Below are 559,697 nucleotides of genomic sequence, written 5' to 3' on the forward strand. Positions count from 1 at the left end.
TAAGGTACGCATTAGCCTTTCGGCCTCTCCATTGGCACGGGGCCACAGCGGTGATACCTTGCGGTGATGTATCCCCCTTTCCCGGAGATATTGGGCAAACAGGCTGCCGGTAAATGGCGGTCCATTGTCAGAGCAAAGTATCACCGGAAAGCCATGTGTGGCGAACATCTTGTCCAGGGCTCTCGTGGTGAACTCAGTCGCCGTCGACTCCACCACATCTACCTCCGGGTACCTAGACCATTGGTCCACGGCCACCAGGAAATACATGCCACGACCCGTCGAGTCGAAGTCCACATGGACAGTTCCCCACGGCTTCTCACTTCGCTCCATCGAGCTTATCGGCAGAGCTTTGTCTCCTGGGGTCGCCGCCTGACATGCCAGGCACCTTCTCACGAAACTCTCGACCCTCCCCTCCAAATCCGGAAACCACACCTTAGGTCGTAGTCTCGCTTTGGTCTTGACGACCCCTTGATGCCCAATGTGTGCTAGCTCCAACACTTGCATCCTTAAGGCCTGTGGGATCACGATTTGCCGCCCTCTGAGGATCAATCCATCGTCCGAAATAGAGAGCTCATGCCTGACCCTCCAGAGTGCCTACAGATCCCTTTGGGCTTCCGTCTGACGTCGGGAGTTGTTGCGCAGCACTTCTCTCGTCAACGCCACTGGGAGCGCCCCATCTATCACATAACAGAGCAGCCCTTAGCAGTCCGACACACCGCCGTCCTTGTCGATGTTCTCCGAATTGGGGTGATGTGAGAGATAGTCCGCCGGGTTGTTGGTGCCTGGTCTATATATCAGTCGAACCCCATACTCCATCAGGGCCAGCATCCACCTCTCGATCCTGGGTGGTGGCTTCTAAGACACACCCGCTAGGATGGGTAGCAGCGGCTTGTGGTCTGTCACCACTACCACGGGCTTGCCCAGGATGTAGAGGCGAAAATGGTGACAGCCCCACAGGATGGCCAGTGCCTCCCTCTCAATTTGCGAATATCGCCTCTCGGTGTTGGAGAGAGCCTTGCTCGCATACGCGATGGGCCGCATGTCCCCTCTTTCATCCGGCTGCAATAGTACTGCCCCAACACCTACGGGACTGGCATCGACCACAATCTCCGATTCCGCGGCAGGGTTAAAGTACGCCATCGTGTCCCCATCCAACAGGGCGTTCTTGAGGGCCTGGAACGCCTCCTGTTCACTGCTTTCCCACTTCCACACGGCATCATTCCTGGTCAATGCTCTTAGGGGCTCAGATAGGGAAGCCAAACCCTTGATGAAGCGCCCACAGTAATTCACCATCCCCAGGAAGCTCCTTACCTCCGTGGGGGACGATGGTGCCGCTGCTTCATGAATGTCTCTGATCTTGGCCGGGTCAGGTGACACACCCGCTGCGTGACAAATGAATCCGAAAAACCCAATCCGGTCTTTAAAGAATTCACACTTCTGACGGTGCAGGGTAAGACCCAGTTCATTCAGCCTTTTCAGCGTGTTCTCGAGCCTCCTCATGTGCTCTGCTTCCGAGTCGGCAAATACCAAAATTTCATCACTCATGTTCAAAACACCTTTTAACCCTGCAAGCGCCCCTCTTATGGTGTTCTGGAATACTTCAGCAGCTGATGAAATGCCGAAACTCAGGCGCTTAAATTGGTAAAGACCTTCGTGTGTCGTGAAAGTCGTGATGAATCTAGAGTCAGGGTGGAGCTCCAGCTGGTGATAATCCGCTCTTAGATCCAATTTTGAGAAGACTTTCGCCCCCTGCAACTCCCCTATGATATCATCAAGGGTCGGTGTCAGGTGTCTCTCCCTCTTAATTGCGGCCTTTGGGAGGCGCATATCTACACAAATTCTCACCGCCCCCGGCTGTTTTGGCTTGGGTGCTACCACTATGGGTGAAACCCAAGGCGTCGGCCCTTCCACCCTCTCGATAATAACCATGCTGTCAAGCGAGCGAAGCTCCTCCTCCACCTTTTCACGAAGATGGAATGGGATCCGCCTATGCTTGAGGGCTGTTGGCCTGATCGTGTCGTCAATGTGTAGACGCACCGGGGGTGCCTTCAACTTCCCGACCCCTTCAAAAATACCTGCAAACCTGTCCAGCAGCGTTTCGATGTCCACTTGTTAGACCTCCATTGCAAAGTGAACCAGGCTCAGGGCTTCGGATGCCGCACAGCTGAGCAGAGAATGGGGACTCACATCTGTGACAAAGAATCGGGCCTTTATGGTTTTCCCACCCTTGGACACAGGCGCTACGAACACGCCCCTGATAGGAAGCGGAGTGTCCCCGCCAAACGTAAAGATCTTTGCAGTTGAAACGTCTAGCGCCGGAGGCCCCGGGATCCGCTGGTAATGATCCGAGGCAAGCACACAGACTGAGGCCCCTGTGTCGATGAGTACTTGAGTCGGCACTCCCTGAATGTCCACAACACATTTGGGCTGCCTCTTACTTCTTGTCCCTGACGCGATGCTCGAGATGAAGAAGACTTCCTCTTCCTCCTCTTCCTCTTCAGCTAACTGTAGTCTTTGCATTTCCTGCTCCAAGGCTGCGATGCTCCTCTGTCTCCTGGAGCCACCACCCTGTGCCCTGGCCGGGCTCCTCTGCACCGACACCAGAGCGGGGGCGCGACACATCCGGGCGTAGTGTCCGGGTCCATTGCATCGGCCACATGATCTGGACTTGGCCGGACACTCCTCGGAGTGGGGCAAGTCATTTCCGCAGTATTGGCAGATAGAGTCAGACCCCGTTGGAGGGCGAGTTTCTTGCTTTCTCTGCCCCCACTTGTCTTTCGACATGAACCTTTTTCCGACAGCAAATGCATCCTCAGATGTCCCCGGACGCACTGCTGCATCCATTTTAGCACCTCTCGACTCCGCCAGTTTGTACATTCTGCCACTGTTCAGGATTTGCTGCAGGTTCCAGCCCGGTTCCCTTAGCACTTGCCTCCGTAACTTGCCCGATGTACATCCTTGGAGAACCTGATTCCTCATCATGGATTCATCATGGTCCCATCGACAAGTGGTGGCCATCACTCGCAGTCGAGCACAAAACTGATCAAGTGACTCCTCTTCCCGCTGTTCCTCCCCGCAGAAGTGGAATCTCTCGTAATCCACATTGGAGAGCGGTATAAAGTAGTTTTCCAAAGAAGTCTTGACTGCCGCATAGGTGACTACCTGCAGGTTAAGGGATTCATATATGCGTATGACCTCCAAACCCGCCGAATACAACGGGGTGGCCCTCTTCGCATCATCATCAGTTATCCCGGACGCTGTAAAGTACATATCAAGTTTTTTTATCCATAGCAACCATCTTGGGCCCAATTTCGAAGGGGGACCTGACACATCAAACTCTTGCATCGGCATTAACGACCCCTGTTGTGTTTTCACCACCACTGCCGCAGCTTCCGCCTCTCCGTCGCTTCCTGCCATGTTTACAGGTCGCACAGGCACCTCCTTGTGGTTTAGAGGCCGCAAAACTGACTCGGGTGGGCAGTGCACGTACCTCCAATTCCTGTCAGGTGGCAGACAACGTGTCCTTGTTCTCTTTCTGGCACTTAGTGTCTGTCAGAAGTGGGCCGTCCTCTGGGTGTCGAAGATGGTCAAAAAGTTTCCAAAAATTGTTTTATGGGGTGGTAGAAGCAGCGCACGAGCACCTTTTCAGGCCGCTACTGCTGTATACCAGCTGCTAGAACATTAGCGAAATGCTCCCGCCGGGTCCGTGACTCACCACGTCATAACGTCGCTGATGGTCAATATGCCGTCTGCATCAAGCGAACACTCGGTAGCGTCCCGCCTCCTCGCCAGTTGTTATATGGCCACCCGTGCCTCGGGCGGCACACACGCATGCATGCACACACGCACTCATACAGAGAGGCACGGGACGCGATGTTGCTTGTTATGCGTCCCGGCGGCAACTGCCGGCACGGGCGCCGTTTATTCAACTGCGCATGCGTGGGCCCAACCGTGGCTCGCGCATGCGCAATGCTACACTGGGACACCACACCCACCATCCACTGCGAGTCACTAAGGGCTCTCCATCAACAGTTTTAAATGTCTGGTACCCACTCCCGCCGTTCAACGCCTTACTCCAACACCCTCATGATTACACAGTGCCACCCTCCAGCAACTTAAGTCTCCTGCATTCTCCAACACCATCAACCTCAAGCAAACTAGCAACTCAAGTCTCCAGCAAACCAACAGTGTGAGTCTCAATTACCCTCCTCAAACATCTTATAGCTGCATTTCAACTCTCTTACAACACATTACGCCTCAAGCACTCTCTCCCAACATCTGTAAGTCACTAGTACGACATCTTAAGTTTCCAGTACCAGCATCCAGAACATTGATCCTCAAGCACATACCTCAAACCCAGCTCTGTGCCAGTGCTTATGAATTATTTGAGATCTTCCACCCATCACCTTTCTGTTTTGCTTATTTGGTAAGTAACCCAGCGTTTTATTTTTATTAGATGGGAGATAAAGGGGAAGGATGTGTTGCAGGTCACAGTAATTGCAGGGATTTTTTAATTTTTTCACGTAAAGAGCAGCAGCAGCTCCATGACATCACCCCTAGAAAAAGCCAATTTTATTATTTTCTTTGGTTGCGTAATGCCAGCCTCTAAACACCGGAACAGGAACTGAACCCATGTTGCACTGCATCTTCTTGTTGCCAAAGCAAGTGTGTTGCCCCTGATCTGTCCTTCCAACTATATATTTGTTTTGCTTGTGGAAGCAACAGATGGTTTACTTCAAAGGCAGAGGGCTACTTCATGTAAATTAATTATCTCACCTTGCGTCTATCTACATTGTGCTTATGGTGAAGGTCTGGCAGATCTGGGTCAGGTCACACAGTGCCCAGGCAGGATTGGTGGCAGAAGCCACTGGGGCACACCCCTCTCATTCTAGGCCCAGTGGCTCTCTTGATGTGCAAAGCAGACGAGAAACACTGATGAGATTTGCGTTCATGCTGTGCTGTCACTGAGTACTACAGGCTGCTCTTACCCATTCCCAGCTAGCTAGACCGAGCCCCATATGCTTCCTGTTGCTACAGTACTTGGTGTGAGGTGCACAGACAGCCCCGCCTCTGAACCCAACCATTCAGGCATTCTTCACTAATGGACTGCCAACCTGTTAGTGATGGTGGCTTCATGGTTTTTCCTGCATCTCTGTTATTTCTCCAGCTAACGAGATCGAGATTCCAGGTAAAAAAAAGCGGTCGCACATTTAGCTGCATTTACACCCCCCTTTTTCAGATGCAACACAGATATCTGCTCTTGGCACTGCCTCTTTGTCCAGTGGCCAAGGGTTGCAAGTACAGGTCTAGGGGTAGAAGAGGGGGAGCCAGGGATAGCAGCTGCTGCCTCTGGCAACCCCCAAACAATGTCCTTGGGGGCCACCACCAAAATGTATAATAGCAGTGCCCCGCCTCACCTTTTTCTTCTTAATCAGAGTCACCAAGTCTGCAGACAGCCCTTTAACCACAAAGCTATGTTGAGGGCTGCCTGAGGGGATGGGCCACTCTCACAGCACACTGCTATTATGCCTTTAGGTATGCCAGCCTCTCCTTTATATTTTATAAGCACAGGATCCGAGTCCTGCCAGCACGTTGCCAGGCAGGGCTCAAAGCCTGTGATCAAGAAATTAAATTGAGAGCCAGGTGTACCAAAAGGAATGCTATCAGTGCACCCCTGTACTCAGGTCGCCCCAGCCTAAATAGAACCCCAAATTCTTGCTCCTACTTAAAGCGCTGCCATTTGCTAAAAGATGGCATGCACATAACTTGACAGAACACAACAGTGCACTTCTCCCAGTGCACAGTAGAGGGCTCTGCAAAATTGTGGATAGCAATGCATTTACAATACATACACAGAAAACAAATGTATTGGCTTTGTCAATTCTTCTTCATAGCTACAAGTGATTTTATCCTTGCGTTTCTTGGATACATATCTTGCCCTTCAGCTTAGTGGAGTATCTCTTACCAATATTTATTTTAATTTTATTTTTGCATTTATAATGCGCACAAACAGCCCGGCGGCATTGTGGTGATGTTACTTGGAGAGCGGCTTAGTTACAGAGGTAATGCATTTTGTTTTACATAGTGTGTTACATGGAAGACGATTTGGTTACAGGGAGCTTACATAGTGTGATTGCGTCATGAGTCATTACAGCGTTACATAGAACTAGCACATTATGATTGTGTATGGGCCTAGCATGGTAGCGGTGCAAAACGGTGCATGCTTTTCATGATATGATTAGTTATTTATAACGCGCTTAATACCCAGAGGTTTCTAAGCGCGAACCGGGGATCAAACCTGTGTTGCTCCGTGTCATTTTTTTTTGCCTCCAAGGCGAGCACGTTGCTGCTGAGCTATCCTCCCGAGACAAAGACAGGTTTACTTAAATAGCCTGCCTTGATGGCCTTAGGAAAAGCGAGGTGCAAGGGTTCTGTAGTGTCTTATGGATTCAATGTATATGTTTGGAAGCGGTATAGGTATTTTGGCAACCCTACTATTTAAATCAGCTTCACCTTGCCCAGGAAAACAAAGGGCAGTTGATTAAATGTGCACAGTTTCTCACAATCCACTGTGTGCTGGCCACTGCAGGCCAAGCCTCGTGGCACGCGTCTCCCGGGTGAATCCCTGTTGCTCCTGTCTGCACCCTGTGCCCTGGAAACATTGCTGGTGTCCATGCAAAGGTCTGTGGCCTGCTGGGCATTGCTCTGAGATGCACCATAACTGTCAGAAAACTATCATCCGTGTATAATATTATGAGATGAACCTCAACACATTCACTGATTCCAGGCCGAAAGGCCCTTGAGTTACTGTGAATGTGTATGTATGTTTGGTTGCTGATATATAGTGCTTATCATTTGAGTCTGCTTTCAAAGCACTGTAGGAAACGAGGGGTGTTGCAGAAAGTGAAGGAAGTCGGAGAGAAGGGGATGTAGCACCAAGCTGTAGGATGGGGATTGCAGGGATTGGAGTGGGAGAGCGGGGAGAAAGGAAATGGAGAGAATCAGGTTGCAGGGAAAGTCGAGAAGAAATTAGGCCAATCCCTAAACCTTGACATGAGCAGAGAAGGCCCAGTAACACTGAGCCTTTGTGTTGCATGCCATGTAAAACATGTGATGTACTGGGTGAGAGGAGCCCTGTGCTCGAGAAAGGTCTGAGGGGTGTACCTAAAAAGGCACGAGAAACAGGGCACAAACATTTAAAGCAGCCCAGCCATGCAACTCCCTGCCGTCCCTACTCACACCACCTGCCGTCCCTGCTCACACCACCTGCCATCCCTGCTCACACCACCTATCATGCTTACTCACACTACCTATCATCCCTGCTCACACCACCTGCCGTCCCTGCTAACATCACCTGCTATCCCTGCTCACACCAATGTGCCTCGTCCTTTAAGAACGGCTTGCCTGCTTCCTCAAGGGGAGACTGTGCCCACTGTTCAATGACTGGATCTCTATTCTGAGTGTCCACAGAGTAATTTAACACTGGCAGTCCTGCATCAACTATGTGTTGAGGGTTTTGTTGGCTCTATCGATGGCTAATTTACCACTACTATGTCTCGATCAGTTGTTCCTGTAACTTTGAAATGTTAAACACTGAGTTTGGTGTTTGTCTTATTTTCTATTCTAAACCGAATGGGAACCTGATTTACTAATGGAATAGTTGTAGCAGGCGTATCATACCACACACCTTGTAGGGAGGCAGGTGTAGGCAGGCACATAATATACTTACTATATACCTTCGCTGAATACTTGACCTGCCTCGTTCCTGTCTCCAACACCGCTTACCTGTGTCCAAGATCATCCTGGTGAGCCCCGCTGTGACATAGGCAAGGGAGGAAAAGTCAAAGATTAGGGCAGGATTTCCCCAAATACCCCTACAGAAAGAAGACACTGGGCCTCATTACGAGTTTGGCGGTAGCCGTGCCTGTAAAACAGGTAAGTCTACTCCCAAACTCGCTACCGGCACCGCCACCCACGATTGGGCAATAACCGGCCCATTACGAGTTGAATGGGCCGGTAATTGCCCATTCGCGGGTGGTGGTATTGCAGGGCCCCCGCGCCCCTTTCTGCCCCATAGGGCAGAATGGGGGTGGGGAGCATGGTTGCACCAGCGGGCTGTTTGGCACCCGCCAGCAGAACTCCTAATTCGGCGGCACTGTATGAACAGTGCCGGTACCTTACCGGCACCGTTCATACCGTGGCCGCCAACTTTATAATTAGGCCCACCAGGCTAAAGTAGCTGGAAAACAAAAGAAAAGTTCATACAAAGGATTGCTGGTGTATGGTCTTTTAGTTGCTATAAGCTCATATACACTCTTCTCTTCTGGTTCACCAGCAGGGTTTTTTTGAAAGTTTTGTAATAAGAAGGGGAAACTCACGAGACACCAAATACAAATAACTTAACCTAAGCAGCTGTGTATATAAACCTTTAAAACAAAAATACAAAGAGACTTTTTAAATAATAAAAATCTAAAAAATATTTTAAAAATGGATACTAATTCCATACAGTGCACAGTACAAAAAACTATACATAAAACGGTTTATAGTCATAATATCGAAAAAATAATGTCGAATTACAAAAATGTCGAAAAAAAAATGTCGAATTCAAAAATGTCGAAAACACATACATATAATAGAAAAAGTCATTAATTCGAAAATAAAATGTCGAAAAAAAATCGAAAAACCCATGTTAAAATAACTATGTAAAATGTCACACATACTAACGTTTTTTATTGGGGGGGTCCCCCCCCAAACCCCCCATCCCAAACCCCTACCCCAACCCTCCACTCCTCCCCATCCCCCCCAACACCCCCCATGGATATACCTTTAATTTTTTTAAAAAAGTATTTAATAAAACATTAATTAAATAATTAATTATTAAAAAAAACCATCCCAAACCCCTACCCCAACCCCCCCCCCTCCTCCCCATCCCCCCCACTCACCATGGATATACCTTTAACCATTTAAAAAAATTATGTTTTATAAAATATAATTAATTAATTATTTATTTAAACATTAATTCGAAAAAAAATCGAAAAAAATTCGACATTTTTGTAATTCGACATTTTTATTTTCGACTAAATATTTTCGACATTTTGACTTTCGACATTATTGTATTCGACATTATGACTGGACACCACATAAAACACCTAATTTCTGAGACAGCCTGGCCAGCACTGTCCTAAAATTCCTGTTGCTGCTCTTTCTTGCGGTTCTTCTGTCTTTAGCAATCTTATGATGGTTCTCTTGCTGCGCAGGCAGGCAGCAGCAGTAGCAATGTGTGGGGGCCCCAAAGTGTTTACTTGGGCTGGGCTGCGTTTGCAAGGTGCAGCCCAGCAATCAGATGTAGTGTGCGGAGCCCCACACAACTCTCCTCCACCTGGGCCATGTCTGCCAGGTGTGGCCTAGGGAGTCCTGATGGGCCACCTCTCGAGGGCGGCCCCTTTAATGTATGAAGCCCAGGAAGGCTGAAACATTGAGTGCTTCCCTGAGGCGGAGAGTGCTGGTGATTAAATGTGCCAGGGACCCAGCACTGATAGGATGCCACCTGAGGGAGGTGGCAGTGATATTTTCAGGCACTCCCCTGCTTGCTAGGGGAGCACTAACCTGAAGGGCCGGTCAGTGGTGGTGAACGGGCACAGTGTGGAGCACCTGCCAACACTCTAAAAGGAGTGTTGAAAACCGTTAATTCCCCGGCGCTCCGCTCGAGTCTCAATGTTTTTGGTCTCTTTTTTTAGAGTAAAGGACCCGTTGCGTGATAACGCATGAATGTTCTTTACTCCAATTTTTGTCCTTTCATTTTGGATCCCCGACGCGGCTTCATGAGCTGGGATTCTTCTCTTTTTTTAAAAATCCACTGCAGGGGGTTACATGTTCATTTCAGAAAATATTGTTTAACTTATGTTTTTAAGGGATGGTAACAGTCATGTTGTGGCCTAAATAGATGACAGGACGCTGTAGGGTTTCTAACAGTCTTTATTGACTGACAAAAGGGAGAAAGGCTCTAACGTGGCCTGGTGGCGCTGGGCGCTTACTTACAGTTCATTGCGATCAAGTCCTGTGCTTTCCCAGTTGATTCACTGTGGAAAGGTTGTGCTCACCGGTGGCACGCTGTAAACTTCTAGGGCCCCCATGTAGCCTCCTGTGGCTGTGGTGTTACGCCCTAGAAGCTGTGGTGTGAGTCCTGTGGCTCACTGCTTCTTCTCCCGTAATCAGGAGCAGCGCTCCTCTGTGACCGCTTCAGCTGGCCGAGCGCCAACTCTGAAGCAGGAACGTTTTCCTGCGGAGCGTGGGCTCGCGAGATCCCGTCTCGCGAGATCTCGCGAGAACACGCTCCCGCGATCATGTGATGTCCCCACACACCTCCTTTGCTGGGAAAAAGGATGGGTGGTCACTCCATGATGAAGTCCGCATATTTCCTGGGTTTCCTTCTCTCTCTCTGGGCACTGCCAGGATCGGGGTATGGAGCGGGATCGATGAAGTGTCTTTGGGAAGGTGCTGGTGATTCAGGTTCTCTTTGTCCAGCCCTTTGCTGTGATTCCCTGGGTGTTGTCGGGGGGATGGGGCTTGCAAAGTCGTTGTGATGGTGCGGCTCTATGGTATCTCTACTTGGGAGGTGATGGTTCTCGTATGACTCTTGGCAGACTTGATCTTCTCCAGTGTCTCCTGGTGAGTGTACAGTGTCTTCTTTCCTGCGGTACATGGCTACCCTTTCTAGATTCCATCTCCTGCCATCGCTGGTGCAGATGTGGTTTGTCCCTCTCTCCATGACTTCTATGGGACTGCTGTATCTGGAACCAGTGGAGGTGTCCTTGTGGGGGAGTCGTATCTTCACCAGATCCCCTTTGTTGACTTGTGTGTGTCGAACGGCTAGGCGCAAATCCCCCTGTGCTTTCATTGCTTCTTTGTTGCGCTGCATGCGGCACGTTATGTCATCCATGTCAACGTCTTCATTGGCCCTCACTTGCTGGAGCCATGGTGGTACCAGTGAGGATGCTGCCCTTCTCCCCCTCAGCAGATGGAAAGGTGAAACACCTGTGACGGCGTTGGGGGTGAGACGGTGGGCCGCTACGGCTTCTTTGACTGTCTTGTATGGGTCTAGGCCCGAGGCGTGAGCCAGTTGTAGCGCCCCCTTGATGAAGCGGTTTGCCCGCTCGACTAGGCCATTTGCCTGTGGGTGGTATAGACTTGCTTTCCGCTGTTGGATGTTGTTGAGCTTGAGAAATGTTTCCATTTCTCTGGAGACTAGCTGGACTCCGTTGTCCGTGACGAGTTCTTCGGGCAGGCCCTCCCGCTGGAATATGGCGGTGAGTGTTTCAATGACTGTTCCTGTGGTGATGTCTGAGGTGAAGTCAGCTTCCACCCATTTGGAAAAATAGTCGACCATGACTATCCCGTACCTGTGCTCTGGGGGCATGTTGTCCAGCGGCCCTATGAAATCCAGACCCAGTTTTCGCCACACCCCTTTGGGGACTTCGGTGGGCAGCATGGGGGCTTGCCTCACGGCTAGGCGCTTGTCGCTGTTTGAGCATTCATGGCACCTATCGACCATCTGCCGTACGTCCTGGTCCATGCCTGGCCACCAGTATGCGTCGCGTATCCTTCGTCTGGTCATGTTGCACCCTAGACGGCCCGAGTGTGCTCTGCACAGTATGACTTTGCGGATTCCGCTGGGTGGGATGATTTGATCACCTCTGAGAATGAGACCGTTCATGGCGGTGATTTCCTCGTTCACCTTCCAGTAGGGACGAAGGCCTTCGGGGATCGCTCTCTCGTTGGGCCATCCATTTCGAACCCAGGTGCTTACGTGCCTTAGGGCGTAGTCCTGCTCGAACTCTTCCTGCCAGTGGCGCTCGCTCATTTCCATGTACTCGACGTTCCTCAAGTCGCCGATGGAAGCAACAACACATTCGTCTTCCAGGAATGTGGTGCCGGGGGCGCTTTGGTTCAGGAGCCTGGACATGCAGTCCGCTTGTGCGTTTTTCCAGCCCGCAATGTGTAGTATCTCATAGGTATACTCTTGGAGCTTTGCGGCGATCCTGGCCAGTCTAGGGGTGGCCGTCTTGGTGCCGCCCGGGCTCAACATGTGAATTAGGGGTTTGTGATCGGTGATCAACTTGAATCTTGTCCCCCATACGTATGATCTGAAATAGTCGACGGCCCAGGCGCATGCCAACATCTCTTTCTCTACCGTAGAGTAATTCTTCTCGGATGAGGATAATGCCTTGGATGCAAACGCCACAATGTTCTCAGTGTCGCCCTTCTTCTGGGTCAAGGTGGCCCCAGGCCGTATGCGCTGGCATCAGTGGTGATGCAGGTGTCCCATTCAGGGTTGTATGGTTTAAGACACGGCACGTGTAGAATACTTTTCTTGATTTCGCCGAAAGCCTCATCCTGTTCTGGGCCCCAAGAGTAAGCAGCCCCCTTCTTCAGGAGCTCCCTCATGGGAGACGTGGTCTCGGAGAACCTGGGGACGAATTTGGCATAGTACTCGGCTAGGCCCAAGAATGAGCATAGTTCCTCTTTGGACATCGGCGCCGGTGCTTCTGTAATGGCCTCCATGAGGTTCTTCTTGGGACTTACCCCATCACTCGAGATGCAGTACCCAAGATATTGTACCTTGTTCACCCCAAAGACACACTTTTCATGGCGTAGGTGAATGCCTTCCTCCTGAAGTCTGCTCAGGACTGACTTGAGTGCCTTGTCATGGGTCTAGTTGTCTTTGGCGTACACCAGGATGTAATCTTGGAAGAATGAGACATTGGTGAGTCCTTTAAGCAGGGAGTTCATCATCCTCTGGAATGCAGATGCTGCGGACGATAACCCGAAAGGCATGCGGGTGTATTGGAAGGTGCCAAAAGGAGTGATGAACGCTGTCAGGGGGCGGGAGGACTTGTGTAGAGGAATCTGGTGATAGGCATCACGCATGTCCAGCTTCGAGAAAATGGCCGCCTCCTTCATCATGAGGACAATCTCATTGAGGCTGGGGAGTGGGAAGCTATCCGTGATCACCTCTAAGTTCAGGCTTCTCAGGTCGATGCAGATCCTGAGGTCGTTGCTGGACTTTTTCTTTACTAATACTACCGGACTCAGCCACTCTGAGGATTCCACGGTTTCAATGGTTCCTTCTTCGACCATCTTCCGCAGGTGGGCGTCCAAAGCTGGTCTTGCGGTGGCAGGTACTGCCCTTACTTTGTGCTTGACCGGGGTGGCGTTGGGATTCAGCCGAATGTTGTGGACAAAGTTTTTCACTTTTCCCGGTTTCTCGGAAAACAGGTTTGGAAAGATCTCCTTGTAGTTTTGCGCTGCTCCTGATGAGATCATGAGCACCTGTTCCGGAGTGCTGGGATCTAGTTTCATGCTGAGTTTGTGTTGGTCATCCCACCCCAGCACGGCTGGACCTTTGGGTGAAAAATACACTTTGGTGGTGGTAGACCTCCCTTTAAAATCGATCCGGGCTTTGATGTAGCCCAAAAGGTCGACCGTTGCCCCTCCAAACATGGTCGGTTTTTGCCTGGTTGATCTAATCTCCACTTTTTCTTGTCCCATCATCTCCTTGTACGTGTTGATGGGCAGAATGGTGAGGTCGGATCCCGAATCAGCCATGACGCGCGTTTTCATTCCGTCCACTTTAATGGTGCAGTGGGACTTTTCTCTTCTGGCATGGGGGGCATTGACCATGACAACCATGGGTCTGTCCTGTAGTTCATCATCATCAGTTGAGGTGCAGTCACCGTCAACACGGGAAACAGTTTTCTCCCGCCACATGCATGCCGGAGCCACGTGGCCAATGCGTCCGCACTTGGAGCACTCCTTATTTCTGGCGGGGCGGTCGCGGTCGTTCGCCATGTGCTTGGAGCTGGCGCATCTGTAACATTTCGGTGCCTCCTTTTTCCTGGGACTTTTGTCTTTGGGGCCATCACGGGAATGCTTGTCCCTGCGACCTCTCCATTGTAGCGCCGCCATTTCGGGCACAGGCAGGTGACTTCCCGCCTCCTTGCGTCTGCTGTAGGTTTCTTCCTCCGCCCTGGCAATCTGGATGGCTTTATCGAGGGTGACCTCCTTTTCTTGGATGAGTTTGTCCTGTACTTTCCTAGAGTTGGTGTGGACAACGAGCATGTAGCAGATAACCTGTTCTGCATTTTCTCCAAAGGCGCAAAGAGAAGCGAGTTCCCTCATCCTGGTGATGTAGTCATCCACGGGTTCGCTCCCTTCCTGTTTGCGAGTGTAGAATCTCAGCCTGTGCAGTACAATGTTCTCCTTATTGGTGAATCTCTTCATGATGCGACGAGTCGCTTCTTTGTAAACATCGTCGTCTTCGACGTCATTGTCGGCCGCAGGTATTTCTTTAAGGCCGGCAAAGATGCGCTGACCTTCAACCCCTAACGCATTTAACAGCATCACCCTCTTCCTGATGGGGGCATATCGCGTGCCGCCCACTGCTTCCAAGTAGGTGTAGAAAAGGGGTTCCCATTGCATCCAAGGAATTGCCGGTGTCCCTGGCAAGGGGAGAAACGCAGGGGGTGGTGTGGCGCCTTGCATGGTGGGTCCGTGGGACTTCTGGTATCCTCGTCGCCAGTTATGTTGTGGCCTAAATAGGTGACAGGACGCTGTAGGGTTTCTAACAGTCTTTATTGACTGACAAAAGGGAGAAAGGCTCTAACGTGGCCTGGTGGCGCTGGGCGCTTACTTACAGTTCATTGCGATCAAGTCCTGTGCTTTCCCAGTTGATTCACTGTGGAAAGGTTGTGCTCACCGGTGGCACGCTGTAAACTTCTAGGGCCCCCATGTAGCCTCCTGTGGCTGTGGTGTTACGCCCTAGAAGCTGTGGTGTGAGTCCTGTGGCTCACTGCTTCTTCTCCCGTAATCAGGAGCAGCGCTCCTCTGTGACCGCTTCAGCTGGCCGAGCGCCAACTCTGAAGCAGGAACGTTTTCCCGCGGAGCGTCGGCTCGCGAGATCCCGTCTTGCGAGATCTCACGAGAACACGCTCCCGCGATCATGTGATGTCCCCACAGTCATCCGAATTTGATAAGGAGGTTATCGCACTTTAGTTATAGTAACCTTAGAAACAAGGAACTCCCTTTGAAGCTACATACTTGCATGTTTCCATTTTTATCAATCCCAGGAAAACCTGTAGTTTTGAAACTTGTGTGAGTGTATGCAGTTGAAGTTTCCTAATACTGGTCAAGTGACAAGACAGATCACTGTGGGTCAGTACTGAACGCTGATCTGAACTGCTGTAAATAACATTTTATGCCCCATCAGATCCCTGTAAAGTCTCCTCAGTTGAAGCAAATAGACACTGGTAGAAAGAGTTTAGTAACTGCTGTAAAACACCCCATGTTGCAGCGACAAGTATGAATGATGTAAAATGAATTTCCCCTGGGCAAACTCAGGGCAAACTCCGAAATGTAAGTGTTATTTCAGAATTTTCTGAGACGGCATTAATGAAGATGACATCATAATTGTAAAAGGACTTTAACCCCTTTCAAATTAATTTGTGTAATTAAAAATGTACTTTCTAGCAGAGTGTAAGATTAGCTGCTTCCCTTGAGATGCTTTCTCTTACCACTAAAAAGTGTGCATTCTTGAACTATGAATGTGTTAAATCTCAAGTGCTTTTGTAAACAAGGGTCGTTGGGGAACAATTTGCCCAAGAGTTGGAACACCAGGATTGCTAAAGTGGGGACATCGCACTACTCCTTGAGAAAGCCATGATGCAACAAGTGCATGCTCGCTAAGAATCCTGCCCCAGTCCATGTTACTGATGCACTATTGACTATAAGAGTGCTGGTGATCCTGAGACCTTCTGTACTTACTCTCGGTGTGGAGTGTTCTTTTCTACCCAACCTTCTTATTTGCCATCTATTCGGAGCCCCCTCAAAATTGGTGAAGCTGCAAAGTCTCCTCTTTTGAAAGGCTTACCTTGAGGAGCACCGCACATGCGAGATGCGGTGCAGAATATGAATATCACCTAGAAACAGAACCTGTGAATCACAGCCCCCCCCCTGAATGAAGAGCTGCAGGTCACGTTATTTGGGCTGAGAACTACTTGTGTCGTGGGGAGACCCCACGAGTCTTGTGTCCAGACCATGCTCTGTCCTTATTTTTGTGAGCACTGCTTCAAACGATTAGCTGAGATGTTGCTGTATCACCACAACGTATCTTAAAGGCCTTGAGAAAGTGTATGTGAAGGTTGGGTTTCCCATTGAATGTTGCTGTAATGCCCTTAAACTATGAACTGCGAGCACTCCGCCTTGGTAGGAGACCAAACCAAGTCACTACGGAACCATCCACAACTGGACTACCTTAAAGATCCTTATTCACCAACTTTACAAGAAACCTGGTAGAGATTTATAATTGGTTAGATTGATCAGGAGAGGCTTTCAACAACCCCTATTGCTGGCGTGGATCGCAGGAGCAAGAAACTCCTGTATTTGAAATCTAAACCTCTTTTGCTATTGTCTTAATACCAGTTACAAATGTGATATTTTTAGGTTCTTTGATTATCTGTAGGTTGCTCAATTATATTTTGTGATATTTGTCTATGAATACATGAATATATATATTTGTAATGAGCTACAAAGTTCATACCTATTTATGGAGATTGGGTTTATGTGCTGGGCTGTAATTTGAGCCAGCCCACCTACCTTCGACTTGTTTTCCATTAGATCAGGTGCTATGTATGCTGGGGATTTAAGGAGCATACACAGAACCACTTTCTGATCTTCCTGGGGCTCACGGACCAACTCCCATGACACATGCCTGCAGGCAGAACTCTCATAAAAAAAACATCTAATACGCATATCAATCTCTTTCCAAATACCATTCTTCTTGTGGCACCATATGCGATCAGGTGACAAGAGTGTGTCATCATTTCTGGTTTTTAAGGATTCATTTTCTGTCTGTAAATTCACTTCCGGTGTCCATCTTGCATCGGGGACACCACTTCCGGTGACCATCCTGGATTGGTGACATCACTTCCTGCAGCCATCTTGAGTCAGCACACTCTCCAACTGAAGGCCACAAGAGACTCCTCTCGGAACACCAATCAGGAAGTAATCGACTCATCCCATCAACACCAGGGACAAAATCAGGGAAACTGACTGATAGACTATGCGATCAGGTGACAAGAGCGTGTGACATCACTTCTGAACTCACTAGGGGAGTGCAGCCAGGGGCGTCCCAGTGAAGGGTGAAGACCAGCCTCTTTGCCTAGGAGCCTTTGTTGTGTCTTCCTATCTACAGCATCTGTGAGTCCCTGTAGCTTGCTAATTACTGTGCTGTCTCTCCACACTGCAGTACTTCCCTATTTTGCTTTCACTTCTGCTGCTCCTTCTACTTGTGGAATTGGATAAAATGAGGAGCCTGGATTGTTATCATTAGAAGAATCATAAGACCCAATGATAGAGAATCATAAGACCCATTGTTAGAGAATCATTGGAATCACCATTACCCAATCATTACTCTTTGCTATGGAATCATTCCATTATTGCATTCTGTTTAGTTCTGATTAGTACATTGCAGAAGTAGACACTATCCACATTATTAGACTGCCACTTTTGCTATTTGCAATAGAATGACACTTGCACATATTTTGAAGTGCCATGATTGTGCTTTAGAGACACGGTATATTTGCAGCATGACAGATAATGATTTGCTATGCATTTATGTTTTCATTAGAAATAGCGCTTAGGCTGAGAGAAATGTATTGTTTGAATGACACACACAGGCATATTTGAAATGCACGTAGAGCCATTTAGAATGACACACATGTATGCTTTGTAGAGACACATTTAGAGATATGTTTGGTATGTATGTATGTATGTTGAGTCACTTAGAATGAGTTTGCATTATAGTGCTTGGATTTGCGTAAACGCTAGGAAGCATTTAGCACGAGGCCTGAGCCATTTGCTGATGGAAAGACAGAAGTTGGTTTTGCACTGGGCTCAGCGCGAAAATGTTATGGTTAACACAGTGTACCAGGAATTTGTAAACAACTCGGTAGATAAGAAGTCACCCTTGTCCACGTAGAGATAGCCTAGGCTAATCAGCTTGAGCTCTGTGCTTCGCAGAGACAACACGAGGGTGGGGGCTGCGCCAGGGCGCAACATGGACACATGGAGGGAGTGCTTTTGCATGAGACAGACGGGGCCTAAGAGAGCATTTTGTAATACAGAGAGAGCCTACAGTGGAGTGAATGCAGAAATAGGGAATAGATGGTGTTTTTCACCGCTCACAGAATGGCCATGAAAGAAGATACCAGTCCAAATGTCACGCTGACAGCAGACGAAGTGACAGGACATGCCGTGCAAGGAACACGCAAACACAGACTGGCCGGCATTTTGCTATATGCTGACACAGAAGGAGACATTCTTAGCTTAGGGAATGTATGTAACCATGGAGAGATATGTGAGTCATTGGAGACTATAACCAGAAGGGCTGGAGAGAAAGGAGTGAGCTGTCATGATGCATACCCCCGGGCATCCAGACCACATCCATCAGCCCCGGGAGCAGGCATCATGTCGCCTTGAGAAAACCCAGCAACCCCTGCTAGGGGCTGTCTGGGTTCAGTCCTGGAGCCTATGGCACCAGGCTCATATGGGACATCAGTCCTGGCGCCATAGGCGCCAGGCTCATAGGTGCACATTTACCTGATGCAGACCATGCTGCAAGAAGATCCAAGCCCATGTGAGGCCTGGAAGGGACTACTTTACCTTAGGGACTATTTTGTTACTCGGTGTGGTCGGGGAGGAATACCTACCTGGGACTACTTTGGGGGCTATTTAAACCACTTCCGAAGAGCAGCACACACTTAGCGTTATTCTGCATCCAGCAGCGTAACGTAACGTTCACCGTGCCAGCAGCAGCATCCAGCCTTCTGCCACGCTCGTCTCGAACCTGGAGCACCCAGAAAGAAGGAAAGAAGCAAAGGTTAGAACAAGAGTATTACCTGATTTCTTACCTGATTCCGGATTCATCGCATCTTCAAACCAGAGAAAATACTTTGTTTTAAACGCGTCGCATCGCCAGCAGCCGCGCCGCGCCATACTCACCGTTCCACACAGCATCTCTTCGATCTGGCGCTGTCTCCACCTAAGGGGGACAAGAAACAACAAGGTGAGCAGAGAGAACAGACAGAGACAATCTCTTTAGCCGCCATATGCTTACCTGATTTACCGCCGGTGGTATAATTCATCAGCACGCCACATCTTCTTATGCCGCACCTGTAAGATAAGGAGAAAGCAGCAAGTTTAACCCTTGGCATTATTTACCGACAGTGTTGGGTAACACAGACTTTTACCAGGGTGCTTTCAGCTGCCAATCTTCTTATTGGGTCAAAGCTGCAAGATAAAAGAGGAATTGGACAGGAGTGAATTCCAGACATTTTGAACTCTTACGAACTATATACTTATGGCTCTTCGCCAGGACCTTTTGGAGTCAGGATTTGTCTACAACTCTTCCGATATCCTCAGGCCAGTGAAGTAACTGGTCATCAATGCGCCTCTGCGTGCTTCGCAGGATGGAGGGCTCATCCTTCAAGAATATAAGGTGAGATTGCTGACAGGGCACTTGAGAGGTGATTAGTGGGGAGGACAGTGGGGGTGCTATCACTTGAATCCACAAGTGGCTAAATCCATCTCTCCACTTGTAGGAGAATATTTCTAGGGGTCAAGCAGACGAGATTAGGAGGGGGGATCCAGTCAGTCGTCGCTGCACTACGCATCAAGTGGGTGGAGGCAGCAGCAATCCAGGTCCGACCGACGCCCCTGTGGGAGCTAGGTGAGCGTAACAGAACGCGAAGCTTATCTACAAATCCCCACCCGGGCGTTATGGAAACCTCAGAAACCGACCAACTGGCCCAACTATTGGGGGAACTTAGGGCGGAAGTGCACTCCGCTCGCCAAGAGACTAATGCCCTCAGAAGAGAACTAATTGTATCGAAGGAGCGCACAGATTATCTCGCTAGACAACTGCTGCAAAATCAAGCTGGACGAGCACCCTTACCTGGTTCCGGGGGAAACCCAGCTCCTGTGTTATCGAGTAACCCTGTGCAAATAATCCTACCAGGAAATATTCCATTAGCTCCACCCGAACGCTTTGCCGGAGATCCCAAAAGGTTCGCTGTGTTTATGAACCAATGCCGCTTGCACTTTTTATGCAGACCAGGAGCCTTCCCAAATGATCAAGCCAAGGTAGCCTTTGTATTATCATATCTCAGCAGCAGTGCAGCTGATGGGTCAGTTCCACTAGTTACTCAGGATGACCCAATTCTTCGGGATTTTCAGGGCTTTCAAACGAGCATGGAAAGACTATTTGCCCGGCACTCCCAAGGACAGGCCCTGGATAACGAACTTATGTCCCTACGACAGGGTAACCAGGATATGCTAACCTATATCGCAACCTTCAATAGAGTGATACTGGAAACTGGATGGCCTGAGGAAAAATGAATTACATTGTTTCATTGTGGACTTCGGGGAGAACTTAAAGATGTCTTGGCTCAAGTTGTGAACCCACCTCAGGATTGCGTAGAGTTTATAGACTTAGTGGTCCAGCTGGATCATCGACTCCAGAATAGAAAGGCTGATCGAGCTAAGTTCGAATATCGGGTATTGGTTAAATCCAACGTTGCCACCAAAGGAACAGATGCATCAGAACCTATGCAAATCGGGGGGGGGGGGGTCAAAGGACCCTTAACTCAAAAGGAAAGGGAAAGAAGAAGACAGATGCAATTGTGTCTGTACTGTGGAACCTCAGGACATTTTCTACGGGATTGCCCTATAAAACCACCCAAGAAGGTTGTAGGAGTTGCTGATAGAAGCCCAAAAGAGCCTGATTCGGAAAACGACCATGCCCGACAAGCGTAGAGGTCCGCTTGCAAAGCTTAAATAAGGACACTCAGACCTCGCATCTGATCATACCAATGGTCCTAATTGATCCTAGACAACCCTCATGTATGCACGCAGTAAGGGCATACATTGATAGCGGGGCCATAGGGAACCATATGGACCACGAATTGGCTTCAAGGATGAATCTACCTCTTTGCAAAAAGACCACTTCGGATGTCATCACCACAGTCGATGGAACTGAAATTGCCTCTGGGCCTGTAACTCATTCCACTACACAGATGACACTGTTGGGTCAAGATGGGCATCGAGAGACTATTGTGTTTGATTTAATCAAAGCCCCGCAGTTTCAAATAATACTGGGGATGCCGTGGTTGGAAACACATAATCCTTGTATTGAATGGCGAGAGAAGAGAATAACCTCCCCGGATTGTGCACACACCTGTTACCCGGAGAAAACCCCGAACAAAGACCTGGCCAAAGTCATCAACCCAATCGTGCAGTTACCTCAGGAGTATCAAGAATTTCAGGATGTTTTTCAAAAAGAACAGGCCAATACATTACCACCTCACAGATCGTACGATTGTCAAATTGACCTTCTACCCGGTGCACAACCCCCATGCAGTAGAATCTACGCCCTCACGGAAACTGAAAATCTTCACCTACGGCAATACTTGGACCAATACCTGGCTAATGGCTTTATTCGCCCTTCCAAGTCTCCTGTATCCTCAGCTTTGTTCTTCGTGCCAAAAAAGGAAGGTGACCTTAGAACGTGCATAGACTACCGCGCACTAAATCAGATTACGGTGAAAAAAACGATACCCATTGCCTCTGATCCCCGAATTACTAGACCAAGTAAAGGATGCTTGTATCTACACTAAGTTAGATCTCCGAGGGTCATATCATCTGGTACGTGTAAAGAAAGGCGACGAATGGAAGACGGCCTTTCGCACCAAATACGGATTATTCGAGTATCAGGTGATGCCCTTCGGGTTGTGCAATGCACCAGCAGCCTTACAGTATTTTATGAACAATGTCTTTCGTGAACTCATTGACGTCTGTGTTGTCGTATACATAGACGATATCCTTGTGTACTCCTCCTCAGAATCAGACCATGTTAAGCATGTACGTGCAGTCCTTGAGAAACTACGCCAGCATAAGTTATATGCAAAATTGGAAAAATGTGTTTTTCATGTTACGAAAGTTGAATTCCTTGGATTTATCTTGACTCCAAAAGGAGTCCGAATGGACTCTTGAAAGGTGCACGCAATTCTCAAGTGGCCATCACCTAGTTCAGTTAAAGGGGTACAAAGCATGCTCGGATTTGCCAATTTCTACCGCAGATTCATTCCGGATTTCTCACATGTTGTACATCCCATCACAGCACTTTTGCGAAAGAACAAACATTTCTTGTGGACTGAAGAGGCTGAAAAGGCCTTCCAAGAGCTGAAAGCGAAATTCACGTCTGCGCCTGTCTTAAAGCATCCACGCTCAGAACTTCCATACATAGTGGAAACTGATGCATCCAGTTTAGCCATGGGAGCTGTCCTGTCCCAGAAGGATCCTGAAACTGGTCAACTTCACCCAGTGGCATTTTGGTCCAGAAAGCTAAACTATGCGGTTACCGAGAAAGAGATATTAGCCATCAAATCCGCCTTTAAGGCTTGGCGACACTATCTTCTCGGTGCCAGGCATACCATTACTGTAATCACTGATCACCGGAACTTGCAGTATCTAAAAACAGCCAAAGCCCAATCATCGCGCCAACTTCGATGGGCATTGTTCTTTGCCGAATTCGATTTTGTGATCACTTATCGACCAGGCTGTAAAAATGGCAAGGTAGATGCCTTATCCCGAATAGTAATGGAAGAAGCATATGCGAACCCGGAGCCGGTGCCTATAATTTTTGAACAAAGAATTCTTGGCATAACTACTTTACAGACACTAGAAGAAATTCATTTAAAAATTCAACAACTCTTTAATCCAGCAGCCCTGCAGAACTGGTCAAAGAAAGGCCCGGATTACTCAGTCATCAATGACCTACCCTACTATCAAGGATGACTATTTCTACCACACAAGGAATTACAGGAACTTGTCATCTCCAATTATCATGATACCCTAATGGAAGGTCACCCAGGTATCGCAAAAACCAGAGCTAAAATGAAGAGACAATTCTGGTGGCCCACCTGGCGAAAATATATAAAGTCATTTGTGATGTCTTTCGGCATTTGTGCCCAAAACAAGAGTCAGAAGAAGAAACCAGCTGGCCTTTTACAACCTTTGGAAATTCCACCTACACCATGGCACACCTTATCTTTAGACTTTATTACTGATCTACCTCCATGTAATGGATTTAACACCATTCTAGTTATCGTGGATCTTTTTTCCAAGATGGCCCACTTGATTCCTTTGAAGGGATTACCTTCTGCTTCAGTTCTGGCCAAGGAGTTCCTCGAAAACATCGTTCGAATACACAGGTTTCCTTCTGTATTGGTATCTGACCGAGGTAGTCAATTCATTTCACATTTTTGGAAGAAATGTTGCCAAATGGCGCAAATCGACATAAGGTTATCAACCAGTCACCATCCCCAGACCGATGGTCAGACAGAGAGGACCAACCAGACCCTTGAACAGTACCTTTGTTGCATGCTTCACTAGACCGAAAGTAATTGGAAAGATATTTTATGGATTTCCGAATATGCATACAATAACTCTGTACATTCAGGAACCGGACAAAGCCCCTTTTATACCATATATGGACACCACCCTCAAACCTCTGAACTCGATTTGCCTCAGCACTTAGAAATGCCTGCAGTTAGTCATTTACATTCTACCATTACACAAGCCTTCAAGGAAGCGACAGAACATTTGAAGCAAGCAAAAGAGAAATACAAGAAAAATGCTGATCTACATAGAAGTGAAACTCCAAAGTACCAAATTGGAGATCAGGTTTGGCTAGCTACACAACACATACCTCTGAAAGGAACTCAGACTTTTAATCCTAGATATTTGGGACCTTACACCATTAAGGCCATTATCAACCCGGTGCCTGTTAAACTGGAATTACCCTCCAATATGCGAATTCATCCTGTCTTTCATGTTTCACTTTTAAAACCAGTTAAACCAGGAACAAGATTAACCAAACCACCAGATCCTATCTTAATAGATGGAGAACCTGAATTCGAGGTGAAAAACACCCTGGACTCCAAGGTGGTTAAATCAAAACTTTTTTACTTAATCGATTGTAAAGGTTACGGGCCACAGGAAAGGTCATGGGAGCCTAGTGACCACGTTCATGCACCACGATTAGTGAAGAGATTCCATCGGGACTTCCCAGACAAACCAGGAGTAAGGGGAGGAACGACTTTAGGAGGGGCCTTGAGGAGGAGTGCTGTCATGATGCATACCCCCGGGCACCCAGACCACATCCATCAGCCCCGGGAGCAGGCATCATGTCGCCTTGAGAAAACCCAGCAACCCCTGCTAGGGGCTGTCTGGGTTCAGTCCTGGCGCCTATGGCGCCAGGCTCATATGGGACATCAGTCCTGACGCCACAGCCGCCAGGCTCATAGGTGCACACTTACCTGATGCAGACCATGCTGCAAGAAGATCCAAACCCATGTGAGGCCTGGAATGGACTACTTTACCTTAGGGACTATTTTGTTACTCGGGTGTGGACGGGGCGGAATACCTACTGGGACTACTTTGGAGGCTATTTAAACCACACCCGAAGAGCAGCATACGCTTCGCGTTATTCTGCATCCAGCAGCGTAACGTTCACTGTGCCAGCAGCAGCATCCAGCCTTCTGCCACGCCCGCCTCGAACTTGGAGAACCTAGAAAGAAGGAAAGAAGCAAAGGTTAGAACAAGAGTATTACCTGATTTCTTCCCTGATTCCGGATTCATCGCATCTTCAAACCAGAGAAAAGACTTTGTTTTAAACGCGTCCACACAGCATCTCTCCGATCCGGCGCTGTCTCCACCTTTACATCGCCGAATCCCGGCACCTAAGGGGGACAAGAAACAACAAGGTGAGCAGAGAGAACAGACAGAGACAATCTCTTTAACCGCCATATGCTTACTTGATTTACCGCCGGTGGTATAATTCATCAGCACGCAACATCTTCTTATGCCGCACCTGTAACATAAGGAGAAAGCAGCAAGTTTAACCCTTGGCATTATTTACCGGACAGTGTTGGGTAACACAGACTTTTACCAGAGCGCTTTCAGCTGCCAATCTTCTTATTGGGTCAAAACTGCAAGATAAAAGAGGAATTGGACAGGAGTGAATTCCAGACATTTTGAACTCTTACGAACTATATACTTACGGCTCTTCACCAGGACCTTTTGGAGTCAGGATTCGTCTACAACTCTTCCAATATCCTCAGGCCAGTGAAGTTTCTGGTCATCAACGCGCCCCTGCATGCTTCGCAGGATGGAGGGCTCATCCTTCAAGAATATAAGGTGAGATTGCTGAGAAGGTGGTTCAGAGGTGATTAGTGGGGAGGACAGTATGTGTGCTATCACTTGAATCCACAAGTGGCTAAATCCATCTCTCCACTTGTAGGAGAATATTTCTACGGGTCAAGCAGACGAGATTAGGAGGGGGGATCCAGTCAGTCATCGCTGCACTACGCATCACGTCTGTGGAGGCCGCAGCAGTCCAGGTCCGACCGGCGCCCCTGTGGGAGCCAGGTGAGCGTAACATGAGCTAGTTCGAGGGAGTTCGGGAGAGTTGCAGAGAGTTGGCTCGAGATGGTGCAAGACGAGATCAGAGAGAGAGAGAGAGGTTTCTTGGTGCAGAAGAACCTGATGAGGCTCTGATGAGATCGAGAGCTTGGGAGTTCGAGTGACCAGATCTTGAGAGGCAGACACTGACTGACCTGGCAAAGACAGAGCTGGAAACACATGCAGAATGGGAAGTTTGGTTTTGGCCTAGGCTGACTGATTGATAAGAACAGACACACACACACTGCAAAGAGCTTTGGGTGAAGGGGAAACCAGACAGGAATTGGTTAGAGTGAGAGTGTGAAGATGGTGTGGATTGGGGTGGATTTGCCCAAGGAGGAGATGGGTGCTGACACTTGCATTTAGACTGCATTAGGCAGCACAGGCTTGCATTTGAAAACCACCTGAAAGGCGTATAGTCATTACATGGTAGCTTTGCACCAGAAGTATAAAAAGGTGCAAATTAGACATAGCATTAGAACTGCCTGAATTTTTATGCATTATGCTTAGCTGTGTGATCATAAATAAATGTATCCCATTGTTATAAATTGAATCGATTCTTTGTGTTTTCTTTGTGTTGTGTCTTATGTTATTTGTTATTCTGTTACCAGTAGTAATCTAGGAGTAACACAGTGCACATAGGGCCTGAGATACGAATGCAGCATGGGGGGTTATAATGATCCATAACCCCCTAGGAGGTTGTCAAAGATTGTCTGAGACCGGAGCGAGCTTGCCCAGTGGGCAGGGGGGCAAGACGACGGTTCAGACTGACATACTCACTCCTACCTATGCTTTCTCCATTAATACTACAGCTTCTTCATTTCCTTTACCCATCATAAAACTCACATAAATCACCTATGCACGTCACCTCTCTTCTTCTGAGACTCAACTTCTCTACTCTTCCTTACTGCATCAATTGAGCATTGCACTCTGGTATGCTCACTCTGTAGGAAACAAAACTCCTTTTATCACAAACTACTTGGACACCAGCTCTCCTCCCCTAGACCAGGAGGATGCTATCATTGAAACCTGGATTTCTCCATCTGACACAGACACTCTGATGGCCCAAAACACTCCAAACTATTCTTCAATCACTCTCCTCATCTGACTGGCCTTAATGGCGGTGTTGGACATAAACTTTCTTCCCCCTTTCCATGCACTTTTCCCCTTTTCTCTTTTCCATGCACTTGCACATTCTCAATGTCACTGGGCCTAGTAAGATTGTTGTTTTTGTTCTCCCCTGTTCCCCTACCTTGCCTTGTCACACTCTGAAACACTTGTGCATGAGTGTGATATAAATAAAACATCAATTCAATTCTATTCCCATCTCAATGCCTCACACATCTCCAATGCCACATGCTCTCCTACCTCTTCTGAATTCACCATAACTACTATTGCTCCACAGTTCTCCATCTATCGCCCTCCTGGTCCCAGTGGAATATTATTTGATGAATTTGGGCAACTCCTTGATTCTCTTTCCACTAAACATAGACTCATTGACTTTAACCTTCCCTCTCCAACCACTTTGTAGAGGAGAAGCCAAGTGCCTCTACCGGAAGTCCCATCCCCCATCCCTACTGTATGTTGGAAGCCGGAAATTGCTACATGCATAATGCCAATAATGATACCTGTCCCATGAAGAATCCTTGAGACAAGGTATCCATTGAGAAAGCCCTATATGATGTATCTGCAGAGAATTGACAGTCTCTTAAAGGAGGCTCCTGAAGAAGTGTGAAATGGTGAAGGCAAGAGACTGGTGACGTCACATAAAGCAGGGACGACGCACCAAGAAGAGATACCAGGGAAGAGAGTATGTAAACCTTATAGAATCTGATGACGAAGTAAAGAGTTGAGTAACATTTCATGTGCGGGATTGAAGATTGCACATGCAAAGAGCACTGAAGAAAAATGCAAATCGCTTTATAACTGTAGACTAAGTAACCATGAAGGATGTCTATATGTAGTGAATAGACTGCAGGCAGTGCCAACATTATATATATGTATATCGAATCTGGATGTTCCAAGTCGTATTTTAGCAAACAAGGACCCTGTGAGCAGAAAGGGCTAAAAGTGTGGCACAGTAGAGAAAGACGGCTGACAATGAAGGAAGATTCGAGAAGGCTTGTCTGGCCCAGTGTCAAGGTTTGGGGCAGCCAAGAAACTGGTTATATATTGGAAAAGATGTTATGAATGTGAGAAGCAAGGCAAGCTCTTGTTGAGGTGCAATGCAAAAACACTATGAGTGCCAAATTGTATTAATTTAATTGTAGTAAAGGCAAAGAAGAGGCTAAAACACTGCCTCCTATCACATGGTGTAAATGAAAATAGACTTTGGGCATGCTATTTCAAGACTGAAGATAGGGCTGTGTTTTTTTCAGCATACCCAGATATTGACAAGAACAATGGGAATGGAGTAACCCTTTCACACCATAAAGTTATTGAAAGCTGCCTATTGTGTAGCCAGTAGCGTAGTACTGGCAGAAGAGCAGGATGCATGGACACGATTGGAGCAGTTATCAAAACGGTGGTTACTTTTTCAAGTGACGTCGACAATACGGTTATGTGCCCCATGAATAGAGGCATCAGACTGGGTTTGGACATTGTCGTCATGGGTCAACAAAGACTGCTGGCTTGCAAATGAAAAAATCCAGAGGTACACTTCACATACAATAATCAGCACTTAGAAGATTCTTTGTACGGTTCAGTTGTGTGGTCCTGTGACTGGAGAAGTGAAAATGCAGAGAAAGCACTCCCCTTTATTCTCAGGCGCAGTGATACTTTTCAAGGCCGAGTTCAAAGACAATTCTAACGGCAGACAGCAGGAGTGATAATGGATAATGGGCTAATTGGATGGGAAGGTATGGTCAAGTCCACCCACAAGCACCTAGGGTACCAACTTGCATGCTGCTAGCAAGTGGAATATTCCAGAAGGGTACAAGCGTGCCATCCAATTATAGAGGGCCACATAGCAAATAGCCCTATAGATTGAAAGCCAGTGAAGCATAGTGTATTTTATGACACTGAGGGTGACTTGCACTAGTGGTGAGCATGAGTTGTCCACCTGACTGTAAAGACCCAATCACAGTCCTATTCCCCATAGAAAGTATACCTAGATGTTCCCCGTAGACCAACACAATCCATTTTAGGTTTTCTTATTTTGCATTTGTATGCTATCACTGATGATGAGTTTTTACTATATAACTGTGTTTTTTCATGTAACACATTGAGAAAAATACATTGATATCCGTTGTACTCCCTGTTTGAATAAAACAGCTAACTTCCTGAGTCAGTTTTATTATTGGCATAAGAGTAAATTCTGCATCCCCATCCATCTGATAAATCGTTACCTCACTTAAAGGGCGTGCGAGTTCAACTTTTCCAGAAATCTGAACTTCTGTCTTTTCTTATTGACCATACCCTCCACTCTATCCATAACCTACCTACCCACAACAGGGGTAACTCTTTGGATCTTTTATTCATCTTCACCTCTCTCTCAGCCACTAATACTACTGTCACACCATCCATATCTGATCACTCAATTGTTTCCACCACAATCTCCTTTCCATTCTCTGACCTCTCCTCACCACTTACTGCACTTATTACTAAAAGGAAATTTAAACCTTTTCCCATTACGCCCTTTCTCTCTGACCTACAGTTCTCACTCTCCTCCTTCACACCTGATGCTTCTTGCGCTAACACTGCTTTCTCCAACTTCCAATCCCTACTGCATCACTCATTCCCCTCTCACTTCCCACTGCTAACTTTCACCCCTAATTCTCAGAATTCTCACCCATGGGTCACCCCATTCATTTGATCTCTCCGCACATACATGTGTCGGCTGCTGCGCAAATAGGGATTTACCCACTCGTATGAGGACCTGCAACTCTATCTCTCTGCCCTGTACTCTCTCAAGACCTCTCTTGATAGATCGAAAAGGAAATTCCATCTCATTTCCTCTCACTCCAACCATCCTCATGAGCTACAGGGCACCCAAAATGTTTTGCTTCTTTCCCTCTATTGTCAAAATGGCCACAATCATAACACTCCTAAAAATGTAAGGGCTGACCGGAGCCCACCGGCTAACTTTCACCCTGTGTTTTTCCTTCCACACTACTCTAAAGGGTTTGAAAGGTTTGTGTTTAACCGTCTCACCAATTTCTAACATATCCACAACATTCGGGACCTCCTACAAGCAGGCATCCACTCCTGTCACTCCACGGAAATTGCTCTCATGAATGTCTCCAACTTCATCTCCTATACTAAGCACTCCAACCTATCCTGTATCCTAATTATCCTGGACCTGTCCACTACCTTTGACACTGTCGATCACTCTGATCTCTTTAATACTCTCTTTCTTCTTGGGAATCTCAATCAATCCCTTTCCTGGATTTAATCCTACCTGGCACCTCTCCAATTCTCAGTTTCCTGGAGCAACAATGCCTCTTAACTCACTTCTCTAGCCATTAGTGTTCCAGAAGGCTATGGCTAGGGTCCTCTCCTCTTCACACTCTACACTCCTGCTCTTTGGGAACTAATCTCCTCCTTTGGGTTCTCGTACCAGCTCTTGACGGACGAAACCAAATTCTCTCTTTTCCTGAACTCTCTATCAACATTTTTGACTCTCTTTCTGCCATTAAATATTGGATGGTTTTGCACTCTCAGATGTTAACCTCTACCAAAACAGGTCATCTTCTTCCCTACCAAGTACTCTCTCATCTCTTCCCCTGCCTATGCATTTCCCACCTGACACTCTCCCCTACTCTTGTTGGGGAAGAAACCTCAGCATCATCTGCGACCCTTCTCACGCCTTCTCTACTTTCGGCTCAAAAACTGCAGCTCACCTCAATCTCCTAAATATTAGGAAAATCAGGCACCTCCTACCTTTCAACATCACCAAGCATCTTCAAACCACTCTTGTCTTCTCTAAACTGGACTACTGTGCCAGCATCCTCTTTGGCATCCCCAACAATGCTTTCTGTCCTCTCGACAAGATCATTAACATTGCTACCAGGACTCAGGATTTAAAAATGTCTAATGTGGGTTGTCCTTAATCTATGTATGTCCACCCATGTATTGTCCCCAGTGACTGTTCCATTTACTCCCCTGTACAACCTGGTCAGAATTTCATTAGAACTCACCCCATTACAAGAAGCTCACTTCTTCTGATCAAATCTGATTTCTTATCTATTCTATGTTCTTTTGTGATCCAAGGAGTAGTGTTCCTCCCTGTTTATAAATAAATAATTAAATCGAACCATTTTCATCTTAGAAAGTCAAATGTTTTTACAGCTCCAAATGTGGCCATGGCTGCTGGGAAGTTGTTTGCTTTATGCAGTCCATTACAAAATGCAGTCTGCGCAGACTGAACCCAGTGTTGCATTTAATAATTAATCAGATTAATACTGGTGTGTTTGCAGATTCAGTTTGTCCAGTCTCTTAGATAGCACCTTCAAAAAGTTCACAAACACTAAAGGAAGAGTATGGAGAGGGGCAACCATTTATTTGATGGACACCAGAACGCTCTCTGTAAGGTAAGATGCTCTGTAACTTAACTGCATATTGAATCTAAGGACAGTGTACCCTTAAGAAGCAACTCACAAGTATCCAGTGGGTTCCTCCAACAATGGTTCCCTCCACCTCACTTTTGGTGGTCATGAAGTACCTCCTGAAGAAAACCTTTTACTCCAGGACCGAAACATGTTGGGTCACCTCTGATGAAGAAGTCCAGTACAAATGGACTAGTGTTTATAGGTACCTTACAAGTCATGAAGATTTTCTGCAAATGTTTTAATGTCCATGGTGTGTATACAATACTGTAATATTCATTGTATATAACAATGAGGGTGAGAAGTTGTAGTTCTCTTAGATAAATAGATACTCCAGGATGAAATTAACCAATACATTTGAAAAACAAAATGTACAACCTTTTATATTTTATGTTATTTAGGAAACACTAAGACATAGCGGGCCTAAGACATTGGAGTTCATTCCGAGTTTGGCAGAGTGGTAAAAGGGTGGTGGTAAAAAGGTGGTGGTAAATCCATAACTACCACTTTTTTTTAATTTAATGGAATTACCACCGTTGTTACTGCTTCGCCAAATCCCGAGTTTGTCTTTAAAGTCAAGGATTTACCTCCAGCATCAGACTGGAGGTAAATCCTCCACTTTAATGTCACAAATCGGTGGGATTACTGCAACAGAACTGCAGCTCGTCGTAATTCTGCCAAAATCCCCATGGCATCCTATGGATTCTGTGGAGTGCATTTGCAGGCCCTAAACAGAAACCCCTGTCACCTGAAAAGCTACTTAAACATTACACCAAAAACGGCTCTGTGTTTGCTTTTATCCATCTGAATGACAAAAGTAAAACATTCCACCAAAAACGGCCCTGCATTGCTCTGATTTTATCTAAATGAAAAGAAGTATGCACTACATCCAAAAATGGCCTTGTTTGACTTTTAATTCACATGAGGAGCAAGAAATCCAACACTCCAACTAGAAACAGCTTTGTTTTCCCTTTCATGTGAAACGCAGCACTTTACACACGCCAAAAGAAAAATTACTTTCAAAAGCCACAGGGAAAAGACAGCAATGCTACAGGGAAATCTGGTGTGGGGGAGAAGTTGACTAAAGTAAGGTACATTATGTTTTTCCCCACAAGACTTCAATCACCTTTGAAGTGGCCCACAACACCGGACAAACCCGTATGGCCTAAAGCAGAGAAACTAACATTGAAACATTACACAGTAACATGTGATGTGATTAAGGGCAACATAATTCCCTGCTCTGCCAGACTTTAAGACAGGGGCTCAGGGAGGACAAAGAATGCGAAGTGCGGATTAGCATGACTAGGCGGGGTGAGCCCTTCCTGCATCACCTACTAAAGATGAACTGACAAACTTCAAAAAAGGTTGTAAAAATCTCTGGTTGCAAGCCGACCCAGGAAGACTGTGGGCTGTGGGGGCTGATGCGCCCCTCCCACAGAGAAGGACAGATCCTTTCAATTGACATGTTAAAGATTTATTTCAATTTAGGCATTTTTCGCAGCACTCAGAATAAAAAATCATTTCATTTTATGCTATTTCTCCATGCAATTTCCAGGCAGGTTTTTAGAGACTAAGTGCATGTTCCTAGGACTTTGTGGACTGAAATGGCCAGTAAAGACTAATTTCTGGCTGATTTAAAAATGGGACAAATATGACTGGAAAGATGGAGATAGACATTATGAATATGCCTGATCATTTGCAGAGTTATAACTGTTATACATTGTGTGAAAAGGACACAAATGCGCCAAATGGCAATGCTACATCGTACAGATTTGGCAATCGATTTATCTAACTCCCCATGGCCAGCCACAACTGCATATCTGGTTCACATGGCCGGTGCGAGTATAAGACTGAAGTTATGAGGCATAACTCAGTTTTGCTAAAAAGTTGACCTGAGAACAAAGACCTGTAATAAATGCCAAACAGCCAGATGGTGCTCTCTCCCCTCGAACCAATAATGCCAGGGGGCGGAGAGAGGAATGGAAAGCTGTACCATCCGGGGGCAGGAGTAGAGGAGGAGTATAGAGTTCTACACCTAGATTGTAAAGTTGAGTGTTGTTATTTGGGCTATATAAGGGGGGATTGTACTAGGACAGGGAGACACCAAAATCCAAGGAGAAGGAGAACGGAAAGGAGGCAGCTGAATCATACCAAGGAGAGTGTTGTGAGCAGACCCCCTTGCCTAGCAGTCCAGAGTATCCTAAGATCCAGCTAGTTGTCCAGAATCCCATCCAAGAGGGTGCAGTGACCCGATCCATTGTGCTAGCTGTCCAGAGTGTCCTGAGATCCAGCTGGCTTTCCAAAATCCCAAACTAAGGCTTACTTTGTAAGTAGCAAATAACCCCAGTCCTAAATTGCATAAACCTTTCCTTTTTTGTAACATTGCATCCAATATTTCTCCCATTGAAACCCCATAGAAAATCCCATTGAAACCCCATTGAAAATCCTATTGAAAGTTCCAAATTGCCAGTATAATTCATTCAACTTCCCATAGAAGAATCTGTAGTAGCCTGTGTATGTTAGCATATTCCTTTGATACATCTCTCAGTTGTCTGTATAAATCCTAATTTTGAAGTAAATCATGCCTTATTTTGAAGTAAATCATTAAACTATTTCCTCCAAAGAATTAGTCTCCGGGTAACTGAAAAACGAAGTTGCCTGTGTATTGTGTGCATTACCCCACAAACTCCTAATTTGCATCTGTCCTATTAAAAGGAAAAACGTAGTCCCATTGAGAGCAATCCCTTTTACCTAGAATCCTATCTGTTTTGTGCAGAGGTGTTGCTAAGGGATGGGGGGGGAGCGGTGAGTGGGGGTATAGTCTCAGGTCTTCTGGTTATAGCCCCAGTTAGCTCATGTGATAAAACCAAAATTCTAGCTAGCCCTGAGTCCCTCCAGTCCCGACATTAGCTTAGCCCCTGATCTTTTCCAGATCTAGCAACACCTTTAGTTTTGTGCCTCTTTCCTGGTCCTTGAAACCCGATTTCTGATTTTGACAGCTAAGCTCTTTCCCTAGCTGCCTGTCATTGTGAATCCCGTGAAAAACTAATTTCCATTCGCCGTTTGTATGTTTCCTTTTGCATTTGTTTTCTCCCAAAACCAATTTTCCCTTTTCTTTCCTCGTTGCACTGGTGCGCTGATTAGTATCCTATAAGCTTCCCTAGCTCCCCAAGTGTAGCAACACAAATTTCCTTTTTGCCTGTCCCACAGCAGTTGTGAGTAGCCGTCTGAGTAATAATCAAAATCCAATTCTGCCGTTTTGCTCCAAAAACGGGTTTTCACTTTCTTTTCTTGTTTCCCATCTTGGGTTGGTGGGCTTTATTCCAAATGCGATTTTCTCTCTCTATCCTTACTCCTTGCCACTGCCTTCCATTCAAAGGATTTCAGTTAGCTGATGTTTGGGGGTGAGTGTTGCAGGGGGGAGTGCTAAACCTTGGTGCTATCATTTGATTAAAATTTTGTATTTTTCCTGTGTTCCCATTAAAGATCCGTGTAAACTGTGATAGGATATCTGAACCAATTGTTCTGTAGGAATCATTGCTTCTGTGTTGCCACATATTGATGGCTGCTGTATTTTGAGCATTTTTCCTTTTGCATTAAATAATAAATTAATAAATATCTTATTGTTACCCACCAGCGTGGTTCCTAGTCCATTTTTACAGGGGGCAATTGTGAAGGTTGGGTGGGAGATGAGTTGGAGGCCTACTCAGAAAGAATCCAAAACGTGTTTTTATTGTGCGCCACATTCATTGCCAGGGAAGGAGTCCCTGGTTGGAGTGTGCCGTGTAATAAACCTGTGACAATTCCAAAAATGGGGACTGACACCACCCTACCACCACTTATAATCATGTGGTAACCCCACGGACCAAGTGGTGGTAACAGTAACCCATTTTGATGGTAGTTTGTGGGATTTACCACCGAATTCCCACAAAACTCTGAATTTGGCCTGTTGTTTTTTAGCTTCATGCAACACAGTAATCTTGGACAGAAGTGCCAGAATAAACAACACAGCCAAATAGCTTTGCACAAGAAAGAAAGAGCAGGCAATTTATTAGATATTTGATTATACAAAACATTTGTTTACAACTGGATGCTATTAATTTTGGAGACAGGTACTTGCCAATACATTATAAAACATGAACTTGACATTAAGAAGAGAACACATCATCAATTGTCCCATTTATTGATAAAGTCTCCTTTCTTCACATCCAAAAGAACACATTCTAGAATTGGAATTTCCTTTGTGATGTCCTGGATTTGTGTTTTTCTTTATTGGCAGTATTTGTCTATTCTTTGTTTGGTATGACCTTCTGTGCATGCTTCTTCTGTTGTAGGGGTTGGTGGCAACACAAAACCCACTCAAACTGGTCAGTGTAAATTGAACCACATCCAGCATTGACACTTAAGAGCACATGGCCTGTGCACACAATAAATGCCAGTACAGTCACTGTAGCTCTGATATATTTGATGATGTGCCCACAATGCATGCCAGCACTGCCACTGTTTATGATCCGTGTGCCCGCAATATATACCAGAATTGGCACTTTTGAAGTAAACTTCAAAAATCATGTGTCTACAATGTAGCACTGCCACTATAAAACACAGTTAAAGGCATGGTCTAGCAAAATTTTTATTGTCCCTACGGGTCGGCCATGTTTTTTTAAGCCTAAGTGGCTCGATTTTAGAAAACTTTCCCATGGACCTTACCCGAGTTTTCGTCCATTGAACGCACGCGAAAACAAGCACCAGGGAGCCGCCATTTTCTGATAATCCTATCTTTTCCCTGATCGCCCTGGCTGACCTGCTTTTGCAGCACTAAATCAATTCCCCCGCCCCTGAGCCTGTCATCAGCAGACTCGTACCGCCCATTTCCCAACGCCAAAGCACGTCTCGTGTCAACATTCGCTGCGCTTCAGCTAATGACGTGTCGCCATGGAAATGGCAGGACGCCTCTCTCCTCAATAAGTATAAACAGACCGTTTCACAACACACAGCAGCCGATTTTCGATTCCATTCCTCTCTCTGTGTTACTTTGAGTATTCTGTAACTCGTTTCAGTGCTCTGGTCAGCTACCTTCGTCGCTTGTAGCCCGTGCGAACAGATACCAGTACCACCGCTATAAATTATTTTAGTTTGTTTAGCACACAATGGCTACAATAATGCCCTACATGTACGAGCCCGAGTATACCGAGGAGGAACTACTGGAAAGGGAAGCACGCGAAAACGATGGGGATTCGGACGGCAGTTGGCAGGACGAATCAACAGATGAAGAGCCTGGGCCTAGTGGAATGGACGCCGTCTCCACCTGGTGCACATGCAATCGGTGCGAGCTAATGCCAACTGAGGACGAGAACTGCTGCTGCCGAGAAAACCCGGGATGCCTGGCCTACATTTCGGAAGGCGAGCCACGACCGCAATGCATCACCGAGGTGCCACACTTCAGGGCAGCCTGCCTCACATGGGCCGTGTTGAGAATAATGATGGTGCTTATGCACGAACTTCGAGCAACTGTTCGTCCTCGTAATCCGAGTAACGAGTAAGTATACTCTGCTTGTCATGCCACTCCTATTTCATGGTCTTCTACTATATCCAAAATTACATCTACATATCATTGTAACGCATGTAAGTCGTTGAATAGTGTGCATTGTCTAGACAGCATTTGTCCGTGTAAAATGCCATTAGTTACAAGAATTGTCATTGACAACAAACGTTTATTAAACTTATCTTGGTAATTTAAAAACAGTTTGTTTCATTCCTTTTCACAGGTGGTACAGGCTGGTGGCCTATCGTTCCTTTACATGGTGGCTTCACGGGAGGCTTGGACACAGCGTTCGAAGAGTGATACCCGCCTGTGCCGTTCGTGCCATTAGAGAAACGCTCCCGAGTGACAGCGGTCAGTACAGGGGATTTTCTCTCGCTGTGCTGCAACCTGACCTGTATAATTTTTAAAGTCTTGTATTTTTGTGTCATGAAAATAAGATACAAAATAAAACACCACATATATTTTAACAACGGTTGTCTCGATTTTTTAAATGAATCAAGTGTGTCTCCATTCAAGGGTGGACGTCAGACATCTGTGCTCCGAATGGGTGAAGGTCTGGTTGCTGTGAAGCAGGGTGGTCACTATCTATCTAAGCTAACATAACATATTCTCAATAATGCATGCACTAAAACACACTTGTTCAAAGTCTTTCAGTAGGTTATGTCTCTATAAAAGTCACACATATATCTATACTAACATTTACCATTGGATTATACAGTCTTGACCATTATTATACACCGGTTGAAGTGTGGGTCTGTGATCACAAGAATCTCCGGTATGTGACATTTGTTATTGATAAGCAACGATATACTATCATTGATATAAAGGCGATATACTGTATATTGATATAAAGGCGGTTCGCGCCGGTGGATGCGCGCTGGCATGGGGGGCTGTGACGGGCGCAAACGGCCAAGGTGCCAAACTACATGTACACTTCAAAAGGTGTCCCACGCCAAGGGGCCATTGTTCACATGGTCTCCTCAGACCCCGTGTCTCCAGGCAGGCCTCCCCTGAGGCAGGCCGCCCCCCTGCAATCCACATAAGTGTGTCTCCATTCAGCAGTCTTCCTGTGCCTTATCTGCACGCCCCAGGGCCATCCATCCCACCCCCCTGTATCAAAGGCGGTTCACGCCGGTGGATGCGCGCTGGCATGGGGGGTTGTGACGGGCGCAAACGGCCAAGGTGCCAAACTACATGTACACTTCAAAAGGAGTCCCACGCCAAGGGGCCATTGTTCACATGGTCTCCTTAGACCCTGTGTCTCCAGGCAGGCCTCCCCTGAGGCAGGCCGCCCCCCTGCCGTCCACATAAGTGTGTCTCCATTCAGCAGTCTTCCTGTGCCTTATCTGCACGCCCCAGGGCCATCCATCCCACCCCCCTGTATCAAAGGCAGTTCGCGCCGGTGGATGCGCGCTGGCATGGGGGCTGTGACGGGCGCAAACGGCCAAGGTGCCAAACTACATGTACACTTCAAAAGGTGTCCCACGCCAAGGGGCCATTGTTCATATGGTCTCCTCAGACCCCGTGTCTCCAGGCAGGCCTCCGCTGAGGCAGGCTGCCCCCTCTGCAATACACATAAGTGTGTCTCCATTCAGCAGTCTTCCTGTGCCTTATCTGTACGCCCCAAGCCCATCTATCCTACCCCCCTCTATCAAAGGCAGTTCACACCCGGGGATGAGCGCTAGCATTGGGGGCCTGTCAGGGGCGCGAAAGGCCAAGGTGCCAAACTGCATGTACACTTCAAAAGGTGTCCCACGCCAAGGGGCCATCCGTCACATGGCCTCCTCAGACCCCGTGTCTCCAGGCAGGCCTCCCCTTCAAGCAGGCCGCCCCCCTAATACCACGACATACATACGTCATTCATTCACAAACACACCCCAGTTTCTAATACTTTAAAAACCACTCGATATGTCTCATGAGAACATGTTTGTGCTTTGCAAGTGAACTCCTGAACGTGCTACCTGGGAACCACTGAGATCTATGCTAATCTGCTCGTCGTCGTGCTATCCGTGAACTTCTGTGACCGCTTGGAGCATACCCATCAGTGCGCTACCTGTGGCCATCCACCTATTCTCCCGCAACATACTGCTCTGCTTGCTGAATCCAACTGTTTGTTGGTCAAGGTAAGGCCATGTATCCTGGTCATATTTCGCAGATTTTTTAATTTCTATCTATTTTCGAGTAGAGTACACAATAGTGCTATGTTCATTGGTCTCATTGCTATTGACTTGAGTTTCCATTGCTATGCTATCAATAGATCTATTTATTTTCATCTGTGTCTATTGTCATTGAATTGCATCCTTCGGGGGTCCAGTCTATAATGTAAGCATGTTTCCTTCTCGTGCAAGACAGAACATCCAAGGGACGAGTCACATGTTCAGATTTCAGTCACATCAATTATACATTTCTGCAACTTATGCAAATACTAAGCAGCACATAATGAACTGGGATAGTTCCTGCGACCAGAACAAACCTTGCATTGATCATTGTATGATTCATTTACTTTTGTATCAAATCTTTACTCTTGAAGATTGTATAATAATGTCGATATTTACTTTTCAGATTTATCAACAATGCCTGCCTGTTCGATTAGCGGTTGCCCTTCGAAGACCCATGCGAAATCTGAAGGAACTACAATGCATATATTCCCGAAAACTGTTGATCGAATAAGAGAATGGGTCAGACATTGCGGATATCCACTGGATGAGCTGGAAAGTAGAGTCCAACAAGTCTTAGAGGACAAGAGGGGTGATCGCTACCGCATCTGCAGCCAGCACTTTTCCTTGGACATGTACACAACTTCTTGGGTAACAAAGAAGAATAAACGGCGAACGACACGGAAATTGTGCAAAAACGCTATTCCCACTCTATTCGTCCACATTCCGCCACCGGTGAGTCAATTGTGCGGATTTAGCTTTCCGCCTTGCGGTAGTGTGTAGCCGAATGGATTAATTGATATTGTAGGTGTTCTATCCCTTGTAATAATTTCGATATTGATATGAGTGTATAGTTTTTTGAATAATGACATTTATCAATATATTCTTTTTCGATTTCATAACCCACAAACGCAATGTATATATATATGGGGACAGGGAGCTGTGCTGTATTGAGCATTTTTCAAGTATTATGTCGGCTTACATGGCTATTTTTAATATTGGCATTTCATTATCAATCATTAATTGACCTTTACAACTTCTTGACTATCCCTTGAATCTGAAGCAAGAACATTCTACATCCTTGACGTGGTCGCAGTTATCAACCACTTCTAGCGCGTATCAGGTAATCTTACTAGGCTAATCCGCTACATACTTGTTTTATGCATGTCAAGTAATAGTTTTATTCTATCGTGTAATTATTTTACCGAATGTTTGGTTACTGCTTTCCAATTAATATACACCTTAGTTATCGTCCACTGGTGTTTGTTTTCAGTTATAATTAGTGTTATCCATACTAATGCAAGTACTGTCTTTCAGGGAGATGCTGAAGCGTCCGCCACATCTACAACATTTCTAGATGTTTTTCAACATGAGGAGGTATGGATACTGACAGCTACATCGAGCATCATCATCAGAGCTGGAATTCTTGTCGTTTGATTGTTCTACACAATGTTTCATTGGTGGTTAGCCGATGATATGTACCTGTGCTGTCGACCCCAGGTGTGTGTTATGTTTTCACAATTGTAATCCTCACTAATGCAAGTACTATGTTTCAGGCAGTTGATGGAGCGTCAACCCCTGCACTTGATGCAGAGCCTGACATTCAAGTATACGAATCGGCGCAACAGCTTTCGGAAGTGCGCACTACATTTGCAACATCCATAGATATTCTTCAGCAGCACGAGGTATGGATAATGACAGCTCCATCATGCGTGATCATATAAGGTGATTCCATTTGCTATACTTTCTTCCCTATTAACGCAAGTGCTGTGTTTCAGGGAGACGACAGAGCTTCCACCACAATCACAACATCTCATTTAGATGATGCAGATGTAAAGGAATCGTTGAAATAAGTCGATGAAATGTGATCATATTTGGATTTTCCTTGATTCTTTTGGACAATGCATCATTTGCGGTTATCTCTTTATATGTACCTGTGCCGTCGACCCCAAGTGTGTGTTGTGTTTCCAATATTGAAAAGCATACTAATGCAAGTACTGTGTTTCAGGGAGATGCGGATGCCTCCTCTCCAACACAACCATTCATGGCAGTCCATGCAGAGCCAGAGGTATGGATACTGACAGTTCCATCGAAATAGATCATCACTGGTCGAATACTTGTTGTTTGATTGTTGCACACAATGTTTAAATCGTATTTGGCTATTGAGATGTACCTGTGTGTTCGTCCTCACGTGTGTTTTATGCTAACAATATTTTGATACATAGTAATGAAAGTACTATGTTTCAGGGAGACGATGGAGCCTCATTCCGTGCTATCTATGCGGATACAGAAAATATAGTCGTTGCAGCGCAAGAGAAAGGGAGGACATGCGGAAAGGAATCGGAGCTACAGCATGCAGATGTTGAAGGTCGAGTCAAAAAAGTTGCAAAGAAAAAAAAACAAAAAAAGGTTAGTTACAAACAGTTCATAACTTTAAAAAAATGTTTGTGCTGGGGACTATTTTATGTTTTTTTCCAGTCAATTCTACTACACTCCATCTTGTGTTTAAACTGAACATCCCTTTTCCAATCTCTCCTCCAGTTACCCGTGGGTGTCAGAACTATACACACACAGACAGTGAAGCGAATGAGAGATGTGGCTTGCCAGACTGTGTACACTATGGAGGAACTATTAATTGAGGCGAGGCGTGTTCAGGCTCGAGATGCTCATGTCCAATGGCCAGAACATGAATTAATTGTGTTTGGAGACTACAGCAAAGTTGCATTGGACCATAGCTACAGTGCGACCGCACCACCACAAGAAGATGTTATTGAATGTATTGAAGATAGCTCTGAAGTAGTTGCAGATCAATTTACACAATCTACACACGCAAAAAAATTGCCACCAAAAAACCTGTCGACATTGTTGTGTTCTCCCATCAATGTTGAAGCAATAGATGTTGAAATGACAGAGAATGAACCAGCCGCAGCATCCATAGACGCATCAGAACTTGATATCAGCGATATTACTTTCCAATGTGTTGAAATCTCCACAACGTCAAAGGCCGAAACAACGTTGACGCAGGATGACAGTCTAATGAAAGAGAGCAAATACACTGTATTCGGGAAGCCATTGATTAATGTGACTCGTCAAATAAAAGGCAGTAACGTCAAAATAAATGCCGCCTGTAGATTAAATCATAGGTTCTCATGGTCTGCACAACCGATGCTGGGGAAACTGCCAGCAGGCAATCTACTGTGTGCAGCTGCATCACTTTTTAGTGGCTCCAGTTTTAGAAAGTTAGAGGCTTTCTTTCAGTTTGTGGGACTCCATTTCATTTCTAAAGCGCTGTACTACACATACCAACGTGATTATCTGTTTCCGGCCATTAGTGATGCTTGGAAAATTGAACAATTGTCTCTAGCAAGTACATTCGAAGGCAAACGATTCAGGCTAGCCGGCGATGGACAGTGCGACAGCCCTGGATTTTCTGCCAAGTACTGCACCTACCACTTTCAGGACATGGATAGTAAGAAAATTGTGAGTTTGGTGGTCGTGCAGGTAACACAATGTACATCCTCAGTGGCCATGGAGAAACTAGGTTTTATAAAATCAGTGGAATATCTACAATCGAGGGGAGTGCACATCGACCTCATAGCCACGGATAGACACGTTTCAATTGCCAAGACAATGAGAGAGCAGTTCCCACATATTAAACATCAATTTGACGTATGGCATCTTGCTAAATCAATCAATAAGAAAATCTCGGCTGCAGGGAAAAAAAAAGGTTTTGAAAGTATTTTGCAGTGGTCAAATTCTATCACCAACCATCTTTGGTGGAGCTCAAAAACTTGTGAGGGGTCAGTGGAAATACTACTTGAAAATGGCGGTCACTGATGCACCACTGTACCAACGTTCACCGCTGGACAGCAAATGAACATTTCCACCAATGTGAACATGGCCCTTTGTCCCCAGAGGAGGCACAGAAGAAGAAGTGGTTGATTCCATCTTCACCGACACACAAAGCCATTGAGAAGATTGTTTTCGACAAAACTCTATCAAGAGATTTGAGAGGACTGACAGAATTCTGTCACACAGGAGATTTGGAGGTGTTCCACAGTATGTGCCTAAAGTACAGGCCAAAGCGCTTGCATTTTAGCTTTCGGGGCATGAAACATCGCATTCTACTAGCGGTCTTGGCCCATAACAGCAATGTCGGACGTGAACAATCTAGGACTAGGGGTAAAGTAAGGATGCCTCGCTACACTAAGGTGTTTCCAAACGAAGTAAGCAATGGGTGATCAAACCAGTCTATGATGAAATGCAGTTCGACTTTGTGAAAGGCCTTATTGTTGCTGTGTTAGAGAAGCACAGATATGGAATTTTGGACGTTTCTGTGCAGAGCAGTGATCCATTGCCACCGAACATTGCGACTGTGCCATGCCCATCCGAAGCACAGCTGATTGTGAAGTACAAATCCTGGTTTAAATAATTGCAATACGATTGTCTTTTTGTAAATAAATGTTATTGTACAGTGTACCTGTAAACCTAACCCCTACCTTCACCATCATGGGTGGCGAACAAGCTGTGTGTCATCTTTGAATTCTCTCTATTCACCTCACATATGTGTATGTATATATTTTTCTCATGTCTCATCTCATGTAAATGTAAATGCTGCGCACTGTTAACGGAGGGGAGGCTTGCGTATTGCAAATAATAAAACAAACAAACAAACAATAAATCTCACTTTTAACTCAACTCCTGTGGTACTTTATACTTTCCCTGACCTTCCGCCAAAAATGAAATGTCTCAATTTGGGCTGCAAAGCTCGCAGACAACGGGGACAAAATTGGGGCACTTAGAACGCGCCAGCCAAGCGGGCCATGGCATTTGGGAGAGAAGCCAGTTCGCATTTGCACATTGAGGCGCACTACATAGACGGATTCTAAACTTCAAGTTCTCACAGATGCCTATACTACGTGATGTTGCAAATAAAGAATGCGAAGGACAGCACCCAGATGAGGCCCACAAGTCGCACTGGAAGTATAAGGGTCTATTGTTTTTTGACCTTGAGACAGGGACCATGCTGAAAGAACTACATTTGAAGGGAGAGCGCAATAAAGTAAGAGACGATAAGGCAGAAAATTCAGAAACTAGACCGAGTTTCAGTTTTAGGTCAGTATACGAAAAATCATTGTCAATAGCACGGTCCGTTTTACAGACTGCATTACGAAGAGACACAATGGAAATTTCAAATATAATGTAAGTAAATCTTTACACGCTTTTATACCGGAATGAAGATTTAATGAATGGATGCATGAATAAATGAATGAATGAAGAGCTAGGAAAAGCAAGTAAAACTGTTCGTAGCGGGCACATGGGCATGCAGGTCCACTGGTCTCACCGATCTCGGTCCTTGGCCCAGCCACTTTTCCCTGCACTACGGGACTGTCTCTGTATCCTTCAGCCCCTTCTCCCGGCATTTACCTTGCACTTGCCACCAGCTGGCCCTATTATTTAATTTGTATTCAACTAACCATGTACAGCCCTTCCCCATGCGCGATCAGAAAGACACCTGGCCTAGTAGGATCGTTGTCTGTCTGCCCTTGTTCCCCACCTGCCTCGTCACGCCTAGAAACACTTGAGTATAGGCGCGTTACAAATGCCATATCATATATCATATCATTCCTCACGCATGTAGACTGTCGTTTATCATTGTGTGTTGGCCTCGATTTATCTCGTTACTTTTCGCATTGATTTTAGAGACGAACATACTCCATTGAACTATCCTTGCAAGCAAATAGTTTCTGATCGGCCGTAATAAATAAAATGAGTAATATTAATGAAGTTCGGCTAGCAAGACTAATTATCATTTTTTTGTTTTCATAACAGGTATTTGATCCCTTTCTGCCACTGCCATCTGTTTGAGACACCGGCAGATGGATTCTTCAGCAGACACCTGCAGCTTTGTGTCACTGGAGCACGATCACCATATTATGGGACGATCGCCAAGGGCCCACATGCCCTTACTTTGTACTAGTGGCTAGAAGCAACATATCAACCTTTAGGCTGGACTAGTGCCTAGTTGATGGAACAGCCTTGCGGTTCACCGTGCTTCCAAAGTGATTCTTTTTACGAAAATGAACACCCTGTGTACCATAAAGGAACAGCGCGTGACTCAAGATGAAACGGAACAGTTATTGCGGATACAGATAAAAGAAAATAAATGGCTTCCGGAGTTCATATGTCAATTGCTGAATATTCTCTAAACATTTAATGTCAAATAAATGTACTTTACCAAATGTACCGTGTTGCGGTTTCATTTTAAAGTACAGTTTCATATTCCGAATTGTGGCGCGCTGTGTTGTGAGTTGCTCTGTGTTGGTGTCCGTGTTCTGTGTGGAGTCGCGCAGAAGACAACTGGGCGCGTTTGCCTACGCAGCACAGTAACGTCACGGGGAGAGGCGGGGAATATGAATGTTTTGATAATGTCAGGCTCAGGGGCGGGGGAATTGATTTAGTGCCGCAAAAGCAGGTCAGCCAGGGCGATCGGGGAAAATATAGGATTATCAGAAAATGACGGCTCCCTGGTGCTTGTTTTCGCGTGCGTTCAATGGACGAAAACTCGGGTAAGGTCCATAGGAAAGTTTTCTAAAATCGAGCCACTTAGGCTTAAAAAACATGGCCGACCCGTAGGGACAATAAACATTTTTACTAGACCATGCCTTTAACGATGCCTGTGTCCACAATATATTCCAGCATCACAAAGCACAGGTTCATGATGCATGTGGCCACAATATATGCTGGGACTGTCAGTGTAACGCATGTGGTGATGTTGGCTGTGGACATATATATGTCCACGTTGACACAGTTAAACATGTTCATGTTGTCTGTGGCCACAATAAATAAGAGCATTGCCTTGTAAAAGGTGTTGTCTGCTTGCTGAATGCTCCCCTGGGCAAAGGCTCCCCCTCCAAGCCCTCTCTCCTCCCTCTCACACACTCACCCACTCACACAAACATACAATCCAACCTACACTTGCTCTCACACATGCACATACACTCACACACATGCATGTCCTAAGAATGTGCACCCACAGAGACACTTACACTCTGTGCACTGGCAGCAATCTCCTCCTCATCACAAAAACAATAGAAAGAGACACCAGGGTAAAATGCAAGTGGGTACCCCTGGTGTAAATATCACTTTTAACACACAACCCACATGCATATAGAGCACTACAAAGTGTTCCAATCTTTTAATTACTAGTCAAAAAATACAATGAAGTGTCAAAAATACATTTCATTCAATAATCATATATAGTAAAACACAGTTTCTTCAACCTTGTCTACACAATATAAAAGACAGTATCTGTAAACAACAGTAAAAATACACTATTGCAACAATCCAACAACTCACTCAATTGTGCTACTACACATTCACACTCATTCATTCGCCTCTAAAGTGTCTTGTACAACCTAACATCTAGACAAGGTATGTCTAATCCATTTGACAGCTGCAAGAACACCACCTTGTTGGCACAATTTACTCAGTATATTCTTTAGTCGCCACAAGGGATCTACACACTACCATACCCATTTCAAGAACCAGAAAGTGATGTACAATATCATATAAGCCTGCCCAACATGTTTCGTTCCAGTCTGGCTACGTGAAGAATCACAGGAACTTCTTCAGGGGGTTGCATATGTTAATATTCTATAACAGGGTTTGACTACTAGTAAACTTTTCTTAATTCACGTGCAATATCATTTGTGTTTGATATAAACAACTGGTTCCAAGGCTAACATTGCCTTCTGGAGCATACAGCAAATCTACCTTTGCTGAATTCTTTGAAGGTAGTCAATCGTCCATATAACATTCTGTGAACACACCCAAATATCCCATTGTATCTTAGAGCTTCTGAGTAACTCCAAACATATTTAATTTTTCATGTCATGCAATGCACCTATTAAATTTAGCAAGCACAACATCACTATGGGCACACTCTTATGATTAGGGTGTTCCCAAATTCTCTCTCCATCACCAAACATGTCACCAAACAGGTGCTCTAGCATGCACTAGCTGGAAACTCCTTTCTACCTCACGTGCATTTCCCACTATAGTGTATCATGATGCACCTCAACCTTTTAGACTCACAAAACATCTTTCGTATGCACCTTCACTTAATGGGTGTTGCTTTCTCTTTACTCTCTAACTCCCGACAACATATTCTGCTGTAACGTTTAAAAAAAAAGTTTTGGCGATTTAATTTCACATTCATGGTAGTCAAGAAATTGTATACTCCAGTTCTATCTAGGCATGGGCTTTGCCCAACACTTACCATTACCTCCACGTCCACTCTTCCTCGTCCCAGTACTTACCTCATGAGGCCCCTGCCTCCGACACAGGACATTCTTTTATTTCTTTGAATCCCTATAACTCCTCCCCCCATATCCACGTCACCCAGTTTAATGTTTCCCGCCTGCGGCAGTTGGACTTTTTTCCTGGCACGGGGCACCGGGAAACGATGATTGCTGGCCCCCTCGTGGGGCTGTGTGGCACGGCCTTCGTCTCCTACAGGTGCGCCAGTGCTCCTGGGCTCCCTGAGGGGATCGGGGCCCGGTTGAGCAGGATTGCCTTGCCTGGTTTTCTGTGGAGCTGTAGGCCAGCAGGGGGCATCATGGCCCGTGTCCAGCAGGCCCGTGGTGAGGTATGGATTTGGGGGCATGGTAAATGCATCTGTCCTGATTCTCCTGCCAGTGGGGCCGAGCCCACATGGCTTGCCACCTTCTTTGATAATTTTCTCCCGACGTTGCTCCGTAGGCGGGTGAGCTCTGCCTCTGGTGGTAAGGAGCAGCATTACCAAGGGGATTGATTGTTTGGGTTTCCCTATTGGTTGAAGCTTTCTGGCATATTTTTAAAAGTAGGGGCAGCAAGTTAGCATTCTGTTTGTTGTCTTTGAAGCCTGGGTTTGCTCAGTTGGCAGAACAGAGGACTGCAGTGGTGTAACAGGCAATCTTGGGTCATTGTTTTCAGAAGACTCGCCATAGATAAACATTCTGCAAAATGCAGGCATCTTGTCCTGTCCTCTTCTTCATCTTCCTCTTCACCTGAGTTGTACAGTAGAAGAAAGAAGAAGGCAAAAGGATTTCCCTGACCAGAAAGGAGTTGAAGAAGCTGCTTAAGCATCATGGTGGGAGGCACGGCCATGCGCATGGACACAAGCACCAGCGTCTGTCTTCCTCTTCACCCTATTCTTCTGGCACTGAGTCCTCGGCCTCTTCCTGTTCCTCATCAGCTGATGCAGAAGGGAAATATCTAGACAGGGAAGTTTGGGACTGCATGGGGTTTTCAGAGCCCCCGGTACTAGTGGAGGGGGCTGACCCTTCTATTCGCCAGTATAGGCATACCCCTAGGATGGGGTTACCATTGGTATCTGATATCCGGGATAAAATCCTTTGGGAATGGCGTGACCCAGAGAAGAATGCAATGCCCTGCTTTATGACCAAACTTTACCCATAAAAGGGGGTGAAACTTTGCTATCAGATCCAGTTGAGGTTGACGATATCCTCGCCAGCCTGGTGGGTCGCTCCTCTATGCTGGCCGAGGGGGTGGCTGTCCGGGACCCAGTGGACCGCAGGGTTGATTCTAGCCTTAAGAAGGTTCATGCGGGGACATATCTGCCCCTTAGGATGAATATCTATGGTTCCTACACGGCTGAAACCGTGCTAAGTGGTTTCAGAAAATTGGAAAAGTCTGTCGTTGGGAGTTCTGATTGTGCTCCTTTGCTGTCAGAAATACAGAGACAGGTTGAACTTTTCTTCCAACTTTTGATGGGGTGTGGCGCTCGGCCATGGCCATGGAGGCTGGTGTGTCTGCCCGGAGGCATGTGCACCTGCAGGATTGGAAAACAGAAGGTTCTCAGAAAGCGGATGTCCTGAAACTTCCTTTTGATGGATCCAAACATTTTGGGGATTCACTTGAGGATAAAGTGCATATTAAAATGTTTAGGGCTGACAAACATATTGACAAATTGCGATGCAAGCCTGCCTCAATGGCCAAGAAGTATTCCTCTGGTACGGTGACTGGCAGGTCTTTCGCTGGCTTCTCATCTCATTCTTTTCGGAGAGCAAGGAGGGGGGTCTGGGTCCTCCACTCCCCTCACGTCCTGGGCTGGTACAGAAGACCTGGCGGTTTGGACATGCCGGTAGGTGGGTGGCTCTGGCAGTTTTTTCCAGTATGGGACGGGTGGTGCTCGAACTCCTGGGTTCTGGACACAGTTCAAAGGGGTTATCATGTATTTTTCCTGTCTCCACCTGTCCAGGTTTGCATGGTTTGGACTGTGCTTCCCAATTCATGGACCAAGAGGTTGTCATGGAATCCGCTCTCACCGAATTGTTGTTGAAGGCGGCCATCATGCCCGTTCCTCTCACTGTTCGGGGTCAGGGTTTTTACTCATGGGTGTTTCTGGTCCCCAAACCTTCAGGGAAGTATCGCCTAATTCTGGACCTTAAGACCCTGAACTGTTTCGTCCAGAAGGAACGCTTCAAATGGAGACTTTGCAGAACATTCTCCCAATGATATACAGGGGGGATTCGATGGCATCTCTGGATCTCGAGGATGCATATTACCACGTGGCTCTGCACCCCTGTCACATGAGGTTCCTCAGTTTTGCAGTAGGATCCTGACATTTTCAGTTCAGAGTGCTCCTGTTCGGGTTGCAGTCAGCCCCAACAGTGTTCACCAAGCTGTTGGCTCCCCTGGTGGGGAATTTAAACCTGAAGGGCATTAAGATTTTTACCTACCTTGACGATTGGTTGATCAAGGTGTCCTGCCGGCAGACAGTCATGACTCATCTCCAATAGGTCTGCCAGGCATTGCAGGACTGGGGATTCCTGGTGCACTGGCAGAAGTCTCAGCTGGAGCCTTCTCAGGATTTAGTTTTCATCGGGGCACAGATTCGCACCAGGATGGGGAGGGTATTCTTGTCCCAGGAGAGGATCCATCACTTGCTGACTGTTCTGGGCAGGGTTCTCAGGAGGCAGTATGTTTTGGCTTGCCTATTGCTCTAGTGGCAAGGGCACATGGCATCTTGCGCGTTTCTGGTTCCTTGGGCCAGTCTTCATTTACATCCTCTGTTGTCTTATCTTCTCTCCCACTAGCTCCCGACATCTCAAGCTTATGAGGCTTTTATTCCGGTGTCCCCAGCGCTGAGAGGCTCCCTGCTGTGGTGGTTGGAGGTTACGAATCTCGGGGCAGGGGCGTCCCTGGTCCGTCCTCCTGTGACCACTCTTACTACCGATGCCAGTGTAAGAGCTTGGGGGGCAATGTTGGGGGTTCTCTCAGTTCAAGAGTTTCGTGATCCGTAGGAGAGCCATCTATCATCCAATTGGAGAGAGTTGTGTGCCATTCTCCGGGCTCTGGTGTACTTCAAGGTGTTTCTGGAAGGCCGGCGGTTTTGGTCCGGACGAACCAAACGACGGCCTTGGCATATGTCAACCACCAAGAATGCTCTGGCTGCTCAGATAGGTTATTGGGGGTAATTGCATCTGGTGTCACTGGTGGCCGCACATGTCAGGGGGTGGACAATGTTTCAGTGGATCTTCTCAGCTGCCGTTTCCCTCCTCTGCAGAACTGGTTCTATTGAACCAGGTCTTTGTGGAGATCTGTGTCAGATTCGGCACCCCTGTTCTAGATCTATTTGCGTCTCCAGCCTTAGCAAATGTTCCCCTCTTCTAATCTCGGTTTCAGGCCGAGGGGGCCTCAGGGGTATACACCCTCTCTGTGCAGTGGCCTCGGCTCACCTTTATGCTTTTCCACCTTTTTCCCTTCTGCCCTGGGTGTTTCAGCGCATCAGTGTCCAGGGTGACTGTGTTGTTGGTAGCTCTGTTCTGGCCCCGCCGGAGATGGTTCCCCTCGCTGTTGGAGCTTCAGTCCTGTGAACCTTGGCTGGTTCTGAAGTGGCTGTGTCCCCTTCAGGGCGGTCTGAGGATCGGAGTCTGACTGATTCAATAGGCAGTTTGTCTATTGCACAGTCTAGGTTGATGTCTCAGGGGTTTTTAGGTCCTGTGGTCGAGTCTATTATGAATGCTCGTAGACCCTTTACTCTGAAGGCGTATGGCAGGCATTGGGGCCATTTCCGGGACTGGTGTGGGCAATCTGGTATCCCTCCCCTGCGTTCTGGTCTCCCCGCTATCCTCCAATTCCTCCAGGAGGATTTTGTCAAAGGCCTGGGGGTCTCCACGCTTCGTTTTCAATGGGATTCCATTAAATTCCTCTTGGGGGACTCTCATGGCCACCTGGATGGGGAGGTGTTAGTGGGGAGGTTTTTCCAGGGTTTTTCTTCTTCCCGTCCCTGTGCTTATAAAGGGCTTCCCCCTTGGCACCTCCCTCTTGTCTTACGATTCCTTCAGGGGCCTCTTTTTGAGCCCATTTCTGAGATTGACATCAAACAACTTAGGCTGAAGACTGCTTTTCTTATTGTTATCTCTTCTGCCCGTAGGCTAGGGGACATTGAGGCTCTATTGTGTCACCCCCTTTCCTGAGGGTGCTACCAGACTCGGTGGTGTTGAGGTGTGATCCAAAGTTCGTTCCTGAAGTAGTGTCTCGGTTTCACACCTCTCAGGATTTGGTTCTCCTGCCTTTTTTCAGGATCCGCAAATGCCAGAGGAGGTGGCTTTGGCATGCCATTGAGGTGCGTTGGGCAGTGTTGGGAGTATTCGGCCAGGACTGCCCTCTTCTGCAAATCTGATAGTCTACTGGTTACTTTTGGCTCTGCTGGTGCAGGTCGCAGGGTCTCGGTGTTCTCCATTAGCCGATGGATCAGGGTTGTTGTCTCCATTGCCTATGGGGCAGCTGGGCTGGGCTGGGCTACCTGTGCACTTTCAGGGGCGGTCCACCAGGGGTTTGGCAGCTTCCTGGGCTGATGCAAGGGGGGTTTCTCTACAGGTGATTTGTAGGGCTGCCACATGGGCTGATCAAAGCGCTTTAATCAACCACTATAGGTTGAATGTCTCCCACTCGGGGGATGGTTCCTTTGGGGTCAGGGTTGTGTCAGTGAGGATGTGAATTTGGAGTTATTAAGTGTGTGTGTTTTCTGCACTGTTTTTGGTTCTGTGTCTCATTGGGACTTGTTTCCCCATTGCTGCTATTGTATGCCACATGAAGTAAGTACTGGCACGAGGAAGAGTGGACGTGGAAGTAATGCTCAGATTGCTTACTGTAATCTTCATTACTCATAGTCCTACTCTTCCTCCTCACAGTACTGACGACCCTCCCCTCCCTCCCAGCGGGGAAGGTCCCATGCTTAGGCTTGGTAATATGAAACTGGGTGACATGGATATGGGGGAGGAGTTATAGGGATTCAAAGAAATAACAGAAGGTCCTGTTTCGAAGGCAGGGGAATCATGAGGTTCTGTGACAAGGAAGAATAGGACTAGGAGCAATGAAGATGACAGTTAAGTAATCAGGGCATTGTCAAGTTTGTTTGCTGTGAAAATCACTTGTACTCACTATAGAACCAATTGTATGTCCTTCATTACCGCAATACATTTTTTCGGGACTGCTACATCCGCTGTGGAGTTAAACACAACTTATGTCCTCACTGCAGTCTCGTGCGGAATCTACTTATTTCTCTGACATACGGACTCCTTATGGCTATTGCCATAGTTCTTACATGGCTTTCTCTGCAGCTCTTGCAAAAGTACTTCTCCTTGGACGTATGGGCTCGTCCTCAGTTTCCCTTCTGTTTTTAATTAAAATGAAGAGTCTTAATTTATGACTCGGCGTCTTGTGATGACGCCGGAGGATTCACTGGTGCCACAAAGTTTCACTCTGCATTCTGGTCAATGTAGTTGTAATGCAGCTGCAAATCATTTCGCACGACTAATGTGCAAGTCCCAATCTTTGCTCGTAAACCTTGTATAATATTACAGTGCTTCTCTTTGCATTCTACAGAACCCTTTAGCATTCCTGATCGAACCAGATTAATCAGGCAGACTGCAGCCTAGAAGCTGCTGTGGGGAGCAGGCAATAGTTCATAATGAATGTGCATTCTTTGCGTCTCGCTTTCTTTCACTGGTGCCATGAAATTTTGCAAGGCATTATGGTCAATGTAGTTATAATACAGCTGCAGATCGTTTCATGCAGCTGCCAAGTCTGCATGTCCCAGTGTGGTCAATGGTTGCAGACTATGTGCAATGTTAAAGTGCTTTTCATTACACGATGCAGATCCATATTTCATATATGAACCCGCTCAACTGGCAGGCAAACTATAGTAGTAGAGCCCCTATGGGGAGCAAACCATAGTTCACACTCCATTGGGCATTCTTTACTCCTCTCTTTCTATCTCTTACTACTGAGTCTTTTCATGCTCAGTATGTTGGCTCACCCAATTGAATAGTACATCCACTTAAGCTGTCTCTTACGCCTGCTTAGTGTATATATGTTGACTCCAACGGCAAAAGGCCACTTCAGACTATTTTGACCATGCTCAAGTATGTTGTACTCTCGGATTCCAACCCACATTCTCTCTTTTTCCCATCTTCATGTTGCCCCTGAACAAATCGTATAGGGCTCGCTACTGTCTTACTTGTACAGTTTCCTTCAATTTCCAATTTCAGATAGACTGTATTGAGTCCAACAAAACCGTTGTCTAGAATATAATTAGCTATTTAGAACAAACATATTGCTGAAGGTGCATCTCATGCATGAAAGTCTTTTACAAATTCGTTCACCCTTCGTCTCTTGTATACTTTTCATCTTCATCGGAACAGAGACCTTTGAGCACACAGAATATACACCTAAGGGTTATAATATACCAGTTAGGAATGGAGTTAAATCCTAACTCGTAACCATTCTACATTCTCATTTAACCCCTGTGTATTGCTTTTTGTGAGGAAAATGAGTTCTTGTTCTTTTCAAAATAATGTTTCTTTATCTTTGTGTTCCTCGCTTCCTGGTTTCAGTTCGTAACGGACTGTCTAGGAAATCTCTTCGGGTTTGTGATTCTGTTCTATGAAATGCTTTACTAATGGTGCATATTCCACTCTGTTGCAGATGCAACTTTTGTGTTTGGTGATTCTAATCTGTATTTTTCTTTCAATTCTTGCTGATATATAACAGTTTGCATGGGCACCAAATAGAGTAAATTACCTTCATGCTATTGAAGTATGTGAGTGCATGTTGTTGCCATAAAGTTCTAAGTCCCAAATCACACTCACTTGGTACTTCTTTTAGTTGAAATGCAACATCTGGAATTCCCATACGGTGTGTGACCTTTTGCTTTATCTATTCCCCATAGTTCTGGGAGACTTTTCTTTCTTGGTGGGATCAACCGTATATCATTTGTAGTTAGTCTTTCTTTAAGGTTTTTACTTCTTTTGAATGCAAAGATTGATGGCCTCAGGCTAGTCTCTTCTTTCCCAAACACTCTCCAATGTTTCAACATTGTTTTTTTGATTCTGTCTGACAAGTTGGTTAATGTACTGACAAATAGCAAATTGTCTGAATTTTTAGATTTAGGCCTATATTTTTTAACAACACCTCATGGTTGTTATTTGTGGCTCTTTGATAGGCATGTCTTACCAATATTTTCGGACGACCATGAAGCATCAATTTTTCTGTTTAATTTGGTGGATTCTTGATCAAACAAATTGGCACTTGAGCTATTCCTTCATAATCTAAGAAATTGGCCAAATGGTCAATTAGTTTGCGTGTGCTTGGGATGAAAGCTGTTGTATCTCAATAAGGCATTCTTATCTGTAGGTTTCTGAAACGGTGTGACCCAGAGTTTGTGAGTGGTCTCATCATAAAAAAATTGTAGCATCTAGAAAGTTCACCTCAGTGTTCCTAAATGTTGAAGTGAATTTCAAATATGTGTCCTGTGCTTTGAGCCAGGTAACAAATGCTTCTGCCTTATTCTTCTCCCCTCTCCAAATTAGTAAAACATTGTCTATATATCTTTTCTATATTCATATGTTCTGTTATATGGATTGGAATCAATATATGGTTTGTTTTTCTCCAGCATTTCCATGTACAGATTCGCTACATTTGGTGCAACAGTGGCACCCATTGCTGTACCATGTATTTGTTTAAAATAATTCTCTTACAAGGCCATCGATACGCACCACATGATAAAGGGATTTGGAGCTTGTCTTTCTTGACATTTAGATATCAATAATTCTTCTATCATTTCCAAACTCCCTTCCTGTGGAATCATGGTATATGGTGAGGTGACACCTAGACCCATCAGTATTTCACTTTATGGGTCAAAAGGAATATCTTCTACCAATTTGATAACCGTTGCTGTATCCTGAAATATGATTTCATCTCTTTTACATACAGTCTTAAATATGTATCCCAAACTGTGATAGTGGTTCCAGTATTGAATCAACTCCTGACACGATAGACCTGCCAGGAGGATTAAGTAGTGTCTTATGTACTTTTGTCAGGATATAAAATTGAGGAATTCTGGGACTCTTTTTTTATTAGAAACTCTGATTCTTGTATGCTTATCCAGCCTCTATCTCTAGCTTTTTCCACTTTGTCCTTGATGATCGATTGTAAATGTTTAGTCGGGTCTTCTTCCAACCTTTGATAACACATTGCATCTTGTGGTTGTCTCTGGCACTCTGTTACATAGTCTGTCCTATTGATTAGGATGATGGCCCGTCTTTATCAGCTCTACACATAAGGATGGCTGTATTGTTCTTCAGGCTATTGATTGCTTCAGTTTCATTTTTTGACAAATTCATGAATTTGTCAACCATGTGTCGTAAATCTCACCCCATCTCACCTGGGATCGCTTCTTGCTCTGTTCCGCTGGAGGATTCCTCTTGTGGACGGAACGGGTCTTGTATAGGCTCGCTCGAGTCTCATCCGGCTACAGAGCGCGTTCAGAGTTCCGGGAAGGCCGCTGTTCCAGGATGTCCAGGGAAATGGGTAGCGGTCGCTAAGAATGGGGATTCCAGGAGCAGATTAGAGGAAAGGGGTGAAGGAAGGAAGAAGGAACCAGGATCTGGGAATAGTGGATTCGCCGAACAGCACACACACGTCAAGTCACTACCTAATGATAGCGTTGAGAGGCGCGGGGCCGCGGGGGCGTGGCCAATTTATAGAACGTGCCGTGTGCGACGTGGAAGCTGGTGCGAGGCAAGTCGCTTGTTGCGGCCATGTTGGGAGTAACAAAGAATACAAGCCCCGGCGCGATAAGGACCAGGAGTTCCAGAAGGGGCAAGTCCTACGGGTCATGACACCATGGCTTATTCCTCTAGTTTTGTCACTTCAGCTGGTACCGTCTTCTCAAAAACCTTGGCTTCTGCTGATTGTGCACTAGTGGGTGGCGTAAAGGTGGACTTGTTTCTTAACCCAGATTCAATATCTTCCCTTGTGAAATTGTTTTCTTTAAAAAATTGCCTCAGGTGGATCTTCCTCTATCCTGAAACTAAATGTATCATGCAGGTTGGTAGTGACGTAGCCTACGCCTTTCTCTAATACTGATGTTTCAAAAGGATTTGGCTCATAGATGGAGAGATGAATTATAATACTCCCCTGCTCCTGGTTATTCGTGGTTCCAAGTCCTATTCTCCTTGTTCCTGGGCTTGTCCTAAAAATTGTCTTTTCTTGTTTGGTCTCTGACCTATTCCTCTATTTCTACTTCCCCCTGTACATCTGCTTCTTAAATTATTCATTTGATGTCCACCTCTCATATGTGGCTCAAATTCTCTAGTTCTTGTTCCTTCACATGAGGTATCTTCACCTGAACTAAGCTACGTATTTCCAAATCTGACTCGTTTGCCTCCTCCCCCTCTGGTCTGATCTTTGTTACCTCTAAATTCAAACCCATCTTTTGTGTATGGGAAGGCTTTTCATGGCTAAAATTCGCCAGATCCTTTTAATTTGTCGGATTCTCTCTCTGACCGTATACTCTTTAAATGCATTAATTTCTTTCAAAATATCTTCTAACTTTTTTGTGACATTTTCTGGTGGGACTAGTTGTTTAATTTCTTCTTCTAGCTTAGTAAGCTCTATAATTACTTTTTCTGACATCCCATTCATAGTGCCAATAATCAAAATTGTCCAGTAACTGCCGCATTTATTTGAGATGTACATCCATTGCAAATTGAATTTCTTATTATCTAAGAACAGTCTGGGTTCATTATTTACCACTGATCCTTGTGGCAAGGTTCCATTTCTAAGGTATTCCAATAAGACTGTACCATGTAACCCTGTTCTAATGAGTCTCTTTTTCAATTGTGTTAATTCATCCCAATTGCTTAGATTAGTGGTCAAGGTGTGCACTATCCCTTCTCAGAACAGTGAAGTTTGAGCTAATAATTCAGCTATGTACCTGTCGTCATGGCTAAGACATTTATCTGGTGCCATATTATTATGTAGGGTCCTTAGGCATTGCAGCTAGCGCAGCCTGTGGTAATGGCAAGAGAGTATTCTGCTTTATATTGGTCTCACAACCAATGGCCGTACTAAAAATCACATACAAAATAGAAAGAGACCGCAGGGTTCAATGCAAGTGGGTACCCTTGGTGTAAATATCACTTTTAACGTACCACCCACATGCATATAGACCACCTCAGAGTTGGTGTTCCAATCTTTTAATTACTAGTCATGTTCCATGGTGGCCATGGGAAGCTGGAAGGAAGGTGCAGCTGCGGCAGCAAGTCCCGCCACAGCCGAAATTAGGTAAGTGGGGGGAGGGTGTTAATAAAGAAGAAAAAAACAGGGACAGGGTGGGGGGAAGATGGCGGCAGGGGGAGCCAGCCGTCAGGTGGCTTGGAACATGGGATTACGCCAGCGGTTCAAGCCCAAGTTCCTAGCCACCTGATTGTCTGGGTCCCCCACCCAGGATGCTAATCGTCTATAGTAAAACACAGTTTCTTCAACCCTGTCTACACAATGTAAAACACAGCATTTGTCAACAACAGTCAAAATGCGCTATTGCAACAACCCAATAATTCACTCGATTGTGCTACCACACATTCAGACTCATTCATTCGTCTCTAAAGTGCCTTGTGCAACCTAACATCTATACAAGGTATGTCTCATCCATTTGACATCTACAACAACACCACCATGTTGCCACAATTTACTCAAATAATTCTTTTGTCGCCACAAGGGATCTACACACCACTTCAACAACTCGAAAGTGATGTACAATATCATATAATCCAATGAGCAGGCAATCTCCTCCTGGCTGCAGCTTTCCTCCCTCATGCCTCAAATGGCACTAGTACAGAAATATAAACATTCTTTCTAGACCTAGTTGCCTTTGCGTCAAAAGCACTGTCTACTTCAGAGAAAAACGACTCCATGGTCGAGAAGGAGATGCTGGCGTTCACCTGGTCCGTGGAGTACTTCAGGTCATGCATTTGGGGAACCAAGTTCCACCTGGTCACCGACTACAAACCCTTTGTGCACATGTTGAGCCCCAGGGGCAAAAAGACAGCAACGTCACACCTAGCAAGAATTGCCGCCATACTTCAGGAGTACACATACGAGATCACCCATATTGCTGGATGGAAGAACGCCCAAGCGGACTGCATGTCCTGGTTACTGGATCAAAGTACCCCGGGCACCACATTCCTGGAAGACGAATGCGTTGCAGCATCCATAGGAGACCTAAGAAACAAGGACTTTATGGAAATGAGCGAGTCTCATTGGCATGAGGCAATGAGACTCGATGATGGCCTGGGTCGAGTAGCAGAATGGGCCCGCAAAGGTTGGCTAAATGAGGGAGCAATCCCAGAAGGTCTGTGACCATATAGGAAGGTCAATGATGAGATCGCAAAAATGGATGGCCTAGCAATGAAAGGTGGCCAAGTAATTCCCCCAAGAGGAATCCGCAAAGTGATACTATACAGACCTCATGCAGGTCATCTGGGCAGCAATATGACACGACATAGAGTGTGCAACACATACTGGCGGCCCGGAATGGATCAAGAAGTGAGAGTAATGATCGAGAGATGCCATGAATGCTCAAAGAGCGACAAATGGCTAAAGGTGAGACAAGCACCCATGATACCCACAGAAATTCCAGCCAGCGTGTGGCATAGAATAGGGTGGACTTCATTGGCCCATTGGACGGTGTGTCGAGCAACAGCAAGTAGGGGGTAGTCATGGTGAACTATCTTTGCAAGTGGATGGAAGTTGAATTTGTGCCGGACATCACCACGGGCATAGTCGTTGAAGTACTCAGTTCCGTCTTCCAAAGAGAAGGACTCCCCAAAGAGATTGTGACGGACAATGGAGTTCAGTTAGTTTCCAGGGACATGAAAAGCTTTCTCATGAAGCACAATATCCAGCAATTGAGAGGATGCCTGTATCACCCACAAGCCAACGGGCTAGTAGAAAGGGTGAGCTGATTCGTTAAAGGAGCCTTACAACTGGCATGTGCATCAGGCATGAATCCATGAAAGACCGTCAAAGAGGCCCTGGTGGCTCATCGCTTGACACCAAATGCCATTACAGGTGTATCTCCATTTCAAAATGTTAGGAGGGAGAAGGGCCGCATCCACACCGGTCCCACCGTGGCTACACAAGGTCAGACAGGAGGACGACATCGACATGAGCGAGATCGTGTTCAGATTACAGAAGAGCAAAGAGATGATGAAATCTCAGAGCGACAAACGCAGAGCACCATATCGCATGGAGGTCAACGAAGGGGACTTGGTGAAGATATGCCTGCCCCACAAAGACACCTTGACGGGCTCCAAATACAGCCAAGCCATAGAAGTCACATGGAAAAGCACCAACCATGTCTATACCAGTGACAGGAAAAGGTGTATCCTTGAAAGGGTGGCAATATACAAGAAGAAAATGGCATTGACAGCCTGCCCCTCCATGGGAATAGGAGATGGCAATGACCCATGGGAATTAGCCAACAGCACTTAAATGCAGGAGACGGAGGTCAGAAAAGAAGAAAACCAAAGTGAGGGTGTCCCCATGGACCCCACAGCCCGTGCTAGAGAACCAACCTCAGCAAACCAAATCCCAAGCAATACATCCTGCATAACCACCCATTCCCCCAAGGCAGCCATTGACCAGAACCGACCCCAACGTGAACAAAGGAAACCAACCAGATTCACAGACTTCATCATGGACTAGGACCAAGCTTTTCTGACAAAAGGAGGTGTGTGAGGACATATCATGCGAGTTCTCGGCTGAGAGAGATCTTGCGAGACTACATGCATGAAGAGCGCAACGGTCCGTAAACCCGTCAGAGCGAGGCACCAATAGGACAGTCGGACCTCGGCGCTCCTCCTTGATAAAGGAATCCACCCTTGAAATTAAGTCTGTTCCACAGGCAGATCCCTCCAACTGCAGAGGATAACTCCATGGCTGAAGACAAGCCTTGTGGGTGCTCTAGCAGGCAGGGGATGTAAATGCCATCCACTGTACATCCAGTGCAGTAAGCCAACTGCACTGTTCTATCAGGACTGAACTGAGTATTACTATCTGTTCTGGACAAACCCCACTCCACCCTGTTTATGTAAGGTGTCAGAATGAACAAGTGTCCTGTATTCATTGCGGCCACCACATTCAGCTTTCGACCCAGAGGCAGGCTACATATCCTGCTCCCCCATGACAAACTGTGGGGGGTGTTATATTATGACTCTCTGGCTTAACTTGCCGAAGGTATGTTGTTACAAAGACGCAGAAGACCCGGTTGATTAGCCAACGTCTTCTTATTCAATAATCCACTCTCAAATGACTTGACCCTCTCTGGCAGGGTCCTGGAAATGGAAACCTACATATAGCCCAACTGGGCCCAGAAAACAAGCCCAAATATAGCCCAATTGCGTGCGCCTCTAATTGGATTCAATATTGTAGTGTGTCAGACAATGAAGTTATCACACAGTACCTATTGTTTTGTATGAAAAGTACATTTGCAAAACAAAAAAAGGGATTTCTTTTATGCTCACATGACAGTGTGGTATTTGTTTTCCATTCAAGATGGGCAAAATAAAGCAACAAGCACATTTCTTGTAATTAGCACATTTCTTTTTTGGGATTTTTGTCGTTACTTTATCATGATATGTGTACTTTTAACAGCTCTATTTCCCCCACTCGGAATGAAAATATACGAGCAACGAAAAGCAAAAGTTATGCAAGCCTTAGACTTACAGCCTGCAGCTTTCATTGGAACAGATATCCCGGGAATAAATACGACAATTTAAAAAGAGCGCAATGGGCCATTCTGTCCCTCCAGTGAAGAAGATTTCAGTAGTCAACTGGTGGTGCTCTAAGGGCCAGCTCCTATCACCCAAACAAAGAACTGCTCTTTCTAATGCACAGAGGCGTCACTGCATTTGCATGGACTCAACGCTAGACGAGGGAGAGGGGTGTTTGTGACACAGTGCCCTCCTAATGGTGGTCATAGAGGTGAATGGGGGCTGAAACGCCCACAGAAGAGCAAAGCCCTGGGCAGCCATGAAGGTGGCCATGCCTCCTGCGGCCCGTACATAGTTCTTCAGATGAATCAGTCTGCTGTCGAAAGTAGCCCAAAAGTAACCGGCACACCCTTGTTTTTTCCCACACAACAGGATTTTGTGTAGTGCAATAGCCAAATTTGGTAACGCTTCACCCCAGCTCATCCCTTCCCTTTCCTGTTCTCTAACCTTATGAGGATGACCAAACAAGTCACTCCTATAACAAACGATGCGGCTTGGTAACACAAATAAAAACACGGACATTACAGCGGGCTCAAGAGATTGGATCTCTCCTCAGTGCATCAGGGGATCACACATTTTTTGTTGTGCATCCACACGTGCGGCTCTGCTGCAGAGCACCTATGTCACCATGACAAAGTGGCGGCAGTGAGTTGTTATATGGATGATATATAATGGTTGTGTTGAGCTATCCCTTGATAGTGCGCCGAAAAATAATGGAATGGCAAGTAGTGATGATTAATCAATTCCTGTTTATTTTTGTGATGTTAGAGCCTTTGTGGATGACACGTGTTTCGGCAGAGCTGCCTTTATCGAATCCAGGCTATATAGATAGCTCATAAGTCACTGCATAATGCATAAAGGTGCTGAAGTTCACAGGGATGAATCCCACCTGATACAAAGAAGTCCTCCGTATGTACGAGTGTCATACGGAGGACTTCTTTGTATCAGGTGGGATTCAACCAAAAGACCACAAAGGCTCTAACATCACAAAAATAAACAGGAATTGATTAATCATCACTACTTGCCATTCCATTATTTTTCGGCGCACTATCAAGGGATAGCTCAACACAACCATTATATATTGTCACAAACGGAGTGGAGGGACTCTAAGTCTCCGTAGTAGCTAAACCTGGTGCGACGCAAGATCTTTAACATCACCTCAACTCTCATGGACAAACCCTTTTAATTTAACGGGGCGCGTAGGTACTGCAGCAGGTGTCATCACAAACAGTCCCTCACCAAGAATGCAATACTTGTTATATGGATGGTTAGGGGTGGGGATCAGAGGTCAAGTTACTCCCCATGTCTCTCCTCAAAGTAGGGGAGCATCTTGAATGTTCACAACCCCACAGGCGAGATCAGGGACGGCCTTAGGCCTGGGCCACCTGGGCAGTTGCCCGGAGCGCCAATTAGTATAAGGGTTGTGCAGGGCCCCAGCGCTGTGGGTGTAGAGTCATGGGGGAACACAGCTACTAAAGAAACGATCATCAAGGTAAACAACTATGAGGCGCCATGTCACTGGGCGGGCCTAGTTGCACCTGAAGTAGAGTGGGGGCGGGGGGATGCATGGGGCGCCACATCATGGGTGGTGCTCCTCCACAATAGTGTTTGGGTGTTTACTGGGTTGAACCCCTCTTTTCTGGCCAGCCTGCTCTCATTTGGTCTGCTCTCCCCCACACCGCCTACAGCAAACCTACAAGTGGTTGAGGCAGAGCAGAGTGGTCTTAAAGCCAAGGCTGGGCTACAGAAAACTTTCCATTGCTTTGTGGGCTGGACTAATCCTGTGACGCGCCGTACATGGGAAGAGGGAGGAGGTGCAATTAACGAGCACCAGAGAGGCGCAGAGGAGGGCCATTGCAGTGGGGGGTGCCAGCCCAGCAGTTACTTTAGAGTCATGGAGCAGGGGACTGAGAAGGCGTGGGCCAAAGAGGATGGGAGCAGACACCAAAACATATTTCTTAAAAATTCAGTACCATTTAAAGCGCATTGTTTATACAGGGGCTTTCTGTAATCCCTCGGCATCCACTGTCCCTCTGTGTTGTGGGCTGGCACCCAGAATACACTTACAGATGCCTTGATCACACAGTCTTAGAGAGTTGCTGGGGGCACCCAGAATTGCGAGTGGAGCTGTGAGCACGTGGCCGGACAGTGGCCTGGGGGCGCCCAGGTTACACATACTGATCTGGGGGCACCGAGATCAGTGGGGGTTGCAGTACCAGGATCACACGGCGTCAGCCTGCAGGCCCAATAAATGTGATACGAGACAGAAGTGCCGTTAGTGGAGTCTGCCGCCGTTCTGATGCACGTGCCCGCTGAGGCTCCTTTTATTGGGAGCCAAGTCATGACGCAGTCATGAAACATATCCATACAGGGGACACCACCACACTCGGCATTCACGGTCTGTGTTGTGATGTCTACTCCATTAGTTATGTAGGCTCGTCATGAATCCATTATGTATATGTTCTGTAACCTTGACAGTGTGTTCGTGTATGGTTCCAGAATGTTGATGGAACCATACACGAAGATGCTCTGAGAGATGAAGGTTGGCCTCCACGGGGGCTCCTCCCAATAAACCTATAAACTACTTAAATCAAACCTGTAGCATGATTTAAGTTCATTTACACTTCATAACAATTGGCGACGAGGAGTCCGCAGGGAGGGAGCCCCCGGATGCAGTGTGAAGCGAGTTGCTGTTTCGGCCAACGGCATTGGGAGAGTCGTAAGGCGGCAGAACCCACGATAGAAGCTACCACTAAGGCAAGTGGGCATAGCAAGTGAGCATTTGTTGTTCCGTGAATCGCACGCTTTGGGAACAAAAGTATGACTGGATGAAAGTGCTTACGTTGGATTGGCATCTTGGCATCATTTGAATGCTGCGCGAGGCCGACTGCTGTTAGATGCTAGAGGAAAGCACCTATGTACGTGATGTGCGTACCGCCATTTTGAAGAATACGTCATTGTCGTTACACTGGCAAACGCTACACGAAAGGTCATGTAATACACGTACCATTGCGAGACTGTAGGAGGGTATGCGTACGTTGGCCTGCGTGCGTTTATGTTTTTGAGCCCAGCTGATCAGGCGAAATGAATGTAACCTGCTGAGGATTGCTATTGATTTGTGAAGTGACGCCGAACGCCCCAAGTGGACTCAGCAGAGCGTTGCACTTTAGCTAGTGGGACAAAGTGGAAGTACAGTCAAATCATAACACGCACTGATCAAATAGTGCAGCGCAGTAATAGCCGATGATACACATAGAATGAACTTGAGAGCCTTTGATACTTAAGGGAAGAAGACAAATGGCACGAGTTTCCATGTGCTAGGGTATGAATACAGCTGTAGGCATTCAGCAGGGACAATAAAATAACAATATACAAATAATACATTGCAACTAAAAGACTTTTTGACGACCGCATAAACACAGAGAAGGTGTTATCAATAGGCAGAGATGCAGAACATAGCGGCTCCAATAACATTTTTGGCGCTACCAGGGGATCCAGTGTGTCCATGGGAACAGTGGCAGGACAATTTTCAAGTGTATTTGAGAGCGATAGGGGGATCCAAGTTTAATGATGATTTAAAGGAAGCCACGCTGCTCAACAGCATAGGTGCTGAGGCACTCAGGATTTTCAGGAACTTGCCAGAATTAGACCACACGGATGTAGTTCTGGGCAGTGAGTCATCAAGTGGAGCCAGAAAGTATGATGTGGCTATTACCAAGTTGAACAAACATTTTGGAAATAAAACCAACATTGTGTTGGAACGTTATAGATTCTTCACAAGAAAACAAAATAAAGGTGAAAGCATTGATGCCTATATAGCCGCTTTAAGAGGTCTCTTAGCTACATGCATTTTTACAGGAGTGTCAGAGGAATACTTGAGAGATCTACTGGTTTTGCATGTGGCAGATCCACGCATTCAGCAACGCTTATGGCAGGCAAAGAACCCTACGTTAGACCAGGCGATTGAAATAGCTAGGTCCATCGAACTTGGTGAAAAATGCATGAAGGAAGTGCAAAACAAGTTGGAGATTGCTGAAATAAAGTCAGTCAGAGAAACGATGGATGGTCAGTATGGCAGTGAAGAGGATTTGATTGCCATTGTCAAAAGAATAGTTAAGTCTGACGTTGATGTTGGACATAGACAAGAAAGAGATGGTTCATACAAAGCGACCAACAAGTGTTTCAAATGTGGTCGATTCAGACATGTCAATGGAGAGAAGGACTGTCCTGCTGTATCAGCTGGGTGCTATAAGTGTGGACTAGTAGGCCATTTTGGGAAAATGTGTCGAAACAGCAGAGGTAGAGGCAGATTCAATACCTGATATACAAGAAATAATGGTCGATATGGTAGAGGAAGAGGTGGTGCCATGACAAGCATAAAGGCTTTGGAAAAAATTGGTGGTCCAAGTAGTTTATTGGCAATCACAAACAGATTTGAAGAAGAAGTACAAATACTTGCTTTCACTCCAAACGAGAGTGGTGTGGGCACGGCCGTGGGTACCAATGGAAATAAATGGAATAACGTTGCAGGTCATGGTGGACACAGGTTCACCATATACCATGGTGGATGTAGACACGAATGTGAACAGTCTAAAAAAAAAATGGATGATTTGCAATTGACAAAGATTAAAGCAACTGGGTATGGGAAGACTCCCATCAATATAGTCGGATATGTGTCGTTAAGACTATCATATATACAATTGTGTGTTTTTTTTGTTAGGAAAAATGTCAAAAAGTGTAAACTGTTAAAACTCTTTTTGTTCAATTTAATATAGAAGGGAAGATGTTGTGATGTCTACTCCATTAGTTATGTAGGCTCAGTCATGAATCCATTATGTATATGTTCTGTAACCTTGACAGTGTGTTCGTATATGGTTCCAGAATGTTGATGGAACCACACACGAAGATGCTCTGAGAGATGAAGGTTGGCCTCCACGGGGCTCCTCCCAATAAACGTATAAACTACTTAAATCAAAACTGTAGCAGGATTTAAGTTCATTCACACTTCATAACAGTCTGCTCTCATGTCTGCTGCAGAATCCTGCCGTAGACCATTACTGTCTTTGCTGAGTGCCACGAGGAAGGCGCTTGCTCTTCAAGTCTTGTAAAACGTGCACAGGCGCTGTGCACCGGGGAAAATGCTCTCGTGCTATGGTTTAAACAGCCATCCACCCGAAGAGACAGTTAGTGACAAGGAGTAAAATAACAAATGACTTCATTTTTCAATTTTAAAATGTGAATGCTTGGAAATGATCACTTTGTCTGAGGCTTTGTCTCACTTTTACAATTGGTCGCACATGTCATTACATTGAGTGCTTTGAAACTCTTTGCAGTGTATAGGCGCTATATAAATAAACAATACAATATCTGAGCAGCGCTACAAGTAGGTCACGCTGTACAGCGATGGTAGGCCGTATGCGTGTTGTAAACCAAATCTAGTTATTGGGCAAATGCTACATACTTTTGCTTTACATATGCCCATTTAGTAATGATATATCGTTTTTCCATGTACATTCCTTGCAGCACGCTTAATACCCAGAGGTTTCTAAGTGCTGACCCGGGGATCAAACCTGTGCTGCTCCATGTTGTCTTGCTTCCAAGGCGAGCACGTTGCCCCTGAGCTATCCTCCCAAGACGCATGGTAGAAAATGACAGGGGTTTATGTTGCCAATGTATGTGTCGCCATTTTTATTAATTGTGGAAGGCTATAGTCTTCAAAATGGTGACGTGGGCTTTTCACACATTTCTGCAACAAATGATTTTCCCCATCAAGCTATACTACCAGAATCCTATTTTATTGTTTCAATCAAATACCGATTTCCATTCTGAGCTGAAAGGGTATAGTCACTCTGAGTCTCCAGGAACAGGCAGGCAAAGCACCGTGGGCGCAGCTGTAACCCATGGAATTCTCTCTGCATTCCAAGCATGCCTTTCTTTCTTTTCTGATTTGAAGGCATGTACCCATTCCTTTTGGACATGAAATGCACAGAGATCCCCACTTAACATTTACCTGCATTTGTTTGAACCGTACTTTCTTTTTTCCTGCTAAACTCCTGGACCGCACAGCATTAAAACAGCTATGTCTTTGTCACAGAATCCAGCAACCTCTGGACCAGAAGGATTTACAGCGCTCATCCTTCTCGACCTATCGGCTGCCTCTGCAACCTTAGCACCGTTGTTCAATTCTGGGCAGCATTTTGCACTTCCGGTTGTGAGCAACACTTGACGATCAGACACAATGGTGATGGGCTTGCAATTCACTCGGAGTGCCATTCACACAGATGCAAATAGCAGAATACAGAAAAAGGTCCACTGCTTCAAGATGGGCGTGGCTAATAGAGGGAGCAACAGCAGGGGGACATGACTGAAGGAAGGACCTACCCTGAGGAAGCAGCAATAGAGAAGTGATGGCCTCCATTAACGAACATGAGGAACTCCTGGGAATGGGAGCGGGGCTGCAGAGGTTACTGCACAGGCAGCTAATAGGCCTGAGGCAAATTCATGATATGATGTTTTTCCCAACATGGGGCGCAATGGTGGAGAGGCTCGCTTGCCTCGGCCAATGTCAGAACTTCCGGATGCAGAATGGCTGAAGGTGGAGGTTGGTTTCTTTCAACCACTTGGGTCTTGCTTACTGCTACTGATGGACAGATCTTCAAGGTTTGCCTTACCAATCAGAAAACAGAAACCCTTGAGACGGCCAATGTCTGTTCTTCAGTGGTTGTGACATCATGCAGTTTACCAGCTACATTTTATTATTATCATTATTATGATATTTATTGAGCACACACCTAGCTTCGAGAAGCAACGTAGCACTTTACAGAGCTATACAACAATACAGATACATAACAGAGCGCTTTACAGAGGTAACAACAGAACAGATATACAGCGGGGGTAGGATACAGAGGCGCACAGAGCTACACGGGGTGGTTCTCAGGAGGATAACGCCTTGATACCCCCGATGTAAAGGTTCATGGGCACCATGGTGAAGATGGTCTGGAGGAGGGAGGCGAGTCGCTGATGCGTGAGCCAAGTGCAGTACGACAGAAACTCGCCTCAGAGCTTGACTGGAAGATGCCCCTCCAAAATACTGGCGGGCAGAAGTCCACGAATGAGGCTGCCACAAAAAGCCACAAAGCTGCCACAAAGTCATCAAATGACTCAACTAAAGGATGAAGAGGTCACTAGAAAGATTGTGCAGATCTATCGATGGAGCTAAGGAGCACCTGCCACGCAAAAGAAAACTAGTGCCGGTGAAGAAACAGATGCGACAATCGAATGCCAGGCTTGGCATCCCCTGCCCATCCTCACGCCATCCTGATGGCTCAAGGAAAAGGAAACATGGCCACATGAGAGCCAGTGTATCACACCATAATGTTAGCTCAAGGAAAAGGAAACATGGTCACATGAGACCAGTGTATCACACCATCATGTTAGCTCAAGGAAAAGGAAACATGGTCACATGAGACCAGTGTATCACACCATCATGTTAGCTCAAGGAAAAGGAAACATGGTCACATGAGACCAGTGTATCACACAATCATGTTAGCTCAAAGAAAAAGGAAACATGGTCACATGAGAGCCAGTGTATCACACCATCATGTTAGCTCAAAGAAAAAGGAAACATGGTCACATGAGAGCCAGTGTATCACACCATCATGTTAGCTCAAGGAAAAGGAAACATGGTCACATGAGACCAGTGTATCACACCATCATGTTAGCTCAAGGAAAAGGAAACATGGCCACATGAGAGCCAGTGTATCACACCATCATGTTAGCTCAAGGAAAAGGAAACATGGTCACATGAGAGCCAGTGTATCACACCATCATGTTAGCTCAAGGAAAAGGAAACATGGTCACATGAGAGCCAGTGTATCACACCATCATGTATGCTCAAGGAAAAGGAAACAAGGTCACATGAGAGCCAGTGTATCACACCATCATGTTAGCTCAAGGAAAAGGAAACAAGGCCACATGAGAGCCAGTGTATCACACCATCATGTTAGCTCAAGGAAAAGGAAACATGGCCACACGAGAGCCAGTGTATCACACCATCATGTTATACTTTAGTGTTTCTTGGCTAATTTGTCTTGTTTGCCTCGTGTTTTCTTGATGTTAAATGTTATGCGCCCTGATGACCTCTAGTGTTTTGGTGCTTTATAAATACATAAATAAACTAAATAAAATCACCCATAATACATCACACTTTAAGAAGCACGAAATACTGGAGAATAGCATGAAAGAAGATCAAGTGCCATGTGAGGAAGCTTCACATAAGAACAGCGGTACAACTAATGCACTCTGCCAATTCCAGGCACAAAGATATTGGCAGATTCCAGGCACTAAACTATTCACAGATTCCAGGCACTAAACTATTCACAGATTCCAGGCACTAAACTATTCACAGATTCCAGGCACTAAACTATTCACAGATTCCGGGCTCTAGGTTATTGGCAGATTCCAGACTCTAAACTATTGGCAGATTCCCGAAACTAAGCTATTCACAGATTCCAGGCACTAAACTATTCACAAATTCCAGGCTCTAAACTATTCACAGATTCCATGCATTAAGATATTGGCAGATTCCAAATACTAAAATATTGACAGATTACAGCGTCTAAAATAATGACATATTCCAGGTTCTAAGGTATTATCAAATTACAGGTTCTAAGATATTGACAGATTACAGGTTATAAACTAATGGCAGATTCCAGGTTCGAAACTATTGGCAGATTCCATGTTCTAAACTATTGACAGATTCCAGGCACTAAGCTATTGATAGATTCCATGTTCTAGTGTATTGGCAGAGTCCAGGTTCTAAGATATTGACAGATTGCAGGGTCTAGGGTATTAGCAGATTCCAGGTTTTAAGGTATTGGAAGAGTCCAGGTACTAAGCTATTGACAGATTCCAGGTTATAAACTATTGACAGATTACAGGTTTTTAGCTATTGAGAGATTACAGGCACTACGATATTGACAGATTCAAGGTACTAAGAGATTGATAGATGGCAGGTACTAAGAGACTGACAAATTACAGGTTCTAAAATATTGACAGATTCCAGATCCTAAGCTATTGTACAAGCACTCGTCCTCTTATACCTTGACGAGGTTAATAGCGTGGTGGCTGGCTAACTGCACACCTCCCTCACCCCTTTAAAACTGTTCTCCATGCAACAGCGCACTGTAGTATCTGCAAGTCCAGGGTATCCAATGATGACAGGAGGCCAGTTGATTTCAGAATGTTCTTTATTGGGAGGACCAATAGGACACAGCTAAGGAACCACAGGTAGGCATCAATAGGACAGAGATACCGGTCATCCACACCCTAGGGAAAGACAGCAGACTCGGACTAACTGACATACGTGGTGCATTCAGGAAAGAACACAGAGGAAACATTCCAAGAGACCATGCAGCAACCAGGCACCCAAGCTTCCATCCATCCATCCAAACACGCAGACAGGGAAGGCCGGAGGTAACACTTACCTTGAAATTGGTGCCACTCCGAGTACACATTATATTCCGATCTGTTTGTATCAAGGCACTCAGAGAATTTCACGTAGTAAATCCCTAACTTTGGAGGTAGCCTCACACCCCTCAGCCAATATTCCACCCAACTGGACATGAGAAGCAAGGAAAGAAGCAGGGAAAGAAGTGCTCTCGGCATTCATAATGGGGCTAGCCCTGGTTCTCCTTGCCTTCAGGTAAGAATATAAAAATGCTTCTCCGCTGTCAACGCTTCACCCTCAATACCTCCATTGCTAAGTCACCTGACTCGGACTGTCTTTGATGTGCTTTTCTCTCACACTTGAATCACAATCCCCTTTCAACGTACTGTCCTAAATTAGGCATTCCCCCCCGGCATTGTCTTGGAAAGTCAGACGGAAGGGGGTGAGCAGACCTTTCCCAACCCACATGGGGGCAGTTTCATTACGTTTTGTAACTCCCTACCACTAAGTCTTACAATTAACGCCCACCTCGGTGGGCAGTAAGTCCACCATGTTAGGGAACACTGTGTCTTATGCTTGGGCACGGCTGACATCCATTTACGTTGATCTTGTTCAATGGTCACAGTAGGTAGGTCTGTAGGCCGTTTTCTGACTTCACGGTTTACTCTATGTGAAATAAGAAAAAAGTAAATATTTTAGAGAGTGAAGAAGAAATAATGAACACATGTATTCTTGAAACACTGGCATGAAACAGAGAACTTTTGATGCTCCAGCCATAGTTTCACAACTCAATTTTGAGCGATAGACGTAGGATTGATGCTTGGAGCGCTCGGTTGGTAAGTGATCAGGTGACATCGAAGGGCTGCGTTAGTCAATTCTGCCAGGACTTGAAAACCTGCTATTTCTCCAGCACAGTCCACAGCATTGTCACCTTCTCCTCTGCTGAGAGGAGCAGGAGCAGATAGGAAACAGTGTAGGCGTGTGTTCCGATCTTCGGGGCTACAGAGCGTATAGCTCCCGATGTACAGAAGAAGGTCTGGCTATTGATCTCCATGGGCAGCCTGCCACTATATGAAGTGCCTGAGCAGAGAAAGCCTTGCAGCCCAGGCAGCTAAAAGCCTTTTAGTCGATGGGAAACACTAATGGATCCAGTCCTCAATATAGACGATGCCTCCAGAGAGACGGCCCGTCCTCCACTTTCATATTCCGAGCCAAAGACTAATTCCCGTTCAGAGATCAACCTGTCCGTGTTGAGACTTCACTGAATGCAATTTCCTTAGACTCTGTGGACCCCCAAGAAAAACAATCTAACAAAGACCAGGCCGCGGCCATAGATGCATGACGAAAATTTGGCATAGATTCAATTTCCTGATAAAGAATGGAAAAAATGTAGATATGTGTCGAGATCCGCTGTGCTTTGTCAGTTGTACACAATGGGCCTCATTGCGATTATCGCAATATTTTCACAAAAAGACACGCTGATACACTCATAGCACATCCACTTATGTAACATACACTAATCCTCTTTACACCATACTCCCTACAAACCAAAACACTGACATTACATATCAAAAATCCCATTTCAATGGAATTTAAGGTTAATAGTGTGGGAATAACAATGTTAAGGTACAAACACTCGCTGTACACCTTCAACCATGGAACTCAAAGTATAAACACTCACTCCATACTATGCAAGCCCTACCTTAACACTCACTTCAAGTATTAGGCAGGTTACAGCAATACCATCTTATTATGATTCAAACACCAGGTACCCAGAGATGGACTAAAGCAGGGTCCCATTGGCAGACCTTCTTTTTCCAGGAAAGATCAGTACACGACTTGTTGTTGCACTCCAAGCAAGCCCCCACCTCTGGGCAGCGGCCTTCCCCTGACCCTCAACTATTCACCCTGGTGGGCTATGTAGGCACAGTCATGGGGAACCAAATGGGTTCTGCTGGAAGAGAAGGGGCAGAGTGGGTCTACCAACAGCCCTCAGGTGGTGGGTGGAGTGGGGACCCCAGATACTGCCAACTGTCTGCTCACTCTGGCCATCGGTAAATTGAGTGTGGCATTTCATTGTCTGGATGAGAGGCGACACATATAACGGAAAGCGGAAGAGATTCCTTCCCGATTTAGCGGCGTGAGCTTTACCCCCTCCCCACCTCACAAATCCCAAGTCGGGTGGCAGAGAAGCAGCTTGGCCAGGGACAACTGCCCCCTGCTACCAAGCTTAAATTAGTTGCCACTGTTGACCACTTCTGCAAGATAACTAGCCCTCTAAAGCCTACCAGTTGGAAAGGCCCTAATGCACGGAGACATTGCATTACACAGATAAGCAAACCATTGCATAATACAGGCACTTATAATAGCAGAAGAAACTATATGGATTCAATGTTAGTATTAGGAATACTGTATTATCTGCCTGGTTGTGATGGGATGCGTACACCTGTGTTCAGATTATGCTGTTTGGGTACACGAACAGTCCCCTACGAGCATTTACAGTCAATGTCGTGACATAGGAATGATGCGTACATGGTCCCTTGCTATCGGCTCTAACTATCACAGTTACTGCTGACTGCAGTTGTGGGCTCTGCAAAAGAGAGAAATGTAATCCTGAGCTTCCAAAAGATTTCCCAATACTTGATTTTCTTTTACAGCGTTTTGAGGAGAGCGAGACATCCCAAACGTGGCATTCCCCTCCCCCAGGGAGCAAATGCTAAGTACACTTCCATGTCTAGGGAGGTGAATTTAGACGCCCAGGGGGAGGATGCCTATTGCCTACCTGTCAATTTGCCACGAGGAGTGCCGGTGAAACATGCAGAAAGAAAGGGCAGGCAGAGGGGGGAAGGGGTGTCCAGGGGGAGGAGCTAGAAAAACACCCAGAAAATGGGGGGGGGGGCGAATGAATGTACTGTTATGTTGGTTACTTACTTAACGCCTTCATAAATCTGAGGTTGAGGGAAAGATTGAGGCGCGGAATTAGGGGCACGGAATATTGGCAATGTCCCAGGTGTTTTATGTCACCCTCAGGTGTCATTGTTGTGACTTTACAGCTTTGTCTCCTTTATAAAATGTACAGTCACTGCTCACACCAGAGTTCATGGGGCTGTGTGTTTTACTTGATTGTGGCGATATAACAGTTTGCTATGTTGATATTGATATTGATATTTTATTTATATCGCGCTCGTACACAGGTGTTTCAGAGCGCGACGAGGCAAGGGAGGGTAACAAGGGAGAACAGAAAACAATGATCTTACTAGGCCCAGTGACATTGAGAACGCGCATGTGCATGGGAGAGGGAGAAAGGGAAAGTGCAGAGCAAAGGAATACAGATAAATAAATAAATAAATAAATGTTGGCTGCTTGTGTAGCGCTTTGCCCTACCGTGGGGCCATTTCCCAGCACTGTCGGTGAAGAATGGAAAACGAGTAGTTGAGGGCACAGTGCACCAAAAGCTCTGCACTGGGCTTGCAGAAACAGAGTAGATATCAGTGGGACTCTTAGGACACCCTCGTGTAGGGGCAGTCTCCAGTAGGCAGGTTCCCTGCTGGGAATAAAGCCTGAGTACTGTCCTCCAAGCAGTCGTTGGGCTCTACCAGCAACCTAGGGGGTTCCTGGGACATTGTGGCGCCAGGGCGCCTTTTAAGTGGCTGCTTGGCTCCTCTGGGGATGGTCTATATACATGTCAACCCTTCCAACCACTTCCCTGTGCTGCAGTTGCCTAGTTGGGTTAACCGATGGCAAGGGGGTGAACTGACGGAACACTGGTAAAATAGGTCCGTTTACTGAACTGCTTGCCTTTTGTACAGCACTGGTCTAATCTAGGCCAAGAAACCACGCACTGCTGGGGGTAGCAAATGGAGATGTACCAATGATAAGTCATTAGGTTTCTACTGGCTGTCAGAACTGTTCAGTGCATGGCTTGTTGCTGAAACTTGTCCGCATTTTTTCAGCAGCCCTTGGATAGCTTGTGTTTCCTGCTTCTGGGTTCATTTTTTACTTAAACTGTGGAATGCTGCTCCTGATCGAACAACCGCATGTAAAATGTCCTCTTCATTCACCAGGCTGCGTTCCAAGTGTTTTAAAAAAAAAAGCAATGCAGTCCAAGGTGGGGGATGCACGAGGAATGCAGAGACGACTCCCTTGTGATGCAGCAACGGTGCCTGCCTGTGGGCGTTTCGGTTTCCACGTCAGCAGCAGCAGGGGGAGCGCCAGGCAACGCCCTGCACTCGAGATCAAAACAGGCCTGTTGCAGCCATGGCAGCGCCGTGCTCCCTGCAGACGGCAGAGGGCCATAATGAGAATAGTGCCTGGAAGGAGGCAACGCGTGACGCAGGTGGTGGTGTAAAGCCACAACGAGCAATGGTTGCCCTTTTGCCAATATCGTGTCCTACTAGCACTGGAGGAACATTGCCCTGGTGCATAAAAAGACTGAAAGAATTCAGTTTTTTCCATTGGTCCAGGTTTTGCTCTGGTGCTAATACCATGAAAAATTGCACTTGCAGTGACGCAACATCATTGACAAAGGCCCTGCAATGACTAATCTAAAGCATTTCACCGTTGGCACCTGCATTTATAGGCTAACATTTTTAGGCAATTGAAATTGTGATGTGGGGTTAGTACTTGCATGCCAGGGGGAGTGATTGGAAGATTAAAGAGTAGACAGGAGGCTGCTGATTCTCACAGCAGTCTTTAAGCGGATGCTTTCAGACTTAGAGGAGAGAGTTAACTGCTTCTAACATTAAATCTGCACTAGAATAGTCTCCTTAGAATGTGTAAAGAAGTTAGATGCCCCCACACAAAATAAGTGTGCCTGTCCCCCACTGTCTCTGAAGTCAGCGCCTCTCCCAACATTTGAAGGTTTAGGCCCCCACACCCCTGAAATGTAGGTTTTGTTGTGACCCTGAGTCCCAGTGCACTAATCAAAATGCTGCCAAGACCTGACCAATAGAGTAAGGCTGCTTCAATGTGACTTTAAGATAGCACACAAACCGGAAACAGCCCTAGTCTTTCTCTGGTTCTCATTTTCATACTTTTGTGGCTGGCTCTGTTTGCGTTCAACCGACTGCAAACATTGTCATAAAAAATATAGTGGTGCACTACAGCTACGGTTATAAAAGTTGACCTGGCTTTCACACTGGTGCAAGAGGACTGGAGTTACGTCACAGCCATGCACTTGCTTCCAGATCATAGCTATATGGCAGTGATTGCCGTAATGCCAACACTGTGCAAAGTTACTGCACTGCAGCCCCACGTGCCTGGGCACAAAGGCCATGCAAAGATGACCACACAGCCACAAAGGAGCGCATGTACAACACAATTAGGCACTGGTGCGCTAATCATTCTTTTGCACGTAGTCACACTAAGAACACATTTCCATAATGCAGCCCTTGTTTGTTTGGAAAATATAGGGGTACAGTTGAAACCAGAAAGCCCAAATCGCCCAGAATTGGGGGAATCTCCATGACTGGCCATGCCTTTCTTTGTTTCTTTTTGAACAGTTATTGTTCATTTCCTCTTCCTTCCTCTTGGATGCTCCAACTTTGGCTCGGGTTTCCCATTCAAAAATGCCTCATAAGATCCTTATAAGTAGCTCAGAATAACCTTTGAGAAACTAGTGGGATTTTGGGAATAATAATACGAACTTTGAAAGTTTGAAAGTAGGATTTATGCATGCTTGTATAAGATTCCAATAAGATCCTTGTAAGAAAATGAATAACAAATGTGTGTATGGTTAAACCTCTTATTTCTTTCCACAATGTTTTATGCATTATTCTTCTATCACTGTATTCCTGCTACTCACTGTTATTTTCTTCTGAATTGTGCTACATTGTGATCAGGGCCAGCTGAAGGTTTGTCAGGGGCCATAGGGGCCCATTTCAATATGATGTTTGGGGGACCCCCTTGCAAAACGGCCTAAGGTACCCGGGAGGTGCTTAAATAATAATAATAGATACAAGGGAATGAAGTGGGCATGTTAATCATGTGGGGTGTAAAGGCCTCAAACCAACAGAACTGAAGCGCCCACTGGGGAAATGACCTGCCAGCATTCAGAAAACTGCACGCTGAAAGGGGGCCTATTTAGGCAGACTATGTGGGTGTCTTTCTGCAGTTGAAATCAAGAGAAAGCTAAAACAAAAATGTAATCCAAGTGCAGATTGGAAAAACACATCACGTTACTGGTTGAGAAATAAATGCAGCATTTTCACTGAAACTGTCATCCATCAAACGGTGGTGCCCTGTGACAATTCAGATCCACTTTTCAGCAGAAAAAACGAACAGCAGATAATTAAAAGTATATTTTATTAAAGACTGAAAGAAACAGCCATGTGCTTTCAGCGCAAAAGCAAACTGAACCTTGATCAGTAAAACACACTGTATGTCAAAGAATCAAGGCTTATGTTAGAAAATGCAATATGCGAGTTCCTTTCAGCCAAGGACAAATGGTTGGTTTCTGGGCAGAATTCACAAAGAACTTACTTCCCCACTGAAAGCCTGGCTTGCATCCCCACTATTTACAACTGCAATAGACTGTCTATCTCTGAAGCCAGTTCTGTGCAGGCCAAATGTTTTAGCCAGTGCATGACTGGAATGTGGAGAGGGGGGGATCTCTGTGGGGCTGATGCATCCCAGGTATTTACGATCTGCAGACTACACTTCAAACAACAAAGAGATTAATTAAAAAAAAAACTCTGGTCACAAGCTGGCCCAGAGTGGCAAATGGCCTGGAACCCAGAGAGCTACAATTTTCAGAACATAAAGATTTGCTATTAATTTAAAATAACTATTATCATTCAGGCATTTTTCTCAGCAACTATAAGTCGTACTACCTTCATTTTTGTGTCATTTTTGTAGATAAATTCCAGGTGATTTTGTTGGAATTCATCCAACTGCGATTTAGGGAATTGTAATGAAGGTGTTCCTGGCTGCTCTAAATATGTTCTGAAATTTGAGAGTTGGCGAACTGGTGGAGGGTAAAATTATGAATGTGGGGATTAAATTACATGTTCCTAATGATTATGCTTTTTGTGAAAACGGCAGAAAATTGCCAAACGACTGTGCAGTTGTTTTATTAAATTCCCCATGATTAGCTGAAGCAGAATATATATATATATATATATATATATATATATATATATATATATATATATATATATATATATTATGGCATTTACTATTACATTCTGAGGTTTTTGACACATAACTAGATTGTTGCCAAAAGTTGACATGGCAGAAAAAGGATTTCAAATGCCATATGTCTGCTCCATACTCCTAAACCAATCCTTAGAGAAAGGCTTGACTTGGGGGTAGAGAGAAGGGTAACTGTCCAATCCTGGCTGCTGGAATGTACCATCTGTCAGCCACATGGAAACACCAAAAGGAGATTTTGCTGAAATTGCATCTGGGTGGAGTGGTCTATTGCTAGGAAGACCTAAACGCTTACCGGGTCCTATGGCGAAGAGCTGGAGCTATCCTTGAGAGTGGAGGTACCAGACTCCTGTCCTCCCAGATGACCCCGAAATGCAGCTGGCTTTCCTGAACTTTAAACAGAGGTTTTAAATGTAAGTACGATTGCACCATTTGAAACCAACAGGTGGGGGAGTCTGCGTGCCTTAAATCATTTCCCTTCATAGTAGGTGGGGGGGGGGCACGACTGTGTAGATCCTCAGCCCATTTAACTAAAAATATTAATTTAATTAATTCCCCTTGGCAGAACACCACAGGGTGAATTTGTTTTAAATTCGAAATTAACATAGCTCATTCCCAGTGTGCACTGAAAACTATAGACTGTAATTGAATTGGGTAATCCTATTGGCCAGCTTCCCCAACACAGGCCTTTAAGTGGAGGGGGGTCTGAAATCTAACATTTTCAAATCATCCCAACTTCCCCAACACAGATGTTTGAGTGAGGGGGCTCTGAAAAAAAACTGGTAAATCACCCTGTGTTTATTTTAAACCCAAAGTGTGGGTAAAATCATAATTGCCATATACATTTTTACCAGTCTATAAACCAAACTGCTAGCCTTTTAAGTGTGCCAGAATTTTGAAAATAGTACAGCACTATAGATGTAAATTACTTGTGTTCATTGACCAGTTTAATTATTTCTTGAAGTGAAATCTGTTTAAAGTATTGTGATTTGTGTTTTTCCCAACCAACTAGCGTGATTTATTCGTGTAACAAGAAGTTTAATTGTGAGCCACAAAGAAGGTGGTTTGTGCCGTGTTAGTTTGATCTCTATTACCTGCCTTCCAAATAAATACAAATATATTTCCTATACCCCGGCCTGGTTCTTGGCTCACTGTGGGCACAGGAGGATGCAGGGGGGAGGGGCAGATTTGTGTGACTCTGTATGAGTCTTCAGTCAGGCCAGCGCAAAATAACTTAAGTGAGTATTGCAGCTCTAATTGATTGGAGGTGGGAAGGAACTCCCCAGTTTAAGGGGGGTATCAATATAATGCAACAAATTGGGGGCTTGTGCAGCAGGATCTGGTCTAACATTGTTGACTCATGACAAGTGCATTGGTGACAGGATATTAATTTTGGTGTAACTGCATTGAGGTAGATATAAGATCACTGTGCATTGTTAAAAGTCCACTGTAACGCTTGACCCCTGAGTTCCAAGGAGGTGTATAGGTGTAGACAAAAATAAGACTATGTAGAGTGATAAGGCAAAAAAGGGATTGAGTAAGAATTGATCTTTGATTTGGCATTGTGTGTAGAAATCAAGCAGGAACAGTGTGATTTTTGCCCCTGTGCAGAGAACGTTTTACAAAAGTTGCAAAAAGCCATTTTAAAATGACTAGCATAGAAGTGTGTGATGCCAGGAAGCACCTCCTGGCTAAGCTAGTGATTCGAGGAGAATGGGGTGAGAGCGAAGCCGGGAGCTGGAAAACTAGAATGGTGCAACAGGTCTTCTCAGTAAGCACTGACATTTGATGTGAAGGTGTGATTTGCACAACGCATTAGAGGAATTGTATATGACCCAAAATGCTCATGAAGATCTGAGTGAAATGGCTGAGCTCACTGCTTATTTATACTTCCACTTGCAGTTAGTGGAAGAGCGATTGCAAAAGAGTGAGACTGATGTGATGAAGCAGACTGAGGCCTGGATACAGGCTCAGAAAGAACTCACACAGCTTGGAGATAAAGTGCAGCAGAGCAAAGGTTTTGAGTTACAACAAGAAAGGCTCATTGAGAAACTACGGGATGAGCTTAAAACACAACAGCAAGCCAGTGCAGAGAGAGAGATAGAGTTTCGTTTCCTGCACTGCATAATGTATGCACTGAGGGTGCAGACACTGTAAATCGCCTGCATTCCCAATTGAATGACCACACTGGTCATTACAGAGGGTGGTTAGATGACGTTATGGCCCTAAAACAACAAATTAGGGAATTGGAAAGGGAAATAGTCAGTCCATCATTAAAGAGATGGACTCACTAAAGGAGTTTGATGAAATGCAGCAGAATGTAAAAATGCAGAGACAATTGAATTTACAACTGGTGAAAGACCAAGATGCATTCAGGCTGAAAGTGGATGCAGAGGAGGAACAGTCAGGCCCTCAGGAACTGAAGAGAATTAGAGAAGAAAGGAATGAACTAGTAGAGTGTGTGAGACAAAGAGAAGCCAAACTATTAGAGGCAGTGAATTGCAGGGATGAGTAAGAGAAATATTATTCTCCTGAAGGAAAAGCGCCTTGAATGTGCACACAGCATACAAGGCTCACAGAAGAAGAATGTATCACTTCAGCATGATGTGCAGCAAACAAAAGATCTGGTGGTAGCCCATAGCAGGGTGCTTGACTCCAATCAGGCCTAAGTGACAGAATTCAAAAGACAGCTCTCTGGCTACCAACAGGAAATAAGGAAAGAGAGACATAGGTGTGAGAGTCTCACCAAGGAAATTGAAAATTATAAACAGGCCCTGAGGCACCCTGACCAATCAGGATATGGGATAAGGCCCACTGATAGAGGTGAGGAGCCCTTCCCAACAGGGGCCTCATGCGAGTCATTTACAACCTTTCATGTACAAATTGGAACCAACCTCATGAAGGCCACCTATCAAGAATAGGGTTACATGAGGCAGTTAGACTTACCCAGGCCTAGCCCAACTGATCCAGAAAGCCAGTCCCTGTCTGGTATTGATGAGTATTTTCTTTTTAATTAGTTTATTTCCAATGTTAAATGTTAAAGGTATTTGTACCGCACTCCATCACCAACGGCGTTGGTCCCCAGGCGCTCTGGCGGATCTGCAAACGAGAAGGCAGGGTGTGTTAGTAGGATGAAGAGGAAGTAGGATAGTGAGAGGAGTGATGTTCTGTTGGCAGCTTCATCTCGGTATACACTGTGCGCTGAGCTTTGGTGCGATTATCGTAGCGATGTCAGACCTCGTGTGCTGTTGGTATTGTTTATGTGTTGTTGTGGTGTGGTGAAGATCATGCAGCTTGCAATGCGAGAGGTGGTTGTGTGAGTTTTTTGAGTGATTTAAGTAAGCAGAAAGTTTGAGCTTTTTGTTAGTGGGTTATATGTTTTACAGCTAATCTTCACAGTATGGCTAAATGCCTGGATTTCGGGAATCCTGCATTGTGTGACAACAGCTAGATTTGAGAGTCCTGCATAGTGGAGCGGGAGGCCCACGCATAACAGAACCGTTGAGTATAGTACTACACGCAGCTGGATTTGGGAAACAATAGAATAATTCAGTAAAATCCTAGAACACAGCTAGATTTGAGAGTGCTGCCTAGTGGGAGAGAGGCCTACGCCTAACGGAACAATTGAGGTTTTTTGCGTGGCGCACTCCCTGTTGTATTTTAATGAACTCTGTATAGTGATGTCTTCTAATGAACTGTGTGTAGTGAGGATGGGGTGTCTATTCTCCTCCTTGGGAGTCGGAGCAGAGTTGTGGTGTCTTCAATCCATGCTATCTATGTGTATTTGTCTGCTGGAACTTCGAGTGTGCTACATGCTTAGAAGCTATGGGTGAGTCATCTAGGTGTTTCCGTCTTGGTCTGTCTATGTGTTCGGTCTTAAGTGTCCTCCTCTTGTGGCTATCTCTCATTATGTCTTTTTATATTATGTGGATTCTGTTCATGTTCTGTTGTTTGGTGGGAACCAAGATCGGTATCTTTATTCCTTGTTGTTTTAGTGGTGTGGGCGTTCTTGTGGGTGGTCTTCTAGTTATGCAGTGACGAGCCAGGATTTGAGCAGTTTTATGAATACTAGGTGGCTTCTTGTGTTCCGTATATTCTTTGGTAGGTCATTCCAAGTTTTCGGTGTCTGGTGAGAGAAAGAGGATCCCCTGAGTTTTCTTCTGTTGTAGGGTTTCGGTTCCAGGTGGATGTAATTGCTTGATCTGAGCGTTCTTGTCAGCTGGTGTAGGCGTAGTTTATCTCTGAGGAATTGTGGCCTTGGTTATGTATTGCTCTGTGCGTGATGCACATTGATTTGAATTTTATTCAGTGATTTATTGGTAGCCAATGTAGTATTTTCAGCGCGGATGTGATGTGTTCTCTTCGGGGTAGTTTGAGAAGGAGTCTGGCTGCTGCATTTTGTATGCATTGTAGTTTTTTTAGAAGTCATTCAGGCATACCCAGGTATAGGCTGTTGGCATAATCTATTCTGGACATGACCAGAGCGATGATGATAAGTGTTTTGTTGGCGAATTACAGGAACGGTAGGACTCTTTTTGCCGCTCGCAGGAGAAAGAAGCATTTCTTGAGTAGAGCATTTACTTGTGGCTCTAGAGTGAGATTATTGTCCATCAGGACCCTCAGGTTTTATGCAATCGACGATGGAGCTGGGTTCACCAAGTTCTCTTGGCCAATGGATGTAGTCTATGTCTCCTCCGTTTTTTGTGACAATCATTATCTCTGTTTTGCCTGGGTTAATTTTGAGGTGGTTCAAATTCATCCAGTTGAATACATCACAAAGGCTGTTCTCTAGTGTTGTGTTTTCCTCTCGGGTGTCTTGTATTTTGAAGATTATTTGTGTCTCGTCGGCGTAGTTGTACCAGGTGAGGCCGTGTCTTTTGATGATTTTGATTAATAGATATAGGTAGGTATTGAATAAAAGTGGGGAGAAAGATGATCCTTATGGTACTCTGCATGTGGAGTCTCTTGGGTTGGACTTGAAAGGGTTCATCCACACGGTTTCCAGTCTGTCTGTTAGGAAGGATTTGATCCATAGTAGGGTGGTGTCTGTTATTCCCAGTCCTTCTAATCTCTTTATGAGGATGTCGTGGTTGACTGTGTCGAAAGCTGCAAATAGGTCTAAAAGTATCAAAGCAGTACTGTTGTCCGAGTCTGCATTTGCTTTTAGGTCCTCCCATATTGAAAGGAGAGCTGATTCCGTTCCTCTCATAGGTCTGAAGCCAACTTGTGCCTGGTCCAGTAGGTAGTGCTCTTCTATGAATTATTGGGTAGTTTTGTAAACGTACGTTTCTAGCAGTTTGGCTATGTACGGGATATTGGAGATGGATCTGTAGTTGGATAAGTCCTCTACGTTTCCTGCTGTGTCTTTGAGTAGTGGCATGATGTACGCTGATTTGAAGGCCTGTGGTACTTCACCCGTTGAGATCGAAAGGTTGAGGACATTCCCATGGTATTCTATTGGAGTTCTTTGTTTGAGAATAGATTTGTATATGTCAGGGGGGCAGGGGCCTTCGGGAGAGCCTGATTTGTTGCTTTGATTTACCAGTTTGACGAAAATCTCCACTGATATTTCGGGAAAGCCTCGTAGTTTGTTTGGATGTTCATTGTGAGGAGGGGTGGGGTCTGTAGTGTGATCGCGTGGTCTGCTTTGTGTGGTTTGTTGGATGGTAATGATTTTATTTTTGAAGTCGTCTCCTAGGTAATTGCATAGTTTCATGGATGGAATTGGCGTGTTGTTGCATCCCTGTGGGTTTTTTATTTCATTTATGATTTTGAAGAGTTCTTTTTGGGTGTTTGGTGCTCTGAAGATTCTGTTATCGTAGTGTTTCCTCTTCGCTTTTTGTATTTCCTTTTTTTATGAGCGGATCTGTTGCAGAAATTTCAGTTTGTTTGCCGCGTTGTTGTTGGTCCTCCATTTTGATTCTAGTTTTCAGTTTTTTCTTTTCATCACGCTGAGTAGTGGGCTGCACCATTTTGCCATTGTTTTTTTTTTTTGATGGGGTGAAAGGTTTTTCGTTGGCAATGTTGTCTAGGGTTGTCACGATCCAGGTGTGGAGTAGAGCAACTTTTTTGTCCAGGTCAGCTTCTTCTATAATTGTTGCTTGTGGTTTGCTGAGTTCTAGGAGTTCAGTTAGGTTGGAGTTTTTGATGGTTCTCTAGTTTCTTTTCTTGGTAATCGGTAGTTTGTCTTGTTGTTTGTTTATTGGAACAGGCAGTGTGATTATGAATGGAATGATGAGGTCATTGCTCCAGAGTATTTGGATTGGGGGTGCCGTGGTAATGAGTTCTTTATTTGCGAAGATTGCATCAAGTGTATGCCCTGCCGAGTGTGTTGCTCCTTTGACTAGTTGTTGTAGATTCATTGCTGCTAGTTGGGCGGTTAAAGATTTTAGTGTGGTTGTGGATTCTTCATTGAACCAGATGTTGAAATCTCTGGGGATGATCAGATGATTGTGCTTGATGGCTAGGTTGGTGATTGCTTCCGTGAAAGCGTCTACGAAGGTTGCATCATAGGTTGGTGGTCTGTATATCATAATGAATTTCAGGTTTGTTTTTGGATTTACTGATAGACGTAGTATTAAGGATTCACATTTATTGGTGTTTAATGGATCTTCCAATTTGATAGCCAGGTGTTCCTTGTGGATGATTGCCAGTCCCCCCTTTAGTTTTCTTGTTTGCTTGGATGCATTTGAAGTTTTCAGGCAGGCAGTTGTTGCGGGTGATCTTGTAGCTGTCATCTAGCCATGTTTCAGTTACAAATAGGATGCTGATACTTCCATCAGACAGGAGGTCGTATATTTCGGCTGAATGTTTGGACATTGACCTTGCGTTTATTAAATTACAGTGGATTTTCTTGGTGTGGTTTTGTTTATTGGTTGTTTCTTGTTCTGGTTTGTAGTTGTTCTGTCGTGGTGTTTCTGTATTGCTGTTGAATGGATGAAGAACAGCGACGGCTGCTTCTTCATTGAAGCGGTCCACTCGGTTGATAGCATGGCTGTTCAATTGTGATGCTTCTCCAGTGATGACGATTGGTTGAAGATCAGCGATGGATTCTTCTTCATTGAATCGGTCTGTTAGGTTAATGGTAGGGTTGTTGGTTACCAGGGCTTTGTCGTCTTGTCTGGTATGTTCTGGGTCTTGATGGCGCCCCTCTTTCTGTCAATGGGTTGGGTGTGTTTCCTATGGGTGCACTGTCAAGGGTTTGTGGAGGTGGGCGTTCGGCTGTCGGGTGGTTTAGGACTCAGTTATGGTGAGTAGTGATAGATCTCAGGGTATTGGCAGGAAGTAGGTACTTGTTTTCACTGGTGTGGATGGTCACTAATGGCAGCCACTGCTTGATGCTTCAAATAGGGCCTGGATGGGCGGGGTGGCCCTGTTTCAACAGGTCTAGTCAGTCAATTGAGTATCAACTGGTCAATTGAGTACAGTCCTAAACACAGCTAGATCTGAGAGTCCTGTATAGTGGGAGAGAGGCCTCCGCCTAACAGAACAATTGAGTACAGTCCTATACACAGCTAGATCTGAGAGTTAATTGAACAATTGAGTACAGTCCTAAACACAGCTGGATCTGAGAGACCTGTATAGTGGGAGAGAGGCCTACGCCTAACAGGACAATTGAGTACAGTCCTAAACACAGCTGGATCTGAGATTCCTGTATAGTGGGAGAGAGGCCTACGTCTAACAGAACAATTGTTAGAGCAGCATCTCCTTCTGTGTTTTGTACTGCTCTACACCCTCGTCTCTGCAGCTGTCCTGAAATGACAGAAATACTGGAAGTCATACAGTTCAAATAATCACGCAATTCCAATCCTAATAGTTCTGCAGTTGGATGAGCATCACTTCTAACTCTGGATGAAGGCATTAGAGGTATCCTCATTCGTCTCCCTGTCACTATTTCGTGGGGCGGGAGATGGTGGTCAGAACCCGGTTGGTTCCTTAAAGCATATGATGCCAGTGGTAGGCAATGCAACCTCCCTTTCTTCAAGGTAAGCTTCAACTTGGCTATTCTTTCTTTTAGCAGGCTGTTGAGCCTCTCACTGATCCCATTTCCTTGCGGACGATAAGCCGAAGAAAACTTGTGCTTTATACTATGTCTCTGGAGGATAGCTGAGGGGCAACGTGCTTGCTTTGGAAGCAAGATGACACAGAGCAACGCAGGTTCGATCCCCGGGATGGCGCTTAGAAACCTCTGGGTATTAAGCACGCTATAAATAACCTATCATATCATACCAAGCAACAAGCTCATCTGTTCAAATACCATCTAGGAAATACTTCCCGTACTAAGAATTTTGCTGCACCTGTAGAGTCTGGGTGTGTAAATGGACCTGCCCTATCCATCGCGAGAAAGGACACACCACTACAATCAGGTATCTATATCCATTACATACTTGTATCATGTCGACATAGTCGATATGCAAGTGCTGAAAAGGGCCATTAGGTTTCCGAATGACTCCCCTAACTGTGCGCAGTGTATGCCCAGTCGTGAATTGTTGACACACAATAGAGTTCACCATAAAAAATGTAACAGGCTCCATTAAATTTGGCACAAACCATTCCTCAGCAATAGTTGCAGCGAGATTCTCCCTAGTTGTATGCGCGGGGTAGTGTAGCTGTTCCAGTGCCACCCTTAATAAGGATATAGGCATCACCGGTTTACCAGTGCTGTTCTGTCACCACAATGCTTCAGAGGGGTTTAAAGAACACCCTCTTTGCGTCCACACATTATTTTCCTCTTGAGGTGCTATGCTCTGGAACTGTATTAACTGCGTTTTTGACAAGTGGGTGTACCCTTAAGATACAGTCATCATAATAATCATTTTTTCATTCACATCAAGAGTCTCAACATTCATCATCTCTTTATCTGTAATCACTACGCGCTTGGCCTCAGCATCTGCTGCTTGATTTCCACGTGAGATAAAATCTGCCTCTTTGGTATGGGCTGCACATTTAACAACTGCAATGCCTACTGGGAGTTGTAGTGCCTTAATGAGCCTATCCAATAAGGCGGTCTGCTGCACTGGCGCGCCGTCCACTCAGAGGTAGCCCCTCCATTTCCAACATGCTAGCCCTGTGTGACATAGGCAGAGTCACTGTACACTGTTACTTCCTGGTCTGCGTGATTCTTGATCGCAAGTATCAAGGCCAATAATTCTGCAGCCGGTGCTGAATAATAAGAGGGCAATCGAGTACTAATAAGCACCCGAAATTCCTCATTAGCTGTGTGGTTTAACCACAGCGGCACCTGTATATCTCTGTCCGTCACTTTGATCGATCCTTGAAGAATTGTCATAAAAACAATCTCTCCTCCTGCTAATGCATTCTCCTTTATTCTGGGGAGCTCATCACAGAACTCTTCATAGTTCACACAATCGTGCACTGGTTCTCCCTCTGTTAACGGCTCTGCTATAAACATGGCAGGCTTCACTATTTTACATCGAAGTATTTTGATCGCTAGATTTGATATGACTACATCATAGGCAGAAGCCCTTTGAGAAGTCAACGTGCCTTTTGGTTTTTCTAAAATGGCAAATAGTGCGTGCTCAACAAATAATATCATGGAACATACCATTACTATGCTTTCATCCTTCTCTATGGCGAACGCGGCGGCTGCTAAACTTTGTTCGCACTGAAAATGACCTCTCATAACTGGGTCTAAGATTCCACTGTAATATGCAAGGGTCTTGTACCCCAACGTGGTTCTTTAAGGACTGTTACTTCCTGGTCTGCGTGATTCTCGATCGCAAATATCAAAGCCAATAATTCAGCAGCCTGTGCTGAATAATGAGACGTCAATCGAGTACTAATAAGCATCCAAAATTCCCCATTAGCTGCATGCTTTAACTACAGCGGCACCTGTATATCTCTGTCCATCACTTTGATCGATCCTTGAAGAACCATCAATAAAAACAATCTCTCAAGATGTGTGAAATTCTAGGGGTAAAAAGAAACTCCACATTGCCTACTGCCTGGCCTCAAGCCGAGGGGTTGGGGGTAAAGAGATACAACAAGACAATTGTGAGTATCTTAAAGAAGTTTGTGGCAGACTCTGGACTCAGTTGGGACATCCAATTACTGCGTGTCCTGATGTCTATTGGGTCTACTGGTGAACAAGCGGTGGCTGGCCTTCCCATACAAATTTTAATGTACACTTGTGGTTTCAGTGTGGATATTTTTTTAAACAAGGGAGGGAGGAGGCATTAGTCAAATTAGCCTCAGAAAGAACAGCGGGGAACCCTGTTACGGCCCTGGGAGTTCAAAATCAATTGACAAAGGCATGCCATATTAAATAAAAGCCACCGAATGGAGGCCCATGTAAGGACAGAGAAAAAGGTTGACTTAGTAGCCATTATTTATTGTTTATGGTTGTGAGACATTTCTAAGCAAACATAATTAATTCAGTTGTGAATAAAGCAGATTAGCAGAGAGCGTGCATAAATCACAATATAAATTGCACTTTCGAACAACAATTAACACAGGAATGCATATATATCTAATACAGAAATGCATATATATCTAATACAAAACAACAACTGTGTTGTAAAGACATGATCTTCACAAACAAATTCTTCGAAACCAGCATCATGCAGAAATCATAATGAAATCAAATCAACAACCCACAAAAGATGGAGCCTAATGTAGTCAAATGAGGAGAACATGCATTCCTGACATCTGTGCGTTACTTTCTAGGCTCCGAACCAGTTCAAAAGGAATTATGTTCTGGCTGTGCAGGTGAGCAGTATATGGTCGTAGTGGGTGTGTAGAGATCAATCCAAGGCTATTGGGTCTACACCATCCTCTGCAACAAAGGTATCTCCATTTGAGCTCATTACCGGACAAAAAATTGTATTACCTCAGCATCTGCTCTACAGAACTCAGGAGCAGACACTGATAAATGCGTCCACTACTCATGAGTACATTGAACATTTAAGGGAGCATCTCCAGCACGCTTTTGCTTATGCTCAGCACAATTTAGAAAAGTGGGCTGAAGGAATGAAGACCTATTATGATCTAAAGACCACCAAGAAAGAGTATGAAGTAGGGGACAATATTTACCTGTACAATTTTCAAAGGAATCAGTCGAAGGAGCAGAGGTTTCTCCCATCTCACAAAACTTTACAAAAAAAGTATATTGCCCCAACAGATTGATTCTGCAATGTTTGGTGAGGTTTCATGCAGGGGGCAAAGTTATAGGGGGGTCCCAAAATGCATGTTTTTTCCCAAAAACACAATGGAAAAGAAATTTGCTCACGCCTACAGCCCAAACCCCTGGACGGATTTGTGGCAGGAGCGGCAGCTTTATTCTGAAAGCGTGCTTTTGTAAATTTGGTGTAAATCCGTCCAGTAGTTTTTTTAAAAATGGCTAAAAAGTAGGTAAAAAAACATTTGTGATATCTGGGTTCGGTCCATGGACTCAATTCCCTGTATGGTCCGTGGACGGGCCTCCGATTGGTCCAGCGGGCAACGTGATGTCTGCGGACATTGGGCACACCCGCTTTTTGGGTGGTGTAAAGCGTGATGTGCGTCAGATTTTTGGAAACACCCACCATGTTGGATTCGCGGACAGCGTCCGTTGCCCGCAAACACTGCGGTGAAAACACATTACACTTGTCAAACTAATGAAACAATCTCTGGAGAGGTGAGGGGCGATGAGGATGGGATGAGATATGGTCTTAAAAAGCCCCCAAAAGGGGTGTTTTTTTTAACTCCGACGTCTGCGAACAGTCCAGATGTCCGGGGCAGACCTCTGATTTCACGAACATCAGAGATGTTCAGGACATCTATGCTTATCTTTGCATTACAGGGTTGGTGAAAATCAGTTTTTGGATGGCTTATAAGTTTGGCGCCACTCAATGAAACTGCATGAAATTTTGGAATTTCATTCCAGACCGGACTCTGAATGGTTCTGCAAAGTGTGGTGCTGCTTCACTTTGGCCGATAAATTGGGCTGCAGGGGCGTTGTCCCAGATTGCAGCGCCTGGAAGGGGGAATGAACACTACATTATTCCCATTAGCATGACACAAAATGCTAATGGAAAAAGTTGGAGAATCATATTGAGTCTATCGACTTTATTGAGAAATGTAAAGTAGATTGAGTCTATAAGATTATTTTTTTTAGTTCTATTTTTGAACTGTGAAAGGTGGTGTTTTATATGTAGGAGTGGTCAGAATGTAAAGTGGGAAGGGAAATGAGGGAAGAGCCACCAACTACTAATATGAAGGGGCAGGTAGACAGGTGAAGATGTTGCGCATGTCTTACATCTAAGGTAAGGGGCAGTGTTTCTCATGGTGCTTGATTACAGCTTCAAAAGCACTTCGAAATTGCTCCCCCCTGCAGAGTGGTGTGTTGCAGTATATACAGACGATTGTTGTGTTCAACAGATATGGATCAACAGACCATTTTATCATTTGCAAGGTAGCTGGTGGGATTTTGTGTCACACAGAAGTAGGCTGTGTGGTTACAGCATTGGTTGAGGGCGATGAGGTGGAGGAAGACAGCCTACTACTTGCTAAGAAAGGAATAACCTTTCTGAGAGCTTTGCAGTGGTTGGATTTAGTTTGGCGGCACATGGAGGTGGTCCTATAGCAGTACTGTCCAGGTAGTCTGCGACTGAGCACTCAGTGCATTTCACTTTGTTTTTTTCAGCCTTTGGTACATTCCCAACAGTGGTAACGAACTGTCACACCCATGATTCTCTCTGGGTGCAAGAGGTAGGCACTTCCTCTACCTCATCTTTTTGATCCTCTTCATTGTCTTTGGAAGTACTGCGCTTTGTTTGTTGTGTAGGCAAAGGCTGATGCCATTTTTAAGATAAATAGCAGTTTTGCTAATATTCTTCCAAGTATCTGCTCTGTACTAGATTAATGGATAATGAGTAAGAATAGGTGTAGGAACTGTGTAAAGGTAAATCTTGAGCTTGAAAGTTCCTAGATCAGCAGATAATGCAGTTCCAAAATGTCCGTGAAGCATGTACCTGTTCATGAAGTGCAGATGCGTTCGCGGACACGTCATCATGCTGGACGTGCGCGTGGTCACCTGACACCATCCATAAAGTCTGCAATGATGTCAGACGTTCGTGGACGTCCATGAATGCAAAAACAGTGAGAAAAGTTGCAAAAAGTGTATAGAAGTGTTAGTAATTATGCTAGAAGGTGTGAAATGGCATAGTTTTAAGGTGAAACTTTGTAAATTGGACAAAAATGTTGCTACATTGGGGTAGGTATGATATTAGTAAGTTGTAGGAAATTAGCATGCACTGGTAAAAACCCATGACATTCAGGACGTTATGGTTAAGTTGCACTAATAAAAGCCTATCAAATTCACAGAAAAAACATTGTTAAAAGGGCGTTATGGTTCAGTTGCTCTAATAAATACCTATGAAATTCAATCAAAACACTTTGTTAAAAGGACATTATGGTTACAGGTAAAACCATAAAACCTCAGAAATTCACCAGTAGGTTATGGGTTGTTCATAAAGATAGGGTTTACCAGCATTAATACGGAGGTCGATGAACTACTAAATACCTATAAACATAGCAGTCATGGATCCGGAAGCACTCCGTTCTGGCCTCACTCTTGGAGCTTAATAAAAGTGAGATTGCGCACCGGTCGGCTCTCTTATGTAGTTCCAGTATGGCGAACTGGGTCGGGAAAGGGTCGAGGAAAGAAGGGTGTTTGTGTAAACCTGAACGTGGTTGTAGGGTCCAAGGAATAAGAAAGACAGGGGTCTTTAGGAGCACAGCAGGCCGTGCTGTACTCAGAATCTGTCACTGCATCAAAGGGGTTGAAAGACGCATGCGCGATGACGCGCACTGTTAAGAATTTCAATCAGGCAATACACCCTGGTCTCAGCATAGTATGCAGTGCGCAAATGAAATACTTATTTTATTGTGTCTATAGGTTCAATATTCTGAGTGATATACCACTCATATCACACCCCTTCTCAAAATACCCCCAGGTCACAATGGACCAGGAATCAGGCTGGTTGGTAAAGGTAATATTTATTCATTTATTTTAAATTCAAATCAAACATATGTTTTAATATATGGGTCAGCAATCACCAATGTGGTGACAATACAAATAAGAAAGTAGGTAAGGCAGTTGAATTCACTTATAGCAACACAAAATATAAAACACAGAGAAAAGAACAGTTTTGGCTTGTTTGAAAGATAGCGCTTAAGTTAAGATTTCCCCCTGCAAATTTCTCAACTCACAAATAAGCAATTCTACACAGATGTAACGGAGCAGCAGGTATTCAGGAATAAAGAACAGTGTACAGGTTCTGAATACAACCTTCCTCCCCAAACAAGAGAGAAAAACGGTTTGGAAATCTTACACTTTTAAAATGACCTTCGAAAATGGCTGAGAAAAACAATGAAAAGTTTGCAAAAGTCGTTAAATCAATATAAATCTCTATGGGAGCAACATGGGAAGGATGCCAACAATCATAAGCTTTAGTATGAGCAACAGTACACACTTTGAATCATAATGGAAGTTTGGAAATAATCGAAATTGAAAATCGCACGTGTAAACTTTTGCAGAAATGCGAATTCCCGCCTAAAATCCACTAAATGGTTTTTAAGAAAAACGGGTGAAATGCATTGTTTCCGGATGCAGGTATCGTGTTGGAATGTAGCTACAGGTCTTATGTTTCAGTCAGAGTTGAAATGAAGTCTCTAGCTATTAAATTGAGGAAGTTATGCAAGGTTGAATGAGAGGTGTTTTTAGAAAAATAGAGCAGAGAAAAACAGGAAATCGGTTTTAAAATGACATGTTCATTTTACCTAAACTAGATTTAATGGCTAAGAAAAAGAGAATGCCACCCGTGATTCTCCAGTTATACGGCCGCTTGTAACCCTTCACGTGGTGGGTACTCCGTTCTCTTTATGGGAATTACTTTATTTAATCAAAATCACTAATGGCTTATGGTCTAGTAAAACAAAAATGAGGAGAACATCGGCACTAACACTAGGAATTACAGACATGGTTGCAAGAATGGTTCTGACAGTATTATAGGTTCTTAAGGTAAAGATAGGATGGTTGAGAGATTAGGATAGGACAAGGCAAGGCGAAATATGCTATGGTTTACTATGATTCCTATTAATACTTACAGTCCACTTTAATTTAAGATTTTGGACCGTCAGGGACTCTGGCCATCACACGGATCAGGTCTAAAGGACAGCAGGGCACATCTGGCGGAATTGGGTCAGCGGGGCGGTTCTGGTCACCTGGACTGGCACCTCGGACTGGACTGCACTGGACTGCAATAGTTACTGGAGACTGGAGATCAGTGGGATGGCGAGTTTGATGGCGAGTTTTGAAGTAGGCAAGCATTTAGTGGTAGCAAGCCAAACTGGATCAAATTGCTTCCCTTAGGTTTTGGGATGGTTTCAGAATTTGGGCCTAGCTGAAAAGGAGTTCAGCAATGCAGAGGCCTTGGCTTTGCAAAGAAATCTGGAATCAGGAACAAAGATGGGGAATTCAGGAACAGGGTGCCACGCAGAAATCAGGATGAAGTCAGGAATCAGTGTGTCTCTGTGTGTTGTGAGGTTCCCTTATTTATCATGCCAATGACATCACCAAAGTTTATGGTAGGGGCAGACTTACTACCCACACCCACAAGGCTATGATTGGGCAAGAGCACAGTTCCCGCCTTGCTCTTTGCTGGTTGGATGACAGAAAGGGATGTCATGTTTTATGAGATGACCTGGAAACCTCCCATAGTTATTGGGACCAAAATCTAACTTTCCCACACATACATATTTATGTAGTTATGCCCTCTAAGAAAATTGGACACATAGATTACATATTTTGTGGGTCACATTCCAATCCAACTCCCAAGTTGGTGGGATCCGGTTTAGTCTTTCTGTTGACTTTTGGCAATTTTAACCATAAAAAGTTTGGCCTAACATTTCCCAATTCTGTACATATATGCACAATTACCCCTAGAATATGGGTACACAATATTATATTTGCAACATTAATAGTTTCTGCGCAATTGGTCATTCTTTATAACTTATGTTCCTTACGCAGTAAGAAATTCTACCAAGTTTTCAAATGGATAGCATAAATTCAGATTTAGATGTATGTACTCTTCACTTTTTATTATTCTTGCTGCCAAGTTAAATGTCTTGAAGTTCGGTGGCACATGTCAGTTTTTTTTCTTTCTTCCCAAGTGTGAGCAAATGGCACATCCTTTGAAGTTGAATGAGGGGCCTCTCCCTGGAGAGCGGAGCTTCCTGCCCCTCCCCTGGAAGGATGAGTGTCCAAGCCTGCTATTGTCTTCGCCTGAGGCATGTCGAGACATTCGCCTGAGGCATGACGAATGTCTAATGAAGTCCCCTTGTCATGAGTAATTAAGGCCTCCCATCAGCAATTAGCCTTTCCTGCCAGCAGTGGAGGTGTCAACCTTTCTCAGGCTAAGAACTGTCAGAGCAGGGGTTTTTTTATATAGTTGATTAACTCAGACTGGGTTTTGCTCTAAGTTTCATCTTTTAAATCTTTCACTTAAACATATAAAATGAAAACAGTTTATAGGTGGATTTTTAACATTAGCAATCCTCTGACATTCTTAAAGAATTAAGCCTTTACACAAGAATATACTTTACAACAGGCGATTTTGCTCTTCATTCCTAAAAATTGAATTAAATCCGATTTACATCTGCAGCAAATACACATTTTAGTCAGCACTAGTTCTTCCCTTGAGTGCTGGGATTGTTTGCAATCTGGATACATGTATCTTGCCTTTGTTTAGAGTCTCTCTCTGCACAGCTGATTCTGATACTTGTTGCAAGGTTTTAGCCGTGTTTCCCATGGAAAAATGAAAACACAGTCCTTGGTTTGCTTTTACAAAGATACTGTTGCCAGGAGCTGTCATTCAATGAGGCCCGGTTCCTCTGAGCCACACTGGATGATCGTGAGCATTGCAGGGCCCTTTTAATCTCAATGATAGAAATGAATGGATTTATGGTTGAAAAGCTGACATTGTAAAGAGGCATTTTGGGTTTACAGCAAAGTACTGCTGCTTCTTTCCTTTGCTCCATGTTGAATGTTGCCGAGCACACTGGCACATTCCTGCAGTGATTACTCTTATTTTACCCCACCTGAAATGAGGTTGGCAGGGCGGTGCAGCAATTTTTTGGTTATTACAAAACGCAGTTTCAAGATTTTGGCACGCACAGGAGTCAGCGCGGTCATTTTGGGCTGTTTCACCATTGCAGTAAAGTGATGTAGTGAGGCACATTGGAATGGATCAAAATATCCCACAGCACGTCTTTTATACTTTCCTTTGAGTTACTTCCTTAAAGTAGTGTTCATAGAAAGAGGACATGATTCTGGGTGGCCATTTGTAAGAGGCTATTTACTAAGATGGACCATATCTTCTGGTCCATGTCGGTTGCCACAGTCTACCCAGCAACAGTCTTGATTTAAGCCATTTAGGCCTGATGGCAGGAGTGATATTCCTGGCATAAATGCAGCATTTTCACTGAAACTGCCAACCATCAAAAGGTGGTGCACTGTGTCAATTCAGACCCACTTTTCAGCAGAAGAATGAGCATCAGATAAATAAAAGTGTTTTGTATTCTTTTTTTTTATTTATTTTATTGTGTTTCAGTTCAAAGAACTTTTCACAAATATACCAAATAGAAACAGACGCCAACAAAATGAAATTCCAAAAAGGAAAGGAGAAAATTACAATTTCACATTTAGCATTTTGGTAAAAAAGGAAATATATATATATATTTTTTTTATGGTTTTATTACAAACCTTTAAAAAGAGAAATATTAACATACAATCCAAATTAATGAAAGCTCAGAAATCATCTGCTACTACCCCGGACTTTTACTGTTAACAGCAGCCTCCAATACAGACCTCAGGATGTCCCAGCGGGTTGCTCCACCGGGACGGCGTATAAGCGGTCTTTTACGACTCGAAGAAAAGAAACTAATGCGTACAACACCACTCTGTTTGACCCTTCAAACAGGGCTCTCCACCAGTCGTCTCGATTTAGGAATTGAAAGTTCGTTGTTATTGGGCTAAAGATGTTATTTCTTTCCCTCTCCAACTCGGGACATACTAAAATGAAATGTTTAAGTGTTTCCTTGTTGGTGGAGCAGAACCGACACGTGAGGTCCAGGTCCGTAGATTGGGACCAGTAGCAAAGGCGTTCCTTGGTTGGCATGGCATTCAGCCTAAACTGCAAATAGGAGGCACGAGACCACTAGTCCGGGAAGCATGACAGATAGGGCGGGACCCAGCCATAGGCTCTTGCCTCGGCCGGCGCTTCAAGCATAGATTTAGAAGCAGCTCTTTGGGTACAGGTGTAAATCCAATCATTTCTCCAAAGCTTTAGTTTTGCAGCATCAGGATTCTCGAGCAACAATTGCATCGTGATGTCATAGGAGATGAGCACGTCATGACATAACTTATTCCATTGGAATAAGATTGAGGGGGCTTTGGCGAGTTCTAGACTGTGAAGGATCTCCATCTGGGGGGTTGGATTGCTTGAATTTAGTTTCCTAAAGACACTTAACAAATTCCAAGCAACTCTCGCTTGAATTGAGATGTACCCAAGCTCATATCTGGCACAAACAGTAGAGGTGCCTTTAGGCAAATGGAGAACCCTGGACCAAAAAATGCTTTCCAAAGAGCTCCACACTTCGGACCCACAACCAAAAGGGTTTTCACCGGCGTAAATCAATGAGGGTACCACCTTCTGCTGGAAAAAGGTTATCGTTGGTCTTAGAGAGAATTTCCCAAATCTTTTATTAATCAAGACTGCTTGGCATGCCAATTGTCGGCATTTTTTCTTGGCTGCGTCCACCCAGGGTGCGTCATTTCTACTCGCACTTAGTTGCATTCCCAAATATCTGGTGTTAAGTACGTGCCCAATGGGTTCTTTATTCACATACCATTTAAATTTCTGCCCATTAGGTTTGAAACCTTGCAGTCTTTCAAAAACGATGACTTCACATTTCCCTCTATTAATAACCAGCCCGTTGTCGGTTAGGTATTTTTCCACGGCAGCGAGTTTCCGCTGTAAACCTATGGGAGTTGAGTCCATCAGAATGATGTCATCTGCGTAGACTAGGTAGTCTACATGTGAGCCGTGAAGTTTAGGTGGGAAAGTGCGTAGACCATTGAAAACATCTTTGATATCAGATATAAACAGGTTAAATATAATTGCCGCAAGAGGGCAGCCTTGCTTGACACCTCGAAAGGTGTTAATGGGTGAAGATAGGTTACCTTTTTGGTCCAAGCGAACTCTAACGGTCGTATTCGTGTGGAGTTCGTGGATAGCGGACAGTAGACTTTCAGGACAGTTCCATTTGGTCAGTTTAGACCATAGCAAATCTCTATTTATACTGTTGAACGCCTGGGACAAGTCAACCAGTGCGAGATAGATTTTAGAATTTGATCGCAGTGCTTCCATTTTCAGTAAATTCAGTATTAGAAGGTTAACACCGCAGCCCAACCCTTTAATGAAACCAGTTTGTCTGGGGTTCACCTGGTTGCAATGTGTGGACCAATCCGTCAATTTTTGTTGTAAAAGAGTGGCGTAGACCTTACCCAGCACATCAAGAAGTGCAATTGGTCTATAGTTCTTTGGCTTGCGACGGTCGCCTTTTTTGAAGATGGGTATGATCACTGCAGATTTCCACGATGAAGGAGTCTCGCAGCATTTGACAATCCTGTTGAACAGCAGCTCACAGAAGATGGTCCATACTTCTGGCTGAAGTTTAAGCGTATAATTAGTTAAGCCATCTGGACCAGGGGCTCTTGAGTTATTCAAATTCTTGATGACTCTAAGAATGTCCTCGTGCTCGAATAATAGGTCCCAATGTGGCAGGACACGAGGGGTCCAAGTGTTTTGTATTCATGACTGAAAGAAACAGTCTTGTACTTTCAGCGCAAAAGGCAAAGTGAACCCTGATCACTAAAACACACTATACGTTGAAGAATCAAGGCTGATGTCAGAAAATACAATATGTGAGTTTGTTTCAGCCAAGGACAAATGGTGGGTTCCTGGGCAAAATTCATAAAGGACTCCCCCACTGAAAGCCTGGCTTGCATCCCCACTATTTACAACTACAATAAAATGTGGCCTGCCCGAAGAGTGTCAAAAACCAAGTTTCCCTGGACCTGCTGTCTCTGAGAGCAGTTCTGTGCACTCCAAATGTTTTATCCACTGAATGATTGGAATGTGGGGAGGGGGATCTCTATGTGGCCAATGCATCCCAGATATTTACGATCTGAAACCTACACTTCAAACAACAAAGACAGTAATAAAAGAAAAGACTCTGGTCACAGGCTTGCCCAGAGTGGTAAATGGCCTGGAGACCAGAGAGCTACAATTTTCATGACAATAAGATTTGCTATTAATGTAAAAAGGCTATTATCATTTAGGCATTTTTCTCATCAACTATAAATCGTCTTGCCTTCATTTTTGTGTCATTTTTTAGATAATTTCCAGGCAATTTTGCTGAAATAAAATTCATCCACCTGCACCTTAGGGAATTGTAATGACCAGCTAAATGGTGTTCCTCGCTTCTCTGAACATGTTCCGAATTTGAGAGTTGGAAAACTGATGGAGTGTAACATTAGGAACGTGGTGAGTAAATTGCATGTTCCTAATGATTAAATGGTGGAAAATGGCCAAACGGCCGTGCAACATGGTCCGGACCCGACTGTTATTTTATTAAATTCCCCATGATTAGCTAAAGTGGAAAATATATATATTTTATGGCAGTTAGTGGTAAATTCTGGAGTTTTTAACACATAACTAGATTTTTGCCAAAAGTTGACATGGAAACATAAGGGGATTAAAATGGAAGTTGCCTTTTGTCTGCTCCAGACTCCTAAACCAATCCTTAGAGAAAGGATTGACTTGGGGTTAGAGAGAAGGGTAACCGTCCAATACTGGTTGCGTGACTTCTTGACGGGTATCACCCAGTATGGAAATCTCGATGGGGTCATCACTGGTATATAAAGTGGATGCACTACGAGGACAGGACAGCGCTGCTGAAATTTGCCATCTGTCAGCTGCAAGGAAACACCAAAAGGAGATTTTGCTGAAATTACATCTGTCTGGAGTGGTCTACTACTGGGAAGGCCTACAAGCTGGCTGGGTCCTATGATGAAGAGCTGGGGTCATACTTGAGAGTGGAGTGACCAGACCCATTCCCTGTCCTCCCAGAGGGTCCTGAAATGCAGCTGGCTTTCCTGAACTTTAAGCAGAGGTTTTAAATGTAAGTTGTATTGTGCCATTTGAAACCAAAAGGTGGGGGAGTCTGCATGCCTTAAATCCTTTTCCTTTATAGTGGGTGGAACTATGTAGATCCTTAGCTTATTTAACTAAAAATATTAATTTAATGAATTCCCCTTGGCAGAACACCATGGATACATTTAGGTAAAATTACAAATGAACAAAGCTCATTACCAGTGTGCGCTGAAAACTGTAGACTGTAATTTAATTGGGTAATCCTATTGGTTCAGCTTTCCCAACACAGGCCTTTAAGTGGGGGGGGGGGTCTGAAATCTAAAATTCTCAAATTAGCCCAATGTTTCTGTCCAGCTTTCCCAACAAAGGCCTTTAAGTGGAGAGGCATCTAGAATCCAAAATTCTCAAATCATCCCATTTTTTCAGTCCAACTCCCAAAACACAGACCTTTCAGCGAGGGGGGTCTGAAAACAAACCGCTAAATCACCCTGTGTTTATTTTAAACCCAATGTGTGGGTGAAATCATAATTAATATACGCATTTGTACCAATCTATAAACCGAAATACAAGCCTGTTAAGTGCACAGGAAAATCGAAATTGCACAGCACTCTTGATGAAAATTGCTTGTGTTCATTGACCAGTTTGATTATTTCTTGAAGTGAAATCTGTATAAAGTATTGTGATTTGTGTTTTTCCCAACCAACTTGCGTGATTTATTTGTGTAACAAGATGTTTAATTATGAGCCACAAAGAAGGTGGTGTGTGTCGTTTTAGTGTGATTTCTATTACCTATCTTCTAAATAAATACAAATATATTTCCTATACCCCGGGCCTGGTTCTTGGCTCACTGTGGGCACAGGGAGGGGGGAGATTTGTGTGACTCTTTATGAGTTTTCAGTAAGGCCAGTGCTAAAAAACGTAAGCAAGTATTGCAGAGATCCTTGATTGGGGGTGGGAAGGAACTCCCCAGGTTAAGGGTTGTCTCAATATAACACGACAAATACTGGAGATTATCCCCACAAATACTGGAGATTATCGTGGGGCAGGCAGCCAGCAGGGAGCTGAAACATTGAATGTCCACGCAAGAGCTAGGAATTGCCCTTTCTGAGCAAGGTGTTAATTTGGACGTGTTAATTTGGACGAAACTGAACGAGAAGATACAAACGTTGCTGGATGCCGGGTGCCAGCTGTCAGCAAAGTCAGCTGCTACCATGCGCATACAAAATGCGTGCATTTAATGAATTAAAACAATTACCATGTTTTGTATTTTGTATTTGTTTATTATTTGTATTGCGCACCAGACCCAGGGGTATCAGGGCGCAGAGCATAAGATCATTCAAAGCTTAGTTACACAGAAAGATTCACGGAATAACCAATTAAGCACACAAAGGAATAAGGTAAAAAGTGAGAACAACAACGGGAGGTACAATATACAGAAGCAAGAGTGTAAAACATGGTAACATAAGTAGCATACGTGACATGCGGAGAAAAGCTATACCGTTTGAAGGTGAGTATTTACAGTCATTATTTACAGTCATGTTGCAGTCCAGTGTCAAGTACCAGCTATGGTTCTGATTCTTTAAGCCATATGATGGTGCTCTTGCGGGAAGTTGTGGAAGGACTGAGCAACTCTTAGTGTAGGTGGTAATGAGTTCCATAATTTAGCTGCCTTAACTGGGAAGCTACAACCCCCAATTCATGAAAGCTTGAATCTAGGGACTGCAAGGTGATTGGTGTTAGTCTAGTGATCCTAGTTGAAGACATCTTGTTGAATCTTTCTGACAGGTAGCTGCATGCAGCATTGTTCAAACATTTATAGGTCACGGTCGCAACCTTCAACTTAATTTTGTCGAGTGTAGAAAGCCAGTTATTAGCTCTTCGAGTCGCGGAAATGTGTTCTCGTTTAGCAATTCCTAGTGCGGCTCTAAGAGCATTATTTTGCAAGGTCTGGATCTTTTTGATAATTTGTTTATTAGCACCTATGAGTAAAGCATTGCAATAGTCCAATTTTGATAAAATAAGAGCTTAAGAGCTTGGGCTACGGTGATGCAACTGCTATTTGATAGAAAAGGTTTGCTGGCCCTAATCAATTTGCACGTATAGGCTGTGGAAGAGGCCATCGTATTCACTTGATTGTTGAGAGATAGGGTTGAATCTAGGTAAAATCCTAACGTCTTCACCTCTTTGGCCACAGGGATAGTGTTGTTATCAATATTGAAGGTGGATTAATTAGAATGTAATTTATTAAGGGATGCAGTGGTGCCTAGGATGATGATCTCAGTCTAGTCGTCATTCAGGCATAGACCGTGGGTAGCCATCCATGCCTGGATGACGAGGTAAATCCTGTTCACGAAGGCCAAATCCTTGTCGTAATCACCAGAAAGAGGTAAGAGGATCTGGATGTCATCTGCATAGTTAGTGTAGGTGACACCCAGATGATCCAGATCATCGAAAAGAGGCTTAGTGAAAATATTATAGAGGGTAGGCGAGACACAAGACCCCTGAGGCACTCCACAGGTGATGGGGATGGGGTCAGCAGCTGCAGTCGGGGAGAAAACTCTCATAGTCCGGTTGCTGATAAAGGATTTTATCCAAACTATAGCTTCCGCTGAGAAGTGGACAGCTGCATCAAGGTGACTACATAGGACTCCATGGTCAACTAAGTCAAATGCCGCGGAGAGATCCAATAAGAGAAGGAGGACAGGAGTCCCCTATGTCTCTGAGTTTGTCAATATGTGCCTTTAAGTCTAATAAGGCTGTTTCGGTTCCATGCTGTGGCCGGAAGCCAGACTGGCGTGAGCCCAGTAAGGAGTTGGATTCCAAGTGTTTTTGAATTTGTGAGTAAGCCATTTTATCTAGTATTTTCAACAGGAATGGCACAATGGTGATAGGTCGGTAGTTGGTAGAGATGGTTGGGTCCAATGTCTGTTTTTTTAAGAGTGCGAGCACCCACGATTCCTTTAGGTTAGCTGGGATTTTGCCAGATGAGAAAGAAGCGTTGATCAGTTTAGTGATGAACGGGGCCAAGTCTCTAGCGGCATCCTTTATGAGTTGCGCCGGGCAATGATCTCCCTTGCAGTTGGATGGTTTAAGTGAAAGGATAGTTTTTTCCGTCTCAAGTATAGTAACCTTAGTGAACTTAAAGCGTGGGGGGGTAGTCAAGGCTGTTAGGTGTAGTATCAGCCATGAGGGGAGGAGATGGGGGTGATGTTTTGATTAGTGACTTTTTTTTTAAAGCAATTTTCATTTGTAAGGTCCTGACTTTATTAACTAGAGTGTGCTGAATGTCCAAACACCAAAGCTTGTCTTTTGTGCAGTTATCCATGGTGGGGATTGGGTTTTTCAGCTCTTTAAGTATAGTAAAGAGTTCCTTCGTGCTTGACTTAGCCTGGGCTATTCTAGTATTGTAAGTTTCATGTTTTTCTTGGAGTATTTCCTTTTTGCAGAGAGCCAATATGGTATGGAGGTTAGTTTTATTTTCCTCAGATGGCAGTAGTCTCCAGGATACCTCACATTGCCTTTTATTTTTCTGTAAAGTCTTCAAGTGTGGGGTGTACCAGGAATTAAGGTGTGCCTTAGGTTTACTTTCTTTAGTTTTTAATGGTGCTATTGAGTCTAAGGAGGTGGACATAATTTAATTGAATTCTTTAACTAAGTCATCTGGGTGGTCTGGAAGAGCATTAAGAGTAGGGAGAATCAGAGGTAGTAGATTGTCAACTGTAATGTTCTTTTTGCTTCTCGTTAGGATGGAGGGAGCAAGAGCCGGCGTAGGAATGGGTCTTTAAGTACCTAGGGAGAAGGAGATCAAGTAGTGATCCGTCCAGATCTGGGGAGATATGGAGGCTATTCTAGTATTGCAATTATGGTCAGCCACCCAGTCTAACATTCAGCCTTTGATATGGGTAGAGTCAAGCACTCTTTGGCTAAATCCTTGTTCGGTTAGGGTATTTGTCACGCTAGCTGCCTGTAAGTCTTTTGGGTCATTAAGTCCCAAATTCATATCTCCTAGTATTAGTACCTGAGAGGTATTTTTAAGGTTATTGGATACAAGGTTAGAGATGTCATCCTCAAAAGGTACCAATAGGGCCTGGAGGGTGGTACACTAGATGAATCGTGAGAGTTTGAGTTTTGTTAATGGTGAGTTTGGCAGCAAGGAGTTCACATGATTTAATGTCAGTCAGAGTTGTTAATCTGATAGGTAGATTTATTTATTTTAATTCTTGATAACGCGCCAAATCGCCCAAAGGCCTCACGGCGCACACAAAACAAAAAAGACAGTACTAAACAGACAGTTGAAAAGCGGACATCTCAGGAGGAACTATGAAATTAAGATTTAAGGAGCATTGAAGAGATGGGACTTGAGATTTTTCTTCAACTGAGTCAGTGAGGAGGAGCTCTTAAGATGGAGAGGAAGAGTGTTCCAGAGAGTAGGGGCTGAGAAACTGAAGATAGTTTTGCCTAACTTGGCAGTTCGAAAACGGGGCTGAGTGAGCATGGCTTGCTCAGTGGACCTAAGTGAACGGCTGGGGACGTAGCAATGAATACACTGGGTCAGGTATATGGGTGCAGAACCAATCAGACATTTGAAGGTAAGAGTGAGTATCTTAAAGGATACTCTATGCTTGATGGGCAGCCAGTGCAATTTCTTCCTGGCATCAGTAATAGAAGAGTGCCTGGCCAGACCTAGCACGGCTCGGACTGCGCCGTTTTGGGTTGTCTGGAGAGCAGTGATATTAGCAGCAGAAGTATTTACTAGGAGACTGTTACAATAGTCTAACCTAGAATTAACAAGGGCCATTGCTAGAAGAGACATATTGTTGACAAAGAGAAACGACCGCAACGCAAAGAGTTGCTTGTTAATCCAGCAACAGGATGCCCTGGTTTTAGCAACATGTTGGCACATTGAGAGCTCGGCATCAATAGTGACGCCCAGAGTCTTAACGCTGCGTGCCACTGGAATGGATACATTGGTAATGGCAAATGTGTCGTATTCCTTAGAAAGGTTTTTTAACATGTGGCTTGAACCTGCTATGAAAAGCTCAGTTTTATCGGCATTGAGGGCCATAAAATTCGTACTCATCCATGAATGGATGACAGAGTAGATAGCTGAGATGGCCTTGGAATCTGTAGGGTAGGAACCAGACAACTCAAGGACGACCTGGGTGTCGTCCGCGTAGTTGGTATAAAGGACACCCAGATTGTCGAGCATGCGAAGCAGGGGGAGAATATAGATGTTGAACAAGGTCGGGGATCGGGATGAACCCTGGGGGACATCACGTGTGAGCAAAGAGGGTAAAGAGGAGGCATTTTCAATGACGACCCGAGCATTTTGAGGTCCAAGAAAATAGACTAGCCATTGTGTGGAGAGATTAGAGCAGCCCACAAGGGATTGTAGCCTAGATGCCAAGAGTGAGTGGTCGACTAAGTCGAATGCCGCGGAGAGATCCAACAACATCAGGAGTGCAGGATAACCCGATCGATGATGGAAGCAAGATTTGATTTTAAATCCAACATAGCCATTTCAGTGCCGTGAAAGGCACGATAACCTGACTGACGAGGCCCCAGAATGGTATTATCATCAATACATTTCTGTAACTGAAGATAGGCGACTCGGTCCATGACCTTCAGAAAGAAGGGTACGTTAGTGATAGGACGATAATGTTTAGCCAGGAGGGGATCAAGATTAGCTTTCTTGAGCAGGGGCGTGATCCAGGCCTCCTTGAGATTGGTTGGACTAATGGTGTCGAGGCATTGTACCAGCAACCTGGAAGGACAGGCATCACCTTTACAGGAGGTGGGTTTCATTTTAAGGATGATGGCAGTTACTTCGGATACCGTACAAGGGGTGAAAGAGAAAGAAGGTATAGTGGTATTGGAAGTGGGATGTGTCTCAGGGGAGGAGTGAAGGAGAGAGTCACTAGGTAAACTACTGGGTAAGTAGTCATGGGTGGTTTGAACATTGAGAGACTGTTCGGATCAGAAAGTGGGTGTAGGATCAGAAAGCGGAGAAGAAGCCCTCAAAGAAGCATTAAGTGAAGTAGAGGTACTAGCTTCAAGATGTGAGGAAATTTTGGCATTAAAGGCGTCATGGATAGTTTGACACCAGGCATCATCCTGTGGAGCCTGCCCTGCCCTGTGAGTGTTCGCATTAAATTCTTGAAGGATGGAAAAAAGTTCCTTGGATCTCGATTTGGCTTGTTGTATGCGATTGTTATAATAGGTGGCAATTGCCTTAATAACAGCAGATTTGAATGTTTTAACAGCGCTTTTATAAAAGGCAAGTGACTCCGGAGAAGGAAGTTTTCTCCATGCCCGTTCAGCAGAGCGTCGTAGATGTCTGAGTGAGAGGATTTCATTACTAAACCAGTGTTTATTAAGGGTTTGTGTTTATTAAGATTAGCTTTGGTAATAAGGGCAATGCCTCCTCCTTGTGATTAATTTCTGTCCGATCTAAGGATAGTGTAACCATTAGGTATAGCTAGGGAGAGAGTAGGGCCTGCCGCCGCATGAAGCCAAGATTCCGTGATAGCCAGAATGTCAAGGTTTTCCGATTGGATGATGTCCCCTATCTCAGAAGCATGGGCTACCAGAGACCTGGCATTTAATACAGCGCCTTTAAGGCAGTGGTTTGTAGGTATTGGATCTAATAGAGTTTTGGACTTTTGGGTCTTCAGTGAAGTACGGTTAAGGAAGTCATATGCAGAGCATGTCTTCCTGTGAACTGTTTTTGTGCAGTTAGAGGCATCTGGGTATGGGTTCCACCTTTTGTTAGGGCAGATAAGGGTTCTGGTTAAAGGTTCAAATATTTTTGCAAGCCTCGAGCAGAGTCTGTTATTTCTGTCATGCATGCCGCATGGGTAGGAGTTTAGCGTAAATGGTGAAGGAGGCTCCATATTCAGTTTGGCTGATTGTCTAGTATACTGTGGATTTTTTACGTGGGTAGTATATTGGGTAATACTACCATCAGGGGTGGTATAGGCGTGGAACATTATCGGAGTAGTAGATATATTAGATAGACTTGTTAGTAGATTGAACAGGGCAATAGATTCATTAATATGGACATTTTAGGAATAGGAGGAGCACTAAGTGAGGACGGCTAAGTCTGAAAATCGGGGAGTATTAGTCTAGGCTGAGTCAAAAGAGGGACTAGCCTTGTCCTTATGTAATGGTCTAGGTTGGTCTAGGCAGGTAATTTGGGAGCCTGGCTGGACATGTTTACAGAGGTATGCATGCTTTTTAAGCTACAGAGTGTAGGTCTCTCTCAGAGGTCTGTAGGATAGGCAGTTCAGGTGAAAGGGTATCTCCAGATAGGTAACTGTGGGCGGCTTGAATATATACTAATTAGGTGAGCACTGAGTTAAGATGTATACCAGCTAATTCAATTATTGCCTACGGTGAGCTACAACAGCAAGGGATACGCGAGGGCTAGACTTGGAATGTTGCAGTGTAGGAATACACAGAGGCTCCCTGAGGTTCAGGGCCCATTTTACCTGAAGTTGTTGAAAGGCCCTCGCGCAGCCCCCGTTTGTGATTTTGATACGATAATTGTTCCTTACAGGGACTGCTTCTCACCCTTGTGGCTTTGTCCCTGTTGTAAACTCCCTTGATGAAGGAAATTGCTCTCCTGAATCTTGCCTGCAGGGTTTGTGTGCTCTCCCTGTTGTGATAGAGGTTTTGGATGCAGGCTGGACTCGGGTATAAAAGGGCTTGGAATGGGAACGATGTGGGTGGGGAGCCTTGTTGAGGGAGGTTGTCGCACACAGGTGTGCCATGCTTGCAACACCTTCTGGAATGCGTCAACAGATCCATAGCAGCCCTTCCTTCCCGTTTGTTCTCCAACTACATTCACCTTTCATACAGAGTCTATTGTTGAACGGTTCACTTATGGGCGCCAGACTTGGTGGCCCCTGAATTACTATTCTGGAGTTTGCCCCGTGGGAAAATCTAAAAGTAGCAGGCCAAACAGCCAACAGCATTTAACAGGGTGGCTGGACCACACCTCGAGCCCAGGATGTAGAAAAACACTATGTTTTAATTAACTAGCCTTCGCTTTTCAAAACCGCCTCGCAAATGCCCCATTTTATTCCAAAAATGTTGGAATACACCTTCCTTTCTGCCAGTGGTGGACTGGGAACCAAAAGAGGCCCTGGAAATAATATTCAAAGCAGCCTCAAACTACACATTTTCCGAAAAGCCCAACCCTTTTCCTGTGAGAACATTTGGAAATACCACACAAAAGAGGCCCAGGGTGCAGAGGCCTACCGGGAAGTCTCCAGAGTTCCCTATAGGACAGTCCATCCCTGCTTTCTGAAGTTAGATCTCTGGTCCATTTGCCACATGCATCCAAGCTATCACAACACATTATCTTTCCCCTTCTACATCACCCCTCACAGCATCTGCAGCATTTGCGCCACTCTTATCTCCCCCCCACTCACTCCTTTTCCTCTGCACGCTAACATCTGGATAACCTGCGTTTTCATAATATGGCAACCTCCTAACAAGCCAGGCGCTCTGGGACCACTACAATGGTGACCTGGTGCAGTATTAAAGCCTTGTAACACAACTTAACATTTAACATTTGCTAATATAATTCAACACAGTGTCGGGAGGATAGCTCATGGGCAATGTGCTCGCCTTGGAAGCAAGACGACAATTACAAGTATGCAATATCTGGTTACTCACATTTGCTGTCTTTGGCAGATGCTGGTTGTGGCTGACCTGTAGAAAGAAGACAAATTGGAATACGTCCCCCAAAACATCCAGAGGCCACTAAATGGGCTCTGTGCACCTCTGGGGCAACACCCTTGGGAAACCCTCTTGGGGAGAAAACCCAATGTTCTTGAATCAGGGAAGGCTCCAGGTTCAGGTGGAAAGAGGTTGGTTACTGTTGTAGACTGTAGTGGAATGGAAAGGGAGCAATCCAAATGGAAAGGGCATCAGCTAGTTGTACCAAGTTGTACCAAGTTGACCAGAAGTCAACCGTTGTGATCTGAGAGCGGCTTGTAGTCGAATTCCAGAAAGGAAGTGCCGCCTAGTGATTGTCACTAGGAGAAAGTGGCGAAACGAGACAAGCAGAGACAGGGTAAGAGAAGGCAGAGAAAATGGGGAGGAACCGCACGGTAAAGAGAGAGAGAGGAGGAAAACAGAGGAAGAGAAAAGGGAGGTGGGAAGAACGGAACCGCGAGGAGGCGCAGTGATGAAAGGTAAGCCGGAAAGTAGTCTAAGAGTAGAAGCAGCGAATAAATAGGTCACAAAGAAGTAGAAATGAGGAACAGTGCTGAGGCAAAAAGCTTAGGCACACGGAGCGAAACAGAAGGAACGCACCTACCCGTTCGTAGTGGTGAAAGATATAGAACGGGGAAGGTGCAGGTCACCATTTTGAAAAACACTAGACAGCTCATTAGGAATCACTGAGATGGAACCGAGGAGGCGCCATCTTGCCTTCCATTGTCCATAACGTAGATGGTGCTTCCTCCATCTTCTCCACAGCAATCCTGAAGGAACCCTAGCAACGACACAGAGCAACACAGGTTCAATCCCCGGTTCCGCGCTTAGAAACCTCTGGGTATTAAGCACGTTATCATTAACCAATCATATCAAGAATATTTTATGGAGGTAAAAAGGCAAGTGGCATCAAACAGAGTAGCATTTTTCTCTACGGTTTTACATCAATAACAGTAAACAGTTGGTTTTACAATAGGATTCTTGCATAATAGGATTCTTGCATATAATCCTAGCAAACTTGGGGGGACATCCACTTCACGATGACGCGGTTGCCATCCTACTGTTGCAAACTGTCTACAGTTTGCCAAATATTTCCCGGGATTGGTTCCAGAAGGAGTTGGAGGTCTTCTCAGGATTTTGAATTGTACAGGGAGGCCTTCAAGGGAAGCCCAGTTGGACTTTTCTGTGAGCCATGTGTCCATCTGAAAGTTGCACTGCGTGCAGTGTATTAGCGTGTGGGTTAGATTAGCTCCTGATTGGCTAGATTTACAGCAATAGTTGTCGGAGCTCAGGTTAAGCGAGTGCATCTTTTGTGGTGACCAGTATGTTCACAGCAGCATTGTCTGTTGGCTGTAGACCTCTTGCATATTTGGGCTATTCCTATAGGTGTCCATTTTGGCCCGAGAGAGCCAGGTTCAGTTCATTCACCCAGTCTCTTTCGGGCCAGTGTTGTGGACCAGTGCGTAGCCGTTCTATATGATATGATAGGTTATCCCGTGTTTCTCCGTGTCATCTTGCTTCCAGGGCGAGCAGGTTGCCGCTGAGCTATCCCTCTGTGCTAATGATGTGTTGACCCGAGGTTCATCACGTGTGTTAAGAAGGTGCTTTAGATTTACCCCACAGTTTGGTTCTCCCTTACTGCGCCCAGTATTGGTCTATAATTCGGTTGAGTGTAAGGAATTTCCGCAGTTCGGTTTGAGATAAACCAATCAATTACAGAAAGGGGAAAGACACCTCTCTGATGATGCCTGAAGAGGCCGAAACATGTCTGGGGAAACTTGTGGTCTTGTGCAGAAGGGATGTGACGAAGCATTTCGAGCTGGAGTGCCCCTTTTGAGGTGGAAGCAAGCCTGATTTGCAAATGGTGTTTCTGCTTTCTGCAATGGCTTGGCAGGCCGAAGAACGATGGTCTAGAGGGTTGCCCAGAGCAATGGCAGTGGTTAAGATGAATTCTAAACCTTCCAGCCATCAACTCATTTGTTTAGCTATAACCATAGCCCTAAATCACATGCACAGTGTATAACCGTACAGCATACATGATGCCAATATGTAAAACCTAATTTATGCTGTTACTTGCAGAAATCTATCTAATGATTGATTCCCCAAATGGCACTCATGACTGGGAGTGGCGAGGGGTAGCAATCGCTACCATGTTGATCGCTACCCCTGTAGGCAGGGTCGTACAGGGCCATAAAAGAAAAACAAAATCGGGCACCAATGAAAAGGTGGCCCATAGCAAATGGCTATTCATTCCTTTTGTGACACTGTTTCTATAGATTCCAAGGAGGAGTTTTTTGATTAATTGTGATACAAATTGTGCAAATTAAAGAATGTATTTACTATCTATTTATTTATAATTTTTATAAAGTGCTACTGGCCCATAGGCCTCAAAGCGCACGAAAAAACAAAACATATAGAACAAATTATCGAAAACGGGGTACAGAGGAACCTAACCTGAACTGATACAATTAATAGTCCTGTGGCCATGTGGAATATTTATTCTGCAGCACTAGTCAAAACTACTAGCCGCATAGTGAAGTAACTCATCAAATTGGCCCACATTGGCCAAAAAGGTGCCCACTTTGACCAACAAAAATGGGCCCACACCGGCATTTGCGTTTTTGGTTTGCTCATGGGCCTATTGCCCTATAGGCCAGTCCGAGGCTGCCTGTAGGCTACTTTCAACCCCCCTCTGGTTTCATCATACAATCTACGAAAGTAAGCGTGCTTTCACTTCCTACTACTTGCAGTAAAGTGATGTGTGCCTGTCAACAGACTCTATTGATATGCTTTTATATAAATATAATTGGATACAAAAATCACGTGGTGCCACTTCCTGCGGTGGCGTAGGAGTCAAAGAGTGTGCACTGTCCCTTCCACTGTCCCTTTGATTTTAGTTAAACGATGTCCCGGTGTGCAGTCAATTCTGCCGAACCCAAGTCACTTGACTGACATTATTCTATTTTCAAAAAGACTTGAGTTTTATTTTATTGCATAGTTGAGCTCAAAACCATGCACTATTAAATTAAAGAGTGGCAAATACAACCACAACAAACCCTCACTTAGAATACTTAACCCTGAAAAGGGTGTACACAAATCTTCATCAAGTTTAGTGTGACCTCTACGTTTTTAGAACCGTGTTCTGAAACTGCCCCAAGGCGTTGCTAGGGCGGGGGGGGTGGGGCGGAGGTTTCGGGCTGTAGCCCCAGGTCTTTTGGTTGTAGCCCTGGATAGAAGCTAAGGGACTCCCGTTCCCTGCATAGGCTAAACGCCAAGAAGCTAAATGTAGTGCACTATTGTTTTTCTGATATTAACAAATATATGTTAATATTAAGTGAGAGACTGTAATGTCCAGTCTCGAATGTCTTCATCTTATTCTTCAAAAACAGTATGATCCAGCTTAACGCGTTGCGGGACTGAACCGTACCTTCTTCAGGAGCAAAATACAAATTCCATCTGCAAGTCAACAAAAGAGATGGAAAACCATCAGTAATCATTTCTCAACAATATTTCTCAAAAATATTAAGGAGTAGGTGAAGGTCATTTACCTTAGAGTTCCTATGGAAGGCTGTCATGCATTCCATCCCTCTGTCTACGGCTGTCCCTATTGCACCCACACCTACCTCCACCTCCGGTCCACATTCAGGGCGGCAGCAGTTGGGTGTCCGTTGGCCTCGTTCATGGACTGGTGTCAACCACAATTTGGGGAAGTCATTTTTGCATCATATGGGACGTTTACGTCCATTTCTTTACTGGCAACTTCCCTGGTGCATTGGTACAGACAGTGTCAGGCGTCCTGTTGCCAAGCAGCCACGTTCATTTCCGGATCACTTGATATGAAAAACCCACTCACGTGACATGTCTACAGATCATGTGACACGGAAGCTCCGCATAGCAACAGGTTAAAAGCCATGATTCCGCGCTCTACGGTGCTTCACAGCTGTTCCTGTTAGCACTGTTTGGCGTACTTCACGAACTTCGATTACTGGCTTCTTTTGATCACGGACTACGAATTACGGATTTCCTTTGTCTCGCCCTTTTGTATTGATGCCTCTTGGACTGATCTTCTGTTACCTCGACCTACAGACTGCTTATTTGGATTCCTTCAGCTCATGCCCTCGGATTTGTTGTTGTCCTCTGCCTTTCCCGGATTTACCGGATTTATCGGATCAGTTGCACGGACTTCTTCTGGCCCTCCCTTGTTTTTTGCAGCAACACTTCAAGTACCTTCTTCCACCCATTCCCGAGTGCCACATTAAAGCATCTACAAGTACTTCCAGTGTGTGGTACATACAAATCCGAAGTGGTGACCCATCTTCTACATCCTACTGCTGTCGCCCTTACCATACACTGAGGGCTCCTAGTAACGCCCACCACATTCCTTGCCCCTGAGGACCTAGTTTAGTGAAGCAGCAATCCTTCCACAACTGGGTAAGCTATTTATATCAGATTCTAATCAGCTGTCCCTAGTTGGTATTTTCTATATTGGTGTCTGTATTAACTACTTGTTTGCCTTACAGCGGCCTGGGTTGTCCGACGTTCCGTGGTTCCGGCGTTCCAGTACCTACCACATGTGGCCTCAAAGATTGCACAGGGAGTCATTTTGATATCTCCCTGTGTGGTACTTGGGGACGTAGGCCTTTATAATCTACACAACTATCAAGTCTTGACAAAGGCCCACAGTATTTACAATAAAGATGTTGGAAAACTGAGAGAAATGTTCCCTCAGTAGTCCTCTAAATTTGGATCTGAAAATGGCAAAGGAAACTAATGTAAAAAACTCAACTGTTAGGTTCAAAATCACCAGGCAATAGAAAGGATTTCAGAGAGTTCCTACTTTCCAGATAAGACAAAACAGTGCAATCAAGGAAGGCCAGTTAACAGTAAGATAATGATAATCTCCTCCTCTTGTGGCCATTACTGTGGCTTCCCTTATAGAGATTTTTTGCTATGCATGTTGTAAATCCCAGTCCCTTTGTTGGTCACATCTTTTTCAGGTCCAGTCATATGCTCATTGGAAAATGCTTGACAATCTTTTTCACTATCATTAAGTTTCTATTTGAAAATTCACATCATTGCGGGGAATCGTGGCCTGAATACATGTCACGTTTGCAGTTCACCAATACTTTTTCAATTCTAATGGCTGGCAGTTTGTCATATTTGTAGTTGGCTAATGCTAAAATAGAAGTCCTTTGCATTGGCTGTTTTTGTTTTCTATGTATGTTCCATGCTGCACCTATATAGTATAGTTAAACCATACCATACATGGTATGTTATGTGGCTAGACTGGCCTATATTGTGCAACCAATCTGGATATATGTTCTTACTGTGGCATAGTATTTTGTACTAGACATTAAGGGAAAAGCAAGTACAATGAGTTTTATTACATTGCTAGACTGGCCTACATTGGCACAGCCAGTTTGGATAGATGTTCTTACTGTGGCATGGTATTTCTTAATGGGCATTAAGGGTAATCCAACATGATTAGTGTTATTATGTGCCTACCGGACTACATTGGTGCACCTAGTCTGGATATAGTTTCTAACCGTGGCATGACATTTTTACTGGCAAAGCCAACAACAGTATGTTCTTATATAGTAATACTGGCTCATATTTCTGCAACCTGCCTGGACATGTATGGGCACAGCCACGATCAAACGGTTTTTATACTGCATATATTGGGTGCATAAGTATCATGAAAATGAGTTGGAAAATTCCTGGTGGACTGTTGGTGACTTGCATCTATTTGATTGTTTCATGTTACCCTACAAAATCAAATGCAAACTGTGGCTATTGACTCAGTTTTCAGTTAAATTATGCTGTAATGTGCACCATTTTAACCCATTATTTAAATACATTTTGGGAAAGAACCCCCCAAACTCTGCTTGGTTCGGGCATCCTCGCTAACCTCTGGAATTCCTGTATTTTCGTGGGAAACAGTTACGCTCTTCCAATTAAAAAACTCACCAGCAGTTACTGCCATATTGTTCAGCAGCTTTCTGGGTAATAATGCTATTAGCACCCGGCAACAAGGCTGGTGCTCCTGCTAGGGAAGTGTGTGCTGGGATAATGAAATAAAACTAATGAGAAAGCCATTGAGAGATGGCCACTGAACAACGGACACTCGGTGGCCTGATACGGGAGTCCCATGTCAGTGTTAGTGCTTCAGGAGAGGTAGCGCAAAGAGGACCAGTTCAGGGAGGAAGGCATAGTGAGCCAGGCGGCGAGCAGCGGAAATACACAGCACACCAGATAAAAAGGCAGGTGGGGAGCAGCGGGGAGAGTGGGGTGTGGCTGTGGAGACATCGGAAACATCTCAGAATTCCACTTTTCCACCTGGGGTGCTAAATATGTTACTTATAGTTTGGCTGCACCATACTGGCAAATTGTGCTTATTTCTGTTTTTGGAATCCGAAATATAAAAACTATAATTCTGTAAAAGGTTAACACGTCACTTCCATAGGAATGCCCCGGGGGTCCTTATAAGTAATGCCTGACTGATCCCATTGGTTGAGGCATGTCATTCATAAGGTGTAGCTAGGGGAGAAAGTCACACAAGAAGGGCTCATGACAAGGGACCACGCGGGTGGACAGCGTTCGTACACTATTGTTCAGAGGGAGGACTCTATCCCCCCGTGTTTTTATAGAATTTTAAAAGTACACATTTTCAACACGCAGTGTGAAGTGTGAAGCTCCACGGCCGGGACTTGAACCCGAAAGGCGACACGCTTAGAAGACCAGATGAGGTCTGTAGCAAAACATCATTAAATGTCTCCTATGTTCACTTCTTGGGATGTCACTTCCCAGTGCGTGTATCACCGCCCCCCCACTGTTTTATTTAGGTCTCGAGCCCTGCAGGGCTTGAGACAGGTGCCTTCCAGATTTTGTATTTGAGGAAGGAGTACGGGAGGTATATGATGGAGCCAATGGCAGGGATTATGGAAGTCCTATCCTTGTAGATACTGCAGACTCAGACAATCTGAGCAGTCTTCCACATGTCTAAGAATCCAGTTTACCTACAGTTTACAATGTCTTATCACATAAGGAAGTACATATGATTATTAATTAAGCAATAAGCCCCGAGCGGGGGGGGGGGCATTACCGCTTCAGGTAATGCCCTGCGGCCTGCACTCAGGCACTGGCTTCGCTCGGCCTTCGAGCCCTAATATGAATAACAATAAGTCCCTTATAGGAGCTTATTGCTATTAGTACCCCGGCCTGTAAGACTGGGGTACTAAAAGCATTTTTGTTTAGCTCTGACGTTTCACAACTGGAAAAAAAAGAAAGAAAAAACAATGGCCACCAAGTAAGGGGAAACGAAGTCCGTTCTACCTTTCCATGGCAGCCATTGTAAATAGTGGAAAAAAGTAAATAAACAAAATGGCTGCCATGGAAAAGAGAGAAGGGACTACATTTTAGTCTCTTCTCCCTTTCCATGGTGGCCATTAAAAAATATGGATGAAATGTACACAAAAAAAATGGCCGCCATGGAAAGGAAGAAGGGACTACAAGTAGTCCCTTCCTTTCCATTGCAGCGTATTGCTGATGGGGAGCAGACGCGCTGGGGACAGAAGAATTTCCCAGCACATCCGCTACCGAAAAGGAAACAAAAAAAAGGTAAGTGGGGCGGGGTGAAATCTGTAGATGGAGTTGGAGGGATGGGGGAAACACCTCGTTTCCAGGCAGGGCAATATGGTGGCCTCCAGACTCGAGGTGGCTCAGGGCGGCGGGATTACCATCTGCTCTATGAGGGGGTTCTATGTCAGATTATGCCACAAATATATGTGAGAGGAGAACCCCCATAGCCCGCCATAACCCCACTACATTATTAATTCACCTAAACCCACACCCACATATATTTGTGGCAAAATTCGGTAAAATAAATTCGATGAAAACAGCTGTGGCAAAACTTCCCCATGTGAGGCAATAGCTAAAAACAGAAAAAGAGGCAATGGCCAGCACTCTGCGGCCCAATGAACGAATGTGACAAGCCAAAAGAGGGAGAACGGGAAGCAAATTATCAGACGAATGTAACTCAATTTGCGGCAGAGAAATCAGGCAGTACAGGGTTTGCGGCTGTGAGCACTGATTGAGTCCGAGATCCGTGCATGAGCAGTGAGCAAGAAATGGTAACCAGTGAATGGGATAGGGAAGCAGTACATTAAGAATGGCTGATGACGGTCAGGAGGAGAGCCAAGCCAGAGAGTACAGAAGGCTGAGCAGTGAATGACGCAGTGAATGAGAGAACATGGAGTGAATGAGGCGGTAAGCAGAGTGAGTAAAGCAGCAAGCAGTAAACGTGAAGGCGAGCAACGAAATAGTAAGGGACATTGGCTGGGTGACTGGTGACGGCAGCGACTGGAGATGGAACTCACATTTGTAAACAACAAAAGGTTTCTTTCTATGCTGACTATGTTGAAACAAAGAAAATATTGTCACTATCCATAAGGCATTATCGGTGGCTTTGTCAATGCTACACTATAGTCTAGTAAACTATTGAATCCCTTCTAGGAACTCCCATTTTTGTCAAATAAGGCATGGTGAAATTAAATGATGTGTCCAGGGTCAGACATGTTGGCTAAGGGGCAGAGCTGGGATTTGAGCCCAGTCTGCAATACAGGCACTGGAACAAATGTCTTCCCAGCTCTAGTTAGAAAAATAATATTTTGTTTGAGAGTGATGCCTTGGAAAGTGTACGTCTCACGTTATTAAACAAATCAGACAATGTATATACATCGTTATCTTAACATGTTGGGTAAACGTAGTACGGTTTCTATCAGTATTTTCTCCATCCTGGATGGAAGCCTAAAATTACTAGCATGCAAAGGTATGTGGGCCTAAAAAATGTCCTCTGGGTTTTACAGCTTTACCTTCAAAACGTAGACACAGAGCGAAAGAAAATGAATGATAAAGTCACCTGTTTGCAGCTATGGCTTCTCACAGCATGTAGTTGTTATGCACCCCAATCCTTTCTAATCCCCCAAAATACCTCTTAGGTGACATACCATAGACAAAAGTCAATCCCAATTCTCCACTCACTCCTGCTCTTTCTGTGGCCATTAACCACTCCGCTTTTTTAAAAAATTGCATCGCTGATAACAGATTAGTATACAAAAACACTAACCAAATCACGAAGAATCAGGCCCTAACCATGAAGGAGAAAATATTTGCAGCGCCTGTCCACCCTGTTACTTACTGTTTGCAGAGGGTGTCCAGCAAGGGCCATCTTACATTGGGAGAAATCCTCAGGCTGAAACCTTAAGAAAAGACAAGGGAGCACATCTTGGAACGGGATACTTTTAGACCTTACCTAAAGCTCCACTGAAACCTCGATCACCAGTACTTTTTCGCGGGAGAAAGACTCCCAAGACCCACAGGTGTGACACACAGAACCCACTCACAACCCCTAGCGCCCCAGGGGAAAGGCTAAGCACAACACAGAACAGTGCCATACTTTCACTGTAAACTGTAGTACGAAAGCGTCCCTCCTATTTTATGAGGCACAGTAAGCATGCTTAGTTCTTTTGTCACAACATCATATATCATCCCAGTCTATCACCCAGCCGCCAGCATGGGACTCCATCACCGCACATATTGACTATTGCGGTAGAGCTGAGAGGGAGAGTTGACATAGAGGATGACTGGTGGTGTTAATCTGGAAGGAACTGGGTGTAATCAAGATGATGTAGGTGATCCAGAGCTGAGAGGGAGACTTGGCAGAGAGGATGACTGGTTGCGTTCAGGTGGAAGGAACTGGGAGAGGTCAAGATAATGCATGTGATCTAGAGCTGAGAGGGAGACTTGGCAGAGAGGATGACTAATGGCGTTAATCTGGAAGGAACTGGAGAGGACAAGATGATATAGGTGATCCAGAGCTGAGAGGGAGACTTGACAGAGAGGATGACTGGTGGTGTTAATCTGGAAGGAACTGGGAGTAATCAAGATGATGTAGGTGATCCAGAGCTGAGAGGGAGACTTGGCAGAGAGGATGACTGATGGCGTTAAGGTGGAAGGAAGAGGCAGAGGTCACGATGATATAGGTGATCCAGAGCTGAGAGGGAGACTTGACAGAGAGGATGACCGGTGGCGTTAAGGTGGAAGGAACTGGGAGAGATCAAGATAATGCATGTGATCTAGAGATGAGAGGGAGACTTGACAGAGAGGATGACCGGTGGCGTTAAGGTGGAAGGAAGAGGCAGAGGTCAAGATGATATAGGTGATCCAGAGCTGAGAGGGAGACTTGGCAGAAAGGATGACTGGTGGCGTTAAGGTGGAAGGAAGAGGCAGAGGTCAAGATGATATAGGTGATCCAGAGCTGAGAGGGAGACTTGACAGAGAGGATGACCGGTGGCGTTAAGGTGGAAGGAACTGGGAGAGATCAAGACGATGTAGGCGATCCAGAGCTGAGCGGGAGACTTGACAAAGAGGATGAGTGGTGGCGTTAAGGTGGAAGGAAGAGGCAGAGGTCAAGATGATATAGGTGATCCAGAGCTGAGAGGGAGACTTGACAGAGATGATGACTGGTGGTGTTAATCTGGAAGGAACTGGGAGTAATCAAGATGATTTAGGTGATCCAGAGCTGAGAGGGAGATTTGGCAGAGAGGATGACTGATGGCGTTAAGATGGAAGGAACAGGCAGAGGTCAAGATGATATAGGTGATCCAGAGCTGAGAGGGAGACTTGACAGAGAGGATGACTGATGGCGTTAATGTGGAAGGAACTGGGAGAAGTCAAGATAATGCATGTGATCCAGAGCTGAGAGGGAGACTTGACAGAGAGGATGACTGATGGTGTTAAGGTGGAAGGAAGAGGCAGAGGTCAAGGTGATATAGGTGATTCAGAGCTGAGAGGGAGACTTGACAGAGAGGATGACCGGTGGCGTTAAGGTGGAAGGAACTGGGAGAGATCAAGACGATGTAGGCGATACAGAGCTGAGCGGGAGACATGACAAAGAGGATGACTGGTGGCGTTAAGGTGGAAGGAAGAGGCAGAGGTCAAGATGATATAGGTGATCCAGAGCTGAGAGGGAGACTTGACAAAGAGGATGACTGGTGGCGTTAAGGTAGAAGGAACTGGGAGAGGTCAAGATAATGCATGTGATCTAGAGATGAGAGGGAGACTTGACAGAGAGGATGACCGGTGGCGTTAAGGTGGAAGGAAGAGGCAGAGGTCAAGATGATATAGGTGATCCAGAGCTGAGAGGGAGACTTGGCAGAAAGGATGACTGGTGGCATTAAGGTGGAAGGAAGAGGCAGAGGTCAAGATGATATAGGTGATCCAGAGCTGAGAGGGAGACTTGACAGAGAGGATGACCGGTGGCGTTAAGGTGGAAGGAACTGGGAGAGATCAAGACGATGTAGGCGATCCAGAGCTGAGCGGGAGACTTGACAAAGAGGATGACTGGTGGCGTTAAGGTGGAAGGAAGAGGCAGAGGTCAAGATGATATAGGTGATCCAGAGCTGAGAGGGAGACTTGACAGAGAGGATGACCGGTGGCGTTAAGGTGGAAGGAACTGGGAGAGATCAAGACGATGTAGGCGATCCAGAGCTGAGCGGGAGACTTGACAAAGAGGATGACTGGTGGCGTTAAGGTGGAAGGAAGAGGCAGAGGTCAAGATGATATAGGTGATCCAGAGCTGAGAGGGAGACTTGACAGAGATGATGACTGGTGGTGTTAATCTGGAAGGAACTGGGAGTAATCAAGATGATTTAGGTGATCCAGAGCTGAGAGGGAGATTTGGCAGAGAGGATGACTGATGGCGTTAAGATGGAAGGAACAGGCAGAGGTCAAGATGATATAGGTGATCCAGAGCTGAGAGGGAGACTTGACAGAGAGGATGACTGATGGCGTTAATGTGGAAGGAACTGGGAGAAGTCAAGATAATGCATGTGATCCAGAGCTGAGAGGGAGACTTGACAGAGAGGATGACTGATGGTGTTAAGGTGGAAGGAAGAGGCAGAGGTCAAGGTGATATAGGTGATTCAGAGCTGAGAGGGAGACTTGACAGAGAGGATGACCGGTGGCGTTAAGGTGGAAGGAACTGGGAGAGATCAAGACGATGTAGGCGATACAGAGCTGAGCGGGAGACATGACAAAGAGGATGACTGGTGGCGTTAAGGTGGAAGGAAGAGGCAGAGGTCAAGATGATATAGGTGATCCAGAGCTGAGAGGGAGACTTGACAAAGAGGATGACTGGTGGCGTTAAGGTAGAAGGAACTGGGAGAGGTCAAGATAATGCATGTGATCTAGAGATGAGAGGGAGACTTGACAGAGAGGATGACCGGTGGCGTTAAGGTGGAAGGAAGAGGCAGAGGTCAAGATGATATAGGTGATCCAGAGCTGAGAGGGAGACTTGGCAGAAAGGATGACTGGTGGCATTAAGGTGGAAGGAAGAGGCAGAGGTCAAGATGATATAGGTGATCCAGAGCTGAGAGGGAGACTTGACAGAGAGGATGACCGGTGGCGTTAAGGTGGAAGGAACTGGGAGAGATCAAGACGATGTAGGCGATCCAGAGCTGAGCGGGAGACTTGACAAAGAGGATGACTGGTGGCGTTAAGGTGGAAGGAAGAGGCAGAGGTCAAGATGATATAGGTGATCCAGAGCTGAGAGGGAGACTTTACAAAGAGGATGACTGGTGGCGTTAAGGTAGAAGGAACTGGGAGAAGTCAAGATAATGCATGTGATCCAGAGCTGAGAGGGAGACTTGACAGAGAGGATGACTGGTTGCGTTCAGGTGGAAGGAACTGGGAGAGGTCAAGATAATGCATGTGATCTAGAGATGAGAGGGAGACTTGACAGAGAGGATGACTGGTGGCGTTAAGGTGGAAGGAACTGGGAGAGATCAAGACGATGTAGGCGATCCAGAGCTGAGCGGGAGACTTGACAAAGAGGATGACTGGTGGCGTTAAGGTGGAAGGAAGAGGCAGAGGTCAAGATGATATAGGTGATCCAGAGCTGAGAGGGAGACTTGACAAAGAGGATGACTGGTGGCTTTAAGGTAGAAGGAACTGGGAGAGGTCAAGTTAATGCATGTGATCTAGAGATGAGAGGGAGACTTGACAGAGAGGATGACCGGTGGCGTTAAGGTGGAAGGAACTGGGAGAGATCAAGACGATGTAGGCGATCCAGAGCTGAGCGGGAGACTTGACAAAGAGGATGACTGGTGGCGTTAAGGTGGAAGGAAGAGGCAGAGGTCAAGATGATATAGGTGATCCAGAGCTGAGAGGGAGACTTGACAAAGAGGATGACTGGTGGCGTTAAGGTAGAAGGAACTGGGAGAGGTCAAGATAATGCATGTGATCCAGAGCTGAGAGGGAGACTTGACAGAGAGGATGACTGGTGGCGTTAAGATGGAAGGAAGAGGCAGAGGTCAAGATGATATAGGTGATCCAGAGCTGAGAGGGAGACTTGACAGAGAGGATGACTGATGGCGTTAAGATGGAAGGAACAGGCAGAGGTCAAGATGATATAGGTGATCCAGAGCTGAGAGGGAGACTTGACAGAGAGGATGACTGATGGCGTTAATGTGGAAGGAACTGGGAGAAGTCAAAATAATGCATGTGATCCAGAGCTGAGAGGGAGACTTGACAGAGAGGATGACTTGTGGCGTTAATGTGGAAGGAACTGGGAGAAGTCAAGAAAATGCATGTGATCCAGAGCTGAGAGGGAGACTTGACAGAGAGAATGACTGGTGGCGTTAAAGGTGGAAGGAACTGGGAGAGTCAAGACGATGTAGGCGATCCAGAGCTGAGCGGGAGACTTGACAAAGAGGATGACTGGTGGCGTTAAGGTGGAAGGAAGAGGCAGAGGTCAAGATGATATAGGTGATCCAGAGCTGAGAGGGAGCCTTGACAAAGAGGATGACTGGTGGCTTTAAGGTAGAAGGAACTGGGAGAGGTCAAGATAATGCATGTGATCTAGAGATGAGAGGGAGACTTGACAGAGAGGATGACCGGTGGCGTTAAGGTGGAAGGAACTGGGAGAGATCAAGACGATGTAGGCGATCCAGAGCTGAGCGGGAGACTTGACAAAGAGGATGACTGGTGGCGTTAAGGTGGAAGGAAGAGGCAGAGGTCAAGATGATATAGGTGATCCAGAGCTGAGAGGGAGACTTGACAAAGAGGATGACTGGTGGCGTTAGGGTAGAAGGAACTGGGAGAGGTCAAGATAATGCATGTGATCCAGAGCTGAGAGGGAGACTTGACAGAGAGGATGACTGGTGGCGTTAAGATGAAAGGAAGAGGCAGAGGTCAAGATGATATAGGTGATCCAGAGCTGAGAGGGAGACTTGACAGAGAGGATGACTGATGGCGTTAAGATGGAAGGAACAGGCAGAGGTCAAGATGATATAGGTGATCCAGAGCTGAGAGGGAGACTTGACAGAGAGGATGACTGATGGCGTTAATGTGGAAGGAACTGGGAGAAGTCAAGATAATGCATGTGATCCAGAGCTGAGAGGGAGACTTGACAGAGAGGATGCCTTGTGGCGTTAATGTGGAAGGAACTGGGAGAAGTCAAGAAAATGCATGTGATCCAGAGCTGAGAGGGAGACTTGACAGAGAGGATGACTGGTGGTGTTAAGATGGAAGGAACAGGCAGAGGTCAAGATGATATAGGTGATCCAGAGCTGAGAGGGAGACTTGACAGAGAGGATGACTGGTGGCGTTAAGATGGAAGGAACAGGCAGAGGTCAAGATGATATAGGTGATCCAGAGCTGAGAGGGAGACTTGACAGAGAGGATGACTGGTGGCGTTAAGATGGAAGGAACAGGCAGAGGTCAAGATGATATGGGTGATCCAGAGCTGAGAGGGAGACTTGACAGAGTGGATGACTGATGGCGTTAATGTGGAAGGAACTGGGAGAAGTCAAGATAATGCATGTGATCCAGAGCTGAGAGGGAGACTTGACAGAGAGGATGACTGGTGGCGTTAAGATGGAAGGAACAGGCAGAGGTCAAGATGATATAGGTGATACAGAGCTGAGAGGGAGACTTGACAGAGAGGATGACTGATGGCGTAAATCTGGAAGGAACTGGAGAGGACAAGATGATGTAGGTGATCCAGCTGGACTGCCAGTGCCCCATAGAGATTTTTTTTGACTGGGCACATTTAATATACCCCTGTTGAAGGCGGTGGTCTCTCGTTCTCGAGTGCCCAAGCCTATGTCTGGTCTGAGTGTTGTAAAAATGCAGACAAAATGTATCAGAATTTGCTGGCAGTCCTTTGTACAGCCATCATCTAAATAGAAGGCTGGCAGCAGTGTGGTAAAGAAAGGCAGCAGCGCTGCCCTGCGGGTACCCTGTCCTCCACTGGCTTAACTATCAATTCTTGACCTAAGTGGATGCTGCTCTCCACTCAAACCTGCTAAAAGAGAGGGGTGTTCCTGTGTTCCTTGGCCAAAGAGCTTGGCCAAAAAAGCTCACCCCAACAGCATTGACATTGGTTTGGGCGAGTATAGTACATAGAATGTAATTCTTTTGGAATGCTGTGCTGAACAAGCCAATTCGAAAAATGACAATTATTCTACCTGAGAGTGAAAATGTATATATGGCTGTCTGGGAATACTAGCAGAAGCCAAAGTCCTCTGATATCCCCCAGTGACCTGGATGCCTTTATTGTGCAAATTGAGTGCTTATCTAGCCCTCTATATAGGGGAAGAGGAGCTGGCTATGAGGCAAGCACGGGCAGGTGAATCCTTACACATGATGGCTCTCTCGCCTGGTTGCATGTCCGATGATCGGTGTTTTTTTTATCAGAAAATGCTAATCAAATTATTTTGCGTGAATCGTTTGTTTATAGAAAGCTGGTGAAAGCACCAAAACATCCTACTGCCCCTACACAGCCCACCCTACCCCCACCTATATTGCCTAAACCTAACATACCATCTACAATTTTTGTTGAAATGCGAGCAGAACTTTTCGAGAAAAATTATTCTATCAAAAAACAAATACGATAAATAGAGCTACTTCCCCCCCCCATTGTCAGGATATTCAGGCTCTGATTCACATCTTCACTCACCCACCACAGGAGGGATGGCCATGGTACTGGCACGTGATTACACACCAGGATAGGCAGGATGTTCACAGGAAATGCTCTGCAGAAGGGGGCCGAGTCCCAACGGCATTAGAAAATCCTCATCTCTTTGCAAGTCTGGCAAATCTGAAATTCCCTGGCAGAGAAGCAGCGCTACAAGAAAACAGAGGAGCACCTCCATTCCAACACACAGGCCTTTTATTTACTAATAGGTACTGGGGAAGAGTGGGAGGGTGTCTTTAGCAAATCTCCCTAACGAGACACCATGCTTGAGACCCCGACATGAAGAATGCCCCTTATCCACTAGTTCACATGGTTTATCGGGAAACGGAAAATCTATTGGTGTCTGTGAGTAAGGGAGACACGTTCCCAGACACTTTCACTCTCAAGGTAACCCTTCCAATGAGTCAAACACTACAAACCACCACTGCAAATTGGAACATCACAAACTTCAATACTGCGATGAATCTGTGGATGTCGTCCCTTCTCCCCATAACGGGAGGGCTCTTCCGTGGGGCCTGGGTGGTGCATCCACAATACAATAGTCCCCCTGGGGGTGGAACACAAGGGGAGGATCACATGGGGAAGGTGGCCCCTTATGGGATTGTGGACGATCATACCCAGAGAACGCAACATTCCTCTGTGCTTCCACCCTTCCCCCTTCTTGCGATAGGGCCAATATGTGCTATTGGCAAGTGAGCCAATCTAATATACTTGACCAGAGTAAAATCTCAGAGATTACCACGTATACTGCACATGACTCTATTTGGAGTACTGAGAAGAAGAAGATGACCAGGAGTCCAAGGATCGCTCGGTAGAAGCAGAGTGAAAGCTCTAGCTTATCACATCATGGGATTGGCCCAAAGCAATTCCATTATCCAGCACAGGAGTTTAAATGGAGCTCAGTTGAGACAGAGGAAGAGAGCTGTTCTCCAAGGATGAAGTCATGAACTGGTCGAGCAGACAAGAGCCAACAGAGGGGAAGCCATGAGCGGAGTGGGAGAACCCAAATGTTGTCCAGGAAGGAAGGACTGCTTAGGCTGCTGCTGAGTAAAAGCTCTGGGCAGCCCAGGCACCAGCAAGTGAGAGGACACTTTGCCGTGGAGAAGCAGACATCTGCGGAGACGCTGCATACTGCGCCGGAGCCCCGAACAAGAGCGATGCCTCGAGAGCCGTAGCAGCTTCTAAGGAAACACTGATATCTGCGAGGAAGAAGCAAACAGGTACGTGGGTTACCCGAGAGGTGCTGGAGGTCCGGGGAAGATAGGGGGTGAAAGCGGAAACTGGAATAAGAGGGTCTGGTTCCCAGGGAATTTAGTGCAAGTCTGGGACCTGCACCCAAAGAGAGACAGTCCATGAGAGGGCAAGCGCTTGGCAGGAGAGTAAACCAAACCATTGTTTAACATTGCGAGTCTGGGACCCGCACCCAAATGAGAAGTTCTTGAAAGGATAATTGATTGCCCGGAGAGTACACCAAGCAGTTCTTAATATTGTGAGTCGGGGACTCGCACCTTAAGAGACAGTCCATGAGAGGACAAAGGTTTGGCAGGAGACTGAACCACACCGTTTTGAGTACTGCAAGTCGGAGACCCGCACACAAAGTGAGAGAAGAGTAATTAGTGAAAAGCAGTCCATCGCTTAGTAGAAGGAGAGTGCCAAGTTGATGGGATAAAATAGTAGAATTATAAGAAGCATATTCTTGTGAACTACCTATTGCCATTTACTTAATAAAATACAGGTCTGAGAAGCCCAGAAGGAAAGAAAGTGTTATAAGAAGGACTCTAGGGGAAAGGATTATGACCCTAACCTCGGAGCGCTGTATTTGTGAACATAAATATTTTTACCAGTTTTGACTACCCGAGAGACTGGGAACTTTTCTGTTGGTTGGATCTGCAAAGAGCACTTTACTTTGGGAAGAGATCATCCCTGCAGACTTGGTTTAAGCTATTAGTATGAGGGACAGAGGAAGGCTTTTTGAGGCACGACAGTGACAGACTTTATAGTTTTTGACATTCTGACAATTTCCTTAGGCTTCTTTGAGGTAGGGTAACCCCTCCTAGTTTTGGGAATAGAGAGCCATTTTCCCAACCCCTTCTTGAATAATAAGAATGCTTCACACACAATCATATTATACTTCTGTATCAGTGTATTGTTCCATGTCATGTTATTATTATTGTTAAGTGTAATAAAATAAAATATGTATCAAAAGAGGTGAACAAAAATATTGTAATTTATTTAATCAGTGATGTCATATATGATATAATTATTGATTTCATCAGTGATGTCATGTACGATGTCATTAGAGACACCTTCAGTGATGTCATGATTGTTGTAATTAGTGACATCACCAGTGATGTCATCATTGTGGTCATAAGCTGTGCAAAAAGGGAGAATGGTTACAGTGGACTTGCTTTAAATGTGAGTGTTGAATTTCGGGGGATTTGTTGTGTTAAATCTGATCACCTTAACTCTCTCTTAACTAGTGTTTCACTGAATTTCAAGGGTTTTGTTATACTACAGTTTCTTTGGGTCCCACTAGCCATGGCCTACGGCCCCTTTGCTATTGCCCAAGTGTCAGGTCCCCAACATAAATTAACACTAACACTCCTATGCCCATAACTATTACAGATGCACCACTGGAAAATGATACCTCTATATTTATTCAGTGAAAAACCTTGGTTAAGAGAGAGTTAAGGTGATCAGATTTAAAGCAACAAAACCCCTGAAATTCAGCACTCATGTTTGAAGCAAGTCCACCTTAACTATGCGCCTCCATGCCGTGCTTACAGCCTTGGCCACTGTACATGTAGCACCAATACGTTTCTTTGGGGCCAACTAGCCACGGCCATCAGCCGTGGCCACTGTGCATGTTCCACCAATAGGTTTCTTGGGACCCACTCGCCATGGCCTTTGGCTATGGCGACTGTACATGCTGCACCACTAGGCTTCTTTCTGGCACCCTAGCCGTGGCCTTTGGCCGTGGTCACTGTACATGTCGAATGCATTTCTTTGGGGCCAGCTAGCCATGGCCTTTGGCGTGGCCACTGTACATATTGCAGCAATAGGTTTCTTTGGGACCCCCTAGCCATGGCCTTTGGCCATGACCAATGGTATAGGCCGACATGTGGCACCAATAGGTTTCTTTGGGGCTCACTAGCCATGGCCTTCGGCCATGGCCACTGTACCCGTTTCATCAATAGGTTTCTTTGGGGCCCACTAGCCATGGGCTTTGTCCATGGCCAGTGGCAAAAGGAAAAAAGGAAAAAATGTATATATAATGGGCACAACTCAGAATCATTATCTGGCTTAAACTTATCAGGTTGCGCAGGGGGGGTCAAAACACTTGGTACTCGGTATCAGAAAAATATCTAACAAATGTTGCCTTGGAAACAACTTCCAAGTTAGCCACCCCCGCCCCCACACAACGTTTTCAACGTATGAACCAACGACTACTAATTATTTTGGGACGATTTTTGTAAATAGAGTTAAAATATAAATCAAAGAAAAACTCTGCAACCCACAATATACGATCAAAAAAACTTTAAATACTTCAAACAGAAAATGTTTTTCTTCAATTTGAAATCTAGAGATATTCTATCTCAACACATTTCAGATCATTGTGATCCTTCTTCAGGAGTTCTAAATCCTTATATGACAGGTAGTAGGGTGTTCAGTCCTGAACTAATTAGCTATCTTCAGTCATAATTAGTAATAAATTCCTGTAGAAAAGATTTTAAAAAGTGTCTGAGTTTATGTTCAAACTAAAATCTATTTTGTTGCTTACTCCCCTCATTGCTTTTTCCTTCTCTAACCCTCTCCTATTACCTCTTATCACTCTTTGGTTTGTGTGATGCATTTTCTTTTCCGAGCACGTCTTGCGTTTTCACAGCTAGAATCTTGCGAGATTCCCCTGGTATTCCCTTTATAAGCCAAAAATGTTCTAACTGTAACTGGATTCCCAGACCATCTCAAACTCCCAACGTCACATGGTTGTCGTCTTTCCCCCTCCCCACTGTGAAGGGTCAGTAATGAGAGGCAGACAACTGCTTGTAGATTTCTCAAAATATTCCATTTTATTAAAGAAATTATATAAAGATAACACCTTGCTTGCCCTACTCTACAGAGGAATTCCCTACCTAGTCTAAAGGCTAAGGAAACATTCTCTAGCATGGGAATGCCCTTCTCCTGTCCTGGGTAAGATCCCTTTCCCAAGATTCAAAGTCAACTCCAAATGTTCATCAAAACAAAAGAAAGGATTTCAACCAACTCTTAAAAATTCAAAGTCAAAACAAAGATCCATTGGTACAATTCTTTGCTCCTGGATGAAAAGATCCCATTCCAATTTCCAGAAAAGAAATAGCATCAATGGTAATCCTGGCTATGATAGAAAATTGTCTCTTCTTCAATATAAATGACCACAATTCAAAAGACAGTGTAATATTCACAAACATTAATAATACACAGTTTTTTAAGTCTTCTTCAGTTACAACTCTACAATTGGTATATTTGTCAGGATGCTTTCTCTGGGCTGCTGCTTCTCTTATCAACAACCACACTTCTACTGTCGGTACTATGAGAACAGTCACCTCTGTCCCACAAAACTGGTTCAAAGCACTTCAATGTGACATCTGCTGACAACTTAATATACCACCACAGTTCAAGTACTACTACCACTGCTCAGTACTGTTCAATCATTAGGTAGATTTCAACTAGTTACTTCAACCTCTTCAGATAGGCAAGGCACTGTTCCTTTTAATTACTTTTTTAAAAGGGGCAGCCTCGTTTCCTCTGCTGTCTATCTTACTACCACAAGAACAACCTGCTTCTGCCCATAAGACTCTCTCCTTTCGAGCTTCTGCAGTCTTTAGCACCACAGGTTGTAATTTACTCCAGAATATTCTTCACAAGCATTTGTTTCCCCTTCCCCAGCTTTACTCCAACCTTTCTGCCAGTTATAGGCCCAATTAATTACCCAAAAGCTTATGTGCCTCTCTCTCAGCTTCAGGTAACAATGGTATACTTGTTTCTCAGGCCACTTGAATGTTAACAACTTCGCGGGTCAGTGGTATGGCTCTTTGACTCTTGGCAAGACTGGTTTCACAATAAGAAGGGTTTGCCTCTTGGCTTGAGTAATGTGTGTTCCTCTCTTCAATAGTTTAGTCTATTTACTTCTTTTAAATAGAAAGAATGTCACTTCTGAATATAGTATAGGATTCAGTCTTTCAAGTGAAAACACATTTAGGCACACGCAACCTCTCTTGCAAGTAGATACATAATTTTAAAGTCTAAATTGTCTTCCTGTGTAACTGTAAAAGATGTGAATCTAACTTCCTTTGGGATTTACAATTAGGCACATGTGACCTCCTTTTGATGTAGTTTTCACGCTTTGTGTTTTGTAACTCGTATATAGAAATGTTCGGTAAATGACTTTCAAGCACTTAACTTCTCACGCAAGTACTGATCTTCAACGTTATATGCAAGTGCTGGAATTCCATTGTTAATATGACTTCAGATGAAATGAACAGCTTTTACTCACATGAAACAATACGCAAGTTACTTAGGAGCTGGCTACAGTTATCAGCAAGGCTCGCGCAGTGTATTTGAACGCTGTGCTTCAGGAACATTGGCTTTGCGGGTTGTACTGCTTTCCTGACTTCCTTTACCTCTTCTACTGCACCTGGCTCTCTTGGGACCCACACACTTCTCCAGCACGGGTGTCTCTCATCTCAGCCACACAATATGGGATTTACTTTTTTCCCCCGAAACCCTCGGCTTGCCTTCTTTTTCTGGCCACATGAGGAGGGTCCCAGACCAGGTTTCTGGGGAGATCATCTCTGATTCTTCACACAACCTCTAGCCTAATGCGATTGCATCCTTCTCCTCCTGCAAATAGCTTTTGACCACTTTTCTTTTTCGGATTCCCCACGTATTATCACAGGCATTGCTTGCATTGAGAAAAAACAAAATGGCAGTTTTTCATTTCTGAAAAGCCTCTCTGCTCCATACCACCATAGGATATATATAAATGTTTTGGGGAGCAGGGGGCATACCCTTCTCCCTTGAATATTTTAAAAACCGCTAGACGGTTTTACCACCAAACCAGTCTAGGAAATTAAGTCAACGCTTCCTACCCAAGTGGCTTCTCATTTGGTCATAATCCATCTAGCGTTTTTGCACCACAGCTTCCTTTCACCTTTCCATTCATATTCCCACAGCGAAAATGTCCAGTTTTTGCTCACGCGCCCAGCCCAAACCGCTAGACAGATTTGCACCAAATAAGAAACAAGTCGCGCTCGAAGGAAATCCTTTCTTATTTTGGCACAAATCTGTCCAGTGTTTTGTTTATTATTAGGTGCAGAGCGGGTTGCCCCGTAGCCAAAAGATTAGTTACATCCCCCATGATGAATTGCTGCTGCTAAGTGTGGGGTGAAATAGCCCCGAACCCCATAACTAAAGGCGAGAGTCAGTATGAGGGCACCCCACAATGAAAGGCCCACTGTGAGTCCACATGGAAATAAGGCCTGCAATGCCAACACGAAAAGTAGCGAATTTAGGTATCCAAGCCTGGAGATGCCTGAAAATGTTCCTTGCCACACATGAGGGAAAGACCTCAGGAAACTTTTGCAAAAGGTCTGGAAAAGCTGAGACCATATTGGCTGAAACTGCAGCATCCAGCGTGCAAATAGAAATTACCAGATTGTGTGCAAGCTTACACAGCAAAATGGATATTTCACTTTGACCGAAATCATTGCTTTCATAATCCGTGTTCCGTCCCTTTGTATTAAAGACATGCTCTTCAAAATGTGTAACAGGCGATAAACATCCCGCCCACTGAGCACCAGATTTTTCATGAATATAGTTGGGGAGTAAATCAGGAAAAACCGTGAAGCTGCCATTGAATAACCTACAAACCTCTAGGCAGGATCATTTGATTCACAAAAACCATAGGGTCTGAAAATGCTGCCATATGTGGCATTACATCATGAGAAGGAGCAGTTTTCATAATGTGAGATTTCCCTGTGCAAAATCCAGATACACCCCCACTTGTCCCAGTCATATGATGGACGAGGTATCCTTCCCTGGCTTCTCAGATCAGTCCCCCATTCTCTGGACCCATCGGCCAGCTAATGGGAGGGGACCCTTGACCACTGCCCTATAAATTCTGAGAGAAAGATGACTTATCAGTGATATCATTTGGCTTATAAATAGGTCACTCTGCCTTAAATGAAGGACACTCCCTAAAAATCATGAGCTGTGCAGCTGCCAAAATTCTGAACCATCTTTGCAGAATTGGGCCTAATCTCGAATTAAAAGTCATAAACTGGAGTAGGACCTTTTTGGAGGACAGAGAGAAGCCTTGACTGCCCCCTTGATGGCCTCTGCAGTGAAGCCCTGACGCCCCTTGAAGTCCATCAAGCCCTTTTCTTGTAAGTATAGACCTCCCCAGCAATGGATTCAATAATACATATATATTTCAGCATTGTCATAGAGATAACCCCCTGGGTAAACCCCCTATCTTCTTTGTTTGTGTAATTCAGTCATTTTTCCCATTGAAAAATATTTCATTTGTGTATTCTAGCAGTTGTTCCCATTGAAAATCCTTTGTTTCAACGTGCAATTAGGTCATTTCCCATTGAAAGAGCCTTCCGTCATTTGAGTAAATCCCTAGTATATTTTGTTAAGTAAATCAATTAATTTGCACATTATTTCACAGGACTGAGAAAGTTAGCATTTGAAACTAACCCTCTCTCTTCCCTATGTCTTGTGAGTCATTATAAGTATGAATTGCTCCCCCCAAGAAGTGATGTCATTCAAATCTGAAAAACCAATTCTTCCATGTGTTAAATTATGTGTTTTAAAAACAAATTCCCATTTGCATCTGTCATATTAAACCCAAACCGTTGTTCCCATTGTGAGGAATCCCTTTGCTCAAAGCCTACCTGTTAGTTGCCCATGTCATTTTCACTGAAGACCGTGGTTCCTATGTGCCTTCCTCATTGTTCAAAGCATGCCTGTCATTTTCAGCCCCAGCAAAATTAGTGTGATTTACATTTTCATTTTCCTGAAAAATTTCACTTAACCTTTGAAAAATCGTTTTTCCAAGAGTATTCCCATTCCCCTATCATATTCTGAGTGCGGATTTTGAATTGCATTTCCTTCGTTTTTCATTGCTTACAGCTGCCTGTCATTCCCAGCCCCAGTAACAACTACTGTGACTTCCATTTTCATTTTTCTAAAAATGTCACTTAACCTGTTTTCACTTAACCTGTTTAAACTCGTTTTTCCTAGTTTATATCTCTTCCCCTACTGTACCCTGATCACAGATTTTGAATTGAATTCCCTTTAATAGTCAGTGTTTTTTTGTCACCAGCTCTTTACAGAGATATTGGACGACTGGATGTAGTCACATATTTCTGATGGGCAAAGAAATTGAGAATGAGAATATGAAGTGGATCAATTAGCTGGAGGTAAGCACGGGACGATATAATGCGTTCTGTGGCTACTATACAAACTACAGCTGGTATTGAACACATGAATCCACAACTACAGAAGTTGTTTTGTATTTCAGATTAGCAAGAATGTGAGAAGTGGACGCCTATCAAATAAGCTTCAGCAACATTCAGGGTTGCAAGTGTTCCTTAAGAGTTACCACAGGCACACTGTTCAGGTATATTATATATATCTATATATATATTACACGGCCCACGGTAGCGGCCGTGTAGTTATGGCTAAGTTGCTAAACCAATAGGAAGACCACTTTTTGGGTGGCTTATAACTTTGCTCCCCATGGACGAATTTGGATAAAACTTTGCCAAAAAAGTATATGGGGGCCGCTGACTTTTTCCCGAAAGTTTGGTGAGGTTTTGTGGAGGGGGGGGCAAAGTTAATCTGCGGCGGCAGCGGGGGCTTGGTTCAGAAAGCAGGCTTTTGTGTGTGGAAATCCGACCAGTACTTTTGATGCAAAGAACTGAAATGTACTTTAAAAAAATGAGAGATATCTGGCTGCACTCCGCGAACCCATTTCCCTGTTCGCTCCGCGGACAAAAGTCTCATTGGCTTGCTGTACACTGTGATGTCAGTGAACATTGGAAGGCTGGTGGTTGGCTGGAGGGAAGCGTGCTGTGCGTCAACATTTTTGGGAAACGCCACCATGGTGTATTGGAGGACAGTGCGACGGTGGAATGGCCTGGAAAACATACTTTACGCCATGTGGTGGTGGGAAGAAGGGATGGAAGGGGTGGGGGAGTAACAAGTGGTTCATCTGATATACCTCATTAGGTGAAAGAAGACTGTGGTGTGCCTGCAGTATCCATGTGTATTGCGCCAATTCGCGGGTACGTCCACAGGCAACTACCTTGTGTGGTGAATGCAGGCAGCCTGCGTTACGGCAGGATAGCTAGTACAGCGACCTCTTTCCGTGGTGACTGATGGCAGATTAATGGCAGAGGGGGAGTGCATTGCACATGACATGAACATTTTAACATACAGTGTACTATGGTGTGTTGCATGTGGTGAGGCCGTAGCCCCTTCGATGCACGAGTGGAGGCCTTGCACTGACAACTATGTGCCCTGGTTGCACAGTAGGTTTCACATTGTTTCCTTGTGTGTGTGATTTGTCAACATTGCATACACTGTTGGTTCCATGGGTGTGGGATTGTTAGCACATCCTACAGTGTGTAGTCCATGGCTGGGCCTGGTGGAGTGAACAGTCCTGCAGTGTGTCCACTTGGTGCAGTGTTGAAGTACTGTGTGCATAGAAGTGGATAGTGTTGAACTGCATATTTCATCGGATTGGGTACTATCCATTGCGCAGAGTGCTGATTACTGTACTGCAGCATGAAGTATTGGTTTTGTGCACTTAATAGAGTGCTGGGAGCACAGCCACTGTTGTGAAGATTTTGTGGTTGGGTTGGCAGTAATACAATGCTATGTGAATAGAAGTGAGAAGGATGTCGGACACTGTGGTATGTTTGTGGATTCTGCTAACTGTTACATGTGTCTATGCATTGCTGTATTGTGCTGCGGGGGTTGGGTAGAAGTGTCGCTGCTTATGTTACGTTTGTGGATTGTGGTACCTGGCCACATGTTCGCCTACATGGCTCTATTATGTTGTGCTGGGAGTGTGCAAGGCCTACACTCTTGGGTGCATGGCCAAAGGCTGTAGACCGTGGGCCATGCACCCAAGAGCCTAAGCCTTGACGATAGCCACCACAACATAATGTAGCCATGCAGGTTTAACTCTGGATCCCTCCGATGGTGGTGACCTTTAAATAATTGTTGTGGAGGGCATTTTAGACATGGTAGAACACCCGAAGTGAGGTGATATGCGTACATTACCATATGGTGTAGGTCATTGCATGTGTTGCACGTTAGGCAGACACATGTGAGCATTTGCGTTTGCTATGGTTTGCCCCATATAAGACCCTTGCTGTAGGAAGTGCTTTAAGATATTGCGCTATGAAAGGAAGTCCGCAGCATCACACATATAAAATATGGACAATGTACACAGCCACCCACATACCGTTCACCACACCCAACGCAACGTCATGCAGCCATGCATGCAAACATGTGGCCTGGGTGAAAGTTGGCAGATGGAGAGTGCATTGCACATGACATGAGCATTTAAACATAGGGTGTACTACAGTGTGTTGTGTGTGGTGAGGCCCTAGTGTCTTGGATACATGGCTGTAGCCCTTGCACTGACAACTATGTGACCTTCTTGCAAGTAGGTTTGACATTGTTGCGTTCACTGTGTGGTTTGTGAGCATTGCATACATTGTTGGTTCCATGGGTGTGGTGATCGTTAGCACATCCTACAGTTTTTAGTCCATGGCTGGAGCTTATGGCGTGAACACTCCTGCAGTGTGTCCACTGAGTGCTGTGTTGAAATACTGTGTGTAGAGAAGTGGATAGGGTTGAACTGGATATTTGATGTGTTTGGGTAGTGTGCATTATGTAGATTACTGACTACTGTACTACACTTTGAAGTATTGGTTCTTTGCACTTACTGGAAAGCTGGGAGGAAAATAAATATTTCTACCTCTACTTAGTGGTGATGGGTGCCGCAGTTAGGCAGAGTTTGTATGCAGTACCCTTTGGGACCACTACACACAACTAGGACTACAGGTGTAAGCAAACCAACCTTTGGTATAAGTCTGTACTAGACAGTTTTGGTAGCGGAGCTGAGCAGCCAGGCTTATCTCAAGAGGGGAATGTGAGCAGTAATGTTGTTACGCAGAGGTCTACAATCACAAGTGTTCAAGTAAACTCTTACACTCAAGGATTTTTTGATAAATCATTATTAATTTATTTATCTGTCAGTTATAAAACATTCATAAGAAGGAGGCAATATAATCACACACCAATATACTTCAATACTATTTCAAAATACTTTTCAAGAGGAGTAAAAGGCCAAGATTATTAGAACATGAAAGGTTACAATTATTCTCAGACAGTGCAAATACTTTGAGTTCACCAGAAGAGTCAATTCAATTCAATAGGCTAGGCCAAAGTCAATGGGCTAAAGTCATGGATAGGATAAAGCGGTTCTGGTAAGTAAATGGTAAAGTCTCTGCACAAGTTCTTGGAAGTAGTTTGTAAAAAGAAGAATCATATGTTGGGTCACAAGCTGATTAGGCCTGCGAGTTGCAAAAGTTTCAAGCACTTTCACTGCGAGAGGCAAGTACTCTCAGTCTTATTTCACAGTACCTTACAATGATGAAAAAGATGCAGCTGATGACTTCTGTTCCTGGCAGTTCCTGCAGATCTCGCTGTTCCTGTGCCTCAGTCATGGGGACAAGAGGGAGGACATCAGAGGACTCCTGCACTGCACTTGGACTGGTCACAAAGCTGGCACTTGACAAACTTCAATTCCGGTGGCTGTAAGTAACGCATACAAACTGGTGTCCCTCTCCCTGGTTATACGGTTTTCTGCAGCACTCTGAGGAAGATGCAAACAGCTCTGAGATAGATACCCAGGTGGCTTACTGTTGAGTTGATTGGTCCCACCAACTCAAAGGGAGAAGTCGTCCTTGCAGGGCTTCTCTGTCGAGGTGAACTTGGCGATTCGGACATGCAGCAGAGCTTCACCGGGCAAACCAACAGTCTAGGAGTTGCAACAGCCGTCCTCTTCAAGCTCATCTTCTGTTCTTTCGTTCCACTGGTCAACTCTGCCTTCCAAGCCAAGAGACTCACCCTTTATTCAGTTCTCTTCCATTCATTCCAGCGTAGCTGTCACTGTAACGCTCACCTGGTATCCACGGCGACGTCACTCAGCCTGTTCGGACCTCTTACGACCTCAAACCCTTCCCTGGAGGCTATTCGACTGGAGACTGGGCCTGAAACACAGGATTGGTAGAGTTTAACTCCCTATTGTCTCTGTGTGCTTGAACCTCTTCTTCCCCGGGGTCCAACCCTTCTCTTGATCCACAGCTCACCTAGTTTTCTTGGATAGTGTGCTCTCCGTCCTGCTTTCAGCAGAGGGGCGCGTTGTTTGATGCAGACTCGTTGCTGCCTAGTTACTTCACTGGCAAGAGTCTGACAGGTAAGTATAATGAGTCTTTTGAACAGTTCTCTAACTTTGTTCCTTTCCTTCCTTAGATGATGGCCGGCGTCCGGGGATGGCGGCATGCTGCTGAGATGAGTAGCGCTGAAGGTGAGTGAGAGCGCGATGCGGGATGCACCCCTTTCGTATTTGTATTGAACTGAGTTATTTTTCTGTGTCTTTTAGGTGCTGCGACGTTTTCAGCGTGGATGCCGGTTATGAAGAACAAATGCGGTGAGTAAGTGCGGTATGCGGCGCCTCTAGATGTTTCCACGCTAACCTGGAGTGTCTTTTCCCTCTTGCAGATGGATGAGAAGTTCCGGAGACAGAGTTCCCCCAGAGCGGCTGGGATTCAGGTAAGCGTTTGAAGCTCGAACAATATTTAAAAATAAGCGAAGATTTGCAGAATGCTTACTAATGCCTTTTTTCTGTTCTTTTCCCTTTTCCTTAAGAAGCAGGGTGCCGGGATGGGAATGACACCGCCGAAGATGCCAGCAGAACAGAAAGAGCGATGAATGATGGGCAGAAGCACTGCAAGGTAAGGCTGTTCCTAACAGTGTTCTTGTTCTTGCAGGAGCTGAGCGCAGAAGAAAGATGCAGGCCTACTGGAGACCGATCCAAACATGGTGAGTGTCATGCTGCAGGTGCATGAAATGCAAAGCATGTTTCTCAGCCTGGGCATGGCTTAAATAGTCTCTGGGTATCCCAGGTTTCTCTGGGCTGAACCACACCCAAAAGACTAGACTGCACATGCAGTTCTGGGAACCGAAATATGTGGGGGCATCCATCTTGTCCCCATCAATGCACTACAAGTCCAATCCCCAATGTTATCCTATGGGAGTGGGTGAGTCTGGTGCCAAAAGCGCCAACTCTGACTCCAAGTGGGTCTTTGGAGGCATGGAGAGGCCCTTGAGGGCCATGTAGGCGATCGTGGCCTCGCTCCAGCCTGACATCTTGGAGGGCTCTTGACATGAGGGGCATGAATCATAACAGTCACTCACCCAACAGGGTGGCTGTCCTTGCTGGACAATCAGCCGGACAATCACCACAAAGTGCATTTGGGTCTTCTAAGAGACTAAGCACAGGGAGTTTCGGGCACCTCCCTCACTTCCTGCCCACCCCAGACACTTGGGCGCCAGAGGCGGTCTTCACTCCTGAAGCCCGCCAAAGGCGAATGAACAAAGAGACCAATCTTGATTTGGCACGCAGAGCAAAACTCTAGAAGGTCTTTTCTACAAAGAAATGGCGAAAAAAGAACACCGGGACCTGTTTTTGCAGAGGGGCTCAGACGCCATCTTGAAAAACATGGTTCCCATGATTAAACGCTACCGGTGCTCGCGGTCGGGAAAAATCATGGTAGTTTGTTGTAAAACCCCTTACACCAGCCATTCTGAGACGAAAGGGTAGCATTTGACTACTACATGAGTATCTAGACAAAGGGGATGCTAAGTAACCCCTCCAGCACTCTATTGTAAGATAGGGTGTGCTGGGTCTAGGAATTTAAAAGACTAGTAAAGTCAATTTCAATTTACTTCCTCTGGGAAACAGTAGTTTATCCCAGAGAACGCATTTAAACTTGGGAAAGCCTGAAAAGGTTTCCCTGTGCCACTGCACTGAGGGTGCTGGGTGACACAAATGAAAAGATGATGCCTACGGAGTTGGTTAGACTCCATAACCAAAAGAAACACAAGAGTAAAACACTTTTCAAAACACATGAGAGAGTGGGGAAAAGGGTCACACTCTCTCCCTCTCCAGGTAAAAAATGAAGTCCTCAACATCCAGAAAAGTTGCTGGGGGTCTCTAAGGTGATGGGAATTAGCACATTTATGAGAATTCTCCCTAACAGCCGCTCTGGGTGAATCTGGAGCCTGAAAGCGTAGATCGTTTTGGAGAACTTTTAACCGGAGGTGTTTTCAAATCCCACAAGACGTGTACTCTGAGTGTGTGACGGTACATATGGAGTGCTGTACAGAAATTATAGTGTTTGATGCAGAGGTCTTGGATGTGATTGATGCATGCCTGTGTGACTATTTCATAGTACATAATGAGGGAGTGCTGCAAAAACAAGGGTGGAAAAGGAAGAAGGACGGTCCCTGCTTTGCTGGGGTGCGGCCCTAGCTGTAGCTGGGAAGGCGCATGTGCCACATTCTGCCCTTCTCAGCATTGTGGGCATTGAAATGGAACTGTGGCGATTATCCAATCCGGTGTCGAGGGTGCGCTTCACAGGAAGGGATGGTACTATTTTTTCCCAATACTCTGTCTAGTGAGGTTGGCAGGGATGGAAAAACGCAGAGTGCTGATCGTGGGTGATACCTTTGTACAAGATCTGCACAGGTTTGCCGTGCAAAGAGGCACTGCTATTAATTTTGAGTTGGAAGGAGTGGAGGCTTTCTAGGGCACTCTCTTTGAGCGCAGTTTCGGTGGTATGGTTGACCTTTGCAGATGTGTGGCCTCTGCCAGTACTATTGATGTTGTCGTGGTGCATTATGGAGGTCAACATTTGGGGTACATGTTGTGTGGACGTTTGCTCTGTTACCTAAAGAAGTTGATGAAAGCAGTGATGCAGATTTTTCCCACTGCCAAGGTGGATTTCTCAAGCTTACCACCAAGAGGAGCATGGGACCATGCCAGTGTAGTTTGTCCCCAGCCAGAGGTTGGAAGGTGTCTTATAAACAGAAGCATGTGTCACTTTATGTGCACTGCTTGGATGTTCTCCACCGACTATGACATCATTAATTAGCAAATTTGCACTGGTTCCATGCAAATGGCATTTATTTGACCGCCATTGGCAATGCTGTGTTGCTTTACACTGTGCAAGAAGCATTGAAGAGAATCCTGTAAAAATGTAAGAACGAAAAGAAAACAGAAACTGAGATAAAGAGCAAAAACAAACAAGGTTCTGTGCAAGCATGTAAAAAAAGAAAATGTTTAATTTCTTTTTTAAAAAAAAGGCTCTTTTCAGAGCCACCACTACAGACGAAATCCCCTAACCTAGTTGAAATGTATTCCCCCACTCCTAGTGATGTGGATGAATCTGGATGCAGAAATCTTGGATAGTTTTACTGAACTTTGTACTGGAGGTGCTTTCGATTCACACAACACTTGCAGTCTGATTGTGTAACGGTACATTTGAAGTGTTGTAAAGAACGGACAGTGTTAGATGCTGATGTCTTGGATGTGATTGGTGGATGCGTGTGTGACTATTTAACAGTACCCAATGAGGTAGTGCTGGACAAAAATAGTGGAAAGGGAAGAAGGACTGCTCCTGCTTTACTGGGGCGTGGCCCTCGCCGTACAGGGGAAGCACACATGCCACATTCTGTGCATCTCACCATGCTGGCCAATGGAAATGGGACTGTGGGGATTATCCAATCAGGTACTGAGGGTGTGGTTCACAGGAAGGGGCGATAATACTGTTTTTCATTACTCTTCGTAGTGAGGCGGGCTGACATGGAGAAACGCATTGTCTCGATTTTGGCTGATGCCTTTGTGATAGATCTGCACAAGTATGCCCAGGAAACTCACTTTGATGGCGATTTCGGTATGGAAGGAGTGGACACATTGTGGTGCGCTGTCCATGTCCGCAGTTTTCAGCGCTATCCTTGCACTTTGCTGAGAAGTAGCCATTTTCACTACTGTTCATGTTCTCGTCATGCTTTATGGTGGCATGCATTTGGGTTACATGCTTGCTCACGTTTGTTCCATCAACTGAATGGGTTGATGAATGCAGTGAAGAGGCTTTTTCCCACTGCCCAAGTGGTTTCCTCAGCCATACCACCATGAAGAGTATGGGACTATCCTAATGTATGTTGTTCCCAGCCAGAGGCTGGAAGGGGTCTCATTAACAGAAGCAAGTGCGATTTTTTTGTCCACTCGTCAGATGTTCGTCTGAAATGCTGAGTTTTTCCATGCAAATGGCATTTCTTTGTCCAGCATTGGTGATGCTCTTTTGTTTGCCCATCTACAGGAGGCATTGAAAAGTTTACTGTATGAATGTGAGGAGGAGAAGAAAACAGAAAACCCTATAGAAAATGAAAATAAAGGTGTTTCTCTAGAAGCATCTTAAAAGAATAAGGCTCTTTTCAATCCGATACCCTGGTTGCAATTTATTCCCCCACGCTCGCACACAGCACAAAAGCCACATCCGGGGCTTTTGAGGATGGTGGGCATGGAAATGGGACTGTGGAGGCTAAGGGATTGAGCAATAACATTTCTGGGTGTGGTGTCTACACAGGGGAATGTTGTACAGAACTGATAGTGTTACATGGAGAGCTCTTTAATGTGATTGGTGGAAGTGTGTGTGACTATTTACCAGTACCCAATGAGTGGGTGCTGGAAAGAAGATAGTGGAAAGGGAAGAAGGACTGTTCCTGCTTTACTGGGGTGCGGCCCTGGCGGTACTTGGGAAAGCACACGTGCCACATACTACCGTTTTCACCATGCTGCCCATGGGAATGGGACAGTGGGGAATATCGGTACTGAGGGTGTGGTTCACAGGAAGGGGCGTTAATAGTTTTCTCCATTACTGTACATTGTGATCCGGGCTGACATGGTTGCCATTACTTGCAAAAGGTAATGTAGCATGGCAGAAATTGTTCCAAAATCAATTACAGCTCAAAGCTATGTGGGCCGCTACTCTGTTCTGAAAAGTTACAAACAGAATGCGGAGCAGTTCTGGGGTGTGACCTTTTGTAGGGCTGCTGCAGAGACCTTGCAACCGGCAAAGAGGCCTACATTGTTGAAAAGATGCGGACATGCGGTTCGTACTGGTGTGGTACAGATGCCTCCATTGTGATTGCGGATAGGCCGGGCAGGTGCGGTGTCCGTAGGCTACCTCGCTTTTGCTTAAGTGTGGTCATTCCCACCGGTACTGTGCGCTGCTGAGTCATAACAGGATTTTAAAAACAAAGGAAAAGCCCCATATACACTCAGGAACAATTTACATATCAACCTTCATTTCCACACATTCATAGATACCATTAAGAAAAAGAAAGGGTAGCAAAGTGGATCAATATTGAGGGGAATCAGGGATTTGTACAAGTTGGTCGTGAGGGGAGGAAGGGATTGAGGTATCATCTAACGTCTTTGATCCCACAGATTTTGAGGGCATGACGGGCTAAGAAATGGGGAAGGGGTACACATGCAGGTCGGGCAGTGGTATTTTATTTTGTCCATAATATGTCCTTGTATGTAATATTTTAAGACGGCAAAATTGTTCACCAATTCTTCCATTTTGGATTCCAGGCTGTCCAGTTTGCTATTTACAGAGTTTCTTTCCTTTCCTGTGTCCGTATGTTGTTGTGGAAGGGGTGCCGCTTGTGCTACATTGCTTCCCTTTCCAATATGTTCTCTTAAAGAAAAGAAAATCTGTTACGTGTGCATGAAGCAATAGATATTACATATTTCACATTTCAGACTGCGGTACTTACCAATGGAGTTACTATCGTAAGTGATTTTGTCATGAGGGAAATTCTTTTCCAGCCACTCTAAGGTGCTTGCCATTGCTGCGTACAAAATGAAATGTATGCTTGTCTACCATTGTATGCTGCACTACCTGTGCAATTATCAGACAAACTTTAGTGTGCTTACTACATTGTAGTGACATTCTCTCCTTAGTACTTCCCAGTCCTTAATGTGGCCATTCGTTCTTTGTTCCTATGTAAAGCAGCAGTGTGGCAAGATTGTTGAAGGCAGACATCACTTCTCTTATTGGTACATTACATTATGGTGCACTCCCGATGCCTTTATTCTGTTTCGTTCATAAGATCACAGTTTCCAGGCCTACTCTGTTTTCCCTTGCAATTCACGTACATGGTGGGGTTTGTGTATGTTCCTTGTGTTTGCTGAATGGTACCACTATGTACAAGAACCTGTGCCTTTCTAAGCAGGTTGGATGTCACCTTTCATGTAATGGGTGTTAGTCTTAGCAGTGCACTGTGGTGGCATGAGTTATGGTTGCTTAGCTTACCATAACTTGCGAATTTCTGGGGTTTTTCGGTTTTACGTGTAACCATAATATGGATAGGTTGGTATTATTTATCTATACAGGACTGACTCACACAGTTTCACTGTTGAGTTGGACAGTTGCTGCTGTACACGGCAGCCGGGAGGAAATTCTCTCACGGACTTCGGGATAATCACGAAGGCTCATGACATTGGGTTAATGAAGACGGGGGTTCCAAGCACGGAAGAATAATCCATACTGTGCACACCTCTACCTGCACTGCAGAAGTCTTCCGTTAAGGTACACTTATTGAACCCTTGCCTTCCAGTGACCCACAGTTGTGGGCATGAAAATGTCAAGCGTATTAATGTGATGCGGTGTACACTGACAAATCTGTCCCTGTCTGGCTCACTCAATAAGTGTGTACAACAAGGTGTTAGAAGATTAGTTCTCCATTCTGAACATCTGTTTCTCTGTCCTGACAAAGGCCTTGCTACTATATAAGAAGACCACTGCATGGAAGTGGACTATCTTACTGTATAGGCCGAAATGCAGTGCGTCGACAATATCCCAGCTTTTCCATGTTTTCTATCTAGATCCCCAAGGAAGGTGGCGATCAATAAGCAACTCCCAGATACGGTGCAGAGTCTCTCAAGGAAAAGAAGGACGACCAACCATATTAAATACATTGGTGGAGCATTATATCCACATTTACCAACTGTGGGGGTATTCAACTTCAAGTATGAGTAGAGGTTTTTCCTTCAAACACCACTGTAAGACACCGCTCTGATATAGGAAGCTCAAACATTCGAATAGAACTTCCGTACAAATCAGGTTTAAGAACATTGACACTCTATGGTTGAATATGTTTTTTCCAAATATGAACTAACCCTGTATGAATGAATTTGTTCTTGAGTTGTGTACGTCGATTTGTGTTGAAATGTAAAGAACATGATGATTTTTTGATTAAAATGTGTTTAAATTACTTGGTTTACTGGAGTGAAATAGAGTTATTTACTCCAATAGCATAATGTGGAGTTTTGACTACTAAAAAGTCTTAGTAAAACAGGAGCAGGAGGTAGTTGGTGGTTCATGTGTTTGTTCTAAATATGTACCACTTATACCACCTTCCCCTCGTATCACAAAATGAATAGGTACGACATACTGTTTACATAGGTTGGTATTACTACAGAGTAACTGCAATGTCCCTTTAAAAAATGTTTTGCCTGGAATTTGATAGGTTTTCCTTAGGGCAACTGAACCAAAATGTCCCTTAAACAATGTTTTTTCACTGAATTTGATAGGTCTTTAGTAGCGCAAATTAACCATGTCCCTTTAACAATGTTTTTTCACTGATTACTATATATATATATATATATATATATATATTATATATCGAATTTCCTTGGGGAAGGGGATATGCAGGGTTGAATAAGAAACCTAGTAGTCCTTTTTCTAATGTGTGTCTTTATTTGTTTAGGGTACATCGGGAAGACCCAGGTTGTAGTTGCTTGGAATACATTGCCTAATTGTCTATTAATACATGACACACCTATAGAAAACGTAAAACCCCTGATGAATGTCTGGCAGAGTAAAGCCCACTCAGGACAGAAATGTATATAGTAAGGCAGAGATAAGAGAGTTGGAAAAAATCAATCAGTGGAGCTACGCTATGTGTCCAGGATTTAAAACATTGTATAAAATCAATATCCTGGTTGATGTGTGATGTGTCGGTTGTATGATTAGATCTCCATAAAATGCATTGAGCATCCTTGGTTTGATTGAATACATAATGATGTTTTAAGAGTATTGATTATGTGTTATAAATTATGTACTAAAATTGAGAATTAAACATTGTTATAATCCAATTTGGATATAGGTTTACATGTATTTCAAAGACCCTACCCAGGTCCCTTCCTAAGTACCAAAGTAACTGACACAATTATTGGAGCCTTCCTTTTCTGTAGCAATATTGTGTACCCCACAGGGTAGGAAGGCTAGTTGTCCCCAGTTGCGGGATTGGCTGTTTGAGAATAATGTATAGTTCATGGTTACAAACACTTTAATGTTAGGGTGAGTATTTTGTACCCTGATGCGAGCACCAAGCCATGCATCTGTTATGAATTTAGAGATTCACACATACAATCCTTTTATCACAGACTTGTTTATCCAATATAGAGATATCTGATCACTGTTATAGTTCTGAAATGCTCTATGATTTAAAGCAAAGCATACAGGAATACTCACTGGTGTCATTTGTCCCTATTCCCACTCTCTGAGAGGTATTTTGAAAGCGTACAATCAGAGTGTACCAGACTGTCAATCTTGGAATTTTGACCTTCTATCAGAAAATAATTAATATGGTTAGTAGCATTGCCCCTTGCGAAACACAAGTGAGGTGGTACGAACAGAACACCTGCAACACAGGGCCAGTGGTCAGTGGGCCGTCAGACTCCAGTGGGCTGGCCACAGTACAGTTTGAAACTGCATTCAGGCAAGGCCTTCCCTAAGAGTAGGCAACAGAAAAACCATTTACTTGGGCAGCAACAGCTGTGCTTTTACATTAGAATTCTTCTGTAAAGTACTTGAATTACAATGTAATGAAACCAGCTTCATTTATATAGCAATTATGTATTCATATCGAGGAGGGGTTTTGTCGCACGACACAGGTGTAGTTTGGTAGTGACTTGTGCCATTGTTCCTGGGAAGGGGCGCATTCTGATGTTTCATCCCTGGCACCTAGTTGGCTAGACACTGCCCTGCTCCTAGTTCCCCCTTTTACCAACCCCATTACTTAAGGAGACACCAACGAGAGGCAGGAGAGCTGGCTGACAAGTTTCCCAAAAGAGAGAAGCGACAGATGCAAACTGGAACCAGGAAGATGGACAGTGTGAGGTGGCGGCTGCTGCACCCAGGGGAGGGTTTGATAAGGTGTGTGTACGCGGGCGGGCGGGCACGGCAGCCTGCTAGCGTGCTTCTCGGCAGGGAGGAGTGCCCGGCTGTTAAGGTGGGCAGGGTTGGGGCGGAGGATGGACTCCGGCTGCTCAGCTGGGCTGCGCCTTTAAGCCGGAGCCACACCCGCCAGGATTGATGCTGGCTGCGAATCCGCCAGCCCTGCTCACACTGTCCTCCCTCACATACTCTAGGCAGCGGTACCCCTGCCCTCCCATCCCTCTGCCAGCTGGAGCTCCCGTCCCGTGTCCCACCCCCCCCCCCCCCCCCGGAGCCTGACAGCCCTTCTCTACCCCCCTGAGCTGAGCGAGGAGTTACCTCAGAGACTTCACTATGACAGGGGTGGCGGCAGCCCTGGCTAAACAGCGGGCCCTGGCCAGCGGCTTGGGAACCAACGAGCAGGCGCTAAAGTACCGAGGACAGGATTTCGAGGCGCTGCGCAGCGAATGCCTGGAGTCCGGGAAGCTGTTTACCGACATCTGTTTCCCGGCCATCGCCTCCTCGCTGGGCTTCAATGAGCTGGGGCCCGGTTCCTCCAAGGTGCAGGGCGTGCAGTGGAAGCGGCCAACGGTAAGAAAGCCTGCGGGGTACCGGGGTTAACACGCAGATACACTGCAGGCACAGAAACGGGGGCGGGGGGGGGGGCACGCGGTTCCTCGCGTGACCTGCATTCGGCCAAAAGTTCTGGTGGGTGTGAGTGAGTAATGATGGGTGTTTGGGATAACTGGGGGTGTAGAGGAGTGGGAGTGTCCGTTTGGGAACCCTAGTGATGGGGAGCGTGCTGCAATGAGTCACGGGGCTAGTGTGGAAAAGTGGGCGCTCGAGTGAAGAGGGGCGTGTAGATATGAGGCGATGTGTGAGGGAGTGGCAGTTGTGTGGAATTTTGAATATAACGTGGGTGTCTGTCCAGCAGCTTGTGGGGGCGGAGTGATGAGGAGTGGAAAGAAGTTAGTGACTATGATGGGGTGGGGGGGCGCGCGGGAGAAGTTGAGTGTTGCGGGATTATGTAGACGGGAGGGGCTCCGTTGCGGACGTGTGCGCTATGAAAAGTGGGGTACCTAATTTGGCGTGTGGCGAAGGAGTGTGAGCGGGTTCGAGGGACCTTATTGAACACCGGATGACCCTCCTCTATGTTGCATTACTGCGAAGCGCTAATCCGCCTCGTAGCGCTCAGCGTCTGGAAGAGAATCGCGGCCCTTAACTCGATTTCCGCTAGACTGCAGCGTGGGCATCCCGTGGCGGTCCTGTCACACTAAACGCGCACCCCTAGTCTGGGCAGAACAAGGAGCTGCCCATCTCTGCTGAAACCACGTGGTTTGGTTGGCGGTGCTGAGTGAAAGTGTGTGTCTGTCCGCAGCAGGCCTGGGACGTACTATATGGCACTAGCCGAGTGCGCCCCCCCCTTCCTCCCACCATATATAGTGTATGCCTGCAGTGCATTAGCAGCAACGCAGAATCTGCAGGGAGGCGCAGGCTAATGGTTGCCTCACTCACGACGCTCAATATTTAATGTTGAAAGTGGGGACCAGTAAACTGTCGTGAACAAAGCTTGGCACAGCGTGCTTATTGACGCAACCAGTTCAGCTGTATGATGGCCGAGTGCTGCCCCGCGTGGCGTGTGCCCCACTGCTTACCAGGAGCGGGCTGGGAACCAAAAGAGGCCCTGGAAATGGTTTTCAAAGTGGCCCCATGTTATACACTTTCAGCCAGCCCAACCCCTTTCCCAGAAGCAAATATAGAAATAACAAATCAAAAGGAGGGGGGGGGGGTCTGGGAGTCTCTCTACCAGCATGAACACAGCCCATTGACCTGTTCTTGGGTGGATGACCCCTGGGAGAGTCTCAACCAAGTCTTTAGCTCACTGTCCCTTTCACAGAGGAGAAATATCCCCGCAGATCAGTCTTTGTCCTGCCCAGGGGCAGTCCAGCACCAAAATGTTTGGCAATTCTCCTCTGTACAAGAGTACCACAGCAACCCCATACACGTGTTTCGCCTATTCGGGCCTCATCAGTGAGGTGGAGCTGTGCCTCTATGAGCACAGTGACCAGGGAGTCCACGTCTGGATTCCCCTGGTAACTTAGGGTGAGACCCAAAGTTACTTAATATGCAAATCAAAGGGGGGTCTGGGAGTCTCTCTACCAACACGAACACAGCCCATTGACCTGTGATGGAAATAACATAGCTAACCATACATAAAAAAAGGCCCATGATGCAGAGGTTCATCGGGAAATATCCAGAGTTCACTGTAGGCCCGTCCACTGCTGCTGCTTACCGCGTTCCATGCCCAGTACTGTATGCCAGCCCGGGATGCTCTAGTTCTGAAGCTGTAACCTCCATTGTTCCAGGCCGGCATAGGCAATGGCCGGGACCATGGGAGTAAGGCTCAAGCCTGGAAACAACAAAAAAACTGGGGGGAACTCTGAACGTCACCGGAAGTGAAATATGCCATCGCGTTTCCCAACAGAAGAAAGTGAAAATGGCAAACACACATTGGCCAAGAGAACAGATGTTCCTGTAACGCTGCTGGCGAAGTATAAAAATTGTGCACCTTTGTGTACCTCTGACGTGTGCCCTGCACGGAAGCCATAGTCCAACATCTGGAGAGCCACAGGTTGCAGACCCCAGCCATAGGTGCTCCTGTGTGACCCTTGAAGCACAAGCGGGTGGTGCGTGGGCAGGGTAGCACTAGGATCAACATGAGTTCTCCCAGCAAAAACTCAATGGCCCAGATTCAAGAAGCACAGTTTGTATCTTTTCAAGACCACTTGTTTGAGAAGTACCCGGGTACATTTTTTGGAGACACGTGTCTAGGAAACTGTCTTTTGGAGAACACAGGGCGGGTCTAGTTATTTAAAACTACACCCAGTAAAGTGAGGTCCATTGGTCTCGTAGAACAACCGTCTGTAGATGTTGGCCTTGCCGGCGTGACTTTGTAAACAGAGGGTGGCAGGGGCTGTTGGTGGGACAGAGGGAGCGGCAGAAGCCGGTGGTGTTGATGAGTGCATGTCGGAGTGGCGTGGTGGTAGGAATCCTCACAGTTCAGAGGGAAGATAAAGGACCCAGAGATGGAGAATCCGTAAGGGTGGCCTGTGGGCTCCGAAGGTTCTATCTCAAGTGGATCACATTGACAGTGAAATGTTGTCCACGCTAACCTAGATAAGTTTGTATGGCAACAGTTGGCTTGGGGAGTAAGAAGTAGCTCTTGTGGGCTATACCTGCAGGAGCTAAATAGCTCACATCCATTTCAAACGGATCTATGTGATTATGGCAAAATAAATGGCGCAGACGAAAAGGTTTGTTTTATTTATTGTTTTGCACATTTTACCACCATTATATGCAGGGGGACACCTCCCCCCACAGGTCCCCCAATACTCCCCTGACATTATTTATCACCCCCACCGACCCCCCCCACATATAATTGCGTTGAAATGCGCAGTAACATTTCGGCATTTCCGTCTGCGGTATTTCCAGCTGCGCACTAATTGGGTGATACTGGTTCAAACCATGATGTGGATTGCACTCGGGAATACAGACCCGATTCAGGTACCTGGCCAAATCTGGTCCTTGCAGCTCTTACCCTTCCGAGGCTGCCAGAGGACTTGAACCATATATGGCAACCACCGTGTGCCATTCACTCAGAGGGAATAAAGTTTAATGGTGGGACTTGGTACTGGGTTTAAACGTCGGGTGCTCTCGGGAACCATTCCATGGGATGCAAGAGGCTGAGCCCCAGCAGTCCCAAATGGATAGGCGTCTGCCATCAATCAATCTCCCTCAACTGTGCAAGGTTACCCTCACATGAAACCGTGTGTCTTGGGGCACCCTAACCCTGAGGGAAAGCAAAATGATGCGATCCTCTCATGAGGGTTACAGGTCATGGGTTTCAACCTCATACTTTTTTTAAATTTTATTTATTTTTCATAAATTGCTTATCTCCTTTGCTTCTATTTTTTTCTGCGAGTCCTCATCAGGGTGCACTGGAAACCAAAAGAGGCCCTAGAAATAATTTTCAAACTGGCCCCAAATTACACATTTTCACCCAGCCCAACCATTTTCCTATGAGAACATTTGGAAATATAATGGGTTACTACACAAAAGGGGCCCAGGGTGCAGAGGCCTACCAGGAAATCTCGAAAGTGTTCCCTGTAGGCCAGTCCACCCCTGCTCCTCATGTGTGCTGATGCACAGGAATGTGCTTCCACTGTGATGCACTTATCTTCAATCGCTCTCCTAGAACCCGCGCTCAAGCACTGTCGCGCTCATGCTCAGTACATGCATCGTCCACAGGCCGAAAGTCAGCTACTGTGTGTAGGTGATCACACTGCACATGCAGAGGGCAACCCAGCAGGAGGAGTTTACATCAGGGGCAGAGGCTGTCCGCTTAATCTTCTGTGGAGGGGTCTCCTGTCCTTCAGAGTATTCCAGAAGAGTCCGCCAGAGTGTGACATACATCTCCAGTGACTAATGAGGGGCACTTATGATGTGCTTTAGAGCATTTATTCTGATATGGGGTCGAGTGTTTTGTTCCGATATGGAGACTTTTATTCTGTGGTTAATGGGGTGGGAGTTGTGTCCTAGGCTATAATGGGCAGTCGTGTCCTGCTTCATACAGGGCAATTCTGACTCTGGTAGAACACTATGTATGACCTGTGAGACTATGTAAAACCTGTTACATGAGTGGCAGTCATTTGTTTGTTGTTTGGTTTGCTTTTGCTGTCTGGCTATTAATTTAATAGAATTGTGTCTCCAACTAGATGTATTCGGTGACATTTTAGTCCAATATATAATACAGCCATGGGTGACGCTTTCCCACACAGCGGTGCCAGAAATTGGCTCCTATTTTCTGTATAAATGCATGGTCTCTTGCATTAGATCGACCAATTACAGCCTGCTGCCAGGGCCTAAGTATATGCGCAATAAAATATTTGCAGGGGAAATTTTTAGTGCAATGCTGAACAAAGGGACTGATAAGTAACCTCTGTGCTTCTGTCGCTGGCTCTGAAATGGTCAGACATTGGCGATTTGAAACACAATTTACTAAAAAGAATTGGGGGTCTTAAACATCGAAATGGCAAGTGACGTCGCCTAAAGTCAACCTATCACAAAGTGAACGATCCAATGTTCTTTCAGTTCCACGGAAGAACACGGGGCAAATGGGACATTGGTCGTAGCTCGCCTGAGCTCCTGTGGCACACCGGTTCCTCACCTCCGTATTGGTCCATTTCAGTTTTTGCTTTCTTAATGGTTAAAACAAAGACCAGCCTGATGAGGACTATTGTATTAAGATCGATTTGAGTTTCTGGTCAGATGCTGCGCTGCTATTTGCTCTGGAGGCTGGCATCGGTACTGTAGGTGGGCAGGATGTCTCCACTGTATGGCCATGTGAAATGAGTCAGCAGTCTCTACGGGAGGATAGCTCAGGGGCAATACGCTCGCCTTGGAATCAAGACTACGCAGAGCAACACAGGTTTGATCCCAGGGTCCGCGCTTAGAAACTTCCTGGGTATTAAGCGTGTTATAATTACCCAATTACAATTACTTTATGGCTAAGCGAGAAGGCCTGGGGTCAGCACAGCGATATCTACCGCACTACTTGCTCTGTTGATGGTTGTCTGCTCTGTATATCAAGGCGAGTTGGGAGCAGGGGGTATGCAATTAGGGTCTAAGTTTAGCTGGGGAGTATGAGGCAAATTGGCAAGGTGACTTGACAGCCAGCTGTTTTGTGGACTTGGTGAGGTGGGACAGGTGCCTTTACTACACCGCTGGGCGAGTTGCATTCTGCGAGTTGTTCTGTAGGACTAAATCAGTTCTGGTAGTGGATCTGTCCTGTATAGTTAAATAAATGTGGGTGTGTTCGCTACATCCCGATTTAAAGGGCCAATGCCTGTCCACCATGTACAGGGGAGAGGAATGGCAGGATGGGCCGACCTGATTGTTGGGTGATGAGGGTTTACTTTTTTCGTGTATGGCTGGATGCGATGTGTACACTTTTCTTTCTGTCTTGCACACGTCGGTAGCACTTGAACGATACATCCGGTGCAATGTAGATGCGGGCGTTGTCCATGTGTCATGCGTGCAGCAGCAAAGTCAAGGAGTGTGCTCTTAACGTAGACTAAAAATGGATCAACACTTTAAAAACCGAGACTAGTGTATACGGTTTGTGTATTGACTGCAAAAATTCTTGTACTAAAATCTGTTTGTTTTGTATAGCAGTGATTTATTGATGTTGGGTAGGAGTTGCTTAACTGTGGAGTGTAGTTTGGGAGTGGCATGCATGCCGAACAGGTGGGGCGCATTCTAGTGTTTCGCCCTGGGCTCTAAATGGACTAAAAACTGTCCTGGGCAGAGGGTGATTCATAGCAGCAGAGCCTGAACTGCAGCGGCCACCAAAGCTGAGATGGGGGTGGGGGGGGGGGGTGGAATACGCTATGCTGGGAGGTCAACCCGCCCCTGGCACATTCTCTGCACCGGTGGCTGTGCACGTCCCCTATGAATGGGACTTGGGGGCGTGCTTGTGCACCCTTTCCGTGGCAGCATCCAGATATCTGAGGGAAGGCTGACGGAGGCGGTTGGTGGCATGCGCGTGTATGCGTGCTCCCTCTGGTGCGGCTTGTCGGCCTGCAGGCTGCTGGCGTGTAGTGTCCTGGTGGCATGTAGCGACCTGGGCTCCCCGTCTAGTGGGGCTGAGTATTCACTGTGCTTCTGTGCATTGGTGATGTCCTGGCGGATTGCCTCGCTGAGCATTTTCCACTCTTCTTCGGGCTGTCCGGGTGCGGCGGCTTTACCTGCATGCCGGTTTTGGATTACTGTGGCTTGCTCCCTGCCGGCGCTTCTTGAGTCCGCGCACTGGCATACATATAGCTCAGCGTACTTGGCGTTGCCTTCCCTGTGCTGTTACTCCTTGGGTGAGTTTGGGGAGATTTCCATTACGCCAGGAAGTATATCTCATTGGGTTGGCGGGCTGCTTATGTTGTTATAATCCAGCAAGTCTGAATTTGTCTATATCCAGAGCTAAAGTTAGTATAACTTGGAAAGCCCTCCCCCCCACCAGTATCCAAATGTATGGACCTTTCGCCTAATATGTCCATTATAAGAGTTGATAGTAGTACAGTGTGTGTAAAGCCTCTTCACCTTCAATTTCTGTAGGACTCTCCCGCTCAAGAATAACCGTTTAGCAGAAGTTATGGCATTGAGTGCACAAAGGAAGCAAAGATTCCAGGCTTTGAGCCCATGCTGATCTGCAGATGTGGATGGCATTAGCTGTTTGCAGGTCCCCTTATCTGGCACTGGAAAATCCTCTATTGAGGGGACTACTGATATGGAACGGAGGGTGGGTTTCCCCATGAAGGACACTATTGAAGGCTGTGTTCAAGGGTCTGATATCATTAGGCCATCTCTGACGTCTACTGATGAACAGTCTAGTAACGCCTCTATATTAGGAAATCCGATTGGGGAATCTCCTGTGAAAGCCTCTCCTGAATTGTCAGAGGGAAGAGATGAACATTCCGGACAGTTTGACCCGAGCAGTCCGACAGAATGGCTGCCAATTGGGGACAGGCTAACTGGAGAGCTTAATGTATGTAAACATTGTAGAGACTTCTGCTACTGGATAGATGTGATGGATAAGCTGGCAGTGCAATTCCAGCCAGTGAAAGTGGACAAATCTTGCCAACGGGATCAGACTATAGATAAGAAAGACCAGATATCGCAAACTGTTATTGGCTCCTTGGAGAAAAATCAAGCTTCAGCGGATGGAAGAGTATAAATACAATGGATTTCTCCTGTCAGACAAATGTAGAGTGGGAGGATATTAAACAACCATGGGTAAAGAAAACGTGTGAAACAGTGGAAATTACTAGATAATCCGCAGGTTCCGGTTTCTGATATGCCTCTCCCTGATGGAAAGCAAGTGCAGCCCCCTTTTTTAATGTTGCAGAACGAAAGAGAGGTTGCCTAAACCCCTTCAACACCAACCGTACATAATACTACTAACTCAAAATACTGTCTCCCTAGAAATCTGCTCATTGGTAAAAACCTTTATGCCTCCTGAAGAGGACCGTTATGGACTACAAAATGGTATCATCACTAATGTGGAGCCTTCTGTGGGCCTTTAACCTAGGGATGACTTGAGGAACAAAGTACTGGCATGGCTGTGGCAAAGGACTGGGCCAGGTGTCGTAAGAATGTCAGATCTCAAAATGATCCAAAGGTTTAAGATTGACCAGTGGTCTGCCCAGAATGGCAGGGACTGTATTTTGGTGGGTTATGGTACATGTAACCTGCCATCCTTCCTGTCCATATGTTATGATCTGATGTGAAACAGCATTTATAACGCGCCTATACACAAATGACCTGGCGAGTTTCATCGGACTGGAAGCTAATTGCTGACTTTTCTGCCTATGTTAATTAGTTTAAGTTGCTTGTTCGGGGGGGGGGGGGGCTGGCCTACAGGGAACTCTGGAGATTTCCCTGTAGACCTCTACACCCTGGTCTTCTTTTGCATGGAAACCGATTTTATTTCCACATTTTCTCACAGGAAATAGGTTGGGCTTGCTAAAAATGTGTATTATGGAGCCACTTGGAAAATTATTTCCAGTGCACCCCTGTGCTTGTCTGATCTGTTTATGTGCTATGTTGGGTTTTTTGTTGGCGGCCTTTGTTTCTTGTTATGCCTCTGGGTCAATTGGAGCACTATATATATTAATAAATATCAGTGTACCTTGTTCCCCCCCCCCCCCCAGCCGGATTTCCTGTCCCTGTGGCTCCCCAAAAAAAAAATAGTTTTGGTCCATCTGATTCTGAAACCTGCCAGTTGACAGCGCAGTTTGTGAAGCCTATCCTCAAACCAAACGCACTTTTTTCCAATTTAGACTTTTATTAAGCCTAAATACTGCACCAATACAATTAATTTGCCACGCATTTCAGACTAGCTAACCCATTCTAGTCTAATCTATCACTACAATGGACTGCCTGCGTTACTGTTCACTCTCGCTATGTTTGTTTACTTTTTGCCACTTAACTACCAAACCCCCAAAAGTTTACAAAATGTTAACCTCTTCACTGCCAGCCTTTCTTTTCCAGTAAATTCTTGTAGCAGGTTAGTGCGGAGATGGGGCTGGAACAAAATGTCTTCCTGGATTGCCGTTCCATGGCGACCAAACCCATGCCTGCCTGAAGACCAGCCAGTGGCCTTGCTACAGTGGGAGCTGGTGTGGGATTGGTTACCTCCAGAGTGGTGGATCCTGAGCTAAACCCGAAGTAAAAAGGCATTAACGGGTACCCCATAAATAGTAGTTCGCATTTCGCCTCCCCACCCCACACCCCGCCACACTGGCACCCACCAACGCACGCCTGTACCACTGAGGCTGACCAGGGTTCCACATTGAGGCCCCATTGTGCATGCCAGGTGTGGGCCCCTTTACCAACACCACCCCATGCCCCCCCCACCCCCCAATCCAGTGGACATTGGGAGCGTTGCTATGTTTCAAAATTAAAAAACAGTTCAATCATATCAGGCAAAGGTATACTGTAGCTGGGTGCGGGGGTGGGAGGAGTTGCTTTTCCATGGCCCCACAGTGACCTGTCTTCCCCCCGTTTGCTCTGGCATCTGGTGTAGAGTCCAGCAGGTGCCCGCTCATATCTTCCAGAGATTGGTATTGCCCGAGTCATTAGCACTGTGATAGCTAGGCACCTTTGCACTCAACAGCAAAACTTCCGCACCACCCCAAGTGGCATAGCTGGCTTTTTAACTTTATGCACCTCTGGTTCAAAATATAATGTTGTATATTCCAGCAATCTGGTGGCAGTTTACACAAACCAAATACATGCAATATTTGTTTTTGACATGGTAGCTACTGATATTACACAATTATACAGCTACACACATTTGGTGTGATTTTTGCTTGCTTGGGGAACCAGAACTTATTCATGTCCAGGCCTGGTGTGTAAGATGTCTTGGTTGGCTGTACAAACAACCATGTGGGTTGCACCCAGGAAGCCTCCCATTCCTCCTAAGAAAGATTCACATCCTCCAGGGAAAAGGAACCTTGCCTGGGGATTTGGCTGGGATCTGATAATTCAAAGTTAGAATGGCCACCTCTCACCCAGGTGCCGATCGCTGGAGTGATTGTTGATGTAGGCAGACAGAGCAAATGTGTGGATTTAGAGTAGCCCAGGCGAGTGCTTCAGTCCACAGAGGGGCCACACTGTGTTGGATTTTGCTAGGGCACCCAAACACCCTGTCCCTTGCTCCAATTCCTGCAGACAGAAGCTCTCTGCATGTCACCAGAAGGCAAAGGACATTTGTAACACCAGCCTGGATTGGAACCTTAACAGGCTGTCTTTGAACTAGCCTAGTATGGCATTTCGCGAATATATTGGGGGAGGTGGGGAACCCTCCCCTTCGTTGATTTGTGCACAATGCTTGAAGTAAGCTTCACTGCAACCTGATTGGGAGTACAGTCTATGCTAAAGTCCTCTGCCAGAGAGGCGAAGACCAGGGGTGCCAAGGAAGAGGGAAGCTCTACTTCCTAAACATCCCAAGAGCCTATTAGGGATGACCAGCTTGATGGACAAGGCCTATTTCAACTGAGACACTGGCACACAGTAACTTCTCACCGGAGGTGACAGAACTCTGCATGTGATCTCCAGATACCTTCCTTGTTGGAAAGGGCAAAAGAATGGACTTGCCTTGCCCTGTGACCCTGTACTGGGTATTTCAGTGATTGCAAATCAAATAAAGCAGCCAAAGCCTGCCACTGACTTGAGATGCTTTCTGAGCCAGCTCTACTCATGTTGAATCGCTACAGGACCTGTGATGCTACCTTTGGCACTCCAACATAGTTTGATCTGTGTGTCTGCATTTTGATTCGTTGTAACGCCCAACACGGCCTTGACCCACGACTCCATGGAAGCAATCAGCTCGTCACGTCCAACAGCAGCATCGTGTTAACCCGCTGAAACCCTAGACTCCTTTCTCAATGCAGACCTTTCTCGACCTGTTGGCAGCCATGGACTCAACCTGTCTTGAACTCTGACACGATCCACTAGGACCCCATCTCAAAATTGTCTTGAAGTCGACTCTCCATTGGCACGACACGACTCGACACCAGCTTGACTGCAGAGAAGCCTAACTAGATGCTCTTGAGCACTGAAAGCTCCAAATTAAATGAATATGAAGAGGCCCTGCCCCCCTGATCTGCCTTAAAGGACAGTAGTAACTTCTAAGTCCCATTCTCACCTTTTTGAAAGACCTACCCAATAACATTGACATTCTGCTGCAGACATCTTTGCTTGGGCACCACCGTCTACCAACCCATAGCACCCCTTTAAAGTTTTTTTTCTCTTACTGAGGCAGTCAGTAGTGTTTTTATAAGTAATATGCAATTTTGTAATTTAATTAAAGATCCTATTTTTATAGAACCAAGGTCGCACACAAAACTATTGTTCTTTGTATTACTTCTGTGCCAGCCCATGGCCCCACCCAGCATCCGGCCACAAAGGGTCCGCACAGTGCGCCGCCACTGCCAGCTAATCCTTTGTAATAGGCAGACATGGTCTGTGCACACTAACTGATGAGCATGCATTCAGGGTGCTACGCTGACCTAGCCAAGAGATCTGCCTTTTGTCCTTTGTGAGTGCGTATGTGTGATGCGTAATCTAGCTTCTTTGTAGTCTCCGCAGACAGAGGAGGGATTTCCCAGCCCATTCCCTTTTATCTCTCCCTCTCTTCATACCGGTGGAAAGTGAGGGAAGAGAGGAGCACTTTGTCAGTAAGGATATGATCCATTAATGGGACAGTGCTAGCACTTCTCAGCAGGCCTTCATACTTTGAATGCAAGCTACTCAGCAGAGTTGCACTGCTTTTAATTTGCCTGCTTCTCGCTGGCTGCTGAGGACTGGCGGACCGAGTGCTACTATGGCACAACTTCAAAAGAAAAGTGCGCCAGGTGTGTGCCCACTGTAAGGAACTCATGGTGGCAACAGTAAAGACAGACAGAACTGATCACAGTTCAAGGGTGTTTATTGAACTTTATAATGGGTGAGATAAACTCCTAATTTCAACCTAAATCTAAGATGGGTGCAAGCTACGACCATCAAATAATAATAAGGCTGTCCTATTGGTGTCTTGTCAAATAAAAAGGTCCTATACTAAAGAAAAACGATCCTTACTAATAAATTACAAGAGTTTGGGATAATGCTCACCAGAAAAGAAGCATTGACAATATGATATGACTGGGTCTCCCTTCCCCACATTTGAAGCAGGGGACAAGGAATGGCTCTCAAGCACAGCACAGCACACTCCTGAGCCTTGACAGCACGAGGTTCACAGTTGAGTTCAACGATATCAAAATCCCTTCAGAGGCTAAGTCTCTTTCTTGCAAAAGTCTCTTGCCTTAGAAGGTTTGCCGAATCAAAGTAACAAACAAACAAAAGTTCTCTCTGTGAGCTTGCACCTTCGGCGATAGCTCTTTCGCCCCTAGGATCTCCCTCTGCCGGACGGGCCTCCCTCCACGGGGTTCACTACAGCCTCTTGTATATCGCTCGTAATCTTTAGTATCTCTAATGTCCAACAAGCAACAAAGAGAACAAGCCTCTACCGGGTTCACTCGCGTTGACGCACTGTTCTCGGGTGTATTCTTCACTTCTTGTCGCAAAACGCCAAACAAATACGTTCTTTGGGTGACTGTTCTTGGCCCCTGGCATCTCCCTCTGCTGGGCTCGGATCCTTCTTGCAACTTGGGGGAGAGGGGGCCCTCTGTCAGGTTCATTACGGCCTTTCTTCAACACAGTTCATGTATTCCTAACACTGTTCATGTATTGCTCAGTTTCATCAGAAAGCTGGTTTTCCTTCTCCTAGCTCTCTTTCGACATCCCTCTGTCGGGTTCACATTTGCCAATTATCACCGTTCACAATCGTAATTAAAAGCTGGGGTTCCCTTCCCCTAGCTTTCTTCTGCTCACAGGTCAAAGACTTTCGATTGTACAAAGGTTTTAACATGACCTTTGTAGGACCACTCTGATGCCTCACGTACCCTTTCCTAGGGCCTTCTGCTTCTTGTAGTATCAAAAACGGGTCTTGGTCAGAGCCTTTCGAATGAGCACCCATGTGACGCCAGACCCCTCTGCACCTGGACCTCAACTGGGCTTTCTGTTAAAGTTCAAACACACAAACACACGCACACACAAGTTCTTCTTCTGGTAAATTCCTTGCCTTCACAAATGTTGCTTCTTGTAACCTTAGGATCAACACAGTTTGGTTTTCTATCAGTTTCCTCAGACTCTCCGGTTGGGCTGAACCCCATTGGCTTCTTTGTTCTCTGGAGTCAAGGATAGTACCATAGTAGCCAGCTTGCTTCTCCACCTGTGTGGGGATTGTCCTGGGTGCACGGCATAGGAGCTGTTCCTTGCCTGGGGGCATTGTACATGGGTGCTTGGCATATGAGCCGTGCCTTGCATGTGGGGATTGTACGGATATGGGCTGGTTACTCTGTGGTCCAGTGTGTTTGAAATGGCCTCTAGACCAGTGACCTCATTTCACCAAAATGCCAGGGGTAGCAGATGTGACATCACATGACCCTTGGCCTCGAATGACATCACGGGCAGTGATGTCATTTGACCCTACCGTGATATCATGGGAAGTGATGGCACACGACCTTCAGATGCATCTAAAACTCGTGTTTCCAGGCACTCTCATTTCAGTCAGATATCAGAACCGAGGCACAGATGGCGGCGTGATTTTGTCCACAATCGCATGTTTGAGGAATGCCATTTTCCAGATTAGACGTGGGGCCTATATTTAAAAGTTGCATAATGCAGTACTTGTAACAGGGTAATAGCAAAAAAAAAGGAGGTGATGGCTGGAGGGTTTGGAATGAATCTTAACCTCTGGCATTGCTCGAGGCAACTCTCCAGACAATCGTTCTTCGCCTGCCAAGCCATTACAAAAGGGGAAAGACCATATGCAAATCAGGCTTGGCCCCACCTCGAAAGGGGTAGTCCAGCCCGAACTGCTAAGTCACATACCTTCTGCACGAGACCAGAAGCATCCCCAAACATGTTTCGGCTTTGTTGGGCGTCATCAGTGAGGAGTAGCTTGGGTCTGTAGGCCCGCAGGCACGGGACCCAAGCTACTCCTCACTGATGAGCCCCAGCAAGGGTGAAACATGTTTGGGGATGCTTGTAGTCTCGTGCAGAAGGGATGTGGCCCAGCAGTTCGGGCTGGACTGCCCCTTTTGGGCTGGAGCCAGGCCTGATTTGCATATAGTCTTTCCCTCCCCTTCTGCAATGGCTTGGCAGGCGAAGAACAGTGGTCTGGAGGGTTGCCCAAAGCAATGCCAGTGGTTAAGATTCATTCTAAACCTTCCAGCCATCACCTTTGTTTTTGCTTGTAACGGGGTAACCAAAATCTCTAATGTGGACTACAGCTAGTGTCTGAAACATCTATAGATCAATGGACCCAGAAGTACTCGTTATCTGTGGCATTGATGTGTTAAACAAGCCAAAAAAGCACTGACATGCACTGACTGTTTACTCAAGAGCAAAATGCTGCATGATCAAGGAAGGCCTGAAGATTAAATCATTACCAAGATTTAGTATCAACAAATTTTCCTGGTTATAAATGTATCCCCAATCTCCATCGCTCCTTTCCTGGGCAAATTCCTGGAAAAGCTGGCCATCTCCCAGCTTAATATTCACACCAAATTGGTTGGTTGTCTTCATGACCATCAGTCTGGCTTCAGAGCTGCCAGAAGCACAGAAACTGCTCTCCTGAACATCCGTGAAGACATGCTCTCCAACCTTGACTTCAATACCCCGTGTCCTCCTCTTATTTGATCTCTCTTCTGCCTTTGACATGGTCAACCATGCTCAGTGCTTTAAGTGGGGTAAGAAATTGAGGGGGGGGGGGCCTCGTTTGGGGCGTGGCTTCCATTGTGGGTGTGGCCTAAAACATGCACAAATCATTGTAAGGTGGGCAAACAAATATATAAATGTATGTGAGCATTTATATATTTGTATGCGTACTACTATGGTTTGTGTACCTTTCAAGCCTTATAAACATAACAATGTTACGTATTTCTATGTTTGTAAAAAGGTGGCTTGAAAAGTGCACAAACCATAGTAATTTACGCAAACTTATGTGCTTACCTTACTATGGTTTGTGCACTTTTCAAGCCACCTTTTATAAGCATAGAGATTTATAACATATTTCTATGTTTATAAAAGACCGCTTGAAACGTGTACAATTCAAGGCATCTTTTATAAAGCGTTGAGGACGGACAAAACCCGAGGTGGCTTTGTCCATCGACAAAGCTTTATAAAAGATGCCTTGAATTGTACACGTTTCAAGCGGTCTTTTATAAACATAGAAATATTTCTACGTTTATAAAAGATGGCTTGAAACGTACACAATTCAAGGCATCTTTTATAAAGCTTTGCCGATGGAGAAAGGCGCCTCGGGCTCTGTGATCTCTGCTCTGAGCAGAGATCACAGAGCCCGAGGCGTCTTTCACCCTCGTCTTTCACCCTCTGCAAACCCGCGGGCTCCGTGATCTAATCTACATATTAGATCATGGAGCCCTCAGGTTCGCTGAGGGTCAGTGACCTGGCGAGGGCAAACAAAGGAACTGTAACTTCCCTGATGACCCCTCAGATGAGGGGTCATCAGGGAAGTTACAGTGACTGACAGAAGTGCCAGCCAGCCTCAGCAACGCTGTGCCTGGCTGGCACTTCTGTCAGCTCGCCTGGAATTAAACTGGCGGGCGCATCTCCCGTCGCGGCTGCGGACGTGGCGGGATAATGCATCCCGCCAATGTTGTGTGGGATGGGAGGCCCCGGCTCAGTCCCACTTTTTGGAGACTGCCGGGGCCCGGCCCCGGCAGGCCCCGGCCCACTTTAAGCACTGACCATGCTATCCTGCTCAACCGTCTCTGTGATAACCTGTGTTTAACCGATCAGGCCCTGGCTTGGCTGACCTCTTTCCTCTCCGATCGACCCTCCCAGGTCCAACTTAAGTCCTTCCTCTCCTCTATCTATACTTGTGGCGTTCCCCAAGGGTCTAACCTCTCTCCCTAGCTGTTCAACCAATATCTGGCATTTCTTGCCCACCGCATTGCCGCTCTCTGCCCCAACTTTCAGTGCTATGCGGATGACACTCAGCTAATTTTCAGGCTCCCTTCTGCCACCTCTTCTCCTTTTCTCATCTCTGACTGACTGCCCGCTATCCAGGAGTGGTGTGCCGCCAATGATCTCTGCCTTAATGCCAGTAAGGCTTAGATTCTCCTCATCGGCACACCTGCTCCCTCCTTTCCTGTCGCTCTCTGGCCGGCCTCTCTTGGCCCTCTTCCTGCTCCTACCTGTGAGGCTAAAAACCTTGGTGTCCTCTTCGTCTCCACACTCTCCTTCTCTCCTCACATCTAGTTGCACTACCAACTGCACCTCCTCGGAGGTATTCTTATTTTCCTCTCCTTCCTCCAGAAGCTAATTGTCTGTAGAGCACTGGTTCTCTCTAGGCTAGACTACTGCAACAGCCTCTTTCGGAATCTGCCTGCTTCTACTCTCTGCCCTCTGCAACTCGATCCAGAACAGAACTGAGACTTGTCCTTGGCCTCAAGTCCAGGGATCGTATCTCTCCAGGACTGAAGTCTTTGCAGGTTACCAGACATTTGGTCGAAAAAAAATGGTTGACAGGACATTTGGTCGAAACCATTTGGTTTTTTTTTTTTGGGGGGTCCCCCCCAACCCCCTTTTTTTTTTTCTCTAAAAAAAACCCTTTTTTTCCTAAACTAAAACCTAAAATATATATATATATATTAAAAAAAAATTCGACCAAATGTCTTTTGACGAAATGTCCGGACACCGTCTTTGCACTGGCTGCCAGTGGCTGCAAGGATTAAGTTCAAAACCCTCTGCATTGTCCACAAGACCTTTTGGGCCCTGGGGCCTTAATACCTCCAACTCTCTCTTCCTAAATATCTTCCTTCTCGAGCTCTTCGCTCATCCACCTCCAACTCCCTCAGGGTCAGTCGCTTGGTGGTAGATCTTTCTTCGGCTCGGGTCTCCCTCTGGAACAGCCTCCCTGAAACTTAAGGAGAACCATCTCCGGTTCTGGAAGCACATCAAGACCTTCCTCTGCTGCTGCTTTCTCTCCTCCTCTCCCCTGCTGAACTCCTGACTGAAACTGCACTGGTGACCTGGCTACCCTCTGATCTTGGGTCCAGGTCCCCTCCCCCACCAGCTGCACACCTGCACTGCTTACCGGGCAACCCCCGCACTTAGGGGCTGATTCTGTATCCCTACAGTCCCCACCACCTCTTGACACTTGATGTCTGCACTTAACCCTGCACTTGCCACTAGCTGCTTGTACTTTTACATACTGTTTTTATATATTCTATTGTTTACTGTTGATCCTATATTTGCATTGCACTGCCCCTACCCGTACTTTCCCTTCCCCCCCCCCCACTCCCCTGCACTTGCGCGATCTCACTATCACCTGGCCTAGTAAAATCGTTGTCTGTCTGTCTTCCCTCTGTTCCCCACTCCCTTGCCTCGTCGCGCTTTGAAACACTTGTGTATAGGTGCGTTATAATAAATGCCATATCATATCTATGCGTCAGCTACCACTATGATAGAAGAAACCTATTGTGAGGGTGTAAACTGAGGCCATCTGTCTGAGTGCATTTATCTTTGTTATGTGACAAGCAACCACATGTTGTCCCCCAAAACCCAGAGATGAACCTAACACCTTAATGTCCTAGGCTTTGATACATGACTGTGATCTTTTTTTAATGGAGAGAGGTGTTAGGAGGGGGGCGGGGGCGCTGCACTTCGCTCAAGATTGGGGCTCAATGAACCTATGATTTTCAGAGCCCTATGTGCAAAGTGCGTTATTTAATGAGCCCCCCCCCCCAGACCTGCCTGTGAATGAAGCTTCCACAAAGCCCTTTCCAAGAAGGAGTTTGAGTGGGGAGGGGTGGGTCACTCCATGGCTCGCTCACTTCTGAGACTGTCTAGTGCTTATTTTCTTAGTGTTGCACCAGAGAGAGGTTCTGGTCGAATTTGCGGTCCCTCTCAACCTTTCACATCACACTTCAATGTACTCAAGGTGAGCAGAGCCCAATCAGTGGCATAGCACAACATTTGGGGGCCCGCCTCCCAAGCTCCTTAACAAAGCACAGGGCACGCCACACCCCAGGCCGGCCCGGATCACCACGTGTGTGTGCAATGTCCATGATGATTATGCTGCTGCAGGGGCATGCATTGCTCCAAGTGAAAGAAGAAAATGTTTTTTAATCAAAGCTTAAATGTTTCACCTGGCGTAGAAAGAAGGATGTGGTGCCTGGTCTCCAAATATACCAGCCACCAGTGGTGGGTGGTGAGTTGTTTTATTGGAGGGTGTAAATATTCTCCACAAGCATGCGATTGCTACCGAGCATAGCGAGGTTGGCCGAACTAATGACAATGGGTTTGGGGTGACTGGGGGATTCTTCCCCCTCCCGTGAGAAATTGTTTTTAATAATGGGTTAAAATGGTGTATTACACAGCACACTTTCTGTGAACATTTGGGTAAAAGGTCAGATGGTTTTTGTAGGGTGCCGGGTAACTCATGAAGAAAAATACAATAGATGCAAGTCACCAAAAGTGCACAAGCACATTTCCTAATGAATTGTCATTCCAGTCCATTCAATATATGCCAGTATAAGAAAACATTTCCATGATGGCTCCTCCAACATATGTTAGTATTCCCATAGAAGAACATACTCATGTTTGCTTTGACATGTTTTTTTATAGTATCATTAATGGCACTAGGCACAAAGCTCGCTGTGCCAATATATGCCGGCATGCTCCTTTTTTTGATTTTGCCTTTAATGGTGACATAGGACATGTTTTCTTATTGTGACTAACTGGTTGTAGTGTAAGCCAGTTTAGCCCCATAAGAATACTTATCAGCCTTGCTTCATCATAGATGCCCAGTTAATTAAAAGTCATGCTACAGTAAGAAATATCCAGGACGGTACACCAACACGTCAGTCTAGCAGCGAGGTAATACTACTTATGCTTGCTTTAGCAAAGATGCAGAGTAACAAATGTCATGCCACAGTAAGCAATGGCTAGGATGGCTGTACCAAAATGCCAGTCTAGCCAGGTAATGACACACATGAACATGGCTTTGCCCGAAAATACCAGTAAAACATGCAAAGTCTATAAAGGATGTGTGAAAAATGCTCTAGTGACCCCCCCCCCCAGTCTCACAGGGCCTTACACACACATGCATCCCCTTTGACCCACCCATACATCTCCTCTCACATGTATTCAAACTGCATTCACCACACATGCATGCACCCACCCAGAACATTAACACACAATCCCATCCATCCACCCACCATCACTCGCCATATACCTTCTCTTGCATTCACACACTGGCACCTACCCACCCAGAACATTGACACACACACACACACACACCCCCCCCACACACACACACTTCACTCGCCCATAAACCTCTCACTTGCACTGCATTCTCCACACAGGAATGCACTCACAAACACTTATCACATTCATACTCATTCACCCACCACTCACTGACCCATAGCACATACATACATCTGACACGCACTTCACACTTGCAAAATACACGGCGCCAAGATGCTTCTGCGAGCGTGCTCACTACAAAAACAATTATAACATAACATGACCATTTTTTTAAAAAAAGAAATCTGTATTACCTGTTTTTCCAGCTCTGTCACTTCATGCCAGCCTCAGCACCTCTGTGCTGGTCACAAACCGGAACCAGGAAGCTGGTAGAGCTTCCTGGTTCCTGTATATGAGCCACAAGGAAGTTGGAGAAGGGGTTGGAGCTGAATGTGGCATGTGACACGTGACATGTGCCACATGTCATGGTCCGCTCCAACCCTACTGAGAGCTTCCTTCTTGCGCTGCAAGTCCGGGCCCAGCCTTCACCCTGATGGGTCAGGACTGGGCTGCCACCTTCCCCCGACCTGGTGTGGCAGGGACCCCTACTCCTCAGGAGCTGCGGAGGACCTAGTTACTCCAGTGCCCAAAAGAGTTTTCTCATTTTTTTTTAATTTATTTATTTTTATACATGGGTAACAAGGGAGACCACAGGGGTCACGGCTGCAACCCCTGGCGACCCCCAAATGTTATCCCTGCTCTAGATGCTTTGCAGTGAAACTGGACATTCCTCGTGAAAATCTACACCACACCCTCTCACCTTGTGCTAATAATGCTGCACAAAGCAGGTTAATATTTTGCAGTGCATAGATCAATGGTTGTTGGGTGCAAATGAGTGCTAGGAAGACATTATATAGAGCTGTACATAGAACACATTAATATACATTTGTCATCCCAACCAAAGTTGATTCTATTTTATTGACCTCGGAAAGATGAAAGGCTGAGTTGGCTTTGCTGGAATTTGAACCTGCGATCTGATAATCGCACCTAGATCGCAGTAGCAAGCGCTGAACCTGCTAAGCTATCTTGCCAGCTATAAAGTTGGCAGCTATAAAGTTGGCTATGCAACACATTATATAGCTCTGGCTATACTCTTATTCGCGCTGTAACGTTCTTTAAAAAGCATTGACAATGTTAAGGTCTATGAGCACAACTACTACTATTGACCCTTTATCGTATTGTTGTTTACAAACGGCCACCTTACACTGTTATGAAATTCTACATCCAAAACATTAGCCATATCCATAGCCAAGATTTTTGCTGTCTACCAAAGAAGAAACCCAGTGGCTTTGTCACTCGATGGGTATTGACGCAATGATCTCACGCCGCAACACACAACCAGTGTTAAAAAGGTGCACGGATCCCAGGGAGTTTTGCACTGATGCTGGAAACTTTTTGCACCAAACGACTAGTGCAAAAAGTACAGTTTTACTCGCTGACCAGTGCAAAGATGGCACTTTGCGCTACTTGGTCTGCACAAGTTGGTTCTAAATTTTCCGGTAATTGTGGAGAATGTGGTGGTGCTACAGCAAATATGGTGCAAAATTGCACTGCTTGCCATGTTTTTCTCTCAAGTGCAGCCCCGTTTCTTGGCCAGGGCGGAGCGGTTGACGGCACAGGGCGCAGAGCTAAATGGCTCAAGAGGTGGGCGCAGTAAGGAGCCCACCCAGAAAGCTGACTCTGATCTTGCCGGATAAAAGAATAAACAGCCTGCTGTGCGGGTGGGTGCTCCCGAGATGTCCAGCTGGCCGCTCTCTGCCGACTTGTGGATGACTGCAATGCGTTTGGAATATGCAAACAAAGGAATGCATGTTCTGAACAAAGCATGTGAGATGCTCGTGAGTCGCACAGCCTCTGCCCTCATTCTTTGTGCTGACAGCCTTTCAAGTGGGGAAATGTACAAGTGATGGCTCACTTAACAAGCCATTGTTTTTACACAGTATGTGCTTCACATGTCAGTGTTAAGAACTGAACATGGGCATTTTTATTCACCCGGCCAGCACAAGCATCAGTGAGCTGAGCTGAGCTGAGCAAATCTATGCTTTCCTCAGAGTTCTAAACTATTTTCTTTATTTTCATGGCTCTTTATTAGACACACAAACTTTTTATTTTTTTTAATATTGCTTTTTAGTTATATATGGTGCATGCCTGTAAAGGTTAACTGTAATTTTCATTCTTTGGTAATCTAGTTTCTGCTTTGGGACATGGACTAAATGCATCCGCTCAGCATCAAAGGCCTTTTAATTTTCTAAACAAGATAACCACTGCCTAGCGCGCACACCAGATGGCACCTCCATGTGACTTTGCACCTTGATTAGGAAAGCGGAGTTCATTGTGTGTCACCATGCAGACAGTAAGTAGTCCATGGCAAATCAATGCAGCGATGTGTGCATCGATGATTTGTGCGCTGCACAAGTCACCACCCTGTTGGTTAATGGTGTCTATTTGCTGCTCCTGCCGTGTCCAATGTCCATACAATACCACACTGGAATGTTTTGTGAATGTGGCTCTGACGAGCATGTCGTACTGTGCCCACACTAAAACGCATAAGGCAATCAAAGAAGTTGCCTCAAAATGTATTTCCACTAAGCCAAACGCCCTTTCTACACTGCGACGCCATGATTTTCACTCGCTGCAGGCCAGCACTAATAAGAGATGCTAATGCCTGCTCTCTTAGATAAAGGAGGTAGTGGCTGAGGAACTGTGGACCCTTTACCATGCATTAGAAGTTGTTTTGTTTAAAATGCTTTATCAGCTTATTACCGGTAAGGCTAAAGATTGTAAGAGTACAAGACTTCATATGTAGCCTTTCTGTGCATTGTTTATTGGGTCTCTCTTCTATGGTATCCAGTCCGGTTTATAGATATGTTTCTGTATTGGGGGCTGGGCACGTGCAGACTGAGACCCAGCCCTCCCTTATCTAAAATTCTTCAGAAACCAGAAGCAACAGAGCCCTTGTTCCTCATTTGAGTGGCCGATGTTGCAGCCATTTTATACTCTAATCCAAAAGCTTAAGCTATCCAAATGAGTATGTATGGTTTATGCTTACAAACATTTTAATGTTAGGGTGAGTGTTGTGAGCACCAAGCCATGCATCTGTTATGAATTTAGAGATTCAAACATATAATCCTTTTGATCAGACTTGTTACTCCAATATAGAGATCTCTGTTATAGTCCTGAAATGCTTTGTGATTTAATGCAAAGCATACGGGAACCCTCACTGGTACTATTTGTCCCCTTTCCCACTCTCGTAGAGGTTTTTTAAAAGAGTACAATAAGAGTGTACCACACTGTCCATCTTGGAATGATAACCCTCCATCAGGAGAAAATTCATATGGTTAGTCTAGTATTGCCCCTTGCGAAATACAAGTGAGGTGTTACGAACAGAACACCTGCAACACAGTGCCAGTGGGCCTTCAGACACCAGTAGGCTGGTCACACTGCAGTGTGCCAGTACGGACAGTTTGAAAGTGCATTCGGGCAAGGCCTTCCCTAAGAGCGGGTGACAGAAAAACCATTTACTTGGGCAACAACAGCTGTTTTCACATTAGAATTTTAGCCAAGTTACACATTCCACAACGCCACCTAGTAGCCATTGCAGGTGAAGGGTTCTTTTTTTTAAATGTTATTTTCAAACCCTTTTTTAAAACCCTTTTAATCCCACCATAACTTGCTTGATATATTAGGCAACTTTGTACAGCATATTATGTTTATCTCTGTGGCGCCACGTAGAGGTATGCCTATCACCACAGTCCATTCATTCTTCCCCCACTAACTCAAAATCACAAGTGCAGAGAAAAGCATGGGAAATCTTACCACCTTTCATAGAGGACCAGAGAAAAGTGAAGCAAAGAGTGTCTGGTGTTTGATTTAAATGGGCCCGTGGGGTGGGTGCAGAGGAGTACGTGGAGTGGGGGGAGATGCTGGGGGCAGGGAAAGAATTCAAGTCATTTGAAAGGGTGTTTGGTGCGCCTCGTACCGTTTTTAAGCACTAACTTGGCTGTGTAGACTGTGGCTACGAAAGTTTGTTCGATTTGCCATAACAGATACTTTTATATGCCATTCGCTATAATGTCACTACTGTGGGATGGTGTCATAGATTAGGGACCATGTGCCATGAGCTTTTTCAGTTTGGTGAGCAAGGGAAAGGGCAATGCAAAGAGAGACTGCATAATGCACAGTGCGCTGGACCCAGAAATGTGGTTGTGGGTGTCCTTCAGTAGGACAACACCCAGCGCGGTGTAAAGAGTTCAGCCCTGCTTCTCCCCAATGTCCATGCAGAGGGAAGTGCTGGAGAGCTGAAGATGGACCAGGTTTAGATCAGCAACACAGACCTGACAGGGGACTCTTTGCAACCTTGTTGAATCGGGCAAGGCAGGTGTTTTTTTTCCACTAATCTTGAGTGAGGTTCTAGAATTGTTTGTGTTTTTTTTGTTTGTTTTTAGGTTTTGGCTGCACTCAATGAAATCTATTGGTGCGGCATCGGTGCCTCAGTGATGCCATTATTCCCTCCTTTTTTATGTTTCTTGCATTATCATTTGCTGACAGGTGAACATTCTCTGTGTGCCTCAGTTGCAGTCGGTTGTCTCTGCCGTCAATTGAATGGAAAGACTCCCTGATGTGCGAGGCTTGACGGAGCAGTGTTGCTTTTGCTTTTTAAAAAATTGTTTTAAAAATGTGTTCCTGTTTAGTGATCAGTGCTTTGATTGTGTATCACTTGTAAAGGTGTGAAATGAATTGCGGTCCTTTGAAAACATGGCATAGAGGCATGCCAGTCTGCACTTCACATGCGACCGCTAAAAACGTTCTTGCTTTGTCAATGCGTGTTTCACAATCCTTAAGTTTACCTGAACCTTGCCCCCTCTGCTACTTTGTGCTTCCCTTTTATCAGAAGGCATGCAGCCCCTGGGCAGCGTGAGGCTGCTTCCCGCCCAAAGGGCGACAGTACATAAAAGACACTTGGTGGCAGCGCTGGCAATTGGGCCGGCTCTCGCTGGGTCCGAGATCCGGCACCAGATGTGCAGCCGGATCGCGGGATCTGGCCAGAGTCAGCACTGAGGGAAAAATAAAATGGAGCGCCCGCAAGCAACTAACTTACTCTGGTGACCCGTGCAAGGGGTCACCAAAGGAAGTTGGTCCTCAGCCACGACCCGGTTTATTTATGCAATGTTTGTCGGATACATGTACCCAGATTATTTATTTATGCAAACAAACATTGCCTAAATAAACAGGTATCCGACAAACGTTGAATGAATAAATAAATACCCCTATTAACATTGAAACTATCACATACAATGCAGCCACCCAACTGCTTTCAGAGGGCAGCTGCAGGAGCTGTGCAGGGTGTGGTTCAAGTAAAAGAAAACATTGCTTATGGCGAACAGAAATCACCCTGTTTGAATAGTCCCCAAGGAGGAGTTTTTTTCATAAAATGGGATGCAAATTGTGCATTTTAAAGAATATTTGCTCAGCAACACTGGTCAAAACTATTATCCACACAGTGAGGTAACTCCTCAGTAGTGCCATGGAAGTGGTTCAAAGTGGAATTGATGTATAGTCTGGAAAAGAAGCGGCAAGAAAGAAATAGCGCCGTTTTAAACTATTTTTTGGACATTTCCTTTGATCGGAGGTCAACTACCAGCTATGCCCCCTCCCCCCCAACCCCTAATCCTCCGGCGCCGCCACCCCAAACTCCGCTCGGCCCTTGTGGGATCCCCCACCAATTTTTTTTCTTCCATTTCCACCACTGCTCAGTGCGGAAAGGTGATCTTGCTGTGCTCGATTTCATTTCTGTTTTTACCCACGTGCACGAGGGAACAGTGTGTGTTGGTTGATTGCGTCGGGTAGCGTTTGGTTTGCGCGTCCTCCACCTACACTACAGTAATGTGGAACCGTGGTGCTCTCCCAGACTCTTCCCTGCCTGTTCTTAAATATTGCTCGCTTTGGTTCTGCAGCAGCCGCCACCCTGTCTATCCATGGCTTCTGCTAATGGAAAGGACGCTTTGTCCCTTGCTGAATCGGCCGCTTCTCTGGGGCTCCCTGGTAACGCCCGCATCCCCTGGAGCGCCTTCACAAGTCTTCGTGGGATAGTGACACACGAGACGCCTCTCGGGGCGGGGTTCCTTTTGTATTTAAGGGCTCAGCGCCTGGACCGGTTTGGCGAGGCCAGCTGTAAGGAATACCTGCTACTTTGGCATCTGCCCATCCCCACACACCTGGAACCGGACGCCTCCTCTGACACTAGACACCTTCCCTGAAATGCGACGGCCTCGCATCTGCGCCCGGCGCAGGCTTCCAAGGTGGCGCCCGTGGCTGTGAACCCAGAGCTTGGCGCACCGAGCCGAGGCCCCACCATGTTTTCGAGGCCTAGCGGACGCGGAAGTAATAGTCCTGCAGAGCAACCTGTTCATGTTAAAGTGGAGTAAAGAAATTGAGCAGGAGGGGCCCTCGTTTGGGTGCGTGGCTTGCATGCTGGGTGTGGCCTGAAGTACACAAATATATACATGTATGTAAGCGTTTATATATTTGTATGCGTACCTTACTATGATTTGTGTACTCTGCAAGACCTTTTTTTTTTATACATTTGTAACATATTTTTATGTTTATAAAAGATGGCTTGAAAAGTACACAAACCATAGTAAGGTACGCACATAAATATATAAATGCAAGCATTTATATATTTGCGTGCTTTACTATGGTTTGCGTACTTTACTATGGTTTGTGTACTCCAAGATGGCTTGAAAAGTACACAAACCATAGTAAGTACGCACACATCTATAGCATTTATATGTGTGCATACCTTTCTATGGTGTACTTTTCAAGCCTTCTTTTTTAAACATAGAAATATATAACCTATTTCCATGTTTATAAAAGATGGCTTGAAAAGTACACAATTCACTCCATATTTTATAAAGCTTTGACGACTGACAAAGCCTGAGGCGTCTTTGTCCGTCGGGAAAGCTTTATAAAAGGTGGCTTGAGTTGTGAACGTTTCAGGCCATCTTTTATAAACCTCGAAATATGTCACGCAGTCCCCCAGGTTCGCCGAGGGCTGAAGACGCCTCAGTGACCTGGGGATGGTGGGGAAACAAAAGCACAGTAACTTCCTCTGGTGATGCCTCATGCGAGGGGTCACCAGAGGAAGTTACAGTGACTGATAGAAGTGCCAGCCAGCCACATCGTCGCTCTGTGGCTGGCTGGTACTTCTGTCAGCTTGCCTGACTTTAATGGCGGGCGCATCTCCTGTCGCGGCTGCGGCCATGGCAGGATATTGTGTCCTGCCATGGTGTGATGGGTCTGGGGGCCCTGGCAGGGCCCCAGCTTAGCCCCACATTTTGGAGACTGTCGGGGCCTGGCCCCGGCCCCGCCCCTGCCCACTTAAAGCGCTGAATCAAACTCTTTGGAGCTTGGACCACACGTGAATTGGTATAGCCTCCTAGGCGGGGAGTTTATGCAGTCTCAAAGTTCCTTTTTCGTGGGCCCTCCTTTATGATATAAATCATTTATAAAGAACCTGTACACAAGTGTTTCTAGGTGCTTTGAAGTAGGACGTGAATGGGGTAAACCCCCCCCCCCCATTCCCTCCCACCTGAGTCACCTTATGCCTCGCTTATACATATCATAATTCAGACCAGTACGGTAGTGTATGGATTATAAAGGGGCTGCAGGTTTAATTCAACAAGGTATCCTAAAGCGATTCAAGCCCCTCATGGTGGTGCCGTTACTCAACTCCATGAAATTCTGACGTATAGGCATAAGTTACGCTTGACTATTTGTGTTCTTGCTGAGAGTTCATCAAAGGAGTAGCTTAGTCAAGACAGGAGCAAGGCAGACTGCAAGTGTAACCCAACCGTGCAAAGACTGGCATTCCCTCCATCTCAATAGGAGCTTACCAGGGTTGCTGTTCACCGTCTCATGATTTATTTTGCACGCTAAACCTCTGACAGAGAGATTCCAAGTCGGGAAACCTGTCCTGTATATTAGGCTTCCATAATAGCGTCAATATGACGCAGTTTCTTCTTCCCCTTGTCTTGATCCATAAGGTTATACGTATCCTATCAATCCCAGCTTTCACAGTTGTGTGTATCTTCTGTGAGAAGTTCTCTCTTAAATGGGACTAAGACCACCACAATGATTTACAAACTTGTTTATCTGCAATTCTCATTTCAGTAATAGTTAAACATTGATGTGTGTGCATTTGGCAGCCTGTCTGTGCAACAGGCGTTATGAATGGTCCCAAACCGGGGACAACTTGGGACCAAAGGTACACAGTGATCTTTCCCTTCTTCCCAAACTATGGTCTGGAAAGACCTGGCGGCCTCTCTTAGGAGAAGCCTAGAAGCTCTGAGGCTACTACGCAAGCTTAATAACACCACACAGGACAGAGGGACCGAGGACACGATGCGATTCCCTAGTCACTGACCTCTGAAAACCACGGTGGCCGAAGGAATCAAAGCAACCGACGAGAGGTGCTTTACCAATATTTCTCATCACTGTGAGGAAGTGACAGCGAAGGCACCAGATGTGACGCAACACAAAACCAGTGGCGGTCGGTGAGTTTTTTTAATTGGGGAGGGGGGGTGAGGAGTGGGGGTGTAAATATTTCCCACAAATACACCAGAGCAAGAGAACATAGTGAGGAACTATGACCGACCAAGCAGGGTTCGGGGGAGGGAGTACTCCCAGAGACTTTTATTATTTTAACAATGGGTTAAAATGGTGCATTTTACAGCACACATTAAGAGAAAAATTGGGTAAAAAGCCAGACTGTTTGCAATTGGTTTTGTAGGGTAACTCGTGAAAAGATTGACTCTGTGAAAATCCTCAATGGTGCACAGGAGAACTTCCCAATACATTTTCATGATGCCTTTGCCCAAAAAATATGCCAGAATAAAAAGATGTTCATGCTGATACACTGCCATGATGGTTCTAACAATATATACAAGTAGTCCTCCGTAAGAACATGCTTGTCTTTGCTTTGCTCATAATGCCAGCTATGATAATGCAAGAAAACTTGTTCCTGCTGGTCCTGCCAATATGATAGATTCACCATGTAAGAACATGTTCCAGTTAGCTTTGCCATTAAAAATGTCATGCCACAATATGAAAACATGTCCAAACTGGCTGCACCAAAATGCCAGTCTAGCCACACAACACATCCGGCTTTATCAATCGGAGATGCACAGTAAAAGAATGCCATGTCACAGTAATAATTAAACTGGCTGTTAAAAAATGCCAGTCTACCCGCATAATAACACATCATGCTTGCTTTATCTTAGATGCCCAGTAAAAAATGCCATGCCAAAGAAATAGCTAGTCTAGCCACGTAATAACACATCATTGAAACAGTAGATGTCTCTGCACGGTTTCTTTTATTGCTTATAGCACAAACCTTGTGAGCAGCGGATCACTTTACAGCGGGCGGGTGCCAGAATTGGGGTTGGTATTTTACACAGTAGCGCAGTACTTTTGGTGGAGGGAGGGATTTTTATTCATCTGGCAGGCATTGTTTGAAAGGGCCATATTTTTAGAGTTTTGCAGAAGTGGAGGATGGTGAGGACATTTTGAGCCTTTACTGGATTAACCCCTAGATGGTCAGGACTGGCAGGAGAAGGACAGCTTCTGAGACTTCTCTTTACGGGACAGTTTAGGATCAAATCTTTTGATAGTTTTGCTAGGTGAGGTGCAAGAGCGTCCATAGGGGTGGCATTTAGCCACCAAGTATGTTGGTGTTCCGTTCGAGGCTGCAGCCTTGTTTAAAATGTATGTTCTGCGCTCGGTACAAATAACTCTTGTGTGTTCTAAAGCGTGACCTCTATACAGTTGTTTCTCAGAACACCTGGTGAGTTTATTAAAGTCTCAATGGACTGTTCTTTATATTGCAACTGTTTAGGGCAGAATCATGTTCAGTATCCTGGAGATACTCCACGCAAAGATGCAGAAAACGGTGCAGGAAGGCTTTTTCCACTGTGCTCCTGTAGAAGCTTAGACTGACCTATAGGGCAATTCTAGTGTGGGCCAGTTTGAGTTATTGCACTAGTTTTAGCCAATGCTACTAGACAAATACGCCTTCAAATGCGTTCTCTGCATCATATTTTACCAAAAACTCCCCCTTGAGTAGTACTCTAACCACGTTCATGAAAAATAATGAACTCCATTTGTGTTTGAGGGCCCCTTTTTTGAAATTTTCATTGGTACCCGGGAAACTGTTACATCCCAATCCAACCTTGCTCCTGTAATCTGGAACACTTTTTTTCAACCTCACATCTTCCCAATGTTATTTAGCTTTCAGAAAAAAAAAGTTCAAGACTTTATCGTAATCGAACATTTAAAAAATGTGAACTGTTATCTGATCATTGCATTCTGTGATGAATAATGAAATGGATCGTGCTGTCGATACTATATATATATTGGAAGAATCCGGTGGATATGCTGTGCATTAATATTAGTAATTGTACTATAATATTCTACATCCTGCCAGTGCTTCCTGTCAAGGATGTACGGGATTATTTCGAATACGAACATTTTCCAAGACACAAAATGTCGAATTCTGAATCTTCGGGCCTAGTGGGACCAAGGAAGAGCCAGAAGATTTCGATGTACTGTTGGAAGCTTGAGTTCGGTTAGCACCGTTCGCTGAGCGTGGGTGCAGTTTGCGGATCGGTAGACTCCCATGTGCTGTTGTGTGAGACTGTGGTATGTTTTGTTGTTGCAGTGATGAAGTAATTCTAAGCCAGCCGTTGCGCAAAACGTAGAGTAAGTCTTTACAGAGCCGATAAAAGCAATATTGCCAATGTCCAAGGTATTCCAGTAAACCTACAAATCTCGGATCGTTGGGACAAACGAGTAACGCCAGAATATGGACAGTGTGCATTCATCAGGACCCTGCAAGAGAGATCTAAGACGCTGACGTCTTTAACTATGCACAAACTCGTGGTTATGGCTAAATTCTTCCGCACTCAACCTGGCAATTGGCAAAGCCAGGCACCTGAACGTGGTGATAAAGCAAAAACACTTTTCAGTGGGCAACCAAATTGTCAACCCCCCCACCCCCCTATGATCGCCTTAAACGCCCAAGTGGTGGCAAGTTCACAAGGCACAATCTCTTAAAATATTCTCCACTTTAATGAATTGTGAGGAATTTATGAAGTGCTGAGAAACCTGGCAGAATAAACTGCATCTGTGTACAAATGAAAACACTTCATCTCCAGAGTAAGTTCACCAGCAAAGCTTTAACCTTTACCCTGTCACAAGAATGTTTTGAGGGATGATCACAACTAGGTTACATCTGTCCTGTTGCGAAGATGCCAAGGGAGGGTATTGCTCAGTCTAGGACCATAGACAGAGAACCGCCCATCTCCCCTGGAGGAACAATGAGAGGGCGGTACCACCACCAGCAGCAACCGCTTATCTGATGACCAAAGAGGTCCACTTGGAAGGTACCAAATCAATGTGTAGCACTTTAACAGCGCTACAATGAGCGGGCCACAGGTGATGCAGAGAAGCCTTGTAACAGTGCTACAATAAGCGGGCTACAGGTGATGCAGAGAAGCCTTGTAACAGTGCTACACTGAGCGGGCTACAGGTGATGCAGAGGAGCCTTGTAACAGTGCTACAATGAGCGGACTGCAGGTGGTGCAGAGTAGCCTTGTAACAGTGCTACAATGAGCGGACTACAGGTGGTGCAGAGGAGCCTTGCAGATGCTGGAGGGAACGCCTCCTTTGTGGAGGAGCACCAGAGGCCTCAACTTGGCAGGTGGATGGTCTGTCACAGGGAAGAGCCACAATACAAAATGGAGGCCAATTCATGCTCCGTGCTGTCCGTAGAAAAAACGTTTTGAAAATACTCTTGGCTTCCCTTCTTAAACTGTTGTTGTTCGTGTTGTTACCAAATTTGAATTTTGAATAGGTGGAAATGTTGACCATGGGCGCCGAGTTCAGGGGCAAAGTGGGCAACAGCCCCCTCTGCTAGTAGACGTTTCTTTTTTTTTGGGACCCTTTTTAAAAAAATCAATGTTTAAATCTTCCCTTCCTTTTCCTTTTTTGTTTGGTGAATGTACCGCTCTCCATATGCACTTAATCTGGGATGCCTCACGGAAACAGGTGTGCATAGCTAAATAGAATATGGACCCTTAGGATTTCTGAGTGTGAAACAAACGCTAGTTTCGATTGGCACAATTTCTCCACATCATACCCTCCGACTCTAAATCAATAAAAGTCTGAGACTCCCCTTGCTAGTCCTGCAGGTAACTACTAGCTACCCATATCGAGCTGGCAAGTGCACGGGTGCTTTGAAGATGACAAGATGCGTATGCTTTTCAAGTATAAAGCATTATACTTCCTCAACCCATGTGTTCCCCCCCCCCCCCTTCCCATCCATCCCACTACTAGCCCGTACCAGTAAATGCTGCAGCGCCAAACATGTGACATGGAACAGCAGCAGTGTTATAGGCTAGTGGTCGGCCGATCTATCACTGGGCCGATCTAGCACTGGGTCGGGCCACTGCCTGCCGGCATAAGTGAGCCAAGATTCTCCGAGCCCTGGCACTTTTTAAAGAATTAAACGCTGACTAAGAACTCTGTAAAAACAGGTTCCCTTTACCGGCGCTGGGCCTCTTCCGACTACTAGTGCCGCTCCTGCCTGCCCGTGTGCACCAACCAGGGTGTGTCTTAGACTCACTGAGTCTGCACTTGGGCTCTGTCTGCCACACACAGACCCTCAAGTTAAAAACAACCTGAAATGCTAGTTGGCAGGAGGGCGTAGCCACAAGGGCGCGGTGGAGACAGATTTTGATTTGAAAGAGGAACCAAAGAATGCTAAAGAGGCACAGCTCGCCAAGGCCTCTGCCTTGCTGCTGCTGTCGACAGCTGGCCTGCTCAGCAAGTGCCAGGGCTGAAAAAGAGTGCCGGTGTTTAGCCCCAGTAAACACCGGCACAAATTAAGCACTGGGGGTGTCTTTCAATACTAAGGAAAGCTAGACTGGAAAGTCTATCTTCACACGTTGTATCATGTTTGATCTGCTCCAGCCTAATTCTTCAGCAGCGCTACTTACAGTCAAAGTTGGGAAGCATCTGTACAAAACAGTCAGGTCATCATTCGCCATTAGCAATGTCGGCACATCGTTTAAGGTTAACTGCTGCGTGTCGTCACAAGAAATGGCCCCGTAGAATGCTCGCCCCCTGTGTGAGGCGCAGATACCGCTCCTTCATGAAATGTAGCAAACTCTTTAAATGCTTCTAAATTCTGTACCCCCAGTGTTTAGGATCCAGTGCTAAGAATGAATGCAAAGTGTTTCTGAAATTGTGGAACCACACTCTCCTCTGAGTAACGGCATCAACACGAAAATGGATTTCTACTTTTAAGTAACTGCTTCCACTTTCTGCAGGTTTCTTTGCCTGCTTGATTGTGAAAGATTTTCTTAACACATTCTCAACAAAAATAGAGAGGGTAGACGTCCCACACACCACCTCAATGCAACCTGTCCCTATCAATGTGTTCTGCTCTAAGTAGAATGTGGATAGACAGCTTTCATTAGTATTCGTGGGATGGCTGTTCGCAGACATGGTCCCAGCGCGACCCAGTTAGACCTCATGGATGACGGCCAACAAGGTATGCACGTCTGTGGTCGTGTGTGCATATGACCGACTGGTTCAGGCTTGACTGTCCCTATCTTTATTGGGGTGGGAGCGAGGCTGATTTGCATATGGTCTTCTTCTGCAAGGGTATGATGGGAGGACAAAACTATGGGTCTGGACGGATGCCCAGAGCAATGCCAGAAGGTATGATTACTTCAAAACCTTCCGGCCATTCACCTTCAGTACTGTAGCATGAGTAGCAGTCCTTCACATGCACACAGCACACCGTTCCCCACTCGTCAGGAGTGACTGATCCTATGGCTCATCAGTGGCTGGTGGTGAGTGCACATTGTATATACGTGGAGCGACACCATGAAATCATGCGGGGGTCCGAGCAAATGTTCGGTGGCATGATGGAGGCATCCCTCAGTGAGCACTGTACCTACCCCTGGGAATGAGCCCCTGGCGCGTGCGTGTCTGCAAATCTCACCGTTGTACCCCAATTAGGTATTCTCCCTGTTTTTTTTAATTTTATTTCGGGGGATCAATTCTCAAATGGGAGATTTCAACCCCCACATATAATGCAAACTGTCCATTGCGAAGTCCGATTATGCTTCAATGTCTTCTTGGTGTGCCCTCTTTAGACATTCTAAGTCCCAAACCTACAGCGTTGGTGCCACACAGGAATCTGTGTATGGCTTGCATCGGTCTGGATGGCCTTGAGCCCGGGGAGGCAAAAGTAGCTTGGCTTTGCTGTTGGTGTCAACCTGCATGGGCTGCAAACAGGATCTAAATGGATAAGCGCAATTGTGCTCCCTGTTAAACTATATATGGGCAGAATTTTTTTTTTTTGCTGGTAAATCCTATGCTGCATAATGCCAACTGAGCCACTTCAGGTCCTTTAAATGTTTGCAAGAAAAATAAGGCACAGTGTGGTCAAATGATTTGCCCAGGATCACACAATTTGGTCAATTAGCAAAGCGCTGATTTTCAGCCCCATTTGTTGTCTGTGTTCATCAGGCCTAGCTTGCCAAGTACACCAATCATGTGATGTCAGAAAGCATTCAGACCCAGATTGTTGCTTCGATGGGTGGGGCTCCTATTTCTACTTTACATCAGCATGAAAGATTTGATCGGCGCAGCCCCCAAGCGCCCAGGGTCGGCTGTCCAGGAATCAGACTAACTCCCTCCACACATGGTGCCCTACAAGAAACCAGTGGTGTCGCCAGGAATCAAATTTAGGAGGGGCACAGAGGGGGGGGGCACCTTAAAAAGTAGGGGGGGGCCACAGACAAAAGGGGGGGGCATACGAAAGGTAATGTGTGACCTCACACGCACTCCTGCAGAGAGGCTTTTGTGCACACCACCTACCAACACCCCACTGAATTCCCCCCTCCCATCAGAAGGCTACATTCTGGTAGGAGGGACAGCACGTTTTGGAGATCGCTGTGGAGAAGCCGGGCAGGAACACCTGAGAAGTGACTCGTGGTCATGTTCATACCGATGCCAGAATGCATACCAAGGCCTCGATATGCAGACCTTTGCCTCAGTGAATGTCACAAATGACACCACGAACAGAGAACACGGTCACTGCTCACCTTAGATAGGGGGGCGGGAGCATAGGATATCAGAAGGGGGGGGCGGGGGCACGAGATGAGATGAATACAAATCAAGAAATTCAAAAGTAGGTTTCTGTAAACTCTTCAGGGAATGGGCCAAGTTTACAAGTGGCTAGCACGGTCTAAGCAAGCGGCGCATTAGACACTCGTTTCCTCAGCGCCCAGCCCAGCCTCGCCGATTTTGGACCGTTGTGTTCATAACGTCACAATGGTGACGCACAAGGCCTTCAGTAACCACAGAGTGCCGCACACCTACGCCAGACTCCCATTGCATTGATTAACTGGCAGGCTATTCTGATCCTTTCTCACCAGGGGAAACCTTCAATGTACCCTCCTGTGTACTTTGCACCCTAAGCAAGATTCTTGTTGGATAGACTTTAATTAAATGGACCCTCATTAGTTGCCTATCTTCGAGCGGAATACCCACCTGAGTTCAAACTGCTGCTACGTTTTTGTAAATGATGAGTACTCGTTGCGCTTTAAGTGGACCGGTGCTAGCTGGGCCAGAGCCCAGGCAGTCTCTAAAAACTGCCTGTCCGCTGTGGTGCTGTCGGGGCTCGCTCAGTACCCCACGAGCAAGCACCTGGCACCAAAGGGCATTTACGGGTAACTCGCAGCACCCGTGCAGATGCTGTCAAAGCACGGACGGCGAAGCATGTTCATGTTAAAGCAGGACGGCCAGCACGCGACTCCCAATGGCTGAATCTGTCCAATGTGTATACAGAACTCATCGTTCGCACTCATTTTGCTGGTAGGGTGTTATTCTAAATGAAATAAGCCGGAAGGCTAGTCTGCATTATTTGCAGTCTTGTATCACTGTCCTATATAAACATTTGTGTTCATTCTTATGCTCCCAAAATGCTCTTTGATTTTATGTAAAGCAGCAAGTAGCTTACATTGATGCTTTCTCATGGGTGGTCTCCTTAAGGACAGCTGAAGGTGCATGGGGGCTCCAGGCAGCTTTGTGGTGCATAGATTATAATGGAGATGCTTCCTAATGCAAACTCAACGGATGATCTCTTTGGGTTGATCGGCGAGGAAACGTACCGTGGGCCCCACCTTGAACTTCATTACTCCCCCAGCAAACTCCCTGCCCTACGCCAAAGATCTAAAAGTTGGGTGATGCCCGCCAGTGACCGCACCTTCTTAAAGGTCTCTCTCTGGCCAGCCAAAGCCTATTCAAAGTGACACATCATCACTTTGAGAAGACTGGTGCCTCCCTAGGGCACCTTCATACTGTGATAAACTGCTAGGTGACACAGTGGAGCCAGAGGGTAAATGGCTACAGATTATCGCTGGACAGGCCGACCGCAGGGGAGCTGAACCCTATATGAGCACGTGGGAAGTCCCCCAGGTCCAGTGTTCTAAATGGCTTTTATTTACAGAATGAAGCGGATCTACTCACTGAATTGCTTTATATGCCCAGTCAGGAAGGCATCTTATTTACAGACACCCATTTATTTGGAACCTGAACCAGAGGGAGTTGTTTGTTTACAGTGTGTAGAAAAGAACCTCAGAGACCAGGCTGACCCAAAATACAGATTTGCAGGGCCTCACGATGTATTGTTTGGGGCAGGCAGCCCTTGCAGAAGCCAACTGCTTCACCTTTAGGCCCCGCCCAGCACAATTTGAACACAACCCTTTCCAGAGCCCCCCCCCTCTATTTCTTATACCGCTGAATGCCCAGAGTACTGCTGTAGGTCCTGTGGTGAGGACAGGCGCCAATGCAGTAAATGCAGGGGAGCCTCACACATCGCAACATATCTCGTCGCACAACTTTCCACTGTTAATTCATCCAACATAGTTTCTCAACGTAGCAGGGTGTTTCATCAACCTCTCTTGGGATATCTGGAGGCTGGCCTCTGTTCAGCTGTCATAGTCCCACCCCCCCGACCCCTTCACCCTGTGGATCTGCTTTGGTTCCGGAGGCCCCTTAAGGTTCTGTTGTGTGGTCCTCTTCTAGTAGGAACTCCTCATATTCCAGGTCTCCTGGCTTGGTCCTGACCTGTCCTCCTTCAGTGGTCCGTTCGCCCGACTGCCATGCTCTTCTAAACCAGCTACAGTTTCTTGTGACACTGGCACCTGCGGATTCTGGCATGATCCTTGAGCCTTTTTCATCGGGCACTGCCCATGGCGTAGTCTTGAATGGGAGGGCAGCTTGTGCATAGGATGTCTTGAGCGGAGAGGAACTCCACCGGCATTCTTGTCGTCCCCGGTGGGCGCTCTCCTTTTTGTTGCTGTCGACTTGTCTCTGGCGTGATTCCACTGGGTCAACTTCAGCTCTCTATCGCGACTTGTGTTCCCGAAATGGTTAACCTAACTTTAGTGTTCCCCAGTGCTTTGGCTGGTGCCAAACCCATTGTTGTGTGAGGTCTACTCCGATAAGCCATCAAGAATGTGGCTTTGGAGAGGTCCCGATCTCTTGCACCTTTTTTCACACAGGGGTGTTGCTAGGTTTGTAAAGGATCCAGGGCTACGCTAATGTCGGGACTGGATCCAGGGCTACGCTAATGTCGGGACTGTCGGGACTCTGGGCCAGCTAGCCTTTTGGTTGTAGCCCCTGAGCTTCTATCCGGGGCTACAACAAAAAGACCCCGGGCTATAGCCCCCTCAGCACCACTGTGGGATGTTTTTATCCACGCATCCAAGCCCTACCTCAAAACTGTGCAGTACTGACATGGAAAACATCATGATGGCCAGAGCTTCCCAGAAAATGCACAGGGAAATGCATGAAGAATAGGCTGCCACTCATTTTTGCCGATGTTATGGGCACAGAAGGACACTGCCTAAAACCACCATTGGACTACCCACACAGTAGTCTGAAACCATTGGGAATGGCAATACTGATTGCCAAAAGCAAACCCATAACTGTTGGGAATTCATTTTCTTAAATCCCAAAAAGGGGTGCAGTACCAGTACTCACCACTATCAAAAAGCCGGCGTTTTAAAACACCAGATTTTACTTTTTTGTGTAAAACTGAATAAATGAACCCAAGGCAAGCCAAAGAAAGACTTACTGAGAGGTGGATACAATATAAAGTTATTTCTGAAGTGACTTGAAGGTTTATAACAAGACTGGCTGAGCTGTGGATTTCAGCAGTTTAAGTAAATTTGGACTGAAAGACACTAAAAATCTAAATGTTTAAAAGAAATGAGTGACCTACTTTTGAGTGTCACATAGGTTGCAATTGTTTAAATGTCATAGTTTTAAACTTAGAATCAGCATTCTAGCTGCATATGTAAAAATGTTGAGTTTTATTTGAATGCAGAAACTGGGGAACAGAAATGACATGTAGCTAAAAACTGGCTTAAAGAGATTCCAATTTTGCCTGGCAACTACCCCCCCATCAGGAGTGAAACTTGAGTCACAGCTGTGTTCCCAGGCCTATCTGCCTTTTGCTGGCCACACTAAGGATATGCCATCTCTCTGATAATTGAATTAAGGGGAGCCCCCACAGAATACTGGAGCTCTGAACAATGCAACCCCCTTCACCCAGGCAGATGGTTTATTGCAGATGTTGTAAAACAGCTTCCTCCTGGAAGGACAGGGGAGGGGCACTGCCTGTGAGAGCAAGCTGGCTTGGCAGAACTGGAAAAACCAGAAATTCAACCTTGTGCTGGGGGGAAACCACACCCCTTTGGGGCCAGAACCTAACTCTAAAAAGATGGATCATTCATAGAGCGGACTTGTGAAAATTATTTAAATGATACCATAATTCTTGTGATTTTTCTGCCCACATTTTAAGACGTGTTAGGACCCGGTGGTATGTTCAGGGGGGTTTTAGCGGAAAAGAGGATATTACTCAAAATGTGTGCATGTGAAAAATCTGACACTTCCATCAACTAATGTCCATACTCCTTGCGCACATGTGTGTAAATTTGGGTTAATGTCCGATATTGCAAAATCAGTTAAAAAATATGTGCCATTTCTGAATGCAAGCCCCCAGGAAGAGCAGAGTTTGAACAGGGGATACCTCCTGTGATATGTGAGGGGTGCATGTAATTTTAAAACAATATGTACCTCTGCAAATATGTATTTGGTTCAAATCTAGATTTGTGTGCAAGTTGACAGAAGGAGTGGACTTTCTGCAGGCTGTAAAATGACATCACTCTGACACAACTTAGCTCCCCCAATCAGGGGAGAAATGAAAGCTTGGCCAATGACAAGTGGAGAGGGGTAGAGTCTAGTGATGCTGCACACACACCCATTTTCAAAACACATAAAAGCAGACAGACAGGACAGATGGGGACCTTCAAATCCATTTGCAGCTGGAAGCTATGCCGGGAAAATCCATACTTTACCTCCCTCAACCTTCAGAGAGCAGACATAGAGACTTAAAATCTATCAAATTTCCAGAACTAGAGAGAGAGCAGACCCAGACCAGACCGCTGTTAGCAGAACCAGAGAGAGCTGACCCAGATCACTGTGAAGTGCAGAGACCAGAGTCCAGTCTAAAACCTGACCAGATCCGTGGCGAGGCCCATTTAATTCAAGGATATAGTGTGAGTACCTAGCAAAACTGTGCAGAACCAATCTTCTAGTTAAAATAATATAATTCAATCCTATTTTAATCTAAGTAGAACTGTCTCCTAACTGTCACCTGTCATTTGTAAAGCTGTCACCTGTCATTTTCTAGTTGCAAACTGTCACTTGTCTTTTTGAACTTTAAAATTTCAAATCTGAAAAACGATCTTTATTTAATCGCTCATATCTCCGTGACCGTTTGTGCTAGAGACTTGCAGTAACTTTCCTCAGAAAGCTTAGAGTCGTGGCTTTCGTACGAACCTAGAACCGCATTCCTACCCCCGATACTTTTGCCGCAATCGCGGAAAACGCACTCGCGAATTTACCGCGATTTGCAAATTTCTCAACGTGTGAAAACAGCAGTTTTCTTGCTTTCAGTTGCTAAAAATTCGTTTGCCTCTTAAGAACCATCCTAGATCCTTGCTAAAGTGAGCTTGGACTAATATTAACTTGATACCACTCACCCTGAACCTCTAGAGGGAATTAAAAGCATTTTAGCATATTTTTCACTTCATTGCCAGCACATATAAAAGCATTTTGGGCCTGTGTTTCAAACTTTGTAGGCTAAGCTTGCTGGGGTGAACTGAATTACAGTTGATTGCATTTCTGAGAACTGTGTGCTTTCCTTCCATTTCCTTGCATTGCATAAAGGGGGGAGGGGATTGCCAGAGAAAAGTGATTACATTGTTTTGTTGAAAGCATATTGAGTATTTTCTGTACTGCATTTTCATTCCACCTTGCATCCATTTGAAACCATAAAGTATTGTTGCTATCTTATCCATCCTATAACCACTCATCATTGATTATAAAGAAGTGTGCTAGTGCCAGACTATCCATTATTGATTACTGATCAGATTCAGTGTGATATCCAATTATTAATTATAAAGCGTGATATATATCTATTGTTTAAATTCTCAAATAAACCTTTTAACTTGCAAAACAGAACTACTTCTTGGCTCAGTGGGGTCAGGGTTATTCAAAGAGAGGGGTGTTGTATAAGGGTAGTCATCCAGAACGCATGAACTGGACATAAAGATATATCAATAAGGGTTTCCATTCAGTATCCCAGACTAGGCATTGACTTAGCGGTAGTGTTGAATTGAATCCTCTTACACCACCCTAGCAACGCCTCTGCTTTTCAGAATGTCTTGTTTAGTGTTGGCATGAAACTTTGAATGTACATGTTGGCGTGGGGCTAGCAGGGAGTTATTGTCTTGTCGGTTTCAGGAAGTCACCAAACGCCTTGCAAGGGTGACCTGTTGGCTAACATCACCCACTGAGGAATGCTGTGGGTTGCAAAGAGGTCTTGCAGAGCTGGTATGCCCACCTCTGCAGCTGTGGAAGGTACGACCGTCACCTCCGGTACCTTCAAGGACATTGTAAGGAAGGCATGGTATCAACAGTAAGACGCACAAGTGACCTCAGTTCAAGGGTGTTCATTGAACTTCAAAAAGGGTTTGAAAAACGCCCATCTAATCCTAAATCTAAAGATGGGAGTAAGCTACGACCATCAAATAATAACGCAGTCCTCGTGGTGTCTTGTCAAAATAAAAGGGACTATATTAATAAACCTATCGCCAGTCCTTGCCTCTGAATACAAATAGTGTGGGAAACCATGTTACGAAAAAGAAGTGTTCACAAAATGACATGTCGGGATGTTCAGGCTGTTGGCCTCACATCCCTGTGTTTTCAGCACGGGGGAAGGTGGCACACTCGCGCTTAGCACACACTTTGGCATCTCCAGCACGAGGATGCAGCTCAGAATGGCATCTCCAGCACGAGGATGCAGCTCAGAACAAACACCAGGGCCTTCTGCGACAGTCTTTCCCCTTGAAAGTCTCATCCGTAGAATGCCATGGAGTGCAAAATAATATTTTAAGTTTGCTTCGCTTCCAGGTTTACACAATTGAAATGGAATAGCCTTCCCCCAACCTTCTTACTTCCAGATTCACTTTGTTTTACTGTGAGAGACTTTTGAAACTGTATGGCTTTGCTTTAATCTCATACATGACCACTCCAACACTGCTGCATTCTGGTACTTGTATTTCCTAAGATAAATTCCTTTTACTTTACATTCAGTTCTGTTTCAAACCAGTGTTCTTGGGGATTCTATTCACTTTTCCTCTACTTAGTGATTTCCCTGTTTTGGGTTTTAGTTTTGTTTGCTTTTCAGTGTTCACATCACTTCCCTTTACATCAGGGACTAGGCTTTCATTTTACAGAGACTTCCGATATCGTGTTCACTCACACAGGGTCACTCTGTTACTTTGACTCTTCTCTTTCAGGTATCACTTTCTCAGGTGACTCACGGTTCTCCTCGTATCCCCCCACTTCATTTACAAAGTAAATGAAGTGGGGGGGATATGTCCCAGAATGCACTTCATCAACTTTCACCTTCCTTCTGGGGTTCAGGCCACTTGCCCGCTTTCCTTGGTGCCTTCCCTCACACGCTCCGCTTCCCACCTGCTCGCCCCGAGTGTCTCTCACTCTTTTGATCAGACTCACCGGGCAGCGTTGAAAGGTCAGCAGCTCCATCCTTTGGTGTGGGGATGAGATGAGGGTCTCGCCACCTGCCCCTCTACATCCTTTTGGTCGGCACTGGCCCCAATGGAACAAGCAATTGTCCGGACCGCAAAAGCAAGGCCCTGGCTGCCTGAATCCACACGTAGGAGGCACGGTTCCTGTGACACGCTGCAGCCCTTCCTTCACACCGGGCCAGCGTCGCCACACACTGTCCTCCTCTGGATTTAACTTCCAGCCTCTTGGTTTCTCAGCTCCAGACAATCTTCCCAGCTTGCTTTTGGTGTTTGGGATTTGAAGAGGGATCCTCTGCCGGTCTCAGCCTTGCAACCTCCCCCTTGCTCTCCCAGCTGCATCTTACCTTTCTTCCCCAGGAGCTAACCCTTTATACACCTGTGTGATGTTACTGGGTAGCAGGTGTGTGATTAGGGTTGGGTCTGCCTGACCTTGCCCGACTTCATTAAGGGGACACCCTGCTGTCAGAGTGTTTTAGTCTGTCTTCTATGTCTTAGTGGGTTTTTCACTGGTAATCCTCACCCCTCCAGGCTGCCTCATCTCAGTATTATGCAAAAGTGGAGGGGCAGATGTTGTGTGTTGGAAAATACCCCAAAAAGACAGAGGGGTTGTATGGATAATGGGTGAGAGGCGAATACTGTCTCGCCTTGGGCATCCCTACCTGGGTGATCCTCCCACACTGAGCCACCCTCAGGGTCTGGATCTGAAGGTGATCGCCAGGGCTTGGCCACCCGAATAGAAGATTCTCAGGGTCCAAATAGGAAATAAACCCTAGGTTTCTCACACTACCACAGAGTTTTAAGTTTAGTACTGTGCCAAAATCTATGCCAAGTGCCTCCCATGGGCTTGTGCTCCACTGCAGAGATTCGATGGGCGGAAGACGGTTCTATGTGATTTCTTCAATCTTTTGTAATCCAAGTAGACATCATTGAAGTTTTTTATTTTTATTTTTTATTTTTTTTGGCCCGGCACCATGTGCAGCTTGCGAGGAAGAAATCAACCATGAGGTAAGTGAACCAGAACTTTTTCCTCAGCGATTCATTTTTTAATGCCCCTTGGTGCCCTGAGTGAGCAAATTCAAAATTGGACTACTTGTGTTATGAGATTGTGGGTATTACCAGCTGCAAATTGTGTAGCCTTATGCTAGAAGGCCTTGGGGAAACACTTGGGCCATGGCTGTTCGGTGGCAGTGCTCCCCTAGGAAATGTCTGCTTTCCTGTTTTTGGAGTTGCACTAGAACACCTTAATGGAGGGCTATAGACCGGGTAATGACCTATAGAGGCAGGATGGAGAGATGTTTGTGTTAATGGCTGTGCTTGTTACCATGCATGCATCTTCTTCTTCTCAGTTGTCTGTGGCTATGCCGGCATCTGGATGCTTTGATAAGTAATCTGCCGAGTTGTCGTCACCAGCTCCTTGTCTTGTGACCTCATAGTCTTGGAGCTGGTGCTACCATCTCTCCAGTCGAATGGGGGGGGCGGGGGGTGCCTGTACTGAACTGTGCATGATAGTTGGGAGCGGCTCATGATCTGTAATTACCATGATCGGGTGTCCGAAAATGTATAGGTGGAAGTGGCGACAGCCACACAGTACCGCCAGTGCTTTCTGGTTTATTTGAGAAAACTATGCTATATTGGTAGAGGGGCCTTGAATGGGTAAGCCACTGGCTACCTTGCTCCCTCCTAGTTGATTTGGAGGACTGCGCCTAGACCTACTTGTCTGGTGCCCACGACAATCTCTGATTGCCTCTTTGGGTTGAAAAATGCCATTGTCTTGCCCGCTAGGAGGGCATTTCTTTTGTACTGTCAAATGAGGCTTACTCTGTGGGTACCCATGTGCACTCCTTTAATCATGATGGCCTGCAGCGGCTCCATCAGTGTTGCCGAGTTTCGAATGAAGAGGCCAGAATAATTGACCATGCCGAGGAAGCTGTGCACCTCGGCCGGTGCATTTTAGTTCGAAATCTTCCACTTTTCTAGAGTTGACCGATATCACTTGAACCTGAAAAACAAATCCGAAGAATTCGACCCTTTCCTGCATGAATTTGTATTTTATTTAATTTTGCGTTCGTCCATGTTATTTGAGCTGCTGGAAAACGTGCAATGGTCTCATCAGGTCTTCTATTTCTGATGTGGAGTATACAAGTATATATCTGACGTTTATGACCCCGGCAACTGCAAGTTCTGCCAGCACAACCTGGAAGGTGTATTGGGACATCTCTGCGGCTGAGACCCGAAAGCTTGGCCTCTTGTACAGAAAGAGGCCTAAATATGAGGAGAATGTGGTTATCTGCCTTAATTCTTCATGAAGAGGAACCTGATGGTTTTACTGCTTTGAAGTCAATGGTGGAACATGCATTAGAATCCTCCAGGTCTGCAGGGATGTCATCTAGCCTAATTGTGTGGTGCCTCTCACGCCTGATGGCTCTGTTGGGGAGCACTCCCCTTCTTAAATAAGTCTGACTCCCCTAGTTTCTTTGTTTCCATGTCCACTTTCTGTCTCCTGTGGAACGGTAGTCTGCAGTGGCACAGGGCGACATGCTGGACAGTGAAGTCTATATGCAAATTAGCTTCTTACCCTTGCAGCCACCGAGTTCCTTCGAGCAGGCCTTTGTCAGTGTGAAGTACTTCCTCCATGTGCTCTTTTGATACGCACTTAGAGCAAAGTGTATCAAACCCATCTCTTCTGCAGTGTCACAATTTATGAGCGGTTCCTTGGCTTCTGGTGTGACTGATACTGGAAATGCATTGGAGGGACAGGGCATCCATGTCCATGTCCTTGTCCTGTACTCCCTTATGTGTGTTCTATGTTGTTTCTGCACAGGAGTCCAGTTGGGACCCCTGGCAGTGCAGCTCTTCCTCTTTTCGGTTGTGGTGAACAGAGTCCCTTGGGATACCCTTATGGCATCCATGGGTGGGGGTACAGCCCTGTACCCATGGTGTGTTTTTCGGCTCCTGTGTGTTTCCCAGAGAGCAGGGTATGGGCTGGTGGAAGCTCCATGCTAAATGTGACCGGAGCTCTGAGTATCCTCTTTTGTGATACCCAGGCCCTGCCATAGGTATCGGTCGATTCCTAATAGAAGGCAAAATGGCCCCTGGGGCCTCTTTGTTTCTATTGCCTGTTACCTTGTTTTCCCAGTCCTGGGAAGCCCTGACTCTGTCCCTTCCCCTGACTGGCTGTTGAGTGGAGGAACCATATATGGTATTGTGGGGAAGTCCAGGCCAGAATGACTGGAGCCTTCCCAGTGACTATGTTGTGGGTACACCCTTGGGGTGGGGCCTGGGTAAATGGGAGTGTGTGACCAATGCATTCTATATTGGTGTCTGGTTTCTATGCGTGTGACACAATGAATGAGCCAACCCTGGCTGGATCTGACATGAATGCAGTGTGGTGTGCTGAAAGGCTAGGTGCTTCACCCAATCTACATTCCTTGTTCTGGGTGGAAGTGAATGGCCTGAACGCCTGTGAACCTGATTGGCTGGCAGCCTGCATGAATACCCTTCTGCGTGATTGGCTGACTGAGCCTGCCTAGCCAGAGTGAATGAGGGACATATGTGTATATCTGGGGACCTCTCACTTATTTGTTTAGAAGCTGAAGTTGAAACTTGAAGCTCATCCTTGAAGCCCAGCTGGAAGAAGAATGGCTGCTGCATTTCCTTCGACGAAATCTAAAAGCTGTCGATTCTGTCGAGGAGTGATCCGAGAGAGGACCTGGCTAGGAGACCTCTCCCCGAGCTACGAGGGACCATCGTGTGAAACCTGCTACTCTTCATCGAGGAACCCTGGAAGCCAGTCCCGAAAGGCTGCCGGCGGGAGAACGTACTGTAATGTGTGTGTGAAAAGAAGCCCAGAAACATGGCGTTGGTGCGCTGCCATATTCCCATGTACACAATGAAAGTTTATGCTCTTCTGAATTTAATTAGCGGATCTAAGTTCTGCCACAGTTGCAGTGTTTATATTTGGAAGCTCAGATTGAGACTATAGAGGATAGTTGGTGCATTGTGTGTCCAAGGACGCACCAATAAGGGACTTGAAGTTATACAGGTGCAGTGATAAGGGGTGCTGGGAATGAGCGTGCAAGAGACGAGCTGGGTTTTTCCAATATTAACTGGATTTTTCCACTCTATACCCTTGGCTCCCTTACCATCGCCGTTGACCGCTTTGTCCCACTGGAGAATGTCGAGGTCATCGGCTACTGAGGAAAGTCTGCCGGTGGGTTTCACGTCACCCAAAGCCAACAAAGACGGGGTGAAGATCCGAAGTCCAGGCCATGGTCTAGTCCCGATCGCCAACGCTATCCCGAGGTATGTGTTGTGGCTGCAGCACCGACAAGGCAGAGGACTGCTGAAGCATCGCCCGAAGCCCGCTGCTGGGCCTACATCCATCACCATTGCGGCACTGAACACTTAGCATTGTAGACCGCATGCCTTATATTCCCAGGACTTCCTCGAACGCTCGTCGAGGAGCACCGTGAAGATCGGAATGGCTGTCTTGACACCGGTGTTCCACATTTCTTCGAGGAATCTCAACACCCTGTGGCTTCTGCTTTAAAGGGAGTCCACCCTTGAGGGATCCGCCAACGAAGCTTCGAAGAAACTCTTGTGTCTCAGGTACATTGGGGTAGTTTAACTTTTTGACCAGGCAACAAGACTGATTTAAACCTGTATGAACTGGTCTTGTTAATACATTTATTATAGGTTGCACAGGTGAGGGGATCCTCATTCAGAATTGTCTGGGTAGCTGGAGAAAGCATTCTGCCATTGTTTAATCTAACTTGCCTTCCTTCCTATGATCTATGCTGTTACACATTGCTGCAGGATTTGTATGCCATTATAACTGTCACCAGTTGATGCATTCTAAAGGAATCTAAAGCTAAGTGTGATACCACATAGACATTGTATATATTTGCCATATTAGTATTACCAGAGTACAAAGCGTATATATATATGAACCTTATTTTTATAAACAACTGTTGGCACATAACATAGTGCGTGGACATTCCTTTGTGGTGGCTTGGGGACTACACTGTACCTAAGAATCAGCCTGCATCACCTCCTGAGAGGTTAAGCCTTGGTTGCTCGTCCATTCTACCATGTAGAGAATCTTGGCTGGGGTGCTCTGTGCCTTTGCTATGCCATATAGAGGGCAGACGTACAGATACCCCCCCCCCCCTTCAGTCTTTACAGTGACATAGAAGATAGCCTGCATCAACAGCTCTGCATGTGTCGCACATGTATGGTAAGCGTCGTCCAGCAGTAGTGGCAAAGTGCCCTTGTAGGTAAAAATATGGATTGTTAGCAATGCCCGTCATGGCGGTGGGTTAAGAAGCCTGGACAGGATCTAGTGCTTTACGTTCCCTGCGCCCCTGTGACTGAGCATCAGCACTTGTTCAGACAGCATGGTTACTAAGCAGAGGGGCTGGCGGCACTTTCATGCCTTCCCATGGGAGATTGTGGTGATGAAGAAAACATCCTCTGTCTTCCTCTGCATCTAACCGCTTGGTCCCCTTTAGCGACTATTGCTTCTTGTGCCATTCTTGGTTTACTAGGCGATACCTTGCTGGCTAGGTTCTGAGTTGGCAACAGTGCCTTGCATGTCTTGGCAAAGTGGTTGCGTTTGTGGCATGTTCCACAGGTTTGACCTGCTGCTGGGCATCTTAGAGTGTGGGGTAACGACCAGCCCCAAGAGTCGCATCTTATCTTTGCTGCTGTTGCTGGTTTTGGTGCTGGAGGTCTAGAACATCCTCCAGCTCTTCCCTCCCAGTCGTGCTACCGGGTGAGCCAGTATTGCATGTGCATCACCCACTTGCATAGCCTTGATTGCTTCCTCCATGTGAGATGCATGTGTTGTGGCCATCTTATGAGAATGGCACACTTCCAGGACTGTTGCAGTCAGATGTCTGTCTCTTGCACAATTTTGGATGATCCGGGGATGGATCTCGTCTTCATTATCCATCAATGCACATGACATGTCTAGTTGCCTCAAACTGGTGTGAACGCAGCAAGTCATTCAGATGGGCTCTGACTGGGTTCTATGAGGCTGAACTGTTCATAGTCCTTGTTCACTAGACTGGTAAAGTAGGCACTGAGGGCAACCTTGGCTCTGAGGTGGTTTACTTGCTGGCAGGGTTTTAAAGATTGTATGCACTTTATTTTCTGCATAAAATAAAAGGCTTGCTCTCTGGGCAGCATTGTCAGTTTCTCTGGAGGGGTGAAACACATTTCTAGCTGCTCAACTCATCCATTCCTTCTGGAACCCAGTGTTGCAGGGGCTCCAGAAATGTTAAACGTGGGAACTGGATTGCCATGAAACACTGGATGTGGTCTGCTGTCTACCATGGGTGGCGCCTTTGCCCTTGGTATGGCTTCCCTGCACGTGGGGGAAATGGCTGTGGATCAGGGCCTGCCACCCTGCACTGCAATCTCCTAAAGATGGGAGAGCAGACCCTGAATGGAACCAAATCTGTCCTGGAGTCCCTTTGAGTGGGCCTCGCAGCAGCCAGAGGACCAGGACCGCTGAAGCTTCCTTTTCTGCTGCACTGAACCGGTTGCTCTGTGTTCACAGCACCTTGAATGAGAGGGAAGATGGCAGCGCTGGCCTTTGCGCCCCTGCACCAAGCCAAACGATTGCCTGCACTTCAAACCAGCTCAACGCTGCACTGTGTTCTACCTGAGCCCATTGCCTTCTTGGCCCAAAATCACCTGCTTGGCGCCAGGACCCGACCCAAACCGATGGGTGTCACATGCTGACTTAAGGGGTTACAGCCATGACTCGACCGGCCTAGCCTTTGAAAGGCAACCTCACCGACCTGCACATCGACGCCCTCGGGATCACCACTTGCACTCTCTCGTGCCAACACAAACCGTTGCAGCGTTGCACATCAATCCCCCCCAGGAGCTAAAAGCTGACTCGCCTGGTCCAACTGCAAAGATATCCTGGGACTGCCCCGACCTACATCGCTGCGAGCCCTCCTTCGACCGCACAGAGTAACTGTATTCACCCCCTACTCTACGCCCACTTGCTGCTGGTGCCCCACGATCCACCGTGCCCAAACGGAGTTTGATCCGCTCGCATCAATGTTGGATACCGGGTTCGACATTGTCAACCCACCCAAGAACTGAAACCAGGTACTGTTGACCACAAATTGCCCCCTCAGTACACTGGGGACCCTAGAAACTGGCTAGATCACCTCAGCACCTTCCTTCATCCAAAACATATCCTTTTGTGGTTGCTACTTGCCCATCACCCCTGTACCCATGCTCAGAGGGCTACTTTCTGCAGTCTGTTGCTTCCTCTTTGTCTTTCACAGGGGTGGGGGTTTGCACAGAGTTGCTATTTCGTTCTATTGCAGATGGTGTGTTTAATTAACGTATATATATTTTTTTTATAGCACTTTGATTGGGAATTTCCTTTATTTTGGACTGTATTATTTGGGTCACTACTGGATAACATTCACACCTGTCTTCAGAGCATAGCCTTCCCTGCATCAACATTGCCACAAGAGGCAGTATCTCTTGTTTTACCTTTATGATTGCGTTGGGCTTTGGCTGGTAGAAGTGTGAGGGCTAAGTGGGCCATTTTACCCCTACTCCTCCTTGGACTCCTGAGGAGCAGCATCCGATTAGTCACAGAAGGGGCGCGGATGTCTTTATTGAAGCCATGTGACCATCCCCAGTGAGGCGGAGTATTCCGCAGCACAACAAGCGCTGGTTTTATCAGTATGGTACTGCTATTGGCATTCACCAAATCCATAAATATCCCATCCATTGACTTCTTCTGCAAAACTAAATGGCGCTGGAAATATCTGCAGATTGTGGCAAAGCAAATCTGAGCGCTGCATGGACTGGGAGAAGCTGCAAGCTCTTCTGGAAATCCTACCTTTACAAGCACACAGCCTCCTCCGCCACAGCAGAATACCCCCTAAAGGAGGACATCAAGAGCTCTCACTTCGGGGAGTGTTTTCCTGTGGCTGCGGGGGCTATGCTGAAGTCTGCAGGTAGGCCTGCCCTTGATCTCCCACTTCAGGGAGTCCCCTGCTGCGGCTGAGGGGGCTATGCTGAAGTCTGCAGGCCGGCCGGCCTGCCCTTGATCTCCCACTTCATGGAGTGTCCACAGCTATGCTGAAGTCTGCACGCAGGCCTGCCCTTGCCAGAAATGTTGTCCGGCCTAGTATGATAGTTGCTTGTTTTGTTCCTCCCCTCCCTTTCTACACCCCTCTGCCCAGTGCTTAAAGTGGGCCGGGGCCTGCCGGGGCCGGGCCCCGGCAGTCTCCAAAAGTGGGCCTGGCGGGGGCCCCGTCCAACCGCAACATTGGCGGAATGCATTATCGCGTCGCGGCCGCAGCCGCGACGGGAGATGTGCCTGCCATGAAGTCAGGCGAGCCGACAGAAGTGGCAGCCAGCCACAGCAATGCTGTGACTGGCTGCCACTTCTGTCAGTCATAGTAACTGCCTTTGGTGACCCCTCGCGCGAGAGGTCACCAGAGGCAGTTACTTTACTGTCCCTTTGTTTCCCCAGGTCGCCGAGGCGTCTTTAACCCTCGGTGAACCTGGGGATTCCTCGACATTTATAAAAGATGGCTTTGAAAGTACACATTTCAAGCCATCTTTTATAAAGCTTTGTCGACGGACAATTTTGTCCGTAGTCAAAGCTTTATAAAAGATGGTTTGAATTGTGTACTTTCAAAGCCATCTTTTATAAACCTGAAATCTTTAAAAAAAAAGATGGCCTGAAAACTAGGCAAACCGTAGGGTATGCACACAAATATATTTTAATGTTATATATTTGTGTGCGTACCTTACTATGGTTTGTGTACTTTGCAAGCCGTCTTTTATAAACGTAGAAATATGTTAAATATCTCTGTTTAGAAAAGATGGCTTGCATAGTACACAAACCATAGTAAGGTACGCACACAAATATATAACATTTATATATATTTGTGTGTATACCCTACGGTTTGCGTACTTTTTAGGCCACGCCCCTCCCACAAGCCACACCCCCAAATGAGGGCCTCCCTCGATTTCTTACCCCACTTAAAGCCCTGCCTCTGCCTCACCTTTTTGTTTTCTCTGGCTCTACCAGAAATGTCGTCAGGCCTAGTAGGGTAGTCGCCTGTCTGTTTCCATTTCCTTCCCACTCTCCCTCTCCCTTCCTTATCTATGTTTTAGCTCTTGCACTATCTGAAATGTCGTCGGGCCGAGGACGATAGTTAATTTCGCATCCTTACTGTTCATGGCCTGTAAGAATGTCATTGTATTTTCCCGTGTTCCCTCCCTTGCCTTAAAGTGCTTTGAAACACATTGTGTATAGGCGCTATATAAATAAACTATCATATCCTATCCTGCTGAAGTCGGCACTCCGGCCTGCCTTCACATCCACTGCTAAGTTTGTAATCTTGATGCCAGCATGCCCTATGTCAATGGGGAGAGGGCTCATGCACTCCTGATTGGTTTTAATTTGCATTGTGGTATTGCTAGTGTTGCTTTTCTCTTTGTGAATCTAAGCAAAGTCTCGGATGTCAATAAAAAAACCAGAAGCCGATGAGCATCTCACAAATGGGTTATGTTCGTATGTATGGATACACCAAACCTGCCCCCTGCCACTCGGGGAAATGTTTGTCCTCGCCTTTTTCTGTTTCTTTGCACTCTGGGATATGTAGTTTTCCCTTTTTAAATCCTGAATGCAAAAATCAATGGACTGGACAGGCATATACCTCGTAGCTGGAATGTGCCATGTTGGCATTTATGCATAAATGCCAGCATACATTCTATGCAGGTGCTCAATGAAACGGTCTGCTTCTCGTAAATTGGAGCGATATTACAATGACTCTATATACTTTAGTTGGAGGGCAGTCCTAGCCATGCTGATCTGTTGCTTCTATTGCAGGACCTGTGCTCGGACCCCTTGTTTATCAGCGGAGGAGCAACTCGTACCGATATCTGCCAAGGAGCGCTGGGTAAGTGACCTGGAGAAGGGTGCCAGGCCTTGAAGAAGGGCGCTAGCTTTAAAATGACACTAGTTCATGCATTGGCTTGCAGTACTCTTCCCTTTGTCCTGATGAAGGCCCTGCGTCAAATGGCCCGAGACAGAGTTGTTCCCTGTATCTACAGAATGGGTCGAAACAGTGTGTCGACAGTCTTTGATGTTGGATTTTAGCAACATGTAGCAGACTGGGGTGGTACATAGTTCGTTGTATGTAGCAGTTCGGGACGAGATTGAAAACATTGTATAACAGTTAGAATATGTACTTTCATGGTTTTCCAATCTGTCTCACTGTAGCCCGTGCCGTTGTCAAGTTATGGGCTATTTTGGATTTATTTTAATGTTTATATATATATATGTATATTGAATGGGGGAATAAGTGGTTGTTTCTGCCTGCATGGAATGGGGGTTCTATAAAATATGGATGAAGGACCTTTTTACGTTCTCGCATGCAAATGAGATCTTTTCCTGAAAATTTGATTATTTTTGAGAATATATTTTCTTATTTATGGACAGTGAACAATAATGACCATTCTTCATATTTAAATTTTGGTGATGGGTTTTACTGCCTCTAATTTCTAGATCTGTGTATTTGGTGAACCAATTATTTGTTTCTAACACATGTGCAAAGAGACAACTTTCAGATTTTATCACCTCCAAAACCTTTTTCTTTGCCTCCACTTTTTCTCCTCCTCTCCTCATGCGTGTTACCGAAACTGTACCGGCTACCTGGACACCCTCTGATCCCGAACCTAGGTCCCTCTCCCGCCAATATCACACACTTGCACTGCCCTCCTGGGAACCCCTGCACTTGGGGATGGTTTCTGTATCCCTTCAGTCCCCCCCCAGCCCTTGACACCTGATGTCTGCACTTACCCATGCACTTGCCACATGTTGGCAAGTGCATGGGTAATTGGGTTATGGTGCATGGGTTATTTATCTATTCCCATGTACGGCACTGTCCCTGTCCCTTTCCCACGCACTTGCGCGATCTGAATGACACCTGGCCTAGTAGGATCGTTGTCTGTCCTCCCTTTGTTCCCCTCCCTTGCCTCGTCGCGCCTTGAAACACTTGTGTATAGGCGCGTTATAAATGCCATATCATATATCATTTCTATGTCTGCATAGAGCACACTCTTGTCCTTCAAATATGCCGCCCTGCCTCCTGCCCTTCGAGGTGTGACCATTTCAGGGCTTGTACATTTGCTTCTCTTATAAATCTAGAATTAAAAGCCCCACAAAGGATGGTAGACAAGGGGCACGTGTGATCATGCTATTTGGTAGATTTGGGGCTCAGGTCTGGGGGGGGACCAGTCAGTCGTCATCTGTCTTCCATTGCAGTGGTGTGTGTGGCGATGCAATGGTTCCGGCACAAGCACTTTGCTAATTAAATGGCTGACGGACAAGTGCACTCCCACACTGCTTGTTTGTATAATGCTTTACACCACAGTCTGGACAGTTCTAAGCATGGGGCGGAGGGGCAAAGGAGACCAATTGATGAAGAATGGTGGAAGCATGAGTAGGAGAGAAGGGGAAGATGCTTTTTTTGTTGGTTGCTTGTTATGTCACTTTGCTCCGCTGTCGGGTCATCTTGAAATGCTGAGGGTGTGGGAGTTTTCCTAAAGCCCACTTGAGGTAAGGCTCTATACAACTATCCCTTGATACACCGGTCCCCCACTCTTAGTATACATCTGCAATACCCAAAGGATCTGGTAGAATGGCGGAGCAGCCAGGCTTATTATAAGAGGAGGCTGTGAGCTGTAGGTAAATAAAAGGAACCCAGTCAATACAATAGTCCAAAGAAACTCTTACACAGTAAATGTTGTATTAAAAATATACATTTAATCTTATTTATACAAGGAAGATATATAAATAACCAACACACATAGGAATTAATAGCATTACTTCTTAGAGGTGATTGGTTCAATAGTAGCGACTCGCGGTTGCATTTGTTAGAATGACAGTTCTACCGTATTATCGTTACTACCACGCACTCGCATTGATTAACAACATATACTGTAATTGTATTCATTTAGTAAAACCACATCAAATAAAATCTGTAGGAAGGAAAATAGTTGGTTATACACACTTTAACAAATCTTTGTTGTAGTGACACTCAAGTTGGTAACCATGTCTGTGACACCCACTCAAACACTTGTATGTGGCCTCTGGTCCCCTTAATTATTTAATGCTGTTTCTACCAGGTTTTTCACGTTTCTTTCATGCAGCTCTTGGTGATCCCCCTCCCCTCCCTTTCCTTTCACTATTTCTCCAACTAGTGTTGCTGATAATCTAGTCCGGGCTCCCAGTTGTGCCTGCTTTATGCTTTCTGTTGATAAACAGAGAAGGCCAGCCCAAAAGGAAAGGCTCTTCTCTTCTTGGTTTTTCTGTTACCAATCAAAACATTTCTGCAGGGTGAGGGTAGCCAAGTCCTGATAGATCAACAAACTTTCAATAATGTTCTTTTATTGATTGCCATTGTTCTTGATGATCTGTTCCTTGAGGGTGTCGGAGTGGTATTTCACTATTATGCCTTCTCTCCATTTCTTCTCTGTGGGCCCACTCTATGAACTCTTAAGATAATTCTCTCCTCCTTCACCTTGAGATCCATATGCATCAAGGGCATTTTCATCTATTCTTCCAGATCTGAACCTTCAGCTCCTTCTGCTATACCTCTCATGCCTACGTTTTCCCTTCTTGGTCTGTTTTCAAGCTCCTCCAGCCTATCCAAAATCCACTCCATTGTCGCATGGCTTTCTTTTCAGCTTTTGTCTGCGCTGATCATTCGATCGTGAATAGGCTTTTAATTCTCATTGACTCTGCGCCCAGTTTCCCGCATCTAATGCCTTATTTCTGCAATGCGTCTGCAATGTTGATTCATGCCTTATTTCTGCAATGCTGATTCATGCCTTGTTTCTGCAATGCTGATTCATGCCTTATTTCTGCAATGCTGGTTCATGCCTAGTTTCTGCAATGCTGATTTGTGTAGTATTAACTGCCATCTGAACCTTTTCAGTGATTTTGTTGCCAGGATTTTCTTTAAGGGCAGTTCAACACGAGAGGAGGTCCTCTTTCGCGAGCGGAGCCAAATTCCCTGACTGATCTACATTTGTATGAGCTACCTGTGCCATTATGTTGGGCTGGTTACGTCCTGTTGGGTTGTCCATTGAGGGCTCATTCGGTTATGCTGGGCAGGCCAAACTCGGCTTGTAATAATTTCAGGGGTTTTTCTCATCTATTTAACTGCTATTGATAAGAATGAGTGCCCCTCCGCCCCCACGTACCAGCCAAAAAATCCCCTTGTGGAGTAACATGGGGGAGGGCAACGCCTTTGTCGGGTCCTGGCTGTTCCGTGGCAGCACTAGCACTTCTCCAGTCCCAGTGATGTTCGTCTTGGACCCAAACGCTCGTCCAAGCCGGTCCGCTGCCTCCTGTTGCCAGTGCCCACCCCCTAGTGCTGGACCATCCTTACTTTTCTTCTGGGCTAAATCCGCTTGCTACCCCTTGCACCAGGGTGGCCTGGCACTGGACTTGCCATCCACAGCCACCAATTGGCACTGTTCTAACCAGTGTCCCATACGGGTGCTGAAAGTTTGTGCCTAGACATGCAAGATGGCGGCACTGCGCCTTTGCCCATTTTCTGTCCATTTTTCACTGCAGCGTCAATCCCGACAAAGCCCCTGGGGTCTTCCATCTTTTTTTTATTTTCTTCTTCTTTTTTTTCCCCTTCGGTTATTGCTTACAAGCTGCGCCACTCTGATCTATCTAAGTTATGCCACCATCTTATGCGGTGCTGTCCCTCCACCCCCACCTCCAAATAGCATGCTTTTAATAGCTTGAGTCTTCGTCTGAAACTTGAGGGATTCAAAGGGGTACAAATGTCAGCTGGATTTCATGGTGCCCAGCCAAAGGAATGCAATAGGACCAATAACCGGCATGAACAGTAGATGCCAGGCCGATCAGGACCGCTGGTATTGCTCGAATTGGAATACACTCAAGAGATGACGGCACCAGCGGAACACCGAGGTAGAAGGCACGGCGATCCATAAAGCTGTCTGCCCTGCCCAGCAGTCTCCCTGTCATTGCATCATTTGTGAGATGTCTAATCACCCCTGTAAACAATAAATAATGTGGTTATGTATAGAGCACATCATGCCTGATTCTTCCAACTCCTAAGCTCTGTAATAATTGGCACAACAGTTAGTGTAAACTGTTCTCCGCAGCCCAGAAGCATCTGGCGCCACTTCCTTCGCATTATCACCCCTCCCACTGGAGAGCTGGATCAGAATCTAGCAACATTTTCTGCTAAAATCATCAAATTCATAATGTTCCGGTGAGTGCTAAGCCTAGTCCCGCTTTTACCATACCACTGTATGATGCTACAGGCTTGCGGCTCGTGAGTGGTAGTGGCTCATTAAACTGGCGTGCCTAGCGGCAGGGTTGTGCTGGAATTTTTTTATGGGTTTCTTGGCAACGAAATTAAGTGTGCAGGTTTTTTAAATTTTTTTTATTACGTTTTCTTTTAAAATCCCCGGTTTTGGGCAAAGGCAGGGTGACCATTGACAGAATCTCGGGTGTGAATGTATAAATCGTCACTTGGCCCTGATTTAACAATGTGCTATTCTAAACCAAATAAATAATATTACAGTTTGGCAATTTTCACAAGCCCTCCAGTGCTGGGCTCGAACCCCCAACATTTGAATTGACAGTCTCATGCATTAACTGATTGTGCCACAAACTGCTTGGTAAAGGGTTTTGGAGCAAGGCCTGAATTAATGGTTTCTTTTGTTTTCAACAAGCTTAGTCATAAACAAATCCGCAGTTTATATCCATGGGAGTGACCTGGACCTCCCCTCCGACTGGCCAACCATTTTCATATTACTGAAGCTTAGTCCTGGTAGCCAGGTGTCAAATTTGAAGTCCTACTTTTATGTCGTTGGCCTGTCCCGGTTTATTTGTTTTAATGTGGTTTCCATACCAGTGCATCATGTTTACCCTCCGCTTCCATGTCTCGTCTCATTTCACATCCTGGTCACTGCCTTGAAAGAGTGCTGGGGTGAGGCGATGGTTCTAGCTGCTCCTTGAACTTTAGCTTTTCCTTAGTCTGCCCTCTGTTTCAATGCTGTTCCAGGACCTGCTGATCCTAATGGCATCCGGATCTGCTGCTCTATGCTGAATCCTGCATAGATCGGGTCTCCTAACTTCTGCTTCTTGCCTCTTCTGCTCCACTCTACTTTCTGCTCACTTCCCTCCACTCCATTGGTTTGATGCTTTGAGTATTATTGCTACAAGTCTTGAAGTGTTACGATGAGTACTCTCACTGGTGCCCCAGACCACTGCAAAGATTTGGAATGCATTTGACATGTTTGCTTGGGTTCTGCCATAGACTGACACTTGTATCTACTTTCACAAGTGAGGCGATGTAACTTTAAGGGGATTCCTTTTCTCTACAAAACCCTGAGGAAGGACAAAAGCCAGGTAACCAGTAAGCCATCAAGCAATTGACAGCCTCCTACTTGTCTCAATCCAGAAAGACGTCCCTTTTCACATTTCAACCAATTGCAGTGCAGTTAAATCTGTTGAAATCACCAAATCTGTCATGGTCCGATTACTGCTTGGGCCTTATAACCCTGTGCAGAACCCATTTCTCCCATAAAGCCCTTGGTACTGAAATCCATCTCCTTTTGAGAGAAGTCTCCTCAAACCACTCTTCGGGCCTGGGTTGGACTTCTCTTACTCATCCAATGTTTGCCGTAACAATACCTTGCCTCCCCTTGTGAAAGTCGTTTGAGCGATATATCAAGGCTGCATTGACTTCGGCCATCTCCGGAACCCTTTCTAGTCCAGTTATGAGCCCTTGTGTATGTGGCGGCTATACTTTATAGCATCCTCCAACTCTGTAGCAGCATCCCTGTTGGTGCTACTGGTCCGCTCTGTGGCCTTGATATGATATGGCATTTATAACCGCCTATACACCAGTGTTTCAAGGCGTGACGAGGCAAGGGAGGGGGAACAATGGGAAGACGGACAGCGATCTTACTAGGCCAGGTATCATTCAGATCGTGCAAGTGCAGGGGAAGGGGGGGGAAAGTGCGGTGGGAGGGGTACAGTGCAGTACATGGGATGAAATAGAATAATAAGAGCAATACGTAAAAGTGCGGCCAGCTGGTGGCAAGTGCAAGGGTAAGTGCAGACATCAAGTGTCAAGCGCTGGAAGGGGGCTGTAGGAATACAGAAAACGGTCACCAATTGTGGGGGTTGCCAGGGAGGCATTGCAGGTGTGCAACTGGTGGGGAAGGGGACCTGGGCCCGAGATCAGAGGGTGGCCAGGTAACCAGTGCAGTTTCATTTTTCAGCCAGGAGTTCAGCAGGGGAGAGGAGGGGAGAAAGCAGAAGGAAGAGGACGGTTTTGAGGTGCTTCCGGAACCGGAGATGATGGTTCTCAAGTTTCAGGGAGGCTGTTCCAGAGGGAGTTCCCAGCCGAAAGAGGGATCTACCACCAACTTGTTGCTTGGAGAAGCGGCTTACCCTGAGGGAGTTGTGAGGCGGATGAGCAAAGAGCTCAAGAAGGAAGATATTTAGGAAGAGAGAGTTGAAGGTATTGAGGCCCCAGGCCCCAGAAGGCCTTGTGGACAATGCTGAAGTTTTTGAACTTGATCCTCAGGGAGCCATTACAAAGATTTCAGTCCAGGAGAGATACGATCCCTGGGCTTGAGGCCAAGGACAAGCCTCGCAATCCTGTTTTGGATGAGTTGCAGAGGGCGGAGAGCAGAGGCAGGCAGATTTAGAAAGAGGCTGTTGCAGTTGTCCAGCCTAGAGAAAACCAGCGCTCTGGAGATGGTGAGCTTCTGGGGGATGGAGAGGAAAGGAATAATACCTCTGAGGAGGTGCAGCTGGTAGTGTGACTTCTTAGAGATGTGAGAGGGAGTGTGGAGTCAAAGATGACCCCGAGGTTATTGCCCTCGCAGGTGGGAGCAGGAAGAGGGCCAAGAGAGGCCGGCCAGAGTGACGGGAAAGGAGGAGCAGATGTGCCGATGAGGAGAATCTCTGTCTTACTGGCAGTGTTACTGGCAATAATTTAGACCTGAATCTACTGATATATGGGCTATCGGAGGTGGTCAGTGGAGGATCCAAAAAGCCTCCACCATGGATTTCCCAGATCTATCACCCTTGTTTTACGTGCGCCCTATGTTGGACCAGGAGGGGACTCTTAATCTGGTTTGTATGTATCTGAACTGTGTTTAAGTGGGTTCTTCCAATAAGTGAGTACCAGGACAGTCCGGAGTAAGGTAAGTGCCTTGATTCCAGTATACAGGAATGTGTAGAATAACACAGATCATCTCTGGACATCCAGCCAGCTCCTTTCCAATTGTTAATAGTGAAAAACCAAGCACTAGGAACCCTTAACATTCCACTGATGCAATACATTCTATAGTTGTACTATACATTCTGACCAGCAGAATCACACATCTGGCTTGTTTGTATCATTACCTGCAGGACGAGGATCTGGTAAGGCCGTTTTTGCCGAAGTGCAGCTCCACCTCGTTCCAGCCAAACTCCTCCCCTGTTTGGAAGACTAGATGTGGGCGGGACAAAGACTAGGGTGTTAAATGTTCAGATGAGCGGTAGCGTCAATGTTGCTTGTTAACCAACACGGTTCGCCTCTCCCATTTCCGTTTTATTCAATTCCAAGTACTTTATAGACTTCATGGCACGCCTTGCTAAATACCGTAACGACGACGCCATTGAATGTCCAAAATGTTGCTCTCCTGCTCTGGAGAGGTCTTCATTTTGATGCATTCTGGAGCCTGGTAGCTTGCCCTCTGTTTGAAATTAGATGTCCGTTGTCCTTGCCTTGTTGACTCCTGCAAAATACCTGCTTGGTGGTATCGTCCAAGTTTCTTTTAGCACTAGGGTGGCCAACTCTTTGATAGTCTTTCGCGGGACACTTGCCCACAAGGTGGTGATGACGTCACGTCATTCACTTTTGGCCCGCCCCTTTTTTAATGTAAATTTGTTTAATGGCTCTTAATTCCTGGCTTAATCGAAATGCAAATGGTTTGTCCTTGGGCCGTGATGGTCACGTTTTTTAACTGCAAAAATGACCATCACGACCCCAGGAACAAAGCATTAGCATTTCAATTAAGCCTGGTGTCAGAGAGTTACAGCTCGACCTGCAGGCTCAAAAGGAGCCAGGGCTGCAGAGCCGCCCGGAGAAAGAAAGCAGCAGGCGGTGCTGTACTGTGTAAATGGCCACTTCAGTTTGCTGAGTGGCTGTGCTGGAGGCAGGTTGTCCCGATGAAAGTCCCGCACAGCCACTTTGCAAATGGCGGGACGGAGTCCCTAATTGCGGGACAATCCTGCCAAATTCGGGACAGTTGGCCACCCTATTTAGCACTAGTGTCTTTAATTTAGCCTGATTAATTGCTCAACACTGCATACGCAAACGATGGAAAGCCAAGATGGCGCCCTCACTCGTTCAATGGCGGCACGAGGGAACGTTAGTTTCTGTGGTGTCCATAAAGCAACGTTCCAAGCTTGTATGGGCGGGGTTCCGCCATTTGCGTCAAAAGCGTAGTGAGGATTTATGATTTATGACGGTGTAGGGCTGCGATTAGGAACGTGCCACCATCTTCCTACCTTTCTCAATGACTGTTTTATACGACGTTAATAGTGTTTCATCCAAATTATTAATTCTTATTCACTATTCATTTCACCTGGGAATAGTATTATGATGGTACGCTTTTAGCCTAAAACGCCATGCAATGGGTTTGTATCGTTTTTACACAGCAGGATCTCCAGTACTACTTTTGGTCGTTTCGCGTCTGCTTGGAGTAACCATGGGTGTGAGGTGCTACAAAGTTCCCTGCTCTCATCTACCTGTTAAACTTTTTATATCTGCCCTATCTCTCGTTTGATCTCGTCTTTCGGCATAGCTCAGGTTGTCTGTAACCTGGCTTAGGGTGTGACTGTGGTCTGTTTTGTTTGCCTGATGTGGTTTCACCCCACTTGTATATGATTTTTTGTGCATCGGTTTGGAGTACTTTATGATGTTGACAGAGATGAGTAATCTGACTGGCTGGGATAAGATATGTTGACTCTTGACATATTGGTGCCAAATTGATTTTCGAGTGGTTTACGCTATGGCTGAATGAGCAGGAAGCAGTGCCTGTTTAATTAGTGCATGTGTTTGACTTACTAAAGTTCAGATTGAAGAATAAAGCATGGTAGGGCAGATTTGGTACAACATCCGGTTTCTCCAAAACTAAGAGCTATGTTTATGGTGGAAGAAATGTTTGGCAACCGGCGTCTGTGTGTTTTCACAATGTGTGTCATGTTCAGGCTAACGCAGAAAATCTGGACACAATCCATGGATGGCCCCATTCCGCCAGCAACCACCTGTAGTAACCCGGCCTCATAGTCCGGTGTGGTGTTGCCAGACTTTGTGCTGCTGTGGATGAGAATGTCCGATGGGAGTCGGGGATGTGATTGTTCCCTCTTCTGCACTAGCAGACTGAGGCTAGTGAATGGTGTGAGGTTAGGCCATTGCAATCAAATTCTTGCCACACTTTGTAAGTTTTGAGCACGTGAACGAACCTCTCCCATATTGTCCAAGATGCTATTTTTTTTAGTTCTAGCTACTATGTGGTGCTTAAGCACCACCTAAATAATGAAACTATTGGATTGGAGTACAGCTAGGCAGGAGAATGTGGTCTGAGGAAGGACACCCAGCTTGTGGGTGTTTGGTTATTTACCCACTCATTAACTGCCAATGGTTATTATAAAACCTATGGCCATTCCCACCCAAAACACACCCTCCTGGGATCTCTTTGAGCTAGCTCTAACGAGCAGTAACATTAACCTTTGGACTGGAGCTCAAGTTTGGTGGCAAGTCTGTCAATTTACTACCCAACTCCTTTACAGTTTCTGCCACTTGGATGGCATTCCTACAGAATTGACTGGTGGAATGTTGGTGTTAATCCTAATTTTTGGAATCCAGAGGACTCCATAGGGAAGTTTCCAGAATTCACGAGCGTTCATTGCGCGATGATAATTCAAATGATTTGCCGCAGGAAGACTGACACTTGCCTCTGTTTTTTACTGCTGGTATAATCCCCCACCTTACCATTGAAACTCTGGAGTACAGGGATGTGGTAAGGCGGCGGTAGCAGAACCACCGAACTTTAGAACCTTTTTTTGTTAACTGCCATACTTGAAATGAGGCCCTTTTGTGCGCTATAAGGCATGCTAGTGTTATTTCTAAGCAAGCTTCTGAAATGTAATGGCTTAATTGCAGCTGCAAATGTGTAACTATGTCTTCAGCCACTTGATGTTTAAGCAGTGTGTGTGTCCCTTTGCATGTGCAGCTTGTAGTATAGTCTTCTTTCAAACGAGCATTGGCAAAACCAACAGTTTTGGCTTGTGTATATGTATTAGACATTTGCCAGGCACTGCTACCATGTGCTGAGGTACTCGCACCATGTTCCAGGTATGGTCAGCGTATTGGCCCGGTATTACAATGATGGTTGTACCTGGCAAATCTATGCAATGCCTACACACAATCCAAACCTGTTGGCTTTAATAATGCTAGTTAACAGTGAGGACAAGGTGCAGAAATCGAACCATGATGGAAACTGAGACTAAAGCGCGTTAGAAAAGCCACTCATTAACAATTAAAGGAATTGTGCGCTCAGTAATATTATTGGCTAAAACGATGGGCAATCGTTTAAAACATATTTTGAATGAAAGCTCCTAAGTAAACACTTTGAGCAAACGAGGCTCAAAGCGTTTACATGGGAGCATCCATTTTGTCATTTCAGGCAGCCTCCTCAGCTCTGCCCTGGCGGCACTAAACAAGCAGCAAAAGCCCCCTACTGGGAGCTTTTGCTTACTGCAGCCAGAGCAGAGCTGAGGAGACCCAAAGTGAAAGCCGCTGCAGGCAGAAACACTGCGGCATGGAAACACAACCGGGTTGTGTTTCTGCCTGCCTTGGCTTTCACTTTGAGTCTCCCGGGCTCCCAGCCAATAATATTTCTGAGCGCACTATTCCTTTAAGAGAAGCAGGAGAGAAAAGTAAAACAAAAAAGAAAAGCTTCTCCTTGTAGTGCAGCAAAGAAAATAAATTAATTATTTAAAAAAAACATTTGTAGGAAGTGTAAAGGTTTGCTTGCCCGACAGTTGGAATCTTGGCTCCGGAGTTAAATCCAAGGCTACATCAATAGCTCACAGGTCTCTAGCTCCTCTGGGTGGGGAGGGGCACCACTCGAGCCAAAACACAGGATTAGGACTGCTTGTTGGCTGGGGATTCCATGGACACACAGATGCCTGCTAGTGAACTCGCAGTCCAGTCAGGAGCGTGAGAAGGGATGAGGTCCCTTGTCAAGGATCCGTGACTGCGCAGACACGATTGCTGCAGCAGCACCCCTAAAATCTCCCAATAGAAGGGGGCTCTGTGGTCCTGGGGAGCTGAGCAAAGACTAACCTGGGGAGAGCAACCATTGGGTGGTGCACAGTCCTCCGTGCTGTAAGTGGGATTCAGAATTGAGGGCAGGCTCTGGAAAGGGTACGTGGCCAATGTGCGCTGCCCATGGCCTAAAGGAGGGGCAGGTGAATTAGCCCAAGGTCACCTACCTCAAACAACCAATACATCACGCAAGCATGTACTTGGGCCACCCAGGTAGTCTTGCTGCATCTAGTCTGCAGACTGTAAAAACAAATCCCTCTTGTTCAGTTTCCAAACTGCTGACAGTAAATACTTAAGCATCCGTCCCAAGTGCTTTAACAGGTGTTAATGGTCCATGGCCTGAATTAAAGGCCCGAGTGAAGCAAGGGCATTTAACGAGGGGCCGGCGATTAATACCCGTTCCAGACCTTGGAATGGGTGCTGAACGCTATTGGCACGCTTCCCATGGGCTGGGATGGAGCCAACTGGCAAGTATATTCTTTACGTGAATGGGTCACCTTGCGGCATCCTGTACACAGAAGGAAAATACTATACAAACATGGCCGCCATGGAATAGGAAGGCGTGACTCTGTACGGAGCCCCTGTTCCATTTCCATGGTGGCCAAACGGAGCAGGGACAGAAGCGGCAGGAGCTGCGGCGGCGGCACCGCCGCAGCAATAGGGTAAGTGGGGAGTGGGGAAAAATGGTTGGGTCGGTGGAAGGAAGATGGCGGGTGGGGCAACCGGTCATCAGGCGGCTTGGAACACCGTCTTAGATTAGCAGTTTCAGCCTGTGTTTTGTGCCTCCCGATTAGCTGGCTCCCCTGCCAAGGGTGCCATTTACCTTTCTGGCTTGCGATGTAGCAATTCCATCAGCTAGAAAATCGGTCATTTATTTACAAAATGAAGTGGGTGTCCAATGTGCTTATTAGCTCGTATGTGCTCATTTTGGTTTTTAGCCCCCTGCTGTCGGCCTGCCCTGTGATAACCGGTTGCTATCCCTGTATGGAGGGGCAAATAGTCCTTTGTTTGCGGAAACTGGCACCTATGTAAACTCCGTGTTACTTTAAATATGCTGTCGCTGGCCAAAGACAGACCTCCAGGTGATCAGTTATCTCCAACATTTTCAACCTGCCCCAAAACCAACTGGTGGAGGAAGTCAAATAGCACCAATGTGAACTACTTGCTGCTTTGCATAAAATGAAAGCGAATTTTGGGGACATACATTTGTATATATGACCTATCTGTGACGGGGGTTAAGGCTCGTAGCCCTTCTGAGCAAATAATGCAAGCTAGCCGTTCTGCTTTTTCATTTGACACACTACCAGTAAAGTGATGATAAATTAAGAAAAAGCATATACACGTGGAGAGAGTTATCCCCTGGGAGCTAAGGGCTGACTGTCCTAATGGATCAGGCAAACTGTTTCCTGCACACTCTGGCTAAAAGTGTGACCGTGATGCTCTTGTGGGACAGAGGGTGCCTTGCAGCACCCTGGCTCAAGAGCAATTTTTGGACACTACACTAAGGAACTATCCCCGCTTCCGCCCAGCTAGACCACGCCCACTTAAAGCCCTGACAGGCATTCTTCCGTTGGCACAGCATCTATGGATGAAGAGTCCAACTGGTGTCAAGTGTAAGTCCACTTGTGTGCATGCAGGTGTAGAGCTCTACGTCACTACTTTCAGGCAGATCGGCTCTTGAGCCTGTCTTTCTCAGGCTGCTGTCCCTCCAGTGCAGCAACATGCCGTGATTGCCTACAGGTGTGCTGCAGTCACTGGGACTATTTATATGTGCACTTCCTAAACGAGTGACTGGCCGAGGCCAGAAAGAGGAAGGCCGCTAGTGCGTGGAAACTCTTTATCACGGGAAACGTCATGCTCCCTCCACAAGTTGCGGCTAAGGATCGGTCCGCAGTGAATGCCGAGGGCCTATTGCGCGTGCTTGCAAGTGGGAGGCGGGGGATTGAGCGCCATGCAAGCCAACGATGAAAGGGGTAGGACAAGTGAGCGGGAGGGAGGCCAGCAGAGGGCCGATGATGGGGATGGGGATGGGAGCTGACGAGAACCGATTCAGATGAGTTACAGGGCGCACGGAATAAACCAATGTTTAATGATTCGGGCCCAGGATTGAACCTAGAAAATATCCCATTGGCAAATGGCGAGAAAAGCGGTGTAAAGCCAGTTTTTTTTTTTATTTGCAAATCCTGTCAAGAGAGGACGTCCTAAAGTTCCGTGCTTTAAAATGACACTTTTGGGGAAGCTGCTCGGATTGTTGTTCACACAATTGGCTTCCATTGCACTTAAACTAGAAGACCAAGGTTGGCTCGGCTGCCAGGTGGATCCATCCCACCAGAGGCGTTGCTGGGGGGGTTTTAGGGGGCTATAACCCCCGGTCTTTCGGTTGTAGCCCCAGATGGAATCTAAGGGGCTATCACCAGAACGCTAGCTGGCCCCGAGTCCCAACAGTCGCGATATTAGCGTAGCCCCGGATCTTTTCCAGACCTAGCAACACCCCTGCCTCCATCCCAATGTGGAGACTGGGTCAAGCAGCCCAAAGAGTTCATGGAGAAGCAATGTCGTCACATACTTTAAGAAAGCTTCTCAGCTGTGTATCTGGAAATGTAACTGTACATACTACGGAGGGCGGCCTTCCTGGATGTGACATGATCTGCCAAAAAGGGCTGGGCTGAAGCTTTGGCTCTCGGCCCAAGTGCTAAACGTGAAGCTTGTTGGAGAAGAAATACAGAGACATTTCAGCAATTGGAGGAAGGAAGCGACAACAAAAAAAGGCCTCTTATGGGGCAGAGGGTGCCGTTTTTACGGAGGTTGTAGAGGAGAGTGGGGCGAGCTGATGTCAATGGTGTTTTGTGACCTATTTAAGAGGAAAGTTTGACATCTGCAGCGGAGGAGGGAGTCATTAAAGATGGAGGCTTGAGTTTGCCATCAACTTGCAATATCGGTAAACACTAAATCTCGAAGATGGTGTGAAACTGAAGTGATCGGGTCAGGAACAGTCCTGGCGAGCAGGGAAGAGCGCATCCTTTGGGTGCAGTATCTGTGCTGCAGTGTGGGTCACATCTGGCTGCTGGCCATCGTAGGCATTCTGGGGCACCATGTTACGCGCAGAGAAAGCACATTCTGTGACTGTTCTGCATTGCAAGGTTAGTGCGTGTGAAAGGAAAAGGGCTGCTTCTACCATCCGTCAGTACTAGGCAGTCACCCAGAGCACCGCCAGAACGGTGCCACCAGGATGTGCAATGCTAGCCCTTGACAGCAGTTCTGGCCCCTCTGACAAGGTACGGGCCCCAAAGTGGCTCTTCACCTGAGGTGGCAGAAATCCTTGCCCTGGTCCTAGATGGGGAAATAATCTAGTCACAGACACTCTGCATTGGCTGACAGTGACCCTCTCCGCTCAAGGTATCATTTATTTATTGTTACTTTGTATAGTGCCAATTGCAAAACAAGGATACTTCGTGGTGCCCCAAGAAGGGGAGGAATATGAGATGAGGAAAGGGAGACATTGAAAACTGAGGTGCATGCCTCACCCTTTTGGCTAATGAACTCTGCCCCTTTTACATGCCTGCTGACTTCAAAGGGACTCCAGTGGAGAGAACTCTGGTGTCAGAGGGCAGTTGTGTCAGTGCTTCCTTTGAATCATCAGTTCCCAGGAGGTTTCCTGGGGAGTGTTCCTGTGCTCTGGGAGGAAGGTGTTGCCCTCCCTCCAGAATAATTGGAGGCAGCTTCCCAGCCATGTTTCCACGTGGCTGGAGTGAAGACTGTCAGGCCATACACTAATACACCTCAGGCTGGTCATAGATGGGCCTGTCTAACAGAGCTGACACTAGTGTGATACCAAATTGCTGTTGCTGAATAATGGTGTACTACCCCAACTAAACATGGCTTCTATTTAAAGTTTTGGGTGCCACCAGACTGGCCAAGGCTTACAATTATTAAATGTAAAAACAGAGCAGTGGTCTGCAACCTTTCTTTCTCATGATATTGAACTCCCATAAGCCATTGCCAAAATAGTCCATAGCAAGTGATCATGGGAATTGCAGTCCAGAACAACTGGATACCTGTAGGTTACAGTCCCGTTGGGGTAGAGTAATGGCAGAATGCTCTGCTCCTATAGGCCTCTGTTTCCCATGCTGTTAATGTGAATTTCCTGTCAAACCTACGACTCGGCCTGCAATCAATTAGCAGTGCCAAATCAGTAAGGACTGCACTCCATACCTCTATCGTATTTATATTGTAAAAAGAATAAGATCTATAACATAGCCTAACCTGCCCTTGTTGCTCACGGTCCGACAACAGGTAAAATTCTACAAAAGAGCAACAAACATCTACGTGAGCCTTTGACAAACCTAAAATGGCCTGCAGCTGGAAGACCATATGGGTGTAAAAGATGGTTGACTGTGTTGTAGTGGTCATGCCTATCAAGAACAAGACAGCAGAAGGTGCCTTATTGATGACTGCCAGTATGGAGATCGCTTCAGAGGTGAAGGACGGGGTCTAAATCTTAAGTAAGGTCAATTGGCTGTGTGCCAAGATATCTGGGCTGGTGGTACATAGGCGGTGCACTCGTGTATGACCGTGGCTTCATGCACACTCGTACAACAACTAGATGGACCTCTTTCTGGAGGTGAACTAGCCACATTGTATTGCAATAAATGCTATGCCCAATAATCCAGCATGATTGCAGGAGAGTTAACTTGACTATATCGCTGGAGAACTTGGCCAGGTCACTGGAAGCTCCCTCCCACCCAGCAGTAGCCTGCCGTCCTACCAACCGTCTGAGTCAATCCATGGTCCGCGGGGGCAGTCTCAGAACTCCACCCATGATCCTCTTTCGTACTCGATGGACAACCTGAACTGCGGCGTACTTGACATCCAAGGACCCCCTCACCCACTGCCTGAGTAGAAAAGTGTAGTAAAAATCATATCCAGTTTGTGGTCATCAAATCTCCAGATGTAATTGTGAAGGTCCCCGTCAACAGTGCCAACCAAGTCGAAAATGCAACTATTAGCTCCGAAAATTCACACAAAAGAAGAACAGATACACCACTAATGTATGATCCAGGTCTAAAATAGCCCACCACCACACAACCAGAAAAACATGGGATTGGGTGGAAGGGTGGGCGATCAGGGAAAAAGCTGTAAAGGCGCCCTGGAGCCCCATCTTAAATTTTGGGCACTGGTGGTTACTCATGTTGGGCCTTGGCAGAGCCAACAGTGCTGTAAGTGGTATAAGAAATTGAGGGGGGCTCTAATGTGTCGTGATGCAATATTTGGGTGCAGGCCTTAAGGTCTTGCATAGCCTCCAATCCCAACTAGGTAATGAAGCTTTAAAAGAGGAGTGCCTGTGTAATTAAAGGAGTGACCGAACAGAGCCAATCGAGTTTACATATGTGCAACGAAAGGGCAGACAGTCTGGTTTAAAAGGTGTATTTAAATATGGTTAATGTGTATACATTTTGACCCCAAAAAAATATTAAAATATGAAAAGGAACATCAAATCAAAAGGGGTCAGCACACCATGCAATCCTACAGTTCTTCATAAAGAAATCCATTATTCGTGCATACCAGTTAAAAGCATTCTAATGATGCTTTAATGCATTCTAATGATGCTTTAATGCAATGTGCTGCAAAAATCAAACCATGCATTCTTATAATTTCCCTTTCCTGTTTGAAAAGTACCTAATTTATGATATGATAGGTTATTTATATCGCACTTAATACCCAGAGGTTTCTAAGCACGGACCCGGGGATCGAACCTGTGGTGTTCCGTGTCATCTCGATTCCAAGGCGAGCACGTTGCCCCTGAGCTATCCTCCTGAGACATTTAACATTTCTTTAACTGATGTGATTCTAAACCTTACTGACGGTGACATCTACTGGGCAAGAGCCTATTGCCACTCATATTTTTAAGACATTTGGTGAGGGAGGTCAGTTCGGAGAGCCCTGACAGTATTTGGAGATCCTGGCTCACTTTAGAGCCACCATTTTGGTCGGGGAGGAGGGAGCTCTGAAGAGTCAAGGCGGCAAAGCATTAAGTCCATTGGTAGCTCCGTCCGGGTGGAACCGCTAAACATCATATATTGAACGTACATGGCATCCGCGCACCGTGCCCCTTCCTCTGGGGAAATCTCAGCTGTGCTCCTGACTCTACAACAGGTGCAGGATTTGAATGAAAGCTTCTATTACCTAACAGCAGAAACATATTGTTTGAGGGGGGGCGCCACCTGTTACTATCGATTGAGGTACATCACGCGAGGTGGGCGGGGCAAGCCTGGTTACCTTACAGGTTCTCGCAGCGGAATGGCAGCACTAAATGCACTTCAAACACAGCTGCCTTCTATTTAAGAGTAAAAAGCACAAAGCATGTCTAAACTCGCCAGACATCGCATTTTTCCCATAGCCTTTGTACAACTTTCCGGTTGTCTGTTACCTCAGGCCTGTGCACCCTCGCCCCTCCCCACAGCCTCACCCGAGCATGATGTTTTCCTTGAACTTCCCGATTGGGGACCCCAGATTTTTCATTTACCGCCCCTGCCCTGACAAATGGTGGCAGAGGCCCTGCTCTCCCCGGGGGTGCTGACTTTTGGTTTTCCTGGGAGGGTCTGGCGGCAGCATGCACAAACCCCACCCGTTCTAAGAATAGGGACTTTCATGAAAATAGCGTTTCCCGAGGGGTGCCCGGGCGCCGGAGCACCCGCGTACTCGGCACCCCTGGTGCTCCCAGCACGTTTATGTGAACCCTGTCTTCGGCATATCCTTCACATGGCATGCTTAGTAACCTCTGCTTGAGCCCACTTGCCCCCTGTTTTAACTGCGCCGATGGACAGCTCAGGCCGTGCTTCACCATCTCCGCTGCCCCCCTCCATGGCTTCTCGTGGGTTTTTCATGCCTGTTCTGCTAAAACTGTGCCCTAAAGAATGCTTTGTGTGTCGTGTGCACCGACTACAGACCAGTGGTCTAAGTGTACAAAAGAAGTAGTGGAACTTTGTTCCCTACTAGCCTGCCCACAACCACCCCTCACCTATCCCCCCCAACCCGCCCCCCCCAACACATGCACCTGATGTTTAAGGGAACGGTACTGAAAGTGCAAGATTCAACTGCTTCCTAGGCTTTTATTTTAAAACGAAACCATTCCAGAACGGGTTGTTTTTAAAATAAACGTATTGGAACAATAAAACGTAATAAAAAGCAGAGGAGCACCGCTTCCAACTGTCACGCCCACTTCAACCAGCTGCTACAGTCACATCTAAATTCGTAATCTGTACTAGTGTGTTTAACTCGGAGTCCAATAGTTTGTTTGGAGGTTGCAAAAATCAGTACCAAGGTTCTTTGATCCCATTTCTCTTTACAACCATTTGATGTTGTGAAGTGGGAGTTGAGGGCTATAAAAGCATTTCTATCGTTAGCAACCGGGTCGAGGGTGCTGGCCAATCAGGAAGCTTGGAATGCAGTGTGTATTCTCTGATCTAAGCCTGCGTTCCGAATGCGCCGCGGTTATTCGCCCCTCGTCCATTGCCTCTGTTTCTCATGTCCCACCGCCCTATTGCATTCCGCAGCCACGAGCAAACGTGGCTGCTGAGGGTGTCCCACCGCCCTATTGCATTGCGCAGCCACGAGCAAACGTGGCTGCTGAGGGTGTCCCACCGCCCTATTGCATTCCGCAGCCACGAGCAAACGTGGCTGCTGAGGGTGTCCCACCGCCCTATTGCATTCCGCAGCCACGAGCAAACGTGGGTGCTGAAGGGAAAGTAAAATTTTGAAAAACAAACATACCTTTCTTCAGTCATGGCGGGATTGGATTGCTTTTGGATTTTTAGTGGATTGTTTGGGGATTGGATTGCTTGGATTGTTGTGGGATTACATTCCACTGAGGATTGCTAATTAACATATTTCAGGGTGCATGAAGCCAAAAGGCATCCAAAAGCAATCCACTGAGTACAATGAGAGTTTGTGGAGTTAAAGAGGATTTAAAGAGGATTTAAATGTTTGGGAAAATCCAGTAGCAATCCACTTTCAATCCAGATTTTTTCGGTAGGGTAGCTCAGGTGCAACACGCTCGCCTTGGAAGCAAGACGGCACAGAGCAACACAGGTTCGATCCCCGGCTCCATGCTTAGAAACCTCTGGGTATTAAGCGCGTGATAAATAACTAATTACAATTAAAGTCCACCTGAATGAAGTCTGCATCAGGGGTCCATCTTCCATTGCCATTTGTAATCAATGGAGAAGGACTCCCGTATACAACAGTGTCTCGGGACTGAATAAAGATGCGTTTTTCTAATGGTGATATGACTCTCTGCATTGGACTGTTCTGTCGGCCATCGCCTGCGGTCATATCGCCTCTTTAATTGATTTAGGAGTGTACGTGACACTGTCCCAGTGAGTGATGGTTGGAACCTGTTGCTTTGACACCAGATTGCACCCACTGCTCCCTTGCAACCTTGATACCACATTTAGGTTAATTGCTGTGGAGAGGGGTGCATAGCCTGCTACTGTCACTGGGCCTATTCAATAGGTGGCGCTTATTAATGAACAAGTAGTCAACAATGAAGTGGAAGTTGTTAGTTATGGAGTAAAATCAATACACCTGGGTTTCCCCTGTGCCACCTTTTGTGATGCATCTTGTTCACAAAGCCCTTCTTGTGATTTATTTAGGATCTAGCGGGCAGTCATGTCTTGCCTATTATTTTGTGAAAGGGAGATCATTTTGCACCAAAAACATGGTAGATTTCAGTGTTTGGAATAAGTTTCCCGATGCTTTTATCCAGAACCTTGGACTGATGTACATTGGAGCATAGATTGTAATATTGCTGAAACTGTATTGCAACCAAATAGATTTTTTTTTTGTTTTTTTTGCCTAACGCAAAGGGCTTTTCGGCTAGGTCTCTCAAACCATCACAACTCCAACATATTGTGTTCAGTGAGACAAGCAGTGCTTTTATCGCAAACACTAAAGGCATTGGAACATTATATTTGGATATCCAGAGGAATACAAAAGAATAAGTCGCAACCTCACAAGCTACTGTGTTCTGTTAAGGTAGAGCGGCCATCTTCTTCTTTTTAATAATAATAATAATGAACACTACTCGTTTCTACTATGCCCTTTTCATCCATCCCCTGTGATGTTCCGCAGGGAAGTGGGGGGAAGAGGGGGATGCTTGCGAACTCCGCTTTAGTCATTTTCCCAGACACCCCAATATGGTTTAGCAGTGGAGGTTTATTTGAGATTAATGAATTTTGGTATTTTTTTCGATAATAAGGGAGGTGGCATTTTCTGTGCAAAAGCACAGGGCTGTTTTCATCTACTGTATACAAGTCAGTGGTAAATTCTCCACGCTTTTTAGTCTTGAGATTTTGCAGAAAATGTTTACAAAATCTACAAAAGATTTTTTTTTTTATCCACTCCTGCATCCGTTTTCAAATGTGCAAAGACCAAGCCATGTTTCTCTAGGTAGCGGTGGTCTTCTGCCAATCATAGGTTTCTGTCGGAAGGCTGTTGGAGAGAGGTGTGTGTGAGGAATTTTACAATCTGCATGGTGGGTGTGCAAACACCTGGGCTTCTTTGAAATGTTATATGAAATTGAATGATGGTAGATCAACCTCTGGAAAACGTGTGGGGCTAATCTGCACACATTTTCCTATGCTCACCGCACGACATAAACATACCTGTACTCTGGGTGGACAAAGACTACAGGTACAGTCCTTCCTGTCCTATTTAGTTGGGATCTGACAGGTGTAGTACAAAATGCATCTCAGAAGGGGGAGGACCAAAACCTTCCTCCTGCCATAGCCGGCCTAATTAACTATCAAAATCTCCATGGATCTTCCCTGTCTGTTTGTTTACCCTCTGAAAATGGTGGCAGCAATTAACATACCAAAAGAGTATGCTTCAAACAGCCCCACTTGGGGCCTGGCTGCAGAGGCTAAAGAAAAGGAGACAGAAACCCCAACACCCCTTGGATATCCACGGTGTGAACCTGAAACCAGCTCCCGCCTCTCAGTATCATGGGTAGTGACCTGTCATGTCTGGGTAGCAGTTTACAGTAGTCATCCCCTCAGGGCGACCCCATTCAGAAGGTACGAGCATGTGGTTTGGTGGTGACCGTAAGTCTGGTCTTGCCGCAGCTGCTCCTTTAATCCGGAACCACAGGGAGCACAATTAACCAGAGAGATACTTTGATCCGCAACAGACAGGAAGACGGGTGAGACTTAGTATTACATGTTTTCACCCCTTTAACTTTTCTGTTGCAAATCACTCTGGTTATGACCTCATGCATACAGCAGATTGTTGTTGCGGACCCAGGATTGGTTCATTAAGGTAGGCTTAGCCTACACCAATTCACTCTGTTCCATTTGGCTTTAAAAGAGGGTCATGCCCCTCTTTTGGGCAGATCTGAAGACTTTGCAAGGAGTAACAAGAGGAACTAATTTGGACCCTGGCTGTCGGTACAGTCTGCCCTAGAGCTTCCGCCAGTGAAGGAAGTCCAGGATTTCCAAAGAGGGAAGCAAGATCCCTCCCCTAAATATCTCCTAGGGAACAGAGGGAGATACTGAATCCAGAGGACTCCCCAACAGCTCCAGTACCCAGCCAGCACAACACAGCGTGCCCTGCTAGGCTCTGCAGCAAGCTTCTTAGGTGGGAAGGGCCAGAGATTCTCTTGTTGCCTGCAACACTCTGCTCAGCTTTGGGCCTTCCACCTTAAAGGACGACCTGAGCCTAGTGAAGAAGCTAGGAGCAGTGCATCGACGAACATCTACCAGCATCCGCCTTAAAGGACGTTTTTGAGCCAGCCGAGCCCCTCGAGCTGCAACCGACTTCACCGCTGACTGTTGTCACACTGCAGTCTCTAACGTCGTTCAAGATGGCTCGAACAGTGCTTTAGACCCGCCAACCAGCTCTGAGACAATGATTCCTGACCCTGAACTGCCGTGTAGGCCAGCCTGCAGCCGTCTGGCCAGCCTCGCTCACCAAACTGCCTGATACCCTCAGCTGTCTCCCGTCTTGAATTCTGTTGCAGAAGCTGGAAAGCGCCCTGAAAGGGACTGTACACTGTCGAGCACCGTACCTTACAAGCACAAGGTACGTTGTGGTTCTGTCCCCCTGGTTCTTCTCCAAAGGCCCCTAGTGACCTTTTATGACCCATTGCTCACTTTGTGTTGAAACCAAGTATTCTTGAATTATTGCGGTTAATTACTTTACCAAATACCCTCCTGTCAGTATCCAGAGTGCATCCCTTTTCCTTCTTGAACTGTCTGTCCTCTGTATTCCTTTACAGGATGGGTTGTAATTTGTAGTGTGCTAGAAGTATCTGTTGTGTTGTAAAGTAGATATTTTTATACAACCTTGACTGGACAGTTACTTTTATCATTGGGTAATAATTGTATTTTCGCTGTGTTGCAACTAACCAATGATCCACGAACTTGCAGTGATAAGCCTACCATTCTGTCCGCCTCATTACCAACATTGGACAAGGAGGTTTATAATTTGCTTGTGATTCCAATCTGTTCGGATTTCTTCTGATGTACTAGAGGTGTGGGGCTGATTGTTTAGAAACAGATATTAATCCCTGGATACTGATGTCCCGTAAATGGATTAATCGCATCTCCCCTTGCATGGCCGTTAACCATCGAAGAGGCCGGTGGTCTATCTGGATCGTAAAGTGTGACCCAAAGATGTAGGGTTTCAGCTTCTTTACGGCCCACATGACCGCGTAAGCCTCTTTTTCAATGACAGCCCAGTTCATTTCCCTTTTTGTCAATCACCCGCTTGTGAAGGCGACGGGTTGCTCTACCCCTTGAGATTTCAGCTGTACTAACACTGCTCCAATCCCAAAATCACAGGATAATGTACTCCTGACCATAGTCTGGCACTTTCAGAACTGGGGTCCTGCCCAATCTATCCTTTAAATCCTGAAAAGAGGTTTGACAGGCAGGGGTCCACGTTACTTTCTTCGGCATCTTCTTGGAAGTTACATCATTCAGGGGCATGGCAATGGTCCCATATGCCTTGATGAATGGCCGGTAGTACCCGCTGAGCTCACCTGCCCGAGGAATGGGGTGAGCATCTGTTTTCATGACAGAATTGAGCCCCCTGTAGTCCACACAAAAGCGAACTTCAGTCTTCACACCACTGGTCTTTATAGGGACCAGTGCCACTGTGCTAGCCCAGGGGCTGTGGAATGGCTCTATCACTCCGAGGGGCAGCATCTTTGAAACGTTCTCCTTGATGGTGTCCCTGACCTTACTAGACATCCAGTGAACCTGCTTTTTACCATCTTACTGCGTCCAGTGTCCACATGATGGGTGCACCAATCTGTGTGACCTCGAGTCAGAAAACGGACCGGAAAACTGTCCCAGTAAACGGCGACATCTGTCAGTTGCTGTTCTGACAGGTCTGTTGCAAGGTTGACACCTTCAACTGATCCATCTGTGGCTTCAGTGTGCAGGATGTCTGGGAGGGAATTAGTCTCCTCGGTCAGTTAATAATGCCCCTGACCCAAGTCACCTTCTGGTTGTGCCAGTGCTTTATCAGCTCCTGACTGGCCTTTAGGTTTCTCATTGACTGTGCCATGCACTTTGGCATTCTAGACCGAAGGCCAAGTACATTGTCCCCCACATCTTGCGTAGGGGATGAAGGGATGCCCTCCCATCCCTCATTCGCTAGACTGAGCGGACCTCATACAGGGTGTCCAAACAGAAGCTCAAAGGGGCGAAACCCTACTCCGTTCTGTGGCACCTCCCAGTAGGCGAACCGAAGGCATGGCAGAATATCACATTTTCTCCTCTGGTGCTTTTCCAAGCCACCTATCATGCCTTTCAGGGTCTTGTTGAACCGCTCAACCAGCCCACTTGTTTGTGGATGGAATGATGTAGAGAACCGGTGGGTGACTCCACTCTTCCCACGTAGCCTTCTTGTATGATAATATGAAGTTTGACCCCCTGTCAGAAACGACTTCTTTGTCGAATCTAACACAGGAGAATATCCCAATCGGAGCGTTAGCAACCACAGGGGCTTTGATGCTCCTTGGAGGGACTGCCTCGGGGTACCTTGTGGCTTTGTCTACCACCACCAAGATGTATCTGTTCCCTGAGCTGGTTTGAGGAGCCAGAGGACCCACAATGCCCATGCCTATTCTCTCGAAAGTCTGCCCAACCAGGGGTAGTGGAAAAGCAACTTTAATTGCCAATCTTCTGGTGCCCTTGAGTCTTTTGGCTCACTGTACAGGAGCCTATCCTCCCAGTACACTTTGAACAGTCCAGGGGCCTCGCCCTTGGCCTGCTCCTCTGCTTGCTTCTGCACACCCACCAGAGTGGAACACTCTTTCCTGGCTGTAAGGTAGTCAGTCTTATCTGGGCCTCCAGCTGATGCAAACTCATCCAGCTTGGGCAGGCCCTTCAGATCTACGCCCACCTGGTTCTCCACCTCAGGTTCCTGTGCTGCGCCAGGCCACTCTAAAGTCAGAGACCCCTGCTACCAAAGTAGGGTCCTCAGTGGCTACTGGTCCCTATCCTGCAGGAGTAGTTGACTCAGCAGTCTGTGGAACTGGACTAGGGACTTCTGGCCATGCTGGTCCTTCCAACAAGCACTCTGGAAGCACTCCAGGCCCTAAAGGCTCTGATAGTGTTCAATCTGGCTATCTCTTTGGCCCTTGATCGGGTAGCTATTGTGACTATCTGGGATCAGGAAGATCATTACCCAACAGACCTGGGACAGGGATGGAATCTTTCACTGTGCTGGGTCGTTTCACCTTGCCAGCTGAACTCTTATCGCCAAGGGGCACTTACTGTAAGAGGATTCAATTCAGCACTACAGCTAAGTTAACGCCTAGTCTAGAATACTGAATGAAAACCCTTATTGATATATCTTTATGTCCAGTTCATGCGTTCTGGATGACTACCCCTATATAACACCCCTCTCTTGGAATCCCCCTGACCCCACTGAGCCAAGAAGTAGTTCTGTTTTGCAAGTTTAAAAGGTTTATTTGATAATTTAAAATATATATATATCACACTTTATAATAAATTAATAATTGAATAGCACACTTAATCTGATATGATAAAGATCAACAACGGAGAATCTGGCACTAGCACACTTCTTATAATCACTAATGAGTTGACATGAAATGGATAAGGTAGCACACTGGTAAATAGGAACAAAAGTATAATGTGGTAGAGGATGCTTTATGTAAGCTCAGGTGGATGCAATATTCAATGAATGCAGTACAGAAAATACTCAATATGATTTCAACCAAACAATGTAATCACTTTTCTCTGGCAATCCCCTCCCCCCCTTGATGCAAGGCAAGGAAATGGAAGGAAAACACACAGTTCTCAGAAATGCAATCAATGTAAATCAGTTCACCCCAGCAAGCTTACACTACAGAAAACAGATAGGAGTTTTGAAAACACAGGCAAAATGCTTTGATATGTGCTAGCAATGGATGAGAAATATGCTGGAAATGCTTTTAATTCCCTTTTCAGAGGTTCAGGGTGAGTGGTATCTAGTTAATATTAGTCCAGGCTCACACTAGCAATGATGCAGGGATAGTTAGCAGGTTAAACGAATTTCTGGTAAATGGAAGGCAAGCAGCAGCAGTTTTTACATGTGAAGAAATGTGCAAATCGCGGTAAAGTTCGCGGATGCGTGTTCCGCGATTGCGGTAGAACTATAAGGGGTAGGAATGCGGTTCTAGGTTCGTAGGAAAGCCACGATTCTAACCTTTCAGATGAAAGTTATTGCAAGTCTCTAGCACAAACGGTTGCGGAGATATGAGCGATTTTGTGAAGGTCGTTTTTCAGATTTGAAATTTTAAAGTTCAAAAAGACAAGTGCAGCTTGCAGCTAAAATGACAGGTGACAGCTTTACAAATGACAGGTGACAGTTAGGAGACAGTTCTACTTAGATTAAAATAGGATTGAATTATATTATTTTAACTAAGAGATTGGTTCTGCACAGTTTTCTAGGTACTCACACTATATTCTTGAGTGAAATGGGCCTCATCACGGATCTGGTCAGGGTTTTAGACTCGCCTCTGGTCTCTGCACTTCACAGTGATCTGGGTCAGCTCTCTCTGGTTCTGCTAACAGGTCAGCTCTACTCTGCTTCTGGTCTGGCCTGATGGATTTGAAGTCTCTATGTTGCTCTCTGAAGGTTGATGGAGGTAAGTATGGATTTTCCCGGCAGAGCTTCCAGCTGCAAATGGATTTGAAAGTCCCTATCTGTCCTGTCTGTCTGCTTTTATGTGTTTAGAATGTGGGTGTGTTCTAGCATCACTGACCCTACCTCTCTCTCAGCTTCTAATTGGTCATACTTCCATTTCTCATTTGATTGGGGAATGAACTGTGAGTCAGAGTGATGTCATTTTATGGCTTGCAGATAGGACACTCCTCTGTCAGATTGCACATATTCTATATTTGATAACAAAAGACATATTTCACAGTTACACAGTTGCTTGAAATTACATATACATGGTGTGGCTGAATTTAGCCATGTCTCTGTCCAAATCTGTTGTTTCTAAGAGCTTGCATTCAGAAATGGCACATAATTGACTTTTTAACTGATTTTTCACTTTCTGACATTGACCCAACTTTACATACATGTGTGCAGGGAGTATGGACATTAACTGATGAAGTTTCAGATTTTTAACATGCATACATTTAGAGTAATATCCACTTTTCCGCTAAAACCCCCCTGAACATACCACCGGTTCTAAAAACCTCTTAAACTGTGGGCAGAAAAATCACAAGAATTATGGTATCATTTATAAAATTTTCACATGTCCGCTCTATGAATGATCCATCTTTTTAAAGTTATGTTCTGGCTCCAAAGGGGTGTGGTTTCCTCTCAGCACAAGGTAGAAATACTGGTTTATCCAGTTCTGCCAAGCCAGCTTGCTCTCACAGGCAGTGCCCCTCCCCTTTCCTCAGGTGGAAGCCACTTTTTACGACCATTTACGACTCCTGCCAATAAAACCTTTGCCTGAGCCAGGACAGGGCTTTGTTCACTTTCCTGCAGAGCACAGGTAATTCAATTATCAGATAGATGGCATATCCTTAGTGTGGCCAGCAAAAAGGCAGATGGCCTGGGAACACAGCTGTGACTCAAGTTTCACTCCTGATGGGGGTAGTTGCCAGGCAAATTGGAATCTCTTTAAGCTGTCATTTCTGTTCCCCAGTTTCTGCATTCAAATAAAACTAAACATTTTCACATATGCAGCTAGAAGGCTGATTCTAAGTTTAAAACTATGACATTTAAACTGTTACAAAGGCATGTGACACCAAACATAGGTCACTCATTTAATCTAAACAATTTCGATTTTAGTGTCTTTAAATCCAGTGCAACTTAAACTGCTGCAATCCACAGCTCAGCCAGTCTTGTTATAACCTTCAAGTCACTTCAGAATATCACTTTACATTGTATCCACCTCTCAGTAAGTCTTTCTTTGGCCTGCTTTGGGTTCATTCAGTTTTACACAAAAAAGTAAAATCTGGTGTGGTTTTAAAACGCCGGCTTTTGGATAGTGGTGAGTACTGGTACTGCACCCCTTTTTGGGATTTAAGAAAATGAATTCCCAACAGTTATGGGTTTGCTTTTGGCAATCAGCACTGCCATTCCCAATGGTTTCAGACTACTGTGTGGGTAGTCCAATGGTGGTTTTAGGCAGTGTCCTTCTGTGCCCATAACATCGGCAAAAATGAGTGGCAGCCTATTCTTCATGCATTTCCCTGTGCATTTTCTGGGAAGCTCTGGCCATCATGAGGTTTTCCATGTCAGTACTGCACAGTTTTGAGGTAGGGCTCGGATGCATGGGTAAATACATCCCACAAGCCCCCCTCTTGCGATGGCCATTCTATTTCACGAATGGGACTCGCAAGACCTGGGATGTTTCCTCATCTTCTTCCAATAGATGGCACAGTTCAGCATCTTTTCCTCCATCCGGTACTGATCGATCGGTTCTCCTCGCCGGTCCTGATGGGAATATTGGGCGGTCCACTGGGCCCATTGGATCTTCGTTCCCGGTCTCCGGATCATCCTCCTTGGCCAGTCTCAAGGTCTTCTTTCTCCTAGGACGACAAAGGAAGAGCGGCAATACCTACTCATAGACTTTTTCCACCACTGTTGAGATAGTGGGGCAGCATATGCATTTCATCATAACAAAACATTACATTCTTATTTTGAAGAAAAAAAAAACAATATAACTAAGAGACAGTTTCATGCAAATCACAATATTTTAGAGACTAGATGTGGTATGTTTTATGGTTGGAACTGAATTAGTCTGAGACAGTACCCGCTAGGATTCCAGAGGATTCCTCCAGTTGTTGCAGAGTGTGCCTGGGATGGCAACATTTCAACTGGTTTATGTGGACCCACTTGTCTTCCCCCGCTGCCAAAGGACCTTTGGGGATGTGGATTTTGTAGGCCACAGGGGAGATTTTGTCTATGATCTCGAATGGTCCCTTCCATGTAGGCAAAAATTTGCGCTGCTTGGCCTGGTTCCTTTGGAAGTTGTATAGATAGACCCGGTCCCCCACCTGATATTCCTTCCTGGAAGTTTTCAGGTCATAGTGGGTCTTCATGCTATCAGCTGATCTTTCTAGATTCCGCTGAGCATAAGCAAAAGCATGTTGGAGGTGTTTCCTTAAATTCTCCACATACTCATGAGTAGTGGAGGCATTTATCAGTGTCTGCTCTTGGGTCCTGTAGAGCAAATGCTGAGGAAGCACCATCTTGCGTCCAGTCATCAACTCAAATGGTGACATTTTGGTTGCAGATGAAGGGGTAGATCTGATGGCCATTAGGACCAGAGGTAATCGGATATCCCAACTTGGCCCAGAATCTGCCACAAACTTCTTTAACATGCTCACAATGGTTCGGTTATATCTCTCTACTGCCCCAGAAGAAGCTGGCCGGTAAGCAATGTGTAGCTTTCTCTTGACCCCCAGTATCTCCCACATCTTTGTCATTACTTCACTGGTGAAGTGGCTACCTCTGTCTGACTCAATCCTTTGAGGTAGACCAAAACGGGAAAAGATGTGGTTAATCATCAAGGCAGCTGCAGTTTCTGCCTTGCAATTTGGGGCTGGGAGACATTCCACCCACTTGGTAAACAAGCATGTGACGGTCAACATGTACTTATTCCCCCTAGCCGAGCGAATCACGGGGCCTACAAAGTCGATTTGTAAATCTGACCATGGCAGTGTCATTCCCCTCTTTTGTAAAGGCGCCCGGTGTGTGAGGGATGTCGGCTGAAATTGTGCACACACCAGACAACCCTTCAAATATTGGTTGAGGTCCTGGCCCATGTGTGGCCAGTATGCAACCTCTCTTAAGATTTCCAATGTTGTGTGAAACCCCCTGTGACCGGCAGTGGCCGCATCATGGGCGTGACTTAACATCAGGCTTCGGAATGAGGTAGGAACCACCCACTGATCGTGGCCAGCTTTGGATTTCCTTACCAACAAACCGTCTTGGATCCGGAACATTTTTGGACATTTCATCAACACTCTTAGGTCCTCTTTCCCAATGTAATCGGTATCCGTCAGGGGAAAGTTCTCAGGGTCCTCAAGGTGCTGGTAAAATTTACCAATAATTGGATCCCCCTTCTGAGCAGTAATCAAATCAGCATCAGGGGTCTCCTTACTCCATTGTGCAATTGAAAGGTCGTTGTGAGCATTTGTCTGGGACCTAGTGATGGCAGTGACCTGGATTTCCCCCAACAGGGACTCAATCTCAATTAGATCCCCTTGGATGGCCCCGGTTTTGGCCAGCTGATCAGCTAAGTCATTTCCAGTTTTGTCTGGTCCCTCTACTTTGGAATGACCCTTGATCTTTTTCCAATAGATGGTCATCCCATTCGATGTGACCAGATCATCAATGTTTTGGATCAACTTCCCATGTTTCAAGGGTTTGTTGTTAGCACATAACATGCCTCTGGTTTTCCAATTAACCAGGTGCTCCACGAACCCGTTCCGTACATAATCCGAATCTGTGATTATGACCAGTTTGTGGAGTTGATGCTGGACAGCAGTGAGGATGGCATGATGCACAGCCATCAATTCTGCCACCTGACTACTTCGGGGACCGATTTTGTATCCAGCGAAGGGTTCTGGGGACTCATTCACCCATGCATTCCCTACGCCGGCCACTAGTTCTTTCTCCCCGTCGTTGTCAACATGGTAAGAGCATCCATCCACATACACAGTGGGCATTCCCTCACACTTGTCTTCTTCAAAGACTTTGTGGGGGGAATTAAGGTATGCCTCCATGTTGTCCTTTATTTTTAGACTTTCGTCCTCGAGACAGTTTTCTCTGGCACAATCATGCAAGTCAGCCAGACCTTGCGCGAGGGGACTCTTCTTGTTTTGGCCATATCTGACCTCCACAGGAAAGCCTTGCATTGACAGAATCCAGGAAGTAATTCGGGAATTACTCACATTTCCGGCCCAGATTCTGTCACTTTGGAGATATTGCAGAGGCTGGTGTGGAGTCTCCACTATCATGTGTTCCCCCTGGATAAACGGGCGGTAATTCTTCAATGCCCACACCGTTGCCAGGAGTGCCTTCTCACAATCGTTGAATTTCTCCTCCACAGAGGATAAAGTTTTGCTCGCATAGGAGATTACTTTATTGACCTGGTCATGCTTTTGGTATAATACTGCCGTCAAGCACGTATTAGAGAACCCCGTCTCCAGGAAGAACTCCTTGTTTCTGACAGGGTAAGCTAGGCAAGGCGCTTGTGAGAGGCTTCTCTTGAGTTGTTTTACTGCCTCGGCTTGTTCTGGACCCCATTCCCACTTGACCCCCCCCCTTCAGGAGATGAATCAGGGGTTTGGTGATCTCTGCGTAGCCCTCAATGAACTTCCTGCTGTAATTAGTCAGTCCAAGGAGGCTCCTTAGTTCTCGCAGAGTTGTGGGGTCTTTCAGTTTCTGAAGTGCTTCCACTTTCTTTTCCTGGGGACAGAGACCCTGAGGAGTAATCTCATGCCCCAAGAAATTAACACGGGTTTTACACCACTGAGCTTTCTGAAAGGAAAGTTTTGCTCCGGCGGCCCTCAACTGTGTCAGAACATAACGGATCTCCGCTATGTGTTCCTCAACAGTTGAGCTTTTGATGAGAACATCATCTACATAAACCAGGTTACCCCTTGCACCCAAGTCGGGCATGGCCTTGTGTAGAAAAATGTTGAATTCATTGCCGGAGTTGAGGTATCCGAAGGGAGTCCGGGTCCATGTGTACTGCTGGCCCCCAAAGGTAAAAGCCAGCTTGTATTGGTCCTCCCTACTGACAGGCACGGTCCAGTATCCATTGGTCAGGTCTATTGCAGTGAATACCTGTGACCCCTGAATCTGGGCCAGACCTTGGTCAATGTAGGGCAGAGGCCATCGGGAAGTATGGACCCGTTTGTTGAGCTCCCTGAGGTCAGCGCAGAGTCTCCACTGGCCGTTTGGCTTCAATATTCCCAGCACTGGATTATTGAAGGTGCTGTGGACTGGACGGATTATTCCCCGGGACTCAAGGTTCTTAATTATTTCAGTAAGGGACTCCATTGATGCGAGAGGCAAGCGATATTGCTTCACAAACACAGGAGTCATGCCAGGGTCCGTGGGGATTGTTGTTGTGTGAATGTCAGTGCGACCACAGTCATAGGAGTCTACCGCAAAGAGATCTTGGAAATCCAAGAAAACTTGTTTCAACTTTTGCTTTTGTTCCAGAGTCACACAGGCATCAGCTAGGTTGACTCTCTCTTCCACCATCTGCCTGAAGCCTGGAAAGACTTCTGGTTTGGCTATTTCAGCGGCCTCCTCCAGCCGGGTGGAGAAGTCCCTGGTCAGAGTGCTGATTTGGACTGGAGGCTTCAGGTGGGAAAGGCAGCCCTCATGGACGTGGAAAATCACCTCATCCCTCCTGAAGTCACAAGTCACATCTTCCTTACCATAGGGGCAGGAAGTGTACACCAGGAAGTTCCCCCCCATGCCGGGTAAAGATCCTGTCTGGTGTTGTATTGTCATCACTGTCACTGTCAAAACAGTCCTTGGGGATTGGTCCTAACAGTTCATTTACTAAGTCGATGGAAAAATGTCGGTCATCAACCGCCATTCCAATAATGGTGCCTGCGGCTAGAGTAATACTCTTTAAGTCGCTGTTATCCACCTCTATTGGAATGGTGTTATGTTCTATGTTGACTAATGGTGTTGGGTTTACCCCCAACCCTTGCGGTTGGAGAGAAGCATTTAGATGGATGTAAGCATCAGGGTTTTTCAACTCTTGTCCCCTTTTAACTTTCACTTCCAGGGAGAATTGTCGGGTCCTTTCTGGGATGGTGACTTCCTCTTTAACCTGAATTTCAACTGCATAAGGTAGTAATTGAGCTGACCTAAATGCTTTTTCTGGATCATCAAAGCCCATGGGATTATCCGCTAATCGGGACCAAGCTTTGAAGTTTATTAGGTCCAAACTAATGGCAAAGCGATTGAGAATGTCACTGCCTAAGTAAAAGGCGGCAGGGACGTCTCGCACGACCCAACAATTGTGGACTATGCTCTTGTTGCCAATGGAGATTTTGAGCATACACCTGCTTGGCAGGAGATGTTTGGAATTAGGTGCTTCCAGGTCCATTTCCCATTTGTCTATCAGTTTGAAGGTGGGAATGGCTGGATCTTTTGGGAGTTGGCGAAACATGGCTTCGCTGATGAAGCTCCTACCGTTGTTCACACACGCTCGAGCGAGAACAGAGTCCTTCCCATCATTTAACTGAACAGGGATGAACAACTGCTCTCCAATTTGCTGAATATCAGCCAGGCTCTGAGCTGATTTCACATCTTTCTGGACTATAGGAGTGGGAGTTTCAGATTGTGGATTGGTATAGAATTTCAGAGTGTTTCCTTCCAGCGTGGAATACCACCTTAAACTGGAAGGAAGGTTGATTTTCAGAAATAGAGAGGACCCCCCATCACTAGTCTGTTGTCCTACTGCTATTACTGTCACGTCTGGAATCTGGTTGTTCTGGAAGTGAAATTCTACTTGGTCAGATTTTTGTTCAACCATGTGGCAGGTGCCGTTTAAACTAACATGGTTGACACTCTGTTTTAATTTTATCGGTCGGCTAGTCTGGGTCCAGAGGACCTTGTTTACGCAATCTATTAGGGGTGACAACCTTCTCAGGAGGTCATTCCCTAGTAAACAAGGGGTGCCCTCTGGGGTCACAACTATGACCGGGTGTTTCAACTTATGTCGCCCAATTTTAATGTCCAAATCTGCCGTCCCCTCGACGGGAATTTCCTTCCCGTCAAAGTTCTGTAGTTGTCCAGGAAGAGAGGTGAGAGGAATTTGGTAATTCTCTCCCCTTCTGCATTCAGTTCGTCAAAGGCCCTTCTGGACAGAAGGGTAGCTTGAGATCCCGTGTCCACCAGTGCCGAGATTGTACCCTGCCCCTGTACTTGTACCGGGGCATAATATCTTCCCTCCTTCTCCTCAAGGGGGCACAGATAATGCACATTTTTGGACAACTGGTGGGCTAACTTTCTGGTTTTGGACATCGATAGCGAAGAGATTTGGGCAGAATTCTGTGGAGAGTCTTGGGAATCTGAAAGAAAAAGTTGGCAACTGGAGATCAGAGCCATTGTGGGTTCCCCTGGTTCCGGTTCTGGGCTGCCCCCCCCTTTTTGGAGGCAGTCCCCAGGATGGGTTTGAACCAGGGGATTTTCTTGCTGTTGGTTCTGGGATGAGATGGTGGGCGGCGGTAGCTCAGTCTCCACATCTCCCCAGTCTGGATTTGCATCCCTAGGGACCCATTTTTCTTTGGGGGGAGTTCCCCCCTCTCTGAAGGAGAAGATCCTTTTCCCAGGATCCTCTGAGGATCCCTCTCCCTCAAATTGGAAGATCTGTACCTCCTCCTCAAACTGAGTCTGTTTGGGTCTTTTGTTTCTCCTACCCCCCCTCTGCTCCTTAGGGGGCCGACTTTCAAGGGCAGGAGATTTTGTTTCCGGTTCCTGGGTTTCCAGGGGCTGTTTACAAGTGAGGAAGGAAGCTTCCTCCAAGGCTTTACACCCCCCTTCCCTTTGTGCCTCCTCCCTGGGAACCGGTGTGTTATCGGGGTGCTGCCCCCGTCATTGTTCTGGAGCACCAGGTCCAGAGTTGGGTACGTTCTGCGCCGGCATGCCGATCTGAGGGTTCTGCTGAGCCCTCAGTATGTGACCCATATCCCGCGCCATGTTTTGAACCTGGCGCTCTAACCGGGAAACCCGCTCAGGCTGATACGGGGCCCTGTTTTCTCCCCTGGGCTGATCCCGGGAAGGGTAGCTGTCCCTCCTCTGGTAGTACCCCTGGTTGGGAAGATTTGGGTACCCCTCCACCCTTGGCCTCCCCTCTCCCGGATTCAGTGGTCTGGGCTCAGGGAATTGGGGAAAGAAGGATGGATGATTTTGGGGTTGGAAGTCGGGTGGATATCTGGGGAAAAAGTTCTGCCCAGGGTTTGGTAAATTTCTGCCCTCCTGTGGGAAGTTTGGAGGGAAGTTCCCTGGGTTAGGTGCTTGGCTGGATCCCCCCCCTTGGGCTGGAGGAGTCCACACATAACCCAGGATGGGTCGATTTCCCTTGTAACGGGGACTTACATAATCAGGAGAGCGAGGGACCCCATTTGTGGGGCTGCCTCCTTGGCTCCCTGTCTGTGACTGGCCCGAAGACCTTCTGGGCCTAGCATTATTAGGTGCAGGTAGGTTTTTAGGCCCCCCCATCTCCAAATCCAAAACGGGGGTGACCCTTACCTCTGCCACCTTGGCAGCAGCAGGGGTGCTGTTGGCTTTGGGGTTTTTCTGGGCATTACTTTTGCTATCTACCGGTTTCTGCACCTCATAGATCCGGGTAGCCTGTTCAATGACCCAGTCTAAAGATCTTTTCTCGTGAAAATCCCTCACGAGCTGGGTCATGATATATTTGGGCAAGGCATGGAAAAACGTATTAATAAATTCCCTGCTATCCGTGCGCACCCTTCTTGTGGTCTGTGCAAAAGCACGTTTTAACTCCTGCACAAATTCTTGTGGGGCCTGATCCTCCCCACATTGCAAATTGTAGGCTGCCTTGCGAGCCTCTTGAGGATTTCTGTGAACAGAAAAATGTTTCAAGATGGCCGCCTTATAGGTGGACCATCTTAAATGATTTTGGTCCTCCAGCCCCGCAAAGAAACTGGAGTATTCCGGGGAGAAGGTCCACTTTACATATTGAATACAGCTTTGGCTGTCCTTCAAATGGAAAGTCTCCATCATTTGTTCAAACAACTCTAAGTGCTCCCAAACAGAATACTTAGCGTTCTTATGGTAAGGCGTGATGACGCTCCTGATCGCCTTAATCTGCTTTAAGGGGTCCTTAAGCAAGGCCCTTTTTGCCTTATTGGCCTTTCTGGTTCGGGTAACCCTTGTCCATTCATCCTCGGACTCAGAGGCACTGCTCCCAGAGGTTCCCGTCTGTTCTTCCAGGTTTTCCCGGATTCTGCGAGCCTGGGAATGGCTGGCAGAATGTGGGGACCTGGTCTCCTGTGTCCTGCGCAGTTCAGAGGAGTCTTCAGATTCCTCCTTGCTGCCAGGATTTGATGGGTACCCCCTCCACTGACCTAACTGGGCAGAGGTTTTCAGGATGCCCTTAATGGGCCTACTCTCCTGGGGTTCCCCATCGAACTGTACTGTACTTGGGTGCCCATACCCGGATGCCCACCCCTCCATTCCTGAGTGGTACTGGCCTATGAGCCCCATACTCTTAGCTGGATAGTAATCTGCCATCCCTGCAGCCCTGTGCTCATGTGCGCCAGGGGACATGGGGGTGGCAGAGTCCAGGGACTGAGAGGTATGAGGGCCTCTGGTACTAGGGCTCCTGAGGTTATGCTCCGGAGTTTCCCTTTCCCAGCGAACCTCATCTCTATCCGCCCCTGCTCCCTGTTGCAATGCAAGAGCCTGCATTTGTGCTTTCAGTTCCTCTGTTAAGGCCTTACTCGACTCTATCAGTCTCTCCTGCATCGCTACCTGTTGTTGGAGCCTATCATTGTGTTGGCAGAGAGCCTCATTCTCTCTCTGTGCTTCCTGATTGGTCCTGGAGTACTGGGCCAGTCTTTGCTGCAGGAGGGTTACCTCCTGGGCAATGTCCCTATTGGCCTGCTCCTTTCTTGCCAAAGCCTCTTCCACCCTCCTGGTGTGCTCTAACAAGTTCTGGTTTTCTTTTTGGAGGTCACCCAGCCCCTGGAGGGACAGGTGATTTTCTTCCATTTTCCTTTTTAAATGGCAGACTTCCTGGCCTATGGCGTCTCTTTCCTGACTAAGAGCCTGCATTTGTGCCGCCAGGTCGTCCCTCTGCCTTTGGAAGGCACCAGCATTCTGGCGCTCCTGATCAAACTCTGCCTGGGTATCCAGGTCTTTCAGAATTAGTTTGTTGCTCTCTGCCTTCACTCTATCTAGGTGGCCTTGCAGGGTGACTACCTGCTCAGCACATACCCTGTTGAAGTCCAGTTGTTGCTCCAGCTTTTTCTGGTTTTGCAGTAGGGAGTCCAAACCTTCTTGGTATTCCTTCTGCAAGGCCAGAAATCTGGTATCCTGTTCTACCTTTTCCTGTTGCAGCACATCCATATCCTTCTTTATTTTAATGATGTGCTGCCTACTATCATCTTCTGACTCCTGGTTCCTCTGCAGCCTCTGCTCAGAAGAGTCCAGATCAGATTGGGCCTTCTGTAATGCCATCTGTTGCCTATTTGCCAGATTTTGGCTTTCAGCACATCTATCCTGCATGTCTCCCATATATAGGTACAGGTATGCTGCTATCCTGGCAATCTTATTGTGTTCCTCTTTGGCTTTAGGAGCCATATATAGTTCACTCAGGGCCACATGTAAGGGACCCTGATCTCTATATATATCTGACCCTGTTTCAGTGACCTGTTGTGTGATGGCCTGCAACCACACATCCTGGCCCTGTTCGGTCCATTCACCTCTCACAAATAGCTTATGCAAGAGGTGCTCTCTGGCTATTTTCATGTCTACTAAGGTCGTCATTCTAGAGATTGGTCTCTGTCCTGACTTACAGAAGTTTGTATTTTATTTTTGCAGAACAGAACTTTTCTTGGAGTGTCCCTTTTGAGGAATGCTTCACAGCGTAATGCAGCGTGGTGATCCGACCGGATGTATGTATCCCGTCAGTTAGCACACTGTATTAAGCTGCACAAGTGGTATTCTAACCCAAACGTCCGGCTCGAGCCCCCAATTTGTAAGAGGATTCAATTCAGCACTACAGCTAAGTTAACGCCTAGTCTAGAATACTGAATGAAAACCCTTATTGATATATCTTTATGTCCAGTTCATGCGTTCTGGATGACTACCCCTATATAACACCCCTCTCTTGGAATCCCCCTGACCCCACTGAGCCAAGAAGTAGTTCTGTTTTGCAAGTTTAAAAGGTTTATTTGATAATTTAAAATATATATATATCACACTTTATAATAAATTAATAATTGAATAGCACACTTAATCTGATATGATAAAGATCAACAACGGAGAATCTGGCACTAGCACACTTCTTATAATCACTAATGAGTTGACATGAAATGGATAAGGTAGCACACTGGTAAATAGGAACAAAAGTATAATGTGGTAGAGGATGCTTTATGTAAGCTCAGGTGGATGCAATATTCAATGAATGCAGTACAGAAAATACTCAATATGATTTCAACCAAACAATGTAATCACTTTTCTCTGGCAATCCCCTCCCCCCCTTGATGCAAGGCAAGGAAATGGAAGGAAAACACACAGTTCTCAGAAATGCAATCAATGTAAATCAGTTCACCCCAGCAAGCTTACACTACAGAAAACAGATAGGAGTTTTGAAAACACAGGCAAAATGCTTTGATATGTGCTAGCAATGGATGAGAAATATGCTGGAAATGCTTTTAATTCCCTTTCAGAGGTTCAGGGTGAGTGGTATCTAGTTAATATTAGTCCAGGCTCACACTAGCAATGATGCAGGGATAGTTAGCAGGTTAAACGAATTTCTGGCAAATGGAAGGCAAGCAGCAGCAGTTTTTACATGTGAAGAAATGTGCAAATCGCGGTAAAGTTCGCGGATGCGTGTTCCGCGATTGCGGTAGAACTATAAGGGGTAGGAATGCGGTTCTAGGTTCGTAGGAAAGTCACGATTCTAACCTTTCAGATGAAAGTTATTGCAAGTCTCTAGCACAAACGGTTGCGGAGATATGAGCGATTTTGTGAAGGTCGTTTTTCAGATTTGAAATTTTAAAGTTCAAAAAGACAAGTGCAGCTTGCAGCTAAAATGACAGGTGACAGCTTTACAAATGACAGGTGACAGTTAGGAGACAGTTCTACTTAGATTAAAATAGGATTGAATTATATTATTTTAACTAAGAGATTGGTTCTGCACAGTTTTCTAGGTACTCACACTATATTCTTGAGTGAAATGGGCCTCATCACGGATCTGGTCAGGGTTTTAGACTCGCCTCTGGTCTCTGCACTTCACAGTGATCTGGGTCAGCTCTCTCTGGTTCTGCTAACAGGTCAGCTCTACTCTGCTTCTGGTCTGGCCTGATGGATTTGAAGTCTCTATGTTGCTCTCTGAAGGTTGATGGAGGTAAGTATGGATTTTCCCGGCAGAGCTTCCAGCTGCAAATGGATTTGAAAGTCCCTATCTGTCCTGTCTGTCTGCTTTTATGTGTTTAGAATGTGGGTGTGTTCTAGCATCACTGACCCTACCTCTCTCTCAGCTTCTAATTGGTCAAACTTCCATTTCTCATTTGATTGGGGAATGAACTGTGAGTCAGAGTGATGTCATTTTATGGCTTGCAGATAGGACACTCCTCTGTCAGATTGCACATATTCTATATTTGATAACAAAAGACATATTTCACAGTTACACAGTTGCTTGAAATTACATATACATGGTGTGGCTGAATTTAGCCATGTCTCTGTCCAAATCTGTTGTTTCTAAGAGCTTGCATTCAGAAATGGCACATAATTGACTTTTTAACTGATTTTTCACTTTCTGACATTGACCCAACTTTACATACATGTGTGCAGGGAGTATGGACATTAACTGATGAAGTTTCAGATTTTTAACATGCATACATTTAGAGTAATATCCACTTTTCCGCTAAAACCCCCCTGAACATACCACCGGTTCTAAAAACCTCTTAAACTGTGGGCAGAAAAATCACAAGAATTATGGTATCATTTATAAAATTTTCACATGTCCGCTCTATGAATGATCCATCTTTTTAAAGTTATGTTCTGGCTCCAAAGGGGTGTGGTTTCCTCTCAGCACAAGGTAGAAATACTGGTTTATCCAGTTCTGCCAAGCCAGCTTGCTCTCACAGGCAGTGCCCCTCCCCTTTCCTCAGGAGGAAGCCACTTTTTACGACCATTTACGACTCCTGCCAATAAAACCTTTGCCTGAGCCAGGACAGGGCTTTGTTCACTTTCCTGCAGAGCACAGGTAATTCAATTATCAGATAGATGGCATATCCTTAGTGTGGCCAGCAAAAAGGCAGATGGCCTGGGAACACAGCTGTGACTCAAGTTTCACTCCTGATGGGGGTAGTTGCCAGGCAAATTGGAATCTCTTTAAGCTGTCATTTCTGTTCCCCAGTTTTTGCATTCAAATAAAACTAAACATTTTCACATATGCAGCTAGAAGGCTGATTCTAAGTTTAAAACTATGACATTTAAACAGTTACAAAGGCATGTGACACCAAACATAGGTCACTCATTTAATCTAAACAATTTCGATTTTAGTGTCTTTAAATCCAGTGCAACTTAAACTGCTGCAATCCACAGCTCAGCCAGTCTTGTTATAACCTTCAAGTCACTTCAGAATATCACTTTACATTGTATCCACCTCTCAGTAAGTCTTTCTTTGGCCTGCTTTGGGTTCATTCAGTTTTACACAAAAAAGTAAAATCTGGTGTGGTTTTAAAACGCCGGCTTTTGGATAGTGGTGAGTACTGGTACTGCACCCCTTTTTGGGATTTAAGAAAATGAATTCCCAACAGTTATGGGTTTGCTTTTTTGGCAATCAGCACTGCCATTCCCAATGGTTTCAGACTACTGTGTGGGTAGTCCAATGGTGGTTTTAGGCAGTGTCCTTCTGTGCCCATAACATCGGCAAAAATGAGTGGCAGCCTATTCTTCATGCATTTCCCTGTGCATTTTCTGGGAAGCTCTGGCCATCATGAGGTTTTCCATGTCAGTACTGCACAGTTTTGAGGTAGGGCTCGGATGCATGGGTAAATACATCCCACATTACTCTTTCTGTCAAACCCACTGCCGCTACAATCGGGCCCATCAATATATTGACCTGGCTGTGCCGGGTGATGGCGTTGACGCTAGCTACTGTGTTTCTGACTGCAGGAGATTTGTGCCCATTGATATACACATGTTCTAAATAGATATGAGTATTATTGGGAACTTGGATCTCTTCTGGAAACCTGGTACCAATCCCACTCGGTGTAACCATTCCACGTTTGGCCACTCCTTGGCCTAGTCGGAGGTCCTCCTCTTGGAGGCCCACACTAATGATGGCCTATTCAATGAGTCCAACATTCACTTGGGTAAGCCCTTGAAAGCAGGATCCCCATTTCTTAGAGAACGTAGGTATCCCAGTGTCAGGGGTGCCTGCGCTGTTCTTTTCAGTGTACACAGCTGAAAAAATTGTTTTGCGATTTCCCTTCTTTCTTTTGGGGACCTGACTTTGAAGAGGAGTGGGTTGGACCTTTTGTCCTTCCCATCCTTGTCTACTTTTTTGTCTGAAGATTTCTCTTTTGGGTTGGGTATGCTCGCCTGAGCCATTCTGGACTCGAGTACTCACAAACCTGTCAGCAGCCTTTGCAAACTCCCTAGGGTCTGTGATGGTCTTATCCACAAGATGCTGGTGTAGGTCAACCTCACAATTCTTCAATACATGCTCACACGCAATCAAATTGTACATCCCTTTAAATGTGTCTACTTTGTTACCAGCCACCCACCCTCTCAGATATTTCAACAACCAGTGTGTGAACGCTTCAAATGTCTGTCCACTTTTTTTCTGTGTACTCTGAAGCTTTTGAGATACTTTTCTTGGGTTTTACAGAACTTCCTGAGGAGGGCCACCTTCATGCTCTCTCAAACGAGAATGAAGAATTGCATCAGTCCCTGGTGTCGGTAAGCAGCTCCTCAGGGCTGCACTCCAAAGTACCTCGTCCACCTCCTGTAGCTGAAAAGCCAGGTCGAGTGACTCAACCCAATCAAAAATATCTTCCCCACTCCGTAAACCTGAAATAATACTTTGGGGATGTGCCACCGGGGCTTATCCCGGGCACTCTGGTTTGAGCCACTACTGCTGCTTTTGCTAGAGGGGGGATCTCTTGCCCTCCTTCTCGTCAAGTGCCAACTGGCACAGCTCTATTGTGACCCTGTCCCTTTCTATGGTGACGATTTGCTGCTGTTTCTGTTCTTCTAGTGTTGGTCTCCTCCCCTCAAGCAGGAGCTTTCTAGCCGCTACCTTGTTAACATCCTGAACAATTACTGGCCCACTTAGAGACTGTGCTGAGGCATGGGACCTGCGGGATGCCGCACTAGCCCCATGCTTGCCCCCCCCAGCGGGATCGTTGTCAAACACTGCTCATGCTGTCTTCCTCGTCATCTTCCACTTCCCCTCTGGAAGTTCTTTTCTGTTCGGGTACATGTGGCCTAGACCATCCCCTGTGGTCTTCTCCACAATTGCCCAGGCTTCTACCCAAGTTTGAAGGCTGGTCAGCAGCTCAGGTTTATTAACCTTTTTACTTTGGGGAAGTCCCCTCTTTTGACATAGGATGCGCAATACATCCTTGGTAATGCCTTTTACAGTCTGTCAAGATCTGTGATTATTACAAATACCTAGCAGTGTCTAAACGTTGGCTGCAACAGTATTTTTTTATCGTTGGGCAACTAAGCTGTGCACAAGGCTCAAACTAGATCCAACTGCTTGCCACCAATGTGACTAATCAACTTCCGAGGCACCAGTGGTCCAGGGATGAATTTCTGTTCCTAAACCATCAATCAGCCGCACACCTCTAGCACGCCAGAAGGGATTGGAAAAGATTGGAAACACAAGCAAATTATAAACCTCCTTGTCCAATTTTGCTAACATGGACAGAACGGTAGGCTTACCTCTGCAAGGTCGTGCATCGTTGGTTAGTTGCAACACAGCAACATACAATTATTATCCAATGATAAAAGGAACTGTCCAGTCAAGGTTGTAATAAAAAAATATCTACTTTATTATCACAACAGACAGTTCTAGCACACTACAAGATGCAACCCACCCTGTAAAGGAATGCAGAGGACAGACCGTTCAAGAAGGAAAAGAGATGCACTCTGGATACTGACAAGAGGGTAGTTGGTAAAGTAATTAATCAAACTAGTTCAAGGATACTTGGTTTCAACACCAAACAGAGCAATGGGTTGTAAAATGTCACTAGTGGCCTTCGGAGAAGGGCCAGGGAGACAGAAACACAATGTACAATGTGCTTGTAGAGGTTCTTGGTGCTCGACAGTGGAGTCGGTTTCAGGGCGCTTTGGAGCTTTTGCGAGGAGACACCTCAGGGTATCAGGCGACAAGCAGTTCGGCAAGTGAGGCAGGACAGATGGCTGATCTATACGGCAGCTTGCGGTCTGAAATCTTTGTCTCAATGCTGGTTGGCGGGTCTGAAACACTGGTTGAGGTGTTGAAGTTAGTGACTGCATCGGGACAACAGTCAGCAGTGCAATCGGTTGCAGCTCAAGGGGCTCGACTGGCTCAAAAATGTCCTTTTAAGGCAGACACTAGTAGATGCACTCCTCCTAGCTTTTTCGCTGGACTTGTGTCGTCCTTTAAGGCAGATGGCCCAAAGCGGAGTAGTGCTGCAGGCAACTGCCTTGTCATTTGCTTGGTTGAGACTCTCTGGCACTTCTCACATAGGAAGCTTGCTGCAGAGCCTAGCAGGGCACTCTGTGCGCTTGCTGGTTACCGATTCTGGAGCTACTGGAGGGGCCTCTGGATTCAGTATCTCCCTCTGTTCCCTGGGAGATGTTTAGGGGAGGGATCTTTCTTCCCTCTTTGGAAATCCTGGCCTTCCCTTACTGGTGGAAGCTGTAAGGCAGACTGAACCTTCAGCCAGGGTCCAAATGAGTTCTTCTTGTTACTCCTTGCAAAGTCTTCAAATTATCTGCCCAAGAGAGTGACTCGACCCGCTTTTAAAGCCAAATGGGCCAGAGTGATTGGTGTAGGCTAAGCCTACCTTAATGAACCAATCCTGGGTCCCTACCAACAATCTTCTCTATGCATAAGGTCATAACCATAGTGCTTTGCAACAGAAAAGGTAAAAGGGGTGAAAACATGTAATACGAAGTCCCACCCATCTTTCTGTCTGTTGTAGATCAAAGGGGCTCTCTAGTTAATTGAGCTCATTATTCATGATTAAAGTGCAGATCTCCCTTGAAACTGTGGCGAGACCAGTCTTCGGGTCTCCGCCAAACCCCATAATCATACCTTCTGAATGGGGTCCCCTTGCGGGGAGGACTACTGTGAACAGCTGTCCCGGTCATGGCAGGCCGCCCTTGATAATGAGAGGCGGAAGCTGGCCTCAGGGTGATGGTGCATATCAAAGGAGTGTTGGGGCTTCCTGTTTGTGGGCCGGTTTGAAGTATAATCTATTAGTATGATAATTATGTTAATTGCTGCCATCATCTGCAGAGTGTAAACAGACAGGGCAGATCCATGGCGCCTTTGATAGTTTAATTAGGCTGGCCATGGCAGAAGGAAGGTTTTGGTCTCTTCCCCCCCACCCTCCTCCTGAGATGCATCGTGTACTCAACCTGTCAGATCCCAACTAAATATGCCGGGGAGGACTGCGACTGTAGACTGTCTCTACCCAGAGTACATGGGTCTATGGTTATGTCGGGGGTGAGCATCAGAAAATGTATTCAGATTATCGCGACACAGTTTCCAGAGGTTGATCTACCATCATTCAATTTTACATAAAAAATATTAATAGCCCAGCTGAGCGCACACACACCGTGCGGATGGATAAATTCTTCAGAGTATGTTTAATTTGCTTTTCTAGTTTTAGTCATTTGGAACCGAAATGACTTATGAGATGGTCCATAACGGAGAGCAGAGGCATGTGAATGGTAAGAGCATTGTTGTACTGAATGACACATACCAGCTGGTGAAGATGTAAGAAAAGGAACATAAACCGGGGTCGAGGACGGGAGGACATTGCAGCATTTTTCCTATCCTGTCCACCATATAGTCTGCTTTTAGTAGTTCAATAATATATCGCTCTTTCAGCACAAAAGCCGTTCTACCCTTTTAAGAGGTGCCTGTAACTTGGATTTAAGGCCCAAACTTTGAAGTCTATGTAGGTCAAGGTGGGTATCCATAATGTAGGCCCAAAATCACCCAGCTTCAGATAAGCCTTTTGTGGATGGTTTAAGGAATGGGAATCGGGAAGCCACTGTGCTTTGAACCTCACTTAAAGCTGGGGAACCTGCGCAGTGCAAGAATAACCCGCATCAGACAGTGTGTTGCGTGCATTTCTGCCCGAATCCCTCCACTTCATACAACTCCCTTTTCGTCCTCTGCCTTCCACTTGTTTTCAGACTCTAAACCCCCCCCAAAGCAGGTGGATTCCACAGGCTCCCTTACCTAAATATCAACTTCCATGGTTTGCTTTCCACCGTTTTCAAATGGGAGTGTAACGACCTCCGCTTCTTTTTTGCATGGAATTTTACAAGGTCCTCTGCCAGCAACTGTAACTGAAGCGCTGGGTTCACAGTGTATTGCAGAATCCATTCTGAGTAGTCCTCGAGTTTGGTGACTTCTTGAAGACCCTCGTAGATTCTGGGACTGGCCTGTTGAAATGGAAAAAGCAAGCATTTTAGCCTGTACGAATTGCTGTGTAACGAGGCAAAGATGCTACATGGGTGCTAATGGCGATATGCCCTTCGGGAACGGCATTGCCATCCTCGTTAAGGGACCCTTGCCACACTCAGTCCCTTAACTTGGGCAGCAGGCCGTTACCTACAAGGTTGGCCCACCACCTCAGGGCATATCGCCTCAATATGACTATTTAAAGTTTGTAAGCTTTAAATGGGCATTTGGTGTATATGAAACCTTTTCAAATATACAACAAAAGTTCATAGAAACCACTAAAATGATCTGCGATTACGTCCCCTGTCCAATATCTGGCTTTTTTTCTGGTTTTTGGCTATTGGATGACAAAAGCTCCACCTACAAGCCTAAGCTATTGCATCGAGTACAGATGGGACTGAAATGGGATCTTGGAAGGGGCACGCAGCTTATGGGAGGTGTTTCATTATGTACCCACCCATTGAATGCTTGTGGCCATGATGGGCCATTTCCACCCAGTACTTGCCCCTCCTTGCCCAAAACTCGCCCTCCTTCGATCTCTTTGTGCTAGCTCTACCATGCCGTAGCCTCAAACTGTGTGCTATATAGGCCCTGCCAGTGTTATTTCTAAGCAGTCTTCTGAGAGTTAATGGTTTCAGTAAGCCTCCCTGACTCATAGTTTTACACATAGAGACAGAAATCTGATTTTTTTTACTTTCCATATCTATTGAAAATGTGGTGGGTCGGGAGTTGACGCAAAAATGCACGTATCTTGGTTCAGTCTTTAATTGGTTAATCCTGCACTGCAGGGCAACGGGTGCACAAACGAAAACAGAAAAAATAATTTCCTTTTTCAAGTTGTTTAAATAGCTGTAGAGAGGCAGGCTGTGAATTGTTGTGCAAGAAACCAGCTCGATAAAATTCCCATTACAGGAATCCAAGAGCTAATGTCATTTTTAAATGTGGAAAAATAATAGCATCAACGTATTTTGTTTTTTACATATAAAACAAATTCTGATAAACACAGATAAAATGACCAAAATGTGTCTGGCTTAATACGGATGAAAATAGTGTTAAACATAAATAAATAATGACCCTTATTTATAATCTGTGTCGCCTTGTTTCTATTACTTGTACTGTTAAAAACCCAGCCTTAGCAAAGGTAACCGTTTGGGCTCATTTAAGCAGCACCCACAATCCTCTGCGTGACCCGGTGATGGCCACAGCGCATGAGCGGGCTCGTATTCTATGAAGCCACACTGAGTAGAAGCTTGGTTTCGAGTGCATACATAGAACCTCCCCGGAATTCTGTGGGTGTACGAGCTCTCTAGTTATTTTCATGGAAGATTATGGTTGGAAAATTACCTTTTGTGGGCTATGACTAACCCTTCCTTCCATCTCCAACCAAACCAGAGGTGACTCACTTAAAGCAACACATTGTCTATGCGGCGCTGGCTTCATTATATTGAACACACGAAATGCATTGCGGTCCGAGGTCGGACTGGGGCATACATTTGTCTCGGGCACCAACGAAAAAAAGGCCCACGCTAGAAATGTGTGTTTTGGTTCGGGCATTGCCCGATAGGCCAGTCCTAGACTGTGAGGGCCCAACATTGCTGTGCTCTTGTCCTGCTCTGTCCGTAAGAACGCAGCACTGGGTTGGGCTGGCTGCTTTTTCTCTTTCTTGGAGCCCGCCCATAAACCGCGTCAGTGAGGAACGAGGACACCGTGACCCTCGCCCACTGAGCTACCGGGGCAGTGGAGAACAGGAAGGCCTCCCCTACTGAGCTACCTGGACAGTGGGGAACAAACACTGTGGCCATCGCCCACTGAGCTACCAATGCAGTGATTAATGGGGACATCGTGCCCCTCGCCCACTGAGCTACCAATGCAGTAGAGAATGGGGGCAGAGACCCTCGCCCACTGAGCTACCAGTGCAGTAGAGAATGGGGGCAAAGAGACCCTCGCCCACTGTGCTACCAATGCAGTAGAGCATGGGGACACAGTGACACTCTCCCACTGAGCTACCAGGGCAGTGGGGAACGAGGACACGGTGACCCTCGCCCACTGAGCTACCAGGGCAGTGGGGAACGGGGACACGGTGACCCTCGCCCACTGAGCTACCAGGGCAGTGGCGAACAGGAACACCACGCCCCTCACCCACTGAGCTACCAGGGCAGTGGCAAACAGGAACACTGTCAGATGCAAGTTGCCCACGTCATGTAGACGATGAGTTCTTCCTCCTGATGGAACCCTCTGGCTCCAGGAATAGACAGCCAGAGCGATCAATCAGAGGAAAGAAAGGATGCCAGATGAGACCCAGACGACCCAGATGAAGACACGTGCTGCAGGAGTTATCGGTGAATCCAGTGTGGTACGAGTGGCCGAGGACAGGCGTTGGATCTGTAAGTGAGGGGTTAACACAACACAGAATGTATAACCAAACGCCCTTCTGACCAGAGCCGAACACAACAGATTAAGAATGCAATATGTGTTTGTCAAATTCCAATAACAACCCCCTTCCATTGCGAGACTATGGCTTACCGTGTTTTTGTCCTGATCAACGCCGGGGAGAGTCAGGTGGAAAAAGGCAGGGAAGCAAATCCAAATCCGAAATCCACAATCCAGAATCCAAGAAAAGCCCAACCACCTATCCCACCGGCACGAGGATGCCTAATACACACTTGGCAGTTTTGAGTTAGTGTACGTAGCAAGAAAATCAAATCCAAGTTTGAACAATCCAAAGAGTTCGAAAAGTTCCAAAGTTCAACGATCCCAAAAGTTACCCAGACGCAATCCAGGTGAGTGAGGATCCAGAAGACAAACGAAGAGCAACCAAAACAAATGGGCGAAGGCAAAGAGGTCCGTGAGCAGTCCGAGGTCGAAGCACGATACAGGCAGCATACAAGAACAAAGCAGTCCAGAATGAAAGCCAGGTAACGGTCCGGGTCGAGGAAACGAGGCAATCAGGAACACAGGAGGGAATGGGGGGTGGAAGGGTACTGCAACCGGGTTTCAAGGGAACAGGAAACAAAGCACAAGTTACGAAGCGCCACCAATTCTCAATCAGAAGCACCGATACGAAGTGAAGGCGGTACCTAAAAAGGAAGGGTCACATGAGTGTTCCGCAGATTCCGGCATCGGCCGTAGGAAACGCTAAGAGGATGCCAGCGTTGCCATGCCAACTTCCAGGCACCTGGTTGCAGCGTCCTTAAAGGGCTATGCAGCCGTTTCTTAGCACTGCTTGCACGCCTGTACATGACAAACACTGTGCCCCTTGCCCACTGACCTATCTGGGCAATTCAGAACAGGAACACTGTGCCCCATGCCCACTGAGATACCAATTCAGTGGAGAGTGGGACAGTGACCCTCGCCCACTGAGCTCTCGGATTCGTTTGTGTGCACTAGTGTCCCAGCAGTCTCGCAATGCCAACAGTTTGGGGGTTTGTGTAGGCATAGGAAAGGAATTTTCCAGGTGCTGTGATAATGGTATTAACTGGCTATCGATGGTGGTAGCTGCAAAATGGTGTGGGTAATTAGGCATAGAATAGCAGTGGCTGTAAATGCTTAATACTTGCACACAAGCCAAAACTGTTGCCTTTGCCATTGCATGTTTTTAACAGGACTTCAGTGAAGGACACACAATGCTTATAAATAGAGTGGCTGAAGGCAGGCTTGGTCAAGACATTTTAATTACACGAGTCGCACGTTTACAGCTCCAATTAAGTCATTAACTCTCAAACTACTTTAAATTAACACTGGCAGGCACTTGAGCACAAGGTTTGATGGCAAGGCTTGTAAAGTTGGCTCAAAGAGATACCAGGAGGATGTGTTTTGTGTCGTAGGGATTAGCATGGCCATGGGCAGTCAATGAATGGGTTACTAACCAAACCTAAAGGCTTGTCCCTCTCCTTAAGCCATTAACTCCTAGCTGTACTCTAATGCAATAGGTTCGAGTTATGAGTGGAGCTTTAGCTCCAACTAAACATTGACATATTCCGTTCAAGATTGCATTTGTGACGCGGGGGGGATGTAGATTGGATTGGTCCACAGGACCAGAGTCTAGAAGGTGGATTTGGCACTGATTGTCTTGGAGTCAAAAGTAGCTTCAGGTAGTACTACTAGTCTGTGCTAAGCAAACCAGGCACGTCAAAGCTACAACCAGGAACCAAGGGGCTTGCAACTCCTGGGTCACTTCTATCTCTGTACGATGAAAGAAGGGGAATATTAACCACTGAGATGCCATTAGTACAAACAGTGCTGTGCTGATAGAGAAGAAAGGCAGTGCTGGATGGCACAGATATGCCATCAGTACAAACAGTGCTGTGCTGATGGAGAAGAAAGACGGTGCTGGATGACTGCATTTCATCAGGGCTGGAGACGCCTCAAGCCTGTGTGTGGGTAGAGGGGCGGAAATGCCATTTTAGGTAGAGGCTCGTGATTGAGGCCACTAGTGAAAGCCCAATGCCCCTCGAGTGTTCGCATTGTCCAGCACCAAGTGTGCCTTTGCTTAAGAATTGATAGGTTGGCCTCCGTTTGTACTCTCTGGCCTTGGGAACCCCTCCAATTTACATTTTCTGGCTCTGCTGCCAACTGACCTGAGAGAAATGAAGGAACAAAAGAGCGCCATCTGGGCGTGCGTCGATGTAATTTGCTTTGGGAGTCAAACGGGGTTCCTTCTTGAGGCGCTGTGACTACAGACCCAGGAAAGCCATAAAACCTGTATGGGAACCTTATCGGGAACTGTGTCCTGCAGGTTACACCTCAATCTCTGCTGTAGGCGCATTAACGCAATGGGCATCATTATCGGGTGTTAAACCTGTGACTTGCAAGTAACAATTACTGGTCTTCCTCTGCGGGCATGAGCTAAATAATAACGTGTTTTCTTTGGGTAGCACTTAGCAAAGGCATTGGTGGGAACAGCTGAAGGTGTGAAACACTGTGAAGTGCTTGTAGAGGTTCAGTGAATACTGATGGACCTTGATGTAGTTGGTGCATAATGCTGGCCCCTTTCTTGTACTGGGCAAGCAGACCTTCTCCCATTGAATCCTAGCTACATATCGGCTCCCTCTCCTGAAAACCTTTAGGTAGGGCAAGGGCATGCCCTGCGTTGCACTGCACAATTTGTAAAGTTGTCCAAACTCATGTTGAGTTAGCCTAGCACTTCTAAAGGGGAATCCCCACAATGTATGTATACTCTGTAGTCTAACTGTGCAGAGCAATAATTACCGCTGCATTGCCCCTGCTACCCCCGGATGTGTCTGCCATGTACAGCACTCTGTTGCTAAGCAGCCACGTTGGCACTGACCAAGTTCCAAACCTACATTGATACACGTGGGAAGGGGGGAGAATAATTTCATATTGGAAGCTACTTGCCAGGCCTAAAACCCCACTTGCCCCCTCCATTTCTGCACATACACACAGCACACCATGTTTTACTCGCCTAGTGCCAATCGCTAGCATCTGGCTAGTGCACATTTTAAGACCTGAAGAGGGTATGTATGCAAATTAAAGCAGTGACAACAAAAGTGATGGGTGGAAGGTTTTGAATGAATCTGTACCACTGGCATTGCTCTGGGCAACCTTCCACACCACCGTTTTTTAGCCCGTCTGCGCCATTGCAAAAGGGGTCCAGGCATATGCAAATCAGTCAGGTACTGCCACCAATGGTAGCAGCCCTGCCCGAACTGCTATTAAAGCAGCATCGGCCGAATGGCTTGAGGGCAAGGGCACATAATTGCAAAACCTGGCATGAGTAAATCGGTGGGCATATAATTGCAAAACCTGGCATATGAGTAAATCGGTGGGCATATAATTGCAAAACCTGGCATATGAGTAGATGGGTATTTTATGCCACTATCTGGAACAGAGCATGATTACGTAGATATATGATGGCAATAGATGTATTAATGGCGTGAGTACCTGGGCATAGACTGGCAAAGAGTGGCTTTGCTTGTCATATGTTGCACCTACACCGTCGGGCAAAATTCGAAATGTCTAGCAAACTGTTTACTGACGTCTGATGACAAAAGCTGTTAATTTGTGCATGTGGCAAGGGTGTGCGTAATTTGGAATATGATGGTTATATCATTGGTGTGACTATGTGAGCATGTCCTGGCAAACCTGGTAAATTATGGCAACCTGGTTATGCAATCGCAACCCATTGTAGGGGTTCCTGGGCAAGTGATGTACATTGTAACAGAGACCTTTTCACTATGCGCAAAGCAAAACACGCTTGGCGTTGTTCCTGGGCACATACACATTTCACAGTAAATGACACACGCGGGAAATTGTGTCCAAACACTAACGACTTCAAACCAGGACAGTTAACCCCCTATGCGCGGAAGCTCCTCCACTTTAATCTGCTGTAACCCATTACCCTCGTATTTTCCAGTGCCCCTTGCCTGAAGCCTATATAGTAACATGTTTACTACTTTCACAAACCATTGTGTTCCCTTCTGGCTCCCACATAGGGCGGCGAGAGGACTCCATGTCACCAGGGTGTTCAGTCCACAAATCCCTGTAGTGTTTTCTGGTTTCAGTTCGATTAACAGACTTCAGATTTTTTAAACTAATATATATATATTTTAATTTTGTTTATTTGTTTTGCAAGTGTTGTCCCGATGACCAGATCCACTCTTCTGATCACCCTAAAATCGCAAACTCCATCTCCAACTAGCCTGCTCGCCTGCTACAAGACCACGCATTCGTGCAAGTTATTTATTTCCTCTAATTTCACGTTCCTCTTTGGCCAGTTCCTTCCATCGTCAACCCCTGTCCTCTAACCCCATTGTCCTACATCCAGCCTCTATGGGCTAAACTGCACAAAAACACAAAGAATCGCCATAAGTGGAAAGGGTTGCTTAAATGTGACGGGTCACAGTTTACAAGCATTGCTACTTCGCTCCTCAGCCTTAAAGACTAACCAAACCATTAATACATCCAGGTAAACGCTTCCTCCCCTCCCAATTCTCTTCCTTCAAATGTTAATTTCCACTTCAACTCCCCAACATCTTTCCCAACTTTACCTATATCCTCTCCCAGAGCCAACGCCCATCCTTCTACCCTACCTCTTCCCCGTTCTTGTAAACCGGGCTGGTCTACCTGTCCAAACAGCACTAACCACCCTCTATACCGCGATAAAAAACCTTCGGCTTCAACCAGCATCATTTAAACAACCGTGTCCCTGGCACCCACAACAACCCTCCACAGAGGTGTTTTCTGCCCCCCACCCTCCTTTGATTGTGAAGCAACCCCCACAGGGACGTCATTTCACCAAAATGCCAGGGGTAGCGGAAGTGACATCACACAAACCTTGACCTCTGATGATATCACAGGAATTGATGTCAATAGCACCCCGGCGTGATATCATGGGAAGCGATGGAACACAGTTTCACCCCTTGACAAAACAGGAAGTGGCATCACATGCCACTATTCCTAAGTACACTATGAAAAATATGGTTACGATATCACTATAATGTATCTATATCTTATAAATATCACTATAACTATAAGATTAGTGTGTATAAACCCATATTACCAAATTACCATGAATGCAAGCAGGCGTCCATGGCCAAATGATAATGATGTGTTATTATATAGCACTTACGCTTAAGTGCTTTATATAGAAAAAATATACATCCAATATTACCCAACCTTCGTTGGTAGCAATTTATTGACCTCAGAAGGATGAAAGGCTGAGTTGGTGTTTAAGAACAGACTAACCCCCCCTGAGGTGTGCCTGAAATAAACCTTTAATGAGTCTAGCAATTATTGTCTAGAATTCCAGAAAGACACATTATTTGGTATTCCTACTCTTTCTTATTTAGGGTCATTGCTGAAAGTATTAGACTTGTGGAACCCCTGTTCTTTTTTTATTTTTTAAGGGGCCTGAACAAGAAAGACAGCCACTCCAGAAGCAAAGAGCCACATGGCGCTGGCCACAACCCAGGAGCTTGCATTACCAAAAAAAAGACAAAAAGAATTTAGGGGTAGCAAGTGTGACCTCAGGGGTCGCATTGCGACCCCTAAATGACGTCCCTGGATCCCCATCCTCGTTTGATAGTGAGGTGCCCCCGACTTTCCTGAAAGCAAAATTCTGTGTACCATATAACCGTAATTCCCCGAATCAATCTCCACCCCTTAGTTACTGCCCCGGCCTTGGCCCTACCGCCACCCCTCCTTTCAGCACCCCTGCTCTTCCCTTTTACCCTGTTTCCAATCTGCCTTTTTCATACATTTTGCACTATTAACACCACCCAGCCACTACTAATCCCTTCTGCCAAACTACCACCTGTGGACCGCTCACCATGTTGTACGTTCACTTCGTCCAATAAACTTTGAATTGTGAGCGAAGCTAACCTGCTTTGTTATCCAATGAACTTTCCTCATTCGAGGCTCGTAACAGAAGCGGGTATGACTACTGCTTCTGATGTAAACTTTAAATGAAAAACTATCCGTTTGTTATCGCCCCACAGCCAACGCCTGAAAAAAGGCCCTACCACCCTTCCAAGCTCTTCCTTTAAAAGGCACTCCAAGCTATTGACGTTATTGGCCATTTTAAATCTGTGGAACCATTTCCACTGTACCAAACTTACTTCCGATTTGTAGCAGATTGCAAACATTTAATGTGCAGAAATGCTTAACAGCCTTCAATATTTCATGGAGGTCTTATACAAATAAAAATAAATAAGTGCTCTGTGCTGGGGCGTTTCTAGGGGGGGGGGCTAAGGGGGCTATAGCCCCTGATCTTTTGGTTGTAGCCCCGGATAGAATCTCAGGAGCTACAGCCAAAAGACTAGCTAGCTCCCAATCCCAACAATTCGACACCAGCGTAGCCCTCTGTGTGCGGAGTAGCCTAGTTTTAACATATGCCTAGATGCCCATGGGCTTTGTGCACTACCCTAAATTAAAAAAATAAACAAATAAGTCATAAAGTGTCTAATGATGCTGATGTTCTACCAGATCTACCGCCTAACGCCCCCTGCGCTCGTGTGCCACCTACTGTTTGGAATGCATGAAGGTATGCGCTGTGATGACCACATTTGAGAAAGAAAACACTATGGCCTATAATTCTGTTGCAATCTTAGCTGGACATCCCCAGATCCTATATCCATATCGGACATCCCCAAATCCTATATCCATATCGCGCTCTGAAACACTTGTGTATGAGCGCGATACAAACAAAATATATCATATCATAGTTGAATAAGAAACCACAAGCAAATGTAAATCTCATTTAAAATGTCCTTTCTTACCCTTCTCTCCCCCCACCCCCATTGACTCTTAACCTTTCTCACGGGAAGGGCTTACCCTCATGCAATTGAAGACCAAACCGCCCTGTTCACGGGGGTGTATAGTGTATCCCTGCACATATCTATACCGATAATTGTATTTGATATATCCCTAACAGGGGGCTGCCTGACTTCCTTTTAAAAACTCTGCCCCCTTACCTTACAACCAAAGGTGGGGGGTGAAAAGGCACACATGGGCCCACCTCCTACCGGTCAGAACTGGCACCACACCAAGAGCCGCCCTACAGCCCCCGCCATCTCGTCCTCAACGTGCCGCTCCCCTGCCCGGGAACTCCAGCCCCACCCAAAGCTAAATACTTAGCAGACGACTGAGCAAAGCTCCCTACCGGAGCCAGCCCACCTTATCCCTTACTCCCAGGAATCTCCTCAAAGGCGGCCGAGTGAAACTCCCTGCTGATTTCCCATCCCATTTTTCTTCCCGCCCTGTAGAACTCTGCCACCAACACTCCTCCGCTCTCCTGAGACATGGCGGGACCACTCTGTGTGCCCCCTCCGTCGACACCAGGGCACCACAGCAGTGGGGCCGGTGAAGGTGCAGGCAACACTTTCGGCTCTGAGTGTTCCCAAAGCTTCACCGCCCTCTTAAAATAGCCTGAGGGGTGCTCTGCCCCAGTGAGCGGCTCGCTGGCTGCTATGCAGTGGCCAAACTCCCCCAAGTGTGCTGCTGCCCCTTTAAGGGCATGTGACGGAGTAATGTTGCACTCTGCGCGCGCGCCATATAAATAAAGTGGGTGTTCCCGGCCGCCGCAGAGCGACCGTGTTAAACACTTTTTACGTCGTGTGAGGTGAGGAGCTGGTGGAGGCCTACTATCTTTGTCTGATCCCCAGGGCCCACCCTGCTCAATTGTTTTGAGCCACTGGAGTGGCAAGGAAGTCCCTCTTTTTGCAATTACTACCTGATCAGAACATTGTTGCACTGGGGTGTCCTGGGTGCATGCTTGGTGCCCTATTCTTTACACGATTTGGATATTTCCAAGAGGTGGCTGGGGGGGCATTTTGGGCTGTTTGCATGGTGGTGGAGTCATCAGAAGATTCAAGGAGCAGTGCTTGACCAACATCGTCCCACTCATCCTCGGAGTGCATGTCAGTGAGTTGTGGCCCCATTTGGTTTGTGTGGGGTGCCTGTGTGCTCACTGCCATGCAGGACAGCGACGAGGGTGTGGGAGCACCTCCTGTTCCCCAAGCACCACTCGTGATAAGACAGCAAGGGGAACTCGCGCCAATGCCTGAATTTGACATCTTGGGTGCTTCGTCCAGTTTGGGGCCGAGATGGTAGATGTGGATCGACAGGCTGGACATGTGCTTCAGAGCCACGGGTGAAACCGATGACCGCAAGGTGGCAACACTTTTGTATTCCGCAGGGCCTGCAGTCCATGAGGTAATTCAGTCCCTGCAGCCTGCCAATGCCACCTAATGAGGCAGCTAAGACCGCACTAAGGGAGTACTTCATGCCACTTGCGAATGCTGACTATGAATGTTTCGTGATGTGCTCTGCCTGCCAGAAGGATGACTAATCATTGGACAACTTTTACGGCAAGTTGCGCCCAATGTCTCTGCCATGTGCGTGGGACAATACAGACACGATGATCCGCAACCGGTTGATTGAAGGGTGCTCGTCTGGCAAGCTGCGCAGACAGGTGCTGCATGAACCAGCTATCACGCTGCCTTGTATCTTGGCACTTGGGCGGTGCCAAGAGGTGTCCGAGGTGAGAACATCCCTGGAAAGACAGGAGTTGTGCGCAGTAGGCCGTGGCCAAGGGGGCAGAGGCGTGAGATGACCAGGTGGCAACCAACATGATCGCAGTACAAGAGTGATGGACTCCTGCATGAGTGTGGGTATGATCTCCCTCTGCTGAATGCCCAGCACAAGGGAAATCATGTGGCCGGTGCGAGGCGTCAGATCACTATGGCCGGATGTGCAGTGCTCCAGTGCCAGTGGTAGTCCCAAGGGGACCAGTTAGAGCAGGTTTTTCAGACAACCGTGCCTGCCTAAGGTCGATCAAGGGGATGAGGGTGCCCCTCAGGATGACGATGATGAGCAGGAGGAGAATGTCTTCTTCATTTCGAGTGTTGGTGCTCTGCGGCTCAAGAACAGAAGACAGCTAGGGTGTCTAGTATGGTTGAAAGAGTCCACTGTCCCAGTGCTGGTCCACACGGGCATCTGTTAATGTCATGGCGTGGGGACACTATATTGCCATGAAACATCCACCAAAGCTACAGACACCTAAAGCACATATCTTTACATTTGGAGGTGAACAACCTATCCTGCTGGACGAAGCGTTTCTGGCCAACGTAGGACACGGATGGTCGTCCATCACGGGCCGCTTTTATTTGCATTTTTATGTTTATAAAATGCACAAGAGGCACTGGGCATTGTGAGCTTTGCCTAATCCGTCTATGTGGAGGATGTGCAGGAGTCCCTAGCAAAGTACAGTCGGCTGTTTGAGGGCATCTGCCGCATGGCATTGATTCCATCCTACCAATCACCTTGAAGCATGGCTGGGTTCCGTTCCATCTGCGGTATTTGGTTGATAAAGAACTTGCCAGCTTAATAGAGATGGATATCATTGAAAAGGTGGAGGGCCCGACACCCTGGGTTTCTCCTATCGTCATTGCCAGGAAACCCAAGTAGCCAGACTCTGTGTGCAGATGCGTGGACATGTGGCTACCAAACAAAGCCATCAAAAGGGAGCGCCATATTGCCCCACCATAGACTATATCATCGCTGAGCTGAGCTAAACTGGACTTTAGGGCCTTATACCATCTGGTGGTGCTGCACCCTGAGTTGTGGTATATAATGACATTTACCACTCACTGCGGCCTCTACCGCTACAAGTGCCTGAGCTTTGGGGTGTCGTCTTCGGCTGAGGTTTTCCATAACATTATCTGCAGTGCTTTTGCAGACTTGGAGGAAGTGTTAAACATAAGGGATGACATCTTGGTGTTTGTGCGGTCTGAGTTGGAGCACCTGGGCAGGCTGGCTAGGACACTCGAGCGACTGCAATCCCTGGGGCTGACACTGCACAGGGACAAATGTAAATTCCTAAGGACTAAGATTGAGTTCTTTGGCTTTGTGTTCAAGGAAGGTGTGGCACCGGGTCTTCAGAAAGTAAAGGATATTGTGGAGGCACAACCCCCTGAGAACGTGTCGGATGTCTGGAGCTTTTTAGGAATGATCACATATTGTGGCCAGTTCATCAAGAACCTCGCACCCCAGACTCCAAAAAAATGTTGCCTGGCAGTGGGGGGCCCCTGGAGCTAGCCGCTTTTGAAGACGTCAAGGGGGCTTTGACAGCAGAGGACACCATGGCCTTCTTTGATCCGTCACTTCAATCGGAAATCGTGGGTGATGCAGGACCGATGCAGGACCGTATGGCCTGGGTGCAGTGCTCACGCAGACTGAAACTCGGAGGTCCCGCCAGTCATTTATGCCATCAAGGCATTGTCCAAGACCGAGAAAAGGTACTCTCAAATCGAGAGGGAGGCCCTGGCGGTCCTTTGGGGATGTTGTCACTTCTGTCTTTATGTCCTGGGAAGACAGGTGACGGTGGTCATGGATCACTAGCCCCTGCTGCCCATACTGGCTGGGTCGTCCTCTAAGCTGCCGGCCAGAATTGAGAGATGGATGCTGGCCCTGCTGGAGTATGGTGTATCTCTGGTATATTGGTGGGGCAACAACAATGCGACTGATTATCGGTCCAGACACCCGCAAGCGTAGACGGAGGGGCTGAAGAACATCAGTGCAGAGGATGCCGATGAGCATGTCAGGCTGGTGGTGGCAACTCCTAACTCGGTGCCTGTCTATGAGCTCGAACAGGTGGCAGCGGAGGACAAGCGTTTTATCATCTTGAAGGTGGCTCTCCAACAGGGCTCCTGGAAGTCTGTAGTGGAGACATTGGCTCTGAGGACCCAAGAAGCGAAGTCGGCACTTGACCAGTTATGGAGGGTTAAGGATGAGCTGGCGTTCTCCAAGTCAGGGCAGTTGCACAGAAATGATCGAATTGTGATCCTGCAGGTCAAGGTCCCGCAGGTAATTGAATTGGTGCACCAAGGGCATCAAAGTACTGCCAAGACCAAGGCCTGCCTGCAACATAAGGTGTGGTTTCCAGACATGGAAAGGCGGGTTGAGGGGTTTGTGGGGGGGGGGGGAGAGTATATGTATGTGTATGTATATGTAAAATCTCTCTATCCATCCAGTGGTCATCAGTGACAAGCGGGTGGAAAGGGAGGGGAGAATCGGGACTGAGCATGAAAATATCCGACGAGGACTGCTCCCCCAGCATTTCGTCCCCAGTGATGACTAGTAAAGAATCGACATCCTCAAGGAATGTTGTCTTCACATATGAGCCTGGTCCGTTGGACGTGGTGGCGATGCATGGTTCCACTGTAACCGCATCGGATGGGACTGCCTGTGTCACCTGCAATGCCAGTTTCTTCAAGAAACTTGGAGAAGCCAGGTCGGAGGTGTTGCAGAGAAGGGACATGAATGATGTACTGGACAAGGCCGGTGGCCTGGCCCATCTGGCAGGCTCCCCGACTCGGGGGAGCTTAGGTGAGGAGGGCCCGATGCGGGCAGGTGGTACCCCCAGAGGTTTGGGAGGGAGAAGTCTGCCCGCCTGAGTGACTATGTTCTGGACCCCTGAACTGGTGGGACCAGCCCGTGGACTGGAAGTGACTCATGGCACAGGGATGGTTGTGATTAAAGGGGTCTATTTCTTTGTATGCAGGGTGTTTGTATATCTTGTGTGCAGTTAACCTCTTTTATTTGTTTGTTATGAAAAAGGACGAGTGTGGTGCTGCCCCTTTAAGGGCACATGCACGCGGCATAGTGACGTTGCACTCGACTGCGTGCCGTATAACTAAAGTGGGTATTCCCGGCCACCTCAGAGTGTGTGTGACCTTTGTGAGCGGGCGGGGGCTCATGGAAACTCCGGAGGCAACCAGAGAACCATCACACCAGGGGGCAATGCGTATCGCGTGCCCCACAGGGCCACCTTTTTAAGTCACTAACCACTATAGGCAAAACATTTAGTTTCATGTCTCCCCCACCTCTGTCTGCCACCCCTCTCCTCCCTCAACCTAACTGCTATCTTTGGGTGTCTGTCAACTCTTGTATTCATTTCTGTTGTCATTATTTACCTTTTCTTTATCTGCTGTTCCCCCACTTGTCCTTTTTACCCACCCTATGCACCAACACTCCATTCCGAGGGTGGTCCGGAGGCTGCCAGGGAGAAGCGTGATGCACTACCAAGCGTTGTCCATGGGTTAATGCACGTTCCGCTTCTCCCTGCTACCGACCGTGCAGGCGAGAAGCTGGTTGGTCAAGTAGGGGCGATGAAGAGTGAAGGAGGCACACAGTGGAAAATAGATAGACGTGTGGGGAACCAAAGCGAAAGAGGGGCCCGATGAAAGGGAGAGTGCAACCTTGTGGGAGGTGAATTTAATGGCCACATAGGTGCATATATCCCTCCATTCTGTTAGGTCAGTGACGCTATGGGGCCATTCTCACACATAGTACAGGGGGGTGAGGATGTTTAGTTTCATATAGAGATGCTCATTTTTGGGAGTTGTGGACCATCTCAAATCTGGGCAGGCAAATCTTTGGCTGCATTGTGTGGAGTTTATTGATTTAGGCAGAGCCGGCTTGTTGCTATTGCCTGTTAATGATTGTGCTGTTTAAACACTATCTGCTGGAAGGACTTTACACCCCACAAACCATTGATCGCTTTAATGGGCCTCCACCTCTATTTAATATAGAGACCCAACTCTCACTGTGGTAATGATGCATAGGTTAATGTGGGTTATTGTGTAGCGGGTGCCCCCTACTAATGTTTTGTTCTAACGCCACTGGTCTTTGTGGTCGTCTTGGAGAATGATGCCGTGTTTATCCGGCACAGTTTTTCCCTCCAACATGGTGCCCTCCTGCTCTGTGTGGAAGTTTTTGGTGCGCTCTAGTTTTTCCAGCAGCACCCGGATGCCAGCTATGGTTTCTGGCATTTATAGGATAAACACAGCTCGCAATCGCCAAGACCTCTCGTGTCAATGCTGGGTATTAGTATTGCCTTGCTCAGCATGTCTGTTTACTCTTGTTTCATCCTTGCCTTAGTGTCTTTCTATCTACATTTGCTCCGCTCCTACCCATTACCTGTTGTGGGGGCCTGCTATGGGCATTCAGCAGGCCTCCATGGGTGCTATGTGTCATCAGCACCGGCCCAGTGCCTCTGGGTTGCTGGGGGACATCCGGTCTTAAGTGGGAGCAGGGCGGGCCATTCCCTTGACCATGCGGACCTTTGCCACCTTACTGTCACAAGGGCCCCACAGCATCATGGCCTGCAGGCCCGTGCTCACACGGTGCGGTCCTGCAGGCCTAAATGAGAGACGGACTCAGTTATTCCTCTTTGGCAAATGCAGCCATTCTGATGCACGTGCCTGCAGGGTCTCCTTTTATTTGCTTGGGCCATGACCGTCAAGGTCCATGTTAAAAGGGCAATACACGTGGGAGGGACACATTCCCTGAAAGGAGCAATACCCTTGGGAGGGTCACACACCACATTACCCCGGACCCTTGTTCTGGCTTTGTTCTACCTCAGCCTTATTTACTTGTCCCTGCATTGTGCCTTCTATTGAATTCTTTCCTGGTTTATGTTCCCGGGATATTCTGGATTGCCAAAGTTAGCCGTTGTACTTCAGCCACCTTCTTCACAGCGATCGAGCCCTGCTTACACCTGTTGGCGCTCTACTAACCACTGGCACAGGATTTTTCCGCCCTTAGTTGGAGGTATTTTCCCTGTTTATTGGCTTTGCACTCCAGAGGTCACCTGGCCTGAGTTGTTGCCTGCCAAACAGGGTGGCATCCAGAGAGTCTCGCCCTTATCCTGCATGGCACCCGCTCCAAGAAGATAACTCGCCAAGGATCGCATGCAAGCAAGTCATCGCAGCAGATGTCTCTGGTCAGAGGATGTCTCCGATGAGCTCAACTATCGAATCTGACATGTATCCACGAAAGAGAACACAAAACCTGAGGAGGACTCCATGGGTGTAGACCAAGCTGAGCAGCCTCTAAGGTACATGGGAGGGGGGGGAACCGCACCAGTTACTCCACTCCCTGACTCGATATAAAAATGATCTTTAGGCAGTAGTGTCCAGCGGCTACTCTTCAGCACTTGCTGGTCCGATAGCACAGCGGGGAGAGCGCTCGCTTTGACATCTGTGCAGAGCCTGCTGATGCAGGTTGGAATCCCAACAGGGCCAAACTCAGCCTTTCATCTTTCTGAGGTCGATAAATAAGCACCTTGCACTGTGGGTAATAAGCAGCGCTGAGATACCTGAGGGTTCGTAGCGCTATATACATGCTAAACTATTATTATTATTACTTGTTCATAACCTGGTATTGGAGTGGCAGCGCGGGAGACACTCCCACAATCACTCTTTCCTCCAGCACTTTCAGGCAAAAAACACAGTCCCAGATTTGTGCAGGTCTTGCAAATAAAACTGTCTGATTAAGTTGTGTTTAAAAAAAAAAAGTATTCAAAACGCGTGCGTATATATATGTGTGTGTATATGTGTATATATATATATATATATATATATATATATGTATGTATATATATATATATATATATATATATATATATATATATATATATATATATATATATATATATATATATATATATATATATATATATATATATGACCCCCAATTGAAGGCCAAATTACTTGCTTGCAAGGCAAATGGTTTTACACGTATGCATATTACAACTGTAAACATTTGTAATTATACACCTAAGTTGTGCTGTTTCTGGGGCCATTACTAGTAGATCAGGTTAAAGTAAATTGGGATCCTATACACCGTATTTGCAATATGTCCTCCATATCACAGACTTCGCTACTGGTGTTTTGGTAGTGACTGAAAATATAAGGAAAGATGGTTTGCTCAGGATCACATAATGTGTACAACGGTGATGCTAGGATTGAACCCAGGTTCCATAGTTTACAATGCAGACATCTATTGGATTGTATGTCCTATTTCACCTTCAGTTTTCATGATGGCAAGACTAGTGTTGTGTAGTTGTCTTCCAAGGGTCACACTGGTAGATTGTATAATTTGACTTGTACGTTCTTCAAAAGATCTGGACGGAAAAGCACAAACTAGCATGATAAAGCAAGCTGGCAAGGTTTTTTTGTATACTAATAGAAACGGGTTTGCACAAGCACACTACTTGATTACAAGGAAAGGGGCAGAGTTGATCTCGCACAGGAGCGGTGCAGGTTAAGTACACAGCTCGGCAACAGCAGAGGCGTAGACCGGGTAGGGCCTGAGCGGGCAAGGCCCAACCACAATCTGTAAATGCTGACTCAGTAGGCCTGTGTGGGCATTTACAGCTGTTAACGTCACCGCGGTGGGCCCAACTACTTAAGCTTCAGGCCCAACATGTTGGAAAAGTCTGGGAAACAGTACCTCAACATGCTGAGCTCCCTTTCCAGCTTTGTGCCTCAGAATTTATCACTGAAATTTAACGACAGATGCTGACAAATCTCCACACACTGACCAAAACCACAATTCAGGCTTGGCCCTGGCCTCTGAAATCCTCTCAAACCACCCGATTGACTATTGAGTGGCCCTTTGTATTGTACTAAAGACCGCACCAGTATCACAGGTCTTGTGTGACAAAAATGAGGCAAAAAGAAGCCGCCCAGAAGAAGACAAATAGTAATGTGTTCAAAATCAGTATTGTATCGATCCTGCGAATATCGAAGGATAACGGGGCTCTAGACCTAGTTGCATGAATCTGGAAGGAACGTCGCATGGGGTTTTTCCATTTCAATAGAGGAATAGCCAGGCAGACTTCGGTTGGGCATATGCCATGAGATTTGTTTTTCTGATAAGCTAGGCTTAACCTTATTAAGTTTTTGTATTGGCGCAAGAACTGTAAAATAGACCCTAGTATCTGAACTCGGAGTCAGTGGAGTTTTCGTAGGACCGTTGGGATGCGCAGATTGGTCACAATCGAAGGCATTGACGTTATGAAGTACTTGAGGGGAGGTCCAGTATGCGCCCAGAAAAAACATGTTGCAATAATCTGTCTTTGCATCAATTCATGTGCAATGATTGGTTTCCCTCCCTGATTTTAAAAAAGCAGTGACAATGAACTTACTACATCACTGGCTTGAAATGCGCCTAAGGATTTAATTATTAACATTGTTTCAACCTTTATTTCAGAGTTGGGAATATGCTGCTAAAGATTTAGATCTGAGGCCTTAAATCGTCAGTGTGAAGGCGAAGAAACTGTTTTAGTTTGCTCCAAGATCAGGCAATTCAACCCCTCCCATCCAAACCGCTATCAGATTAAACGGGGCCTGGCTGCCCTCTACATTGTCCACAGGCTTGCCAGAGTGTCATCCGCATAATTGTGGAAAGGCACCAAGTCCTGTGCTAGTAAGTCATGGAGTGGCTTGACACAGAGCTTGAACAAGATGGGTCAGCGGCAAGAGCCCTGTGGGTTAAAGGTGGTGCAGTAATTTCATGGTTGTCCAGCTTCGCAGAAACAAAACCCCATCATGGAGAGGAGGTGGGAGCCATTTATACGCAGTGCTCTACAGCTTTAGATTGGAGGCGAGCCTGTCCAGCAAGATTTGACGGTTAAACGGGCCAAACGCGGCCGGAAAGTCGAGCAGCGTCGGCATGGCCATCCCTTCAGCTTCCATTGGTTACAACAAATTCTCTCTAATATCCAGTAAGGCAGCTTCATGGTCTTCCAGGAGCATGGTTGCCTCGCTATATGCCTGGAGCAGAATAGATGCCACCTTTTTCCATAGTGGCTTAAGCTGGGCTTTTTTTGTATTAGTTTGGCAACAAGCCACCCTCGAAAGACGAATTGACAATTCTCTCAATTAGAGGAGCTAGAACGTCCAAGTGTGACTTCATCGCCATGGAAGGGCCTTGGCTCTTCCGAACCAGAGGCGAGACTTATTTGATACTATAGAGTAGATGTCCCATCAAATGGATAAAGATGGCAGTGCCATGGCATGATAGCAATACCTGCCTATGATGGAAGAACCGGACTATATCGTGACTATACCTGGCAAATGATGGTAATATCCGGGCAAATGATGCCAATACCTGGAAATGCAGAAAACCAGAAAACTTTCCGCCAAACTATTTATTTATTTTTACAGGGTTGATTTCTTTTTCAGACTATTAGTTGTGGTGATAGGAACTTGATGTTGGCTGTTTGTGTAGGTCGTCTATACTGCATGACTGTATGTTGGTTGACATAATATGATTAAGAACGAATGACACATTCACGCCAACCCTCCCAATTTAGGCAGGAGACTCCGTATTTTTGTTAAAAATGTTGTGATTTATTTATTTATTTATTTTAAAATAAAATGATTCTAACCCCATGCAATCGTACGGGGAAATTCTATTCTCTTGCTTTTGGTGACAAATTCTGCCTCCCAGGTGTTGCAAAACACTGGCATGTATGAATACCCACACCAAGAGTTATTCGTGCAGTCATCAAATGTGAAGCTGGTAAATCCTTGGCTGTACAATAACCCTGGTGCACCAGAGAAGAGGAGGGGTATTTTACACCCCATTTTTTGAATTTGAGAGAAATGTTTTTAACGATTTAAAAAATAATCCAATTCCCCAGTGGGTTTTGTTTGGGCGAGTGTAAATTTGGCACTGCCAGCGCTGGGTGAGTCAACAAAATATGGCACTGCCCACCCCTTTCCACCGCCCACACCCCCTACTGAGAGGCTCGGGGAAGTTGGTGCACCAAATTAAATAGAGCGCCGCTGCAAAACTAGCAGTAGCGCTGAATTTAAGTGATTAACTCCCATCTCCGTGGTGGAGCGGGAAGTTATTAGCTTCAATAGAGCTGCGGTTGTCTATCCAGCATGCTGGTTTGACAGCCGCGCCCTATTGTGATAAAACGCACACTGCTCTCTGTCAATAGCAGTGAGCATTCCAGTTCAATAGGGTGCTTGTCGCTACTTCACCCACCGCACAAGCTCGGGGGAGCCCTTGAAAGACTCCCCTGAGCTGGCATGTGGGCGGGGGGGGGCGCTAACGGCGGGGCACCCCCCTCCCCCCCCGGGTGGCCCTGCACTGATCTTTTGGTGGTAGTACAAAACGGCACGCTTTGGAACGTGGCCCTCCTATTCTCCTACCTGTTCAGATCGGAGGTGTCCATACAGATTTTAAATAAAAAAACATTGTGCTAAATAAAAAATGTAAATTTGGCAGCCTAAGGTGCCTGGTTTGAGGTCGGTACACCCCCATGACTGAGAACTGGGTCGAAAAAGAGGGTAGAATCGTGCGTTTGAAGGCTTCTTTCAGTGGTGACGCATTCCCGCCTGCAGCCAGTTCCGAGAGACAACCGTGACAGAGCTCCTCCCCATTGCCACTCCTTCAAACCATGGTTAATAGTAAATGGGCCGGGAGGGGAAGAACCGAAAAACGATTCATTGGCAACGTTTCCGCCACACTGTGTGTCAGATTATCGCTAGGGTAAATAGGGCGCGCAGCCGGGCGCCATGACTCACTGCTGCGGCCTGTGAGCGGCCCAGCCTTCCTGTCAGACGGAGGGGAGCCTCCGCCCTGACGCAGCAACCAAGTTACTCTAGTGAATGGGGGGGTCCTGTGTTAGACTATACGCTTGAATAGCGCTGACTAGGCGAGCTCCGTGCCAAGGAGGGAGTGCTAGGAGGCCGAATCCATGATTTCCCACTGAGGCACTTTCATTCCTGCATTTCAGCAGTCGCCTCTCTGTGAGGTACCGGGAATCTCCTCTGCTCGCAGAGAGCTCGGGTGTTAGTCATACTGTGGCTTCCGCTGCCAGGCCTTAAAGTATCTTCCTGCACGAGCGGCTGGCAGGCCCGTCCAGGCCTCGCCCCATCCCCCGCTTCCTCTGCTCTCCCACCGCGACCCATGGACGAGCGCCAGTTAGTCATGTATTATTATATGAGCTCAAGTCGAAGCGCCAAAGTACTTCATGCGTTTTAACTATCCTTTAAACAACAAACCACGCTTTATTAATGGCAATGTAGATGTCCTAGCTGCACCTAATTTGAGCTATGCTGTAGATGAAATGCTGCCGTGCCCTAACTATGTGTGTACCAACGTTTGCCTACGCACACGGGGGGTGTGTGTGTGTGTGTGTCTGTCTGTCTGTCTGTCTCCGCTATTGCCCTGGGTCTTTTGGTTGTAACCCCGGATAGAAGCTCAGGGGTTACAAACCGAAAAGGCTAGCTAGGCCCGAGTCCCGACAGTCCCAAAATTCGTGTAGCCCGGATCTCTAGCAACACCACTGCAGGCTGCACACGTGATCATCATTTAGTACCCCTGGAATGCAAAGCATAGGGCGACCAGATTTCCAAGACGGAAAAACCAGGATGGTCAACAACATAAAAGGACTCTCCCCCCACCCCCCTCGCAGCCCACCCATTCCCGCCCCCTCCACTCAACACGCCCCCTATACCCCCACCCAACACTATTTCCAGCACTGCTCCTCTATATAAATAATAGATCATTTAAATAGTGCAGTTTTGGCTGTGAATGTAAGCATGTTAATTAAAAACTAGCATTTGCTCCGATTGATATTGCAGGGTTTGCTGTACAAGCGTTTCCAAGCCAATCTCTGTGGCACACTCCGTGGTGTGGCTCCTACTTGAAAGGTTGGTGGTTCGAGCCCATCCTACAACGTCAACATTCTGAAAGTGTTGTGAAATTCACTTTATAATTGCTGTCACCTGCCCTTAGCCCAAAACCCGGATGCAGTTTTTAAATTAAAAATCTCAGGACTGTCCCGACAAATCAGGCATGTCCTCTGAACAATTTGCAGGCTCTAAGAACCGTTGGAGCCGACATATTTAGAGGTTTAGGAGCACATGCCGTGTGTATTACACACCGTGCCCTCCACAAGACAGGCCCAGAATACCTTCAACAAAAAATCACCCTCGATCAACCCAACAGAAACCTGCACTCAGGCACTGCACTCCTCCTGGTGATGCCGTCCTTCAAATCTACCAGACTAGAGGTGTCCTCCTTCACCGTCCAAGCCGGTACTATCAGGAATTGAATGCTGCTTGACTTATTTGTAGATCAGTCAGGTTAGTTTAGAATGTGGTGTGGATACTTCTAAAGTCGTCTGGATCAATGGACTACTTTTGTAACTTTGTAAAACCATTAACGCATTTGTATCCTCGACAGCTGAGTGCAGACTAGTTTCAGGTGCCGGATTCACTTAAACTTAAGCGTGTTATCCTGGGCAAATATTTTATTTCGCAGTGATGGATCTCCCAGAAGTGACACCTTTGTTTGAGTTTTCTTCTATGGGGAGTAACCAGTATAGAGGTTGTTATTGGAGAGTGGGCAGGCAGGAGGCCAGGTATGGGTTTTGTTTTGCAGGGTTTGGGGAGGCAAAACAGCTCCTTTCCCCCCCCCCCCCCCTCTGGCTCTCCCACCTCTAATTGTAATTGCAAAATAGTGTCTTGCAGAGGATTTTGGCAATTGGTGAGCTGACCTTTTCACTTGATTTCCTATTGGAAGGGGTAGGAAAACAGGAAAATGTGTCTACAAAGACTCACTGCAAGGCGACTGGGTAAAACATGCCCATAGCCGATGAGCCGTCAGTACTGATGCTCTGCACTATGAGCAGGAACAGACACTTTCATCCTGTGACAGTATGCTATGTCCATGCATTAAGGTGAGCCGACAGAGACACCTGAATCCTGTGAAGTATGCTATGTCCATGCATGAAGGTGAGCAGGAACAGACACTTGAATCCTGTGAAGTATGCTATGTCCATGCATGAAGGTGAGCAGGAACAGACACCTGAATCCTGTGAAGTATGCTATGTCCATGCATGAAGGTGAGCAGGAACAGACACCTGAATCCTGTGAAGTATGCTATGTCCATGCATTAAGGTGAGCAGACCCTTGAATCCTGTGAAAGGGTGCTATATCCATGCATGAAGGTGTTCCCATTGTTCATAGCTGGTGGTTTGACAGGAACAGGTGCACCGCTTCCTTGTCTTGCGAAGCATCAGCTGAAAAGGTTTATGAAGGACTGTGAACGAGAGGATACATGACGCAGGAGTGGACTAGGAGGCTACACGCAGCACAGCCATCTTTCCCGATCAGATGTGCCCCTCTAAGTTCCCCATCCCCCAGGAAGGACACCTTTCAGCATTCTTTTCTTTAAGTTCCTCCTTTCACCAGCAGTGGTTACAGGCGTTATTTGCCCAGCCTGCGCATTCTTCTTGCCCGTGGCAGTAAACGGGCCATAATATCACTGGAGTGGGTTAGAGGGTAACGGGGGAGGGGGGGATTCAATCGGGGTAAACGCAGGCTTCCCGCGTGCCGGACACACAGTTTGCTGTATGCACTACTTACAATTTAACATGAAACAATACAAGTTTAATCTGTTTTTTTTGTGTGAATTTGCTCTCAAATAACCTCCTATTTTGTAGCCCTTTTTAGTATTTTATTGCATGGTTTACTTCTAAAGTTTTATATTGGCAGGTCAAGTTGCTCAATCGAAATTATATCTCTATTATTCCGACAGCCATTATTAGACAACCGAACTGAAGGCTCATGGGGGCCAGCGTTGGATTTACACCATGAAAGCAGACATTCCCGACCCTCGCCCTGAACATGAACAAGCCACCAGCCCAACCCAATAACCTTTTGTGCCCTTACAATGAGCTTACGTATTTTTAATAAATACCACTCTGTAAAATGTGTACTTAACCAGTGCGGCCTGTTGACCCCATCCCTGCCCTTTATTTGTGCCTCCTTGTTTAGCCCCGCCCCTTTATATTGATTTCTAGAGGCGCTACTGGATGCTGCCATAAATCATCGATAGACCAGTGCTGTCCCATGGAGGCCAATGGGGAATTGGAACAATGAGAAATGCGCTCCTTCGGTTAAAGGAATGGTTCGGGCCGAAATATTAATTGATAAAATGGTTGGCAATAGTCTAAAACATAGTTTAGACATATTTTGAATGGAAGTTCCTATGTAAACACTTTGAGAAAACGAGGCTCAAAGTGTTTACATGGGAGCATCCATTTTGTGATTTCAGGCAACCTCCTCAGCTCTGCCTTTGCGGCACTAAACAAGCAGCAAAAGCCCCCTACTGGGAGCTTTTGCTTACTGCAGCCAGAGCAGAGCTGAGGAGGCTGCCTTCACTTTCATTTTAGGTTTTCTGTGCTCCCCAAGCACAGGGAAGCACAGAAAATGTAAAATTAAGGCAAAAAGCCGAGGCGCGGCAATTAAAAACACAATGTTGTTGTATTTGTGATTGCTGTGGTTTTCCAACCACGGCAATCACTAATACAGCAACGTTGTTGTTCTGACAGCGGCAGCTTTCGCGTGGAGTCTCCTGGGCTCCCCCAACCCTGAGGGAGTCCAGGAGACTCCCAGCAAAAGCTGCCACATTCAGAATAACGTTTTTGGATTTGTAAATACGGCGGCATTTACAAATCCAAAAAACGTATTTCTCACTGCGGCAGCTTTCGCTTGCAGTCTCCTGGACTCCTTCAGGGTTGGGGGAGCCCAGGAGACTCCACACGAAAGCTGCCGCAGTGAGAAGCACTGCAGCATTTCAAAACACCCGCGTTGCGTTTCTGCCTGCAGCGGCTTTCACTTTGGAGCTCTCGGGCCCCCCACGGAGGAGCACGGGGGAGCACCGGAGCCCCAAAGTAATAGCCACGGCAGGCAGAAACGCAACGGGTTGTGTTTCAAAAAAGCTGCGATTTTTCTTTCTAAGTTTCTCAGGCTCCTCCGGCTCGGAGGAGCGCGAGAAACTTAGAAAGAAAAAACACAACAACGTTGTATCCATGTTTGCGGTACCCTCAGCTTGGAGCCCCCTACAACGTTTTTTTAAAAGCTGCAGTTTTATTTCTACGTTTTCTGGGCTCCTCCAGCCTGGAAAACGTAGGAAAAAAAAAACGCAGCTAGTGCTCATTTTAAAAAAAAAAAATAAGCACTTACCGAGATGATGCAGCTGCAGCTTTCCTGCCTGTAGTCTCTGGTCTCCGTCCTCTGAGTCCGGCACCAATGAAGCAAAAACCACCCAGTGGTAGCTTTTGTTTACTACAGCTGGCTGGCTTTTGCTTCATTAGTGCCGCACAGGCGGCATCCATTTCACAAAAGGATGCCCCCTAGTGCTTCCCATTTTAAAGTTTGAGCTTTATTTGCTCAATACTTTACATAGGGTCTTTAAAAAATATATATTTTTTAGATATTTTTTTTATTATTTGCCATCTTTTTGGCCAATAATATTTCTGATCGAACCATTCCTTTAAAGGCAAAACAGATTTGGTCTTTGTCTACATTAGGAACCACAGGTGCTGCCATAAAGACTTTCTACTCATTAAGCATCTGCACTTGTTCTCACACTCTTAATGCGCACCTGTGCAACAATGCTTATGTTGTCTTGGTGGCATTTCCAAGAATCGTATTTAGGGGGTGGGGGGGAGACACAGCTGTTCATTGGTAAGTGGGGGGCGGCGGTGTCTTTTAGTGGGTTATGGCAAAGCCCTACATGATGAACGAGGAAACTTACACCTGCGCATTTTTATGCGCATACTATATACGTTTTGAAGGGCTTGCCTGAAGTTGAGTCACAGTCATATTAATGTTGCGTTAAGCACCCGTTGCTGTGGCTGGAACGGGTGTTAACGGCCCAGAGGCCCAAGTTAAAAGCCGAAGTGAAGCGAGGGCTTTTAATGAGGGGCCCGGGACGTTAACACCTCTTGGAACGAGTGCTTAAGGCCATTAGCAGTCCGGGGTGCTAAAAAAAAGAATTTAATTCTTGCATTCATTAAATGAATGAAATCCATTTCTAAGATGGCCACCATGGAAGGGGACGGCAGGGCTCTTTGGAGCCCCTCTTCCCTTTCCATGGCAGCCAGAGAAGTAGGGAAGCGGCGGGCAGCCTGCGCCGCGACAACCATCAGGTAAGTGGGGGTTGGACGAGGAGGAAACATTTTAAAAAAATGAGGTATAGGGAACATGGCGGCGGGGGGAGCCAGCCATCAAGCAGTATGGAACGCAACCTTGCACCGGCAAGTTCAAGCCTGTGTTCCTAGCCACCAGATTGGCTGGCTGGCAGCCCCGCCACAGTGCTAATTTAAAATGTAAATAATCTGAGCCTTTGTTTGTAATTATTGATGCTTAAATGTAAACTCTTCTCTGCATACCCACAGCTTTTTAGAATGCTTCATTTTCTGAGGAGTATGGCACCTGTTTATACAGAGCTTTTCAAGCCGGAGGAATAAATCCTGCAACAATTGTAGTGAAGGGAGCAGGGGAAGTTGGTGTGTGGGTTTTCCACAGAAATGTTCCTTTTTTTTTAACTGCAAAGTTAATCGGGGGATGGTGTGCTTCGAGTGGATAGCTCAGAAATGTAAGCGCGCACCACTGACTATACGCCTGCACTTCACAAGTAAAATCCTGGCAGGCTTGACTCATCCAATTATCCTTCTGAGGTCAATACATTTAGCAAAATCAATAACATCTGCTGTTGGGTGTTTTGAAGTGGAAGGAATCTGGCATGAAGCACTATATAGAAACATTTGATTTTGTTCTATAAACTATTTCAGCTGGATACAGGAAAACCTAGATGGACTATAGTAACATCAAAGCATCAAATAATTAGGCATGCACAAAATGAGAGGCCACAAAAAGATAAATCGGTTATAAGCTCAGGTGCACCAAGTCTGCCTGCCCTATACATGCAAAGCCTACACTCCAGCTTTACGCTTGGGAATAGAACACATCGGCCACTATAGGAAAGCGAGAGCCCCTTAAGTGCTAAGGACGCGTATGCTCGTCCTTTTTGCATAGACTTGCATAAAGCTCAGCAGTGTTGTAGAGTGAAAGCGGGTGATCCACCTTAAGCGTGGGTCTACCTTACGGCGAGTAGGCAGGACTCGACGGGGAACACGGGAGGAAGAGGAGGGGCTTCTAGAGAAGGAGAGAGCTGGACAGGGAAATAAAGACGGTCCACTATAGCTATGGCTCTGTGTCTCTTATAAGTGGGAGTCTAATAAGAGCGGGCCCTTACGCACCTACCCCACGGTGTAACAAGCAGTTGAGCGGTTTCACGGGGGTATTGTATTGGGAATGTCTTACTGCAGCCTAGGTCATCTGCCATGTGTACACATTCCAGCTGCAGAGTGTGTAGAAGACAGGAACTACACCATGGTGGGCTACTCAGTTTCTACAAGCTTCATTGCAGGTGGAGACTGGGCCCCATGGGTGGGGCCAGGCATTCTGGAAGGGGGTCTAGTGCCCACCTTAGAGATGACCCACAATATATCCATAAGCTCGCTGAAGATGTACTGCTGCTGTTTCCTGGGTTTGATGCGACCTCTGCTTAACACACCCTGTCCCTGCTTCAGATTTGGGGGTTCAGTGTTTGAGCTGTATGGTGCAACCTGAGTTGGAGCGGCATGTCAGTATTTTGTCAAAGGCTTTGTGGCGACCTGTAACACAAGGGAGCTGTGCTGCTTAGTGTCATGTCTGCGATACCAAATCAAGGAAGGCTTGTGGAAAGGAGGTGAAATTGTGCTGGGCGTGGCCAAATGGAGGGCCAGGTGATTTTGGGCCACCTCTCCCAAACAATACATCATGATGTATTGTTTAAAGCAAGCATGGACTCTGGGCCGCCCACCATGGTCCTGCATGCTCTTCTTTGTGTCCAGTCTGTGTACTGTAAATAAAACTCCCTCTGGTTCAGGTTCTGAAGAAACTGGGGTCTGTTAAAAAAAAAAAAAATCCCTTACTGACTATGTACAAGCAATTCAATCCGCGAGTAAACACCTTCTGTAAACCAGCATTGGCAATGCCAACAGTTTGGGCTTTTGTCTAGGCATGGGAAAGGCACTTGCCTGGCACTGCTGTAGTAATATTACCTGGCCAGTGATGGTAGCAGCAGCTGCAAAATGGCATGGGTACCAGGGCATCTGATAGCAGTGCCTGGCAAATGCCCAATACGTATGCACAAGCCAAAACTGTTGGATTTGCTCATGCTTGTTTTGACTTCAGTAAAGGATTGGCATACTGTTTATAAATCGAGCAGCTGCAGGCAGACCTAGTTAAGACATTTTTATTACATGAGTAATGTTTTTACAACTTCAATTAAGTCATTAACCCTCAGAAGACTGCTTTGAAAAAACGCTGGCAAACTTTGATAGTGAGGCTTGAGTAAAGTGAGCTCAAAGAGTTCCCATGAGGAGGTGTTTTGTGCAGGGACGGGCAGGAACTGTGGCCATATTGATTACCATGGCCGTGGCAAGCAATGGGTGGGCAATTAACCAAACCCCTTCAAGCTTTGTGACCCTCCTCATATGCCTTTTTCCCCTATCTGTATTCTAATGCAATCGTTTCGACTTATAGGTGGTGCAAAAGCGTCGCCTACTAGCCCAAAATCAAAAATGACCCATGCCCTGTGTCTTTGAACTCTTTGCTCATTTGGCAACATGTAGCTATTTACCCCCTGCAAGCAATGGCTTGTAGCATGTACATATTCCATTGGAGCATAAGTCTCCTTAAACTAAAGGCTGTCACTTTAAATGTGCTTTTGCTGGCCCAAGACAGAACTCCAGCTGTTGACCTATCACTGATCTCTTCAGCTGACCCCAAGATCACCCAGGAGAGCACCTCTGAGAATGGGGAGGACGACAAGTGGGACCAATGGACACTTCTCGGTGCTTTGCATAAATTCAAAGGGCATTTTGGGAACATAAAAACCAACTCAAATGTGTATAAGTCACCCGTCTGTGACGGTGTTTGAAGTCTGCATCACTTGTGAGCACATAGTGGGCACTGGCCTTTCTGTTTTTTATAACACCCTAGCAGTAGAATATTGATGAACTGCAAGTCCTCTATCCGAAATGCCCCTTTGGGGGTCAGGTGCTGGCTTTCCTAAAGCGGCAGATGGTTTTTCTCAAACAGCGTGTTACGGCTTCTCTGCACCCATTTCTCTCACGGTCGCGTTCTCCCGCCGTCAAGGAATGGTAAACAGAAAAAAACAAAAGTAGTAGAACGCCGCTCCCGACCGATAATAATAATTTAGCATTTATATAGCACTACAAACCCTTTGGCATCTGAGCGCTACTTATTACCCACGGTGTGTGGTGCTCATTTATCGACCTCGGAAGGATGAAAGGCTGAGTTTGGCCCTGCCGGGATTCGAACCTGTATCGGCAGGCTCTGCAAAGATGTCAAAGCGAGCGCTCTACTCACTGTGCTATCGGACCGGCTCACTTCGCTCACCGAGCACAGGGATGGGCAACAAACGGGTGTATACCATTGTGTGCTTGCGTCCCAGGGCTCAAGGCAACATGTTGATGGTGACACTCTAGTCATTCCAATAGCTGTGATGACGCACTAACTAGTTTAATAAAAACAAAACCGTTCTTTCAGTAAGTTAATTTATAATTTAAGTATGTGTAGGGCAGACACAGAGCAGCTGTGAGCCACTTCAGGTTACTTTATTTACAGGTACATGGTAAACTTGTGGTGTATACATGAGAGAGACACCGCCCACGCTTGTAGTGTATACAAGAGAGAGGGCGCGCGACAGACCCCACCCGGCAGCCATCCTTGTCGATTCCTGCTCAGGCCCCCAACTGACACATTCAGAACACAAACGCAAGCAAAGGCCCTTAATCATTATCTTCAGCCGCCAGTCAAACACGCAGGGTTCGAAATTGAGATTCATTGAGCAGGAGCTAAAACCAGCTCATGGGTGTCGGGCATCACCCACCTGGAAGGAGCTACCGCAGGGGAACCAGGAGCGGCCAGCGATGCCCTATTACATTTTGTAGATTATTGTATGAAACATGGTGTTTAAATGTGAATTAGATGCATTCTAATTATTCTTTATTAATTTTCTCAAATACTCAAAGTTAATGTCACATATACATATTTGGATGGGCCTAGCCGCCAAAAGCAGCTTCTGGTAGCAGTTGGTTTCAAGCTAACCAGGCTCTACTATCCTAGAAGCAGGAGCTAAATAGCTCCCAGCTCTCCTCCATTTCGAACCCTGTATGTGTACCAATATTCCATTAGCATGGATGGATGGACGGCAGCAGAACAAGACGAAATTCACTCAGTCGCTGCATGAACTCATGTACCTGCTGACTCTCGCAGAACGAGATGTTTGCAACCGTAGAAAATGTTTACTGAACTCTAAAGGCTACCTCTCTCGCTGTGGTGCTTTACAGCCCACTAAGCTGTTGGCTGGTACCCTAAGATTGTTCTCGTTAATAATTCCCTGACTGGTCCCTCCATATATGCCCGGGTAACCCCATCGGGATACCCGTTGATCTGTTCGGCTATTTTCAACAAGTGTGAACTGTACAATCTGCTCAAATCCTTTATTCCTGTCCTTCATCGGGACTCCCCGATGAGTGCGTTTACCAAACTTTGGAGGGTTTTTATTAAGTATACATATTACCCAGCGGCATCATGGCACTATTGAAATATCCCATATGATAAAAGGCCAGCTGTAGGTTTGTCTGGTGCAGTCATGTGCAGTAGAGACTGCACGCTTCGTCTGATGTTGCCACTAGAGGGAGGTGTTGCCTTGGGCTATATAGTGGTCCTACTGTGTGAATGAAAACATACTGTATCTTCTGTATACCATCGCCTGTTGTCACTGATAGAGGGTGCTGTTGCCTTAGGCTATATAAAGGTCCTACTGTGTTAATGAAAACCTAAAATAATTTGTTTTTCTAGTAACATGAATTACAATCAATTACTATCAAATATACCACATAATATATTAACACCCTTAGCATTTCTTTCTTTACGCACTTTGACCCATGTACACTGGCTTTCACACTAGTCGGTGTATATTAGCTTAAAATAAGCGTAGTACAGAGACTGCATTGTGGCACCAATATCTGTGGCACTTCTTTGTGCTCATAGATGTGAAGGTAAGAAGTTGCACCCAGATCTGTGAAGGATCTGCCACCCTTTGATGGGGAGCCTCCGAAAGCTTTGTGATCGAGATCCTGGGGCTACGTTTGAGGATAGAGTTTGTTATCATAAATGGCCGATGCAAATTGCTTTGAATGGTACCCTCTCTTTTACTGGCAGCCAGTGCACAGGGACCAGTCGTAAGGTTATGTTCTCGCTTGTTTTGAATTTGAGTATGGCCACAGATGTCTGTCTTTCTGCAGAGTGGTCTTCTGTTTTGCTGGCAAGCCCAGATAGAGACTATTACCAAAGTCTAGTCAGGAGTAGACCAAGGCATTCATGACTGGGACTTTGTTCGGGGAAGAGGGATGCAAGAGATTTTTGTTTTTATTTACAAGTTGAAATAAAACCTTTGAGATCTGAGGGGCGATCAAGAGATGTACATAATAAGGTCAAGATTTCTCACTATATTAGGTGGACCAAGGCATATACCTATAGATTCTAGCAAGAACACGAGTCCCTGGACAGGATTCTACTTTATAGCATTTCAGCCCATGCAATCCTTAACCCCTTAGGTGAGTATCTTTGGCTTGAATTCCTATAATATATAATTGTAAGCTCCACCCATTCCTGCATTAAGTTGATTTAAGACCGGTTTTAAATTTAACTGCTGAAGCCATCCTGTCTCCACATAACCTAACCAGGATCTGGGTGTCTTGTACATAGTTAAAGAAATGGAGCGCATCTTGTCTAATCCGTTCCACCAGAGGTTTAAGATGAAGATTGAATAATAGTGACAAGAAAAAACCCTGTGGTACACCATATAATATTGTCAGGAACCGTGATTTAAAAAAAGCTCCAGTTTTGACCACTTGAGAATGGGAGGTAAGATGAGAGGGCAGTGACCTGTCATGTCTGGAACTATGTATTTACAGTAGTCATCCCTGCAGGGGAGATCCTCATTCAGAAGGTACGAGTTTGTGGTTTGGCGACGACCAAAAGTCTGGTCTCACCACAGCTTCAAGGGAGACCTGCTTTAATCAGCAACCACAAAGTATTCAATTAACCGGAGAGGCCCTTTGATCCACAACAGACAGGAAGATGGGTGGGGCTTAGTATTACATGTTTTCACCCCTTTACCTTTTCTGTTGCAAAGCACTCTGGTTAGGACCTCATGCATACAGCAGATTGTTGGTGGGGACCCAGGATTGGTTCATTAAGGTAGGCTTAGCCTACAACAATCAGTGGGGCTCATTTGGCTTTAAGAGGACCAAGCCCCTCTTTTGGCAGATCTGAAGACTTCACATGGAGTAACAAGAAGAACCCATTGTTGAAGGTACAGTGTGCCTTAAAGCTACCGTCAGTGAAGGCAGACCAGGATTCCCAAAGTGGGAAGCACAATCCCTCCACTAAACCTCTCCCAGGGAACAGAGGGAGATACTGAATCCAGAGGACCTTCCAGCAGCTCCAGAACCAGTGCCCAGCCAGCACACAGAGTGTCCTGCTAGGCTCTGCAAGAAAGCTTCCTAGGTGGGAAGTGCCAGAGAGTCTGAACCAAACCAAGGAGACGATCATTGTCTCATCAGCTTTGGGCTGTCCGCTTTAAAGGATGACATGAGCCCAGTGCAGAAGCTAGGAGGAGTGCATTGATAAACATCAACCAGCGTCTGCATTAAAGGACGTTTTTTGAGCCAGTCGAGCCCCTCGCACAGCAACAGATTGCACCGCTGACTGGTTTCACACATCAGTCGCTAACGTCGTCTGAGATGCCTCGATCAGTGCTTCAGACCAGCCAACCAGCACTGAGACGATTCCTGACACTGAGCCGCCGTGTATGCCAGCCTGCAGCCATCCGTCCAGCCTCGCTCGCTGAACTGCCTGCTGCCTGAAACTCACAGCTGTCTCCCGTCTTGAATTCTGTGGCATAAGCTGCAAAGTGCCCTGAAACCAACTTGACGCTGTCGAGCACCATGAACTTCTACAAGCACAAAGTACATTGTGGTTCTGTCCCCCAGTCCTTCGCCGAAGGCCCCCTAGTGATGGTTTACAACACATTGACCCCTTTGTGCTGAAACCAAGTATTTTGTAACTATTGCGATTAATTACTTTACCAACTACCCCCCTGTCAGTATCCAGAATGCATCCATTTTCCTTCTTGAAACCGTCTGTCCTTTGCGTTCCTGTATAGGGTGGGTTGTATTTTGTAATGTGCTAGAACTGTCGGTTGAATAATAATAAAGTAGATATTTGTATACAACCTTAACTGGACAGCCCCTTTTATCATTGGGTAATTATAGTATTTTTGCTGTGTTTCAACTAACCAACGATCCACCACCTTGCGGAGATGAGCCTGCCGCTTTGTCTACGTTAACAAAATTTGACAATGAGGTTTATAATTTACTTGTGTGTCCAATCTGTTTGGATCCCTTCTGGTGTACTAGAGGTGTGGGGCTGGCTGACTGGTTTAGAAACAGATATTCACCCCTGGACAACTGGTGCCCCGGAAGTTGATTCGTCACAGCAATATTGAGAGATTCAGATGTAAGGTTATATAAGTGGGCTCTGTGGACTAATCGGGCTGCAGCATGTTGCATGGCTTAAATTGGGTCAAGACTAGCAGCTTTCGAAATGCCTGTTGCAAGGGTTTTGGCATAGTCAATCCTGGATATTGGTACTATGCAGATCAGATCTCTGGATACATTTTTTGATGTTTTACAACATGCATAGTTAATGTGGAGCTTAATTCACCATGTGCTTAATTTGAAGGTGAAGTGTTCTGTTGAACCCAAAACCCATAGCGTGTGCACGTCACACCAGCCTCTATTGCTAATCTTCTACAAACGAGTTCTAAGGGTGCAGAAGTAAGACTCTGACACAGAGGGCTCATTGTAGTTGGCATAAACATTTAATCAAGTGAGAAAATGAAATGAAAACCCTACCTGGCCTTACCTCTAAGAAGGGGTTTCCTGCCTCAAACAAAATGACTATTGTCAGTTTGTCAAACACCAAGAGGTAGTCCTATGTCAGAATCCACCCTCTGTACCTCCCACTCTATGCTGAACGAAATAAAAAGGAGATATTCCTAGTCCAGAAGAAGTACTCCCTGCCCCTCGACAAAATGCAGTGCTTGGTTTGCAAGTTGTACAAGTGTTGAGAGAATGTCTCCCTTCCCCAGCCTTCCTCGGGATTGTAAAACTCTTCACCAAGTGGTGGGAAACAGTCTCCTTTCCCAAACTGGCCTATCTTGGGCTTCTTCTCTGTCACTGGGGGTCTCGACCTTGGTTGGCAGACCTGGTTCTCTTCTATCAGACACTGCTATCAAGAAGAGTGCCTTGGATGCTCTTCCAAACTCTAGTATGTCCCAGGCCCTGGTTGGCAGTCCTGTTCCTGATACCAGGAACTGCGATGAAGAAGAGTGGTGCTCCTCCAAGCTGTGGTGGTCCGTGACCCTGGTTGGCAGATTTGGTGTTCCTTCTCTACCAGGTCTCTTGGTCCCAAACACAGACTTGGTTTGATCGCCTGCCAAGTTCTATGCTCATATGTGTTACTCTTGCACCTATCGTCTCTTAACCTCACGTGCAGACTAGGTTTACTCTCCTGCCATGCACTGTCTCCCTATACATTACTCTCACAGTTCTCTTCACGGTCTCTTGATCTCACATGCAGACTTGGTTTACTCCCCTGCCAAGTACTGTGTTCATATGCATAATTCTCAGTTCTTTTCATTCTCTCCTGTTATTTCTCAGCCCTGGGTCACCTCCCCTCCAAGTACTGTCATGAAGATTTGGTATTCTTGTAACGTGATATATACTTCTTTTGTAAGGGTCGCAGGCCCTATTCTCCTTGTTACAGTGTATTGATAATGTTTCTCCTAATGTCTACCAGGGGTTATGCTCTTTTCACCACCTTCTATAAACTGTTGTCTTCAGGGTTCCATGTACCCTCTGGAGGCCACCAACCATAGGCTCAGCCACCCAGCTACCTTTTAGGGTCTTTGGTGTAGCCCTCTGATCGGTCGTGGGCTTCCTAGTGTCTTTCTCTGCCTTGCCGGCTCTCTGGCGCTCTTCTTGGCAGCTACACAGCTTCTGACCCACTTTGGCGTGGCTCTCTTCACCGGACAGCGTGGTCCTGCAGTGCTATGCTGGTGGTGCTCCCTCCACCCATCCTCTGTTTGCCCAGCATGTCCAGTGGAGACCGCCACCTCAGCGTCTCTGTCTGGGTTGCCCCTGCTACTCTACTCGCTGTGCGTCGGTCCCTCTCGCGGTTCCTCTCTGTAGCATCCGACACTCGGTGAGTCCATTGTCAGTTTTTATGTCGGTATCCAAGGTCTGTAGTTGAAGACTAGACTGTTCATGCAAGTTATCTGACTGATCCCTGCGGACCCGTGCCTCTATCTCGTCAGTTTCTTGGCTTGGATCTTTACGATAGCCTCTTCCTATTCTTCTTCGTCTGAGTCCTTTCCATTTCTTGAATCTTAAATAAGTACATGGGATAAGAGGGTAGGGTTGGAAAGAGTGGGGGGGGGTGAAGGAGAGGTGTCATCACTGGTCCCATAGAGAGCCCCCCCTCCCATGAGATCCACCCGTTGAGTATTGCACCCAGGGGAGCTATCGGGCAGCAGCCTCACCTCCCTGGCTCCATGGGAAGGGACTCCCCTATGGAAGCAGTGACGACATCCTGGATTTCGTCACTAAGGACTCACCCCTAGCTCTGAATGTGGAGTGAGGGCAATGATTGTCAAAGTTGGTTTTCTTTTTGGGCGCTTCAGTAATGGGGCCCCTACACATTCCTGCCTTGTTGCCAGACATTTCTAGTTAAAGACCTTGTCTTTCTCGGCTCTTACTTTGAGGAACAGTTGGCTATCCCCTACCGATTGATGCAGTGAGATACTTGTGGTTGCCGTTTCTGCTCTCGGAGGCTCCAATGAGACTGGCGAGCATGGTACAGAGGAATGACCCTTCTGAGACTCAACAGGGCAGCAGCGTGGCAAGTATTTGCCCTTGGGTGTGCAGGAAAGAGGTGACCATTTTGTCACTGTTCCTTCGATGCCCAGTCAGGTTTCTGTAGTGTTGACGAGTGTCCTTCATATCTTAGAGGGATCATACGCGCCTCCCCATTGTCGCAGGCATGTCCTTCGTGATCTGTGTGGTGACGTGTTCTGTGCATGAAAGGTAGTCTGGAATTGCCCAATGAGGCAACGTTTGAGGCTACAGTGGTAAATTATGCTGACACTCTTGTAGCATTTTGGCATGGGTTTCTGTAGGAGAGGTGTAATTTGGCTGTTGACTGGTTCTTTTTCCTTGTGGGTGATTAATAATTTCCAGACTGTGGATGCACACATTCTGGATGGAGGTTTTAACTGTGGGGGGCTGGATTGAGGTCCTCTTTAAGATGGAAGGTTTTAGCAACTAGAATCTAATTCTTCTAGATTGGTAGAGGGGCTAATCTTCCCAAACACTTTAAGGTGTGTGGAGTTGGGTAGTGGTCCCGTTGGTTGTTTGGTATGGAAGTGCCTAGGTCCAGTCTGATTTGTAGTTTGGGCTATTAGGTGGCTCTTGCGCCACCTATACCCCACCACTATTGCATTCATGTACAGATATGGCACATGAGGAGGGGCACAAAGCTTTGGTCGTTTGCCCACCTATTGACTGCCCACGGCCGTGCTAATCCCTACGGCCATTCCCATCCTGTTCCTGCCCCACCGCACCCAAAACACTTCCTCATGGGAACTTTTTGAGCTCCCTTTAATCAAGCATTGCCACCAAACTTTGCACTCGATGTGCCTGCCAGTGTTTTTGTAAAGCAGTCTTCTGTGAGTTAATGGCTTAATTGGAGCTGTGAAACTCACTAATGTTGTAATAAAAATATCTTAAACATGCTTGCCTTCAGCCACTCGATTTATAACCAGTATGTATGTGGAAGTCCTGTTAAAAACAAGCATTGGCAAAGCCATCCGTTTTGGCTTGTGTATACGTTTTCAGCATTTGCCAGGCACTGCTATTAGATGTGCAGATATTCACACCATTTTGCAATTTCTGCCCTCAATGGCCAGTTAATACCACTACGGCAGTCCCTGGCAATTGCCTTTCCCATGCTTCCACAAACGCCCGTATTGCTGGTTTTGCCAATACTTGTTCTTGTCTGCATAGAGTTGTGTAAACTCCAGTATTTCTCATTGGATGAGTGCAGGGTGGGAAAATAGTTGAAGGGTGGGGTGTAGAAGTTTGAGAGCACCGTCTAGAGGACAGTTATCTAACTCCCCGCTATGCAGTTGTCGGTGCCGTCCTTAACGAACGTGGGGGAGGCCGGGGAACAGGAGAGAACGAAATTTAAATGTTATTTTGTTTCTTCATCTATACACAATGGTGTACAGTGCAGCAGAAAATCTGCCTCTCCCATCCCCGGAAGTGCATGCCAGGCTCTTGCTCCACTGCCAGGAACAGAGCTTCCCGTGGCTTTCCCTTGTGTGGTTAATTGGAAACTTAGTGTGGACGGGAGGTTCGCATCCCTCCGTGGGGCTGGGTCTTCCTTGAATGGTTGGACCTTTGCTGCCTCACGCGGCCCCGAGGTAGGTATTGTACAGCTCCCACGGAGTGGCGGTTGAAAAACTCCACCCTAGTCTTTTCTGTTTGTTCAGCAATCCTTACAAAATTAGAACACATTAAACACTCATGATACCTCGTTATCTGGGAGAGTCACGTGGACAGCCGCAGAGTTATTGACACTGTCGGTGCACTGTAAAGAATCGGTGTAATGACCCACAGGGAGGGCCCTGTTTGTGGGTGGCTCGTGTTGACCTTTCTTGGCAGCACTGGAGTCCTGCTGTGGAATGGCCGGGCCCCAGAGGACACTATCTTTCCACCTCCCTTGGAATCCACGCAGTCTTTCAGCACTCATTCACCCGCTCTCCGTGCCAACACCTCCGCGGGTAAACATCCTCTGGAGTGCAGGCCCTGTGCTTTATTCAGCGGCTGGCAGCCTTGCAGGCCCGTTCCCGCTTTAGATCATCTGTTTAGGTATGGCAGGTATGTTCTTGTACACAAGTGCGTAGAGAAGTGTGGGGCCTCCTACTCTACTTGAACTGAATGGCAAAACTGCACACCTTGTTCCGCCCGCGCCCTTCTGTAGCTCAGAGGATGTCTAGGTTTGATGGCCTTGTTTACCTAGCATAGAGACCCACCTCCAGTCCATAAACAGATTAAAATGTACCTGTTCTGAATTGACCACCCCCACTTGCTGGCAGCACAGTAAGATACGCTTTACTCGTAGCGCCTTACCTTCAGTCCTCCGTCTCCAGTGGTCCAAATACGATTAGATAACCAAATAAAAATGGCGTCCTAGTTGACAGTAATGACCATATTATTCATTTTATTTAAACATGTGTATGGCGCCTATACAGCATAACGTCTTTACAGGCGCCACATGACAAAAAAGAGTTGGGGGGGGGGGGTGTGTATCGAGTTGACAGAGAAGAACGACAATAACGGTCCTACTAGGCCTTGTGACTTTCGGATCGTGCAGGTGCAGTAAAAAATGAACGGAGGAGGGGGTCTGGGAGGTCCGGGGGAAGGGATTGGATAGGGATAGGGTGAGGGTGGGGGGGGGGGTGAAGTGCTGGAGGGAGCAAAGGCCTCTGAAGGCTAGTCGGGGAAGGGTGCCGAGGACAAGTGCTTGTGGGAAGGGGAATACTGGTCGAAGGAGGACCTGACCCCAGTAAGAGTCATAAGGGAACAGGCACCTAGTCGCAGCATCAAGGGGAGAGGGAAGGAGGAGGAGGAGGAGGAGGAGAAAAGGAAGGTCTTGAGAAGCTTCCAGAACTTAAGGAGATCCGGCTCAAGTCGGAGAGGGGCAGGGAGGCCATTCCAAAGGGAGTCACCTGCTGAAGAGAGGTCTACCTCTACGCTCTCCTTGTAGAAACGTCTGACATGCAAAGAGTTGGAGCAGAGTACTGAAGGGCTCTAGCAGGGAGGTATTTAGGAAGAGAATTGGATGTACCGAGGACCCAGGGCCCAGAAAGCCTTGTGGATGATGCAAAGGGCCTTGAATTTGATCTTTGCAACCACCCAGAGCCAGTGAAGAGATTTTAGGGCTGGAGAGATGCAGTCCCTGGGCTTGAAGCCAAGGATAAGTCTTGCTGTCTTATTCTGGATTCATTGAAGAGGGCGTAGGGAGTAGAGAGTTGGACTTTTAGGAAGAGGCTGTTGAGAGACCAGCGCTCTAGAGAGATTGCATTTCTGGGGAAGGCGAGGAACGGGAGAATGCCTCTAAGAAGGTAAAGCAGATAGTGTGCCGCCTTGGCAAGGTCTGCAATGTGAAGAGAGAAGGGGAGGAAGGAGTCGAAGATGACTCCCAAGTTTTTAGCCTCACAAGGAGGGGAGGGGACCCGAGGAGGGTGGGCAGAGTGTAGGTGGGGATAGGAGTCCCAATGAGAAGGATCTCGGTCTTACTGACTTTACGGCAGAGATCATTAGCAGCGCACCATGCCTGAATAGCATTCAGACTGTCTGGAATGAGAGAGGAGGAAGAAAGGAGCTTAAAGGAAAGCTGTCTTGTGAGCGTAACACTGGAAGTGAGGGGAGAAGGAGATCAAGTGGGCCAGGGGGAAATGTAAATGTTGAAAAGCTGCGGCGAGAGTATAGAGCCATGAGGGACGCCGCAAGTGGAGAGTGATGTAGATGAGAGGAAAGGGCCCAGTTGCTCTTGAGGCCGTTTTTTTTTTTTTTTTTTTTGTGTTAGAGCAAAGATGTCAACCAGTCCAGTGCCCGGCCTGTGATACCCAAGGTATCACTGAGCCGATTATATGAGGATGGAATGATTGGCCGTGTCAAAAGCAGAAGAAAGATCGAGGAGGATAAGGGCAGAGGAAGGTTTGAGAGCAAGTCATCACGGGAGTTCGGGAGAGCAGTTTCCCTGCCTCTGGCTGCTCGACTCCAGACTGGGGGTCAGGGAGACAGCCTACTGAATTTGTGTGCTCGATTAGTTGGGAGATGACCAACTTCTCAATGGATTTACCCAAGAAGGGGGTAGTGGAGATGGGGTGGTAGTTAGCTGGGCAGGAAGGGTCTGCAGACAGCTTTTTTAGGTGGGGGGTGCACAAGGGAGTGCTTGAGGGGTGAAGGCAAGGAGCCAGTGACAAAAGTCGTTGCAGAACTCAGCTAAGGAGGAAGCGAGAGAGGAAATATTGTCCTTGATAGTTGTAGAGGAGCAGGGTAGCATTGGTTTGGAGACCTTCATAGAGCAGGCTGTCTTGGTAACCTCATCAGGTGCTATAGGTGAGGAGGAGGAGAGTAGAGGGAAGGGAGGGGGGGGGGTTCAGGGGAGGCAAGCATACAGGCGAGGGGGAGTGAAGAAGAAGAGGAGAGAGGACAGTATGTCCTGATTTTTGTTTGTGAAATGGAAGGCCAACTCCATGCAAAGGGCCTGGGAGGATTTTTTACGGGGACATTATTACATTGAACATGTGGGGGACAACCCCGCAACCTCCAAGTCTTCATTTCTTTACAAGGTGTGCAGGGAACATCCCTGCAACCTGTCCCCATACATAATGTCACCCTATATAATGTCACCAATGTCTTCCCAACATTATGTATGGGGACATTACCCGATCCCAACGAGGAGAGGTGGAGACTGCAGTGGGATTGGCAAGTTCCTTGCTGAGTTTGGAAAGTTCAGCCGTGTTTCATGCCCCTGAGATGCGGGGGTTGGATATGGGCCAGTTTCTTGGAGCAGATGTAGAATCATTATTGCTTTAGGACTATGCGGCAGGCCAGTCTGTCAGAGGATGTGCTGGAAGCCCTACACTTCCTTTCCACAACTTTGCACTTGCGTTTCACCAAGGCTAGATTGGAATCATACCAGCTATTGCACTTGGCAGCAGGCTTCATGTGGATCCTCATGGCAGGGGCAAGGAGGTCAAGGGTGTTGGAGATGGAGAGGTGAAGGTTAGAAAGAGCAGCGTCAGTGCGAGAGTCAATAGTAGGAGTGGGAGTGGGAGGGGGAGTGAATGAGGCGGCAAAAGCAGCAACTGACATTCGCTTCATCGGTTGAATGACAGAGAAGGAGACTGGCAGTGCGGGCAGAGGCTTAGCTGGGGGGCCTAGGAGCGCAAGATGGGAGGATAGGAGAGAGTGGTCCGTCCAGGAGAGAGGAGTAGTGAGAGGGTCAGAGAAGGAGATATCCGCTGAGGTGAGCGCATCCAAGATGTGCCCGGCTGAGTGGGTTGGGCCAGAGGGAAGAATGGTGAGGGAGAGAGAGTCGCAGAGGTTGCAGAAAAGTAGAGTGGCTGCATCAGGAGAATCCAGGTTAATATTGAAGTCTCTGAGGAATAGGAGCTTGGACGTAGAGCTAATAAGAGAGGAGAGGTGGTCAGCCCCCTCTGAAAGGAAGGGGAGATGGTAGGAGAGACACCAAGCCTGCAGACAAGACATTGGTATGGTAATGTTTATTTGTAAAGTGCCTATACACAAAGCAAGTGTTTCAAAGTGCTCAAGGAGGCAGGGAACAAGGGGACAAACAGTCATTCACAGCCTCTGTGAAGGTTGCAGTGAGCTAAAACGTGGTTGTAGAACCTCCTGGGTGCGCATCATCCCAGAGAGCTAGTCATTTCAGCCATGTTCATTCTCAGTAGAGGGTCTCCCACATTTTGTAAACGTTAACCTTAAATGAGCCTACTGAAAGTCGATCCTTTCAAGGTCAGCAACCTATTTTCATTATTGCACTAATCTAAATGTCAGGCACTTGTGGAAGCAGGCTGCTTTGTTGTATGAAGCAAAATGTATCTGTTACTTTAAACAGTTGTCACCCTGTTTTACCTGCCCTTTTCCCTACTTTTCTCATGTACGTTTCACCTTTTTTTTTTTTTAATGTAAATGTGCCAATTTTCCTCGCTTGACTCGGTTTTAGTTCAATATTTTCTTTTCTAATTTTTTTTTGTTAATCATCTTTGCCAGGTAAGCCCTTGGGCTGGTCAAACTTTAGCTGCTCCATCTCTTTTGCCTATCAACCTTGGAACCCGCTATCCTTTCACCATGCTGTGTATAGTACCAGGCTGTCTAGGGGCAACATTGCACTTTTTGGTGGTATTTCGCTAGGAAATACTACTGTTACCGCATATGGTTTATACAATGTAACAATGTAATTTTGATCCTATCTATAACTCTTTTCTGTAACCACCTTTCCAAACATGCGCCCTGATGCCTGTGGGCATGGTGCGCAATACAAATAAACAAATACAAATGCAGTAATGGAAAGGGTTCGCTTTAGGCGGACCTTTCAGTTACTGATTGCCAACTACCACATCCATGAATGCGTTTGCCGGGAGGTGTTTACCTCCATGCAAAAGCCGGCTGATTTTTCAAAAATGGGTTTCAAAACCCATAATAGCATGGAGTAAAGAGTGTGGTGTTCATAAATACTGCATGTTGTGCACTTACTGCACTACTCCCAGTGAATCCGTGAGTTAGATTGTTCATTAAATAATAATCACCACGACCCGTCCACCCTGTTCCCACCGCCAGATATCCAGACAAACAATTTGCATTACATGTCAGCAGGTGAGCCTTCTAAGAGTCCTGTTTAAAACTGCTTCACCTTTCAGACAAATCACGTGGACTGTGAAGTGAACATTAGTAGAGAGGCTCTCCGCAGCTCACCTCAGGACTGGCTCTAGGAAATTCGACCACATCACCCCAACCTTGTACGAAATACACCGGTTCCCCTCCCCATCTAGGATCAGGTCAAAAACCATGTCCCTCGCTTACAAGGCAGCCACCACCAAGTATGCTGGCCTAACCGACAGCCAAACTAAAAACCTTGCGTGGCACACGGCCATCTTAGTCAGACCATTTCCACACTGAAACTAGACTGGCTCATCAGGAGAAAGCCAACAAACAGTCCTTCCTCTGGTCCCCTAGAACTCCCTCCGAAGCAATTCAAACTGCTTGAGGTCTCCTTTGTTTTAGGGGCAAACTGAAGAGCTGGCTCTTCCAAAAACACCTTGGTTGGTGTAAACGAAATTCTAGCTACCTTCTGAACACCTCCCCATCCTCGTATTTAAGCAATATAACGCTAGCAGGGGGAAATTACTGTCCAGCTGATGCCTCCTGCAAGGGGGTATATTTCTATTCTCATCCCAGCCCATTGTACCAGCGTACTAATAGTATATTTCTCTCAAGTTGCGAAACAGCGTGTTAACCATTTCTCAACTGGAGAAAAAAAAACTACAAAAAAGATGGCTTCCATGGATCGGAGAGAAGGGAACTACTCCTAGTCCCATCTCCCTTTGCATGGTTCCCATTCTTGAGTCGGAGAAGTGCCTGGAACCACTATTGTTCCCGTGGCCGGCAAGAGACAAGGAAGCACAAGGTAAGTTGGGCGGGGCGGGAGGGGGAGGGAAAGGGGAAGAGTGCACTTGTGTGATTCCCAGCGAGGGGAAGATGGCGGCCTCCAGCTCTGAGGAGGCTCAGAGTGGGGTCTAAACCATGTGGTATAGACCCCGTTCTGAGCCTCCACATTGGCAGAGAGACCACCACCCCCTGATTTCCCCTCCTGCAACCCTAACCAGGTACAAATGTACTGTAATAATTACTAATGTTCACTTGATGACTTGTTAAATTCTCGATAGCCAATGTTTTGCTGTATGACCTGTACAGCGCTCAGTTGGCCCCCACTATAAAAATAGAAAAATTTGTATTTTATTGTTTAAAGCACATACCTACCTCGAGAGCAGCAGAGTGCTGTACAGAGTGTGGGTAGCCAGCATTTGGGCTGGCATCCTTTAACAGTAGTGCAGTACTATGCGGTCTGTGCGTTGATATGTGCGTCCATTGCCATTAGTCCTTGGTCAGTTGTTGTTGAAAGAGCCATGTTTTGAGAAATTTGCAAAATTTCAGAATTGTGGGGGCATTCTGAGCCGATGCCTAATTCCAGAGGATGGGTGCATAACAAGAGAAGGACTATTTGCGGGTCATCTCTTTGCGGACGAGTATCAATTCAAGCCGGTTGGTCGATTTGCTGCGCGACGAGTGTGAGCCGCCACATATGTGGAGCTTCGCCATCAAGTACGTTGGTGTTCTACTCGTGACTGCTTTGCAGATGATGCATGCAATCCTGAACAGCATCCTGGCTTGGAGTGGAAGCCAATGTAGTTTGCGTAGGATGGGGGTTATTCTGTCAAATTTCTGTGCTCCCGTAATAAGATGTGCTGCAGTTTGTTGGACTGCTTTTTGGGGAGCCAAGTAAGCAGCTGGGAGCCTTATTAGGAGAGCATTTCCTCCATTGATGTGCGAGATCACCACTACAGTCACCAGATGAGGGCAGCTGCTGATTGGTGCAGTGAAAGTGGCGCCCTTTGACTGGGGCAGTTGCCCACTACCCTGTGCATCTGAAATAAGGGCACACACTTTATATGTTTATCCATTCAAAGAAGCCAAATTCATTTCAGCCCAGAATGGCTTTACTACCGGAGAGTACATCTGAATAAGAACCCTCTGTTAGATTGGAGGGGGGGGGTCGCCTTATTGTCCCAGAAGCAATCAAGATGTGCCGGCAGCATCCTCGGCCATTCTGGAGCTACAGGCACATGTCTGGGTACGCTGAATGCCCATATTTGAGGAAAAAAGCCCTTGTTTTGCTCCTCCACCCCCTTCACCACAAAAAGATGGGCTCCCAATAGTGGCGTGGGATGCTGCACTAACCATTCTGGTTTAAGGGGAGCAGAAGGGCTGGGAAAAGGTGTGCATATGCCAGCGTTTCAGAAATGGCCGCCGAGCCGCCATGTTGGGTAGGTGGCGTATGGATGGAAACTTGACATTGGGGGATCAGCTGGGTTACGTAAAGAGGGGCAAGGGTGACGCACGGCTAGCTGGGAGGCAACGGGGCGCTGTACATGCCCACCTTAGGAACCCTATTGTAAGTCGGACCGCCACGCAGAATCCACGCTACCGCGGGAGCACCCCTCTGAGCAGTTGCTGGTGTCTTCTGCTGTGCTGACCACCTTTCTTATAGGGGGACCAGAGCAGTCCTCTGCACAGGAACCGACCATGCTTGCTGGGACCGAGTAGTACTCGGTCTAGCACTGCAGACTGGGGCAGCCCCACTTCTTCACCACCTATTGCTAAAGGGTCACGTGGTCCTGCCGAAGAGAATGAATATATAGAATTGTGAAATGTCACCTCAAGGAGTGGGGATGGGAAAACTGTCATGGGTACCAACATGGGAACACAAACACGTGGGATAAGGCCTGTAACACAAGCTGGGGCTAGATGGGTGAGGGCCTGGCAAGCAAAACATGCAGAGAAACTGTTAGTAGGAACATACTCTTAGGGGCTTGTTTTTTTCCCATCCACCTCCTGTACCCTCAACATCTGCTTAGGGACATCCAGGAAATGTGAGAACTGTAAGGCACGCTCTAGTATTTGGGTGTGGGCGTGGCTGCCTATATAAGCCACACCCAAGATTTGGTCCATGCTTCGTGTGCCTTCTGTTGCCTCGTGCACACGTTCACCGCCGCTTGGATACCTACCTGTTTTCAGCCGCCCAGCAGCTTGGAGCTAACTTACCAGTTTCCTCTCATCGCTCGGATATCTTGGGATCACCGTCAGCAGTTTTTTCTTCACGATCAGGTGGATTTCCACTCTTCCGCGCATCCGGACCCGCTCTGCAGTTCTTCCATGCTCCGGACCTGCTGAGCAGTTCTTCCAAGCGTCTGATAAACTCTACGGAAGAAAGAAGAGAACAAAAGTCAGTGCAAGTAAGCGCATGCATGCAAAATAAAACCTCAGTCTCCCGCGCAATCACAGAACTTACCTTTTGAGTTGTGGCTAGCAGAACTATTCTCTCTACTCCTGCAACCAGCTAGCAGACCGTTTTGAAACCTGTGAAAGACAATAAACAGCGTTACTACGTTCAACTTTTCTCACGCAACCGCCCACCTTACAAAGACAACGCGCAATCCAGTGAAGCAACTGGTTGAACTTGCCACGCACAGTTGGACTTACCTGTGGGCTCGTCTTTCATTGAACTTGCGGACATACCCAGTGCTGTAACTGGACTAACTCCGGAAAGTGCACCTTGAACACTAAATTGCCTGCAATTGGCTCTAACTCCCAGACTTCAGCACCCCTGAAGATGCAGGATGGAGAGCGCACCACTCTAATACAAAAGGTGAGCCACACCCCAGTGAGGGTAGACACTCCACAGAGAGGGCAGAGGGAGGTTTAGAAGTCTATTCACCAACCCCTCTCTAAACATCTATTCTCTTGGCAGGTCTACTTCCCAGTCCCGGGGTTACGCGCGGAAGGATCCGGAGGACTCCATTGCTCCCGCAGAGACCCAGGTGAGTGTGACAAAAACACAGAGCAGGAATGTAGCCCAACCTGCACTGGATCTGGATGGTTACGTTGGTGCTAGGGTGTGTCCACGCTCTTAGGAAATTCCCAGTGCCTCCAGCAGCATGTACACTCCATGCAAAGAGACTCCTTTCAGGGTTGTCCGACTCCAGGCCTCGAGGACCATATCCATGTCGTATTTTCAGGACACCACACATTATTCATAAGTTAAATTTGCATACAATGATTATAAATGTAAGTACATTTTATCTCAGGGACTAATGAGGGATATCTTAAAAACCCATCAGATTTCCTGCCCCGAGGCCTGGAGTTGGACAACCGTGCCGGGCTTAGACAGAAAGTGCACTCTTTGAACCGTGGGGTGAGCCTCATGTCTCAGAGCTCTGTTAATCACTTCAGTCCTTGCCCTCCAGTAGAATAGTCAATTTATACTAAGGGGTTGACTGTCTCTTGTGGGGAGGTGTCGCTTTGCCATTTGGGCATACTCACCTGACCAGTGAGACCACATGCCCTGCTTTTAGGGCCAGGCTGGCATCCCCAGTTCCTCCATGCTGGTGATGCCCAGAATTGGTTTTTACCTTGCCACAGTCCCGGTGTCGATATTGGCACATTTGGGGAGTGCGGTTAGCACGCTTGGCCCACTTACTGGTGGCGCTCCTGCTTTGTGGGTTGAGGGGGCATTATGGCATGAGTCCAATCCGGTAGGAAAGCAAGTGAAAGCAGTTACATATAGAGGGTGATGGCAGTGGGGTGGGGATGACCCGCCTTATCCGATAAATGTATCGATCACAAAAATTGTGGATGTTGACCCGGCCCTTTTATCCACATACTCCACGTCCTGTTGGGAAACAGAAAAGAAATCATAGGGGTGGTCTGCAAGGTGACCCGGCCAGCCTTCGTGACCGTTGCATGTCAGCCCTCCTGGAAGCATGGTAGCTCCCAGGACGTGTACCTTGGTCACATGGACCTACCCAATAAAAGGGATGAGCCAGTTCTGGCTTGTCAGTCGAAAAAAAGCTGACTCCTGCGTCGTGGTTTGTAAGCACCATTCTGGTCCTGGCCTGTCCACCAGCCTCTGCCTGGGTGCCCCCATAGCCGAGGCAGAGGTTTGCTGGTTGCCCCCAGCCATAGTGTTACTCTCCGGTAATCCGGAGTACGCAGGGTGCCCCCTGCGGTCTGTCTGTCGTGTATGTCGGGTGGCCCCAGCATCTGCAGAGGCCTGCTCTGGTGAACTGGAAGCAGGCCACACAGTGAATAAACAAGCAGCAACTGCAAACTAGGTGCCCCTTGAACCCATCAAGTCCCAAAACATGAACAGCTGCTGTGGCACGACCGCGACCCCCATTGACCCACCAAAGGCCCTCAGAACAGACTACCACATAGGAAACCGGAGTGCTTCTGCGTAATTGCTTGTTTACCACTGCTATGGTGGTAAACTCATTGCAAATATGCAGAATTTCAGAAATGCTGCATGTGGAATTTTTAAAAATAGTGTTTCGACTCTGGCTCATGCCATTATTGCTGCGGCACAGAGGGGAGATCCCTTGTGTAGTCAAAGAAAGTGGCAAGACCTTGCAAACCACTTTCATGGGCGTTCCTGCCCCATCCAATAATGCCACTGTCTTGAACGGTTACAGCTGGTGAACTTGTAAAATGGAGGGGTGTGAATGTTTACCCTGAACTGAACCGAGGGAGAGCACCTGAACTAATCCAGTAGGGTTTTGGCTTTTGTGTCCCCTTACAAAATGTTTAAGATAACGGGGTAACATTGTGCACTTCACAGCAAAAATCTCAGAAAGATAGGGTAACAATGTCAAATGTGCAGACCGTTCTGCAGGGCAACACGCGAAACACACCAATGGATGCCATGTCACCAACAGTGCACAGGGGTATTTCGGGACTAATGTTGAATTTGGCTCACCCCAAAATGAAAAACAATAGGCCTCCTTCAACAACATATGCCAGCACTGCCCCTCGTTAAAACAGGTGCTGCCCAAACCAGATCAAGGCCTTTGAGGCGTAGGCAGGGTAGGGCCTGAGAGGGCAAGGTCCACCCAACATCTGTAAATGCTGACAGATGTTAATGAATGTCACTGCTGTGGGCCTAACTACATTAGTTTCAGGCCCCACTTGTTAGCCAATCGTGGCTACGCCTCTGGCCTTTGCACCCCCTCCCCACACCCTCCTGCATGCTTTTGTGTCCAAAGAAAGTAATGAGGCTGGTCAGCAGTGAATCTATAGAAACACATTTGCATGTTGCAAGTGACCAAAAAATGCCTGTCTCAACAATATATGCCTGTGCTACTCTCCTTTCATGCTTCTTGTGCCCAAATGAAATTCTGCAGCCTGTCTCGATATATGCTTCCGCTGTCCCCACTTCTGCATCATGCTGCACTCAGTTGCCACAAACTGTGCCCCCAAACATGCATGCCATTTTTTTAAAAAACCTTTATATTTGAGCTCAAAAGACAGGAATGGTTAATTATTTCACAAATTGGATTGAAAAGCTTGCTTTCTCCTTAGAGAACCCTGCACACCTTAAGTCCAAGACAGGCACCCCAGAAGAGTTGTTGCGAACAACCCATCTGTTTTAAGTCATTGCTTTACAAAGTTATGCATCATGCACACACCGTGTGCACCAGATGCTTTTACAGCTACAGCCACCCTCGACTCTGGATCCCTTATGGACGCGAGCTAACCAGTGCGCACAACCACAACCCACCACCCACTCCAGCATCACACAACACACGAACACTAGCACACAACCGAGGCACTGAGTCTTACCCGTGCGGTTTATAACCCACAGGATCTACCGCACCAACTCGCACATGTAAAACTATCCTCTCATCCCCACCTCCCGCGCAGAGCCACGCAAGCGCCTGGACGCTGCCCCTGGGTGCTAGCGGTGCGCGGTATAAATAAACATAACATCAAAGAGCATCTGTAAGACTTGAGGAAATCTGAGATTTGTGATGGCGGACAGCTGCCCTGCCATTGTTTGCTATGTCTGCTGCTAGGGGCACAACTATGCTGAAAATTCAGAGGTAGGGGAGTAGACTAATGCTTCAAATTGTGGCTTTGTCAATTGACTGTTCATGGTACATGCCCATCTGCATTTTGACATAATCCCATTGACACTACAGTTGTAGGTCTCCGAGGTGTCGGTGGACAGTCAGAAGGGACCTCCCAGATAACAGAATAGAAACCATGGGCCCTGAATTTGCATCGGGGCACATTGTCACATGATGTGGCATTACTTTTTCTAGCATCCATATCACATAAGGGAAAGTAACTGGAGAAAGAATATTTTGCCTGATGTGATGGAGCGGCCCGCCACAAAGAACCACGCTGACTCGAATGTCAAGTCCAAGGGTGTTTATTGAATCTATGCAATCACCTTGCGCTAGGAACCTTCGGGTTGTTTTCAGGGCAGAGCAGGTTCTTTGGGAATTTGCGCTAGGGCCGTCCTTGTACATCTCTACTATCTTGTCCACCTCTCTACAGGGTCGGACTGGGACAAGAAATGGGCCCGGTCACCCAAATAAGTGGCCCACCCCATGTCTCAAAAAAGGGACCCACCCCTCGCCTCACGACCCTTGACCTCTGACATCACCGGAAGTGATGTCATTTGACCCCACCCCAAAGTGACATCCCGGGGAGCGATAAAACATGACCTTTCGCCCCTTGACAAAACGGGAAGTGGCATCAAATGGAATTGTTCCTAAGTACACTACGAAAAATATGGTTATGATTTCACTAATGTGACATACATTGCATACAAGAATGGATCACCATACGTATCATTAATATCAGTGTTTGGATCGATATTGTCAAATTACTGTTAATCCAAGCAGACGTCCAAGGCCAAATGCTATGTTATTGTATAGCACTTACGCTTAAGCTCTCTTTTTTATAGAACAAATATGCATACAATATCACCCAACCTGTGTTGGTAATCATTTATCGACCTAAGAAGGATGAAAGGATTTTTGAAGAAAAGAAATAAAAATATTTTGTTCTATTTTATTTTCCTCCAAACCGGCCCAGGAGTGACCAGGAACCGGCCCCCACTCCCTAGGGGCGATTTCGGCCCGGCCACAGGGCCAATCCGACCCTGCCTCTAGCCCGAGCATCCTTGCCGGGATGTTAGTAATAGTCAATGGTAACGCCTGTCTGTTTCTGGCTTGGGCTAAAAGTGGTTTTCCCTGATGCGATGGCTGTGTCACTCCCTATGGGGTTTGAAACTTTCCCTGACCTCTCCCACTTAGCAGTCTTGGGGAGGTTGGGATGGTGCCTTCTTCCACCCCGGTGTCCTGCACATTTCTCTCACACACGCTTGTACCTGCCACTTCACCATACTGGTCTTTTCTGATGTTCTCTTCCCATCATGTCACTGTTAGGCTGTTCTCTCACTCTGCCTTTCCGAATCCACCCTTTCACAACTCCTGCTCTTACTACCACTCTGATCTCCAACTACCCCTCCTTGGGACCTCTGTTATACTTTCCTCCCTTCTCCTGACTTCCTGCACCACTACGACTATCGCCCTTTTTCCTACCGCTACTCCTACCACCACTCCAATTCTCCCTGTCATTACTACCACTGCTCTGCTACCACTACTATCACTCTACTCTACTGCGACTACCTCTCACCAAAACGTACTACCATCCACTACTACTAGCTACCACCTCCCACCACCACTTCTACTACTCCCCCAATTATTACCACCTCTGCTACCACTACCACCGTACAGCTCCTACTCTATCTCTCACACTCGCCACCCACTCATAAATATTCCACAGACCCCCCCTCTCTCCATTCACTTCCGCACTCTGTTCACTCTCGCTTCTTCTGGTCTCTCGAACGTCCTTCACCAACTCCTGTCCTCACCCAATTAACCCACACTCAAGCGCATTCACATGTACTTGCTTATATACCCCATCCCCTCCCCGGATTGGTTACTTAACCTGGTGAATCGCCTACCTGTCTCCAGGGGTGTGTGAGTGGGGAAGGCTTCATAGGGGCTAATAAACTCTGCCCCCCCTTATTGCTGCATTCTGGACCCGGTGCCTGTAATGGCTTCCATGAGTCATTTAGGCCTGTAGGCCTCTCTGGGGCCTGTTATTCATACAAGTCCCTGGTGGTTTAGTGGAGGATAAAGGGCACTCTGGGGGCCCTGTATTTAATAGAAATAGCTTCCCTGGTGGTCTAGTGGACTCCATGCAGCCTGGTGCTGTGGCGACTGGTGCTGTTAAGGCCGCCGCACACCTTGATTACCTTTTCCTGGGCTGTGAGCCTACTCGGCCCAGTGCAGTGATGCTTGCTGCACCCCGCAGTATATTATCTGCCGCTGCTCCATGGCTCCAGCATCTTACCCGCTGCTGCCTCGTTCGTGTCGCGGGGTCTTCATGCAGAGTCGGTGCTGCCACCGCCTGACACAGTAGGAAGGGGTTGAGATGGACCCGGCCTCATGCAGGCACCCCAGGGAAGGGTGTTGTGGTTGGCTCTTCCACCCCGCTTGACAGGGCCACAACGATGGGCCTGTCACACTGGATATAAACAAATGTTACCAGCTGGGATGTTTCCGAAGTGAAAAAGGTTGTCCCCAATTACTGGGTGGTTTGTTGGACAAGACATGGAAACAAGAACCACCTCAAAATCATTCCATCTCCCACCCTAAAAGACCAGACATCTCGTCGCTCAACTATAACTCCAAAGGAATGTACACAACCCGAAGACACATCTTCACTAAGCTTCCCTGTACACCACACTAACCCACCATAGGTACACCAACAGAACTCTCCACACTTCTTAAACACCCCTCTGAAAGACACCATACCATTACATTAGCAACATGGAGTGTACATTAACCACTGTTCCAGACAACTAACAAAATATCTAAAACATGCACACCACAGAAAGCACCATCATTTCAGATCTGCACATAAGATTGCAACAAAGAAAAGTTGCCCTGTTTCCTCTGCTTCTACGTTGGTCCCCTTCCCCAACTCCTGCAGATCGATTCTCCAATAACCTGCGAAAGCAGCAGAAGTTGTGCTCTGCAATAAAAACAGCAACAACTTTCCTTCGTGTGGCTATACCCTGGATAGTCTAAGCAACTTCAGGGGTTGGAGGCAAAAGGGGAGGCCGTTAATGTGGCAATAAGCCCCGAGATGGCGGGCCAATACTGCCCCAGGTAATGCCCACAGGGCCCTTAGTTACAGGCCCGAGCGTAGCGAGTTGAGAATGCTGATTACATTCTGATTGACCCTCGCCGGGGACTAATGTACATTCTTCCACAATCAGTCTGTTGTACTAGAATTTCTGGTGCATTGACTGGCTAGTGAAACTATATACCTGCTGTTAAATCAAGTGTTCTGTGATGGTTGGCAGGCCAGTGCCACAAAAACACAATGCCAGGCGACGCCCACAGGGCCTCCTAATAAAGGAGTACAAAGGGACACCATTTTGTTACTAAAATCATTCCATCTTCCCCATTGTATTGGAGATTTATTTTAATAGCATAACCTTAATCACTTCCAAGGAACATTTTTGTTTCCAGCTAAATAGCAGTGAGATAAAAAAATGTGTTCAGGATCAGACACTGTGATTGAGCAGTTAAGTCAGGGTTATAAACCACTGTGCAATTTAGACACCTGACACTTTCCAAGTTGTACTTTTTACAACTATTTAATGTTTGGCTTTCAAAGACTACAATAATGCTATTTTAAAGTGATTACTTACAAAATACATGAATAACATAGTACATTAACTGGCAATATGAGGCCTATTAGAAACATGTTAAGCCAAGTCCCAGAATGCAAAATAATTCAAATGTTAAAAAATAACTGTCAGTTTTACACCAGTGTATTTTTACCACTTAAGACACACACTAAAAGAATTGTGTAGAAAGGTTGCGTTGGTATAGGGGTGGTTTCTCACAAACCTCTAGCTCGTTGTTATGCATAATGTTAAGAACGAACTATCCACATAAAAGCATGCCCTTTTTTGCCTACCAAGCCAGTAGACCTCGTGGATACATCAATTTTTAAAAGGCGCTTCATTGTGTTATTGAATGTATTTGCCTTGGTAGCAAATCTAGATTTGCTAGGTAACTGGAGGGGAGGGAAATGTTTTACAACCGTAATTGCAAGGCCTTTGTTAAGGTGCCTGGTGCCATCTGCTTTTCGTCCTGCATTCTGAACATGAGTAGCTTCCTTCAACAAAGGCCTAAAATGGGACTGGGTGGCTGCAGCCGCAGGGACGCCAATTGGGAGCACCAGGGGTCGCAATTCCTACCCCTGGCAGCTCCTGTGCGACCCCTGGCGCTGCCTTACACCCCTGTGTTCTGCAGAGGAAGAGAAAAACCGAAAGTAAAGAGGGCTGTCGGACAAGAGCCCTCTTTTACATTAATTTCTTTTTAAGTCAGTCTGACTTCAAAAAGAAATTATTTCTGTTACAGAAATAATTTCCCTTTGACGTTAGACGGACTTCAAAAAGACCCCTCCACCTTGCCCCCCACAGGACATGGAAGGCTCGGTCTCCCCTGCTCTGTGCATGACAGGAATCGGAGCTGGTTCCTTGTGTGCGTGGAGAATGGGTGAGAGGCCTGCCTGCAGAGGAGTTCCTTGGAGCAGCAATGGATTTGGAAAAAGGTAAGAATGTGTTTTATTTTGTAAATGTGTGTGCGTGCATGCATGAAAGGGGGTTTGTGTATGTATATTATGTAATGTGTGTGTGTGTGTGAGTGCATGATGTATGGGTTGCTGGGTGTGAGTGGATGGGTGCAGTGTAAATGAGTAGGTGAATGGTGTGCTTGTGTTCAGTGCCTAGAATACTTACCTGTAATCTTCATTAAGACTAGTCCTACTCTTCCTCATCCCAGTACTTGCCTATGAAGCACCTTGTCTCATACGCAAGTACTGGGATGAGGAAGAGGGACATGTAGGTAGTGCTTGGCCAGGGGGATGAGTTTGTGGTTGGAGGCATGGGGGATGTGCCAGGAGGGTGGGGCAGGTGGGGGTGCGCTCTTAAGTAATGGGCATCCATGAAAAAGCAGGCATGATGTGTTATTAGTGCCTAGGCCCGCGTTTTGTTACAGCAAGTCTAGTCTTTTCTTAATGTGGCATGACATTTTTACAGGGCATCGCATATAAAGTAAGCATGATAAGTGTTATTACCTCTCTAGACTGACATTTGGGTGCAGCCAGTCTAGCCATTTCTTACTGCATCATGGCATAGTTTTCTGGGCAGCTCTGATGTAGTAAGCATCATGCGTTATTATGTGCCTAGACTAGCATTTTGCGGCAGCTAGATTAGCATTTCTTACAGTGGCTTGACATTTTGTTCTGGGCATCTCTGAGAAAGCAATTATGATGAGTGTAATTACATGGCTAGACTGGCATTTGGGTGCAGCCAGACTAGGTATGTCTTACTGTGGAATTAGCATGTTTTACTGTGCATCATCAAGGCTACAGCAAACATAAGTGTTATCACGTGTTTGGCCTACATTGTGCAGCCAGTTTTGACATGCTTTCTTATGATGGCATTGCATTTTTAACAGCAAAGTGGTAAGATAGCTCAGCCAGTTGAACACTCACTGCTGCAATCTGTGTGTGATCTGCAGGTTTCAGGTTCAAATACTGGCAAGCCCAACTCTGCCCTTCATTTTTCTAAAGTTGATAAATGAGTACCAACTTGGGTTGGGATGCTAATTGTATGTTAATATGAGCTATGTACAGCGCTTTGGCGTAAGCGTTCTATAGCAAATCATCAAAGCATTAATGCTCATGTGCACTAAAAGTGACTTGTATCTATTGGATTTTTGGATGCTATATTATCGCAGCAACTGGCAATGTAGTGGATCTACTTTTCATATGATGACAATACCCGACATGCAGCTATAATTGGTATAACATGGAAGTAACTGGCCATAAAATGCTGAAGTGGCATATCTATGGCAGTGCCTCTGCCTTTTTTATTTTCTTTGCATTTATAGTTTTTTAAAAACTTTAACACATTTTTTATCATTTACTTCACTACAAAAGGTAATAAATTACTTCAGACACAACATTCTAAAACCAACACTACAGACATTCATTCATTCAACACAATACTGTGAAGTAGCACCCGGAGGCTACCAAGTGCTCTGCGGAATTACCACAATAACTGATTTCAGGCCCAAAGAACCGGACAGACGCCAAGAATAAGGCAAAAAACAACTTTATTATTAGTTCAACAAAGTAGGGCAATCTGGCGGACATAAGAAATCGCAGGTCAAACACTCTCTAATACATTTTAGTTGCACAAAGGCTTTATACGTCAGCAATGACATCAACCTATGTGGCAAAGAATAAAAACCTATCGGGCTAAGGGATAGGTTAAGGGAACAAATATACCTATAGCTGCCCCTTATCGAATAGGCACGCCTGGAATGGGGAACGGATGTATGTGATTTCTTCGAAAATATTTTACCTAATGGAGATTTCACCAAAAAAACAAATTACTTTTTTTACTTTTTCTACTTTTATAATGCAGGTGGAGCCCCTCCACAGCCCCCCTCACCCCTCCCTATCCTAACTTATAACCTTACCTCACACCCCACCTATTATGCATTAGACACATACCACTTCACCTACCATTTTCGGAGAAATAAATTCTGTGAAATCTCATTAGGTTAAATGGTATTCAGTGAAATCTATGGTAACACCTGGAACCACCTCTAACTACGTATAATACAGATAATAACCAGAATAAAGCAGCGGATTGGCTTCTGCAACAATAATAGTCCACTATTGCATTAGGCCCTCATGATTGGTTGGCACTCTCTTCCAAACATGGACATTCGGCTTGTTAGCAGCATGTAAGTAAAACGAAAACCCAGGTGTGGGGAACAATGTCGGGCAACTACCCACTTGGCCATTTAGCCTACCATCTCTTATCAGTTGGGCCCTAAAACAAGGCCTTTTCTTTATAGTTGCCCTTGCTGACTGTTCTCTTCCTCTGAACTTTAAAGGGAGTGAAGGTACATTGCTATCTTCATCTGGAGCGTTATGAATAGGCCTGGTCTTCTGGTCTTACACCACATATGAGGAGACCATGATTTTGTCCATCTTAGTCTCCTATTTAGTGCTACTTGATTCATTTATACTGGGTGCTATTACTCCTCTGGAGACTTAGTTGCTCTGTCTTGCATATGATTTCTGCATCTTTGATTGTTCAATACGTGGCACTCGCAAATGTTCACTCCTTTACTTTATGGAACAGAAATGTGTCTTAGGCACATGGTTTATCCTCTTCAACTCTTGTGTGCTTTGCAGTTCTTGCTGGGGCATCCTTGATCCTGAGCCAAACAAATTCTTTGTTCTTGCACAAATTTGTATTTCAGTGCCTGTTAATTCTGCAGCCTTGATCTCGCTCCTTCAGGCTTTTAGCTTACTATTCTACGAAACAGATGTCCATCTTCTCGACATGGCTGCTTTACTCGCATTAAATTTCTTACATTTAGCAAGCTTCTAGATTTCACATCTACCTTGCATTTCTGTGTATATACATCTACTGCATTTCATCTCACTTATCTTCTCAGCGTATATAATTTCTTTATATTTGCATGTATATTCACATTGTTACTTCAGTCACATCTTCATTCTTTAAGTCTTCATATATTGTTTCAGAGCACCCTCGTCTCTTCTCTTCGTGACGTCACTTTACACTTGTCAGACTTTACTTGTAGTTCTTCCATGTCGAGTGGTGTCTGCAGACGTCCTTCTGTATGGTTGTCTGAGTGCATCATGTATTTCATTGGGTTGATACCAGGTGTCATGCACAGGGCTTTCTTGCTGCTCTTCCAATATGACGGAGATGAAGGGGTGGGCTCCATGAGTGACGTGTACATCTGCTTCTCTACAATAAAATATAACCAGCAGGGCCTCCCTTTCCAACCACCAAGATGACATGTTCCACCTATCTGACAAATGACTCCCTTCTCTTCTACATTATGGAGGACTAATCGAGGAAAAAAAATGCCCCCCAACTTTTTGTGTATCACTATTTTAAAATATTCACTAAAGCAGTGGTCACTGAGGTCAAGTATCCATACAAGAGCCTAGCCCACTTGACTTCAATGTTTAAATCCTCTAACCTCCTTATGAACTTTACCAATAACATTTTCCTCCACCCTAGTGTTGTGCTATAGCCATTCTGGCAATATTTTAGCATTTCTGCATCCCCCAGCATTTTACAGAGCTGGCAATTTCGAGGGGATTGGGTCCTCTGACGTATTCCATATCTATGATGGGTAATGTCCACAGCTGTGCTGCTTTGGAAAATCTTTGGCGTCTGCGTCCTGCGTCGATGACGTTGATGCGCCGTCCCCGAGGACCTCCTCCGATGGCTGACGTCACCCGATGTTATAAGTAGGACGCACGACGCCCATAGCCTCAGTTCCGTTTTTTCCGCGAACGTGGTTGCTTCGTGAATCTCGGTACGCCTCGACTCGTTGGAGTTTGCTGTTTTCTATTCTCGGTTCGTTGAACCTGTTCGGTTTGTTGTGAAGACCTGTTCGTGGCGATGTCTTTAATCTTCAACCCCGCGTCTGGGCTTCAAGAACTGCGGGGACTGTGGGTCCAAGATGTCGGTCACAGACTCGCACGACGCCTGCCTCTGGTGCCTCGAGGAGGCCCACGATACGGACGACTGTCGACTGCCAGTCGCTCACTGCAAAGGCCTTGCGGGAACGCAAGAAGAAGCTGTCGGTAGGCCATGTGTCTAAGCCCCGGAAGTCGAGGTCTGCGGGGCTTTCGACGGACTTGTCGGGGGGAAATTCTGCCGGGGTCGGCCGGGCCGTCCGCAGACCTCCGGGCAGGGAGGCCCCAACTCCTCCCGTATATCCCAGACGAGATAGAGTATGAGACACACACAAGGAGCAAGGTGACTCTGCTGTTTATTTAGACAAACGGCAGGGATGGGTCAAGGAGCGTACGCGTTCGTCCTGACACACACACAATCGTGGGGCTCGCAGGCCCTTTTTACTGCATTATGACGCGCTACTTGCGTCACTTCAGAAAGTTAACAAAAAACCTATCGCCACTCTTAATTGGTTGCTCGAGTGGTAGGGTTAGTATAGTACACATATAGAGAATGATATTAGTGGACAAGGTGTAGTCAGGTGGTATATCTGGGTTGTCCCTACAATTAGATACATAAGAATTGTTACATGAAGACTCCTGAGGATTGGCTAGTATTACTGACGTCTGAGATAAGAGCCCCATGTTCTGATTGGTGCATCCGTGAGCTTCCCAGCCTGGGACCACCGTTGTTCCCAGCTCTCGGTGTACCTGTGTTTGCAACAATGTTTCAATATGGGTACGTGCAGACAATATGAGGATTTATTCATAGGTGGAAGGCTGACCGCTCCCACTGTAGCAGATGTCCATTGAGCCTTTCAAGTGTATCGGCCTGTGTCTCGTAGTGAGGGATCCAGACGCCTTTTCTCTCCTGGGTTTTGGCATCTCGTCAGGTTCGGCTTGGTCACGTGGGGAGGGACCGTGAAAGAGGCAGAATTCTGCACAATTAATATTGTTTTTTCTACTGCGCGTCTGGTTTAATTTGTCGGCGTGCCTTTATCGTTGAGGCGCGGAGTGCGAGGTTGCAACATCGTGCCTTTGATGATTTGTTCTTGGATGTGGGTTTGCAACATTGCGACCTTGGCTGGTTGCTCCACCGGGTTCTTTCTGCAGGATCAGCAACCTGACTCTTGCTTTGTTAATGTCCACGGGAGCTCTTGTTTGAGGCCTACTCGGGCCTAGTGCTTAAGTAGTCTGTTTGGTGCATAGGTGCTTTTAGGTTATAATGGCATATATTTCCATGACCAGTATCGTGTTTCCATTATACCTCTCATGGTGGTAACGGGTTTCAAGAGAAGCGTGAGCAAGCGTTATAGATGAGTTCATGGGGGGCGTGGCCTGATGCTCAGGGTGTGAGGACGCGGTTCCCTTGAGCTCCGGCCGAGCCGCGCAGTCCGATCCTGATTTGGGCACCAAAAATCCAGCAAAACTGTCCATCCTTTGGAGCAGCTGTACATCAGGCGATTAGCTGCAACCTACGACTTTCCCCGAAAGAAATCGGGGACCAGGGAGCATTCCCGACGCTTCGGCCCGGCCTCCCCCATCCCCTGAGGGAGGCGCGCGAGAGCGGCGAGCCGCGCAATCACTCCTCGATTTGGGTGGTGTGGGCTGCCTGCAGCACCCAGCCTTCGGTGTAGCCGTACATCAGGCGATTGACTACACCCGACGATTTGACCCGACAAAAATCGGAGCTCCGGGGCCCGCTGGGACGCTCCGGTCCGGCGTCCCCTGCACTCCATAAGGGACTCCCAAGATGGCGGCCGTGGCGACATGAGCGGATGAGGAGCGTGCACCCCGAAGCGACCTGATCCTGGGCCCTATCGACACGCAGACTGGGGGCCAAGACTGGGCGCCCGGTGCTGGTGCCCGCAACGACGTAGCTGAAGTGCGACTGGGGCAAGACCACCGGATCCTCAGGGCCATCCACCGCGACCCCGACTTTCAAATTCCCGGCGAGCGGAGTCCCCCGGCCTGCGCAGACCTGCAAACCTCGACCTGGGCCGGCGGCTGTCTCCAGAACTGCCCGGACTATAACGCCCACAGGTGAGACCCTTCCCTCCTTGGGATCAGACCCCGCCACAGTCTCCGGGTTGGGTCATACCTAGCCAGGCCCGACCACCTACTCACCGAGTTGCGGGACCCTGCCGACTCACCCCGAGCAATACTAAGAGCCCACACCGCGGCGCTCCCACTGAACTCCCTGCTCCCGCGTCCCCCCCAACCAACCTTACCACACCAGGGGACCGGACCCACAACGCTGCAGCCCTGAACGACCCGGGCCCCTCCGTCTCCTCTCCCACTAAAGCGGGGCGACCACATCCGTTGGGCACCCAGACCCCGGATCAAATAAAGCCTAACATCCCTGCACCACCACGCATTAAAATCAACCCGGGGGAAAAAAAAACGAGAGAGCCCGTCTGCCTCAACCAGGCCCGAGACAATCCACAATGGCCGCAGCAAGAAACAAAGCCAAAAATGCCACCCTTGATCCTTTTGTCACGGCGAAATCTAACCCCACCACCCAGACCACATCGGTCGACCCAGCAACACGGGATAGCCCGGACGCCAGACACAATCAGCTGCTGGGGGCGATTGAGGCCCTAAAATCATTTATCGACACGAAGATCGGTGAAGTAAAAGCCGACATCCAATTGATAAGGCAAGATGCCCGCAACCTAACGGAACGCGTCACCATTGTGGAGTCCTCTCAGGAGGACATGGCAACTGAATCGGCAGCCATGAAAACAGAACTCGCAGACCTGCAACGTAAGGTGGCCCTGCTGGAGGCGAGGTCCGAGGAGGCGGAGGGCCGCGCTAGACGCAGTAACATTAGGATACTGGGCGTACCGGAGGGGATGGAGACTGCTGATCCGACGGCCTTCGTTGAATCCCTAATCCAACAAGAGATCGGGGTGGCAAATCTCTCACAGGGCTTCGCCATAGAGAGAGCTCACAGATCGCTCCAGAAGAAACCCCCCCCAGGCTCCTACCCTCGCCCCATCATAGCGAAGGTCCTTAACTTCCGAGACCGGGAGGTGATCCTGAAGTTCTCGAGGGAGGGAGGAGAGATAGAGCGAGGCAACTCAAGAATCACGATATACCCCGATTATACTCAGTCGGTACAAAGAGCGAGGAACTCCTTCGTCCCAATCAAGGCCAGGCTGAGGAAGCTAAACCTAAAATACATGTTGCTCTATCCCTCCAGGTTGAAGGTAATCTATAAAGGAAAAGCGATATTTCTCGAGACACCAGCCGCAGCCAACCTATGGATGGAACACAATAACCTGGCCGAGGTTCCTGTCGAATCCCCGCATGGGAAACACAATGAGGGTGCCCAAGGATGAGGGCAATACGCCCCGACACAGGTGCTTGCACCCTCCCACAAACACCTGAGAGATCAGGAGACCCCAACCTTAGAAGCAAAACTACAATGTGAGAAGCTAAATGACTGCGGGGCTCACCCGATCTACCACACATGAACACAGACCACGACCCCACGAAAGATCAGTGCAGGCCAGTTGCCAGCACTCACCTACTCGCGCCAGACACCCGGATTGGGACAGGCGGCGCGAGAGCACCCGAGCACTCCACCGTTTTGTCAGTCGCTGGGTGCACCAGTTATAATTGTTCCACACAAGTTAGTACTGTTTCAACTGCCTTGACTCTGAAGACCTTTGACCAAATGGAATCGAACCCAAAACTAACCAACAGAGTTAACCACTCCACGCGACCAGAACCAACCATGGCTCACAATAACAAGCGAACAAGCCCCAGGGAAGACATATATCTCTCCCCGACAATTAATGCAATCAAGCAATGGCGCCAAAACTTAGGGTAATCACATGGAACGTAAGAGGGATGGGGTCATACCTCCGGAGAAATCGAATACATTCTTACCTGAAGAGGACGAAGGTATCAGTTGCCCTCTTACAAGAAACGCACCTCACTGCCGACTCTGCAGATAAGCTAACAAATTACTGGGGGGGACAAGGTAATGGTTCATCTTACTCGAAGTATGCAAGAGGAGTATACACATGGGTGAGCCCGGACACACCATTCCAACAGCTGGGGGTAGAGTCGGATAAGGAAGGCAGATACCTGCTGGTATGGGGCATGCTGGAGGGCAATCGAATATGTATAATGAACTCGTACTTCCCCCAACATGGCATACCTTCCTACCTCAAGGGGCTGTGCGCCAACGTCATGCTTCACAGGGACCACACTCTGCTGTGGGGAGGAGATTTCAATTGCGTCATGAATGCGGAAATGGACAGATCCACCACCCCACAATCGCACAATTACCTCCCTGCTCGGGCCCTCCACAAAACAATCGAGGACTTGCACTTGGTTGACACTTGGCGGGACCTTCACCCCACGGATAGATCCTATTCATTCTACTCGGCCCCTCACAACCTGCACACCAGGATAGACTACCTCTTTATAAACGACGAGCTGACCCCTCGGGTCGAGTCTGCGGAGTACCTGGGCAGATCAATTTCAGATCACTCCCCGCTAATAATACAACTTTGCCTGCGCCCCCCCCTACCTCCTATCCCAACGTGGCGTATGCCAGCGGAGACACTAACTGACCCCGCATTCAGGGATCACCTGGCCGAGAAACTAGAAGAGTATGTGGAAATTAATAAGGGATCAGTTGAAAAATGGAGTACCCTCTGGGAAGCATTGAAGGTGGTGACAAGAGGAGAGGTAATGGCTGAGGCGGGTGGAATCAGGAAGCAGCTAAGAAAGGAATTAGAAGCTAAGGAGGAAAAGATCAGGCACCTTGAAAACAATTCCCCTCCCACAATTGAGACAGAGACCAAGCTAAGGGAGACCAGGGAGGAATGCAGAACCGCATGGGAAAGGCTCGCGAAATTTGACTTCTCCACTCGCACCATGAGAGCTCACAAAGAGGCAGATAAGCCAGGCAAGATACTGGCTTGGCTGTGCCGGAAGGAACATCCGAAGCGGGCCCTTACAGCGATCAGGGACGATAATGACACAGTCCACAGAACACAGCAAGCAATAAATGAGGTCTTCACCGACTTCTATGCAGAACTGTACGCCCACAGCGACCAAGTTCCCGTAGCAGACATAAGGGACACCCTGGAAGAAGTCGGCCTACCAAAACTGAACCAGGAGCAAAGAAAAATGCTAGGAGAGGACATTACTATCGAAGACATTACTGAAGCGATTAGATCCCTCTCCACATGCAAGACCCCTGGAACCGACGGCCTTACCCCCGAGTTTTACAAGGCATATGAAGAGATCCTGTCCCCCATACTGCATGAAGTCTATGCGGAGGCATTTGAGACGGGCATACTACCAGGCACCATGAGAGAAACCCTCATAGTGCCAATGCTCAAACCTGGCAAACCGCCCGAAAAATGTGATTCATATCGCCCACTCGCACTCCTAAACTATGATAGCAAAATACTCACGACCATACTGGCCAAGAGGCTCTCAAAGGTGATAGGTTCCCTGGTTCACGCAGACCAATGCGGCTTTGTCCCTGGACGCAACACTACAGCCAACCTAAGAAGGCTCCAGCACATAATGGCACAAACAGAGGAAAGCAAAGAAGACCTAGCGGTACTCTCGCTTGATGCCATTAAGGCTTTTGACTCGATCTTCTGGGAGTGGCTAATCGAAACATTGAGAGAGTTTGGAATGGGCGAACACTTTATCCGATGGGTCAAAGTACTATATAATAACCCGATGGCAAGAGTCAAAACAGGGGGCATGGTGTCAGGGGCCTGGGCTATCCAAAGGGGGACCAGACAGGGATGCCCGCTCTCACCAATGCTATATATCCTAGGGCTGGAACCAGTAGCAATTTATTTCAGGAAACAGCTATTCGACGCAGGCATAAGCATCGCCGGTACAGACAACATCATCTCCCTATACGCCGACGATGTTCTTTTATATCTTCGTGACCCTCAGATGAATGCCCCGATAGCTCTAGATATCTTGGATAACTTTTCGAAATACTCAGGCATAAAGTTCAGCCGGCAGAAATCATCCGCCTTCCCTCTGGCTGGCCTCAGGGGAAGGAGCACAGAAGAACTCCCCGAGATTGGAATCCAGTGGCAAACAGAGTCCTTCCGCTACCTGGGCATCACCATCAAGCACACACCAATCTCCACTCACGAAAGCAATACTGAAGCCGCATTATCGGGGGTACGGAGTTCCGTCAAATTTTGGTCGAAGCTTCCGCTTTCGGTGATGGGCAGAGCCGCAATATCCAAGATGATAATATTGCCCAGATTCCTCTATTACTTCACCAATATAACATTTTACATTCCCCCATCCTTCTTCAGGAAACTGGAATCCCTGATCAAAGATTTTCTTTGGGGTCGATCCAGGCACAGGCTTGCACTGAACATCCTCACACTTCCCTACTCCGCAGGCGGTATCCAACTACCGGACTTCAGAAGATACTACCTAGCGGCCCAACTAACACATGTAGCCAAATGGCTGAGCGACGAGCCCTCAGCTGAAACAAACCTCCTCTCCCAACTAACCTCACCCCTACACCCCAAAGAACTGATATGGAACAACAAAATGGGGCCTCCCGACCCGCCCATAATAGTACAGGTGGGTCGACAGGTGTGGAAAAAGGTCAACTCTATGCTGGGCCTACAACACTTGTATTCACCCGAAACCCCCATCCTAGCAGACATGTGTAAAGCCCCCGGCGACCTACCAACAATGAGGAGATGGGAAAACTTCGGCATCTACACATGGGGAGATATGTTTGAGGAAGGGCAATTCAGGGACTTCGAATCATTGCAAGAGAACGAGGGGATCACCCTGAGCCACTACTTATGGTACCAAAAGGTGAAATTCATCGCCAAGAAGAAATGGGATGTATGGCCCGAGGAGCCTGAAACACACGCCCTGACCCAGGAGATGTACGGAGTAAGCGATGGCTGGAAACCAACATCAAGGCTATACGCCCAAATAAACGATAGGCCTAACCCAAGAAGCACACGTTTGAAAGAGAGATGGGAATCTGACTTAGGGACCGAAATTACGGAGGGAGAATGGTCGAGAGCCCTAGCATACCCGAAGGAGATATCTAGGAACGCAAGATTTAGACTAATACAACTCAATGTCCTCTATAGGACCTACATGTCCCCACATAGAATATCCACCTTCAATGACAAAGTCAACCCGGCATGCCCATGGTGCTCCTCTGATCAAGCTGACATGATTCACATGTTTTGGACTTGCCCTAAGTCTCAGAAACTATGGTTCGCAACCGAACAGACCTGCAGGAAAGCTGGCCTTGAGCTATATGAATGGACTCCGAAAGAGTGCCTCCTAGGCACCTACCCGAGACTGGGCAAAATCAAACACTTGGTGAAGCTGATGGACATAGCATGTGTGCTTATAAAGAGAACGGTCGCAATGGCCTGGAAATCCTCAGCAGGCCCCAGGTACGAACCTTGGATCAGGGAGATGGAAAGATGGACGGCAGCAGAAACCAGAGCATGGGAGGTAGCGAATAATCGGGGCGGAGAAGACCTGAGCACCGCACTGGAGGCATGGAAGACCCTTCTGAGAGACATGATCTTCTCGACGAGCTATAAGCCTCCCTGAGCCAACCCTCCACAACCGACAAAACGGCCTAACCCACGCACAGTAGCATTCATTCTACACCCACTTCCCCCCCCCTATGTGTCAGGGGCACCAGCCAGAGTCCAATGGAGTGGAAACTGGGGTTCATCTATGGAAATGAGGACTATAACCACACAGAGTTCAAAGGACAGTCACTGTTACCACTGTTACTTGTTCTGTTTTCTTTCTTTCTCGTTATTTCTTTGCTTGTTTTGTTTGTTGTTTAATAACACCTATGCCTTGTAAAACATAAGAGATTTGTAACCATGCATAGACATAAGCCATGATTGTACTGGCTGGAAATATAACAGCAAATGCCAAATGCCAATAAAAACATTTTAAAATAAATAGATGAGTTCATGATGCGTCTTGCGTTTCTGCGTTCTGAAAGCCTATGTAAAAATAATAAAGATGCACGTCCGTGAATATGCCTGTCGCCTACGTCAGAGCACTGAGTATGTTCTTCGTGTAGATTGGTGTGGAAATGTTAAGTGTGTATATTTGTACAGATGTGCTTCCCGTTGTCTAGGTCGTCATGGCATCTCTAACGACGTGTGGTTTTTAGTCTAGCTGATCCGAGCCGCAGGTGTCGGCATGGTCAGTGCGGGCTGCTGGGCAGGCAGGTGGACACATCCGTATGTTCCTGTACCAGGGTACCTGGTCGTCTGGTAAATGGACAAACTCTTCTCGCGGCGGGTGTCTGGGCCGTGACCCTCTAGGCCAAGCGCGAGAGGTGAAGGACGGGAGCCTGGTCTTCCATTCTCCCACTTCAGTCCCCCCTCTGGTCGACTTGTCGACCACAAACATATCCTTCTCGTTATCTCCTCTTACCCTCCATATCTTATCCCTCCGAGATGTCCATAATGGTTTACATGATCTTCAAATGACCAATACATATATTCACATGTTCCTCCAGGAGTACAGTATACCCATCTTCCTATGTAGCTCCTGGGGTTCCTTGGGTTCTCGATCTTCACTGATGGTGGGTCTAGATGATTGGTGATGATTTGGGTGCGCAACTTCTCCCTTTCTTGTATTATCACACCTGTATGCTGGCCGTCATCTGCTGGCATTAAGGGGTGCATTCCCACCATTTCCAGCAACTCGTCAGTCGTGCGTGCCTTCCGGGCCTTCCAAAATCTAATTATGATCAGAGTAGCTCCAGCCAAAATAGCACACCCCACTATTATTTTCAGTCCATCTGACAGCCAAGATGGCATCCATGACCATAATAGTGAAAACCAGCTCTTATCCTTGTCTACACAGTTACTTTCATCCATCATTTTGGAGTGCATCTGGGCCAATTGTGAAACTGCTTCTGTCAGTGTACCATTGTCAGCATCGTTGGCAGGTATGAACGTGCAGCAAGATTGTCCTATCTTTGCACAAACTCCTCCTTCCATTGCTGTGAGAAGGTCCAATACATATCTGTTCTGGAGTGCTACCATCCTTACAGCTCGCAGTTCCTCTTTAATTGCGTTGAACCCATTTACTGTTGAATTGATGGTCATCATTAGTTCCCATCTGGTTATTTGGAGCCATTTTGCGTTTGCGTATGCCTGCAGTCCCGGATGTATTATTGAGGAGAAGAACATTGCTGCTCTGCTGAATAGTCTGTGTTCTGGCGGTATTGATGTTAGTTCCGTTTCCGACCTTCCCCACAGGTAATTTCCTGTCAGTGGCTCTCCTTGTCTTTTTCTCCTATTTAGGACAGTATCATTGCTGTTGGTCCTGTTCTCTTGCTCCTTCTGAAGTGGTGCAGATCTCTTTCTTCTCCTATCCCCTTCATCCATTTTAGGAAATTTCGCCACATCGACATTCTTCTTAGGTACCACTAGTGATGGTACATTGACGTGTACCATTGTGCACACACCATTCCACAGGGGAGGCAGTGTATGATATGCCTTTTCTCCGCAGGCCCAATAATGGTCCATTATTACTGCTGTTCCCGCTCCCCCCTCAGGTAACTCCATCACGCTTGCACAATTGGTGTTATATCCTACGTCCACCTCTCCTTTATGCTGGTAGCATACTTTGGGCGCAGTCAATGGTAGTATAGTTATTGGGTCTTCATCTTCTTCTACCCACGTGAGCATTGGTACATACTTGATCCACGTCGTCCAACATCGATGATTGTGTGTCTCGATAGTTGAGATAGTTTCTTTTGTTACCATGTTGCTACCAATCACTCCTATCTCCCAGCTGTTGCCCAGATACACCTTTCCTGTTATCGTCAGTAGCGGCCTCTCCCAGCATCCTTGTTTACCCGGAACTTCAGTGGCGTACCAATCACATGGTAGATACTGCAGTGTTACCTTCTTTGTTTCTCCTTTTGCAGGGCCACTTGTTATGTACCTGAATGCTTCAGCATGTAAACTGGTCTTGTGATAACTCAGATAGGTCTTGAGGAAGTTGTTTTCATATGGGTATGAGTCTCGTGTTTTCCATGTCATGTGCACTACTGTTCCTTGAAATCTTCCTTTCGTTTGGAACAGGGCCAAATATATTATGCACTGTGCTGTTTTTTCATCTATTTCTGTGGCAACAAATGTTCGTGAAGCGCTCATGGCGTATGGTATTAATGAGCAAACGTAACAGCTATCCTCGGTTGTCTGCTTACCAATGCGGGTCATGTGCTGGTACCATATGTTGTTTGCGACGTGTGCTGAATCTTGTACATAATTATCAATACCTTTATTGTCTGAGTATGTGCTGCGTTTAACTCTATTTTGCTTGGGTGCAAAATTACTATTACCACCTGACGTAACACCTGTTGCAGCAGGGAACGGGGGTATATTAGGTTTGGGTGCAGCAATAAAATCGATAGCATAGCTGTACTGCCAGACAGAGGCAGCCAAGAACCCGGTGATCATAAAAATCCCTATTATTTTTATTACATATGCTAATCTCACCGGCATTTTGCTCTTACCTTGCTGCAGTCCTGGCAGCGTATTCTTGCGACGTTAAAGTTGCCCGCCTAAAAATTCTCAAAAGTGCTCGTTATTAAATGTTAGTTTTGTTTCCTTTAAGCTCTCCCTATCAAGTAGTCATTCAGTGCCCAGGCGAAGAGCTGCTCCCACGCTACTCTAAGTGATCGGTCTCTTAGGACCGGCAAGTATGGGCGGAGGTGGGGCATGTAATATTCTATGGCCAGGAGGAAGGCTGTGTAGTAGACACGTACCCTTCTTCTTTTTAGGTATGTTGGCCTTTTTATTTCGTATACAAATTGGTGTGACAATTCTTCTGGGTAGTTATCGTCTGGCAGCACCATCTACGCCTGTACACTGAACTTGTTAATTAGCTTTTTCTTAACAATACAATATTACGCAGTTCCTGTATGTGCGAGCGAAAAAAGGAGAACATTCACGTGTTTACATGTGTATTGGTGCAAGCAATGTCCTTCAGTTTTAGTTACAACTGTACTTAGCAGTCAATGGGGGGGGGGGTTTGCGCTCAGATGGCGGAAGTATTTTTACTCTTTGAGCGTGTGACCATGGGGTGGGCAGTATGGGGATCACCCCCTTCTTCGTCAGTTATCGTCTCCGAGGGAACAATTGGGTCGTTGTCTGTGGTGGAACTTTCTTCCGCTGTCGGGGATGTTGTTGCTGTTCTTCCAATGGACCTGTCGTTGGCGCTGGGGCGGGTCTGCAGTTTGTAGATCTTTACGTCATGTAGGTGGTTCCAGGCACGCTTATCCTTTAGCTTTACTGCTCTTGTTGATAAGTCCTCTACCAGATGGGGGCCAGTGAACCTCTTCTCGTTCCACTTTCTATTGAAATTGCGAAGTAGCACGTGGTCACCTTTGGCAAGTTTGCACAAGTTCTCCTTTCCCAATTCTGTACTTGCGCCTTTTTCTTGATTGCTGGTAGACCCGCCCCGTGTGCGCTCGAGCTGTTGAGACACAAACACGACACTAGTAATCAAAGAAGACACATATTGATACATTTCATCACCTAACACACTCGCTGAACTTTCGTGGTCGGTGAATGCCCTTGACGTTGGGGTTAGGGGAAGGCGCATTTGACGTCCAGTAACCACTTCGTGAGGGGTGAGGTGGTGGTCGGACCCTGGCCTATTTCTAAGTTCAAATAAAGCTAACGGAAGGCAATACAACCAACTTTTCTTTGTTGTTTGTTGTATTTTTGCAATTGCCTCCTTCAATAAGCCATTCAGGCGTTCACATACGCCATTAGCCTGTGGGTGGTATGCACATGCAAATTTGTGTTTAATGTTCAGCAGGGATGTGATATGTTGGAACATTTCGTTTGCGAAATGTGGGCCGTTGTCTGATCTTAACACCTCGCACACTCCCCACCTGGGGAAGACCTCCCTAACTATGAATTTGGCTGCTCTAAACGCATCAGGGTGTGAACAGGGCCCTGCTTCAATCCACCTAGAAAATGGGCATACTACTACAATCATATACCTATTACCTTGACATATGTTGATCATATCAACATAGTCAATGTGAAGGTGCCGAAAAGGTCCTTCTGGCCGGGGTATGGTACCTCTTATCACTTTTAGAGTATGACCGGCCGTAAACTGTTGACATGTGAGGCAATTGCTTATAAAATTTGACACATGAGAGTTTAACTCAGGACAAAACCAATCTTCTCTAATTCGTGCTGCGATTATTTCCTTGCCTGTATGGGCAGGGTGATGTAATTGGCTCAGGGCGGTATTTAACAGTGCCAACGGTATTACAACTTTCCCCGTGCCACCCTGGCGCCATAGTGCGTCGGTTGGGGACATTGTACATCCTCTTTTTACCCATACTTCTTTTTCGGCCATTGGTGCAGCCGCTTGTAGTTCCATAATCTGTGTGGCTGGGAGATGGGTGTACCCTTCTTTTATTAACATCTCCCTAGCTATTCCCCTCCCTCTCCCTCTCTGTGAGTCTGTGGGGTTCCATATCTCACCAAAGTATGCAGCATATTTCGCATGTGCGTCTGCTGCTGCATTCCCTTTTGAGACGTAGTCTTCACCATTGGTGTGTGCGGTGCATTTGACTAGGGCTAGTTCTTGGGGGTCGTTTATTACTTCAATTAGTTCAGCCAACAAGAGGGCATGTTGTACTGGAGTGCCATCAGCTCTCCTAAACCCTCTTCTTCTCCATTTTGATAACCCTGAGTGGACAGTGGATGTAACATATGCACTGTCGGAATATATGGTTACTCTTTTATTAAAACTTTCCTTTAATGCCAATATTAGTGCAACCAGTTCCGCGGCTTGAGCAGAGTAGTGCTGTGGTAATTGTACACACTTCATAGCCACACACACCGGCGCCTCCATCATTTTTACTACTGCTGCCCCAGTCCTTCGTATCCCATCTCCTTGATCAATAGTTGATGACCCATCAATAAACAAAAGCTCACCTCCCTCTAGTGCGTTTTCTTCAACTTTTCTAGTACATGAGTACATTTTAGTTATTTGGGTGCAGTCGTGGGCGTAATCTCCCTCTTCAATTACTTCTGCTAGGAACCTTGCAGGGTTAACCGTGCTACATCTAACAATTGCTAGTTCAGCCTTAGACAAAATAATCTCATAACCTGATGCCCTCTGTGTCGTTAGTGTGGACTTAGGTTTGTTCAATATCGCAAATAGTGCATGTTCCACAAACAGTGTAGTTGGGCACCCCATAGTTATTGCTGATGCTTTTTCTACTGCAAAGGCAGCTGCAGCGAGACCTTGTTCACAAGGGAAGTGGCCTAACATCACAGGGTCTAAGTGTCCGCTGTAAAATGCTACTGGTTTATATCCCATGCTCGTTTTTTGTGCCAATACTGCTTTCATCACTGCTGAGTCGCAATGTGAAAATATAAAAAAGCGTCGCTCATAGTGTGGGGATGCCAGTACTGGAGCAGTTGATATCGCGTCTTTCAATTCGTCAAATGCCTCCCTCATTTCCATAGTCCATCCCAACTTTTTCTCCCCTTTATTTGCTTCCTTCAAACCCTCAAGCAGGGGTCCTATGTATGAGCTGTAATCAAATACCCATGCTCTACAGTAGTTGCACAGCCCCAGAAATTGCTGCAGTTCTCTCACAGTCTGTGGCACGGGAGTGCTTGAGATGGCCTGTGCTCTTTGTGGTGCAATCCTTCTTCCATGTTGGGATATCAGTTGGCCAATGTAAAGTACCTGTTCCTGACAGTATTGTATCTTTTCCATGTCTACCTTGTACCCCTTTTCAGCCAATATTGTCAACATCTTTAAGGAGTCCTCTCTACATTTACTTTCGTTTGTACTGCAAATTATTATGTCATCCACATACTGTAACACTGTGCTTTCCACCTCAACGTTACCCAAATCCATCTGTATTACTCTATTGAAAATTGAGGGTGATTCACAATACCCCTGTGGTAATCTGGTATGTTTCCACTTTGTATTTCGGTAAGTGAAGCTTGTCAGATCTTGTGAGTCTGGGTGTAATGGTATTGAGAAAAAAGCATTTTTAAGGTCAATCACTGTAAATCGTGATGCTTCTGCTGGAATGCCACACAATATTGTGGCCGGGTTTTCTGTTACTGGATACTCTGCTTCTACTATGTTGTTTAAGGGTCTGAGGACCTGTATGAAGCGCCAAGACCCCCCTTTAGCCTTGCGCACCGGGTACACAGCTGTGTTACATGGTGATTCTGAGGGGACCAATATGCCATTGTTTATAAGGGCCGTTATGGTTTCATATATGCCTTCATCTGCCTCTTTTGACAATGGGTACTGTTTCACTCTTGGTAGTATGGCACCTTTTTTCAATTTTATCCTTACACCCCCTATGCTTTTTATGCATCCCACGTCATAAGGGCTAATAGTCCATAATGATTTGGGCACCTTTGACATATCCTCCTTAAAAAATGGGACTGGGGTGCCTGCGGGTGCCTCAAGTGCCATTGCAATTTTCTGTGCTATTTGTTTGTGAGCCACTCTTAGCCATATTTCTACACTCATCATGAACACCATTTCATCTTCTTCCTTTTCTTCTGAGAACAGCTCTTCATCTGACACCTGGGTCAGCCTACATCCTTCTGCTAGTGCTATCACCGCCCTCCATGCTCTCCCTTCTTTATCTTGGGCGTGTACAGCAACATAATCAGCTGTTGCAATAATGCTCTCAATGTCCATTACAAACACCTTCCCTTCCAGTTCATTAACTGGTGTTTCTGGTCGGAACAGATAGGCTGCTGGCCTCCTCCATATTTTCCCTTCTATCCCTGGCATCCATGCAAATGCCATGTCTGTGCCATACTGGAATAGCTCGCCATCTACTGGCTCCGCCCTAATCGCTGTCTGTCCACAGTATGCTTGCAAAATCTGTCGTGCTGCGAGCATGTTAATCCCTGGAGTAGAGCAAATTATGCCATCCTCTGTAAAGGAGATCGTCATATTCAACCTGTTCATTATGTCTCTCCCCAGTATATTTACTGGTGAGGCACTATAATACAAAAGTGGGACTGACAGATCATAATCTCCAATAGATAATGGAACGTTATCAGTAAATGGAACCAACCCCTTAGCCCCAGAAAATCCTTGGGTGTTCATGGCTTCACCTGACATTTTAAATTTACCTTCCCTTATGCAAGACCGGGTTGCCCCGGTGTCAACAAGAAATGATAATTTTTTGTCACCTATCGTTACCTCTATGCGTGGTTCCTCCGCACTATTAGGTGTTACTGACAGGATGGGACACACCAAGGCCGTCTGTGGGCTGGCCTATTGGGGGTACAATGATTGGCCATTCCCTGTGTAAGGGTTGTGTCCCAACACCGTCACCCTACCCAATTGCGTTTGTTGAGTTTGGGGTGGTGGTTGTATTAACGCTACTTGTTGTTGTGGCGGTGGCAGTTGCTGTGTTATTTGTTGTTGTGGCAGTGAATAGGTTTGTGGCTGTTGTGTTGTTTGTTGTTGTGGGTCACTCCCTTTTTGTGACATCTGCTGTTGTTGTATGCCCTGCTGTTCTTGTGAGGTCCTAGGTTGTGCTTGTTCATTCCATGCTGGTGTTCCTGGCCTGACCCTACATGTACGTGACATGTGTCCTAATAGTCCGCAGCTCCAACACACGGGTGGTTCCCTGCTTTGCCATGGGAAGCTCCCTGTGTTGTCCTGGTATACGGGTTGCCCTGTGGGGTAGTAATTTCTAAGTCCCCCAGCCTGTTGTTGGGTATTATATCCGTATCCTCTCCCCCTCATAAACCCTCCTCTCCCTCTGTTATAACTATAATACCCAGTTCCTTGCATGGGGTACCCTCCTCCCATGTTTGGTGCGTGTAATTGCAGAGGCGGCACTTGCTGTATTACACCTTGTGGAGGCGCTATTTGGGCGGGATCTTGTGCAGCCACTACTTGCGTTGGGCTTTGGGCCATTGGTGTGGGCGTAGTTATTAGTGCCCCTTCCATTGTGTATTTAGTAAGTTTTTTCTGTACTAGTTTGGCCTCTTCTGTTTTCCTATCCTCTTCCTTTTGTTTCATTTTTCCTTGCCATGTCCTGCAGTGATGTACTATAGTCAGTTGTATTTCTGGCCATGGTTTTGCTTCCATCCCCACTACTTTCTTTAGTTGTTTCTGAACCCCTTCTGGGAGCCCTTGTACTAGTATATGATAAAATATGGCTGGTGTTTTGTCCCATTGTTCTCTAGTTTCCATGCGCCACTTCTCTTGAATATCCTGGATATAATCAACAGGGTCCTCATTTTCACCCATCTTACGGGAAGTAATGGCTCCTATGTCTGATGTGTCTGGGTACTGCACTCTCAGTGCCTGCCATAGCGCATGTCTACAGTTTGCAAATGGTGCCCCATCATGCGATGTGTTCGTTATTGTTACCCCATGGAATCCCGCTCTTTTCCAAATGTCATCCGCTCTATCCCCTAATATTGATATTAACAGGCCCTTCACATCTCCTACTGCTAGTTTCTGTCCTGCGGTGTGTTTTTCCATTTCATATATCCACTTACCCGCACCTCCACTTAGTGATGGGAGCCTACATTTTATATTTTCTTTATCCGTATGTTTCCAAGGTACATACTGTGGTCTAACCCCTCCTCTCTCCAACAGTGGCATTAAATTCTGTCTTGTGTCACCCTTTACGCTCCATAATATTGAGTCTTCACACCCCTCCTCTTCCCCCGTTTCCTTTACTACTTCAAATTCTTCCTTACTACCTCTGCTCCTACCTCCCTCTTCTTCCTTTCCCCTTTTTTCGTCATTTCCTGTGTTCAATATGGGTATGTCTATTTGTCTGTCTTGCCTGCGACTAGGGAGGTCCCTAAGCCGACATGCATAAGGTGTAAGTTCGTTCATGAAGGGCGCGAGCTTTATTCTGTGCAGTGAGCGTGCGGTGGTTGAACATGTATGGTGTGACGTGGGAGGGCGTGATGGAGATGTTGGTGGCGTGGTTTCATGGGTTTGTGTTTCCCCTATTCTTTTCACTCCCTCCTTACTTCTCTCCAGCTCCTCCCATCTTCTACTCATCCAGGGCGAATCTATGTTTGTTCTAGTGAGGTATAGCTTATCTAAGCTTTCCCTTTCACTCTTTCTTCCATCCTTCTCCACTCCTTCTTCCTCCTCACTGCAAAAGTCATTCATAAATGGCACCCCCCACTCTGCCTTTTTTCCTTTTATTGTTACTGTTTTTAAGTCTATTAAGTCTCTTTCTCCCCTTTCGTTGTTACCAACTGTTCCCCCTAGTACTGATGTTGTTGCTACCTCTCTACTTTTATATACATCTCCCCATCTTTCACTCTCCCTACTCCTCCCTTCTCATCCCCCTTCACTTCTCTCCTCCATTTCCCTACTATTTTCCTCCCTTTTTCTTTTCAATTCCTCCATTACTTCGTTGCTCATCTGTTCCAATATTCTTTCATCCTCTTTCTTCCTTTCCCATTTCACCCTTTCTCTTTCTACTATACTCTCTATTACCTTCCCCTCTTCGTATTTCTTAGCTGTCTCTGATAGTACCCTCCTCCTCCATATTTCCATTTCCTTTTCCTTTTCTTCTTCTTCCTTCTTCTTCTCCCTCAGCACTACTCTTGATACCCTGTCTGCTGCTGCTTTTACCCTTTCAGCTTCTCTCTTTTGCTCCTCATTTCGTTCCCTTAATTTTTCCAATTCGTTCTTACCTTCTTTCCTTTTCCTCACTCTCTCTCTTTCCTCCCTCAAGTTGTTTGATCAATTCATTCTGCTCATCCCTTAGTTTTGCTAATTTTTCCTCCAAAATCTCTTCCTTCTGCCATAGTAGCTCCTCTCCCCTCATTTCACTCTTTCTGGCACTATCCTCGTCTGTTCTCCTTACCGCCTCCCTTTCTTCTCCAGTTAGTGAGCCTCGTAATTTCAATAATATCTGTGCAGCTACCCACTCATCGTTTCCTATCTCTACAGTCTGCTCTTCTCCAATCCTTTCTTCCCCCATTGGTATCTTCCTATGAGCCACATATGGTGGAGGGCTGTATGCCGGGTTCGAGTATCCTTCAGCCGCCCTGAACTGTCCTTCTATTTCTCCTAATTCTCTTAAAGGGTACAACCCTCCTCCCTCTGTTTTCACTCCCGGTGTTATGGGTGTCTCATTGTTCCGTTCCTTTTTTATGTCGTTTGATTTATCAATCTTTTCTCCTCCCTGTCCTCCGTTCCCCGTATTCTTTGTGCTTTCGCACCCCTTTTCCTCATCCGTTCCTTCTTTCTTAATCTCCTTTTCTTCCGGTGTTTCCCCCATAGTGAACATTCCATTTGGTCCTGGTCGGGACCCCTGGAACATCCTCCATAAGTTAAACACCTCCACATGGTTTGCCAACTTCTTCCCCTTGTATGTATTGTGCAGATGGTTTAGTAGTGAATGTTGGGCATATGGATCGAAACTACCATTAGGCGGCCATGGTGTTAACATTTTGTTGTCCGTCCCCTGGGTCCACTCTATGCTGTACTTAATTAATTTCTCCCTATGTGGTGGCAGTGTGGTGCATATGTGTTGTAATGGGGTAGTGAGGGTGTTCCCCCACCCTCCCGACCCTCTCCCGTATGACATAGTGGCCCTCCCCTTGTTACCCTTCTCTTTACCAGCAGTTTACAATATACAACCTCGTATTGCTTACCTTGCCCCGCAAGTGTGGGGACTTACGACAATCCCTTGACAGATTATGCAATAATAATAAATATGATGTTATATTATATTCCTTCCCCTACGGCCCCCTGCGGCCGAAGCGCACGCAGCCCCCTGCGGCTGCGTACCCCTTACGACGATCTTATACAGTCGTCCTGTTTCTCCGTTCTCCTCCCCCTTTTACACTTGCCGTGGCCGGCGTTCTCTGTGCGCAGCCACGCCCCTTTCCCCTTCTCCTCTTTCAATCCACTCGTTTATCGTTTATCTCCGTATCCGCTCCTTTATCATTTTTCTCTTCCCCACCACTCTCAACCCAAAGTTTCTTGCGCTCGCGATATCTTATTAAATCCCTACTGGTGACGTCACCGATTTCTTCGAGCTACTGGTATATTCTTGTTATGTTCTTTAAGTTCAAAATACACTTGCAATCTACCCCGCTAACCCTACAGCTGTCTTCCTGTCTCTCCTGGAACAAGGTAATCTCATCAATAATATAACCGGACTGCGCACGCTGCGTCGCCTCGCGTGTGATACGCCCCTCAACAGGAGGGCTTAACCAGCCAATTATCTTCCGTTTTGGGCAACTATGTAACTAGCTACCGCCCACAGGGAAACGTCATCTACCTATCGAGTTTCTTGCTCGAACAATAGGAAACCTCATCTACTCATTGATCAATAAATGTCAAGTCGTAGGAAACCACACACACCCACCCTCACACGTAGTCGCAATTTAGGCCATCAGTGTCTTACGAGCGGCTGCACGTGATGTTTTCGTGCCCCGCCCCCCTCTTTCGCGTAACGTTAGCCGACTGTTCTCGCACTCGTTTCGCTACCATTCATTCCATTGGCAACACTCAGTTAAACCTTCGCCGCACATCTGTACAACACCTCCCTCCTCCCTTATTTACTTCCTCCCCCTCCCTCACAATTTCGCATTGCTTGTTGTGCGTGTCATGCTCACCAAGTTCTCTCGATGCAGGGCCGCTCGACTGCGTGCACCCCTCCAAGCGGCTCGCCACCTCCCCTCGTCTGGACCACGTCTGGACACTCGCCGACTGCGGGCGGGATACTTCTCAACCGGCACCCGAGGGCCAATATCCGGATTGCGCTGTCCGGTCTTCTCGCAGCTCCGCGATGGTCCTGTAGTCCTCAGAAGGGGGCAACGGCAGAGGGGGCCGCGCCGCCGGGCCTCCTCGCAACGGGAGTGCCTGGAAAAACTAAAAATAAAAGTTGATCTTAAACAGATCTCAGCAGTGCCTCCAACTTGTCGGGGGGAAATTCTGCCGGGGTCGGCCGGGCCGTCCGCAGACCTCCGGGCAGGGAGGCCCCAACTCCTCCCGTATATCCCAGACGAGATAGAGTATGAGACACACACAAGGAGCAAGGTGACTCTGCTGTTTATTTAGACAAACGGCAGGGATGGGTCAAGGAGCGTACGCGTTCGTCCTGACACAGACACAATCGTGGGGCTCGCAGGCCCTTTTTACTGCATTATGACGCGCTACTTGCGTCACTTCAGAAAGTTAACAAAAAACCTATCGCCACTCTTAATTGGTTGCTCCAGTGGTAGGGTTAGTATAGTACACATATAGAGAATGATATTAGTGGACAAGGTGTAGTCAGGTGGTATATCTGGGTTGTCCCTACAATTAGATACATAAGAATTGTTACATGAAGACTCCTGAGGATTGGCTAGTATTACTGACGTCTGAGATAAGAGCCCCATGTTCTGATTGGTGCATCCGTGAGCTTCCCAGCCTGGGACCACCGTTGTTCCCAGCTCTCGGTGTACCTGTGTTTGCAACAATGTTTCAATATGGGTACGCGCAGACAATATGAGGATTTATTCATAGGTGGAAGGCTGACCGCTCCCACTGTAGCAGATGTCCATTGAGCCTTTCAAGTGTATCGGCCTGTGTCTCGTAGTGAGGGATCCAGACGCCTTTTCTCTCCTGGGTTTTGGCATCTCGTCAGGTTCGGCTTGGTCACGTGGGGAGGGACCGTGAAAGAGGCAGAATTCTGCACAATTAATATTGTTTTTTCTACTGCGCGTCTGGTTTAATTTGTCGGCGTGCCTTTATCGTTGAGGCGCGGAGTGCGAGGTTGCAACATCGTGCCTTTGATGATTTGTTCTTGGATGTGGGTTTGCAACATTGCGACCTTGGCTGGTTGCTCCACCGGGTTCTTTCTGCAGGATCAGCAACCTGACTCTTGCTTTGTTAATGTCCACGGGAGCTCTTGTTTGAGGCCTACTCGGGCCTAGTGCTTAAGTAGTCTGTTTGGTGCATAGGTGCTTTTAGGTTATAATGGCATATATTTCCATGACCAGTATCGTGTTTCCATTATACCTCTCATGGTGGTAACGGGTTTCAAGAGAAGCGTGAGCAAGCGTTATAGATGAGTTCATGATGCGTCTTGCGTTTCTGCGTTCTGAAAGCCTATGTAAAAATAATAAAGATGCACGTCCGTGAATATGCCTGTCGCCTACGTCAGAGCACTGAGTATGTTCTTCGTGTAGATTGGTGTGGAAATGTTAAGTGTGTATATTTGTACAGATGTGCTTCCCGTTGTCTAGGTCGTCATGGCATCTCTAACGACGTGTGGTTTTTAGTCTAGCTGATCCGAGCCGCAGGTGTCGGCATGGCCAGTGCGGGCTGCTGGGCAGGCAGGTGGACACATCCGTATGTTCCTGTACCAGGGTACCTGGTCGTCTGGTAAATGGACAAACTCTTCTCGCGGCGGGTGTCTGGGCCGTGACCCTCTAGGCCAAGCGCGAGAGGTGAAGGACGGGAGCCTGGTTTTCCATTCTCCCACTTCAGATGACTCGAGGGGTGACTCTCTGCGTCATCGTTGGAAGTCCGGTGGCTCTCCTTCCAGGAGTCGGTCTCGCCACGCCTCCGCCTCTTCGAGGCATTCCAGGAAGCGCCGGCATAGGTCGCCTTCCCCGTCCTCTTCCGAGGACTCCGCCCGTTGGCGGGTCGCTTATCCCTCCATGCAAGCGACACCGGAGGAATGGGCTTCCTTCGGGAAGCAGATGCTAGCGATTCTGGAATCGCAGGGCACTGGTCCGTCCGCGCCTCCGAGTGGGGTAGGTCGGTACCGGTCGAGAGATACCGCCCGTACGCCTTCAGGGTCGGGTGGTCAGCATGGCTCGTGGGAGAGGTCCCGCTCGGACAAGGGTAGCCGTTCTCGCCATGCCCGTTCCAGGTCTCGGTCCCAGTTGTCAAGAGACACGCTCTGAGCTCCGACTTCGAGGACTGTGTCGACTGTATCAACGCCGCCGATGCTGGCGGCGCTGCAGCTGATGTCGACGCCGATTCGCTTGACGCCTTTTCTGTTGACGCCGACTCGTTCGGCGCCCTCGACGCCTTTCGAGGCGGTGGTGTCAGAGGGGTTTGCCCCTAGAAAGGCTATGGCTAAGGTCTGGCACTGCTTTGGTCCGCAACGGTCTTACTCTCCCCGCCTGGAGTACATTTCAGAGGGTGATGAGGGCTCTGATGGCAGCCTGGTTCCGGTTACGGTTCCAGATTACCTTATCTCGGGCCATAGCCAGTTTGATGACCTGAGGCAGTCGCTACATGATGCCAGTGGACTGGACACCTCTCCGGAGGTGGAGTTTTGTCGGCCGGAGCCTGGCACTCATGCCGATTCCTCATATCGGCGCCTTATGTCTCGAGTTACCGAGTACTTGGGTTGGTCAGCTCCCCCAGGGGAGTTCGTTCAGGATGATCTCACGGACATCCTTGATCTCGGTCCACCCACTGACCCGGTTTTGCCTTTTCATATGGCTCTGCATAGAAGGGTTGCGGCGGCTTGGACTGCTCCGGAGAGTCTCCCGGCAGTGGGCAAGTCTTTGTTGCGAAAATACCATCCAGCCAGTAGCGACCCCTGCTACTTGTCTAGGCACCCCACCCCGGAGAGTTTGGTGGTGCAGGTGGCTACGGCCCCGGCAAAGCAGGCGTCGTATCCTACCATCCCTCTGGGTAGGGACGACAAACGTTTTGACGGCTGGGCGAAGAAAGTGTTTTCTTCGGGGGGTATGGCGCTTCAGACAGCCAACTCCATATGTGCCTTGTCTCGTTTGACACACACTCTGTGGAACTGTGTTGCATTAGCGGCTGATCATATTCCCGAAGGGGACGAACGGGATGGTTTCCTTGCTATGGTTCAGGATGGCAAGGATGCTATGTGAGGCCGTTCAGTTGGGTTTGGACTTGGCGGATTGTGTCAGCCGGTCCATCGCGGCGAGCACCGTGATGCGCAGGTTTGCGTGGTTGCGGAAGTCTGGGTTCGCTCCTGATGTGCAGTCCCGGCTCCTCAACATGCCTTTTGATGGTTAACACCTTTTTGGCAGCAAGGCTGACGAGAGCCTTGAGAGGTTGCAGACCTCCAAAGCTGCAGCGAAATCATTGGGTGCTGCAGTTCGCCAACCTTCGCCTTTTCGTCCTAGGGGACAGCAATGGAGGGGAGGTTCCTTTCGCTATTACAAGTCCTTCAGTAAAGCGAGAGGAGCTAGCAGTCAAAGAGGCCATCGTAAGAGTGCCAGAGGTGGAAATAAAGGTACTCGAGGTGCCAAGGCCGCTCGGGCAGTTGTCCATTTGCCCTCGGGCAACGCCGCAGCCGCTACCACTCAGTCATGAGGCCAGGTCCCATGGTTCGCCGGTTGGGGGAAGGCTGGCGTACCATCTTGTAGAGTGGCAAGCCATTACTTCAGATGTGTGGGTTCTGGAGATCATAACCCATGGCTACTGTCTTCCTTTTCGGGAGAGGCCTCACGACAATCCACCAGGGAACCTCTCTTTGAAGAGTCCGGATCTACTCCTTGCGCAGGAAATTCAAGCCCTGCTGGAGAAAGGTGCCATAGAACTGGTGTCTGTAGAGGAGAGGGACAAGGGATGGTAGTCCCCTTATTTTTTGATTTCAAAGAAAGACTGGGGATTGAGAACCATCATGGACTTGCGCAGTTTGAACAAACTCCTCAGGAAGGACAAGTTCAAGATGGTGACTCTTTCTCAAGTCCTCCAGGCCCTTCAACTTCAGGATTGGTTGGTGTCTCTCGACCTCAAGGATGCTTACTTCAATGTGCCGATCCATCCCAAGCACAAGAAGTACCTGAGGTTCGCGGTTGGTGACTCGCACTTTCAGTTTCGGGTCCTGCCGTTTGGATTGACCTCCGCCCCGAGGGTTTTCACCAAGCTCATAGTGGTGGTGGTAGCGCATCTCGGGAAAGGGGGGATTCACGTCTACCCCTACCTGGACGATTGGTTGATCAGGGGGGCGCTCTCCCGAGCAAGTCCTGGATCATCTGTCCGTCACCTGTCACTCCCTTCACAGGCTGGGCTTCTCCCTCAATTTAAAGAAGTCCCATTTGACACCAACGCAGCGGCTCCAGTACATCGGAGCAGTGCTCGACACGTCCCTGGGGCAGTGCTTTCCTCCTCAGGTGAGGGCTCTTCACATTCAGCAGATGGTGCACAAGTTTCAGCTTGCCCAGAATCCCCCAGCATCCGAATTCTTGAGACTGCTCAGCCTCATGGCATCCTGCATTCTTCTGGTGCCAGAGGCTTGTCTGCGGATGAGATCTTTGCAGTGGGCACTCAAGCTCCAGTGGCCTCAGTCCTCCGGCAGGCTGTCGGACCCTGTTCAGGTGCCGCCCTCGGTAGCCTGGGACGTTCTGTGGTGGGCCGTCGAGGGCAATCTGATGAAGGGGGGCCCCATTTTGGCTGCCCTGGCCGGAGGTGACGATCGTGACGGACACATCCCTCACGGGATGGGGAGCTCATGCCAACGAGTTGACAGTCAGCGGTCGTTGGTCTCCGTCGGAGTCCAGTCTCCATATCAATCTATTGGAGCTGAGGGCCGTCAGGCTAGCCCTGAAGGCTTTTCTGCCGACTGTGCGCGGAAAGAGTGTCCTGATTCTAACGGACAACACGGTGGCCATGCACTACCTCAACAAAAGGGGGGGGCAGGGTCACTTCCGCTGTGCAGGGAGGCGATGCAGCTCGAGTTCTGGGCCATCCAGCAGGAAGTTTCGATCTCGGCGGTTCATCTGGCGGGAGACGACAACGAGACGCCGGACGCTCTGAGCAGACAGAGCACGATCTCTCACCTGTGGGAGCTGGCTCAGGAGATTCTCCTGGAGATCTTCGCCCTTTGGGGGACCCCTCAAGTGGATCTCTTCGCCTCCAGTGTCAACCGGAAGTGAGAAAGATTTTGCTTGCGGGAATTTCCTCCAAAAGGAGCCTTAGGAGATGCGTTCATGGTGGAGTGGTCATTCCCACTGCTGTACGCGTTTCCTCCAGTCCCCGTCATCCCACATGTGCTGAGGAGGTTACAGAGGTTCGGTTCCCGGATGATCCTCATTGCTCCGGCGTGGGCCCAGAGAACGTGGTACCCGGACCTTCTAGACTTGTCCATCTGCCCTCCACGTCGTCTTCCCTACCAAGACGATCTGCTCTCACGGGAGGGGGGTCAGGTTCTCCATCCAGAGGTCTGATCCCTCAATCTTCACGCTTGGCTTCTGAAAGGTTGAGGTATAAGGATTGGGACCTCCCTGAAGACGTGATGGAGGTGTTGCTCTCGGCCAGGCGGCCGGCAACAAAGTCTCTGTACCGTTGCCGTTGGAGAAAGTTCTGCGACTGGTGCAGAGTTCAGAATGTGGATCTTTTTGAATGCGACATTCCCATGGTTTTGTCTTTTTTGCTTCTTTGGCCCACAGGGGCTTGCAAGTGGGGACCATTAAAGGTTACCTGGCGGCGCTGTCCATATTTAGCGCTCGTCTGAAGAGTGTTCATATTTTAAGATTCCTTTTAATTTCGCAGTTTTTGAAAGGGCTCACTAATGTGTTCCCTCCGTCACCTTTTTGGTGCCAGGTTGGGATTTGAACCTTGTTCTTAAGTTTCTTATGGGTGCTTAGTTTGAGCCTTTACATTCTTGCCCTTTGAGGCTGTTGACTCTGAAAATTGTGTTTTTGGTTGCGGTTACTTCCGCTCGCAGAGTGAGTGAGTTACAGGCACTTTCAGTTAAGCCACCCTTCACTGCGTTTCACAAGGACAGGGTTGTCCTTGGAGTTCGTCCTTTTCTTCCGAAGGTGGTTTCGGATTTTCATTTGAGCCAGAAGGTTGTTCTTCCGGCGTTCTATCCTCCTCCACATCCTGGTAAGGAAGAGGAGAGGCTCCATAGGCTTGATCCTCGGAGAGCGTTGAGCTTTTATATTTCACGCATGTCCCGGGTCAGAGTGGACGATCAACTTTTCATTGGTTACACTGGAGAGCGTTTGGGACAAGCTGTGACAAAACAGACTTTGTCTCGTTGGATTATTTTAGCTATCTCCGAGTGTTACCGCTTGGCGGGTAAGGACCCTCTACCAGAGGAGTGGCTGCGTCTACTGCCCTGCAGAGGGGAGTTCCTATTCGTCACATCTGTGATGCAGCCACCTGGGCTTCAGTACATACTTTTGTACGTCACTATTCCCTTGATTCCATCAGAGGGCAAGATCTGGCCTTTGGCAAGGCAGTTCTCTATTCCGCAATTTGATTGGGCATGCTAAATTTGTATTCTAAATTCTTTACCACCTCCTTGCTTGGTACTGCTTTGGGAGTCTGTCATAGATATGGAATATGTCGGAGGACCCAATCCCCTCGAAGAACAAGTTACTTTCTTACCTGGTAATGTTCTTTCGATGGGATGATCCAACGACGTATTCCATATCGCTCCCTCCCTGCCTTCCCCGCTGCAGAATTTCTTTTGCGATTGCAGCTTGCGTTCCGCAAGGCCTTGTGTGTCTGACTGGCAGAAAACTGGTGGCACACGTTCTGGGAAAAAACTATAACTGAGGCTATGGGCGTCGTGCGTCCTACTTATCACATCGGGTGATGTCGGCCGTCGGAGGAGGTCCTCGGGGACGGCGCATCGACGTCATTGACGCAGGACGCAGACGCCAAAGATTTTCCGAAGCAGCACAGCTGTGGACATTACCTGTCATAGATATGGAATACGTCGTCGGACCATCCCATCGAAAGAACGTTACCAGGTAAGAAAGTAACTTGTTCTTCTTTCTTGCCAATGGATCCCCTTATGGGATCCCACCTTTTGTGGGGAGCCCAGTAAGTTAAGACGAAAGTGCATATAAAAGTAACTATATTTCGGCCCTGAGAATCTCATCACTGAGGACTGGATCGCCTTATATTTCCTCAGGTGTGTGGTAAGCTCCCTTTTGTAGTTCATACAGTGACTTTGGGGGTCATTACGAGTTGGACGGTAAGGGGTTAATGGCGCCGGCAATGGCGCCGGCACCGTTAACCCCTTGCCGCCCTATTACGAGTCTGCTCGTGGGACCCGCAAAGGGGACTTGGTAAAACCAGGTGCCCTTAGTCGGTCCTGCTAGCAGACTAGGGAGTTAATAACGGGCCCGTTGTTAGCTCCCTCCCCATTCCCATTCAGCCCTATGGGGGCTCGAATGGGGATGGGTTCCCTGAATGGGGAAATACCGGGTCCTCCAAGGTTGGAATGGCCTGGTATTTCTCATTTAGGGAACCTGGACCCGGTATGCGGTATTGGGGTACCCATGGCGCTAACAGCGCCATGGCTACCTCCAATCTCGTAATGACCCCCATTGTCTGTAAATCTTTCCCCATTTTACAATTTTCATTTTGTTGTACATCTTCACCTGGCTTTCGATCAATGTAAGTTTGTCTGAGTCAATTTCAGCAAGAATCTGGTCAAAGCACTCCCCAAAATTGCTCAATGCTTTGTCATAATTACTGCTTAAAGATACATTCCATTCTTCATATAGCGAACCCGATGGTGGAAGCAATATTGCCTGGGCCTATGTTGTACTATTGGGGTCTAATCCCATCATATCATGACCCCATCCATGGCCATATGAAGGCAGCACCCTTTTTCAAAATGTGGTTGGTATCTAAAATATTCTTGTTGAACTTCAGTAAGTATTTGGGATGTTCAAATGTTTACGGATATGTACTTTTTTTTAATAAAAAAAAATATTTTTTTTAATTCCGCAAGCCACTTTCGGTAATGTCACCAGGGTTAAAGAGGAATCCATGACATCTGGGACAAAGTCAAGTGACAACACTTCCTGTTATCAAGTCAGGTCTGTGCTGTCACTTTTCCTACTAGACTGAAACAAACGCAAAGCGCACGTTATTCCCATTATAACGCCAGCCTCAAAGCTGCATATTCCTGCCACAAATGCGAGCAGGGGACCGAAGAGAGCCCTGGACTTGTTCGTCAGTAATGCAATGCAATGTTGAAGCAAGGACGGCATCTGTTCTTTTCATTCAGGCCAGAGCAGTGCCCAGGGATGCTACACGGAATGTTGATCGCTCGTGCTCGTCCAGAACCCTTGGCGAGAGTGGCGCACCGCCATCAGTATATCACTTCTCGGTGGTGAGTGCAACTGGAATGCGTTAAAAAGGTGAACCGCATTCACACCGCGGACCCTGATCCAAACTGAGGCACAAGTGGCCATTTCTGTTTGGATCTACGCATACACACACTGAAGTGGAGATGTGCTGCAGAACCTGGAAAACTGGGTTCTCGTTCCATCTTCACAACTGGGGACCCAACTCGTTGGCAAATCACTTCATGTACCTGGACCTCGGCTCCCTTAACTGCCAACATGTGTTCTGCTTATCAGCTGGCTGGCTCTTGTAGTAGGGGCTATATAAAAACTTTACGGAGTATTAAACATTTTGCACCTAAGCAAGTGCATTTTTGTACTGGCTCAAAAATAAATGGACCTTTTTTGCACCATCAATGTTTGCCCTAGTGGTGATTTCACCAGTGCAACGTTTCTGTAATGCCGCCCTTGGTGTATATTCTCTGCGGTCAAATCGGAGGCTACTAAAGTCATCTGTGCCGTCTGTCTAAAATCCTTTGAGGTGATGTTTGTATTTGTTTAATTGTTCGTATACACTGACCTTGCACCTTGTGGCTACATTTGACATATATATTTGCTTGTGTGTCTCTTTCTAGGTGACTGCTGGCTCCTGGCAGCCATCGCCTCCCTGACGTTAAACGAACAGATCCTGTCTCGAGTCGTTCCCCATAATCAGAGCTTCCAGGAAGGCTATGCTGGCATCTTTCACTTCCAGGTAAATGAAGTCCAGGGCCCCGGTGGTGAATGGAAACGTTTCTGGTTGTAGGTGTGATTCTCTATGCGGGTAGATGGCGCCACCTGCTGCATTTGAGACGGAACAAGCACATCGTTTACGGGACAATCAATGAGAGATTAAAAAATGCTAAGGGCAGGCAGTTTCTAGCCAACTTAATGCCCAGGGCGAAATACCAGAATGCCCCCCTCCTTCCCCCTCTTCCCCTTCCTCCTCCCCGACTAGCACACGTCACTCCCAAAATACACCTGTGTCGTGTGATAAAACTATCTCAATATGAATAAATAATTGCTCTATAAATGGCACTTGTTTCATTACATTATAATTCAAGTACTTTACAGAAGAATTCTAATGTGAAAGCAAAGCTGTTGCTGCCCAAGTAAATGGTTTTTCTGTTACCTGCTCTTAGGGAAAGCCTTGCCTGAATGCGGATTCAAACTGTACTGTGACCAGCCCACCGGGGTCAAAGCCCACTGATCACTGGCCCTGTGTTTGCAGGTGTTCGTACCACCTCACTTGTGTTTTGCAAGTGGCAATACTAGATTAACCATAAGAACTATTTTCTGATGTAAGGTGATCATTCCAAGATGGAAAGTCTGGTACACTGTTATTGTACTCTTTCAAAATACCTTTGAGAGTGGGAAAGGGGACAAATGGCACCAGTGAGGGTTCCTGTATGCTTTGCATTAGATGACAGAACATTTCACGAATATAACAGTGACCAGAGATCTGTATATTGGATAAACTAAGGATTGTATGTGTGAATCTCTAAATTCATAACAGATGTATGGCTTGGTGCTCACAGCACTCACCCTAACATTAAAATGTTTGTAACTATAAACCATACATACTCATTTGGACAGCTTACATTTTTGTATGCGAGTATAAAATGGCTGCAACATCAGCCACTCAAATGAGGAACAAGGGCTCTTTTGCTTCTTGTTTCTGAAGACATTTAGATGAGGCAGGGCTGGGTCTCAGTGTGCGCATGCCCAACCCCCAATAAAGAAACATATTGTGGGAATTATATCTATAGAGCGGACAGAAGATAGAAGAAAGACCCAATAAACAATGCCCAGAAAGGATTGTACCTCTTGCAGTCTTAAGCCTGACCAGTCTTAAGCCTGACCAGTAATAAGCTAAAGAAGCATTTTAAACAAACCAGCTTCTAATGCATTGTAAAGGGTCATCAGTTCCTCAGCTACCTCCTCACTATTACGGAGGCCTCGGGGGTTATTTCTGCAGAAACAGGCAGGCCCATGCTTTATCTAACAGAGCTGGCATTCGCATCTTAGTGCTGGCCTGCAGCGAGTGAAAATCATGGGGTGGCAGTGTAGAAAGGGTGTTTGGCCTAGTGGATGTACAATTTGGGGTAGCGTTTTGATTGCTTTATGCGTTTAAGTGTGGGAACAGTATGGCATGCTCGTCAGAGCCGCATACACAAAACGTCCCAGTATGCTAATGTATGGACATATCCAACAAAAATAGGCATATGTACTGTTACATATGGGCGTGCCGCATAGACGGTATTAACCAACAGGATGGTGGCTTGTGCAGCGCACAAAACATTGCAGCACACATGACTGCATTGGTTTGCCAAGGACTGCTGTCTTCATGGTGACATACAGTGAACTCTACTTTCCTAATCAAGGTATCAATGACATGGAGTTGCCACCTGGAGTGCTTGCTAGGCAGTGGCTGGCCCGTTTAGAGAATTAAGACCTGTGATGTGGAGCAAATGCATTTAGTCAATGTCCCAAAGCAGCCACTAGAATACTTAAGCAAGAAAATGTGTGCCACATGTAACTAAAAAGTAATATACAAAAAGAAGTTTTTGTGTCAAAATAAGAGACATGAAAAAAGTTTGAATCTTTTCTGTGTGGCATTTTAATTCTCTTTGAAGAATGCAGGTTTGGGCAGCCAACTGATACTTGTGCTGGTCTGGTGAATAAAAATGCCCATGTTCAGTTCTTAACAGTGAAATGTTAATCACATACTGTGTAAAATCAATGGCTTGTTAAATGAGCCATCACTTATAAATTGCCCCACTTGAAAGGCTGTCGACACAAAGAATGAGGGGCACAGGGTGTGTGACTCCAGAGCATCTCACACGGTGTTTGGATCATGCATTCCTTATTTGCATATTGTGAATGCATCTGTCATCCAAAAGTCAGCAGAGAGCAACCAGCCGAACATCTCAGAGGAGCACCCACCCGCACAGCAGGCTGCTTAATCTTTTGTCCGGCAAGATCAGAATCGACTTTCTGGGTGGACCCCTTACTGTGCCCCCCCCCCCCCATCCTCCCGAGCTATTTAGCTCTATGCTGCGGGCCATCGCCCGCTCCACTCGACGCCAAGAAACTGGGATGGGCTAGGGTCGGCCCCAGGCATGGGCAGTCTGTGGCATCACTGAGGGTCCTGCGTTCATTGGGGGGGGGTGGGCAGGCCTTATACCAGCGAGGCGACGACTCATATATCCCAATTTTCCCGGTAGACCAGCCACAGTAGGTACCACTGGGGCCTGGCAGATAATTTAGTACTTGACATTCTCCGCTATGGCAGAATATTCAAAGAGGAACAATTCATGAGGAATAATGGTTAATTTGTGTAACCATTGTTTTCGTTTAAATTTTAACATCTTGGTGACGACTGTAATCGGGGATACTTTTTATTCTGAAAACGCACTAGGGCGGTTAGTGAAAATGCAATATTTATTTTCAAAGAAAATCATACAAATTTTAATATTGGGCTGCACTCACCAATGGGGTGATAATTACAATGGAAACTGAAGCAATACACTTTGTTAACCGCCTACAAGAACTTATACGAATCATACATGAATAGGAGCACTTTTTCGCTTTGGGTAGATAGCCCCCGAGTTAAGACTTCCCCCTGCAATCTCCTCCTAAACCCCTAGGAATCGGATTTGGAATGGACAGAAAGAAGCAGCCGGGAGTTGGGTATATTGTGCAGCAAACGGAATCAAAATCCGACCTTCCCACACAAAATGCAATGGCACAAGATGGCACTCGGAAATTGACAAATAATAATGCGCGGTTAAATGTGAGGCAAATATGATTTCTCACAATAGCAGGAATATATAAACACTAGCAGCCACAAGGCAAGTTCTCAACAAAAGGCATACAATTAAAAAAAACAAGTTGAAAGTAAGAACTCAATACAGCTGAATCATACGTTGGAAAGTTGCATTTTTTTTTTTCAATTGTTTTAAATGACACAAACTGTTTTTATGAAAAACTGGTGAAATACTCCAATTTGGAATGCGGCTTTTGGGCTGGGGGATAGATGCACATAGCAGGGACAATATAGGAGTGAAAGGGTGGTTGTAGCTGAAGATTTGGATGAGATTTACAAGATGACAAGGGTTTGGTTTTGGTAAAATAAAGCAGTGAAAGGGGGAAAATCGGCTGAGAAAAAGACAAGTTTTACTTAAACTAGATTATCAAGGCTAGATAGCGCTGCCCATGAAACAGGTTAAATCAGCCGCATTAACCTGCTCCACGCCGCGTTTCTCTTAGCATGGAAATTAATAAAATTATTCGAAATATTGCTAATGAGTTACAGGATGGGGTGAATGAAAGAATGGCGCTAACACTAGGAAATCACAGACAAAATGCACAGAGAATTCTGACAGTCGGACAAATTACCAAGGCATGGATAGGATTGCTTAAACTGTGGAATAAAGACAAAAAGGGTCAAGATGAGGTGGGCTATGTGTTTCTTTGGGTTGGGAAATACTCAGTCCACACTTGGGATTTTGGAACAATCAACCGGGTTCTGGTCACTGCATAGCTCTGGTCACCAGGTAGCAAACAGCTAGGCAATTCTGGTCACTGGATAGCAAGTACATCTAGAGGTACAGCAGGCATGCAGCTAGCGGGCAACAAGCCGGTCTGGTCTCAGGATGCCCGCCCAAAAAGGGTACCACAGTTTTCCCCTGGTTAGTGGGATTTTAATGGGATTTTCTGAATCTAGGCCTAGCTGGGATAGGGTCAGCTTTGCTTTGGCCTTGCAATGGAATCTGGCAAGATGGATGTAGAAGATCAGGAATGCAGGCGCTGGAAATTCAGGAGAGAGTCTGTCTAGAGTTCTATCAGCCACCGTTTATATAAAGCTTGGTGACATCAAAGAATTATATGGTAGGGCAGTCTTAGGCAGAGTACGCCCCTAAACAACTAGATTGGTCAGGGGTGGTCGTTACCGCCTTCCTGTCAATTGATTGGACTTTTAGAAACCTGACCTCCGCTTTATGATGTGGGTTTACTATGCATAGGATCATCCCACAGTTACTTTAGCTAAAATCATTCTTCACATAAATAACACATTTACGCAATTTTGGCATCTTTACAAATTACCTAGGCAGATTACATATTTCGCGCTGAGCATGGCAGTCCAACTCTACAGTTTATCAGACTTTTTCGCCCTTCTACCAGTTTTTACACTTTTTAGTGAGAAATATATTACTTAAAATAACTATGTGTACATATTATCATGGGGCATATCTCTGTAAATTATTAACGTTCCATCATAGGTCCTTTCCCCATGATTCACATTTTCTGGCATTTGTGTCCCATACATGCTATTGACAGCGAAGATATCTGATTTGAAAGCCACGGCAATTACATTTAAACTGTACAACATCTACATTTCTGAGCTGTCCAGTTATAGAATTAACAGTCTTAAGTTTATTCATCAAATAATATCTTGAGCCAAATGGGGCTGCTTTTTATCCTCCAAATATGGTCAGGTCTTTCCAGGCTATCCCCAAAGGTCAGCTTCGCCAGGGTTTTCATGGAGGGTTTCTTTGAAACTCCTTGGTTTGAGTGAATAATTGGTGTTACTTCCCAGGTTGCACGTAGGTGTGCCAGATCTATTGTCTCAGCCTGGAGCACAGACAAAAGTCTACTGGGCAGGGGATGTTTTAGTGCTCTTGGTCCATTCAAAGTTGTCAAGGTGGCAATTAGCAGGCCTGTGTCCTAGAAGTTTATGGTGGCTTCTTTTTGTGGGGGAAGGGGGGGGAGGGGTCCTGAGTCTAGCCAGCAGAAGGACCTTTTCTGGAGCTTGCCAAATCCAGCCAATACATTTGAATTCCTTTTTATTTTCTGTTATTTTTGTTCTGAATCAAAAACAAGCCTGTTGAATAAAACATCCCATACATGTTCCCCAGCAAAACCCCCTTTATATTGCTAGACAAGGACAAGTTCTTATTCAACATTGCACTTTTAAGAGGGCGTGGCCAACGAGCTCGCAATGAAGACGTAAATCCTAGGTGCTCCCGTGGCCGCCCGCAACATCCTGCCAATATCCTTCGATTTGGCAAACAGATCTGCTTAAAATAGACAATTTCGGGCATCTGAGTCCCCTGGCGTTGTCCAGCAGCAAAGGGGACCGTAAACGCTCAACACGAAGCGAGATATCGGCGTTGGAAACCTCGGAGAGAAATTCCAACAGTAATTAAGATGGCCGCCGCCCGTGATACGAGCTAGAAGACAGCGGAGGACGCGAGACCGCTGACCCACTGTGCCCGCCCCCGGAGAAGCCGACGAGGTGACGACGTAGCAGCCCACCGCTACATCTGGAGGTGGCGACCCCCGGCGCGAGCAGGGAGGAGGCGAGGCTGAGGCGTGCTGTGGTAGAGCCCAGCTGGGGCTCTCGATCGAGATAACCCACGATCGGGCAGTGGAGGTGGGGATCAAAGGAGCGGCGCTGCTCTGACCACGGCGCCGGCCTGAACAAAAGCGGTAAGCCACCAGCATAGCGTCCACGTGGAGGGTGCCCAAGAAGATGCATCTCGGCTGGGACGCGCACCAACAATCATATTTTGGACCACGCCATTATACCACCGGTACTTGCAGCGCGGGGGCCCCTGGAGAGAACAGTGTTGGAGGGACCCGGGGGAAGGGGACCAGGCTCTCTGTACTGGGTACACCGGTGCAGGAACAGGTCTGCACAGGCAGGACCCAAGGCTGGGCACCCAACCTGCAAACGCTGCGACACCGCTCTTGCCTTACCACGCCAAGCAACGGATTGCAGGCGCGGGAAGCCCACAGCAGAGGGTGACCCTCTGGTGGGCCTGCACATCGACCCCCTCCTCCCCCGACCCCATGTCTCAACAAAGAAACACCAATCCCGGGGAACCGGCAGCCTTAACAGAAACAACGCGAGACAAACCGCGGGGCTCCTACGGCACAAACAATATACCTCCCGGGCTTCAGGAGGGGGAGGTGAGACACAACTGGGCTAGTGGCGCCCTGGCATGCCACCCTGCATTAGCCGCTAACATAAAGCACGAGCAATTGCCCTACCACGCCCTCCGAGAGAGCGCCCACCGCCAGACCAGTGGTACAGAGATACCACAACTCAGGCACAGTAAGCCCCGATAAAAAGGAGATAAAATACGAGAAGGGGCGCTCTCCCAAACTTGCACGGATTGCCAAGTGCAAGCAGCACCATGGGAAAAGAGAGAAGCAAAAAGACCTCAGCACAAGGCACCATGGACCAATACGCTACAAACACATCCACTGCACAGAGCACCGAGGACCAGGGGGTACCCCCCCCCTGCGCCAGACGAGACCCTGTCACTTAAAGATGTTATGGCTGCCATCGCCAGCTCACGCTCCTCGGTGGAGCAAAAAGTGGACGCTATCTCTACGGAAGTTTCCTTCCTTCGCCATGACATCCAGAAACTTTCATCCCGAACTGGGGAAGCGGAACAACGTATCTCTGGGGTGGAGGATGACCTTGGCGGGGTACACCAACAGTTGGCACACGCACTGAACAGATTGAAAACCCTGGAGGCCCGGGTGGACGAGGGAGAAGGCAGATCCCGCTGCAATAACATCCGCATCCTGGGACTGCTGGAACGAGAAGAGGGACCCAGCATGGAGCTCTTCCTGGAGGAGTGGCTGGCAGATCTATATGCGCCAAAGAGTCTATCGAATTTCTTCTTGGTGGAACGAGCACACCGCATACCTGCAGGCCGCCCAACCCCGGGCGCACCCCCAAGAACAATCATCGCGAGGCTCCTCAATTATGGCGACAGGGATGCTATCCTACAAATGGCCCGAACTAAAGGGTCAATGACATATAATGGAGCCAGAATCGCATTCTATCCAGATTATACTCGTGAGGTCCAAAAGGCCAGACAATCCTTTGAGCACCTTAAAAGGAAACTCCACTCCATGAATGTTAGATACGGGTTGCTATTCCCAGCCCAGCTAAAAATCCAGCACGAAGGCAAAACCGTCCACTTCACTGATCCCCACGAAGCCTGGAAATGGGCCGAGACCCACATCGCAGGTGACTGGACAGAATCCGTGCAAAACCGCAGGGGTAGACCAAGATCCCGACCACGGGTAGATGGACCCGTCCAACGACCCATACCGGAGATCCCAGCGGCTCCGGACGAAGACCCCGATGCCGGATAAGGTTCCTGCAAAATACACTGGCCAATGGTAGGAATTTAAAGCACCATCTGAGTGAACAACGATCATTCCTCTCCTTAGTAACCACCTGCAACGCAGTGCTCCTCCTGGCGCAGCGCCGGCGGGGGACCTCCGTCACCCCAGTATAATTGATCTGAGATTCATACGCTACCATCGCTAACATGCCAAGCCATCGGCAGCCACCACGCCCCTGACCCATGACACCAGACCCACATACGAGCAGTAAGTTGGTGGGAAGGTGATTACAGTTTACACTAAAGTTAACCTGGTGACATAGTTTTGTGCGCCAGTAAAGTTTGGGCGACAGATACTTCATGATGGGGAGGGGGGGTTGGGAAGCTGTTTCATGTTAGTTACTTTCCGGGGAACCATATCACACTCACATTGATCGAGATGCCACCGAATACACAACACCTGCCGCCCGTGTCTCCACCTCTCACGTGCAAGATACATCCACGGCCATACGCATTATGTACCCACCAGGTGCAATATTTAGACCCATAGATATCCATGACCACTCAACGCCATGATGACCCCACTGACGGACCTGCACCGGCCCCAATGACACATAACGAACGTCACAAATCTCTCAAGATCATTACTTGGAACGTAAATGGCATGGGCTCAAGCATCAAACGCTGATTAGTCCCGCAGTTCCTTAACAGACGCTCGCCGGACATAGCCCTCCTCACCGACACCCACTTAGCGGGGTCAACCTGCCAATTCTTCCGTAGAACCAATTACCGATTAGCTTACCACGCAGGGTACACAATGGGATCTCGGGGCGCCCTGATCCTTTTACATAAGCGACTCCCTTTTGATCTATCTGCGGTGATACAGGACTCCTCAGGCCGTTTTGTGAAGATCCGGGGCACTCTCGGGAGAGAATCAGTGGCCATCCTAGCGATATATTCCCCACCGGGTTTGGGAGAGGCTCTCTTGAGGGAGGTGACTGCCCTGATTGCACATCAGCAGGCAGAGGTGTGGATCGTCGGGGGGGACTTTAACGATGTTATGTGTAACATACTTGATCGGACCCATATCCGTAGTCTGAACCCGGAGAGACCCACGAGGTTGGTGACCTTCACCTCACCTCAGCGCTTGGCCTGAGTGACGTGTGGAGGGAACTCCACCCCACAGACCACGGATTTTCCTTCCACTCGGGGGTCCATGCGTCCCTATCCAGATTGGACTACCTTTTCCTCCCGACCCCAGAGGCATATAGGGTCATAGCGCAGATTTCCTTCCCCGGGGTATTTCAGACCACTCTCCTTTGGAGGTGACACTCCGTACGGATCGCCCCCTACCTCCCAAAACCTGGCGATTAAACGGTTACTACTTGGGCCTCCCTGAGTTCGTGGAGCACATCACGGAAAAATCTGACGAATTCTTTGAGATCAATACGGGCTCGGTGGAGGACCCTGTGATATTGTGGGAGGCACACAAGACAGTGCTCAGCGGGGAAATGACAGCCTGGATCTGTAACAACAAGAGAGAACATTACATGAAGGTGACCGAGGCGGAGGAGGATGTAAAGAAATGGGAAACCAAATATATCTCAAATGCTACCCCAGAAACACATCGCTCCCTCCTGAAGACTAGAGCTTCCCTCCACAACACGGCGCTCGATAATGCGCGGCAGGCGCACTGGGAATCAAAGACCAGAATTTATGAGCAAGGGGATAAAGCCGGCAAACTACTGGCATGGCTAGAAAGATGGTAGGAGGGGCACAGACACGTCAGACAGATTACTGACGACCAAAATAGGCCCGCCCGAACAGACCCAGAAATTGCGGAAGCTTTTGCCAAATTCTATTCCACGCTTTATGCTGCCCCCAAGGGCCCCATAGACGCATCCCTTCTAGAAGGGATTGCGCTCCCGCAACTATCGGAGTCGCAAAGTACCCACTTAGGGAATTAGACAAAACCGAAATAGCGGAGGCCATGGCCCAGCTACAATCGGGGAAGACACCCGGCCCGAACGGCTTCCCGGCAGAGACCTGGAAGAAACTGGGCAGTAATAAAATGGCCGGCCCCCTGCGGGACCTCTTCCTTGCGGCTAAGGAACAAGGCACCCTCCCACCAGACCTTCGAACGGCCAACATAGTGGTCATCCCAAAAAAAGGCAAACCCCCCGATCGGTGCACGTCATACCGACCAATATCGCTTCTTAATAGCGAAACTAAAATCCTCGCTAAAGTTTTGGCCAACAGGCTCCAAGGGGTAATATCTGCACTGGTCCATCAAGATCAATGCGGCTTTATGCCGCAAAGATCGACCAAAATCAATTTACGCCGATTACACCTGCTGCTGGAAGAAGCCCCAACCCTGAACACCCAACTTGCGCTCCTCGCAATTGACTTCGAGAAAGCCTCAGTGGTGTGGGCAAGCCTCTGGGCAATAATGAGACGCATTGGTGAAGTCTTTCTCAGCTGGATCCAGCTCCTGTATGACACCCCATTGGCTACAGTTAGGGTGAACAGTTGGACCTCCGGAACCTTCCCGCTGGGCAGAGGCACCCGACAGGGCTGCCCTCTATCTCCTCTCCTTTTTGCCCTGGCAGTTGAGCCACTGGCACAATGGCTCCGACAAGTTACCACATGGTCCGGATTCCAGTGGCCAAACGGACGGGAGGACAAGCTCTCCCTTTATGCGGACGACCTATTACTATACCTGAGTAACCCAGACCACGCATGCCCGATCATAACCCAAATGTTAAAGACCTATGGGGACTTCAGCGGCCTTAGGGTAAACTGGGGGAAATCGGTTCTCTTCCCAGTAAAAGGATACGGTCTGGCAATCCCTCGGGACTTCCCATACCGAATAGAGAAAGGCTTCCGTTACCTGGGTATATGGGTCTCCGGGGTTTTCTCGGACTACGTGCATCACAACCTGCACCCACTAACGAACCGCTTCGCAGGGGACTTGCGACATTGGATGCACCTCCCCCTTACACTCATGGGAAGAGCGGCCCTCTTCAAGATGATGGCTCTTCTGCATTTTCTTTACCTACTGCAGAACGCTCCTCTGGCCATACCAGACTCGGAATTCGTCCGGGTGGATAGTCTCCTCAGGGAACTAATATGGAAGGGGGGGCAACCCCGCATAGCACTAACCACGCTGCAGCGATCGATCTGGGAGGGGGCATTGGAATCCCACATCTCAAGTCATACTACTGGGCCAGTCAACTCAACGTGGTCAATGACCTCCTCCATGGGGGCCGCGACTTACCACATATTAGAGCAGAAGCACCCGTCAGGCAGGACACCCCACCACTTACAACACTGTATCAGAGTGTATCCAGACCCCCCGCACAGACGATGTCCTCCCACACCGCGACTGTCTGGAGGCAGGCACATAAGCATATCGGCTGGGGGAACAAGATCACCACGGCACAACCACTATGGAACAACTACATGTTAACGGAGATGGGGAAGCTGCCCGCATGGCCCCGGTGGGTGATGGCTGGGATAACCACGATAGGAGATGTCTTAACAGATGGTCCCATTCTCTCGTTTGAAACTCTTCAACGGGAACACGGTTTTCCGGTTGCAGAGCATTACCACTACACACAACTATCACATGCAATCACCAGTCATAGGCAAGCACTCGCCGACGCCCCAGACTACACACCCCTGGAACGCAACCTACTGCCACAACACATTCCCACTAAGGTGACAACCATTCTATATAAAGCTATTAACGCATTTTCCACCCCAGAGCTGACCAGCCTTAAAACCAGATGGGAACGGGATGTCGGGAACATCGAGCCTGAGGACTGGATCCAGGTTCTCATGCACCCACGCGAAATCTCGAGAGACTCTAGAATAAGACTGGTACAGCTCAAAATACTCCACAGGGTATATTACCCTCGAGTGGCCCTATTTGGCTGGGGAAGGGCAACGGATCCCCATTGTCTGAAATGCAGGGGGGAAGAGGGCACCTTCATCCATCTCCTCTGGGAGTGCCCCAAAATTAAGACCTTCTGGACACAATGCTCACAAATTCTGGCAAGAGTACTACGACCCTGCAATAATGCTACTGGGGTCCCCAGATGAGAACACATTAAACAAGTGGGAGGGTATTCTTCTCTCCGTAGCAATGGGCCTGATAAAACATGACATTGCACAGAAATGGGGAGCCCCGGAGTGCCCGACAGTGGCCCAATGGTCTAACGAAATGGATATCTGTGCGCGAAAGAACTCAGAATATATACAGCACGGGGATGCCCGGCAAAGGTCAAAAAGAATATGGGGTAGATGGGAAGAACGTGACGCATGAGATCGGTCAAGGGGGGGGGGAGAATAAGAGGCGCACAAACACAACCTGGAACACGGCTAAAAATACACTACTGGACAAGTGATGCACAGAGTGGCAAGAGATGAGCAGACCGACGATTGACCCGGCAAAGAAGGAGGGAGGGGGGGGGGGGCGGACTGTTGATGTGCTGTATGTTTGTTCAAAAACGATCAATAAAATATGTTATAAAAAAAAACATTGCACTTTTAAAACAGGGTTTTCAAAAGCCCATTCTGATACGTGGAGAAAGCTGCTAGGATTTCCCTTTTTAAATTCGGTTCTTCCATCCGAATTGCCACATTGTTCTGCTGTCAGTCAGTTCCTTTTATACAACAATTTGCTTGAAACACAGATGCACTGAAATTGACATAGGCCCAGAGAGCTAGCATTTCTTTGAAGCCTTGATCTTTTTGACATTTTGTGTCACATGTCAAGCATTTTCTGTGGCTGAAAGTGAAGTTTCTTTTGATTTTTTTTTCAGATTTGGCTGACACAGCCTGTCATGCAGGGATCATGCTTTCTTCCGCTGAAGCACAATGTGGATATGGATGGGCATGGCAGGGCCTTATGGATAAAAGCGATGTGGAATAGAAGAAAATAGCATCAAGGCAGCATCCTTTTCAGTGTAAAATATTCCCTTTTCAATGGGAACTTTTTGCAAGCAGCAGAGCAGCGCTGCTTTGATTTGCTTCTTTTGGGTGCACCCAAGAACACACCGGCACCTTTCTTGATGTGCCTCCTGTTTCAACTCGCCCAATAGGGGTTTGGCAAAATGGTGCAGCCATCTTTTTGTCGCTGTAAAACAGTTTTGATGCAATGGTGCTCCAAGGAGCCAGCGCAGCCATTTTGTTGTTGACTGCAAAAGCGCAGCTTGGTTATGGATGGGCATTCTGCTGAGTGGGTCAAGTATCCCACAGGGTGATGGGAATGTCCATGTGGATTTGATCTTCTTGTTCTCGAGGTGTTGGGAATGCCCTTCTATATTTGATCTTCTTGTTCTGGAGGTGATGGGAATGCTCATGTGGATTTGTTCTTGTTCTGAAGGTGTTGGGAATACCAATGCGTATAAATGGTTTGATTTTTATCCATCCCATCTGTTCAAGTGATGGTCATCGGATAGATCTGATAGCTCTTCCTCTAGATCCTCAGCTCATCAAGCAGAACCCCTTGGTCTTCCCATCAAGTTAAGTCTTCAGCAACGCACTGTCAGTTTCCAGTTAGGTTGTCAAACATGGCAGGGGTCATAGCAAGGGAGGCAGTGGAGACTGGGCACATTGTTGTATGGGTCTTCAGGATTGCCTTATTGCCTTGTAACACAAAAAGCACACTTGCATAACAGAGGCAGTGCTGGCAAGTGTTCTCCCTGAACTTTGGGTCAACGATCCCCGGCTTTAGTTGTGAGCAGACGGTCAATACTTAAGAATGGGAGGAACGCCCCGATGACTGGCACAAATTATGATAGGGGCCTTCCTCGTTGCAGCCACTCAGTGCCCTCACTTGATGCCAGGAGCAATCCATTCACTAGTATAGGCTTGGAAGTCTGTAATCGGGCATCAGGGCCCAACCTCGGCATGCTTACGGCTTTTAGTGCAGCCTCAAATTGTCACCTAAGCCAGGGACTAGGTCAGCTAAGCCTTGAATTGCAACCTGTCTACACCAAGCGTTGCATTTAGGTGCACACCTTACGAAAGTTATGCTGGTCTGCCAGCCATCTAAAGGGAGCATCGTCCCACTCACAAAATGCATGCACCCCACTGCGGTCCATAGTGAAAGCGCACTAGTCCGTCTCCGTCCGGCAGCGGAGCGCATTTAGGAAGAATAGGGTGCTGATGCACCCTATTCATAGAATTACCTCCTCACCGGAGCGAGGTTTAAAAAAAAAGTGACACTTCCTGGCCACGTCCTCTGTTGACTAGGGGTGCGTGGGGAAGGGCGCTGCTGCACCTGAGGCCGGCCCTGCATCCAATTAAAATGCAGAAGGGAGCAAAAGCTTGCACTCATCGCGTGTGCAGCATCTCATGTAAAACAAAAAAATAGCCTTCGCACCCCACACCTCCTTTGACACCCAGAAACTAATGGCTATTGTGTACTCCCTTGCTGTCTTTCGTAGGTAATAACTGTACCTGGATCCTACTTTAATTGCCCTTGCCTACTACCCATGACCTTTTAATATGCTCTTTGGGCTATTTCCACTGGAAACGCATGCAAAGCCCGGGCATTATTGCTTAAATAATTAAACAAATTCAAAAAAATATGGACGCAACTATGTTACACAGTCAGAACTCTGGTATGTTGAAGAAGCGACTGCCTTCTGGACTGCTGGCCCTCTGTTGTCGCCTTTCTCGTGGTAGGTTTCTTATTTATCTGTGTTTCTTAGGTGTCCTAAGCCGAGATCATCATTCAATAGAAAATGGCGGGTTCACACAAGATGCTGTGTATCGAGGCCTCCTCATTTGGAAGTGGTTTCAGGCTGTATTGCAGTGTAATTAGAAACCCAATCAATCTGCTCGGCCCTACATGCCCACTTGCTGTCCAATACCTACATTTCCTTTGTGTGAAGTAATTGTTTATTTATAACACGGCCCCGGGAATCAAACCTGTGTTGCTCCACGTCGTTTTGCTTCCAAGGCGAGCGCCTTGCCCCTGAGCGATCCTCCCAAGACTGTTTATACCGGTCTATAGTCGAAAAGATTACAGGACTCGGCGCCATCACGATATATATATAATTTATATCTTATTCCTTTGTTAAACATCAAATGTTGAGCCCATATGCGATAGCATGTTTCGGCTCTGCTGAGCCTTTTTCAAATCCGGGCCGAAATTAGATGTAACCAATTCTTAGGACTAATGTCCATGTAGTAATAACGGGGTATGATCCCCAGTGACAATCTGTTTCGTTCTAAACGATGGTCGCACGCGTCTACTCTTTTCTCCACAGATGTCTTTTTTTTCCGTGGCACGCCCTTTTTTGGGAGACTCTTATTCTCTCTTAACCAGCCAGTCCAAAAATCAGATGTCTGCGTTTCTCATCTGTGGAGGCCCGTGCCAGACTCTGGCACCGTTTGCTCACCATTCACGTTTCTGCTTGTGACAACGCTCCCTCACGCGTTCTCTCCCGCCATTTCCTCTCCACCTGCTTACCTGATGCGCACGTGTCACCTGTGCGTAACAGACGTATTTTTGCAAGATTGCCCAAAGGGCCCTCACTGAGCATGGATCAACAAGAGTTCTTACTAGCGCGTGCCTGCATCAAATGAGTGCCTATTGAGAAAGGGGTGACCTTGTAAATGGCCCTGTGTTCCAATCAGCAGTGTGATGGGATGGCTACTGTGCAAACCTCGCTAATGGGGACACCTGAAGGAGGGGTAGAAGTGGACTTGAAGACCTCGGCGCACTCCACTAGGCAATGAAGACCCATGCAAAATAACTGTAGCAAATGGGAGACTTGATGCGCGCGCATGAATGACTGCAGACCCATGGCAATGAATGCTGGCACTAAAGATGCCAGTCAGAAACTTAGTTTTAGAGAAAATGAATTGAATTGGCAGAATACAGTGCAAGGTAATTGCACCCAATATACAGCAAGGTGGATGCACGTCATGCACAGCGTGGCAGGATAATATGCAAGGTGGATGCACGTCATGCACAGCGTGGCAGGATAATATGCAAGGTGGATGCACGTCATGCACAGCGTGGCAGGATAATATGCAAGGTGGATGCACGTCATGCACAGCGTGGCAGGATAATATGCAAGGTGGATGCACGTGATGCACAGCGTGGCAGGATAATATGCAAGGTGGATGCACGTGATGCACAGCGTGGCAGGATAATATGCAAGGTGGATGCACGATAATATGCAAGGTGGATGCACGTGATGCAAAGCAAGGCAGGATAATGGCTGCTTTCTCTGACGTGGGCAAGAGCATATGAAAGCAGCATTTACATAGTTTAAGTCGGGGGGGAAATGGCTTGAATGTTACACATGCAGAATAAAAGCGGGCAATTCAAAATACGTAGGGTGGATGGCACAATGTACACTTTAACAAAGGTTATTGTGTCCCTCTTGAAGTTAAACCACACACAATGTTAACTTTAAACTACTTATTTGCAGTAACTTCACTTATTTACATTTTTTTTAGAGACATACTGGGTTTATCCAAACAGTACTTGAAGGGGGTATACTGTTGTCAAGAGCCAAGGTACTAGGAGCAAGTTCAGCCTTGGGGGAGCGTAAGGTAGACTGGAATTGTTCCACAGTTCCTTCTTGCAGAGCAGGAAAGGAGCCTACGAGGCCCCCAGCACTCGGGTGACACTCTCACCACTGGTCCCAATATGCTGCATCCTGTAGAAGCAACAGAGGGAAGCCAGGGCGATGAAGGGACGCTGTGGTAGCCTCCCTTCTCCTTGCAGTTACTGCCAGGGATGGGGGGGAAGGGGGGTCCAACTCGTAGCAGCTGTAGTGAGTGTTGCAGATCTACTCTTTCGCATCTCTGGTTCACAAGCATTGGAGCTGGCTGGGGCAACAGTCCAAGTTGGGCTCTGTCCAAGGAGGGGGCACAGCTAACTCAGTGGAGTTCTCCAACCACCATCGAATGTGGGTGCAGAATACGACTGGACCAAAACACCCAGCAGCAAGGCCGCAGGGCACAATCTAGCTCTGGGCACAAATGGATGCAGGACCAAGCTCTCTGGAAGAGGGTCGGTAAAGCACAGGTTGACGAAGCAATAGGCTTCAGTGGAAGAGACCAGATCGTCCTGCTAAACAATGGCATGGTTCTGCTTTTAAAGGGTTTGGGAATATACCACGGGCGAGTGCAGGGGGTTTCAAAAAGGCAGTACCAAGTCCCAGACCTGGGTGAAAGTGCAATAACTACGTTTTGACACCAAGTTTATGACTACAAAGATGGTGAAAAAAACAGTGAGACTGAAATGAATCTGAACATGGGTAACTAGAGCTGCTTAATGCTTTGATTTAAATAAAGTGAAATAATGAAAACATGAATACATGCCAAGTCTACCTCCATTGCCGTATCCGATCAGAGGCGGGTGCATCCTCCTCCAGGTGCCAGGAAGTCTGCTAAAGAACTCGGTGTGAAGCATAGGAGAAAATCAGGAGGCAGGAAGAATGATTTGCAACACAAAGATTCCGCTTGAGCTGAAAATAAGCAAACCCAAGGAAGTGTAAGGTCTGTGGAGAGGGCTAAAGAGACGTTGTGGCTCCAAGGGGTTTTAGAGTTCTGACCTAAGGAACGTTCTAGCTTCACCTGGTCATTGACCATTGAAATACGTTACAGTCCATTCAAAGACCTGGCTGTCCATACAGTTCAATGTACATTTAAGGCACACTCTTGCTCACTCTTTTAACGTGAAGACAGAGCTATTTCTTCCCACATAAATGATTCCTTTACCTGTTTTTAGGGTAGGCCTCACCAGGCTGTAGTTTCAGGCTGTACTGGCACACCGCAGTATGGCAAAGGAGCCCAAACACTACTACCTCTGTTGCGACGTACTGTTCGTACCACCCAAATTGCACAGTGCGACGGCATGTCACCCGAATTAGTGAAGTGCATAAAATCTGAGCATAGCAGGCAACAGCTGTGCCGAATGTGGTTACTCCGGTCATCAGTGCTACTAATTGGAGCTTTTAAAATGGCATTGGTGCCTGCCACGGGCCCCCTGGCATTTTGCATGTGGTGCAATTCTGGGAATAAGACTTATTGTGGATGCCAACTCCCAGAGATGGTGCTGTTGGCCCTATGCATATGCTGTGAGATGGATCTGCTCATCAGAAGTTTAAGGGGGTGGAGCAAATGCTCTACGCTGCTTTGTGTTGGCGGAGTAGACCATGTGCGAACCAAAGGAGTGTAGGAGTATCCCAAGACAAAGAGAAATGGTTCTGTAACATTTCCCTAGAACTGTTTCATTGTCCAAATGAAGGACTGCAACTATGTTTCATAACGTCTGGAAATAGTTGTGATACTCTGCAGATCGTGGGGTAGTTCCATCTGGCATCACCTACGCCAAATCCGTTCATGATATGGCATTTATAACGCGCCTGTACACAGGTGTTTCAAGGCGCGACGAGGCAGGGGAGGGTAGACGGAGGGAGGACGGAGACAGCGGTCCTACTTGGAGAATGCAAACAAAAATACATTCCCAAGTAGTGAGGATCACTTCTCTTTCACAAGCAGTAAATTATCCTCCAAGTCTGGAGTAAACCGCATAGAAAACATTACTTGACACTTAATTTAGCAAACTTACATTTTTGTGCCTTATGCATGCTTGGGTGGGGTTTAGTAAATGCTCAAATAAGCCAGTTTCCTCCTTAGTCAATGGTTAAGAAATAATTTGCTTTTAGACTAGGGATTGGTGACCTACAAAAGACATTACAAGGACAAGCCCCCTGTTTAGAGCTTTCAACGGTGGGTACTGTTCTGTACTTCTAACCAGACCGCATTCTAAGGCATTTCACTGGCCCAAGAAATGTCTCAAAAATCTGCTTTATTGGCACGAAACTGCTGTGTTGTATTATTGCACTGGTTATCGACCATGTTCCTTACTCTTTCAGTTCTGGCAGTTCGGAGAGTGGGTGGAAGTTGTTATCGATGACCGGCTGCCCACCAAGAATGGAGAGCTGGTCTTTGTTCATTCCAAGGAGGGCAATGAGTTCTGGAGTGCCCTAATGGAGAAGGCCTATGCTAAGTAAGTTATTGGAACCCCCCGCATCCCCTACTAAAGACATTACACTTTAAGGGTCATCTATGTATGGTATGACTTGTCATTTGTGCCCCATATGTCTGGGTCCCATGTATTTGTTACCCATTGTGGTTAAGGACTGCTATGTTTGGTACGTGACCTCTAGGTAAGGAGTCATGCCCTTGTTAACAGATACTTTTTCAAAGCAAAGATTGGTGTGCTGGATACTTATTTTTTTGTTCTGTTGAAAATAGTTTTTATTTTATTATTGCATCATATGACCTTAGTAAATAGGTCTTAACAAAAAATAACAAATTCCATTTTAGATTACTTTTCACACAAAGCAAGCAAGCCTAAAATTATAAAAAACACAATAATTCCAACTTTTACTCAGCAAAAAGAATTAACCATTTCGCAGAAGGACTCGGAAGGTTGTTCTCCCGAATAGTTAATGTTTGCCCAGAAAAGTATTTCTAAGCGAGCTTAAAGCTGGACATTGACAAATCGGATGCTTTAGGGACTCAACCGGCCCAACGCAGTACCCACATACTGCATAATTTATACCTGTCCATTTCCAATTAAACCCGATTTTTTTAGGCAAGTATGTATGTGTGTGCAAGCAACTGTAGTTTAAGCAATATTAAGCTTCCAACTGTGCATTAGAAATTCCATCATCCGGGATATATCTCTGAAAATGCCTACGGATGTGAGATATTTTGCTCCCTTCACGCAGCCCAAATTCAATCCTGATTCCAGAGAAGATCAGTGTCTCCGGAGCTGACGAGAACGGATTGTTGATCGTGAAATGAACAGCGCACTGTTTTTAGTAGCACTGCCAAGCCTAAGGCTTCCTGTCAGCATTGTGACCAATATCACAGAAGAAGGTTAACACAAACCAAAATATGGCATATCGGATGCTTTCAGTTTAAAATTAAAACCATGTATCTGCAAAAACACATGTGAGTGGGGATGGGAATATGTGACATACTAGCATCAAGGTGGAGAGAGGGAATGCATTTTTAATACACTAACATACAAAAATCAAGGCAAAAGTGAATATCGGAATCATATTTTCAACATCACTAAATGACTATGGAATTAATCATTTTTACTCTCCAAAACCATATCTTCAGCATTAATGGAAATATTTAGTGGCAACTGGGAGGAACAGCCATGGGGGCAAGGGTTGCCCATTATTGTCAATCTGTGTATGGCATTCTATGAATTCCAACATGCTGCATGTCGAACGAAACATTCCCAGCAACATAATGTGACCTGGCTGTGATACCTGTATGATGGTTCTTGTTTTGAATAATCCCAAATTACAAGAGGTGGCTCAGGGGTCTGCAACATGTGGCTCTAAGGATATTTTGGACTACAGCACTCATGATTCCTCAGCATTGACAATGCTGGATATCTATGATTGTAGTTGTAGACCACAATATATGGGGACACCAAGGTTGCAGGCTCCAAATTGGCGAAACTATGACTTGGAAGTAGAACTGACAGTGACATGAAACAAGACCAAAATTATTCCTGCCAAGCCGAAATTATTAAACTAGACAGCAAGATTTTCAGAAAAGAATGCAGGAAGTACACTCCTGAATGTCTGAAGTGGCCCTTAAAGAAGTATTATTCAAAATGTTCTAACATGGAGCTAGTCGTGTAAATACAAAATTGCAGGGTATAATTATATGAAAAAGAACAAAACCTCTTCATAAAAACATTTGATGGGTATTATGCACAAAAATCCTACAAAGACTTGTACTAAGGTATCCTATCTACCCAGAAGAGTCCATTCTAATCCCCAGAGAGCAAGTTTTATCTGAGAAGTTGGAGGTCCTAAGATAATGAGACCATCTTGCAAATGGATGTGCAATAGGAAACGCTGATGCTAAATTTTCAATCGTGGTGCATTTGCACAGAGAGCACAATGGTACTTGGGAATGGTATTCTCGGAATTGGCCATCATATTAAGCACAAACTGCAAAGAGGTGGAATTAGCTGGACCTGGTATAAGACGGTTCATAAGAAAAATCGGATCATTTAAGGCTGTTGGCTCATCCAAATGCAGAGGGATGTATGATGAGGTATGGAGCAGAATTAGATATGGTTTCATGTAGCTTCTGGAAATCGGTCCTACAACAACCAAGGAATTTTCCCACAACTGTGTTGGAATTGATTTAATTTCCAATCTCGGAAGAAATTAGTGAGTGAGACAAGGTTTGCTCTAAAACTCATCCTATCGGCAGCATCACATTTTGATGCTGCTTGGAAAGAACATGAAGAGATGTTGTGTCGCAGTACGATACTGAATTTGCCATGTAATTGTAGAGGAGCAGCCAACTGCCCCTGCAAGAACTCCGGCCCCCCTCCCACCTATATGCTGAAAGCCAGAAATCGTGCCATGCTTGACACAGCGAATGTGACTATTCTGCGTCGAATCTTCGAGAAAAGGTATCCATTAAGAAAACCCTATCAGATGTAATACCGAAGAGATGACAATCTCTTGGAGGAGATCCCTGGAGGAATATGAAAATGAGAGAAAGAGAAGTTGGTGACATCACAAGAAACGAGCAACTTTCATATGCGAGACAGATTGCACTTGTGAAGAGCACTGCAGAAAATGCAAGCCGGTCAATATCTGTACAGATGCAGCAAAGAAAGTAGACTGAGTGATCATCGAAGTTAGCTATACGTAGTGAATAGACTGCAGGCCGTGCTGTCATTATATAGAAGCTGGACATCAGAGTCACAATTTCAGTAAGTTCAAGCCCATGAAGAAGGCTGAAGCTGTGTCGGCGCAAACAAGTTGCTGAGATCATGGAAGGATTCAGAAGAAATGGTTATCTATCCTTGGAGAACAGCAAATGTGAGACGCTCAATCATCGCTTGTTAAGGTGCAAAGAAATTGAGTGCCAAGTGCAAAATGGGCCGAATTGCGGTCTCCTGTCACGTGAACTGAAGATGGAAATCGAAGTTGGCATGCAGTTCATGAACTATGATGGCACATGCTCACACTCCCATATATTCTCAGAAGCAAGTATACTTTGCAAGGCCAAGTTCAAAGACAATCTTCATGGCAGAAGGACTAGGGATGAGAGATGGTGGGCTAACTGGGTGGGGAGACACCTCCTGACTCCTGGGGTAGAAGCTTACGTGCTGCTAGTGAGCCAAATGTTCCAGAAGGGCGCGAGTGTGCCAACCAATTTTAGAGGGCCATATAACAAAGGGCCTTAGTTTGAGAGCCAATGATGTACCGTGTATCTAATAACTGTTGAAGATGACTTGCACTAGGAGTGGGCATGAGTCGTCCACCTGATTATGGAGACCCAGTCACCATCCGACTCCCTTATATAAAGTATACTTGGATGTTTCCCTTGAGCCTATCACAATCCTCCGTAGGTTTTCGCTTATTTGCTACGTAGTATGACGTCATGTATGATGACTTTTTACTATACAAGTGTAACTTTTTATGAAATGCTTCGAGGGAATGCTCTGCGACGTCCGTTGATGTCCGCTGTAACTCCCTGTTTTAGATAATGGATAATAAAACCATTTTCCTGAGTTGGTTTGATTATTTGGTGTAAAGGGTTACTCTGCATCCCATCTACGGCATGACGCACTACCCGCCAAGGGCTATAAGTTCATAATGCACAGAGAAATCGCATTATGCAAGTAAGCTTCCAAATCGGAGAGAACGCATTGGGGAAAAAAGAGATTTAACAACCATTAATAGGAGATCTTTACTGGAAAGAGGCAATGGGAGATGTAAATCCTCAACTTTACATGTTCGATTTGCAAATTGGACAGTAAAAACTGCCTTTTGTGCTAGCCCTCTTTGGTTGCCTGATCCTAAATGGCATTAAGATTTGGAGAGCCCAATTCATACTAAGAAGTTTTATCTTCTGTCGAAATCTTCTTCTATGTTTCCTTCCCTCATGGCAGAAGTAAAATCTAGCCTGTTACTACCAGCATTGTTTCAGGCTGTGGTTTTTATTGTCCCTGGAGTTGAGACGAGGTATCTGGGTCCTTCAAACATAACAAGTTTATTTTTGGGAGATTCAGTAGCCCAACACTTCCCCTGTATTTCTGGGACCATCCAAGAGCTGGTAGACTGCCAGCGAGGCACAGTGCAGGAAGAAAATACCTTTTAGGTTTATGGATCCTGCCCACAGGCAGTCGGGGCCTTGCCACCTCTAACTTTGTGTCTGGGGCCAGTAAGAGTTTGCCTCTCCTCACCCACCCCGTCCTGCAGTTCACCTGATTGGATAGCGATCGGATAGGATCGACCTCCGATAGAGATCCCGACGGCACACGGAAATTGTTTAGCCAGGATCGGCCTTGGCATTTGGGGAAAGAGGGGTGTGTTAAGCATTTCAATTGGGCGACACACACCGGACCAGGACCCTTGCCTCTAGCCTTGGATATAGCGTGAAATTGGAATGCATTCTCTTTATTTTCTATGAATTTCAATTGAGATGGCACACAACCCGTCTCACACCCCCTTTTACAAATAACCCGGGTCACAATGGACCATATACCAGGCCGGTTGGTAGGAATGCAATATTTATTTATTTTTAAAATTCAAAGAAATCACACCAATTTTAATATTGGGCAGCAATCACCAATGGGGTGATACTTACAATGAAAACCACTGAAATACACTTGGTTAACCTTCTACAAGAACATATCCAAAGCACAAATGAATAGGAGCAGTTTTGAAATACAGGTAAATAGCACCGAAGTTAAGATTTCCCCCTGCAATGCTCTCCCAAACCCCAATGAATCGAATTTGGAGTGGACTGAACGAAGCGGCAGGGAGTCAAGGATATGAGATGGCAACAGAATCAAAATCCGCAAAACGGATTTAAAAAGCCATTTGCAATGGCATGAAATGACGCTCGGAATTTCACAAATAATTAATGTACAGTTAAATCAATGAGGCAAATATGATTTCTCACAATAGCAGGAATGTATAAACACTAGCAACCACAAGGCAAGGTATCGGCAAAAGGCATACAGTTCAAAAGCAAGTTGAAAGTAAGAACACGATGGAAAGTTGCATGTTTCTCAATTGCAGATTTAAATGTCAAAAACTTTAAGAAAAACTGGTGAAATACTCAAAATCGGAATGCAGTTTTTTGGCTGGGGAATAGATGCACATCACAGGGACAATATAGAAGTGAAAGGATGGCTATAGCTGAAGAATTGTATGAGATTTGCAAGATAAAAGGAGGTTTGGTTTTGGAAAAAAAAGCTGTGAAAAAGAGAATCAGTTTGGAAAGAAAAAGACAAAGGTTACTTATAATAGATCATCAAGAAGATAGCGCTGCCCATGAAACGGGTTTTTAGCGGCCGGATTAACCCGCTCCACACTGCATTTCTCTTTATGTAGAAATTACTTAAATTATTCAAAATATTACTAAGGAGTTACAAGATGGGGTGAATGAAAGAATGGCGCTAGCACTAGGAATCGAAGACTGGGTGCACAGAAAATTCTAACAGTTTTGGACAAGTTACCAGGGTATGAATAGAATTACTTTGAGAGTAGAATAAAGACGAAGGGTCGATGTGTTATGGGATGGGGAATACTCACAATCCGCTCTTGAATTTGGGATTAGGAACAGTCAACCAGGTTCTGGACTCCAAGGCTCGGGTCACCAGGTAGTGGTGGACTCTCCTAGCAGAATAGCTGGGCCTGTGTGGTCACTGGATAGCAAGTACACCTGGATGGCAGGGGTACAATGGGCATGCAGTTAGTGGGGGAAAAAAGCGGGTCTGATCACATGATGATCCCCAATAGGTGTACCACGGCTTTTCCCCTTTGTTATTGGGGGTTTTAGTGGGATTTCTGGATCTAGGCCTTAGTGAGATAGGGTCAGCTATGCTTTGGCCTGGCAGTAGAATCTGGAATCTGGCAAGATGAATGTAGAATATCAGGATACGCAGGGCTGGAAATTCTGGAGAGAGTGTGTCCTGTCCCTGTGAACTCCCACCCTTTATATAAAAGTGGGTGACATCACCGGTTTATTGTTGGGCAGAACTGAGCTAGACCTACCCCCATGAACCGGATAGGTCAGCCAATGTTGGTGGCCTCCTCTAGGAGGGGACTCAATTTATGAGGTTGTACTTTTGAGGTGCAAAGCCTTCCCACAGTCCTTTTTGCCAAAAATCATTCTTAACATAAATTACACATTTGTAATTGCAAAGGCAGATTACAGATTTCACTCGGAGCATGGTGTTCCCACTCCCAGGTCTGTACACCATTGTTTCGCCCTTCTAATAGTTGTTAGCGATTTTAGTGAGAACCGCTTCACCCAAAATCCCACAACTTTTGGTGTGTGTGCATATTATCATTGGGCATATTTCTATTAATTTTTAACGTTCCACCATATGCACTTTCCCTATGATTTACATTCTCCTGGCGTTTGTGTCCCTTACATGCTATGGACGGCTGCAATATCTTGTTTAGAAGCCACGAAAATCACATTTAAACTGTACAACTTTTAAATTTCTGCGCTGTCCAGTTACAGAATTGAGTCTTAAAATGTATTCATCAGATAGTATTTTGAGACAGATGGTCAGCCTTTGTCCTTCAAATGGGACCTTTTTCTCTTCAGCTACCACCAACTGTCAGTTTCAGCCCATGGTGGCCATGGGGGTTTCCCAGTTTGATTGAATGTTTATTGACACTTCCCCCCACTTCACACATGGGTGTCCCAGATCGATTGTCTCAAGCTGAAGCCCAGACAAATGTCTCACGAGCGTGTGACATTTCTTTGTCTTGGTCCATTCAAAGTTTTCAAAGGTAGCAGTTAACAGGTAGGTGTCCCAGAATCTAGTGTGGCTTCTTTTGGGGGGAAGGCCTCAGTTTGGCCAGCAGAAAAACCTTTTCTGGAGCTTCCTCAGTCAAACCAATGCATTTAATTCTTTATTTTATTTTGTTCTGAATCAGGAGCAAGCCTATTGAAATAAAACATCCCATATGTTTCCCAGCAAATAACCCTTTACATTGCTAGGCATGGAGGACAGGGCCTTATCCGACATACACTTTATTAAAACAGGTACTTTTCTTACTTTGCAAAAGCACATTTAAACATGTGGTGAAGTCTGCTGATATGTCCCTTTAAAAATGTTTTCTCTTCCATTTGAATTTCCCTCATGGTTTTGCAGCCCTAGTCAGTTTCTCTCATACAGCAATCTGTTTAAGATACAGATCCACTGAAATAGACATAGGCCCAGAAAGCCAGGGCCTCTTTTGAAGCAGTGATTTTTTTTTTACATTTTGAAGCCCAAAAGTCAAGTGTTTTTCCGTCTAGCTAAAATTAAGTTTCTGTTGATTTCCCAGATTTGGTCTGACACAGCCTGCCATTCAGGAATAATGCTCTCTTCTGCTACAGCACAATGTGGATATGGAAGAGCATGGCAGGGCTTCATTGATAAAAGCAATGTGATGTTGAATAGATGAAAATGGCATCGGGGCAGCATCCTTTTCAATGTAAAATATTCCCTTTTCAATGGGAACATTTTGCAAGCAGCAGAGCAGCGTTGCTTTTCAATCCATTTCTTTTGGTGCACACAAGAACACATACTGGCGGCCTTTCTCAGTGTGCTCTCTGTTCCCACTTGCTCAATAGTTGTTTGGCAAGATGGTGCAGCCATCCTTCTGTAGCTGCAAAATGCAGTTTTGATGCGGGATAATGGTGCTCCAAAGATCCAGCACAGCCTTTTTGCTGTTAACTGCTGAAGTGTAGCTTGATCATGGATGGTAATTCTGCTGAGTGGGTCAATGTACCCCACAGGTGTAGTCTCACTGTATGCGTTCGTATAGGCCATTTACTCTAAAAACACACATTATACAGCACCACCTAATGGCCATCATTGGAAGTTCACCTCCAGAACAAAACCACACAGCAATGCATCATGGGTATGCAAATAAGTAGAACCGTTGCTTGTTTGGCTATTTGCTGAATATTGTCATGGTTTTATAGGGCAGTGCTATTTCATACAAAACTTTATCAACCCAATACTGATAGTGTGCAAATATTTGACCACCAACCACACACAGATTCCACCCTCCTTTGGCACCATCCATGTCCCATAGGTTGACATACTTGTGCTTGGAGCATTGGGCATGTTTACCAAACACCATCAATAATATGCTGTGTTTTAAAATAAAGTAGAATGACACAACTTTTGGAAGCAAGGTTAAATTGTTTTGTGTACATAGTCTCAATTTCCTTCGAAACGGCAGAAATTGTAAAAGGGAAAATAAAGTTACAATTTGCATTGAGGTTTGTGCGAATGATGGTGAATATTCAAATGCAGATGTACACCAAGACAGGTCAATGGAGAAATACAATCCTCAAACTGCACTGCAGAAATATGTGTGGGTTCATAGATGGTGGCAGGTATGTCAATACTGCTCATGACGGAGTGTTGCTAATTACTGAAGGGTCAAATAGCCCTACGGTCAGTGGAAAACCTGTTCTGCAGTAACATTATGGCCAGTGGAAAATTACCATGAAAAATGGGATGATCTCTTGGCAGGTCTATGAATGTGTTTGAACCGTTAGTTGACGCATTATAATCGTATTTTATTTTGCAGGGTCTATGCCCCACTTATTGTGCATTTGTAAGGCATTTATACATCAAGCAAATTGTGTTTCAAAGCTCCCACAGGGCAACGGGAAGGAACATGGGAATTAAAGGCAAATATAACAATGAAAGAGAGAGGCAGTCCTACTAAGCCTCGTGATCATTCAGAATGCAAGTGCAGAGAGAGAGGAGGGGAAGGGGGAAGTGCTAGGGAGTAAGTAGCAAGTAACTGTTAGGTGGCTGGCAGAGATCATATGGTAAGAGTGGTCAACTGCCAATAAATAAGTGCAGGACTGTGGTAGCACAGGCCAGTGGGTGACCAAGGAAATGCTCGGAGTGGGCGGGAGCTGAAGGTGATTGGGGGTGGAAGGCAAGGACCCAGATGGACACATAAGGGCCCTGGTCACCAATCTTAATGACTGTGGGGTTTAGCAAAGGAGGAAGAGGGGGGAAGAAGGGGGAAGCAGGAGGCAAAAAGGAAAGTCTTGAGGAGCTTCCAGAATTTGATGCGATCTGGCTCAAGACGAAGAGGAAGGGTGAGGCTGTTCCATAGGAGGGAGCCAGCTGAGGAAAGAGGTCGGCCACCTGCTCGCTGTTTAGCAATGCACTTGACACACAGTCGTAGCCGAACTGCAGAGATGCGGTCCCTGGGCTTCTTGCAGCCCTATTCTGGTTTAGCTAGAGGGAACGTAGAGATCATGAGGGTAGATCAAGGAAGAGGCTATTGCAGTAGTCTCTTCCAAGATCTATGCAAGTGTTTCTGCCCCAGTACGACGTTTAATATCAATTCACCACCCGTGGCACATTTTGACCTTGATGAAGTTCATGACATTGAAGAACATGCACATAGGAGTGTTCTACTAAGGCATTGTTAACACCCGTAACTCCACACTGATGTTGGTCACACAGAATACCATTACTTACCCCTCAACATAGTGGCAATGATGGCGGAGTAGGATTTTTTCACTGGTTGTCTTCCGTCCCGATTGATCACCTCATGCCCCCACCCACTCTCTTCCACCGCCCCCATCCCATGACCCAGCCTGGTTGTGCTCTCCGTTAGGCCATGCATTGAATTCAATTAGGAATGCTGACAATGGCTCCTTTTAGAAAACCCAACCAGTTAAATCTTCTTCATTTTTGCCAGTACTTCCTGCAGCAGGTTGTGCCCCTGCGAATTTCCTAGTGGTTGATGTGTATTGTCCTGGCCCAGTGACTTTTGTGAAAGAGTAAGAACTGAAACCTTGAGCATTTGCTGACCAAGCCTTTCTCCACAGGTTGAATGGATCCTATGAAGCGCTGTCTGGAGGGGCAACGACCGAAGGCTTTGAGGATTTCACTGGTGGAATCGCAGAGTGGTATGAGCTGCAGAAAGCCCCCCCAAACCTTTTCAAGATCATCCAGAAAGCTCTGAAAACCGGCTCCCTCCTGGGCTGCTCCATTGACGTGAGTAGCAGTGTCGCCTTTTCTTTACAGTACTCCGGCTGTACTCTGGCTGCTGTGACATTGGACATCACAGAAGGTAGTCCAGAGGTCAGTGGTTGATTCCAACCCACCTTGGGTTCAACCCTGATGATGTATTCATTTCTTTTATCCTTTTGTTCCACGCTGATGGGTATTCATATGACTTCATGGAAGGCCAGAAATGCATGCAACTGCTGCGTGGCCTTGTTGTAGACTCTACTAGAGTAGAATAATGGGAACAGTTCCTCAGAGAATTTGCATTTTTTTGAAGCCTCTCTTACAGACCGCGGGGGAGGGCATGGGATACCTAGGCACATTGTCTTCATGGGGCAACCGTGAATATGTGCTGGGCATGGAACCAGCGTTCTCCCCTTCCCCATCTCAGGCTTTGCAGAGTTCCAAAGGCCAGGGCCCTCCACCAAAGGCGAGCATTGGCCTGCTGGCAGTTCCATTGCAGACAGGGCACTGGAAGTGGGAAATGAGGGGCCTCCCGAGGAGTCTGGTGGTCATTTTGCTGTCATTCTGAAAATATGGCCAAAATCGGTTACCGTTCTGCCAATCGGTTTTGGCAGAAATATCACCGGATTAAGAGTGGTGGTAAAGCAGCGTAAACCCCAATTTTTGAAGCCCACAGAACTCACTTGATGGATTTTCAGATTTACTGTAAGCGGTAATTCTGCAGTTGTAAATCCACTGATTTGTGTCCTTAAAGTGGAGGATTTACTGGCAGCATCTTGCTGGAGGTAATTCTGCAGTGCGGTAAAAGTACCAGCAACTCCGTTATCGAAACATTTGATGGTACCAGAATTATGGGCACTTTTTTACCGAACTTGTAATGCCAATTAGTGGTATAACTCCTTTGCCCCCACATTCCCAGGTTTCTCCCTTGGGAGAAACCTCCCAAGGGAGAAACATCTAGCCAATGAGTATTCTACCCTCATTGGCTAGACGGCTCTATTGGCAGTAAGGGCCCCCTCATTGGGCCATTATTGGGTGGTGAGATCTCTTGGTCCCCGTTAAATGCTCTTGCATTCCTTGGGAACGCGGGTTCCAAGATGGGAGTATATATGCTAATCGATGTGTTTGGTTCTTTCTACTTGCAGATCACCAGCGCAGCTGAGACTGAGGCGGTCACATTCCAGAAGCTGGTCAAGGGACATGCCTACTCGGTCACTGCTGCCGAAGAGGTAGGAGCCATGTGGAAGCGGGCAGACTGGCTGCACTTTGCTTACCCTGTTTAAAGGGGCAAGGGAAAGCGTTAGGTTATGTTTTGTCCCGCACCATGCACATCTTGCAGTGCTCAATACAGTGAATGAGTCCTAATTATAGATGATACTTAGGTGACTGCTGTGCATTGTAAGGACACATGCATACCAATTGCCTCAAATTGGAAAGGGGTATGAGATCACCGACCTTTATATATGATATGATTTATTTATAATGCGCCTGTACACAAGTGTTTCTAGGTGCAACAAGACAAGGTAGGGTGACAAAACAACAATCTTACTAGGCCTTGTATCATTCAAATTGTGCAAGTTGCCCTGTATAAAGATAAAGGGGGACGTTAAGAGTTTTTAATGTTGCCGCCAAACTCATAATGCTGCCGTAGGTATGTCCCGACTCGCCTGTGTCACCCAATTCAGAGGTGAGTCAGGACATACCTCTGGCAGCATGGAGTTGGATTTCCAAATCAGAAATCCACCCATTGTTATCTCCACCCCTGGAAAATGTATGTCAGACAGAATGGGGTGGGAGAGCATTAGACAGCCATCGGACTGCACGGGAGCAGGTGCCTTTATTTTTCCCTCTACGCAGGCAATGCCACTGTAAACAGCATAAAGCAGGCATAGACCAAGAGGTGGAGGCTCGATGTTCTGCGGAGTTGCTTGCTTTTTGATTGCTTACATTCTGGGTTCGGAAGTCCTAAAAAGAGCATCTCAGTGCCTGGAGTTCTGTACCGGCCCTCTACTTAAGGTGCAGGTGCTCTATACCAGCTCTCTGCTTAAGGTGCAGGTGATCCTTTCTAATCCCAGGCAAATTGGTTTTGCTTGGAACATCTAATGGTAGCAGTGGTCGAGAAGTCCAGTTCAACTCTGAAGGGTACATACGAATTTGGAGTAATCCTATTGCCATTTGTTTTGTAAAAAGTTGGATGTTCTTATAGTTTACAGGTAAGTTAATTATGGCGCGGAATGCCTCTACGAGAATTCTTAAGCCTTGACCCTACTCATTAGGGTCATTGGTGCAGTCAAAGGTGAGCCAGGTCCTTAGGATACCAAGTTGGACAGGTTGACTGCCATCTCGGGGTACCTTAACACTTGTATAAACCCATCTGGGATACAGAGTGGTCCAGCTCCAGTGGCTCCACATATGCAAGAACATGAATTTCTAAGGACTCTTCATATACAAAGCCATCCACCGCACAACCCCATCCTACTGTTGCAACAAACTGAAACCCATCACCCACACAAACGCCAGACAAGCCAACCAAAATGTACTATGTATTCCACTCTGCAAACTTACATGCACACAAAAAAAGCATTCAACCAGTGGGAATAGACCTGCAATGCCCTACCACACCACATCGCTGTCAGAACATACCTGTATCCCCACACCAAATCCAGCCACCCCACCTCACCTACCATCCCATATCTATCCTAATCTTCCTATCCTGTCCTAAACATTCAGCAACTTCTTTTTCATCTACCCCCTTTAAACTTTGTAAGCCACTCTGAGATCCTTGGGCAGGCCAGCACTGGACATACATTAAAATAAATAGCATCTCAAAGGAAATAATGAAAGAGATGGGGATGCTTCTGATTGGCTGAGTGGGATACTGGTCTTGATTCTGTGAGGTCCCAGATGGGAGGACAAATGCCCAATGCTAAAGCTATAGGGCTTGATGTTAGGGAGGTTATTGCTTAAGGATTACTCGGGTGACTTTCTGAACCTCATGTTTTAGGTATATTAAGCAATTTCCCATCTCTGACATTCAATGCTACTGTAGCTTACAAGGTCAGGGGGGGGGGACCTGCATTCCAGTTCTTGGTCATCCGGTGAATATATTCAAGCAAGAACGACTTGTGTGTAACAGCTAGCGATGCTGCTATGCCAAAGTTGGTGTACAGTCCAGTTAGTTTTCTGGTGCATTGAAGCTACTGCTCTGGTACCAGAAGGTGCACACTGTGTTCAGTAGAGGTCATTCAGATGGAAGCTGAGCTGCTCGGAGACTGATGTTACTTTTGGGTTTCTTTGGGTTGTACTTGGCTTTCTGTTAACTGGGTAGCAGGCCTCGAGCTCCATCTGTTGCTAGTGCGCTGGATTCCGAGGCTTCTGCCTCGTCGTGTCTGTTAGGGAGAATTTTCACCCAAGTGATAACTCCCTCTACCTTAGAGCCCTCCAGCTCTTTTGCTATATTTTGGGACTTTAAACTTTTCATTTTCAATGTGTTTTCTATGTTTGTTCCTTTTGAATATGGAGATGGAGTTTTAGACAACTCCATGGGCATCATCTTTTTCTTGTGTGTCACACAGCACCTTCAGTGCAGTGGCACAGGGATGTCTTTCAGACTTCCCAAGGTTTAAATACCTTCTCTGGGACTGACTACTGTCTCCCAGTGAATGTAAAGTTAAATTGACTTTACTAGTCTTTTTAAATTCATAGACCCAGCACAAACTATCTTCCTATGGAGTGCTGGAGGGCTTACTTAGTATCCCCTATGTCTAAACACTCTTGTAACTGTCAAAAGCTACCCTTTCCTATTGAAATGGCTGGTGGCAGTGATTTTATAATGAACTACCATGATTTTTCCCGACCGCGAACACCGGAAGCTAAAAATCGGGGCCGCCATGTTTTTCAATATGGTGCGCAAGACGACTCATGTAAAAACAGACTCCGGTCATCTTTTTTCACCATTTCTTTGTGGAAAGGTCCTTATGGTGTTTAACTGCGCGCCAAACCAGGTTTGTTCCATTTGTTCATGAGCCTTTGGCGGGCTTCAGGACTGAAGTCCGCCCATGGGGTCTGCGTGTCTGGGGTGGGCAGGAAGTGAGGGAGGTGCCTGAAACTCCCTGTGCTTGATCTCCTAGGTGACCCAAATGCACTCTGGCATGATTGGCTGTCTAACTGTCCGGCAAGGACAGCCACCCTGCTGGGTGAGTGACAGCTGGGCTGGAATGAATGGGAGAAAACTGTTTAAAAGGCGAGTCTCCAGGACTGGACGGCAGAGTTGACCACTCGAAAGAAAGAACCAAAGACTAGCTGGAAGAGGACGGCTGCTGCAACCACTGGACCGTTGGTTTGCCCGGTGAAGCCCTGCTGCAACCCCGAATTGCAAGATCTCCAATCGACAGAGAAGCGCCTTCAGACTGCTTCTCCCTTTGAGTTGGTGAGACCAATCAACTCAGCAAACGCCTGGATAACATTCTCTGAGCTGGTTTAAGGTCAACCAGGGAGAAGGACACCAGTTTGTGTTTGGAATCCACAGCTACTTGAGCTGAAGTGATGCCATTTTGTTTGCTCCGGCGACGATGCAGTGCAGGAGTCCCCCAATGTCCTCCCTCTTGTCCCCGCGACTGAGGCTCAGGAAAAGCAAGAACGGCAGGACCTGCCAGGAACCAACGTCTTCAGCTGCATCTTTTTTGCTCCACTTTAAGGTACTGTGCCATCCGGTTGAGAGACCCTAACTCTTGTGGTGAAAGTTCATGAAACTTTCCCAACTCTCAGGCCTAATCAGCTTGTGACCAGCATTCCTTTCTTTATCATCTGAACTACTTCTAAAAACTTTTACAAAGACTGCTTCATTGGTACCAGAACTCAGGGTCGGATTGGGGCGTCGGCCAATCGGCCCGTGGCCGATGTAAACTCATGGCGAGAGACCTGGGGGCCGGTTCCTGAAGCCCACGCGGGTCGGTTTCGGCCCAGGCGTGGGCTTCACACTTCAGGAACCAACCCCCAGGGTCTCTGCCTTGCCGCACAGATGCAAGTTGCAAAGGATCTGTAAGTAAGTAACTTACAGATCCTTTGCAATTGCAGCCCCGCGCCCGCCGCAGCCGGCCCACCGCAGATGCAGAGAAAGGTAACACTGAAGTGTTACCTTTCTTTGATAAATGCGGCGGGCCGGCGGCCAACTGCCGCGGCTCGCGACACCCTGGCGCCAGCAGCAGTCAGTGTTATAAAACACTGGGAGGGAGCAGCAGGGCTGGGCGGGGGCTGCCTCAGCCTGGCCTGCTCCCTCCCAGTGTTTTATATTACACAGACTCTGCTCTCCGCGACCGCCTCCAGTGCCCGCCACAAGTTGCAGCAGTGAGCTGCGTAGTGGACCAGGATCCAAGGCTTCCCAGCTGGGCCCGCTACATCTCGCTTGATGGAGCGCTGGTCGAGCCTTCAGCCCAGGGATCCTGGACCCAGGAGCCCAGGGTCTGGCCTCGCTCCTTCCCATGTGCAGAGAGTCTCAGTCAGCCTTCAGCTGATGCCTGCCTGGGCTGGGCTGGGGGCCTCAGCTGCTGTTCCTGGGCCTGCTTCTTTCCTGGAAATGTAGGCTACCGGCCAGGAGAAGGTAAGGGCCTCAAATAACAATGCCCTCCGCCTTCCAAAGAGTCGAGGAGACCGGAGCAGGAAAATTGTGTGTGTTTGTTTATTATTTTTTAGAGGTGCTTTTTATTTTTGTAAGGGACTGACGCTAGGGTGAGTGCTAGTGTGGCTTGAGCTGAATTTACAGGCAGCTTCTTTGCATACTTTGACCAAACCAACTTGGAGCAGCACTGGGGTAGTAGTCAGCCTTCAGCTGATGCCTGCCTTCAAGGCGGGGGTCCGCTGGTATATTCCTAGCTCCTGTAAATCACTGCAGAGTGTGGGAAGCTTCGAGTCCCCTCAGAATTACTGGGACGAGTGAGCGCAGCTATGAGGCACTCTGGCACTACTGTGGAAAGTGAGGGAGGGGGCACTAGTGTGAGTATTTGTGGGTTACTTCTGTTTTAGTGGTTTGATCAGCTGTGACTTCAGTCAGCCAGTGAGTTTGCAGTTATCCATCCAGTCCCATTTTTTCCCCATTGAGTTCTGGAACTTTTCGTTTTTTATTTCTGATTTCAAAGATGGAAAACTTCAATCCCCAGAATTCCAGGTAAAAACAGGTCTGGACTGCCTTCTCACGCATGACTACGGAAAACCTGAGCGCTCTGAGTAAATGCGCCTGTGAATCGCCCCTGTATCATGGTGTGGATGCAGCTATTAGTCACTTTGGTATCATTGTAGTGAGTGTACCTGTGTGTTACTCGGGTACCACTGTAGTGAGTGCAGATCTGAGCAATTCAGGTATCACTGAAGTGAGTACAGCTGTTTGTTACTTGGGTATTAATGGACTGAATGCAGCTGTGAGTCACTCTGGTATCATTGGAGTGAGTGCAGCTGTGTGTCACTCGGGTGCCACTGTAGTGAGTGCAGTTGTGAGCCACTCACTATCAATAGAGGGAATGCAGCTTGCAGTCACCCTGGTATCACTGGAGTAAGTGCAGCTGTGTGTGCTGAAAATCCCTCGCTGTATTTGTTTATTGTAGATTTATACGAGCGTTGTGTGGGGTGACGCGCTTGTGTGGAGAACGTGCAGAGGTAGGGTGGGTGCAGCAGTTGTGGCAAAAGGCAGGTGGCATGGATCGTTGTACAGTGGAGGTGATGGGGGGGAAATGACGGGACACCAAGTTGGTCATTGGGTGCCAGTGGTTGCTACCATTGGTGCCTTGGGACGTGCTAGCAGTGAAAAGATAACATGAGAATAAAGTGGTTGGATCGGACAAAAATACTTACTCAGACCCCATTGACAAATATAGTCATTTTAAAGGCAAAGCTTCTGTCCTTGTGATATTCTGAAGGAGATGTGGTCGGATTCTGTGTCCTAGGGGGCAGGAGGGTTCTCACTTTCCTGTGGCCCACGGGGTGTTGCTTCTTTGAATTTGTAAAGTTGTTTTATGCGGTTGCCAATCGCATTCATAAGGGTTTCAGCCAGTAAAGTAACAAGTCTTGGATTTGAGTGAAATGTTCAAAGGCCTTTTGAAGGATGGGAGTAGTCCTGGGCCGCATTCTGTATGCAAGTGTAAGACATTGGCAATGCCAACAGTTTGGGCTTTTGTGTAGGCATGGCCAAGGCACTTGCCAGGCGCGGTTGTAGTGGTATTACCTGCCCATTGATGGCAGCAGGTGCAAAATGGTGCGAGCGAGTACTTGGGCATATAATAGCAGTGCCTGAGAAATGCCACTTGTGCACAGGTCAGTGCTGTTGGCTTTGCCAGTGTTTGTTTTTGACAGGACTTCAGAGCAGGTCACACAGAATGCCTATGGGTCAAGTGGCGCTGGGATGACCTGGTTAAGACATTTTTATTGTACCAGTAGCGGTTTGCAACTCCAATTGAGCTATTGGGTCTCAGAGGATGGCTTTGAGGAACTGGCGGCGGGGGCACTTTGCGTGCAAGGTTTGTTGATGGGGCCTGATTGGGTGAGCTCGGGGAGTTCCCATGAGCGGGCGCGTTGCTGGTGGGTGGGGTATCTGGGGAGGCTGTAGCCCTGGGTCTTCTTTTGTTATGGCCCTGGATGGAGGCTCAGGGAGCTGTGGCCCTGTCACAGAACTGTATGCAAAGCTATGTTATTTTATGAGTTGTGTTGTAATGTAACAGACACATGAACCCTCTATAAGTAGCATTTTCTGTAAAGTTGTGAATTGACGCCATTCACGGATGATGGTTTGAGGGCCACTTTTTTGGAGCGGGAGGTGGGCCACTTTTTTGAGGCGAGGGGTGGGCCACCTTTTGGGGCGAGGTGTGGGCCACTTTTATTTGGGTGTCCGGGCCGATTTCTAGTCCCAGTCCGACCCTGCCAGAACTGTGCCGTCCTATCCAAGATCACTAGACTATTGATTTTGGCCTGGCCTATTGAATTGAGCTGACCCTCCTGGTACATTGAACCTTTCTAAACCCTTTGTACAAACCTATGCTTTTTATTCCTATTTTAAAGTACTGAAGTGCCATTTGGCTCCTTTGTCAGGGTAGCTCAAACTGTCTTTATAACTTGGAGTTTGATACTGTAGTATATATATTGGTGTTTAATATTGAGTTGATTTGTAGTATTTTTACCAAGAAACATTGAATGTAAGTGTCTACTTGAACCACTGTGATTGTGATACTTCTGTGTAACTTCTTCTACTGCTCACATCCCCTCTTGAGATCAGCCTGGCTGCTCAGCTCGCTACCAAAACTGTGTGGTACAGACTTGTACCAAAGGTTGGTTTTTGCTTCCACCTGTAGTCCTAATTGTGTGTGGTGTTCCCAGAGGGTGCTGCCTGCAATTCTGCCTAACAGTGTCTGACCTACGCAGAGAGGAGTCTCTGCACGGTTTCTAGGCGAGCATGGGACCTGCGAGGGTTTGAATCTGTGCTTGGGCCACCATTTCGCATTTCCTCGTCTAAAAGCTGGAGGTAATTCCGCCACCCTACCGGCATAAATCGGCAGAATTACCGGTACTAGTAATACTGGCCAATCCCCTCTATAGAGTTCAGTGGGACTCCATGGAATGGTGATTACCACCGTCACCCCTAATCTGGGGGTAATATCGCCGGACTGAGTGCCGGTAACTATATTTCCATTTGCCGGTATTCTGGTGGATTTACCACCAGGATACCGGCAAACAAACTTGCAATGAGACTGGTAGGGACATCGCCGGGGTACAGAAGGCAGTGTGGCTGCCACAAACCCGTAGATCCCACTTTGACCGCTATGAAAGGGGATTGGGAAATTTGGTGCCCGTACCCAGAGGGACTTGCGGCCTCTCGGATGAAAATCAATCTTTGCATCCCAGGGGAGGCCTCGAGTGAGAGCACATGAGGGAAAGGCCTAGCAAACGAGGCCAGGAAGACTTGACCATTGTCAGGGCCTTGCACTAGAGGATACAATGTATCTTTTGGTCTCGCAGTACGGTAAGAACCAATACTTGCTGTGCACATTGTGGAGAATGCCACTATTGGGGTGGGCATGTAGCAGAGGAGCAGGGGAAGAGGGGAAGCAGGCAAAGAGGAGAGGGAAAGTATGTTTTATGTATTTAATTGTTTTTTATAACGCACCAAATACCGTACCTCAGTTCGGTTTCTAAGCACAGAGAAGGGATTCAAACCTCTGTAGCTCTTTGTGGTCTTGCTTCCAGGACCAGCGCATTGCCCCTGTGCTATCCTCCCTTTCAGTAGATGAAAACTGTCCACAGAAGCCAATTCGAGTGAGCGATTCAGGGTAGCTGACTAGTGACGATTGGGAGAACTTCGTGTGCAGATATAACTTGACATATAAAGTTTCTTGCTTTTTTTTCACACTAAGGTTTCCACCATGGAGGCCCCACCAAGAGTACCTCAAGCTAGGGACATCATGTACCCAAAATTCTTGGAGTAGTGGAAGTGACCTCTCATTCATTTCTTTTCTTTGACCACTTTTCTGTCTTGGGAAATGATGGCATTTGACCATTGACCTGATGGGTCACATGACTGATGGGGGGGGGGTGGGGGGAGTACAGTGGGTGTAAGATTACTTACAAAAAGTCACCATAACCAGACATATATAATGGATTAACTATATATTAGCTAGAGTGACGACTTGATATAGCAGGGGGCGGCCATAAGATGCTAGTGACGCACAGCCCGTTAACGCCTCGGTGTCTAATAACTGTATGCTAAATACAGTCTCTAATACTCCTGCTACAATATCCAAATGCAGCTAGAATATCCACATAGAGCCCCATCTCCCTAGATACAGGTTATGTCATTGCTTCAATACTAGCTTTAGTCATTACGTGCCCAAATACTGCCATCGTATTCAGACTCTGGCCTGCTCTGCAAGGTGTTCGATGGAATACAGCCTGGCCTGCCAAAGATGTACTACTGCATGCCACATGAAGCCTCCTATGCTCGCCTACCGCAACCTTATGCTAGGTGAACACAAGTAATGGAGTGGATTGACGCCGACCTTCACCTTCTGCGACCTAGTGTTAATTTCACATAAGTTCACTTATCATTGTAGATGTCGCATTTGGCAAGAGAGATAGAGGTACACACTCCAACCTCTATACTGGGAACAAGTAATAAAAACTCGCCTACCGCAACCTTATGCTAGGTGAAGCCTCATAAGGCAGGTCTGGTGGTCATACACAAGGTTCAGCCTCAGAGGAGAATTGCAGATGTATGAAATAGATATCCTCTTATTCACGTCTTTGTGATTCCTCTGCAGTAGGGGGAAGTTCAGGTCCGATTCTCCAACCACAGTTCAGGCACTCATTTTAAATGCAGAAAGCAAAATACGCCATTAGTGTGCCTACTCAAGAGCTGGCACTTGCCGGCTGCCCGGCTGTCCGATGCTTTGAGCGGGCATTGTTTCTTTTTTTTTCTTTTTTTTTGTAGTGGTGGGCATCTGCATTACATATGGAATCGTAAGACCGTGCACTGTCTTTCTTCATGGTAAGCGGGTCATGGTTAATGCTGCATTTAAGGTCTACAATTTGGGCACTACAGGCAAATTGGCGTTCAGTGTCCAAGTAAAATAGTCCACTGCTCAGATGATGGGTCTAAGACATTGATCTCGTTTGGGGGTTGGCAGGGGTCCCCATCGCATCTACTCTGTTACCCCTGGATCTGCTCTCGCAACCCTTGGGGGACTTTGCATGTGCATCCCCTCATCGCAGCTGGGACATGTGTGGGCCATTTTGTGCATGCTTACTTTGGACATGCACTCGTTCCCCTTTAATCCTTTCCGCCTGTCTGCTCGCCAGGTGAGCTACAGAGGAAGTCCAGAGAAGCTGATCCGGATCCGGAACCCCTGGGGCGAGGTGGAATGGACTGGCAAATGGAGCGACAAGTGAGTTCATAAAACAGGCCACATCAGTTCGGATAATGGAATATTTATTAGTTTTCCAATGTCATTCCTAAGTCTTTTCCTTTTATTCTGTCTCTGGTTGGAGCACTTCATGGTTAGTCTACAAATCCCTTTATTGGGATGGATTTTTAAAAAATTGTTTCTGAGATGTGTTAAGTCTTCCTGTTTTTTCAGCTCTGCGGAATGGAATAGTGTTGACCCTGATGTGCGCGACCAGCTGATCAAGCGATGCGATGATGGAGAATTTTGGTAAGTCTGTTGGATAATATTAGCACAATATGGGGGAGAAGAGCAATACGTATAGCTACGTTTGAGAAAGCCAAGGGTGCTGCGAGGGTTGAAGTGAGTTCCTTTAATCCACATTACAATTCATAACCAGACAGAAGATGCAAATTTAGTTTAAGAGATTGTCATTGGATGAAAACAAATACTTTAGATGGTTGCTACATTTAGATAGATACAGGTACTTACATTTCGCTTTCTGATGCTTCATCCCAGAACTGGCTCCCTTGTAGTACATGGAAGAAACATCAACTTGCTGGAATTAGGTGATTGCTTCCTGATTGTTCCCAGAGGAGTCTCTTGTGGCCTTCGGCTGCAGATGGAGTTGATCCAAGATGGCCGCATAATGGCAAGTGGCTGCATAATCGACAGACTTCATCTCCATGATTCTGGATCTGTTGTGAGCAGATACTGGTCTCTGGTGTGCTGCACACACCGCAGAACGAGAGCCTCTCACCCAGCTGTCACTGTAATTCTCTTGTATAGCCAACTGCCATTTTTGTAGGTGCCGGGTGTCAACCAGGATGGAGCAACCACCACCCACTGTGCTCCCTAACAAAGGTCAAACAACCAAATACCCCTATTTAAGTCTGGAGAGTGGCATTAGAATGTGAGTATTTGAGGCTATAGACTGACTAAGGCCTGAGTGGGCATGGCCCACCCAGAATCTTTGTATGCCCGCTCTGTAGCTTAGCACCAGCGGCGTTGGCATGCTGGAGGCGTTCTGGGTCCAATGTTCATGTCGGGAGCCAGGAAGCGCTCCCTGCTTCCAGTCCGCGTGGAGCATGGGAGCTAGAATCCTGGAGAGAAGCGTCAAATGCGGAGCTAGTCTGGAGATGGGTAAGAAAAAAGTATGTGTGGGATCTGCATGCAAGCATCTGTCAAAGTGTGCGTATTAATGAGAATGCAGCCTGAATGGTGTATGGGTATGGGTGTGAGTGCGTGTGTAAATGAGAATGCAGTGTGGATATTCTGGGTGCACATATGATTAAAAGATAGTTGCATGGGTCAGTGAATGGGTAGGAATGTGTGTGGGCAAGCGAGGCTGGGGTCCAGAGGGCATTAGAGCATAGACATTGGCCCTCATTACGACCCTGGCGGAAAGCGACTGACCGGAGCGCCACAGCGTAAATAGCGTTTCCGCCATTGCACGAAGGAGCAAAGTGCGGCCCATTCCGACCCATCGGGCACGAGCACCACGGCATGGCGGAAGTGCAAAGTCCGCGATGGCGGAAATGACCCCAAAACGGCCCACACCGCCGCCGTACGGCGCCCTAGGTGCAATACCGCCACCCCTCTTAGCGGTCACCGCAGTGTGCGCCTACCGGAAAGTACGGTGCCCGGAAATGTACGGAAACGGAAGTTAAAACATGGGCCCGGAACGGGAAACATCCCGGCGTACACCTATAAATACACTAAAACCACACAACCACTAAAATCACTACCCTGAAACACACCCCAACCCGTCAACCACCCTAGCGAAACCAAGAAAAATGGGAAAAGTAGCGAAGAAAGCGTGCGACCGCAAGCGGCAGGTCCACTTCTCCCGTGAGGAACTCACCGTGCTAACAGAGACCCTCCAGGAGAATGCTGCCGTCGTCTTCTGCACGCAAATGACCAGGACGGCACTTGCAAACAAGAAGGCCATATGGGCTCTGGTGGCACAGCGGGTAAGTGCGGTGGGGACCGCACCCCGCACCCCACAGCAATGCCGCAAGCGATGGGACGACCTGCGGATACGCGTCCGCAGCATACTCTCTGCCAACCGCAACATTGCCACAGCCACCGGGGGAGGTCCTGAATCACCCATCAAGTTGACCCCCTGGGAAGAAATCTGTGCCTCCACCATCGGAATGGAGAGCATAGAGGGAGTCGGAGGGATGGAGAAAGGAGTGCAGACATCCGAAGATTCAGGTAGGTGGGCCAGATAAAACAATGCCAAATCCACACAGTCCATCCATGTGAAGTACCATGCGTCCACATAATGCAACAGAAACACATGTCCAGGAGAACGTCCACACACATCGGCCTGATAGCGCACGTTAAAACCCACAATAAATACATAAATAATTAAAAACCCCTAATACACGCACTACACGTGCAGCAGGCACACCCTAACTGCAGGCTGCCAAACAACTGCACCCTCACTCCACACACAAATCAAAGCACCTCCAAGGCCCCGACCCAAATCACCCTCAGGTACCACCCCAATGCATGTGATACAATGCCATTCCAATTCCCACAGACCCATCAATAACCCTCGCCCTCCTTTACTCCACCACAGGGTCCGATCCAAACGACGAGCTACAGGACACCCCTACCAGCACACCTGCAAAGAGGGCCAAGACCAACGGCCAGAGACCCTCCACCTCAGCTGCACGCATCAAGACACGGCAGCAGCACAAATCAGGTGGCAGCACAGAGGAGGGAACATCAACAGGCACCCCAGCAGCCAGCATGCCCACAACGCCACCACCACAGGTCCCCCCAATGGATGCCACAGAAGGCACTGCCTCTGGTGGCAGCAGCACCATAGGTGACACCCCATTGATGGCAGCATGCTCGGACACAGAAAACGGGGATGCCGAAGTCAGATCCATCCATGACCTGTCCCAATCCCCCTGTCTGTCCCATCCCGTACAACATGAGGATACCACGCAGGGGCACCCACAAGACGACGACTGGCCATCCCCCACAAGCCCTGTGGCAAGGCAACATGAGGACAACAGCCCCTCTGTGACACCCCCGCAAATGGCCATGGCCCAGCAGAGGCAACAGTCCCTCGACCAGTTGATCGAACAACAGCAGCAACTGGCCACGCTCCTCAAGGACCATGCTGATGAATGTGGGGGCACTAAGGCAGACATAGAAACATCAACTGAGACACTTAGGGCACAAATCGAGAGTAGCACCGAGAGCCTGAGAGTCCAAATGGAGAGTAGCACCGAGAGCCTGAGAGTCCAAATGGAGAGAAGCACCGAGAGCCTCAGGGGGGAACTGCATGCGACGGCCAAGGACGTATGTGCCGAACTTGCCGCAGTGCGCCGTGTGCTCACTGAGCTCTCGCAAACCCTTAGGGACATGCATGGACGTGAGCAGGCAGACACATCATCCGTTGCAAGTTCCGTCCAGGGCAGCCCCCAACGTAGATCTGGAAGGAACCTGCGCTCCACAGGCAGGGGTGCCCCTGATACCCGCAGAGGGGGCATGCAATAGCGACAGCCCACTGACAATGAGCATCTTTGGACACTGGTGTTCGGGGGGGAGGTAGGAGGGTGGAGGGGGTGTGTTGGGCTCACTTGGGTGGCGGGTCGATAGGGTGTTCAACATGACATCACATATGCCATAAAAAGTGCACGATCAACCAATGAGATGTGTGGACATTGATCTTTGTGTACTAGGCCATCATAGGCGTACAGTCCATATTGTGCATGTCCCAGACACACGCAGTGCCACGAGTCCCGTGTCCATGTATCAGCCACCAGGCGTGAGTGCTAGAAGCATACATCAATGAGATGCTGACGAATGTCACGGGCCTCCGGTGCCTCGCAGACTCCATGAGGTGCTGCCACATCCCCACCCTCATCATGACCATCTTCAGGTGCTTGCAGTTCTGCGTCAGGGGGCATGGGCACATTTCTACGTACGCACATGTTGTGGAGCATGACACATGCCATCACCATCTTTGCAACCTTCTCATGGCGGTACAGGAGTGCCCCGCCAGACCTGCTGAGGCAGCGGAAACGGCCCTTCAGTAGGCCGAATGCCTGTTCTATGACTACACGGGTACGTGAGTGGGCATGGTTGTAGTCCTCCTCATGCTGGTCCCGTGGGTTCCGGACTGGTGTGAGGAGCCATCTCTTCAGTGGATATCCAGCATCACCTGTATGTGGACGAGAAACGTATGATGTGGAATGCCATTGATACGTACGCACACCCCCCCCCTTCCTGCCAGGTCATTGCCAATTCACATACCCCACATCATCATGCATGTAATGAGACTCACCGAGTAGCCAGGATCTGTTCCCTGCGTGTCGCTCCATGTAGCGTGGTATTGTAGAGTTCCTCAAGACCATAGAATCATGGGTTGATCCAGGGAATCGGGCACAACAATGTGTAATGATCCTGTTGGAGTCACACACCATTTGTACATTCAGGGAATGAAATTGTTTTCGGTTGCGGTACTGGGCCTCCATGGCATGTGGGACGACCAATTCAACATGGGTGCAGTCGATGGCACCAATGCAACCCGGTATGCCGGCAAGTGCATGGAATCCCACTTTCGTGTTTGTAATTTCCTGCTCCGAGCATGGTAGGGAGATGTAGTCGTCTGCGTGCTGCAGGAGGGCATCGAGCACTTGCAATAGTGTCCGTGAGAACAGTGGCTGAGAAATGCCATGCAACTGTCCGACTGTGTGCTGGTAGGTGCCTGTGGCCAGGAAGTGGAGTACAGACACCACCTTCAGTAGGGGTGGGATGGCGGTTGGGCTATCTATCATGCTGACAAGGTCAGCCTGTGTCATGTCCACAATGGCGGCTATGGTGTCCCGGTCCAGACGGTAGAGGGTGTGGATCTGCTCATCAGTGAGGTTGAACGGATGTGCTCGGAGGCGTGGTATTGCGGGCTGCCTGCGTGGTGGTAGTGGCTGTGCTGGTGGGCCTTGCTGGCCCTGCCTTGGCCTCCTCCTCCTCCTGCGTCTCCTCCGTGCGACTGGTTGTAGTTGGTGTTCGTCTTCTTCTTGGAGTTGGAGCACTTGCAGTGCTATCAGGTCCCCCAGGGCCAACATCGCGAGTCCTGCCGGTAGCATTTCGGTGTGGTTGTGGGAGGAGACTGGCTGTGCAATTTATGTGTTTTCAGGCTGTATGGCCTCCACCTGTGGTGATTCATTCCACCTGTGCAAACTGCTCTCCCCTTTGGCCGAGCACGTCACGCGCACAACGCTGCAATTCGGGGAATGGTATCTTGCTATTGCTATCATGTATTTGTACCCGATGGCCGTGTAAGATTGGTTGATATGTTCATTCTGCTGTGGTCCCATTGTTTCCCATACTATCTGTGCAGTCGCGAACAGACTTGTGAAGGGTCAGTGGAACGTAGTACTCGAGTAACGGTGGGCCCTCATGCATCACTGTACCGAGTTGCAACGACGGGCGGGGCGTCCCATTCGTAGGTGAAGGCAGTTGCCATTTTCACACACAGCCGCACTCGATGGAATAATTAGTGATTTCAAACGGCCACAGATGCCTTTCCGACGTGGTGTTGCAAATGAGGAATTCGAAGGGCGGCGCTTTCGGTTTCCAGCTAGCGGCGAGGAGATGCCCACAGGTCTGACTGCAAATATAACGTTCTATTGTTCAATGTCCTTGAGACAGGGCCCATGGCGAGGGAGCAATGATTGATATGAATAGTTTGGGATGCGCAATAGCTACGTGGGCGATGAGGCCGGCCGTTCCCAAATACATGTTACTTCACAACACTGGAATTACGGGCTGGGGCACTGTGGATTTTGCAGGCTGCATAACGCACAGACTCAATGGATGTTTCTAATGTTATGTGAGTAATTATTCAGGCGTTTTGATCCCGGGATGAGGGAATGATGAATGGATGCATGGGCAGGTGATTTGATACAGAGTTTGCCATGTACAGGGCTTCTTGGGATCTATCCGCCTCCCCTACGCTATGTGATGCAGGGCTGCCATAGTGGGACCATCGTCTATCTGGCCTTGTTGAGCCCTCCCTGTCTCGAGGCGCCCTCAGACACTTGTGTCCATGCACGTTAACATTCCCATCTGATGGATTCTGTTTTGACAGACGCATGCACAGGTACACTCGTTTGTGATGGTGTTTGCACCTCGATATAGATGGTTATGAGTCGCAAGTGGTTTTGGGGTGGTGATGATCCTTTTGAGTGGGCTAGCATGCATATGGCTGTGGATTTCGTGTGATCATTGAAGTGAGTTGTTCGAATGTAGTTCTGATGGCCATTCTGTTCTTTTTCTTTTCTTTTGGTTGACAGGTATCTCCTCCCCTTTTGCCACTGCCATCTGTATGCCACTCCTGCAGATGGATTTTACTCCCGACACCTGCTGCTTCGTGTTAATCAGTGGAGCAGCATTACGATCTTATGGGACGATCGCCAATGGCCCACATGCCCTTACGCAGTACTGGTGGCTCGGAGCAACATTTCGGCCTTTCAGCTGGACTAGTGCCTCCCCATTGGGACGGCCCTGCGGTTCTGTGCGCTTCCATGTTGCCTTTTCGTACGTGAATGTGGCTCTGTGTACCATGGGGGAACAGGGCGACACACAAGTAGTGGCTTGTCATTTCTTGTGGATGCAGCCCACAATGGTGATTAGTGTTTTGGAGTTCATGGCCTGATGGCTGTATGGGCTTGGTGACTTTGATGTGCATAAATTTCTATTCTGATTTGGCCCGTGTAGCGTTTTTCTTTGCAAGTGATGTGGCATATGCCTATTTGGGGGGCGATGTATTGTGAGGAGATCTGCATTGGGTTCCAGCTTCGGGGTTTAGTTGCGTGGTACTGTACTGGGCGCGTTTGCCTACTAAGCCCGTGAGGTCAGGGATGGGGGCTGCCTATATGACAGTTTGAATGTTGTCATGCTCAGGGGCGGGGGATTGGGTTTTGTGTAACAGATGCCGGTCAGCCAGGTGGACTGGTGGAATGATGTGATTTTCGGAATATTGCTGGTCACAGGTGCCTGTGTTTGCGTGCGTTTCTTGGTGGGGGACTGTGGTCATGTCCATTGGAATGGCTTCTGTATTCGTGCCATCTGTGCCCTGCAGCTCCCATTGGCCCCTCTTGTGTTTCTTTTGTTCGTTGGCATGCATGGGTGACTTGTACATTTCAATGGTTGCATTGTGACTTCATTGCACCTACGGGGAGTTGTACTTTGTGGGCAGGGAGCGGTGTACAGGCACTCAGTGGGGCCGTTTACGGTTGATTCGCGATGCCGTACTTCTCGCCATGGCGGAATGGTACATTACGCCATGCCTGATGGCGTTAGGTACATGTCCGCTAGGGTCGGAATTGGCGTACCCTTGCGCCATGGTGGTGTTTGCGGTTTGGCATGGCGCGCGCGTGCTTGGTGCAGTTAGCGTTGGCGTTCACTACGGTGTCGCTAATGGCTTCGTACTTTGCGGTGACGGGTCATAGTCGCACCGAGCGCTATTCGATGGCGGTATTGCATTTCCGCCATCGTTTTTCGATTTCCGCCAGGGTCGTAATGAGGGCCATTGTCTTACATGGACATGATTTTGGGCAAAGCCAACTTGTGTTCTTACATGGGGGGGTAGACGGGACATTTGTGTAGCCAGCAAGCAAATGTTTCTTTACTGCAGAATTGCATTTTCTTTTACTGTCGTTCAGGTCAAAGCCAACATGAGTGTTTTTACATGATGGGGGGGCATTTGTGGAGCCAGCAAGACGTTTTCATACCATGGCATGAGATTATTACTGTGATTAAGGACAAAGCCAACAGATATATTATTACATGGACATACTGGCATATGTACTGGCAGAGCCAGCATGAACATGTTTTTGTATGGCATCATAATGGGCAAAGCAAATAGAAAATAAGCAAATAAGTATATTCATATGTGGGAATACTGGCATATATTGTTGCAGCCAGCATGGACATGTTCAAGGACTGCTGGCAGTATATTTTATGCTGACATGTACTCGGGAAAGGCATGAAAATGCTCCTGTGCCCTGTTGGTGACATGGAATGCAATAATGTTTTCAGGTCTCACCCTACAAAACTGATTAGAAACTGCATTTTTACCCAGTTTTTCACAGAACTTGTGCTGGAAAATGCACCATTTTAACCAATTATTTAAAAAATGTTCTCAGAGGGTGACTGCCCCCTCCACCGGGGTTGATTTGAGCTTGGTCGCTGCCATATAGTCTACCAAGAACAAACCCTCTGGGCTCTCTTTGGGGTGTGCCGAGCTACATCAGCACCAGGAACCACTCGCTGAGCAATCGTGAGGGCTGTGGTGCCGGCCGCTGAACAGCAGCGCCAACTGCGGAGTGCTGCCTGCACCAAAGCTGTGGCAAGAGCAAGTAGCGCAAAGGTGCTCCCCATAGGTCAACCCACCAAAAAGAGGAATCTAAGGCAAATAGCCATGAAGCCCCATGGAGAGCTTTGGCTGAGCCCCTAAGCAGTCTGCGTAACAATATCTTGTGCCAATATTAAGGCTTGCTAGATCACCCTCTATGCAGTCCTTCAAGAGCTGGCAGTGACCTGTTCAGCGGGGGTAAGGGGGAGAATATGTCGGCCTCGAAGTCGCTTCGCAAAATACAGAGTGCCTGACCTTTCTGAAAAGCTCTGCTGGACTCAACTCATGTCAACGAGGTATGGTTTGGAATGTCGCTGGACATCCCCCGCCCATGACATGATGCAAACAAGTTGCAGTATGGCAAAGACCTGCGATCTCCATTAAGAACGCAAAACCTATCTGAGGTTCCTTTTAGCCTGGGCCTTTTACAGGTGTTTTTTTGGATGACTCCAGAAAGTTATGAATTGTTCGAGATCCCCTTAAGGGGCTGGAAATATTCCCAAAGGTATTATAATATCAGTCTTTTAAACCTTTGTAGTGCACACTCTCCATCGTTGGTTGCCTCCAGGTGTAGCAGAACAGACTAGATGTTTGGTATTGCTGGTATTTGGTATATGGTATTTCTCATGACGCAGTAACTCTGCTAGGTAGACCTACCATAAGCTGGCAAGATAGCTCAGCGGGTTTAGTGCTTGCTGCTGTGATCTGTGTGCGACCTGCAGGTCGCAGGATCGAATCCCGGCAAGGCCAACTCAGCCTTTCATCCTTCCGAGGTTGCTAAATGAGTACCAACCTTGGTTGGGATGATGTGTGTAAATAGGTTCTATGTACAGCGCTTGGGCGTAAGCGCTATATAAGTAGTTATCATTAAACACATCATTAGACAGATGGACCTTCAGTCCTTTTTTTTAAAGGAGATTACATTGGGAAGGGGGGTAGCAAAGTGCTCCTCGTTCTGGATTAATGATGTGCTAACCTCGGATTCCCCCGGCCGCCAGGGCCGGCTGAAGATTTGTAGGGCCATCTTCAGTATGTATGTGCTCCCTGCCCACCCCCTTCCTCGTTGTTGTGGTTCAATGCATAGATAAGAACTGTATGATATGAAATCTAGTCGCTCGGGTAAGGCCATGTCCAATGAGAGTGACGCGTGTAGTGCAGCACGTCGTCTGTAGTGACTATGTGGGCGACCACAGCGCCTAGGAGACGCATCTATGCTGGCTTTCCCGCCCACCTGAACGCAACAAGTGGGTGATTCTGGGCCAATCCTCCTGCCCTCCTCCATGGTCCCAATGCAGAATGCAAGTGCATGTGAAAGCCGAGTGAAGAGGAGTGTTGTCCCAGCAACATCTTCCCATCCTTTTTGCTCGGCGAATCTTGGGGGTGGCAGTTGTCTCAACAGCACCCCACACTCCAAGCTGTTCAGTTTACTGCACCTCATGTTTCAGATTGTTCTTGTTTAATAAGTCAACAGCGCTTAGAAGCCAGCCCACTCCATCAAATGCCCGAAAAGAAAATATAACCTGATTATATAACCTAGTAGGGTCGTTTGTCTTGTGTGCCCGGTCTTACCCTCCCATGCATGGTTGCGCCATGAAACACTTGCTGTATAAGCGCATAATAAACATAAACAATCAATTCAATGCTGTGGATAGGGAAGGCATGTCCCAGTGGAGGTGTGGTTCTATGCCCAGGTATGGTTGCGCCATGAAACACTTGCTGTATAAGCGCATAATAAACATAAACAATCAATTCAATGCTGTGGATAGGGAAGGCATGTCCCAGTGGAGGTGTGGTTCTATGCCCAGGTATGGTTGCGCCATGAAACACTTGCTGTATAAGCGCATAATAAACATAAACAATCAATTCAATGCTGTGGATAGGGAAGGCATGTCCCAGTGGAGGTGTGGTTCTATGCCCAGGTATGGTTGCGCCATGAAACACTTGCTGTATAAGCGCATAATAAACATAAACAATCAATTCAATGCTGTGGATAGGGAAGGCATGTCCCAGTGGAGGTGTGGTTATATGCCCAGGTATGGTTGCGCCATGAAACACTTGCTGTATAAGCGCATAATAAACATAAACAATCAATTCAATGCTGTGGATAGGGAAGGCATGTCCCAGTGGAGGTGTGGTTATATGCCCAGGTATGGTTGCGCCATGAAACACTTGCTGTATAAGCGCATAATAAACATAAACAATCAATTCAATGCTGTGGATAGGGAAGGCATGTCCCAGTGGAGGTGTGGTTCTATGCCCAGGTATGGTTGTCGGTGAGGTTTATAAGCTAATGCTCTTTACTTCCAATCCCCTGGGCGTGAGCCGTAGGGTAGCAATGGGCAGGGATAGTGGCAGATAGATGGGTAGCCACTGTTTCCTGGCCCTGGTCCGTGCAAGGCTGTACACTACCCTTCCTCTCGGAGCAGGAAGAGTTCCCATGCATACCACCCCTCCACCCCCAGCCTGCTCGGTAGGGTGGGCTGCTGCACCTACTATAATCATATTGCTGAGAACAGGAGATGGGCCACACCCTGAGTTCTTTCATCACTTAAGGGACACAGACACTAGAGTGCATTTTACAGGGGTCCCAATGGGGCACCCACATTATTTAATAGCATTTCTACATTGTCTTCTCTTTCGTGTTCCTTGGACCTCCCTGGTGTGAGCTCCAGCTAGATGGGGACTTCTCACGTCATCTCACCCTTCTTTGGAGGGGTCGTGGCGACCCTGGGGGTAAGCCGGACACAATAGATCCCTTACCTAACTCCAGTACCAGCCACAGGGAGTGTGAGGCCAGAGGATGGCCCCTGTGGGTATTCCCATCTTGCAAGGTGGCCTCAGGTAGGCCGCCACACATTATCCCCCTACCTCACGCCAGAGTGCCTCCGCTCGAACCCCTTCTATCAATAATGACCATACATATATAATGTCCTACTTGTCTATTAACCCTACTTATCACTCCCCCTCACACTTACCCCAAACTATACACTTCCCCTGCTTACCCTACTTAACATGTTATTATTAGATATATACAAATACCTACACATAGATTGACTTCCAGACAATATGCAATATAATAGTGTCACATTACCTTGAGGTCTGTCCTGGTGGCATTGGCTCTGGGCAAGCAGGTGCAGTGCTGCTCCTGGATGGTGGTTGGGTGGTGACTGGCTGGTAATGCTGGCTGCAGGCTAGGCCTGTCCTCTAACTCATGATGGGGCCCTGGCCCCTCTTCTTTCTACAGGGTGGCCCTGTCCATGAAATGGGGCCATCCACTCTCACCGCGCATGCCTGTGCGCCTTGCATGTCCTGGGCGGCCCGCTGCGTGAGTGGGGGTCCACCCATGCTTCACCGCCGCACCCACAGTGTTTATATTCAAGGTGGGACCCATTGGCTGAGGAGCCCACCCAACATCACTGTCGGCAACGGGGGACGCTGCCTCTTGTCACCGCTGCACACTGCAGCTTTCTTCTGGCCTTCCCCCTCAGCAATGCGGCGTTAGACACAGAGGGCAGACCGCGTCTTCACCTGAGCTGCACCACTGGGTGGCCCAGGGATTTCTTCATCCGGGCCGCTCAACGGAGCAGTCCGGTACTTCCTCCTCTTCACCCGGGTTGGCCGCAAAGGCCAACTTGGGACTTTGTTCACTGCTACACCCTTCACCTCTGAGGCTGCTATTGGCATGCACTGCCCAGGAGGACTTCAACCAGGCCATCAGAGGGCACAGCCCTCCACACGCGGCCTGGGCCGGGCTGCTCTTAATTGGGCCAGGCAGCTCAGGGTATGCGTCCTGGGCACAGGATACATTTGGACCTGTCCGGTCCGGCCCCCGGATGTGGTGACATCCGCCACAGCCCTGGGGCGCCTGAGCTGCCCCCGACATAAGCAGCTCAGACCCCTTTGGTTAGTCCCAGGTGAGCTTCCTACGCACCGTCAAGTGCCATTAGCAGGATATAGGCCCTGGGAGAGCAGCTCGAGGCAGAGACGCCCAGCCTAACACCCAGGTAAGGCTTTCTCCTTTATTTCGCCTCTCACGTCTGTCTTTTTCCAACTGTCTTTTTCATTCAAATCCCACTGGATTCGTTTCTCTCCCCTCCCCAGCCCATTCCTGGGCAGGGGAGTTCTATTGTATTGATCCATTGTTCTTTCCTTTCTCTTTTAACATTCTATCCAGCCACATGGCGGGGTGGATGGTTTCTTCCAAAAAACACACACGCAAGAATTATATAAATAAAACGCACACTACACTTGAAATAACAACCTTTATTTCCCTGGCGTCTGCGTCTTTTATTTCTAGGTGTTCCCTCGGCGGACAAGCATGCAGCCACACTAACCGGGCCCCATGGGACCACAGCCCACATTAGTGCATGGCTGCATAAATATATACATATCGACCTAAAGGAACACACTGCCGAGGATTCTGCAGTGTAAATAGGCGGCAGGGCACTGGTAAGGCACGAGACATATGTTACCCTAACACTGGCGGGAAAAAACAGTGCGACAGACTGATTTCTATGTTCAACATTTTAAGGATCAAAACTGTAAATTCCCACGAAACACTGTAGGTTTGAGATTTAAAGCAGCGTGCAGCCAGTGCTGAAAAAGGAAAAGAAATGCTCTAGCTCCACCTGAAGGAGGGTGAGAGGGGGTGAGCTGTGGAGGGAGTCATGGCAGTCAAGTGCAAAAAACAGATCTAAAATGACACATCTATTTTGGGAAGATGTCTGAAGTGTGCACAGATCCCATAATAAAGAAACCATGCAGTATGCATCATACAGTATAAATCATTAGTAACATGTTAAGGAAAATGGTATGCTAGTAGCTTTATGTTCCACCTCCTAAAGCCTACAATTACCAGCATGCAAAGTAATGTTAACCAAAAGAAATCTAATCTGAGTTTACATTTTCTATCAAGAGATCGCAAACAAAATGCATTAGGATCACCTGCTCGAAGTCATTATGTCACACAACTGAAGCTTTGTGCCACTCCCATTTCTAATCGCCCCCCATCCACTCCTTAAAAGGGCCAATCACCCCGCACTGGCTGCACTGCCTACAGCCATCTCATGTTAATCCCACTCTAATGTGCCTAAATGTGAAACGGACAAACCCTAGGAGCACTCTACTGAGCTTGGAAGCTACTCTCCGATCCCTGGGAGTAGTGCGGGGCGTTCCTAAAAGTGGGACTCTATCACTTAACTCTGTCATTCTTCGGAATCGTAGATCACTTTTGATGATCCAGCTGGGTTATTATATATTTTTTTTTTTTAGCTAATGTATTTATATAGCAGTCAAAATTGATTGGAATCCAAGTGCTGGACACAAATTAGAGGTTAGGATGACTGCCCTGAAGTTAATATGGAATGGGTTGGAAGAGGCAGCTTTTTAGGTCTGGAGATGTACTCCCTTCTGTGGCTTGAAGCTTGATTGCTCCTGGTGAATTACTTTCGATTTTAGGGAGTTTGAGAGTTTTCCTGGGGGCACAGACATGTGGACAAAGGATGGCTCTCTGGGAGTAGCTACGTGGATGATGTGGGCATTGCGGTAGGAAGAATACGCAAATGGAGGTAGCTCTCTGGACGTGGACCTGTGAAGGGAATGTCGGTCAACCAAGCTCTATGGAGGGTAGGTATGTGGTTTTAGCTCTATGCATTGTAGATATGTGGACGTTTTGGAGCATCTCTTTCGGCTGGATTGAGTATCTGCCAATGCAGAGACCTCTGGCATAGGAAAAAGGAGAAGCACTTGGTGATTGAGGCACAGACGCGAAGGCTGAAGCAAGGCTAGGGGAAGAAGTCGGGAAGATGTTTTAAAAGAAGGGGCCAGTGCCAGCGACTTGGGCATCCACAGCGTGATGAGGTGCTCAAAAGGTTTCCAAGTAGCCTGATACAGAGTAGATTGGTCAGTGGTGTAAGGGAGGCAGGGTCCCACAAGTGTGACACTGACACAAGAGATGACAAACGCTAAGGGTTCCTGGTACAGTCCTGATCCTCCAGGTAATCGGTATATATAAAAAGATGCAACAGATCAAGACCAGAAGTGGTAGGCAAGTCTAGTTGCATAGAATTACAGCCCAGTATATTACAAAAGTAGAAAATGTATTTTCATACATGTTTACATTGATGATTAACTATGAACGTAGGAATGAATATGTACGCCTGAGCAAATAGATTGGAGTTGGGGTAACCAACTGTTGAATGTGCCTTTTTAAAATGAAAATGTGTTTGAACTCTGAGATTACCAATTGTTATTGATGGAGTTTGTATGAAAATAAATGCTCTACTTTTGTAATTCTATACTACGCAAGAGATACAATTTCAAAACCTTTATTCAATTTTTGGGGTTTGGAAAATCTCCTGCTTTGCTCTATAGCTAAGATGGGAGTAGTCGCTATCATCAAATAATAGGGAAAACACAGTCCTAGTCGGGGTCTGTGAAATCAAAATGGATGGCCTATACTAACCTAATACCCACCCTATCTCTTATACAAAAAGTGTGCAAAGTGGAATATGTATGCAAAGGAAAATCAGTGTCATAACATAAAGAATAAATGTGGCTGAGTCAGCTCTCCTTCCCACGTTGGACAGCAAGATGTAAGGTGGCCCCCGTAGACAGGACAACGCACACTGGCCCAGGTTCTTAAAACTACGGCAGTTGAAAATGTGGATCCCTTCCATGTTAAAGTCACTTATTCCAGCTTTCAAAAGTTCTTTCACAGTTCAACAAAGGTTCACGCAGGTCTCCCTCCGTCAGGCTTGTACCTCTCGGTCACAGCACTTGCAGGGGTTCCCTTCTCCAAGCATAATTCACATTCTTTAGGGATTCCCTTCCCCTAGTTATCACACTTTGTCTCCCTCCATCGGGCTCTGACCTTTTCCTGATGTCAGACTTTCGAATATGCAAGGTTTTTACTATAGCCCTCCGCAGGACCACTTCGACTTTCCCTTCAACTTAGACTCTTGTGTTGTTTGCCCCAGTGTCTATTGGTCAGGGTAGTTCAGTATCGGATACAAAAGTTCAACATTCACCTTTTCACTTCCCCTTTTTGTATTTGTTAATCTTAGTCATTATGCATTTGAGTTAATTCACTTTGTCGCTTTATAACAAAACATTCCACCTTTCGCTGAGACTTTTGAGTGGGCTTCTTCCTTTCACCGGACCATTTCGCTACTCTGTATTGCTGGCTTCAAAGTTATCAGTAATTTAAAGTTCCCCAGAGGTCTGCCTCCCTTCGTGTCTCATTCACACGCATGCAGCCTTCAATTGTGAGATATACTGTTGCACCTTCAATCTTTCCTTAACACACACCGGCCTTTCATGTCGCTCACCAACTCGGCCTGTGTGCATTCCTTTCTTGTCTCTGCAGTTTTAATTCATGAGTCCAGGTTAATACCACAGGCTTGGCCCCGCTGCCCTAACTCTCGTTCACCCGGAAGGGTCGCTGGCACCCTTGAAACACAGTGCAGTTTTCTTGTCTGGGTTTTGGCCTTCTCTTCGTATCGTTCACGGCTCTTCAGAGGCAACTACCTCCTGCAGCTATCTCCTGGTTTTCTCTACCCTTTGCTCTCGTCCCTATGTCGGTCGCTCTGCTCCAGTAGGTTCGCCTTTGCCCCAGACATTCTGCTCCTTTTCATGTTCCACCTTGCTCCGAGTGTCTCTATGTTCCGCCTTTTATCTGTGTGGGCATAGCTAATGGTTATCAGATATATGGATTTAGAGTCAAGTGCCTGACTTTGTCTGACCCAATTAGAGAGATTTAAGGGTTAGCCTCTTTACTCTGTCGCTCTCTTCCTCGGCCCAGTGTTTGTTTAGAAAAGGGGCATGGAGTCGTTGGGACATTGAAGGATCCTATAAAATAGGATGAGTCATGGGTATGGGAAAGGGGGAACACACTGCGTCTCCCCTTCAGTTGTCTCACTCAAACCAACACCCCAAAGACCTCTCACCCAGGTGATCCTCCTGCACTGGTCCACCCCAGGGTCTGGATCCAAAGGTGATGGTCATGCCCTGGCCACCTGAGAGAGAGAGAGATCCCTGGGGACTAGTAAGTGAGACACCCTTTGGTTTCTCGCAGTGGTCAGAAAAAAGTTGGACACATGTGAAGTCTGCAAAGGCAACGCTTGTCCCATAAATTGTCCATACACATCCTTTGTAATATAACAGTGTCAAAAAGGCTTCCACAGTATTCACTGTGCTTTCAGAAATTCCCCAAAATGCATTGTTTACGTGTCTCTACATGGGGACCTAACTTCGGTAAAAAATGTCTTTGTACGCCATGGTTTGACCATAATGGCATCTGAAAGACGTGCCAAGTTGAGGATAACCATTCCTTTGCTTTTACCAGGATGTCCTTCACTGATTTCTTGAGAAACTACTCCCGGCTGGAGATCTGCAACCTAACGCCGGATACCTTGGCCAGTGACAAATACAAGAAGTGGAGCCAAACCAAGTTTGATGGGGCCTGGCGACGAGGCTCGACTGCCGGCGGCTGCAGGAATTACCCAAGTAAGGTTGTGTTTTACTGTGGCAGTGAAGCATTAGTGTTTGCAAGCACTACGTTTTCAGTTCACTAAACCTTTAACAGTTAAAGGCCTTTTGTGATTTAATTTGAAGTGAAGAGCATACACCGTGTTTGTCTGCAAAGGGTCTTTTTGTATTAATTAGTGTGTGAATTGAAACGTTTCATGTGCATTTAAAGCCCCCTGATGTGATTTTCATCAATGTTACTGAGACCTATGCTTCTCAGCAGTTGCACTCTTCAGGTCTTAAGGTTCAGGGATTGTTTGTTACATGTTTCAAATTTCCCCAAAAGCAAATGGGCATCAACAATTCTCAATTTCAAAATGGACTGTTGAGAGTTTGTGTTGGTCTCCAACCTACGCTCTCCTGATACTTTGGAAAACTTCCACAATCCCCCACCACTGGCTATAAACGAGCTAAGGCTGATGGGAGCTGTAGTCCAAAACATCTGGAGAACCAAAGGTAGCAGACCATGTTATAATGTCTCATATGCAGCCCCTTTTCACGATGGGGAAGAATGTAGTTGGGGTGTCATCTGGCATCTGACGAAGGCTCTCATGTACAATTAATTTTATTACATTTGTTATCTTAACAGGGTTGAACAGTAATAGCCAAAACTGCAGTTCGAACAATCATTGCCTATGATACCTGGATTAGCGGGTTTATTTAGGACACATATAATGTGTAAGTAGCCCACTTTCTTGGCCTCACCTCCCTCTCTATTTTCTTCAAGACATGATCAGGATTGTAACACAAGAAGACCAGGTCAGTGATTATATTTGGGAATGCTAGGAAAATCCTTTTTGATGTAAATTTCTATGAATTTAGTAAAAAGTTATATACCTCCAATTACAAACAGTTAAACATATATTAGCACATCCAACACTTTATACAGTTAGTGAAATCAGAAAATAATTCACCTAGAACACTTATTACAATTCTATGTATACACCACAATTACGGTTGGTGAACAATCGCACAATTACAAAATCCAAGATAGATTGAAAATATACCACAGATCCCATATGTGAAGGAAATCGCAACATGCGAGCAGCAAGTGCATAGAAAGCATTTGATATTCTGATGTGGCCCACAGCATTTCATGTGGTTTATACTTTGCCATGATACTCGGACCCAAATCTACCCAGGTCTAGCAGGTTTCAATCCCTCAGGTACTATGGGATCTTCCTCAGGGTCAAAATACACTTTCTGGTTGAGTAAACCAACAAAGTCCTAAGAGGTTATGATATGATATATTTTATTTGTATCGCGCTCATACACAAGTGTTTCAGAGTGCGATGAGGCAAGAGAGGGGAACTAGGGAGGACAACACAATGATCTTACTAGGCCCAGTGACATTGAGACCGTGCAGGAGAGAGGGAAGGGGGGCGGGGGGAGTGCAAGGGAGAGGGAGGAGTGGGGGATAAAATGAAAAATGGTAGTGCAGCCAGCACCAGCAAGGTGGCAAGTGCAAGGTTAAAGTGCAGACAAGGGGTGTCTGGTTAGTGCAGGTAAGGGGACTGTAGGGTTACAGATTCAGACCCAAGTGCCAGGGCTTCCAGGAGGCAGTGCGGGTGTGTGGCTGGATGGGAATGGACCTGGGCCTGAAAATAAGAGGGTAACCAGGTGCCCAGTGCCGAAGCAGACAGATCAGCTAGGGAGAGGGAGAGCAAAGGCAGAAGCAAAGAGGAAGGTCTTGAGGTACTTCCAGAACCAGAGATGGTTCTCAAGTTTCAGGGAGGTAGGGAGGCTGTTCCAGAGGGAGGCCCCAGCCGAGGAAAGAGATCTGCCCCCTACTCGTTGCTTGGAGAAGCGACTGACCCCGAGGGAGTTGGAGGTGGAGGAGCAAAGAGCCCAAGTAGGAAGGGATTTACGTAGGGCGAGTTGAAGGTATTGTGTATGCAGGCCCCAGAAATCCTGGTGGACAATGCAAAGGGTCCTGAATTTAATCCTTGCAGCCACTGGGAGCCAATTGAGAGATTTCAGGGCTGGTGAGATACGATCCCAGGGCTTGAGGCCAAGGACATGTCTCGCAGTCCTGTTCTGGATGAGTTGCAGAGGGCGGAGAGTAGAAGCAGGCAGATTTAGAAAGGGGCTGTTGCAGTAGTCAAAAACAAAATTGATGAATTATGATATATGTGTTTCTGTTATTGAAGAATGTATTTTCCATGATATAGATTTATTTTTAAATGTATTGTTGAAAATTGTATTTAAATGAAATTATTTGTAAAGGTGTATTACACCAAAAACTAATTTTTAAATAAAAAAAAATAAATGGTCCTGCCTATAGAAAACCAGAGCTCTAGAGACTGTGAGCTTCTGGGAGAAGGAGAGGAAAGGAAGAATACACCTGAGGAGGTGCAGTTGGTAGTTTGATTTCTTAGAGACGTCAGAGATGTGAGGAGACAATGAGAGTGTAGAGTCGAAGATGATCCAGAGGTTCTTGGCCTCACATATGGGAGCAGGAAGAGGGCCGAGGGAGGCCGGCCAGAGAGTGAGAGGAAAGGAGGTTGCAGGTGTGCTGAGGAGGAGAATCTGTCTTACTGACATTAAGGCAGAGATTGTTGGCTGCACACCACTCCTGGATAGCAGACCCAGTCAGAGATGAGAGAAGGAGAAGAAGTTGTTTAAATATGAATTCTGGGGATTTGTCATCTGGTGGTAAATGTGAAAACAAAATCTGATTTCACTAACTTTATAAAGTGTTGCATTTATGAATGTAGATTTGTTTCTTTGTTAGTCAATTTGAGGTATATTATTTGTTACTGAATTCATAGGAATTTACACCAAAGGTTTTTCCTACCATTCCTAAATGCATAATCGCTGGCTGTGGTTCCTGTTTACATTTCGTTGGCGGCCCACACACAAGCATTGGGGCTTCCCTCTGTTGGTTCATTTTGCAGGATTGTAATGACACTTAAACATCCAGTGATGCTGCTGGGTGGGATAGGGTCTCCAGTGACTGGACTACTCCCACCCTCCTAGTCAGCCCCTCTCCACCTCCTCTCAGACTTCTCATTGGGAGGTTCCCCTAATAAAGCAAGTTTCTTCAACAGTACCTCTCCCAAATCGACCTTCTTGGGCACCATAGTTCGAGGGCCTCATCACAGTACCAACACATTCTTAAAATGCATTACTACATGAGGACAAAGCTTTTCCTGGTGCCAATAAGGTTGCATATTCGCACTAGGGAAAATCTTGCATGGACAGAAGAAATCCTTTTTCCACTAGGGCAGAATGCTGTGCAAAATGCCACTTAAGGGCACAGTTTCTGTAACACAGCACCTGTTCTCCAGTATACCCACCGTTTTGCGTCTCCCGCGCAGCATCAGGAACGTGCCCTCGGATGTCACAGATGAGTCGGTGTACCTTGGTGGCACGGGCGGTATGGCAGCGGTCCGCCCTATTCCTACTGGAGTATTCTGATGTCTGTGGCACAATTTACCACGCCTGTGGATAAGGGTTCTTTTTAATATATAAGGTCATAGTTTTTGGTGCATTAAAATCCGTGCATTTTAATAATGCACAAGTCTGTTAACAAAGTGCTGGTGCAGAAATAATTTAAAAACCTATCCGTGGCTTGCAGCTTTTAGACCGGTAAGTGCTGGAGTATTGCATATTATATGACAATCTAACGGACTGGGTGGTTCTTTACCATTGCTGGCATTGGGCTGGATCTTCTGGAATCCTGAACTTAACCTCTCCTCGCCTCCGGCTCCACTACCCGTGGATATCCATTGGCACTCTACATTGATCTTTGAATGCTCGGATTGTTTGGTTATCCTGCGGTGCGTTCGGTTAAGACTTTGCTGCGCAGCGCCGGATGTGAACCGTGGGGGGTCAGGGGATGAGTAAAATCCCCCGTGCTGGGATCCCCGAGTAAAAGAAATCTATATCCAGCACTGGCCTTTACCAAAAGGACAGAGGGGGATGTAGGGTGGGGCCTAGACATTGAAAGCCTTAGAGCCATGGGAAGTCAGCAGCACGGGATGCCAGCCACGTGGGCGATCTCTGCACATTAGAAAGGGAAGGAATGGACACGGAACAGTTTTCACATCGATTAGTGGGGCTCTCCCAGATGAAGTGTCTGCTAGGGCAACGTGCCAGTCAGTGGCCATGATGGTGACCGATCAAAAGTCATGTTTGAACAACTTGCATGTTTGACAACGATCTTTAAGGCGCACGTTTAAAAAAATAAATAAAGAAATCCATTCTTCCAGCTTCAGTTGACATCAGGCTGTTTTGCAGGCGTTCAAGGATGTCTAGGTTAATAGAACGCAGGAATTAAATGTTGCTCAACATAGAGAGGGAAAACTCCCAGAACAGCAGAGTCTCCAGCTATTTCCTGAACATGCATTGTGATGTCCAGTGTGATGTTCTACAGTGTGGGTGTGTAACTGAGGCCTTGCTCTGGTTTTCTGCCTTATCCTTGAAGTGCTACTTTGGACCCTGCGGCACTGACATTCCAGCCGCCTTTGGCCTAGTGTCCCGAACTTAAATGCATGTCGCTCTTTTTTGTTCACTCAGACACATTCTGGATGAATCCCCAGTACATGATTAAACTGGACGAAGCGGACGACGACCCCGATGACGATGAAGAAGGCTGCACCTTCATTGTTGGGCTCATTCAGAAGAACAGGAGGGCGCAGAGGAAGATGGGCGAGGACATGCAGACCATCGGGTTTGCCATCTACGAGGTAAGGGACCACATCTCAGGCTGCCGCCTTGCCATTGGCAGGATTTCGGATGCTCAAAGCCTATCAGGAATGCACACGTTAGAAGCCAAAATAATTCCAGAACCCGTCCCCGAATCAATTGCTCCGAAGACCTGAGACTGCTAAAACAATTAAGTCTGGGGATCCATCAGGGGGGTCCATAATCGGTGGATCTATCAACAGTGGATCCATTGGGGATCCATCTGGTGATCCATTGGGTGATCCAATGAGGGATCCATCTGGAATCCATTATCAGGGGACCCACCCGAGGATCCATCGGCATATTGATTTGTGACTTCGCAGGGAAGTAGTCCATGTTATCCAGTAATGGTTAGTGTGGGAGCGCTCGGGTAGGGAGCTGGGACCTTGTGCTTCCTTCCTGCTGCTTCCCTGTGAGGTCGACATGTTGGTGTCCCTACTTTTCCCCGCCCTGGGACAGAGGCCCTGCCCCAACCTCCTTGTTCTTGTCCTGCCTCCCCTCCCTCTTACATCTAGGTCCACTCCTTTTCTCAGCAAATCTGTGGACGAGGGTGGGCTGCAACACTGCGAGGATAGCGAGGGGACGCCATGCCCTAATCTGCTACTTACCCGAGGTAGAGTGGTAGGCGTCCCCAATTGCCCCTTCTTTGGTTTCTGGGAGGCACGGAAATCTGCTTTAGTTTGCGGCCCCATTTGTGAACCAAGTTACAGCAGTTTAACGCAAATTCTGTTTCCCAACCGCTTCTTTTACGATTGTGTAAACTGTTGGCAGGGCTTCGGCTAGCATCTGTGTCATAATCAAGAATAGAAAAAAAGGCGTGTATTCAGTCTGAATTCATAGTGTTTGTTCCACACAAAATGAGCATTAAAATATTTCTTCTTTTCTTTTTCTACTTTCAGGTTCCTGCGCAGGTATGGAGTCTTTCTGTTCAGTTGTATGAATGTATGTGGTCCGAAATATCCATGCAATAGCACTCAAAGTACGTCTAACCAGTCCCTCACCGGCTGTTTATGTAGTGAGGGAATAATTATATAATTGATATGATATGATATGGTATTTGTAACGCGCCTATACACAAGTGTTTCAAGGCGCGACGAGGCAGGGAGGGGGGTACAAGGGGAGACAGAAAACGATCCTACTAGGCCAGGTGTCATTCAGATCGCGCAAGTGCAGGGGTAGGGGAGGGGAAAAGTGCAAGGGGAAGGGGAGGGGGGGAAGTGCAGTACAAGGTAAGAGGCGTACGTAATAAATAAATAGGGCCAGCTGGTGGCAAGTGTGAGGTAAGTGCAGAACAAGTGCTGGGGGAGGGGGGGCTGTAGGGATACAGAGACAGACCCGCAGTGCAAGGGGTTCCAGGGCATCAGTGCAAGTGGAGAGTGGCAGGGCCCAGGACCGAGGCCGTTTAGAGTGGTCCAATTGCAGGATCAGTGCAGCTTCAGTGAAAAATTAATTAGCCGCTCAGCAGGGGAGAGGGAGAGGGAAAGCAGAAGCAAAGAGGAAGGTTTTGAGGTGCTTCCGGAACCGGAGATGGTTCTCCTCAAGTTTCAGGGAGGCAGGAAGGCTGTTCCAGAGGGAGGCCCCTGCCGCGGAGAGAGATCTACCCCCAGCTCGTTGCTTCGAGAAGCGGCTACAATTAGAATTGTTATTTTATAACCTGCTCAATAACAGAGATGGGGGTTCTAAGCATGGAATCGGGGTTCGAACCAGTTGCGCTGAGTTGTCTTGCTTCCAAGAAAAAATGTGTTGCCCCTGAGCTATCCTTCCCTCACCAAGGACTATTAACCTGAGCGCTTTTCATACACTCTGGGAACATTACACTTGCCTCATGACTGTGCATCCATCTGATAAAGGGGTGCTGCATATTGCCATGAGTTCTGCTCAGTATGGCGGGCAAGATGCATCAAATTCGGCCAGATGTACCATTCGATCAATTAAAATCGATCATATTGGGTAATTCCTCAAATCACATACACCTCTGAATGAATTATACAGAGAGGAAGTGCAGAGAGGAACTGCAGAATCTACATTTTTATGTTGCAGTAATACCAGCCTGTCGCCCACCTGAGAGGGAGGATACTTTCTTTCAACATTCACCTAAATAAATAAGTATATCTCTAAACAATGCTCTGGGCAATCTATACAAAATTGGCCTAAATTATAAAATGGATTAGAACTTTTGTATAGAGCAAAATACTTCTAATAATGTCTCAGTTCATGTGAGATAAACTATTCTGCGGACGCCACGATGTGCCTTACAGTTGGGAGCAATAGTGGACACAGGAAGAGTCGATATTTACTCTGCCACCTTAGTCGCAAGTTGGGTATCGTCTTCTGTCCCAGATCAAGAGGTTTATGTGTCTTAGTGTGGACTAGGAGTTTGAGAAATGAACGGCTGTAAGGAACAGTCACTTTCAGTGGTGAAGGGTGAGCGGACTAATCTACGGTCTGAAAGATTAACAAACACTGACGATAGCACCAAACATTGTGTTACCATACAATATCAAAACCTGGAAATGCAGTGTCACTCTTGGTAGAAACTCCTTATTGGAAAACTGCTTCTAATCGTCAGTTGTAGGACAAAAACATGCACCCCTTTTTTAGGATGCAGGTGCCTGAGGATAAACTCTGAACAAGAGGCCTCGTGTTTGGTAACCAGTAGCTTCTGTTGGCTGTGTATATAGTAGGAAGATAATTTGTATGGCGGCATATACTAGTTTAATTGATCTCACACCAGTAGGATATTCTAGGTGTGTAGCACCTCAAATCAAACAAACCCATACTCCCCTTTTGCCAGCAAGATCAGAGATTGAGTCAGATCTCCTGTACAGCGCTTCTTTTCACAAGTACTTAATATTCTGGGCTTGTATTAGTCATGAATTGCTGTGCATATGCAGCAGTCTTGCGTAGCCCGGATGATGACTAAACCATTTACTCTAGCCCAGAGAGGTCCTACCTTGATATGCACTGGGAGCTGGCTCTCCTGTATGATGTCTGTTACTTTGAGTTATGTAACCCGGGTCTTCTGGCTTCTGACAGCAAGCTGCAGGCTGGTCTCATACGCCAACACTCCCTCATTGAGGGATGCAACCATCCAGTGCCCATGTCAAACCACTGGGGGAGGTTTCTTTCTACAGCTGTGAGGAATGAAGCACAGCCGCTCTGATACCGGAGTGTGGTGGTGGCTGTGCAGCAGTGGCTGCGCAGCAACAGCAGGATGTGCCACAGCCTTTGTCACCCTGGTTGCAGTGGAAGACCCTGCTGTCATGGAGATTAGAGGTTCCGGATGACTGGGAATCAGTCCTAGAAACGATCGTCCACATCATACAGTATTCAGAGTGGATGACCATGAGGGGGGGCAGCAGGTAAGAATAGAAATCGCAAGTATGTCCCCAAAAATCCAGGGAGCCTCAAGGGGCGATTAATGGCTTCGGTGAAACACTGGCCACCAGAGTGGGGTCCGAGTGTTGTAACTAAAATAAATATCTAGTAGGCAGAATAGGATGGGTCTTTCTTGTGGGTAAACAAGAGCCTAAGGGGATCCGAACAGACCTCTGACCATAAGTCTGCTTCTCTTTCCCTCAGCTGCCACTTTTTCTAACATGCCTTCCCCAGAAAACTCTACAACTAGCAGCCATTTTGTGAATTGTAGTAACCACTTGACCAATGACCTCACACCAAGGAAACTAATATGGCTTCCCCATTACTTTCACTCTACTTGTTAGGTCTGTAATATAGATATGTATAGCTAAAATACAATATTTATTAATTATTTGGTTGATTGTGACTTGGAGACCCTTGGGTGTTGCTGTGAGCTTTCCCATAGATGCCCAGAGAACTTAGCAATTGATGGTAATACGGCAATGCCAAAGGAGGAGGTGGTCAAAGCAACTACGACACATTGGTTGATCTACAGAGGAATCTCTTACTTGATGAAACGCCATGACGGGGGGGACCTTTAATTGCTAGATAAAATAACACATACCGGCGCAGAGGCAACCGGTATGTCTCATTGATGAGGGTCATACACAACCTTTATTTATTTTTTATCATATTATTTCGTTCTAATTGCATTTTTAGTGGTTTGTTTTTCTCGTTTGGTTTTATACTTGCTTGTCTATTGCATTTGTTACCTGTTTGGCTGTGTCTGTTTTTTACCATGTCTCTATTTGTGTGCTTGCTTACAGCACCAGTTTACCTCTGGAACTAAGGCACTCTATACATGCATAAATAAATCAATTTTAAAAACTTGGAGCTAAATGAAAATGAATGAATGTTGAGAGGATGGAAGGACTTCACCAAAATTGGGGCAAATCCCTCATGTTGGTTTGGAGCATATCCCAGATGAAAACCAGGATCAATATCATGAACCAGCACTATTTATTCTCCAATACCTGCTGCTCTGTGAATGGCTGTTTGAACCTCAATCATGAGAATAGTCCAAAGGGCAATATGGCCGCCATTCATCAGGACAGCACGCACATCTTGGCCGACTTACTGACCAGTGTCTTGTTTTGGAGTTGCTGCATGAGGGAGGTGGTGTGAAATTGTTTGATGCAGTGGATTTTGGATTTGTTCATTCTGTTGTTGATTGTCCTTTCCTCTAGCTTGGCATGGAGGTGTTTGGCTAATTTCCTTCTTAGACCCGAGGACACAACTGCCATGAACTATCCCATACAAATAAACTGTGTACCACCGTTAATCACATTGATTGATGGCTAAAATAGAATCTCTTTTTTTTTCTCTCCCAACAAAATTAAGCTTTCCGGGCAGACCAACACCCACCTGAGCAGAGATTTCTTTGTGAAGACCAAAGCAGCCGATCGATCAGACACCTTTATCAACCTACGAGAAGTTCTAAACCGCTTCCGGCTCCCACCAGGAGAATACATTATCGTTCCCTCCACCTTTGAGCCCAACAAGACTGGAGAGTTCTGTCTCCGGGTCTTCTCTGAAAAAAATGCAGAGGCACAGTAAGCAGCCAGCTAGCTTTTCTTTTATTTTCTTTTCTTCTTTTATTTTTTCTTGCAATCAAACATAGCAAAAAGTAAACACATTGAAATGAACAGAGGAACGAAAAAAACAAAGTTAGCTCTGTTTTCTCCATTGATCTTCCCAGTAGTCCACTTGTCTTTGTTAGGTAAGAATTGGTGCAGTTCAACTGGTGTTGGACTACACAAGACTTATCTCTTTGTATTACGTAACCCACCTTTTTAATATAGGCCTGTACTGCACACGTTGGTAGTGTGAGTGAGCAGCAAGGTCGTAAGAGGGATAATGTGAGCTGTAGAGCTGTAAAATTAAATGAGTAAATAGTTATTCAAGTAAACACTTAGTTATATAATACAATATTTATTTATACAGAAAGATATTTAAAGCATTCTTTAAAAAGCAGTAATTAGCTGTAACATTAATCCCAAGTGAGGATTCAATACAAAAAAGTAAACAATAAAGCAGGTGAGTAATTCATTCATATGTTACACGTGTTCCAACACCCAGAGGTCAGTATAACATCTATATTGGTATCACCTTTGCAATATTGAGTTGTTCAAGGAAGGAAAGGTTAGGGTTCGATCAGAACAGACTGATAGGTTATAAGAACAGTTAGACTGCCTACTTCCCTTTGGGAGAATCTATTATCCCAGCATTAAAGTGTTCAACATTTAAAACCTGTAAGGGAACAAGCACTGTCAAAGACAATAGGTTCAGAAGGAGGCCTTGAGCCAGGACAGCTGAAGTCAATGGACAAAGTCAAAGTTCTGAAGCTCTTCTTAGAAAAATGTTCTTAAATAGTGTTCAAAAGAGAAATCCCAGAAACTCAAGAGGAGTCACCTTTAGAAAGCACAGGCTGTAAGACCAATGCAGGTAAGCTGAGGTCAACTTAGTGTAGGGTTAAATCGCACTCCCAAAGATAGGAAGCACCCCAAATGGCAAAAGGCTAATGTACCCCAAGCCCCACAGTAACTTTTGAAATGAAGAATGTGTACCAGCTGGATGCCTTCTGGTTGCAGTGCAGCAGACCCTTGTTCCTGGTCCTTGGTCGTGGTGATGAAAGGGAGGATGTCTGGCGGGCTCCTGCAGCAGCACTCGAGAGAGTGACTCAGCAGCAATAGATATCCACCAACTTCAGTGGCTCGTTTTTCTTAGCGCCAATGAAGAACAAAAAGCTCTGGTTGGAAGCCCCTTGATCCCTCGGTTCTGAACACTGGTGAGGGAACGCTGGATGTAGATTTGCTTCTGTAGGGTCCTCTGGATGTCCACAAAAATTTGGCAGATTTGGACTTCGGAAGACAATGCACTCACAGGTGGTTGAGGTACCCCAGATATTGGGCTTCTGCAGCCTTGGAAAGTCGAGCAAGTCGGGGGTTGTGCCAAAATAGAGATTGTCTCGAGGCTAGTTGGTCCCCCCAGCCTAACGAAGGCAGTCGTCCTTTACGCGTCTTCCCTGTCAATTTGAAAATGGAGGCACCACAGCTGCAGGGCTTCACTGGGCACATTGCAGTACAGGAGGGTGCTTCTGGCGTCTTCTCTTTTGCTTTGGATGGGGTCTTCCAGTGGTAGACTTTGCTCTTAGTCCAAAAAACCCCACTTTTTATGCAAGTTCCCTTTAATTCACATCCCTAGGTTGTCGATCACACAGCAAGGTGGCTGTCCTGCAGGACAACCAGCCAGCCAATTGAAACCGGTTTCACTCAGGCACACCTAGAGACAAAGGACAGGGAAGTTTCGGGACCCTCTGTCACTTCCTGCCTTTCCAGACACACTGGAGCCTGGTGGGCTTCAGGGCTGAACCCGCCCAAGGCAAAACACACAAGGGACTCAAACCCGATGCAAACAGAGGAAAAGCCCAGAAGAAACTAACAAGAAATGGCAAAAAAATAAGACTGGGACATTTTGAGAAAATGTTCACACTTGGGTGCAGCACTCCAGCTGAAGTATCAGCCTGCACAGTCACTAGGTAGTAAAAAAGAAGCCACTGCCACCAGCTATCCAAGTGAGTTAGTGTAACAAAACGTTTCATGAGGAATGGGTTAAAGGAGTTACTATGTAACACCCCAGCACTCAATTTAGGGTGGTGTGTGCTAGACCCATAAAGTAAAGGTAAGTAAGATAGGGGTCATCTTACTATAGTTGGGAACAGTAGTTCACCGAAGAACATGTAGTTAAACATTAAGAGAAGTCCAAGGGACTCTCAGTGGCACTGCACAAAAGTTGCTGTGTGTCACAATGCAAAAGCAGGTGCCTATGGAGTTTACCAGTCTCCATAAAATGGTAACCGTAAAGAACACAGAAAATCATTGTCAGGAAAACATATGAGTGAGTGAAAAATTCCCACTCACTGTGGAGTAAAAATTAAAAAGCCCTGAGTCCAGCAAAAGAGCTGGGGGTCTCTAAGGTTAAAGGGAATTGGCACATACATGAAAATTCTCCCTAATAGTCTTCCCACCCTCCCACTCTAAATACAGCCCTAGCCCTATTCACACTTCTATTTATATTTGTATAGATATGCATAGACCTTCAGTGCTGCAGAAGAGTCCACTTGATGCACTGTAAACCCTGGTTTTCTGGCCCTGGCCCAGGTGTGCACACTGGCCAGCAATGGCTCACACTGGAACCACCCCACCTACAGTTCCGGCCCTGATAGTATCATCATTTTGACCATTCCCAGCTCCATTTCCTTTGATGAATCAGTATTTTTCCATACTTTGATTCAAACCTCCCGATTACCTTTCACTACCGACCGAAACACCCTGTGCACCCTCTGATCTTCTGTGAAATAGCCGCATCAGCACGGTTATGCTCGAGTTGGATCTGTATTAAACACAGACCAAGGTCAAGTACTATAGAGTCTTCCTATCTGGTTTTGTCCATTAGCAAACGAATCCTGTCAAGAATTCAAGGGAATTTAAATTGTTCGCTCTGAATGTAGTTGTCCCTAATGGCAGTGGGAAGTCTATAAATGCGCCACATTTCATAATGTCATTCCTTCATGATGGAACATAGCTTTTGGACTTCATAATGAAAGCAGGTAGGGTAATACTATTCAAGGCCTTTACATTTACCCGTCACTATGGAAACCCACGGCTATGATTTTACATCATCGACTTATGCATCACTTCCAACCCTCCCTTCAGTTTTATGGTCGGTCTTTCTAACTAACATAAATGGTATGTTTTTCCCCTTACACATTTTTACATGTCTAGTTATGATTATCATGCAAGTGTCGTACATCATCGTTTTCATCTAATCAGACAAAGGTGTTTGGTCATACCACACACAGCAGAGCGCAACAGCCTCATGTCATCGGAATTGGATTTCTGCATGCAACATAGTTAAAATTCATGTTACGAGTTTATCAATGTGGTTGTAGAGGTAGTGATGCTTTGGTACGCTCCTGGTCCTCCCTGGATCAGATACCTCCTGCTGGCAAGTGTATCATACAGGATTTGCCATGTACGCTATTGTCTTTTGGTATTGCAGTGCCCAGACACGGTATTGGTTGAACTGCTCTCCAGTGCCATAGCAGCAGTGAGCAGGCCTTGCTAGCAGGAATCTGGTCACCACTTGCCTTGTGAGCAGGCCTTGCTAGCAGGAATCTGGTCACCACTTGCCTTGTGAGCAGGCCTTCCTAGCAGGAATCTGGTCACCACTTGCCTTGTGAGCAGGCCTTGCTAGCAGGAATCTGGTCACCACTTGCCTTGTGAGCAGGCCTTGCTAGCAGGAATCTGGTCATTACTTGTCTTGTGAGCAGGCCTTCCTAGCAGGAATCTGGTCATTACTTGTCTTCTGAGCAGGCCTTGCTAGCAGGAATCTGGTCATTACTTGTCTTGTGGTAGGTGGTAATCCTCCAGTTAATGCCTTGATTGGCACTTGTTCCCGTACAGCAGTATGTCCATGCCACATTGTGCTGTAACAGACACACTCACCTGAATAGACAGCTACAAACATCCATCCACCCACCCACTCACGCCTCCGCCACTACTCCCTCTACCAAATCCTCACCACCCAGGTACTGCATGCCTCTTCTACCTCGCTACTGTTTCCACTCCTCTTCTCCTACTTCAACTCCGCACCCACTTCACCAACCTCTTCTGTCCCCCGCCTCACACCAACCCGAAGTGCACCTTCCCACTCCACCTCCACACAATTGCTCACCACCCAAGAGATACAGGAAAGAGGAAGTCACATCGGCCTTAGTTGTGATTGCACGCTCTAAGTCATAGATGCTGCAGATCTGACCAGCCATGTTTCTCTGAAGGCTTTTAAACCCCTCCCATGCTAATGGCAAAACACACACTAATCAGGCTCCCAGGTGTGGCTGCATGCCACAAAGCCTGACCACCCTGAGCCTGCATGCCAAGCTCCCTCTGCACTCTATTACTGGGGAAGCGCCAATGCTGCTCCCTGCCTTAGTCTCGAACGGGAAGTTGTCTGAGGGCAGATCTTCGAGTCCACCAAGACAGCTGTCATCCCTAAGAGGTCATGTAAATGCCACATTTTACCAATGACACCAAAGTTAACTTTCATGTGCAGATTTAAGGCTCTGTTCCAGCATTTGGAATTGTGGATGTCTTGTTTGAGGCCAGACTCCTTTGTCACTTAACTGATTCCGGTTTTTCTCGCCTGCAGGATTGTGGATGATGAGCCAGAAGCCAACATTGAAGTGGTAAGAAAACATTTGGTTTGTCTTGTGAATAACATTGTCAACAAACTTAAATTGGGGAAATAGTCAATGGGACTACAGAAATGGGACTTTTCCAGGGCTTTTTTTTTTAACCAAAGAACAAAAATAGCATTCAGAAATAACATGGTGGTGGCGTTTGTCAACCAGGTGATTCTTAACCCTGGTTTGCCTTTGCTGCGGCAGTGCAGCACTGCTACGCCACAGGCCACCCCACTGTACCATTAAAGGAACACCAGCTCCTCTAAATCCTCTAATGTTGCCCTAAAACCTTGTTTGGTTGTAAACAGGGCACAGCACGCATGTTTTATGCTGGAGTCCCCTTTACACAGTCCTTGCTAGCCCTTGAAAGCCATGCTTACTATATTGTTGGTGAGTCATTGGCCTATGAGCAATTATTCTATTGTTAATTCGTTTGAAGTTTTATAGTGTGCCAAATTGCACTACAACTGCTTTAAAGCGTGGGGATGGGTACCAGGGAAAGGGTGGGTGGTACAAGTACAAAGTGGAGAGAGGGCATTTCTAAACATGGAGCATGGAGCATGGGGGGCAAGTTCCCAGGTTCCCACAGTAATACTGGGTGAAAAACTGTACACTTTAATAGTGGAAGTGGTGGAATAGTAGATAATGTTGAGAAACTGGGTTGGGGCAGCGGGGTCCCTGGCCAGCCAAGGGAAGAGGTCCAGGTGTGCAATTAAGGGCTGATGGAGTGAATGAATAGATTCCCTCTCCGCCAGGAGTTCTGCGGCCTCGTCAACTCGTGGCATGAGCCAGGCTGAGAAGAAAGTAGATATTCGTTCTGGCTAAGAACACTATTCGTGGGGGCGATGGGGTCAAAGGAAAAGAGGCCATGGAGTGATGGAGGAGAAAGGGGCAACTGTTAACACACTCCGCTTACATAACAAGTCGTCTTTATACAAAGCCCATCATCTCCAACTGGGTGGGGGGAGGGGCGGTTAGCAAAACTGTGACGAGGAAGAGTAGGACCCCAAATGAGGATTACCATGCAGTAATCTGGGCACTACTCCTTTCCCCCTAACCCGCTTCCCAATGAGTCCTTATTCAATTGATAACATACCTGGTGGTACAGAAGATAGTTCAATAATGAGTACCCAGTCACGCTAAAGGCAAAACTGAGCATCATTTAATCGCACACAAGAAGAGATGAACATCGTCCACAGCAGAGAGCCATCACGTAGCATTCGGAACTACAAGCCCAGCTTCTAGTGTGGGAGGAACGTATCGAGCAAGCGCGGGGACCAGCAGATATCAGTCTGACCCCTCCGCTGTCCAGGAGGCTGCCAGGCATCTTGCCGAGCGACCCCCGGGCAATGGTAGACCACGCCCCACTGCTGAAGCCTGGGACTGATTTACTACTGAACGCCACATGACATGGTCCAAAGGTCTCACACAACAGGTTCTCGGGTTTACAATTTATTAAACATTTTCACCAAGCGTGTAACATTCATCTGAGACTTGCCCTCCTTTCTAGAAAAGGAATACAACAACCTCTAGCATGGTAAAAGGGTCCAAAAGCAAAGGGAATTGTTTTTTAGTGTTGTGGCTTTCCACCCAGAGGGTGAAGGCTCTCTTCTGAGAACAACATTGCACAAGAATGATTATTGGTCGCAATGTATGTTCTGGAACACCGATAAATGGTGACCTTTTAACTCATGGGAGCAGACTTCTGTTTTGCATGATGTTTTGGAGTGTGTGAATGCAGAGCAAAGAAAAAGAATAAAAGTGAATATTTTCATTTGCGAAGCAAAAAGCACACATGTAGAAGAAGTGTTTTGTAGAATTGATGGTGACTACAATTAGATAGGGCCAGTCTCTCTTCCTACCCCCTCACGCTAGATAAGCCGACCATCAGCGAAACCTATGGGTAGTTATTCTATGACGGTTTAGTTAGATGTGTTGGAGGGCAAGTCAGATGAATGTTACACGTTTGGTGAAAATGTTTATTAACTATGAAATTGTAAACCTGAGATCCTGTTGTGTGATATCAAAGATGGGGGAATTGGCAGGAGTGAACTCCCCTATTAGTCCAAAACCTGTGTTTATGGTCCAAAGGTCACCAAAAGTGCATCAGAGGAAGAAATATATGTTCAGGGCATTGGAAACATGTCATAAACTCACCGCCAGCAACCGGTGGGTGAACAGTCATTTGAACACTGCTCACCTTAGACTGAACATAGAGGAGGGACTAAGAACCAAACTATTAGATATCCGAAGAACATTGGTGTAGCCAAATGGGCCCCAATTAGCCTAGTCCCTTAGGATTTGTAATAGCCAGCGGATCAATAGTCTCCAATCGCACATGGTTCATGGAGATTGACTGAATGGGCTTAAGTGATGCAGGCTAGAGAATTCTCAGTGCGAGCGTTGTTGTATCGTTCGTCAGAAAAAGGGACTGCATCATATGTTGTTTTACTTACAAAATGTAAATGTAAGTTCAATGGAATCCACGCATTCGGAGTTCCTCAACTTCTCTGATCGATGCCAGGTGGCATTGAAGTAAAGAAATTGGCAGTCCCAAATAAAAACTCTCCTTGAAAAAATGCAAAATTTGTAATGGATTTTATTTCTATCGTGCTCATACACAAGTGTTTCAGAGCGCGACAAGGGAAGGGGAACAGGGGAGAACAAAAACAACAATCTTACTAGGCCCAGTGACATTGAGAACGCGCAAGAGCGTGGTAGAGGGGGAGGGGGAGAAGTGCATGGAAGGGGGAACAAAAAGAGTGCGGAGCAAGGAGGGAAAAAACAAAAATAAATAATAATAAATTAATAAATAAAAAGGTAACAAACAGTGGGAGTGCAGCCAGCAAGTGGCAAGTGCTGGGTTTAAGGCAGAAAGCTGGATAGGTCTGATAAGTGCAGAAAGAAAAAAGGGGGGGGGGGCTGTATGGGTACAGATACAGACCCCAGTGCAAGGGGTGGCCCGGAGGCAGTGCGTGAGGATGGCAAGGGGAGCAGGTACCTGGGCCTGGAGGAAAAAGGGTGGCCAGGTGCACGGTGCCGAGGGAGAGTAGAGTCAGCAGGGGAGAGGGGGAAGGCGAAGGCAGAAGCAAAGAGGAAGGTCTTAAGGTGCTTCAGGAACCGGAGCTGGTTCTCCTCAAGTTACACAAGCCGTTTCGTTCTCCCCTTTAACACACCAGGACACACCAGTAACTTTTAGAAACATGAAGAGTGGATTTACTGGACTGTTGATCGACCATTGCTGCTGTACCAGAAGCACCTTGATCAACCCTTGATGTGATCTATCATTTGTAACGTGCCTATACACAAGTGTTTCAAGGCCCCTTGCCTTTTAACTTCAAATCGTCATTTGCAACCATGTCTGTGTCTGCAGAGATTGAGACATCTGACAAAGAGATGTGCTCATTGTGAGTGTCCAGCTGAGGAGTAGAAGTTCTGAAGAATCCATGGGTGTCGGGGCACCCAGTTCCATTGCGGAGGAGCTAAGATGGCCATTTCCGGGTTCCTGATCCTAGGGAAAACCCTGGCCTGCAACCAGAAGGGGTAAATGCAGATGGACGGAAGGGATTTCACTCAATTGTGCCCATTCCCTGTGTCGGAGAACCTTTTATTCTGTAGCGGTAACATGGATTTTGGACTTCCGTCCTGCATGCAAATGGGTTGTTATCCAGAGACCTGGATCCGAGACATATTTTCCAAAATAATTTAGTCTGTAGGAAGTATTCCACCAACTATTGAGGGATCCTGCTGGGATTGTCCCCCCTGATATTCTACGTTCCTGGAAACTAAGATGCCTGTGTTGACAACATGTATGTACTTTTCCACTCAAGTCTTGGGCAGCCGCTGCCACAGAACAAGATCTTGTAGCCACGAAGCAGTAGGAGTTTCTAGTGAGCTGGAACAGTGGGTATGTGAAATAGCGCATCTGCTTGGTCCATGGAGGTCTTGAACTCAACCCCAACAAGGCATTCGGAGTAATGGCCTGTAAGGCTTTCACCCACGTGCTGTTGACCTGATTGTTCACTGAGCAGAATGCCCCGAAGGTTACAGTAACCAACACGTTGTGGGGGAAACACCTTTTTTCAGAACATTTATAATCCATCTCTTATCCAGATTTCTTGAATAGCTCCTTGAAGGGATGCGTTATTAGTTGGGTGTTTGGACCATACATTGGTGAGGACACCCGATTATTCAGGCATTGAAATTGAATTCAGTAGAATATCCACCCTGCCCCACTTCTTACACCAAGCGTCTGAATCTGCCTTATCCCATGCGCGCCAGAAGCGCAAAGGCGATTAACCATTGGAAGGTATAATGTCTTGCACCATTGATTCATCTCACATTTAATTTTTAGATCTGTTGTATAATTATTGTATTAGGTGGTGGCTCTATGTAAAAGGTAACTGTTTATGCCATTACAATGCTTTTCAGGGAGAACTATCCACGAGGGTCTTTTATTTAATGTGCATACCCCCAAACATGCTATTGAATGTCTGCCATCTTTCTCTGTTCTGGTAGCTGCACAGGCCGCTGCCAACCAAGAACTTCAGAAGAGCTGTTCTACATACACATGTAGCAAGACGTACCATTGAAGCTCTGCCAGTTATCTGTGCTGGTGGATCTCAAAGCCACTGCCAGCCTGACCTTAGAGCAGCCTTCCTGTGTCTGAGTGGAGTACGCTATAAAAAACAACTTTAAGATCAAGAAGTAGGCGGATATCCACAGACATTAAAATCCAGAAGGAAGAGTAGTGTAGAACTACACTCTAATGGTGACCCAGCTAACAAACACTTAGAAACAATACTGATATTTAAACAAATTTTAAATAATACATATTTTAAAAAAAACAAAAATCGGTTAACATGATTTAACACACAATATATATACACAATCACAAAGACAATTCAGACAGAATATAAATATAACGAAAAGATCATCAATGTAAATGGATAATGTAAATGAAGTGCAGTAGTGTCTCAGAAATGTAGACTTAAATTAGTTAGGGTCTGTAAACTAAGAACTCCCCAAGTAAGCCATTTTTCAAATGTAATACTTATAAAGATAATACATATACCAATGAAATATTGCAAAGGCAAGTGCTCAACATGTTTCAGTACTAACATCTTTCAATGGGTGAACCTTCCTCAGGGCTGTTGATATGGGTCACACTTTATTCAAGGATTTCCAAAAATTCATTCAAATTCCCTTCAACTTTCATATAAATGGTAGCTGTTTCTTGTCCAAACTTCAGGTTGTTTTCACACTCTGGATACATGTGGTGGGGCTCTCCTCTAAAGGACACGGTATAACAGCCAAATCCTATTGCTGGATGTGCATCTAGTGTGACGGCTAGTCCTTTGTGGTCAAATTCCTAGCCCCACAGGGGGTTCACTGTATGGGGGAAGCTGGAACCTCTAAAGAAAAGTAAAGGCACATGCAAAATGCAAAAGGGCTAAGCGTATCCAAACAATGGTGATATAATAACGCGTAAGGCTTTGAATGATTCAACTGGCCCTTTTCGGGAAGATCAGGTCAGTTGCATGGAGGTTGCTAGGTGACCGATCGGGTTCTGGCAAATTCACGGCCCTGTCCGTGTTGGTAGACTCGCCATTGGAAAGTCATTGCTCGTGTAGCAAACTGGTTGCTATGCAACCGCTGCACTGCATGCAGGCTGCGTCTAGAGAACTGTATCAATAGTACCCGGTCACTGATCAGTAGTCTATCCGTTCCCGAGGAGAAAAAAAGTGGAGTAAGCTATACCATTGATGGTGTGTCAACCAGGCCAGCCCGCAGCAGAGGATTTCAGATATTTTCGGTGGTATGGCCTAACTTGCGACAGCCTGGCTTGCTGCTTCATTGCTCGATGGGGGGGCCCTCGACTGGGTAGATCTTAATGCCAGGTGCCTTGTCTGTGGAGAATAGAAATTCCCACAAGGGAAGATAGTACCAGAACGAATGCATTGGCTTCTTTTTAATGTCTTCTTTTTTTTTATCATGGTTGCCTGCTTCTAGGTGGACACAGACGCAATTGACGCTAACTTCGAAAGACTGTTTCAGCAGTTGGCTGGAGAGGTAGGTACAGCGGTGCGCACCTACTGTTGCTTTGACCTTATCTACATTTCAAACGTTCACCAGCTAACTGCATTTTCTGATTTTTCTTTTCACTCATGCCTAGGAGGGTGTGGAGGTACAGTCATGTATACATTATTTGCCATTGTTTTACAGTGTTAATGCGTGGTTCTCATTTTTCATTCACCAGTGCTGTTCTGTAGATCCTTGTATTTTTTTACATTCGAGTTCTTCTTTTTTTCTTTTTTTTGATTTCTTAAAACCACAGGGAGGACTTCATCTGCCCTCTCATATAAGTGGGCAGATGCTGTCCGCCCTTGTATACTACAGAGCCGCACTGTTGATTGAGTCTTGTGCAAGGTGGCAGCGCCCGGCTAGTGTGGCGTGGGAAGCATTTCTGCATGGTTGCGGTGTCTCGTCGGTGTAGTTTGAACAGCCTTAATGTTTTACTTGAGTGCAGAGATGCAGTGTTGCGGTGTGTCTTCGGCATAGCAGCTGTGCCAGGCATGTCACATCTGCATGCCTAGGCTTATACCATTTGCTTCGCCACAGCGTCACTCATGACATTTGGATGTCGGCATGCTTTTCCTGCAGTCCTGGCCACAAGCGCAGCGGTGGGCAGGTGTTTCTACTCTGTAGCTGCAGTGGAGCGAGTGTGTGCTGTGAGCAGGTGGCTTTTACCTACTGCGGATCCAGTGTCATACGGCCACCAAAGGCCTTCATGTGGCTCTAACTGCCATACAATGCTGGTGACAACATTGGGGAAATTCCTTAGGAAGGAGGGTTACGTGTCAGTGTTTTACGTTTGTGAAGTCGCCAGCATGGGCTACATCTACGCGCGTATGCAGCTATCCTACGCTGCTGCCGCCATACACTTCCGGTAGTTGAAAATGCCTCGGTGAAACTCTCGACCGGAAGAAGACCATGCTATCCTTATGGTAAGACAGTCATTCTGATTCAACACTCCCCTACCTTTAATGCACAGGCTCAAAATGACTGGAGCCTCCCCAGACCACTCCCTCAACTGGAAAATATAGTTGAGAAAAGGCTCCTAGCTAAATGCTGAGGCTCAGGAAACCATTTTAGACTATCTAAGCCATTTATGTAGATCTATGGGGCCACAACCTTTCGCACATAGACGAAGAGATGGTGGCTCCAGATCCCTAGAACTAGCAATGAATGTTGGGCATGACACGTGGCCAGACTTTGCAAAGACCCATGTGTGTAGTTGCATGCAAGCCACTTTGACTTCCTGGAGTGTTTCCGACACCCAGGTATGCTTTGCATCGTCTGTGCATGGTGTTCATGTGTCTGCTCTTTCTGCAATACAGAGTCATCAAAGCCGGCCTTCTGCTTGAAGTTCTCCATGTTAGGCAAACTAAGCTGTCAAATGGGCGTAGGACTCCAACCAGCACAGCTCAGTCGCCCATCGTGGAACATGCCTTCAGAGTCTGTGTTAATGCACTACCAAGGTCTATATTGCAGAAATTGTGCAGGCAGCATCGCAGTCATCCGCCCCTTGTTTATTGCCAACACCATGGGTGAGGGGGGTAGCTCGAGGACGGAGCGTTTACCTTGGAAGCAAGACCACTGAAGCGCAGCACAGGTTCGAATCCCGATCTCGCGCTTGGAAACCAATCTCTGGTAATAAGCGCGTCATGCAAGAACAATTAAAAAAAAAACCACACAATTGTGATATTGCATATTGGGCTGTAGATGATTGGGCAGTCTCTTCTGCTTTACACTCTGGGTCACCCCACTCCCCCATGACTTTGGTTTGGGATGCATAGGATCCTACCACTGCCCTGAGAGGCCAAATCTCTTCCCAAGGCGAAGCTGGCAGCAGGGGTGTGGGGGTTGGCCTCAGGAGATACTCTGTATAGGATGGTCCGCGCTGATTGCTTTTCCCAAGGTGCGATCAGGCTTGGACTGGCCTATAGGCCAATAACCGAACCAAAAATGTAAAATGTTAGTGTGGGCCAGTTTTTTTGTTGTCCACTATGTGGCTAGAAGTTTTGACCATTGTTACTGAATTAATATTCTTTAAATTGCACAATTTGCATCACATTTGATCAAAAAACTCCCCATTTGGGTACTATTCAGTCTCTCGCAAAAGGAATGAATTGCCATTTGCAAATATGGCCCACTTTTTCATTGGTGCCCGAGACCGTTTTATGCCCCAGTCCGACCCTGGATGCTACCTGCCTTCAAACGTAGGGCGGGGGGCTCCAGGGTCCCACAAAGATGGCTGTATTCTTCTAAGAACCCACCCTTTCGAGGGCCTTCAAACCATCCCCTGTACTAGGGATTGCTGCTTGCAAACTGTATGGAGCTGCTCCATGGCCGTACACCGCACTCTCTGTCTTAACTGACTTGGTGGCTGTGGAGAAAACCGTGCCATTCCTTTGGAAATCTGGATCAAGGTGTTGATTTGCATACCGCTCACCCAGAATGTTAGCGCCTTGTTTCAGTTCAGGTAACAGGACTACAGGTGTTATGATATGATTGGTTATTTTTAACGCGCTTAATACCGAGAGGTTTCTAAACGCGGACCCGTGGATCAAACCTGTGTTGCTCCGTGTTGTCTCGCTTCCAAGCCGAGCACGCTGCCCCTGAACTATCCTCCCGAGACGTGTTATCTCCTCACCTCTTCTACACCGTATTGTTCATGACTGGATTTATTTCTGGTCTTCTGTCAAAATGAGGTTGGGTCTTTGAACGAGGGAAGAGGCGGACCAACATTCTTCGCCCAAATTGCAGTGAAGTATTTCTTTTATGTTTGTGAAATCGTGTGGAGATAAAAATTACATAGAAATGGGGTGGTGTGAAGAATTTTGGTCTGTGTGCAAATGACCTTAGACAGGGATTCTGACCAAATTGAATGCTAACATGCGGAGAAGAAATTCAAATTCTTAAAGTGGCAGAAGTCTCCAAATATCTATCTCTCCTCCGAATCTGCCTGCTAACCCCAGATCAGTAGCTTTGCCATTGCAAGCAAACTCTGCCTGCCTGGGTTTTCATCCCCCTGCTTGCTTGGTGTGCTCTACAGTTTTCTTCTGCTCACGGCTAATCTCATTTATTTCTTCACAGGACAAGGAGATCTCTGCATTTGAGCTGTGCAATATTCTGAAGAGAGTGATATCCAAACGTAAGTCTTTTCCATCTGCGAAAACTCCAACAAGTTTTAATTGTTTCGATGCTGCACCTTCACCAGATTCCATCCCTTCAGCAGGCTCTGCCCTATTTGGCTAAACGGCACCCCTTTGCCGCCATCTTGTCTGGCTCTACAACCTAAGGCTGAGGGAATTGGAAAGTTATTGATTTTATTCTTAAGTCAAGCCTGGTGTCTCCTATGTTATGTTAGTTGACGTGTTTTCAGGTATCTGCTCCCAGGAGTTGGAAAAGGCAGTGTGCTTTACCGTTAAGTGCACTAGAAGTACTTCATAAGGACAATTGCCTTCTGAGGTGGTGATCAGGACACAAGCTGGCTGTCAACTGGACACAAGTGAGGGAGGGATGGAATGAGGACATTTTGATTCAATGCTAATATCTATTTTCTCATGAGTCTCCAGCTGTCACCACGTGAGAAGCAACAGGTCAGATCTGTAATATGAATGCTTCATATCGGGGGCAACAGGTTTATATTTGGAAGCAAGACAACGCAGAGCAACACGGGTTCGAATCCTGGTCTCGCGCTTAAAGACTAGTCTCCAGTATTAAGCGCGTAATAAACAATCAATTTGTTAATGAATTCAGGCAACCTAACTACATTTCTGAATACGGTCTGGTCAAATTGTGACGTGTATGAAATATATGCAGGTGGTACATCCACATCTCAAAGAAGTGTTGATTTAAAAAGCACCTGAACTCCTTATGGTTAAAGAGCTGGTGTTGGCTGGGGTCAAAAACAAGATGAGGCAAGTTACCTCCTGCTACCTCCAAATCCTTTGGGCTGGAAAAAGATTACAAATTTCACTTGTGATTGTGCCATTTTTTTAAACTGTGCTCGAGCATAAACGCCTCCATGGAGTAAAGCCAGTTGGGGAAGGTTCTTGGAACCTTTGGGCGAGCATTCTCACGGTGAACGAATGGATAAGGGTGACCCTGAACATTCTTGGATGGGAAGAGCAGTTTAGTGCTGTTGCTTTCGTTTGAGGTACTGTTTCACAGTAAAAGTCCAATCTTGTATTTATAATCTAATTCATATAAAGGTTACTTATAAACGCAACTGTTATGAATTGTGCACCATACTTTTCAGTTGGTTCTCCTGGTAGTGCCGAGCACATAGCTGAATGTCACCAAAGACACATGATGAACACAGCAGGGATGCCATTTGTCTGATTGGCAGCTACTGCAAAGATGGCTGAGCGGATATCTTGATGGGACATCAGACCTTTCATCTTTACAGCTGTGAAACAGTGTGTACCTTTGGCACACCATTTATTTTCTCTGAAACCTCTGACTTTACTTGCACATTTAGATTTACTCTTCATCATGTTCTCTTCTGTACAATCTATTTAATGCTTTAATTTTGTGGGCAACCACAGACCTCCTAAATGGGGGGGCCCAAGAGGGCCAGTAGTGGTTGCTTCTGAACATCATTTTAGTGCCCACCTTTGGGAGCTCTGTGTTTGACTTACACATAGACATGCGTTTAATATTGTAAAATGATCAACCTTTTTATCCTTTACTTTTCGAAAGGAAAAAAAACCTCCTCTGTTTTGCATTGGCTTAAAAAATGCATGCCATGTGCATTTTAACATAAGTGATGACTTAGCACAGTGTATGTGTGAGAGCATTAGAAATAACTCCAGTGATGATGGGGAGTGGCACCAACCAAACAAATGAGGGCCTAGCTGTTTTGCGTATTAACTGGCATTGTGGGAACAAAGGATGACCAAAGAGCTTCATATATGGTATATACGTCTGTGAGAGTTGTATGGCTGAATCAGTAAATGCCTTATGCACGCTGTGTTTGGTACACATTTCCTTATTTTTTTTTTTTTAAAACCAGTTTCACCCTAACAAGAAAGCTTTTTGTAAATAACAAGCATGCATATTTAGAAAATGTATATGCTTGTTTCATACATTCTTCACCCTTCTTCACCACTCCCCCCTAACTCTCCTCCCCTACCGCTCCCCCCTATCCCTACACATCCCTTCCCCTCCCTCCTTCCCCCACATCCCGATGACCTCATATAAGACGCTGAATGAAAGCCCTTCCTCACCACTCCCCCCTGACTCTCCTTCCCTACCACCCCCCATCCTCTACCCATCCCTTCCCCTCCCTCCTTCCCCCTCATCCCGATGACCTCATACACCGGAAGCTGTAACACCTAAGGGTGTTCAGTTCACCTGTGAATTCCCCCCCCTCCTTACTCTTGTTAATTGTTCCATATACTGTACCACTAGTTTGTTTCAAGTTTGTAAATATGCTTCTTTCTTATGTACTGTTATTCTGTAAAGTGCTTTGGAGTAAAGCGCTATATAAACACAATAAACATAAACGTACATACAGGTGTGGCCAGCAAAGACTTTAGCTGTCAGTGTGCAATGACTAGTAACACCTCAAAATCTCTCACACCTTGCTGTGGGTCAGACAGCTTTCGAGAAACCAAACAAACTTTATTTTATAAAATGTCAACATGTAAATTTAAATGAACTGCTACAACAATTCTGGTCCAGTGGAAATCTGCCACCTTAGACCATGGCCTAGTCTGCCTCATTGTAAATACGTCAGTGTAAATGTTGCATTCAAGTTACAAAAAGGGTGAGCCACCAATGTCATTGTAGATGCATTTAAACAGAGGACCTTTTGTAACTCTTCAGTTCGAAGGGTTTAATGACATTGCCTGTGTCACTGAGGAACTATACTATCAATCGATATTAATCTGTCCTTGCATGTGGCTGATTGAATTAGATATGTTATGTTGGAGTGTATGTAGAAAACACACAGAATGTGTATCTATGCATGGTTTTGAGGCACGTTACAGACTTCAGTTTTTTTTACAATACTTTATAAATGGTGAAATAATTAGAGTTTGCAACTTCATTCACAAACCTAAAGGAATGTTTAGTTGATGTGAACCAAGTAGACAAAAGGTTCTGGTTGTGTAGATGCATCCGATATTGCTAATAGAAACCCAACAGGCCTGCCTAGTGTGTATTTCCACCCCACTGTGCTACCATACACTTTAGACCCTCCCCAGGTCCATCTTTCATATTCTAGTATGTCTGATTTTCCTAGGCATTTTTCGAGTCAATGATCAAAGGAGTTCCACCTTCCCTTTCTTGTCAATTTGAGATGGATTTCCAAAATGAACCCTGGGGGTGGACTTTGTTAGGCCACCGTATTATGGTGAACATGGAGACACTGAGGACTAACCAACCCCAATTAAGGTTAGGAAGCAGAGATGGAAGGCATAGTCTCAGGAGGGCTGTGAGTGTTCTCAGGCTACAAGTCCACACAGAACAGCATCAATAATTCAAGTTGGACAAGTAAGTACACAAACATACAATGATTTATTAGGCCTTTAAAATACGCAGTAAAGAAGTAAAACCTTGAATCAAATATTGTCACAAACGTACTATTTAACAGATCTATGCATGCACCGTTAGGAGAAGAAAAAAGCGTGTACTTCAATAACCAGTGAAACGCAGGCAAGCACTTATATGCATGACATGTATTAAAGACCCTTGGAATAACCACAGAGTAGCTCCCCTAACACTTAATGAGTCCATCCCTGAGATGGTTTGAGGCCTTGTTCCGCAAAGTCATCAGTTCTGAAGTTATACTTCACTGGTAGGTTTATAAAGAGATTTTGGCGATGCCAGTGGTTATGGTTATGATCAAAAAGTCAAAGTATGTAAAGGTCAGGTAAGCAAACTAACTCGATCCCAGTCACTAGGATAGGCCTAGAAAGGGATGCTTGACCATGCCTCCACTGACCAAAGTCAGGAAAGAGTAGTTTAGGGACAGGACTTTATGCCCATGTAACCCTAATTGAGAGCAGGGGGGGGAGGGTGGAACGGGTATGTTAACTTATCCCCCTGGCTCCAATTCCTCCAGAGACCACTGCTGAGGTTCTGGAATCCATTGGTAGGACACAGTCTTCTGTGCTTGGTCCGGTCGAGGCAGGTGGGTGCAGTGGTCACTTTCAGATGCAAGAATTAGTTGCGGTTGCTTGCAGTGCTTAAGAATCTGTTCCAGGCACCTTCCAGCCAAACAGCCACATGAAGAAAAGGATGCGGAAAAAGATGGAAAAAGGCCATATTGCAGTGGGAGTAACCATGGTCAGGCTGCGACAGGTGATCTTCCAGGGACGAACAAAGAAGCAGGTCCTGCTTGGTTTCCGTTGATGAAAGAAGGCTGATGAATCAAGTGCTGGCGTCGTGTTGTACACGTTGAAGATCTTATAAGTTCCAAGGATGCACTGAGACAAGTGACAGCTGCAGCAAGGTAGCCCAGGACAGAGCTGGTCATTAACTGGGTGGTCCAGTGACACTTCTGAAGACTCGGAAGGTGTGGATCCTCCAGGAGGGATTGAGACTGATTGCTCCCAATGGTCCAGGCGTTGAAGCACTGACGAGGGTCTTCTTGAGATCAGGCGCAGGAGCAGGGCTATCAAATTGAAAGCTCTAATACTGATCTTCCACATAAGCAGATACTACAATGATACGAGAGATATTGGAGATTGAATCATTGGTTGTCAACACAGATGCTGATTTTCAGGGCCACTCTTGGAAACTACTTGCATGTTTTTAAGGATGACGGTTGAGCATACGTCTTAACGGTACTAGGCGTGCATGGGTTGGAATAGGACATATTGCATGCAATTGCAGTTACAAAACATTGGTGAAATCCATTGTACATGTCTGTGAGAAGCAGTGAAAGAGCGATCTGCAGCGGGATGCGCTGTTTGTTCTGTGGCAAAGGAGTCTGTCTACTGTGGCTTGCTGGAAATATAGGCGGAGCCCAGCATTGGAGCAGTGGTCTTTAAAACTCCCCAGTACGTGCGTAGCGCCACGTGTGAGAAGCGGTCTGTGGCCAGAGCAGGCAAGGTGGGATAAAGATAAGCCCTGAAGAGCTCCTAACATGCTGGGGAAAGTTCCTGGTAAAACAAACATTAGAACTTGCGTTAAACAAAAAAGCCATTTGGAAAGCAAATGGTTATTGGAGGGAGGAGAAAGATGATGGCAGACATAGAAATAAAGAGCTCAGCCTCGCAACAAGAGAATCCAACAACCATAGTTAACAAGATTCCCATTGAAAATCCATCAATTGGCCATATTACTGCTATTTTCAAACCAGGTGGAAAAATAAAAGGGGGGGAGGGTAGACCCAACAATTGCCTGCTGCTGTGTGCACAGGAAAGAATAATATCCGCATTACATCAGGTACTTCTCTTGGAGAGATCGATCAGTCTTTGCTCGATCTGTGCTACCGACTTTGTAGCACGTCGAGAAATACTCAAGACAAAAGCGATGAGAAAGAAATTGTGACTGCATTATTCTCTGACGAAGCAGTTGAATCAAGTGTGCTTCAAAGACTCTCAACCACTCCCAACTTTTTTCCACTTACTCTGTACTCTCCGCCCTGTGTCTGCCCTGCTGCTGTCATTACATCCGGTCTTGAGCCGGGTGAAACTGGTGTTGAAGAGGCTCCATGGAACATACACCATTCAAGAGAAGAGAATTCTACTTCAATTGGCACTCCACTACCAAATGTCCTACTTAACTTTGCAATTAAGAATTTGCTAAAACTATGCGACCAGATTTATATGGAGACCCAGAAGCATAATGAGTTACTTGAGTCCCCGCAGTCATCTAAAAAGCAATACTCACAGCAGTGCATCTCATGAAATGCAAGTTGGCGGGAAACAAATGCTAAACTCACCTCCCATTGCTATTAACAGCCCAGACGATGACGAAAAACCTACAACCACAAACAATCAAAATGGGCTCCCCTCTTACATACCCCACTCATAAGCAAAGACATAGACATGAAAAGCTATGCTAATTACAAGGAAATGAAAGAGAAACTATACCCTGTTGACTCAGACTTGGATGAGCAACCACAACTGTTAAACTCTACAATTGTGTATCCTCGCGGATAAACAAAACAAACGAGGAAGAGAGAGATCAGAAAGAATAAACGTAGACAACAGAATATGGGGACACTCACTAGCTGGCGGCTACACTAAAGTAATACCAGCAATGCTGACCCCTTAGCATCATCCCTTAGCCAAGTAAACCAGACTGAACCTGTTTTGAATGAAAAGCGCCCTAGCGCTCAAAACTTGAAGAAAATGGGTTTGCAGCACAATGATTTTTCAAAGCCCGAAAACTGAAGGTGCACATGACAAAGAGACAGCACACGTGTTTGACGTACGCATAGTAGTCATTAATTAAAACATTGATTTTAAGATAAAAAGCACATAAATAGAACTGCACTAGTGAACCTATTTTCGAAAATACCCTCCCTCCGTATCTTGAAATCGTGTGATTTTGATTTTATAGAACTGACGAAAAGAGGGCTTGGTGCAGTATCTTGAATCTATTGTGTTCTGCCTTCCACTGCTTCTTTGATTAGGAGCCAACACGAATCACTGGACTATCTGGGTTGTGACCTAGACAATGAGTTAGCAAATATACTTGAAACTCCCTGCTGTGAACACTGCTGTGCTACAAAACAGAAAAACAATTCTCCATAAGGCTATGCAAAACAGTAGTGAAGTGGGACTAATTACCTCTCTCTAAATCCGCTCAATATCGGACAGATTTTCACACTTGTTATTGCTAGACTAACTTCCATGTTTTCCAAAACATTTCAACAGTTTATTTATGTACCAAAATAGCAACATAAAAAATAAAAACAGTTAAGATTCTTCATGTGCACTTTCCACAAGGCACATTTGCATGAAACAAACACAAATGATCTATGCCTTATTATATCAATGTTTTACCAAAGATTGTGGTCCGTGCGTGACGAGTTTGTTGTGTACATACGAATTGACGATCTGTTTTCATAGCATAATATGTTCATCAATTCAACTAGCATTTCATTCTATCTACTGAAAAAGAGACTGGTTTTTCTGGTCTCTCATAGTCTAGGATTGTTGTAAATCCACCGGATATGTCTACATATGTTTCGGCCTCAAAAGATGCATTGGGCGCTATCCCTAGCGTCTTTTCTTTTTGTTGCGGCCATCTTCAGGACAGGTGTATTTCTTAGAGTTAGCGAAAAAATCACAAAAGCCCCTTAGTTTTTTTCAGCCCAACCACTACAATACAAAAACCATTAAAACATTTTTTTTTTAAACCATGAGCAGAAAACCATGGGTATGGGTTTTTTAAACCACAGATTATTGTGAAAAACTGACCTGATTGTATACGCGGTCGGATTTGAGCTTCTTAATTCCAGAAGATTAACTTCTTTCTTCTATATAATGGAAGACTGCTCTCTTCATTTTTGCAGATTTGTTTGCTTGTTAGTTTTCATACTTGCAGCATTAGCTAAACCATTCCCTCTAACGCGCTATTCTCTATTTTCTGTATCATGATATCTTTTCTACCGCAAGTATTTTCATATTCTCAGTTACATTAGCGCAATTTCAGGCTTATGTCTTATTGCTTGCCCTTTAGATTGCTTTTAGCAAGTGCTAAGGTGAAGGAAGGCTCTGCTTGCATTGTTCACTGGAAACCGTTTGTTTCCTTCTTCCGCTTGCCTCTGCGTCTGTTCGGATGTTTCAAAAAACAAACGAAACACAGGCTTTCTTGCGATTAATGAAATCTGTTACAGCGCGGTCACGTGACCTGATAGCACTGGCATGTGACATTCAAAGAAGCTAGTATTTGCTCCCTTCCATTTTTTTTCCTTTTTACTGCATAATAGCCTCATCTTGGGAGGGTAGTTCACCCTCTATAGATCGGCGTTAGTTCGTTCAGTAAACCATTTTTCTTTTTTTTTTAAACAGTATTTCAATGAAGACTGATATTTTTGCTCCATAGTCATATGAACTAATGGATATGTCCTATAATATTCAACATTTAAAATTCTGCTGTTTTTACCTACACTGCGGTGGGGTTTGTATCGCATGTCCACGCCAACCTAAGAGCCTAGTTAACTCTCTATCAATCAGCCTTTTTTAAAATTCTATATATTTGAAAAGAACTTTTTATTTTTTAAGGAACTTTTTGTTTTTTAAGGTGTATTTAAATGAACTCATTTTATAAATGTAGGTGTTATTGAGCTATACAGAGCCTACAGTTGGTTCCCCTTATTTCTTTTTCATTTTTTCTTTTTAGCTCGAATCAGCTGTTAATATATAGAGTACTGACTTAACATTTAATCTGGCGACAGACAGTGTTTGGATTCATTTTGTAGCACAGGACTCATGACTTCCCATATTACCAGTCAACATGTTGTTACCCCCGGCTTTACATTGCAAAGTGGTTTAGTTGGGCCTAGTTCTCATAGGATATTGGTTGCACTTTTTAATCTTGTTTGCTTGCAAAAGGTGTTCTCGTATCTGTCTAGGAAGTTGTTATTGTTGTATAGCCTCAGTATTACTTATTCTACATGAGGATTCCCCATTCTACCAAATTGTTAAGGCCATTCCTCACTGTGTCCACGTTGTAGATCCATTTTTGTTCGCTTTTCTTTAAAGCAAAATCTGTCACCACCTCAATTCGAAACGCTGACCATTTGAATTATAAACTAAAAGATCTCAGTTGGTTTATGTCTGTAGCAGTGGTGCAAGTGCTTAGTCTAACAAATGGAAGCTTCACAGAAATGAGAATTTAAAGTTGCCTCATGGACCACAAGAGGCCACTCTTAACAGAAAGTCCATCTCTAAGTTCTCGCACAGCATACCCTGCATTTATTATGCATGAGACATGGTTAATCAGTAACCTTTATTTGGATAGTCATGTTATGTACCAGGCGAACGCAAAAAAGGGCTTAAATGGACACCCCTATGGCAGCTTGATTACTGCAGTGTGCCATGAATTCCAATCAAACAGAAAAGATATGATAAATACAAATTATAATGTATTAGCAATAGAAATTAAATCCAAGTATTCCTTAGAGGCCCCAAATATCCTGATAACCATGATCCCCTAATTTGATTATATTGATGTAATATTTAATTTGATTATATTGATGTAATAATTACTAAATTGGCTATGCCTACTAATATGTATTTGCTTGGAGGCGTCTTAAACGGCGTATCCATGATGGAAGAACATTATGAAAATATTGCTTCTAACGTTTTGACATACCCCAAGACTAACAACAAAGGAACAGAATTAGTTTGATAGAATGGGATGTATGGCCTTTAAACTGTAGGATGTTTAGTGACACCCCTGGTAGACCCACGTGGTCAAAATGCACTAAGCATATGACGTTGGACTACTTATGTGGAAATTTGTCATTATTACAGCATGTAATTGTCCCCCACTCTCAATATGGTGACCAGTCCATTCTCTGTATCGACCTAAATATGTCGATGCGTCATGTGAAATATAGGACCCTGATTCATTTGGCTCCCAGTAATAGTGGAGCCCCTATTAAATGGTCTGCCACCAAGATCAAAAAGATGCGCTGAGAAATACGGCAGATGGTAGAAGAACCCCACACTGTATTGAATTCTTTGAAAAGGGTTGAAATAAAGCAATTGTTTGAGAAGCTATCCAGATATATTGTAGAGTCAAAACCTAACCCCTTGACCGTCGCAGGAAAAGAGAAAAAACGTTGTTTTGATCTAGAAAAACATCATGCTAAAAGACGGCTCCATAAAAAAACGAGAGGTCCCCTGGGAAGTGCCCAGAATAAGGCAGCAAGACTTATCATTGTCCTCAAGCCCAGGGATTGCATCTCTCCTTCCCTGTAAAGCCTTCACTGGCTCCCGGTCTCAGCACAGATTACATTCAAATCCCTCTATATCATCCAAAAGGCTGTCTGGGGCCACGGACCACTTTATCTTCAACGCTGCCTGACCAAATACTCCCCTTCTAAACTCCCTCATTCCTCTGGCACCAACTCCCTGGATGTGAAGTGGTTTACTAAACAGAGAGTTGGTGGTCGATCACTTTCCTCGGTAAGCTCCCTTCTGTGGAATAGCCTCCCTCACCCTCTGCGTCTTGAGCAGGACCTCCTCAAGTTCTGAAAAAGCCTCAAGACCTTTCACTTTACGTCTTCCTTCTCATCCTCTCTTCCCTGCTAATTGTACAGTAGCGTGACTGATGTGCAGGGTCCTTATGTATCCTCAGGGCCCTGACCCCCCCACATCTTTCATCCCATCCGCTGTCTTTACTGTACTTTTCTAGGCTCACCCCCCCCCACCCCACCCCACGGGAGGTTGCAATTACGTTTCTCTTCTGAGCACTTCAGCCCAAGATATTAGACTTGTACCGTGACAAGTTTTGTAAATAAAGTCCAGTCTCTTGCATACAGCATGCACCTGGTTGCAGTTGGGTGACTTGAAGCATAAGAATTGAGCACTTAGTACAAAGATGAGCTGAAGATCAGGGGTGTGAGCACAGTCTCTATTGGGGCCTGGGGTAAGACTCCCAGCCTTCCTGTCAAAAGAATGTCACGGTTCACTGGACAGTAACTCAACTCGCGGAGTTTCTCCCGGATCATGCATAACCAAGCGCTTAGCAGATTCAAATTCGGTTAGGCCTCCAACACCTGTTTTCGTGATTCTTATTTTGGGATTTGGGACACCCCTGGAAGGAAGCCTGGGGTGATGGGGGGGAAAAAAGGGTCACCCAATTACTTTGACTGTAATAGCTGTGGGCAAGAAATATGTTATGGTAACAAATTATCCCGTGATCTTTGCTGTATAGGAATTAATTGAGTTAACATAATTAAATGTGCCAGGGGTCTAGATGAGTTACGAGAGTGTACATGTAATGGATGACTTAAAGAGCAAACCGGGAGTGAATTATAGCAATTTGCATTCAAACAGGCACACGCAGTGCTAGAAATTGAACAGAATTACTCTGGGACACTCTGCTTCTTGGTAGGGGTGAGGGGCCTGAGTGGAGGGTGGTACTGGGCTGAGGGGCATGGCCACAGGTTAGGTCATGCAGCACTGCATCTCTTCATAGAACCCAACCCTGGACATTTTGCATAAACGCAAATTGAATCCTAACAATGCCCACAATTTAGAAACATGTCTGATGGTGCAAGACTGAGCAATTTGAGTAATTGAAGCTGGACTGTTCACTTTATTAGCAATTTTCCACCCCCTCATGAAAAACATGTATATCATTTTTGACGGATGCTAAAATGTATGTGAGCTTTTGTATGTCCCTTGCTTAAGTGCCTCAAGACGTAGCGGGGCTCCGCTTAGTCTGGTCCCGGCCATTTCCTTCCCTGAGAGCATATCGGAATTGCTGCTCTTCTGTCCCTGAAGTTCATTTTCTAATGTTTGGTTGTTTTGCCAAGTCTTCCACTCAATTGCTGGCTTTCTGTTGATACCGACCAGCCCTATGCAGTTTTGCATTATATTTCTTCTTTAACTTTTGCTCTGTCTTTCATTGCTTTGCCGTTATTTCCTTTTACATGTCTTTCCTGTCGGTTCTTTCATCTGCATCTTCACTTTACATGCGTAACTCTGCTACTATCTGTGTATTTCCTATCTGTTGCTGTCTCTTCACTGCCACATTTGTATTTGTATTGCTGTTACCTCTTTCTCTTTGAAACCACCTCACTCCATTGTTTGCTGCAGAATGATGAACCTATAAGTGTGCCACAAATCTAGTGCCTATGGCCGATCATGCTTTAACTGTCTGCTAGAGGTTGCTCAATGCAGTTTTATACAAATCCATAGACAAAATGAATGTCTGTTTGTTGGGCTGCGGAGCCAGCTCCTGGTAGCCCAGTTTGTCAAACTGGGCCGATCCTTCTCGTCAAATGGTGTGCAACCTTTAACCATCCAGATATTTTGGACTGCAGCATAGAACATGTAGTCCAAAACATCAGGAGATAAATGCAGGTTGTAAAACCACTTTTGGTTATCCCCGGCAGCTAAATGGCTCCCTGCAATTTCAAATTTTACACCATTCCAGGTGGAAGTTCTGTGTTTAAACAAACGCAGATCCATTGTCTCCCCCCTTTAATGTCATTGTCTTCTTACCACAACTATCTGCCTCCATTCTCGCACTGGAGCATAGTCTTTTCTCTACTGAAGATCCCTTATATGCAGCTTCTGTTTGCAAACGTGGAGCTGATGAATAGTATGTTGAGTGCATCAGTGTGTAGTCAGGATGAGTGTGTAGTCGGGATGATTGTGTAGACCAGATGAGTGTGTAGATCAAATGAACGTACCAAACGGATGCCGACGGGAGGAGTAGGCAGACAAGAGTACATGCGCTGGGTAGACTGGAGTGCATGCGCAAGAAGATCAGGAGTGCACACGTTTGGAACACATGAGAGCATGCGCGTGGCACACAGGAGAATGAAGGATAGTCTTGAGCACGCAAGGTGAGCCAGAGTACATGAATATGTCGAGCAGACATGAATGTGTAGGACAATCTTGAACGCCTGAAATGAACAAAAAATGCATAGAACGGTCCTGCCCGCACGGAATTGCGTGACATACATTATATGCTTTGGAATGCAGGGAACATTTGAAAGAGCATACATCATAACACACCCCACGCTTACTCTCTCCCTTACACCACCACTCAACTAAAACACAGAGATACTATGACACCATTCGGTATATCTGTTCTCATATCTACATCTCCCGCTCACTCCACAGCACTCTAAGTAAACATTGCTGGTTTCACACCCCCCAGCCAGGCGTTCTCCTCAGGCCTAATGCAGCCACACAACCTTCCTGGATAAAGCCGGCCAGAGCCAACACATACTCCTGATCTCTCAACCACCACACCTACCGCTAAGAAGCAGCTACCACTTGAATTCCGCACCAGCTGCACACATACCTGGTGCGCACACGCACCTTTGGACTCTCTCTTCTCTCTCTACTGACCTGAACTTCGGTTCCCAAGGGCGTTCAACCTACCAGCGCCTTCAGACCATAACAATGGTATATAAGTAGGGTTTCCTGTGTTAGGGGTTTATTTTATTTTACTTCCAGGGGTGTTTTTCCTTTGTTTTCAAAAGCTTTGGGAATCTGTGTTTGTCAGTGTTTTTCCCGTTTGCCCCTTTCAAAAAATCGCGGACAACTGTTTTTTCAGGTGTAAACACAGAAATGTTCTTTTATTGCTTCATTGCGTGCATATGTAGGGTAATCTCTCAGTGCAAGATGTTCTAAGCAATTTCATGTTAATCAAATAATATGTTGCATTCCTACTTCCTGCTGTTTTGTCTAGAAAGGACCATTGGCAAAAGTTTTGCCTGGTGACCTTTCGGTGACCTATGCCTTATTATGAAAGTTAAACAACTTTATTCAGTGGCTGAACTATACTTCTCAACTTGTTCATCTAACCGACACACATGCAACTCTACACAACCGGCATCACCTGCCAGCCACTCTCCATGCAACACACAAACCAAGCACTCGCTCCCCAGCTGCACCCACCGCCCCCAATAAATACCCCAATTCCTAACAGCTCAAAAGACCACCTGCACTAACTCGCATGCAGGCACCTGGCTCTCGCCATCACTCAGCGAAAACTTGAACACACGATGCGCAGTCATGAGCCGACAGTGGCAACTCCTTGCCTGCCTTACCTCGAAACATCGAAAATGACGATCCCAATCCACACCCGCCCCCCTCAAAATCTATATTTTCGCAAAAATGCGAGTAAAAAAAAAACACATGTTCTGGGAATTGCAGTAATGTGATTTGATGTTTTGTTATGATACCGCCCAGCCAATCAAATCGCAAACATTTGGTCTGCTGTCACTAACCCATCCGCATCCCCATCCTTTTTTTTGTTTGTTCTCAAAGGGTCCAAAGTGCCAAGAGGCCAGGTAAATGGCAGAAAGGGCGCTAGGGCGCTATATTAAGAGTATTTAGATAACCTGACGCAGTTTTCCAGGTGACGACCCTCGCCCGCTACACGCAGCTTGCATGGGTCGTGGTGTGCCCCCCTCGCCCCCGATCTGAAAGCGGGGCTGGGGAGCTCGGGGCACACGGGGGCCTGGGGGCAAATTGGAGGAAAAAACGCATGGAAGGGGGCTGGGGAGCTCGGGGCACACGGAGGCCTGGGGGGCACTTTTGCCATTAAAACGCATGGAAGGGGGCTGGGGAGCTCGGGGCACAAAGTGGTAAAAAGCAGAACACACATGACTCACTTACCTTACTGAAGCTACTGAATGGAGTGGAGGGGGGTGGGTCGCGACTCCCGGGCAGGCTGCAGGCTGGATCCTCTGGGGACTGACGGTGATGCCGGGCAGGAGCAAAACAAAGAAGAAGCTGGCTCAGGCTCACTGGAGACGGCAGACGAGTGGCAAGTGGCTGCTGACAGTGCTCTCTGCTCTGTTAGTGACACTGGGGTGTTTTTAAGCGCTTTTTACGCGGGCAAACTGGTGCTGGTATGAATGAGTCACAGAGTGTTAACTGATGACAGTTGCACACCTGCAGAGAGGTAAAGCTGCCTAGAATGCAGGCCCACTCCCCATGCACCGGCGCACCTCCCCTACCATTACAATAACAGCACGAAACCATTCAGTGACTAATGGCCCATCATTAGCAGTTTGGTGCTGGCATTGTAATGGGAGGGGCTGATCTTAGGTGCAGGGAGAACTGAAGTGTTCTTATTGTTGTGCTTATGAAGAAATAAGCACAACAATGAGCGACTAAAACACACGATAAGCAGACAAAACCCTCGACAAGCGACCTATGAAAAAAACACGCGACTTGCTTCAAAAACCAGCCCAAAGTTTGCAATGTGAGGTCCTTATGACCAGGCAGTCAAATCGGCATTTGGCCACAAGGTGGCAATATGGGATAATAAAAAATGATCATTGCAGCGTCAGTAGCAATGTCAGTTCCAATAGACAATGCTTTAACAGAGCTGCTAGGATAGCTCACTGGCAACGTGTGTGTCTTGGAAACAAGACACCATGGTTTCGAATCCCGCTCCCAGCACTATGAAAACCGGACACCCTATATATAAGGCGCTATATAAATGCAAAATAACATAACATAACTTCTCCATGAGCACCACAGCACCTATGCCTCACCCTCCTCCCCTCTGCACTTGCATTCTGAACACTCGCAAGGCATAGTAGGTTCAAACCCATCCCTTTTATTCTCCTGATTTGTTGGTACTATTAATTCAGTTATTTATCTTTGTTGTAATTCATTGTCTACCTTCCCCTGTCCCCACCCTGTTGACCTGTGGGTGCTTTGAAACAGTTTTGCTAATTGTATAAGCGCCTAACAAGTGACCAATAAATAAATAAGAATGTAAAAAGCTATCTAATCAGTATAGAAACTGTTTCAAAAGAAGACCGTCTGAAATTAAACACCCACTGGCAAAATGAAGGGAGCCTTTAAAGAGAACGCGAGCTCTATTTGGAAGCTTTTGAATAAAGGTTGCAAAAATTCTTCCCATCAAATAATAAATAATAAATCCTATTGGGGAAGAGACTTGGGTCAAATATATTGAATCTAAAGTGTATAAAGGTGCATTAGGGCCAGAATTGAGGTCTAAGCAAAAGGAATGGCCATTGAAATTTACAGTGAACAGAATAAAGAGAATCATACCTAAATCTAAAAATTCTCGAGCTCCTGGCCCTAATGGCCTTGCAACCATTGTGATAAAAGAAGACTCAGATATCTGGGCCATTATACTCCATATATAGTTTGCGAGGGTATGTTAAAAAAGTCCAATACCATTTGTCATGGAAGACCTCAATCCTGGTACCGGTGTATAAATCCGGTGATAGGCTCCTCCTTGAAAACAATCGACTCATGTCCCTATTGGACACAACAGGGAAAGTATTTGCTGCTATAGTATTGGACCATCTTCAAAGTTGGGTGAAACAAAACAATCTACTTCACTGCTTTCAAACGGGATTTAGGCCAGGATCATGTACTGCACATATTAGTATGTGGGATGCTATAATCACCAAAGCAAAAACAAGAAACAACCCTAATGTATACATTGTATATGTAGATTTGAGTGCTGCATTTGACAGCGTTGATCAACAAATTCTATAAAATAAACTAAAAACGGTGGGTTGCCTGCAATGGTTACTTGAGCTAGTAATAGCCCGCCATACTAATAATTGTGCTCACATCCAATTAGACAACCAAGGACTTCCGGCAGGGCCAATCAACCTAAACAAAGGCGTGAAACAAGGATGCTTCATAGCAGCACTTATAATTTGTATTCAGCTAACCACCTCACAAGATTAGAAACAAATGCCCTCCCACATTTAGGGCTACACGCGTAACTGCCATGTTATATGCAGATGATGTAGTCATTGTTGATCACACATTTAGCAGGATGAAAGGGATGCTATATAGACGATGGTTCCTCCTTGTCATATCCTATAGGCTGGAGGCCGTAGCTATCAGTGATCTCAGATGGCTAGACCAAGTGTAAGGCTTTCTTTGGCATACTACCCTCCAGTTATCTTCCTCATGCTCTATTAAATATGTGAGATTGGAACTTGGGTTACTTTCTCTTAAGGATACGATACTGTTGCATAGAACCCTTCTTTCCCTAAAAGCCGTAACTAATCCTGAATGTCTGGTGCTAAAGGTTCTAGGAGACAAAGCCATCTGTCAACAAAGTGGTACCTACATAGGCCAATATAAAAAGAACTTGTATGTGAATTGTATTCGTAATTGAATTGGTTGATAGGTAAACGCTGTGGTGGAAATTATTGGATCCTGAAAGGGGCATTTACAAGTAGGCTAAATAGGTGGGACTGGGTAAACCACTATGGCTGTCTACGTAATTTACACAAGTAGGTACAAATAGAGGGAATTGTAGACACTTTTTTACGCCCTCAAACATACCTGTTCAAGTGCCCAGATCCGGCAGTCTGCAAATTTAGATTGCTCTTGCGCACTAATCGACTCCCGGTAAGAGCATGATGGGGATCAAAATGGAAACGATCTAAACAGCAAAGAACTTGTCGTATGTGTAAGAGCAGTACCAATCTATAACCAGTAAAACATGTTCTAACGGAGTGCACTGGTTTTGGACTCCATATGAGACTGTATGCTCGTTTTGTACATAACTATGATGCGAACAAAACCATGGAATTTTGCCAATATTGTCAATACTAATTCAAGAGCAATGCTCATTGCACTTTTTAGGGTATGGCAAAATGCTATAGTGCTTTTAGAGAATGAATTATAAAGAGTGAAATGAAATCAAATGATACAATTATTCTAAATGTTCTACTGTTAATAAGTTAAAGACTCACATGATTATATGTATATATTTAAATGTTTAGTTGAATGTTTTAAATTAAATGTAAATATAATGTAAGCTGTGTTCAATTTGAACTAAATACAACTATAATAAATTGTATATGTGGTTTTATTTGTTTCACAAAATGTTAAGATTTGAAAGTAGTTATTTCATTTGATAGAAATTCAATTTAGCTACAACATATTCTAATGGTTTTAAAATGAAATAACATGAATATTCTATGTTTCTATGATGTGTGTAAAGAAATGAACATTCCCACTAGTTTTAGTAGATCTGTACATTTTGGGAAAAAATGGCTGCAGTATTTTCTCCCTCTTGCTGGGTTGTCTCTGGATTATTTGCAATCGATTTTCAACTTGCTGGAAATGTGGTCTCCGTAACTGGACACAGTGCTGTAGGCGAGGCCTCACAAATTGTCTTTCTCTTTTAGGCCCAGACATTAAATCCGATGGTTTCAGCCTTGAAACGTGCAGAAGCATTATTGATCTTCTGGATGTATCCTTTCACTCTACACATGTGCATCGAGTTGCATATTATTTTGCAAGTTCATTGGTGGTGTGTAATGAGAAGTTGTTTGTCTGAACGTGGCATCTGATGCAGTACACACAGTGTGGTTTGGTTGTGTATGTCTTCATGTAAGACCAAGGCTGGAAATGCAGTTCTCATCAGTCTGTTTATTGGGGAAACACATGTACGCACCCACATTTCCCCCTCTCCAATGAAATGCCACTTGCAGGTTGTAAATGGCTCCTCACACCCTACCAAAGCCATTAACATGTGGCATGTGCTGTTCTGCTTATTCAAGGTGCTAATGTCCTTTTCATCAGACATGAAGCAGATGGCTGTGCTGCAAACGCTGGTGACTTAACCATACTAGTCTGACATATGTGCAACTCTCCTCGTGATATCTGATTGTGTCTTTTCTTTACAGAGCATTGTTGCTGTTGCCAGGAATCATGTTGTGGATGTCGGAAGGATGGAAGGCAACACGTTCCAATGATTAAGTCTGGTGTAGCATAAAATGCTGTGCTTTCAAATGGACTTGGCTAAAAGTGTTTCGTAGAACCTTGAAGCACCAATGTTTTGCGTTATTCAAATGATTTATTTATTTATTTATAACGCACCGATAAGGCCCGTAAGCATAAGGCCGTGAGCACAAAACAAAGATTACAAACAAACACCATACAAAAAAATGCTGCAAAATGGAGAAGGGGAATGCACTGGGAAGTACTTTAGGCAAAAAGATGTCTTCAAATCTTTTCCAGTGCTTTGGAGAAGCTGCAAAAAAATGCACCTTTGCCAACTAGGGACAACTTGACCCTTGGAACGGCCAGTACCGTAGAGCAGTTAGACCGCAAGGTCCACCGAATGAAGCGTCTTGAAATGCTTTCTATCAGATATTCGAGGCTTTTATGAGCGATTCTGAGGAACCTATGGCAGATTCTAGCCTCCAAAGGTGGAAGGTGAAGGTTGCTTCTTGCTTGGATGACATGTTCCCTTTTATTCAGTGCCTCAACTGCTCGAACCGCACTATTCTGAATGATCTGTAATCTTGAACATTCTCTTTTAAGGACGAATTTGCAGAATCAATTTGATATAATAGGCGGAGGTCGAGACCAAGCTGCACACCTGGGCGCTCATGTTCATGTATTGATCGAAAACTACTCTTGACCTTGGGCTGAGTAGCTAATTTACAGCCAACAATAACAAAATGCTGATACTCTGAACCCAGTGTTGGAGGCTGTAAGATGTGCCGGCGATCATAAGCTCTCTCTTCTCATCGTTCAGTGCCAAACCATTCCTCTCCATCCAGGATTTGATGAGAGAGTAGCCTAGTGATATCTTTCAAGTCCCTTCCAGAATCCCCTGACAAGGGAATCAAGCACTGCGTATCGCCGGCATAATTGGTGAACTTGATTTCCCCTATCATCCAGAAATTGGAATAATGGTAGGGTGAAGATATTATATAGGGCAGGAGATAGATCGGACCCTTGCGGGACTCCAAACTGGATTTGGACCGTGTCTGCTGTCGCCATGCTACTACATACTCTTCAACCAGGTCAAACTACAGTCAAACATTTTAAGAACTTCAACCAAGTTTGACCTCATGGGCTGAAAAGAGGTATACGTGGTTGGACTTCATTAGGGAATGGTTAATAAACTGGAGTGGAGAGAGAGTGGTTTGGTAGGATATATGGTGGAGAAAGAGGAAGGGAGTGACTGGCATCTCAGTTAGATCTAAGGCAGGTTCTTTTAACAGTGACACATTCAGTGATTTTAAAGTCGGTGAAAAAACAGACTTGGCATCTGCCGGGTCTAGGGAAAGTGGAATCCCAGAGGGTGAGAGCAGCTGGGGCGACATTTGCTTTTCTGTGACACATATAGACGTCTGGAGAAAGTACCAGGGATTTTTGGAGGCAGGATGCAATACCAGGCATTTGGTGGCTTCCACGTGGCTGTAAGCCACACACCAGCCACAACAAAAAGAAAACTCTCCTCCAGCTTGTGCTTCATGCTTGGTAGGGTTGGGAGGAGCAGAGAATTCCCAAGGGCTGTTTATGCACGACTTGCGCTTGTGTGATATTTGTGGGAGAAAGGAACAGATTCAGGGGGTCGGGAGACACCATTTAGCGAGTGAACAACACATTTGGACAACCAAACCCAGCCATAGGCAGGGGGAACCAGGCTATTTGTGGTCTTTTCACATCTACAGCTGCACTTGCTGTGTGCACTGAGGATGCCAGAGTTGTAGTGGGTCAATTAAAAGTATCCTCCAACTCCCATTCTGCATACCCAGTAACAAGTCACTCTGGGGTACTTGCACCAGTACATGCACGGCTATTTGCACCACCATGATCAACATATAATGTGTCCTAGAGGAGGTTACACTAAAGTTTAATTCTCGGGGCGGGGAAAGGGTAGGAGTGCACATCGTATCTACTGAAGAACAATACATGGTGTAGTTGAACAGCAGGAGCACTTAATTTCAGGTCTCCTTTTCAGCCACCCCATCGACTGATAAGTCAGACAATAATAACAATGGTGATTTATGATCCATCCATGTCCAGTAAGGAGCATGCATTACTCCTGGAAAGTAAGGAGGATGATGATGACGCAACAGATGCATAGGCTGTAGTAGTAATAGAAACTTGATTCCCTCCGCCCCACCTGTGTGCAGTCTCTTCAAAGAAAAACATTATTATCAAAGATTGTAAAGTACATCACAGCATTACGTGATCACTAGAACTCCCACCGCCATCATCCCGCTCACATAGGTCCAGCATGAAAATCAAGTGTGGCGATACTCCACACACAATAAATATCAACTGAATCTGGCTACTTGCAGACTCTGCCAGAAAACTGTGTACCAAGGGAGGGCAGGGACCAACTTGGGCACTAGATCTATGTGGTTCCATATTCTGCAGAGCCATGCACAGGTGAGGAAGGAAAGCTCAGACCCTCCCCTTGCCATCAGACAAGCAGCAACCCACCACAAGTCTGCACAATTATCTCTGGAAATACTGCAGCTGTGACATTGCTTGGGACGCCAAGCCCAAGCCCGAACACCCTTGTGATGCATGGCAGTCATCTCCCAATTCATTGTGTCAGGCCAGTCTTGTGAAATTCTTTCAGGCGGGTGGAGGGACAAAAACCTCACAAATCACATGGCAGACAGCACCTACTCAATGCTAACTTGGCTATAATATTGGCAATAGACCCCTTGCTCGAATCCTTTGTGGAAATCTGTGGATGCAGACTGCTTCTGGGAAAAGCCGATGACTGATTGGACATTCCCAGCAGCTGTTGCTGCTCCTGCAGGCCAGTACCAGAATTGTACAATGAGGTTCTGAGAGTGTGGCTAGTACAACATTCCATAGGCGAAAATATCCACTTCAGCATGGACATGTAGACCAGTTGTCGGAGCATTGACTACATTGGCCATAACGTGACCCTGGGTAGCTTTTCCTCCCTCCTCCAGTAATTCAAGGGGGCAGCAGGCATATACAGTTCTGTGCCATGAAATGTTATGCATGCAACGATTTTAAGGCAGAAACCACAGGGGAGTTGACATCTGGGATTTGCATCAGGGCTTTATAGCAACGGGTAATAGATCGAAACTCCCTGCTTTGCACACATCCATCACCTGCTAATAGCATGATTTATCCGCAGTGTTCCGTGTTAAGATGGATTTCTAGAATCTGTCCTTGGGGACAGATTGTAGGATGCCACCCTAGTTATGATGAACAGGAAGCTCTAGGGGTTAGCCAAAACACAATCAACATATGTGGATGAGCAGTCAAGGCTTAGTCCCAGGAGAGTGTGAGTGGGGTTACAGGTCCTCAATGAGTCCACACAGTATGGAACACTGTAATTCAATTCAGATACTCAGTTATAATTATGCAGTTATTTATTTTCGGCTTTATGAACAATCTAAGGTAGTATCACACAGTACTCTTTTATAATACAAATATATACAATCACCATAGGTTCTGATGTACATCAGATTACTTAATCAGGTAAAGCAGGTAAGTATGTTATTTGCATTAAATGGTGGGAACCCTAAGCCTAGGATGAATGGGGCCTTGTACCCAAAAGTCAGAGGCCAACTCAATGGTTCTCTCCACTATGAGTTTTCTGTGGGAAGGATGCAACAGGCTTGTGGTGGTGATTTAATTTTAAACTATTCTTAGTTATTCAACGATTTACCCAAAGGGAAGGGAAGTGTACTAATTTCTTCCAGACCCAAGACTAGCCCAGGGCAGGATACCTGACCCAGGTTCAAGGACCAAAGGTGAGTGGAATAGAGATGGGAGACAAGGGGACTTGTCCCTAATGTTATCCAACAGAGTATGGGGTAAGGGCAGGCACCCTGTTGCTTACTTACTCCCCTGAATTCACTTTACTCAGTTGTCTTTGTGGATCGACTGGGGTTGCTGGGGGCTCGATCGTCCACTGTCGGTGCCAGGGAGAGGTGCCAAGGCGTTGCAGGTTCAAGGATTCCGGTTGAATGGAACTACAAGATGGAGGAAGGCAAGGTCCAGCAATGGTCACTGTTTACAGGCGACGACTGGTGTCCTTGCAGTCATGATCACAGCAGCTGCTCCAGGATAGGTTCCCTTGAAGTTAGGAAGCTAAAAGTTGGGGAGAAGGTGACTTGTGGCACAACCTGGTGATTGCCAACGTTTCTGACTCAAAAAGGGAACGATGATGCTACTTGCGAGGTAGTTCACGAGAGGACTGATCAGTCAGGGGACACTTCCAAAGGTCCTGAAGTGCTGTATCCTTGAAAAGGCATCAAGACTCAGCCCACTAAACCGAGGGCTGAGGCACTGGTCAGGGTCTTCAGAGATCAGGCAGAGGAGCAGGGCTTCCCTGGGCTGGACACAGGAAGGGATGCTGGGCCACTTGTGGATAGTCCTCTTCTTGGCTCCAATGTAGATCTGAACAATAGATGCAGACGTCCTCTTGTCAAAAATCCCAGCTGGATCCAAGTCCAAGCCCACCAATGGTAAGGCTCTGCACCATTCAAACAACCAGTTGTCCGAAAAAAGAGACAAATACTGGTTCACATCCTCCCCAGAAGCAGGCTTTCTGACACCGGGGATGTGGACTGGGACTAGACAGTCCCATACCCCTTTCTGGGACACACACACACTCACTCCTTAACATGTGTGCAAAAGGGAAGTGAAGCTGAAGGCTTTACTTCCCTTCAAAAAGTCATAACTGGATTGAAACCGAGCCAAATCAATCAGTCTTTCCTAACAGCCAGCCTGTGTAAGAAATATACACTGACCCAGTAGGTCAGCTGATGTTTATTATGCAGTTGGCCAATTGCGGGTGCAGGCACCACCAATGAACCACTGCACAACCTGAAGACCTCAATGAGCAGCAACATACTTGGGAATTGCTACTTCAGCTCACCCTTCCTTGGAGGGGTCTCTGGGACCCTGGGGGCGAGTCTAATGCAACAGACTCCCATACATAAGCTTGGCTACCACCCATATGGAGTATGAGGCCAGATGATGGCTTCTGTGGGTGGTCCCCTCTCGCTTGTCGGCCTCGGGGAGACCGCCACATTGTCCTGCTACCTCAGGCCAGGGTACCTCCCCTTTACCCCCTTTCTCCACTTAACGGCTTTATATACATTTAATATTTTACCACTACTTAACTTTTAACCCTACTTAGCATTCCCCCTAATGCTTACCACAAACCCTACACTTCCCCCACTTTACAATTGCCCTACATAAAGGTAATCAATTATATACATATAAATGTACATACATTATATATATATATATCCCACATGGGGCGTGGCGCAATGTCCACTGTGCCATCCCAAATAGCCTACTGAATACAAGATAGAAAGGCATCCCCTTCTGTTTATATCCTAATATTGGCTCCTGTTGGCCGTTGGGCGCTATCCTTAGCATTGTCTGGGCTGGTCAGTCATTGTTCATTTCCAATTTATATGAATGGCCCCCCGTTGGAACTCTTTAAATGTTGGGCAAGGTAAGCATGCATTGCAATGCCATAACAGATTATTGCAACACTTGCAGCAGAGCTCTACATGGGTCATTTTTACACTAAGGGGGTTAGCTGTCACAATCTACCCCACCCCTTAGTGTGAGGTTCTACTTCTGGTGTACCTGCCTGAGCTTTACCCAGTCCTGCAGAATTTGCTCAAATGCAAGTGCTGTTAGTGTTGTGCTATCTCCAATCACTTATTTGGGTGTATTGGGGCACAGTGGGTTACTACTGCCCACAGTCACTGGTGCTGCTGGCACTTATAGGGCAGGCTTGACTGGTGCATGGGTTCCTTGCTTCTTGAGACAGCTTGTCAGAGGATGTCGTGCTATATCCAGGCTCTGGGAGGTACGAGGATCCACATCACCACCACCACTACTGGTCCACTTTTGGATTTAGTGGTGGCAGGGGGCTCTGTTGCCCAGTAGATCTCTTGGTGCCACTGGGGAGTGTGTTTGGACATGTCCGACATCCTCAGGATGTGACTTTGTCTGCCACTGCTAGACTTTCTGACCACAGCCCTCCACCTTGCAGAAAATCTCACTCTTGCTGTCCTTGAGTGTCTCCTGTTTGCAGGTCAAAGTACTGCCATACCAGGATCACTAGTGTGGTGTAAAGAGGGAGATGTCTTTGCTCCCTGTGGCGCATGTGCCCCCCTCTGCAATGGCAGGTTCAGGGGGAATGCTCCTCCACCACCCACCGATTTTTTTTTTTTTTTTTTTTTTTTTTTTTTTTTTTTTCCCGTTTCCCCTCTCAGGTATGTCTATCACTTCCTGCAGCATCACAGCAGGTTAGTCCTCCCCATTAAGCTCCTCTAAAACATGATGCTTATTCTCAAAATCCTCCCCCCCCCGTCTTTGTGTCTTGTACCTAACTCTGCTGGGTGAAGACTTCCACCTCTGCAAATGTCTCCAACCAAACAGGAACCATCTCACTGGGCACCTCCAGGGTGCAGCAGCTACTGTCCCCTCCTGCAACTTGAGGAGAATAAGCATGCCCTCCTGCACCAACTGCACGCCCCCCCCCCTGCTCCAGAAAAGCCTTTGCTTCCCCCTGCTTCTGTGGAAGTTCTACTTTGAGCCCCTGCCTCCCCTACCTCTGTGGTCAAGGGGACCTACTCCAATGGCCGTGCCCCTTCTCCTCCTCCTTAAGCCACCCACAGTATTTTAGCCTTCCCCCATCTACAAGGAAGCCCAGTGATGATGCCTGGCTTGTGCCCATGAATCGGCTTCAACAAACACCACAAGGCTCCCATTAAAACACCCAAGGAATGGTAAGCAACCCAATAACTACAGTACTCTACAGACACAAGGACGACAAACCAGCACTACAAACTGTTATGTAACACACAGGGGAACTAGGATATAGTTAAAAGGTTTTTTTCGTTTTTAAATATTAATTGGTAAAGGAACTGGGGGTTCGAAGTTGTATCGGGGCAAATAAGTCATCATCTTATGTAAAAATAAAGAAGGAATTGTATAGGAGAGACCATCTAGAACTTGCAGAGATCTGAAGGCCGAATGGGCGGTCTAGATTACCCCTTTGTTCAAAGCTTGATGCCTATGACGGTGCATTGCCAAACCCTTGATTATTGGCAACGAGAAACCCATGAAGTCCTTTGTTTCCTTCAGGCACAAAGTATAGAAAACAAAGTTTGTGATTTCACTTTTTGTGTGTGTGTTTTCCTTTAACAATGACTTTACAGACAGATGGGTCCGGTAAGCTGGGGATAAAGGAATTCTACATACTGTGGTCTAAAATTCAAAAATATCAAGTAAGATTTTGTTGGTTTCTGTGTGCATTGTGTAGCCCCTGTTTCCCTACACCCTGGTCCAAACAAGGGTTTGCTCCTCCCTCATCCAGAACCAGAGACAGTCCCCATGGAAACTACCACCCCCACGGGATAGGAAGGGGTGATGCACCTCAAAATAAAATTGCTGATAACATGAGGTGGGCTACACCTTGAGGAGTTCTTAGATCACTAATAGACACAGCCACCAGAGTGAGTTGTATAGAGATCCCAATGGGGGACCCCTCTATTTATAAAGCACACTTATCCTTTAAACCTTTTTCTATTCCCTGGGATTCCCCTGGGGTGAGCAGCAACATACTTGGGAATTGCTACTTCAGCTCACCCTTCCTTGGAGGGGTCTCTGGGACCCTGGGGGCGAGTCTAATGCAACAGACTCCCATACATAAGCTTGGCTACCACCCATATGGAGTATGAGGCCAGATGATGGCTTCTGTGGGTGGTCCCCTCTCGCTTGTCGGCCTCGGGGAGACCGCCACATTGTCCTGCTACCTCAGGCCAGGGTACCTCCCCTTTACCCCCTTTCTCCACTTAACGGCTTTATATACATTTAATATTTTACCACTACTTAACTTTTAACCCTACTTAGCATTCCCCCTAATGCTTACCACAAACCCTACACTTCCCCCACTTTACAATTGCCCTACATAAAGGTAATCAATTATATACATATAAATGTACATACATATATCCCACATGGGGCGTGGCGCAATGTCCACTGTGCCATCCCAAATAGCCTACTGAATACAAGATAGAAAGGCATCCCCTTCTGTTTATATCCTAATATTGGCTCCTGTTGGCCGTTGGGCGCTATCCTTAGCATTGTCTGGGCTGGTCAGTCATTGTTCATTTCCAATTTATATGAACATAGCTTAACTTATTACTTTAATTGTACTTTTTTTAATTTGTAATGCGCACCGGGGACCCAAAGGCATATGCGCACACAAAAAAACGCGCAGACAGACAGTATCACACAAGGAGACCCCGTGGGAAGCCACAGTCTGAAAACAGCACAACCTAAAAACCCACAGTATCTAAACATGAGCGGCTTCAATCGTCATAGGAACAGTTTTCTTTTTGATAATTTCTGACAGATGTGAAGGGCTCTTGCCTGACTTATGGACAAAAACATTCTTGCTTCTATCGGAAGCCAATGCAGCTTCTATTAGGTCCTATCACTGCTCTAACCGCGCTGTGCTGAATGGTTTGGTGCCTAGAGCAGTCGCCCCTTGCTAATGCCAACTAAAAGATTACAATAGTCAATGTTGGTACTAATAATGGCTCTGGCTATTGTGGCGCAGCTTTTTTCAGTCAGAAAGAAATGTGCGCATCTGTAAAAGGAGTCTAATATAATAAGCAGAAGTAGATATGAGGTTGTTAACCTGAGCCCGCATCTTTAACGTGTGATCCAGAAAGACTCACGGTCTACATTTCCTGTTGGATGGTAATCTTGCATCCTGCCAGCTGTACGTGTTGATACTCTGGGTCTAGATTATGGATTCTGATTGGGGAGCCCACTGCCATTAGTTTGTTGTTTTTCATTGTTTAATGCCAGTCCATTCGGTATCATCCAGGTCTGAATCCGTTTATATGCATGATTCATCTTTGCAACGTCCTCTGTGCATACTCTGAAAAGGGGAATCGCGCATTCAGTGTCGTCTGCATAATTTGTAAAACTAATTCCCCCTTCCTCAAGCATTTGGAATAATGGGACAGTGAAAATATTATACAGGGATGGCAAGAGGCAAGCCCCCTGTCGGACCCAGTAAAGTAGATGTTCTGTGCCGGCCTCTGCATCCCCATTGCAGACTCTCACTTATCACCCAGAATGGACTTGACCCAGGCTGTTGCGTCAAAGAAATAGTTTGACACCTTCTGCAGTCTACCGATCAAGAGGGAGTGCTCCAAGTCAAATACTGCTGATGGATCCAGCAGCATAAGTATGACCATTTGCCCTCCAATAGATTGGAGCATTGAGGATTTTAGGCCCAGTAGTGCTGTCTCTGTCCGTAACCTGGCCTAAACCCGAACTGCCATTTGTTTAAAATGTCATTATTGACCAGATGAGCTCAGATCTGCTCATGTGCCACTCGATCAAGAAGTTTTAGCCAGAATGATGTGTTGGTAATGGGTGTTTGGTTAGTGGGCATTAAGGGGGCACATTTTAGTTTTTTTAAATGGGGTAATCCATGCATTTTTAAGCTCTCTAGTTACACAGTTCTCCTTAAAAGAAGACAAATTTGGTAATCGTGCCTATGAGCGATGGAAGGCATGCTGTGATGGTGATTTCTGGGCAGACCTCGCTCTTACAACTGGTTGATTTTAATTTATTCACAATGTCTGTCATTTCAGTTTCGGTCATAGTGCTGAACTTAAAGATTTCTTTTCCCTCAAGCTGTAAGTCTGATGTACTTGTTTGGAGATGTTTTGCCATCTTTCACCACATTTAGTGCTTTTCTTTTAAGGATAATGTTATCTTTAGTCTTTCTGATTTGATCACACATGGCTTCTTGAATCGTGGAGCGCCACGCAGCATCTTTGATTGACCCCTCCCTCTCTTTCGTATATGGGTTCGCCAATTCTCTTAACATTTTAAATAATTCCCGGGAATCCTGTTCTGAATTGTAAATTCTGGTGTCGTACATCGCTTTCTTAGCATCTTCTATAATCTCACTTTTATCTAGTTTCGCAGTTCTGGTGTATTCCTCCTGTTCTGAATTGTAAATTCTGGTGTCGTACATCGCTTTCTTAGCATCTTCTATAATCTCACTTTTATCTAGTTTCGCAGTTCTGGTGTATTCCTCCTGTTCTGAATTGTAAATTCTGGTGTCGTACATCGCTTTCTTAGCATCTTCTATAATCTCACTTTTATCTAGTTTCGCAGTTGTGGTTTATTCCTCCTTGTCTCTGCTGCAATCCGTGTGATTCCAAGTCTTAAAACATTAACGTTTCTCAGCTTTAAATTTTTGTAGTTCTGGTGAAAACCAAGTATTCACCTTTTTACACATAACCCGACACGTGCTTAACAGGGCAATTTTGTTCGGAGCTTCAGTAGTAGTTCATAGATCTAGCTCTGCTTTTTCCGTAGCGGACTCAAGTGCTTCTATGTTTGAGGCTAAAGGTGTAATGAAAGCTTCCATGGTTTCTGGCGTGAGTTTACGTAGGTTTCTCAATGTGACCCATGTCGTGTTTTTTTTTTTTTTTTTTTATAATGCACCTGATTGTGGACAAAGTCCACGGAGAAGTGGTCTGACCATGGGCACGAGTATATAATCTGATTGCTGCATGTATTGTTGTAAACAGCAACCCAGTAAATGATGTTTCCTTTCTCTTGAGTAGCTTTGTGAGCTAGCTGACTGAATCCTTCTAGAGCCTAGAGTTTAATATTTATGGTAGTATTCGCATCTGTGCTCAATTTAATATGCAATGTCTCGCAGCCTTCAGGACCGAGCATGGCAACTTCTCAGACCTGAAGAGTGGCTTTGTAATTATTGTGCCACACCCACCCTTACCATTCTGTCGGTCAGCTGAGTAAATTATATCCAGCTGGGATGGCCTGGACAAAGCAGGGTCTGGAGCCTCATGCAGCCAGCTTTGGGTTATGGCACACCGGTCCAAATCATGTTCTGAAATGTAATCTGCAACCTGATTTGTGTGTTTCGCCAGAGACCTAGTGTTTAGTAGTAGCAATTTTAATTTTGTTTGTGGTTGACAGTATCTATTGTACCTCTAGGGTCCCCCTGATCGTCCTGTCTCTGAGGGCTACCGTTTAAAGCCATGTTCATTGGACTGGCACTCCCCGGCAATGTTGTGCTATGGATATGGGCTGCTGGTAATTTATGATTATTCACATCAGTGAGAGTTTTCAGTAGTGGGAGCAGTATCCAAGCTCTCCGGTAGATACATTTGCCATGAGTCTGCCCGCTGGGTATCCCGCGCGGATCTACGCAGCGTTAATATGTGCTGCTGTTCTCATATGCTTGAATGACTCTGTAGGGATCAGGGCATTCTCGCTATATAACATAGATTGTGCTGCATGAGAACCTGGGGGATGGAGGGAGCAATGTGTTACCCTGGTCCAGTCAGTGTAAGAGGTAACGTTTGTAGCATATACTTTACAACTATGTCACGGGAACGTGTTGTCCTGGTTTTGGTAGGCATAGTACAGTTACTCTTGCACGGTGGATAGCTTGTAATGGATGCATACCTGAATATGCGAGACAGCAGAGACGTGGACGTCACAGACCGGTGTGCCGGTGCTGACGCGCCTGAGATGACAAAAAATAAGACTACAGGTCTCTTGGGAAATGTAGTTTAACACGCTCAAGGAATGGGCTGCAGGAAGTTTGAATCTAAGCCAGATTAGGTTCAAATAAGTAATGCACAGCGCAGCAGCAAAGTATATGATAAACAATACTAAACGGTTTAAAATAAATATAACCGCACTATACTACCTAAAGCAATTACTAAACAGAATAAAGTGGGCACAGGCAGAACTCAATCAATAAAACCCGCTAAAATAGGTGGCAACATTGTTTCTAAAGGTATTCACGAGGCAAGGCACAGCAGGCTATTTATCACCGGCACAGACCGGCTGCCGCGCCTTGAGACAGAAGAAATAGGCCTACAGGACTCTTGGGAAATGTAGTTTAACCCAATCAAGGAGTGGGATGCAGGAAATTTGAATCTAAGCAAGATTAGGTTCTAACACAGCAAAATAAAACTGCTATAAAACCCGAAAATAAAACTGGCACATAGCAATGCACTGCCATGGCATGTAACTATGCATGACCCAATGACAGAGACATGGGTTTCATGCATATATACCTTGCTATGCAGATGGCAAAGTAATCATTCTAACATTACAACCCCCCACACATCTTTCAGCACTCTAACACCATCTCCATCATTTACTCCAGAAACACAAGTACTGTGAATATAGTCAAAACACTGCTCCCCAAACGCCTGACCGAAATGAAACTACCTACCCATTAACACTTAACCGTGCTTTCCAAGCAGCATGTCTGTTAGCTAACAAGCCCCTAAAATTGGGAGGCCCGAAGTCCTGTCAAAAATTGAAACAGAATAGAAAAAAGTGTTTCATTAACATTCTTCAAATGGTTGATGATGGTTCGTATTCATACCTGGCCAAAAAGAAAATGGCTAAAACCTCATTGATAACTTGATTATTCCAATTCACTGCCCCGTGTCTGTTACATAATTTATTTGTAAAATCTAGTTCGGGAACATATGTTTAATTCCCATTTCGTTTTGTAGAAAAGAGAAACTTAAGCAACTCGCTCTTTACCCTACACGCTGCCACACGTCCTCTTGTGAAAGTCCCCTAATATGACTTACCTTGAAAGGTGGCAATGTTTCTCATTTACTAAGGTCAGAGCTTTAAGTGGGCCTGGTGGTAGCCAGGTTAGAGCCCTGGCAGTCGCTAAAATTTGTCCTTTAGACGAGCACCTGGCTTAATTATAGACCAGGTCTGAGTGTGTGATAGATGCACTGTGAAACAAATGCATGCAAGAAGCAGTCTGCCTGCTAAGCAGGGCAGCCAGCACCTGACTGTGAAGGGGTGACTTTCTCCAAATTTCTATATATGACACATCGTTTGCCATCACTTTACTGTTAGGGTGTTCTAAATGAAATAAGCAGAACGGCCAGTGTGCATTATATGCTCAGAAAGTTGCAGCCGTGAATCATTGTCGCAGATATGTCATATTTGAAATGTGTGCTTTTTCCTATGTTCCCAAAATGCACTTTGATTTTATGCAAAGCACCAAGTCATTTATATTGATGCTATTTGCCATCCTCCCCTTTAGGAGTGGCTAAAGATGTCCTGAACCAGAGGGTGTTTTATTTATATGTAGAGAAGACCACCCAAGACCAGGCTGGGTGGCCCAAAGTACATGTTTACAGGGCCTCCTAATGTTTGGTTCATATGGGCCTTGTCCAAGTTACTTGCCCTTAGGCTACACCTTAAAGCACTGGCTAGTCCTGATTTTGGAAACGTCTCCCCTCACTGCTCACATTCAGATCTCCACATTTCCAGAAATAAAGCCCTGTGTTCCCCTTCAGATTTTGTTCCGCAAAGATGTTGAAAATTCCCGCAGTCATTTGACCTTTTTTGGGCCTTTGTGGTAATGTTGTTCACGTGCTTTCAGAGTTAGTGAGCACTTGAGTCCAATCTGCTCCCTGGATCCCCCAGCAGCGCTCGTGTTGCCTCCGTACTATCATTTGACATCATTATTATGAGTTCTAGTTCGTCAATATTACCATACTCCTCCCCACAATATTACCATACTCCTCCCCACAATATTACCATACTCCTCCCCCTTAAAGGTTTACTAAGGGGGCCAGTAGCACATAGGATCTATTGTTGCCCTATAAATGATTTGTTAAAATAATTAATAATCATTTATAGGTAATAATTGTAATTATGTTCTTTAATCAAAAGCATAAACGCCATTATATTTTTAAGGATGTATATTGCTTGTAATTTGTTATTCTGCAGAAAATCTACAAGAACATTGATGTTGACCGTTCGGGTACGATGAACGCCTACGAGATGAGGAAAGCCTTGGAAGAAGCAGGTAAGAAACATACAAACATTCACATTGACAGAAGATAGTCCATTCAAATTGGCCTGCACCCCGGATGACTGCAATCGGAGGATGGGTGTTGGTGCTTCTTCACTCTACCTCTGTACCATAGCTGAAGACCTAGATGTAGGGGGAGAGATTGAATACATATTTTGTATGCCCAGCACTCGCCACAATACAACATTTTATATCTTGTCCAAGGCATCCACATTACCAACTGTGCCAACACAATAAGTCCTGTTCTTTTGATACTTTGCCAAGAAATATTTAGCACAAGTCGGCCAGTGTGACTGGACATCCAGGTTATGGTTTATTTAGGGACAACTATTTAACTGATTCCGAGAGGGAACAATAAAAGTATTTTATGCTTCAGGTACCCCTGCAGTTCCAGGAATCGAACCCGTGGGGGGGCCGTGGGATCTGTGCGTATGTACCCTTGTAATTCAGCAAATGTGGGAAGTCATGACCGAATTAACTCTGCGCGTTCCCGTTGCAAAGCCCATGAGCACATACACAATAGAAGAGAAGGGATTCACAATGACCTACAAAATTAAATTTGGGGGACATCAACGGGAGTGCACCGCGTTCAGCTGGTCATGACGTCCCACATCCACTGAATTTCAAGGGTTTATTTGCGTTAAATCTGTGCAAATGTTCTGCACCTTAACTAAGATTATGTTCAGTGATTTTGAAGGGTTTTGTTGTACCAAAGTTTTTTCATATTTTTACAGGCCATTAGCCTCCCACCCCCAATATCTTTTGAACCAACTAAGTGGCCACATCCGAATGTCTTTCGAGCCCACTAGCCAGGGCCTTCGGCCCGGGCCACTGTATATTTTAAAACACTACCAGGTCATTAGCCAGTGGCCACAGACTTTGGCCGTGTCCACTGTACCTGTTCCCCCAATATATCCCTTTTGGACCCACATGACCATTGTACAGATCTGTCAGGGCCACGGGCCGGGGCGTTTGGCCCTGCCGTGTGAGGAAAGGCCTTCGCCGTGTCCACTGTGCACACTCCCACAATAGGAGTCTTTTGGACCCAGTAGGGGGCCACAGCCGTAAAAAAAAACTGCCAGGCCTCTAGCCATGGCCTTCGGTCGTGTCCCTACACATGTACCCCCAATATGTATCTTTTGGAACCACTAGGTGGCCACGGCATGAGCACGTTCTTTATGCTCACAGGCCATGGCCATATTGCACCCCCCGACATGTTGCCCCAATGGGTTACTCCACACCTCACTGTAGCTGTAAAATTCCACTTGTGTTAATCTTTTTAAATTTAAAAAAATATATTTTTAAACTTTTTTTCCATAACCGTGGTTGTATTGCCATTGGACCACAAATAACCACGACTAGTTCAGAAATATTTGAAGGTCATGATACTTGTGGTGGAAAATAACCTCGAATTGCAAAAATGACTGTGAATATGTGAAAATGCTGATGCTCAGAATTTGGACTCTATGCCCCCCCCCCACTCCAACTCCCCAATTTCACATTGTGTCCTCTTTCTCCCTCCAAATGGCATTTATTTCTTCAACTTTTCGTTTTTGCATAACCCCGAATATTACCCTGATTATTTGCAAATATCTCTTGCATCGAAAAAAAGGTGTCTTTTTCATTTATGAAAAGCTGCTCTGCTGCAAAGCACCATGGGAAATATCACTGTACTTTTGGGAGCAAGGGGCACCCCCTATTCCGTAAAATATTTGAAAAACTACTGGATGGACTAACCACAAATGCATTCTGTATGGGAAAATAAATGTGGACTAGGCTGAATCTGTTTCTTTTGTTTTCTTAACTTTTCTAACGGATCTTTATCAAAACTTTCAATCTGGGTAGAGGGGGGGGGGGGATATAAGTAAATTTATTTTGTGTAAAATCTCTGCCAAATCTATTGTACGAGTGAAACGTTATTAGCAATTCATTTTTCGGGTTTCCTATGGAGCTCAAAGCTCAACTGGAGTGTGGCGACTGCCACGCTATTTTATATAAATAAACATATATTAAATACGGATACCTAACAGGTTCAGCAAATCAGAAATCGAGCCCCTTAATAATGGGAATGCTTACCGGGTAATGCCCGCAAACATATTAAAACCAAGTAAAAAGTTAAATATTGGTATAAGGTACCCTAGCTCACATATAGGCGCATTGGTCGATTGAAAGCTGTCCATCACATTATTCTTAGCCGAGCTCTGAAATGTACAACTTGCATATGTTATGCATATTTTGGAGTAGAATGTGGGTATAATTATTATTATTTTTTTACATACCATGCCCAAAGGGGATTACAGAATTAAACTGCCATTACACATTACATTTACCGGTGTATGTAAGCAAGATAGCTGAAAGGGTTGCGTGTGTGTATGGAGGAAAGCCCATCTAAAATGTTTTTTTGGCTGCTGTAGATGTCCGTGTCTAACCTAAGCGTGTCTTATTTCAATGCTCCTCCTCCCAATGCTTTGTGAAATCAATGAAATGCATTTATTTTTTACAGTGCTTGAAAGCTCAAGGGTAGTTATTGTTTTCTCTTTATTTTCATCGTTGGGAGAGAGAGAGAAAGACAGAGACGGAGACGTTTATCACTGGCCATTTTGCCAGAGGCAGTTCTCTTTACCGAGCTTGTTGTAAATAGTTAATCGCACATATAAGTATTTTGTGTGGTCAAGTCTGTTCTCCATTTTGGGATTGCCGAGTCCTATGCCTAGAAGATCTCACCATGAAAGGATCAGCAAAGTAGAATATCAAACATTGCACATTCATCAGGGCCCCCTTGTCAGGCCCAATTGTAAGTGGATTTGCATATGGATAAATTGTAATGTAGCCTAGTAGAGTGGGTGATCCCAAATGGATCAAGCTGCAATAGCCAGCCAAAAATGTGATGCATTCAAAAGTAGGGTTGATGACTACCCATAGTCAGAAATGTAGCTAGTCCGGTGTTGCATACCTCGGAGATTTCAATGCTCTTCAGATCACAGCTTTGCTTCTGTTGCGGTTGCGTCTGTGACATCTTTGTGGCAACAGAGGATGGATGCATCCAGTGGTTGTGGTAGTAGGTGGTGTTGGCGAGTCAGTACGGGTGTTTGATTCAGAGGGCAATATTGGATCACAGGGATGAAGAGTCAGGTCGCGGACATAGGGGTACAGACCCAGAGCTTCTTGAGGTGCAGAAAATGTGTATTATGTATCTTCATGGCTCGTGGGGAATGAAACATTTACAAATAAATACTGTCAGTGATATCCTTTGAACTTGTCAAAGATTGGGTTGAATTGTCTTATTTGTCAAAGTACTTCTGCAGAGTAATCATTGAAAATGTGCACTATAGATTTGCCAAATTTGGTTTCAACTGCGGCCAATTAGGCACGCATGATTTTCATATAGAAAATATTAGTAGCTTTGAAGTTATTGGTCGTGGTCTTTCACCTTTGGGCTCTTACATGATGGACTGCACATTGGCCATATGATGTTTCTCCCAAAAGGAAATGTGGAAGCAGTGTGTCTTGTCCTTCCTCGGTCTCTGATACACTGATCAGAGTATGTTATATCATTTACTTGGTTCCCAAGCAGTGAGTTTCCTGCACAGTCACATCAAGTCCCTCAGCCGGTGTATCTTGGTAATCTTCCTTAGGATAGAGGTGGTGTTCATCGCCTTAGATTTTCTCTTCGTACTGGTTCACAAATGCAGTCATTTCTTTGTATCTCCCCATTCTACTTGCGTATTCAGATCAGATATTGAGCTTCTGCGCACAGGATAGGGGGCGCATCTGAACCTAAGCAGACTCACAATTAGCACGTGCGGCTGGATAGAACCAGCCCAGCACCGCAAATTACATTGTTATGCCTATCATTTAAAAACAACAAAACACTGTTAAATACTTCAAACATAGACATTGAGCCACACCATCTGATTGATTCGCTATAGGTTTTTTTTTATAAATTGATCTTTTAAAGCTCTGCAATGAAAACCATCTTACGCAATCGCCATATAAATCTGTTTTGTGAAGCGTTGTAGTGTTTATGTTGGTACCTAATCTGATTTATACAACCAAATGAAATGCAATTCGTAAGTCTGTTCAACCACTTATCTATTTACAACACTTGAAAACTGCCTATTCTACAACGTGTTCTGTTGGGCACTTCGAATTTTCGTGTCCTACCTGCCTCCTGGGCCTTGGAGTCTGCCACCTGACTGAGATCACGGGGCAGAGCAATCTGTGTATCTGGTCCAGAAAGGATATTGCCACCCTCATCCCAGTAGGTTGAGTGGTCTCTCCAACAAGGATCCCTTCAAATGGTTCATAGTGTGGGGTTGATTTTTTTTTTTCTTTTGTTTTTTCTCACGTTGGCAATGTCACCCCTTCAGTCCCCTCTGACCATCTCTTCTCACTTGCCTCACACACCTCATACTGCACACCTGCCCATCTTCTTAACTTTCTAATTCCATCACCTTTCAACCCTGCCTATGCCACTCTTATGCCCAGCAAGTGCTCTTCTCAGGTTTACATACAATGTCAATCTCCCCAGAGTTCACAAGTACACTGATATCAGTAGGAATAAAAGGGGCTCTCCTTTTATTTGTAGAGGCGCCACAGTTTGACAACTGATTCCTGGTCTGCACCTGCTTCTGAATCTTACAGAGAATACTGAACCAAATAAATAATTAATAGTCCTGCACAAAACTTAATCAGAAACATTTGAATGGCACTTTTAGACCCTTCTGTACCCTAAGCGGCAGCTAACAAAAAATGTCTGGTTGGAAATATTCAGATAACGGGTATAATGAAGTACGTTTCTAGGGACCGACAAAGTGACAAAGGGGGCTGGCTGCCTAGCCAGTGGATGTTTGGCACAAGAGCAGTATGTGGAGTATTGTCACCCTACCTTGGTCCCATGACACTGCACGAGAAATCACTATACCACACCACAGATAGCACTCTGAGGACAAGACTTTCTGAACTCCACCAGCCCAGTAATGCAGATAGTTCCTAAAAATGTTGAACATGGCATGGCCAATGGTGGCCGGAATGGGTGCTATCAACAGCAGCTCCGTCCGACCCAAATGACTCCGCACTCATGGTGCCTCCATGAGCATCCAAGGAGGAAACCCATCTGCTCCCCTGGGCTCCACAGCCCACCATGATCATTTTGGCGGTTTGAGGTGAAGATGTAAGCTGAAGGAGTCCCTACCGGAGCATAGAGCAGGTACCGACGCAGACAGAGAACCACTGACCGGCTCCTCCTGCTACTGCTTCATAGCTGGATACAGTCCACACTGGGTGCATCATGCGAACGCTACCCGCGGGCACCAGACAAGGCCGATCAGTGCGCCCTCCGCTACAATACCCCACCAGGACTAGAGGCCATGAGAGACAGTTTACAGACGCTGCTGCCAGCGACAGAGCCTGGGAACTCCATGAAGCCTCATGAGCAGCATCAACACCATAAGCCACGCCGGGCCACGCCATGTCAGCCTCAAGGTCACTGAGCATAGGAATTGCTGCACAGTAAGGAGCCCTGCTGGATATTGATGTGCCGCTGAATCCCTGTGAGCCGCTATACCTCCCAGTTAGATAGTGGAGGCCCACCATTATCCCTCTGCAGACCCTGAGGGGGATTATCCACGGGCTATTTCAGAGGTCTTCTCTGCTATCTATGGTGCCATCATTACGGGGCCAGGTCTCATCTCTCAATGAAGAGCATCAATAAGCTACAGTCTTTGAGGCAAAAAGTGTGTGGATAAGAGAAATGGCCGAAGTCATATCAGCGTGCCTCCTACCGAACTAGGAAAATCCTTGGACAGCACTTGTGGGTTCCTCACGTTGGCTCATAACCCACAACCTCCTGCTAAGGTGCCTCATCTTCCAAGCGCACACCTGGGGGAAGCTGCCCCATGTCGGATGTCATCCCGCAATGTTTCAGAAAGAGCTAAAACACTGTCCTCACTCTGGTCCCATAAACCTACTATGCGTAAAGTGAAAGGGGGTTAGGCTAACAAGAGCCCTCAATGGCCCATGCTGATGCAGCTGGGGTTGAAAGTGCACAACAACTCACTGCACTCACCTTAAAAGACTTGCTAGGTTGTCTCGGGTCATTAAAGAATGAGCTTGGGCTTACAATCAAGAAGGAAATTCAAGCAGAAGACCTCTAGAAGTCGGTGGCAGACTTGAAGCAGATTAATGCCAGAGAGGGCGACGCAGAAGAATCGCTCCAGTCACTATAGGAGGACATGATCTAGCTTCAAGGGCCAGCTTGCTGGTGCTGAGCAAGATATGCACACTCTAGTTGCCACCATAGAGGACCTTGAAAACAGACAGAGAAGGGAAACTAGAGGATCCAAGGAGCTGGAGAGTGCACCGAAGGGCCAGATCACTTTTTCCAGGATAACTTCTCAGACATTGCCAGAAAAGGTATTACACTAAACCACATGCAGAGTGGGGCCGCTATGTAAATGGACTAAGGCTCAGCCCTGGGACATAATCATGAAATTCTATTCCTTCTCCACCAAGGGAAATATTTACTGCCTCCAGAGAGCTGGGAAAAATCACTTATCAAAACCAGAACCTCCTCATCTACCAGGACCTGGCTGCCCTCACCCTATGAAAGAGTTAGGCCTCTTCCCTATCACAGAGAAGCTACAGCAGGTGAAGTATTCAATCTTCATTTTCTATCCATCTCATAGATGGGCGGCGCACCGGCCCATCCTAGGAACAGAAGGGGGGAGGAATCTTGTGGGGACAGTTAGAATTCAGTACTGCCCCTTTCTAGTGTGTTGAACTGCCATTCTACCCTGCCTCGTTGCTTTTGGTGACCCATTAAAAGTTGAATGTGTGAGGATATTTATGGTTAACCACTAAGGGTTCACTGTCTTTTGTGATATGAAGCATAAATGGACCTTCCTTTTCAAGCAAAAACCAAGCAACCAGAATCATGGAGTTTAAATTGCCACTGACCGCTCTCTGGCTGGGCCTTCCAGAGTACATCCGGGTCCATCCACTAGCTCGGACTGACTCTATTACCATCCATTGCTTTTGCAACACTACAAATGTAATCCTGGCCTGAGAAGCCTGACAGTGGGGTGACCGAGAGGGAGGTCCATGGGCCAGGAGCCTTGAAACAATAATGAATAGTGAATGTCCCAACCGAAGGGGAAGTTGGGGATTATACTTTCACTCCCCTTACTATGTTCTTAATGTTGGGTTTGTTTGCTCCAGTTTACAATCGTGGTGAAGCCCCGAACCATTATGCATTTTTTTCAATTTTTGCAAGAGGCCACGATATGTGGATCCTTGCACGTCCCCCTGGTGGGAGTGCCCATTGTTAGCTCAGTGAATTGTCAAGAGGAGCTGAGCTCTGGCTATTTCCCTCCCACAGCCCCCTCCCAATGGACTCCACTCTAAATATTTCCTGCACCAATTTCTTTACTCGTACAAACAGAAGAAGCAGGGGGTGGGTATTCTGATAGGTAATAGGGTGCATTTCCAGTTAAAGGAGATCAAATTGGATATGGAAGGGAGATTATTTGTAGTATGGCAGTTAAATGGTTCCCAGGTGACCATAGCCTCAGTCTAAGGGCCTAACTCTAGCCAAAACGAGTTCTTGTGTAGGGTGCTTGGAGAACTGCTCTCCTTCTCCACTGGACTTATTATCCTAGGGGGGTACTTCAACCTTCCCCTTGATGGAAACTGGGATGTATCAAAAGGCTCCCATCAGAGTGCTAAACAGCCCTCCAAAGACCGCTTGAAGCAAATCTCGGTGTCTGTCTTGGAAAACTCTTGGAGGCCCACCCATCCCAATGTAAAGGATTATACATTCACCCCACATACTCCTGGATAGATTACATATGTGTAGGTAAGAATTCTCTACATGCATTGGTGAGCACAGATATTGGGATCATAGGATTCTCTGACCATGCATCCTGTCCAGCAACTTTGAACATCCCACCAGAAGAAACCAAACTGTGGAAAACTGAGTCATTTAATACAGAGAGGTTCAATCATCTACAAGGACATTGAGAGTGATATATGTGTGACTTTTCTGTGAATAACCAGTCCAATGAGGAATCTGAGAGCACCAGGTAGGACGCCTTCAAAGCATACATAAGAGGCCTGCTCATTTCTAAAGCAGAAAATCTTAACAAGATGAGATAACTCCTATAGACTGAGATGAGGGCACTGGAAGAGAAATTCAGATCCACAGGCTCACATAAAGCCTACAAAAAGTTAGGACTGAACTGAATATGCTTGAAACATCCAAGGCAGAGTTCACCCTGCTTCAGGCAAAACAACATGTATTGAGGTTGGGGGTGCAAGGTGGGCAAGATCCTGGTGTGAAGGCTTAAGAAGAAAGCTAGGAACAGCCAGATTGTGGAATTGGGGATAAAGAAGGAAAGTTTGTTCTCTGAAAAGGTGAAATTACTGGAATTTGGTAAATGGAAGCTAGAATTTCAGTAATTGATAAGGAAGGATGGGACCCCACTCTCTGCTCTTCCTACCACCCAATAGCATCTCAACACAGATTTCTAAAGATCTATACCAAGATTGCTGCCAACTGTTTAGATAAGGTACATCCCACCCTGGTAGGTCCCGAGCAATCTGGGTTCATTGCTGGAAGGCAGGAACCTGATAATGTGTGTAAAGTAGTAGGGCTACTAGACTTTGATCGCAGAGCTGTCAAGTCGGCCATAATATTGGATTTTGCAGCAGAAAAGGCATTCGACCGGGTCGAATGGCCCTTCCTCCATGCAGTAATGAGCAAATATTATCTGTGAGAGGGATTTATTTGAGCAGTGATGGGGGGGGGGGGGGGGGGTGAGTCTTCTCCCTTTACTGTGCACCTACAGTGAGTTTCAGTCAGCTGACATATTTTATGGGGCTTCAGACTCAACAGGGGTACCAGATAGGGATGCCCCTTTCACCCCTGCTGTTTGATATTATATGGCATTTATAACGGTCCTGTACACAAATGTTTCTAGGCGCCTGTACACTAGTGTTTGCCATGGTGGTTAAGCCCCTGGCCTCTAGGATCAGGCTGATGACTCGTTCGAAGGGATCCCCTATGGGGATAATGAATACAAGATTGTGCCATTCACGGACAATAACATTCTCACCACCCTTATATACGTCCTCCATCGCGGTGCTATTTCTGCTTATACAGGGCTTCCATAAAGCCTCATGATTCAAAATGTATCTGGATAGAAGCAAAGCTTTGAATTTAAATATAGAGGATGCAAAGCTGGAGCGCCTCAAAGAGCTTGCGACCTTCAGGTGGGCCAAGGGAGACTTAAAAGTACTTGTGCAGAAGTCTCTCACCACAGTGCTCGTCCCCATATCAAGCTAACTACCCTGGGCTGTTGGCTGAAATCAAGGCTGATCTTAAAATATGGACCATATATGCAATTTTGCTAATGGGCAGAGTGACCGCAATAAAAATGAATAACTTGCCCAGGCTGCTTTGTTTCAGGCTCTCCCAGTTATAGTCCCACCCAAATGACTGAAAAAACTGCAACCGAAATTTCTAACTTTTCTGGCATAGGGCCTTTCATAGGATTTCAAGAACAATGCTACACAGTTCAAGGGAAAGAGGTTGTCTTGCAGTCCCGAATATAAAAAGAAAACTGCAAGCATCCCAGTTATGAGTACTTCACAAGTGGATTCACCTTCACTCTAATAAAGGCTGGAAACTAGAAGAAGCAATGGCAGGCAAACTGCTTAGATATATGCCATGGAAAGATAAAATGCCTGGGCACGCTAATTCCCGCCCACCCAGTAAAACAGCCTTTCAGGTATGGGCCAACCTGTCCAACAGGCTGAGGCTATCCTCTTTTCCCTCTGCTGCCACCCCAATCCATGAGACCCCTGTGTTTGGTCCAGCATACGACGGGAAAGCTTTTGCCGAAGTGGAGACTAGGCGTGTGCAAATTCATCTCTTCTATGTTTGAGAATGGGCAGATGAGGTCCTCCGACTTATGCAAATTCACTTTTGGTCTGAAAGAAAATGAGCGTTTCGGCGATTCAGTTGCGTCATTTGGAATTACAAACGCATAACAAGGCGGCAGAGCTCTTAGAATGCTAACTCCCTTTGAATAAATAATATTTTCTTCAGGTGACCACTCTAAGCTGGTCTCATGGTTCTACACATGTTTAAATGCCAAAGTGAAGGATAGCTTGCCCTCATACACCAATACCTGGCATAGGTAGGTATGGCATACTTTAAGAGTGAATGTGGTAACATCTGGGGGAATCTCTGCGTCTGCAATATGCTGAAAGAGGGTTTAAATGCCTAGCCAGGTATCTTTCTCCAGATAGAGCTGCTGCTGGCAGGGATGCAGGGGAGAAGGCACCTACATGCATTTCTTGTGGCCTTGCCCCGGCTAACCAGGTACTGAACAGAGGTGGTCCACATTCTAAATCAAATTACCAATTCTGCCATGCTGGTGGAACCTGCCCCATGTCTTCTAGGGGTATTCAAGAAAGAACAGGTTCTGAAACACCTATCCCGCCAACCAGCACTGAGGAGTATGCATCTAGTAGCAAATGAAACACTTGTGTACGAGCCCGATACAAATAAATTATCACATCATATCATGAATGTCCCAATTGCCGCATCCCAGAAGTCATCTAGAAACCCCCTATCATGATGACTGGTGGACCCACATGTGCACACTACTAATGAGCCAAAAGATTACTTACTCCGTGCAGGAAAGGATACTAGTGTAATATAGGAAGTGAGGTCCTTTCCTATGCTGGAACCCATAATAAGGATTACATTGACCCCACCTGGCTAATATCACTGGGTCCCCTGGAGTTCACTTGATCCCTAGAGGCCCAGAATTGGCAACCTCTGAGTCATTACCACTATATGCACAAATCTACCAAGTTGGCAGCCTCTCATACACCTGGGCCAATACTATAATCCTCATTAACCCACAGACCTTAAACAGTAGTTGAGTAAAACAAATGAATAGAACACATAGGCCTGCTAATATGAATTTGCTTTACTGACTGTGGTTGAATGGGTTTTGTTTGACTATCTTTTTTGAAATGCTAGGATTCTTCTCAAGAAATTGACCCATGAGTTATACGGCACTATGTTGCTGGAAGCATTGTGATCCTGCCCATCCCCTTCTGCAAGCTTTCAGGGCAATACTGACACAGCAGTCAGTATGTGTCAGTATACACATACTAACTGAGCCTAAAGCTCTACCTGAGCAGACCCAATCTTCCAGCCCAATAAAAGAAAGCTTGCCCTATTAGAGGAATGGTTTCTCCTTACTCGACAGTAGTAGTGAGTGTTCTCATTCTATCACATTTAAGTGTTTTGATAATCGGAGTGTCACTCGACACCTCAAAAGAACCAGTTTGCCACGCTCCCCGGACCATGATGAACTCTACAAAGTTATAAAATGGCAACATTGTATCCCCAAAAGTGCAAATACCAGATCAGCGTGACGAGCATAGTTTCCAAGCAAGGAATTATCTTACCAGGGATACAATATCTCCACACACGCTCAATGTAATTTAGTAATTTCTAATCTAATCAGTGTGTTCCCAAACAGGAAGGGTGATGAAAACAAGGACGCAGGAGGCAGGGGTAACACCCAAAGGAAAAAAGGTGGCAACATCAGGGAGGGTAGGTGACACTGAGGAGGTAGTGTCAGAGGGAGACATAGTTGCGAAAGAGAGATGATATGGCATTTATAACGTGCCTATACACAAGTGTTTCATGGCGCGACGAGGCAAGGGGGGGGGGGACAAGGGAGGACAGACAACGATCCTACTAGGCCAGGTGTCATTCAGATCGCGCAAGTGCATGGGAACGGGGGAAAGGAAAAGTGCACGGGGGAAGGGAGAGGGGAAAGTGCACTACATGGGAAAGTGGAATAAATAAGATTAAAAAAGACAAATAAACAGCCAGTTAGTGGCAATTGCAAGGAAGTGCAGACATTTGTGCTGGTAGGGGGACTGAAGGGATACAGAAAAACAGTCCCTGAGTGCAGGGGTTGCCAGGGAGGCAGTGCATGTGGGCGATTGATGGGGCCGGGGCCAAAGATGGGAAGAGGGTGGCCAGGTAACCAGTGCAATTTCAGTCAGGAATTCAGCAAGGGAGGGGAGGAGAGAAAGCAGAAGCAAAGAGGAAGGTTTTGAGGTGTTTCCGGAACCGGAGATGGTTCTCCTCAAGTTTCAGGGAGGCAGGAAGGCTGTTCCAGAGAGAGGCCCCTGCCGAAGAGAGTGATCTGCCACCAACTCATTGCATGGAGAAGCGACTGACCCTGAAGGGAGTTGGAGGCAGATGAGCGAAGAGCTCGAGAAGGAAGATATTTAGGAAGAGAGAGTTGAAGGTATTGCTGTCCCAGACCCCAGAAGCCCTTGTGTACAATGCAGAGGGTTTTGAACTTAATCCTCGCAGCCACTGGGAGCCAGTGCAGAGATTTCGGTCCTGGAGAGATACAATCCCTGGGCTTGAGGCCAAGGACAAGTCTCGCAGTCCTGTTCTGGATAAGTTGCAGGGGGTGGAGAGTGGAGGCAGGGAGATTTAGATAGAGGCTGTTACAGTAGTCCAGTTTAGAGAGGACCAGGGCTCTGGAGACAGAGAGCTTCTGGGGGAAGGAGAGGAAAGGGAGAATACCTCTAAGGAGGTGCAGCTGGTAGTGTGAATTCTTAGAGACGTTAGAGATGTGAGGGGAGAAGGAGAGTGCAGAGTCGAAGATGACCCCAAGGTTTTTAGCCTTGCAGGTGGGAGTGGGAGGAGGGCCAAGAGAGGCCGGCCAGAGAGCTGCAGGGAAGGAGGGAGTGGGTGTGCCGATGAGTAGAATCTGTCTTTCTGGCATTAAGGCAGTGGTTGTTGGAAATGGAAGAAGACAGACCAGTAGAAGGTGACCAGACACATGGTAATAACTGTGGGACCACTGTGGCTGGAAGAGTGACATCAGGAGGAGATGGGAAAGCTTCAGAGGTTGAGCACAGGAACCAGGAGGAGAGCTAATACCAAGAGCAGGGGGGCATAGCCAGCTGGCCCTACAAAGGACCAGATGGTGGGAGGAGGATTCCAGTAAGTTCAGAGATGTGAGGAAAGAGAAACCAGGAAGAAGCCCAGGCAGACCCCAGTTAACCCTCTCTGTCATCACCTGCTCACAAGACTTGAAAAGGGGGAAGTATTTGGGGCACAAGACCCAGAAATGCCTGCATCTAGTTCAGATCAAGAAAGGTTCAGTTTACCTTAAAGCATGTAATGCGGAAAATGGGTGAGACAGCCGCTTTTGAACAATACGCACAGTTATGCTTGCTTCTGAGGATGGTAAGTCCTGAAGAACAGTATCCCATGGATGAGTCATTTGGCAAGGGGAGGTTTCTGGTGAGAAAGGACACAGCCTCACTGAAGAGAAGAACCATCCGGAAGTCTGTTTGAGACGCTCCCATTTCTTGTAACGATTCCCTTATGAAGATGGTGAACTCTTGCATACAGTCTTGGCATTCTTCTTGAGCACTGGTGAAACTATGTAACATGGTATACAGGACACATGTTTCATAAAGATCAACACAGTATGGGTAGTTAAAGCATCCAGAAAAATATCTAAATCCATGTAATTTGATGGGCCTTCTGTGTCCAGTCTAAGATATTGAATTGAAAATATTTATTTAGAGCGTAAGCATTTTCACCCCAGGTTGCTGTGAAGAAAGTGGAAGAATTGAATTGGTCACAAAATAGGCATATCAACAAATTAGGTGTATAGAGGAATTTTCCTCTGACATGAAGCAGGACTGATGTATTGCGAGTTACATTCACTGGGTCAGGCAACATACTAAAGGGTGCCAATGTCTGCCAAATTGTGCCTTCCCTGCATGTTAGAAGCCAAGTCTCGCAGCTCGATTTTAATCGCCCATTCAAATCACCATTTGTAACCCGCAGCCAAGTCAGTAGCTGCTCGGTGATATCGGCAGTGGTATGGAATGGGCACTGGAGAGGACATTTATAGTAAGATGCCATACTCCAAGTTACAGTACAGCTTCTTTGTTCCAGAAGCTGGGAAGTGCACAGCCCCCAGTCAATGAAAACATAATGGATTGGGGGAAACATTTCATCGGGGAGGCAGGATCGAGGCTTTTGCTTTGCAGATTATTAGTAAAAAATTAAGAAGATTCTGCCCTATCATGATGTCATCCTCATACCTCCTACTCTAGCATGTATTTTTCTTTGAGGTTTTTAGTGGACTTTAGTTGGGGTGTGTCTATGCCCCTATTGGGTCCATGTATTGCAGGATGCTATAATTTGGACTGTGCATCCACGTGCGGCCGAATTTCTGAGCACGGTCTTTAGCCTACCTGTATATTTCTCCTCCTTGCTGGAAAGCATCATGGGGTGGAGACCCTCCGCCCCTTTCTTAGAGAGGATGTAACCGGAAGTATGTGTGAATGGCCATACCAGAGGCAGCACACTGTTCAGATGGATTTCCAAAATCAACCATGAGGGTGACTTTTGGGAGGTCAACCTATTATAGTGAACAGGGAAACGCAGAGTACTAGCCAAACCTAATAAAGGTAAGCAGGTAGAACGGCCATGCTTAGTTTTAGGAGGGCTGCAAGAGTGGTCTAGGGCTACAATTAATCCACACAGAACAGCAGCAATAATTTTAGTTAGACAGATGAGTACAAAAATATTCAATGATTAGGAAATACACACTAAGGTAGTAAAACGTCGGGCTAAATATTGTCACGCACTTACTATTGACATATACACCTTTCACCACTAGAAAAAATTTGAAATCATTTGATTCAATAATCACTGCAACACAGGCAAGTACACAGATGCATGACATTTGGTAAAAGATACTAAGTGTTAAGGAAACCTTTTTATGGGTATTCTAAAGTAAGTCCAGGCTGAAGATGTTTTGGGTCCTTGTGCTCTAAAGTTATACTTTTCAGGTAGATTTTACTAAGAAATTTGAACAAAGCCAGTGGTTATGATACAAAAGTCAAAAAGGTAAGTAAAACCCATCTAAGTAAACTAACTAAATCCTGATTACTACGATAGGCCTACGAAGGGATCCTTGACCAGACCTCCACTGACCAAAGTCAGAACACAGTAGTTTAGGGACAGGACTTTACATCCATGTAACCCTATGGGAAACTGGGGGAAAGGAATGGGCATGCTAACTTGCCTCCCTGACTCGGATTTCTCCATAGACCACTACTGAAGTTCCGGAATCCATCAGTCTAGTCAAAGAAGGCCCCAGGGTCACAGGGGCAGAGGTCCATTTCGGGCGCAGGATTTAATTTTTGGTGGATTACTTCTATGGAGCAGGTGAACTTGGGACACCTCTAGGATGTGAAAAAGATGGATTGCAATGGTAGTCACCACGGTCAGGTGGAGACAGGTAGTCTTCAAAGGATAAACAAAGGAGCAAGTCCTGCATGGCTTGCATTAATGCAAGGAGGCTGACCATGCAGGAGCAGGCATCTTGTAGTACAAGCTGAATATCCTCCAAATTCTAAGGATGCACTTGGAACAGCAACAGCCAGCAGGGTAGCCCAGGGGAGAGTTGGTCAGTCCACCAGTTCTGAAGTCTCAAATGGCATGGATCCTCAAGCAGTTGTCGAGGCTGGTTGTTTCCACCAGCCCATGGGTCGAATCACCGAGCAACAGACATTCAGGAATCAAAATATGTACTGGGACCAGATGGTTCTAGCCCCCACATCTGAACTCACACTCAAACTGCATCTGTAAAGTTTGAGCCCTGGGAAAGGGCTTTCCATATATGGCAATTCTGGACCTGAAAGGACGAAAGAAGGCTAATGAACCATTTGCAGAATAAGCAAAAAGTACAAAACGCAGTAGAAAAATATCTGCTACCACAAGGTCATCCTAGGCACATTGGAAAATAACCCAAAAAGCCACTACAAACAGATGTATAAGGATACAAAGTATTGTAACCACACTTCACATTAATGTGTGCAATTGGAAACAGACAAGAAATTCACTGAGAGACATAAAGCCTGATTTATGGATTATTTGTGCGACATTCTGCCCACAAATCCCCATTAGTTAAACCGGGATTTGCGGGCAGAATGGCGCACAAATCCCGTTTTTTTTTTTTGCTGCAAATAATCCATGAATCGGGGGCATAGTCTCTCAGTACTGACAGTCGTATGGACTGATCAGTTTCCCCATAATAATGAGCAAAATAACTTGGGAAGCAAAGCAGAAGGCTTTACTTGTCTCCAAAAAGTCGGGACAGGAGTCAAAACAAAGTAAAAAGAAAGGGTGTCCCATGGAAGAGGAAAGCAGCAACACACAACATCATGTGACACCTTATGAACATAGGCATTGAGGATGGATTAGTACCTACAGGCACTGGGAATCTTTGTTGAAGTGGGAGGCAAGATCAATGTCCTTGAAGGCTTTTTGAGTGGGTTTTGGGGTTAAGTGTCTCAATGTATAAAGAGAGCTGGACTGGAGGGCGGGGCAGGTTAGTTGATTGGGAAGGGTTTAATGACTAGGATTCTGTTGGTTTTACAAAACCTCCTTTTGCTTAATCGTAACCTGAAATTAAGACCATTCTATAAGCAACCCTAAAAAGAGGAGTCTGTCATGCACCCACACCACAGCAACATGGGGCGCCAGGGTGGCTGCATATGGAGGGCCACATCAGCAGCCCCAGTACAAGAAATCTGGCAGGACCGTTAAGGAGGCACTTCCCTAGTCCTAAATCAATAAAAGCCCCTTAAGAGAGAGGATTGTGCAAACAGCAAAGGATCTATTCTCAGCCATCTGGGAGCCACAGTTGATCAGTTAGCAAGGCAAGGACTCGAAACCTGCCAATTTTGTTAAATCCACTTTTATAGAGAATACATCATAGCACAATATGCTAATATCAACCTTATTTAGTCAACTTTAATTGCCCGTTTTAATTAGAACAAATATCACTTGATTTCTATTGGACATAAACACTTCCTGAAACACATGACTTCTTATGCACATCATACTGACACTTTCTTGCAACAGCGCCTCGATGCCTCTGGGCTGCTTGTGCGCTTTACAATTTGAAAAAATAAATAAATAAAGCATGACTAGGTAGTTACCCAAATTTTCGGAATCCTCGACATATGTTGCAACCTTAAAGCTGGACAAAAGCAAGTTACCAGAAATTATGTGTTCAGACATTTTAGTACACTGTGTTCAAGACATAAATAAACAGTTTTTCTATTGGTTTTTATGCTATCTTATCTTTTCTGACTGTAAGCCAGTTTCGTTTTATGAGTCACACCACTGAAAATCACATATCTGCTCAGCACTCTTAAATCCCCATGGAGCTTTGAGGCCTGTAGCTATCAGTAATACAATGGCTATCTTTTGTTAAGCTATATTCTACAACAGAAATCTATATTGTCATAGTTATCTTGTGAGTAATGTAAGCATACCTTCATGTTCTATGTTGCCCTTAATAAGTGTGTCCAGTGTTTACTATTTTAAATGTATTTGCCTTGAATAAGAGCAGATTTGCTGCCCCCAATAGACAATACTCCTAATTTTTACAATGTTGGCCAGGAGAGAGGGGTATTGGCCCTAAATACCATATTTACCGTTCTGTCAAAGAGCCATGGAGAGGTGCTCCTCTACAGGACACTACCTGTGCCAATGAACACTACTTCTAGCTTGAACAACCCTCACATTCACCAGTGTATCACCAGAGGTGTAATATTGTACTGGTGCAGCTGTGGATTACAGGATCGTGTCTTGCGGCCTGTAGAAAACTAGGCAAAATAGGAGGGGTTTCATGACCCAAGAGGCTCCAAACATTGGTATGTATATGTTGGGAAGATTTTCTCGTTTAGCACTTTCCATCCATATTCTATGGACCCCCAAACCTTTTGCTTTTGTTTTTACACCATATTCTGACTTTTTGCAGTGAAGCATTCGGCTTCACTCCACTGGTCTTTTGCTCACCTGTTATGGGGAAACTGACCAGTCCTTCAAACTGTCAATACTAGAAAACCGTTTGCATTAATCTTTTGTCTTACCTATTTTGGATAACATTTACAATTGCACACAGCATCTTCCAATGCAGTGCAATGAGGATCACTTTTGTACCACCCTAGACTACACACAGAGGATTGTTTGGTTACTTTAAAATGTGCCTAAAGACAAGCTGGTGGCAGAAGTTACTTTTTCACTATTTTTACTGTATTTTATTTTGGCTCACTTGCGTTTACCGCTTTTGGCTACTAACTGTGGCTAGTGTCCCAACATGGCCGTGCCACAATGTTTTTGCATTTTCTTTTGGCCATTATGTTTGTTAGCCTTCTTCCTGCCTTGCCAGGTTACAAATGTCCTTTTATTGTCTGGCATTGGCCTGGGAAAGCAGTGCTTTTCGCGTGCCAGTGCAGGCCATGTAAGTTGCAAGGTAGGAATCAACACATTTGTTTCTGTATGTCTGGAGTGTATACATGAGTTTCACCAACAGTGGTCCCTGATTGGACCACTATTGTGGTGTGTGTGAGGGACAGGTCTTCCATTGGTTGGGTTGAGTTTCTGTGCTCACCTGAGTTTTTGGATAAGAGGAGGAGTCCTGCAGCTATTCCTAAGCGATCTGAATGATCCTACATAGCCATGAAGACTTCGGAAGACCCGTGGAGCGATCCTGAGAAACCCTGACAACCAACTTTTGCTGCAGTCCTGGTGGAGCCCTGCCTGGCTACTGATCTTAGAAGACCCTAGTCAGTGCTTCGACCCCTCGAAGTAGTGGGAAACCCATTCTCAACATCTCCTTGGTGCTTTGCGTCTTCTGAAGCATTCCAGTGGACTGGCTAAATCCAATTTGGGATACCGTGGGAGAAGCATTGCTATTCTGCATATTGACTCAGAACTTCTGGGTTCTTCAGCCTGTCCTGTAAGTGGCTTTCCTGTGTAACTTCAGTGTCCCAGCATCCAAGGGTCCGGAGCTGGGCTTTCCACCTCCGTGACATGCCTGCTGTCGCTGTGCATTGCTGACCATTGCTGAAACTGGCTTTCCCGCATGTAGTCGAGGATCCTGAAGAGTCCTGCACTGGTACCTGCTGCATTGTTCCACGAGAAGAGGTTGCATACAGCTCCTGTACCCAACTGGAACTCTTTTTACACTTTTGTTTTGCACCTGCAGCTGCTGGGCTTCTATGACCGGAACCACAGTGAATTCTCTTTGGAAGCTTTGAACTTTTGGGCACAAGACCCCATACAACTTAGGGTTGGACTTTTCAAGTTAGGGTTGTTATTCCTGTGGACTGTTAGTGTATATCTAATTACTTACCTTCCCTTTCAGGCATCGGGTGGGCGGCGGGGGCAGGGGGGTTAATTGATTTTTTGAACTAACTCGCTGTTATTGTATATATGCATTTTACTATTAGTGTTGTGTGATATTACCTTTTCATAGTGTCTTGGCCATAAATAAATATATAAATATAGTACTTTTATAACTATCTAACTAAGTGTAATCCTTGATTGCTCACTGTGTGGGCTCATTGTGGACCTGTGACCCCACTCACTTTCTCCTGAGACTTGACCTTGACACCTCTCCATGCTACCTTGATTGGTTTGGCTACAGCTCCCAGAGTTTCCCTTTTCACTACAATTAGGGTTGTCTTCTAAACATCTGTCCACCAAGCCAGAGTTTAGAAATCCAGTCTAACAGTTCCTCTCCCCCTGCCTTTCGTAATTGTCGCAGGATTTAGAGAGGTATTTTCTACTTGCCACAAATGTTTGGGATTTCTTGCACAACAACATATTGTGCAAGATGTTCTTCCCATCACATTTGCTCATTTCGTCTGCCAAGTTACGTTATCCTGCTGACCATTTTGTTAGGCCGCCATAGTCGGGTGGGCCCTGAATCCCTTGTCCAGAATCTTATTGGTATTTTCTCCCATGCACAGGGCTCTGACAGGGCTGGCATTTGGGGGTCTCTCTTGCTACCCCTGTACTTTTTTGTTTTTTGTTTTTTTTTTACTTGGAAGCTCCTGGGCACTGGAGTAGTGAGGGCCCCGCCACACCAGGTGCTGGGGGGTGGGGAGGGGCTGTCTCAGTCCTCACCCATCAGGGTGAAGGCCGGGTCCAGGTCTTGCAGCACGAGAAGGAAGCGCTCAGTGGGGTGAGCTGACCATGTGGCACGTGTCACATGCCAAGTTCAGCTCCAACCCCTTCTCTGGCTTCCTCGTGGCTCATATACAGGAAGCTCTCCCAGCTTCCTGGTTCCTGTTTGTGAGCAGCACGGAGGAGCAGAGGGTAACCTGGAGCGACAGACTGAGGCTGGAAAAAAGCTAAGGCTTTTTTTTTTTTTTTTTAATGTGTGTATTTTGCATGTGTCAAGTGTGTGTAAGATGGGTGTAAGTGCTAGGGTAGGGGGTGAATGAGAAGACATGTGATAGTGTGTGTTTGAATGTTCTGGGTGGAAACACAGGTGTTAGACACATCTGAAGGTTGTGTGCCATCACTTCCTGTGATGTCACTTGGAGGGTGGGGTCAAATTACATCACTTCCTGTGAGGTCATCATAGGTCAAGGGTTGTGTGATGTCACTTCTGCCACCCCTGGCATTTTGGTGAAATGACATCCTTGGGCTCTGATGGAGATTACTCCCTTGGGTGGTAGTCCAATGTTTTCTTTTCCACTCATAGGGCCTGCAGATGGACACTTCTACATTGTATAGCCTGTAGGGAGTGTACCCTGCATAATGTGGACTTCGCCGTGGTGCCATAATCTGAGCCCCACTATTGAGACCGTGCAGTTTGCAGATGGGGCATAATCTCTATGTACTGTGTTCTGCTTATCTGATGTAAGGGGTGTCACCGGTGAGCATTGCTTCTCATCGAAATCATGGGTACTGTGATGTCATCTAAGTTCCCAGTGAGGTTTTCAGTAGGGAACATTGAGTGATGCCATTTTTTGATATTGGGTTTAGTGCTATGTGTTTACCACTGTAGGATTGTTTTTTTAATACCTAAGTGCTGAAGGCCCTAAAGCATTCAAGCACTATAGGAGTTGAAATAAATGCAAGTAATTCATTAAAGGCTTATTACTGAAAATGGCAGTAATCTGTGAAGAACTAAAAATCCAATCACTAGAAAGGATGGTACTGTGGAAGTCCATTGCATTATATAGAAAATCATTGTTCCATGAAAAAAATCACCTCTAAATATTCAAGTTAAACAAGGGAAAGATAAAACATTCCAAAACTGGCATGCCAAAATGTCACATATAATGCATGAGTTGCATTTAAGCGAGGAAGAGCTAATTAGTAATCCTATGAAAATCAAGAAGAAAATAATTGAATACGATTGGATTAAGACAGTTGACAAAAGAAACGGTGATCGTCTGAGACCAGTAAAAGAATTAGAGAAAAGCGGTCTTAACAGCCTTCCTAACTACTTGAATAAATGCCCTTCTTCTATCTATCGAGATCTGCTGATTCGTGTGGGACTGAACATCTTGCCCCGTAATGAAATTGCATTGGAAAGAAAGCTGATAACCCAGGAAGATGCAAGATGTCGTTTTTGTGAGGATGTTGAATCTGTGAAATCTCTAACCCATTGGGTGATGACTGACATGCCCTAAACTAAGACACTTACGAACTAAGTATCTCCAAAAAACTCAGCAATTGACTGCCTTGATTTAGATCAAGATTGGTGGGACAGAGTTATAACGGGCAAACGCTCTATTTTCTGCATAGAGGAGTTGAATGAATTTGGTCGCAGAAAAGACTTGACGAGTCGATAAGAATATGTACATTTAATTATACTGATACTGAATTGAAGTGAACTAAGAAATTGATGGAAAGGGTAAGTAGGCAATAAGAAATGTAAATGGTTAATTTTAAATTTGTAATACTTTTCTGTGATAAGGTTTACTTATTTTTTCTTTTCAAACCAATAAACATTAAAAAAAATGTTTTAAAAAGGCCTATTAAATGATCAAATATACTTTGAAAGAGGGGGATTTTCAATTGCTTCTTAAACAAACGGGTGTGGAGTGTAATCTCTGTATACTTGTATCTCTGTATAATTGATTTATAGACCAATCGAGCTGCCCCGGAAACTCTTGTTTGTGTTAAAAGAATAACCTCTACGTGTCAGGTCTATACTACCTGCAAGACACACAGGTACTTTTGTCTGAACTATTTGATTATTCTCATTGTCACAATAACATAGACCTGAACTTCAGAAACAATTGGGCACCAAAACGGTTAGAGTAATATGTGGATGCCCATATGTCTTGCAGGGGTCAGACAGACCAAACTAAATCTGTGTTGCAGTCACTGACCCATCTGTTATTGCACTCTGTCCGCCACTCAGCGTAAGGCCACATTTCAGTGTACTTTGCTTCTGGAAGCTCGGCTAAAACTACGTAGTTCACTAACCAATATGGCCACCGCCACGCGTTTCTATTTTATAACGAGCACTTTTATTTACCTAGTTTGTTTAGGCTATTTATGCAGTGTGGGTGTTGCACATTATGTTTCGTCTTCTGGGTGTGTAGTCCCTTTCACGTAGTAACTGCTTTTCACAAGGCCAAGGGTCTTACGAGCCCCAGTGCTGTCCAGGTTTTGACACCTCGAGTATGCGCAAATACAATGATCTGCCTATGGAGACGAGAATAGCTTTAATTTCTTTTGGGTGTTGTGTGTAGCACCACGTCTTGCCTTGTGACCACTTAAAAGGGTTTGGCCGCCTTGTGCATAGTGGGGGGGAGGGGGTTGGGGGCTGCCCTTGTGTTGATTGGTCGCACTTATTGTCTGATGTATTTCGTCACCTGTAGTGAAGAGGAGTGGCCAGGGGAGTACTCTCTGCTTGGCGGGGTACAGTCACTTGGCCAAGGGTTGGGTGGTTCATTTCTGCTCTGGCCTAAAGCTGTGCTTCAGTTTGTCTGCAAAAATCGAGGAGTACTTTGATGCAGGACATTGGCCAGTTCAAGCATAAAAAGGGAAAGTGGTACCTCGCCTAACCTGGCCATGTCTCTTCCTGCCCGGCTCGGGCTGTGGTTGATAATGCTCGCGAGACCAGACTGAACACCCCACAACAGAACACAGAATGTGGGAAGAGCAGGATGGGGTAGCATGGGTCCTTCTTGCGTAAGGCTGGGGGTGGCTGGATTTGGGGGCTGAAAGGCTCCTCAAGGGGAACTAATGAATAGCGTGACACACCTTTGCGAGCTGAGGGGCTCATCTGGATCTGATGGGTGAGTGGGACAGCCTCCTAGCCCCCTACTGGCAGTTGCCACAAGTTCATACCCAAAGCAAAAATTTCAGGGATAACAAAGTAAATACCTGCTCTTCCTGAAGAAGGCATGTTTCAGAGAAACAGGCCTGGAAGGGACCTCCCCAATGTTCAGTTATTTTTTGTTTTATGTGGAGTAGGCACCTTTTTTGTGCGTTTTCTGATCTATAGAGGCCGACAGGCCATAGAGATTAGATGTTGAATGGTTGTATTTTTCATACAGTAATATCACTGCCTTTCAGTCGCTTGGTCATAGGAAGCTATGATGTCACGTTATTTGCTGCCAACCAGACTACAGCGCTAGTTTCTGGTAATGTATTCTGAGCCGCCTGATTGGCCGTTCCCATCAAGACTGCCCCTAATGAGCTAATTCCTGTTACCCATGTGAAAAGTACATACAATCCTAAAACCTTGGCGGCGTTGGCATTACTGTGCTTACATTGTGGTTGTGGTCATTGGATGCAGAGGGAAAATAGGGCGCATGCTCCGTGTGCACACTGAACCCATCACTGCCATAACCAATTGGGGGTTTGTGCTTCATCTAACATGAGGGACCTATGTTTCAAATGAGTGCACCAAATTGTTTTCACCGCTGAGTAAAGCAGGCATGGCGTGTGTTGGCATGTTGTGAAGGCATGTTATTACAAACATGGATTTTAAGTGGTCATTTTTGGTACTCCAATGTAAAAGTGACCTTTTTTTATTTTGTTTAAATCCAATTAGAATATTGTTCGTACACATTTTGTCATTTTGATATCAAATGTATAATCTTATCAGGGATTGTAGATTCCTCGTTTGTCGATGAAAGTAATGCATGTCTCTGTACAGGGGTGGACTAGGAACCAAAAGCGGCCCTGGCAGTGCCGTAGCCACGGTTGCCTAACAAGTGGGTTCCCCCCTCATCCCCTGTGACGTTAACATCTGGAAAGGCCCACACAGCGCTGCTGAGTGAGCATTTACAGATTTTGGGTGGGCCTTACCCCCCCTTAGGCCCTACCCTGTCTACACCTCTGGGCCCTGGAAATAACGTTCAAACATTTCAAAATAAAATAAGTTACCACACAAAACAGGCCCAGGGCGCCGAGGCCTACCGGTAAATCTCCAGAGTTACCTACAGACCAGTCCATACCTCCTGTACCCATTACTCGCCTCTCAAACATTTGCCAGTATTTCCTGTAACATACGCGGAAGAAACAAATTTAAGTCGTGTTGAGATCTCTTGCGTACTGTCTGAATTTCATGCCTGATGTTCGATGTTGTCCGGCCCTCTTATTGCAATAATGTGTGTGTTTTTTCTTTTTAGGGTTCAAATTAAACCGCTCCCTGCACCAGCTTGTTATTGCTCGATTTGCAGATGAGGAGCTCAACATCGACTTTGATAATTTTGTTCGATGCCTGATTCGTCTGGAATGCATGTTCAGTAAGTCGTGTTTTCTGTTGTTGTGTGGACCTTGATGGGCTCCTTGCTCTGTCACTTTTCAATACCCCTGATTTAAAACACCTTAATTGCCAAGGACGAGTATGCTTGTCCTTTTTGCATAGACTTGCATAATAGCCTGGCAGTTAAAGCCTTATCTTGCAGGTGCCGGGGCGGTGACATGGTGGAGCCCTCAACATGCAGGGGTAGAAGTGTACTGAAAAAAGTTGCGGAACTGTGGTCTCGGCAGAGGAGAGGGTAGATGGAAGCATAGTACAACATGTGACAAGGTGTTGCAGCCGGGGCATTGCAAGTGTCTAAGTGACTAGTAACTAAGGCTCCTATTGCAACTTTACACTTGCACAGGGGACATGAATGGACACATCCTCTATAGAGAATTGTGAATATGGTCGTGAAGTAGAGGAATGGTAAGAAGATAAAAATAAAAGTAGTGGAACACCTCCCCGACCGTTCCCGCTCATTTCGATCACTGGCAACATGCCTTTGTATCCTTGCTGCTGCACAGGGATTTCTGTAGTTTGTGAGCAGCAATATGCCTTACACCACCCACGAGCCACTTGACGCCATTTGCTCCTTTTTCTTCGGCCTCACCTTTGTTTTGCCTCTGCTGCCAAGTTCAGCATTGCAGCATGAAGCTGATTTTAAAGTTTCTCTGCTGAACTTCTAAAGTTTTATACAACTTTAGAGTCGAGGCAGAACGTCAGTCTGCCACAGTCACAGGTGGTAAGAAGGAGCAGTTAATAAGAATTCGAAAATGTAAGAGAGGAAGAGAAATATTGACGAAATAATATGACTTCACATACAATATGGTTTGGCTTTTAAATTGAACATTTTTTTGTGTTGGCACCTAGATGGCACTTTTTTTAAAGGTGCAGCATTACATGCGCAGGTTCTGCCATACTATGCAAGCGCAGGTACAAAAGCAAGTTAATGTCTCACATTTGTAGTAATTTATTTTGGATTTATTGAGATTTTTAAAGCGCCTTTGTTTGTTGCGGAGCCCGTTCAGCTCCACAACAAACATAGCGCATAATAATGAGAGACAATAGGGCGGCAGTAGACTGGCCCCGCCGCCTCCCATTATTGCGCTAGCAGCATACAAATGTTGAGTAACAGGAGAAGAGTCCTTTGTCAATCAGCATGTTCACTTTGCAGAGACACACAACTTGAACACACTGACTGATCGGAAAGGACTCCTCCTGTCACTCAGCATGTTTACGTTATGTAAACACGCTGAGTTTACATAACCTCAACCAACCTTTATGGGCTTTTGTGAGCCAGCTCCCCTCATTTCTCGACAATTGACACTTGACAGTACTGGGACGAAGAAGAGGCGACAAGAGCAATAAGACTACACTCTTTCACCACTCTGGTACTGGGATGAGGAAGATGCCTGCTAAGAGCAATGAAGGTCAGGCATGTCCCTTTGATTGTGGTCAGGCAAGGCTCATTAGCGTTCCATACCTGCAGCCTGTCAAGGGGCTGCAGGCGTATAAAAGGAGATCAACCGAGCCAGTAAGGGGCAAATGGGGGAGACCTGTTTAAGGTACAGCAGAATGAGAGGACCAGCAGGAGCTGTAGTGAACTGTGGGCAGCGGAGCGCACAGAGACGGTGTCTGGAGACCAGTGGTTGAAATGTACAGAAATAAGTAATGGAACTATGTTCCCTGCTGCCTGCTCCCGCTCTCCACAAACTCATCACCACACCCCCCTCCCACGCACAATACAAACCCCAAAACAAACACACATACTATTTAAGGGAATGTTCAGTGCACTGAACTGCAAGTTACTACTTCCTACACTTTTATTTTAAAACTAAACCATTCTGGAACAGTTTCTTTTTAAAATAAAAGTATAGGAACCGTAAATCTTTATAAAGAAATTGGATAGAAGCTCCACTGCTGGAGACTGAGTTTGAAACTCCTAACCATTTATGCAGAGTCTGCGCAGCATGAAGCAGTGCTGAGGTGGGCCGATCCTGAAGACTGGTGCTCGTTGACTCCGGGCGTGAGAACCGCGCATGAGCGTCTTCGGGGCAGACTGAAGACCCCTAACTATCGTGACAGCAGTGGAAGCAGAGGAATCCTTCAGCAACACTGTGTAGGCATCCAAGAGCTCAAGCGCCAGTGAGTTTCAGAGACACAGGAATCACTGAGCAGCCCTGAACGCGAGCGCGATACCTTAAAGCAACAGTATCAGCAAATGCAATGTCTGTGCTGGTAAACTGCAAACGTGAGTTCATACAAACTGATAAACCATTATGAAAGCGAATAGAAGGCTTAAGAAGAGAAATAATACCTTGAAACAAACTTTCCCATTGTGATTCAATTAAGGCTTTACACGGAAAGGCTTCTACCTGAAAAAGGAAAAACGTTGCACAAGCCACCGAAATGGTTTGAGCGTTTGCTAACTGAACTAAAGAAATGTTGGGGAAACCTCTTAAATATAAATGGATTTTCCCAATGAAAGGCACGTTGTGAAGATTTATTGAATATATGTTGCACAACAACTTACCTCAAATCTGTAACTCAAATATATTGTGTGCTGAAGAAAACCAAACAGTGAACTTTGTAAATAAGTACAGTACGGCAAGGCCAAAGTCTGGCAGGAAGTTTGTGGCACATGGTGGCAGGGCCGCAAGGCTAACAAGGAGAAGCCAAAGAAGTGGGAAAATATCCACAAAGCCAAGAGGCCGATCGGAGGGGGGAGGGATGGAAGGTTGGAGAAAGGAGAGGATAGAGGGGGTTGGAGAGGGAAAGGGTTAGTAGAGGGGGAGGGGTAGAGGGAGAGACTGACCCCCCCCCTCCCATGACCATGGCTAGGCGACATGTAAGGGGTGGACCGTGCGGTCTAACAACTCCGTCCGTCTAGACCAGAGAGTCCTGCATGGTGACATATATGCACACTGAGCCACAACCTAATAAAAGCACTGCAGATAAGTGAAGTCTTGGGGAAGGGAACCCTGAGACTTGAAAGGGCCATATCTGGTGTCTTGAGACTGAAGTCTCAAGACCCCTTTTGTTTTGAACTGTCACCTGAAACTTGGGGAAGGGAACCCCGACAAGTGATTTTTTTTAACTATAACATCTTGAACTTAAAGGTGATCCTAAGACTTTCTCATGGAACTTTCTTGTGCTGGTGGAAGGGGGAGCTGAAAGTAAGCTGTGAGCCAGAAGTGGCTGAGAACTTTAAGTTGAACACCATTTCCTTTGACGTTGACATCCCTAAACATTGGTTAACTGGAGTTGTGAGGGCAAGGATAGGTTTGGACACAGAGACTTTTAAGTTGAACTCTTTAACTCAGACTTTCCTTAGTTTTGTTCAGGTAGCGAAATCTCAGCTAAGTTAGGCCTTCAACCATCCTGACATTTCAGTTAATAAATATCTTCTTTTTTTTTATTTATTTTTTTACTTTGTCTGTCTCCTTCTTCATGATGCCTTCACAGGCCTTAAAGCACTTTGTGGTAGGAACGCCCTCAGGGACCGAAGTCGAGGTATGGGAACGTTCTCAGATGAGGCTTAAGATGCATGTGTGCATTTGGAAAAGATTAGGACTTAGAAGTGCTGGTTATGCTCTTTTAAGCAACCAAGGAGGTCAGGCATGTGGACGGGTGCGGAGGGAAGTCGCGACAGAGCGCTAGTGCAGGAGACTCAATATGTACCAAGGTAGACCACAATTTGACGTAGGTTGTCACTGTATTCTAATGCCAGCGGTGTTGAGGCAAGTCTGGTGTTGCAGTGCAAAACTGTTGTGACCAGCTAGACCGAATTTTTCATAGTCGTCGCTGCATTTTAAAGTGTGTGTTTGGATAGCAGTGCCTGCGGTGGATGTCCACCGAAGTGTTGTGTTTATACATATGTTAAGCTCAGATGGAGTTCCTCTTTGATTTTGCTGTATCAACCGATCATCTGTGGGGGGGGAAAAAGCCAGCTACTTTCATAGACATTTCTAGGCACTGTGGGCAGGCTACCCTCAAGTCTACCAAGTGCAATAGATTGGCTTTCCTAGAACATCTTCTAGGCAGACAGACAGGCCACCGTGGAAACTAGGATAATGGGACTAGCTAAGCGCAATAGGCAGGTTAACTTTATAGTCTTGCTACATATCTTCCAAGTTATATAAACGCTAACCAAAAAGCAGTTTACTAAGTGCAATATTAAGGATACCTACATATAACCAGTAGCCATTATAATGGCTAACTTAATCAGTTATAAGTGCAATGGTGGGTGACCAACATATATTTTTGAGTGTCATGGGTGAGCTTAACATTATAAGGCATACATGCTCGAGGTGTAACGCGTGTTAACCTGCATGTGCTTTCTTCTTGTTGGAATGACGGGCAACCCACCTAACTAGGTAAAACCCCATGGCTATTCTGTCAGGCATTGCAAGCGTATAAGCGGGCTAATATCAAGAAACTGTTAGGTCCAGTACGAAGGCCTTGGAGCAGTGGCAAGTTTTCCTGACAGATAGATAGGCTCATAGAACTGGGGACGAGAGGAAAAAGATGCCAAAGGCAAGGCAGTAGGGAGCGTGGGGGTGGATGAAAGGGTTGTAAACTTGGTCCCTGTTCGTTTAAGGAATGCGTTTAACCCCACTGATATTTACACAAGTGAGCTCACTCGCTTTCTTGCCACCCCATGGAGAGTACCCCATTTAAATTTTGCCCATCACGCAACACCAAGTTCCCATTGAAGAACACGCAGCGGGTGTGCAAAAGCTATCTTCCAAGGGATCACAACGACTTGCGGTGTAGAGCTTGTATGCTCTTTAAACCTAAACCCTTAAGGAACGTTGAATGAAATGGTGGGCAATCTGCGCAATGCAGGCAGAAGAGAGTTTGGGTCCGTCTACCACCACAGTGGGAGAACTTGAGGCCGAAGAACCAGGCATTGTCGAAGTGTAGTACATAGAAGAAACTTTGAACGTTACCTTGCACTCGGCATCGGCTCCATAGGGCCGACGTTGGGTTGAGCTGTGGAGACAACCCCTGGTATCCACAAGGCTACCCATGGAAAAACACTAGCCCAAGACAAAATCGGACCTAAAGCTGCTGCGTTGCTGTAACACCCAGGCCCAAAGCAACCGTTGACCAATCGACGCTTGCTTTAAAAACAAAACAAAAGACATATGACCACTGCTCTGAGCGAAACATGGAGAACGAGTTGAAAAGGCATTTCGATGACAAACGGACCTCTTCCTCGACGTCCATAGAGGCTAAAAGAATTATTTCAGCTGCAATGCAGAAGAGGGCTGTTTCTTCTTCGGAGCCAGGAGGAGAATAAGAAGGGGTAGTTGACAAATCAACCCAACAGGACAAATCACAAGTGACACCTTGGTCAGAAGAAAGGTTTGCAACTATATTAGGTTAAATTCAACGCTATATTTATTTGCATTTTTAAAGCGCTCAGAGCCCGCGGGCATCGAGGCGCTGTTGCAGAAATTTTTTATTTTAATTTTTTGTTTGTCTTAGTTGGGTATACATAACGTGCTGAAATACCCAGAGGTTTCTAAGCGCGGACCCGGTGATCGATGTGTTGCTTCGTGTCGTCTTGCTTCCAAGGCGAGCACGTTGCAGCTGAACTATCCTCCCGGGACATATGGAGTTGTGACAAACGCACTAAAAAGAGAAAAGGGGATACTTTAGCAGAGGCTTCTGCAGTTAAAAAAGGAAATGGAACACCTGAACCAGTTGAGCAGCCCACAGAGGAAGAGGATATTATTGAGGTAGAAAAATGCTTTCAGAGGAGGAGGTTTTTGTAGATGACGAAGACCACATTGACCCGGATGACTATACTTTACCATCACCAGACACGGCACAGCCTTGCACTACTTCCTCACCTACAGAAGACCAAGTGCTGTACGCTGATATCCTTAGGAAATGGTCTGCAAGATTTAACGTTCAGAGTCTGAAGAGTAGACGCATTCCATAGTTTCTTTCCTTTAGCCTGTGTCCTATCTCACAGTCTATACCCTTGCTTGAGTATACTTAAAAAGGGTTACCCCTTCACTAGCCAACCTAGTACAAACTAAGCCAGCAAACCCGGGAATAGAAAAGAAATGCAAGCCAGGCCCTTAGGGATCCACTTTACATAAGTGGGCACTCAAGGAGGGTTATGCTGGTGGCCACTACAACATGGAAAAGGGGTGGGGGAACCACTGTCAACCAGCAAATACCCCCCTGACAAAGCAAAAAAGATATGCTTTCGGTAGAGAGGGAGCTACATTTCCAGCTCATGAGCTCAGAATTCCAAATGCTACATCCCTTATGGCATGATATAACAGAGATTAGAGGGGTGAATAAGGGCACCTCGCAGATCAAGTGGCTGAGCTACTCAAGTCGGCCATGATTAAAATGAGACCAGAAGGAAAACCTTCAGCGAATGTTGTCAAAAAGAACTCTTGATACAGCTGGAAGGTTAATAGCGGGGTCTACTGTAATTAAGAGAAGTTTGGCTTACGGGGGTCCGGATTTAAACCCGAAAACTGAAACATGCCTACCACACAAGCCTGTTGAAGAAGCCTGTTTATTTGGGTCCGCTGTCGATGAAGCACTTGAGAAAGCTAAAAAAAAAAAAAAAAAAGACTGCGATGATTAAATGTCTAGACCCGATCACTGGTAAAGTGATCAAACAGAGGGGATTGCCATCAAGCCAGTCAACTGGCCACACCTAAATATCCACCAGGGCCCTCTGACTATCAAATCTCCTTCACACAAAGAACAGGGAGAGGTGTGTCTCTTTCACACACACGTGCTAAATGTTTACTCCACATTCTGGGTTTCTCAATCAACTAGAAAATGTCCAGTCAGATACCAAGCCAAAGAAGGATTTTTCTAGAAGCAGTTCTAGACACGTAAACGGAAATGGTCTACCCAAGCCAGAAAGGGTACAGGCATTGCAAGCACTCCTCCCACATTATACCGCAGGCCAGATGCTAACTGTCAGAAGGATCATGAAAATTCTGGGCATGATGGCATCCTGCATATTCATAATCCCCCATGCCCGCCTCAAGATGCATCAGGTACAACAGTGGCTGGTGGATCAGTGGTCTCGGATCTAGAGGCACTATCCCAAAATATACACAAATGTACATCATTCTTCAGTGGTGGTCAGGCCAGTAAAACAATATGATAAAGGGAAGGACTTTCACAACTTTGCCAGTAAACATTACAATAAGACACCTCTCTAAAAGGGTGGGGTGCACATTGGTAATACCTTTACACACAGGGAAGGTGGTCAAAGAGCCAAACAAGGAACCACATCAATTGGTTAGAATTACTAGAAGTCAAGATGGTATTCGGCACATTCCAAAACAAATTAAAAGGAAAGAGCATCCTTATACAGACTGACAACACAACAGCAATGTTTCACTTCAGCAGACACGACCGAACACCAACAAAACAACTGTCCATGCTAGCACAGAGGATTTGGCACTGGTGGATACCCAGAAACCTGTTCATCCAAGCACATATTTCAGGGAAACACAACTTCCAGAAACCCTAAGCAGACTTCTTCTAGCAGAACACGAGTGGGAACTCAATACCAATAATATGAGAGGATATTTATAACGTGCTTAATACCCAAGATTTCTAAGCGCGGACCCGGGGATCAAACCCGTGTTGCTCTGTGTCGTCTTGCTTCCAAGGGAAGCATGCTGCCCCTGAGCTATCCTCCCGAGACAATATTGCAGAATGGTGCCAACAATCAGTCAACCTGTTTGCAACAAGTGAAAACTGAAAATGCCAAAAGGTTTCCACAACTAGGGTCCCTAGGCAATGCGTTATGGATGAGCTGGTCACGGTCATTTCCATACGCTTTCCTACCTGGCTTATTTACAAAATAATGCACAAGAGAGTCTAACCATGATATGAACACTGATACTTATTGCACTAATATGGGCAAGACAACCGTGGCACTCGCCCCTACTGCACTGGTCTCTCTGGCCATCAATCAGAATCTATACATTCCAAGCTCTGCTTACACAATTGCAACCAAACAGCCAATTCCTCACAACCAGCTCAGCAGCCTGCCTTCTGAGGCCCAAATAGGCTTGTTTAGAATTACCCACACAATGTATGGATGTATTGCGAGAAGCAGGAAAACCTAATATCAGACACTGCTATTTCAACAAGTGAAAAAGATTTCTCATCTGGTTTAACAAAAAACAAATAAACTCCATGAGATGATATGGCATTTATAACGCGCCTATACACAAGTGTTTCAAGGTGCAAAAAGGCAAGGGAGGGGAAACGGAGGGAAGACAGACAATGATCCTACTAGGCCAGGGGACATTGAGATTGCGCAAGTGCAGGGTGGGAGTGCGGAAGGAAAGGTGGGAGGGGGCAGTGCATTACATAGGATAATGGTAAAGACAACAAATAAAGACAATAAATAAAGGTGTGGCCAGCTGGAGGCCAGTGCAAGGGTAAGTGCAGACATCCGGTGTCAAGTGCTAGTAGGAGCTCTAGGGATGCAGAAACAGTCCCTGACTGCAAGGGTTGCCCAGCGGGCAGTGCAGGTGTGCAACTGGCGGGGAGGGGCCCTGGGCCCGAGAGCAGAGGTTAGCCAGGTAACCAGTGCAATTACAGATTCAGGCAGGGGAGAGGAGGAGAGAAGGCAGAAGGGAAGAGGAAGGTCTTGAGGTGCTTCCAGAACTGGAGATGGTTGTCCTCAAGTTTCAGAGAGGCAGGGAGTATGTTCCAGATGGAGGCCCCAGCAGGAGAAAGAGATCTACCACCAACTCAATGCTTGGAGAAGCGACTAACCCTGAGGGAGTTGGAGGCGGATGAGCGAAGAGCTTGAAAAGGAAGATATTTAGGAAGAGGGAGTTGAAGGTTTTGAGGTCCCAGACCCTAGAAGGTCTTGTGGACAATGCAGAGGATTTCGAACTTAATCCTCGCCGCCACTGTTAGCCAATACAGAGATTTCAGTCCTGGAGAGATACGATCCCTGGACTTGAGGCCACTGACAAGTCTCGCAGTCCTGGTTTGGATAAGTTGCAGAGGGAGGAGAGAAGAGGCAGGCAGATTTAGAAAGCGGCTGTTGCAGTAGCCCAGCCATGGGTGTGATTTTAAGGGGGGACGGGGGTGCTTGTCCCCCCAACTTTCATGGCACACGATTTTGTCCCCATTCATTTGAATGGGGCATTTTTTTTTCAGATGACATGTCCCCCCCAACATTTTCACCAACGTTACTCCACTGAGTCCAGCATAGAGAGAAACCGAGCTCTGGAGACAGTGAGCTTCTGGGGGAAGAATACCTATGAGGAGGTGCAGCTGGTAGTGAGACTTCTTTGAGATATCACAGATGTGAGGAGAGGAAAGTGTGGAGTCGAAGATGACCCCGAAATTTTTTGACTTACAGGTGGAAGCCGGAAGAGGGCCAAGAGAGGCCAGCCAGAGAGTGACAGGAAAGGAGGGAGCAGGTGTGCCAATGAGGAGAATCTTGGTCTTACTGGCATTAAGGCAGAGTTCATTGGCGGCACACCACTCCTGGATGGCAGAAAGACAGACGGAGATGAGAGAAGAAGAGGTGGCAGAAGGGAGCCTGAAAATGAGTTGAGCGTCCTCTGCATAGCACTGAAAGTTGGGGCAGAGAGCAGCAATGGGGTTGGCAAGAAGTGCCAGGTATTGGTTGGACAGCCAGGGAGAGAGGTAGACCTCTGGGGAAAACCACAGGTAGAGATGGAGATAGAGGAAGGACCTGGGAGGGGAGAAGAAAGAGGTCAGCCAAGCTAGGGCCTGATCGGTGATACCCAGGTTATCATGGAGACGGTTGAGCAGGATGGCATGGTTGACAGTGTCAAAGGCAGAGAGAGATCAAGTAAGAGGACGACGCAGGGGGTGTTGGAATTGAGGTTTGAGAGCAGGTCTTCACAGATGTTCAGGAGAGCAGTTTCTCTGCTTCTGGCCGCTCTGAAGCCAGACTGATGGTCATGGAGACAGCCAACCGATTCAGAGTGGAGATTAAGCTGAGAGATGGTCAGCTTTTGCAGGAGTTGCCCCAGGAAAGGAGTGATGGAGATTGTACGATAGTTAGCCGGGCAGGAAGGGTCGGCAGAGGGTTTCCTAACAAGAGGGTGCACAAGGGAGTGCTTCAGGGGGAGGGGAAGACTCCAGCTGCGAAGGAGTGGTTGTAGAAATCAGCCAGAGCTGGAGCCAGGGTATCAATGTGGTCCTTGATGGTTTTGGAGGAACAGGGGTGAACATGTTTTGATGAGACTTTCCTAGATCAGACTTGTCTAGAAACCTTGTCAGCGGAGAACAGGGGAAAGGCAGAGCAAGAGGGAAGAAAGGTGGCCGAAGAAGAGGCAGAGGAAGAGCAGGGAGTGGAGGGAGGAGGGGGGAGAGGAAGAGAGGGGAGACAGAGGCCCGGATGTCCTGAGTTTAGAGATGAAATGAGAAGCCAGGGCTGTACAGAAGGCCTGGGAAGGGACAGGAGAGTTGGAGACTGCAACAGGATTGGCCAGCTCCTTGCAGATTTTAAAGAGATCGGCCGAGTTGTTAGATGCCACGGAGATGCAGGCTTGGATAAGTGCTCTCTTCTTGGTGCGGACGGAGAGCCTTTATTGCCTTTGGAGCAGGCGGCAGGCCAGTTTGTCAGAGGATGTACTGGAAGCGCGTCATTTCCTCTCAGCCACCCTGCACTTGCAATTAAGGGTGACGAGATCTGAGTCATACCAAGAGTTGCACTTGGCTTTGGGCTTCAAGCGGATCCTCATGACAGGGGCGCAAGAACATCGAGAGTATCAGATATAGCAGAGTGGAGCATGGAAAGGGCTGTGTCAGGGTTTGAGTCAGCCAAGGGAGGGGGGGGGTCAGAAAGTGGAGGCGAAAGCCTCATCTGACGCATGCTTCATGTGTCAGATAACTGAGAAGGTGGGTGGCAGTGCTAGAGCTGGCTTGGCCTGAGGGGTAGAGAGGGTGGGATGGGAGGAAAGGAGAAAGTGATCACTCCAGGAGAGAGGGGTGGTGAAAGGGATAGAAGGGGGAAGGTCTGGAGAGATCAGAACATCCATAGTGTGCCCTGCAGAGTGAGTCAGGCCAGAGGGGAGAATAGAGGGTGAGAGAGAGTCGAAGAGGTCAAGAAAGAGTCCAGTGGAAGGACACGAGGAATCCAGGTGGATGTTGAAGTCTCCAAGAAGGAGGAGTTGAGTGGTTGAGACCAGGAGGGAGGAGGAGAGGTCCACCCACTCTGCGAGGAAGGAGGAGATCTGACCAGGTGGCCGATAAATGGTTTCCACAGTAAGGGAATGGCCAAGAGAGGGAGAGTCTGCTGACGAGGCATTTGAAAGAGGAGTAGGCCTGCGTAGAAATGACAGAGGCAGGAATCCACAAAGGGAAGATCAGGGCTACATGCCCCCTTCCCCTCTGGAAAGGTTGGATCTGGGCATGGAGAGGATCTTGTAGCCATCTGGGAGGAGAGTATCAAAGCTTGTGACAGAGCTGGCCTGAACCATGTCTCAGTGAGACCGAGGACATCGAGGTAAAGTTCCTCCAGGAGGCAGCAGATGTCAGAGGAGTGTTTGATAGCTGAGCAAGAGTTTAGAGTGGCAATATGGAGAAAGTTGCCATCCTTGAAAGACTTCGGGGGAGGGGTACAAATCAGAGGTACATCCTGCGGAGGTGTAGAAGAAGCCCAGAGGGGGCAGAAGAGGAAGGAGAGGACAAGGTAGCCAAGGAGGAGACAGCAGGGGGAGTCAAAGCTTGTGACAGAGCTGGCCGTGCCAAGGACGAGACAGCAGGGGCTGTTCAGCAACAGAAGCGGTTATCTGCCTAATACATTGGTTGGCCTTGGGTCTGGTTTACAACTCACTTAAGGTGCATTTAGCAGCATTGGCAGTCAACACCAGATCACAAAAGGTATCTTGGTGGAAGGTACCAGTACTGAAAGCCTTCATGGAAAAACTTGAGTATATCTATGCTCCAGTGGCTCACCCCCACCAGGGTGGGATTTAAACACCATACTCCCAAGACTAATGGGTCACCAGTTTGAGCCTATGCATAAAGCTCTGTTAAAAGGGCTTTTTTATAAGGTGTCTTTCCTTTTTAAATCACATGAAATGGGAGGATTAGTGCCCTGCAAGCCTCGTAAGCGGTTGAACTTTTTGTAGCAATACAGAAGCAAGAGGCATAAAGTAGTTCTAAAATGCCCCCTAGATTTTCACCGAAATTCATCTCTAAATTCTGCATCAATCGAGTTACCAGCTTTTTTCCAAAACCCACAAACCAAGGAAGAAAGGGCTTTACACACTTGAATGTTGTAGGGCAATAATGTGCTACATGACAGAACTAAAAACCTTTGAAAAACGGACCCATTTTTCAGATCTGTTGACAGGAAGAGGAGGAGATGCATTAACAAAAGCAACCACCGCTAGATGTATTGTTAGATGTATACAAATGTGCTATTCTCTAGCAAACAAAACGCCCCCATTTGCCCATAGGGCATATTCCACCCGAGGTACTTAGGCTACCTATGCTTTCATCGCTAATGTCCCATTGGAAGCCATTTCCAAAGCTGCAACTTGGAGTTCTGTGCAACTTCCACACAACACTATTGCGTTGACACACAAAATCAGATTCTCAGGTTGGTTAAGCCACTTTAAAACATGTATTTGCATCTGCTCCTTCCCCTTGCCTGCTACCATCAGATTTGCGAGCCCTAAAAGGCAAATATTACTTACCAGGAAACCTGAATCTGTGGCTTGTATGGGTTTAGAACCACATGGGCCCACCCATCTTCCCCACACAGGAGCAAATGTAGCATATACCAGGTCACTTTCAACTATGGTATCGCACACCACGTCCGAAATGGATCCAAGGATGTTGACACATGAAGGATCATTGGTATCCACACTCTTAGAGTAGGGATAGTGTTGCAGTTATGCCCATGTCAACGCCCATTTGTGAATTCGAAAACACAAGATTTAATACTCCACACCAACCACACGATGGTTGCCTATAAAAAGCATGTGATTCGAAGCAGCAACAAGCCACAGAAAGACTATTACTGGTAAGTAATGTTTGCTATATATACAATATGTATTCAGCTGCCATTCTCTTGACCTGGTGTTTTTTGTGGCTTATATAATACAGAACTCATTGTTTACATATTGCTTGGTTGTGAACATTATCTGTCATTTACCTTAATTAGAAACCTCCACTTTTAGCATTTAGGAAAGGTGCTGGTATTCAAAAAATGTACAAATGTACTGCTCCTTCTGATTTCAGGATACTTTGAGGGGAGTGTAGCTGGGTCATTTCCAGATTGAATTTAGAATGGAATGCCATAAACGAAATGTATAGATCATTGCCATGTGAATTAGTGCTTTTCTGAACAATTGTGAACATTTTTGTTTTGGATGAGAGGTGGTGCTAGGTGATGTCTAAAATGCTAGTTGGTGTAGGTAATCTGCTTGTGGGGCTTCATCCAAAGAAAAATGCATGTACCAAATGTTAGGCTAAGAAGGGTGAAGGGTTGGATTGGATATTAATATTTTTCCAAGCTCTGACCTATGCCACCAACAAAAGGAAAGTGCTTTTGTAGGGCAGTATGCGCTCCAAGTATGCATTGTAATTGGTCGAAATTGACTTTTCCGTGCATGCAAGTTAGAATAGTGTACATTCACTAATAAAGAGAAATATGTTGAAATGTTTGCATCATGATAGGATTCAAAATTGACATGGCTTAAAATCAATAAGGTCAATGCAATAAATGTTGGCCCATACAGAATCAGGGATTTTCTGATTGTTGTGTTTTTCTTGTTTTACAGAAGTGTTCAGGAAACTAGACACCGATGGAAGTGGAGTCTTGCCACTCGATTTGCTCACCGTAAGTAGGAATGGAGCTGACCATAGCGAGCATGATGAGTAGATTCCCTGTGGCTCGTGTTCCCTCCTCAGCTTAAAAAGATCCTTGGATGATGAGATCCTATTGGTTAACATTGATACGTGCATATGGTGACCAAATGTCTCCTGTTTAGCAGACCTTGCATTCTTGTAGTTTTATTCTTGATAAAATATTGTAATAATATATTCAAAGTGATTCTAGTAGGAACGGTTTACTATCAATTTATTAATTGATTCTGAACCAAACCAAATGCATTTTTTGCACACAAATTATAACGACAATCCACAGAAATAAGATGCACGTCAACAACCATTCTGCACATATTGGCGTAACATGTACACCTACATATTGTATCGAATACATTTCTAGCTATCCGACTTTAATTGAAAACATTAATTGCAAGCAGCTGTGCCAATGATTTGTAAAAGAAAAGGCCAGGACTGGAATAGTGGTGTTCCAAGAATATGCAGTCCTCTAGTCAATTTTCTTCTAAAGATGGGTGAACAACCTGGCTAAAGATGTTATGAATGCATGCCATATCGGGTAACCGGACAGGCAAACTCTCGGCAGAACCGTTCTGTCCACTGATCCAGCTCTCTCTGTGCTGCTCTCCCAATCCCCCATCCTCTTATTGATCTTTCCCTCTGCTTCTCTCCTAATCCCCCAACCTTATTGATCTCCGCCACTGTTGCTCCCCCAGTCCCTCCAACCTCTCAATGATGTCCCACACTGGTGTTCTCCCAATTCCCAAACCTCTCATTGATCTCGTCCTCTGCTGCTCTTCCGGTCCTCAATGCTCTCAACCTCTGCTGCACCCCCATGCCCCTCCCACCTTTCATTGCTCTCCCCCACTTGATTTAGCCAGGCCTTCACCCCAGCTCTCGCATAACCTGTATATAAACACAATTGGAAAATGCAACTTTCCTTTTTTGTCAATACTATTATTCATATTTGGAAACTAACAGAGGGTGTTCCAGAGTTTTTGTGTAATATTGATAAATATTCACTTTTTGTCCCACCTTGCAAATCCACTGCTCTGTCCATTGGACAGCATGACTTCACTGGATCCATATGTTGTGTATTTCAGAGGAAATTGCCTATTAATCAATCCTGGTGGTGGCATTTGATGTGTAATACTGTAGTGGGCGGGTACGCTTTACAAGCTTCTGTCTGCTGGTGCCTGTGCGATTGGAACGGTGTGAGCTGCTGGAGACAACATCTTCAAAGTCCAGGGAGCAGATCAACCCTGTCTATCTGCCTCTTTATAAGCTAGCCTACTCATCCATAGTTCAAGTGTCAAGGCTTCAAACATTGACACAAGTTCTATTAATTAAGGAGGAGAATGACAAAAAGAAATTAAGTAGATGATTTTGAGTGTTCCTAATATGTTCTCTTTCCTTGTTTCCCCACAGTGGCTGTCCTTCACCATCATGTAAATCAGGAGTAAAACAGTGACCACAGCAGAAGACTTGTCTCGTGGAGTTAAAGATTTTTATTATGCAAAATGAAAATATAGAAAAATGTTTATGCAAAGTATGGATTTTATATAGTGCCTTATAAACCAGGAATATATTTCACAGCGCCTTTCAATACTAGAGTTTATGGTTCATTTTAGAAAAGCAAAGTAAAAGCTGAGGACTGGTAGCAATTTATGTGTGAAGCCTGGTCTTCAAGAGGAGTATGTATCTCTCCCACCTGGGCAGTACAGGAATGCTTCATGGGGTTCTGAGCCAACACACAAGTAGATCGCTGCACCCTCCGGCCATTGAAGGTAGGATGCACCTTCTCATGGTTCACAGGACCGCGCAGTGGCATGGACCCACAGCTTTCTGTCCCAGGAGCTTTGTGTGCACTTTCCAGGAAACTTCAGTCCTACCTCACACCACGTTTGCAGTTCTTTTCAGAGGCCTTGGAAAATAACATTTGATCAGTCCTTTAATTAACATCAGAAGATATGTGTTCAGCAGCAAATCAAATTGTGATTTATTTGCGGATGAGCGCACATCCATGCATTCTATATCAAATCGATCTGCAAGTCTATCAAGATGTGTTTTCATTCACAGCAAAACACCTATTCTTCTGATTGGCTCCCTGTGATCCACCCAGTATTGCTGGACACTAAGACGTGTACATTTAAGATCTCCTGATTGCCATTTAATAGAATGATTATTGCACAATTTAGCATTAGTTTGTAGGTTGTTGTTTTTTTATTTTTACTTTTTTTAACTCTGGTGGATTAGAATGTACTGAGCATTCCGCACCGGGCATTCCATTGGACTACCGCATACCATTGCTTTAAAAGACTATTCATGTTTGGTTGATATAAAATACTTTAAAGATGCATGCAGTAAAAGATCCTTTAAAGACTAACTTATTAGGGCCAATGAAACCAAGGTAGGCGGCCTTTAATCGGGGACTTGTCAGTGACTGATTTCCCTTGATTATGATTTGTTATGGGCTGGCATCAGTAAGCCGACGATAACAAATTATATCTTAGAATCTCGTCGTGGAAAGATGTTTCGTATTGGAAAATGCCTAGCTGAGATAGAAAACTGGATGTTTTATCCTGCACAGACTACGGGACTACGATAACGCTATTCTGTCAGGCATCCCTGAGCTCTGTCAAACGATTTTAACGCTGCAGCCAGACTTTTGGCAGGAGCATAGAAATGTGATCACGTGACCAATGTCTAATCGATTTACACTGGCTAGACTAGAATTACATTTACATTGCTATGCATTTTATACAGGACAATGCATTGGTCAACTCCTGGTTACCTGACCCTGAAAGTGATCATTTCAGGAGGCTCAAGACCTCTCGGAAGTCTAGACTCCCTTGGACTGGGAGTTGTAAAATTTAATTCAACCTTTCTTAGGAAGACATCCTCCTTGGGAGCTGCAGTGTCGGCTTGGAACCCTCTGCCGAAATATCTCCCTGTGACCACTGACTATCTGAAATCCAGAAAGAATTTGAAAGCCTTGTTATGGCAATCCATTTGTTTTAGCTCATTGATGCATTGCTGATCGTTTTGCAAACTGAACCGCTCTGTCTGTAGCGCAGTCGATTTGTCCTCCATTGACAGCTGAATGTCTGTCCTAATCATTCTATACATAATTTTGTAAAGTGCTCTGATGCACCCGGTCCTGGTTCGCGCTATAGAAAGACTGTTAGTAAACAAATAAGCGTAAATGGCATCAGATAATCATGTGTGAATTCCTGCTGCTTACCGACAATCAATTGCCAGTCCCAGCACCAGATCATGTCTTCTCTCACAATGGATCAGCGTATATTTGTGATGGTTCTTTATGTTCGTGCTTTTGGATAAATGGTAGATGAATAGTTTGACCAGAAGATGGTTTTCTTTATTTCTAGTACAACCTGAATATCACACACTGCAGAGGTTTTGGGTGAGTGTTAGCCTGAGAAACACAAATGCATCCAATCTCTGCTTTTCTTATGGTACACAAGGCCGCATTCTCCAAGCTCTCCGCTGCCTTTTATATTATTTTTCCGTTTGAGCTGCTAGTAACTCCTACCAATGTCTGGTGCAGTTGAATGCATGGATCCAATCCTTTGCTCCCAGAAATCAACAGGTGACCATGCGTGGCACAATGTCTAAAAACGGACCGAGATGACTGTGGTGGTGTCACTGGCGCCACCCAGTCCTAGCATGGAAGAGTTTGCTGGTGTTGCCGTCGGTCACACAGCCAGATTCCAGTGCATTGCGAGCTTGCACACCAACATACTAATAATGTGTCCGTCTTTTGGCTATCTCCTTGATCTGTCAAATTCTCACAGGGTTGATGAGCAAACTCTTGAAATACTTCTGGTTGGAAGAGCTCGGCAATAAAGCATCTTCGTCCCTACATGGCTGAAACCCAGATTGGTGTAGCTACTTTATAAGCACTTAGTACCTCGAGGAAATTTGATAAATACACCCCACCCTTTTCCTGCCACCCGCCAGGAATCGTGGAACAAAGCAGCACATGGTTCCATTGTGGTTCTACATGGATCATGGGCAGTCTTATAAGCCTGGCTTCCTGCCTTGTCCAATGTACAGATTATAATGCAGTGTTTGCAATGGTGAAGCACAATGTGACCGTCTCCCCTTGGGGTTCTGAAGACTCACCTGAAGTTTATTTGAAAATAACTTTTCCCATGCAACTCTAATGGGTTCTCAAAGGTGTCTTCCTAGCGTGATTATTGTTGCGTTTGTAATTGCACAAGAAGAAGAAATTACAGGACAGGAAAAAAGACTCGCAGACAATCTCCGGTGAAGATGGTGGTTTGAAGAGGATTAGAATGTTTTTGCATTCCTAGTAAAGGGATATGGACAGGGATGTAGAAATTACTGGTTATCCAGAGTGGCTTTAAAAGCATGGAGGATAGGAAGGGTAGGGGCTGAGAGAGACCAGGCACATGGAAGAGTAATAGGAAGGGTAGGGGCTCAGAGGCATGGGGGAGAAATGAGAAAGGTCGGGTATCCAGAAAGACTATGGAGCCCTGGAGGGGTAATTGAAAGGGCAGGGGGTGAGTAATACGTCTTAGACGCATGGAAGGCTAATAGAAAGGGTAGGAGACCTTGGAGACATCGGAGGCGTGCAGGGGTTCAGAGAGTCTTCATAGGCTTGGTGGAGTAACAGGAACGGAAGACACATTTGTATAAACGTGTAGAGTTGCCTCGGGCTGGCTCTACACTTGTACCTGCCACCCCACTAAGCCTGGCAAGGTTAATGTTTGTCCCAGAGAAGCCAGTGTGATTTTTAGACTGAGTCATCAAAATTGATGCACCTAAAAGGAGAGGTCGTACGGGTAACGTCCTGGTTTTCATCCCCTTTATTTCATAGATTGTGGCAGACCCTGCTCTTTTTTCTGGCCGTGAGCATACATGGCCTCTTAAATTCCATAGGGATTACTTGCAAAAAAGATACACGCATGCCCGACCCAGGCAGCAACGTCTTGTATCTTCTCTAAAAGTTCAGTTTAATTTTTCATGCACCAGCCTATTGTCTTCTCTTGCAGTTTAGAAAGCCCACTGTCTGCCGTGTGGACGGGCTTTCTTAGTTGCGGCTGCTCAAATTTGGAACGACCTGCCACTGACAAAGTTTTCCAAACCATCTGGCCTTTAGAAGGGCTCTCAAGACTTTTCTGTTTTAGTCTACCGTGATTGGTCTATGGTGGTTTTCACTTCTCTCATCGAGGCGCCAAGATACCTTTGGGTGACCGCACGCTGTGTAAGTTACAATAACATAACATTCAAACACAGATCCTCAAAAGTCTTGGCTCTCCGTTTTGGTTCACAAATGTAACAAAATATATACCTCGAACACTGACTGGAAAAACGCCTACTTGTTAAACATCCTAAATATTTATTGTTTTTATATTAAGCTGTCTTTCAATATGGCGTGTTTTAGTGGCTTATAATTAAGGCTTCCGCTTTTCTGTTTTTACAGAGTTTTACACATAAATACAGACCGAAATCAATCTCCTTTTTGTCTGTATTTATTTAAAATGGGGAAAAAAACAGAAAGAGTTCTTTGTGATATTGAACCAAATCTGAAATGTTGTGGGAGTTCCCTGTTAAACCAGTGGCCCTCACTGCTCAGTGAATCCTAAGTGCGCTGTTCAGGCCACAACTAAACTGGATTGGAGCTGTGTGGTTATAAATCACTAGAATGGCTTTTGCTTTTTTTTGGTTCGGTAAAATGAAAATATTCTTATTTTTAACGTCTAGAACCGAAGGGGGGCGTTTATATATAATGGTGGGGTGTTCAGAAGAGGCCGAATTGTCTGCTAGAAATACTTTCTCCCTCAAATGCAGTCACATAATGCACTATGAGTAGGTCATGAACTTTGCCCATCTTTCTAAAGCTGTTGCAACAGCTGTGGTTTCTGAGGTGAGCGCCCACGCAGCCAGATGTGGTCCTATATCGTTTGAGACATTTAGAACGGCTTGTTTGCTTGATGACTTGCTAAACATTGCACATGATGATCAAGTTCTTGGCCACTCCATGACGCTTGGTGCTGTCATCCACGAGGTCCCTTTAGAACCATTTAAGACAGTGGTGCGGACGATCAAAGCCGCCAAGGAATGGGATGAGCCTATCCTAAAACAAAAATAAAGTGGAGTATACAATTGAGGTGGTTCATCTCTCACACGCAACAGTGACATGTGGAGGCCCCCAGGGCTCTGCCCGGTGTGCAGTCATAATGTCGAAGAAAAAATGTCGACAGACAAAAATGTCGACAAAAAAATGTCGAAAAAAAAAAATGTCGACTTTCTCTTTTTTTAATTATATATTTATTTTAGGGGTTTGGGAACTAAACAAAAGGGAAAAATTAAAAAAAAAATTAAAAAGGGGGTTTGGGGGGGGGAACCCCCCCATATAAAAAAAAATGCATTGAAAAAAAAGTCGACATTTTATTTTTCGACATTTTTTTTTCGACATTTTGACTGTCGACATTTTGACTGTCGACATTATGACTATAAACCGGGTTTGACTATAAACCAGAGGTTTCTAAGCGCGGACCCGGGGATCGAACTTATGTGGCTCCATGTCCTCTTGCTTCCAAGGCGAGCATGTTGCTGCTGAGCTATCCTCCCCAATGGCAACATGGCACTACAAGTTCTGGAGCTAGTGCTAATAGAGGTGCATTTTCTAAAAGAACACCCCCCAATGACTACCAGAAAGGTTGGCATGCTCACAATATTTAGCCTTTGTAAAAATGTGCAAATCTACTGTGAAAAGCGGCATAGTGGACGTCATGCAGAGGCCGGCTTTCCCAAAAAGTGGCAAGAAATCACGAGAAGTCTTCCGAACTTAAGCCATTAAATCATGTAAGCCAGCATGTATGAGACAATAAAACCTAGATTTTATTTATCTGACATTGTCATTTTCTCCTTTGTTTGTCATTCATTTTATAATCGAAGCCCAACAGATACTCGGTTAGTCGAGCAATGCGACATTGCAAGGGCATTACCAGGTGGTAATGGCCCTCTGCCCAAGTTAAAGGCCAGAGCAAACCTAGAGCATTGACAAGGGCTAGCGATGTTGCCACTTAGCAAGGGGCCAATGAGTTGGGCATTATTGCTGTTTGCAGAGCCTACCCAATGAGGCTACTATGTTTTGTTTTAAACTTCTATATATAAAGGAGAAACATTTGAATGTTGGAAAAAAGAACTTGTACTCTCCTCCAAAAGAGTGCTCAGCTGATCAGGTTGCAGGAAACACGGGCCACAAATCACCTGCAAACCTTACCCGGGTCTGCCATCTTTCTTCAAAACCGCAGCCACTACTCCCTCCCCCGTTCTCCTCTCTGAATCCCACCCGGCCCCCAGCCCTCATGTCCTCCCCAAACCCCCCAGCCTCTACTTCTTGCAGGCCCGGCTCTGGTTGCTGCACTCTTTCCCATCTGCTCAGGGCTGCTGCAATAGAAATAGAAAAGGAACTTGGTCCCTTTTCTATTTTGCCATTGTCCTCTTGTTTGTCTTGTATTGTTTATTTAAGGGGTGATGGGCAAGATGCACGCTGCCCATCTCCCATAAAGAAAAATAATCTACCCTGGACAGACCGAGCCCATGGGTGCAAATAGCGGTCCCACCATTGTCTGGCTGCATACAGTGCTGGTCATTGCCCTGAGACCTCAATGAAGCCCACCTAGGTTTGGGCTGGTGGGAATATATCATGCACTCCGCCATGTGGGGGTGAGTGCTGTATAAGTTCTCCCTGCCAATGCGGTCTGTAATGCAACTTCCAACATTCCAATGTTCCAACAGACCTCATGTCCATTGCAATACAGTGAATCCGTGCTGGAAATGGTAATAAATGACTGTAACTCTGAATTGAGCTTTGTTGCAACATCTTTCGATGGAGGGTGGATAATGGTCAAGGCAGAGCATAAGCTTTGCTGTCTTTTGTACTGCATTCCTTTAGTGTTGTCCCTGGCAGATGCTTGAACCACCCTTGATCCAAAAATATTACACCCCAATCAACTGAATATGTCCCCTTTCTGTAAGGAGTCCAGGGCCTAGACACCAAATAACGAGGATTGGCAAAGCCAACAGTTTTGGCTTTTGTGTAGGCATGGGGATGGGCATTTCCTAGTACTTCCATAATGTTGCTACCCTGCCATACAATGGCAACGGCAGGGATCCGGAGGGCAGGGCCTAGCTATTGCATACCCAATGCATATGCAAGACCAAACTGTTGGCTTTGCCAGCCTAATGTTTTTAATAGTAATTCAATGCAAGTAACAGCTGTGAGGGCACATGTTTGTGATCACCCACAAAGTAGCACAACACTGGGCAAGCTGTGCACCTTGGATACCCTCCCTTCTCCTCCTGCCCTCCCAGACTGGGATTTTTTGTAACCAAATGGGCATTATTCAATGTCACAATAAAAGAGGTGATGGCTAGAATTAATCCTAACCTCTGACGTCGCTTTGGGTGACCTTCAGACCATCGTTCTTTGCCTGCCAAGCCATTACAAAAGGGGAAAGACCATATAATCAGGCTTGGTCCCACCCCAAAAGGTGAAGTACATCATGAACTGATTGGTCACATCCCTTCTGCACGAGACTACAAGCATCCCAGACATGTTTTGACCTCATTGGGAATCACCAGTGAAGTGTAGTTTGGGTCTCCACGCCCAGCAGGCTCGGGACCCAGGTCCGGGCAGAACAGTCCCACTTGGGGTAACTTTAGCACAACAAACGAGGTGATGGCTAGAAGGTTTAAAATTAATCTTAACCTCTGGCAGAATTACTCTTAACCCCTGGCATCTCTGCGGGCTCAGTTGTGAGCAGTAACATTCACTTATGTCTACCTCTTGCAAGCAGAAGATTTGTATTTTATTGAATTTACATAGCGTTTTAATCCAAAACGCTTTACAGGAGGAACCAACAATACACTGCAAGCATTACATAACAATTGAATTAAACCAGAAAGCAGTACAAAAACAATTTACATTATGGAAGGGGAAGAAGAGAAGGGAGGGGTCAAGAAGAGAGAAGAGATAGTGGGTACGAGGAAAGGTAAGAGCAGAAGTAAGAGAGGAGGCAGAGGGAGAAGGAAGAGAAGAGGATTAGAAACATACAGGACATAAGGAGAGAGTGGGGAGAGAGAGAGGGGGAAGGGAAGTAGGAAAAGGAGGTGTGGGAGAGGATACTAATAGAAATAAGAGAGGAAGCAAAGGGTTTTAAGGTGGTGAAGGAAAGAGATAGGATTTTAGAAAGCTACGAAAGTAAGTGAAGGAAGAAGTAGAGCGGATGAAGAGGGGAAGGCGGTTCCAGCGGTAAGGGGCAAGGAGTTGGAAAGAGTGGAAGTGAGAAGGGGTACAAGGTGGAGGTGGAGAGGATAGTAGGTAGAGATTGGAAGAACAGAGAGAACGAGGAGTGTAGAAAGTGAGGAGGGAGGAAGGATAGGGGGGCAAGACCATGGAGGGATTTGAATACGAGACAGAGGAAATTGAATTTGAGCTGGGAATGAAATGGGAGCCAACCTAGAGAGGAGAGAGAAGAGGAGATGGAGTCATGGGGGGGGAGAGAAGACAGAGGGAGTGGATGGCAGAGTGGTAGATAGACATAAGTGGGAAGAGGTGAGAGGAGGGGAGTCCAAAGAAGAGTAGAGCAGTAGAATAGTCTAGAGAAGATGAGTGAGGAGATTAGAGGTTTGGTAGCGTTAAAGGTTAGGAAGGATCAAACTTTACGGATGTTGTAAAGGTGAAAGCGGCAAGATCTAGCAGTAAGAGAAATATGGTGAAACAGGGAGAGGTGGGGTTCAAGATAAAGACCAACGTTATGTGCGTGGGTAGAGAAGGAGAGATTGGAGGGGGGAAAGAGAATGAAAGGAGGAGGAGAGGGAAGAGGGAGAGTGAATGCAGGGAAGAAAAGGACTTCAGTTTTATCAGTTTTAAAATGCAATAAAAGCGCTACTGTCAAGTGCACGTGGATCACACAGTTGATGCATTGCCCCACTGTCGCCGCATTCTAATGAGGACATCCAGACTATGTCAAGGGAATCGTTGGCTGAAAAGCCAGAACTGGTTCAAGGTTGGTCAGTTTACAGTTTTAATGGTCACTTTCCAAGTATTTCATACACAAAATGAGATGACATTTTGGCCAAATAATTGTACCACTGAAGAGTGATGGACAGAAGGTATGGAATAAATCGAGACCACTGATATTGCTCTGGGCAATCCTCCAAACCATCGTTTTTCAGCCTTTTATGCCATTCCAGAAGGGGAAAGGCCATGCAAATCAGGATTGGTCCTACTCCCAAAAGGAAAAATATAGCCTAATTGTTAGGTCAGATCCCTTCTGCAAGGGACCCCTTAAGCCATTAAATCATGTAAGCCAGCATGTATGAGACAATGAACCTAGATTTTATTTATCTGAAATTGTCATGTTCTCCCCCAAGAGCTACCCCAGTTGTGAGATGGGGCTCAGCCTGTTGCTGTTTGCATTTTTACAAACCCATTGCCATGCTACTCTAAATGGCCATTCCCACCCACTGCCTGCCCCTCCTGCCCCAAAACACACTCCCTTGGATCTCTTTGCTGTTAAAGAGATGTCCTGTTATTTCTAAACCCAGTGCTAGCACAGTCTTCTGAAAGGTGTAATGGCCTAATTGCAGCTGTAAATAAGTTTATGGTGTAATAGCATTGTCTTAACCAGGTGTGCCTCAGCCACTTCATTTATAGGCAATATGTGTCCATGGATCTGTTCCGTGCACTGAATTCCCTTTAAAAACCAAAAACCAGCATTGGAAAAACCACTAAGTTTGGCTCTTGTACAGGAATGAGAGAGGCATTTTTCAAGCACTGCCATGCTATGCCCAAGTACCATTTTTGTCAGCTGTTGCCATCGTATGGCCGGATGTACCATTCAGGCAGAGTCTAGAACCTGCCTATCCCATGCACACACAAAAGCCAAAACTGTTGGCTTTTACAATGCTTGTTACGTGCCATTTGGACTGTGGCAGTCATAACCCAGCTGGTTTAGACGGTACACTTTTACAACATGTGCACACACCATGTGCGGTCCCCTCACCTGTGTACACAAACCAGACCACCAAGAGGAAGAAGATACGAATTCTGTTGCCCCAGATGCCCTGCAAGAGGGGCATCCTGATGCCAATGAAGAAACAGAACCTTAGAAGAAGAGGTGTCTATGAAGATACTATCACTGCTGCATAAAAAGCCTGTTTTGTGCTGCCTGCGACCATAAGTAACTTTCTATCGAGCCGGCTGAATGCCTTTGCACCATTTCCAAGAATCCCTCAGGCAAAGATAACCCTACTTACAAAAACTTGGGAGTAGTACATATCAGGGAAGGCTATTGTAGCAGCACGTCCCAGGATTGCTGTCCCTTTAAGGGACACTGGGAACTCGGTGCCCAGAAGCAGGTGCTGGCATGCCATCCAGGTCTATAGGGGAAATAAGAGGATGGGTCCTGTGCCTCCCGGTCTCTTTCCCTCCCTAGGTTACCTGGTCTGGCTCCCCCACCTACCCTGTATGGCACCTAACCTGTTCTGTACCCAACCAACCCTATTCCTTACCCTTCTCGGACCAGTCCCTACACGGACCATAAATGCTGGAAGTCCACCCTAGGGGGCAGCGGTGGGGCATGACAACCAATCCGATGAACACCACATAAGATGATTGACCAGTCATCCCCGGAATCATTCAAAAAGTCAGGGAAAAAAAAGCTGTGTGGCATATTTGTCTGAATTTTGGCTATACGAAAATCTTGTATATCCCAAATATTAGAACAAATTCAAACAAATATGCCGTACAAACCATTGCAGTGATGAAGCGCTGGGGAGGTGTCCCCCGGGCCCTTCACTGTAATGTTAGCAGGGGTTGCAGGGGGTGTCCCCCCCCCCTCCAGACTCTATACAATAAAAAAAACTCTTACAAAAAAAAAAAGAAATGTGGCCCCTGCCGCGCCCGTTCCCATGCACACAAGTGAAGGAAACTGGCGTTGCAGAGGGATGTTGGTGAAGTCGGCACACAAGGAGGTGTACCGCCCACAGGTAAGTACGGGACTGGGGGCAAGGGCAAATTCTGAAATGTTCAGGGGAGAGAAGACCGAAAGTTATTTTCGGAATTTTTTTTGGTCTTTTCTCCCTCGAACATTTCAGCTTCGATCTTCCAACCCCAATCCTCATTCCCTTTCCCACATCAGAATTGTAAGATTTCCCCAGGGGTGAGGCCCACTCCCCAATCCATACACCAGCTGCCTGAAGCGACACACCAGAGTTCCCCTGGAAGAGGCTGGAAGACACAGCTTGTATGTCTTTAAACGTACCCTCTCTAGTCCATACCCTATCCCACCTTACAAGTACCCATATGCTCAGGGAGTCCTCCCAGGGGCAAGGTTTGAGCATGACAACCCAAGAGGCAGGACTCGCCAGCCCCAAGTCCCACATCAGACCTGGAAAGCATCCTCGGGGGTGGCAGACCTCAAGTCCCACATGAGGGCACTAAGCCATTCAAAGGGTTGGACCCCAAACCGCAATCCCAATCCCATTCGATATACCAGAGTCTCCTTTCACCGTAGAGAGGCTGTGGGGGTAAAACCCTATGAAAGCCCAAAGGTTCATTCGTAGATTAGAAGCAGCTTGAGTAGGTGCTGGAGACCAGAGAGGGGAGGCTGAAGCTGTTTTGGAGATGGCTGAAGTGGGAGCGGAGCACGGGAGGCTGGAAGAAGGGTCCAGAAGGATGGACCTCACTGGGAGCTGGAGGGGAGACCCAGGAGTACAAAATGATGAGGATGCTGGGAAGGAGTGAGCAAGTGGTGGCCAAAGACAGAAAAGGTGACATGGGGGAAACCTGTTCCGAAAGGGGTGAAGAAGGTGCTTGGAGGAGACTCCAGAGTGTAGGGGAGACTGTGGCCTAAGGAGTAAAAAGGGGAGAGAGAGGAGGCTATTGGGATGAAGGAAGAGGGCAAAAGAAGGTGGGAGACGGATACAGCCCACAGGAGCAAGAAAGGTTAGTATCTCTAGAGGAGGAGAACTACTACACTGAGAAGAGTTAGTTAGAAAAGGGGAGCCTTCTTATCACAGAGATTGGCAGCTTAAACGCTGGGTTGTGGGCAAGAGAAACTGAAGAGCTAATGGGAGGAATAGGAAAGCAGAACCATCATAGTTGGGAACAGTCCGGCAGAATGGGAGGTGTACTGCGATCCTATGGAGAGTATTTGGCCACCAGTCTCCCTGGTGCTGTACTTCCTTGGCCCACACCCCAGCCTCTGAGAAGGGCCATAATTTACAGCCAAGACCCCAGCTGCTCCTGATACAGGAGAGTAAGGACTGCCCTGGGGGTAGATTACCTAGAAGATGACTCCAAAGAAATTGCCGTCGCGCCTCACCCGCAGTGGAACAGCAAGGACAAGCGATAAAGAAGAAAGAAAGGGGACAAGTCCCCATGAAGTCAGCCATTATCTCTGCCTGGAGGTACCCAGCTGAAGGCACGGCCCAGATACTAGGAGCACTAAAGACTTCTTGTTGCAACAGTTTCACTTGTGGAGGGATGGGGGGGCGGCACCTCCTGAGACTGAGAGACATTGGTGTAGTGGATGCAGTCCCATAGTGAATAAGAACGTAAGGACACCATCCCATAGCTCAAACTGCACTGGAGGCCTGGGATATTGGCTCTGCTGGTGTCAATAATAAAATGTCCCTCCAAGGCCCATAACTGACAATGGAAATGTTACAGCAGGGCAACATGACGTCACACCTGCGCTAGACGAGGATGTAAACATTTGGAGACCTGGTGGGTCAAGAGTCTCAAATATGGCCGCTGCTGCTGTGAAGCCCTGTGCAGTAGGCCTACTGCAGCAAGGAGCTGTAGGCAGCAACAATCTTGCCGACTTCGCAGCGTCTATGGCTGCACTGACCAATGGGATTACTCCCTCAACAATATTATGTCGAAGTGAGCCGGCCCACCCTGAAGGACCATACCAAAGGGCCCTTCCATGCCCCGACAGGCCCGGACAGGAGGAAAGAGCCAGCCATCCAACTTCAATGCTCTCCTGCACAGATCGCCTCTGCATTCAATCTCCCCCCGACCCGCGCTATCTAGGTGAGCGTAATGGCATGCTCCCAATTGTGAAGCTGTTCTGTGCTAGCATTGGCCCCAATCCACTCCCTATGCCCTTTCCACCCTCTTGTATACTCCTTCCCACACACCAGTCAGCTCCATCACTCCATGCGATGCCCAGCCTAGACCTCCCCTACCCGCAGGTAACTGCACGTCATTCGCAAGCGCACCACCCGCCCCTATTTTTTTCAAGCATCCTGCACACTCCAAGATTGCCTTCCAAACCCTTCACTATGTCAACTGGACATATGATGCCCCATCTACTGCCAGTGTGGCCAGTGACCCCCCTACATATGCCATCGGGCCACGTGATGCCACAACTTACGCCATTAAGGCCCCTTTGCCTTTCATCAGGGCACGGAATGCCCTTACCGATGCCACTAGGGCCCCTGAAGTCCCATTGCTTGCCATCTAGGCATATAATGCCCTTACCAATGCCACTAGGGGTCCTGAAGCCCCATCGCCTGCCATCTAGGCACAGAAGGCCCTTACCGATGCCACTAGGGGCCCTGAAGCCCCATCACCTGCCATCTAGGCACAGAAGGCCCTTAACGATGCCATTTGGGCCCATGAAGCCCCTAGCCATGCCATCCGAGCATGAAATTCCCTCTCCAGTGCCTGGTAAGCCTGTGATGTCCCATCAATGGCCAGCATGGCTCATGATGCCCCACTCATTACTAATAGGATACACGATGCCAACACCAGCAGGGCCACTGCTGGCCAAACATACCACCAACCAGCCACCTTCAGATCACCTCACCTTAGATGTATACTCCCTGGCACTTAAATCCGCCTATGCACCACCTGCCTCCAATACCTCTCTCTGCCACAAACAAATGCTAATGAACACCCACGGCACGTGAGGCAGGTATCTGCCACCCCTCATCTATGGCGAACTACTCCCCCCTGGAAACCTCCAGTCCACTGCCCACCCAGCCTCCATCAACCGTTACCCTAAATCAGCCATACCCTCTACTGGTTCGCTCAGACTTCAACGTCTACACTCCTGTACCTCCCAGTTGCCTGCATACCAGTCACCACCCTCATGTACAACTAGTAACTGTGCGGTACACACAACACCTACATCTCACCAGCAGTCGCCCACGGCCCTACCACCCCAACCTGGCATCCAATACCATCATGTGCACCCTCCTTAACGCCTGCTTCCTCGTGGACCATGCCACTGACATCCATGACCTTATACTAGATGACGATCTTGATCTGCTCACAGTCACTGAAACATGGCCCAAAGCCATCCAACTGGGATTCTCCATCCTTGGGCCAGACAGACCCACTAAACCAGGAGACAGAGTCGCTCTCAGTACTAAAGCTTCCCTGCCGATTAGAGCCTCTGCCTTACCCACCCATTCAAGGATAGAAACTCTTACTTGCCAAATTGGAGCCTAGTCCCCAAACCACCATTAACCTTCTCCTCTACCGTCATCCGAATAATCTCAATTCACCAGACATGGACATTCCACTTCTCCTTACCCGGCTCATCAAACCCAATACCAAATGTAATCTTCTCTGAGACTTCGACTTAGGCTTCACCGATGCCACAGATGCTAATCCACTGCCCTCATTGCCTCCCTTCAAGACATGAGCTTCACTCAATCTGTCACCACCCACACCCACTCCAAAAATCCGGATCTTTAACCTGATCTTACATCTCAACACTTTGGTTTGTATTACCTCTGCTGACCCAGTTCCACGGCCAGACCATGTCCTAATCTTATCCAGCATCCTGCAAGACCCCACGACTACCAGCAAAGATGCCAAACAACTCCCCATAATCTCCAGACACACCCGCAAAAACGTCAAAGAACAGTTCAAACCCACCATTTCATCCAATCTGTCCTCCTTGCCTCAATGCAATGGCCCCGCAGCTATGATAACCAGTTGCAGTGCTGCTTTACTACACACACTTGACCTCCATGCGCCCTTGAAAACCACTATTAAAAAAAAATACCTCAAATAACAAATGGTTCACCAAGGTGCTATCTACCCTCCAAATACACAAATGCGCCCTTGAACACCTTTCAAGAAAGAACCCCTCTGTACCAAACAAAGAAGCCTTCCTCACCACCGCCAGGAACTACAAAGAGGCTATAATCTGAACCAAATTGGGCATCTATACTACTAGAATCATGGAAGCCAGCTCCAACACCAGAGAGCTTTTCAAAATTCTTAAAGAGCTCAAATCACCAGTAACCCCCACCTTCACTAACAACAAAGCCTGGTATACAATCATCCAATCAGCATTGGCTGACAAAAACGAAAGCTAAGAGATAGTTTTATCTTTAAGAAGTCCTTGCTTACTGCCAAAGCTCCTGTGCCTCTCAACCAAACTGTATCCACCTCAGCCCCTCCACCCTTCCACTTTACTGCATCCACTTCCAAACTTTGTGCAGCCCTTTTTGCACCGATCATCTCCAAATTCATCAAAACATCCTTTGCGTCATGCTCTTTCCCTACATTCAACAAAGAAGCCTGGGTCATGCCCTTACTAAAGAAACCATCCGTTGACCCCCCCTCAATCCCCACTAACTACTGCCCCATCACTAAAGTTCTATACTTTCTTAAAAGTATTGACTGCACAGCCTACACTCAACTCCAAGCCCACCTGGAACAACATTGCCCCTCTCGGATCACGCCAAATCGGGCTTCAGACCTAGACATAGTACTAAAGCCGCCCTGCACGACCTCAAGATCCAATTTGTTGGTATACGAGACTCAGGAGAGCTTGCCATCCTTCTCCTCTGTGACCGCTCGGCAGCCTTTGATCTGGTCGAAAATGACATCCTCCCTCAGCATCTCACTTCCAAATAAAACCTCTTAAGAGAGCCGCTATGGCAAATCCTTCCTCAAAAAGCGCACCTCCACGATCTTCATAGGTCCTGAGACAGCTCACTCCATCCCTGTGCCCTACGGTGTTGTGCAGGGCTCTTGCATCTCCCCCCACACTTTACAACATGTAAACAAAACCGCTGTTTGACCACCTTGACAATTGATACACCAATTTTGTGGACAATACGCAACGTCTTCTGAAAATCACTGGGAACCACACCTTAGACTCGGCTAACATCAATCGTGTCTAAAGCATGATTCAGCCCTGGATGGCCGAACACCATCTTTATCTCAATAATGACAAAACTGAGCTTCTCATTGTGGGTTCCTCTCATTGGCTCAAACTATTGGACCCTGCTTTTGCCTCCTTCTCCATCGACGGCAAACCAACCCGTTTCCAGCCATGTAAAAACCCTGGGCATTTATCTTAATGCAAAAGCATGTCAACGCCCCAGCGTCATCTGCAGCATACTCCACAACACTGATCAATCTCACCAAAATATGTCTTACACCTGACAATTGTCTTGCCCTAGCCAGGGCTTTTATCGGTAGTAAACTGGACTACTCGAACGCCCACCTCTCTGGCATCTCCACCAAAAATGTCTCCAAACTATCGCTGAGCCAAAACAGTGCCCTATGTGCTGCCTGGGATATGAAATGTTCCAATCATATTTCTTAAGAAAGATGGGATGCCCACTGGCTACCAGTCAAAGCCTGTATCGAGTTCAAGATTTTGTCGATCACTCACCATTGCATCCGCAATGCGGCACCCACCTTCCTTAACCAGCCCATATCCAAGAAAGTTATACCGCGATGTCTTCGCTCCTCATCTTTCCTTTCATCCTTACACCCAGATCCATCAGAAAGCAAGCAGGGAGATTGAACTTTCCTGTCTCTCCACCCACACAGTGGAACGCCCTACCGCCATCCATCCAAGAAGAAACATTGTATACGCTCTTCAAAAAACTACTCAAAACCTGGTTGTTCAATTAATACAATTAGGACCCTATTGAGCCATGCCAATACAAACGCTGTCTACCTTTGCCTACGACACTAATTGTCCTCTGCTACCAACTATGTACTAGTGCCGGGATACTTATGGGTCTGGGTGCTGTAAACAAATGAAATAAATAAAACAGTACATTTAAGATTTTTAAGGAATGCAAGAAATTGGTATTCAGTGAAGCCCAGAAATATAGCTACTGCCAACAAAGACATTGCACACTCCACCCCAGAGTGAAAGTAGGGGCTAACAGGGTGTCTACAACTCCAGAAAAGGCATAAACCTCTTATCATTTTATGGGGTTTTTACTATGTCATCTACTCTTGGCAAGTGGAAGAACAGAAGTAAGTGATGGCAGGATCTGGGGACACATATGCAGATGAAAAAACACGGGGAAATATTTTCCAGGGTGTGGAAGTCCCCAATATGAAAGCAATTGTTGAAAACCAATTAAAAATTCTACACACATGGTAGCTCACTCCAGATCACGTCACCCATCTTCATCCTAACATTAGGATTTATTTTGGTCAGATTATGGTAATGCAGTTTTGCTTTTGCACCTTTTCTGGGGTCAGGGGTGGACTGGCCTATCTTTCATCCTGTCACCAGCAGAATCAAAATGGACTTTGGATGGCCCTGGGACCGATTTTAATGAGCCACTCTGGGGCCTGTTTTATGAGCCACATTAATATACAATGAGCTGGGCTGGATTTCTGTAACTGAAGTTGTACTTGTTATGTTGCCTCACACAGCCTGCTGCCAGCTCGCCGACCAGCTCACCGCACATCGGCAAGGGGATGTATTTTTGATTATAATGCACACAGTGTCAGTCGGAGAATATCATCAAAGAAAAGTTAACACTTAGTAAGTATTAACTTTTCTTTGATGATGCACCAATAGCATGAGTCAAGGGGTTGCCAGAGCCCCAGCCATCCACTGGCTTGGCACCAGGCAGTCAGCTTTACGTTCTCTTCGAGAACACCAACAATTCCTGTTGTGGTGGGTGGGCTCTACATCGTTTGCTTTTGACTGCCTTGGGTTGGGGGCAGGGTGGGGCTGACCTGGGGATGGCTCTTGAGCCTCGCCCTCTCAGGGCAAGATCAGGGGGCCTGTTGATATGTAGCAGGCTGGCAGTGGCAGCCAATCATGCTCAAGACACGTGGGAAGTCATGCGCATTGGTGTGTTGCTGGTTGCCACGCCCAGCACAATGCGCAGATATTCAAAAGTAATTGTTGATGGCAGAGGAGAGAGCAGGCCTCAAGCAAAGCACCCCTGACAATGACGAGGGGCCTATTCGAGCTACCTGGCCCAGCTGTAAACTGCAATGGAGAATCTCTGGAGACAGAATGTGTGCACGTGAGTTACATACAGTAAGAAATAAAAACATAAAGTTGAATGGGCCCGCGGGGTCGGGAGTCTGAGAAGAGGCAGTCACTCTGAACGAGAAAAGTCAAGTGAAGTGTTTGTAATTAATTGTTACTATCTCTGTTAGTCGAGAAAGGGCCAGAGCACTGCCACTCAGTCAGTGTGTGTCATGGCGGGTAATCATCGTGTTATGACTAACAATACATGCAACTCAAACCACAGGGGTATGTTTGAGCACAGACAAAAAGAAATATGAAAGAAAAATCACATTTCCAATCAGACTAAATGAGTGTCTTGGTGCGGAAGGGAGCCGTGTTGTGGTCTGCATGGGTCATTGCTTGCAACACCTTGCTCAGTGTGGGCTAGACAGCGGTAGAGGGCCAGCCTTTGTAGTGGTCCTAGTCCTTACAAAAGTGCATCGTGGCAGAGGGGAACACTCCATCCTAACACGACCTGCATGTGTGTATATAAATGTGCACGTGCAGGATTGTCAATTTGAATGAATGCCAGAACAACCCGCTTAAAGTAGTGTAGACTCAGCCCACGTGGAAGAGATTCCTTAGCCAGACCGGGTGCAGCGAAAGGTGAAAAGTCCTGTCCTGGTGGCGCGTGCAGGGCCTAGGAATCCTGGTTGATGTGAAGGTTTTGGAATTAGCATAATTGTGTAGTCATTCATTCTACTAATTGAAGCGTCGACCTGCTCCAAATTCCCATTCCCCTTTTACCTTCATCTTCCAGTCTCCACCTTCCATATTTTTTCAAGCCTGGCCCCAAGTATTCAATTGAATCCAATTTCTCATAATGTGGGCCCAGCGGGTGTTTGGGACAAGGCTGTCCATGTTGCTTGTCTGTGTATAAGGCATCTATGGTGCAGCTCAGTTGGTGTGTTCGAGGCAGCCACACTGATGCTCGCTAGTGGGCACTGGGTTTCTGGTCGCAAATCCGAGACAGTCTGCCCATGTCTATCCATTTTAAGATAACCCGTGCTACGATGGGAGGACTCCACAAATGGAGGAGGTCCGAGTACAGTTTAGGTGAATCAGGCGGGACTGGTTCTGAAGTGGTTATCTGCTGCGGAAAAGTCAGGACAGAGTTACCAAATGTGCAGCCTAATGTATAAAACATTAATGCTGCTCTATGATGCTATTCAGCGAAAGAGATGTTTATGCTGCTGTCAAAGGTGCTACGCTACTGTCTATGCTGCTCTCTGTTAAAGGCATGTGAATGTGATGGTGTTCTGTGGTGAAAACGCTCAGTGCTGGCCAGTGGTAAAGGCATTTGATGCTACTCAGTGTGTCAGTGTTAAAGCACAGTGAAGGCGGTTAATTGTAAAGGTTTAAATTGGGTGGGCCTGGAGGTTGTGGTGACGATACAGTATTTAGCTGGCCCCAGTGTCACAATAAATATGTGCGGGAAGCTCTGTTTTGACGTGGGCTGCCCTGGGTCTATGTTATCGTACCTGCTGGTTCCATCATGCAGTGAGATTGTATGTATGTCACATTTATCAGGTCATGATCGAGCTTCTCTGAAAGCTCACGAAGACTGAAAATAAATGGCATCCACGCCACATGTCTCTTTTTAACCCATGAGCGAAAGCTCTTATCTTCTAAAAATGTCTGAAATTCGACTTGGACAAACCGCTACAGGCCAGGACAAAGCTTCATAATTTTAGTTTACAGAAATTGACATTTTCCTTAAACTGTAGTAAATATTGCTGCATGTATGTGTATTTTGTGCATGCTCATTGACTAGGAGTGTCCAATGCACAGTGCTTCTTGTAAGAGCGGATTTCCTAAATTCCAGCATACAATTATAGGACACAGTCAATTGTACTTCTGCATTAGGAATAAAAAAAGTGTGGCAAGCACAAGTGTGTGCTATAATTTATAATAATGTGGTCCTTTCGCTCTCAGTCCAAACTGTTGGCTTTGGAGCCTAGTGTTTCACCTTGCTTCAAAACTTTGCATCATACGGCTGTCGCGTTCTGTAAGCCTTAGGATTGTATTTCAGAATGTACTATATATCCAGAATATGGGGATTAAGGCAATCAGCAAAATTAATATAATTTTAAAAAGTGATTTCCCACAATGTCTTGCACACTGCTTCCTCCTTACCTTTTGAAGGTGAAATAAAAAGAACATTTCCTCCTAATTTTCCAGCCAGCAATCGCACCTCTGTAGTTTAGGTGCATTACCCTGATTTAATGAAGTATGGTTCTCGCACTGTAGAATTGGTGAGGTGGTAACCCTAGTGTGGCATTGCTTTAGAATGGGGAATGTCTGAGCGGCATGAGGTGTGTGGTGGCACCATGGATGTGATGAATTGTGGCATTAAGTCGTAGCTGAAACCGCATGCTTGCGGACATCACCCTTTCCTGGCACCTTAACCGCAGGACTAAGCAACACATAGAAGCACTGTTAATCCTTGCCCCTAATCCTGTGAGATTTATACCTAGACCGACCCAGATGTGGGGTTCATGCATGCTTAGATTAAATGGATTTATCACACTATCCTGCTGTCTCGTCTAATGGCTTGGTGATGCAGCTGCCCTTTGGTATCAGCTGTGATTCAAGAATGCTGCAGAGCCTTTCGTTTACTGCTATTTTCCAATATAACAATGAGGTAGCAATTACTGAGAGTGAGGAAGGAAAGAAATAAGGAGGAATGGCAGAAGAGACAAAAACATGGAGGGTAGAAGGATGGGGGAAAGTTAAGAGGAAATATGGTAGGGAGACAAGAAGGAAACAATGTGAGAGAGGAAGGAAAGGAGGAGAGGAAAGATGCCCATTAAGAAAGGGGAGAGAATGTAAGGGGGAAGCAACAAAAAAAGGCAGGAACAAAAGAAAGAAGGAAAGAAAATCAAGAGGAAGGGAGAGATAAGGGAGTGATGGATGATGGGAGGGAAGAAGGAAGGAACTGCTTGCTCCTCCTAGCTTACTCCACTAATAGGTTGAGCGCTCGCTGGCGCTGCTGCGATCTATGCATGATCTGCAGGTAGCAGGTTCAAATTCTGGCAAGGCCAACTCAGCCTTTCATTAATCAGAAGTTGATAAGTGAGTACCAAATACTTTGTGTGGGAATGATTTTATGTAAATACGTGCTATGGCAAACGCGCTATTTAAATAATAAATCATTATCAAATCCCGGGGCCATGGAAAAAGGAATGTTATCACTCATTTTCTCAAGTGTTTGCACAAAACATTACATACAACAAACACCATTAAGCCTCCATAAGTAGCATTTTCTGTAAAGTTGTGAATTGACATGATTCAAGGATGAGGGTTTGAGGGCCACTTTGTTTTAGGTGAGGGTCACTTTTTTTTAGGGTGTACAGGCCCATTTCTTGTCCCAGTCCGTCCCTGTCTGGGATTGACAAAAGCTCCAGTTTTTGTCTGGAAGTGCATTCTAAAATCAAACGGATTGCTTGTTTGGAGATCCGGGACGGGCCATTGTATATTCTTCTGAGAGCTGCAAATAAGTGAACATGTCCCTCTGGGACACATGGGGGTTATTCCATTATGCATGGTGAGGAGAGAGCAACCTACGCTGTCATTATGGTATGGCATATGATTTTCAACAACACCTGACCAAGGGCTAATCCCACTGAACGCACAGACCTCTGCACACAGTATGGTTAAAAGATGCCAGCCTGGGGGTGGGTGGTTGCTGTTGCGCTTGAAGAAGATGGCCGCCTAAGTGTGAGCTCCATGCTGGGTAGCAACATCCTTACTGTTGTCAGCATCGGTACACTGCTGTCCATCGAACTATCGCTGAGAACTTGCTGCCATGGGTCCTCTACAAGCATCACCCGGCTGTTTTGGGCCCTCTGCGGTGATCGGAGCTTGGCCCCTGCCCGATCTGACACCTGCCTCCAGCAGGAACGGTCTCTGAGGGAAGCAACATCGCGGCTTGAGGCCCTGCTGTGGGGGAGGGGTGCGGTACATGCCTACCTGTATCTCCTTTTTACCGGTGATTTGGTGACCACGGACCCCCTCGGGGAGGGAACGCTCTTCCGCTGCAACCTTCACTGCAATTTCAGTGCCCCCCCAGGTCCCGGGGCCGCAGACCGCCACAAGGGGTACTGACTGTGGCTACTACAGGCTGTATCAGCGGGGCTGTCCGTGCATGCTGTGCTGTCTGCTCTGACCCCCCCCCCCCGCTGCGGACGGCGGCTCCCACTGCGGAGATCCAGATACCATTGTTGACTGGTGGGACTCTCATATACACGATCCGATGGGAGGAGTGAAGGTGAGATCCGCGGCATCCCGTCGGAGAGGGGTACCGAAACTTCTGCTGCATCGGTGAGTTCCGGGGCCTCTGAGGCGATCCCTGCCCGGGACATCTGCTCTCCTTCCTGAGCTACAGCTCCTTGAACTGGGACCTGCCCCCGTTGCTGCCGTGGATTGCTGTGGCAGCTTGGCCTGCTCCTTATCTCAGCCTCCACTGCCCCCCCCCCCCATGTGGATGATTGTTCTGAGATCGGCTTCCTCCTGCGGGCTCTGCCGGTCATAGCTGCCAGCAATTGAGGACGTAGCTCACGCGACTACTGGCCGGGGTACCTGTGGAGGGCCACCTATAAATCACGCAGGGGACCAGGCTCAAACACACACCCAAGTGGACCACTAAGGCGAGCACCTCCGCTTGAGTCACCAAGTTTTTTCAAGGTCCTTATCTGGCAGCACTTTCTCCATGGGAGCTATCCCACTAGGAGAAGGAGGTAGAGCCTCACAGGTTGCCCAGATCCTCTCACCATCAACCAAACACTGCGAGCCCATCCTGCATACCTCAGCTGTACGATTTTGAACTGGTAGTCTGTAAATTCAGCAACCTAGATCATACAACGATTAGACAGCTATATTGCCAGTTCCCCCCTACAACTCAGACTTTGGACACTTGCTTTGGTTGCTTCCGCGCCCTGTTGGCGACCACTTTGTCTCTCTGGGCCATCGCAGTATAATTTTGTCTTTTCCCCCTTTTTTCTCTACTACCTAGTTGTGGTACAACTGCCTTGCAGGCGGTGATGTCAACGCCTATACCTGACGGCCCACTCCCAAGCCGCTACTGTGGCCACACTTCACCTCCTGGATCTACCAGGTGCATGCGCATTTGGATTAGTCATTGTAACATCTGCGCCCCTGAGGTGGCCCTTGTCTCCTGGTCTCTCGCCTGCATCTCACCGCCAGACCTTGCTGATTCATATTTCTCTACTTGGAGCACGGCTCACTATGCACGACTGCTCTGGCCTCTGGGCAGCTCCAGAGGTGAAATCTGTGACCCGGATACACTCCTGGCCCCTTGAGTCCCGTTCCTGTTTGCCTGGATCAGTCCTGCAGTTGTTTAAATACACAGCCCTGCACATCTGCCCCAGTAGCTCCTGAACAATTTATCTGTTGCCGGTGAAGCCTACTGGAACCATGGCCAAGGGGGCTGATAAAAAACAAAGTTCCATTAACATGTTTGCCAAACCCCCATCCCAACCTGACTGGACCTGCTTTGGAATCCGACCCGTCCACATCTACACCTTCCAATCCCGCTGAGTCCCAGAGGATGTTTGAATTAATAAGAGAGCGGTTCACTGCCCTCCACTCTAAACTTAATGATATAAATGGGACCATCTCATCGATCAAAGCTCATATGGAAAAAACGGATGGTCGGGTTACTGAGGTCGAGTCCCGAGTAGGTACAGCAGAGGACGACATAGCAACCCTCCTCTCGGAGGTAGTCACATTGGCCAGACAGGTGACCGAGGTCACCAAGAAGAATGAGGATCTCGAATCATGTTCCAGGTGCAATAACCTCTGCATCATCGGAATTCCTGAGGATATGATTGAAGGCCCCGTGGAGGAATACATCGAACGCACCTTGATCCAACTGCTTGATTCCCCCAAGCTATCCCCACAGTTCACTGTTGACCGGGCCCACCGAGCACTTACAGCAAAGCTGAAACCTGGGGCACCCCCATGTCCCATCATTGCAAGGGTTTTGAACTATCACGACCGGGATGTGCTACTCAGGGCAGCAAGAGCCAAGGGCGAACTCTTACTGGGGTCCGTGAGGATCCACTTGTATCCTGATCTTTCAATCTCAGTTCAGCAGGAGCGCGAAACATTTATGGCAGTCAAGAAGAGGCTACGAGACCTATGCTGTATCCGGCTAAGCTCTGGGTCGAACATTCAAACCAGGTTTTTTCTTCACTCTCCCAGAAGAGACTTCCAAATTTATAGACAAACACTTCTCCAGATAGACATGCTCCTCCTAATGTAGTACCATTGAGCTCCACTCATCATTGGGGGGGTAAATGCCCCGCCCCTGTGATCCCTGTCTGTTTCCGAAACATATGGCAGAGTTATTGGTTGACCTCTCTTGTGTGATGAGTGTTCCTGTTTGTTCATAATTCGTGGCATGCACTGACCTTGGTCATTATTTGCGTTTTTCTGCGCGACTCCGGTTCATGCCTCCTGCAGGGTGGGGAGGGCACCAGCTTGTCACTCTTACCCCTGGCATAGTTGCAATTGTTTATACTGCATGTTCCCTAGTCAATGCCCTACATTGCACACGCGGGGCGTAGAGGTTGCTCTGCCCTGACTGCTCCGTGACTGAATTGGACTATGTTGTGAGGCCCTTAGTTGACCCATTGTCTTGGGAAAGTTGCCCTGTTCATTGCAATTGTAACCCACCGTTATCCCAGCTCCGCCGGTCTTGATTAGTATCTACGTAGTATCGGAATTATCCTAATCATGCTTCCAGCACTGAAGCGTATCCGCTCAGTCAGCGCACAAGCCCCCAGGTGATGTTGCCACAGTTATTATTCATGTTTATGGGGTATTGGGTTTTCACCCCTCTGGTTGGGAGAGGGTTGTGGGTGGGTTGAATGGGGTGCTATGGTAAAACATGTTTGACATGTACGGTGGAGGAGGGGCGTGAGGCCATAATGGAGAGGACGGGCTTCCTCAACAGACCTATCTTTTCCTACTCGAACTGGGCCCCCTGAATGCTGCCATGAGACTAAGTAACATCATTACCTTCTGTGTGCCTCAATGACGGATCATGACTTGGCCTGGATGAGTTGAAATGTGAGGGGTCTTGGGAATTACCATAAGATGAGGAACATACAACTATATGTGGAACGGCATGGAATTAAAATACTCTTTTTACAAGAAACCCATGCTTGAGATGAGGGCTGCTTGAAATTTCCGAGGACATGGGGCCCACTGCGATACTACACCGATTATTCCACTCAGAACAGGGGAGTCATGATCCTGATCCATAAAAGTGTTAAGTTCCAGCATATCACCTCACATATAGATCCCTTTGGGAGATACGTTCTACTATATGGCAGACTGCGTAGTAACACTGATGACCCAGAGGTTTTTTTAAAAAAAATGTTTTAACTTTTGTTTATTGGCAGAAGGTTAAGACAGGCACAGTACAGGTTACATGGCAATAATCAATCAATATCACATCACAAGCGGCAGCACAACACGGTTGGACACAACTTCTCCGGGAGAGGATGATTAATATCTTGGAATGGCACAAACAGAACGAAAGGAAGGAGAGTTACAGTGTTCATGGCGTAGTGGGCCGTGTTAGGGGAGGGGTAGACCTCCACTCCACTCTGTCTCTATTGTTCAGGTAGCTGCAGAATTCTGACCACACGTTTTTGGGGCGTGATGTGGGTGGCAAGGAACCAATGTATTCCTCTTCGCACATTTGTATCCAGGTGAGGGCTTTGAGCCACATCATGAGGGTGGGGGGTTGTGGCGCTTCCCGCTTTGCAATATACATCTTTTAGCAACAATGGCGCTCACATTTAAGAATTTAGACATTTTCCTTACATTTTCCCCCTCCCTGATACCAAACAACAGGGCAAGCGGGGCCACATCCACCGGGGAATCTATTATTTCGGAGAGCGTCTCCGTCACAGCCACCCAGAATGTGTTGATTGCAGGGCAGGACCAGAACATGTGTATATGATCTGCCTCGGAAGATTTGCATTTAGGGCATGTATGCGACAGGGTACCTGTGAATTTCGCCATTCTACACGGTGTGTAGTAGAGCCTGTTGAGGAGCTTGAATTGTATGCAGCAGAATCTGGCGCTAAGGGAGACCATGTGCGTATGTGCACACATTTTACCCCACAGTACATCAGTTATTTCCGTTCCAAGCTCCCTTGCCCATGCCTCACGTGGTTTGAGGGACCCAAGCACTGTTTTCCCCAGCTCCATTTTAAACAAATTGGATAGCACACCCTTGGAGCCCGCAGAGTTTGCTATGTATCGGAGTTCGGGTGATTCTGGGGGCTCGTCTGGGTATGAGGGCCACATAGCTCGAACCGCAGCTCGGAGCCTGTAGTACTGCAACATCTCGAGCAGGGAGTTGGAATGTTCTGGTCGCCATGTTTGAGGGGTGACAAACATACCATCTGGGAAGAGGTCAGTCAGGGCTCGGTAGCCGAGATTTTCCCAGTGTTGTGAGAGGTGCTGGTCGTGTGTGGGGGGGAGTCCAGGAAATTGCCACATGGGAAGCCACTTATAGTACGGGTGTCGCTCTTGTTCAGAATAGCATTCCAAGCCCTGATCGTGGTGGCCACCGGGTCTGCCTGGGCATCTGTTCGGAATGTGCGGTGCAACAATAGGGTCATGATATTGATCGCCCCCCGCCATTTTCTCAAGTTTTACATGCGGAGGTGGATTCTGAAATGCGTACCAATGAGAGGTGTGTTGGGCCTGCGCCGAGTTCCAGTACAGACGTAGGTCTGGGGCTGCAAACCCCCCCCTATCATATGGTAAGGTCATGTGCTGCCACTTCTTGCGGACCGACCCCGAGTGCCAGAGAAATTGAGCGCACTCCGAGTGGAGTCTCTTAAAGTATTGCTTCCCGGGCCAGACTGGTACGTTAATGAAGATGTAGAGAAGCTTGGGGAACACTATCATCTTAATTAGAGAGAGTCTGCCCGCCAGGGAGAGCGGTAGATTGCTCCACTTGGAAAACTTGGAAATAATGAGCTGAGCCGCAGCCTCATAATTGTCCGTTAGTAGGGAAGGTTTGGTTAGTGAAACCTGAACCCCAAGATACCTAACTCCCTCCGGGGACCAGCGCAGGGGATACTCGCATGTCGGTTGTTGAGTTGCCACAGTGAGAGGGAAAATTTCAGATTTGGAATAGTTTATTGTGAAACCGAAGTACGTGCCTATTTTAGTAATGTCGAGGATGATCGGGTCCAGATATGTGGAGGGGTTTCTGATATACAGGAGCACGTCATCCGCATAGAGTGAGATGATTTCCGGTGCGTCAAGTAACTGAATGCCCTTATTGATATGACGCCCTCTAACATGGTCAGCCATGGGTTCGATGGCGAGCGCAAAGAGGAGGGGGGAGAATGGGCATCCCTGGCGCGTCCCACGGTGTAGCTTGAAGAGAGAGGAGAGAACTGAGTTTACAAGGACCCTAGCTAGCGGATCCGTATATAAGAGCTTTATGTAAGAAACCATATTTGGACCTACACCCATTCTCTCCAGAACAGCCCACAAGTATTGCCATGAGACCATATCAAAGGCCTTTTGGGCATCTATAGTTACCGCTACAGCATCCGCGCTCGGGTCAATCCTGGACATCACATTAAATAGGCGGCGGATGTTGAGTGCCGTGGACCGACCGGGAATGAACCCACTCTGGTCTGCATGGACCATGTGGGTCATGAAGGGGAGAAACCTGTTTGCAATTATCTTGGCAAAGATTTTCATGTCGGTATTAATGAGCGATCGGGGTCTATAGGACCCGCACTCCTCCGGGGGTTTTCCAGGTTTGGGGAGGACTGTTATTAAGGCTTCCATTAAGGAGGGGGGGAGGGTGTGTAATTGAAGTGCCTCGGTCCAGACCCCGTGCAGCGCTGGTGCAAGAGCGGCCACGTGCTCCTGGTAGTACTCAGAGGTGAGCCCATCTGGGCCAGGAGCCTTGTTTTTGGGAAGGTCAGCTATCACCTGGACTATCTCCTCCATGGTGAACGGAGCTTCAAGACGTTCTCTGGTGTCCTGGGAAATAAGAGTCATAGGGAGGTTTTCCAGTAGGTCGTCCAAGTCCTGGGCTGAGTGTTCAGGCTGGGCACCATAGAGATTGGCATAAAAGCTAGCAAATGTGTCAAGAATGGATTGGTCAGGCCAGTGCCTCAGTCCCTGCTCGTCTATAATGCAATCAATTTGAGTCACGCCACCCTCCGCTCGCACCAGTCCAGCCAGGGTTCGGTCCGGTCTGTCCCCCTCTCCATATCTACGGGCGGCGACGAGACGAGCATAGTATTGCACCTCTCTCATGGCATGTGACTCAAATTGTTCCAGCTCAGCTTTGATCCCTGCTAGGGTCACCGGGAACGGAGTGGCGAGATATTCCCGTTCTAGGGCTTTGAGCTTAGTTTCAGAGTTATTCAGGGTTTGCCTTATAGCTTTCAGGACCCCTGCTTCCCTAGAGATACACATCCCCCTGATGTAGACCTTGAATGCCTCCCATCTGACCCCTTCGGATGTGTCAGATGCACTGTTATGTTCAAAGAATGTGGTAATGTCCGCTAATATCTCAACTTTGAAGACCATGTCAGCCAGGGCGGCAGACTTAAAGCGCCAAGCAGGTCGTGATGGCCTTGTGTTACCGAGCTGAATCTGTAGCAGCACAGGGGAATGATCAGATAACGTGCAGGGAAGGATCCTGACATCTGAGACTCTACCCACTAAGTTGCCAGACAACAGGAACAAATCAATTTGTGAGGAACTATCTTGTACCATTGAATAGAAAGTATAATCCCTTTTGTGGGGGTGGAGAGTCCTCCATATGTCATGTAAATTTAGAGAGTCCATGTGTAAGAGGAGTCGCCTGGCCGCACGCGTTGTGGCTCTGCGAGTGGTTGTTGTTCTGTCTAGGACATTGAGTATCAGATTCATGTCCCCTCCCCATATGATGGGGATATCTAGATATCTCATTAGAATGGAGGCCACATTGTCAAAAAACTCAGGGGAGTCAGTATTGGGTGCGTATAAGTTGACCAGCAAGCATTCCTCATGCGCTAAGGTACAGTGTAGAATCACATATCTGCCTTCCGTGTCAATGTGGGATGTGCAGAGTAGGAAGTTTAATGACTTATGAATAAGGGGCAGGACTCCCCTCGCTTGAGTGGAGTATTGAGTATAGTATCTATTGAGACCCCAGGTATGTGCTATGTTGGACGATAAGTGTTTCAGAGCGTGTGTCTCCTGTAATAGGAGGACCTTGATCCCATGCCTTTCTGCATAGGCCGCGATCCTACGAGACTTTGTGAAATTTGTCAGCCCTCGAACATTCCATGACATCATTTTTACCGCCATACGGAACATCCCACGGAACATCCCAAGTAAAGTATCTGCCACTGATTTGCGCTGTATGTGCTGCATCGGCACAAGAGTGCCACCCTTTAGACCTAGTCTTAACTTCTCCGCCATTTTGTATATAACTAGCCCCAACTTCTCTGCCCCCCCACCCTCACCGCCCTGACCCAACCGGCAGTGTGTAGATACCCACCCTTACATTGAACACCTGTGCGCCATCCCCAACTCTGCAGCGCAGGGGAAATCGCCCAACCGGGGCCAAAACATAAACATTTAGATTGAGGGGATTGCAGCTGCAGTGGGGGCTGCCGCTGCCGTTATGCCCACATGTACTGATACCAATTTCGATTAATACTATATAGGACTGGAAATCAGCTGATGAACAAACGGTTGCAAAGAGAGGATACTAGGAAACTCAGATTAAGAGGCGAAGACACTCATGGTTTAGAGTAGCGAAGAGATAGCTTGCACTGCCAGGGACAGCGTAGCACAGTGATGTTCAGTTTTGTGAGGTTCGGGCCCGGCGAGTGGTGTTAAAATTAGGTGAACCAAGGGTGCATCCCCCTCAATAAGTCATGCGCTCGCTGCAGTGTGGCTGGGCCGCGTTGGGCCCACCGCGGGACAGAAAGGGGGGAGCCTGGAGCCCAACAGGGAATCCAACAGTCGTTACACCACAACCAATGGGGTCCACTACGGGAGTCCGGGAAGCCTGATAATAGTCGTCTTCCATCTGTTCCGCAGGAGGATCTGCCAGTGGGATCTGCGCCTCGATGAACTGGACGGCTTCATCCGGGACCGTGAAAAAGTACTGTTTGTTGCGGTGGGTGAATTTTAGGCGAGCAGGGAAAAGCATTGCATACTCGATTTTCCGTTCTTTCAACATTTTCTTCACCCCGTTGAATTGTCGTCTCTCCGCCTGCACCTGAAAAATCTGGGAAAATCCTGATGACTTGTGAATCCAGCCTAAGTTCTCCTTTCTCCCTGGCCAATCGGAGGATATGGTCTCTGTCCTTATAACTCAGTAGTTCTGCAATTATTGGTCTGGGGAAATCACCAGGTTTAGGCCGGGGTGCCAGGGAGCGATGTGCCCTTTCCACAGTGAAGAATGGTGAAAGTGCCGGGTTGTCCAGGAGCTCTCTGATGAGTTGCTCGACCGCAAGTTCCATGCGGCCCTTCAGTGTAGATTCGGGAACCCCCACTATGCGGACCTTATTTCTTCGGGACCTCGATTCTAGGTCATCACACTTAGCTTTGACCTGCTTCATGTCACGGACAAGTTCTGAGACTGTGTTTTGTAGGGTATGAACGTTGTCCTCATTGGTCCCTATCCTTTGCTCCGCCTCGGTGATCCTGGCCCCATGTTGGTCGATCTTCGCTCGCAAGGAGGCTACATTTGCGTTGATGTCGTCCAGCTTTTCGTGGAAAGCAGTGAAATTTTTTGCTATGGATGCCATCATCGTGGCCAGGTCTGGTTGAGGGGGGTCTGGCCTGCATTCATCGTCCTTCTGTGCTGCAGAGGACGATGGCTGGTCCGCTCTAGGCGCTATTTTGGCGAACTTGTCCATGGCGCCTACTTTGCCATTGGGCCGCGCCTTGCTGGGCATTGCAGTGGGGGGAGGTAGCACCTGGTTAGCTAGGATTGGTGGTGGCCCCAGGTTAATCCCTTAATGATAGGATGGTAGGACAATGGTTGCGGCTCGTGAGCCGGTCTAGAGCAGTAGGCGTAGTATTGTGAAGCCAGGGAGGAGAAGACAACTGGTAGCGGGGCAGTGCTGGCGGGGCTGCAGTTGGGGGTGAGCTAGGGAGGGCCGGCTAGTCTTATGTTAAACGTATCCCTCCAGATTGTGGTTTGGGTACAGTGAGCAGAGAGCCGTTAGCGAAGCAGGTAGGGGTCTCCTACAGGTTGGGGGGGTTGCCCACGTGGTCAGCAGTGCAGGTTGATCGGGTGGGGAGTCCCAGTCTTTATCCGCACCCCAGGAGTTGCAGCCCTATACGTGGAGCCCTATGAGGCGGCATCCACACGAGGATGTCGCCACCCCAATGGGTTGAGGAAGAGTCCAGTTCCAGGGGATAGTCCGTGGAGGCCTGAGGCGCCTTGAGCAGCAAGAGTTGGGGGGGGGGGAAGCAGGGCAAGCGTCCTTGAGCCCCCTCAGGATGTAGTGCAGGGGTGTGCAAGGGCCCCCGCTAGTGTGGAGCCAAGGAGTGTAGTCCAGGGTCAGTCACCCACCTTGCAGCCTTCAGGGTGGCTGGACCCGTGAATTTCACAGCGTGGATTTCTCCCCCAGGGGGCCGAGCCGTGCCCCACGAGGCCAGGTCCAGATCCGGGGCCCATGCGGCGTAGAGGCAACGGCCAGCCGGCGAAGAGCACTGCCGTCGCTTTGGAGGCGGTCACAGGACAAGCCCCCGGGCCAGTCGTGTCTATGGGGCGGCCTTGGTAGGCCCCTGATGGAGCCGCAGGCCCGCAGCTACAGAGGGCCACCAGGGGGCAGCACCCACGCCCCGCAATTGGTGTCGGGATGGATGTCACTGCCCGCCGGGAGATCAAGGCCAGGACCGGGCCCGCGGCAGCCGGAGCCGACCAGTTGCCCCGAGATCCCAGCGGCCCCGGGCGGCACAGGCCTCACCCGCGGGGGGGGCGGCACACCGAGCGAAGGCCCGCTCCCCAGGGCACCCACGGCGGAGTGCTGTCCCCGGGCGATGAGGCGGCGAAGGGAGCCCGCGGGTGGCGGCACTCCAGGGACAGCGAGAGCGGTGTATCCAGTGGCCGCAAGCAGCCTCAGCAAGAGTTCGCGAGGAGGCCGCCCAGCGCCGCAGGCCCCGATGTTCGCCACAACAGCCCCAGGCACCGATTTCTCTCCAGGTTCCGGCCACGTACTCAGGAGAATAGCAGGGTAAGAATCGTGGCAATTTCGTTAGGCGGGGGTGCGGATCAGCGCCAATGTCCAGCGGATTCAGGTGGGCAGAGACGGAGCTCACTGGCTAGGCAGCCATTTTCCTCGGCTGCTCAACAGCGCCCCTATGACCCAGAGTTTTATTCCCACCTTATTGACCTGCTTGCTGGATTCCCTCTTGTCCCTGTCCTGTGGGGCGGAGATTTTTAACACGATCCTAGATGTAAATTGCGATAGATCAGGTACCAAGCCCCGACAGCTCTCTGGGGCTGCCAAAACAATTTTAGAATCCCTTTCACACTTGGAGATTTCAGATGCATGGAGACTGGTGCACCCCAACTCCCGAATGTATTCCTTCTACTCATCTGTCCATGATTCTTATTCCAGGATAGACAGATGGTTCATATTCGATAGACTCCATCACATATGTCAATCCTCCCCAGAACATACTCTGACCACTCCCCTGTGACAGTCTCCCTCGATTGGGGCACTTACTACAACTCAACCCGCTCGTGGAAGTTGAAACCCATTCACTTTCGGACGTGGCCTTCAGGGCCGACCTAAAATCTGCCATTGATGAATATTTCACATTTAATACTGGGTCTGTCCATACACAGGCCACCCTATGGGAATCGTTTAAGGTCTATATAAGGAGCATAGCTATCTCCAAGGAGTCTGGGATCCTTAAAGTTATCCAGAGGGATATATTGAATAGTGAAGCAGCACTCTTTTCCCTTGATTCTCAATATGCCCAGAATCAATCTCTGCATACCCTCTCCAGCATTGGTGCCGAATTAGATACCTTTCGTGCCCACGCAGAGAGGGAAAGAAAGTTCGACAACCCCGGACTTGCGAGGAGATATGGGGAGGGCGAGCGTCCTGGTAGCGTGCTGGCTAGACTCATCCAGCGGGAAATGGGATCCTCCCACATTCTGGCCATTGAGAAGCCTGATGGCTCTCTCCTCCCGCAAGACATCAATGCAGCGTTTCGGTCGTTCTACGCTGCCTTATACACAAATGTTGACACTCTCTCTGGGTCTGAAATCGATATGTACTTGGACAGTCTACCCCTGTCTGTTCTCTCAGACGACACTAGTACCGGTCTGGACTTACCTATTACAGCCGAAGAGATCTCGATAGCTATCGACTACCTTGCTTCTGGTAAAACCCCCCCGCTCTGAAGGCTTCCCAGTTGAATTTTATAACCAATTTAAATCCCAGCTGGTCCCTCAACTCAAATTGTGGCACGAATCTTGCACAGTGGGGTTGTCTCTTCCCCCCACCCCCGACCACATGGGATTCACCTGGGCGCAAATGGAATTTACATATCTAGGGGCGGTAGTCGCTCGCCACCCGAATGAGGTATATGAGACCAATTATCGGAAGTACTGACCACGCTCGCTAAGAAATGTCTGGCCTGGAACAAACTCCCACTGTCCCTCGCTGGTAGAATCGGGATCTTGAAAATGGTTGTACTTCCCCAACTCATTTATTGCTTTCTCAACCTCCCTTTATGGCCCAGCAGGGCATTCTTGCAATCCCTAAACCGCACACTTAATGCATTTCTGTGGCACTCTGGTGCTGTTTGCCTTAAAATCTCTCCACGGTCTTGCTCCCCCTTATCTCTCCTCCCTCCTCTCTTTCTACACTCCCTCCCGCTCCCTTCACTCTGCTGACCACTTCCTTCTCACTGTTCCTCCATCCCCTTGTGCCACATCCCGTTTCCGCTTCTTCCAACTCCTAGCCCCTCTGCACTGGAACTCCTTACCTCTCTCACTCCGCTCTATTTCTACCTTTTCCTCATTCCGCACATCCCTTAAATCTCTCCTTCTCCATTCCCCGCCTTGAAACTCCTCCCCCCTTGCTCCCCCTCGCCTCATCACCTTGATCTCCCTCCCATCCCCCCTATTCTCACCCTTTACCCCATCCGTCTCCCTCCTCCTCCTCTTCCCCACCCCTCCCTTTCCCTCCTACTGCACTACTCTCTTTCTTCCCTTCAGTGTAATTGCTCTACTTACTGTTTTGTAGGTCTGATTCACAATTGTAAATTGCTTCTACTGTTACTGTTATAATGTTAATTGTTTTATGTATCCTGTATTTAAAATGTGCAGTGCTTTGGAGTAAAGCGCTATATAAAATAAATAAATACAAATACAAAATGTCCACTCTAGCCACCCCTATTGAGTACGGCGGCTTTGGTGCTCCCGACTTCGAGAAATACTGGTTGGTTGCCCAAGTGCAATTTGTGTCCTACTGGTTCATCACTTCGAATCCCCCCCCTCTCATATACGACTCGAATACTGCGCATTGGGAGACAGTGACATTCGTCCCTTGGCCCTTCCCCCCCCAGCTCTTAACTGTAGCCCCCTTGATCCAGTGGGCACCACGCTCTTTGCATTAACTAAAATGTGGACACTCTCTGGAGTCTCTCGCCCCTTCCACAGTTGCTTACCTGTCTGGAATTTCCTCCCCGGTGCCCCTTGTATCCCTCTTCCCGAGGTGTGCCACTGGGCTGAAGCGGGATCTGAGGCCATCCGTGATGTCTTCGTTCAGGGCAACTTCCTGGAGTGGTCAGACTTACCAGTGGCCTTACGACGAAAATCACCTATTTGGCTTCAATATTCAGGTCTCTGCCGATTCCTCAAAGGTAGATATCCAACCTTTCCCATTATGCCCCCTGACAATCCTATTTTAGCGGAAATAATAGACGCCATTTCCACGAGGGGGAAGATCTCCAGATTGTACACCCGATTACAGTCTGCAACTTCCCACACATTTGATAGCCTGAAACACGCATGGGCGAGAGACCTAGAAATCGAATTAACCGATCAGCTCTGGAAACATGTGTGCCCGTACCCACAACGTGTCTTTTAACTCCCGCTTCAAACTCATCCAATTTAAAATCTTACATAGGTTCCATTACACCCCAATCCGATATAGGATGTTACCGGACCATTCCCCTAGATGCCCCAGATGTAATTCTCTAGATGCAACCTATATTCATATGCGATGGTCCGGCCCCAACCTGGCCCAATTCTGGTCCGAGGTCTGCACCACACTCTCAGCTGTTCTAGACCATGAGATTACTCCGACCCCACTAAAATGCCTATTTCATGATTTCCCCGACCTCAGCCGAGACTCCCAGAAGCTTCTTGGGCTATGCATGCTGCTTGCTGTGCGCTGTACTCTATTATGCTGGCTCCGTACCCAGGCACCCACACATGCACGGTGTCCAGTCATTCATTTGAAAACAAAAGGATCGAATGCAATACATTCAAGTCAAAAGAACTGGGGAAAAAAAAGACTGAATGCCTTATTTTTTTTTAAGGTATTTTTTGGGGGGGTTTTGGTATAGGTAAAATTAATGGTTTTTTACCAAAAAACAGGGGTTTTGGGGGGAACCCCTCCCCCCAAAAGAAAAGGCATTCGGCCTTTTTATTTTCGGTTCTTTTGACTCGAATGTATTTCATTCGATCCTTTTGTTTTCGAATCTTTAACCCTAAACCCACATGCACAGTGGCTCTCCGCTGTAACCTGGGCCTCCGATAGGGAAGAGGTCTGGGCATCTCAGCAGCCGTCTACATCCAAACCCAGGGATATATGGTCCAAGTTTCGCTCCTATGTCTCCTCATTGTCCACTGAGTCTGACTGCTCCTACTGCACCTCCTTCCCCAAGCAACATCCCTACTTAAGCGATGACCCTGCAGGCTGAATCACAGATGTGCTGCATGCCTGGGTGTTCGCGTGCCTACTTTGTTATAACTGTGCACCAGCTGTATGTATTATCACTGTAACTGTTGAATATTGATCACTGCTTACTCTTTCACTGTTATGCCAAGCTCAATAAATAAAGTTTTTAAAAAAAAGATGCCAGCCCAAATGCTGCCAACCCACACCTTGTAGAGCGCCCCACTGCTTTTTAAACAACGATCAAATACAGTAAAATGATTGCAATGGAAAGGACCACGGCGGCCGTGAGAGATGCCCCCCCAGAAATCATACAGGAACAGATCGAAGCCTTCCTTTGTGAAGTCTATGAAATGCCTCCGAGATCTCGCATGCCTGACGGGACTTGGAGCCCTTCGGTTCTTCCGTGTCAGGGAACACCTGCGAGCAGAAGCGTGGCCTCTTCTCTTTTCAATTGGAGCCAAGCTTTGTTCTTAACTGTTAGTTGTCGGGAGTGGGTAGTGGAATGGCCGTGTGGGGGTGGGTTTAAAAAATGATGAGGGTGGACACGACTTGAAAAGTAATGGTTAAAACTGATGTTGCAGGTGCAGTTGCTTCACTCAAAGTTTTTGGGGGTAAAAAATGGCTTCCGCATAGTAAAAATGAAGGGGTACACCGAGAAAGTGTAAAAATGAGGGTTCACTGCCACCAGTGTTTCTGGGACACATTAAATATGGGTGACATGTCCAGTAAGTAACACGAAAGTGGCCTCCAGGTTCCCTGTGCTGCAGTCCATAAGGAAGTCTGTAACACCACCCCTTAGCCAAGAATGGGGGACTGAGTCCACCTGAACCGCTAGCCTTAGGGACTCACAAGAACCCCCAAAACTAAATGAGTGCGATTGAAAGGGCGCTGCTCACAACACCCAGGTCAGAATCTCACAAACTGTCAGCGGATATGCTGGGAGGCCATGTAAGAGATGGGGGAGCTGGAGAAAAAAACCCGTCCCCCAACAACTATTTCACCCTCCTTATAATGGCATCAAATTCCACATCATCCAAGAACACACCAGCCATCCCCCACCCCAATTTGATTTCGAGATGTAATGAGCCACTGAGCCGTGTCTACTGTGGGGGCGGGAAGGAACCAGAACTCTCAAAAGTGGTGAGACTGATTGCATGACTATGTCGAACATTTGGAAAACGTACACATGTTTACTTTCCTGTCCTCAGAAAAGGGGGCTGCAGACTTTGCCCCAGGAAGTGTACTCCAAGCTGTAGGGCTACCCATTGAATAGAAGACGACCCACTCCCATTACACGGTCCCCTCAGCTCTACCATGCCTGGATAATATTCCAGGTAAGCACACGCACAATAATGGACACACAACTGGACAACAAAGAGGCACCTTCCAGAGCATCCACATTTTCCTTTTGAACAGAATTCTTAATTTTGACCATTTCAATCTTTAACAATGTGCCTAGTTTTGCAAAATTACCACAGTTGCCACAGAGTTCATTTAAAAAAGCACGTTATTGTGTTTTGGGTGCTCTGAACTTGAATCGCCACAGGATAGGCCGAAACAAGAATGTATGCCAGCCCCCAATCGGGTGCATTTGGGCTGCAACCATTGGCTCTGCAGATGTTTGGACTACAACTCCCATCAGCCCTAGCCAGCACAGACAATGGTGATGGGAGTTGTAGTCCAAAACCTCTGGAGAGCCGTAGGTTGCAGACCCCGATGAGCCCACATTGGTCCTGAAAGGTCTAGCATGGCACTCCCCGGATACCTTTGTCTGATGGCACCCCAAACACCCCCATAGGAAAGCCTTATTGAAGCACTTTCATGGGCTCAGGTTCATTTGAAATTCTAGGATGAATATTTCATGGCACTTTATTTTCACTTAACTTTGAAGAGCTCAGGAGCACATATATAAGGAATTGTTATTTGTGCAACCAGTGGGGGGATTCCATCCTTGTTGAGGTCAAAACACAGGTGAACAATTATAGTTCAGCTGGTGCCAGACTGAGACAGCCAACAGGTAGGTAGCTCCCAGTGGCGCTCCTAAGAGGGGGTGCAATGTCTCTTTCTAGCAATGTATCCTAGTGCCATCCACGCTAAATACACACTTTTTCTCTGTTTGTGTTTCTGTGTGGCTTTGTTTTTTCAATTTGTTGGTCAATCAAAGTTTATTTGACATTCAATACATTGGGTCTCATTATGAGTTGGGCAGAAAGTCTGTGGTCATTCCGCAGGACAGAAATACTGCCACATTACGAGTAGACTGGTGCAGACACCAACCATCGGTGGTAAGCGGGAATGGTAATTCCATCCACCAGAATTACTGCCGAAAATCCTCTTACAGCGGTAATGCCTCCAATTTTCTGGCGGAATTAGGGCTAAGCAGAAAAGCATCACACCACAAATGGGAAGTTCAGTGGTGGCCATCTTTAAAAACACAAGCCATTCTGAATCCTCCAAACCCAGGAGGAGTGCCAAACATGTCTGTAGAGAAATGTAAGGGGAAGTGCCTGAAATGCGGATGGGAAAGCCCAAATGTAGTGAGGCGGAGCTCCTTGTGGACGAAGTTGTAAGCTACGCTGAGGAGTTGTTTGGGGCACCCTAGAGAAAAACCTCGGTCCGGAGGAAAAATGGCATCTGAACTGAAATACAGGAGAAGACTGTGGAGGCTGGCACTGTACCCTGCAATAGCGAAGATTGCAGGAAGCTGTGGAATGACCTGAAGGCCAGGGTACACAGCCTACTGTTCATCCTCCCTCAGGAGACCATTGTCATAAGAGGTGGCACAGTGGAGTCACTTAACCTCACGCCCTGGGAGGAAAATGACAGCAGCATCCTCCAAATCGCACGCATTGGCGGAGGGGAAGCTGGAGCATCCAGTTAATCTGAGGCTGGTGAGTAGGAATACCACCCCTCAATTGTGAATGTATGACCCGACTCCCTATCCTAGACTGGTGGCTGGCAGCATAGTCAGATGGTCACAATGGCCAATCCAGGCCAAAAGACAATGGGACCAAAGCCAGGACAACAACATGCAGGTGTAATTCATGGTGGGACAATTTGAAACGTACATTGACGTCATGCAATCTGGAGATGCACCTATAAAGGCAGTCCATGGCCATTCACTCAACTGAAACGCCTTCTGCCTGCATCCATCCCTGAAACACCCAAATGCCAATCAACCCACATAGGAAATACCAATAACTGGCCTGACACATGCAAATGTCATGTGACCAAGGCATCTGCCAATGGGGCCTGCATACATGGCAGGGCAAGCCCCGTGTCTCCTTACCCTAGTCCAATCTGCAGGTGCTGTGTTTGGGAAGTGGCAAAACTACCCTGTCCATGACCCATGCGGACTCCACAGAGCAATCCACAAGGGGGCTTCTCACACAAAACACCATACTACACAAACATCAACCCTCACATCCTGCAAGGTGTGTGCACTTCAGAGGCCATACTTAGCAATAGTTGGGTAGACCTCCTCCTGCACACAAACCCACCCTAACCCTATTAGCTTTGGTTAGCATCATCCAAAGTGTACAAGTGTCTTCTAATGCCATGTACCTGTCTGCATGATGACTGACTGCATATCATTCATCAACAGATGGGTAAACGGTCCACCCAGGGAGATGAAGCCCAGCCGAGTAGATGAAGGTCAACGGGACATGCCACTGAGAGCACACTTACAGCTGCAAGAACCTCTGCCCCCACCCCCTGCCTGAAAACATCTGGCCCTAGCATGCCCGCTGTACAAACCAGCCCCACTGGCTCCAACCCACCAAGTGCGGCCACTGACACCAACAACACAGTCACTGCTGCCACTGCTGTTCCGGCACCACAGTTGAGACAGCTTCCAATGTGGCAGCCCCACCTGTTGCCAACACCACGAGCCTGCAGGCTCCTGTGGAGACCAATGACTACACACATTCCTTTCCGGCCAACTATGAGGTAACACTGACAACCACTATAGTGGGTCAGAGAGCTCACAGAGTTAATCATTGCAGGTGCTGAGGCAGGGCTGGACTGGGAAACAAGAGGCCCTGGAAATAATTTTCAAAGTGGCCCCAGATTACATATTTTCAGCAAGCCCAAACCTTTTCCTATGAGAACATTTGGAAATCATATAGGTTATCACACAAAAGTGGCCCAGGGTGCAGAGGCCTACTGGAAAATCTCCAGCGTTCCCTATGATCCAGTACTCCTCTGCCTTTAGTATATGCACCCTTCCACTGAAAGAGTGTAGCTACCAAAGAAGCCAGGAAATGGCACATGTGGTAGCAAAGCTCCAATCCTATTTTAACGGATCTATGAACATTTTTTGCATTTCTTTTGCAGAATGTCAATTTTTGGCCCAGCAAAATGTGGTGATGTTACCATAAAAAGCGGGGGGAGACTCCCGCCGCCCCCTTCTATAAACCATACCCAAATTGACCATCAGTATTTCTGTGGTAACAATAAGCAGCAAAAACTGCAGCAAACTTTTTTGTCTGAAATTGTCAATTGGCAAAAGTGGGTAATACCGTTTTAACAATAGTTCCAATTAAAAGGTCTACTAGTCCGCAACAGTGCCACCAGCAACCAACATACTTACCTTTTCTTTCCTCCTGACCGTTGCCCAGAGACAGCTTTCTTATGGCGTGGCCATCTGGAGACAGAAAACATGAGCAGCAGGGAAGGGCAGGGCTATTATACTCCTTTGCAGGACCGTCTAAAAAGTCCTGAATGTTTGCGGTGTTGTCTGGGAAGGCAGTCACCCAGGATTGTGATGAGGAAGAGAGGACGGGATTTAATGGTGATATTCTCTGAAATAAAGTAATATTAAACAATCATTGTGGCTTTTAACCAAAGCAGTGGGCAATTTCGAACTAAAAACCCTTATAACATTTTGCTTTGGGCACAATTATGCATCCCATCAATGATAATATTTACCTGTCAGTCAATGGTCAGCTACAGAAGGCAAAAAGGAGAAAATGGCCTCTCATCGTTATCCCTGTTTTCCACTGTTCTAAGGGACTGCACTAGTATGCATCCAAGGTGATAAATGAATCATGGTGAATACCTGTCCTGCTTGAAGAATCCTGCCTCCTCCCGGCTACCATCTGGGTTGAATTTGGACCGTGGCAGGATTTTGGATTAACGTGTCAAGCAGGGGTGGACTGGGAACCAAAAGTGGCCCTGAAAATTATTTTCAAAATGGCCCCCATTTTGCACGGAGCAAGCGTGGCGAGGTAGTCCAACCGACACCTCCAGCACACCATTGACCTAAATAATGTGCCAATGTTGACAGATATGGTACATTGAGAATAAATGTGTGTAAGAACACACAATTTAGTTGTGAGGTTGCAAATTAGACCCATGGAAGGGTCTGTTAAGCGAGCGCACCATTGCCCAAGAAACATGCCCCGAATGGGACGCGCCGTCAAATACAAAGTTAGTCAACGTTAACCGCCACATGCCTTAGATGGTCACCCAGCACACAACCCTTATCCAGCACACAGACAGACAAGGGAAAACCCACAGACCACCTAGACGTTTACTCACCGGAGAGGGGGGCAGATGGCCCGTGCAGCGGATCTATCCTTCACTTCCCTCATGCATACAGGGTGCACACACGGCGGCATGCTGAAGGACACCGCAGCAGACCCAGTCCGCAGGTATATCAAATGCCCAAGGAGGCCCGGTCCCATGGTTCCGACTCGAGGACGTTGAGATGCCATACCAGGGGGTGGGGGCTGGGGGGAGGATAACCTCTTACCATACGCAACCCGGCCGAAAGAGCCAACGGATTCGGGAGGAGGAGGGACACGCCTACATGAATGACCGAAAGGAAGCTAGAGGAATGAAGACGGCAGCTCGTAAGAGAGGCAGTGCTAACAAGCACCAACCACCAGCTAACGTCCTAGAGCAGAATGTTTCACATTGGTGGGGAAGCCAGCTAGGGGCAGGACATAAAAGCCCTCTCTTTTACCAGGATTGTTGTTCATTCTCTTACAGAACGTTGAGACGGAAGGAGAAGGAAGAAGAGAGTGGTGGGTCTATCCGGGCTCCAAGGAGTGATAGGCAGTCCAGGAAACTTCCTCTTCCATACCAACGGAGGACTTGACAGTGAGGAAACTGTCAAAAGACATTATAATCAGTCCAGTTATAATTTGAGTTGGTAAAGATATCATTTCAGCATCAACCCACAGCTCCCGAGTCTTCCATCTCACATAGGTGAACCTGAGATTTGAGCCCAGCCTGCACTTCAGACATCTGACCATCGATCTTCTCCACTCTAGCTGACAGATATGTCACAGATGCTCTGGGTTTCCACATACTACCTCCCTCAGTCCTTGAATTCCCACTCTAACCCTAGTCCTTACCTTTATGTATACGCATGTGGCCAGGATGGGTGGGAGGCATCTTTTACAGGACCCTGTCTTTCACCTCTGCCTTTGAACCTGGTTGGGCCATGGGCAGCCAGAGGCTAGAATGTTGTTTAAAAGTGCCCCAGCGCCTCAACTAGAGGCTGGACAGCTTATTGTGTGGGTGTAGCAGGTGGTTCCTGGAGAGCCAGTGACATTCTGAATTAATCTAAGTTAGTGGCGGCTGGTGAATAATTCCACTCGAGTGGCATTATCATCGCCCCAATTTAGAAATACTAACCAAGCGTAGCAATAGGTTGAAAAGGCACATCTGAGTGCACAATGTTTGAAGAAAATGGGGCGAAAGACAATTCTTACAATTAGTTTTCCTGAGCATCACATGACAAAATGGATTAGATGCCAGGTCACCCACAGTATCAGATGCCAGGTCAGCCACAGTATGAGGTGCCAGGCCACCTACAGTATCAGATAGCAGGCCACCCACAGCATCAGAAGCATTATTTTACATGTTCATGATGTCCCTGTCTGATATATGCCTGCATTGCCCGTGTAGATCACTTTCTTGAACCTGTCCCCACAATGCATGCCAGAATTCCTACTATATATTACTGATAATGTTGCGTATATGATGATTTCCAGCATTTTGCCACTGTAACAAACGTTCCTCACGATGAAGCTCCATTCCCACGCGAAACACACACATGCATGCATCACACTTAAGACTCAGGGCGGTGGTGGGGACGAAAGCATGTATTCTCAACATCTAAACATTTATTAAGTGGCCATCACCGTTTCTCAATGAATACGCTGTATCTAATAAAATATCAAAATGTCTTATTCACGCATACATAATTTGGTCATTATTGGTCCAAATTGTTTGTGGACAATGGCTAAACAAAATCCAGGATATCGATTTTTGAAAGAGAATTACTCATTTGTAACCAAGACTTTTTAATGTGCAAGCTAGGACATTTGCATAGCGGCAGCTTTCAAAAGGTAAATACTTCCACCTTCCTAATGATTTCATAGACTTAGGCAAATGTGTTTGCTGTGTGTTATGCGCTCCATTGCTAGTTGGTCTGAGACCTTTGTTTCTCTGTGACTGCCTTTTGAGTAGCCACATGTCATATCCTTGCATTTCCCATAACTTTTCCTGAAATATTTACAGCAACTCCTTTCATTTTGCCTTGTTTTAGAGCTTGGAGAGGAAGAGGGGATAAGGGGTAATCGCAATATACCAGCCTAACCATTGCAGTCTTAAAATATGTTTGAGCCCACCGATAACATTGCAGTCAGAGCTCAAATATGTAACTATCCTGAAGTGTCAGGGAGCAGGAATCACAGAGCTCTCAGGATTTCCATGGCCATGTATGTGAAAGCCATCAGGTTCAGTTTTTGCTTGGAATTCTGGAACGTTTAGTTTTCCTAAATTTTAAATATGAAAGAAAAAACTACAAATCCCAGGATCCAAAGGGGAAAAAAAACAAGACTGGCTGGCCTTCTCACGCATGAACATTTGAAACTTGAGAGCACTGGAATGGCATGTTTAAAAAGTAGTAGGGACTTGAAATAATGCACTTAGGGCCTCATTACACGGTAGGCGGTAACCATGGCACTATTGGCGCCATGGTTGCCGCCAGTATTTTACTGTGTCCGCCTTGGTGGATGGCGGGATTACCGCCCTACTTCAAGGTGAGCGGGGGCGGTAATTCCCCATTCACCAAGGCACTTCCCCATTCCCATTTTTGCCCCCATAGGGCTCAATGGGAATGGGGAAGGAGGTAATTATGGTACCGCAAATTGCGGTACCGTAATTGGCACCAAGGTCCCTTTGCGGGCCCGTTCCTTAACGGCTGGTAAACCGCAAAGGGACCTCGTAGTAAGGCGGTAAGGGTTTACCGGTACCGGTGCCCTTACCGGTACCGGTAAACCCTTACCGCCTACCGTGTAATGAGGCCCTTAGTCTCCAAACATTGTAAGTGTTGGCAATTAGGTGGCGCATTCAGCGTTGTCTATAAATACAGTATTAGCATGGAAAGTGAATCTAGGAGAGAGGAAAGTGAATCCAGGAGAGAGATGGGATCTGAGTGGGGACACGCACGATGTGGCTATTGTTTTGATTTGTATCCACCAGTTGACCACCTGTGGCCATGCTAGCCCCTATGACCATAACCCCCATTAGCTGCCCCTGCCCCGCTGAAGCAACCCTTCCCCCGGAGCTATATCTGTGCTTTTAAGGGGAAGCCTGTTAATTTTAAGCAGTTTTCCATTAGCTAATGGCATATTTGCAACTCTAAACCAGCTCCTGGCGTAATAAAAATGTCTTAACCAAGTGTGCCTCAGGCACTTGATTTATAATCAATATATGTGTCCTTGCATCTGTTCATTACACTGAATTTGTGTTGATAAAAAGCATTGGAGAAACCAACATGTTTGACTCTTGCATAGGCATTATATAGGCATTTGCCAGGAACCGTCCTAATTTACCAGCTGTTGGCATCTAATTGGTAGATAGTACCATTATGGCAGTGCCTGGAAAATGTTTTTCCAATGCCTACACATAAAAGCCCAAACTATTGGCTCTGCCAATGCTTGTTGCAGTGTACTGTGACTTGAATGGTATTGGTTGAAAGCAGCACTGGGGCCCAAAGCAGACAACAGTGCCTCCGCACAAGGCTAGTGGGAAGCCATTGCGCACAGATTGGAGGGTATTTGAAACTAGGACCACAGATGTTGGGTAGTAAACTAAGCTGTGTTGTCAAGCAAAGGTTAACAATGGGTCCAGCCAGGCAGTATGAGGCATGTTGATGCCAGGTGCAGTTAATAGTGGGAGGTTGCATGCAAGGAACATGTTCAGGGTATCTGCACGTGTGTTCTGCCAGGCTAACACTGCAGTCAGTGTCACACTGCTGCTCCCTCCCAGCTCTCTGTTTACTGCAGGCTGTAAAAGGAAGTTTCTTCTCAGAGTCTGTTCTGTTGTGTACAGATGCAACTCTCAAACACTTGCTGCCTAAAATGTAAGGTTCACTGCATGTTTTTAAAAGTTCAAATCTGCACACCCATATTTCTTTGCATTGCCTGGTGTGGCAGAGCCTTCAGGGCGTTGTGGTGTTGGGTCTGTTTGCAATAAATGAGTACTGCATAGCAACGGAAGCCCATTATACTGGCAGGACACATGGGCTGATGCATGCCTGCCTGCTTTCACGGAAGCCCATTATACGAGCAGGACACATGGGCTGATGCATGCCTGCCTGCTTTCACGGAAGCCCATTATACTAGCAGGACACATGGGCTGATGCATGCCTGCCTGCTTTCACGGAAGCCCATTAATACTGGCAGGACACATGGGCTGATGCATGCCTGCCTGCTTTCACGGAAGCCCATTAATACTGGCAGGACACATGGGCTGATGCATGCCTGCCTGCTTTCACGGAAGCCCATTAATACTGGCAGGACACATGGGCTGATGCATGCCTGCCTGCTTTCACGGAAGCCCATTAATACTAGCAGGACACATGGGCTGATGCATGCCTGCCTGCTTTCACGGAAGCCCATTATACTAGCAGGACACATGGGCTGATGCATGCCTGCCTGCTTTCACGGAAGCCCATTAATACTGGCAGGACACATGGGCTGATGCATGCCTGCCTGCTTTCACGGAAGCCCATTAATACTGGCAGGACACATGGGCTGATGCATGCCTGCCTGCTTTCACGGAAGCCCATTAATACTGGCAGGACACATGGGCTGATGCATGCCTGCCTGCTTTCACGGAAGCCCATTAATACTGGCAGGACACATGGGCTGATGCATGCATGCCTGCTTTCACGGAAGCCCATTATACTAGCAGGACACATGGGCTGATGCATGCCTGCCTGCTTTCACGGAAGCCCATTAATACTGGCAGGACACATGGGCTGATGCATGCCTGCCTGCTTTCACGGAAGCCCATTATACTAGCAGGACACATGGGCTGATGCATGCCTGCCTGCTTTCACGGAAGCCCATTAATACTGGCAGGACACATGGGCTGATGCATGCCTGCCTGCTTTCACGGAAGCCCATTATACTAGCAGGACACATGGGCTGATGCATGCCTGCCTGCTTTCACGGAAGCCCATTATACTAGCAGGACACATGGGCTGATGCATGCCTGTCTGCTTTCACGGAAGCCCATTATACTGGCAGGACACATGGGCTGATGCATGCCTGCCTGCTTTCACGGAAGCCCATTATACTGGCAGGACACATGGGCTGATGCATGCCTGCCTGCTTTCACGGAAGCCCATTATACTGGCAGGACACATGGGCTGATGCATGCCTGCCTGCTTTCACGGAAGCCCATTAATACTGGCAGGACACATGGGCTGATGCATGCCTGCCTGCTTTCACGGAAGCCCATTATACTAGCAGGACACATGGGCTGATGCATGCCTGCCTGCTTTCACGGAAGCCCATTAATACTGGCAGGACACATGGGCTGATGCATGCCTGCCTGCTTTCACGGAAGCCCATTATACTAGCAGGACACATGGGCTGATGCATGCCTGCCTGCTTTCACGGAAGCCCATTATACTAGCAGGACACATGGGCTGATGCATGCCTGCCTGCTTTCACGGAAGCCCATTATACTAGCAGGACACATGGGCTGATGCATGCCTGCCTGCTTTCACGGAAGCCCATTATACTAGCAGGACACATGGGCTGATGCATGCCTGCCTGCTTTCACGGAAGCCCATTATACTGGCAGGACACATGGGCTGATGCATGCCTGCCTGCTTTCACGGAAGCCCATTATACTAGCAGGACACATGGGCTGATGCATGCCTGCCTGCTTTCACGGAAGCCCATTAATACTGGCAGGACACATGGGCTGATGCATGCCTGCCTGCTTTCACGGAAGCCCATTAATACTGGCAGGACACATGGGCTGATGCATGCCTGCCTGCTTTCACGGAAGCCCATTATACTAGCAGGACACATGGGCTGATGCATGCCTGCCTGCTTTCACGGAAGCCCATTATACTAGCAGGACACATGGGCTGATGCATGCCTGCCTGCTTTCACGGAAGCCCATTATACTGGCAGGACACATGGGCTGATGCATGCCTGCCTGCTTTCACGGAAGCCCATTAATACTGGCAGGACACATGGGCTGATGCATGCCTGCCTGCTTTCACGGAAGCCCATTATACTAGCAGGACACATGGGCTGATGCATGCCTGCCTGCTTTCACGGAAGCCCATTATACTAGCAGGACACATGGGCTGATGCATGCCTGCCTGCTTTCACGGAAGCCCATTATACTGGCAGGACACATGGGCTGATGCATGCCTGCCTGCTTTCACGGAAGCCCATTATACTAGCAGGACACATGGGCTGATGCATGCCTGCCTGCTTTCACGGAAGCCCATTATACTAGCAGGACACATGGGCTGATGCATGCCTGCCTGCTTTCACGGAAGCCCATTATACTAGCAGGACACATGGGCTGATGCATGCCTGCCTGCTTTCACGGAAGCCCATTATACTAGCAGGACACATGGGCTGATGCATGCCTGCCTGCTTTCACGGAAGCCCATTATACTAGCAGGACACATGGGCTGATGCATGCCTGCCTGCTTTCACGGAAGCCCATTATACTGGCAGGACACATGGGCTGATGCATGCCTGCCTGCTTTCACGGAAGCCCATTATACTAGCAGGACACATGGGCTGATGCATGCCTGCCTGCTTTCACGGAAGCCCATTATACTAGCAGGACACATGGGCTGATGCATGCCTGCCTGCTTTCACGGAAGCCCATTATACTAGCAGGACACATGGGCTGATGCATGCCTGCCTGCTTTCACGGAAGCCCATTATACTAGCAGGACACATGGGCTGATGCATGCCTGCCTGCTTTCACGGAAGCCCATTATACTGGCAGGACACATGGGCTGATGCATGCCTGCCTGCTTTCACGGAAGCCCATTAATACTGGCAGGACACATGGGCTGATGCATGCCTGCCTGCTTTCACGGAAGCCCATTATACTAGCAGGACACATGGGCTGATGCATGCCTGCCTGCTTTCACGGAAGCCCATTAATACTGGCAGGACACATGGGCTGATGCATGCCTGCCTGCTTTCACGGAAGCCCATTATACTAGCAGGACACATGGGCTGATGCATGCCTGCCTGCTTTCACGGAAGCCCATTATACTAGCAGGACACATGGGCTGATGCATGCCTGCCTGCTTTCACGGAAGCCCATTATACTAGCAGGACACATGGGCTGATGCATGCCTGCCTGCTTTCACGGAAGCCCATTATACTAGCAGGACACATGGGCTGATGCATGCCTGCCTGCTTTCACGGAAGCCCATTATACTAGCAGGACACATGGGCTGATGCATGCCTGCCTGCTTTCACGGAAGCCCATTATACTAGCAGGACACATGGGCTGATGCATGCCTGCCTGCTTTCACGGAAGCCCAATATACTAGCAGGACACATGGGCTGATGCATGCCTGCCTGCTTTCACGGAAGCCCATTATACTAGCAGGACACATGGGCTGATGCATGCCTGCCTGCTTTCTGATACATTGAGCTATGCCTGGGAACAATTAAGAACAGCAATACTGATTTCATAACTGCATGGGCATTAGGTTTGTATATTTTTTGAATAATTATTTGTACCTGATCAAGCTCCCAGCTACTTTCCATCTCGCTCACTCCATGACAAATACAAACCAAAGTCTTGTTAAAAGTGGACGTGCGTTGTGAGCCCGGGCAAAAATTATACTATGTGTGTGTCTGGCTCCATGGTTACGAGGCAACGACTTGTGGACACTTTCACAAGCAGCTCAGCCTTGAACACAAGAGCTCTGGGCAGACTTGGCAGAATCTCCGTAAAGTTCAAAACACAATGACATCTTTGGTACTTCCCTAACCTCTTCGGAAACACACAAAAGAGGCCCAGGGTGCAGAGGTCCACCGGGAAATCTCCCAGTGTCCCGCTAGGCCAGTCCAGCCCTGTGCTGAGGCCATGTAGACTACGTTGCTCCTCACCTTGCACCACATTGGGGTGCCAGTAACCTTCTGCTTACGTCACCACCAAAAGGTTGAGGATACACTACTCAAGGCAGCACTATTAAACACACAGTCCTTATATAAGCATGCAACTTCCATCCATGACTTTATTATGAACAATAAGTTAGACCTTCTTTTCCTGACTGAAACATGGATTTCGGAAACTAGTGGGCCCATGATAACCCTTGCAGTTCCGGATGGATACACAATCTATTACAAAAATCGAGATGATAGGAAGGGTGGAGCGGCAGAAGCAATCTCCCTCTTTTCAACTCATCTAGTCATTGCAATGGGTGTGAAATTTTTCATCTCAAACTTACCCCTATCCCCTGAATCTGCATACATTTACTTTTAATTTACCGTTCACCAACCACCATGGATTCCTTTAATAACAAAGTAATGCATATTCTTGCAGACCATAAAGGGACAAATAGCGCAACCTTATTCTTGGGAGACCTCAATTATTGGTTAGGCGATTCATCTGATAAAGAAGCTATCCTGCTCGAATCTAGACTAAGGAACATTGACTACCATATCCTGAACTCAGACCCCACCAATGCCAAAGGCAATACGCTTGACTGGATTGTTACACGCAACCTCAAGGTCCAGATACACAATACCACTCTGTGTATCTGGTCAGACCACTTTCTGATTCATTTCAACATCTGCTTGAAAGCCCCTCCCCCCAAGCAGCCGAACCCTTCCAAATTACTTACAAATCGAAACCTGAAGAATGTTCCGCTCTCCCAACTGAAAGAATGCATCACAAGAATAATGCTGATAACTTCGGAAACTGACCCGCCCCTGAGACATTAAACGATACTTTCAACACTAAAGTACACTACGCTCCTCTCAAGTCAAGAGCAGTCCGTGATAACCCAATCAACAATCCTGGTTCTCACCGGAACTCAGATCTCTAAAAATCAAAAAGAGAAGAGCCGAACGTTGTTGGCTCAAATGTCTTCTGCCTGACAACCAAAGCGCTTGGAAAATCCTTGAGAACTCTTACAAGGACCTTATCCTGGAAACAAAAAAGAATGTCTACAATCTACAAATCTCCGAAGCCAATAACAACCCTAAAAACCTTTTAGAAAACACTGAAGCTCCTCGAAAAGCCTAAAGCCCAATTGATTCCGGTTACTCCTTCCAATGCAGATTGTACCAAAATACAAACTGCCTTCCAAGAAAAGATATTCAAGGCCAGGGATAAAATCCAAGTTCATATAAATGCTCAACCTAATATAGCATGCAAATCTCCCTTGAGGCCACCTACTCCTCGGTCCCCGGCACCTCCGGATGATGGCTTCTAATTTAGTTTCTTGGAAGTAACAAGCTCAGATGTTGTCCACCTTAGGTGACATGTGCCCGACAACTGGACCTGACAATGTAATCCCCCCCCCCAAAAATGATCCTGGACAATAAGGATAGTTTCGCCTCGTTCCTGGCCAGATTTGTTTATGCCTCCTTCCACACCCACTTAGTGCCTGATGGCATCACAAATGTTAGCTACCTTCCCTTTTGAAATGAACAGGTCTAGATCCCAGTGATGTAGCTAACCTAAGACCCATTATGAACTGCAACTTCTTCCTAAAAATTATAGAAAAAGTTGCCACCCATCGATTCCAGACCTATATTGAAGCCATGAATATTTTACATCCAAGGCAGTTGGGTTTTCATCCTGCCCATAGCACTGAGACAGCCCTGATCGATCTTCAGTGTCAGATGATGAGCATCATGGACCAGGACTTGTCTGGCCTCTTGGTGCTATTAGACCTATTGGCCGCTTTCGATTTACTGGACCATGATCGACTCATGCACATCTTAAGTGCCACCTGCCACTGCTCGGCCCTAGTCTGCAATTGGATCTTCTCCTTCCTGTCTGGAAGGCAGTCCAGAGACCGCTGGGGGAAGCTACCACGGCACCCTCCCTTTCTACCTGTGCGGTGCCTCAAGGAGCTTGCATGTCCACCTTATTATTCAACCTATACATCCTATCCCTATGCAGCATCCTAGAAAAATACAGAGTATTCTGGACCAGTTACACTGATGATACGCAGTTGGTCCTGGAGCTCTCGGGAGACTATGCCGCTGACAGTTTATTCCTCCAAAACATCTACAACCAAATAGACACTTGGATGATGGGAAACTGGATGTGCCTCAACAAGAGCAAAACTGAGCTCCTCATCTTCGGTTTGTCGGGGGGAAATTCTCCCAGGGTCTGCTGGGCCGTCCGCGGACCCCCGGGCAGGGAGGCCCCAACTCCTCCCACGTATCCCAAAAATGAGTATGAGGCACACGCAAGAAGCAAGGTGGTTCTGCTGCTTATTAAACAACGGCAGGGATGGGTCAAGGATCGTACGTGTCCGTCCTGACTCTCTCGAAATTCGTGGGGCTCGCAGGCCCTTTTTACCTCAGTATGACGCGCTACTTGCGTAATCTGGGAAAGTTAGCAAAAAAACCTATCGTCACTCTGGATTGGTTCCTCGAGTGGTAGGGTTAGTATAGCATACGTATAGAGAACGCTGTTAGTGGTTAAGGGTCAGTCAGGTGGTATACTTGGGTTGTCCCTTCTATTAGATACATGAAAATTGTTACACGAAGACCCCTGATGATTGGCTAATGTTAATGGCGTCAGTGATGAGTGCTCCATGTTCTGATTGGTCCACTCGCGAGCCCCCCAGCCTGGGACCATCGTTGTTCCCAGCTCGCGGTGCACCTGTCATTTGCAACAATATGTAACTATGAGTTTTTGCAGACAATGCGTGGATTTGTTCATATGCTTGAGAGCAGACTACTCCCACCGCCGCAGATGTCCATTGAGTTGCTTCATTGTTGCTGCCTGCGTCTCAAAACGTGGGACCCAGGCGCCTCCTCCCTCCTGGATCTGGCATCCTGTCAGGTTCGGCTTGGTCACGTGAGGAGAGACCGTGGTTGAGGCAGAATTCTGCACATTTAATGTTGCATTTTCCACTGTGTCTCTGGCTTAGTTTGCAGGTGTGACCTTGGCTTCGGCCTGTGGCATGCGAGTTTGCAACATTGTTCCCTTGGCTGTCCGTTCTCGCCGGGCTCATTCTGCAGGGTCAGCAATTGTACTCTTGCTCGTTCAATGTTCGTGGAGGCTCTTGCTTGCGGCCTACTTGGGTCTGGTGCATAGGGGGGGATGTTTGATGCACGGCACTTTAAGTTACGGTATCATATTGCTTTATCCCCAGTATCATGTCTTCGTTATATTTCTCATTGCAATGCATGGGTTAGGAGAAGCGTCAGCAAGCATTTTAGATGAGTTCGTTGTGCGTCTTGCGTTTCTGCATTTTGGAAAACCTATGTGAAAAATAATAAAGATGCGCGTCAGTGGTTGTGTCCGTCACCTACGTCATAGCACTGAATATGTTCTTCGTGTGGATTGGTGTGGGAGTGTCCAGTCTGCATGTTTGCGCGGGTGTTCTGACCGTTGGCTAGGTCGTCATGGCATCTCTAACGATGTGTTTATTTACTGTTGAATGGTTCAGTCAAGTTCATCCATGCCGCAGGTGTCGGCTTGGGCAGGGCAGGCTGGTGGGCAGGCTGGTGGGCACATCCGTATGTTCCTGAACCAGGGTATTTGGTCGTCTGGAAGAAAGGCAAACTCCTCTCGTGGCGGGTGTCTAGGCCGCGATCCTCTAGGCCAGGGGCGTGAGGGGATTGGTGGGACTCTTTTGTCCCATTCCCCCACTTCAGGTTCCTCACAAGCCAGGGCTAAACTCCCCAACTGTTATCAGACACTTTCCATCAGGGCTGCTGCATCTCTATTGAGGAGAAAATTAAAACACTTGGTGTGCAAATTGATTGCGCATTGAGCACAGAGTCCCACGTGAACTTAGTCACCAAAAACTGCTCATATCATTTAAAGCTACTCAGGAATATCTGGCCGTATCTGAACGAGGACAACTCAGCCGCCATCAATCGGGCCACCATTTTGTCAAGAATAGATTATTGTAATGCGCTGCTAGTAGGGGCAGACAAAAAAAAGGCGTCTCCTCCAACGTCCTGCTACTTTGCTCTCTGTAGTGCTGCTGTGCATCCCTCTGCAGCTCAATGTAGTACAGGAGGTCCTGGATCTGAAGTTTAGCAACTGCATGGGGTTGGGAAGTGTTTGGGGAAGGTGTGGGCCTTACACACCCTTTCAGGGTCAATTGGGTGTACCTGTGGCTTCCTTTCAATATGCGTTTGCCTCCACCTTTTGGGTGGAGGTAACTGCACTGTGTTTTTGGTAGAATTGCCACCTATTTTAGGAGGTATTTCAGCAGGATTTCCACATTCAATGTAGTGAAATTATCATTTTCATTTTTTTTGTCACTAATTCCGTCAGTGTAATTAGCGCCGTCATTATTTCCGCTAGTTCTGAGCAGTAATTCCACCAGGGCTAATTCTGGAGGAGGAATTAGCACCCATGTTCACAGACCCTTAATTCAGCCGAGTGGTAAAAGGGGCAATATTTTACCACCATCCTTTCCTCTTACTGCCCAACTCATAATGAAGCCCATTATTTGCTAATTTGTTCCAGATCTTAAATACTTCAACATATTTACAAAGACTAAACAAACAAGTTAAGCAATATTAAGAGGGTACACTCCCTAGATAAGATACTTAAGCTTAAAGTTACTATGACACTTCCATGAACAAGGCCTCACAAATAAAACATGCCACCCCATAATTCAACCCAATTTCACCTGCAGACAGGATCCAATTTAAAGCCTCGGCTCTGTTTGAATCAGTCTGTGCAGGTGGGGCCTAGTGTACCTGTTCCTGAAACCTGCACATCATACGGTCAATGCCTTCCATTTTGCAATACTTGCCTCCTTTCAGGGCACTTCCAGCTACAAGGTGTATTGTGTGTCCCCAAAAGATTTAGATGCATACCAGTAATTGGTCTCCTCGGAACTTGAGTTGGCATACCAGTCACTGATTTCCATCATGGGAGAGCCACACAATTTATTTCCTTTTACATAATTCTTTACCAGTCACATCAACTTTGTGGGGTTTAAATGCATCCCCAACATAAAAGGAAATGTTGTCTGGCTGACTGAGGCCTACAATTGCAGAACATGTAAGGCACACTGTTGACTGGCGGACAAAAAGGCAGCATTTCCCTTGCAAATGCCAAACATTGATGTTTTCAGAGAGAAAAAAAAGACAACCACTGAATAGGCCCTGTATTCAAGTGACTAGGCCAAAGGCCTGAAACTACTTTCCATTACATGTGACTGATGCCTAAAAGTGTAACTTTGCAAAAACAGAAACAGTTGCCATGGAGAAGTATGTGCCTTTTGCAGCAGAGAAACCCATAAATATTTAAAAAGGACCCTCCATTGCCAGAGTAATGCCAATATATATGGTAATGTAGGGTTGTACATTGATGGTATGGGGCAGGAGAAAAATGCATATGATATGAGGTCAAATATTAAAGCAGGCCTCATGTGTAAAGGAATTGCAACATTCAAAAATACTAGTTTTCTGTGCATAAAGAAAAACTGTACTTACCCCCAAAAGACCTTTCCTTGTGAGATTCAAAGGCCATGAACTGTTCCCATTTCCCCTACACTTACAAAACACTGCCTCCACCCTTATTTGGAAATTCCTTTGCAGCTTCTGGAGACACAGGAAAGGGATGGAGGTTGTGCCGGAGTTATCCCATCTGCATCAGGAGTCCCAGGGTTCAGCCATTAACTCTGAAAGAAAACTAATTATTTTTTATTGCAGGCAGAAACAACAAAGAAACAGATGGCTGGACCTATATCTAAGTGGAGAAAATAAATGTGCTGTTTATGGAACTCATAGTATGTATATAATTAGAGATTCTCATAGGGTTGTATGGCGAATCATACTTCGCGCATTATCTCGTGAACCATGACACCTACCAAAAGGGTTCAAGTATCCCTGAAAAACATATAGAAACACCTATCCAATAATATCACCTTGGTATACAGAGTTTGCAGCTAAAATGTGATTCTAGCATCCCAGAAAGTCAGAGCCGAGAGTCGGGAAGGTGGTAGTTTATTAAATTGGATACCTGCATATAAAATCTTATGATTATTAAATGCGCCAAAATCTGCCATTCGCACCTGCAACCACATGGTGACATATGAGTGTGTTACATCCGGCATGATCAGACCAATTAAAAAATGTCTAGTTTGTGACTCTTATTTGTATATTGGAAAATGTTGCCATGTTGTAGAATTTTTAAGTTCATAACTGGAGTGTTTGGAAATGCTAATGCAGATGAGTGGAGTTATACTTCCCAGAAATGGAATCTAGTAACTTGAGGACCAATCAGAAGGAAGAGACAAGGCCTTGATTAAGTGGGAGCACAGTAAATGTACAATCCAAATCAAGAGCCAATAAGTTGGCACCTCATAATTAAGTGTGAAGAAGATCTAAAAAGTAGACACGCATTGGAAAAAGGGAGGTCTGTCAAAAATGCTCAAGCTGTCTGAAATGATTTGAGCTGTCTAAGCGGACTGGAGCTCTATAATCTAATTCCAAGAAAGACAGAAGGAGGTGGTTTAGGCCAGGTGAAAGACTACAATCTGAAGGGAACATTGAGAGGAAAACGGAGGAATTGAGGCCTTCATGACAGTACCTGGAGAGGATCTTTAAGCAAGTGCCCTATTCTTCCTCTGAAATGATCTAAGAGCCTTGATGACTTTTCCAACCATCAAACCCAGAGACCTTCTTAGTGAGTAAACTTGTCCAACAGAAGAGAGTTTTGGTGGGGTTCAGTTTGAATGAATGTCTTCCCCTAAATAGATATTCACTGGATGGTTATTCAGGAGTCTAGTGTTTTTTGTTTAACTAATAATTCAAGTAATTGCGACATAGTAAAAGAATACGGGTGCGAGCTCGGGGAAGTTTGAAATCTCTGATTCCTCTACCGGTGCTGATAAATATATATTCCTTTAAAGTAATTTGGTATTCCTATATTATTTTTGTAAACCCCAAAAATTCCCTAAAATGTGTGCATTTAAAAAAACAAAATTCTCAACTGTGTGCCATTCTCCAGACCATGCCTTAAAGCAGTGGGGTTCTGAATGATAAAGTGAATCACTGGGTTTGCACGGGGCAGAACAGTGACTTCCAGGTCCAGGTGACAAGGAGAAATGACTGCACACCCCTCTAATAAGAGTGTGAATAAGACTCCGAATTGAAGAGATTTTGCACTGATGGGTGGTAAAGGAAAAAGGTTAATTACATTTTAAGAAACGTATTGTTATTAAAAGTTAGTTGTGCTAGAACCATATTGGAAATAGAACGTGCACAGGTATGTTGGAGCTGAATGGCGCGGCACATGAAAAGTGTTTTGCCAATTGAAAAGTGCTACATGTTATTTAAAGTAAACTCCATGCAAAATATATAGTAAAGTTAAATTGTTCTGTCATGTCCAGGGTGCTGCTTAATTCTTTACATTAGGTGTATTGAGTGACCCCATCATTTGAAGTGTTTATTCAACCTGTGGTTTTAGTTACATGATAACAGGATTGAAAATACACATGTTGAGTTTTGGATATTTTGTGAATTTCTTTTATCAAAAGTGAAAAGTGTTCAACTTGTTTGTATTGAAGTTTGTGCCACAGAGTAAGGTGGTGTGTCTAGTGATCATTCTTGTGCAATATTGATTTTGTCTACTAAATATACATTTTCTGCACACCGACTTGATTCTTGGCTTATCTTTTGCACAGGGGTGAGGCTGATAGTTGTGTGAAGTAAATTATAAGTAGAGCTGGTGAAAAATCCCAAAACATTTAGATATTGGTGCGGCTCTTCTGATTGGGGGATGTGGGGGAGGGGGGGTGGTGGGCGCACTCCCTGCAGTAATTGTTGCCCCATAAATATCTCCTACAACTCTACTCTGAATAGCCAGAAACCAGGACATTTGATGGAGGTCAGGCCTTTCTTCCCAGTTGCTACCTCTGAAGGCTCTGGCTGCAAGGAAATGTCCCAGCTCCATATCATTCAGGCATCCCGGGCGGCAATGTTTTAAAGCCTGCCCTTTTTGCAGTGTTTTTTTAATTTAGCAATACACTGCTAATGAGCAACATTTACATGCAATGAAAGCAGCCACCCCCTTCCCATTTTGGACTGTTTTTGTAGGGACGTGCTCACCTTCACAGCTGCCCAGAGCAGTGACAAAATGCAGGTGGCAAAAGGCAGCATAACAGCCTTGCAATTACTGTTATAAAACATTCCTTCTGTTAGCAGCTTCTGAAGCATAAATGAACTTTAGTTTCTTGTCAGTGATGGGACATTTCCAAATGAAGGACCCCCACTTCCCTCCAGTTACCTACCCAATCTGTGTCTGTTACCAGGACAATCAAAGTGAGTAAAGCAATAATGCTCCTTTTAAATATTCATTTATATCCATGATGGTTGCTACCATCACATGCAGGAAATGGGTTTACCTTTATGAAGAGTCCAATGTTCTTAACATCTTTTATAATAGCAAGCTAGAAGCTTGTGACAAACAATCGCTGTAATTTCCTGCCTGTCTTAAAGTGCTAAAAGTACATTAGCACCCTGGGCAGGGGGAGCCATCCAATCAAGTGGCTAAGAACCTGGGCTGACACCACCAGTGAAAGCCTGTGTTCTATGCCGCCTGATGGCCAGCTGCCTCGCCCGCCATCTTCCCCCCACCACATCCATTTGTTTAATCCCTCCCCCCAATTTCACTTACCTGTTAGCTGCTGCTCCCGTCCCTCCCCGCTCTGGTAGCCATGAAAATGGAAGAGGGACTGCATACAGAGCCTCGCCTTCCTATTCCATGGTGGCCATGCTGGTACAGTATTTTCTCTCTGTGAACGGGACACTGTGAGGCAACCCGGGCATGGTAAGAAAATACTTTCCATTAAAAAAAAACATTAGCACCCACGTAGCATGCTACACAGGTGCTAATGGCAATATGCCCCTCAGTGGCTCGGCCCACCTTGTGTGTAACAGTCTGCCATTCTCATTAAGGGGACCTCGCTTCGCTCAGGCCCTTAACTTGGGTGGCCAGGCCTCCTCGCAGCATATCGCCTTAGTAGTGTGAAATAGGACATTTATAGACTTGCATTTGTTGCATTCTGTGACCTGCAGTTTTCCATTCAGGATGTGCAAACAAAACCACAATGATATCTTTTGGCTTCGCAAGTTTCTATACAGATTTGCATATTGTCAGGTTGCTGAATTATGTGATTTGTGTAATTTGCAAATGATCACTATAAGACCATATTATTGTAGCTCTTTATGCCAAAACTTAAATATTTGTATCAAGTAAAACATGCAAAGTATGTGATCAAGTGCCTAAAATGCTGAGTGGATTAAAATCCTGGGGTCACTGCTTAACCAAAGTGTGTATGTAATATGTGACTAATAATTTTATAACACTGTGTCTTTTACCTGGGCAGTTCTTACATGTATTGTTGAGACCACCCTCATTACTTCCTTTGGACACAAATAGCATAAAAGGGAGACAGACCGCATGACCTGGTTTGGGCAGATCTTACTTGAAAGTGAGGCAATGCTGGCATATGTTGTTGAGAGAGGAATCCTGCTTTTTCTTTGGGGGCAACCAACACCAACACATGTTACAAAATGTTTCTGTGTGTTCATGACAAGGTGTCTATTGGAGTGTGTGTGTGCCCTCAACAGAAAAGTGTAAATTCTACCTTGCTGGCCAGCTTCTTAAATGTGTGCTGTGAAATAAACCTGTTCCTGGATTCCTATACTTTGTACTATGTTCCTGCAATGTTGTAACCACTGTTTGAAGATATGCACCCAGTAGCCTCCGGGCCTGGTTTGTGCTATACAAATAAACAAAATACAAATACAAACAATTTGAACCATTATTTGTATAATGTATAATGGGGGGGGGGTACCGGCCAAAACCTTACTAGATCAGTTAAAGTGCGCTTGCTCGGTTCAATTCACAGAAATCTTGCCCACGCCTCCATTTTACAAATTGACCAGCTGAAACTAATATGCTATAGTGGTAATGGTGACTAATGCATGGTAGGCCCTGACGTTGGCTAGTTAGGTCTTGCTACCTTCTTTGAACACACATTTGGAGTTCCAGATTCCACCCATCAAGAAAGGACTTTTTCCACAGTTCGGCCCCCCACTCTTGCCATGCTGGATACTCCCATGGATGTTTCATGATTGCTACTCGGTGCGTTTTATGTTCTCCGTCCACCTTGCACAGTGGTGGTCACCGAGGGCAACACTGGTACCATTTGTGGCACCTGCAGCTGCTTAGCTTTCGCCTCTGGTCACTTGTGGTTTTGCCTTTGCCGTGCTGACCAGGATGATGGGTTCTGCACCATGGGTTAACTATATTTCAGTTTTTCATTGAGGCAGACCTTAGTGGGTTCGTGAACCTTTTACACGGCGACCAAGATCTACTCCATGATTTGCGTCAGGCATTTGCAAGAGACTTACGGATAGCTCAGGGGCAACGCATTTGTCTTGGAAGCAAGACAACACAGGTTCGGATCCTGCGCTTAAACCACTTGTTGGTATTAGGCGTGTTATAAAAAACAATTATAATACTATATTCCCTCAATCGTAATTGAAATCCACTCACAGCCCTACTACCTCTGTTCCATTCTCCACAACAGTTTGGTTTTATTAACTTCCACTCCCTTTTACCTTTGGCTATTAGATGGCACTTAAACGTCATGGCTATTGAATGGAGTACAGATAGGTGGGTGATGTAGGGACACACCGGTTGAGTGTTTGGTGGTTTACTCACTCATGGATTGCCCAGGGCCATGGTAATCCTCATGACTATTCCCACCCATTACCTGCCCCAAACCAATTCTGGCATCTCTTAAAGCCCTCTTTAAGAAGAAGCAACATCACATTTTGTGCCATACAGGGCCTGCCAGTCATTTCTTTCTGACAATTAATTAGTTGCAGCTATGAATGTATTACTGGTGCAGCAAAACATCTGAACCAAGTACGCCTTCAGCCATGTGTGTCCGCAAACATTGTTGCTTGTGTATAGGTATTAGGCATTTGTCAGGCACTGCTATCCTATGGCCTTATACTCACATTTTCTAGCTGGTGCAATATTATGGCTAGATAGTACCGTTATGGCAGTGCCTGGCAAATCACATGCCAACATAAGTCAAAATCATTGGTTGCAGCAATGCTTGGAGGGTCTCCCAGGAGCCATTTGTTTCCATTTGTACTATGACCTGGTATTGGGAAGCTGAGGGGCATTCTCCCGGGCAGTCACTGCTGCGAAATAGCTAGTTTCACACTCAAAATTGGACTGTCCTTTAGGGCAATGCCCGACGTGCAGGCCCAACAGTGTGTGCTAGTTTTGTTTGGGTGAAATGGGCCAGATATTTTGTATGGTCGGCCCAGTAGTTTATTTATTTATTGAACATTTGTAGGCCCCTATACAGCAACAAAAATGTCCAGGTGCCACATGAAAATGGGGGCGGGGGATGGGGGCCGAGGAGAAACAACAATAACGGTCCTACTGGGCCTTGTGACATTTTGATCGTGCAAGTGCAGTGACAAGAGGTGCAGGGGAGAGGAGGCAGGTCAGGGGCGGAAGGGATGGGAGAAGAGAAAGGGGGATGAGGGAAGTGCAGGAGGGAGGGGGCCCCAGGGGCTCGGCAAGTGCTAAGTGAACCCAGGAGGGAATGTGCCAGGGGTTAAGGGTTAAATATCTGTTAAGCAATAATATCTTGTTAAGTGAAGAAGAGACACTATACACGGGACCACAGCGCATGCGTGGGTCCCCAATATCACAGTTTATGTTGCGCGCGCACGCGCAACAACGGAATGTCGATTTGTATCCAGTGTTGCGCAATTGAATACAACTCTGATCCCTTTTAGGTTACTAGTGCAAGAAATCAAATGAAATTGTCCATGAGTAGGAATATAACAATACCAAACTGCCCTTGTTGGTAACATAACTGAGATGAGCGCGCATGCGTGTAAGAGATTAGTGTCACGGAATAGGGCATCGCGCGCATGCACGATAATGGATAGCGTTCAAAAACGCTATCACAAGCGGCGGCAGCTCTTTTAGACAGCCGACGCGTTCGAAGAGCGAAGCAGAATAAAGGTAAGCACAGTGGAGCAGGATTGAGCAGAGAGGAAAGTGGTGGCCTAAATATATGGGAATAATAAGTATGAACATTTAACTTACAGAGTACGTGCTAGATAAGGATACTACAGACAGAGGTGAATGCATACTCTGGGGACAAAAAGCCAAACAGGTAGAAACTTATTGGAATACTATGTATTCACATAAGAAGATTATGCTTAAAAATGATCTATAATGGATGTTTTTGTATTTTTGTATTTGTTATATTGTTTGAACGCCATGACGGAACACAACCAAACCCGGTATGTGTAATATAATTTTCTTTAATAATTTTCTTTGCGAAATTCACTCAATGGTGAAAAAGTGGGAACGAATTATAATGATGGGAATGTCACTGATTTGCATATTTTTTTGTATATAATAGTGTTGATAGCCCTGATGATGGACGGAGGTCCGAAATGCATTGGCAATAATTTTGGAACACTGATTGGCCAGGAATAAACATACATATCTGATAAATCATATCAAGAATGGTGGATTGTTATTGAGGAACATAACTAAAGAATGAAATACAAATCATTGATGAGAGTTAATTGAAACCCGACGAGGGGAGAGAGAGAGCGAGCTCATACAGGGATGGAAGTTGTCCAGCCCTACTATATGGATATAGTCAGGGAAGGGTGCCCGAGGGCAAGTGATGGTTATAAGGGTGTTGGGGTAAACTGATCGAGGAGTGCCTGGACCCCATAAGCCTTATAATGGGCCAGGCAACTAGCGGCAGGGGGAAGTTAGCAAGGGAGGGGGAGAGGGAAGGAGGAGGAGAAAAGGAAAGTCTTGAGAAGCTTCTGGAACTTAAGGAGATCCGGCTCAACTCTGAGAGTGGCAGGGAGGTTGTTCCAGACGGAGGGTCCTGCCAAATAAAGAGCTCTACCGCTCACTCTCTGCTTGGAGAAACGTCTGATCTGCAGAGAGTTGGAGCTAGAAGACCAAATTACTCTAGCAGGTAGGTATTTAGGGAGAGAATGTTGGATGTAGCCAGGTTCCAGGCCCCAGAAAGCTTTGTGGATGATGCAGAGGGTCTTGAATTTGACCCTTGCAGCCACCGGAGAGATTTTAGAACTGGAGAGATGCGGTCGCTGGTCTTGAGACCAAGAATAGGTTTTGCAGTCCTATTCTGGATTAGTTGAAGAGGGCGGAGGGAGGAAAGAGGCAGATGGAGGAAGAGGCTGTTTCAGTGGTCCAGCCTGGAAAGGACCAGAGCTCTGGAGAGATTGAGTTTCTGGGGGGGGAAGGCAAGGAAAGGGAGAATGCCTCTGAGGAGGTGAGGCCTTCTTGGCAAGGTCAGTGCTATAAGGTGAGAAGGAGGGAGAGGAGTCAAAGAGGACAGCCAGGTTATTTACCTCATACAAGGGTGAGGGGAGGGCGCCCAAGGAGGGTGGCCAGAGAGTAGGAGGGAAGGAGGGGGCTGTAGTCCCAATGAGGAGGATCTCCGCCTTAATGGCATTAAGGCAGGGATCATTAGCAGCACAGCATGCCTGAATAGCAGTCGGACAACTGGGAATGAGAGAGGAAGGAAGAGAGGAGGTAGAGGCAGGACACTTGAAGGTGTGTGTCATCAGCATAGCTCAGGAAATTAGGGGAGAAGGTGGAGATCAAGTGGGCAAGAGGGGTAAGGTAGATGGTGAAAAACCATGGCAAGAGGATAGAGCCCTGAGGGATGCCGCAAGTAGAGAGTGAGGTGGAGGAGAGAAACAGCCCAAGTTGAACCTGGGAGGGCTGAACAGAAAGGAAAGAGGTCAACCAATTTTTCTTTTTTATTAATAGTTGCATATAGTTTGTAAACAAACTTTTACAACATATTTAAAATTGGTCACGATAACATAAAATTCTTTCTCTGACATACTTAAAAGTTTGGTCATAATGAAAAACATTTCTTTCACCTATTTCCGTTACCTAGTTTCCCGTACCAAATGCCAGTTCAAATTCACACATCCTACAAACATACAAAAATCATAATGTCATATATGGTCTGTCTCAGACAGTTGTTCTTTCATGTTTCTTATGTTTGGACCCACATGTGAGGGATTGATCATTTTAATTTAGCTAAAAGTTTGTAATAAACTAAATGCTGATAAAAAAATAAATAAACATAAAGGACATTCTGTATTATGTGCCACATGCACGAGGGATGACTATTTGGATGTATGCGTTATCTCAACTACCTCAGAACTTTGAGGGGTTTTAGAAATGAAGGCTGCATCTTTAGCTGCCTTTCACCCTTTCCACAGCTCTCTTTCTCCCCTCTTTCCCTCTGTTTCTGAAAAGATGAGGCGGGGCGGTTGAGGGTAAGTAGGTGAAGTAGGCAGACCTGCAGAGCGCAGCGGCTGCTGCCTTAACAGAGAAGCAACTGGTCCCAACCGACCTCAGCACCTAAATGTACACAGATCTAGCACTCGAATGCAGAACTCAGAACACAACATGTATTTCCCCTCACAGAGAATCAGCAGGGCAAAGGAAAAGAGAGAGAAACGGGGTGGAATGAGAACAGAGCAGGAAAAACAACAACACAGAGCACAGGTGGGAAATGACAAGTAAACTGGTGGAAAGAAACACATTGAATTTCAACTGGCCAAAGGAGATAAATTGGAATCAAGCGAAACAGGCTAGGCACTACTCGCACACAAAATCCTTGGGTGGGAAAACTCTGCTCTCCCTCGCCCTGGCCCTTTGACCAAGACCCAAGTCCCTCCCAAAAGTCACACTTTCTCCCCGTGAGACAGAGCCACCCCTGAACACTGCCACCCTGCCTTTCAACCACACTTACCCTCCTTCCACCACTACCACACCATTCCTTGCGGCCAAGATCCTATTAGTTCTCGATCAACAACAAATCACCAACGGCGCAGTTTTGGGACTTGACCATATGGTTCTCGTCAAACACTCCTATAATGTGCCTGACCTTCCTCAACTACTCTCATGATTTCCTCGGGCTTGACCAACTCTGTACTCGCCAACCCCATCCAACGTGGACACAGCTTGGTGGCCGGCTGACACCCTTGCAGAGAAACAAACAGATACCTTTATCATAGAATGGGACGTGATGTCCTTGATGGGCAATCTCTACCAGCCTTTCTCTGACACTCTCGGGAGGAACAAATTTGACCCCTCTCCTGAGCTTCCCCACAGACGACAGCTCAGCCTTCACTTCAAAGTACAGTTCAAAGGTTCCCTCCAAAACATTCTTAATGGGCCAACCTACCAATGTCCACTCCACAACCGACCTCAGGACCTCGTCCTCACACTGCATATTTTACACTCTTCCTCACTTACCTTCAACGGTATTAGTGCTTTGATGGTCTTATGTCGTATTCGGTAAACACACAAATTACCAGCTACCTCCTCTTTTAGAAGAAGTTCTAACTTTTATTTTAAAAACCTACATTAATTTGTCTATTCCAATCACATTTTTTAATTAGTAATTTATTCTACATCCATGTAAAACCAACATACACCGAAGAAGCAACCACTCCAGCACACCTTTACACAAGGCCCACAAGGACCAATGCTGTGAACACACAGGACCCGCACAGACCACATCCGGGATCCCACCTGGGGCCAGACCAAACCACTAGCCTTGATAAAGACCCATGAGGTCGAAACACGTGTAGGCTGACCACTACTAGGACTATGAGTTCACACTTAATGGAGAAATAAACCTGTACTTGTTAAAACCGCAAAGAGCGTGGAGAATCTACATTTCCAAAAATCAGAATTTCAAGGTAACCAGGAACCCCCATTTTCCTAATCACACAAATAGGTGTGGGCTTCACCTCAACAAACACCTGTGACCTTGCAGCAATACCTATAGCAGCACTAAATAGCTAGAGCCTAGCGCAGGAGTGTTCAAACTCTACGACCCAGTCTCTTTTTCATGCAAAAGATACATTTGTTACTCTCCATATATTCCTGCCCACCACCATCTCCTTTGAGCACATTTCCTCCACAGCTCCCACCGCCTCCACAGGCAGATGAGACAATCTGCCACCACGGTTTTTTCACTCCTGACAGATAACATACTTGAAAATCGTAACACTGCAATCCTAAAGGCCACGGAAATACCTGGCAAGCCATTGTTTTCACACCCCCCAACCTGGCAGCATCTGCACCAGGGGCATGTGGTCTGTCCTTGCTGTGAAACATTGATCCCTCAAAAAAACGTAAAATGGAGAACCGCCCCAAATTCCGCAAGGGCCTCCCTCTCGACTACAGAATAGTTCACCTCTGCTCCTCCAAGTGGCCTGAAAGTGAACACCGCCACACCTTCCTACTTCCAGCCGTCGTTCTGTGTTAATGATGCTCCCAATCACTACATAGTGGTATCCACCATTAGGTACGTCTTGATAATACTACTGAATTTTCCCAAACGAGGGGGTTTGAGCCATTCCCTCCTTGATTTTCTCAAAAGCATCCCTACGCTCGATCAAGGTACGCATGGAGAGTGGTCAAGGCTAAATCTAAGTAGAGGTGAGTGGGGTCAGAGGGCCACAATGATTCCACACAGTGAAATGCACAATGATTCTACTTAGACAGCTATGTACACAAATACTATACCTCTTATAAGCCAAAAACACACTGAGAAAATAAATCAAGCAGATAATATCACACAAAACTCTGAACATAAGACACATGTATGCAGTTACCTTTGGTTGGAAATGCATATAATTCACCTAAACACCTGACAGGAAGGTCTGTAGTTATGCAGGGAGAACGAATAGAAGCCCTAACATTATGAGTCCAATCCCTAAATTTAATAGGGCCATTATATATGATATTTTATTTGTATCGCGCTCGTACACAAGTGTTTCAGAGCTTGACACAAGTGCCCAAAAGTTCACTAAGTTCCCTTAGGAGAGGAGACAAAGTAAGGAAGAGTTCTTGTGATGGTTAGAGTTCCAAAACACTTCAGAAGGAGTTTCCAGTTAAGTAAAATACTTTCAGCCTGATTCATGGAATTATTTGCTCGTAAAACGCACATTTGTGCGCGTTTCCCCCCAAAAATCCCTGTTTGAGGTATGGGGATTTTCAGGAAGAATGGAGCACAAATGTGCGTTTTACGCGCAAATAATTTCAAGAATCAGGGTGTTTATCTTTTAGAGCAGCTTTTTAAATGGACGTTTAAAAAGAAGAGAATGGAATAAATCAAAGTTGTTCACAAAGTTTTAGAATGGAGGTGGCACCGGCAAGTATTGCGAATACTCGACATCCTTACTCAGATTATTCCAAAGGGCTTGCCAGGTCTACTGGAAGTCGCTGGCAATAGGTTTTCCCGCGTTGGATCCAGTAGAAGATCCAGAGGAGCTACAGTGCAAGGAAGATTGCAGTCGGGTCCAGGAGCCGCGTGCAACCCTTACCAAAGAAGAAATGCAACAGGCACCGACGCAGGGCTCTCCAGGACACTCTACCAGACAAAAGGAAGCCAGTTCCAGTGACAGTCACCGCACACGGGCAACAGCAGGAGTCCCTCCAGTCGGAAACAGAGGAAGCCCCCCAGGACAGGATCCCTGGATGCTGGGAGACTGAACCTTGGCAGGAAGGTGACGTGTAGGACTAGCTGGCGTCCACCCAAGTTCCAGGGTCTAAGGGTCAAAGCAGAGACGCATTTTCAATTGTGCAATTCCTGGGGCTGCTGATTTTCCTGGAGCGGCATGTTTCAATGGCATTTCAAAATAAACGGGTACAAAATATTTCTTGAGGTGTTTTTGCAGGCACTGCAACGCAAGGGGTGAGGGAGGTCAGCTGAGTTGGTGTTGAAGCAACACATGATACGAGGCACTTGCTCTGGCTCTAGTGGTGGCTTTGCTCTCCAGCAAAGGCGTTGCTAGGGGGGCTTAGGGGGCTATAGCCCCGGGTCTTTTGGTTGTAGTCCCGGAGAGAATCTCAGGGACTACATCCAGAATGTGGTGGGCTCGCCTCAGACCACAGGGCAGACCACAAAAGGGGGTCGGGGCCCACCCAACCCCAGATCAGGGCACTGCGAGCTCGCAGCGTATGCTGGCAGGGATCACACTGTTTGCGCCGGCTCACCGGCTCCAGTAGCAACAGCTGGGGCACCCAGCAAAAGGGGCCGCTGTGGCGTGGGGGCACCCAGGCCAAACAGCTGCCTAAGCCTCGGATACATGGCAAGGCCCTCTCCCCCCACAAATACACAGACACGAGTTGGCGCTTCCTGGGGCTCTGCTGCACTGCCGTCGCCGTGCCAGGAGAGCCCCTTTTATTATTGAAGCGTAATGACACAGTCATGACGCGCATGCAGCGAGAACCACTAGACCAGCACACAACATCCCTCCTCTATTATAAACAAAAACAAATGAACACATTCCAAACAGGAACCCTCTACTGCGTTACACTTGGGTGCATTCTAGTCCACGCCCCACTGTGCTCCTACATCATCACAGCAAACTTCGGGTGCATTTCAGTCCGAGCACCACCTAATAGCTAATAAAAACTTAAACATTTAACACCGCAAACAAACAGGGGTGTTCCAGTCCACACCCCACGGGGCCCGACAGCATGCTGCCTGAGCTTAGAAAATCCTGGGGTCAAACTGGCCACTGGTGCTGCTGCAGGACAGGAAGAATACATTTTCTTCATCTTCCTCCTCTCCGGCATCTAGTATATTCCTCTGGGACCTTCAGCCACCTGGACCGCTGCCACTCTGGGGGACTTTCTCCCCTTCAGCTCACTCCCTCCCGATGTCGCCGCCATGCTGGCTGGAGTTGGGGTGAGACACACCCGTGGGAAGTGATCTGCTTTCCCACACCTTCCACAGATGTGTCTGTCATGATGCCTACCCCTGGGCATGCGGATCGAGTCCATCAGCCCCGGGAGCAGGCATCCAGATACTCATTAAAACCCCCACATCCCCGGCTGGGGGCTGTTTGGATTCAGTCCTGGCGCCTTAGGCGCCAGGCTCATCATAGAAATCAGTCCTGGCGCCATAGCCGCCAGGCTCATAGACTTTACTTACCTTATGCAAACCATGCTGCAAATGAGTCCAAGCCAACGTGAGGCCTGGATGGGACTATTTTATCACAGGGACTATTTTTTACTCGGGTGTGGTTCTGGGGAACTTCTTACCTGGGCCTACTTTGCAGGCTATTTAAACCACGCCCGAACAGCAGCTCATGCTTCGTGTTATTCTGCATCCAGCAGCGTAACGCTCACCATGTCTGCAAGTCAGCATCCAGTCTTCTGCCACGCCCGCCTCGAATCCGGAGCTCTTAGACAAAAGGAAAAGAAAGGAGAAGAGGTTAGATCACAGACATTATTTGATTCTTTACCCGATTCCGGACCCAGCACATCTCCGAGCCTGCAAAGGGCATTATTTCAGCACGTGTCGCTTCATCAGCAGCAACGACGCGTTATACTCTCCAGTCCACCGCATCTTTCAACTCGGCGCTGCCTCCATCATTTTCTTCGTCGAAACCCAGCACCTGGGGGTAAACAAAAGGAATAACAAGGTGAGCCGAGAAAACCGACAAAGACAATCTCTTTGCCACCATAGGCTTACCTGCTTTACCACCGGAGGTATTATCCTTTAATTCGCTGCATCTTTCTATGCCACACCTATAAAGGGAGAGAAAACAGCAAGTTAAACTCGTGCAACTTTTACCGGACAGTGTTTGGTAATACAGACTCTTACCTGAACGCCATTAGCTGCCTCCAGGCAATATTCTTTTGGACCCAGCTGCAACCTAACGAGGGAATGGAACAAGAGTGAACATCGGACATATTGAACTCTTTGAACTTTATAGACACTGGAGTCAATATTCCTCCGGAACTCCTCCAGTACCTTCAAACAAGTGAAGTAACTGGTATCTATGCGCCCCTGCATGCCATGCAGGATGGAGAGCTCATCATTTAAAAACATAAGGTGAGGTTACCAAGAGGGGATATCGGAGGTGATTAGTGGGGAGAACGAGAACAGTTGTGGGGGGCCATCACTAAAGTCCACGGGTGGCTAAATCCCTTTCTCCACTTGCAGGAGAATACTTCTACGAGTCCAGCAGACAAGATTAGGCGGGCCAGTCCAGGCTGTCATCTCTTCACTACGCATCACATTGGTGGAGACCGCAGCTGTCCGGGTCCGATCGACGCCCCTGTGGGAACCAGGTGAGCGTAACAGTGTCGTTTCGCCGGGCAGTCCTGCGGGTGTGGAAGATCCCACCTGCACTGATGACACAGGATGGCATTGGGGTCTCTCCTTGGCCAGTCTCCCCTCCTCATCAGTTTTCCTCCTTGCCACTTGCCGACAACTGCCACCTTCTCCATTTTTACTCGCTGCACGGGGGCCTCCAATTTGAGGTGGTGTCTGGAGGAGTCCATGACTGAGGACCGCACCTCCGCCAGTTCCTGGGCCCGACCGAGGTCTAGTATTCGGTCGAGGGTCAGCGTCGGGTCCCTCAGGACTTGCTTGCGTAACTTCGAGGAGCTGCAGCCGTAGATGATCTGGGCTCTGATCTCCTCCCCCTCGAAGTTTCCCAGGTCACAGGACAGTGCAATGCCACGCAGCTTCCCATGGAACGCATCGAGGCTCTCCCCTTCCTCCTGCCTCGCACACCTCATCCTGAACCGATCATACCCCTGTTGACCATGGGTCGAAAATACTCGTTCAGGGCTGTGATGGCCGCACCATATGACTGATCTCTGGGCCTTAATGTCTTGAACAGCCTCTGAACGGCCAGTCCAGCAGAGTTCAGGAGTGTTGGGCGTTTGGCTGTGTCCTTGACCTCCACTGCAGCGAAGTACAACTCCAGGTTCTCCACCCAGGCCACCCACCGGGCCCCCAGACTTGCAGGTGCACCCAGAACATCGTAATGGGGTATTGGTGCCAGCTGACCCCGACATGTCCCCTCGTCGTCCGACATGCTGAATGCTGTTGGGGATGCCGGATGCAGTCACCGGTGTTAAGGGGTGCCCGCCGTTGCTGGGCTTCAGGTAGCTTGACCCTTTGTGGGGAGCTCCTTTGACGACACCCAGATGCTCCTGGGGCAGCCTCTGCCCTTCTGGGGGCTGTTGCTGGTGGCAGAACAGGGTATCCCCGCTGCGATGTTCACCACTCTGGGTACCCACGTTCTTAACCCTGATGGCCACACCCTTTGGCGCCCACTGGTTGACTTCAACGGGTCCACCCAGTTTCTCCTGCCCAGGGGCGCACGAGCACTCCAGGTGGAGTCCCAACCCCTACGGCCTTAGCAGGTATAGACCCCGGGGTTTATATGACACCCCTCTTGCAGGTAGTTTTGCTCCTCGAGACCCACTTCTTTAAAGAAAAGTTTTTATTTTTTCTCTCCAGGCCCGGCTGTTGATGGGCCCTCATGTAGTGCGGACTAGCCCAGGCTCCTCACGACCACGGCCCGGGTTTCCCCCCTTTCGAGCAGGCGATGCATACAGCAAACTCAGCCCCCTTCTCTTGTTCCCTGCCGGTGCTTTGGACAATGCAGGCCGTGTGTCTGTGGAGGCCACGCCCCCTTTTTTCTTCGTAATCGGGCCTGCGACAAAGCCCGAAACAGATCCTTACCTCCCGACCCGGATGATGATGATGAGGCTGTGAGGGGGGGCTGCAGTGGCATCCACAGTGCCTCACACATCGATGCGCCTCACAGCCACCGCCACGCGTGGCTGCACGCAATGGGCTCCCGGCAACCTACACACCGCAGCGGTGTGCAGGGCCTGGACCACCTCGTCGCCAATGTGGTGGGACTGCCTCGGACCACTGGGCGGGGCCCACCCAACCCCAGATCAGGGCACTGCGAGCTTGCAGCGTATGCTGCCAGGGATCACCCTGTTTGCGCCGGCTCACCAGCTCCAGTAGCTACTGCTGTGGGCACCCAGCAAAGGGGGGCGCCATGGCGTGGGGGAACTCAGGCCAAACCGCTGCCTAGGCCACGGACACGTGGCAAGGCCCTCCCCCCACAAATACACAGACACGAGTTGCCGCTTGCTGGGGCTCTGCTGCACTGCCGTCGCCGTGCCAGCAGAGCCCCTTTTATTATTGAAGCGTCATGACAAAGTCATGACACGCACGCAGCGGGAACCCCTACACCAGAACACAACACAAAAGGCTATAGCTAGCCCCGAGTCCCGGCAGTCGCTACATTAGCATAGCCCCGGATCTTTTCCAGACCTAACAACACCCCACCCCTGCTCTCCAGCTATGTCAGGGGCGGTCAAGTGCACATGCTGTATGACGCGTTGCTGTTTCTGCTCCTCTTCAACGACAGGGCGTAGCAGGGCCCACTGAGCTCCGTGTTTGCAGAGTGACTGCACCGCAGAAAGAAAGTACTGCAAATGTACCAGCCCCCATTTCATTATCTATTGTTTTTTTCTGCTGTGTTGTATTTCCACAGCCACTACAATGGACTGCTAGTATACTTTGAAGGGGAGGCACTGGATACAGCTAAATATGCGGTTATTGCAGGACACGGTGGAAAACCTTCGAGGAGGGAGTTCAAGGGGGTCCCCCATGAATCACAAAAGGGTAAACGTTTCAGGGCGGAGTGCTACTAATCCAAGCTGGGACTGTTTTGTTGGTGTTACTTCATCTCGCTGTACTTCTGTTGATCCAGTCCCCTATCTATGCCAAAAGTTCCCTAAACCGACTATTTTCAGGAAAATCAAGGTGCAAAAGGCCTCCACTATACAACACCACCACCACTGTTTCTGCCACTGGAACAATTATGCGATTAGCCAGTTGTACAAGTCCAGCCAGTTCTGTCGATGGAAAAAAATTAAATAGTGCATGTACTCATCAACCTAGGATTTAGGTGGGCCAGGGCTCAGCTCCAGAAATTGCTCTCATGCCAGGTCCCCTACGGCTCACCCTGAACCATTTCTATTCATCTTCCCCAGCGGCACCCCCTCCATATCTCTCCCTTTCCATGTGAGCCTCGGTCTTTGTGTCCACACTCCATTTGTGGCACCTATTGTTCTTCTCCTCTCCACTCCCCCCCCCCTGCTCCAATCATGCCTGTGTTCAAGCCCCTCTTTAAGTCTCTCTAGAAGTCCCTGTTTTCCTAACTTTGGCCTTGGCAGAATGGCGGCGCTCAATCAGAACTAAGATTCAAAGCAGAGGCCCAGTATAAGGGTGTGCTGTTAGTCCTCCATTGAAGCCTATCAGCCTAATGCAGCTATCTCTCAAAGAGGTCCACCAATCACAGACTAAGTTTACCCTATTTTGGCGCCGTTATTTTCAGCTACAAAGGTTGATAGGTTTTGATGAGCAGATACGGGTGTAACTTCACTTCAAACCTGATCATTACGGGAGGTGCTCAGAAGATTTTACTGAGGGCAATCCGGGAGGATAGCTCAGCGGCAACATCCTGGCCCTGGAAACAAAACTACATGAAGCAACACTGGCGGGCGAACGCGCCAGCGAAGGGGGCATGGCGGGCGCCGCCCCTTAGTGGGGGCTGCCCAGCCGACCTCCTCCCCCCCACGACTCCAACAGGCCAGGGGGCAGGGAGGGGGGAGGAACAGATAGCCCTCCCCCGGAAGTGAGGAACGGGAGCGCGCCAAAGGCAAGGGGCGGGCCAGGAAACCAAGGGAGAAACATGCCCCACAAAGACACAGGCTGTACAAGACACAGCAAGACACAGCACAGTCTCCCTCGGTTTCCTGCCTCGTCGGATTATCGTTTTTGTTGGTGGAATGCAGTTCCAGGAAGGAGAAGTCGTCTGGGGTTCCTGTGGCAGGAGTAGCAGGGTTCGTGAGGAACGTGCAGAAAGGAGGGATTGTGATCTCGGGAGTTGAAGGGATCGTGTTCTGTTTGTTCCGGGAGACGGCGGTAGCGTCGGGAGAAGGAGCGTCGTTGGCGTCGGGCTCGGTATGTAAGGGTTTATGACGGGGAGGGCAGCTGAATGAACGAAGAGAAGGAGGGCCATTAGTGTGCGGCCGCGGTGTGGCGGAGCAAAACCTAGCAGGCTACCGAGGTGTAACTGCACTTCACTGGCAGCGCGGGGGGTGGGTTGGGGGGTGGTGGGCTCGGAAGCAAGGAATGTGGCACAGGAAGGCCTCAGCGTTGGTTAGCGTTAGGGAAAGGGGGGTGGGGGGTTTAGTAACGAGCGCTGTAATCTTAGGGGGGTAACATTTTCCCTAGCAACAAACTGTGTTCGAATGTAATTTTGATCACGCATGATCGCCCTTAAAGGATAGTTCCAGGACTTTTTTTTATTGTCCCTACGGTTCGGCCATGTGTTTTTAAGCATAAATCGGAAGATCGTAGAAAACTTTCCTATGGACCTTACCCGACTTTTCGTCCATTAACGCACTCGAAATCAGCCGCCATTTTCTGATAATCCTATCATTTCCCCCCATCGACCTGGCTCACCTGCGTTTGCGGCACTAAATCAAATCCCCCGCCCCTGAAACAGACTTTATCAAAACATTCATATTCCCCGCCTCTATCCGTGACGTGACTGTGCTGCGTAGGCAAACGCGCCCAGGCGTCTTCTACGCGACTCCACACAGAACCCGGAAACCTACACAGATCAGCTCACAACACAGCGCGCCACAATTCGGAATATGAAACTGTACTTTTAAATCAAACCGCAAGATTGTAAATTTGGTAAAGTACATTTATTGGACATCAAATGTTTAGAGAATATTCAGCGATTTGCATTTTTATTTGCTCACGTTCCAAAAAGTTCGTTTTGAGGCACGCGATGTTCCATTGCTGTACACAGGGTCTTTGATCATCTCACAATACAGAGGCACAATTTGAAATATGAAACTGTGGTTTAAAAGCAAACGGCAAGATTGTACATTTGGCAAAGTACATTTATTGGACATCAAATGTTTATAGAATATTCAGAGATTTGCATTTTTATTTGCTCTCGATCCAAAATAGTTCGTCTTGAGGCAAGCGATGTTCGTGTGCAGTACACAGGGTGTTGGTTTACGATAAAATAAGCTCTTCGGTCGCACTGATCTTCGCATGGCTGTTCCAACGAGGCACTAGGCCACCACAATGGTATGTATGTTGCATCTAGCCGTTAGTACCGCGTAAGGGCATACTTGTACTTGGCGATCGTCCCATAAAATGGTCAGGGTGGTAACGTTGTTCACGCGGAGAAGCAACTGGCGGCTGTAAAATCCATCCGCCGGTGTCTGGTACTCGTGACACAGACAATAATGAAGTATGTACCTGTTTCAAAAACATAAAAAATGAAATTAGTCTCACCATCAGATCTTTATTAAAATTATCCATTTTATATATTAGGTCGGGAAATTATTTCATAGCTAGGACAGTGCAAGGATACTGAGACAGTCCCCCAGTGCAGGGGTTGACAGGGAGGCATTGCAGGTGGAGAGTGGAAGGGCCCAGGACCGAGGTCGCAGACAGTGGACCAGTTGTAGCAGGGGAGAGGGAGAGAGAAAGCAGAAGCAAAGAGGAAGGTTTTGAGGTGCTTCCGTAAAAGGAGATGGTTCTCCTCAAGATAGTGCGCGGTACAAAACAATATGCCACATAGAAAGAACAAGTACAACTTAACCCGTCTTTAAAGCTACTGTATAGTAATTAAATTGCGGTATAAACTCATCTAAAGAATTACTTACATTATATTTGCATTTTCCATTGTGTCTGTGCGTAGGGCAGCCCCGAAATACCACTCCTTCTATGCCGACGTTATTTCTTCTAATGAACGAACATTAAATGGCTTTCGTTTCTGAAATTATATTCATTATCGTTTACGTTATTGCACCACACCCCCAAAAAGAAGTCTTTCGGGATGCTCCCGGCCTGTCAAGGTCAAATAACAATAGAACCTTATACTGAGTCGTGGGCCATTCCGGCACCCGAGCAAAAAATCAAAGCAGCTGACCTTCACTTTGAACGAGCACACATTCCTAGTTAGCTACATTCAGTGTAAGGCCATCTCACAGGACTTGAAATTTACACTCCATCTTTGCATTTTGTGTGCGTGTATTTGCAGCCCCAGAGAACCATAAATACGGAGACATTCTATATTTTTTTAAAAATGATTTATATTACTGTTTGGTTTAATTCAATGCGCAAATGAACAAGGTTGGAGAGACACATTGCATGTACACTGAGCAATCACTTTTATTTACACATTACATATATGCACATATTCAATGGGCCTGCGACATGAGGAGACTCGAGAGCAAAGTCACAGGTGACACCCGGGTGGTTCGCACTACTGCACGGTGAAGGGAGGGGCAAGGGTGGAGAGACACATTGCATGTACACTGAGCAATCACTTTTATTTACACATTACATATATGCACATATTCAATGGGCCTGCGACATGAGGAGACTCGAGAGCAAAGTCACAGGTGACACCCGGGTGGTTCGCACTACTGCACGGTGAAGGGAGGGGCAAGGGTGGAGAGACACATTGCATGTACACTGAGCAATCACTTTTATTTACACATTACATAGATACACATATTCAATGGGCCTGCGACATGAGGAGACTCGAGAGCAAAGTCACAGGTGACACCCGGGTGGTTCGCACTACTGCACGGTGAAGGGAGGGGCAAGGGTGGAGAGACACATTGCATGTACACTGAGCAATCACTTTTATTAACACATTACATAGATACACATATTCAATGGGCCTGCGACATGAGGAGACTCGAGAGAACAGACAATGAAATTACAATTATTTAAACCGTGAAGTGTATTTCTCAATGAGCTCTGCTTTAGGTGGACATGGAACAGAGGCAATGTTGGGTGGCAATGCAGTTGTCCCCTGCACAGGTTCGTTCACAACTCCATGTATGTGCCTATCTAGGACCTCAACAATAAGTCTCTCAATAAACTCATATTGCATATCCTGAAACACTGGTTTGATCACCCATTGTTTACTTCTTTTAGTGAAGGCCTTATTGTAGCGAAGCGTCCCTAAAGTTCCGGTCGTCCTACTTTGTTGACGGCCAACATTATGGTTATGTGACAAGACCGCTAGAAGAGTCCGATTTATCATGCCCTCCATGCCAAAATGCAATCGTTTTGGCCTGTACTTTAGGCACATATTGTGGAACACCTCCAAATCCCCTGTGTGGCAGAATTCCGTGAGTCCCCTCAAATCTCTTGTTATAGTTTTATCAAATACAATCTTTTCAATGGCTTTGTGAGTGGGTGATGAAGGAATCAACCACTTCTTCTTCTGTGCCTCCTCTGTGGACAAATGGCCATGTTCACAATTGTGGAAATGTTGGTTCGTGGTCCATTGGTGAACGTTGCTACAGTGTAGCATTACTGACCGCCATTTTTCCAGTAGAATTTCCAACGACCCTCCACATGTTTTTGAGCTCCACCAAAGATGGTTGCTGATTGACTTGGACCACTGTGAAATACCTTGCATATCTTTTTTTTTACCTGCAGCCGAAATGTTTTTATTGATTGTTTTTGCAAGATGCCACACGTCAAATTGGTGATTTATATTTTTGTACTCTTCTCTCATTGTCTTGGCAATTGAAACGTGTCTGTCCGTGGCTATCAGGTCGATCACCATTCCCCGCGATTGTAGTTCTTGCAATGATGCTACAAAGCCAACTTTCTCCATGGCCACTGAGGATGTACTTTGTGACACCTGCACGACCACCGAACTCACAATTTTCTTACTTTCCATGTCCTGAAAGTGGTAGGTGCAGTACTTGGCTGAAAATCCTGGGCTGTCGCACTGTCCATCACCGGCTAGCCTGAACCGTTTGCCCGCGAATGTACTATCAATAGACATTTTTTCCATTCTCCAAGCTTCGCTAATGGCTGGAAATAGATAATCGGTTTGGTATTTGTAGAAGTGAGTTTTCGCAATGAAATGGATTCCCACAAACTGAAAGAAAGACTAACTTTTTAAAACTTGAACCACTAAAAAGTGCAGCCGCTGCACAAAGTAGATTGCCTGCTGGCAGTTGCCCCAGCATGGGTTGTGCAGACCATGAGAAAGGATATTTTGTACAGGTGGCATGTATTGTAAGGTTAGTGCCTCGAATTGCACGAGTCACATTAATCAATGGCTCCCCACATACTTCCCCACCAACCGAATGCCCACATTTCATCCGAATAATAATATCAATCAAACAACTATCGAATACAATGAATTTGGCCTCTTTCCTTATACTGTCACTCTGCATCCCAGCTGGTTCGGCCTGTAACGTTGAGGACATGTCACTCACATGAAAGGTAGAATCTCTGATATCGTCTTCCGCTATGTTCAGTGATATTGATGGTGTTTCATTGTCGTCCACTTCATTCTCTTCCATTGCAACATCTGTTCCTTCTCCGGCGATGGGTGAATAAAACAATTTCTTCAACTTTCTCGCGGTCTTAGTTTTTGCGGGTGTGGATTCTGTGAATTGATCTCCGACTGCATCCGAACTACCAGGAGGACATTCACTATCAATGGCTGGTGGTGGTATAGCTCCGTTGTCAATCACTTCATATTCTTCCCATTGGCACGATGCATCTCCAGTCTCAAGTCCCTGCCAAAAGGTTTGACGAGCAACATCTCTCGTTCGCTTCACTGTCTGTGTAGATCTAGTTCGTACACCCACTCGCAACTAGAGGACAGATTGGAAAAGGGATGTTCAGTTTAAACACAACTTACAGTATTGAACTATTAACAGTGAAAAACAACATAATATAGTGACCAGGACACTAACCTTCTTTTGCTTTCTTTTCTTTGAAACTTTCTTGCCTCGAACTTCAACATCAGGACGCTGTTGCTCCGACTCGTGTGTGCATGTCTCCACTTCCTCTTGCGCTGCAACGACTATATTTTCATGATAAGCACATCCATCACGCACTGACGCTCCATCGACTCCCTGAAACATAGAACTTTCATTAGTATGTATAATAATATTGAAAACACAAAATGTACTTGGGGACCAATACCCACGTACATCTCAATAGCAAAACACGAATGAACACATTGTGTAGAACATTCAAACGACAATTATTCACGCATTGTTGATCTAGTTAGATGGAACTGTCAAGATCCATACCTCGGGCTCCTCATAGACTTCCATTGATGATATTATTGAAGATGATGCTTCAGTAACTCCCTGAAATACAGTAATTGCATTAGTATGGTTTTCTATTTTGTTAAAAAGAACATAGACTTTGTGCAGGCGTCAACGGCTCATCTAAATAGACCTGCACAAATGATCAGTTGTCTAAAATAAATAATGGATATGTAAATATGATTCGATTTGCTCGATCGTTGGAAGTGTCACCACCCAGAGATCTGCA

At 46.6% G+C, this 559,697-nt stretch overlaps 1 protein-coding gene across 1 annotated transcript; it reads left to right on the forward strand.

Moving 5' to 3' along the window:
* Window positions 1-145,082: 145,082 nt before the first annotated feature.
* On the forward strand, window positions 145,083-486,535 carry LOC138468183 (calpain-2 catalytic subunit-like). The gene is made up of 21 exons (XM_069608634.1): window positions 145,083-145,528; window positions 196,568-196,637; window positions 328,944-329,062; window positions 347,414-347,547; window positions 357,420-357,588; window positions 358,710-358,793; window positions 368,398-368,483; window positions 368,676-368,750; window positions 385,208-385,368; window positions 389,911-390,080; window positions 390,978-390,989; window positions 394,837-395,048; window positions 399,706-399,742; window positions 405,752-405,811; window positions 408,899-408,956; window positions 426,615-426,679; window positions 434,415-434,483; window positions 441,040-441,118; window positions 465,668-465,784; window positions 479,577-479,635; window positions 481,066-486,535. Exons 1-21 carry the CDS (start codon window positions 145,292-145,294, stop codon window positions 481,087-481,089), a joined length of 2,097 nt encoding a protein of 698 aa, XP_069464735.1. The 5' UTR covers window positions 145,083-145,291; the 3' UTR covers window positions 481,090-486,535.
* The last annotated feature ends 73,162 nt before the right edge of the window (window positions 486,536-559,697 follow it).

The sequence above is a fragment of the Ambystoma mexicanum genome, chromosome 4q (assembly GCF_040938575.1).
Source record: "Ambystoma mexicanum isolate Mex_15411 chromosome 4q, UKY_AmexF1_1, whole genome shotgun sequence".
Taxonomy (NCBI): Eukaryota; Metazoa; Chordata; class Amphibia; order Caudata; family Ambystomatidae; genus Ambystoma; species Ambystoma mexicanum.

Bases quoted from the DNA above. Each gene is read 5' to 3' on its own strand.
- LOC138468183 (XM_069608634.1), top strand. From the start codon at position 145,292: ATGACAGGGGTGGCGGCAGCCCTGGCTAAACAGCGGGCCCTGGCCAGC. The intron at 358,794-368,397 runs GTAGGAGCCATG...TCTGCTCGCCAG, and splicing joins CGGTCACTGCTGCCGAAGAG to GTGAGCTACAGAGGAAGTCC. The intron at 368,484-368,675 runs GTGAGTTCATAA...CTGTTTTTTCAG, and splicing joins ACTGGCAAATGGAGCGACAA to CTCTGCGGAATGGAATAGTG.